Genomic DNA, 569136 nt, shown 5'->3' with positions numbered 1-569136 from the left:
GCAACATCTTGCCGTGTTGATGTGGTACAAAGAGGCCCAAGCCAAACACTGATGACGAGAGCACACGACACTTCTTGCGTTTCACGGTATCCCGTACCGCAACGTTTCTATTTATGCATCTTAAAACTGTGTGAGGACACGCAAGAGACAAGTGTCAAAGAAGTGCGGGCCCTAAAAGCCCCGTTTTGTACTTTCTTCTTTAATTGTGCCACAACGTTCAATCACTACGTATCGTTTTCATACAATAAATACGACCGTAGCCCGTCGACGAAGCACACAGCTAACTATCGGCAAGTACCGCACACCTACCAACATCTGAGAGCAATTTGCAAATTAACGTAGCTGAACACTCGATTGGGGCACGTGGTAAGAGCAGTACACACCGCAAGCATAGTAACAAAATAACAAATACGCATGAAAAAGTGCAAGCACGCTAGAGCAATTTAATGGTAAGTAAAGAGATAACTGAAAGTGGATGAAGCAAGTACCGCACACTTACCAACATCCGAGAGCAACCTGCAAATTAACGTAGCTGAACGCTCGATTAGGAGCCCTTTGCGCCTATCCCTCTATCTAGGGAACGTAGGATAGGGAACGTAGCTGAACATTTGAGTACTAGACTTGCTTAGTTGAGTAAACAGAACAAGCATACCAACAAATACGCATGAAAAGTGCCAGCCAGCCAGAGCAATTTAATGGTAAGTAACGAGATAACTGAACGTAGATGAAGCAAGTACTGCGCACTTATCAATATCCGAGAGCAACCTGTAAGTTAACGCAGCTGAACATTCGATTACTAGACTTGCTTAGTTGAGTAAACAGAACAAGCATAGCAACAAATACGCATGAAAAGTGCCAGCCAGCCAGAGCAATTTAATGGTAAGTAACGAGATAACTGAACGTAGATGAAGCAAGTACAGCGCACTTACCAACATCCGAGAGCAACCTGTAAGTTAACGCAGCTGAACATTCGATTACTAGACTTGCTTAGTTGAGTAAACAGAACAAGCATAGCAACAAGTACGCATGAAAAGTGCCAGCCAGCCAGAGCAATTTAATGGTAAGTAACGAGATAACTGAACGTAGATGAAGCAAGTACAGCGCACTTACCAACATCCGAGAGCAACCTGTAAGTTAACGCAGCTGAACATTCGATTACTAGACTTGCTTAGTTGAGTAAATAGAACAAGCATAGCAACAAATACGCATGAAAAGTGCCAGCCAGCCAGAGCAATTTAATGGTAAGTAACGAGATAACTGAACGTAGATGAAGCAAGTACAGCGCACTTACCAACATCCGAGAGCAACCTGTAAGTTAACGCAGCTGAACATTCGATTACTAGACTTGCTTAGTTGAGTAAATAGAACAAGCATAGCAACAAATACGCATGAAAAGTGCCAGCCAGCCAGAGCAATTTAATGGTAAGTAACGAGATAACTGAACGTAGATGAAGCAAGTACAGCGCACTTACCAACATCCGAGAGCAACCTGTAAATTAACGCTGCTGAACATTCGATTACTAGACTTGCTTAGTTGAGTAAACAGAACAAGCATAGCAACAAATACGCATGAAAAGTGCCAGCCAGCCAGAGCAATTTAATGGTAAGTAACGAGATAACTGAACGTAGATGAAGCAAGTACAGCGCACTTACCAACATCCGAGAACAACCTGTAAATTAACGCAGCTGAACATTCGATTACTAGACTTGCTTAGTTGAGTAAACAGAACAAGCATAGCAACAAATACGCATAAAAAGTGCCACCCAGCCAGAGCAATTTAATGGTAAGTAACCAGATAACTGAACGTAGATGAAGCAAGTACAGCGCACTTACCAACATCCGAGAGCAACCTGTAAATTAACGCAGCTGAACATTCGATTACTAGACTTGCTTAGTTGAGTAAACAGAACAAGCATAGCAACAAATACGCATGAAAAGTGCCAGCCAGCCAGAGCAATTTAATGGTAAGTAACGAGATAACTGAACGTAGATGAAGCAAGTACAGCGCACTTACCAACATCCGAGAGCAACCTGTAAATTAACGCTGCTGAACATTCGATTACTAGACTTGCTTAGTTGAGTAAACACAACAAGCATAGCAACAAATACGCATGAAAAGTGCCAGCCACCCAGCCAGAGCAATTTAATGGTAAGTAACCAGATAACTGAACGTAGATGAAGCAAGTACAGCGCACTTACCAACATCCGAGAGCAACCTGTAAATTAACGCAGCTGAACATTCGATTACTAGACTTGCTTAGTTGAGTAAACAGAACAAGCATAGCAACAAATACGCATGAAAAGTGCCAGCCAGCCAGAGCAATTTAATGGTAAGTAACGAGATAACTGAACGTAGATGAAGCAAGTACAGCGCACTTACCAACATCCGAGAACAACCTGTAAATTAAACTCAGCTGAACATTCGATTACTAGACTTGCTTAGTTGAGTAAACAGAACAAGCATAGCAACAAATACGCATGAAAAGTGCCAGCCAGCCAGAGCAATTTAATGGTAAGTAACGAGATAACTGAACGTAGATGAAGCAAGTACTGCGCACTTATCAATATCCGAGAGCAACCTGTAAGTTAACGTAGCTGGACATTTGAGTACTAGACTTGCTTAGTTGAGTAAACAGAACAAGCATACCAACAAATACGCATGAAAAGCGCCAGCCAGCCAGAGCAATTTAATGGTAAGTAACGATATAATTGAAAGTAGATGAAGCAAGTACTGCACTCTTACCAACAACCGAGAGCAACCTGCAAATTAACGTAGCTGAACATTCCATTAGGAGACCTAACAAGATCAGTACACACAGCAAGCATGAAAACTGCCAGCCCGCCAGAGCAATTTAATAGTAAGTAAAGAGAGAACTGAAAGTTGATGAAGCCAGTACCGCACTGTTACCAACATCCAAGAGCAACCTGCAAATTAACTAGCTGAACGCTCAATTAGGAAATCTGAGAAGATCTGTACACACAGCAAGCATGAAAAAGTGCCACCCAGTCGAGTAATTTAGAAGTAAAGAACTAACTGAAAGTGGATGAAACAGTCTGTTTCACAGAAACAATCTCACTCTAACCAGCTAAATAACAAAAACATGTCGTTGCGGCCGACTTTATGAGGAAGTGTTCTGTCGATGCGTCTGTAAGAACAGAGCTCAGCGAAATTTAGGGGGTTGCAGTTAACGACAAATAACAGGTGCCTAGATCTAAGGCAACATAGACCTACTGTTGAAATGAAATGAATTTTAAAAAAAGGCTTTGGAATCGGGAGCTTGTGGGACACAGGGAAGATTAACACACAATGGCGCAGTCTTAAAAGTGGTGACTCAATTGCGAAATGCAATGATATGAAATGAACAAAAGCATTCACGGCGTCGGGGTGTTGCACCGATTTTTAAATATGCGTATCAATATGTGGAGTGTAAACAACGAGAATTAGTCGAAGGTAGCTACAAATAGGGACGACACAAACACATCACCTCAAACCCCCCCAATGAGTACGTGAAGCGCGTTTGTGAAGCGACTGGTACCCTGTGGACACTGAGGCAGGCGCACTGTTTTGAAACAGGGTGAGGTTACAGCTTGGTGACCGATCATCCCCAAAATAGCTGCAATTGGAAGTCGTTCGTACTTCTCGAAGTACCTCGCCCAATGCACAATTCCCGCCATAAATTTGCGCCGAATTAATGGAACCATTTATCGCCGTCGCTTGGCTGTTTTCTTCCTATAAAACTGTTACCATGAGAACCGTGCACCATGAGAAGTAATACACACCACAGAGTCATAATTATCGCAGAAATTGAATTTAAAGTACGCCGCAAAAAGCGACCGTGCGCAACGGCGGTGGAGAGCAGTACCAGCCAGTGATCTGCCTGGGACATCGCGCTGACGCTACAGGGGGTACGCTCGCTGATTGGTCCAGAGAAATGTTGTCTGCTACTCCGCTGTCGTCTGCTACTCGGCTGTTCAGGGTTCTGAAAAAGCCTTGCTCCTGGCTTGGTCATGATTCGGCCGCTCCTTCTTTCCCCAATTCTCCGGGATAACTGGCAAAACTGGTTTACGGCGGCAAAGGGACAGGGCGCTGACCCCCACCCACCGGCGAAGCAGAACTAGTTCCCCCTGTAACGTCATCGGTGACGTATCATCATACCTTCTCCTCCTCGTTATACCCGGAGTGGCGAGTTAAAGTAGCACAGAAGTCATTTTTAACAACCAGTTTTCTTCCTATAAAACTGTTAAGTAGGCAAGTAAGATGCACCATGCGAAGTAATTTACACCACAGAGTCATAATTATCGCAGAAATTGAATTTAAAAAACGCCGCAAAAAGCGACCGTGCGCAACGGCGGTGAAGAGCAGTACCAGCCTGTGATCTGCCTGGAACCTCGCGCTGACGCTATAAGGAGAGCGCTCGCTGATTGGCCTAGAGAAATGTTGTCTTCTACTCCGCTGTCGTCTGCTACTCGGCTGTTCGGGGTTCTGAATAAAGCCTTTCCCCTTGCTCGGTAATGCTACTCGGTGTTAGAGTCTACATCGACGACATTCTAGTCTGGGGTAACACACAGCAGGAACACGACGAACGCTTACGCGCGGTGCTGATTCGGGCACAGGAGCAGCACCTGACACTTAATCTGGAAAAATGCAAATTTTCCAAAATGGAAGTATACTTTGTGAGGAGGCTGGGGTATTGGGGGATGAAGGCAGGCCATGGGAGAGGAGGAGGAAGACGAGAGAGAGCCGACCCGGAAGCATGGAGACTAGGAGTGGGGGAGGGAGAGCACGTAGGAGGTTTGGAGCGGGTGGACTGGACCGTTCGGACGTTGGGGGTGGAAGGCTATGTAAGGTTGGTGTGAGTGTGCATATTACTGTATGTTGTGTGCCTGTGACTGGGAATTAAAGCGGTGGAGGTAACAAGTGGGGGCTCATCCGATCGGAACCTACAATGACGGACAACGCAGCAGCGACGGAGGTTTTTTTCCGACACCAAACGAAACTATCATCCCGCCTGAAATTGTGCAGCAGCTTCTGGCCACCACAGCGGGAACCGCACTGGACAGGGAACGACTGGCTTCACAGCTACGCGATGTGCTACTAGCAACTTCATATCCAAACAGCACGGACACATCCAGCGACAACACGAACAACGAGGCGGAGACTAGGCCTAACAAGCATATGGCGTCGGGCGACGGCATGGCGAACGTTACCGCAGTGAAAGGACAACGCACCAGGGAGCCGGCACTTACAATCAGGGGACCCCCGGTTCCGTTACCGAAGTTCGCTGGTTACCAGGACCACATATCTCCCCAAGAATTCCTTTATCGATTCGGGGAGTACTGCGATATTTGCGGGATACCCATAGAACACCGTGCGCAGATGCTTCCCGCTTCCCTGGAAGGCTCGGCAAAACAATGGTGGAGATTTACCGGGGGTTTTCAGGACTGGGAAGCCTTGGTCAGGGAATTCACAGCTGAGTTCACGCCAGTGGACCAGACGCTCCGGCTTAAACGAGAACTTGAAGGACGTACCCAGCACCCCGCGGAAAATCTTAAAGAATTCATTCACGTGATTGCCGAATTTTACGACCGCATTGGGGAGCAGGTCTCGGACGCGGAAAAGGTGGAGCGTGTACGGCGCCAAATGCATCCGACTTACCAAGACTTAACCTCAAGCATGCAGTTTGAAAATCTCAAAGAAATGGCCAGAGCAGCAGGACAGGTCATGGAACGGGCTTGGCACCGTTTGCGTTACGCACCACCACCGCCACGAGCCAACCAGTTAGCGGCGGACCTCGCCTATGTCAACCAAGATCATGCACAGCAACATGGGGTACCCATCGCCGCCAGTGCTACCGCTCCATGGACAACTAGCCAAACCCAGGAATGGCAGCTTCAACCCGCGGCTGTGCTGGCCTCTCAGCGGCAATGTGACCACGGTCCGCTTACGTCTGGACTTTGTGCGGAGGCACCTCAATGGACGCCCACACTTCCGCACTATGTCACTAACACTGCACATCAACACAGTGGACTGCAGACGACCCGGCAAGAGGAAAGGCTCCCAGCAGGACCACGACATTGGGGCTACCGACAAGGTAATCACGACACAGTATGCCACCGATGCGGTGGTTTCGGCCATCTAGCACGGGACTGTGCTACAGGCAGGCCACGCAATCAACGACGGTGCTTCAACTGCAACCAACAGGGCCACTTACAAGCTCGGTGTCCGGGATACGCAAGGGCGTAGCGGTAATACCGGCTAGCAGCTACGCCACCTCTGTTCAAGTCTTGGCAACAGCCGGAAGTAAAGAACCACTGCTGGAAGTATCAATTGGCAACACTGTTTTCTTCGCACTACTAGACACAGGTGCCAGCGTCAGCCTGGTAGGGGAGCGAGCCTTTTCGGCAGCTGTTGGAGCTGGCGCCGTAGCCAAGGAAGAGAAACGGGCATTGCGCCTTGCTAGTGGTTGGTCAGAGGCCGGGCGGTCAGTGCGCTGTCGCATTAAGTGGCATGGAACGTCAAGGAAACAACGATTTCTGTTGCTACCTGAGTTGTGTCATGACATTGTCCTGGGGAGGGATTTCTTGGAAGCAACTGGAATGTCCCTGCACATGGGCCAAGGTGGCTGGACGCGGACCTCAGACCCGCATCAACTAAATAAGTTCAGCAAGAAGGAACGAGTAGGGAGAACACCTACGGGACTTGCCCAGGTACTGGATGAAGGGAACGTTCCAAGGGAAGACACGACGGATGACTGCTCTAGTACTGAGGATCTCAGCCTGTATCTACAGGCACTGTTCGCTACAGACCAGGGTGACCATATGTCCAACGACTTGGATATTGTTAACAATAAAGAACTCGATGAGATTCTTAACACCTACCAACATCTTTTTACTACACAGCCAGGCTGCACATCATTAATGGTCCACAGAATAGCCACAGGTACACATCAACCAGTTCGTTGTCGGCTTCGGCCAGTCAACTCGCAGAAAAGAGAGATCCTCGATCAGTGCATAGATGAACTCTTACACCAGGACCTTATCGAACCAAGTTCTAGTCCATGGGCCAGTGCACCGGTGCTGGTCAAGAAGAAAACAGGTGGATACCGCCTGGCGGTGGATTACCGTACACTGAATGCCAGGACAGAAGTACCAGTGTATCCAATGCCACAAACTGATTGGGTTCTTGCTCAATTGGGACGTGCACGTTGGTTCAGCAGCCTGGATTTGGCTCAAGGGTTCTTCCAAGTGCCCCTTGCCCCTGAGGACATTTCAAAAACTGCCTTTCTATGTCATAGGGGATCATTCCAGTTTAAGCGGATGCCCTTTGGTGTAGCCGGGGGTCCAGCGACTTTCCAGGCACTGATGGATAAAGTACTTGAGGACATTAAGCATAAATATGTTATGGCATTCCTGGATGATGTGCTAATATACTCTGAGACCTTTGAAGAACACATGCAACACATCAAGGATGTCCTCAGTAGGATTGAGTCAGCGGGTCTCACAGTGAACCCATCAAAAGCGAGCTTTTGCAAGCAGTCCTTAAAGTTCCTTGGCCGTATAATCTCACCAGGTGAGTGCCGCCCCGATCCCGACAAAGTGCAGGCTGTGTCGGACTATCCCCCCCCCCCCAAGAAATGTTAAAGAACTTCAAATGTTCTTGGGTCTAGTGGGATACTACCGGAACTTCATCCCGTGGTTTTCGGACAAGACGAAGCCACTCACATCATTACTGAAGAAGGGAGCACGATGGTTGTGGGGTCCAGAGCAGCAAATGTCTTTCGAAACGTTGAAACATACCCTAGCAGGAGAGGTGGCCCTGACATTGCCAAACCTGAATGAACCTTTTGTTGTAGAGACTGATGCCAGTGGCACAGGCATTGCAGGTGTTCTACTACAGCAGGTGGATGGCCAGCTGCGGCCTGTCTCGTTCATCAGCAGGACTTTAAGTGACGCAGAGAAAAATTACACCGTTCAAGAGTGGGAGTGTTTGGCAGTAGTCTGGGCAGTTGATAAGTTCCGGCCGTACTTGGAGTTCACCTCATTCGAAATCTATTGTGACCACTCATCTTTGTCATGGTTGTTCAAGACCGAACAAGCATCAAGTCGTGTACGGCGATGGGTACTCCGTCTGCAAGGCTTCAATTGCACCATTAAACACCGTAGAGGACGGGCCAACATCCCTGCAGATGCCCTGAGCAGGTTCCCGGCGGCTTCACCAGAGCAGCCGTCTCATAGCCTAGCAGAAGATTGGTTTCCAATCGAGACAGAGGAACCACTACACACTGTTTGCTTCGACACTGCAGCTGCCATTGACACAACTGACACATCCGTCTTAACCAACAGCACATAGCTCGCAGCAGAACAGCGCAAGGATCCATTCTTACAACAGATCTTCCAGCGTCTCGAGTCAGACGTGTTACCTGATAATCCGAAAGACAGGAAGAAGGTAGAAGACCTTGCTACAGACAGTGACATAACAGCGGAGGGCATCTTAATGCACAGCATAGGCGAGCGAAGAGTGGCTTGGCTACCTGAGCACCTAAAGGAACTGGTACTAAAGGTTGAACATGACCACCCTCTTAGTGGCCACTTCGGATTTTTCAAGACACTAAGACGCATCCAGAATCGCTTCACATGGTTGGGCATCAGGTCAGACACCTCACGCTATGTGCGAGGTTGCCAACAATGCCAAGCTTTTAAACCTCAGCGCCAGAAGCCGAAAGGACTCATGGACAGTTCCTCTGCCACAGAGCCAATGCAGCAGTTAAGTGTGGACCTTATCGGACCCCTTTCCACGACTTCTAAACAAAACAAACACATTCTCGTGGTCCTCGACAAGTTCACAAGGTTCATCGAGCTTTTTCCTCTACGTGCCCCAACTTCCAGGGCTATAATTGAGTGAATGATCGAGGTCTTCTGCCGCCACGGTGTACCTTGCTCAATTTCCAGTGATAATGGAAAACCTTTCGTTAGTAAGCCGTGGAAGGGGGTTCTACGACATTGGGGCATTAACGAGCGCCACACAGTGCCATATCGCCCTTCAGGTCAGACTGTTGAACGGCACAATGCCACAGTGAAACCCACCCCCTAAGCAAAGCCAGCACGGGATTTGCGGCTAAGCTTGCACCCCGCCGTACAGGTCCATTCCGGATAACTGCACAAGTAGGACGAAACACCTTCAGGCTTCAGCATCCTGACACCAAAAGGAACAGAGGCCTGGCCAATGCAGACCAGCTGACCCCATACCATGCAGCCTGGACCCCCTCTTGCACGGATTTAAGGGGGGGGGGAGGTTGTGAGGATGCTGGGGTATTGGGGGATGAAGGCAGGCCATGGGAGAGGAGGAGGAAGACGAGAGGGAGCCGACCCGGAAGCATGGAGAGGAGGAGTGGGGGAGGGAGAGCACGTAGGAGGTTTGGAGCGGGTGGACTGGACCGTTCGGACGTTGGGGGTGGAAGGCTATGTAAGGTTGGTGTGAGTGTGCATATTACTGTATGTTGTGTGCCTGTGACTGGGAATTAAAGCGGTGGATGTAACAACTTTCTGGGTGACGTCATCTCCAGCGAGGGGATAAGAACAAGTCCGCATCTCATCAGCAGTGTACAAGAGTTTCCGCACCCAACTGACAAGAAACAACTATATCGATTTCTAGGACTGATAAACTACTTAGGAAAGTACATACCAGACCTAGCTACAAAAACAGAACAACTGAGAGCCCTGCTCCGGGAAGACAGCATTCTCGAATGGAGCCGAGCGACTGAGAAAGAATGGTCGCATCTTAAGCAAGCACTCACTACGGCCCCTCTCCTAGCTCTGTTTGACCTGCACAAGCCCACTAAGGTGGCCACCGATGCATCGAGGGTAGGCCTGGGAGCAGCACTCTTTCAGAAACATCAACAGAGATGGCGTCCAGTGACTTATGCTTCTCGGGTACTATCTGAATCAGAAACCCGCTATTCCCAGATAGACAAGGAAGCACTTGGAATTGTATTCGGCATGGAAAAGTTCCACGACTTCGTCTACGGCAGACAGATACTGGTGGAGACGGACCATAGACCACTGTTAGCAATTTCGAAGAAGGCCATCGGCGATATGCCACCGAGACTCCAGCGTTTTTTCTTGCGCTTGATGAGGTACGATTTTCAGTTGCTTTACGTCCCGGGAAAAAACTTGATCGTCCCCGACGTGCTATCACGGGCCCATGGAAATAACTCAGAGTCCGCCCATGTAGCCTGCAATGACGTCGAAGTCCATGCTATCGAGACTCGCAAGAGCCTTGTTAGTGAAGCAACAGCAGCACGAATAGCCCTTGAAACTGCGAAGGACTCCACACTGCGTAACATTATGGAGCAACTGGAAAACCACCAACCCATCATGGGAGAGTTCAAGACAGTACAGTCTGAACTGACCGTGGTTGATGGGCTTCTGTTCAAAGGCACGAAGGTTGTAATACCGACAAGCATGAGATCAGAGATGCTTCAGCGAATTCATGATGGACATCTCGGTATTAATAAATGCTTGATAAGGGCTCGCCAGCTGGTATTTTGGTCCGGTCTCAGCGGAGACAGAAAGTCACTGACCAAACGATGTGCCACCTGCCAGGAGTTCTCTTACCAGCAGGCCCAGGAGCCATTAGTAATGAGACAAGTACCCTCCCGTCCATGGCGGATAATTTCGACCACCTGGGGTTCTTTTGACGTGCGCCGGATATCTCCGGCACACGGTGCTTGAAGTAAAGCCCTGCACCCCCAAGAACACTCGCGATCCTCACCACGTCCACAAAGTGTCATCGCGTCCTCGTCCGTGACGAGATGTCCCGAGGAGATCCGGATAGTGTCATCATGGGATCTTCCAGTGATAGTCATTTGCGTACATCCTGCGGCCGCCAGCCGGAGGACATATATAGGAGAAGTAAATTAGTTTAATAATGCGATGTGCATTTCTATGCCTGCACCCATTAATTAGTGTTTCGGTTTGTTTGTCATAACCAAATTGAACCAAATCAGCAGTGATAATGTATAAACTACAAAATATTACAAAGAGAGAATAGTACAATAGGAAGAGAAAATACGAAAATACAGGGATACAAATACAAATCGAATGATTTCAACGGATACTCCATGCACTGGGTTCAATGTGCGATAAAATATAGCTTGCTAGACCTTTCATCGTGACCTCGTTGCCATGAACATCCGTGCAAGGTCCCTGACGGGATGCTGCACGGAGCATTTCCGTGGAAGATACGGAAAAGTGATGGCATATTACAGCGCGTGCTTGACTTTCGGTGGATGTTTTAAATCCACTAAGTAGGAAACACGGACGCTACCTTGGTTGTATCCTTATACTCGAAGGAATTCGTCACTGGTCTGTTACTTATACATGAAATTGAATTAAACTTAGGTTCCTCTCCCTTGGTTTTGACTGCGATGCTAGGAGGACTCTTGCATATGCGGAAGTTCGCAAGATAAGCAATATATAGTATATGATTTATCTGCGAAAGGAAATGCCACTGTTGGATATTCCTTGCAAAGTCGGCTGTCTTACCCATACACTTAGTGGCACATGACCTTTTATATTTTTTGCTTTTTATACCACAGGCACCCATTGTTCGTCATCAAAAAACAATCAAAAATGAGAGACGGAAAATGACAAGGTGGTGGCCGAGGTTGAAAACTGCAAAAGAGAGAGTCCGTTTCCACTGTAAACGTCTGCACACTTCTAAAAGTGAGAAATGAAAGCAGATTTACTGGAGAATTTTACATGATCCTATAGTGCTCCTGAGAGTATCCCAGTCTTGTCCCCAGATGTTCTCCCTAGGACTATCTCTGGAGTCTCATTCTAACACTTTTCTAACAAATTGAGGATCATGTGGGGATATTCCCAGGATGTCACTGCTGTCCCGCAATGACATCCTGAGGATAAGTGAGGGATGTCAGCGTGTTCTTGGGGACCATCCGCGGATATCCGCAGGGAACTTGCGGGTTCGGATGAAATATGAACTCTTGTTTGATCTGCGGTCGGGTGCGGATGGCGACGGATCAGGAGCGGGTCGGATGTGGTTGTTCATGGAGCGGATCAACGGCGGATCGGATGCGGATAAACCGCGAGATTGCGCCATCAATTTTCTTCGCACTACGCACCGAACACAGACTACAAGGTGAACGCAAGCCGCCCGCGCGACTGGGAGAGGGGACCTCTCGCGTATGGAGTCAAGATGCGCGTTTGGCGCCGATCTTACGTTCCACTTGCAATAAACCCTACCTACACCGTTTGTTGCAAAATCAGTGCTTGGTGCCGTGTATTGTTTCGTGGCAGCTAAATATGTGCTTGCTGTCATGTATCCTTTGGTGACATCATGGACGCTCAGGACCTGCCCTCGCTACAAAAGTCGCCTGTGTGGACGAAGTTCGGTGACAGCAATTTTGTTGTTCTTTTTTTCTTTTTTCTGTGCTGTTTTGTGCCGACGGGAAATAAAATTTATTTCCTGGAAAATTGGCTGAATATATCGAGCCCAGAAACTGAACCATCTCTGCGTCCCGTGGGAGACTCGGATTTTGCGTGTCGGATGCGGATGCCAAAAAGCTCATCCGCGCAGGGCTGTCGAGAATCGTACTGGGAGGGGTGGGGGGATATGTTAATTGAAAAAAAAAAAGAATGGGAGGAAAAGTTAGTCCGGCATAGGCCGACTTGCTATGCCTTAAAAAAAAAGAAGAGGAGAGAAAAAGAAAAAAAAGACGAGGAAAAAGGAGATACATAAAACAAAAAAGAAACAGACAGACACACACACACAAGTGGGACAGGCTGGTCGAGAGGCCGGTGGCAAGAAGAAAGCGTACTGGGTTCTAAGGAACCGTGATGGTGAAGTGAGAATGCGACGGTACATTGTTGGTTAGTGTCGAGCTCCCACGCCTTTAGCAGGAAGGCGGGGTTCTTCATGCGAGACAACAAAACTTGCATTAGAGGGTAATTAACCACTATAGATCATATCCCTAAGCCTAAATACACACTCGAGTCTTGTTCGATGCAAAAAGCTAGAGACAAACTAATACTGAACGTACTGTGTACCTGTTCTGCCAGACGATGCAATGATAATGCAAGAATATGCAAAATAAATCCTTTAAGCAGCAATAAAAACAATGTGAAACTCACCTGTCACGAACCGTAGCCACACGGAGATCGAAACGTGTCGTCTGCATTAGACCGCTGCTTGACCAGCCTGTCGTCTGCAACGGTATCCGCTGTATTTCAACCGGGTAGCAACAAAGAGATACTATAGCCCTATTTATGTCTACCGAAGAATACAACTGCTATATTTTATAATTCTGCTGTAAAAGCTATCTTGCATGAAAAGGGAAGAGTTCAGCACTGGTACCGATGCCGAAGCTGTGCGAGACCGAAACTGACGCGTTCCACTGGTTGATGGCACTTGAATCGGCTCCAGAGCACGAAAATCCGTCACGGAGGGACCCAATCCAGATGCGCCGGCGAAAAACAATCGCCCTCCAGCGAATTTCGCCCTACGACGGATATGGGTTTTCGAATTTATCCGAAAACCTTCGAAAAAGCACACTTCGGTTTTGGAGTGTTCCAGTAACCGCTAGAGCTCACCAAGAGCCATGCCCTGATGAGTGGCTGACGGGGTTCGTTTCCTTTCGTGTCCAGATTGCCTCGCATCGCGCTTTACATGCCCCTGCGAGAAGGAAGGGTGGCTCTTTTGACTCAAATTCGCTGTGCAGCAGCTGTACATTGAATAGGGTACCCTGTTGAGTTACTCTACTCGACATGAGGGCATTTCGATTTCATTTCGGCCATTTCCGATGTCTACTTAGAAACGTCCAGAGCCGAAGGTTTTCCTTTCCTGTCTTCAGTGAATCACGCTTCCCCTTCCCCTTAAAGTGGACAAAGAAGCACAGGTGACATAGAAATTGTTTTCATCAAAGGGGGGGGGGGATATCTGTTTATTAAAAAAAAGGAGGGAAAGGTTGGCCTGCGCTACGGCGGCTTGTTATTGTAGCTAGTTGTTGCAATGCAGACAGTAAGAGGGGACACATGCGAAAGCTGGCTTGCGACTATGTCAAGGAATATCCGAATTTCGAGATGATCACGTCAGCAGGGGTTGTGATACATGTGTCATTGTCTCTAAGTAACAGTCTGCTGCATAATAGTATAAGCATTTTTGCGCTGCAGCTTTTCGTTCCTTTCAAGTGTATCATCTAACAGCCTAGCTTTTTCTCAGAATTTCGGATTTGCAAAAAATAATTGACAAAAAAACTTCCAATTCGCAAAAAATTAGACTCCTAAAAGCCCCTCATATGCCAAGAAATGAACTTCGAAAGCCCGGAACCCTATATGTATGAATCAAGTGCCTGCTCCCTGTGGCTTCATATCTCCGTCCCCATCCCATGTCAAAGCATGCCCCACTACACAGTACACGGCTCTGCAACCAGAGTCTGTTTTCTTCGTTTGGATTGACACGCTGTATACATAGCACTCCAGCGTTCCTCGGAATAACGACCCGCTGTAGATTGTAGTACTCGTTTGTTAGTGAATAATTTTGCCGCTACTCACAATGCAAACTCTCCGACATTACCACCCTCATTTGTCGCGAGCACATATATGTTAGCTCTCCCATCCCGTTCTGTTCGTTTTGCCCCGTGTACCATATCCCATGCAAACTGGTGGGTTGGAAAGTATTGCCCCTTGGAGTAAATGTTTTGTCTCTCCTCTCCCAATGGAACACTGCGCGCCTTACCTGGCTGTACCAATGGGACAACTTTGGAACTCTAGTTGTACCAATGGAACAACTTTTGCACCTTCCTGTAGCTAAACTTTGACCCAGCTCTGCCAATGGAATTCGCCGTAAGTGCTTGTCAGATATCCTTGCGTGCATCCGACAAACTCTGACGACGGCACTTGTTAGAGCTTCTGGAGGATCCAAGGTTTCTCGGCGGAACAGGGAAGAGAGCTCCACTGTGGAGTGAGCTGATCTGAAACGACCAGCGAAACACGCATTCTCTGCCAGGGAGAAAAAAAATACCTCTCCAAATCCACCCATGCAATTTACCATATGATAGCATGTCTTGTGTCTGCTAGTCAGAACAAAGAAAGGACGGCGAAACGCAGCATAGAAGCGCCCCCAACAACGCCGAATATCCTCTGGATGTACGAATAATGTTCTAACGGATTCGTACATCCAGATGATATTCGGTGTTGTTGGGGGCTAGAGCAGACGAAGGTGGAGATAGGGACAAGAAACGAGCGCTAATTCCAACAAAATTTTATTTGGCGAGAAACACGAGTACACCCCATATTTACTCGCATATTGAACGCACACTAACTTGAGCGCCGCAATGCTGGCACTCTGTTTTTTTTTCTATCCCCGCATATTAACTGCAAACCAACTTTAGTAGCACGGCCGGATCGTCTCGCGCAGCGCCAGCCAGCCAGCGTATCGCGCAGTCAACGAGAACGAGCGCTTGGCGCCAGAGTGATGAACGACGGACATAGAGGGGTATTTCTGAAGACGTGTAGACGGAGGAACATGAGGACAGAACACGGTAAACTTCGTATTTCGGAAAGAGGTATTGTGTCCACGCTTGATAGAACGGTCCAAGACGATTTGGTGTGGGAGAATGGCGACGATGAGGGGGCAATCGCGACGCGGGATTGCCTCAATTGCGCCATGTTTTTGAGTAAAATGTTCCTCTTATGCGCGAGTAAAGACGGTATAACCACGGTCGTATAACCCTAGATTGATGGCACATGCACTGACATATGCGAAGATCAGTGCATGCGTCATCGATCGTGAGAGATGAGATGCAGGCAGGAGGGAAGAGCCGCACAAGGAGTGCGTGTAAATGAACTTATGGAAAAGGCACAACTGGAAGAATTTGCGACGTAAAGCGGGGGGGGGGGGGGGGAGCTTAAGTGAAGCCTTTAGAGCAAAAATGCTTGTATGGTAAGATTAGTCTGAGAATATAAAACGAGTCACCCTGTTTTGAACAGTTTCAATGAGGTCATGGACCCATATGGAAGATACATACTCAAGTTTAGGGCGAACTAGGGTAATATAGGCTTGAAGATGGTCAGAGAGAGGAGAAAGCTTCAGGTTGCGCCTGATCAAACCAGGGGTAGAGTTAGCAGAAGCAGTGATATGTTCCATGTGCTCGTTCAAAGACAAATCTTGCATTAAAGTCAGTCCAAGGTACTTGTGTGAAGTAGCAGGAGCGATACAAGTGCAGGAGGGATATTAACATTTCTGGTTAGCGTGTTTACTGCAGGAGAAACAAAGATAAGAATATTTAGTGATGTTAAGGCAAAGCTTCCAGTTCAAACACCATGAGGAGATGGCCTTTAGGTCTTCCTGCAGAAGATTGGAATCTGTGGGAGATTTTATGGTGACGGTAAAGACACAGTTGTCTGCAAACAATCGGATATGTGAGGAAATATTGCGAGGCAGGTCGTTGATGAAGATGAGAAAAGTAGAGGGCCTAGAACTGACACCTATGGTACACCAGAGGTAACGTTAGCGAGGTTAGATTTAGCGAGTTAGCGAGGTTAGCCTTGCCTGCTATAGAGTGGTTCGCTGCTGGTTTGCCGAAAAATTTAGGATGGTGAATGGCCGAATTACGCCGAACATGGTGTTCGTTATTCGGGTCACCAAATGTAGAGGAGGTGGTGGTCCCCTACACGAGTCTTGACCGGCGATGATGGAATGTCCCAGCGGGCAGATGGACGAGGCCTCACTCTGGGACGGTGCCGGTAGAACTGGCTGGCAGGCGCAGTGCCGCGCGCCAGCAGAGGCACGTCTTCATCGTCGTCCACGGGCCGCCACAATGATATGATCCATGATTTTACAGGGTATGCAGGGCATGCTTGCAATGGGTCAATAGTCGAGAAGATTCCGAGGGTCGCTTTTTTTTAAAAACTGGAATGATTCTCCCAATGCACCAATCATGCGGGACGGTGCCAGTGGCAAGTAAGTGCAAAAAGATGGCAGATAAGTATACGTGCATGGATTTGTTTGAATCCTCGTTGAAAGCCATTCTATCTTTTAAAAATCCTGAAACGAACATGTGATGTGAAATATTCATCATTGAATTTTGCTATTTGCATATGCAAATGAGCTAAAACCAAAACAGCGGACAGCCGATGGAGGCTCATCTGGGCCGGAAAGCAGTTGACCTGGCCAGCAGATCAACAGCCTACTCCAATCATCTACATCACTCCAGAGCCGTTTATGCACAGGAGCGGCCGTTTCGAGCAGATTTCCGTGGGACCCCTCTGGCGGTCGCTCCTGTCAAAACCGCCATCACTTCCTGTCCACCACGTGATCCTCTCTAAAGTTTCGGTTTGGCAACGCTTTGTTGCTCGCGCTGCTTTTCGTGCTCTTATGCTTTTCCAAAGTCACTTACTCTTAAAATGTGAGCACCACTGCGGAAACAACGTTTTGTTAACGTGTTATTAGCGCGGTTGCGGCTGTCGTTCAACAGAAAGCACCTCTGTCACGGGAATAACGTTTTCTTCGTAAGCACGTACTTGACCGGTTGTTTCGTACCCCTGTCTGTGAGAGAGTCATCTTGGATCGTTCCTTTGTAAGCTGGCGCTGTGCTACAGCTGCAGATTCAATTGATTTCCTCCATCGTTGTACTAATTTGGTTACTGGCATGCTTTACCACTTCAGCAACAAACACACAAAACGCGGCCACGTCGTCACACAAACATCGCTGCCGCGAATGATGTTTCTAGTCCTGCGTGGTTGTCCTGCAGACCCTGACCGGTCTTGTAGTAGAAGGGTAAACCAAGAGTAAACCTCCGAACACACAAATAAAGCTGGACGCGCGGCGTTCATCACAATGCAGATATCTGAACTGCAAGACAATCACGGCTCCCGTCGTCTGCTTTGGGAGCTGGCCTGCGCATGCTCTTCGGGTCACGTGAGCGGTCACGTGGTAGACAGGAGCATCCCAGAATGCAGTGCGAAGCTGGCACGCCCGTTCCAATCATGGAGGAAGGAAACACAGGAGCGGCCCTTCGAACTTTTTGCCATTGGGACGGGAGTGCCCGGCGTGCCAGCTTCGCACTGCATTCTGGGATGCTCCTGTCTACCATGTGATCGCTCACGTGACCCCAAGAGCATGCGCAGGCCAGCTGCCAAAGCAGACGACAGGAGTCGTGATTGCCTTGCAGTTGAGGTATCTGCATTGTGATGAACGCCGCGCGTCCAGCTTTATTTGTGTGTGTTCGGAGGTTTACTCTCGGTTTACCCTTCTACTACAAGACCGGTCAGGGTCTGCAGGACAACCACGCAGGACTAGAAACATCATTCGCGGCAGCGATGTTTGTGTGACGACGTGGCCGCGTTTTGTGTGTTTATTGCTGAAGTGCCACAAAGTGAAGCATGCCAGTAATCAAATTTGTACAACGGTGGAGGAAATCAATTGACTCTGCAGCTGTATCACAGCGCCAGCTTGGAAAGGAACGATTCAAGATGACTCTCTCACGGACAGGGGTACGAAACAACCGGTCAAGTACGTGCTTACGAAGGAAACGTTATTCCCGTGACAGAGCTGCTTTCTGTTGAACGACAGCCGCAACCGCGGTAAGAACACGTTAACAAAACGTTGTTTCCGCAGTGGTGCTCACATTTTAAGAGTAAGTGACTTTGGAAAAACATAAAAGCACGAAAAGCAGCGCTAGCAACAAAGCGTTTCCAAACCGAAACTTTAGAGAGGATCACGTGGTGGACAGGAAGTAATGGCGGTTTTGACAGGAGTGACCGCCAGAGGGGTCCCACGGAAATCTGCTCGAAACGGCCGCTCCTGTGTTTCCTAACTCCATGGTTCCAATGGCAAAAACTTGGAAGGGCCGCTCCTGTGTTTCCTTCCTCCATGCGTTTATGCATCACTCCAAAGCACGTGGCCCTCTGACGTGGAATGAGCACTGGGCTCCCTGTAGCCGCAGGTTTGGCTCATTTGCATATCAAAATTTGGCTATAGATATTTCAATGCACATGCGCACTTCAGGATTTAAAAAAATTATATGGGTTTCAACGAGGATTATCTCCCATTCTGCTACCTCGCTTTTGCCCTAAATCACCTAATTAATGAATTTAGGTAACTAGTCATCTTGTAGTTAATATACTTTCTTCGAGAGTTTGTCCGTCTGGCACTATAACTCAACTGAAAAATGACACCAATTCTGCTGCCATAGATTTTTGATGCAAAATCTGTAAAGGATTTTAAAAAAGTGCCCTATACACTGTCTTGTGTCAAATAAAATTTTGTTGGAAGTGGCGCTCGTCTCTTGCCCCTCTCCCCGTCTCCATCTTGGTTAGCACTTCTATGCCGCAGGAATACCAACAAGCCCAAAGATCTACTCTTCTGAAGCTGAAACGTTCATCTCACCAAATGGCCTGATTACTAGAACTTTCGTGAAGTTGTACAATATTTTGCTCGCTTGGCATTCGATGCAGGGCGCCTTCCTGACAATTTTTGCAGGGGGAAGGAACTACGGTAAACATACTTTTATTCGCGATGTATTAATTTTCACGTATCGAGCACTCACTTATTTACGAAGTTATTCACGAGTATTTAATTTCGCGATTCCAGGGCGGTTTCCTTTCGCAGGATAAACGTAAAGCTGTGTTCGCGAGTACAATTTTTCGTGATTTATTAGCGGTCGCGAAAATCGCGAAAATTAATACAATACGAATAAAAATACGTTTGCAGTATTGAGAGCAGAAGGGCTCAACAACATATGAGTCCCCAGTTAAAGTGCAAATCGGAAGGATGACTAGATCTGAGCAAAAACTACGAACAACTGTTCCATAAACTTGGAGAAAATGTGAGGGCGAAAGACAGGCACCCACGCAAATATTCGTTGATGATATTTACGATATTCACACTGATGACATGCGAGTGAGATGCTCCGTACACTCAGCATCTGAGGACTGCCTTATTTCAATGTTCTTAGACATTGTAGGATTTGTGTTGTAGTTGTCTCTGTGACATCAACACTTGGTTACTTTTCAACATGTTCAGCAGATGTATCTTCCTCGTACTGTGTGTGTAAGAAAAATGTGGAGGAGTGTGTGTGTGTGTGTGTGCTGTCTGTCTGTCTGAAAGAGGCCTTTTGACAAGTAGTGCCAGCATGGCGTAATGGTAAACACCTTTGACTGGCAATCAAGATGTGTGGCTTCAAGTCGCACCGCTGTCGGCTTTTTTGACAACTGCCTCATTAAAATGCTCAAATTGTTCAACTAAAGATGATAAATGTAACACATGAGAATTAAGCGTGAAATTATGTTCTTGCGTGCTTATATTTGTTCTTGCTCTGACATGTTAGTAGAATGTCATGAAAACTACGAAAGATTGATGAAAAAATTTTTAATGTGCACCATATTGATGGCGAGTAAAATGTTTAAAATGCATTTTTCTGCTTGTACATAAAAACATGATTTCAGTGATCATAAAACAGGATAAAAGAGACAACATAACATAAAAGTCATAGAAAAAAAAGTGTGTCCTTCACGGCTATCAAACAGGCATTATTAGGCCTTTGACAAACTCCCAGAAATGATCAACAGCTTGCCCTTGAGCATCATTGGTAGTGACCTGAAGGTCACGAGGTAGCTTTGAAGTCAGGGAACGCTTCAATTTTCCCCAGTAAGAAATGTTGTGTGGCTTAAATTCTTCACAGAAGTTCAGTGAATCTGGAGCTGAACGATAGTATTCTGACAGGAGCCTCTGAAAGTGAAATTCAACAACACAGTTATGTGGGGAACGGGCTATTTTAGATCTTCACATGTGACCAAGAATAAAATAGCCTATTTGCAGCAATAGTGGTTACACGCAATATCAGGATTAAAATAAATGACTCGAATATGAACAAAAAACATGCCGCTGAGCTTGTTTATGATACAAAGGGGAATGCTGTGGTTACTATGATATACGAGTCCACCATAAGTTGTCGCAACAGAATGGCTGTGTTGCAACCATGGGAGGAGAGATCATGATTGTGCCTGTTACAGTAATTCTACTGTACTGTCACATGAATCTTCTGGGAATCATCATTGTAGCCACCATTTTTAAAACTGTACTACATGATTCAGTAACAGGCACTTTGTTAGACACTTCATCATGCCAAACAAAAGTCTACGCTGCAGTGTTGTCTACAGGTTTGGATAGACATGGACTTTTGAGCACATTTGTCACTTGGAAGCACAATTCTAGCTCGTAGCACAGAATATCATGGCTTACTTAGGCGGCTTTTTTTTTTCTTTTTACATTTGTAATATGAGAGTATGCTGAAAAGATCTCGACCCACCCCAAGATCGTGACCCACTTCCAGATATACGAACGCGATCTCGTCATCGTAGACACGAAGAGCAAGTCGATGAAGAAGACCAGAAACTGAAGGTTTGTAACACAAAGCAATCATTTTGGCTCAGGCTATCAGGTTAGGACAACTGCGTGTCCACGTACGCAATGTGTTTCGCTGTCGAGGAGCCTAGCGATCCTCAAAGGTGGAAAGTTGCAGTGACCGTCAACAAGAGGGCTATACCATATCTTTAGACATGCCCAAGCTATCCTTAGGAATCGAAAAGTCAGGACGTCGTAACATGTGAAAATCACCTTATCCTGAACATGTATTAGTACTGTTACACATGCGAAATAATGGTTATGGTCGTTTTCAGGCAAGAGGGACATCATCTTGCAAAAACCCCAATATGCACACAGGAAAGACCTCATGTATTTAATAAGTAGCCACACCATCAAGCTTTAATGCTCTGAAAAATCACTGCGCTTGGCTTGCGCTTTTGCATAAATGCTGAGTATGTACCAAACAGAAAATTACTAAAATGTCTACGCATTCAAGAGAAGGCACATCCAAATACTTTTTAACGTAGTGTTTCGCACAGTTACCACACTTATCACCGGGCGTAATGTAAAGCGCAAAGTAATGGCCTTCACTTGGAACGCGCATTCGTGCTGACACCTGTCGCTGTCAATGACGCAATCTTCTCCAGAGCTATTCGAGATAGTGCGTGCGTGTCGTCGTCTTCCAACCCTTTCTCGAGTCTTTCCATATGATCAACATGCACCAACTCGCCCTTGACCTGTGACCTTCCCTAGAGCGTCCGAAAGCTGCCACTGACCCTCTTCCAGAACAAGTTTGGAGCTGGTATTGGCTTGCGCAATTAGCCCGCTAGTAAGTCGTTATGACAGCTCCCTCTCATGTTGAAAATTTGTCAAATGCTGGTGCGTCTCGTTCACTTCGGGTTTTGTTTATTCGTGAGACACGCAATCTCCGTGAGCTCGAAATAGTTGTTGCCCCTCCCCCCTTATTTCGGCGCAACTTTGGCACAAATGCACCAAAAAACACCCTCTACTGCACAAACGGCGCAGCACTTCCATTACTGACTCTGTTTGCTACCAGCTTGAGGACATGAGCGATAGAAAGAAAATAAATCACAACATCGACGGGGTGGTGCACAAGGACTACTTGATGGGAAAGGAAACTCAAAACGGCTACATATCACACCATTTGATAACTGAAGTACATGATCGCCCGCCTTAGTCAAGTGTTTCATCTGGGCATCCACAGGAACCATAACCCTATGGCAACACGATTTCCTGAGCACATCAGAGAGCACAGATCGAATTACTCCCAACATGTCTTCGAATGACAACTGTCTGCTGCCAGTATCTATCGTTTGGAGTGTTCTTTCCCTACTCACAACAAAGGGTGGGTGTAATAAAAAGATTCAGATCCAGACACTGCAGCACACCATTTGATGGATGTTCAATCAAAAAGCTCTACTCAGGCACAGCACTTTTTTTTTACCACATCTGTAAGAAAATACACTAAACCGGTGGGGGCTTTTCTTTCCCCTCCCCCAGCTCCTTGAGTATATTTCCTTGTGCTTTTGTGAGATAAAGTCAGCTGTGTTTGAGATTTGTGTTGTGTTGTCTTCTGTGTTCCTCAACCTCAGGGATTGAGTATGCATTTCTTCGCAGTATAAACAATAGGCAAAACCCGCATATATAAGGATACATCATCTTGTGATACACCTCGTACAACGATCATTTTTGCATTTTAAATGATTTGTTGGCTACCAAAGAAGTTAACAATAACGTCACAGTTCACAAAAATTGCAAAATCGGCAAAAACGTGATAACGCGCATATTCTGTAATGCTGAATGACCGGCCACGGAACCCCTAGCAAAACATTGCGGAACCCAGTTTGAGAACCCCTGGTCTAATGCAATGGGGTATGATATACGTCAAAGCCATTGTTGCTGCAGATAGGAATCAATGTGTAGAGAACAAACATTGCTGTTACCATTTCCATCAGGAGATCTTGTGTTAGAAAAGAATCTTGTGCAATATTATAGATCATTTGCATTGGTTTCCCATACTCGTTAGGACGATGCTGCAATGAGGAAAAAAATCACAAGTTTTAGCTGGTTCAATGAGTTACTTTGCACCCAAATTTGTGCCCCAAATGTGCAAATGGAATGTAGGTGAACATTAACAGGGAGTTTTACATTACTTGTCACAAAATTATAGTTAAAAATCTAGTACTTGTCTGAAAATTATGGCATCATGGGGCTGTCATAAACACACCACACGTTCCCAGCACATTTACTGATAGAATGGCTTTCCAGAGCTCAGAGAAAAGCACTGAAGAGTCATGCTTAACTATCCATAACACCATCACATGCTGAATGAAATACAACGCCAGCTTACCTCTGGTGGGGGCATAACCCAGTAGGCAAGATACTTTGCCTCGACACATGATTCATTTTTAGCATACGGGGCTGCAACAGCACAAGACAGTCAAATATACTCACAGTAACTCAAAATGCTACATTCATAACAGAGAAAAGTCTTATTCAGTAGACAGTCAATTACCAGCTTACAAACTCGAGATTTCAAGTTTCCTTCATTTGGTGTACTGAATTGCATGCAAGAAAAGTACACAATACACAATATCCCTACCATGAGCGGAACAAACTTTGAAGTTGCCAAACAGCTTGCCTTCAAATGGGGGCAACACCAGACGCTCATCAAAGTGATTTAGAAAACCACAAACCGAAATGCCATATCAACAGTAAATGAAAGAAACACTAGCCATACAAAAACATTGTACCACAGTACCAGATGCATAAGTGATTGTTAACTCATCGAAGATGACATTACATGTGTTGTTAGTAAATGGTTTTTGGACAATTTACTTAGCTTGAATATATATCAAAAACAGTCAGTATAGTAGTGAACATTGACAATACTTTTATACCTTTCGTACTAGTGACAGGCAACTTACAGCAAATCAATCCAACACACGGTGTGTATGCAGAGTCACTGTCACCCTTCATAACTGTTTGGTATTCCAGTTGGCAGTTGCAATCCCTCAGACTCGGCTGTGCTGCAGAACGAGGGTGACTGTGATACCAGCCAATCAGCATCAGATGACGTTGTTCTAATGACTGCCGTATCTGGAATTACACAGACAATAAAAATGTAAAAATACGCACTCCTGACGTAAGGAAGTGGCAGACACACTTAAGATAGAAAATGATATGTTAAAATGTATAATTATATACAGACCTCTTCTTCAACAGACAGTGCTGATTCTCTATCAGCAAGTCTGGTTCGGCATGGAAATGCTTGAAGAACAGATACATCTACAAAAGTATTACATATCTCTTATACCACTCAAGACAAAATGGTACTTCAACAAGGAAGGTTTTCATAAGAATGTGCATTACCAGCACCAATTGTTGACTTACTATGTGCTGCAACATCCCATGTACCACCCAAGTATCCAACTACTTCACTTTCAGTAAGGTGACAATGGAAGTCCTGGAATTAATGGTGCATAACTATTGGTTCCTGTCCTTCAAAACAAAATTTTGTAATTGTGGAGTGTTGTTCAATTGCGGTGCTGTGGGAATATAGTGGCTTTCAATTTTAAATTGAATATTAGCACTGAATAATTAGGTAACTGAAACTACCAAAGCTTTCCAAACACACTGTTGAATATAAGACGAATACAAAGAGCAAAGTGTGTGGAATTTCTCTTACAGTGCACTGTGATATAAAAGATGCCCTCATGAAATCACACACTGCTTTGTTCATGCTTTGTACCTAGTGAGCATTTATTAATCATGAGAAAGAACAGCTCATTCAGCTCTACCACTGGACGGAAGTCTTTGACTTGCCACTGCTGACAATAGTCAAGATCATCACAACAGCATTACGATGTAATTCCATTGTAGACTGCAGCACTTGGACCCCAATATGTATTTCCTAGGGCTCTCTATTGAAGTTCTTAATTAAGAATTAGGAATTGCATTTATGTCTTCAAAGACACCATGTTAAGCTTCTGCACACAACACAGTGGGGTTAGAACACTCATTAATACAATGTCACCCGTCAATACAGCTGAAAATGCTGTTGTTGCTCTGTAGAGCCTCCAGCATTTCCGTACAAGTGCCCCACATGCATTTGCATCAATGGAGCAGTATTGTTGGTAAAGGGCATGGTCTGACATGATTGAGTACCTGCACCAACACAATATTGGTAGCATGAAACTTGAAGTCAGTTACAGCTAGAAAAAAAGCTTTAACATTTTGTAATAACATAGTAATGGACTATTCAAATCAACATTTTAAATTTTAGAATGTGTGTTATGACAATAGTAAATAGTAGTACGGCAACTTACAATAAGTAGCAGGCAATTCGTTGAAACAGTGAGGGTGAATGGCTGTATCCTGTCAAGCATGCTGAATGGAGTTGCGACAACTAATGTGTTTAAGTCACTGAAAAAAATATGATGAAGTGTTCTATCAGAGCTAGGCTACAGGATATCTGACACTATAAAAGCCAAACATGCACAAAGCCATCAATAAAGGTGAAACCTTTGTATTATGTGAATAAGTAGAGATTTAGCAACTGCCAAAACCAAGGCTAGATACTACACTAGCTCTTCCTACCTCCTCCCCATCTGGGCACTCACCACTTCATAGGCAATGTAACTCACCAATCAACATTGCGTGTCCCCAGAGCACCATGGTTTAAAATCACAGTCTCCTTCGGGGTAGATGGTTCAACAGGATTTTGGTATGCCACTGAAGCACAAAGCATACAATACATGATGCACTCTTGTGCCATGTTGCAGTTACTCCGCATACAAGTAATATATAGTCAAGTCTCGCTCGTCCAGAGGCCTTGCTACCCACCCTCTGTCGCCCGGATAAGGGATCAGGATCATATTCAGAATCACCAATCCGTTCCCAATCACACAGAGCTGATAACAAGTTTTCCAGTTTACTGAGTTACGGATGAGTGAGACATGACTGTATTCTTCTAATTTAAGACAACATCTTTTGATAAAGTGTGTTCGACAAAACTTACAGGAAATAGGTAATTTAATACAGGAAATAGGCAATTTGATGCTTACCATTTTTGTAAGCACCTTGTGATTGTGAACCTGACCAATTTTGGAACAAATCTACTGGCATCTGTAAACTGTTTATAATCATCTAGCAAGTACAGTGGTAACAGCTTCTAGTCATCCTCAGAGGAATTGAGGAGATGACCATGTCCACAATCTAAAACAATGACGAAGCAGGTGTGCTAGTGGTATGCCAGTGGTGACAAATGTTCATATGTTAAATCCCAGATATTGGAGGAAAAAGATGAATACGTATGACAAAAAATACCAAACACACAGGCGTTTAAAATGGTTGTGTGTTTGTCTCTTCCCCCCAATCTGGGGTATTTTCTAGTATGGATGTTCATGGAATAACTATAAGCAGCATCTCTGGATAAGCATGATACATTCACAAAACCTAAGCATGACAAATGTAACCATAATTTACAACAAAACTCGATACAACTGAAAACTTGAGTAATATTTGCCTCGAGTAGAGTTGACAGCTCATTAAACATATGAAGCAGTTTAAGCATGCCACCAAGAAAACAATCCAGTTGAATATAACGTTTCACCTGTTCACCTGTACATCTCAACGCTGACAAACGTATCTCCTGGTTTCTCCTCAACACCATTGTCACCCTCTAGTAAAACCGACCCCCACCCCCCACCCCAAAAAAAAATCACTACGTTACCTTCATTTGCTGGATCCATTTGTCAAAAAACACCTTTCGCAGATCAACACGCACCAAAAGACAAATCAAGTGAGTCAATCTTCCCATTGCACAACCATGGCTGACAACTCAAAGGCCCAAAAGTTGCTGGCTAAGTACAAAATGTAGGAATCCTACTGATGTAGCAAATCTAGCGGAAGATTATAAAAATTATAAATTAGCCAGCGGAAAATTTCTTTTATATTCTTTCCCGTGCTCCAAAGTATCTATAGGTTAACTACGTAAAACCCGCGCACAACGATCCCTCGCGCAACGATAGACCCCATAGAACGATAGTTTTTACTTTTACCGTCAAAATATACATTGTGTTTACGAAGAATGGACCCGCGCATAATGATAAAGTTCGTCGTTCTGAGTACTCGTACAGCGATGCCTTCCGCCGACCTTTTTTACATACGCGTGGTATCCTAGTAACTCTCCAGCGAACCACGCTCGGTGCGCGCCAAAACAAATCCACGTGCGTAGCACAAAGGATCGAAATCGGTCCAGAGTTGGACCGACGAGCTCGCGCCGTTCAAGCGGTCTCCCCTCTGCTCCCCACTTCTGTCGTCCCCATACGGTGCCATCTAGTGAAGCTCGAGATAACCCTCTCCGGCGCCTCACACTCTCGCACCTTTTCGGTATGGAAGTCCCACACAAAAATTGAAGATTCCCTTCGGAGACTGTCAATTGTACTCTGGTGACCTGCTGTTCACAACATTTCTGCTCCCGCTTCCAGCTTTGATGCATTATCGGTACCTCTGTCAACGATAGCGTGTCAGCCGAAGAAACGGAAAGTGATAGACTTGGATGTTAAGTTAGCAATCATCGAGGATCATCACCGCGGAAAGGTGGTGTCTATCGTGCGAAAGTACGGCATATCGCAGTCAACAGTGCAAGTAAGAAGCGCAAAATCATCAGAGAGCGTGCAAAAAAGTCGAAGACGCATGTGTAAGTGCGCTTCATGCTTAGACGTTCAAGAATTTTATCGCAGAGCTGTGCTGCCTGCTTATTACGTTGCCCACCTCGGTGCAGCTGAATGTGACAATGTGCGTATCTATAACGGCAACCAAAAGCAATCAAAGCAAATGAACTATTTTCAATAAAATATTGGTGTTTCCAAATTTTTTCGGAGCGTCCGTCGTTAGCGTCGCTAACATGATAATACGCAGCGCGAGACTTCCATAGGAAGGCACTGACCCAGCTCAGCCTTCCTGTAGCGATATCCCTCGCATAACGATTAAATTAGCGATAACTGCCAATATCGTTATACGCAGGCTTCACTCTACATCGAAAGTAAGTAAAGCACATTTGAAGGAGAAGTTTTGGAGGATCAGGCTTTCTCCTAGGAAGATTCTGACCAAGTCAGGTGCAATAGAGCAATATGCAGCATGGATATGCAATGAATTCAATACAGGATTGTTACCATGAAAAAGATTACTACGTTCAGCAACAGGCTACGTGCAGTATGACTGTAGGCAACGTATGCTGCAGTGCCACTTTTTCATGACGAATGTCGGCACGGTTCCCCCTGAAGTCGGCCCAGGACGCATACTAATCCCCCTGTCCCCCACTCCTTCCTGCTGTCCTCTCTCCGTCTGTCCACATCGGCACGCCGCTCATAGCCACAGTTGCTTCGTGGCGCTAACGCGCAATAAAAAAAAAAAAAAACTTTTTTATGGAAACAGCTACACTTCTATTGAATTCAATTCTTATTCTTATTCCGTATTATTAAATGATCATCGACTCAACATCACTGACTCCAGTGAGTGCAGTAACGCTCCTCCACTTGAGGAGCCATTGGGCTTCAAGGAAGTACTGGCTCTACAACGTAGTATAGTCGAGGAAAGTGTGGAGGATATCCTCTGCTCAAGGGGCGCATTTGAAGTTGAGGTCGATTTATGAAGCGCAAAACCGGTCCGAATGAGTAACTCAAGTGAAGGGTCGAGTCAGGAATCATCTAAGAATACAGCAGCTTGCTTAGCTCAGATCGGAGCTAGATTTCGTTGCATAGCGTTTCGTTATATCGAGGTTTGACTGTATTTGGCTTCGAATATCGAATCAAATAACTCGCAAATTGAATAACACTCACGTATTGAACGCACTCTCAACTTGAGTGGCAAAGTGGCAACTTGAGTGGCAACTCTGTCGAAGTGCTGGAACTTTTTTGTTCCCCACACGTTAAATGCACCCAGACTTTAGTAGCACGGCCGGATCATCTCGCACAGTCAACGAGAAGGAGCGCCTAGCACCAGAGTGACAAACGACAAATGGGACGGACATAGAGAAGTATTTCGTCCACGCTTGATGTAACGGACGACGATTTGATGTGTGAGATTTGATCGTGACGTCCGGGGAGAATCACGACGTTCGATTCCAGAGAGATCGCCGTGGATATCTAGGAATAAATCGTGACGATGAGGCAGAATTGCGACGTTCGATTCCGGGAAGATCGCCGCAGAATAAAATCTCTGAATCAAATGTGACGAGGCACAATTGCGATGCTCGATTCCGGAGAGATCACCGCAGAATAAGATCTCGGAATAAAACGGGAGTTAAGTGTAGCTTAAGTGTTGGGCTCCAATTTTCCTCCATGCATTGAAGGCACCCCCTCAATGGTGCGATAATTTTGTGTAAAAAATGTGCGTCTTATATGCGAGTAAGTACAGTACTTCCTGATGCTAACCTTCCACAGCCTCATGACATTGAATATGTTGTGGACAATATCGCACAGTTACACAGAATAGATGTTGCCAACACATTACTTTCGGTACCTAAGTACAGTGAACTCCCGTTAAGACGAACACGAGGGGACCGCGGAAATTTGTTCGTCTTATCAGAAGTTCATCTTAACAGAAGGACCCAAAAGTGTCATAGAAAATGTCAAAAACAGGGTAGCAATTGTGAAACGGCATATTGGCAACATGGCAGCATACAATAGCTTACTTCCTGCCAGTTTGGCCACCTACTGAAGCATTATTAAGCCGCTGGTTGCCCACTGCTGCGCACGCGGATAGAATGGGCCCTAACAGCACGCGAACGGCAGTTGTCCCGGAGACTGCACGCGAATTGCGCAATCGCACGTGCCGCACTGTAAGCAGCAAACGTATTCAGATGTCGACGTATTCCGAATGCCTGCACATCAAAAGACACCACAAAGTTTGGGTTTCATGTTATGGTGCACTTGCAAAAGGGGGAAAGGCTGTGTGTGGTCGGCCCAAATAGGGACCAAGGACTAGGTTTTGAATTTTTCGCTATCCCGTAACGCTTGCTAAACGCTCGTGCTCCCCGGTTGACGGCCAATGCGCGTGACGGAATGAGCGCGCAAATTTTGAAAAATAGCTATAACGATCGCAATGTGCAGATCAAGATTGAGCCCCAAACGACCACGGAGTCTTTCTGCGTGGCGGGGGTGGTGGAAGCTGAGCCCCAAAGGTGCCGTGTGCACAGCATCACGTGCCTTCCTCGCTTCCGTGCGTGCGGCGACGCCCGTTTACAGGCGCCGCGGGCGCCGGAAAAGTTTGGGTTATCCGAAGTGCCCGCGGTGTCTGTTCGTGTTAAGCGGAATTTTTTTACATGGCGTCTATGGGAAAACAAACAAATGTCCGTAATTTGTTTGGCATAACCGGAAATTCGGCTTAAGCGAGTTCGGCTTAACGGGAGCCCACTGTATGTCTTTTTGTAGTAGACTATGGTTAGCACTGTCAATCCTATGTATCCTTCTTTGGTTTTGCAAATGTATCACACCTTTATTCCCTGAGGGTGTTTCCAGTCAATTAAGGCATGAAATCATCAGTTCTGCAGCTCCTCTAAGGTGTACCATAAATGTTCTACAGTGCACTAAAGCACTTCAATACCATATGTGTATTGTTCAGTATGTACTAGCAACAAAATGGAAAAGCTCACTTACATGGTTTTTTGATGACAAGGCTGTAAAAAAAAAAAAAAAAACTTACGAGATGCACATGGCATCACATACATAGTAAAATATCTGTCATATTATACACTTCAAATATGGAATATGTATGCAAGAATGCTTTCCAAGTACTGTAAACACACAACTTAGCCATAAGTGAGCCTATTATAATGAACAAATTCCTTCCAGACTGGAAGAAACCAAACATAGGAGCTGGTAAACCAACTGCAAAGTGAAAACCAGATAGATAGCAATGAGCAGACCAGATAGATGTAAATACACTCAACATCTGTGCAACTGCAAACCTGCATCCATCAATGTTACATGACATTATGTCTGACTATTTTTGAAGGTACTAACCCTTACCCTGATTTTGTCTTTTCCCCAGGTGTAGATCTGTTACCATTGCTATTTTCTCTGTCTTCCTGAAACAGCCAGACAAAACATGTACAATGAACACTTAGTGAGTGTAGCATTGAAGTCACCAAATGTCATACTAGAACACAATGGTGCAACATAAACTAAACAGGCTAATTTACTGCAGCAGAAACAAGCTTGGATTACTGCTGAGTAACATGTGTAATAATGATAGAGGAGGCCGTATAGTCGTACCATACAGTGTCAGGCATCAGATATGAGCCTTCGTGTGTATGTCGTCTTCTACGTTCCTCAAGCTCAAGGTTTTCTTGCACTATGAACTTCACCAGCTAGCCACCATCCTCAAGTCATCTCAAGAGAAAGCTTCACCTCCCAAAACCTTTTCAAACATGCTTTACCTGTTCTCTTTCACTGTGCATGACAAAGCTACCCCACCAAACCATCTTAGGTAGCTTGAGTGAAATAAAACAAAAATAACAAAAACGCACACTGATTGCAACTGAAAGACTTGCACATTGATTTTCTTCACGTTCTGCGATGAAATAAAACAGCTGGAAATATCATTTGTCATCTGAAGTCCTCAAAATATGCTTAGAGCTTTGTGTTCCAGCTTTAAACTCGGTAAACCAGTTTAAACCCCCGATTTGCATCATCACTACTTAGGGCAAAACCCGAAAAACCCAGTACCTTGGTAATAGAACATCAATACCAACCAACTATATGTGATAAATGGCCAAATTCCTAAAGAAGAACAGTTTAGAACATCCTCTAAACAAAAAGCTTAGAGGATGCTCGCCAGTTATAATTGTTGCAACCTGGCATTGTGAGGCTTAGTAAGTATTGCGTTAGTCCTTACTGTGCTTCATTAGCCATGCCTACTACATTACAAGAGTTGCAAAGTTCTTGCCATACATCTACTGAGAGAGATACAGCTTTCAGATTATTTCTTTTAGCACCTGAATGCCGCCTGCCCCATCTCACAAAAAAAAGGTAGAAGCATGACATGTGTAGAAAACTTTAGGAAATATTCTCTAATAAAGTGACCACCCACCTTCTTATTCCTCTGCTTTCGAAACCAGGTGGCCTTATACCAGTCCAGTTTCTTTCCTTTGTAGCGTATCTAAAACGATAAAAGTGATACCCAGCGGAACAAAAACTTGTGGTTCAGTGCTCACTGGACAGCTGCCCCCATAGCAGAAGTGAAACAAAGTTCAAAGCTTTTAATCATACATTAGCGGTTTGCGTTATCCCAACTATACAACTTAACACATTGTGAAATACTGAAACATACACACAGAGACAGAGAAATAGAAACACTGAGACAGATTTTTTACATACTGTTGACCACCCACAGCCAGACTTCTTGTCAGGATTGAGCAACTTTTTACAGTGCACAGCCCAAGAACTGGGGGATGAGTAAATTTCTTGAGTCTCCCTCCACTTGATCTTGCCATCTTTCATCAAATCACCAGTGAACCTTGAACCCTAGGAACAGAATAAATAGTGAAATATGCTAAAACTAGTTTATCTCCAAACACTACAGGCTTGCATGCCCGTGGGAGGGGAATCACAAAAAGCATGGACTGTGTGAATGTCTATGTATAGAAGTGGAGTGCACAACCAATCTTTGCTGATGTGATCCCTGGCCACACCCCTGTCAAATGTGTGGTGTGTTAACATGACTAGTATTGTCAAGTTAATGACCAGACCTGAGACAACATAAGAGGTATTACAGAGGAAAATCTCTATAAGCAGTTAATGTAGTCAACCAAAGCAGCCAGGTGTGGTAGTTGGTGTTGAGCCATACTGTAACATTGTTCACCCAAATGGAACAAGGACTAAATGCACAACACATGACACATACTAGTCCACACATTGGGAGTGGAGCATACAAGAAGATGGCAGGCTCCAGGCAGACAGGGAAATGAATTAATGTTTTGTGAATGCAAATATTTTAAGCGTTCATTTTAAAAACGTGCAAATGTGCTTTTACGTCATCTTTGACGGGTGTTTTCGCAACATGAGCAGTGTACAAGCAATAGTTTGAAGGACGTGGGCACACTACGTTGTTACTCGTATAGTCATTTGCCCGCCTAAGCCAATCACAGACTTTATTCTGATTTGTTGGCAGAGTTCACCTGTAGGAGATGACTTGTCCCGAACTGTAGCAACCTGAATTTTGAAAAACAACTGTCCTTCACTCCCAGTCTGTTCATGCAGCTGGTCGATGAACAAGAGACAAAACACACGTGAATGTTCCACAGCCAACCAATGCAGGGGTTTCATTCAGGTATGGGTATGCTCATTCCACTTAGAATTAGAGCCGTAGTTTCATCTGCAGTCTTCCGTTCCGAAGCACCCAATATATCTCATTTTGAATGATATCCTTATGAAACACCCACACCCCAAAACTGTGGGAAAAAATAAGCCACCGCTGTTAAAAATAATGAATGCATGGCGAGGTCTTCAAAGAGCAGCAACGATCACAGTAAGGTGTTGCTTTATCATTCATATCATCATAATGCCAAAATCCAGCACACTGAGATGGTGAGAAAATCAAGCAATGTTAATGAAGGTTATACTGCCAGAAAGCGCAAAAATACTCTGAGCTTGAGTATCGAAGAACGCAATGGCATGGCCAGAAAAGCATTTCGGGAGGGGTTCTATGGGGACCTTACATGGGGAGGAGGATTTCACCCTCGCTTCCCTCTCTCAAATGCACTACCAAAGGTACGATTTCGGGGGTGTTTGAACTCCCAAAACTCCCCAGGCTACGCCACTAGAAGAATGCACGCATCTCAGAACCCGTCTCACGTAAAAAGTGCAATATGATGTCAGCTTCATGTGGTGAAAATCATGTTCCTTTCTAACATTTCTACATCCTTTTGAGAACATTATGGCAAGCCTGCTGTTAATGGCTACCACAAGTCATTATTCGACTCTTAGGCTCGCACAGACAGTATACACTGTGATGTCCACCCGATACAAAGGGAATAGCCGCGAAGATCATCATGATCGTCATCATCCCAACTAGCAAAGTGTGGCATGTAGAGCAAACATGTAAAGGTTATTGTTTCTATTCGAATTGCCATTGGAGCAATGTTTTGTTTGTAGCATGAACTGTTCAATTTTCATGATATAGACAAGTGCAAAGCTCATTCATAATGAGGCAAAAAATCTATTCTGGAAGGAAAATGAAAAAAACGTAACGAATGACAACATACAACACCCAATGCATGAATAAAATTTGTGTTGTGAGTGAGGAATCCAGTAATTTAGACGCTGGAATCCAACCACTTACAAGATAGTCGATGGACAAAACATTTTCACCGTGTTGAAGAACTCCGTCTGTCATTAGCATGCTCAGAGTAACACTGCGGCCTGTGTGAGTACCCCGTCGCTTAGACAGTCCTTCGTCGTCGTCATCTTCGCCAGACTGATCGCCAGCATCAATTTCCTCATCTTCAGTTTTTGTGGACATCCTTTTCAACTGGAAAAAACAAAAAAGAAGAAGAACTGCGTTCAAACTAGGACAATGTACCAATGTACAATTATATATAGCAGCAGAAGGGGTAGCTAATTAACCTCCAGACGAATGCAGCGTCAACTGTTCAAACTAGTGGTGTAATATATCCTAACTTTGCTGCCATGCAATGGGCGAGAACAATAACAAATGAGACTTTCGCAGTGAACACCATGGCGGAGTATGATCGCATATCACCGATTCAACACTGTATTTTTCTATCTATCTACTTGTTTTTGGCTTCTGGTTATGCAAAGGGAAGCATTTCATTAATTCTCACACACGTACTTCTCTGTGTTACAGCCACCGGAGCATAAATCCGTTGATGATGAACTAATGCTACGACCAGTCAGACTTGTAACAACGCCAACAGCGTGTGCGGTGCGGCGTGCGGCTGCGGCGACGACCGACGCTACTGCGGCCGGCCCTACGATTTCTTTTGACTATGACATGGCTACAAGCTACAACTCCAACTCCGCGACCGCTGCTGCCGCTGCCCCGCTGCTGCAACGGCTGGAACCAGCTGCAACGGGTCATTTAAACTAAGGCTCAACGATACCAATAATCACATACATTATAAATTCAAATTTTAAAAGTTTTTACTGGTACAATATAAGAAGCATGTCATGCTGCTCTAAATACAATATTTGTCCTCTTGGTGCGCTCTTTCAAGCGTGTTTATAGAATTCAAGATGGCAGTCGTTATAGATGGTAGCGGCGATGCCAGAATGCGAGAATACTCAAATTTGGCTGCAGATCTTGAACAACAGGAGCTAGAAGTAAGCGGATAATATTGCATGTTATGTATTTAGCTGTACATACGCTTATTTCTGGTATTTTTGTTTGCTGTAACTGGACATAACTGCTGAATACATCACGCTAAATTGCTGAATTGGTCACGACAACTTGAAATCTCATATGGCTTTTTTATATGCCGGCATTTTATGCATAGTTGGTAACATTAATAACCATAGTGTGCTCTTAGCTGGAATCTTTACTTTCACGTGACTGAGCATCAATTGATTGCTCTTGGCGGTATTAAACTTGAGAATACGGCACAGAGAAAGTGAAGCATTCACGTCTTTGGGCTCATTCAACTGAAAATAGTAAGTGTACGAGCAGCTTAACCGACCTGTGGTGAAATGTTTCCACTGGTTCTCCTTCGTGAAGTTACTAGTGTCCTCTTTGAGAGGGCAAACCCTATTCGCTCGTATTGACTCGGACCTCAGGAAATAGGGAAACAGTGATAGCTCAAGTTATGTAAAAAAAGTTGTTGACTCGTGCTGAAGGTGATCCTTGCTAAGACTATGTAAAACGAAGCATCCTGGGAAGGCTTTTATGTTGCTTGTTATATTCATGTACAGAAAACAGGCATTTTCCTTTGGTAATTGAAGTTATGTAAAAAAAGTTGTTGACTCGTGCTGAAGGTGATCCTTGCTAAGACTATGTAAAACGAAGCATCCTGGGAAGGCTTGTAGGTTGCTTGTTACATTCATGTACAGAAAACAGGCATTTTCCTTTGGTAATGGTTTAGTCGTGGCAGGTGCTATCCAACCCTGCAAGATACGCAACTCACACAACCGCATGTTGTGACCTGTGCGAGGTTTAATATTTTTCGCTGTGAACAAATGCAAAATATGCCTTCCATTTCCCTCCTGTCATGCACGCATTTGGTCAACACTATTTGGTGTGTAGTATGTCGTGGGGAATGAACTGACCAACAGCACAGCAGAAGCAGCTTTCTTGTCTCTGAGACGGACAAGTATTGCGCTGCTGAGAGGAGACCGTCATTCCACTCTTTGACGCCTAGTGATGCCCCTGGCTTCCCACCAATGGACAACCGACATTCTCCCCCCATCTATGCTGAGCAGAGTTGATCCAACGCTCGCTTTCTGCATGCCACAAAACACCTCTCGTCATAATTAATCGAATGCAACTCTATGTGGCTTTCACAGCTCAGTGGTATTACCACTTGAGACAAGTTGACTCTCCCAGATGCTGTCGCTGCAGTGCTCTAGAAGAGCTAGAGCACATTCTTCTTCATTGCCCACACTACCAACCTTCCCAAACCGCACTCTCTAGGTCTCTTAACCAGCTGGACTATCGCCCCCCCCCCCCCCCCCCCCTCTCTATCTCTCAAAATTGCTTGGTCCATGGCCGAACCCAGCCCGCCAATGCTGTGCCCTCAAAGCCCTTTTGACATTTTTGGACACCATAGTTCTTTGGACCTTATTGTGAAGTGGGCTCATTATTTCATTCCCCACATCACCATTAGCAATGGGGTAGAGTGTCGCCTCTGGCGATGAAACTCCCCATTCATCATCTTCAAAATAAAGTTGTTGTTTGGAGTATGTGTGGCATTCGTGCAGTATTCTTTGCTGGGGCATGCAGTTGATTCATAAACACTTGTATTCCAGAATTTGCTTCTCTTCTTGAGAAAGATTCCCAATTTACCTAGGGAACACGAAACTCAAGTCACAATACATGTATGAAATATTTAAAACAATCTAGGGAGGTTGCTTTATGATGTAGGTTTTCAGTAACCAAGGAATCTAGAAAGGAACATAAAAAATAATGAACAACAAAACATGTTGGCATATTTGTTCTCTTCTATATGCAGGCTGCAGATGGTGTTGCCAGTCCACAAGTCTATGGACAGTTGCTAGCAATATATATTCTTCAAGATGACCTGTGAGTTTTTAAGAGAGATGAGTGGGGCAAGCAGAGTTTTCACATTCTGTTTTATATTTCAGTCCTAATGCAAAGTTTCTCTGGAAGAGAATTCCCCAGTCAATAAAGCAGGTATGGCTGCACAATTTGCATGCAAATGAAATAGTGCAGGATTCATGTTGACATGAGACCATAGGATGAATCATGTGTGGTTCATAGTTTCATTCACATAAGTTTATTCTGTGCCTTGAGGGGTAATGTACAGCCATTGTCAGACTTAACCGGAAAGCACGCCCGCTTGACCCACACACATGCATCGGCACCATGGAGCATTGGCCTCCAGGCTTGGGGCAGAGCATGTCTGCTTGGGCGGTTATCTGATCTGCAGCTATACCTGGCTGAGCATTCCCTCTCACCACTGACTGTGCTGCGGGAAGGGTCTCACACCCAGTGACCAACGCTTCACGGCACTGGCGTCTTCATGCATTACAGTTCAGTCTGGCAGCACCTTTGCGCACGTAATGCAGGCAGAACGATAACTTTGCATATCCTTCAAATGTACTCTGTGGTGGCATTGATGATTTGTAGACAGAATTCACCTTCCTTCATGACAATCAACTGCTTATGATGTTAGTCTCTTGTTTACAGACACGTTCTGAGCTGGGCAATATCTGGAAAGTGGGGCAGGGGCTATGGTACAAGGACTTCCCAGCAATCTACACTGGATTAGCTCAAGAATGGCCAGACTACATCAGGCCTGTGATGTTGGATCTAGGAGGTATGCATTGGTGTCATGTACACGAGCTGAGCAATATCACTGAATTTGGTCATGAGCTTATGGTTCATTTGGGTAAATTGCTGCTGTTCATACCATAGAATTTTCTCTTTTTCATGGGGTGGAACAGAGGAACCGGCTCCCCACCCCAGAAGTCAAAAACTCTACATCAGTGGTGTTAATCATGCTGTATGTGGATCTCGCTGCAGAGCGCACAAGACAACGTGCCCTAAACCTTGTTGCAAAAGCCTATTCGTCAATTTCTCTTGATGATGTTGCATCATTCCTTGGTGTGTCTAGGACACAAGTTTCAGATGGTATGTATCACAGTCATAAGAAATGCTACATAGATTCAGACAATCTGGTGGATAGCATCCATACTTAACGCCCTGTGTTTTTGGGTTTTGTGTTTTTTGAAAATTTAGGGGTGTAAAAACCGGGTTCTATTTCAGGAGCCGTAAAACAGGGTAAAATCGGATGATATTGGGTGGAAAACAAAAAAAAGTGAGCTTCTCGTGTTTCAGATTGACAGAAGATGCGAAACAGCTGTGCTGTATGTCCAATGCTTAGTTTTCTCCAGTGTCCATATTGGTGGCTGAATTGGCACTTTTGAAAGTTGGTTTTCAGGAAAAGTTTGTTGTCTGGGGTTTTTCCTGGGTTTTCCTCAGACGCTGTCAGACATATATCAGCACAGTTCGCTTAGAAGTCGGCCCAGAGCGTTAGTCGTGACGTTGCCCACCTCTGTGAGGCCGACAACGGCGAGCTCTTTCATTAGCACCCCCACCACCTTGTTTTCATGTTTTCTCAGGTTTTGCCCTAAGTGATGATGATGATGCAGATCAGGCGATAAAAACTGGTTTTACCAGGTTTTACCCTAAAACACAGGGCCCTATCCATACTTAGGAAAAATCAGATCTTGGAACCGAAATGGACTACATGAACACAAGGTCTTGTGTCTGTCTTGTTCATTTGTGTCCCAAGCACACATTTCTCATACTATGAGTGATATAATTGTTTTCATAGGGCTATCATTTTGATATAGTAGTGTGTTATATGAAATTACACCTGGTAATTGCTTTAGTGGTAACTCCACTTGGTTGGACTGTTGATATGGTCACGGGAATGGCTACACCGAAGTATTCAGGTGAGCAGCGCAATAACTCCATTATCTGTTGAAATGTGCATCACACTTTGTACGGTACCTTGAAACAAAAATAAATACTGTACAGTTGAAATAGATTAGGTGTGGTAATGCTTACAATATGCTCACTGGAATCCCAGCTTATTGCTCACAATTTCTTTCCAGTTGTACGACAAGAGGAGTTCACGCCAAGCGAAGAGCAGTTAGCGAAGCTAACAGATTTTGTAGCCTTCTTGGAGAATTGATAAAATTCTTCATTTTTTATTTCTGATAAGTGCCATGTACCTTGCATTGCATAGCATTCTAATAAGACACTCATTGCCCCATAGCTGCACTTAACAGCATGAGAGTGCTTTATCTCTGTACTACAGGTGCTGAAAGGAGAGTGGGTCATTGCCACAAAGTTTCACAGGAAATATGTGGTCGAGATAGAAAGAAAAACCCTTCAAATGATTATGAAGCATGCTACAGATGATAGTAGAGGAACAAGGATACTAATTCTCAGTCTTGCCACAAAATTTTTGGGTGAGTTAAAGGTCAAATCATAACAGAGTTGAAGATGGTCATACCTTAGATCGTTATGTACTGAAAAAAGTTGTCTGCATATAACTGTGCATTGCATTGTGATTAATGTCATTTGTCCTAATTCTGGAGTTAAAATATGAAGAGTACACTAGTTAAGACAAGGAATTCAATTTCTGCTTATTTAAATAAATGTGTTTGTGCTTACTGTATGGTTCAAGTACAGAGTAGATCGTTAAGTCATTCCACACAGTATTACTGCATGGGAGACCCGTACAAATAAACTTGGAATGACAAAATTTGAGCTTGTTGGTATGGGATCATATTGCTGCTCAGAGTTAAGAACATGAAGACATAAGAGAGAGAGACACCGCACATGTGTTGTCTCTTATGTCTTCGTCTTCCTAGTGCTGAGCAGCTATATGATCAGTACAAATAGTTTGAATGGGCTAAACTGTGAAGAGAGCGTGCACAGTCTTCTACATACAGTTGCCCCCTTTTTCAGTATCGTTTCACCTGATAATGGAGATGAAGATGATTCTACATAGTTCTATAGTCGTGTTCAACTTAAGAAGGAAAAGAAATCTAGTCCGTCAACTACATACGCCGTTGGAAATAAGGAGATGCAATAGCGTGCCAGGAGAAATACTGCAGCGTTACCATGCGCCATCAGTGTAGGGAGCGCACTTTCTACCGCAGCGTAGTGTCGTGGCCAGTCTTAACAGCCAATACGGAAGCAGAATGAGTATGATGGGTTACATTATCTGACGCAAGGAGGCAGCGTGACCTCACTGTGTCCAGCCATCCTATCCGCGGCGCAGTAATATTTAGAGAGCTGACGGACTAGATTTCTTTTCCTTCTTAAGTTGAACACAACTATAGTATTTATTTCAGGAAAATCTTGCAGTTGTTGGCTTAGTTCAGAACCATGTTTGCTTGCAGGGGGATAAGTCCAACTCCAAGTTCATCCCCACGATAATGTTCTGTAACACCCAGAGCACAAAGAAAATCCTACTTAAGTTCATCTAGCTTTTTGTTAGGGGTGACAACTCAAAGCATTTGCACTGAATGGTGTCTTATATTACAGCACAATGCAAATGACAAAAAGGCTCTAGAAAGTCAGCCATGTTTGTCAAAGCAGGGACCAGTCTTATGATGTCAGTGCAAAATGAGATTCGAATTTACCACTGAAAATTTCTCTGCTGGGAACATTGCACCATGCTACACGCTCCGGCTGGAAGACTCGTGGAGGAGAGTAAACCGTCGGAAAAGTGACCCATAATATCAGCAAAGAGAGCTATTTGTGACAACCGATTTGTCCTCCTTTTATAATCCCCTCCAGCAGGACTCAAAGACGAGCTTTTGTGGAGCTCGTGCAAGTGTTTGAATACCGCGGTCATTCACTATCCCAGTTCCGAGCGGAAATATAAAGATCATTGTTTCTCGTCCCAGTGTCACAGCTGTGGCTTGTTCTAATGCCTTTCGTTTCACCCGAAAATTCCCCGGTGACATATCAAACAGAGATCATAGCGCCCGAATTCTCGTGAGTAAATAGCACCCAATTTTTCCCTCCCGAATTTGAAAAATCATAAAACCCGAAAACGAAGAACCCTATGCATTCAATACGTCAACTTCTTCGCCTCGCTGCAGTTTGGCTGGTGATGCGCAGTCCACTTTCAGGGGTACAAGTGGTGTGAGCCCATCCCCCGTGATTTTCAAGGCGGCCGGCGGGTCGATACCGTCGTACTTCTGCACGTGGGCAATAAACTTGCGCACTTATGTGTCTTTTGCAATGTCATTAACTTTCACATCAAGGTCCAAGCAGCCGCTCCTGTGCGACTGACGACCCCGGGCGGCTGTGACCAACCAATGAAGGCGAAGAAGACGACGAGGGTAGTGTGTGGCTCGACTGCGTGTTGTTCTCCACCGGAGAAGGGAGAGATTGGCGTCCCATTGGTAGGCAACGCAGCCGCGCCTGACTCAAGATGGCGGGCTCGCTCGCCAGCGTGGCTCAGTGTCACTACTCTAGGTGTGGACACACTCGCCGTTCCCCGACAGTGGAACGCTCTACTGCCAGTCGGGCGCTCTCGGAGCGGGGAGTCGCGCAAGGAGAGACTGCTTGGACGGCGCAGAAAAGCGGTCACCACTGATCATTATTTCAAATCCACCGTCCTCGTTAAATATCCCGAGACGAGCACCTGCCTTGAAATATAAATTGCCAAAATTTGCTGTGCAAGTGAGCCGAAATCAGAACTACGCACTTCCCAAGCGCAAAAAGAGTAACGAGCATTCCACATCGGAGGGCCACGTGCTTTGGAGCGATTGAGGTGATTGGAGTATAGATGCTGATCTGTCGGCCAGATCAGCCCCCTTTCCGGCCAAGATGAGCCGGCGGTGGCGAAGGTCATGGGCTCCTGAGAAGCGCGCTTTTCGTTTCGGCTCATTTGCGTAACAAAACTCTGCAACGGGTATTTCAACGCACGTGCTCGTTTCAGGATTATTACTTTCAACGATGATTGTCTCCCATTCTACTGTCTCACTTTTGCCCGAAAGCACCTAATTAAAGAGTTAATGAATTTTAATTGATTAGTCGTTCAGTGCTTCCATACGCTTTCAGACAGGACGTGCCGGCTGGCCGCGTAACCCACCTGCAAACACGGCATCTGTGTAGCTTCTTTTTATTAAAAATCTAACCGATAAAAATAAATACGCCGTATAAAAATATATAGTGTTCACGGCGAATCCGGAAACTGTTTTTCGCGGCAATTGGTAAAATGGAAACTTACGATGATAGGTGTACCTCAACATGCAGTATCTAACACTGCGAAACTATTTTGCAACCAACGTAAATGGTAAGTCCAGCAATCGTGCTTCTTTTCGCTCTGTTTTCGTAGCATTTGCAGATGAATTGCCACAATCATTAGTCCCTTTCGGGACTACAGTGAACCCTCGATCTATGAAATGGTTCCCGGAAAAATCGTTCATAAATGGAGGTTTGGAATGAGGAAGTGTCCTGTTTCAGAGTGCACCGTTTATAAAGCGAGGGAATTCGAGGGTTGACAGTGTAAACGCATCGAAGTTTATGCGAAGTTTAGGGACGTTTTGCAGTGCTGAGGGGAGTAAATTTCATGGTGATTAAAATGGACAGTGGCTGCAATGCCAGAAGCTGCAATTACACCCGATTTCTCCATTTTTTCGGGATTTGTCAGTAGGGTCAAGCTGCAGTTGGATCAGTAGCATCACCCAATGCGAAGTCTCTATTGGCATCTGCCGTTAAGAATTTCCTTGTAACTATCGCATAATGGCAGCTATACTCGTGTTCAACTTAAGAAGGAAAAGAAATCTAGTTTGTCAACTACATACGCCGTTGGAGATAAGGAGACGTAATAGCGCGCCAGGAGAAATACTGCAGCGCCACCACGCAGCGTGGCCAGTCTTAACAGCTAATACGGAAGCAGAGTGAGTATGATGGATTACATTAGCTGGCGGAGGAGCGAGCGTGACCTCTCTGTGTCCAGCCATCCTATCTGCGGCGCAGTAATATTTTGAGAGCTGACGGACTAGATTTCTTTTCCTTCTTAAGTTGAACACGACTATAAAATTTTAACAGGCTAATAAAGAATACACTACCTAAAGCAAGCTCGGCCCAGCTCGTGGGCAGGGTTGTACCGGGTAAGGCCTTATTGCGGTCCCACGGGTTTGACCACTATGGACCCGGGCCCGTACATTGCTAGGCCTAAGTCGGGCTCGAGCCTGTTACCCCACTTTTAGGCAGCCACGGTCAACTTTTACAGCGCGCTACACTGGGCCGGGTAGCCTATAAATATCTCGGGCCGGGCCTGGACCGGGAAACCTCGAAATGATTCGGGCTTGGGCCGGGCCCGTGCCAGGTATGGAGCTGTCGGGCCGATCTCGGGGCGGGTAAATCAAAGAGAGACCGTGCCTGGGCCTAAGAATGCGGCCCGTGCAGTGCTCTACCACTACCTATTGTTTGAGACAAGTCGTCTGGTGGCGACCCTCAGCACACGTGAAAGATTATACGGATGTTACATAAAGCGGCGTAGCGCAATCGAAGAATATCAATGACGACCAAATATGCCGAGAGGCGGAGTCATCCCCAATCAATGTGGCCTTACGTCATGTAGCAGGCCACAAATTACAGTTGGTCGCACTTGGAGCTTTCCGTTGTGCGTTGGTGTGAACGCCAATGTCACGCATCACATCTGCGATGTAATCTGGTGAGGCAAGCCCAAAAAACTTATGCGATAAAACGTTGTTGCCACGCCATGACCGTGACCAGTGGCGTAGCCAGACCTCCAAGGTGAAGGGGGCTCGATACGAAAACTCGCCCCCCCCCCCCTCCCCGCTGATCCTGTGTGCGACAACACACACATCGTTTGCACATTGCAAACGGCGGATGAACAAACAAAAAAAAAAGAAAAGAAAGAAACGAAAATAGTTGATTTCGGCATTCACAATACGGTTACATGTATATAGGGTGTCATGACCAATGAGGTAGTGCCACGAGATTTGAAGTATTTTGAAAATCTCATACTTTGAAAACCATTCAAGAGTGCTATACTTAGATAGACGCCATGAACTGCAAGAACCTTCGCGATCGTCACACTGGTCCCCCCCTCCCCCATATATTATGTTCCCCTCAAATTTGCACGATTTGTGTGGGCCGGTCGGTGGCAGGTAGGGGGGGCTCGAGCCCCCCCTAGCCCCCCTGTCGCTACGCCACTGACCGTGACGTACTGCAGTACACAGTACTACATCTGTACTGTGTGCAGAACGAACCCGTTTTGGAAGACCTTGCGTTCCTTGCACGTCAGAAACGGACCAAAATGGAACCATTGGGATGGGTTGATCGTCGGTTGATAGAGATCGAACTCAGCCGCCGTTTGGTTTCAACGTACGCCCGATCTACGGGGTAATTCTAAATTACTGTCGACGTTTCTGTATCGCATCACAGTGGAAGCCAATGGGAAAGTAACTCAAAACGACGTCAAGTTGACCACGAGACGTTGGTCTAAATTGGCACATATGCAGTAGTTTCTAACCGACAAACTTCGATAAACGTATAAATTATGTTCTTGTTCTGGAAACTAATACCCATAGTGTTGATGACATTACTTAGAATTGAAAGAGGATGACATCATCGCCAAGAGGGACGAGTAGGTTTTGCTGCACATGTTGCTTTGGCGAGGACACTTTATACCCACTTTCCCCTTTTTGGCGTTCCTAACTCACGCTCGGAGACTGGAAACTGGTCTGTAGAGCCTAAGAACGTATTCTACCTGTTAAGGTTTTATTTATCATAGGTAAATAAAAAAATATATATAATAAAATCTTAATAGGTGAAGGACGTCGCTTACAAGGTTCCTGCGTCCTCCCTCCATGAAATGACGATGAGAAATGTTACTTCAATCGAAGTAGTTACACCACTACGGAAGGCGCGGGTGTTAAAGTTGCCTAATACCAGAAGAAGTTAAATAGAGAAGTCACGAAATCGATTCCGGCGAGTAAACCATGGCCAAATATAGTAAGTTTTCATATTCCGTCGACAATAATTCAGAATCACCCTGTTGCACTTTTTGGTTTCGCTGTAATAAATGGTCGTAACAATGATCCCATGTCCCGAGTAGGTAGCACTCGTTTTTGTATTTCTGCGTCGCGTGTGTATTCCATTGTAGTCTACGGCTGGATTGCACAGTGACAACATGCTATAGTCTGATGGCTCTGCATGTTTGTGATGAGCTTCTGTCGGTGATGTTGCACAATCAGCGTTAGTGTCACTCAAGGCCAAATCCCTCAGCATTGGAAATAGCGATGATGAGCTTGTCCTTGAGCACGTCTTTGCTGTTATACCTAGGTAACACGAGTTGATTGAAGCACGTGTGCGAAACAGGCAGCCTGAAATCAAGATAGCAGTTACGGGACCTATCAAGTAACTAACAGAGACATGTCTGCTTTGTGAATCGCTTACATGTCTGTGTTATTATTGAGGGCCGATATCTTGAATGTCATTTCTCCCATTCCCCCAACAGGCACCCTATCACTTCCAGTTGCAAAGCGTAGGAATTGCTTCTGAAGCTCAGGACTGAATGACTTCAAAATATCCCAAAAGTCCCTGAAAAAGTAAAATTTTCGAGTGATTCCGACAAAAGCTGTAATACGTCTAATGCAGGCACGAGGAAGTCACGTAAATGTATGCAAAAATCCAGTATATCTAACTGGAAGAAAACCATTCAGACAGCCACAATGTAATGTAAAGACACAGACAATGCGAGTTTACAAAGTTTGTAACTTAAAGGGGTTTGTAAAAGTTTTTAACTAAGTTAAAATTGGATACGAGAGACGTGCACAAAGTTCTAAAATTTAGAACGAGCGCTTTCAGTGGAGGTTGAATCCTCCTCAGGCTTAAGGTGAGCCGATTGGTAATATGGTTTATAAAAGCTATAATCGTGACGTCACAGCCAGTCTTGAGCACATCCCTTGGTGGCTGTCACCATGTCAGATGGCTTACTGTTTAATATCTTCTACACTCTAAAAAAAAAATAGAGTAAAATGGGGATTAATTGCAGCTTTTAGTCCCCTAGACTACAATTACTCCCCATTTTACTCCCATAACCCCGAAATTTACTCCCCAGGACTGCAAATAGTCACTGAACTCCGCAAATGGTCTCCTGAATGAAACAGTCTACGTAAATGTGTGCTATTCGTGAATTTGATGGAATAAGGCTATATAATTTAGCTAACTTAGCAATTTTCCACTCACAGAGAGGAAAAATAGAGATTATTTCTTGCGAAATTTGGCCTACTGCATTTACTCCCTAAAGGGGCTAATTTTTGTGGCAATGCGTTTAGTCCACAAAAGGACTAAAATTACTCTTCTTTTCTTGCAGTAATAGGCGACAAATAATTTTTAAAAATTGTATTGCGCATATGAATCTTACAATGTGCTAACGTGCAGTTCCTATAGTAATAACGCTTCCGTAAGGTGGACACATCATACATAGAACCAATGCAGAAATTAAAATATCTACGGGGTTTCCTCCATAGCACCAATGTTGGCAACAGGGCATCGTTTGTGTAGCTTTGGCACCATGCTACCCGAACACGGGCCCGTCCTAATCGAGAGGTCTGCACACGCACGTGTCGGCAAGGTAACCGCGGTCTTCTATACCCGTGCTTCAAGGAAAGTGGACCGTTCGTTACGCTTCACTGCCTGCAGCGCCGTTCATTACCATAATACGGCGGCTACTGAGCGGTCGTCAATCAGCACTGACTGTGAATATCATCAATCGAAAGATATCTTTGACAGCGTTTTTAGTGGCACGTACTGTATAATGGGCTCGTTTTCATCGAAGTTGTCATACACCGTGACCTTTCTTAACTCCTCCATGTCCAATTTCGGACATCCACAGACAAGCATTTCCACTTCTTCTGGACGAAGCATCTGGAAAGGAAAACGCAAATAGACGCACAGGAACGTAGCTCCAGCTAGACATTGACTGTACTGATTATAGCACTGTATGACATTACAACGGCCACGAAATCCACTTACTATGAGAGCGTTTGATGCGCAGACGCTGTGAAATCCCAAATAAAATGCTTTAAATGGATGGAAAATAGCCTTGTTGAGGATAAGGTCCACGTAAAGTTCCACATATTCTGTAAACATAAACAAACAATGCGGTAACATAGGAAGCTAAGATGTTTTATGTTGAACTCGGCATCGGTACATAACAATGACATTTCGTATTGGTTGCCGTACCTTTTCTATTGTCGTTAGTCACTGGAATGTCCTCACCTTCAACTTTAAGCGTATGCGTTTTTATAGCACCAAACTCTTCTACTGAGACCTAGAAAAACCACACTTAACACGTCGGTAGCTTGCCATGACACTCTCACGTTCTGTGTAAGAATATTTGACAACTGTGTATACCTGGAATGTCATGCAGAAATCCTCTTCTACATTTCCTTCATAGGCAAGAAGCTCCTTAAGTCCTGTAGTCACATCCTACCGACAAGCAGTTGACAAGCAGTTGATAAGCAGTCAACACTAGTCACTCGGTGCGTAACATGAGTTATCAGGAAGCCACCACTCACAGGCATCACTTCGGCGAAATCATCGGTGGTAAACTTGCAAACACCTACATTTGCACTCTCTATATTCTGAGGCACAACTGGAGGATTTAGAAGCTTTTTGTAACAGGCCGTCGGAAAATGAAGATCTAAGATAATGGAATTGTAGACAGCTAATCCCATGAGGTGAGAGGCATTAAGGCACGTCATAACTGTCTTGAAAAGAATTCAAGAGTAGAAACGGGTAACAGCATGCAGTGCATGTCAAAAGAGCAAAACCAACTATTCTACACAAGCACATCATTGTGCACAGTACACGTGGTAATTAACGCACTCTAAAGAAAAAGAAAGGAGCAATTTATATTAATTTTGAGCACTAGAAGCATTGCCACAACCATTAGTCCCTTTGAGATTATGCGTAAGCTTAATATTAAGATAGTCCCTTTAAGATTATTGTAATTGCTCCACAGTTTACTATTTTTTTTAGAGTGTAGTCAACGTTTTCAATGCCGTTTAGTACGACCCGATGAAAAAGGATATAACTCCGATCAAGTTGTACTCTCTCAAGTTTCCAAGTTGCGTCGTGCTGAACCAATAACAACGTGCTTGGTTGTGGTACACAAACATTCCTGAAAAACTGAAACTGTTCATAGACCGTGGTGGATATTCTGAAGCGAAAGTGACAACGATTAGAGTACCATAATCAGGGCTGAATATCTGGCGGATGAGCAACAAGAACCACTCCTTGGTCAGACCGCCCATGTCAAGACCCGGCTCCCCGACAAATGTTACTTTGAGCTTTTTTTTCAGGTCCCGCTGTTTTCGAGCTATCTGAAGAGACAGAAAAAGACTCCTCAGTCAGCCAATAAGAGACAACCGCCATCTTTTTCTCGCTACACAAGAACACTTCGCAGGACTACATTCTACAATAATGGACGCGAAATCATTATTTCTCGGATACAACATAACACAACTTTCAATATAACGCGCATATTACCATATAACGCTCATTGTCACACATCACACTTATCACACTGGATTTCATCACGCGACCTCATGGAATACAGTCCACTGCATGAAATCTTGTACGCTAATACACAGTAGTTTTAGTGTTTGTCTTTTTATCACTCGATTAGGGATGTGCAAATACGTCTATTCGGATTTTTTTCTAATACCAAAGAGCATATATAAAGAGAATATCGAAATGTCGGAATGTCCGTTTCACAAAATATCTATAAGCTTCGCACACTTCATTATTTATTTTTTAAATCTTATTAGGAAGGTATTTCTCGGTTCAACCGCGGCTTTGACTCTCATATTTGAGTGCAGCACAAGTTGGCTTCACCTGCTGCACATGTAGTTTGCGGGCAAAGCACGCTTTACAGGCGGATGACATCTGTTATTTACCAGCAGCGTAGGCCGAATAAAATTACTACCTCATTTAGTGAGTCTGATACCAAGTTGGACCGACGAACGTTGAGGTTGAGAAAGAAGACATCGATATCTGGCGCTTGGTGGTGAAGAGCTCGGTTTAGGAGACTGCGCTGCAACGAAGAATGGAACACTGGTCGTGAAACAGTGTCTTCTGGGAGTATAAATTTTTATATCTGTTACTCTGGCATTCAGGATCATTTGTTGTTCCGAGTCCCTCTGCAGTACAAACTTCTTTGCCACAATGCTCAGGATGAAGGGATACTGACAGTAGGAGAACCTGGATGAAAATAAATTGCCGCTCACACTTAGGCCCCAACTGCTATTGTCTATGAGGTGCGTCTGTATCCTTCATTCGATAAAGCCACTGTGCATCGCTGCGAACACCCCGACGTAAAAGCAAGCCATGCAGGGTTGTCCTTACTTTGAATGTTTTCCTGGTGATTGCCAGCGATAGTACTCTGATATCAGATCTATGTGATCCAAGGCGCTGTTGTAGAACTCCGTGTAATGAAGAATATTTGGGTGTTTCTTGTTGCTCGATGCATCTGAAAACGTCACCACATACACTAAAAACAGAACTTCACCTCATAACACACTCTGCACCAACCATTGCACCAGATGATACTGTTATCGCTTCTGATTTGTGGAGAGAGTGGGGTGCACGCTTTTTGTGGCAGTTAACATATATCAAAATTGTAATAAAAAGGAGCTCGCCTCCCATTTACAACAAGTCAGGAAAGTGCACGGCGACTCGGTATGCCGCTTTCAAAACTGAATAGAGAAATTAGGCTAGACTGGTATTTGCATGCACACGAGATACAATTAATTTCCTGTGAAGATCATGACTTCTGCATGAAGAGCATATTTTTACTCGCAAACCTGGTCCACTTACTGATAAGCGCCAGGACACGAGTAGCACAAGGAATCCACCATCTACTCTTGCTGATGGACGGCAGCTTGTGGCCATTAGCAGGAGGGAATTCTCGGATGGTGATAAACTGTAGCAGTCGCTTGACCAATGCGCGAAGGCGGTTTGCGGGACAGCTATAAAAGCACAGCAGTGGATTCCTTCCTGAACATTCACGCTCTCTCATGTACTGTACCTACTTACTTTGCAAACCAATGAATAAGGAGCTGATGATCCGCACTTTTTAAGGACACGACTTTTCGCAAAAGGTGTGCGAAGATGGTGTAGGAACTCTGGTTACTGAAAACAGGATTCTGAAAGTTTTCGTGGACATATTATACGTAACAGAAAGTGTTAACGTTGCACATCGGCAATGGGCGTTACCTGCAACAATATGTACACTGCTCTCGTATCGTCCTTTGCCTTTAGCCTAAGGGAGAAAAAAAAAACGAAGAAGAAGAAGAAGAGGGAAAAAGGGACAGGTTTTGTTTTAATTGTCCCACAGAATCATTAGCGACCCGTCTGTTACAGCCAACAAAAAACTCGCCCCGCATAGAGATGATGTCGCGCGAGGTATAACTGGGTTTCATCATTCATCGATAGCATTATGTCACTGTACTCACCTGATATCCGTTGTAAGGAGAGAATTAATGATTCCTTTCAGGACTGCTTTGCTCACATATGAAGGCTGAAATTAATCATTTGCACGATCACTACAGTCGGCATACTGTGAACATTGTGCAGAATTGAACATGAGCAATTCGTTCTCGTCAAAGTGTAGCCATAGTGCAGTGCACTCATTTTTTTCGAAGCAACTGTATTAAACATTCGCGTTAAGTAAACGTCCTACGTCGGTACCGCTAACGCATATCTAGAAACTACACACTAAGAAAAATGGGAGTAATTTTAATCATTGTGGATGCCAGATTCATTACTACAACCATTAGTCTCTTTCGGGCTAAACGCGTGGTAAGTCTATGGGAAGTTTACGGACTACTTGCTGTACTGGGGAGTAAACTTCAGTACCAGGGGGACTAAAACAGGGAGTAATTACAATCTATGAGACTAGAAGCTGTAATTACTCCTCAATTTACCACCTCCCCCCTCCCCCTCTCATTTGAGTACCGACAAATATGAATTTAGAAGCGATACAACACGAAACGAACCAGCTCTTCGAGGATGTCGTAAACGGCGTAAAGGAGTTCGTTCTTAAGCTCCGGGGTGCACAGCTTCGCGTCATCCTGGGCAGGATTTTGCTAAATAAAAAGATACGACGTCAATATTGCGCTCAATTTCTAATCGGTATACGTATGTGTTAGCAACGGAAGCTTACAGGGAAAAGGACATACCTACCTTGAAAAGGGCATTGAGCTCCACCAGTGAACTAAAGGTCAGTTCGTAGAACTCTCGAATTTTCGCAAATGAGTTCGTTGCTCGACCTTCTTCCACCGTTTCTCTGCGCAACGGAAATAGTACATTTTACATGACGGGTGCACCCATGTAAGTGAAAACAAATACCTCAGATCCGCGATATCCTTGCTACGAGCTGGGTACTGGGATTCTAAAGGATCGCATGAATCTCCAGGCTGGTGGTCCTTTGCTGTGGAAGCTTGGAGTTCAGCACCGGCGCTGAGACTGCATAGTCTACGTTCCGCGTCTGCTTGAACGGGAGGCAACGACAGGTACAAAGATGCAGGGGAAGAAGGCTGGAGGATTAAACCGGTAATGTACGAATGAATGGCGCCGAGGCTGTCTGTAATTAACGGTCCGAAGCCAGCGATGCGAACGACGGATCTCTCATTCTCCTGTAGGAAAATACACCAGAGTTATGCTTACTGGAGACGCTATACATCATCCACACAGCCATAATAGGAGGCAAGCTTTACGGGACACGCGCGAAAGAGGTGAATGACAGCTATTGTTAACCTGCCTCATAAAGAAGAGCGTCTATGTCAATTTCTAGAACGCTATTGTTTTAGTTTTTACGTACTCAGTTGATTACGACGTACAGAATTAGCAAAAACCGTCATCCATAGCGAAAGGCTATTTTCGGATCTGGAACTATAAATGCACGTGGGTAATTTTGAATACAAAAATTATACAAAAAGATTGCTTCTACATAAATTAGTATATTAGTATTCGTATAGTAATTCACAGTAAAAATGTAACTAATAACGTACTTAGTTACAAAAATTGGTAACGCGTTATTGTTAGTTAGTCGTTCCTTTTTTTTTTCTTCCCCTTCTCACTGTCACTAACCACGACCGCCAGTTGTGTATTTTCCCGCGCACATTGGCGGCATTCCACGAGGCTGAAGCACGCGGCAAAATCCCCAGCGAAGAGAACAGGATACCAGAGAGCAACGCCTTTCTCATCGCTCTAGTGTCCACATTGTTTCAGAACACTCAATGTGTTCTTTGTGTTCCTGCGTTCAAGGATTCACTGTGGTCAGGGCGTTTAGTGCTTTGTCTCTCTGTCCCCTACTCGGAAACTCATGTCATCCAGCTTTGAGTACCAGTTGCTACTGAAGTGCAATTTATCATGGATGAGCTGGAAAAAAAACAAAAAAAACAAGTAGGCGATGCTTTCGTATTTCTGCTGTCTTGTATGCAAATGTAACCTATAGAAGTAACTCGTTACTTCCAAATGACGAGAACGCGTTCCTTTTATTTGTTAGTAACAGGTAACGTATTTAGTTCCTCTTTTGGGTAACGTGTACAGCTCTGCTTAGCAAGCTCCAGGTAAATTTTGTAAGTCCGGTCATTCAATACAATTCAATACAATATTCAATTTCGATTCAGTACAGTATGAGAAATGATTATGACTAAAGGCGAAATACCTCAATCGAAGAGTGTTTAGTGTTTAGATCAAAGTTGCGACAGGGCGTACAGCGTACAGCAACAGGGCGTACAGCATCCAGACGCCAGCTCCAGGCAAACAGCGTGAATCTGGTCTTGTCAGTGTAAATAGTTGTCTAACGTGACGCCTACATATTTAAATGAAGGTGTACTAGCGGCGGCATACATTGGTATTTCCGAAGAGTTTAGTATGGACGGTATAGGCCACAAACGTATATGGGGAAAGTAATGGCCTGTTGTTCGTAATATCGCTGCTTGCAGAATGCTCACACGAAGCCATGTTGCACCATGAAACGCCTCCATATATCACCCACCCCACCGCGCATGTTTCACTTCACTGTGAACAACGGAGTCGATAGGAATCCAAAGATCACAATACAACGGAAAGGGATCTAGCTGAGGCTAGCACGCAAATAGACAAACGCAACACAAAGCCTCGAAGGCCTATAAGAACACGGCAATAAGGCAGTCGTGAAAAAAGCCACACAGCGGCGGGGGTTGAATTCACACTATAGTCTTGAGTAGAGTCACGAACTCCAGTGTTGAGGAGCGTTAACTGTTATACACCATACTGACACAACTTCTCAAGGGTCCTCCTTTGGGCGAACAGGAAGCACACTCATCCATTATCTTGACACATTTTCCTACTGTTTTCTTCACACACACGAGCACACAGCGAGGACGGCAGCATCTGGTGAACATGATGTTAAAACAACAAAGCTGAGGTTTAGCACACAAATAGCCTGCTAGACAATCAGCCTGCTAGACTGCGGCTGCTGTTTCATGGTACCACAGTGTTTGGTTCGCGGATTTTGCCTTCATCAAGATTCTTTAACACGCACGGAGATTTCAGCAATCCCGCGTTTGACGTCCGTCACGGAAGACGGCGCATTTGGGCAATTCATTCCTTTTAACTGAATTGCCCGCAACGTTGAGATCAGTGTGCCAGTCCGCTAACCACTCTGCTGCTCAGGCTTGAGTGTGAGCAAACAATGTAGGAGAGGGTACGATGACGCACGATATAATTATGCTCACATTTGTTAGAAGTCTACCGTAAGTGTGTGAAGGAAACACTGTTGATTCGAATAATGACAGTTGAAGAAAATGCACCAGCAGTGGGATTCGAACCCACAACGTCGGATTTCTTGTCAGAGACGCTACCTGTGTAGGTGCCTGTGTGCTAGGTGCTACCTATGTACAGGTAGCATCTCTGATCCGAAATCGGAGGGCGTGGGTTCGAGTCCCACTGCTAGCGCCTTTTCTTCAACTACCATTATTTAATTGAAGTATGTGATTGGGCGTTGTGAGGCTCGTGTTGTGTTCGTCCTTCCACGTTTAATTGCCGCATCTACCACTACCTTACAAGGGAACACTGTGTATCAAATTTGACGTCACAGGATACGCAGCCTTTTGAAATATCTTCTACAAACAACAGTGGAGCATAAAGACGATAAAACTAAAAAAACTGAAAATAAAAATTGAGTGTTCGAGGAAACTCTCGCTTGGTTCCTTTACCTGCGTAAGAAAACAAGCACAAGCCTATTCTTCCTCTTCTAAACGTTCGGTTCCAAATTACCTCCATTGTTTATATATACTATAAAAAAAGAGACTAAACAGATAAAGTGCTTCTGTGTCATGAAGGCGTCCGTTGATGCCTTATAAGTGATAACATACAAATCAACGTTTTTCTGGTCTTTTCTTTTTATTTGTCTCTTTCTTTTTACGGACTGTGTGTTCAGAAGCCATGAAACCCGTGCCCTATCCTGGTCCGTTGTTGCGCATCAGACACGAGATGCGCCCAGAATATACAAGGATTCTCGTTCACATGAACGTGACCTTTTCTGCATCCGTTTTTCACGCACACGGAAAACGTCTCGTTTGTGTTCATTCGACCGAAGCCGTTCACACGACTTTACATGAACACAGCACCAGCGTAGCAGCGTAGAGAATTAGAATGTAAGTGTACATATTCCTCGAGTAACAAGTTGCACACTGCAAACTGATGACAGTCACTGTCGTCTCTGTTTTCAAATCCCCTGCTACTAGAATATTCCAGAGAACGCGCTTCCGAGCGCATTGAAACGGACCAGTGTACTTGACGATCTAATTGAACCGTATCGAACTGTTTATATTTCAGATGTGGTTAATGATTTCAGCTTGTATTCTCGATCACTCGACACCCTGGCACCAGGTAATGACAGAATGGCTATCATTATGATAAGCATTCTGCCAAACAATGTTCAATCTCTTTGCTATAATGCAGCTCATCATGACACATAGCAGCTCATATGACATCACAAAAAAATATCTTCGAAATGCCACGTACTGCAATCTGCGTGAGAGCGCACACACACACGCACACGCACAAAACACTCACAATGTGGGGCAGTGTGTCTCTGTTCTGGTGCCGACCACGGAGGCTGGTGTCAGAATTGGCCTCTCGGTTGTAGAAAGACCCGCAAAATGGGCACATGGACCTAGTCCGGGGACACATCACTGAGATGCGGCACACGGGGCATGTCAGAGACACGCCGCTTGCACCAACGACATCCATCTTGCCTGTCCGGGCAAATAGCTTGAGCCGTTCCACCGATCAGACGAGCTGCGCTACTGTTGATAGCAACGCTCGTAGTCATGGCAATCCCGGGCTATCCATCCCGAATCTGTGCCAAACTTTTGATGGCTCCGCTCGTTGACTGGGACCGCGGTGAAATCAGGGTTACGATAAGAATTAACAGTTCGCGGATTTCTTTTTGTTTACGCGCAACATTCTTCGGGGCAAAACTGCCGTAATTATCTTATCTGCAGGTTATCTCTCGTTTCCTATCCTACATGTTATCAAGGATCTATGGAGCTAAGTAGGATTTACGAATATAAGGTTAGATTAATTGTACTGTTCCAAAGAACCCGACAGAAACGGGGCTCACATAAATCCTCCCCAGAAGATTGGTTGGCATGGCAAGATGGGAGAGGATTTGCTGGGATAAACCAACGCGACCCGTTTCTGCCGCGTTCATGAACCGTGGCTAGAGACGTTTTGGAATCCCCACTCTTCCGCGAAATGCATCTTTGATTCATGAACTACAGGGGCTGGACAAAAAAACTCGAACACCGACCACACATCACGCGTTCTTTTCTTAATATGGAGTAGGACAGCCTTTTGCACATAATACAGCTGAAATACGTCGAGGAATGGACAAATTTGACACATTGTGACGCTCTTTGTTTTTTGTGCATTGATATTTCGCACGTGGACTCTCCTACACTGTTGCTTTTGGTGCCAAGTTTTGTGGTGATGTTTTCATCCATTCCATTTCCACTCCGTTTCAAAGTGTATAGATTTGTGTAGTTTCCCTTTCTTTTCTGAATAACGCGTCCTGGAGTAGCCAGTCCCAAGTGGCTCGAGACTAACATTTCCATTTTTTTATTTTATAAATAAATCAATCAATGGACAAACAGTAAACCAGTACGGCAGCTAACTCATTGATGGAAGCAGGCGATGGGAATCTACTCATGACCTTGTTCTCCAAAGAAAAACAGAGAAAATGGCATGTAAAAATAGGGGTGCTCGAGCTATTTTGCCCAACCACTGTACATTTGAAATATGGCAGACATTGAAAAAGCCAGACAGTAGAGGGATTTCAACCACGCATCTCTCGATTACCGGTTGAGCGCCTTTACATATTCGACAGTCGAAATTTACTGTTTCGACGACTGCCATATTTCAACTGTTCTTGTCCCCAGGCACCATGAGGCTTGTGTTGTGTTTGTCCCTTTGTATATTCCAGCCTCAGAACAGTAGCTTTCCATCGTGTTCACGGTACATCGTTTTGCAAAGAGCTAATTCGGTAAACAAAACAGTTTTGCGTGTATCGCATTGTCTTCGTTGTTCATTTAACAAATATCAATTCAGGAATATTTAATGTATACTTGAGAAATACAGTTTCGAGAATCACCAACCGATTACAATTTCGAGCTATTTCGAAGATTGTAATAACCGATTGCCAAGCTCATCGATACGGGCATTTACATGTGGAGGGAGCTCGCGTGCTGTGCAGGCTTTGCTCTGGTGCTGGTGCCGCCTTGGCTGAGCAAGCAGACCTCACTCCCTTTTCCTTTGTCTTTCTTTCTTTTGACGTGAAAACGTTTGTAAGTTCCGTTTGGTAGCCAGGGCAAAATTTACCGCAATGAAATTATGCCGAGTTTCATGACGCGATAACTCAATGAGTAATAACCCGATAGCAATCAACTGGCTAAATCCAGATAACTTACACGTGTAAGATTCTAGCTAACAAGGCCATTGCGGCGGCTGACGCAGTCTCTGGGCGTGGCGTACGCGTGCGAGAGAGACGGAAATATAGGGGTACGCGTACCTTGCGTGCAGTCTATCTCGCGAACGCGTGAAGCTAGGACGCCGATTGAGGTGTCGTTCGAAAGTGCTTGAAAGTTTCTACCTTGATCGCAAGCGATATCGACTTCAACAACAATAACAAAAATTTTACAAATTTGCAAAGTTGAAATACCACAATTTTGCCAGAATGTCGGTATATATATGAAACTAAAATATGATCAGAATCGAAGAAAACGTCAGTCAGAAGAAAGGGCCGAACCAACAATGTTTCTTCGAACGTCATCCTCCTCCTCCTTCTAACTTCATTATTATACTGCTCGTAACCAACAATATTTTTGCGAAAGTCATTCCTTCTTCTAACTTCGTTCGTATACTACTCGTAACTTACAGTGTTTTTTGACGCCATTCTTCCTCCTAAGTTCGCTCGTATACTGCTCGTAACCAACAATGTTGTTTTTGAACATCATTCCTCCTCCTCCTAAATTCGTTTGTATATTGCTCAAAACCAACGTTTTTTCGAATGTCACTGCTCCTCCTCCCCCAAACCTCGTTCGTATACTGTCGGTAACCAACAACGTTTTTTGAACGTCATTGTCCAGCTCATCCTAACTCCGTTCGTATACTGCTCGTAGCCAACAATGTTTCGTGAACGTCATTCCTCCTCCTAAGTTCGTTTGCATATTGCTCCTAACCAACAATGTTTTTTTGGACGTCATTCCTCCTCCTCCTAACACCGTTCGTATACTGCTCATAACCAACAATGTTTTTAACGTCATTCCTCCTCCTACGTTCGTTCGTATACTGTTTGTACCCAACAATGTTTTTTGAATGTCATTCCTTCCTCCTCCTAAGTTCTTTCGTATACTGCTTGTAACCAACAGTGTTTTTTAACGTCATTACTCCACCTCCGAAGTTCGTTCGCATACTGTTCGTAACCAACACTGTTTTTCGAACGTCGTTCCTCCTCCTCCTAACTTCGTTCATATACTGCTCGTAACCAGCAATGCTTTTGAACGTCATTCCTCCTGCTCAGTTCGTTCGTATACTACTCGTAACCAACAAGGTTTTTCGAACGTCGTTCCTCCTTCTCCTAACTCCGTTCGTATACTGCGCATAACCAACAACGTGTTTTCGAACATAATTCCTCCTCCTCCCAACTTCATTCGTATACTGCCGGTAACCAACAATGTTTCTTCGAACGTCATCCTCCTCCTCCACCTAACTTCATTCATATACTGCTCGTAACCAACAATATTTTTGCTAAAGTCATCCCTTCTTCTAACTTCGTTCGTATACTGTCGGTAACCAACAACGTTTTTTTGAACGTCATCGTCCTGCTCCTCCTAACTTCGTTCGTGTACTACTCGTAACCAACAATGTTTTTGAACGTCATTCCTCCTCCTAAGTTCGTTTGGATATTGCTCGTAACCAACAATGTTTTTCGAACGTCATCCATCCACCTAATTTCGTTCACATACTGCTCGTAACCAACAACGTTTTTGAATGTCATCCCTTCCTCCTCCTAAGTTCGTTCATATACTGCTTGTAACCAACAGTGTTTTTTAACGTCATTACTCCTCCGAAGTTTGTTCGCATACTGCTCGTAACCAGCAATGTTTTCTGGGACGTCATTCCTCCTCCTCCTCCTCAGTTCGTTCGTATACTACTCGTAAACAATAATGTTTTCTCGAATGTCATTCCTCCTCCTCCTAACTTCGTTCGTATACTGCTCGTAACCGACGTTTTTTTCGAACGCCATTCCTGCTCCTAACTTTGTATAGCTGCTCGTAACCAACAATGTTTTTAGAATGTCATTCCTCCTCCTCCTAACTTCGTTCGCATACTGCTCGTAACCAACAATGTTTTTCGAACGTTATTCCTCCTAAGTTCGTTCGATACAGCTCGTAACCAACACTGCTTTTCGAACGTCATTCCTCCACCAAATTTCGTCCGTATACGACTCGTAACCAACAATGTTTTTTAGAACGTCATTCCACCTCCTCCGAACTTCGTTCGGATACTGCTCGTAACCAACAATGCTTTTCTAACGTCATTCCCCCCTCCTAACTTCGCTTGTATACTGTTAGTAACCAACAATGTTTTTTGAACGTCGTTTCTCCTCCTCCTCCTAACTTCCTTCGTATATATAGTGCTCGTAACCAACAACGTGTTTCGAACGTCATTCCTCCTCCTAACTTCGTCTGTAGGCTGCTCGTAACTAACAATGTTTTTTGAACATCATTCCTCCTCCTCCTAACTCTGTTCGTATACTGTGCATAACCAACAACGTCTTTGGAGCGTCATTCCTCCTCCTAACTTCGTTCGTAGGCTGCTCGTAACCAACAATATTCTTTCTTCTAACTTCGTTCGTATACTACTCGTAGCCTACAGTGTTTTTTAACGCGATTCTTCCTAAAGGCCAGTTCCACATATAGCGCTAGAAAATAGCGCTCAAAATCTGGCGCTGTTTTTTTGGTTGCGGTTCTCACATACTACCGAGCACAGAGCGCTATCATGCTGGAGTCACGGGATATCTCGTTGTGACGTGATGCACAGGTACCACCGCGATTGTTTACTGTCCGCGCCGGATATCCGTAGCATGAACGCGGATGACACTTTCGATGCTGTGATCGCGATACCGAACTATAGTAACCAAACAGCCATGAATTGGCAGATGCACGGGCAGATTAAACTTGTGGCCATTTTCACGTCATCGTCGTCGTCGCCTTCCCGCCTTGCTGCTTCGAGTGATCGGAAGCAAAACAAACCCCAGCTTCCGCGACGTCACGGCTGAAAGACGCTCACGATTGGTTAACACAGGCTCACCGCTCAATATAGCGCTAGAAAAGTTGACCGGGGCTCTACTTCGACAAGAGTGGTTTTATAGCGGTTCGCAGCAATGCGAGGAGGAAAACATAGCGAAATTTTCTAGCGCTATGTAGGAAAGCGCTTTATATGTGGGAACTGGCCTTAAGTTCGCTCGTATACTGCTCGTAACCAACAATGTTGTTTTCGAACATCATTCCTCCTCCACCTAACTTCGTTTGTATATTGCTCATAACCAACGTTTTTTCGAACGTCATTGCTCCTCCTACCCAAACCTCGTTCGTATACTGTCGGTAAGCAACAACGTTTTTTTAACGTCATCGCCCTGCTCCTCCTAACTTCGTTCGTATACTGCTCGTAGCCAACAATGGTTCGTGAACGTCATTCCTGCTCCTAACTTCGTTCGTATACTGCTTGTAACCAACAGTGTTTTTTAACGTCATCACTCCTCCTCCGAAGTTCGTTCGCGTACTGCTCGTAACCAACACTGTTTTTTAAACCCATTCTTCCTCCTAAGTTCGTTCATGTACTCCTCGTAACCAGCAATGTTTTTTGAACGTCATTCCTCCTTCTCCTAACTTCGTTCGTATACTGCGCATAACCAACAACGTGTTTTCGAACGTAATTCCTCCTCCTTCTAACTTCATTCATATACTGCTCGTAACCAACAATATTTTTGCGAAAGTCATTCCTTCTTCTAACTTCGTTTGTATACTACTCGTAACCTACAGTGTTTTTTAACGCCATTCTTCCTCCTAAGTTCGCTCGTATACTGCTCGTAACCAACAATGTTGTTTTCGAACATCATTCCTTCTTCTCCGAACTTCGTTTGTATATTGCTCATAACCAACGTTTTTTCGAACGTCATTCCTCCACCTCCTCTTCCTAACTTCGTTCGTATACTGCTCGTAATCAACAATTATTTTTGAACGTTATTCCTCCTCCTCCTAACTTCGTTCGTATACTGCTCATTACCAGCAATGTTTTTCGACCGTCATTCCTCCGCCTCCTCGTAACTTCGCTCATATATTGCTCTTAACCGATAATATTTTTTGAACGCCATTCCCCCTCTGAAGTTCGTTCGTATTCTGCTCGTAACCAACACTGTTTTGTTAACGTCAGTCGTCCTCTTTATCCTAATTTCGTTCATATACTGGTCGTAACCAACAATGTTTTTTGAATGTCACTCCTCCGGCTCCTGAGTTCGTTTGTATACTGCTCATAACCAACAATGTTTTTCGAACGTGATTCCTCCTCCTCAGTTCTTCGTATACTACTCGTAACTAACAATGTTTTCTTGAATGTCATTCCTCCTCATAACTTCGTTCGTATACTGCTCGTATATATACCTTGTATACTGCTCGTGGCCAACAATGTTTTTGAACGTTATTCCTCCTCCTAACTTCGTTCATATACTGCTCGTAACCAACAATGTTTTTTGAACGTGATTCCTCCTCCTCAGTTCTTCGTATACTACTCGTAACTAACAATGTTTTCTTGAATGTCATTCCTCCTCATAACTTCGTTCGTATACTGCTCGTGGCCAACAATGTTTTTGAACGTTATTCCTCCTCCTAACTTCGTTCATATACTGCTCGAAACCAACAATGTTTTGAACGTCATTATTACTCCTCCTAACTTCGTTCGTATACTGCTCATAACCGACAATGTTTTTCGAACGCCATTCCCCCTGCTAACTTCGTTCGTATACTGCTTTCAACCAACAGTTTTGTGAACGTCATTCCTCCTCCTTCGAAGTTCGTCCGTATTCTGCTCGTAACCAACACTGTTTTTAACGTCAATCCTCCTCCTTATCCTAATCTCGTTCATACACTGGTCGTAATCAACAATGTTTTTCCAACGTCATTTCTTCAATATTCGTTTGTATACTGCTGGTAACCATCAATGTTTTTGAACGTCATTCCCCCTCGTAACTTCGTTCATATACTGCTCGTAAGCAACAATGTTTTTGAACGTCAGTCCTAACTTCCTAACGTCCTAACTTCAGGGCACACAGGCATTTTATACGAAGAGATATGTTGCGAGGACACTTCTATACCAAACAGCAAAGGTAACATTATGAGGTGCTTGCAGGAAAGGACGCACTAGAGCACTGCACGGGCCTAATTTTCAGGGCGTGCCCTGCCCAATCCCGGCTGCTACGGCCCGCACCCGGCGCGGGCCCGACGTCTTCTACAGATCTCCAGCCCGGGCCCGGCCCGGCCCGTACCCGACTGTTTCCATGCTCAGGCCCGGTCCCAGCCCGCCTCTGCTCTATGTGTTCTCGAGGCCCGGAAGTGTATTTAGATTTACTAAAGAGCACAGCGCAGCAAGGAAAATGACGCAGCCAATTGGTGGAGAGTGAGGCGATACACTCGAACGGAGCGGCTGTGTTTCTCTGCCGGCAAGCCGCTCTGTGCTTGGTGCTTCCTTGTTTGGGAAGGCAGCGCGCAGCGGCGCGTGGGCGATATGTATGTACGTAGCGGTTCAAGAGACTCATCTCCGCTCTATTACGCATGCACCGGTGTTAGTTCCCCTTTCTCGAACTCTCACGCGAACGAAATATGTGAGAACACCTAACCTAACTGACCCTCGTGCCGGACTCTCAGCGCGCCCTCCACACCAATCGTCCCCAAATGTCTGTGACTGCACGCGCGAAATCAAGACCCATTACACGAAATAAGCATGATCACATAGTCACATGATCACATCAAAAGTTATAGTTCTCAGATGAGAATTCCATGACATCCCATACCCAATGAGGAAAAAAAGTGACATGAAAATTCAGCTGTCCAGTCTCGTGAAATATGTTCGCGTACATGTCCGACCATGGCCGGCGTTGTCAACCCCGTACCCGACCCGGGCCCGGTGGCTGAAACCCGAGCGCGGCCCAGGCCCGCGTAAAAAACGCAAAGCCCGGCCCGGCTCGCGGGCCGGGCTTTCGAGTAGGCCCGTGCCCGTGCAGTGCTCTACTACACATACATAGAGAAACGTTTAACAGGCGCAAGAGGTCCTGTGCTTAACACACCTGCGGGGCCCTACCAGACTATCACAAGCTGCAAGGGATGCCGAGGAACTAACCAAACTGCGATTGAAAAACGCTCAGTGAATTTCGTAATAGAAAATAATGGTGTTAACTCTTGGAGAACATGCAGCGTAACCCTATGATGCGAGCTTAGTTGCATACGATGGTTTGTCACGGACGAAATCGGACAGCCATCCTGTCCACACACAGGAGTGCAGTTCTACGCATGCCAATACCGGGACTAGAGCGCATTTCCAAAGTGCTGAGGATGTGAGTGTGAGTATGTGTGCGAGTGTGAGTATGTGAGTATGTCATCGCAACATATGGCATCCCGGGGTATTTCTGCTCCACTGCTTGAGTGATTGACAACTTCCCCACGCCAAGATCTGTAGTAAAGCGATCGGCCATGAGAAAGACGATGACTGGAGGCCTCTGAATGTTTTTTTGTGAAGTGGATGCCACCAAACCAGGAAGAAACAGAATATAATTTTGGAGGAGACACTGAGAGTATGTGTCCTGACTGCATGGTTGTTGCACCGCGGAAGTGAAAAAACGTGCGGGGAAGCCATAGTTTGCACTTTTCGTCAGTCTGCAGTCATAATGGATATATCTATGGATTTTGGTTGAGACCTCTTAGACTACCCCGTCGACCAAAACATGCAAGCTACCCTGTCTCTACCAGTCTTCATTTTACCTAGCAGTACCGTGACAAGCGCATAGCGACAGAGCTAACACGCCATATGCCGTGAGGAGGAGAGCTCCAATCACTGTCAAGAAAATACGCGGGGTATCATTTCTGCGGAAACTCTTCACATTTTTGCATTCACGTCTTATGTAACACATCCTCTTTAAATGTCGAGTCGGGCATACTTGGAACGAATAGCAACAGCGCCTTTCACCGATAACCACGGTGCAGAGAGAGACAAATGATACACCGCTTTAACCACACGTCTCATGACACAACTCCAAAGCAAATTATATCTTTGTTCAGCATTATATGAGCCTGAGGCCCCAAAGCACTAGGACTAAGGAAACAGTCGGTGGTGCACTGCGATCTCCAGCGCTGAATTTATAGCCTTCCATAGAAGTGCTAAGACTGCTAATGCTGACACAGCGGTCTCCTAATTCTCTCTTGTGACTGAAGCAAGTACAATGGTTCAAAATGCACGTAGCATCATAGTCTGCGCACTCGTCCTCTGAGTTACAACGTGATCTGACGCCCACTTTAGGAACGCACTTGTTGTGATCTGTACGACCGTAACCCTTCACACAAGCACACCATCCTTTACTAGTGCATTCGCTGTGCTTCGTGGTACTAAGACACTGTTCGTTATACATGCAGGGGGTTTCCAGGTAGGATTCATCGCGACAGGTGACATGCTTTGACGTCAAACGAACTTTGTAGTAGCCCTCACAAGCGCAAGACATGTCACGGCACACAGCCATCCTCTCAGAGCAGTCGGCGTCTTTGCACATGTCGCTTAGCGGAATGTTCACATCCAAGTGAACGGTTGACAGGTCATAGTCCGTTAGCGTGGTGCAATTAAACGTGTACACTCCTGTGCTTGTAGGAAGTCTTGCCAGGTTCTTAATAACAAGATTGGATACGCGGCCTTCTGGCACTGTCTCTTCAGACAACAGGTCGTAATCTTCCAGGGGTCTTCCATTCAATGTCCAAAATATGGACACCTGTGCCTGGTAGCCAACGGAACAAGAAAGCTCAACACCTTTCTGTGTGCGTTTCTCGTAGATATGTGGGCGACCTGAAATGCAATATCTACAATTAAAACCATTGACACGTTGAAACGAATGCAGGAGTCTTCTACTTGAGTGCGCACCTAAGTTAGAACGAACACTTTCCCAAATAAATTTTGTAAAATTTAGTTTGTAAAGAGGTTTCGGTGAGTACTTCAAACCAATAAAAATAGAGGTTGCACTTAACGAACCTTGTCTACCTTCTGAGATCTGTATGAAATATGCCGAATGTTTATTTCCAGATGAAGCACGCCTATGACATGAGGAAGGTATAGCAACTAGAGCGGATTTCTTGCTTTACCCATGCTCACAGTTAACACAGTCTATACAATAGGAGAGCGCCCACGCTCGTCGAGACTTTGTGAACCTGCAAACTAGAGTATTAGTTTACAGGTAACAACGTACTCCAATTTCACAACACTTTCAGGAAGACCTGCCGGCCCGCTCGCAGGATCGTTGAGGAAGTTCCTCACTGGCAGCCTTCGTAACACAGCGCACTGGCAAAGTACCGAGGGCGGCACTGAGGAGTTTTCTCAACGATCGTGCAAGTGGGCCCTGTTTTCCAGACAAGAAGACCTGGAAGAACAGCCTGTCGCTTTGACGTTAACACGCAGGGTAGAGCAACTATGAACGACGACTCAAAAGTCCGTGAACATCGTAGCCCGTACACAGAGCAATTCACGCGCAAACCAACAACCCTTAGTTGCAATCGTGACAGTCTTTAAAAATATTACAGTGTTGCTTTTTGGCTACACTGACAACCAAATTGCCATATTATGTGATCTGCCAAAGAATGGTGGTGAGGATACCAGGAAGCCCACAATACCAGTTTGAAAAGTCACCAACAATAAACAAAGTCGAACTGAAGGGCACACACCTCTTTCAAACTTCATGGTTCTCACGTCCACGGCGCTTCTACTGCCTGGCGTGTCCAAACTTCGGCGCTCCAGCCTCGTCCTTTGGCTCCTACTGCCTAAACTGCGGAATCCTTCTGGCTCACCAATGGCGCGGAATGCCATCATTCGTTGTCCAGGCTCTGGCTGCTGCTCAAGGATATCTAGGACCGATTTCCTTAGCGTATTCGACAAGCCGATGTCATGCTGCCAGGATATATTCTTCATGAGCTGCGCCAGTTTTAACTTGGAATTGAGACGCTCATTTCCACAACACAGACTGGCAGCAAAGACCAAGATTACCGACAGTCGCAGGACTAGCATAGCGGGAGGCTTCCAGGGTCCCCCTGCTTGTCTACACGATGGGAAAGAAGAAGGAGGACTTCGTTCGCAGCGCGTCGCGCGCCTATGCATGTCAACATGGCATCCTGGTTTCCACTGAGTGAATATGTCATCAAACAGAGCAGCGCGAAGAAAGAACGGATTAAATATCGGAACGGCTGAAGGCCATCGTCGCTTTTATATGTCCTAGTGTTTCACACGCAAAATACCTTCACGCGAGCCTGCTTTCAGGTTTATTTACTTTTATTTATTTATTTTTTAATTCGCTTTTTCTTCGTCCAAACTGTAAGGTGGTTTCCAACCAACCACAGAAAAGGAACATAAAAACGAGGTCAGGAAGGCTATTTTTCGCGAGTTGGGGGTTATAGGTATTTACACATTTTATTTAAATTTGGACCCGTTCTGCATTTTACTTTAATCAGAAAACTAGATACCCGAATTTGCGTGCTACAAATTCTACAACGGGCTTTTCCACACGCGTGGATAACAGACATGTTTTGAGTTGCAGTGCCCAAATGTGATTGCTAGACCATTTTAACAGTGAATAAACATATCATGTTTATTAAAATTTTCGTTACCACTAGGACATCCGAAGACAATTGATCCGATGCGTGTCTCGTCCGTGGTCTCGTCTCAACGTAGTACACAAAGAGCCGGCTGTACTTCAATATATCCTCGAGCTAGCCCATGCGGGTGCATCATTACGATTTTACTTGTACATGGAATGCACTGTGCCAGAAGCGAGTAGTTTACTGACCCAAACAACATTCTTCCTCACGCGTTTAATTACAAACGGAAGTTACTATATACATTAAGAAGCTTCAAAGGGGTCACATACTGGCGAGTTCTCCGTTAAATCTCTAAACAAGTATGCACTAAACTTTTGCTGTACATATTTAAAAGCCGTGTAACTTTTGACCTTAGCTACATTTTCGTCTATAGTACATGTGGTCAGACTTTTTGCAAAAGAAAGCATCCGTAAACCCTTTCGTATACGACAACGGAAAATTACACATGTGCTGGTTCATCGCATAAGTAGATGATGTTTTGGAGCACCAACGGTAACAGTAACTGAGAAAGAAGATCTGATTGCTTGACAAGTAATCAAGTGTCCTCAGCCTGTTGTCGTTCGCGTGAGGATATATGGAATAAGCATGAAAAGCGCGGCTGACACCAGTTAGCGCTGCCTTGAGCATGCGGAATTGGTCAACTGTGGTCAGGCCTTTCGCTCCATTAGACCACAGGCCAAAATCCTGTAGGTAACAAAGAGATCGCGTGTTGGCGCGGAGCTGTGTCTTGTTCGTCCACCAGTCAGACGGAGACCCAAACGGGTTGTAGTTTTTACCAAGAACGTCGAAAGCATGTGACATTTCCTCCGCGATCGCAGTGGCTAAGCCCCCAAATTTCCACGCAGTTGGGAACAGTTTGATGAACAGAGGCGGAGAGGCTGCGGCGACAGGAACGATCATTTTGTTGAGATCATTATGATACTTTAGTGAATGCACGCTATCTAATGGGAAGTTCCACATGTTGAAATCCGATTCCGAGATATGCGTGTGCAGTAGACGTTTCATCTTGTTCATTTTTGCCTCCCTAAGGGTGATAGAGACGTTCATGTAGTCTGCATTAATGTCTGGTATATGCGCATAATACTTGTTCAACTTGTCTGGAAATTCAGCAAATGACGGGAATCCGTCCAACAGCATCATATAGATGGCTTTGCGGATGGCGTTGGACTTTGTCTTTTCATCCATCCAATGGTTTTGCCGAATCATTTCGACGAAGCTTCTCCTGATGTGCACCGAAAGGCGCATGATAGACATTTTCGCTGATAAACCACTAATCGTCATCACTTGGGGAGTGACTAGGGCAAAATGCAAATTTTCGCGCACACTTGCGAGGCACCGCTTCTCACTGAAGACAAACTCCATGTTGGATAGGGCAGTTCCAAGTGGGTATGATGCTTCCATTCCAAGTGTCCTGATAACACCCCAGCCCACAAACCAGGACAGTAACATCTGGTCCTCAAGCTTCAGCACAAGATCTGACACCGTTTGTAAAATGTAGACGTCCTCGATCCAAACCACAGTGGAACTGGTGATGGCTTTGGCCTGTGGCAGCACATTGTTTATGGCTCGAACCCATTCAGAACCAGGGTAGTTGGGCATGTAGTTACCAATGTTCCCGATCATTATAGCCTCAGCCATTTGACGCCGTGGAGGTAGCACAAGAAATGCTTCACGGACATCGTCCTCGAACTTGAGAACTACAGCGATCATGGCTTCGAAGTTTAGATCACCATAAATAAGTTTCAGAGCTTGACGCATTGTTTGCTTGGTCGTTCCATTAGTCAGAAGGTAATAATTGATAAGGATCGGAGCAGACACTGATAGTCTCAGATTGTAAATCCCTGTGTAATCCTCGTACAGATCCAGAGTAAAGAGCAAATCGATGTTATAAGATAGTGACAGAGACACCAGCACGTCAAGCGCTTTCAGCTGCACTGTACTACCTCCAGCTGGGAAGTTGAGATTCAACTTGTCCAGCAGGCGAAGCATGGCCTCTGCATTTGTAGACTCTGTGTTGATCATACTGGTGCACGCTTGGAATATGGCCGCAGCCTTCTGCACTGCACTCTGCCCTTGTGCAGGAACACGAATTTTTTTCAGCCGACTGATCATTCCGTTGATGATTTTTTCGAAGGTGAAATCTGTCTGATCGCTGTATCCGGGATGCGCTCTCTCCCAATGACCGCAAGCAAACTTATAGAAGTCTTGGCACGGTGGAGCCTTTCGATTGATCGACATGCGTATATCACGGGTGAACTTCTCGCACGATGATGTCAAACAGTGATTTACTCTGATCTGTCGAAGCCAGCGAACAATAGGATAGTTGATGAAGAAACATAGCAGTATGACCAGGGATACAAAGGTGATGTAGTTCAAGACTTTCGTTGACAAGGCATGCTCCCTGGCCATCTTGCTAAGTCCGAACCTGGAAAGAGTTACAACACATCATCAAGTCCTGCACCTCTTACAACACCGACAGCCTCAAAACAGTACAAGGAATCCTGTACGTGTGTCCAGCGAAAGCATAGTAGTCATTAACGTAGGTATTTCAACCGTTATGTCATGCTTTAGGAAATTGTTTATTGCATTGTCGTGTGCAATTTAGTTGGACACTCGTGTAATAACTTGGCTTCGCAGAGTAGGAATAAAAGCGGGGAGATAAGCGTACTTACTAGCAAGTAGACCGCCAAATTTATGAGTCGCGCATTATTCGCCGTGATCAAACGGCAAAACAAAATATAATGCTACTCATATTTTAGCATCTTTAAAGGAACGGTCATGTCTTGTGCACGTTGTCATGGCGCACGAGTTTCGTCGTCGTCGGACATTTATCTTTAGTGCCGAGTTTTAGCACTGGACAACAGCTCCAAATTATGCGCCATATCACTGTAGCTTATCCGTCATCGCTTAGAGGGAGTCCCGTGCATGCTTAGGTAATTTGAATGGCTTCCTCAGAATTTCTTGAAGGGACGGTGTTCCTCGGCCGCCGTCATCAAATGGTTGTTACGGCAAGGCGTACGCCCGCTGCTGTAAGAACCACTGCAGCACGTGTAGGGTGTATCGCTGTTCCACATATTATCGTACAGGCACAATGCCATCACAGTTTGCGCTGACAGCTGGTTCATTACCTGTTTGTGTTTCGCTCTGCATGCCTTCCTCACGAATGATGCATGCTCTACACACGTGGTCTAGGCAGTAGAACACAGATACGTCGAAAAGTGCAGAATACAGCGATCAAGTGAAGGTTCATTATATAGAGATTGCGACACTTGGTCTCAGGTTATTCCGGATAAATGTAAAATGGACTCATTTACATCGATGTGAACCTGCATTTCAAGTTTTACAGCAAAGGAAGAAATAGACGCGAAGAGACGCGAATACCGGAACACATGCGGCTCTTACGTCAAGGGGTATGTCTCCGCCAGTGAGGAAGCGGGAGAGAGGTCACGTGCTTACGACTACCTATGGGAATGCCCGGAGCTCCGACGTCGGAGTTCCACAGTTCGTGTGTTCAAGGGTTCATATCTCGTCCAGTACTCAGAAAAAACTTGTTTGCTCAATATTCCGGTGATGCATAATACAATGTGTGCATGATGCAATGAACCACATTCTCAAAGTGTCGCGACCCCTTTAAAGTAGGTAAAAGCGTCAGGTCGAGAGACGCCGATATTTCGAACAGAGACTCTTCCACTGGACACCGTCCTCACCATTGGCAGTGTATTTAAAGGGCCCGGGGACTGTGGGTTAAAGAGACGTAGGACATTGTCAGTCCGCTGTTCCGTTGATGGAAAAAACCAACTACTGACCCATAAGTTCACCCAAGGTGAATCCTTTGGGACGACCCCCAGAAAATGTTCGAAATATCGGCTGCTCCCGACGTGAGGTTTTTGTTCCAAAACAACCGTGGGAAGTGCATTAATAATAATAAAAGCTGCGTATGAGATTATTAAAAAAAAAAAAAAACTCATGTTCACTTCAACGCTGGTCGTGTTTCACAAGTTATCACTTATGACGGAAAGTACAAGTGCCATTTCGACCCCGCTCTTTACTAGTATCCCGTACTAAAACGTGACATGGAGACTTGCGAGTTCTCCCCGCAGTTGCCGGAGACTAGGTCCACTGTAGACAGTCATTTTTATAGCTGCTGCTTTTTACCTCAGCATATGCACAAAATATTGCTGTAACGGACACAGTGAAGTAATCCACGTTTTATTTCTATGGGCAAACTTTTTACATGCCGATGACTCACAGTGTTGCTGCAAGACAACACTGACGTAGCCGTGGACGTTCCGTCGATTAACTTTCCCTTAGTGAGGGTGTGTCGAGTCCTGAGAGAGACGCCGTATATCTAACAAAATGTTGCCATGCCACCAAAGTGCTGTCGGTCGGAGCCACAGCCATAGAATCAGAGGACATGGCTGACACTGAGCCGAGGACCTTTGGAAAGAGTGGAAGTGCGGTTCGCAACAAGAAGACAAAGACGGTGGACCAGTGACCTCGTTAAATCCCACGTAGTGCTTTTTTGTCACTAGCCTCAACCACAGAATTGTCGCTGGTTAACAGGTAGCAAAACAAGATACCGAAACGCTGTTCCAGGCGATGAAAGCTGTGCCATTCTACTGTCTTTCCCATGAAAAAGCCACTTAGAAAGCTGCATGCAACGGCATATGGAGCATCACTTAGATCACTGATGACTCTGTAAGTACGGTCCAGTAGAATGTTATATGCATAGGGTATGGAGTGTTTCCACTTCTACGTGATTAACACGCTTCTTCGTATTGGGTCCCACATATCGCTCATATATGCTCTATAGGAAGCATTGCAGCTATTATACTATTTGCCGTTCAAGAATCACGTCCTTGTTCAGTTGTAGCGAAGATATGGTTGCGATAATGTGTCGATCGCTCTTAAGATTCGTGTTAGCATCAGGTGATTCAGGTTCTGCTCAAATACGCAGTGTAACCATGCTATAAAATGACGATGAAATACATAATAATGACTACATTACAGAAGATGGCGCCAAGAACTGACGACCACTGAGAAGATGTAGACGGGACGAGCGCTTACTTACAACTAACTTTATTTGGCATCAGCCGAAGATATAAAGGTTCAAAGAAGCAAAAGAAGAACAAACAGGTTCAGACCGGTGTCTGCAATCAAGCAACCCGTTTATTTCTTGTCACCCTTCCAGAAAGCTCATTTCAATCTTGTGCAAGTATGTCGATGTGTCACACATGTTTCACCCCGTTTTCCCTGCTTAATATTCTTGACTCATTTAAACTTGGTTTGCATGCGCAGCTTTTACTAATGGACGGGCAGATGTACGAGGGAATCGTTTCCCTTTGTACGAGGGTGGTTCCATCAGTTTCCGGCCCGACCAACTTTTAATAGTCATAGAGACGAAACAAGTGTATCACTTTTCGACAGTCATCCTTAACTTCGATGCACTTTTGACACCTTTCAACCAGCATTCTTATACCCTTGAAAAAAATAGTCCGAAGTTTTGTCCGCAAAATGCTGGAAAACTGCCTCTTGCACCTCACTATATCGTTTTGAAATCTCCGTGCTCTGAGATTCCTCTTCAAGTTTGAGAACAGGAAGTAGTCACTCGGTGCCAAGTCTGGACTGTAGGGTGGGTGGTGGATTTCTTCGAAGCCGCACTCCTTCAGTGCAGCCTTGGCAGCAGAAGCCGTGTGGACAGGGGCATTGTCCTGGAGCAACCGGACACCTCGACTCAACCTGCCGCGCCTCTTTTCCTTGATGGCGTCTCGCAGTCGGTGCAGGAGTGAAGCATAATAAGTCGCATTCACTGTGGTGTTCCTCTCTTTGAAGTCGATGAGGAGGATCCCGTGACAATCCCCAAAATATTGTTGTCATGATCTTCTTTGTGGATTGTGTGACCTTAGCTTTTTAAAAAAGAGTTTAAAAAGCCAGGAGAAAAAAAACATCTAGTGAAAAATGTTTTGAAGGAGAATATGATACTTTCGTTTAACGAAAAAATATTAAATAATGCTTCGTTTCAGGAGAAAATATACCCATACAGTTCTTCTTGAACGTAATTTATTTAACATGTTGTTCGTCGACTACAAAAAAAAATGCATAAATTCTCGAGTCTGAATTATTTCCATAAAACTAAGCAACAATCAAAAGCCGAGCCAGGTTACTTTTAAACTCGTGATGTAACAGTTCCTGCCTGAACTCTTCCAGTCCAGAGCAATGTAAGTAAACAAACAAGAAAACACCCGTCGTCCAATGAGGCTTTCGGTGGACTCCGAAGCCGCCAATTTGAAAAAGAAACAAACAAATGCGGTTGGTGGATTCGAAGGATTCGATTCGCCGTTTTGGGCACTGGGATTCGGATTGCCGAATCTCGAATCCCTGCCTAGGATTCGAGGATTCTGTTGACACATCCCTAGTTACAAGTGATAAACTTGTTGCTTGATTGCAGACACTGGCCTGAACGTGTTTGTTCTTCCTTTGCTTTTTTGAACCTTTATATCTTCGGCTGATACCAAATAAAGTTAGTTGTAAGTAGGGTTTCCGGTTTTCGGTGCTTATTTTTTTAGAGAAACGGTGAAAAAAACGGTGGTTATTCCGCTCACCACGAAGCGGTGGCTTTCGATGGAAATATTTTAACCATCAGGCCACTCGGTGAAAATCGGCTTGAAACGACACTGGCGCTAGCTACGCGAACAGTAACAAATCACTTTATTTCCAGATTTTACAAGAGTTATAACGGCTATGGCATGAATTTATTGTATTAGATGGCCAGGTGCATGTTAAGAGACTTGGCAGACATCGCATACCGCCCTTTTCGCTGCAAAAATGTTAGGTGTGAGAACGCGCGTTGTATACATTAGCCCTTGATACCGGAAGTGCATGCAAGTCCAACGCTGCGGCCAATAGCACCGGCCAATGTTCCTTGTGCGCCGCCCAGAAGCCGGCGAAAAGTCATTTGTTGGGGTCACAGTCACCAAAAGATATTCAGCCAGCTCGTCCTGGAGTTGTGGTAGGTCACTGGATGACACGACACACTTGCAAGCGTGAAGCTCAGCGCTACCGCCTATACTTCGGACTTGTTGGTGGAATCAATAACCCTAACTTTGTACCAGAAGGAGTCATCTGAAATGTCCAATGTGAGAGGCAGGTTCCTTTCCCTTGTAGAGATCCACTTTGTGCGCACAGTATCGTGAAATCTACTGAATGCTGTCACGCACTGCCCCCGATGTAACTCCGTCAGGGTTGTTGTTCTTGTTCCAAAATCCGAACACGGTGTTGTTTCACACTACGTCTGCAGCTTCGCTTCCATCGCAGTCCAAGCACGTAGAAAACATCAGTTACTATTGTACGCTCTGACTCAATCAGTTGCATGACTTCAGCAAGAATGCTTGAGGTTTCTGACAGAAAGGTTATTAGCATACGGTACTGCAGAGTCTCCCAACATAAGGTTCCGCATTTTCTCCGCTTTCTTGCCTTTGAGGGAAGTGGAGTTCATCAATTGCTTGAGTGATTCCCTTCTTTGGTGCAAAATCAAGCAGCCTGAGAAGGTCCTTTACGGTGGCTATCGGTGCAAAATCCTTTTCCACCGAACATGAAAAAACTTTACCGGCGTACGTTTATCGGTGCTTTTCGGTAACTACCGGAATCCCTAGTTGTAAGTAAGCGCTCGTCCCGTCTACATCTTCTGAGTGGTCGTCTGTTCTTAGCGCTGTCTTCTGTAGTGCAATGCACCAACTAGCCCAACGACGTATTCTGCTCAGCTAATGACTCTGTGAATTCTCATGAACTATCCAACGAGTACACCCAGAATTACTTGGTTCGTCAGGCTTCTTTGGTTCGGTGACGAAAAAAAGAAGAAGAAAACTGCGATCTAAACAAATGTTATATTTGTAAATGTACATGTCTGCAAACACAACTGATAGATATAAAGCATCAAATTTACACAGCACTCTATCTGCTGACGTCAAGAGTATACTTCCACGATATATATCTGTAAAAAAATTTTAAAAAATCCAAGGCATACGAATTGCCCCGTGGCGCATCGAAGAAGGATGCGCGTACGAAGAGCTGCAGGTGACTTATTTGACGACCCAGATGCAGGATAGCAGACTCGACGTCCCGGGTGCGAGTGGTATTGTCAATGACGACGGTATCGGCTACCAAAAATACAGAGTTTTCGGTACGGTTCGGGTTCAGGTATATTGGTCCGGTTCGGGATCGGCTCCGCAACAGCGCAAAATATCTGTTCGAACCGGTGCAAGAAAGTGAATTTTGAGCAGATTGCCATGGGTTGAAGACAAGCACATCCTTACGGTTCTCGAGCAACACAAATGTACTATTGTTTTGTTGTTGCCAACACAGCAGCGGTTCACAGCAACACTACGTGTTACAGATCTACATTTCAGGTGCAACGTTACGGCACACTGTACTTACTGTCTATGTTGACTCATCGTATACACACCGTTACATCCTGCTCAGGGACTGGCCGTTATTTTCACAGCCCAAAATGAAAACTTGGGGTTGCTGGACGACAAAAATCGTGTACAAGGAAGCTACAACTGCCAAAAGGACGACCTCAAAATTAACACACCTGAATGAACGCAATAAATGCGAGGAGCAAATACCTCAAGTACTTGGGTTGCAGTTTTTTGTTCAGTTTCGGTTTCGAATTTTTTGGCAACGCGGCTCAATCCGCTGTATAAATCGTAGTTCCGACCTCTCAAAGCGCACATTACGTCTGAACGGTTTGGAGCGAGGGGAGCAGCACACTTTAAAGGGCACCCGCACTCACTTTCCGTGACTTTGTTATTTCGGGTGCTGTGAACCACGTAAAATTTGATGCCTATTTGTTTTACACCTATGTTAGTGTAAGAGGGGCGTATTTTGCAATATACACCCAGATCACACTCATATTACACCCCTTCGAGGTTGATCCTCTCGTACATGGGTGTGATTGCTGTATTGGGAGAACACAATGCATACATATTGATGTTATGCATTTACTTTGGCTATGCATGATATATACTCACTATGGAAACAAAGATGCACACGTTACGCGATTGTTTAAGGGGGTTGATCCACACCGAAAATTGTTAGGGTATCGTCCAGTGTAGACCAACAAGCTGCACACCCGCTAAGTAGATGTTACACCCGTTCAGAGGTAATGTGGGTGTCCCATAACCCACACCCTTTCAAGCGTAAACTTTTGAACGTGTTGTGAAATACACCCCGAGAGATTTGTAGGTGTAATTCATTACACCTACAAACTTTTACACTCAAAGGGGTGTGAGTTGGTACATCCACCTTACACTCAACAGGGTGTAAATAAGCTTAGTGTGTACCATTTACCACTTTGGTACTGATGGCCCACATGTTAGTATCGTGCATTTTAAAGGGGCGACGTGCCGTGGTTTAGGTTTTACATTTCATTCACTAATACAAGCAACTGAAAGACCAATCCCTCGTATTGCTGGTTCCAAACCCACGAAGATAACAAACAATGCTCTAAAATTCACTGGGATTGTAGCATGGGTACCTACAAACTTCTGAAAAAGCAGCACCGGGCCCCTTAATATGAATCAATGCCCTCATATCGCTAGTGCCAATGTCATAATAAAAAAAAAAATCACAGGGATTGCAGCAGTGGGGGCCGCAAAATTCGCAAAACGTAGCACCAGACCCCTTTAACGTGGACTAGTGCCCTCGTATCACTGGTGCTAAATTCATGATAACAGAGAAACGTTTTAAAGCTCACAGGGATTGCAGCAGTGGAGGCTGCAAAATTCGTAAAAAGTAGCACCAGACCCCTTTAATATGGACTAGTGCCCTCGTATCGCTGGTGCCAAAGTCCTGATGATAAAAAATAATATTTTGAACTTCACAGAGGTTGCAGCAGTGGAGCCCGCATAATTAGTAGAAAGTAGCAACAGACCCCTTTAATATGGACTAGTGTCCTCATATCGCTTGTGCCAAAGTCGTGATGATAAAAAAAGGATTGGAGCAGTGGAGGCCGCAAAATTCGTAAAAAGTAGCACCAGACCCCTTTAATATGGACTAGTGCCCTCGTATCACTGGTGCCAAATTCATGATGACAACAGACAAACGTTTTAAACTTCACAGGGATTGCAGCAGTGGAGGCTGCAAAATTCGTAAAAAGTAACACCAGACCCATTTAATATGGACAAGTCCACTCGTATCGCTGGTGCCAAAGTCATGATGATAAAAAAAAAAGGATTGCAGCAGTGGAGGCCGCAAAATTCACAAAAAGTAGCACCAGACTCCTTTAATAGGGGCTAGTGCCCTCGTATCAGCACCATATGGTAGAGCAAGAGCCCGTCAGAGAACCCCAGCCGCAGCGGCGATAGGAGGCGGCGCTCCCGGACTTAAATATTCTTGGTATTAATAAATGACAAGGGATGAAATGAATAAATGAATAAAGACTTGATTTCCTTCACTAAAATACTGCAAAGGAATCGGAGATTGTGACGTTTTCGTGTAAAACACTACGGCTCGGACATGACTGAGCCCGCCCCAGTTTTTAATGTCTTCCCATCAGGTCCCTAGTAAACCATACTGTTGTTTGAACGTTGCAGCAACGTTGCCAATGTTGCGGAATGTGGGCCAACGTTACCCAATGTTCAGCAATGTCACTACAACGTGAGAGAGCAATGTTTTTGCAACGTCATTCTGAAACGTTGCCTCAACATTGCTGAATCATGCTGGCGCGACATACTATTTTGGGAGTTAATATATGAAAGTGTTACCATGAAAACTACTTGACAGTCACTTTTTTTTTTTTTTCACAACGGTCTGCGAATGTGCATGTATATGGGTTCCATAGGTTGGTTCGTCGTCTTCTTTTTGGCAGTTAGATACATAGTACCCTAGTAGCACATATTGTGGCCTCGACGTTGCAGCAATGTTGCGAATATTGTCCAATGTGGGGCAACGTTTCTCAACATTTCGCAACGTTCCTGCAACATTATCAAAAGTGGACCAACGTTACTTGACATTCAGCAATGTTCAAGCAACATGGAAGGTCGACATTTGAGCAACGTTGCGGCCGAACGTTCCTGCAGCATTGTCAGAAGTGGACCAACGTTACTTGACATTCACCAATGTTCATGCAACATTGCAGAGCAACGTTGGAGGAATATTGCGGCTCTACGTTTCCTGAACGTTGTTTATTGACTTTCCAGCAACATAACACTGCGTAACACTCTTACCCACAGAGGAAACCTACCGGTTTTACAGCTCCAAACAGTAGGTAATTACATTAGAGACGAAAGCTTGACTTAAAAACACAGTACATGACAGGGAGGGATGTCAAAAATGTTGTTGAGTGCACTTGACTCTTGCAGATGCAAGGGCTAACTACAAGAACGCATCCTGGTCACCGTTGCAAACGTTGTACGCACTGCTACACTTAATGAGCATGCCCCCAGCACTTCGCATTTTACTATATGCCTCATCCTGTTCGCAAATAGAGCCTACTGCTTGATGACAGTATCTCTATATCCAAACGGGATACCTACAGGGATACCCAAGCGGTCTCCCCTAGCCCCACTCCAGTATAAGTGAAGCGGAGATTTGCAGAGCTCAAGTCGGCTAACAGTGGCGTGCAAGTGCTTGCAGTCAGTATGCATCTCTGATCCGACGCAAAAAAGAAAAAAGAAAAGTAAGAAATAATAGCGCACAAATACCTCCGCCAACCTCTTGCCAATATTACCGAAATGTTGTCATAACGTTGCCCTTATGTGGAATGTTGCAGTTGTCATGTTGCCGCAATGTTGTATAACATTTTCTAGCAACGTTGCTAGAACGTGGCCTGAAGAGGACATTAGCGACGTCTATGCAACGTTTGAAGAAAACATTGGGGTAACGTTTCGGCAACATAGTGTGCTACCAGGGTACGGGCTCTGGAAAGCGTTTTTGGTGTTTCCGCTGGACATTTCAAAAGATGAATGTCTTCGTAGATTGTCAAGGCATCGAGTACAATAGTGGTGAGTGCATTTTGGTTGCCTTCTTTGAATCTTTTGTATGCACTCTGGATGTGCCACCGACTAGCGTTGCAGGCCGCACAGAGTACAGACAAGACGTTCACAGCATCGCAGTGTCTTTTAACGCCGTTGTTCGTTTCTGTTGCAGGAACTTCACTGCATAAAGTATGTGAAACATATGAAGTTAAGTTGTGAAATAAAGTATTGGACACCACACTGCAGGTTTCTGGCTTGTTTTGCATGTCTCACAGTGCATTTACGTGGAAGGAATGTGGCTCGTAATGTTGTCTCAACATTGCAATTACTTTGAGGAACTCTGCCTGGTAATGTTGCGGCAACATTATCCCAGAATTCACGTTGAGGAAATATGGCCAATAGTGTTGCAGCAATGTTGATAGTACAATGTTTTTGAGCAATGTTGCCTGTATGTGGTTTGGAGAGGACATGAGCCACGTTTCCAGGAAACGTTGTGACGTTTCAACAACATGATGTGCTACTAGGGGAATTGTGCCCGCTGCTCAAGTGGCACCCATGGGCATAAGGTCCCCATTTGCCACTCCCTAGGGAGTGTCACGTGCCCCTAAGAACACACATGGTCCTCAGGATGTCCCCACAGTGTCATCATGTCCTCGTCCTTTGAAGTGTATCCCCATAACGTGCTGAGGATAACACTCGCGGACTGTCCATGAAGAGTCATTCAGGTACGTCCTGTGGCCGTCCCTGCGGGTAGCTAGGGGGACGAGAAATATTATTTTGTTTAGTTTAGCTGCTCAGACTCCCTAAACACATTTGTTTTGTTTTTGGGCCGATCCTGGGACCTGACTGACATTTTTCTTAAATAGAGGGTGGCCCAGCGTAAAATTCCCTGCCGCCAAAAGGAATGACTGTCTATGATACATGAAAGATTTCTCGTGGAAAGAACAGAAACGCGCGTTTCTGTCGCACTGCTTTTGACTTGCAAAGTTCCTACCTGAATGTCTCAAACCAACGTGAGTAAGAAACAGACTTTGGAATGACGCAAACCTAATACTTCAATCGATTCCTCGCTTTGAGTATTTTTTCTTTGCGTAATCGAAAAAAACATGGAGTGCTCACCCTTCGTTTTGCGTAGCAGGCAAGCAGGACTCCCGTATTTACGGAGGAACGCGTTATAAGCAACAAATGGTATCTGCTTTAGCTTCGGAAGAGAATTTCAGTACCTTTCGGAGTGGGTCCCACCCATACGAGGATTTCTCAGACTTAGTGTCCTTCACAAGATTCTGTTTCTCACTGGAACAAAAACGCGACCTCAACTTTGGTGTCATTGCACTTTGGTGTGACTTCTGTAAGCACTTGGCGGATGTGCGTGCCAGAAAAAGCAAAATAAAACGAATCAAAGCAGAGAATTGATGGAAAGCATTGCTCTTCATGTGTACTTAAAACTGTCCTAAATTGGTCCCTGAGGATGAGCGAGGGACAGCCTCGGGGACGTCATCTCATATGCCAAAGTGGCAGTATTATGACATTCTGAGGGTCAGATTTTGACATCCTAGGGATGCCATACCTGTCCCCATCTGACAACCTGAGGATAGCCCTGGGATGACAATGTGTTATTGGGGGTGGGGACCCAGTAAACAGACCCAACAGAGCTAGATACACCTATGCCTGCATAAGATAGTTAGGATAAGTTCTAGTTGACAAGTGCATTCTTTCCTTACAGACGTAACCAACTTAATTCTGTAATTAAACTTATTCTGGTGTTGTCTTCCTCAGGTGTTCTGCCAATCTATGTCAGGGCCTATCCTAAATTCTGACTGAGAACAGCAGTGTTTTACCACAACTGCCAAGCACACCCATTGCCAGGTCATGGCCATGCATCCCAAAGCACCCAAATCGTATCCTTTGTTAGTAACTGTAGCATTTGTTACAACCGTTACAAACGCACCTATATTTTACGAAACAAAACGATGCTGGATTTTGATATACATATGCTTCGTTCAAGCGATCGATCATTTCGAAAGTACATCAGAATTTTGCCACCGCTTAAACAACTATACAGGGTGCTTGCGCTAACGTGTCCAGAAATTTTATTTAAAGCAAGCGATAAAAGAGAAACGAGCGCTACTTTTCAGCTACTTGACTAAGAAACAGGTGCTACTAGTGAAGCAGTACCTGTTCCTTACTCAATAGAAAAGTACCACTTGCTTTTCTTTTATAACTCGCTTTAAATATAATTTCTGGACACGTTAGAGCAAACACCCTGTATATAGGCATTTTTCAATGTTTAATTGGATAGTTAGGATCTATGGAAATAGGCACTAACACTGGAATAGGCATTTATAGGCACTATCAAATTGATACAGGAGGTTCCCCAGCATCCAATTCGTGCTCCTGTATTGAAATGGCTCTATTAGAACCACACCAAAAAATAGAAATTTGCCTAGGAATCCAGGGTCTACTAAGCCATCCCTGTGACAGCACACTGTGGCAGCAGCGCTGTTCATGGAAAGGAAAGATTACTTGCTCATCAAGCTGCCTCAGTGGGAGGAGAAATATTTTTTATAAAATCTGGGGGTAAAAATCGGGTAAATAAACATGTGCTCTAAATGCATGCAAATTCGGGTGAAAAACCTTCTAGTGTGCTAAATCGGGTTTCACCCTAAAGAGGCAACCTTCAATTCGGGGTGCAAATTCAGGGAAGAATCGGTTTAAACCCTAAAAGCCCTTCCCTCTTGTCACATCTACGCCACCTCTAACTATGTCAAGCTATCATTTTCTCCTCAAATTGCCGTGGCTTCATCTATGACGGGTAACAGGAACCTGAGGAGCAGTTTCATTCTCCCATCAAGAGGTGGGGGCATATTAGGGCATATTTTCTTTTCAGTGTTGCAGACTGTTGCATCGTTTCATGTGCAGATTCATGAACCTTCGCGGAAACAAAATTTTTGCTTCTTGATAATGACACACAAAAAGTCTTCCCCAGTATAATAGAATGTTTGTGCATATGTAGCGTCAGAACTCGTATTCTCGCTAGGGAGGGTGTTTTGCATGGCTGAAGCGTTCGGCTTAGTTGGCAGTTGTAGTTTTCTGGTCCACTTATAGGAAAACGAGGGCAAATGACCGCCGGCAAAGTGTTTTTTAGTCAGACAATCAGAACGATCCCAACAATATCAAGAGCCCAGCATGGTTTCCTTGCCTCAAGCGAGAGCAAAGGAAGGTCGTGCAAAAGCCAAACAGGTAAAAGAAAACAAAAATGGTGGTGGCGGTGGCCATAGTCAGCCACGCTGAGGTGGGTAATGTGACGATTATTGCAGTTGGAATCTTGCATCCTGGGCCCACTTCACAGGGAACTGTACCTACATCTGTTTTAATGTGTTTGAGGAAAACCTACTGAAAACACCCAACACTAGGTGCGGCCTATGCACAACGGAGTACCTACCAAGAGCCTTATGCAAAGCATCTGTGCAGTGTGTTCTGCCCCACTTTCAGTAGTGTATTGGGCACCTTTTTACATGCAGACAAAAGGAGTTTGAAGTGGGACATGCCCTGTCCCACTTCATCGAAGTTCCTCAGCTGCTTCATGAGACAAATTTGTCCCACTTTTTTCTCAGCTGCAAAAAGTTTCTCAGCATTCAGGGTTTTTTTTTTGTGCATAAAAATGCAGCAGAAGAGCAGTGGAAGTGTTTCTGGTGATGTGCAATGGTACACTTTATCGTGTCCAACAAAGGAGTTAAGAGTACTGCATCCACATACTTCAACCACATCGCAGATAGCGGATGCATGTTGATATGTAACCACAATGTTTCTCAGTTATATTCGAGATCTACATGTTTGTCAAATCCCCTCTGTATTTCAAAGATACACACATACACACAACATTTTTTAGCGCCCAAATACTATCTCAGTAGTGATATAGTACTACCCATGTTAACCTTATTCTAGCTGTTCCTGTACAGTACTAGAGTACTCCTTTGTATTAAAGTCAAATTTAAATAATCCGTGTCAACCATTTCCAGAAGAAGAATCTTGTTTCCATTTCTGAAGAAATTTCAATCCGGGTTGAGGTTTAGTCATCTGGCTGTTCTTTCAGCAGCAGCATCCAGTCCGCAAGTCTGCGACCCTGAACCAGTGTGTCTAGACAAAACTGTGCTGGCTGGTCCTCCCTAGCAATGAATAAGATTAATTCAATGAAATGTGTACGATTTGCAAGACACAGAATACAATGAAGAAACACAGAAAATGTTCATTACTCAACGATTCTAGCACCCAGGTTTGCTTTACCGACAATAATATTCAAAGCTGACAGCAATGTGACAATGATGACAGCATGGTGCGTTGTTTAGCGTTTGTGGTGCAAGCAATTTATTATCACGTTTCTGCAGATTGAACATGTCACCCATGAGGGACAAACAAGTCATTGGTTTGTAATTCTGCTTTCTCCCATTCTATCACTATCTGCTATCACTATCTGCACAAGCTGCTTTAAGGGTATGGTCCAAAGCATCCCTATCGCAACACATGAAAAAAGAGTGTGTGTGTGGGGGGGGGCATATAGTCGCCTTCCCTGATATCCAATGATGACCAATGTAGAGCGCTGCCGGCTCCATCATGTGAGAGAACCAACAAAAAGCCCAGCAAAGAACAGAACAGAACTACAGATTCCGTTCATTCCTTTGTGGACGCGATAACTACGAAGTGAACGTGCAGTTGCCATGCAAGTAGAGGCTCCGGCAACAAGCATCGCTGTTCGTTCCGCACCTAACAACCGTTGGCAAGCTGCAGACATGTTATACTTAGAGAGAGGACTTTCACCCAGAACGAGTTTGGGCACACTTGTAGCATATATAATCGTATCTGGTTCCAATTTGGCTTGAAGCCATAGAGCAGCAGGCAGTGCGATGTGTTGCGCGTGGAGTTTCCCCGACATCGGTCACAATGGGACTGGCTTCTGAGTGCGTGCGACCTGTAAAAAGTCACTCATGCTGGAACACTGTGGCCGTTGTGTATATCCAATGCGTGATCTCACTACATCACAACTGGTATTTGTGAGAGATTTAAAGGCCTAATGAGGCAGTTTAAAGTACATCGGGTAAAGGGCCTCTGCAGCATTTCAAATGGTTTCCTGAGTCGATCTGCATCGTATGCCTTCTTGCTTACAACTACTAGTGCTTTGTGCTCTACACACCAGCCCCCAAGTGTCTTTCGTTTCTTCTCGCTCAGTCGCTAGGCACACCAGTAATGACAAACCTGCCTTCATTTTCGTGAACTTGGGCTCGCTGATCAGAGACAGTTCGCTTCGCCATCTCAACTTTGGCTTTGCTCTCGCTCTACGTGCTGAAGCGTGCACCCTCCACGGTCAACTTCAGACGAAGAGGCTTAGGGCACACTTTCTTGTTTAACTCTGGCAACTCCAGGTTAGTGGCCAAAAAAATCGCAGAGTAGGCCAGAGTAGCAAAAAAGGAGGTCATAACTCTGTGGCAAAAAGTGTCCAGAGGATCCAAAGAGACTTCGCTTCTAAGGAGGATAAGCCTGGATTATGCATGTGTAGCATTCATTGTCGTCAGCTATATGTGATAGCTGGGACTTAACTGCTGCTCGAAAGCTTCATATGTACACATTAGCAAGCTAAGCAAGATATTAAAAATAAAAAAAAGCTTTAGTGCTCAGTTTGGACTGCTTTGGAGTGTCTTCGTTGGAATCGAGGACTGGATCGACACACTACCTCACTTCCACGGCATACACTGCATGTCCACATGGGCTTACAATTGTAAGTATTTTACAGCTGTGCAGGACGCGCTGCAGAGCATGAGAGTCTTGTCTATAGTCTTTTTCGGGTTAAACTCGATTCCTCCGTGAATTTCACACATTCTTTAGGAGCATCCAGCATGCATATTTGATTTCAATTGTATCGGAATATAATAAATTATGCGAGGCAACATTTGACGTTGTAATAGGTGTTTGGTGCCTGCGACTATGTTCATCGAGGAATGCACGTTTCAATGTGCATATTTTACTGCGGGTCACTTGTGGTTTGTTGCAAAGCGGTGCTCAAAATTTCCGCACTGTTCACCCAGCCAGGCATTTTGATGAGTAACTTTATACCGTTTGAAAAATACTTTTGAAGGTTGCAAACAGGTCACGTGAAGTTACGTCAGACCCAACTTGCGGATTACTCGGAGTTGCCAGAGTTGAATAAGAAAACATGCCCTTAGCCAGCATAGCGCTCGCCGGTAACTCAAACTGCATCGAATCTGAAGTATAGGTGTACGGGCTTGCACAAGCTCGTAACTGCCTAACCGGTTACGTACATGTCATGCAGAAGCAACTGCACTGACGAAGCTCACATCACATACACGCATGACATATGTCGCGGGGAAGAGAAACTTTCGATTACCTCGGCAAATATCGATCAGCCACAGCGCGATAATGTCAATATCCACCGAATGGTTGGAAATAAAAATTTAGAAGCCATACTTGTGACTGTTTCACTACGAGGTCAGTCAGCGTCAAGAGCGACGCCAAGAACAGTCAACATATATGACTAAGGCCCTCTGTTTTCTGCTGCGGCAAATTCAAAATTCTGCAGCACTGACTTGTAAATTCCGCGATTTTTTGCGGCGAGCAGTCAACAGCTGCATGAAATGGGAGACACCTTATTTTCTTGGATAATGTGGGAACAAAAAAGTATGTTATAAAATTACAGATACAAAGCATTGTTGTGGCTCAGCATTACATACATAATATCTTGTGTTCTCATCTGATGTGGTCTGTCGCCTGAAATCATTTTATACCTGCTGAAACATCTTTCAGCATCAACAGAATTCATAGGAACTTTATAGGAAGGAGTTTACAAAACATGCCCTGGAGAAGTTACATTTTTAGTACACCTCAGTACTTCTTAAAGGCAACCTCCCAGATATCAAATCAAAATCCGCCACTGCTACCGCTAAGCTGCATACGGAAGGGACGCCGCCCCTTCCTCAGGTGAAGTATACATAATAAACTTGGGCTAATGTTATCCTAAGCTAAACTACAATCTGTCTGTTTTGTCCTGCAGCATAAACAATTTTGTAAAGCAGGCTTCGATTTTGTAGAGGCGGCTTCACCTCATGCAGGGAAGCGTCAGGTGAAGCCCACTTTCGGGAGGTGTTGTTCGTATTCGGCGAATAGTCGATTTATCCGGAAACCCGAATATTCGGTATTTCAATTCGCAAATCGGATACTTCGAGTGATTGATATTCGATTCGAATTTGAGAACTCTAATATCCACACACCCTTAAAAATAAAGGATTCCGTGAAACTCTGTGCCAAACGAAGGATTCCGCGAAATTTCGCGGAATCACGGATTCGCGGAAAACTAAGGGCCTTATATATGACTTTCGGAGAGAAATCAGGATCAACTTGAACTGACTACAGTATTTACTCGCATATTGGACGTACAGGTTCAATTTTCCCCAGCATATTGAAAACACCCCTCAATGGCACTATGTTTTTGGGTAAAGTATGAATGTCTTATGTGCGAGTAAATAAGGTAACGTGGATCGGAGGTGGGGGGGGGGGGGGGGGGGGGAGTAAATATCGGGCGTTTTCGCGTATTACCCAAAAAAGTCTGGACCTGCCCGACTATGCTACATTACTGTTCATAGCCTCAATGAAGTACCATACATGAGCAAGTTGGTTGTTTGCCTTTCCTTCCACCAGCCACAGATACGGGAAAAGAACTCTGGCTGCTATGCCACGCAGTTGGCATGTTGTGGAAAAAAAAGCTATAGACATGTATGTTGCGCCTGCAGCAGGAACAAGTGGCAACTCCAAAGACTAAACATCGTATACAGCCAGGGTTTCCGAAAAGTACAGCCTCAGATGCATTTCAAAGGAGAATATTTTCCAATTGAACCTCACCAAATATACTTAAGCTGCAGTAACTCTTGTTGTTTGGCTTTCAGCCGATTCTCAGGAGACTCGAGACGCTCCAATGAAAGAAGTGCCGTGCTGTAGCTCTTTCTGAAGTCTTCTTTGACAGCTAAAAGAAAATGAAATCTTAATCTGAATTGTCATTGTTTTGCTCTGAAAAGTCCAGATAAGAAACTAGTTTCAGTGGGACTTGCTCATTCTACCCATTATAGACCATGTGAAGTGTGCCATGTTTTGCTTCTTGAAATGCACAATGGAAAAGGGAAAAGTATACTAGAGTTTGGCACGAAAAGTTGACAGAAGAGCAGGTTACTCTTCAAATGTACGGTTTCATTCACACCACACAAGTAAAGCAACTAAAAAGTGACCCACCGTCCAAACTAGTTGACAAGGCTTTTGTATCATACTTCCATAGGATCTTTGAAAAGTCGCCTGTAGCCGCTGAATAGTCGGTAGGCGTTCTGGATGTATATTCATGTCTTTCATGCAGTAAGTTATACCTACAGATGTAAAAGGAATGAGGTACATAATGATACGCAGTACTGGTAATACAGCACAAAAACAATACCCATAACAGTATACATATTACCGTACATTTGTACAGTAATAAGTATACGGTTATAGTGTTAATAAGGAATCTGTCCCTTTAAGAAAATGCAAACTTCCGTATACACGCTTTTCAACTCCGCATAAATAGCACAAGCTGGCACTAATGAACTTGAACTCAAGCGAATGAAGACTGCTACTATAACAAGAATGAAACATTTCTTCCATGAACATTCAATGCCAACTAGAACTGCACTTTTCTTTGTGGAATATTGTTTAATAATAACATCAGTGTTATGATGTGAGAAACGAAACACCAAGGAAGACTCTTACGGGCCTCCTTTTTGAACAAACAAGAGAAAGATATTTTCCACCTCATCAACTTCCTTTTATTTATCCAAAAAGAAAAAGACGGTTAGAAGCATCTATCTGTTTATTAAGCATGAGACTTTCGTGTATAAAATTGCAGACAAATTGCAGACCGAAAAAGTGCAGTTTCATGAACGCACTTCTTGTAATTAATAAATAGACAGATGCTCCTTACAGTCTATTTTTTAAATGCTCTCCTGTCAGCAATTTAACATTGTTTATACACCTTATGAGATGTTATTTATCCACACCAATGTCAATGTGGCAGATGTTGTCTTGAGTCTTTATGGATATGTATTTCATTTACACCGGTAACTATCTACAGCAAATACTCTTTTTGTTCCAGTATTATCAGTAGTGTAGTGGACTTCGGTTGTGCAATACAACAGAATGCATGCAGTGCTACCGATAAGGCTGCTTGCAACATGCGTCCAGACCATAACCTTAGATGAAATATCATCTACACATGACCTATATGTTTTCGGAAATGAGTCATTAATAAGGACCCTGGTTTTCTGCTGCAGCAAATTCAAAATTCTGCGGCACAGACTTGTAAATTCTGCAATTTTCCGTGGCAAGGAGTCAATGGCTGCCTGTGTTCTAATCTGACAGCGAATGCAGTCTGTCGCCTACAATCATTTTATACCATTTTCAAAGATCCTTCAGCATCTGCAGAGTTTATAGGTATACTCTGTGTAAGTTCAACTTCTGTGCAGGAGAGGGGAAAATCACGTCGGCAGCGTTCCTCCATGCACCGGTCAGCGCGGATTTACCAATGTGCTCGATGTTGCGGTTGCGGTTACTTCGTTGCTTCCTTCCCACGTGAACCGACCCGCGTCCAGTTTGTTGTATTGACGCAATAGACGCTAAATTCAGAGCAAGCACCCTCGTTCCGTTCCAAAACCCAATTACCGTAGTTACGTGCATAAGTTGCGCACTTTTTCTCCTAAAAAAGTCGGAAAAGTTGGAGGTGCGCAAATTGCACGGGAACGTTCGTCGGCCACCATATTGTAGATCCCATCCAAGCCATCACCCACACCGCATTCACCGTATTTTTGGTGTTTCAACGTTATTGTGCTGTGTGATTTGTAACATATTCAAGTGATTTCCATGACTGACTGACTGACTCAGTGACTCACTCACTCTCACACACACACACACACTCACTCACTCGCTCACGTAGCTGCACATGTCCTAACGTGCCAAGGAGCAAACGCCAACCTCACTCCTCAGCGTAACTCCCTTTCCACTCCTCTGTACACCGAGGGACAACACCAGGTTTTCGTTCGCATGACCGTTTTAACGCCAACACATTAATATCTTTAACAGCCATCCTACTCAAGTCATATAAACTCTTCAGAATGGAAGTAAGCAATACACATGAAAGAACTTCTAGTGGATCCCATACCGTGGAAACCATTGTACGACTCAGTTCACTTGAGTCTCTTCAGAATTTTCCGATTATTTGAACATTTGCATGAGCACAGCATTACTACATGTTTGACTGAATAGTAACAAGCTGTATTAAGAGCGTTCATAAGCATTATTCTGGCAAATGGTTGAATTGAAAATACGGTTCATATCCCTGACTATTTGGGAAATAACTGTCCTAGAATATAAAAAGTAGGACAGATAAGACAGAAAAATAACTTGATATGTTGACTCACTTTACAAAGATTGTTAAAACTTAATTTGCATCAGCACTATTAGAAGTGGTATGCCCTGTGGTACATAAGATGGAGTGATAAAAACTTACTGTGGTAAGCACTCAGCTGAAATAAGCTCATTTCGTAGGTGTGGTACCGCTTCAATTACTGCATCACCCGTCCCAACAATTTTCTCTTGCAACGAACACACATCTTCAGATGCTGTCGCAATACACTAGATAGAAATACAGGGATGGGTTGAAAACACAATAATTACACCTGAGGACAAATAAGGGGTGTCCAGATCAAGATTCAGTTTGCAAAAGTCTACAAAATCAGCTCCCAAATACAATAAAAGCGAGTTAAGCAAGCTGAAGACAAATTAATAAAGTTTTATTGTAAAAAATCAATAGTTTTACTTTTACTCCTTTGTAAACAGAATTACAAAATTTCATAGAAAAATGCTCCTATTGATGTACATATGAATACAAAAACAATATTCAATTTCCTGCTGTGTATTCTGGGACTCCTTCTAGATGCCTCATATCGTGAACAGGTGAAAATTCAGAGTCTCATAGCTGAATGGTGAACTAACTTCCATGGTCTTTACAGGAAAGCCTCCCTGATTGACCCCACATTCTCATCTGGCACTTTGAGATTCTCCATCTCTACGACAGAGTTCTTGGAGGCAGGAACTGTTCTTCCCATGCCTGAATGCTGTTCCATGATGGAGCATTCTTTCGAAAGACCGATCAAAGTTTTGCTGCACTTGCATAACCGGTCTCAATGATAGTACCATGAAGTTTTCACTTTCTCTTGGGTCAACACCACCACAGCACCACAATGAATTACTTCACGCATCTCAATTCAATAGTTTATATAGTTGTCCTTCCTGATGCAATGTGTTAAACGCATTTATCTTTCTTTGAATCGTCTCACAAAATTTTAGGAGCAATTTGAAGTGTGTGTCTCCATCTGGAAACCCTGTACAGAGACCACACTTGCACGTAACTTAATACTTAAGGAGTAATTTGTTATCTTACAAAAATTTTCAAAAATAAGCATTTAGTACCTTAAATATTTCTGAAGTAACTTGCACTGATTTCTTAAGTTACTCCTAAGATATCCCCTTTTTTTTGTTTCTTTTTTGGGAGACAGGAAGGTCAACAAAATGATGAACGTACAGTTTTGCATGGGTAGGGTTGCCACCAGGCCGGTATTATACCGGCACGGCCGGTTATTTGCTCGCTCTGCCGGTTGCCGGTAGGAAGATGATACCGGCAGCCTTTTGCCGGTATTTGTGCCTCAACAGCTTTCATAGGGGCTTTTACAGGGTTTTCCTTTCAACATTCCACTACAGCTTGAATAAATCTGGAGCACAGACCCAACTCCGTAGTCAACAGTCGTTTTCTTAGTTATTCATTATTATTATCATTGTTGTCTTGAGCGAGTACGCTGGTTCCTTCTTTCTTTCTCTCTCTCTCTCTGTATACTCTCCACCCCTCACCCACTTTCCCATTCCCGCGAACATTTCCTCCTTTCCCTCTATTCCACCTCCTCTCCCTCAGCTGGTATTTTTCACTACGAAAGGTGGCAACCCCTATGCGTGGGTGCTGTGCCACTTAATGCGCATGCATTTCATCTTAGATATTCTGTGGTTACCCCATCCTTCAGCGGTGCAGCCTGCATACGAGGGATGTGCCTCAGGTTTAGTGGAGATATGGGACAATGTGTTGGCCTGAAGGACGTGTTGGTGAATACCCGAGACTGTAGAAGGGGAGTGGACCAGGGTTTATTCTGTGTAAGCGCCGCGAAGCAACTGTGGCTATGAGTGGCGTACAGATGTGGGCAGATGGGGAGAGGACAGCAGGAAAGAGTGGGGGACAGGGGTGTTAATGTGCATCATGGGCCGACTTCAGGGGGAATTGTGCCAACATTCGTCTGGAAAGCCTTCAGGAAAACAACCAAGGGAGACCTCAGAACTCAGCCAGTGCAGGAATTCGAACCCACGTCACCTCCCGGTCTCGGCATGCGGTCATCCTAACCACTACCTCATGCCAGCTGGTACAAATGTTAATAATTTGAAGGAACACTGATTAAAACAATAGCAATAGGCGGCTTGGTTGCTCAAATTCATTTGGTGTACCTCGCCCTTCTCTGAGCACAGCACTTGCCGCCCACACGAGCGACATTATCTTGCACAATGTCCACGGGGGGAGAGCGTGGAGGTGAGCATGTATAAACACATAAAAACAAGCATGCGCTTTGATCTTCACTTTATATTTATGTGACAGTGAATTTAACAAATAGTAGCTCGATAGTATCTTGAAAGTTACTTTTGAGAATACTTAGTATTCTACTCAAATACTTTCAAAAGTTGGGTATTCAGCACACCAACAGTTACTTCTCTGCCTAGTACTCAGTAACTTAACTGAAATACATACTTTTCCTTTTTGGGTATCTTGTACGAGTCAGACACGCAAAAACTGAATTCCTCACCTTTGCATGCTCTTCACAGCTGCTCAGGAGTGCTTTGTTCTTTGATGCCAAAACAGCAATTTTCTTGTGCGCTTCTGACTGGAAATACATTACAAATCATTTGTATTAAGTGAAGATGGAGGACTTCTCTACCTAATAAGCTGAAAGCAATGAAGGGAAAATTTTGTGAAGCAGAAAAACAGCAATATGAATAGTAAAAACAAAACAATTTCCTGCATATACACACTGCAAGACATTGCCACACTTAACCACGTGAGAACAAAATGCCAGATCTTAATGCCCTCACATATAGTCCCTCGGGGATCTGTCCTCGGCCCATTGTTGCTTCTAGCATACATAAACAATGTCCCTGTAATGTTAGGTCACAAGTAAGATTACTTGCACACAACTCATTTATCGAAAGGTCTACTCTGATGTCAATTGCGACTCGCTCCAGGAAGATCTAAACCAGTTATATCATTGGTGTCACAATTGGCAGATGAATATAAACATAATAGCCAGTATTTGTGCTCTACCCCCCTCGGAAATCAGTTAAGCACTTTTCCTGTAATTTTAATTCACGCATTCTAGAAAGAGTTTCTTCTTACAAGTACTTTGAAGTGACATTTGCTGATGATCTGTCATGGAACACTTATATGTCTAATTCAGTTTCCAGATCCTTCTCTGAAGTACTCTCAAACAAGCCTCTATTGAGGTTACACTGTTAGCATATAAAACATTTGTACGTTCAAAACTAGCGTAAGAGTTTCATCTGGTATCCCCATCAGGCTTACCTTATCATATTACAATCATACTACTAGCGTTAGCTGTTATGCCTGGCTACCCTTGACATGCACAGGAAAATCAATTATCTTTGTTTTTTCCATAAGCTTTACTTTCAAATGCATCGCCAGAAACAGTCACATCTCCACGTCTGAGCCTGACCTGCTTGGGCAAATCAATTGGAAAAATTCAATTTCTCTCAAAATTAAATTATTATTATTAATATCAATAATAGTAACGATAATAATAATAAATAATAATAGTGCTCAGAAGTAATGGCAAAACCCCCCGAGGTATACAGCATTGACTCCATAATGTTCAGACAAGTAGAATTTTGAATAAGATTTCTTTTTTTTACAACAGTGAGCTCAAAGTATTCCCCTGGATTTTTTCAGGAGAATCAGTGGAACATCTTGCATTACTATACTTCCGCTGTTTAGGTACTACGGACGGAGGTTCGGACTCTACTCTTTTTTTTGGAACCCCCCCCCCCCTCAATTCCAGACTTGAACATAGGGTTCAATGGACCAATCCCAGCATGCACGTGGCACTTGCCCACAGCGGAGAAGATGCAGAGCATGTTGGTTGACTAACGTGGTAGCGAACACGAAGAAACTCTGAAGAAATAGTTCCTTCGCGTTTGTTACCATGTGGATCAAGTGAAAAATTGTCCAAGCTTACTTCCTGCAGTGCTTCAAATTGCAGGGAAACATTACAATCATTTTGACTTTCAATGCAGCATTCGCTATTGTATTGTTATGAGGGTACTAGATTGCCCAATGACACCTTAATGCCAATTAATAGATAAAAAATTCAAGTGTGCCACCCATGACAAATGAAACATTGAAGGCATACATACTATGGATTCTTCATGCTGCTGAAGCTGTGAGATCATTGCTGCTATTGACTCCTTTTGTGACTCTATGCGCAAGTCTAGTGCTTCGTCCACACTGCCTCCCCGCAAAAGCTCCTCGAGTATTGGTAGAAGCCTGTCATCATAAGAAAATTCTGTTGCATAAGTAATTTTTTAATACACATCGCGGTTTGAGAAGCTTCTTTTGCTAAAAGTGGCATGCAAATTCCTTAATAGGAAGGTCTTGTACCAGGAAGGTTTTGTTCAGAAACCAAACTGAACTGAAATTCTATTTATAACTATTATACAGGGTGTATGGGAAGAAAGTGTTTTCAAATTTAAAACAAAAAAGGCTACACAACATAACCATTGACAATCCCCTGGGCAACACCCAAAGCTTTTGGCACACACTACAGTAGTTTGCATTCATGTGATGCATTAATTTGCTAAATTTATTAATCAAATTTGGAAATCTGACATGCAAATGCACCACTTCCTTCATGAATTTCAAAGCATATCATAATACACTATTCCAACAAAAAGAGAGAAAAAGAAAACGTGTGTGTGTGCGTGCACGCAGGACCCCCTGTTGCACATAATACAGCTGAAATATATCGAGGAGTGGGCAAATATAAATCATGAACATTCATGTCAATTCTGTACCACTCTTCAACCAGTACAGATGCCAACCCCTTGATGGAAGCACATGGTGGGAATCTACTCCTGACCCTGTCGTCCAGAATGCACCCCCCAGGCTCTATAACATTCAAATCTGGTGACTGGGCTGGCCAGGGCGAACCTGTAAGTTCACTTTCACGCTCCTCGAACAAAGACCTATGTAAAAAATAGGGATGTTCGAGTTATTTCGTCCAACCCCCGTACGTCTGCAAACATGTTCCTTTACAGGCAACTGTCTTACAGTAACTTGAGGTAAGATCCTTTTGTTCAACTGTACTCCACAACTAATGCGAGCGGCGTACTCTCCCTCTCTAATGTGTACAGCAGCTATATGTGCACAGCGCTCTCATCACACTCTTCTCCCTTGTTGTGTGGTGAACTCTATGAATTCAGTGTATTAGGAGACTCAGGTGGCCGACCATACATCACAGTGTATTTGTGATGTATGTAGTGATTTAGCTAGACGATTATAGCCAAAGCCCCACTACGATTCCCCCACTGGGTCCATTATTATTTCCTATCTTTGTGAATGATGTACCTGAATATTTGTCAGAGCCATGCGTTCTCTATGAGGACAACACCGACATTTTTGTGGAAGCTGATTCTCTTGGAACATTATTTGTTAAGGCTGATGACGTGCTGAAAAAATTGCACAATTGAACTTCCTATATGGTGTTTCATCCACACCAGAGCGTCTAAGCCTAGAGAACCAAGTGCTTTTTTTATGGACCCATACTCTTGCAATAGCAATATCTGTTAAATTCCTAGGGATAATCATGCATGAAAACTTGCAATGGCACAAACATATACATTTCATTCGACACAAAGTGTGGGGCTTTATGCCTTATCACGCCTTCATTTTCTAATTTCCATAAGTTCTCCGCTCATTGTGTACTATGCATTGATATACCCACATCTGTCATATGCAGTAGAGGTGTTTGGCCTCACTTATCCCTCTTCTTTACATCCCCTTCTCATGATCCAAAAGAGAGTCCTATGAATGAATCATCATGCATCTTAGCCCTCGTGATTCAGTCGTTTTCGCCTTTATGCTACTGTAAGTTTATGACATCTGTAGCCTAATATCTTATCGCTCTTATCTACTTGAATATCGAATCACTCTACTAATGCATAAATTATACTTCGCCCCTAATCAACTTTCTTTAATATTATTCAAATACTGTGCTCTTCCATACACTCTTAGAAATGACACATGTACATTATAGTCACCCACACCGAGGACTAACTTTGGAAACTTTCCTTTGTTAATTATGGTTCTAATATATGGAATTCTTTGCCAGTTGAATTAAGATGCATTCAAATCCACGTAACTTTAAAAGGGAGCTTAAACTCACCCTTCCATTCAGTTTAACTCCACACATTTATGCTCCTTAATTATGTTCCCCTTCTGTGACATTATGCACGTTATGTTTTCTCAATGTATTTAATAAGGTTTCTATGTTACATTCATTCATATTCTCCTCCACCTGACAATTATTGTTTGAGTATTTGTTTGCTGTACGGGGACTGTATTGCAGGGCTCGCCCTAACAGTACCAATAAACCTGTATTTTTAACCTTATTGCATAATGAGTAATGAGTAACTGAGTAATATGAGTTGTGAACATTTCATTCTGTATAATACAATCCCACATTAAAGTGTCACTGTGGGCTAAAAAAAAAAAAAAAGGCATTGATTATACTTTGTATTATGAACCAACCTCGCTCAAAGACTCAGTACACACAATATAAACGTTATCAGTGAACATTACGTGGTTCCACATAATTTTCCAAAGGTACCATAAAACTCCATAGATCCAGATTCTCCAAGAGCAGGTAATGTCATAGAAATTTGGCTCCTATTCTTGCTGGAATAAAAACCTCTCCCTGCAACAACGCGAGCGTCTCTGCCCTTCACTCAATGTTGCAAGTCTGCTAGCAGCTGCGGTGAGGCGGCAGAAATCTACCTTCAGAGAGCAATGTTGCCAGATGCATTGCAGATTACACGTCCTAGGATGTCACACTTCTCAAAACTATTGATTTGAACGACTGAACTCAAAAGTTCATGATAGTATTTCTGCTTCACATAGAGAAGCAATATTTCAGGAGAATACAGCACAAGACATGTGATTGCAATGACAGAAATTCAGCAAGATTCTGATGACAACACATTTAGTCATTAGGGACACCTTTTTTTCCAGCAAGATTTTTCTCCACCGCATAATGTATGTAACGCAGCAGAGCATAACCAGACACCACAAAACTGATTAGTCCCTGTCCCCTCTAATGCCAACTAAGCCAACACTGTACACTTTTTCAAGCACCAGAGACAAAAGGATGGAGTACAACAAATAATTGGTTCAGTATCATACCAGTGTGAATCCAGCTGCTTTGGGCGTGACTGTTCCTTGTCTGTGCATCTAGCCAGCACTGAAGATACCCTGCACAAAAGCTAGAGATCGAAATAATTGTAGCCAGTTTATGGCAAAGTAAACATGTGCATGCATCACACTAAAAGCTGCAATCTAGATAATATATATCATTCATTTATTTATGCCTTTGTAACGGAGATCAGGGCAGAAAATCCAGAGCGACTTGACAAAGGCCTCCACCCCTCTCAGCAGCGAAACAGATTATCAATGCTTATAAATTGAGAAAATACCCAGTACATCAAAAACAACACGTCACTGGAAAAAAAGAAAAGAAAGAAGAAAAAACCACCATAACACCAAGAACACTGGACAGTACCTTGCAAGTACAGGTATCTTTGCACTTACCAAAAACTGTTCTTGTGCTCCAGAGGCTGTTTCATTTGCAGGATAGTTATCGTCGCTTTTGCCTTCATCATCAGATGTTAATTTCACTTCTTCCAGGAACTGCACTGCTTTTTTACAATGTCTTAGGTTGTAAGACTTCAACTCAAACTGCTTCAAGTTCCTGCATATTTTGACAACATACAAAGGAATAACTTTCAATGCAACATGCAGTTAGTCATTTTACTTGGATTCCCCATAAGGATGGTGCCACGAGCCACATGCAAATATAGAATGAAAAAGCGAAAAACGAGAAAAGTGTAGAAAGTGCTAGTTACAATCCGTCTTGGATTTGGCTCCCTCATGTGGTCAAAATAAACAATCAACCGGGATCATACGTACGGCAAATCCTCCGCAGATGTGTTCCTTAGCAGATCACGAACATCTTTGAGGAAATGTTTTGCATCATCCTAGCATGAAAAAGTAAGAATGAGACATGATATCACAAAACACTGAAATTTTAAACCTGTGGAAATCAAGGTGAACTGCTCATTTTGCTGGAGCTTGAGGTGGATGAATTAAATGGCAACATTGAGAGAAAAGTGGTACACACCCAGTGAAAGTGTTTGGGCATACATTTAAGACATTTTATGCAGCTGAGCTTCAGAGATGACATACCAATAAGAAGACACAGTGCCTCAGATTTGCCACTATCATCTTTCCTTTGGGCCACCTGTAAAGTCCTCATCGAGGAATAACCTTGAGGGGACAATATGTGACCTGAGTGTAGTAGTTCTATGGGTAGGATAGCCACTCAAAATCCTTTTTCCCTCACGGTTTCTTTATACTCCTGGAGCAATAAGTAAACGAAAGATGCAACCACTATCACTAACACAAGAGTTCCTGAACTTTTTAGAACCTTTCAAATGAGACCTTCAAATGTTGCTGTACTGATACAGGAAGATGCCTGTCGAACATCCAGAACAGCAATGGGAAGCGGTAAAAACTGCCAGTGGACATGATCCACTTAATTTAAGAGTCATTTTAAAATCAAGGCAAATAAAGAATGTAGTTATGTAACTAAACGAAATATACATACATATACAGATGCAACAAAAGCACAGCATAAATGAATTGCCTACAGATTGTGCTCCACACGATTCGTAAGTGTAGTTATTCAACAGCATTTTGAAAATACTATGTTAAAGGAACGACAGGAAACACTGAAGAGTCCCCAGATATTTAAAGGGATAGTTCACACTTGAGGGATCAGATTGTATATATTTTGTTGGAAAGGGTGATGCATTTCACACTTTACCAGGTTTCTGCACAAAGTTAAGGCTACGGTCCCACTATTTCCCTTCCCTATCACGCCGAAACAGCCGCTACTACGCGGCGCCACCATCCTTATCTTGTCGGTTAGCTGTCAGCAGCAACTCTGCTTTCTCTAAACAGGTTCCCTACAAAATCCGTACTCCCAAAATAGCCCTTTGGATTGGGCTACCCCACGAGCCTATTATCCCTTCACAAAGGCAACAGTCAAGGGTGTTGGCAGATGGAAGTAACGTTTTACGGAAGGTTTTCGAGATCGTGCAACGCGAAAGACCGGAATACTTCACACTCTCCTCTTGATATTTTTCTTGTTTTTTTTTTATACCGTGTTAGCGCAGTGAAGCAACTGGGGCTATGAGCGACGTTTTTTTTTTTCTCACTGTTGTTTCAGATACCTGTTGTGTTGTTTGTTACCTTGCTTGCTTCAGCATTGAGATAATAGAGAGTCTTCCTCGTGTGGCTGCTTAATATAATTTGAAGGCGAACGGCAGTTTTTACAAGCCTTTCCATATCATTTTTTAGCTATAACCATCCAAGCTGGAAATGTACTTTGTAATGGGGTGTGGGAAGCCCTACACGCGCTTTCTATTTGTGACAAAAAGAAGAGAACGTGTTGATTTGGCAAGTTTAGAAGTTTAAATATTGAAACCAAATTTCCTTGTTATATTCCCTACAGACGAATATCGTTGACCATACATTTTCTGTGACGCGCTTTTTCTATTTCTTCTATCGTTTTGACATTGTTAGTGAAGCACTGTGTGTGAGTAGTGCACAACGCATGAAACAGCGGGCTGCATATATATGTCCTGGCTCTTTCGCAGGCTTGATGGCTGTACATAATTGTCGGCATTTATTTGGCTGTCCCACCACATTTTCGTCATTCCTTGCGTTGAGGTGCAATAAGCCATGACACTGTGTAAGCACCCCAGTCCCACATTTTACCATCGGTGTCTGTCTTTCTCTTTCATTTTCTCAAACATTACAACGGTTTGGAAAGCCTTTGAACTCAGCTGGACAATGTGCACGTAACTAATTTCCGGAGAGCTCGACCTCCATCCAGGTTACCAAGAGTTGGTTGAACAAGATTTACCGTTTCATGGGAAAGTCCGAAAGCTACAAGAACCCATTCCGTGTGGTTGGAAATTTATAAGACATATTCACGTCAAAAACTGATGGGGCTACTGGAACATCCTGTTTATGTGGTGCACTTGTTTCATAAAACAGAACGTGCAAAACGATTGCCCGGTCACAGGCGCGTATGCTCACTCACACATACACACATCTTTCTGTCACTGCTCGAAAGGGCATGAGCTAACCTGCTCATGCGTTACGTTACTGCAATAACCTCTGTTATTGCAGTAAACCCTGCAAACAAAGAAATTAAAACGCTTATTTGCACTGTCGAGATCGTAAATTCAAATTTCCTTCCTTCCCGCTTTATCCAACCCAAAGGGACTGCCGTTCGGCGGGCGCCCCGGGGCGCCCGGGGGCGCCTACCCCTCTCGCACCCCCGTCACTACGGCTCTGCCCACGATCCCCAACCTGAATATGACTACTCTACATTATATTCACAAACGATACACAGGGGCAAAAAGACACATCTTGTCGCGTTTTTCTTCCCGTTTCGAATCATCAAATACAATGCACAAGGTCAACCAGGGACCTGAAGGAAACTCCAGATTGTGTTTTCGGGGTTTAACCGCCGGTGGAATTTGCACTGTTCTTAGCATGCTTTGCTAATGTGTATGAGAATCAGATGAAAACAAACAAAAATGTAGCTTATAGTTCGAGTCCTAGTCTGTACGAAACTGATTACCGTATTTTCACGCGTATTAGCCGCGGCTTATGCGCGATTTATTTTTTTCGCGGACGCTCTGCGGCTTATCCGTGGGTGCGGCTTATCTGGTGACTATTTTTCCCTGGTACTTTCCCCATACCCCGGGTTAAACGAAAGGGCCGACAGTGCCTCATGTTTTTCGGAACAGGACCGCCCTGCCAGTGCACGAACAATACCGAACAGGGGCGGGTCCACTCCATATTCGAGTGGACTAACCCGTCAATCCACGAAAAACACGCAACAAGGGCACAATCCGACCTTAGTAGAACACTAGAACTGACCTCCTTTGTTATACATTATGCCGACACCGGAATGTGGACAGGGTTTATGGCCTTCCCTACGGTCTCCTTCGTCGACAGACCCACAGGAAGGGTTCAATACACCTGACATCGGGATAAAACGTGGTCAGCTAAGCGTCAGTTCTCATTTGACCAGAGCAGCAGCATTCGTGGACACGGGCACGGCAGTTAGAGGTGAGGCGTGGCTCCAATGTGGAGGCACAGCTACGACGACGGCTTCAAACTAAAAGTCGTCGACGTCGCGGACCAGTACGGGAACAGGGCAGCTGGACGGGAGTACGGCGTCGACGAGCGTTGAGCGTCTCTATTGATTTTGTTTGTGCATCACTGGTTTAGCGCACAAAGCAGTCGCGTCGTATTACCCGCGGCTTATCTGCGAGTGCGGCTTATCTGCAAAAACATTTTCAAAATGTATCTAAAAACGAGTCCTGCGGCTTATCTGCGGTGCGGCTAATACGCGTGAAAATACGGTACTGATTCCTGTACAAAATTGATTACTTATTGTTAGCACAAGCCAGTTATGCTAAAGAGTACACTCCTATTTGCTTTTTGTATTAGAAACCGATCTGACTGACCAGTAAAATAGAAACGAGGCAAACGCCTTCTCAGGTACACGTAAATTTTGCAACTTCGCCATTCATTTTTAATAATGAAATGTTATCTCCCTGAAATTTATTATGACAACCATCTAAGCGGCTAGACACAGAAACATTATCGGGTTGGTTGCATCTAGACAAACTATGCGCGGATTAACTTAGAGGGTGCGGACATCGAATACAAACCTTTTACGAACAACATACATACACAAGATGGGAATAAGAACAATTATATTGTGATTCTGAGATGGACGAGCAACACGCCCTGATTGACACTCCAAAATGTAAGCCGGAAAAATGTATGCGGTCGGCAGTCTCCTTGGTGTGAACCTTTGCCGCAATCTGCCGTTACATATTTAATTCATCTTACGTCCAGTAAATATGCTGGTAATTGACAAGCTAATCCAACTTTTCTTTATCGAAACCAAAAGTGCACGGCAGGTTTTGTGGAGAGCGAAAGGCACAAAGCTCATTGTTTGCTATGTGGATTCAGCTTACGAACTTTCAGTTCGAGAGTTTACGTGCTTTGGTATCTGCCATTCGCATTTTGTCTCCAAAATATTATTATTATTATTATTATTATTAATAATAATTCTAATTCAAATTTTATTAGTCTGTTTAACAAGATCTCGATTATAACAGTACCCGCCTAAGCCTTGAGGCTAATAATAATAATAATAATAATAATAATAAACACGAGGAAGATAAATACGGTTGAAAAGAAAAAAAGTTCGCAAACGGTCGGTTACAGTGACTGCCGGCAAGTTCCCGAGTTCAATTCAATGAAACCAATACACTACATTAAAAAAAAAGAATGAAGAAAATGAACGGCTGAATGAAACGGCTGAAAATGAAATTTCAGGATTTGTTCTATGCATAATTGTCTCTCTTCAGTGCGGATTTTGCTTTCAAACAAGAAGTAGAACAATCCGAAATGACAAGTTAAAAAATCAAATTTTTCAGTTTTTCTAAGGAGCGTTTATAAATTACCTACGCCAAATATCAATAATACGGGGGCTGTGGCGCACTTTGTGTATCCCAGGACACCACGCTGCAAAAAACCACATAGCGCTATTTTCTTTTTCCTTCACGTAAAACCTTTGCAAAGATTAGCAAAAAATGAGAGTATGGTCATGTTCCTCGCTTTATAGTAGAACAGCTGAGCGATGTATAAACAAAAGGGCGCTGTAGCGCATTTGTACAGAAAAAATGCTTTCCTACGACATCAATACTTCCACCGTGAGACAAATAGGAGCGGCGCAATCTCTTGGCAAACACGGCAGTTTTCACAAGAGGAGTAGGACCGAAGCCTTAAATGGTATAATCTAGTATCACCATCGCAAAGCACTGGAACCCACGCGATTTGAAATTGCCACACAGAGAGGTACATATAGGGACAACACTCCAATGTTATGAGGGCGTTCCACACATTGCCTGGCCGGGCTACGCCAAACAGCGGCCTCCTGTTGGTTCTCATATTCGCTTTCACACGACTACCCCACAATGAACGTCATGCAACGAATGACTGAATGCAATGAATGATAGGTTCTCTAGTTTTCTCCTCCCTGTAAAACTACCTGCACTGCAAGCTCTCAATTATAATAAGCAAACAATTATGATACTAGTTTATGAATGGTCTCTTAGCACATGCTAGTGGCCAGTATTGATAGCAATATCAACATGTAGATGATATGACGTGAGACAATGTTCAGTGAAAAAATATACATGCAAGTGAAGGCATCGTGCAAATTGTTCTCAAAGAAAGTGCTCACCATACTGAAGTGCTCATCAGACTGTCGCATGTTTGCAATGTGGTGCTTTAGCCTGCACATGAGAGCCAGCGACTTCCCACCAAGTTCTGAGAGGTCGTTATGATAAAGGCCGAGCAGAGCTGTCCGTCGATAAATCTTTTGCAGCTGTGACCTCATACCTGAAAATTTCAAGTTTACTTGAATAACTACGCTCAGCGATATGATTACATGAGACATCAGTTTAACGACGACCTGGTTTTACAGCACTAAAGATGCAGCAAGCATGCAAAATCCATTAAAGGGGTTGGGACACTTTCATAAATGTGGTTCATTACATTATGGACGCATTGTACTGTACGCCAGAATACTAAGGGAAAAAGAATTATTCTTCTATGTGTCAGACTTAGCGAAATACATGCTCTTGAACACCCTCCCCCCCGAGCAAAGCAAAGAGATCGCAGATCTCACAGTTGCACCCATCCCCACTAGCGCAGGTTGTGATATCAGAGCCACATTAGTTCACAACGATGCAAAGAACAGTCTTTCACGTTTATCTGGGATAACCTGTCGCAACCCTTTTAATAGAAGGAAAACACAGCATGACAACCTAGGATAAGGAGGATCAACATGGGGAGCATGAAGCTCCAACCAACACATACAAACTACAAAATGTTTGTGGAACTAAATTCCCCAGTGCACTCCATAATTCTCTTACGGATATACGCTGTTGTTTTGTCTTGTGCTGTACCCATTATGACCAGCATGGCAGCCATGAGAAGGTTACGGTTACCTTGTAAAAACAGTGGTTACCATCCAGCGTATCTCAAGGCAACTCATACTGGGATAACTCCTACCACACTCAACCCATACCACACCCATCTCATACAAATTCAAATCTTGCCGGAAAAGAACATATGAGAAAAACAACACAGAATGGGACATAGTGAAGGAAATGTACGAACCCCACAAATAACACTTAATGAACCACACAAGGGTCGTTAATTTTGTGTTGAAGCGCACTACATGGGAAATACGGAATTTTTAAAAGAAACCAAATGGGAATTGTCCCACATTTCTTGTCACCTTGTGGATTAGTATTAAAACACTACTGAATAGGTGAATGGCCTCAAACTGTATTAAGGCTCATCACAACGTTATCAGCAAGGGATCTGTCAGTTTTTCTATTCCAGGACAAAGCTCGTGCCACACTTAACTCATACTAGTGTGAACTCTTCAGACTCGAAGTGACATGAGGAAATGCTCTGAAGAAAATACGCAAAGCTCACAATTAACAGTTTATGGAAGCACATTAGAGAGTCATAGAAAGATACAAAAATTACTGGAACTGCATAAGGAGAACACTTTGATTAATGGTCCCTCTTGTCTTGTTCAGGTCGCCAGCACATTATAGCTACATGCTGCTTAAAACGAAGTGGCATCACAGATTGCATGCTCCCTTATAATTAGCGCTGTCGGATTAATCCAAAAAACGCTGCATTTGCAGGTTTCAGTAATCGAGAACTGAGCAAGAAAAGAAATGCCTTGATGACAGACTGGTTGGATTATTTCCTTTGGTGTCGAGATTACCTATCATCGATCCACCATGCAGTTGTCTTTTGCAAAGCAACACAAAGTATCAGTGTACTGTGGTGAACTCCATCCATACCTTGAGGTAATTCATCATCGGAGTCAGTGAATAGGTTACCTTATTTAATAATACTAATAACAACAACAACAATAATTTATTTATTTAGTGCTTTATAATAATACTTAATACTTTATTTAGTGACACTATTCGACATGAGCGCATTTTCAGGCCATTTCAGCTATTTCCCAGGTCTGCTTGAAAAACGACCAGTGCCTAAGGTTGTTCTTTTTCTGTGAAACATGCTTTCTCCTTAAAGTAGACAAGGAAACAGTTGGCACACAAACTGTCGTCATGAAAGGGCAGCTTGATGTTGCAACACCGACAGCATCATTGGACGCAAACAAGAGCTGCCTAGCGGTTAGGTTGAGGAATACCAGGATTCAAAGGTGTTCATGTCACCGGGTCAATAGATGTCTGCAAATTCAACAAAGGCAGCCCGAAAGGCTCTCTTTGCCCCATAGATGCTAGTCAGACTGCTGGGAAGATAGATAATTCGTTAATGCAACCAATGACAATTTTTTTTTTTATATTTATGTGCTTATTTTAAACTTGGCCAACTTTTATAGATTTTTTGCCAAAATTTAGCGGTATTTAGCGGCTCTTTAAACCAAATTTAGCAACTCCAAGCAGAGAAAAAGTGGCAACACTGCCGCCAGCCACTGCAACCTGGTCCTGCGATCTCAATGTCAATCCGAATGGCAATGATAAAATGTTAAGCACGGTTCGATAACAAGGTTGTATGAGAGCGGGCCTTGGCAGGCGGTCAAGTTACACTCACGGGTGCTGAACAGTATCCTGTTTGCGGAACCCCTGTTGAGAAACATTGATGCATAGCCTCCTGTAGTATGTAGTACAGGACACTATGGGTGATGATATGAAGTGCCCGCCTCACTTTTAGAGCTATTTCAGCATTCTTGAGCAGCTATCTCATATCTTGTAATCTTGTGGAGTGTGAGCACAGGGATTGTCCCAGCATCCCCCTCAAAAATCTTGCAACCCCCCCCCCCCCCCAAAAAAAAAAATTACCATCCACAAAGACCAAAAATGTCACAAAAGTGTGGGCGTCATGAACCGACCCCTCCCCTTTTTTTCTACTACAGCCTACATAAGGGAAGTCCTCAATGTGAATCTAGCCACACAATTCAGACAATCAGTACGATAATTTTTTAAAATTTTATTTGTTCAGTGTTAGCACTGCAAAGCAACTATGAAGACAGCAGGAAGGATTGAGGGGCAGGGGGCGTACGGGAAGTGTACAGGGCACAGGCATGCTAGTCGCTAACAAAGCTACTTCCATGGGCGTTCCCAGAATCTTTTTCTGGGGGGGTAGGCAAAGCATTCAACCTCTTCACCTACATTCCTGGAGATGGACGCTACGGACTCTGCGAGTGTCTGATGTTCGTATTACGACGCATGAGAAAATCTTGACTACCTACGCATAATGAGTGCATAATTTTCACACGTGCCCTTGAAGCTCCAGGGTACAGGCCGTGCTATGATAACCGTGCCCCCCCCCCCCCCCCCCCCTACTCGAACTTCTAGGTCACTTGTCCCCATTTCGGTATGCGCCCATGGCTACTTCAGTCTCCACAGGCTTCACTGCCCACCGTCGGAGAATGCCCGCGATGAACTCAAATTCTATGGCATTTCGATGACAATCTGCTCCGCGATTTCTGTCACATTTTTTTTTTTTTTCTTTTCCTTCAGTCGTCGTGACTGTCCAGTTCAGTTGTGGCGACCAAAAAAACGAAATTACCAACAATGTGTCACACTAATGTCCGGGAAATTTGGTCATTGTACAAAAATTGCTCCGTTCGACAGTGTTCAGGGAAGCCAAGTTCATTCAGTGTAGAAATAACTTGACGATTCGAGATGAATAATCGGAACGCGGCTACTGGACAACGTTGCGCAGGGTGCTGCCCGCTGTTCAATAGACGCGTGCCGATTATTTTTCTCGACGCATCAAGTTACCTCTACACTGAACAAACTTAGCCTCCCTGAACAGATACAAACTGTTCAGGGAGGCTAAGTTCGTTCAGTGTTAAGATAACTTGATGCGTCGAGAAAAATAATCGGCACGCGTCTATTGAAGAGCGGGCAGCACCGAGCGCAAAATACCAGCAAATACCGTGACAAACAACGATGTCAGCTCTATGTTTACAATCACTTTGTGCGTCACACTTACCGTCAAGGTACTGAGCGATGGGGTTTCTGATGTGGAGGACGCGGACCCATTCGGTTTCCTTTCCTTTTTTTATAACATTCCGGCTCTTTTTCTCTACCCTGTTGCCCCGAAAAGCCAAGGGAGAACGTCGACTCTTTGACGCAATTCCAGCTGCTTTCGGACGAAACTTCATAATGTGCGAGCCGACTGCAGAACGCAACCGTGCAACGTCAAACTCAACGCAGAACGAAACGACTTCAACCTTTTCACCTCGCGCGACGCGCGAGCCCGCGAGTCGTGACGTAATCCACGGAAAAGGAGGCGCCACCTAGATACAGAAGGAAGGCCGGCTTAAAGGGACCATGAAAGGGTATTTGACAAGCCCCCGATCATTTTCAATTTGTACCTCTGTACTAAAGTATTCACCCTGTGAAATAAGTTGGAAATCGTTCAAATGGCCCGCCTGCGAGGCTAACTGGCCGTGACATCACACACAGGGGATGTTGCTGTTTCGCAGACGGTCTTTTGCGAGCAAATTGCAAAATCTGCAAAAATGCTTGCAAACTTCGCCATTAAATATGTTTACTAAGATCGTATCTAGTCGTTGACATAGAAGTGCAGTGTAATGTAGCCGTTAATTGTCAGCATGGTTCTCCTACTTCATGGTTACCCAGTGTGGTAGCCGAAGCACGTTACAAACATGTTTTCCTCGTCGGCGGCTTCTTCTTCAGAAAATGTCAGTGTCAGTTGGTGGCGTTTTGGGAGCTGCTGCGTACGGAACGATTCGACGCCGCGTGCGTCGCAGAACCTCTTCATCCATCGCTGACAATTTGCGTTTCGCCATGTTTCTACTGGTTTCGACGTCGTTCTTGTCCAAACCGAAACCATGCAGTCACGTGGTCCCGCGGTGTGTGCGCTCCAGCCCGCTTCGAAGGGATGTACCCGGCTGTCACGCCCTGTTATTTTTGCGTGGTAAGTGCGCCCCCGGTTCACTGAATGCGGTTGAAAGTCGATGCGTGTATGATAGTGAGGGATCATGAGAACTGTTTCCGGCAGAGTACTCGGAATTAGCGAAAATCATTTCATTGTCCCTTTAATTCCTCCTCTCGCTCAACGTAGACAAATAGTTATCAGAATTCGTCTGCTAGCGCGATTCGCCGTTCTCATCATCTAACGGACAATGTAGAAGATAGGACAGGACACTGCAATTTTTGCAGTATCCTTCTACGTTGTCCGTGTGTTTTTGGCTGCATCAACAGGTACGTATACAGGGGCGGATCCAGGATTTTTCTGAGAGGGTGTCCAGCCTTGGCAAGCATGATAGATAATTGTAAACGTACTTTTATTCGCGATGTATTAATTTTCGCGAATTTCGCGACCGCTAAAAAATCGCGAAATATTGTACTCGCGAACACAGCTTGATCATGAAAGAACTGATGTCCTGAGGCTGGAACAACATAGAACGGACAAATACATACAAAGTCTCAAGCCATCGTTTCACAGCTTGATGTTTATCCCGCAAACAGAAATAGCCCCGGAATCGCGAAATTAAATACCCGCGAATACCTTCGCAAACGACTGAATGCGCGATTCGCGAAAATTAATACACCGCGAATAAAAATACGTTTATACACGATCTAGGCCAATTAAACACTATGTGAAGAAAGAAATTGAGGAGGAGCAGACGCCGCTGGTGGGCAAAAGGGAGTGGGAAACCGCATCGTGTGTACGATGTATTTGGTCTCTCTGTACCGCGTACAGTAATGGGCAAAGTACCTCAAAATTATACTTAAAGTAAAGTACCAAGTACCTGGCGTCATTAGTACCTCAAGTACAGTACCAAGTACCTGGCGTCATTAGTACCTCAAGTACAGTACAAAGTACCCAATTCCTGATGTACTTCAAGTAAAGTACCAAGTACCTGGCGTCTTTAGTACCTCAAGTACAGTTCAAAGTACCCAATTCCTGATGTACTTAGAGTAAAGTACAAAGTACTAGGCAAAGTACTTCAAGTACTCATCAAGTACAGTGCGAATTTAATTTGTATCACTTTGCATTTCACTGTTTAGTATCTGTGTCTTGCTTTTTTGGCAAAACTTTAGCGAGTATTCTCGACAAATGCCCTGAAGCCATAAAGTCCTAGGTTAAGTGCTAACCCGCGAATATGAACTTAATAAGATGGCATAATTTACAGTTACATGGAGAGAGGTAATCTGTCAGCTGTGCTGTGATTATGCAAAATAGTATTATTGACTGACTGATCCAAGATCACCAGGAGAGGCAGAGGAAATTTCAAGGGAAAAAAAGTACAAGCCAACACAGATTATATATTTCTGGGCATTCCTAGCTGCTTTCTGAAATACATGTTGAAAAAAGAAAAAAGAATATGAAGGAACTAAAAAACGATAAAGCACAATCTAAGCCTTCATTTCTATACGACTGTCGAATGTTCATCATGTAATGCAATCATACATTGTGATATAAAATGATTATTAATTGCCAATGAAGGAAACTATATAAAGCATAGAACCCTGCCCTGGGAGAACTGAAGTGACAATTAACCAAGTCATTGTGCTGCCGGTTGCAGTGTCATAATGTGTGCGTGTCTTTGCATTCCATTCGTTTTACATAATCATAGAAGCGATGATACGAGGGGTGTTCAAGTCAAACCGGGACATTCTGTCTCCGGAGTGTACAAATGGCTCGCGCTACTTCTTTTTCGCCATTTTCACACGCGACAGGCCTTCGCGTTCACCACGTGGTGGTGCAAAGTTTGTGCAAAACAGAAGACACGTGTTGGACAAGATGGCCGACAACGAGGTGAGCCGCACATCGAACAGCGAATTGTCACGAACTTTCTCGTGAATGAAGGTGTAAAGTCATCTGAAATTCACAGAAGACTTCAGGCTGAGTATGGCCACGATACACTTAGCCGCAGCAAAGCGTTTGAGCTGTGCAAACGGTTCCGAGACGGCCGTACGTCAGTGCAGGACGATCCCGGCCGGGGCGGATCAGAGCCCAGTGTCAGAGTTCCTGAGAACATCCAACTTGTGGAGCGCCTGCTCCTCAAGGACCGACGCATAACATGTCTCGAACTTGCTCGAAAGACGTACCTTTCTGTGGGAACGTTGAACACTATCATTCATGAACACCTCCAGTTTCGAAAAGTTAGTGCCCGTTGGGTCCCGAGGCAGCTCTCCGTGTTTGACCGGCAGAGAAGACTGGAAATCTCTTAAGCGCTAAGGTACCGTTTCGACACTGAAGGACAGCCGTTCCTTGATTGGATCATCACGTGCGATGAAACGTGGGTGCACCATTTCACTCCTGAGTCTAAACGCGCATCAAAACAGTGGAAGCATCCGGGCCGATCCGGGCTCGCCAGCTCCCAAGAAGTTCCGAAGCACCCCGTCTGCGCGTAAGGTCATGGCCATGGTTTTCTGGGACAACGCTGGCGTTGTTCATGTTGATTTTCTGCCCAGTGGTACCACCATCAATAGTGCATATTACTGCCAGGTTCTCGGGGATGTGCATAAGGCGCTGAAGCAAAAGCGGCCGGGCCTCATCAGCAAAGGAGTTCTCCTCCTACAGGACAATGCACGCTCGCATACCGCGCATCTCACAACACGCACCTTACAGGAACTTGGCTGGGAGTTGCTGCCACATCCCCCTTACAGTCCAGACCTCGCCCCCAGCGATTTCCATCTCTTCGGGACACTGAAGGCGTTCCTTGGGGGCCGCCACTTCAGCTACGACGACGAGGTCAAGAATGCGGTCCGATCATGGCTGCTACGCGCCGGTAAGGATTTCTACGCTGCTGGCATCCAAGCCCTCGTGAAACGCTCGGACAAGTGCATTAGTGCAGCTGGGGATTAGGTTGAAAAATAAAACTAGTTTCTCGTCTGTAAGTTCATTTTACTTTTGCGAAAAATGAAAAGTTTCAGTTTGACTTGAACACCCGTTGTACTTTTTCAACATTTCAAGCCTCAACAATAGATTTGCTTCAACAAATATGCTCAAAATCATTTTTGGTAAAATGTCAGACTGGGACTGTTGGTACTAGAGCACTGCACGGGCACGGGCTTACCCGAAAGCCCGACCCGCGGGCCGGACCGGGCTTTGCGTCTTTTATGCGGGCCTGGGCCGGACTCGGGTTTCAGCCACCGGGCCCGGGTACGGGCTTGACAACGCCGGCCATGGTCGGGCATGTACGCGAACATATCAGTTCATGGGACTGGACAGCTGAATTTTCATGTCACTTGTTTCATTGGGCATGGGACATCATGGCATTCTCATCTGAGAACTATCATTTTTTTTATATGTGATCATGCTTATTTCGTGTAATGGGTCTGGATTTCACACGCGCACTCACACACATTTGGGGACGATTGGTGTGGCGGGCGCACTGAGAGTCCGGCACGAGGGTCAGTTAGGTCAGGAGCGGGGACATATTTCGTTCCCGTGAGAGTCCGGCACGAGGGTCAGTTAGGTTAGGTGTTCTGACATATTTCGTTCGCGTGAGAGTTCGAAATGGGGGAACTAACACCGGTGCATGCACAATAGAGCGGAAATGAGTCTCTCTTGCACCGGAAGGTACGTACATATCGCCCACGCGCCGCTGCGCACTGCCTTCCCAAGCAAGCAAGCACCAAGCACAGAGCGGCTTGCCGGCAGAGAAACGCAGCCGCTCCGTTCGAGTGTACCTCCTCACTCTCCACCAATAGAAGAGTTTAGAAAATCCCAGAGTGCTTAGCGCCGCTTTGAACTGTGCAGTTCGCCTCTCGCAGCCGAAGCGAGCACACGTGCCTAACCATGGCTCGCAAAGGCAAGTCCTGCCGTGGCAAGCCATCCCCACCCAGCCCAAACAGCTCTTTTCAGAGCTCCGCCGACGTCAGCAGCAAGACCGCCGCTCCGAAGCCTCACGCCCGCGTCGTGCAGCAGCCCGCCTGCCCCTCCGTGGACGCCCGAGTCGGCGCTGCACGCTGCACACCATGGCTCAACAGCTCTTCTCAGAGCTCCACCCAGGATACGGACACCGTCATGGAGTCCGTTTCTCCCACCCCAAGGATCGTTGGCCTGGAAAACGTTCCAGTCGAGCCGCAGCACGCCTGCCCCTCCGTGGACGCCCAGGACGACGGCACCAACAGCATCACTGACAACGACGGCTTCACCACCGTCACACGCAAGCACAAACGTAAGCCGGGTTTCCCGCTCACCATCCGCGCCGTGAATCCGTCGGATTCGCTTCTCCGAGTGCACCCGAACCGCATCGCGGCCGACGTGCACGCGGCCATCCATGAAACCGTCAAGCGCCACATCCTCCGGGACGACGGCAGCCTGACCGTCACCGTCGCCACGCCGGAAGCAGCCACGGCCATCTTGGCCTTGACCAGGATCGCTGGCATTCCGGTGCACACCTCCATGCCAGTCTCTTCCAGCCAACACGTCGGCAGAATCTGCGGCCTGAAAGCCCCTTACACCGACGCCCAGCTGTTGGACTTTCTACGCCCGGAAGGCGTCGTAGATGTCCGCCGCGAACTCCGCAACCGGCAAGGAAGAGACGGAGCCAGAACGACCATCAGGACCGGGAACGCCATATTGACTTTCCGCCCTGACAAGCCCATGCCAAAGGAGCTCAAACTTGGTTTTGACTCCTTTAAAGTGACTCCATTCTCGTGCCCGACGCAGTGCTACAACTGCCAGCGTTTCGGGCACCTCGCCAGGAACTGCCGCAACGCAAGACGTTGCAAGTTCTGCACCAACAACCATGGACACAAGGAGTGTCCGAACCAGCAGCAACGCAAGTGCGCTAACTGCGAAGGGCCCCACGCCGCGACCTACGGCGGGTGCCCAACGCGGAAGGCTGCCTTCACCAAGGCCACAAACCGGATCGCGGACAGCAGCCATCACCCGACCGCACCCCGTACGTCAGAAGCGCCCGCACCGGTAGAACCACGCCCAGACCCCACGCAAGCCAGGCCCCAAGCCAGTGCGATCACCCGTTCCAACCCAGCCCCGGAGGTGCCCAAGAAAGCCCCGGCGCCATCACTGCCCGCCCAGCCAGCGCCAGCCCATGTGCAGCCCAGCCAGCGCCTCATCGCGGCCGCCCGGCGCCGCATTGAGGCCCCTGCCAACGAAACTCAAGCCCCCATCGACCTGCCCAGCCTCCAGGTCCAACTGCAAAAGGCCTGCCTGCAGCTCCAAGCCCACTTCGCCGCCAACCGCCGCTACTAAGCCCTCGCTTCCACCCTGGCCTTTTCCCACCATTTCCACCTCTCTCTCCCTTTCTCTTTGACTTCCCCCTCACCCCTCCCCTTTCCCAATCGAGTGAACCTTGTCGCCGAGCCGGCAGACAGACCTCACTCGTCTTCCTCAACGCCACTCCACTCCACTCCACACGCTTTGAACTGTGGGAGTTTACTACTACGAAAGAAACGGGTGTCCTCCAAACTGTTCCGATATCTTCCCTACCGGTCCATTGTCCACGACGTGTCAAGGTCAGCGAAAGCGAAATGTTAAGGATTATTCTTCGTTCCCCTGCTCAGCTGGAGCCCAGGATGCAATGCGTGCGCAAAGAGCATTGGGATTTTCTTAACTCGTCTATCAGCTGCGTCCTTTTCCTCAGTGCGCTGTGCTCTTTAGTAAATCTAAATACGCCTCCGGGCCTCGAGAACACATAGAGCAGAGGCGGGCTGGGACCGGGCCTGAGCATAGGTCGGCGAATTCATTCATGATGGCCTTCACCGGCTTCATTCACCATCACCTCATAGAGAATGATGTGATGTTGAATGAACGGCATGATGTGATGTGAAGTTGAATGAAGGGCTATGATGTGATCTGAAGTTGAAGTCCACGCGATGAAGGGCAAATGTGTATTGGAGTGCACAGAGCGAACATAAATGCTTCCGTGTCTGGTGTGGGCGTATGGGCCTGACACTGCAGATGCCTGCGGATTTCCTCCTCCTTGACTCATTTGCTCGCCTACAGCTATAATGTGCGTGTATATGTATATTCGATTGGTTTGGATTTGAGCCTTCAGTTTACTCTCATACCTTTGAACAGAAGCCAGGTATTCACGGATTGTACATTGGTGATCTTCCGGGCTCCTTCGAGTCTTCACTTCAATTTACGCCTCACATTCTGTATGTATTACATCTGTCCAAGATCCTCGTTCATTCACTTAGTGTTCGTCCGTATATACCCTCCTCGCAGGAAAAAGAATACAATGGGTTACACTTTTCCGAGGACAGATTCTCAGTTTTTGGTGTCAGTGATTTATCCAGACCCTCCTACATCCCTTTGACACCCCCAACCCCAAAGAAAAAAGTTTGGCGACACCCCCTGCAAAAAAGGGGGCTTGCTGTTTAAGCTGACATGTCTGTAATTATACGTGTAAAGCTGTTATCACGTAGCTGTAATAATGACCACGCCCCCTGCTTGGGGTTCCGGATAGACCACTGCAGTTGTGTATTGCATGAAAGAATTAGAGTAACAACATATGTCCAGCGAAGGTGACCACAGGTCGCTGAATTCGTTCGTGACGGCTATTTCCAGTGTCAGTAAGCATCATGTCACAAGAACTCATGTAATACATAGTGGCAGGCCACTATGTATTCCGATGCCGAAGCTAATATCCCCGCGTCACGAGTGAAAAATGGCACGGCGCAAAAGCCAGACGTACGAAGCCACATGAACGTGCAATGTGCTATGCGCTCACTTAGCTGTCAACAACGGGCGCAATATTGTGCAACAACCCTACCGCGTAAGCAACATACCTCACGCCGCCGTTCACATGCGACAGCGGAGGTCAAACGCTGCATCCCTCCCTTTCCTCCTTTCTTGGTGCACCCTGCTTCCAAGCCCAACCCAGAGCAAGGCGACCGCACCCTCCAAACAGCATACCCCTCCTCCGCTTAGGCTTTCACCGCCACTACCAGGAAATCCACGCTAACAGGGGCGAGGAAGACGCCAACGTCGTAATCCTCCAGCAGCGGGCAGCCGGGTACACCAACGTAGGCCTTCGTTGGTATTCATCTTCAAAACCCCATCAGCGGTTATCCGATGGAACACGAACGCGCAATGTGCTATGCGCTCACTTATCACTTATGTCAACAACGTGCGCAACATTGTGCAACAACCCTACCGCGCAAGCAACACACCTTCCGCCATTCACATGCGACAGCGGAGGTCAAACGCTGCATCCCTCCCTTTCCTCCTTTCTTGGTGCACCCTGCCTCCAAGCCCAACCCAGAGCAAGGCGACCGCACCCTCCAAACAGCATACCCTTCCTCCGCTTACGCTTTCACCGCCACTACCAGGAAATCCACGCTAACAGGGGCGAGGAAGACGCCAACGTCGTAATCCTCCAGCAACGGGCAGCCGGGTACACCAACGTAGGCCTTCGTTGGTATTAATCTTCAAAATCCCATCAGCGGTTACCCGATGCAACATGAACGCGCAATGTGCTATGCTCTCACTTATCACTTATGTCAACAACGGGCGCAACATTGTGCAACAACCATACCGCGCAAGCAACACACCTTCCGCCGTTCACATGCGACAGCGGAGGTCAAACGTGGCATCCCTCCCTTTCCTCCTTCATTGGTAAACCCTGCTTCCAAGTCCAACCGAGTGCAGGCTGACCGCACCCTCCAAACAGCATACCCCTCCTTCGCTTACGCTTTTGCCGCCACTACCAGGCATATGTGGGCATTTTGGTGAAACCTCACTCGCCCTCACGGCCCTCATGGGCACATGCCCTCACTCGCCCTCACCCTCACGGGCACATGCTCTCACTCGCCCACACCCTCACGGCCCTCATGGGCACATGCCCTCACCCGCCCTCAGCGTCACGGCACTCGCAAACGAAAGCCCCCACCCATGAGGGCTCCTCATAAGGTCCCCTCTGAGTGCGCTCATGAGGTTCGAGGGCGCCAGGTCTCTGTGAGTGAGAAAATCACACACATTCGAGATAGGGCAAGCCGCCATCTTGACCCTGGGAACGAGGCCAACCGGAAGTCGCACGTACGCTAGTAATGAATTGCGCTGTTATTTGCAAATTTCTTAGTGAGGTTAGGTCAGTACATATTACATGCGGGGGGGGGTATCCCCCCCCCCCCCCCGCAGTTGTTCGAGACTGTGCTCACTTCCGTCTAAGCCTCGTTCCCAGGGTTAGATCTGAGCGTGCCCTATCTTGAAAATGTGTTCCACCCCTGTGAGTGAAGTCACTGGTGAGGCCTGAGGTGTGTGAGGTCAGTGTTGCACTTTAAAGGGCTGGTGTGCCGGTTTTTAGCAATTTCGTCTACGTCTCGCTGGGAACACAGCAAAGCGTCCTGAGCTGACTCATTACTTGGTGATATGGTTCCCAGTGACCCAACTACCTGCAGGGTGCACTTTAAAGGGCTGGTGTGCCGGTTTTTAGCAATTTCGTCTACGTCGCGCTGGGAACACAGGAAACCCTCCGGAGCTGACTGATCACTTCGTGATATATGGTTCCAGCGACCCAACTACCGCCAGGGTGCACACTGCCTGTAGTTGTGTCGCTGGAACCATATCACCAAGTAATCCGTCAGCTCAGGACGCTTGGCTGTGTTCACAGCGCGACGTAGACGAAATTGCTAAAAACGGGCACACCAGCCCTTTAAAGTGCACCCTGCCGGTAGATGGGTCACTCGAACCATATCACCAACTAATCCGTCAGCTCAGGACGCTTGGCTGTGTTGCCAGCGCGACGTAGACGAAATTGCTAAAAACGGGCACACCAGCCCTTTAAAGTGCACACATCGTGTAGTTGGGTCGCTGGAACCGTATCACCAACTAATCCGTCAGCTCAGGACGCTTGGCTGTGTTTCCAGCGCGACGTAGACGAAATTGCTAAAAACGGGCACACCAGCCCTTTAAAGTGCACACTGCGTGTAGAACAAGAAAGAAACTGATTTTCTGAGGCTGGAACAACATAGAAGGGACAGATACAAACAAAGCCTCAAATTGCCTAAGAAATCAACGATGAAAGATGAAAGTCACTTAAAAGGTTAGCCAGCTGTAGGGATCGAACCCACATCTTCTGGATTACCGGTCCAGGGCTCTACCAATTGACACTGCGTGTAGTTAAGCCGCTGGAACCATATCACCAACTAATCCGTCAGCTCAGGACGCTTGGCTGCGTTTCCAGCGCGACGTAGACGAAATTGCTAAAAACGTGCACACCAGCCCTTTAAAGTGCACACTGGGTGTAGTTGGGTCGCTGGAACCATATCACCAACTAATCCGTCAGCTCAGGACGCTTGGCTGTGCTCCCAGCGCGACGTAGACGAAATTGCTAAAAACGGGAACACCAGCCATTTAAAGTGCACCCTGCTGTTAGCTGGATCGCTGGAACTATATCACTAGTGCCTTCACAATTTGCCCACGTCTTTGCCCACGTAAGCGTCATTTGACCTCATTTCTGAATGCACTCATACTGACCTCACACCCCTCAGGCCTCACCAGTGACTTCACTCACACAGACCTGGCGGCTCTCAGGCCTCATGAGTGCACTCACAGGAGACTTCGTGAGGATAAGAACCTCATGAGTGCACTCACGGATGGCCTGATCGCGGGCTTGCCCTCACTCACCCTCACCTCAAAGGCGTGAGGTGAGGGGCACTCATGAGGGCCCTCATGAGTGAGTTCGCCCAGCTATGCTACCAGGAAACACACGCAAACACAGGCGAGCAGGACGCTAGTGTCGTAATCCTAGAACCGCGCACACCACACATAGGCCTTTGTTGGAGTTCAACTTCAAAACCCCATCACAAACTTCAACTTCAAAATCCATCACCGACTTCAGAACCCATCATCGGAATTCAACTTCAAAACCGCGATGGGATCTGAAGTTGAATTCTGATGATGGGCTCTGAAGTTGGTGATGGTTTCTGAAGTTGGGAATGATGGGTTATGATGTGATGGATTCTGAAGTTGAAGTTGAATGATGGGTTATGAAGTGATGAATTCTGAAGTTGAGTTACGGGCTCGTGATGTGATGGTTTATGACGGTGATGTGATGGGCTTTGCAGAAAACTGACCATGATGTGATGTTGAATGAATTCTTAGGAAAATGCCGACCTATGGGCCTGAGCATGGAAATAGTCGGGTACGGGCTGGGAATCTGTAGAAGACGCCGGGCTCGGGCCGTAGCACCCGGGCCTGAAAATTAGGCTCGTGCAGTGCTCTCGTTGGTACTGCATCCCACTAAAAGCGCTAAAATGATGGCAAGCAGACGAAAACACACAGATAGCGCTATCTGTGTGTTTTCGTTTTCATGTTGTCATTTTAGCGCTTTTAGTAGGGTGCATTTTGTATAACCTTTTGTGATTTTTTGTGTAGAGTCCAAGTTTGGGTACTTGACTACTTGATGGGAAAGTACTCGCAAAAAAGTACTTTAAGTACGGTACAAAGTACACGACTTAAAATGTACTTAAAGTAAAGTACAAAGAAAAGTACTACTTGGGTACTGCAAGTACTGCCCATCACTGACCGCGTAGCACATCGAGTGACTCATACCGGTAAGACGTCACGCAGTGAAGTGAGTCTATAACTAGGTAACAGTATAACAGTACACAAGTTGATCGACAAAAGGGAGAGGGCGCAGACTAACTGGTGCATGATGATTAAAAGAACGAAAACCCTAGAGTCACGGGACACGAAGAAGCTCTCTGGTTTGTCTACGTGTCGCTCGGTTTTTCGTTCTACTACTTATACTAGATAATTTGGCGTTTACTCCACATATCCGACTTTACACGCAAGAATTCTACACAAATTTGACTTTGTTACATTCGCATGCGGTATGCAAACAGGGAAAAACAGCAGCACACATGAGGCAACGTTTCATAGCGGCATCGCAGTTCGTGGTTTATTCCCAATGCGAACCGAAAAACTTTTAGCCCACACCCCATAATGGCGAAGTTTTAATCCTGATGAAAATGAAGATGTACCACAACAATGAATGAAAGAAAAATGAGGAGGCACACATACAAACAAAAAGAACACACGATTTCTGTGCCGAGGAATCGAGATCCAAACCACGATACCAGAGACCTACTTTCTGGCTATGACGTCGTAAAGAACGACGAAACGTGTGAACGAAAAGTAACGCGTGCAAAATATGGCACTACCTGGGTAATCTTGTTACTGTTTCAAGTTACCTGCAATTTAGTTACTACCTAAAACCGTGGTACAGACCTTTCAAATAGCCCGCGATTCGCTTTATTGACTGCCCGCTACAGCACAGGCACACATAACCAGACAATACACGAAGGGAAGCTTCATGTAGTAAAATGCGAAGCAAGAGAAACTTACCTGCACTATCATTCCGCTCCATTTGGAAACCAACTGTGCAACCACAACACACTGACTGGCTATCACAACATCGACAGTGCGCAAACACTTCGAAATGGCGCCAAATTAAGACCGAAGAGGAAATAAGTCAGGACAAGTCGATAGAAGTCAAGCTCCTGATTGGTCCTGAAAGCACTTTCTAAGCGCCCAAGAAAAAAATGTCAATCTACTCCAATTACCTATTACCTTTCGCAAAAAAGAAAAAAAGTCGCGTTAAGGACCTACCACGCCTACTAGACTTATGAGATGATGTCATTTGCTCCTTTGCATCTCCCCAGTACAGTCAGCACAAGTGAACCAGAAGAGGGCAGTGGAACGACCGCGCTGTCCGCGTGACTATCGCGACGTCGACAGCCGACGGCGTCGCTGCAATCGATGACTATGAAGACGCCATAGAGTTAGTAAGTTAGTAAGAAGAAGACGCAGAATAAAATTTCAAATATTATTTACAATTACAATTAATTGTTCTCAACAAAATACAAGAAACAAAAATCTAAATTCGTAAAATTATTGAGACGCAGACGACACGCGCATTGCAAAGCATGTCCGCGACACGTAGTTGGCGATGGCAGCGCCGCTGCTATATTTTCGACAAGGCGGAGACGTGGAAACCAAACCCAAACCTCTCCTCCGTTCGTTCCACTATGTCCTTTCCTAGTTCACCGCAAACATGATCGCGAACATCACTTGCCGACGACAGCGGTGGTGACATGGGTGATGAGCTCACATCACATGGAGAATTCAAAGGCGACCGCGCACTACATATCCCCACCGCAGAGAAATGCTAAATGCCGTGAAACGTTTCACGTCATTCTGCACGCTGAACCAATGCGAGCGAGCGTTGCGCAAGTATTTGCAACAGCAATGTTATGCGGGTGAGGGGAGTTGCCTACCCGGAACAAATGGACGAGTTTCCGACTTCTCAGAATTTTTTCCTCTATGTGAGCTCACGACAACCGCGCTTTTCGAATTGCATTTTTAGCGACGTACCAATGAGCCGTATGATGGTGTTGCATTTGGTTTCTTTCCTCGGTAGGAACACAGTGAAAAGTACAGTGAGCTCTTTTTTTTTTTTTTTTTTTCAACCACCTCATCGCAATGCCCCCTATGGCATTCTGCGATTTCCTGTAAATTATGTAATAATCCAGTGATTTATCCAGAACTTGCCAAATATTTGGCGCCTCCCCCCCCCCCCCCCCCCCCCACCTTTTCTTTCAGAGGGACCCTTGTTAAAGCTATTAACGATAAAGCTATTACAAGATAACTCTAATGGTGACCCAGCCCCACCAAGTTTTCTTTAATAGATGAATGCAACTTCCTCTCGTCTTGTGTTCTTGCCTACTTGTGAATGTAGATTGTGTGTACCTAAGTCACACTATCGTTTTTGCTCAGGTCTTTTCTGCAGCTTTCTAAATATTTGATTTTCTAGATCTACTATATGAATCTAAGGGGAAGATTATGCAGGCAACAAATAAAATATTCAAGGAGCAATACCAAGGAAAGCACTCTTATAACAAAGTATAATACTGATAATTTCAGATTGGAGCAGATACCTGTGCCTTTTTGTACTCCTTTGTCAAAAATTGTCATTTGTGAAATATTCACTGTACACCAGACACTTGCTCACTCTTGAATCATACTCACCTTGCTCTCTAACTTATGCGACCTTCATGCAAACTGTACACCCTATGAGACTAACCTCTGCTGCATCAACGTTTCATGCTCTTGCCACCATTGAGTCCTCTCTGTATGGAACTTGTGTCGAACCAGTCTCATCAATCAATAAACAGTCCACCAGTCAAACCAGTCCACATTGCAGGTAACCAGTAGTTTATCCACAACCGCAAGCTCGGCGGGGTGAGGGGGGTGCAGTTACATTGTAACAATAGTACAGCTTGGGACAAAAGTTCACAGAACACCGGGGTGTCGCATTTCTCCAATGGAGCGACAACCTAGCAGCAAACAGGAGTGGACACACACATACTGAGAGATCAGTGGAATAGCCGGCCGTCCATTTCTTATTCGATCTCTTCCTGAAAGCCAGCACAGGGCCGCTCCGATGAAGAAATACGCAGATGCCATGTTCCGTGAACTTTTGTCCCTAGCTGTACACAGGAAAAAAGTTAAGGGGGGTGTTGCCAGACATTTGGGGGGTCTGGATAAACTACTGTAGGCAACCTTCATGCCCTTTCATCATTGGACAGACCACTGTATAAAACCGACCTCTGACAAACATCTACCATGTGTAATGTTCATTTTATACAGCGCACCATCCACTGAGGCAAAGGCATCAGGGAAAACTAATTGGGAAATGAATCAGGGAAACGGTCATTTGTTGCAGTAATTAAGTGGTTTTGGTTTACATATTTTGTCGCGGCTGGTCGCGGTGAAGCGCAAAAGGACATAATTCATTGGTCGATAAGGGAGTGGAAGAGCGCCCTTTTGTGCTTCATTGCGACCAGCTGCGACAAAAATATGTAAACCGAAACCAATTAATTACTGCAACAAATGACCCGCTTTGGTGGCAGGTTTTTCTCTAAAAGGTGTCCATTGAAGGTCCCAAAAGGGGTAGTACCCAGTTTAATGTCGACAGTGCCCTGCTTTAGAAGTTTTTTTTTTACGAAACTCATTTGAATTTTTATTTAAATAATGAGTGCCTCCCACTCATTCGCACTGTGCGCAGCTTGTAGGTGGTATCGGACAGATACTTGTAAAAAAGAAAGTTCGTCGATTGGTGCACCCTTTCACAATTATTTAGCCCAGGGATTTAACTGAAACACCCGGTATAGTGGGACCCTTAATAGGGGATCCAACATCCAATTTTTTTCCTTTTACCGGGCGACTGAAATTTCAGGTGGCTATAACAAATAAGCCATTTAACTAGCCATTGTGAGGCGTGTGCGTACAGAGCAGTACGAAGATGCGAATTTATAAAATAATTTTACACAACTAGGAGATGTGTTTTAAAAAGTATGCCTTCATTCCCAATCACACAAACATCTGTCAAATAAGGTCTTTCAGCCCCTGGTAGCCATCAAGGCCACGACTATCTTTACAATACATTATAGATAATGTATTATAATGTCTCTATAATGCATTATAGAGATGGTCGTGATCAAGGCATGCCAGAAATGAATTTTTATTGTGTGAATATTCTTCGAACAGTTCCAAGGCCAGGAAGTCATTATCAAGGCGAGCTGATACGAAGCACGATCCTTCCTGGCCAGCTTTTCGTTCATTCCATTTGTTTGCAATAAATTTTTCCACTTTGTCAAGATGAATGATGCTGTACCTGACAATGTCTTTCCTGATATAAAGTGTGAAGATATCCAGCCATGTTTGAGGCATGCAGTAGCGCAGACATCAACCAAACTGTTAAACACAAACAAATTGACATCCAGCAAAAAATTTGCATCCTTTTATTCTTGCATTAAACAACTCTCTCTCATTTCCTCTCTGTACAGCAAAATAAAAGACAATGGGAAAGAAGAGCGAAACACTGTATGTGCCATAGGTTATATAATACACTATCTCTCTTCAGCAGAAACGTACAAAACTTGCAAAAAAGTATCTTCGTATACAACATTTCTCTCTGCTTTTGAATTTATACAATTTGTTTCCTTTGGGCACTCAATGAAAGAGTGCCCCCACTACTTTTGCAACATGGGTACAATGATGTGACATGCCCAGTCTCACCCCACACACATTTCCCGCACTTATTTGTCCTTTGTACCATGCCGCAAGCTCATTTCATAAATGCCAAGAAGTTCATCACAACTTTCACTGCAGCAGACACTCACTTTTGTGTATGAGGGTAAATGGAGACAGAGATGAAAAGTGGGGATCTCTTCACAACATCCGAGCTTTCTTCGTTTTTGAGTTTTTGCTGCGTAAGTTTATTACACTGCCCAGCTTTCAGGATGCACAACGGAGCTGCGCCTATGCATGCCAAAAACAGTTTTATGTACACTGAGAGAAGTAACTGCATGGAATGACAGCATCAGTTATCAATTATGCTTCCTTCAAGATACACCATATAGGCTTCCATGTACAGAGTGATATAAATCATCTGTGTCAAGGGAAAAGTTTCGTAATTTTGCATTTACTATTTCTCAAGTACATAATTCTAATATTGCATTAAATGAGAAACAAAACAAAACAAATTCTGTGTTTGTGTCCCACTGGAGTAGCTAAACAATGAAGCATCTTTCTGTTTCATCTGTAGCAGCACTTCAATTTCTAGTGCAGTTATAGGTGGAGTTATGGTTGTGTATCAGGAATTTGAAATCCATACTCAAAGTCAGAAAGGAAATGTGTCCTTACCTCTACAAACTTTACACAACCTGATACTTCAAACAAACTGTCAATCGATCCATTGGGAACTGCAACCAATATGTGGGAAATATGAGGAACATTCCTCAATTATTATACTACATATTTTGTGTGTGTATGCACGTTTAATTTTTTTGTCTTAGCCTTTCGTGGCTCCTAGTTTTCTCCTTCAAAACACCAAGGATTTTTGTTTTTGTGTTTATGATAGCCCCTGGACAGGTACTGATTTGTCTGCACTGTGTTCCGCACATTTATTTCTTACACATAGGCATATTTTTAAAGAACTTTTTCACACTGTGGTCGTAAGGTTAGATGCATGGAGAATTGCCTGATGAAGTCAAAAGCGATGTGCTACTACTTCTGAATATTTTTCCTTCTGCGCCTTATGCTTTGGCCTAGTCGCACAATTTTCTCTGCCTGTTAATCACCTTATTTGTTAATTAGGCAGAAGAAATTGTTATTAAATAGTGTGCATCATGAAGAAGAATCTGCAAAAAATCTTCAGTCTCCCTACATATGGCAAAAGGATATCATTATTTGAATCACCCTGCATATTTCTTGAAGATAAACGAAATACTAGTAATGCGACCTGAAATTTAAATCTCCTACAATCCTGTGCATGTTACTCATGTGCAATATGATTTATGGTTTGGCTGTCACAAACATATCTGTTGTCCAAGCCATTGACAATTATGCTCTAGCAGTAGCCATCCAAACAAAGAAGAAAAAAGCATTATTCACTGTATTCAGTCTGACAGAATTATGAATCATTGTTTCACTCCGTGATCACAGAAGCTGGCACAGTATTGAAAGCAGTTTTGCGTGGTAGCAGTAACTGTGCACTAAAACGTCAACATTCAAATACGTAATAAAATTGTGAAATCATATAACCAAATGCAATACTGTATATCAGCCCTCAAAGTGTCACTGGCTATCCTTACAAAACATTTTGTTTTCATCTGCTACATTGTGCTAATCAATGAAAAGCTGATGGCTTCAGCCCTTTCCCACATTACTTATGTAAAGTATAGTTTTCAAGTGATGGGTATCTCTGCAATGGCAGGGTGGAACAGCATAACACCACCATCGTAATTTCCTTGCAACCTGACCTTGAGGCACCACAATTGCATTAAGCTACACATACTGAGCAGGTAATTGGGTTAGTCGCCCCTCACAGAGTGCACCCTAGAAACAGTAAGCAATCACTTATTTCCTTACACTCTATGGTCCCTTTCTTTGAACGCAAATTTATTTGAAGAGCACAATAATGCTTCTGAATGGTGCTCTCTAAAGCTGTAAGTGAACGAGCTACAGCTTGGTTGGCATGATGTCTTCAATGGATGGGTTAAATCTTCAGAATGTCACTGTAACTACCTGGCAGGGAGCAACTAGCTAAAATGACATCAAGCTGCTCTAAAATGTATAACGCGCATGAGGGACACTAAACTGTTTAAGGTCCTTGGTTTCCTGGTCACCTTTTTTTTATTATTATTATTATTATGCCTAAAATTTTTCAACTCAATAATGTGATAGTTAAAATAAAGACAAACCCCCGAGCACTGGGGGTCTGTCTTTTTTTTGACTATATACAACCAAACGACCCAGTTCCTCACACTATTCAATAATTTGAAGTGTACATTAATAATAATGCTTCTTCTTGCAACAGCATGACTAAGTTCAGAGTTCCAATCAATCTACTAGATTTCTAAAAGTGCCATGCTACATAAATGTTGGATAACGATGCACCATAGCGTCTCGACGAATGTGATCTCTATCACTTCGAAAAATTACTGACTCAGTGTTGTGAAGTCTTTTTGAGCCTTTGAAGCTGCAAACAGGTGTAGTAAATGTTCGCAATGTCTGAAAAGCTGAGCAAGTATAGAAAAGGGAAACATTTTTGTTTCAGTGCGGACATGGTGACAACAAAACTAAGTGCAGAGATCTAGTAACATCAGATAGCCTTTCTAATTTTCACCTTGCACATTTCGCTCTCATTTCTAGAAAAATGTAGTAGCTCACTAGGCGCAATAACTCCTTGAAAAGATCTATTTACAAATCACAGACCATGCAATGTTGGCTAGTTATCGATGATGATGGGTGATGCATGAAGTAGTCGAAGAGCTAGCTTTCACTTTGAGATGATAGGTGGTTCGCTCTACTTTGCATCATTTGTTGTCAAACGCCCTTCAGTAGTTCACTGCTGCTTTTTACTCCAGAGAAAAGGCTATTAAGAGAAGGGTGCCAGTGTGGATTCACATTCCAGGGACAATTTTGTAAATCGGGATCTTGAGTTGTGCTTTTGGTCCTGAATAATCTGCATTCCATTCCCAGGGTCTTCCATACTCGAAAAACATGGGTCTGTCACCAACGGATGTGTTAATGAAATATACTTTTTGAATCAAGCAGGAAAAAACCAACAGGATACCTCTGCTATGGCTTTTACAGTGTCTTAAATGTAATGCAGTTGAAAATGTAAAATTGTTAATGATTATGTTAAATGAAGTTGATACATATAGATGTTCTCAGGAGCAAACGTGTAAAGAAAAGCCAAATGATTTCTGGAATTACTTGTAACACAAACTACACACAAACAGTACTTGACACACAATATTCAATTATGATCCTTAGAAAATGGCACGTTTAACTTTTATGATGGATAAATATCGCTCAAAACTGCAAAGTTTCATCAATGTCTGGCTTTAAATGCAAGACAACCCCATGCTGCTGTGAATAAAAATAGCCCTATTAATGGGTCCAGGACTAAGCATAAGCAATGCTCACTGTCGACGTAATTTTTGCAGGACTAGAACAGCTATTTTGCAGCTACACAAAGGCGGCAGTCAGTAGCCACTTGAGTGCAATTTAAAATGAGACTAGGTAATATGCTTCCACTAATGCCCTCACGTTTCTCTGGCATGGAATTTGGTGCAAGGGGTATACTTTGTACAAAAAGCAAACAGTACACGTGAACAACTGGCCACTGCAGTTCTTCCGACACTTATCATATACGCTAACCCAACCTACGGAAGATTACCCTTTAGATTAGAAGAGTGACCTAGAAGATACAGTAGCATGAAAGACATCACTATGGTTCACGTCAACATAATACTTGTGGACAATTGATCTCCTACAGAGTGTGATGAACCTGCGTTTTCTGTGACCAATTGCTGAGTGCTGTTCACAATCGAAATGCACACAATCATGATAGAAAGGAGATTAAGTTTAGAGGACTAACACCACATAGGTGTTTATTACACAAATTACATCATATTTGCCTTGGAAATAACTGCCATCATATTTGGAAATAAGTTTGCCTTGTGCATGGGCCAATTACATAGAGCCTATTTTGGCAATGCCCCAGAAGGAGCTGAGGTGCTCACATGAGCAGGTATCAGAAATCCCAAAATTGATTATGAACCCAATGGATGATGAAAAGCATGCCACCTATAATTTAGATGAGAGTAAAGATGCAATAAAAATGGAAGCACTAGCAGTATCCATATTTTTCACATAGCACGAAAAGGTAAAAGTATATCGGCAGTGAGCACAGCCTGCACGGAGTACACCTTCACTCACGCTTCTGCCAAATGGAGGTGAAAAATATGGTGAATAAATGCTAAGCCAATGTCAAAGCAACACAGTAGAAGCCAAGCAGCGTCCAGACAAAAAGCAACATGTTGCAATTGTTTCCATCAATGTCAACAACATCTCAACAAATGTGTGAAATAAAGGAAAGAAAATCAATATCGCAACATTGTAAATAGAAATAACTGATACATCCTAGTCAGACAGCACTCGAACGTTGGTATGGTATTGATTTAATGTACACTGACGGTCAAAGATGATGTGATCACACTTAGGAGGCAGTGTTATCATTCCATGAATTGACATACCACATTCTGTGGAAATTCACTTTAAAATGGAGGAAATGTTTCCACTGCTTCAATGCGCAACACAGTCTTTGTTAGGAAGTGTAAAGAAGCAGTGGAGCTTAGAAAGTTTTCAAAACAAAAGAAGCATGCATGCACGCACGCATGCACGCACCTCACACACGCACGCACGCACACACACACACACACATTCACATACATCTTGTCCAAGTCTGCTGAGGCAAAGGGACAACCAAGCCATGAAGTCCAAGCACCAAGTCGGGTTCCATGCCATGTAGGTCTAAGGCAACACCAAACTCAAGCAGTACAGGGAAGCAACCAATTCCACTTTGTGTCTCATTAGACCTTGCAGTAACAGCCGCGCTAGCTTCACACAACAACCCCGAGAAAAGTGACAGTCCACTACAAATTGCACTAGCCTGAATGTTTCCCTTTTGTGATTATTCGTCGGAGAGGTTCCCAGACTTAATCCAGTTAACAGATGTTCTGCTTATCCAGTGCACCTGCTTGCTGGAAGATCACACGTGTAGAAATGTTATGGGAGTCTTCTGGGTATGATGCCACATATTAAGTCTGAGGATTTGAGGAACGTGATGTTGGCAGCGGGAAATTGGCAAGGGAACATCATTCATGCATAGAGCCTGAAGTTTTAGGGTTTTACCCGATTTTTCCCCGAATTTGCACACCGAATTAAAGGTTGCCTCTTTAGGATGAAACCCAATTTTTACCTGGCAAATTGCCTTCACTGGGATGTCTGTAGGAATGCACTAACTTACTTGTTTGGCAGCAAATGCAGGTACATTACCATTTGTGCCAAACTACTCAGTTACTCAAGCTAACTAGCTTGAGTAACTGAGCCAGATTTCTCCCTGAATTTAGCATAGTCGAAGTTTTTTTAACCCGAATTCGCATGAATTTACTGCACATGTTTATTTACCCAATTTTTACCCCCAAAATTTATTTTTAAAAATTTCCTGGAAACTTCAGGCTCTATTCATGCATTCAATACATGTGTGGCGAACTGTCTCTTTAAAGAAGTTCCTGGGAGACCTCACTTCTGGCAGGTGCACCAAGAATAAGGTGATTTACCCATGCAGACATGCACATGAGCCACATAGTAGTGTTTGGACTCAATATATATATACTGGCACCAGACTTTGACTGCAGATGCAAGCGTGATGACACAGGAACGAGTATTACAATTTGAACCATCACGTAGGCTGCTGCACAAAGGTTGAACGACATATGCCAGTGGAGCAGTGATTTGTTCATCTAAATTTGCTCAATGGAGGGGGTTGACTTGTGGGACCACTGAAATATCATCCCACAATTCAGGGCAACACATACTGACGAATGTAAAAGCTGGGACATCAGTTTTCCATATACAATTCTTTTGGCGAATATTTGAGAAGTCGAAAAGAATAGTTAGAAGTGTGTTCTTTTTGTTTCTCTCCCTTTTTATGTCCAGACAAAGCAGAAGAAATGACAAATGTAGATCTCATTCAGCAGAGCGAGTAGTGTATTCAAGTGCTAGTTGGGCACTTGCACTCCCAACATATCACTTGTGCATCTCAATATGCTGTTGGAGACCTTATTGTGTGAAATAAAAGTTAGAATAAAACCCAATTAATATAACCAAAAGCTTGAAGAATGCATTGAATCTGTGTCACATTGGGATGCCAGATGCGTGATATGTATGTAGCGCGTAAGACACAGGCATGGAACGTAGCAGATGTCATCAACAGTGCTTAGGGCGTCTTATCGAGCGAGGAACACATTTGTCTCAGTGCTTTTGGAGTCATAAGGCGGTGGGTTCAGCAGCGTTTAAGTTGGTGACTGTTGTGGCCTCCCTGAGCGGGCATGATGAGGGCCTTAAGAAGCAACTGGCTGAAACATGGCAGAGGAAGGCCGAAGCACGGCAATGGCTCGCACATTGTGGTGTACAACACCAGTGACATGCTGCAGGACCACGTGGGTAGAGGAACTGCCATAAGCAGAGGGGGCATCAAAGACTTCACTGGTGACGCTTCAGGTGCAGGGCCAAGTGATCAGAACGTGAGAAGCAACGATCGCAGTGGCTGCATTTGAAAGGCTTGGAACCTGTGTGCTTCCGGTAGTGTCGTGTGAGCTCGTCTGAACGGGCAAAACGCCACTCACAGCCATCCCAGGAACACTTATAAGGCTTCTCACCTGCAATGACACAGTTATAATTAGTGAGTAATGCACACTATGCAATGAGAGACATTACGCACTGATAGTAAAGAAATGAAAAATCCCCAGGTTTACAAAAACATCATTATAAGGAACTATTTAACACGCTAGAATACAGACATCAACCTGGGTTAATACACCAACCTGGGTTAATACACCAACCAGGGTTAATACACCAACAAATCTCACTGTTCTAGTGCGCAGCTTCACCACCACATGTCTCAGTTTTCTAGTTATACAGGCCTTGCTCGTGGAGGCCTACATCAGTCTTTATAAGCAGACCGTTGCTGTGTAACAGCGGGGGTCCTGCCTGCCATGTTCTCGGCAGCGAGCATATCACTTTACTGTTGGCTCGCAACAGAAAGGAATGTGACAGGCAGCCCCTTGACCACCAGCACCACACAAGGGCTCTGACGGTACAGGACAGCAAGAAAGAAACTCGTCACACCCACCCTGCTGGTGCTCTTGGGGTTTAAAGTGTGTACTTGACCTGATGCCTTCAGTGACTGGTGCTCCTCTTAATTCTACATTTTGTGGTGAAGACTATAAAGAATGCAACGTCCTGCATTTGCTGAAATCCAATTAACAATCAGCTTAAAAAAAGAAAAAAATGAGAAAAAGCTCAGGCTTGTGCCTTGTGGCAGAGAGCTATTGTTACTGACTATGCTTATGATTATGCTCTCTAGTGCACCCCACACTGGCATATGCTATGGCAGAGCAATGAAAAACGACTTTGGCTAATGGATGAAGCAAATGTGTTTGATTAGTTGGTCAAAGGCAGATCAAGGGCTGAAGGAAGCCAGATCAGGGAAGGTGGGTAGCCAGTCCAAGCAAGAGCCCTTGCTTTGTTGTAGAGTGGTGAGGGTAGAGGCAAAGGTTGTCCCGTGCAGAATGCACTAGCAGGCAATGAAGTGGGCAGAAGCTGAGCTGAAGGAAAACCTCAAAGATGTAGTAGGTGACGGTGGGGCAAATAGGCAACCCCTCCAGCAGCAAGTGGAAACACAGGTGGGCCTTGGGAAGGGGAGGGGAGGTGAACGGAGTTGTTCAGTATAGTGTATAAGGTCTTGAACCGCAAAGGAATTGCCCTGGTGAGGGAGGGAGGTTGGAGGATGAAGAGGAAATCCTGCAGGAGATGAGGAGCCCAATGTACCGTTCAGCTGTGTCTTGCAGTGGCTGGCAGACGGTTCGGTTCCTCAGGTGACACTGAAAGACTCTCAGGCAGGTGTTCTAGGGTTGGGGTAAATATATCCTGGCTTGAGACAGTCAAGGGACACCCTGTCAGCTTCTCAAGATAGGTACAAGAAAGTGTTTGTCCACATGTCGCATGACGCATTCTGGACCGTAATACGGGGATCGCAACCAAGTTTGAGCTGTCTCTCTGCTGAGGACATGAGTGGCCATCTCATAGTCTGGCCTACGGAAGCTTGCCAGGTGCAATGATGTTAACAGAGGCTGTGCACAGACATTGTGCAGACTGTCATGGAGGTGGTTGAGGTAATGAGTCACCACTGGGGTGGTGTCAGGAGAGGTAGGAGTGAAGAAAGCTCTGTCGGATGCACTGCTCCAATACACAGAAGAAACGTCACTGTGATGTAATGCTGACGTTGGTAGATATATCGAAACCGAAACAGAGCGGGTGGAGAACACTGCGGTTTCACAAAGCCGTATTCCTTCCCGAAGGTCACGGGTGGCTCTGTGTTAGTGGTACACACAAATGAGGTCACGTTTTTGGTTACTTTCGTGTCTTCATTTGCGTTCCCAGTCCACCGCGAACAGAAAGGAAGGCTTCACCCGAAGAGTTGCCTCATCTGAAAGTCAATGTCGTAATCCTGTGCGTAATGGGGTTTGTTATTACAACTTAGTTCGCGCTTGCTTTGTATAGAGACACCACATGCACTCTAAGAGAAACTCGTGCCCTTCAGGCTCCAGAAGATGGAAGAGCCCGGTAGCCATCTTTAGAAAGGACTACCGAAAAGAATAGGGATACCGGTAGAATGGAGCACAACAAGGCCATACAACTAATAATATGTAAGGAATTACAACAAAATCTTCACCACATTTAAACGTGGCTTTCTTGTGACTTATTGATTTTTTGATATAGTAGTTCCAGTCTACCAAGTTGGCAGCACTGCTGTACCATCTAACATCATTTGTTTGTAAATAGGGAGAGGTCCATTACAACCGAAAAAAGGAAAAAAAAAAATACTGCCAGACGAGGGAAGAGGCTCTCCTGACCTGCAGAGTTTCAAACTCTTGCGTGCCGCACTCGTACCTTTTGTGCGAACACGTACCAGGGCTTGTAATCTTAATTCCTACTCCTTCTGACACACTTTTTTTTTCTATCCTTTCCATGCTCCTTTAAATGAGCAATGGGGTAACATTTAACATGGCTCGAGACTGTGTTTCATTCATCATGATCAGGAACCACCATGCAAAATATGTTTGCTGTGCAGTGTATAGTCACTGCACAATCAAATTTACGAAAATAAAACAAAAGCAGCCTACCACAGATGGCACGATTCCTTCGCGTGACCCTGACAGCACACTGTGCCGCTTTTTTCCCTCTCTTTTTTTTATCGGGGATGGTCGCATCCTGAACCCCATCTATGAAACATATACCATTATGTTCAGCATCAGCCAATAGTCTCCCTGGGTAATTTTTACGTCGTCGTTTTTCGTTCGAAAAGTGCTGAGATATTAAATAAACAAATATTAATGATCAGCGCTTCCACAGCTCCCGAGGCTCCGGCGACAACAAGACCAGCGTGACGTCACTCCCTAACAGGAGGAGTGAGAGAGCTAGCTAAGAGGAGAAGGGTACCACCCAGACGCCCGCACCGCCGCGGCATCCCTTTTCTCAAGGACGTGCTCTGGTTGGTGGTGTAAGGAATGACGTTTTCGCCTTTTTTTTCAAATACGGAATCTCCGCACAAACTCAACATCCGGCGTCTGCCCTTGCCATGAATAGCAGTCAAACCGCGCCATATTTCGCGTAGGATTTTCGATACCATGGTCAATGGTTAACGAGGAATAAAACACCATAGTTTCAAAGTCGACTGGAACGGAAGCGATTGTCCCTTTCATGCCGAAACGCATGGAGCGCTTTCTGACGATTTCACGACGCGTGCGCGCTCGGCGTGCGTGGCACCTCCGAAAAAGCGATTTTCCAACGTGCGAGGACAGTGTACGTCTCAGACCAGCCTCGGTGGCCCAGCTGGTAGCGTGTCCGACTACTGATCTCCAGGTTGTGTGTTCTATCCCTGCCAAGGATGCCAGCAATTTAGTGGTACGGTACAAATTAAAGGGACTTGAGTACAAATTGCTTATGTACGCCATCTTCCGCAAGGAACGTTAAAGGGACGGTCGCATCCGTTCCAGTCGATTTCGAAACTATAGTGCAATTTAATTCCTCGCGGACCACTGATCACGGTATCGAAAACCCACCGCGAAATACTGGTGTGGTTTAACTGTTATTCGATGGAATACGTGACAAGAGCAGATGACGGATGTTGAGAGTATGCCTGAATTCCCTCTCTGGAAAAACGAGAAAACGTCATTCTGCAACCGGCCAATGATGACACGCCTTTGAAAAAAAGGAATCCCGCGGCCGTCTCATAGAGTTACGGGACGTCTGGATTGCGTCTTTCCGTCTTTCTCTGCGCGCCACCCTCTCACTCCTCCGCTTAGGGAGTGACGTCATGCCGCCGGAGCTTCTGCAGCCGCGGAGGCAGCGCTGATTTTTAAAAATCGTTTATTTCATATCTAAGCACAAGACGAAAAAAATTAGCCAGGTAGACTGTTGGCCGATGCCGAACAGCGGTGTCGGTTTCATGGAGGGGTCTCCGGATGCAACTGTCCCTTTAAATACGGTGTGCCGTGCGCTGAGATTTCAGTACGTGTTAAAGAACCCTCAGTTGGACAAAATTAATCCACGGACCGACCACTGTGGCGTCGCTCATGATCATAGTTGTCTCGTGACGTAAAATCACGAATTTAGTGTACGCCGCAGTCTGTCGACGACAGACGCACGTCCGGCGCGTTTTGCGAGGTGTGGATACATTTCAGCGATATCTGTAACGAATGATCGCAGAAACGGTAGAGCGCAACAGCATCAGCACCTTCAAAAAAAAGCGCATTTGGTCGACGAATATGGCAACATTGGTGCGCGTCACTTACTCTAAGCTCACAACGTTTTAGTACGCAAACATAATCTTCTCATTCTCAGCTTTATGTTTGTGCAGTAAAAAAATGCGAGTTGAACATTAATTGTGTCGTGCATAGTCCTTGTTCCTTTCGGCTGAAAAGTGTTACAGCGTGTTACAGAGAAAATTGCGCTAACTACGCAAGCAAACAGGAAGTGCCACTACGTACTAAATCTCGTGACTTATTTATGTCTCACGCTGTGTTCTAAACACAGCGTTGTTTCTCTATGCGAAGCGGAAGTATGATAAAATGAATTTCTAGTTTTGAGAACTATCACGTTGCATTGAGAACATTTTGAGAACTACAGCATTGCTCCCCGAAAGTTGATTTCCACCCCCTCACTACAGCTGTTCGAACGTTGAGTGAAGACGCCAAATGTCGATGACGTCACCTACTCTTCGAGAATCCGAAACTATAAAGTTTTGCGGCTTCTTTCGAAAATTCGCGAAAGCGCGTAATGTTCACTGACGACATTTATATTTTGCGTACTGAGTCTCTGAACGAAGCTGATTTATAATAAAAAATAAATATTATTTTAGTCCGTAGTGGCACCTTAAAGGAGCCGCGAAATACTCGTCTATACATTTCTCGTTTTTGGCTGCGGCCTGTTGTGCAACAAATAACATAGAGCTCTTGCGAAGGAACGACGAAATAGCGCACAGCCCCAAGAAACAAACCCGCCACTCCTTCAAAGAGCGTGGAAGCGAAAAGGGATGTCGTTACTTCGCGACGTTCGTAGTCCATGCTGCTCCTCGTGCAGGCCTGACGCCATGCATGTCCATTGACGTTACCTGAGAAGATCGGGTCGGACGGATGGTGTAAATTTGAAATGCGCAGCGACAATACACGGCACAACGCAAACACTGTGCATGGCGGCTCCTGATGGCTGTCTCGAGCAATGAAACGGGATTTCAAGCCATGTTTTATATCACTTCCTCGCCTGGTCAGTTCGAAGTAGCCTGCCATGGCTCTAAGGACACATCTTTAACAACCCCATACGTAATTTTCCCGGCAATGACCCGAATAAGCTGCGATATCAGAATCCGATGTACCAGACAGATGCTGCTCACGCAGGCGAGAAAACAATAATACTGCTAATATCAAATTCTCACCTGTGTGCGTCCTCTGGTGTGCTTTGAGGTGTGAAGACTTCGTATACACTTTTTTGCAGCCATTAAACTGGCAGCGGTGGATACGTCTTTTACTGCTATCGCCGTCGAAACGTCGACCACGGGCGTAATGACCGGGATCAGGCTTGCTGTTCGTGGGCAAAAGCAGTGCTGTCGGTCCTGCCTCCCTGGAAGATACCCGGGGTGACGGTCGTCCTGCTCTTTGAGCTACTTCTGGGGACGATGGGGGTGTCAAAGCAACACGCGGCACAAGATTCACAGTGAAGGGGGCAGCGCTAATCTTCCGCGGCCTGGAGTTCTTTGGCCAAGCGTCGCTTTCCCACGACAACGCACTCGATGCGGAACTTTCACTGGCATTGTCCAAGGGGCCGTCTAAATCGTCCGACAGATGGTCGCCCTCTGTCTCACTGGAGTCTCCAACGTCGCTGCTGCCAAGTCCAGAGTCCACGTGGTGTTTGGAGTCTGGTGGGCTGCTGCACTCGTCCCACGGGCGGCCTTCTAAAGGTTCTCTCGTTGAGCACCGCTTCAGGCCTCGAGGCTCTTCTTTCAAGTATCGATCCATTTCCCAGATAGTCTGTAAGAAGAAAGAAAACGTCACACTCATATGCAAAGCCAGCTATATGGATAACCTGAAAATGGATTTTAGAATGTGCAATTGCTCTACGAGGGTGTAGGTTGTTATTTCCAGACACCAAACTCGAGAGGCGTCAAGGATGCCCTTTTCTACCATAAACCAGTTTTTTTTGTTTTTGTTTTTTTCGGTTTCGAAGCAGTACTCTTGGTCAGCGTAGACGAAGTTTTGTGTGTTGGAGAAAACAACTTGTACGTTTGTTCTTTCTTCTTTCCTTGAGTCCTGTAAAGCTAAGACCGAAGTAAGACCGCTGTAAGACCGAAGACTGCTTACGTTTGGACAGAAGTGCGAGGGTATGCAGCGTGTTTTGGTTTAATCTGAACGTGGTGAATGAACGCAAGGGACTGTCCTGGTGGTCTTCGTCTCTCTCTTTCGATCTTGTGTTCAGCTGCAATAAACGCATCCTCGCTGCACAGATGTGCCCTCTAGCTGTCTGAACGAAATCATACTATCCCACGAACATAGAAGGGTACTCTCCGGCGCACTTTGACTGTCCATAGGAGACGGGATTAAAAAAAAGAGAAAAGGACGAAACAAGGCTTGATCGCGAAACCTGACAGAGGTAACGCATGACGTTTTCCGTGGACGAATCGACGGTGCAGCGGCCTGAGTTGTCTATCAGTCGCCGGTGTAACAATACAAGCATTTTTTACTCACTAGCTCTATGAGTACGGTTTATACTAGAAACCGCCCTACTTATCCTGAAAAAAAAAAAAGAATGCATTCTTCACTCGTCAAATTCTTGGGGCTCAGAAATGAGGTATTAAGGCCGCTCCATTACGTCCTAAAAACGGTTTAGAGCACTTGACTGCACATTTTTGTGAAGTCACTCTTGTAAAAGAGACTCTCCATCGTTTTTCGCCTCCAATTTTCTTCTTTCTTTGGTACATCGTGTACGCATTTTCCATCCCGTTTACCATACCAAAACATAATGAGCTTATGTCTACTATTTATACTATTAACCAGTAAGAGTAGGATTCATCCTCGTGGATGTAAGAGGAAAAATGCAACATCTAGACAACATCCAGACTTCGCGATGCCGTCCGTCTCCGGTCACGAGGAAAATCTGTGTGGTTTCGGTACTTCCATTCCTAAAATTGGGGGGGGGGGGGGGATCTTTTATGCTGACGACGGCAAACATGCCAGCATACCAAAAGTGCCTGATTCAGACATGTACCACAGACCGTACGTAACAGCGTAATGCAACGCGAACTGGACCGTGCATCGCATCATGCCGCTCGTTTGAACGCCACCGTATACGTTCTCCATACCACATGTACTAATCTCATTGGAGGAAATAACGAGCAAGTAACGCATAAATGAGAGCTGCAAGGAAATTGCCAACCCGCCGTAATCCCTTCATACAAGACGACAACATCCCAAGTCGGCACCGATTTGTTTCCTCGCTGAAAATTGAATCAAAGACGGAGCGCACATATAAAGAAGAGTTTATGTGCATCCGGTTTCAGTCAAGGGATAGCAGAAGTACCGTCGTCCTTTTATGCTCTCCCCCACAGGATTGGGAGGGCAATGGCGTCTGGCGCCTCGTACATGTTGAAAGCGTGTCTCAAGCCGTGCAACGACCACAATAAAATACTGACAGCAAGCGCAATCACCTTTAGAGGGAGATTAATGTTTCGAGACGGGATTCGCGGGCATGGTCGAGACCCGAGCTGGAAAATTTCGGGGCTGTGAAGAACATAAACCAGCAGAAAGTGAAATACTAAATAAAACCAAGAGCTTTTCATAACATAATGCGCTGCTGAACGATCTCTGTCATCACATGGGATTATGTTTTTAAAGTATGTGGTGCGATGGTAGCCCCGTCCAGTCAAGGCGACAAGTCGCTTACTTCGATTGTCGTGTCTCCCATTACGTATTCCTCATTACTATATACTTTTGATGTGTATCCATGAATATTTACGCGCGCTTTTCCGTGAACGAAGCACCTCACTCGAGATGAGAACAGAGAGCTAGCGACGTTGAGGGCCACAGCGTGGCCCTCAACGTCCCGCAGGTCTAATCGTAAAAAGCCTAGGCGAGTTTCACAGTGTAACGGGGCGAGACTTTATATAGAGCAATATCGTCAAGAGGTCAGTTCTCCTTGTCCCCACAGTTCCCTCTCTCGGTCTTCGTCATCTTCTTGTTTTCTTCTGTCTGAGCATCATATGTACACATCCTTTTCTTTATTTACGTCGCGTTACATATCTCAGCACCAACTACGAAAGGAATCTTGAAATGGATTCATAACTTTTCCGTACATAACGTTCTTACGTTTTGTATTGGCCGAAACGTCTTGCTTGGCTATCGTACGGCATCGAAAAAAACGCCGACGCGGTGCATCATCACGTAGTTTTCAAACCAAGGCATTTTCAGAGTAAGGGAACTTGGTGCTCGCCTTTCTTCCTGAGAAGAACAGATACATGTCTTTCATGCGTCCGCTTCTTGGGTACAGAATGTAGCCCACGCGAATATTTTTCGGTAGTCTTTCGTAGCAACGCCCTGAGGAACGCTGCCAGCAGCGGAACTCGCGACACAGCGATCTTAGTGCACGCTACACTACAAAGGGGCCACAATATCAGTCATCTTGACGCTCCAAACTTCAATGCAAAAAAGTCGTTTCCATAGCGACGTGATCTGACTAACTTAACAGCGAATCAATGAGGGCCAGCAAACGGAAGGGGACAATCAAACGCGTTGCTGACAGAGAAAATTGCTCACAAACGGTGTCCACGACGTCAATCGATTGCTCAAAAATGACAACATCGAGGTCGATTGACTCTAAAATCAGCCGCCAGTTGCTGGGCGGAGCTAAGTGTACCGAACATAGGTCACGTGGTCGCAATGACTTCGACAAGATGCAGTCGATACTTGCTACATTTGCAACTGGAGTGAATAGCCTCTGGCTAACGCATTTGAATCACTGGAGTTAGAGGGGTATGGAACGGGTCCGTGTGGTTTCCTGAAGCAGATTATTGTAGTCATTTAACATATACTACACGATATGGTGTTGGTTAATCGTCAAATGAATATTTATAGCCTCGAGTACTCGTTCAGAAATGTGCGCGGTACAGTCCTCATCTGGACCGACAAGCTTATCTCAAAGGATGAAAGTAACAGACGTGACGACAGGGACAGCAAAGCAATGTGACACACAGAAACGCACGCGGAACATGATTCTAAAACATGATTCCATAATATCTCGTCCGGAGCGTAAAAAGGGGGCAGACAAAATAACGCTGATATCGTGCCCTGCTGAAATGTGAATCGAAAACCGAGCACAGAAAACGAACCGAAGCAAGGATGCGTGGATACAGTACAATGCTTCCGCTCTGAAACGCAACGCCTCTGCAAAGGACATTCACTGCGGCGTTCACCGTCAGTAAAAGAGAAAGAAAGAACGAACGGGAGTGCATGCGAACGACCATCAGTCGCGTAAACTGATAAAATGGTTGACTATGCTCTCAGAAAAACTCCACACTCACGAGAGCCTGGGCGCACACGACGCAACAGATTTTTCAGTCGGCTGCGTTTGTCGCGTTTTCGACGTGCCAACGCTTTGGCCTTCATCAATACGTCATCATGAACAACCTTCCTGGCATCTCCCGTGGATCCACCCAACTTCAAAATGCGACAGAAAAACAAGCGAGCAGTCGCGGAAAACACAAGCACGGTTTTGCCGGGAAAATGTCTCAAACCACCTAGCCCACGCTAATTTTTACTGCCGTCACATAGTATCCGCCAGGCGTACGCTCGAGAAGTGTAATAGAATGCAGAATTGCACTTATGATATGATATAACACACCACTCTGTGTCTCAGCACGACCCGTTTGTACATAAAAATCAAAAGAGCATTCGAAACGCCGCTCGCTAAATCCTTTCCTCTCCACATTAACGAGTTCATTCGCATTTGTAGAGAGAGCACAATCAGTTCGAGGAACGACGGCGCGCGAACGAAGAAATCAATTATTTACGCGAATATAGCGGAACTCGCAAATACTGCTTGCTTCCCAGCGCCGGCTCGGATTGAAACCGACGAAAAATGTACCGCGCATAACCGACGCTTTCTTTGTTGCGAAGCAATTTGGAGAATTCTCTGGCGCGGTTCAAGGTGCTCGGGGAGGCGCGTTTTTTATTTCGACGCCAGTCATTAATTAGAGATGACAAGAAGGACATAATTTTCCCGGCCACAGCCACTGTAAGAGCACGCAATTAGACTTGCTCTAACGGCGTCATTTATTTGCGCGCCGGTGGAGAGAGAGAGAGAGAGAGAGAGAGAAAACAAGTGCGCTTGGACATGCGTGGGTATATGACATCATTGCGCACAAAGGACGGTAAAAAAAAAAAAGTAAACGAAGGAAAACACGGAATTTACTTTTAAAAAGAGTAAAATGGGTTTTCTTTTTTCGATAAGACCGCTAAAACCCTAGTGCAAAAGGGAACAGTGTGTTCCCCCTTTGCACTAGGGTTTTAGCGGTTTTATCTAAATGGATCACCAAACAGCCCCATTTTTTACACTTTTTAACTTTATTTTTTCTGAAAGGCTTTCTGTTATGTCCTGATTATCTGCTGTGCTGCAATCGATATCTTGTTATCGTACTCTGCAATCAGGTGATGCCGCGCGCCCTTTCCCATGTCTGCCTAAAAAGGACCGAGCATTGAAGCCGGGAGTCTTTTTCCTTGTAAGCTGCTCAGCAGGTTGCGAGCGCTGTTCGTCGTACAAGCATGTACGGTAATGAATAAAGAAGTTCGAACACGACAGTTTTGGCGACGAGTGTTGTGGACTACCCGAGCACATGGCAACTCCGAAGTCAGAGCTCAGCCTAGGAAGTAACCTTACTGGACCAGTGTCACTGCCGTACGGAATATCGCCCTTGGACGTATCAAACCCCGAGGCATGGAGCAGCTACAAGGAACGGTTATCCTTCTTCTACGAAGCCACGGGCGTAGCTGCACCGGAGAAGCAGCGCGCTATCTTCATGACGGTATGTGGCGACAACGCATACGTTCTTCTACGTTCACTATTGCAACCTAAGCAAGTGTCGGAGGTGCCATACAAGGATATTGTTAAAGTCCTTGATGAATACTTCATGCCTAAGCCATCTGAAATTGTTAGGCGCGTGTTTTTCATGCGCCGAACACAAAGACAGGATGAGTCTATAGCTACGTACGCTGCCGAACTTAAGAAGCTGAGTGAGTTTTGTAACTACTCATTGCTGGAAGAAATGCTGCGTGACAGATTCGTAGCAGGCATACGCGAAGAAACGATACAGAGGCGTCTCTTTGAAGAGACAGACCTAACGTTCAAAAAAGCGTATGAGCTAGCGCTGGCAGCAGAAGCTTCTCGAAAAAGTGTAAGCCTCGTCCGAACGCCGCTTCCGCAAGCCCAGGAAGTGTTATCAGCAAATCTTCACAAGATAAAACTGTCAGCTGAATCAAGGGCGTCCAAAGACTGTTGTTACCGATGCGGAGGCGAACACGATGGTTCTAGTTGTCGTTTCAAAACATATAAATGTAACCTTTGTGGCAAGGTTGGTCATCTTGCAAGAGCATGTAGATCCAGGAAGGGAGGGAAGAGTGCCTCACGAGCAAGGCCAGCCCATGGCAAGGCACTTAGGATTAGCAATGCTGAGGAGTTTACGGTGGGAATAATTAACAGAACTCAAGCAAGCGAGGTTACCGAACCAATTATAATGTCAGTGAACATTAACGGAAAACCCCTCTCAATGGAAATTGACTCAGGGGCAGGACACTCTATGATAAGTGAGGCCACGCTCAGAAGGCTGTGGCCAGTACCCCCGAAACTTGTCCGCAAGAATGTCGTGTTAAAAACATGGTCCAAAGAGACTCTTCCGGTTCTGGGGGCATTTCCCGTCGAAGTCCGGCATGGCAATGATGTACACCACCTTGAAGTGTTGATTGCGAAGGGAGACGGCCCAAGTCTGATTGGACGAAATTGGTTCAAGGCATTGAACATCTCTGTAGATGTTGTGAACACAGTAGAGTCAATGGATCGTAAATGGATGCAATATCCGGTGTTCCAACGAGAATTTGGGAGATACACTGGGCCGAAGGTGACTTTAAACATGCCGCCAAGCGCAAGCCCTATCTACCTCAAGTCGAGACAGATTCCGTTCGCCATGCGCGATAAGGTGGATGAAGCGCTAGAAGTTATGATTGCGGATGGTATATTGGAGCCGGTTACATTTTCTAACTGGGCAACACCGATAGTACCAGTCTTCAAGAAAGATGGATCCGTGAGAATCTGCGGTGATTATAAAGCAACAGTGAACAGGGCTTTACTGCCGGATCGATACCCGCTACCCACTGCAGACGAAATTTTTGGAAATATTGCGGGAGGAGAGTTCTTCTCAAAGCTAGATTTGTACCAAGCCTACTTGCAGCTCGAGATGGACGATAAGTCATCGGATGTGCTCACTCTGAATACACACCGAGGCCTGTACCGCGTAAAAAGACTACCATATGGTATATCTGCGGCTCCAGGAATATTTCAGAGATTTATGGAGAACCTGCTCTCGGGGATATCTGGGGTCGCTGCTTTATTAGACGACATAATCATCAGTGGTCATACCGTGCAAGAACACGATGAAAGAATCTCAGAAGTTTTGACCCGGTTAAGCCAGGCAGGATTAAAGTTAAACGAGAAAAAGTGTGTTTTCTTGACACGGGAAGTAACCTTCCTTGGGTTTTGCGTCGATGCAAGAGGTATCCGCCCAACACAAGATAAGGTGGATGCAATCCGCTACGCGAGGAAGCCGTCAAATGTGAGGGAGCTGCAATCATTTCTAGGATTGTTAAACTTCTACGACCGGTTTCTGCCAAACAAAGCGACAGAACTGGAGTGCCTCTACCGCCTTCTTGACAAGAACGCCACGTGGAAATGGGCAAAAGAACATGATGCAGCATTCCACAGAGTGAAGCAGTTGCTGCGATATGATCGCCTGCTCGTCCACTACGACGTGAAACGCCCACTTACACTCAGTGTGGATGCGTCACCGTACGGATTAGGTGCAATGTTATCACATGTAATGGATAACGGGGAGGATGCGCCGGTGTTTTTCGCTTCGCGAACGATGACGACAAGTGAAAGAAACTACGCCCAAGTAGACCGTGAAGCTCTTGCGATTATCTTTGGGATAACCAAATTCCGACAGTTTGTTACAGGCAGAAGGGTGACTATTTACACAGACCACAAGCCTCTCGTGGGACTGTTCAACCCGGCGAAGCCTACACCTACGATGATTTCACCACGGATGCTAAGATGGAGCCTACAACTAGGAGCTTTGGATTACCAGATCATCTACAGGCCCGGAAAAGAGATGCTGTGCGCCGACGCTCTCAGTCGCCTTCCCGTTGAAGATGACATTGAGGACAACCTTGTGGACGACAGCGTGCAAGTCCTTATGGTGGAGGCTATGCAAGACACGTCTTTGACTGCTTTGACTGCCCAGAAGATTGCGGATGAGACCAGCAAAGACAGAGTGCTGAGAAGAGTTACGCGTTGGGTTCTACAGGGATGGTCAAAAGAGGCACAAGAGACTCCTGATTTTTTCAAGGTACGAAACGAACTTTCTATCCTCAGAGGATGTCTGTTACGAGGTGACCGCGTTGTGATCCCAGAGAGCTGCAGACAGCAGGTCCTTCAGTTGTTACACGCAGGTCATCAAGGAGTAGTGCGCACCAAGGCCCTGGCAAGAAGCTACGTTTGGTGGCCGGGGTTAGACCGGAATATTGAACAGGTCGTGGGCGAATGTAGGGCATGTCAAGCCACAAGAAATGCACCGTCACGTTGTGTGCATCCATGGCCGCTGCCGAATAACCCGTGGGAAAGACTGCATGCAGACTTCGCAGGACCTTTCAATGGGAACACATTTCTTATTGTAGTGGACTCATTTTCAAAATGGCCAGAAGTGGTTCCGGTGTCGTCCATGACTGTGGCATCTACGTGTCGGCACCTGAGAACCATGTTCGCAACTCACGGCATACCGCACACGTTGGTGACTGATAATGCGCCAACGTTCACTTCAGCAGAGTTTGAGGCTTTCCTCAGGAACAATGGAGTACAGCACATCTTATCTCCAGCTTATCACCCTGCAAGCAATGGGCAAGCGGAGCGAACAGTGCAAACGGTAAAGCAAGAACTCCGCAAACGTCAGTCTGGCGACCTTTCTACACGACTGGCACGTATTTTATTAACCTTGCGGACCACTCCAAGTTCAACTACTGGCCGGTCCCCAGCAGAATTGTTGATGCGTCGCAAGTTACGAACGATATTAGACTTAGTGTACCCGAGTCGTACTGAGCATGACCCTGTTGTCCCAGCTCGTTCTTTTGCAGTTGGAGAGCTTGTCCAGGTTCGTCAACCACCAGGTCAGAAACCAGTATGGCAGCCGGGTCGAGTCATCTCGAGGGTAGGACGTTGGATCTACCTCGTCGAGGACGCTAGGGGTTTTCAACGCCGTTGCCACGTGAACCAACTGCGGCGGGATTCCACATGTCTGGCGGACACTATGCAACACGACGACGACTACTGGAAGTTCAACGCGTCGTCGGAGACGTCAAGTCCGCATAGCTCATACGAAGCTGTGGTCTCCACGCAATCAGATACAGCAGAGGCGTTTGAAACGGAAGACCCATGTCCGGAACGCAACTCCGATTACCAAGAAGCAGTGCCGGTCCTTCCTCGAAGATCAACTCGTCCAAGAACAAGACCCCTGCGCTATGGTGTTTTGGACACTTAAAGTATTCACGGGAAATATATTGTTGTAACTATGGGTGAAGGAATGTTATGTCCTGATTATCTGCTGTGCTGCAATCGATATCTTGTTATCGTACTCTGCAATCAGGTGATGCCGCGCGCCCTTTCCCATGTCTGCCTAAAAAGGACCGAGCATTGAAGCCGGGAGTCTTTTTCCTTGTAAGCTGCTCAGCAGGTTGCGAGCGCTGTTCGTCGTACAAGCATGTACGGTAATGAATAAAGAAGTTCGAACACGACACTTTCATATACAAAGTAGAGGGTGGTGTTCGATACACGTTTCTGTTCAAGTGATCACCGCTGCATGAAGACAGTACACGAAGTCGAAGTGGAGTCGGAACCTGGTTGCCACTAGCTCCTGCATGCATACGCGTGACACTAAAAGAGACAGTATGAAAGGCGGTAATGGAAAGAAAAAAAAGAAAAGAAGAAATAAAAGACAAAGAAAAAAGAAAAGGAAAAGGAAAGAAAAATAAGTTTGTTGTCTCGAAAGAGTCACTGAGCGATCAGTGAGATTTCGTTCTCTCTCTCGCTCTCTCTTCCCGTGGTTTCATCTGGCTGGGAGAACAAGCAAAAAAAGTCGCAGTAGGCTACTGTATTGTGTTTTAGTACATATGCTTATGATGCGTAATATTCTTATGATAGTCCCGCATTATATTCTCGTAGGAATTTACTGTACTTATGTGTATCATCATGAACGTTATATGTGTGATACTCATAACACATATCTACAGTATATGAGCAGAAAGAGTGTCTTGAGATTAGCTGGCTTATAGAGCAGCAATGAGGTGTCGTATAACAGGGCGAAACCCTGTCTCATTCATTAAAGGGGTTGTGGCACTTTGATAGATGTGGTTCATTACATTATGCACACATCGTATCCTACACTAGAGTATTCGGGAAAAAGAATGATTTTACGCGTCGTACTTGGCGAGGTAAGCCATTCAGAACACGTTCTCATCAAGCTAGACATCCGAGCTCCTGCCATTCCCATTGGTAGTTGAAAGCGCGTGACCTCCCTCGCGCTTCCTCACTGGCGGAGACGCCTGCTCTGACGTCAGAGCCACATGAGTTTCGGTATTCGCGGTGCAGGTTTTCTACGCACCTACTATATCCCCTTTGCTGTGAAACTTGGAACACAGGTTCACATCAATGCACATAATTGCATTTTACATTTATCCGAGATAACTTGAGACGAAGTGCCACAGCCCCTTTAAGCGACCCATCAGGAATCACCATGTATAATATTTTCGCTGTGCGATGCATTGTCACTGCGCATTATCTCTGCGCATGTTCCTTCATTCTCCGATACGCTCTTTCCAAGAGTGGAGGATTTTTTTAAAGTCGTGTGGAACAGAGGCCTCGCGCGCGCTACAGCTGTTCACTTGCGCATGTTGTTCTCTCGCACGAGCACATTTTATTCGTTGCTTAAAGGGACGGTCTCGTACCTCTCTCAAAGTGTACCGTTCGATTACCCTTCGTTGAAAATGGAATACTGCGAATTTACCCGACAAAGCACGTGACGGTTATTAAATGAACGAATTAAATTGATAAAGATTGCACAGTATACCGCGATCTGTGTCGGCAACAATAAGAACGGCTACGTCGCCCCGCGGGAAAGTCCGTGATTGGATGCAGAAATCGGCTGCTTTTGCGCGCCCTAGTGGACTGGCGTGAGCACAAGACTTTCAGAGGTGACTGTGAACCGCGAGGACACTCGTACATTTTCTTTCAGTTCTCAAGCGAAAGATGCATATTCTATGTAAGTGGTCTACTTGCTGGTTTAGGACAAATGTGTCATTCCGCAGAGACAAGTGAAAAGCCGCAGGCCAACCCCACCCACAAATCTGAAGTCGTCCGTCTTTGACGGTCGCGGTTGCATTATAGCTCCGACTAAAAATATCTTACGCGCGCGTCTGTTACACTCCCCGTTGCACACTGATCATATTTTGGAAACGAAGTGTCGCTGACGGCCTACATTGAGAAGGAGTGCGTGTTTATTAAAAAAGCGCATTAAAAACTCGCGGAAAGAAAACACGTGACTTAGCTTACACGTATCCGATTATGCGCCACAGTCTATGCACGGGCTACATCCTCGGCTCGCGGAAACATACGTCTGTGGTTGCAGCTCTTCTCGGAGCGTCCCAATTTGAAGAGCAAAGGGGAGCTTATGGGGATAACTCAACCCACCATCCGTCTGCAAGTTACAACTGCCAATGGGCGACTTACCCGCAGGATGATGTCATGCGTGACGTTGCATGAAAGTGAAGTGCAGGTTCCGTCGTCTGCTATTACGGCACGTTTCGACAAATTCCTCGAAAATGACTTCATTATTCTGAATGAAACTTTGACGGTTTTATGTCTACCGTACTCGTGAATATAGTTTTGGCTAAGCTTCGGAATCGCCCCAGCTGTATGAGACCGTCCCTTTAACACGCCGCACAGTAAAAAAACATATATTTAAAAAAACTGGGGGGTTACCTCAGCGCTCCTTTAAAACTATCGTACGCATAGACGCCGCTAGATGAATAAAAAAGAAAAGCATATGCGAAGTGATAAGAACTACTGAGTAGCTTATTAGCTTGATACGGAGACACTCGGATTTTACGTGCAGCGCGTAGTACAGTGAGGACATCAGAACTCGAAAAATCCGAGCATTCACAACGTGCATATCAAGTGAATACTGAACGACGCACAGCAAGTCCAGCATGCAATGTGGACGGCCGCGTATTACGTCTGTTCGTCCAGCCTAAGCAGTTAGCTAAATTCTCATGCGATTATCTCTGTTTCATGGGTCGTGCATTGGGCGATTAGGCCTCTCAAAGCTCTAGCCAGCAGCGAACCAATCGAGCGAGATTGGGAGAAAGTCGCATGCAAGAGACTCGGCGCCCATCGATCGCGATTCTTCCCCCTTTTTTTTTTTCGACGACGGGTGATACCCTTGACTTTGGCTGGGCTGACATCCGTCACCCGCGGTTGCCTGCAACGGTTCAGATGCCCTCTGACCCACGTTCGTCTGTAGGGATTAGGACATGAATCTCATGGGAAAACCGAAGAATGCACGAACACATGCGAAACAAAATGTTCCGTAAGCCACTAGACAAAGTATACTAGACAAGTATATATAGACTTCGCTTCGCAAGGAAGTACACTTTTCATTGGAAACCCCGGCACTTAATCCGGCACAGTGTAACTCGTACATTACGGGATATGGTTTCGCACTCGCACGCTACGTGGACGCATGTTTCCTTTCCTGATCGTGTTAGCCAATCCCAGGCCTATACAGTAGTCGGTAAGTCCTCGGCACGGGAATTAGGATTAACATCTACGTTTGCGTGTGTCGGATAACATCTGACATGAAAGTACGTGTTTGGTTTCACCGCGTGCAATGTCTATATAAAGTGTGGCAAGTACTTTGATCTTAGGTTAACTCATTTTGCTAAACGGTTGTTGGACATGTGTCACGTCCAACGGCCGCGGCACACTCCGCATCGTCATCAGCGACGCGGATGAAATGCAGTACAACCTTCCCAGAGTGAGGATCAGCCTCTAACAGCTCAAGATGAACCTTTCAAAGGGAACTGTAATATAGAGATCAACGGGGGGTCGACCACACTGCATTGTGTGTGTGTGTGTGGGGGGGGGGGGGGGCTGGTGATATATTTATTAGAACAAAGGAAAAAAAGTGGGGAAAGGTCAGCCAAACGGGACGCCGGCCTGCTATTCCGCAAAGACCGAGAAATAAATAAAAGAAGAATAAAATAAATAAAAAATAAAAGAAATAGGAATTAAAGGAACAACTGTGAAATCAGAATGAGTTAGATTTAAGACAAAGATGACTTGAAAAAAAAAAGAAAGAAAGAGGTTAATGCGTTGAGGGTGAGAGTGGGGCACTGAAGAATGAGGCTGGACTCACCATTACACCTGCGTTTACTGGCCGGCAATAACCCGCATGTGTTGTGGAGAACCAGAGCAGTAAATGTTTAGAATTGAAGTACAGCGAGTGCGAGAAGAATCGCAACTCCCCGTCGCAAGGAACAAGGGTTGTGTTGAGTTTTATTAATTTCCGCTTTTGTAACAGCAACTTAACACATGAAAGGAAGACCCACTGGATATACATAGATCGATGTGTTGTCCAGTCCCAACACTCCTGGATTTCCTGTACCACGCCAGTATTAGCTTCTTTCTGCAAAGACCACGCAATAAAAATCGCGGCATCAGATTGCAGCTTACACGTAGGTCAGCCAGTCAAGAGCGTGGTTTGTAAAACAAGGAGCCACGTTTTACTGGCAGACTTTTACCCTTCGTTACTTCCGGAATGCAACTCACGGGCTCATTAATTTCGCCGGCGTGTGTAGTTGCTTCAGTGGAGATTTACGCTCTAGGTTAGCAGGCGGGCATTATTAGGTTCGTAGAAAATTCATTTATACAACCCAGCTGAAGAAGATGAAGAGGGTTTTCTGTGAAGCAAGTGCCGCCTCCGTTGAAAAAGAGAGGCAGTAAATTCAGCTCGCTTCTGAAAGTCCCCAGTTTCGTTCTTTCTTGTTAATCGAGTTTGCAAAACGTTCCCTGGAAGGGCTCTTCTTTGTGCGTTGCGCGGGGACTCAGGCTGAAATATGCCGCGTCCAAGATGGTATGTGGCAAAGTGATATAATGAGCGCTTTCACACAGTAGCTTCCTTGTACTGTGTTGGGAAGACGGTCAGTTACAACTTACAACGAGCGATGGTGTGTGATTTCGGAAGAAGGCAACCGCTGACATGTGAGGGAGGAGGAATGATACAACGAAAACGAGACAGACAACTCGTGTCGGCGCAGAAACTAATTTGTATCTGTGTTTTTTAAGTGTAATTATTAATTTAAGTGTAAATTTTTAATTTTTAATATTTAAAAATTTAAGTGTATAATATTAAGTGTAATTCGGCTGGCATATTTATGTCCTGAAGCGCGTGTGGACCAGTCTCAGCAGAGCACAGCCATATTCTAAGACGTAGAGAGTTCGAAAGGAACATAAGTACAGTTGTGAACCCTTGCACCGACATCTTTCTGGCGCAACTGCAGGCAAGCTGGTGGATGATAAGCAACACAACGAAAGAAGTGTTAACGCTAAAAAAGATAGAAAGCAAGCGAGCTGGTGGCAGATGTCCATAACGAAAACCCGAGACTAGGGGGAAATAAATAAAAGTGTGGCGAAACACGTAAACACTGTTGTGCTGTCTCCGTGTGTTTGCCCACATTCGGGTCTTTCCTGTGGTGTTCTCGCGCAGCTTTCTCTGTTAATCCACCTGCGTTATACCATCCCTTCCACAGAACAGCTGTTGACACTACCAGGACGACAACATGCAAGCTGGGTCATTGCACTTTTCCAGGAGTAAACACGCCGTATCAGCTTGATAAAATAAGCCTTAGAAACAAACAGGGAACTCATGCTCATCAGGTCACCAACCGGGAACGAATTCAATTGATTTTCGAGTGTGCTTCGGAATAAGGAATACACAGACGAAATTACAACGCCCCAGTTCTATACCCTTGCGCTGCTACTTATCCAGTTAAATACAGTGCGCCTCTGTGAATTCTGCAAAGCATACGAATGTGAGTCATCCCCATTGAACACTGTGAAAGCAAACGTACCAATACGAGAGAAATGTACGAAACGAAAACAAACGTGCTCGCTGACTGTCGGCATTGTCCTGCAGGCATTTTGCGCAACATTTCTCTCGACACTCCAGCCTCGATGCACATCACGTTTCCGTCGTACGATTTTCCAATTGTGCAGCTCTTACAACTGCAGTGATCCCGTCTTAGGAGCTAAAAAGTAGGAATTCCCGATTTCGGCTCCGGCACACCAGACTTTTCTCCCAAAGCAGATGCCGAAGTCTGACAGCTGACCTCACACCAACAACGGCAGGACCGGCATGGGAATCTCTTTGGATGCATGACAGCATTTTCGCGGCATCGCGTCAAGCATTCTGTTGGAAGAAAATGCACATATGGAAGTACAGCTACGCCGCGTTTAGGCTTCCAAGTACTACTGAATTTAGTAAAGAATTCCTATGGACTGCTTTTGATGGCTTTTGCCCTAATATTCAGTTCAGATAGATTTTCCTTTTTGCTTACACTTGCGAGCATCTGAGATAGAATTGTCCTCGATAGCCCACAATACTGTCAAAAACGACGAGGAAAAAAAAGACAGAAATAAAGCACCCGATCAGGACACCCCTATATTTTTTTGTCGTGTTAGCTCCGCGAAGCAACTGTGGCTACGAGGGGTGTACAAACATGGACACCCCTATACTCGTCTCGGACACACAAACGAGAAAAAAAAAAGAGCATTAACAATGTTGAACTAAGGGAACCTCCTTGCTGCTTCTTGGTAGGCTCTACGAGACTGCTGGATAAGTGAGATGATGCAGTTGGTTCCATATACAATTAAAAATAGGCAAAGTCAAAGATGAACGTAAAAAGACAAAGCATAAGTTGAACGCCAATTACGGAGCATGCAATCAACTCTCATATGGTGCACCGTGCATGTAGCTTCCCCGCACAACGCGTATTTGTTTTGTTGGCCACTGATAGCTGGCAGCCCAGATTCGGAAAACGGGTCCTGTGTATATCGTTTGGTGCCCCAGTTTCGGAGAGATCGTTTTTCTAGGGTGGAGAGCCCTAAAGAGGCATTTCGACTCGTTCGCACTAAAACACTGCACTCACTCTTGGGTAGTAAGGAAGGAGACGGCTGAAGGACGGTAAAACTAACATCTCAGGAAACCATTTCGCTTTCCGGGCATGCATGCTTCATCATCTTTACTTCGTAGTCAACAAAAGAAAATGCAGCGCCAGAAATTTATATAAAAAGAAATTTGGTGATCGGGTTTTGATGCGCTGCTCTCGGAAACGGCCCCGATTGCTATTACACTTTCCTTATTGTAGAAGTTGGGGCTCAAGGACGAACCATCTTTTCGAAGCGCGCTTCCATATCTACTACAGCTTCTTGCATCTCTTAAATACAATCTATATGCCATAGAAGTAGCATGTATTCAATTGGCTACGCACGGTGCTCTATACCTAAGATATTGCTCTCAAGACTGGACACAATGATAACAAAGGGATAAAAACAAGATCGACCGTGAGAGATCACGACTGGGACGTGCAGGGACATCCATGGGGCTTGGGGTAAGTTGGACAGCTTGGAAGACTGGCTTGGGGTAAGTCGTACAGAGGAGGAAGCTACTGGAAACCATTTCCAAGCAATCAGCATATCGCCTAAGACAAACAGACTGTCCGTTCGACAACGTGATAACACTGTCGTGACGTCCAACAACATGTCAACGTACAGGGCAAGACTAACAGTCGACGGTTTATCGTTTCGGTCAGTGACAGTGGTAGTGACAAGGTTACTCGTAAAATGTCCAACCGACGAAGAGCAGATGTAGCTGTAGCAATGCGAGCATGTTCCGCATAACTCTTCCCACTGTGATGCATCGTTATTTCAGTTTGTTTTTCTTTATCGAACTTTCTTTTCTGTGCGCCGAAGAAAGATGAATGTTTACCACCTTACTTCACTGTGTCAACATGCCCCGTCAAGCTATCTAAAGTGCTGTCGGGGCGTCACGCACAGCATCGACTGAGTCAATGCAGCAAAAGAACTGTTCCTGGGTGTTCTATCTGGAAGTCGAACGACGGTCGTCGTCAATGTACTGTTCGCCGGTCACACGAGAACAGGCAATAAAGTGATCACCGTCACTCAACGCGCTGCCACAGCTGGCAAACTGTTTGTACCTGACCCACTTCGTACCGCCGCCATTGCTTTACTTTATGCCCATCTCATACATCATACATGCTCATCTACATGTGATGCATATATGCTCATCTCGTATGTCGTACACATCTTCTGCAGCGTTATGTAGGAGATATTCGCGAGCTGGGAACACACATGTACCAATAACCCGGCTCTGACAGATCTTACCGTCAACACATTCTGAACGGATACGCCAGCCATCACAATCCCGTTCCTCTTTCCCTTCTGCAAAAGAAATTCATCTCCCTGACAGCCACAATGGCAATCCTACACTTCGCGCAGATAAAGAAATGTGCAGCACGCGGAATCAAAAGAAAAACCTCGGCTCAGAAACGTGTTTCCCTCGTTATTTCCAACCGCGCCGCAGGGCACTATTGCCCTGGGAGGCCACATTCCGAAACCAACAGGAGCGTTAGCAGTGCCTTATTTACAATCGTATTGCGAGCTAAACTGTAGTTGGTTCAGCACACAAGAAGGAACTCGGCAGCGTTGCAGGTTTTTAGTTTTACGGCTTCAAATTTTAACGCAACGACGTGGTACTGCGCAATCTAGCACAACCGAAATTTGTGAGTTTTTACGGAGCGGGTATATTTTTTCATCGTGTTTCGCGTCTGTTAATAATAATAATAATAATTGGGGGTTTACGTCGCGAGACAACTGAGATCATGAGCGACGCCACAGCGGTCGGTCTGTGGATTGCTTTTGCCCACATGAGGGTTCTTTAACATGCGATGGAAGCTCACCACACGGCACCCCGTATTTAACGTCCCTCGCGGAAGATGGTGTGTCTAAGCAACTTGTACCCTGCCACCAAGTTGCTGGCGTCCTCGGCCGGGTTCGAACCCGCGATCTCGGGATCAGAAGGCGAACACTGTATACACGTGATATTCGTCAAACAATGCACAACTAAAGCAATTGGTTTCAGAATGAAGTCACCCAGAGCACATGAACGCCGCGGCGTTATTGCCTGAAACTGTGCGCCCAAGTAGGGCCGCTACCTTTTCGCTCGGAGAACAGCGGACTCTTCCTTTCTAGTCCACGGTGCAGCAGCACTCTCCAAAGAGCGCTGACCGTTCGTGGGCACTAGACGCAAGCTCGGCTGATCTCCCCTGTTGGATTCGGCCACAGCGCAGCCGTTCCTTCAGCCGAATCGATCGCACAGCTCGCGCACATGCACGAGACGCTATCTCGTTTCCAAAAACGGGAGTCTATTCATGTGCAGCTCTTCTTGTTGCTCCGTCTTAGTAATCAGACGGTCCCACTGGGAACAATGGCGGTGTGTGTGTACGAGATGCCGGCTGGGTTAACCGAAAATGCTGTTGCTTAGCTAGTCGGTTGGACACGTGCGGAGTACCTCGGTGCACATAACGTTGTTGCTATTTCAGTGTGCAGGTGTCCAAAGTTACTGGTTTGGAGACGCAGTCCAGCTCAAGGAACAAGAAGATCCGCAACACACAGAAACGAAAAAGACTCGCAAACGAACATCATACCCGGGCAGAGTGTCAGGGGCAATTCTGTACAGAATAACCAAAGAATCACTTTTACAACCTGCTCTGCATCGCCAGTAAGCAAAAATGCCTGGGTGCGTGTAATGGATCAATGAGAGATATTGCAAGGTCAGTCCAGCGTCCCAGCGAGGTACAAAATCCCGTTGAGTAACGGTAAGTAACTGGTGCGTAAGGGCCATGGCGTTTGACAAAGAGCAGCAGAAAAACAGTTGAAAAATAACAAGTCCAACTGTCGCCACAATGAGTCTTACAGAGTCTCAGTCCATCATTAGCGCAACATAGGAAGCGTATGCGTCCGTCCTCTCGCGGTTAAACCCTCTCGGATTGTGACACTATGTCCTAATGTTTGCACGAATATATGGTTATCTGTATTGTGCATTCAAAGTTTTAGAGCACAGGCGATATCAGTTATGCTGTGAGTAAGATGGTGTAATTCCTTCCCGCGCGCTAGTCTCCGAACTTGCGCTAGACTTCATTTGAAAGATGGTAATACCGTAAACAAAATGCAGAGAGCAGCGCGCACATGGATTGGTAATATCATAAACACAGGTCTTCGGATTTCCGAACAATATAAACACATTAACTATACCTTTACCCTGAAATGCCCAAGGAGAAGACGACTGCCAAGCAGAAAAGAATCTCTTTTCCAATTCAGTGTGTTCAATTGTGAAGCTTCACGATAAGGGAAAGAAAGCCCGCTGAGATCCTGTGAGAGAAATCAATATTCATGCAATAAAAGCCCACAATGGTGGCGAGTCCATTGTGGATGCGTTGCTTCCAAAGCTTCCAGAATGGCCGAGGGAGCGGGGGCCCAACAAACGTCCACAGTTCCTTCGCACGTACACACGCTCGCTTAAGGAGGTACACCAACTCATTCTCTAGTCAAATCTGCATACCAGACTCGTGTCTCCATAGCCACGACTTTTTCTGCCATTGAGTTAATGAACAACCCAGAGCTCCATAACCGGCTAGGTCATATTTCACAAAGTAGCAACAGGCCTTAAAAAAAATCGGCCTCCGAACATTTGTCTGCGCACACCGAAAATTACCGTGCGTATCCTAACAGCTTGCAGAATTACCACGACGGGTCACTTAAATCCTGGAGCAATGCAGTTTCGATTTGCTTAGTTTTTATAAAGCAGCTCGTTAATGTCCTAATCATTTTTTTTTCTCAATTGGCACTTGTGGACCAATCTGAATGTCTTCGCTCACAGATTACGAACTTCGAATCTGACCCACAACGGTACAAACTGAATTACATATGCACTGCGTAGGTGCCGGCGTCTCCAGAAGAAACATTACAGAGTTTTAGTGCATCGTACGCTATCGCCTTTGCGTACGTAAGGGATAGCGTGGTGGTTCTGCGCAATGTATGTTTTGCGCGTGCGCAGAACCACCAACGTTATCTCTTACGTATGCAAAGGCGATAACATACGATCAGGGATGGGCATAAATACACTTTTCGGGTATTTAAATATAAATACAAAATACTACATGTTTTCATGTATTTAAATACTGCTTATAAATACTCTATGTTGAAAGTAATTAAATACAAAATATAAATACAATAAGACAGTATTTAAATACTGTAACTACTTCCGTAAATACTTTGAGCCGTCTAGGCACATTATTCTTTTAAATTAGTGCAGGGGTGGAAGTGGTGTCAGGACTTTTGGAGCTACAATTGGAGCAGCAAAAATCTGCTTCTGGAGCAGATATGGAGCAGGAAAAATGACATTTTGGAGCACATATTCCGGAATTTGGAGCAGAAACGTCTGGTACGCAGATTGGTTCCTTGAAGATTGAAGATCCGCACATTGTCATATACTGCCAGATACACCATAAACCATGAGAAGCTAACCATTTCCTTAATGTAAACATAAAAATATCAGTGTACAAAATGTTATAGACTAGCTAGCATGACTAGTTAAAACGTACACAGTCGTGAAAACTAACACATATTTCGTTGACTAGTCTGCATGACTATTTAAAACGTACACACACACTGGTGAAAACTAGTACATATTTTTTTGACCAGCTGGCTTGATTAGTTGACACCTGGTGGAAACTAGTACAGAATGAAACTTTCAGCACTGCCTGAATGCAGTCACAATACACAATCAGACGAACGTTGTACTTTCAGTGTTGCCTGAGGAGTGCCATGTGCAGTGCTTACGTTGGTACAGTTATCCATAGTTTGATGTTCCTCGTGCAGCCCTGAGAGTATAACGTTCGTCTGATCCCCTCCTTTTCTTGTTCCGCGGGTTACTCTCAATCTCTTGAATGCGCTGGAGAAACTCTGGAAATTTTGCGTTTGTGTCCTTCAGAAGAACGCTTGTGCTCTCTACCTTCACCATGTCCTTTGACTTGCCACCTTGGCTGACCAGTGACTGGACATTGAATGGACATTTTGGGCAGCCTCAGCAGTCCGCGTCCTCCGTTCTGTTTCTTCTCGTTACAGGCGCTCTTTCTATGATTTGTAGTAGTTTGGGAAACAACGTACGAAAGTTTCTTCCTTCCGCACTGAATGGGGGAAACATGGTCGGGAAAATCTCCGTTGCGACGTCTCCCCATGTGTAAGGGGCGGAGTTCGCAATCACCTAAAGTACGAAAATAGTGACTTTCCTGTACGTTAGCTCTGGCCTCAAAAGTGTTTAAATCCTTGCTTCGGCACTTGAAGAACGCCACTCTCTGTGTCTGTGATTCTTTGCTTTGTCCGCGTGTTTCTCTGGTGCTGCATGACGCGTGACAGGCGAACCACCAGCGTGCACGATATGCCCACGCTGCATAAAGTGCAGTAAGCATCGGTTTATTTTACACTAGGCTAGCAGCACAACGAAGTGAGGTCACCATTTTAGTCTATCATTTTGAAGATATCATCGTTGAATTTCGTGTTTTTTTTCTGAAATGTACATGGGCCCTCGTAACGTGATTCTGACAAAAAACAAGAAGAAAAAAACAAGTCAGGAGTGACTTTTGCCTATCGTTACTTTTGCTCAGCGTTGCACAGTGTGCCGGCACCACATAAAAGACGACAAAGGCAATAAGAACCGCAAAAGGGGAAGTGCCGCTGCCGCGCACCCCATCAGAGATAAGCCTAACGAGCCTGACCGGCGGCCTAACCGACATGAAAATAAACTAAATTGTCTCGGATTGGCTGACTTTGGATTTTGTTGGATATGAAGAGAGCTTTGTGGACGGGTTGATCGTGGGGCGGATTTGGATATGGATGCTCGTGGCTCCCTTTTGGCAGTGTTACTAGAGTGGTACGGACCTCGGGGGTAGTTTGGCGCAGCTTTGATGTTGCGGCTCAAGTTTGCGCATGAAAAGCAGCGGGGCGCAGAATGGCGCAAATGGCGCAGCACTTCCACCCCTGTTAGTGTATAAATGGAGCCACCTATGGATGCATCTCTGCTGCACACAATGCCCACATATTTCTTTATTTTTCCGTGATGCAGTGTGATGATTTTAGCATCTTGCGTGGACCGACTTTCCATTGAACGGAAACGTCACCTTGAGTCTCAGGAGCAGCGAAGGGGGTGTTAGGACGGTAACGGGAGAAGAACCCACGACGACTCAAAACCAGCTAATGAACCCGTTATCGCTTCATCCACTTTCTGTATGTTGAATAAAGTGTTTATTTGCCGGTTTTGAGTCGTCGTTGTAAGTTCTTGTCCCGTCTGTCTGCCCTGTCCAGTTCCTCCCGCTGCAACGGGGGTGGCGATGCCCTCATTCGCGCATTGTGGTGTTTTCTAGAAGGACGGAAATCCCTGAACACACGGGATGAGTGACCTGTAGCCTGTAACCAAGCTATCCTTCATCGCTGGAGGCTAACGATGTGGAACTCGAGAGAAGCCCACAAATACAGGAGGATGAGATATGTGTATTTAAGTGTATTTTAAATATAAATACGCCTAAAACGGTATTTAAATATAAATATAAATACATTTTTCTTGCCTGTATTTAAATATGTATTTTAAATACATGTATTTATATTTTAAATACTATTTTAAATACAATGTATTTAAATACTGCCCATCCCTGCATACGATGCACTAAAACTCACTATTCACTCGATTGCAGCACGTCAGAGAACTTACAGCAAGGCCAAATTAGTGAGTTTTGGTATAACGTATGGTCTCGCCTTTGCGTACGTAAGGGATGGCGTGGTGGTTCTGCGCATTGCGCAAAGCCCTGCTTGTGCCTTGCGCGTGCTCAGAACCACTAACGTCTATCACTTATGTACGCACGGGCGATACCATACTTACACTAAATTTCACTATCAACCCGAAATGAAACATTGGGTCGTTCATGATCGCAGTACACTAGTTAGGCAAAGGCTTCCAACTCACAAGTCACAATCAATATTGTATTTCGTATCATTTTTATCTTGCGATTTCCTTCCGGATGCTATTGAGACAACTGATACGTTTCCCTTTTGTAATCTTTCTGGACCTTGGATATTCTCATAGATCATTTATCCATGACCATTTATGATTACTGGCGGACTATAGCCACGGCCCTCTGCTTGCTCCTTTGGAGCAATGGAGCCAGCAAAGGGCCGCGCTACAGCGACATACGAATAGATAAATAATAGCCGTGCGTAGAGCGATGGGGGGGGGGGGGGGGGGGGGTCAGCCGCCCCGTGCGAATTCGCCAGAGGGGGCGCCGGACGGCAGGTTCCGGGAGCTAGGTTCCACAACAGTAAAACGAGACTCAAGAGCATTTTGAGCTCCGAACTACATATGAGCTTTTTCTTCTTTTTGATGGAGTACAAATGAACAAATGATAACATAGCCTCCCGCCGACTTTTGTCCGGCAGGAGGGGCGTGTGGTCAGAAGGGTAAAACATTTCACGAAAAAGCGCCGAGAACGCTTTCAGAAAAGAAATATGTAATATCGTCTGGAATTGCTTACGGACAAAAACTTAACAGAAGTCTATTCTTGGCTTCCCCTCGAATATGCGTCAGGCCTTCTGCCATCGACCGAGAGCTCACTCCCGAGTCTGGACTCAGTCTGCGAAACCGGAACAGAATCCCATTGGCCTCATTAAACGGCAGTGAGGAGTCGAATGGAGACTATTACGAAGCCTAACTAAATGCCCTTTCGAAGAATGGTGCTTATGTCCTGCCCACAATGAAACTCTGTGGCACAATATGAATTGCGCAATACGTGTAAAAACTACCCAAGCAGCGCAATGTACTGAAAGTCAAGTGCAATAGGGGTGGCCGGTATGTGTCTTATCAATGTTCTTTAGTTTCAGAATTCTGTTCAAGGCCTTCCACCTACCCGTCTACCCCTATTGCACTCGACTTTCAGTACATTGTGCTGCTTGGGTAGCATTCCCTTCATCATGTGCTGCAGCCCCAGCCGAGTGCTCTGCACCCAGTTCTCAGTAAAATGTTCTCCCAACTCCAAAATTGCTTATCTTTCGACCTTCTGCATGTTGGCCAGAATGCTTTAGTTTTATTATCACGCAAGAAATGATGTAGCCTATACATAGTGAGGCACGCTTACCAACAGGTACGGTTATGTGTACAGGAATAGAAATAGGGAGATGTTGGGCTTCCACGACCGAGGCGCAGGCTACTCCGAATCACTTACAAACGTTAGGTAGATATAGATTATGAAGGAAAAATAAATCAAGAAAGCCTGGAACGTTCAACAGAACGAATACGTATAAAGAAGTATGTGTGTTTGAATGCATGCTTACAGACGATTCCTTCTTAATAGTCGCTCGCGCGGCACCCATCATGCTGCCGAGGTACTCGTTTCGATTAGTTTGTCCTGGAACAGTGCAGGACTACTAAAGTCACATATATTACCTGCGTCTTCAATGTGACCGCATCGTGCGGATCGAGCATCTTGTTCCATCAAATGCACCGTTTGCGTGCGCCAAGACTGACACCGTAAAGTTTATATACGGTAAGAAAATAGCAGACTGGATTGGTTTTCTTCGTTAACTTCATCAGCTGATGCAGCTTTCAAAATTTCGCGTAAGCTCGTTGCATAGGGAACAACAACAATAGATGATGACGATGAGATGGGGTGTTTCACCACGGTGGTGCGGTACCCTACCCTACTGCACGCACGTGGAACATTATATGAAGGTGATGAAGGAAGGATGAAAATACGAGAAAGAATTAAAGCGTCTGGAGCAATCCAGTGGACGACAGGAAGGCAATCCAAACTACATGTGTGTAATTCCTGATTTTCTGAGCTATTTTCGTTCTGGTCCACCACATCTTCACAGGAAGCGCTCACTGCAACTCTATGGTAAACACTAAACAAATGCTCCACCACATGTGCTCCCACGCGCCGAAGCGTCAAAGAGTTTTTTTTTTTTTTTTTATACACTGAAATACAGGGAATGGCATTTGAGAGCCGTTTAGCGAGATTGCAACCTGAAGCCCACATGGCCTCTTCCTAACTATACTCCTTCCTGCTCTTCTTAGCATTATTTGTCGCGCGATATTTGTGGCTCCCCCCAGTCCCTCGCGGTTAGTCGCGCGCTTCGGCGTGTTACATTTACTTGCCGAAAAAGAAAAGTGTCTATCGGAACAACGAATGTCTCTCTTTGTAGAGTGATGCGTGAAGCGCCCATCTCGGAGGTTTTGAGGGAGGTCTCACGCAGACATCCCCCAGGGGGGCTCCAAGGAACTTCCAAAGACGGGTCTCTCATCGAGACTTCCGGAGCACGGACTATCCATCTCGAGGGATTGTCCGTCGTCAAACGGCAGTCTGCGGGAGAACAGGCCTCGCTCTTTTAGGATATGCTTAGATAATAAACTAAACTTAGACTACGCGGGTGTCTGGAGCCTGTCTGCAACAAGAGACACACCACGCACGTGACCGGTTGGGGGAGCACGCAAATGGACAGTTTCAATTTCCCAAACTGCATGGCAAGACTGTACAACGGAAGAGGGTGCAGCCTTGGCAATGGTCTTTGACATTAGTGCCTTGTCTTACGTAACCCAAGATCCCTGTCGTGTGCGATGTGGCGAGGTTCCATGACATGCTCATAAACAAAGGCGATCTCAGTGGCGGCTACCACAAGAGCGACAGCGTTTCAGAGAGTTTCAGTTCACCGTCTTCACCTATTATGGAATTAAGCCATAAACCAATAGCCTCGCAAAATGCCAAGAGGAGCAACTGGTCAATCTCGAGCGGCATTTCTTTTCTTTTCTTTTTTTCTCCCCGACAGAGTATGCGTGTGTCATTGGTCGATCCGGAGCGTATACTCTCGTCTTTCGCTAGTCGTTTCAGATCAACTATAGCTCCACGATGGAGCGTTCTTCCTTATACTCCGCTGAAACAGCTAGAATTCGACCAGAGCTCCAACGAAGTATACTGTCGTAGTCAGAGGATCTGAATCCGCACACAGCAAAAAGAAGAAGAAAAATAAAGATACAGCATATAGAGGGACAGAATCCACCCAGCGAAAAACAATCGCATACCACCAAGAGCCTGGCGGAAGTCGTTACGCGCATCCGGCAAACTCAGCGAGTTGTTCCAACGCTCGCTGTTGCTCGGCCTTGCAAGATGCGGAACTAACGACAGTGCACTGCTGGAGTTCCGCCCTAGTCCGAGGTTTTTCGGCAGGAAGAGCGCTCCGTAGAGGAGCGCGTTGATCTCAAACAACGAGCGAAACACGCACTGCAGCTCCATATCGGCCGTGGCCAATTCGCCATAAGTTAAGCAAGAGTTACAGTTAACTTCTAAAAACAGCAACTGAGTTACAGCTGCTAACTTTTTAAATACTATAACTAGTAACAGCTACAGTTACCACGTTGAGGTAACTTAGTATAACTGGTTGATACGGGGGGGGGGAGGGACAGGTCATCATATTTCACCTACTTCCAGCAACGTTGTGCAGCATTTGTTGTCTTTAGTTCATTACAGCATCCTGATGCACCAACACACAGCCTTTGAGATGTCCCGGTCTACGTAAGATATAGATAAAAAGCAGACTGGTATAGCGTCCATAACATCATTGCAGAAACAGATGAAGCCAATATCGGTTAGGTTCCTGCAGAGCGCAGACAATGTAAATGTCCACGAGGAGCAGAACTACTACGGGAGGATATCGATTTACCAGGCCCGGGCAGACAGACGCCGGCATGCCCCAAATGGGGTTTCCAGTCACCTGATATGACGTCATTAGTATGACTCACGCTCGGACGTTCCTTTATTTATAAGCGGTAATGGTAAAGCAGGGTCACGCTATCCTGCGCCAGTTCTGGGTTGGGCTCATAAAAAGGAACAGGGTTACTGCAAATTCTACTTTCGTTGTACACTTAAAAAACTGATTAATGAAAATAAGCGTCGCATAACGGACAGCCACATTTGCACGGGATACTTTTGTTGAGATGTTAACGGGTTGACTATAGACGAGCAAAAAGTGTTTGAATGGCTCGTGCATGTTGTGCAATTGGCCAAGGTAGGGTGAAATCGATACCACGCAAAAAATGCGAAACAAGAACAATTCACGCCTTCATTTTGGTGTCACTGCGGTAACATCGCCAGTGGCAAAGCTTAAGGTGAGTCCTCACAATGCCGATCGGTATAGCGAGGATGGAGAGTTTTAGGATAGAGCACCGTTGTCAGTCCTCGTAACTTCACCTGAGTTCTTCTCTGTCTCTGGCAATAATTCCATTCCACGGCTTACCCAACAAAGCATTCCATCAATAAAGGGGTCAACGAAAGAAGAGAAGTTCGTTTCCTTTGAGCCGCCATCCCTGAAGTTCACTAAATCATTTGCTAGCAGACTCTCAACTAGGGTTGCCACCAGGCCGGTATTATACCGGCACGGCCGGTTATTTGCCCGCTCTGCCGGTTGCCGGTAGGATGATGATACCGGCAGCCTTTTGCCGGTATTTGTGGCTCAACACCTTTCATAGGGGCTTTTACAGGGTTTTCCTTTCAACATTCCATTACAGCTTGAATAAATCTGGAGCACAGACCCAACTCCGTAGTCACCAGTCGTTTTCTTAGTTATTCATTATTATTATTATCATTGTTGTCTTCAGGGAGTACGCTGGTTCCTTCTTTCTCTCTCTCTGTATACTCTCCACCCCTCACCCACTTCCCCTTTCCCGCGAACATTTCCCCCTTTCCCTCTATTCCACCCCCCTCTCCCTCAGCCGGTATTTTTCAGTACGAAAGGTGGCAACCCTAGTCTCAACGGAGCGCACACGTATGATCCCGAGCTTCCAGGTGATTCTTTCTACATGTACCCGTCAAACGCTCCTTCATTCGATGGAGTTTCTCTTTCTCGGAGGGAAATGCAATGGCAGTATACGACATGCTCTATTGACCCCTGAGACAATTTTATGACTTTGGCGAACGTCACGTCACCCCTACAGTTTAACGGGAAACTGTGCCCAATCGAGGATATCCACACCAGCGGGGCACCACTAACATACATAAGCGTAGAATGAGAATAGACGGAAAAAGTGATATAGCAATGAAGTTCGTACACATCTGAGAGAAATTATGTCCGAAGTATTCGTGTGGTGCAACGGTCGTAAGAAAAAAAAAAAAAATGAAAGAGAGAAATGGAATGCTCGGTTGAAGTTTAGGATGCCTCGGAGGGGTTATACGTGCAAGTCAGCCATGCCCGGGTATAAAAGTTACAGTGTCGCCAAGAGACGGTTCCCATACCCTTGTTCTTTTACGAGCGCGTTTTTATACCTTCTGAAAAGTTTCAAGGAAGCGGTCCATGGACTGGCGACAAGTTTTCCACGTACAGTCACAGCATGCCTCAAGATCTAGCATTGTCCAGCAGCCAGTCAGTGGGAGTATGAGAGTGAATGAGACTCTCGATTAAGAGACGTATACTGGCACGCATAGCGCCCCCCGCCAGTATATTCTCGCTCTCTAGCTTGATGACAACAGAAACGCATTTTGAGTGAATCACATGAAGCAACGAGAACGAAAAAATGCGGTTGGTGACAGCGTCCCCAAAACGCCCAACAAGAAATGAATCTGTGGGAATTGAAACTGATTGGACGTTGCACTTCATTATTTAGATGCCTAACTTAAACTCGTCGCGGAACATGGAACTCATTATTCAATTTCCCCCACATTACCACCAGCAATGGGGTAGATATCGCCCCTGACGATGAAACTCCCCAATCATCATCATCATAAAATAAAGTTGTTGTTATCGTCGTGGAACGCAGAGTGCAAGACACTACACTATGCGGGGCTAGGTAGTGACAAACGTCACCCTTTACCACCCTAAACCAAAGCCAAATGACTGCTATCTTGGTATCCGGATTTCACGTGGAAGTGGGAAGTACGCCTACAAAGTCCTTGTTGTCTGCGTCTTGCATGGAGACTGCACAGGCTGTTTGGGTAAGCCTGCCCTTTGATATAGTACCTACCATCGCCCTCTGGGGGAAAATTTCCAACTACCTTTATCAAACGAACGCAACACGGCCAAAACGCAATAGCAGGGATAGACACACGGATAAACGTCATGCTGCTTTCTCCCGATCCGAGCCAAGAAGACACCCATCTAGTGGTCCCCAAGAATAGTATGTATGTACCCGGTATACAAACAAAATTTACGGTAAACTTTGAGGCAGATGCTGCACTATCTGCACATAAGATATGAGTAAGATGAAGATTAATGCTCAACTTTGCTGTCAGAACCTCAAGCACACCAAACAAGTAAGGTCCGTCAAGCACCCGTTAGTCTTTGGCATCAATTATTCTTACACGCTCTTCTTCGCTCGCAAATATAATTTTCCGCTCAGATTTTCTCCAAAACAGCTAACGCGCACACTCGCATTAGCATCGAAAAATAATGAGACGTTCTATAGGTTTGCGGCGCGTTTTTCGAGGGATTAAAATACGTAAAGTTTACCAACTTGGGCTCTCTTTGTTGGCGTGATAGATTACTCAACGGCCGTAATCCCAGCAGTGCATGTGGTGTCGAGCTCCGGCACTCAATTTCATTCTACACCTTTACGCGGGGAGCATCCTTCTCCCCCCCCCCCCCCCCCCCCCCCCCCCCATCAGTGGGATGCTTTTTGATCGCCGTATGGTGCCGGGTAATCTTGCTTCCACCGCTGTTATCCAAGACTGCGTAGTGCGCGAAGAAATAATTTACGCCCAATCGATAGCGCGTTTTATATATGAGTGTCGCATATACATAAATATAAAGAACCATTAAGATGATGATGTTTTAAAAAGAGACGGCGACGAAATTGGGCTGCCGTCGCGAGCCGGCGTAATGGCGTTTCCGAACGGTTGCAGAAGCGAGTTGGAGCAGAAGAGCGCAGCAAAGTGAGGGAAGACGACTGCGAATAGCATTTAGAGAGACGACGCCGTTTCGGCATAGAAATCGTCGCCAAAGTCAATGCAGACAGCGAATGGGGGATGTGCCCCGCATATGTTTAAGAGCTCTCTAAACAAATGGAGGAAGAATAAAATGGCGATTTAAAAAGCGATTGGGGTAATGGTGGCGCCTCCCTATATGCAGCCTTGGATCACTTTCCCTGTCCCAGTGGTTTCCCGTTTCTTGTCTTTTTTTCTAGAGGGACCAGCACGATTGCACTATATAGCGGCGAATAACATCAAAGCCTCAAGAAGACTGGACTGCCCATGGAGTTCCTGACGACCACGAGCGGCCATTTGAGAGCCAAGTGCACTTTGGTCCGGAAGTATATGCTGCGAGTGGAGAACATTAAGACATGTAGAGAGGGACGGGTTCACGGAATAGGAAATTGGGATGTAGGTATCCAAAGTAGAGAACTAAAACTAGGAAAGCTTAACAAGACGCTCGCATAGAAAAAAAGAGAGAGAGAGAGAGAATTACCGTAAGATGGTTTAAGGGATTCCCTTTCTTTAAGCTGCCGCTAAATGTTTCACGTGTCCACACGTTACATTTAGCTTTACTTTCGGTAAAATCGCCGGTGGAGCCCTGAATCCGTTCGACGACGACTAATAGGACCTGAAATACCTCCGCTGGAAACTAAGAAACTGTTTTTAATGCACGATCAGTCCAGCAGCAGTAATATGTCACAATTTGCTTGGAGTGTAAAACGCGACCTGAATCACGCTCATGCGACAAAAATGACGCAATGTCGTGACACCAACCGATATCCATCCGAAGGCAGACGATGATTTCTGATCCTCCTGAAGGCGTAAGCACGCGTAACCCGCGAGTCGCATTTTACCTTCCCCTGATGGAGTCTATGCTCTCCTTTCCACAAGACGTGACTTGGAATGACTGTGGATGGCCGGGAGTGAACAGAAAAGACAAAAGCAGCAACGCACCTTCTACTATGGCAATGTTCATCCAGTGGCCTTCGCTCTCTCCAGACTGCGCTGACGCGTAACTGATGGAAGGACACGTGCAATGCACTGTAGCGGCGCCCATATTGCTCTAGCGGAGCTTGCAAATGGCTGGGACTTATGTGTCACGCTTTCTTCAACTGTGCACACCACCATCATCGACCATAGGTCGGCGCGATCATGATCGCGGAAGCCTTGCCAGTGCTTCGTGATCGCACTCATGATCGCGATCATCAGGCTTTGATAAGGCATTGCGATCATGATTGCGCCGACCTATGTCATCGACTGCAGATACAACAGTGAGTTTTAGTACATCGTACGCTATCGCCTTTGCGTACTTGCCTTTAATCTTGCATTTTCTTGAGCTCGTCACTACAGTTGAAGAAAGGAAGGAAGGAAGGATATACATGTAGAACATTGTTTGAGTTTGAATGTAACTACAAAAAAAAGCGAAGAAATTGAATTCGTCACGTGACGAATTCTGCTAGTCCCATAAAGAACCCCTATATGGATGAACCCTACAGAAAGGAAAAAGAAAGAGAAAAATAGAAAAACATACGCCTCCAGGGCACATGCGTAGCTGCATCCCCTATAGAAGTGAAAGGAATTGCAAGAAATGCGAGGAAAACGAGGAACTCGACGACAAGTGCCTAGAACGCGGTCCTAAAATACAGATTAGATATCACTGCTCAGTATGAAGTTGACAAGTGCTGATAACGCTGCATCTCTCTTCTTGGGTTCCCGTACACCCATCACCTTGACTGTATCAAAGGTTCTATTGTCCAAGCGGTCTAGAACAGACTTCAATGTAGCTCTTTGGGATGCATATCTTGTGCAGTGCAAGAGGATGTGTTCCGTGTTTTCCACAGATGCACACACTGGACAGTTTGCTGAACTAGCCCCTGCCGACTTTATGGCGAACTGTTGACCATACGGAACGTTAAGGCGAAACCGATGCAAAAGTGTTTGTATAGGTATGGTATGCTGGACGGAACACGGATTTTCAGCTCCGGGTCTATCTGGTGAAGCAAGTATTGACGTTTTTTTCTTTGTTTGTTTGTAAGGAAAAAAAAGGAAATAAATTGAACTCGTCCCCCGAATTAACGTCTGTCGGCTTGTAACCATTGCCTTCTGCATATGTCATCGGTCAGCAATTTAACACAGGACCAGCGGAATGGCCGAGTGGGTTAAGGCGTCCCGCTCGTTGGTGGTAGCCAAGGTCGTGGTAGCCAAGGTCGTGGTGAAGACTGAGAGGTGGTTGGTTCGAATCCTACCACTGACTGTGCTATCTGAGGTTTTCCCTGGATTTTCGGAAGACTTTCCAGACGAATGTCGGCACAGTTCCCCCTGAAGCCGGCACAGGACGCATACTAACCCACCCGTCCCCCACTCCTTCCTGCTATCCTCTCTACATCTGTCCGCCGCTCATACCCACAGTTGATTCGCGGTGCTAGCACGGACTAAAAAAAAACAGGTGTTTCACATCTGACCTGGAATATATCACCAGGTGTTCCCTTGACGATAGGTGCGCTATATCTGCTTTCTCATCTGCAGCTTCATTCCCCCTATGCCAATATGTCCAGGAGTCCACTGAATCAATATGCCGTGGCCAGAATCTACTGCTTTCTTGTATGCGATGAGAACGTCCCGTACTATTGGCGCAATACAACGACTTCCAAAGAACGATGTTATGGCTTGGATAGCGGCCTTTGAATCGCAATACATGACCCATTGCGCATGCAAGCAGCTGGCGTGCGGCTACATACTGCATTGCCAGCTGCATGGCTACCAATTCCGCTGTTGTAGACGATGATCTGTAGGATAGCCTGCCACTCCTTCTCTGCTGTGCTGTGGTACAACAAATGCTGATGCAGACCCAGACGTTGACGTCGACCCATCCGCAAAAATTGCGATCCTACCACGATGGCTCTCCATCACAGACAGACAGTACTGTTTCAGGACTGGAGATGCTAGTGCAGCCTGTTGGTGCCTGCAGTGCAGTGCAGCCTGCCAGGAACAGTCAATGCAATACGATAGACGGAGGATAGACCGCCGTCAGTGTCAACTGTGCCTTTGATAAAGCAGTGCGATATAGAGCGATCTCTTTGATAAAAAGAGAACATTGTAATAGTTCATCATCATCATCTCTCATCTATTTGTACTTTCTGTGTGGTAAGCGGATTGGGGTAGCCAGTTCCACTTCGTCGAAACTCAGATCCCCATTTTTTTCTTTATTACATCACCATCACGGAAACGCAAAGCGGATGATACGTGAACTCAGAAAACAAATGTGCAGCTCTTTTTGGCTGACAGGATCTGCTCGATATTCGCTGTTGTACAGAGTCGGCCCCGAGCTCCGCTTCCAGGTACCTCCGTCGTTTCCTCGACAAGCAGCGTGTCTCCTGCATAGGCTCCGGCTGAATGTCCCGTACAGCGGTCGGTTGCTCTACAAACTGGCCAAGTCACCATCTACAAAGTGCAGTGAGTGCGATGTTGTCGAGGACACAGAGCACATCCTCCTCAGGTACTTCAAGTATGCCGACAGTCGTCGCAGGACACTAGAAGCAAACCTGGCTCGCCTGATGGACGCCCGGCCATTTGAACTTGTAAAGCTCCTGGGTCCTCAGCCATTCAATCATCAAGCGGCTTCATTGAAAGCGCTCAGGACTACGTTTCCTTGAAGAAACGCATCTGATTGACATTTGGTGACACTTTCTGGTGTCTCGTTTGTGACAAGTGTTCCCACTACTTCGGGATGTTTGGCTTCCGCCCCCCAACTACTGGATTTTCTCCCCTTTTTTATTTATTTCAAGTAACTGCGGCTAAGTAGCCTGGGGTAGCCAGTCTGACTTTTTTTTTTTTCTATCACATCACATCACACCATTACGGAATGATATTGCAGGATGCAATGGCGGAACCAGGGGGGGGGGGGCGATCGCCCCTCCCAAAACGCCAGTTTATACATTGGATTTTCTTCTCTCTCCTCCCCCACTAAGGGCTTCGACAAAGAATCCCCCACACACACACCCAGGGTCTGGATGCGCCCCTGGCAGGAACGTAGCTGAGGCCACCAACACTATAGGATACTCGATGCTTATTCAAACACATAGTGAATGGATCGAAGAACACAGTGTAAAACAGCACCAGGACGAATTCGACGACCACACGTTCTTACTTTCGTGGAAGGCTATGTGCTCCATTAGAACTCGCCTTCTGACACGGAACTTCGAAATAGTGCACAGCCGACAAGAACTAGCGTTTACACCAAGACACATATAAATAGTATACATTTTACATCTCGGCATTTCACATTCGCTGCGGTTATGAAGCATCGGAAGCTATCGAATATTTGATCAAATAGAAACGGCTAGCAATTTTACTAAAAGTTTATTAGCAATTCACTTGGAATTTAAAATGCGCATGCACGGCTAAGAATCGGTGCGTACACGACACATGTATGTGAACGCGTCTCAATCGTGCTAGCAATGTTGGCAGGGTTATGATAATGTACTTTCATACTGAACGCTGCAGCCAACTAACAGAATGATAGGTTGCTCAACATAGGAAGATATTTTATTCCGTAAAAGATAGTTAGAAATCGTGTGTTACATGAAGGCAGGTGATATATACTCCTTTTCCTTTCACACTTCCAACAACCGTCAAAAATGCTTTGGCTCTTGTTACGTGCTGTAATGTACAAGTACAAAACAGGCGCCCGGGCAAGACAGCTGAGGACACGACCTCGATGTATTGCTGGCTCGCTCCCGCTGCTGCCATTCAAGCTCACGTTCGAAGTTCGCGACCGGCATTGTTTTCGAGACAACGGTCGTTGTCTCCTATGAAGTCGCTTCATGCTGTTGCTTGCTGCAGTTCATGGCTCCAATTGAATGCAACTAGACATTGTCATCCCATAGTGCTTGAAGGGAAACGTAAACAACGTTTCGTTTTTGAGACTTTGAGCCCGTTCAGAGAATTTATTGTCGACTGATTCAAAGGTGCGGATACCCGACACGAGTAGTTGAGGAGGCTCATCCCTGTTAAAAAAAAATATGAGTGTTCTGCAGCTAAAAATGCGAATGTTCAAGAATGAGTTGTTGTCGTTTATCAGTGACACGCACGTTAATTCGCTGAGCCCCTTGCATGTTACCAGATATTTCTGTCCACCGATATACTGCTTCATAGACATACCTGGGTAGTAATGTCATTACCGTAATGAAATTACGGTAATGAAGTACTTTTTCTGGTAATTTGTAATGTAATTTAATTACATTTGGGCAGTAATTTTAATGACATTACTCATTACTTTTTACAAAATAATCGTGTGTGTGTGTGTTCTGTGTTGGCACTTGGCAAAGAGAGAGTTGGTGACTGGCGAGTTAAAGGATTCCAACGCCCGCTATGACTACAACACCGCGTTGCCATCGTCTGCATTGGTCGAGAGAGTCTTCAGCATGGCTAAAGACGCGTTCAGTCATAAGAAGGCAGCCTAAATGACGTCCACTTTGAAAGTCAGTTGCTTCTACGCTGCAACAAGAGGTTTTTGCAATAAGAGAAAATGACAATCCCTGTGACACACAGAATAAAATACATCTTGTTGTTACAACATAGTGTTATCTGACAATGAATTTCAACATCATCAATATCGTTACGATTAAGCTCGCAGTAATGACTTTGTGATGTCATTACTTTTTCGTAGTAATTCTAATGTAATTTCATTACATTTCAATTGCAGTAATGAGAAATGTAATTTAATTACATTTTAGAAATAATTTACCCGGGTATGTTCATAGATAAGAGAGGACTCGACTGCACGCTCAGGACCAGATGCTTTGTAGAAGTGACCCCCCTCGATTTGGTGAGAGACCGTATACAGCTTCCCCTGGCAACATGCTGTCAAAAAGAAATTAAAATATAGGCAGTACCTTTGGCATACCTGAAAAAATAGACACGCGTAGAAAACACTTTTGGGCCGGTAAACGACACTGCGACGATTCTAAATTGAAGCTTTTAGTGGTTCAATTCATTCGATATGGCATCCGTGATACTTCCTTTTAGTTATTAGATGGGCCTCCACAAGGTGAGCTCATTTAGCCCACTTATGATTGATTTATGACAACTTTGGGTGCAGGTTCCAACATGCATAATTAGGAGTTGATTCACACGTAAGGCGAGTATGCCTGTGGTAACCTGCTACACGTGCCACAGAGTAGGATTGTGGATAATTTCGATCACCTGTAACGTGCGCCGGGAATCTCCTGCACACGGTTCCGATTCCGACCTCGTATCGCTTTGCATTCCTCGGTGGGAGCTCTCCACAACAGATCTCTTTCGAGATGTAGACATTCGTATGTGCAAATACGTTAAACAGCGCTTCGATGTCAATGTAGAAAATTTTGTATAAGAAGCGTGCGCGATGACGAACTTTATCGGCGACACAGCGCCGTAAACGATGTCCCCATAAGACGAGAAACATACGCATGAAATTTTAATACTCAATAGACGAATAAATTATGTATCGTTTGAGAGCGCATCGTGATTGTGACCCTCCGGACGTCAAAGTTTCTGTGGATGGTAGCAACGTCGCGTTCACAATAACCGAACGGTACCAATGTCGATCAAATCTGTGGTAGGCGGGATCAGAGTTGAGTTGAGTTTGAATGCAAAAATAATAAAGATAAATAAATAAACAATAATAATAATAATAAAAGGAAGATATTGAATTCGTCACCTCCCGGGATCACTTGCATTCGGTGTACAAAGCTTCGTGGGAGGGGGGGGGGGGGGGGGGCAGGCCAGTATCATGGGCTACAACATGAAGCAGCAGGCCAAGAATGGCGCAGCCTCGTCCTGCGTTGCGTGCGCGTCAGATAAACCATGTAGGAGAGTGTGTGAAGAGAGTGAGCGCGTGTCCTGTTCATTGAATGAGGTCCCTTGGTAAGCTATGTCAGTGTGGCGTAATAGGTTAGCGTTCTTGAGCGGCAATCAAGAGGTGCGAGTTCCATTTCCGGACGTTGTCTGGCTTCAAACAACTCAGGGAAAAGAGGCGTTGACGCCAGGAATCGCAGGAATGAGGCTTACGTGTCTGTGTCGTCGCGTCGCTAATTGTGGTCTCCCTCGGCCAATTCTCGTTGTTTACGCTGTCTAGGTTTCCGAGGTCTGCCATATTTTGATCTTTCTGAAATCACCGTTTATCGTAGGAACGGTTTGTTTGTTTGTGTGTTTGTGTTTGTGTGTGTGTGTGTGTGTGTGTGTGTGTGTGTGTGTGTGTTTGTGTTTGTGTGTGTGTGTGTGTGTGTGTGTGTGTATAGCTTTTCTGTCGCACTTTTGCGGTCCGCTTCAAAATCACGGAGGTCCCCAGAAATGTACAGCACGTTTAAAAAAGCCAGTGGGGGAGGGGAAACTCATCTTTTCTTCCACACATCGTCCAAGCGCACATCTATTGCTGACAACCCCAGCTACGCTGAAATATTGCTCGCGAGCCACCGAAGGGGGAAATCAGTGAATCAATCAGCGACGTACCAAGATCATGCCAAGTCCGCTCCAGACGGCATTTTCCCACGGAAGTTACCATCTTGTACTGAGGATAGTGAAGGCTTTGAGATATTTTAACAGTCTCAACGGCCGTGACACAAACGAAAAATTGGCCACCATGCGCAGTCAAGGTCACCTCGGTGGTAAACTTAGGGGCATAGGGAAACGTGTTATGGTATGAACATGAGAGAAACTGATGTTCTGAGGCTGGAACACATAGAAAGGACAAATACATACAAAGCCTCCAAGTGCCTAAGACCTTTTCAACTTTTCTAGTGACTTCCATCTTTCATCAAGATTGGATGTATCTTGATGAAAGATGATGATGATGATGATGTATCTTGATGATCTTTATCAAGATTGTATCTTTCATCAAGATGGAAGTCACTGGAAAGGTTGAAAAGGTCTTAGGCACTTGAGGCTTTGTATGTATTTGTCCTTTCTATGTGTTCCAGCCTCAGAACATCAGTTCTCTCATGTTCAACAGTTGCCGCTTGCGTCGATCCCGTCGTATGAATGTGTGTACGAGTGAGAAAAATGTAAGAGTGAAAGGGGAATGAGTGAGAGAGAGTGGTTGATTTGTCCCTTCACATGACGCGCCCCTGGAAGTCGCTCAAGAGGTGTGTTAGCTTAGCTCAATTGGTAGAGCCCTGGACCGGTAATCCAGAAGAGGTGGGTTCGAGTCCTACAGCTGGCTAACCTTTCCAGTGACTTCCATCTTTCATCAGTGTTACGGTATACCTCTTACTGAAGCCAGGAGAAATCCACATGACGTCATGAAGAGAGAATTAAAAAAAAAATACCCATAGGTGACAGCGTTATTATCAGGGCGCTTAAGCAATACTACATGTACCGTTGTCTATTTTACGACCTAAGTGCAAACGCTTCAACTGGAAATAAAATTTCTGTATTGTTCAAGCACTCCACGTGTGTATGCCAAAGCAGCAGGTGCACGATAACGTGCCAAACTATTCTGTCTAGGGAGCACAGCGAGTTAGGGGCACCATCTTTTATTCATGGCGGCCATTTGCCAATTACGAAATTGAGCCTAATTGCCAAACAGAGGGCTCTCAAGTGACCCACTGCCGGGATCCATCTCGCAATTAAACGAACAATATCACTGTAAAACACTGTGTCACGTATCGCTAAACACGAGATGACACACTTCGCCAGTCGACCGCAACCGGGGTCCGGCGCCACCAAAAGCGCTTGCAGACGCACGGGAGCCGATTGATTCATTTGGGAGGGACACGCTCCGAGGCCGATCAAAAAGCCGCACCCCGTGCGAGTGTGATGTAACTAAGTAGCATGCTCATCGACATCATTGTATTCGTGCACCAAACGAATGGCGTATGCCATAGTCCGCTTCATTTTTTATCTCAATGTAGCATTTAAGCAACCCCGACTGCAACACGCGCAAATGTAGCGATGTAGCGATAGAGAGTAGAGCCTCTCCGCCGTTCGAACCTCCTTCACCTTAATCTCCGGGTTACTTTGGCCCGGTTTCACCAACGCCGATTAACATTTGATCCGAGATCAAGAGTCCCCTAACTTGAATTTAACGCTTAACTGTGCTTCATTAAGGGGAGTTATTGCTACTGAAATATTTATGAGGTCTCCAACTAACGTTTGCAAAAAAGAGTTGAGTGTTAACTTGATGTTTTAGCAACGCTTGATCTCAGTTAACCAGCATTGGCGAAACCGGACCTTTGCCGCACAAAGTTAATCTTTCCTGCGCCGGCTTCACATTGATGGGTTCCTAGCGAAGCTCCAGACCACAGAGCGATATCGCGAGATAAAGCACGCAGAACCTCGAGATCGCAATTCAAACGTGAAATTTGGGAGAACCTTATTTCCAAAAGCACTTCTCGAAAGGAACGGAAGCGTAAAAGAATAGGCTGGCTTTAATTATTGTTTAGAAAGTCGCTCCTGGACACGCTCCACGCAGTGAAAGCGATGGTCACTGCAGCGTAGAAATAAGTATGGTTTGAAAGTGCGCACATGAAAAATAGTTCAAACACTTGCCAAGGCTGCGGGTTCGATCCCGGCGGTACAAGTTACTTAGACACGCTGCCTTCGCACGTTCAAGAACCCCTCAAGTGGACACAATTAATTCCCAGACCGACCAGCTTCGCTCATGATCAGACTTGTCCCGCGACGTAACGCCACGAATTAAGATATTATGAGTTCCAACACTCACAGTGTATTTGTAATATGCATTTCGTAACAATAACATGCACAGCAAAGCAATATTCTAGGCAGCTCGGCTGCGTATGGGACCATCGAGTGCACCGGTGTTGCACGCCAATCTGTCGGTAAAGATTTCCTTTCTTCCGGTGGACTGTAAAGACATGACCACATTTGCGAAATAGCGATCGCCGCAAAAACCGCGTCTCGTGGAAAGCACGTTATGGAACACGAGCTCGCTGCAGCAGCTTACCAGATGGTACAAACCATATGAGAAAAATGGGGGACAGTTGTAACTATGTGCGAGAACAATCGATTCTTGAGCGGTGGCTGGCCTCGTTATTTGGCGTCACAGGGGCAACTCATTCCCGACGAGTTGTTGAGGTTCTTCGCAAAAGGAGTGACGACGTGCTGCGTTGGCCAGACCCCATAATCGATTTCAGATCCATCAAGACAGCTGTGTGCCGAGGCTCTAATGGGTGCGCCATGCAGTCGATCCGTGATGCGAACTTAATTCCATCGTCCCTGCCGTTTTGATTCTTTTTCCGACCCGGGGTACAAGGGGTGGTGTCCAATGATGAGAGCGGAACAAAAGCCTGCCCTCACCAACAAGATCACACCGTTGTCGGCACCACGTTCTATAGCTGCGCCTAGCAAATGCGTAAATTAACGAGGTTTACGGTGAAGCAGAAAACAACAATGAGCCCCCGGGTTTAAACGACTCAGCGAAGCTTAAATGATGGATGTCGACACCAACGAGGGTGTCGCCCGTAAAGGAAGGTATTCGCTTAACTTAGGTAACTTATAAATCTCTATATTTTAAAGTGCAGATCTGCACTTTAATCTATAGAGATATATAAGTTATAGCTAAGGTGATTTAATAACGGTAAGCGATGACCAAAGCTGTCGTTACGGCGATGACACGTTGCTATACTCCGCGACATTTGTTGCCCAATCTGTTTTGTCACCCGGCGTATAACGAACCCTTTTCGTCCATGCAGTGATACGACAAGAAGCAAATAACCGCTGTCGTCATTTACTTGACTCAGAGAAGGGAGGCGTTAATGCCTGAAGACCCTTTCGACCTCCGCGAACAATCTTTATGGACGGGGTGGGACGTTCACGAATAATTACGCGTCATTTTCGATTAAAATGTTCCGAGCCAAGACAAGAGGAATCGAGATTCACTTGTCGTCGAGGCACAGCGATCCTCAGTCAACTGTGTCAGATGAAACTCCCTTGAACCCGACTGCCCACAGGAAAGGAAGAGACCTATCGACAGGGATCTCACAAACGGAGATTGTAAGCGTCGATGCAAACAGATTTATTTCAAGAAATGGATGTTAGTTGCTGGTGCAAATGTTTCTGCTGGTTAAATTAAAATGATGGCGATCACATCACCTGCACGATTTGTTATATTCTGGCTCGAATCAGCCACCCCGATTATACCTGTCCTCCCCTTTTTCACTCTGTTCTAATAAATATACCCCCCCCCCCCGGATTGTATTTCTTGGAAGAAAAAAGAAGAAAAGGCTATCCTACAGGAACCGACCTCTTTTAAGGCCAGCCTCAGTAAAACAAAATTTACCTACAGTGCTACTCCTTAATTAGTATATTGCCACTATTTTTGGTGTAAAAGAAAAGAAAACGTAAAAACGCAACACCGAAATCGCCCTCGACTTCCTTGAAAAGTGACTTCACCTCGTCTCACTTGCTGGGTCCCACGTGACCCAGTTCCGTGGTTCAACAAGTGAAGTGGTTGCGTAAGATGCTACGAGGTGCACGGCTTTATCAAACACCATCACCCGAACCCCACAGGAGAGTCGAGTAACCTCTCAACAGAACCACCTATGGTGAAGCACCTTCCGTTCGATGTTTTCACAAATACTTGGCGACGTAACCAACATTGTGTGTCTTTGCATCCTACGTACAGTCCAGAAACCGCACTGATAGACAGTAGTCATTCCTGTGTGTATTAAACCCAAGTGAGCAGTGAAGCAAAATGCGGCATTGATTACTTTGGGAAGCAAGTGCGCGAAAGGGCGCGAGTTAGGGCACCGGTGCTCCGCCTCATCTATCGATGCTGAGCCACCCAGGAGGGTAGGTGATCGCGGAAGCGGAGAGCTCAGGTTCAGCGGCCAAGATAAGAGCAAATGAGAGGTGACAGCGCCATAACTTTACCGGAAGCCCCAATGACAGCCAGTCCCCGCTGGCATTCATCAAACAGGATTACAAAGTGTCGGCCATCCACCCGAGGGCACCACAGGAACCACCACCGCCTTGTTCAGGGCGTACGGGTCAAACGTTGCAATAGGAGGGACACTGCCCCCACCCTGTCGCAGTATAGCCGAACAGAAGATTTTGATGCGTTTTACGAAATATCACTTCGAGACATTACGCGCTGATGCTGCCAGGAATATTTGTCACTCCGTTGTAGCGATTTTGCGACGAGGTGTAACACATTTGCATTAAAAAGCGCATTGAGAGAGAAGGCGATGGACAGCACTCAATTACAATCCACTGGCAATCATAACTGACCACTTCCTTCCACGGGTGTAGCACTCCCTCGCGATCAAATTTGACTGGAGAGAAGGGCGCGTCCTCTCCTTCCGCCTTAGTCAGTGGTTTACCCAGAATCCCATGCACGGGGGTGTTGCAAAAAACTGAGGCGGGGGGGGGGTCATTATTACGGTTGCGTCATAACAGCTTAACGTATCATTACCGACGTGTCATTACAGCTGAAATAGCAAGGGCCTCCCTGTAGGGGTGCACAGGTAAAAAGTTAGGGGGCTGTCGCCAATTATTTGGGGGAGGGGTGTGTGTGTGTGTGTGTGGGGGGGGGGTCTGGATAAATCACAGCGCCTATAGTGACTTTCGCAGAATCCCACACCGAAGTCGGCTCTTACGGATGTTCTATATTTCATTATCTGTAGCTCGGACAGCGTGTGAGTTAAGGCACTATACCAGTGTTTACCGCGAACTCAATCTCGGGATTAACGCACGGCTCTGGAACTCCACTCACCGCGGATCATAAGTCATAACCTTACGCCGTTTTTATTATCATTTACAGATTTTTGTTTTAAAACGCTGCGAGAGAAGCACTAATGCCGTTTTGCGGCAAGGCGGACATCCTGTGGGAAAGCGCATGTACTACAGAATGTCTAATTAGCTAAAATCCATTAATTGACTTTTGAATTAGGTGCTTTCGGGAAAATGCGAGACAACAGAATTGAAGGAAATCATTATTTGAATCCACCCTCTATTTTTAAGGTCCTTCAACAATCACATACTTTGAGATATAAATCGCAAAATTTTGATATGCAAATGAGCCGAAACCAGAACTACGCACTTCTCGAGCGCAGAAACGACATAGCCTTCGTCTTACCTGGGCCGGAAAGCGGTCTATCTGGCCATCAGACCAGCGCCTACTCCAATCAGCTCGATCTCTGCAAAACACGTGGTCCTCCGACGCAGACTCCTGTCGCTCCTTTTGCGCTGGAGAAGTGCGTGGTTTCGGTTTCGGTTTAATAGCAAAATTTAGCGATTTATATCTCAAAGTACGTGCTCGTTTAGGGATATTTAAAAAGCGGATGGATTTTTAAAAAATGACTGGCTCCAATTGTGCTATTTCATATTTCGCCGAAAAGAAAATCTAATTAATAAGCTAACTAGTAAATTTTAGGTAATTAGTCGTTCAGTAGTTGTATGCGCTTTCCGACAGTATGTCTGTCTGGCCGCATGTCCCACCTATGAAAACCGCATCTAAGTAGCTCCGATAGTTTTATTATAAAAATTCTGTAGAGGACAAAAAATAAAAAAATAACGCTCTGTAGACAGCATCGGTTTCCGTGTTTTGTACGAGTGTGCGCGCATTTTCTATGATTTGCAATAATTGTTTGCTAGGAGTCGCTATCGCGTGCAAACCGATTAGATTAACTACGAAGGCATTTCATTAATTTAATATCAGGTAGCAAATGGTAGTCTCAAAAGTCTCAAGTCTCAAGTCTCTCTCTCTCTTGCAAAACAAGCACTGTGCATTTGGAAGATTGCAAAAGAGATGCAAAACTTACGGAAATTTTGAACCTGTGATAAAAGCGAAAGTCCTCCGGAATCATCTATTTATCGTATTTGCCTAAATTTTTTTTACACGTTTGAAATTCCATTCGTATACCTTTTTAGTTGCTATTGTGGTTTCAAAGTGTTTTTTTTTTTTTTCGATTCCGTGTTAGCGCCGCGAAGCAACTGCGGCTATATGAGCGGCGTACAGTCGTGAACAGATGGAGAGAGGACAGCAGGAAGAAAGGGGGAGACAGGGGGTTATTATCCGTCCTGGGCCCATTTGAGGGGAACTGCGCCAACATTCGTCTAGAGAGTCTGCCGGAAAACCCGGGGAAAACCTCAAGTAGGATACGAACTCACCACCTCCCAGTCTTCAGCACTATCTTGGCTACCACCACCGAGCGGATGCGAGTTTCACAAAGTTCGTAGTATATTAAAAGATACATCTCTAGGTTAGAAAGATGAATGTTTCGCTATAAGCCTCGCTTCTTTTGAGCCTACCATGTGCGTTAGGAAACCTTAATGATAGGTTCGATATTGGATGTTTTCCTATTATTCTTCTCTTCGCAAATGCAATGAAAGTAAATAAATATATGTAATTGTCTTTAAACGGTACTGTATCAGTTCAAACGAACTTTGCAAGTCCTTCTGTATTCAATAGCAAATTATCCGTCTGTCAACGTACGGATTTCGTGCTCTTTTTCTTTTCTTGTTGCGAGAATCCGACGCTGACGAAGCTTGGGAAGCGCTTTCTTCTTCTTCAAAGGCGAATTCTCCAAACAAACCAGTGGCAATTTCAGTCACGGAAGCACCTCTTTTTTATTTTGCACCCAACATTTATTTTTCGACAACAACCGTTCCTTAAAAGAGCTCTTGCTCTTTTAAGGAACGGTTGTTGTCGAAAAATAAATGTTGTTAGTGCGCTAACTGTGTGTACGTCGTCCTTGTGTTTTTAGCGCTTTTATTCCGCCTGGCAGTAATATGCACTATTGATGGTGGTACCACTGAGCAGAAAATCAACATGAACAACGCCAGCCTTGTCCCAGAAAACCGTGGCCATGACCTTACCCGGAGACGGGGTGCTTCGGAACTTCTTGGGAGCTGGCGAGCCCGCATGCTTCCTCTGTTTTGATGCGCGTTTAGACTCAGGAGTGAAATGGTGCACCCACGTTTCATTGCACGTGATGATCCGATCAAGGAACGGCTGTCCTCCAGTGTGGAAACGGTACCTTAGCTCTTGGGAGATTTCCAGTCTTCTCTGCCGGTCAAACACGGAGGGCTGCCTCGGGACCAAACGGGCACTAACTTTCCGAAACTGGAGGTGTTCATGAATGAAAGTGTTCAATGGTCCCACAGAAAGGTCTGTCTTTCGAGCCAGTTCGAGACATGTTATCCGTCGGGCCTTGAGGATCAGCCGCTCCACAAGTTGGATGTTCTCAGGAACTCTGACACTGGGCTTTGAGCCGCCCCGGCCGGGATCGTCCTGCACTGACGTATACGGCCGTCTCGGAACCGTTTGCACCACTCAAACGCTTTGCGGCGGCTAAGTGTATCGTGGCCATACTGAGCCTGAAGTCTTCTGTGTATTTCAGATAACTTTACGCCTTCATTCACGAGAAACTTCATGACAATTCGCTGTTCGTGTATGGTATTGGTATCCTGTGTCCATCATAGCCATAGTGCCTTGTTTGGGAACAGGAAACGGGATTTCAAGCTGGTTCCCAAAACGTTAGGATGCTCGTCGAGCTCTTGTTCGGAGACGTTCTTTTATTTTGTTCCCTGTGGTCATTAAGGTTATGTAATAGACAAAATATGCACTATCAAAACCATGAACGAGAACTTGTAGTTCTAGTAGCAGCTATGGTAGTCACAGTACTTTCTTTAGTATTCCTGAAGACACTTCGTGCGGTGCGCAATTCACAATTTGCCGCCCTAGAAATCCAGGAAGCCTTAAACACTGGTTAAAGCCCCTCATAAAATATGGCCTGCATCATTTAGCATCAAGATTCTGCAAGGGTATATCATGACGCCCACAATGTGGCATCAAAGCCTTCCTGGAACTTTAAGACGTCATAAATGAATAAACAGGTCATCGCCGGGGCGACTGCTACACATGCCAGTACAGGGAGAATTAATGCCAGCTACTTATGGGCAGCGTGAAGTAATAAACCGTTAGCTCGAAGGCGATACAGGAAATGAGTTGGGGATGCTGGCCAGGAATGCCGGCAAAAAAGGAGTTGACATAGTTGCACCGACTACCATCGACGGGCATTCCAGTAATGACCCCATCACGAACGAATGGAGACGTGCCTCGTCGGTGAAAGCATATTTTCACTAACAGCGGCGTTCGTACGCGAATATTTCTATGGAAGTGCCAATGGTGTTTGGTTGGTTGCCCATAGCGTCGAGGACGGAGTACGGCACGAAAACGACCAAGTAAGCAAAGTGGAAAGCAAGCTTCCTAGATTATAAATGTACCTGTGTACCCCCCCCCCCCTTATGACTTTCGGACCTTGAAGAGTCTGAATACATGAAATGAAATAAATTCCAATTTAAAATTGTCGTATCAAGCCCTAGATAAGAAAAATGAGAGAATACATATGGCGTTATAAGTATGCAGGCCTAGGTTGTATATCATGAAACTGCTGAGACGTAAAAAATTGATCTTCTATGATGACGGTGTACCTAGCGTTTTTTTTTTCTTTTTTTTTACTTTTGACGTTTTATTTCTCTCTGTCTCTCTCTTGGTTAGGTTCGATGTGATAATCATGTGGAGAACTGTCACGCCGCTTTATGTGGCATATCACCAGACAGATGGCGCTCAGATTTTGCATAGCACATAGCCCGTAGAGGTGTAAAAATATACTATCGTGAAAAGAAAAGAATGATTTATGTAGGCTTTCCCTCACTCTCCATCACCCACGCAGCGGCCGCTGTTGTAGGTGCCCGTGGTACACTGTTTATCTACGTAAGCGATGGTTTACGCACCCGTCCATCCAACAGACAGCAAGCCAAATGATGGGACAAAAATATTGCAGTTTTTTATATCATTCTTCCTCGGTGAAGACGATATGTTCATTCCAGGATCACAGAGGTTTGGAAGGAGCGTCTACAATGGCGTGCAGCACATAACGTTAAACACGTTATCCTTTTACGAAACGTCGGCACTGATACACGATTAACATATCTGGCTACGAAAGCCAAACTTCCTATGAAGGTTTCGCATTCCCCTCTAACGAACACTTCAAATTTTCAAACGCCATGTCTCTGGTTTCGCTAGAAGCCCCTTGTTATCCACAATACAACACAAAAGCTTTTTTTTTTCTTTTTGCTTCGTCTATAAATATTCATCATCCACAAGTAAAGACTACCATAGGTCAGAACAAAAATTATTTTCAGAACACGTTTACTCTGTGTCCATGCTGAAGGGCAATTTGTCTTTGTAACAATTTTGTTTCCTCTTTTTTTCTTGATTGCGACGCGACGGTCGAACGGCGGCGGCACAAATGACACCACCCCGTCGAAGCACATACGCACCAGTTAACCCGAGTCAGTACCAAATGTTGAAGTTCACCAAACACAGACAATGCAGAAAACCATCGCGGAAACGGTCAAACGTACTCTGCCTCAAGAGGAGCGAACTTCGCTCCAGTTGAGCAATTGCACGCCATCGGCAACACAATCCCGTGCAGTGTCTCTTTTTCATTGTTCTTTTTTTTTGGCGGGCAATGGTTGTGCAGCAACCTTGCGAAGTAAATATTTGGATTCGGGCGCTAGCGGATCGGACACGTTTCAGGTTGCCTTCGAGTATACTTTAGCACCAGGTGCACACCGATCGGTCGTTGCCTGTCTGGGGGCAATCTTACGCGACGTGTATCAGTGGGTTTCAAGAAGGAGGGGTGGGCGGTGATATGCTCCAAATACATGATGCTTGCAGAATCAGTATTGAAACACTAATAAAGACCAATTTTACTTTGATGTGCGTTACTGCTGCGTATTGTGCGAGTATAATAAATTGATATTTTTTATGGAGGCTGGCAAATCCACTTAAACAGCCAGGGAGAAGAGAGGGGAACACAGGGGAGAAGAACGGAAGTTCGTGTTCTGGTTATTAAACCCTGCCTTATACATGGAGGGATCTGAGCGTTTGTCGTCGGCATACTTAGAAATTTCAATTTCGAACTTCAACTGCCAGATGAGCAGGATCGTGCACCCGTTGAAATAGCGAAGAATATAAACGGAAGAAATATCAACAAATTGCAAGTTCTGCGGTAGCCGGAGATCACGTTTGAAATGATGATGAGTTAATCATAGCTGGTGTAAAATAATACATCGAGACTATGAAACTAAGGCCTACGTCGATCACTTCCGATGTGGCGCTTGCATTATTCACCGCAACAGATGCAAAGTGATGTTGCCTCATTGTGAGTCTAGATGAATTTTCAAGAAGATAAAGATGTCTCGACGCGACGACCAGTTTCGAGCACAGGTGGTGACACTTTGCTCATAGTGTCGCCATAACTTGGCTCACACTAAACTACAAAAATTTGAAATGGTGAAAATGAAGAAATACCACTTGTATGGTTCGACATCACGATCACATTCCATAGAGCGCTGGATTGAGTGCGAGTCATACTGAAAAGCGGAAACCACTCATGAGCGATGCCCGTGGAACGGAGACCTGCGCGGATGAGGCTTTAGGCGCACGGAAGTTCGTAGATTCTTAGCACATAACTGTGCTAAACGAGTATAAAGATAATCTCCCTTTTGAGCCGTAGTCGAAGGTAACGAAATCATTCCTCAATACAGTAACTCGTGTACACTGCACACGAAGGGTCTTTTTAAGTAAACCATATCCGTACTTGGCAGAATTAGCTGCACGTCTCACTAGAATAAATGAAGTGAAGCTGCGTTAAATTAAACAAACGTAAAATTTTCAGTTCCACGCAACGTATGACTTTCTGGAAGTATACACACTACGCTTCAAGTGCGCGTAGTTTGGCGCTGAAAATAGCTCCACGCGACAGCCTGACAGGCTCACATCACATCTGCCTGAGTTTTCTAAGGGAGCTCCAGCGAAGAGTCGCTAAAATACACGTCACGGAGCACTTACCCGGATGCAGGGGAGGCACAGCCGTCGCGCTCAGGGATGCTGCATTGCGAATGAAATATGGCCTGGCATGGCGTACAATTGTTTGCGACGCTGTACGCTGTCTGTTCCCAATATGTGAGAATCCCCCAGTGACCGCTGCATTCACACGAGCGACATTCCCCAGAATACCCCAGCGGAAGATGCGAAAAACATCATAGCTTGTCTGTCTTTTCAAAACGTCATGTATTTTCGTACACTGTAAACCATGGAGAATATCCTGCGGCGGAGTCACAAGATATTCTGTAGCAGACGATAGGAAAAGACACAGACGGCGTCGTCTGCTAGGAGTGCAGCACGCCCCTCTCGACACTCCAGCACGATGCAAATGCTCAACACGACACGCGGCGGATATTCTGCACCACCCACAAGCATCCCCCCCCCCCTAGAATACTCCGTGGATTGCACGGTGACACCCTGTACGAGAAGCGCATATCAACAGACAACGTGTGAACCTTAGCGTGTTTGAAGAATCAATTTATCAATGATCTCAATAAATCCTCACAGCAAACTGTTGCGTAAAGACTCGTATCAGGGTTGTATACTGGAGCGTAAAGCCTGGTATATTGTGAAGAGAGCAATGTGGGAGAGATTTGCTGTTAGGTTAGAACTAGTAATCGTGAACCGAAAAAAGGGAAGCAGATCCATCTGAGTGCGCGTCATCTGGAAGAGAGCCTAAAGAAGCCTTAACGGAAACTGCCGACGAAGGGTAATAAGATGGGGAGGGGTGTTCAAATCCGACCGTTTCCAAGTTAATGGGGCTGCACGTTACTGCAGAGTGACTCGATTAAGAATTGCCGCTCAAGATGCAGGCGTGTGTGCCCTAAAAGCGAAAATATCCCCTCTCGTACCGCAGCAATTAGGCGACAGAGGACGCTGCTGAGGCAAATTACGGTGCATAGCACGGTCGATCACGAAGGAAGGGCACAAACACGAAGGAAGGGCAATATTTTAAGACGAGGGCTCTTCTTATAGTAGTTCGGCGGTGCGTGACAGGGAATTACTCCTTCGTCCTCTCAGTACAGAGTTGCCTCGTATATACGTGCCACGGATAAGTAAAGAAATGGAATGAATAATTATGGGCTCTACGTCAGCAAAGTAAGCAACTTGTGCCAAGCCACCAAGCATGATGTGACACCAAGCGCACAACTTATGACTGACAACTGACAGAAGAACACGCACAAGCGATTATAACAACTGGACTGATGAACCTTCAACATGTGGTAAGCATATACCCTCGTCCCTCGGCAATACTCACTCGTGGTCAATGTGGCGAATGAACTGAGCGTGAGTGAGCAGACGGAGAGTTGAGCGGGGAGTGAGTGAGCAAACGGAAAGCTGAGGTGGGCGGTAACGAAAGGCTCCGGATTATTGCGGGCGCATGCAGATCAGCGGGACGAGTACCACTAAGTGAATCCCTCTCACACTATCATCCTAACCATCACAATAGCCTATTAAGTACTTCCCGATATTCGGAACAGTTCCAATGGCAGCATAAGTGCATGGGTAAAGGGCAGTCTCATGGTCAAAATGGATGCAGCTGCTACACGGAGGAACGTGGCATTCTATAGACGAATATGTCCTAACTGCTCACAGGGCAAAAGCAACACTCATGAGCATGCTCACTGTGGCGAACCCGCTGAGCATGAGGGATGAGCGGATGAGAGGGAAATGAGCGGGAGGTGAGTGAGTATGAGGGAACAGAGGGAGGGCGCTGCACATGCAGGGAGTGAATGAGCATGAGTGAGCAAACAAATAAGGAGATGAGTGAGCAAGAGTCGCAAGCGCCGACTCTCTGGGTATAAGTATAGTTCACTGCCCTCTGCGGTTACAGGGAGTCTACCAAGTTACAGTCTTCATATATATATATATTTCAAGCAAATTCCCTGACCAAAACAAAAGGGAATTTGGTGCCTGCTGCTCCTTTTGGCACAAATCGTCATAAGACGTGTTATTGACTATTAGTGAGGATGGCCTATCTTTCTGCCTCTGACCTTGTCGTATTGGCGAACTGCTACTCACGGCAACGATGGCGTCGCCGATCAACCTCTGATCAGCATTCACGATTCGCTGCGCATCCTGACGGCACTTGTCTGTGATCTTCCCTGACTTCAGCTGCTTTTTTGGCAAATTGCTTGACAATCCCCTGACTTTTCCAGTTGCATCAAAATTCCCTGACAATTCCCTGTTTTCCAGGTTGGTAGACACCCTGGGTTACCTCGTGTGCCTCCTGACTCTACATTCTGAGAAGTCCATGTCATATCATGCTGTTGTACCAACAAGCCCAATCTTCTACCTTGTTCAAGTTGCTGGCACTTTCGGCCAGGTTCGCAACCTTGGGATTATAACTGATTCACACTATAGGCTGGTTACCTGTGCCAGAGTAAAACAGCTCTATGCCTACCCATATAACGCGAAATCCTTCCCTTTTACATTGGATACAAATAGACAATGGGGTCTCCACTCTGTGCAAACCCCTCAGGCCGTTAAACAGCAGGTGTGTCGCAGTGGAAGCAACGAGTCAAGACCCGTCGCTATTAATTACAACAGCGCACTAATAGTTCGTGGAATATGATTGCTCTCCTTATTCGACGTTGTCCACGGCGACCACGTCGAACGAAGGCGGGCGCCATTTAGGGACAGCATCACGTTTCGCCACTTGGAGTGAAACGACGTTCGTGTCATCCTCTCGCTAAACTTACGCGACATGCATTCTTAAAGAGAGTTCGTTCCTAATTCGACTCAATCACGCAATTTGGTAAGAATACGGTTGCATTATAATTTTTCGTGCGTACATGCCACGCAGCTATTGTTTTAGGTGCGCACGCTTAAAACAGCAAGGCAGCAGCACGATACGTTAGAGTTATTATTAAATTTTGGCAATTTTGAACAAGGTTACGCTGCAGGCGATCAGGAAATTCGGACAATAGGCCATATGCCCTTGGCGTTCACGGGATGGAACGACGAATACCCACGCTGTGCGATTCCAACGCTTTTAGCCGTGGCACTTAGAACTCTACCCGTAGAAACCGCATGTGGTTTTGTCTTGCTTCGTTTGTGTTTGCTCTTCCCACGCCTATCCGTGTCTATTAGAGGCAATGGCTACGCTATCAACGTTCTCAGTCAAAAAAATACCACATATTACCACGCGCTGGCAAAACACATTTCACTTCAAAGAGGAAGGCATAAGGGAGAACAAAAACTATTTTCCTTCGCAGTTTCTTTCTTAGTATCTTTTTATTGGTCCTCGCTATAGCTTTCATCGCGTGCGCGCTGTTGCTTTCTTTCTTTTTTACAACGAGTGTTCATTTAAAAGGCTCCCACCCCCAAGACCCATCTTTCGTGCAGTGTAACCGTTACCGGCCCCCTTCCTATAAATATGGGGGTACGTAAATGAGCTGCGTTGCAACTGCATGCCTCGTGTGCTCGCCTGACCGTGAGGCGAGGACGGGGACGCCGGCACATTAAATCACGTTTATCAATTCTTCCACCAGAAAGGCGTCCGTTGTGCAGCGGTCGAGACAGGGAACACGACCAGCAAACCCTTATCAGTTTAGCATTATTACTTTATTTTATTTTTGTCCCAACCAGCCACTAGGCGCAGTGCAAGATAGCTTCACAACAAGTGGCACGATTTATCAAGAAGCCCACGGAAGTTCGTGGACTCGCTATCGCGCCTGTCAGGCGACTCACGCCTGTGGTTAGGGGCGAACCTTACCAACTCTCATAACCGCGGAAGGGTTGCATTAAAGTGCAGTAACAAGTTCCATCGCAAGTTAGGTGGTCATAACGATTGGATGACTACATGGGTACTACTACTGGACGAGGAAATCAGTTGGAGGGCCTTTTTTAGCCGGCTATTTATTTGCCATACGTTTTAGAGCCACCTACAGAGGATTGAACAGGCAGTTATAAGTAGCCGCAAGAAAAGAACGTTATATTAAGCAACCTTGAAGGTTCCTGTCTCGCGTACACCTCACTACGACAAAAAAGAAAAAAAAAAGAAAAAGGCGGCGTCACAACTTTTTTAGGGGAGTAAGTAGCTCGTCCCTTGAACACTTTCTTTGGGAGTAAAATTTATATCCTCCCAAAGGGAGTTCCATATTTACTCCATTCTCAAGGAGTAACTATGACACCAGTTACATGTGCCACGCTGACGCCATTAAACGGGTTCATGCCTCCAGAAGTTCTGCACGCATATTTTCTTTTTTGCGTTCTTTTTTTTTATGTGTGTGTGTGTGTGTGTGTGTGTGTGTGTGTGTGTGTGTGTGTGTGTGTGTGTGTGTGTGTGTGCATATGCACAAATGTACTTCGCTCGGTGAGACGTGAAAGGGAAGCGCTATGGTGGTACAGAAGAGGGAGAGGTGTGAAGTCATGCACTGCCACCAGGGGGATGGGAATTTGGGTTGTCCCAAAGAACTACTTGTAAAAGAAAACATTCGAGCTGCCCTCAGTGGCTTTCATTGGGCAGTTCCCTCGAACGTGGTAAACACCGAAATAAATAATGAAACAAACTGGCTTGTCAGAAGGTCACATGCCACGCGATGTCCTCCCGTTAAGGGTGAAATCCTCACAAACTGCGAATTTAGGGCAAAACTATATAACGATTAAATAACAAAGACGAAACAACGACCGCATAGCTGGACTGTGGTACATGTGCTTATAAGTCTAAAATCTCCGCAGGAGTAGCAGGGCGTTGTCACTCGCAACTTGTTGATTGAAATCTGGACATGGATGGGGACTAACTATTGCGGTGAGGGAGTTACCTGGCAAATGCAGAGAGCAAGAGGGAGTATCTCACTGTCAGGGGAGTGAAAATGGAGTAACAGTGGGAAGTTATACTCCCTCGTTACTTTTTTTTTTCTCAGAGTGCTGCCATGTGACGAGCATTACTTATATCTTTCATGGAGTCATCGTTAACCCACCTGCAGATTGAGTGTTGGGCGGTGCATCATCAATACCTACACCACTCGACTCATGAAATTCTTAAACACAAGCACTGTCATCGTCATACTGTGAAGTTCCTCGTCATCACCGCCTTAAAAAAGAAAAAAAGTTGTGTCTGTTCTTGGCGACTGTTGGGGTCGGACGATATTGATCCCCATAGTATGTGATACTAATCTATCTAAACACTGTTTTGCCTGTTTACCTTTTTTCCGGGGTCGTGATGTCTCCCATTTCCTCTTTCTTCCCTCTCCCTCCCGGTCTAGGTTTGCCTCTTTTTTTGTGTGTGGACGTGTGATAACTTCTGTTTTGAACTATTTCCCAGACTAGTATGTGCAGGGAGTAACAGCACCGACTGCCTCAGACAGAACTAAGGTCTTTTCTTCTCTTTCCTGCCAACTCATGGACCAACAGCAACTATTTTGACGAACGGCAGTTTTTTATTCCGAAATCATGCGGAATTGCGAAGGGATCAACCATTCACATTTGGGAGGCTATTACGACTGATCCACCTGCATTTTCGACGAGTTCCTTCCATTTTACGTGACTTTTTTTTTTTTACCGGTTCATTCGATCCACTTTTTCAGACACTGTAGCCAGGTCATATACGTATAGAAGGGCAACAAAGAAGAGTGGTCTCAAGTGGGATTTTAGATCCCCCATACTAGGCTGGCCTAAAAGATGTCCCATATGCTCGAAATCTTCCTGAACATACGTATCCGATATCCTGTCTTGACAGGTTCATCCTCTCTACAATCTTATCCGTGCTTAAATACGGCATTCCCACTAGCACCAACAGTCCACATGGTGTCTCCCAGAGAAAGTGGAAGCCAGCGAACCTGGCGACATCCTAAGCTCGCTTCTTCATCCCAGTAAACGGAGTCAGCCATTGCAATCGAAGCCAATCGCACTCAACTTAGCATTCCTTACGGGCCACGCAACCAATAGATGCCCATCGGAGCCCTGTTCACCCGAAGGAGCAGTCAGCCGGGTGCATCCTTCCGGTTGCCCTACTTGGCTAAGAGCCGACTCGCGTCGGTGTTCGATATTTCCGTTGCTAACGTAAGCCGCTCGAGTGAAGTCATTCGCTGCACTGGCAACTACCTGTCCTGTGTGAAAAAGTAACACGGCTGGCTGAGTGGGAAAATGAGGCGGAAAGCTTCAAGTCGATTTGGAGAAAATCCAGAGTCTATCCCACCACTCAGGACATATGTACTATAAATAGACACCTGGGCATGCACAGAGCTTCTGGTAAAGTACTGAACGTAAACGTAAGACGGAAGCGAGCTGGTGTAGATTCGAGTAAGGTAACATTACCTTGAGATTGAGGGACAAGAGAGACTGAACACGAAGTAAGCAGAACAAAGCTCTTGCAATGGCAGAGACGGAGCCGTGTCTGTAACTTTCTGTTTCTGTATAACACTTTCACTTCCCTCCGTACGTTGACCGTGGTTCAATGTGCCCCACGATGAACTTAGTCTTGTCCCTGTATGTAGTAGATCACCCACTCCCTAGTCTACGGATGTTCTGCACTGCATCTCCGTCTACCAGAAAGTGTTTTCTAACGGTAGAAGCGCAATGTTGATAAAGAGCAAACTAACATTTAGACACGACTACCCACTTATCAACGTACGCCGAGAACGAAAGCGAGGAAAGCAAGAAGACAAAGTAACAACAATAGCACAAGACAAGTTGTGAGTACACCATGTTTGCGAGTAGCTAGTATTTGGCTAACGGTAACGGGTCACGAATCACCTAATGAACGTACGGTACGCTGAACCGTCAAGAAGCTAATACGTATCAACGAACCAAGCGGGCCTTTTCTGATGGCCATTTGCGACTGCAACTGACCCAACACATTTGATTTGTACTGGCTCGCAAAGGTATACGCTGTCATCGAGACGAATAATTCAGAAAGGAAGTAAATACGCGATGGCTTTATTTCAAAGTTTGCAACGGAAACAGTAAGGAAAAGCGCCGACGCGGGTGATTTCCCATGCCAAATTTACTGCAATCGCTGATAGCGGTAACAGATATCCTAAAAGGTGGAAATGGTTTCCAGGGTGGTCGACCTCTCTCCACATTCTGTTCCTGTTAGGCTCAACAAGGTCACTATCCAAGCGTTTGTTTACACAAGGACCACATTGGCGGGAAGATACGTGCACCGAATACCCGTTTTGCCACGCACAATTCGAAAGCAATGAGGTGTGCTATAGATGTGGAGGTCACTGAAGTTCGATCACCAAAATGCTTGTGCTTCTGCTAAGTGGTTGATGTCGTGTGAGAAAACAAAAATGTAGCTCCCATGAGTGCACTTATTCTGATCGACTGAAATTTAGCCGACCGTTGTCACTCGATCCATTATGGTGACAGAGCAATCAATAAAATGACCATCCTTTACTAGCGGAGGCTAAACCAAAATGAGTGATATCTAGTAACGGAATCACAAGCATAAGCGTAAATGGAACGCTTCCGATTATCCAGTTTCAGAAGCAGAAGCAGAATCGCTAGTTTCAGCACCAAGTTCAGCCTGCCTCCTTTTCTTTGTTCCACGCTCTATTCTCTCACCCTCTTTCTTTCTCGGAGGCACAATCGCCGGCCGCCACCTTAAGCCATCGGCAAATGAAATCACAATGCTACCGACAAACGTAGTCCGCTGTCGTCAATCAGAAGCATCTACAACAGGATTGATCGGAAGCAAAAACAAATTGGAGGCAGGGTCAGAAAAGCCAGACGAGATCCATAGTGGGCTTAGTCAAGTCCGCCACCGTGGCACCCCGGCGCGAGACATTTTACATTTAAATGGGTTCCATATATTCGTGGCAGGAAAACGCGCTATATCATTCCCAGGAAGCGGCTTTTTCTTCCTGACTTTCCCCTTCTCAGGGAGCTAACGAGCTATGCGCCCAATTCAGGGGTCCGATCTCCACGAGAAAAACGGCGGGCGCCGAAAAAGAGCAATTCGGCTCCTTTGCGCTATCGCATCCGGTAATTTCTCGCCAAGAGAAAACTTGCCTGGGTTAGAACGGGGCCATTTTAGATTGGACGTCCACATTCATTCCAAAATATCGCGCACTGCTCGTTTATTGCGCTTATTGTTATGGTCGTACGTCTTTACCGGAAATATCTGGAAGCGCCCCGTGTTTTACCATCAGGAGCTTCCCATCTCACTATGGACCGAGGGAGACAATTGAAGAGGTGCGTATTTACAAATGTCAAAACTGTAGGTATATATTGTCCACACTAACTCAAATCTAGACAGCCTCTTACTTAATTCGTCTCCAACGAAGGCAACCTTCCTTACAAGTAGACTATGCCTTCAAAAGATAACATCTCACTGTCCCCACCTTCCATATTGTATCGCCTCAGATTTCTATTCCCCCCTACCCTCCCCCCTGCTGCAGTTTTCGTGGACGATTTGTCTTTTGATAGCGACTTGTGCGATATACGTCATACCTGCACTCTGCTACACTGAAGTGGTATTTGCACGGTAAAATATAAAGGGGCAGAGTATTTGAGATGGGTCAGATTGAGAAAAGTAGTTCTATTAGTAAAGGAAACCATTATAATCACACAACAACATACTAATGGATGGCCAGGTCAATGCTTTCTAACCCATTTGGCATTGTAATGTAATATATGCTTAGTAAATGACGGGAGTGTAATAACCTGATTTGTTAGTACGTTTTACGTGACAAGAAATTGAAGAAGACATACTGTGAACATTGTACAAAGCGTGTTACGTGTCGATATATTTCCTGGGCTGATGTATCGATGCAAAATGATTTTGCCTCAACGGGTTCTAACTTTGGGTTCCGCCGTCACAGTGCACTAGCCGAGAGCAACCTTAGATAATCAGCAAACAGTTTAATTAGAAACTCACCCGTGCTTCCGTCGTCATGCAGACGGATAAAACAAACGGGAGAAAATAACAGAAAGAAAAAAAGAAACACATCAACGAGAAAAAAGAACAGCAGTTTCGACGCGTCTCCTCCACGTCGTATATTTTCTCTTCGTACTTTTCATTTTGCTATCATCATTCTTCCGCTTCTGGGGAATTTTATTCTCACCTTGTTTTCAGTCTGGGCTTAGCTCTTTATTTACTTATTTATTTTTTTGATTCGGAAAAGCACACGAGGAGAAACTCGACACAGCTGACTGAAAAAGACAGAGAGAAAAATAAAAAAATATGCAATCTAAATTCAACTCAGATGTGCCGTCGTCTCCCTTTAAAAAACGGAACCGGAACGGAGGAAAGCAATATTGCAATATGAAGGAGGAGGGGAGGCATCGACTGTCCCACCTCACCTTATAAAATACACTATTTCCATGTGTAGGTCTATGCCGCTTTCACCGCTTCGCTTAAAAGCGTAGGGCAACAGAGGGATAGAAAGGAAAAGCCACACGCGCGTCGGCTTCACTCGTCCCGAAAGCGACAAAAGAATCACGCCGGAGTGCCTTGCACCGATGGACGCATGCAAAGCACTTTTTCGAAAGGATCACTTTTTTGCTGTAACCACTGCTGTTTCGTTTCTCGAGCAATAAAGCGAAATCTTTTTGGTGGGGTGTTGTGAACGTTTGCAGAAATCGAGATGGAAGTCGCATGCACAGGCTTGGTGGACGTTCTTCATTCCATAGATTCTTCTTCTTTTATAGTCGATTGTGTTACCTCGCATAGCATGAAAGTCCATAGGTGGGGAGTAACGCGTTACAAAGTAGTGCGTTACCGGTAACGCGTTACATTGGAGTAGTGAAATATGGTAACGCATTACATTTGGGAGAAATGTAATGAGTAACGTAACGTCATTACATTTTTACTAACTAACGCATAACGGCGTTATGCGTTACTGCGTATTCGGGAACATTGCTTCGCTGTCTAAACTTGACCCACATCGGCACCCACAAATAACGCAAAAGAAGATTATTGACCTACCGTGGTTCAGATGCGTGGTTCTTTGTTTAACACTTCTATTTTTCACTCCCTGTGGTATTTTTTTTTTTTTTATGAATGCAGCCAAAGCGACAGAAAAATAGCCTCTACCCTCTGAACAAGTAACAAAGTACCAAGGGATTGACTGTTTGGATTTGTACTGTGCGAGATAAAAGGTCACCGTCTCTATCAATCTTGACAAGGAGCACTCACTGGTCCTTAGGCGTCCTCTCAGCCAAAAGGGCGAAGCTCACAGATGAAAATTTTGAACATCAACTACTTCTTCGTTGCAATAAATCGGACATGTAAGTTGTGCACATGCGTGACCCTTGTTTGTGCCCAACATTGCTTGTATTGATTTGCGGGATGCACTTATGTGATTCAACTGAAAATGGCACATGACAACTGGTGAAGTAATGCAAAAGTAACAGAATTACTTCTCAGAAGTAACGGCGTTAGTAACGCGTTACCTACTACCGCAACAGTAACGAATAACGTAACGCGTTACTTTTTGAAAAAGTAGCGAGTAACGGTAGTGCCCTACAAATTAAAAGCAACTTCCCCACCTGTGCATGAAACCCGGATCAGGGATGGCAAACTGATCGCGCTTTATTTTTTCTTCTTCTTCTTTTCAGACTTGCTCAGACCCGTTGACAGCCAAGCAACTTTGGTGTGTGTGTGTGTGTTTTTTTTTTTTTCGTGACGATAGCACGCACCTTTTTGACCTGCGAATAAGTGTTGTACAGATATACGAGCAACGCAACAAGCAGGAAATGGGTTGAGCAGGTGTGTTATTCAAAGCACGAAAAAAAAAAAGAAGAAAAAACACGTGCCCAGACAACATCTAATTTCTAACACCAACGTCTAAGACCGACCCAGAAAACATCTAATTTTAAATTTAATTAGTGAATTTTAGCTACGTAGTCGTCCAGTTGTTACAAACGCTTTCCGAGAGGACCTCCGCCCGGCCGCATTACCGGCAGACTTGTGCCTAACTGGTTACAAGTAACTCGTTACTTGGTAACGGTTACTTTTTTTGGTAACGAAGTAACGATTCAGTTACTTTTTCAAAAATTGTAATAGTAACGGAATCAGTTACAAAAATTGGTAACGCGTTACCGACGTTACTCGTTCCTTTTCTTCAGCGCAATGGAGCACATTTCAGCACTCCGTGTGGCGCAATGCGTGACCCACGACCACATGTGACTCGAAGTATTATTGCAGACCCTCGCTGGATGTGTTGTTATTTCCCTTGTTTCAGTAATCTCTGAGCATCACTCCTTTCCAAGATTGGGCACCAATTATGCTATGGGTACAAAAAACGCGTTTAGTCTCGTAGGCTTTTATTGTCTTTGCTAAGCTTCTGGGCGCCCTAAATTATGACGCAGCTAAACGTCTGGTTTTGGGAACCGTTGGTGATCGGTGGCACGAAAACAGGTGTCTTTTCTTGTGTTTTCATAATCTCCGATCACCCCCACTTCGGAAAGAAGGGAGAAAGTCCAGGCAAGAGGCAAGGGGCAAAGGGCCGAGGGACAATTGCAATTCGAGAGTGCAATTCCTCATTAATAAAGAGTTGAAGGCAAGTGACAGCATGTTTGGTGGCTCCTTTAACTATGTGGCGGTAACGTAAAAGTAACTCGTTACCTGTGAGTAACGAGAACTCGTTACTTTTGTATGTTGGTAACGAGTAACGTATTTAGTTACTTTTTTCTGAAGTAACGGGTAACGGTATTTAGTTCCTGTTTTTTGGCAACGGGCACAAGTCTGATTACCGGCCTGCACAAATGGCACCTGTGCTCTCTCACAGATGATTTATAAAAAATGTCTAACGAATGAAACAAACAAACAAACACACACACACACACACACATGTGCGCAGCTAAGAAAAAAAAGCGAATGTTTTACAACTGAAACAATGAAATCAAAACCACAGCTTATTTGCCTCACTGTGTGATGCGTTTCTTTGCCGCGGCGCCTGCTGTCGCATGCACTCGCCACCGATAGCATGGCAACGTGTTCTGTTGGGAACGAACGTCATTACCCATTGCAACAGCGGTGGTCGCGATCGAATTCCGATACGGGATTCGAGGGCCTTGTCCGTCGCAGCTTTGCATACACGTTGCATCGAATGAGTTTCAGCATCCAACGCAAGTCGTCACTTATTAAGAGGGTTCCTAACGCGGGTTCGTTAGGGCTGAGACCACTTATTGTCCACTCAACTAAGCCGCAACGGAAATGACAGATGCAATAGATTTTCTATATAGAGCCGAGCAACTAGAGGCAACTGTACATTTCTTTTTTGTCGCGTCCTCGCCATCTCCTACATCCCAAATTAATTTCGAGCAAAGGGTACAGCAACACCCCAAGGACTATCGTAGGCTCTTGTTGTACCTTGTGCTACGTATTGAAGTGTACAGAAAGAGAAGAGAAAAAGTTAAAGCGTAACTTTTTTTATCTCTCTCTCTATCTTTTTTCTTTTTTGTCTGGGGCTGAAGACCGTCTGGTAGAACACAAGGGCCCTTATATCTCGATGCTTGGAGGTGATTGCACATTGGTTGAGCATGGTCAATGGCTTCGCTGGAACCTCTGTGCATTTGTTGGGAAGGAAAGAAGTTGTACTTTTGTCCGTATTTGTTATACCCATGCACCTCGTCGAACAGCGTCGTCACATCAAGAACAGAAGGGGGCGTACATTTCTATTCGTATGTTCGAAATCGATCACTGCGGACAGGCGCAGTGAGACACCTTGCATTTGCTTCCAGAAGAGCCTTCATTAAAAATGAGTTATTTTGTCGTGAATAAGGCGGAGCTTCCGCCGTAACGTCGGCATCACATGTATTTGCATAAGCAGTTTGTCCATTAAGAAACAACTAGCAGAAAGTCATATGCAGAGAAAAAGAGGCTTAATGGCGGCACATACAGAATATGTTTACTTATTAAGCGTCCACTATCTCGACCGCTTTAATTGGAGCTCCTCAGTACAGCGAGGTAAACAGTATCCTCGCGAGAATATAGCAAAAAGTAACGAGGAAACGTGCAGCCATTAGACTTGGGCTTCTTCTTCTGCGTATATGTACTCGCTGAATTCACACTGTGGCCTCCGCGGGTGTTGCTAGAATAGCACGCAGCACTGATGTCTCGCCAAGACACGCTGTTCGCACCAACCCTAAAGCACTTCCCTAGGCTGCTCTGAAGAGCACCAAGTAGAGCGAAACGGCCGTCCGCAGCCCGTATAATGGCGCGCTTAATAAATAAACGCATTCCTTACCTGCGCAGCCATTGAGCTTAAGCTTTTTCTCTGAATATTTACTCGCTGGCTTCGCGCTGCGCCCTCCACAGGTGTTACTAACACCGTGGGCAGTCATTGTTCGCGCCGACCCTAAACCACGTCACTTCTCACAGCTAAAGAGGCCGCTCAAGGCGAAACAACCGACCGCATGCGATTACCAGACATGATCCACACAAAAATAAAAAATAACATGAGCATGCGCGTAGCTAGAGCGCGGGAACGCGAGGACCGCTGTCTGAAAATCGTTTCCAATTCTTCAGAAGACTAGTGTGGGGACACTTCATATAGAGGACATCATTACCACTATTAGACACCTGGTAACACCCTCACTTTACCATGATTTCGGCACGCAACGAGTAAGTCAAAGCATCACCTGAATCACCCGTCGCTTCTCGCGTTGTACATCGCAAAGAAGGTTCATGAAAGATTAATTACATCCGAGATCAACCACTTGGCTTCTACGGTTTGGCATTTTAGTAGTATATCATGGCTGTTATTCTTTTTTTTTTTCCTCGTGAAACCACGATGCCCGAAAGAAATGCTTTGTCGTACACTGGACACACAGACATTGAGCCACTGCAACAGCGTAGTAGCTCACGTACATTGGAACTCTTTTGCCCAGGATTATGAAACTGCACGGTTGTCCACGAGACTTAAAATGAAGGAAAACGGAATTCATAGACATCAAAGACGGCCAGGACCTCGGCTCTGCAGAGCTCGGGTTGATTTTACGTGCTCCGTTTGAGAGACGTGTCCTCTCATGTCGTTTCACAACGTTCTGTCCGACGGGTTCCGCACATTTCGAACGAGAGTGCTTCTCGAGAATTCCCGAACACCATCGAGGAAATTGTTTCAGTACATAGACAACGCTTTATTCATCGACTGAAATTCTCCCCGATTAAGAACGAGTACGAACAAAAAATGATCAAGAGATTCTTTGCACGTATCCTGAACTGCGAATGTGATTTATTTGAAACATGCGTGTCCGAATTGCTCGCAGATTCAGGGTACGTCATGTAGATATAACGTCACACAAGGCTCATTGAAGTGTACGTAAAAAAGAAAACTCTGAGATCCATGGCCACTCATTTGCATGATTATATCTCATTAGAGTGGTCCCCCTCGTATCTATCGATTAGACGACCGTTCACAAAGCGGTGGAGTGGAGAGGATATTCTAGCGCTCCTCGGCACACGCGCACAACATCCCCTCCTTCAACGTATTCCATGACCACACTAAACTTTGGACTTTGAGCCTCCCACTTTGAGATCATTCCCTTCTGTACCTGTCGGAAGCTCAAATTTCCGAATCCCGGCCCTCAGTCGTAACTCGGATGAAAACCAGATGAGGCTGGCAAGTTATATTTGATCCAGACGTAGTTGGGCGCGTGTTCTATTTCGCCGACTGTTACGTCCGAATTTTCCTTTCAATGCAACGGTATCATGCACCAAACCTCCTGCAAGCAAAAGACGTCGATACCTTGAAAGTGCACAAAGCATCGGAGAGTTCGTTTCTTGAGTCGTAAAAAAATACGGGTTACCCAAGGCAAATTCCGTCGAATCCCAGGCTCTTTTACGAGCATCCTCCCACATCTTAACGTTGTAGAGGTTTTTCGAATCGACAACGGTCCTGTTATCTCCTTGGTTACACGAGAATGTATTACCGGAGTAACTTATTTGCGACTCGCGGAACACCTTTATATTCGTGCTCCGATAAGGCATGCTCTCCGTTTACGGTCACTTTTAACGCCGTCCTCTGTACATAATACAAATCGTGTGGTGCCATTGCTTTGGGAAGCGCGTGAAGCTGTACCCGGAACGACGCACGCTGCAACTGTCTTTTGCACGCACCGGCTGAGCATCGGTTTACAGAATGGTGCTCGGAAATATGAGGGGCATATTATGCGTTATTGAGCAGTAAACAGCGAAATTTCATCATATATTGCTTCGGGCCTGACTAGGGTATACTCCGCGAATAACACCGTTTTGCGGCAGTATACAGGAGAGGCATTTCCTTGGCTATTCAGGATCTTCAATATTTCCGATGGTTTCGGGCGTCGGACGTTCTGGAATTGTAATCAAATTTCTTGGACCACACAAATCAACAACAGATAAATGTTGACTGTAAGAAAAGGGAAGATAAAGATTCGTCCCTTGACGCTCGTGACATGCGCACTTCACCGGCAGTTGTTCTAGTCATAGTCATCAGTACAGTCCGCCATTAAAGGTTCCCTATACAGTTTGGTTCCTGCTTCTTTCAAACAATGACTATGACATAGGGCGTTTCATCACTGGGGAGCGGTACCCTTCCCCATTACATGGTAACATAGATGAGCCTAAGAAGAATGAAGTGAAATGAGGCAAGTACATGTCGTTCACTGAACAACTGAGGTGCCCTCGATTGGCTGAACTATGCCGACGCAAATCATATTTCGTGCCGCAAATACATTTCCGGAAACACTTAAGAATTCGGCGACACTTTCATTTGTTGTGGAATGTTTTTGCTTCACTGGATCCGTCGCCCAATCGGGTACACCCAGTCTATTCACCGTCTTTCCAACATCACCGCATACTTTGCAGACTTTGTGAACCCTTTCAAACCTCGTCATTTAATCCAGTAACAGAGGCCACCAACATGTGCGGAGGCCCACGAACATCTACCACCCTGTGTGAGATCCAAGGTTCAAGATCCTGGCACGGTAACAGGCCACGGTGCTGATGAATTTCGTGAAAAGGAAAACAAATCGCGGCGAGTTTTTAGACACCACGCATCCAGACGAAGCATTTGTCGACCTTGCCAAAATTCAGCAGACTGAGCACACGAGATGTCGCTCAGATTTATCATCACAGAAAAGAGCACTCCCATTATTGAACTGGTAAGAGATTCATAAGTGGAATGGGTTTGAAGAGTGTACGTACTCTGTGTTGGTGGTTCTATGTTGCCTGCTTTTCTCAAAGCGTGGGTTGCACTAGAGCTATCAGTGCTCCAGCTTAGATGATCAAGTATTATTAGTTGCTTGGTTGGTTTAAAAAAAGAGAAATTTCGTCAGTAGTGCTAATGCGTTGATTATCGCTTGCGCAATGTTCCAGAAGCATACACGAAAGAATGCGGAAGGTCGTTGATCTCTCCATCTGGATGCTCCTAGCGCAAGCTAATAACACAACGACATCTTTTTTTTTTTTTTTTTTTTCCGGTGCTACAAAGCAGAGATGAGGGTCAAAAGGCCACGCCAATACTGCCACAGGAAAGCAAGAGTTGGATCCGGGTTAATGCGTGAGGCTCGGATATGAGAGTTTCATCCTCGCACAGCGGATGACCCGATAATAACAACAGCAAAGTATCCTCTCGACAGAAGGCAGTCTATTTTTAGAGGTTACGTCAGGCAGGCCCCGACGCTTTTCCCGTCACTCCGAGCAAGATGTGTCGACCTTGATCCCCTCACATCGGCCTCACCTCCCGCTTGGTTTCTGAAAACGGGACGGCGGTTGGAATGCCAACTCCGACCCGCCCCTTTTCTTTTTCGCTTTCTTGCGACGGAATTCGGGGCTTCTTCGGGAACTGTGTATCGTGTTCCGCTCTGTCGATGGCTTGCTACGTTATCCGTTCTTTTTTAATTGCAAAGCCGAGTGCCCTTGCCTTTCTAGAGTAGCCAACGTGATGTAGTTAGCGGAGCAGAATCCAAGGATCTGGCGAAACACAATGTGTGTGTGTGTGTGTGTGTGGGGGGGGGGGGGGGGGTTAATGGAAGTTCACGTAGTGAACTGAGTTTGGTTTTCTGCTGGGCTCCAGAACCGACCTGCGTTTGGAACGTCAGGAAACGTTTGGAACGTTTACCTTCACAGGGTCGCTTTTCGCCCTTCTACAAGTTGCTGTGAACCACTGTTTAACCATTGCTGTGAACAGCGGGGGCTCATTGTAATCACACGTTGGGTGAGATAAATAGATGTAGAAAAAAAAATGGAGGCGTAGGTCGCACCGGACCAGCTGTTGCATGACGTTTCGTGCACCAGGGTACACAGCGCGGGTTGTCGGTGCAGCTTTGGCCAACTCCCCAGTACCTTCTCAACGCTCAAAGGACGATGGTCTAGTTTATGAAGGGCGTTTTTCAATGTTTGCCAACAGAGTCGAAGGTTCGGGAGGTGACCAGTGACATGCTCCGTGTGCCAACGGCACCTATCTTATGCAGGAATGCTGCTGCTGTTGTTAACGGGACAGCGAGTCGCAGGCGACGGATTACGTACTCTATAACGACCAAGGTATCTTAGATGGGAGGCAATAGGTGCAGTTCGGTATCAAGGTAGTTGGGTTCAGTAAGATGTAGTTGTGTCTTGCCTAGGGTTCTTGGATAGAGAGTCAACTAGAGTAAACTATCTTATGGCGTGGGACATGGGTATGCACATCAGTAGGCCTTCCTGGTGTAAATCGAATTTGCTCACACGGTGATAACTCAGATCTCACTCGATCGTAAAGAAAGTACGATAACGCTGAAGAGAGGTTGGTTACGCCAGCTCCCTCTAGTACATTGCTACATTCATTTCCCGTGTGTTACAAAATAATTGTCCGATTATATACCGGCATATTACGGACCGGCATCTCTCAGCCTTGCGTCGGCCGTTTATGGCTGCAAGAATGCAGTTCCAGATAGTCGCCCCTTCCAAGCTCTATCAAAGCCTGACTGTGCCTAACGAGGCATGCTGCTAACCACTTATAGTGTACAAAGTGGAGCATAATAGCGTGTCCTATGTAGGCTTGGCTGCCCTGAACAGTCTTCCTTGCCGCATGACCCGTGAGGTCCCCAGCGTTAAGGCCAACAAAGCGGCGCAGACCTTTTCCGGCTGACAGGAGAGGTTCATTGTTTGCAGGCTCTTTTTTCCGAGCGTACCAAGCTTCGTCGCCCTCCCTGCCTGCCCATCCAATTAGCTCCAGACCAGTGAATTAGTACTCTCAGTGGAGTTCTTGGATTTCTTTCTCACTGGTATTAGGTTGTGCCTGTAGCGCGATAGAATCGTCCCCTTTGCTATCTCTGGTCAATTCGGTTCCATTAACAAGACTAAGCACGGCGAAGTCTATTCAGCAAAACTGTCAGCTAACGGCTCAGACGATATGGATACCAGCGTAGACAAGTGAAATGGAACCGATCACACGATCGGCAGAGCCACTACAGGAATTGGACGGCTAGTTCCAACAAAGCTCACATTACCCGAAGTTCCAATAACACGATCGGTATTAAAACAGGACCAGTATCTGTAAGTTGCCACAGGTAGCCACAGGTAACGCCTTTGGCGTTGGCATGAAAGCAATTAAGAAGTCATGTCGCAGAGCAGCTCAGCAACACGACAGAAAAGATTGCTTTGGTAAGCCAACCATACCAGTGTTCAACTTATGAACGGCACGAAATGTCAACCCTAACAGAGTTATGATACAGTGTCACCAGGTGCTGCCTATGGGCCCCTGTAGTTGCGCACGCGACGTACAGTAATATGCCAGGCTATTGCAGACAATTGGAACAAGCGTAGGGCGGAGCTCCAATGTGTCGTTCTGATATAAGTCGAACACAGTTATAACTAGCTAATATTCATCATACCCTAGACGTTTCACAACAGTATAGAGGACCGCCAGCACGCTTCTGCTTTGTCGGCTACTCTTTCTCTTTTCGTTTCAAGGCAAGCTGTTTGTGCCTGACGATAAGTACGAAATGTACCTTCAGCCGTGCAACAATTAGGCGAGATTAACCAGTGTCGCTATCGCGTAACAACTACAACATGTTGTATAACAACTACGGAACATTTTCCACACACTCGAGAGCGATTTAAACCTTCGAAACCATTTGCGATGCGATGCCAACAGCACAGCGATGGCTTACGCGAAGGGAGCAATTGGAAAATCAAACGACCTATAGGAGAAAGAGAAATGATACGAGACGACAACCCGTCGTGACGCTGTACGCGCGTAAACTCTCCCCCAACAACAAAAGGTCGATTTTTGGACGCGGCGTTCAGAACTGGATCGATCCGCTAATTCAATAGAGTCGCCGTGACTAGTAACCCCTCTGAGCCGCCGCGGATGGTCTGAGCTGCCAGGACAACACAAGAGCTCGCCGGAGCTCGCTCGAGCCTCGTTTTGCACAACAACACAAAAACTTGTGGATCATCACGCATACAACACGATGATTCAATGAACGACGATTGAATGAAGAGAGCGATACCTCGATACCTTTTTCCGCTATACGTTTGCAGTTAGGCGCTGTAGCGCGGACTGGTTTGCAACTGACAACAGAGAGGGCGCTGTCGGAAAAACGCGAGAGAAGTACGTACGATAAACTGTCATGGAGGTGCACGTCAGCCGATAAAGGAACGTCGTAAACAAGACGCGTGGTCCGCACACACAATTAGCTAGTAAAATATCTTGTCATACTCTTAAGACGGCACTCACAACACGCTGAACGTCAACCATTGCCCAGAATGACACCGTTATTATTCCTGGTATGTGGAGAGCGCGGGGCATACGCCTTTTTGTGACAATTCACGTAACTGCATGGGTGTCACAAAAGGGCGTCCCGTTCTCAGCAAATCACCCATGTCATCCAGATGATAGTTGACCTGGAGCGTGTTATGTGGTGAAGTTCTGTGTTAAAAGAGAGAGAGAGAGACTTGTGAATCTCTGTGCACTCTCTCTGTTTTAAAAGTGTGGGATGTGGGTATACAAGGGCTGAGGTTGGAAGATCGTGCAGCATCAGTGGCCCGTTAGGTAGGGCATCGAATGCCGGTAAAGCATCAAAACAAGAAGAAGGGGAATCACCCCGCCAAAGCGTGCTTATAAAAGCGAAGATTCTTTTGTGGGGAACGATCAGTTCTCCCACGCCTGCTTTCCCCCCATTAAATCGGGGGACACGATGACCCCTGCAGATCAAAAGACGGAGACACACAAGGATGGATGCCGCCGCGATATAGCTAAACAAACTTACCTCGCGAGTGTCCTTGGACACCCCGAGACACCACAATGGCTCCCCCTGCAGAGGGACTTTTTTATCGGGCGCATGCAACTGAATAACGAAAGCGAAGTACATCTATCGGACTCGGATGCTTTTTGTTCGTCCATGCATTCCTGACATTCCAACGTGCTAGCGCGTGTCGCTGCGCATAAAACTGCATATAAAAGAACATTCAACTCGATTTTTATTTTATTTTTTCTGGCATTCTCATGTGTTGTACTTCCCCTTTCTATGTGAACGTCGAGCGTGAGATTTGAGACGAGAATTTAGCATAGTATATGTCCAGCAGTATCGGGAGCAATATATAACGTATCAACGCTCCGTCAACTGTAGACAAACTAACGACAAGGTTGCATGATGTTGTGAGCCAAGGGTCCTTACCCATGAAACATAATTCACGACTCTTTGGGGAACGTCATTAATTTGGTGCGAACACGAGACGGCAAGAATTGCAGGATTCTTCACGCACATCTGAGCAACCCCTTGCCGTCATCCCTGTGGTTTCTCCACGGGTGAGTAACACGGGGTGCTTGGAAAGTGTATTAAACCATGGGCCTTGCGCGACAGGTTGCATTCCCGCGCACATGAGTTGCCAGAAAAAAGTCAACTGTAAATCCCCTCTAGACGGAGTTGGTGAGTAGCGAACTACTGGGTTGTGAAACACAGCCGCGAGCAGTTTCCACTTCTGGCACATTGCCGTTCGGGAAAGTGTTTTCCTTCCCAAAGTTGTCCACCCCATAGCTTCCCGACTGCGGCAATTTCAGAAACTTCGGTACACTCGACAGAACCAATGAACTGAAGTAGAAGCCCACGACGTCCGCTCGGAAATACGAGCCCATATCGAGATACGCAGGAACGTGCATCGCTTTGCTTCAAGGCACTATGCCCACTGAAGCATGTCGCAGTTCCACTCGTGTGGAATCGATGTCCACTGTGCAAATACGTGTGTACGTCCGAAGGGTGCACGTGCTGTAGTCAGTTAACAGGTGCCAAACCGTAGAGGTCGATGTGTGACTCACTGCGGACGACACGAAAGCCGCCAGTGAGGCCCCAACACGATCAATAAAATAATTAGGGGCAGGCTGGCCGTCGCCAGCTGTACCGACAACACTCAAACCCTAGCTTTCTTATGCTTCGTTCGGTCCAATTACGGGCTCAAACCGTTCACACACAGCCGTTTACGGGCCCCTTGATTTGTCCGGCAAATCAATACAACGAGGAAAGAATGAAAAACCACAAGTATACAGTGAGAGAGACCCATCCGCCCTTGGTTTTCATTGTTGTGCCGCAATCACACGAAGCGTTTGTTATGCTGCCCGACGCATCTGTGCAAGTACTACAGAACAGAAAAATTTCGAGAAGTTGGACGAGTACGTATATACGAGGGGTGTTCAAGTCAAACCGGGACTTCCTGTCTCCTGAGTGTACAAATGGCTCGCGCTACTTCTTTTTCGCCATTTTCACACGCGACAGGCCTCCGCGTTCACCACGTGGTGGTTCAAAGTTTGTGCAAAACAGAAGACACGTGCTGGACAAGATGGCCGACAACGAGGTGAGCGCGCACATCGAACAGCGAATTGTCATGAAGTTTCTCGTGAATGAAGGCGTAAAGTCCTCTGAAACTCACAGAAAACTTCAGGCTCAGTATGGCCACGATACACTTAGCCGCAGCAAAGCGTTTGAGTGGTGCAAACGGTTCCGAGACGGCCGTACATCAGTGCTGGGCGATCACGGCCGGGGCGGCTCAGAGCCCAGTGTCAGAGTTCCTGAGAACATCCAACTTGTGGAGCGCCTGATCCTCAAGGGCCGACGGATAACATGTCTCGATATCAATAGTGCATATAGTGCGATCAATAGTGCATATTACTGCCAGGTTCTCAGGGATGTGCATAAGGCGCCGAAGCAAAAGCGGCCGGGCCTCATCACCAAAGGAGTCCTCGTCCAACAGGACAATGCACGCCCGCATACCGCGAATCTCACGACATGCACCTTACAGGAACTTGGCTGGGAGTTGCTGCCACGTCCCCCTTACAGTCCAGACTTCGCCCCCAGCGATTTCCATCTCTTCGGGCCACTGAAGTCGTTCCTTGGGAGCCGCCACTTCAGCTGCGGCGACGAGGTCAAGAATGCGGACCGATCATGGCTGCTACGCGCAGGTAAGGATTTCTACGCTGCTGGCATCCAAGCCCTCGTGAAACGCTGGGACAAGTGCATTAGTGCAGCTGGAGATTACGTTAAAAAATAAAGCTAATTTCTCGCCTGTACGTTCATTTTACTTTTGCGTTTGACTCGAACGGTCGGTTTGACATGGTTTGTGATTGTGACTTGGTTGGTTTGACTTGAACGCCCCTCGTATAACCCAGCGAACCGAGTCCAATACCTCGCAAATTAGTTGTGTTAAACATTATTATCAATTATCACAAATGACAAATCAGTTATGTCTAATTATTGCCGTTTCCTGTTGACAGAATGGGTCTCAAGCACTGTGCAAGATATTAATCCAGCTTTAGTGATTATTTATTAGTATATACTCTAAGAAAAAATGAGTGATTTTAGTCCCTTTGGCGAGAGACACAACCACTGGACTCTTTCGTGACGAAATGTGCCAAAGTTTAGGGACTATTTGCAATACTGGGGAGTAAATTCCACGGTCAGGGGACTAAAATGGGGAGTAATTGCAATATAGGAGACTATAGATATTTCTCCCCAATTTACTCTCTTTCCTCCCCCCCCCCCCCCCTTAGAGTGTATTATAAGCAACACGTTTCAATGTAGGCCGTCCAGAGATATACCAGGCTAAAGAGGCGCTGAATCCAAATCAGATATACGGAACGCATAATGCGCATCAAAAATACTGTGGCCCGAACGAACTATTTCTGTCTACGTGCCTGACGGCTCCTTCATTCCTGTGGCAGCCGTTTCCTATACACACCAACTCCCGTGGCATACGTATAGTGGCTAGCAAAATGTCCGCTTCCCACGCAGAGACTGGGAGGTGACGCGGGTTCGAATCCTCCCACCGGCTGTGCTGTCTGGGGTTTTCCCTGTATTTTCGGACAGATTTTCCAGACGAATGTCGGCACATGTTCTCCTTGAAGTCGACCCAGGACGCATACTAACTCCCCCCATTACCCACTCGTTCCTGCTCTCATCTGTCCACGCCTGTACGCCGCTGATAGCCACAGTTGCTTCGCGGCGCTAAGAAGAAAAAAAAGTGTCCTGTACAATCTGCTGTACAATTCATACAAGCATTGATCAGATCAGACAATGTATAGTGCACGTTCAGGCTTCTTTCTGAACATCTCATCGTCATTCATGTAGTTGTTGTTCTTCCTGAACAAATTTCCGTCCTATACAGTCCTTCGTGATTGTGGCACTTTCTTATACTCTTCACTCCACACTTTGTGGCCCTTGTGTACAAAAAGCAAGGTGTCCCGAGCACTCCTACATTATTAACGAGTTCCTAAATCCAAGTTTCGGGACCGTTTGACGTTTTAATTAGCTGACATGCAGGATCCATCGATCCGACAGCTCCCACCGGGCTTGGCTGCACTGCCAGTCCGGGAGCATGGTAAGAGTAAAAGAAGGGAGCGGGAAGACGTCGATTTTTCAAACCCAGCCCCAGAACAACTGTCAGACCTAAGACAGTATCCTGACACAGCAACAGACAGTACAGAACATATATTTTCAATAAAACGAAATGGAGGCACTCGGGACGGGAGATAGCTATAGGAGAAGCTAAATAGCTACGTTAGTAAATTGTACGGCGCTGCAGTTACGTATGCGCAAGGACCGAGTGGTATAAAAGACGGGCTCGCTCCACCCGGAAACTGAGCCCGAGTCTGCGACTCACTTCCGGTTGCGGACAAAGCGCGAGAAACATAAACGGCCTTTTTCATCAGCACGTCTCACCAATTGTGAGAAGCATAGGACGTGAAATTAGAAAGCGTGAAATGGAGTCCCGCGGACGTGAAGGGCATTCGCTGAAGGAGGCAGACTTTATTTAGCACTGGAGGAACAACGGGAGAGACGCTGATCCAAGTATTAACTTAATTCAAGGCGACATGACTGCACTTAACAAGTATAAAGGGTGTCGAGATGAAATACACGGCGCCTGCAAGAACTCAAGGTCTAAAGTCAGTTACGCCCCAACCGACTATTTTAGTGTTCGGACATTTTCACGTCCTATGCAAATACACACTTGCTGATGCTGAGCTGAGCTTCTGAGGAAATAGGGAATCCATTGACAACACTAACACTTTATATTTAAATGGTAATCATAATGTACCCTGTCAACTTTTAATGAGGCTGCGCGAGTTATCAGCGGTGAACATCGTTGTAGCGCGAGGTCAGAGGAAAAAACTTCATTCTACCTCGCAACGACTTGTCCAATTGGTGCTCTCATTTGCGAATCAGTTCCCTTTTTGGGATATGACTTTTCTGGTAACGACAGACCTGACATTGATGAAACGAAGTATACCCTATGGTTGCAGAGAAGCAGTAGTCAGGTACTGCCAGTTTACACCGCCATTCCCGCTGTGACCGACACACACCTTTCAACCACGAAGTGGTTCAGACACATCGATGCTGGCGAGGCATTATTGTCATGACGCAGTTTTGTTGCGCGCCCTTATTTGCTCTTGATATAAGGGATCCGTAGCGTAGCGTGACTGCGCCGACGTTGTTATACAGGACATCGTAACTCACTCTGCAAACAAACAAACAAAAAGACATATGTGTCGGTTAGCCAGCAACTACAGTGTTGACGTAATTTGGTTAGAGTGTAAAAAAGGGGGAGCCACAACCTAAAACATCAAACACCCCTTCCCTGGAATGCATTTTCTTTCTTACAATATTTCCCGCGCCAGTTTGTTGCATCACAGACGACATACACGGCGCAATGTTGTTACTGTTTCCCATTCTTGCCACGACTAGCGAAAATATTACGTAAGTAAATCATACATAATGAGCGCCAGCAGTGTTAAAATAAGCTGCACATTCGCCGCAACAGGCGCTCAATTTCTGTGTTGTTGAGGTCCGGATCGGATATAAAGCAACGGAGGTCATTGCCACGTCCAGTGACATCCATAACAAATCATTCACCAAGCGTTGATTCCTGCACAAAGGCAATCAAAGACATGTATTGGCAGGAATCAGAAGAAAAAAAAGGGGGGCCGGCTGTGGCAGACGTATAAATTGCCTCATTCAGCATTACTCCCGGCGCAAGAGGGCCTACAAGGAACGGACCACTGTCACTCTGCTTTGGCTCTGGGTGACACCGCTAAAGGAAGGTTCATTCAAAATTCCCCTCTGTATTGGCTGCATCAAGAGAGTATAGCCTCTATACGTAAGATGGAGCATTCGCTAGCAGATATATACTGTTGGTTTACGAGAAACATCTGGATGTCTGTCTGTAAGTAGAAACTATAGTTAAGCAAGAAAGCAACAATGTTAAACACCGTTTTGGGCACTTTTTTTATTTTTTACTTGGAACAGGAAGCTCTGTTCGTGTTGTTCACGTCGCAAAGTTGCCGAGATGAGACACAGGTTATTAGGTTTCTACACACGACGTTACCGTAAAAAAAAAAGAAAAAAAAAGAAAGAAAAACAAAGACGTTTTTCGAACTTTCACACATAAAAGCTAGGTGAGTACAGAATGATATTCGAGTCATCTTTGAAGGTCCTTTGGGGAGGTTTTTCCCACAAAACAACTATGTTCAGATATTGTGCAGAGGGATGCCTTAATCAAAATGTGGATCAAAGAGCGCTCCGTCGTGGAGTTTCTTGATCTCAAATGACCAGCGAAACACGCATTCATCGCTGCGGAGAGAGAAAAAAAAATAGCGCCGCCAGAGATGAAGCAGTGCAATTCGCCAAAAGAATATCTCGTAGTATCACGTAACGCGATGCGGTTCGGCAAAGGACGGCGCGCTGCCATCGAGATATCGTTCGCGTTTTCTTTTTGCAGGTATAGAAATAGCCCACCAGAGCAAATAACAACCGTTATCGTGAGTGCTCGTCACATTCGATAACGTGCAAGAATGAGCAAACAATCTCCACAACTGGGTCCACGCCGTGTGCTCCGAAAGCGTCGTGGAAGGTCGTACGTGACACTCCATGTACTTTACGTGACGAGCAGGTCAAACAATGGAGAGTTTTAGGATGGAGTCGAACGCTCTCTGGGCCCCAGAAAATAACGGAGTTAGAATAGGGAGTGTACTCAACGAACGGGACATACGGCGAGCGCAAACGAAGGGAATGCGAAAGAGTTTTAGAATTGGGTTTCCCCACCTCAACCCAAAAAGCAGTCAGCTTGCGCTTGTAGTATCATCACACAGTATTCATTTTGTGCACAAAATTAATTGAATTTGACAAATCCCGAGTTTTGGTTCCAAATATCGTCGCTGGATTTGTTACACAAAACGATGTGTGTTTCCCTTACTGTAGGGATTTCCTTCCCTCGTCATCCTTTCATGTGAATCTTTTTGGAATGGGGTAGGGTCCTGCACTCAACGCAGGGAAACATCCCACATCATCATCCATCCATCTATGTTGTTGTTCCCTTATTTTCCGTCGCAATATGTCGCGCTGCGCGAGGCCGACGCACGTTGACTTTATAACGGGTTTTGGTACCGAAGCGTGCGCCCCAAAACCCAAAGCACAGATTGGGTTATAGGCATGCGCAGTTAAGACTCCTAATTTCATTGGGGTCCGAAAGTGCTTGTGGGCGCAAATCATTCTTTGGGTTCTGGGCATGCGCAGTGGGCGAGCACTTATTTCATTGTGGCCTTGGGTACCCTGTTCTGCTTTCTACTAGGGTACACACAAATGCCTTTGGGCCTTCACAGCGCATGCCCAGAACCTAATTCGCGTTTTCGGAACACACGTTATTTCTTTTCTTTCTTTTTTTTTTTTTTGAAAATTGCGTGGGTACCCGAACTCGCTCGGCACAACAAAACAAATGGTACAACAAATGGTGCTGCAAGCGCAACCTGCCTGCATTTTGAGTTGCCGGTGAGGTAACCTAAAACAATCTCGGCGTTGCCCCGCTTATTGGGTACGCTAAAATTGCTCCCCCTATTCTTTTAATTCCGCACTGTAAAACACCAAAATAACGTCCCGCCAGGGGGCTAAACTTCGATGACCTCCCTTCCTCCCGAACTGCCTTCGACGAAACTCAAAACGCCGCCGAAGAAGATAAACAAGCAAGGTCTCGATCCAAGAAGAAATATGGCCGAACAAAATGTGACGTAACCCAAGGACCACCAATTTGTTTCTTATACCTAGACAAATCTTTTTCCCGACGTCTCGAGGCCCCTCCGGAGCTTTCGTTCGGGGATCAGGAAAGAATGCTGCCGTCTCTTGCAACGACAGACGTTACCAATCGCCTTTCGGAATTCCAAATTTCCTCGCATTTCGGTGCCACACGGACAAGCTTCGAAGCCGTTGAACAAATGTATGAAACGGGACCACGGAAAGAAGGGAGCGCACGGTGCGTCTGTTTGTGGCCGAGCAATGCTCGAAAAGTTTTGTAAGAGTAGTGGAAGGAGACTAGTAGGCAAATATGTACGCCGTGACTAACAATATTACGGGCCACAACATGAAACTTGTAAGCTCTAACTTGTTAGTTTAGAGTCAGCCACCTTGTAGTATGGTGATTGCATTTAATAAAAGTGGTGACCGCGGATTCACTGAGTCAGCAGTTGGTCGCTTGTTCAGAAAGTAAATGCATAGAAAATGACATCGTTCTGACTAAGCTATCTGTGCTGCTATATCCAGCACAGTGTATCTCAGGGACTTACACATTTTATGCAGTTTGAAATCGACGAGTATAGTGTGCTACATAGATACGAGTGTGATTCAAATGACAAGGTGACTTATGTCATTTTTTTTTCCTGTCTATCTCTACATCATCATCAAATCAAATGAAAAGTTCAATATTTTTCTTCACATATCCATCTATAAAATGAAAGCCACAAATGAATTTGTACTATCTGCATATTACATACGGGTGAAATTACACGCGTCTAATTTTTAACATAATTACTCCCGATGTTAGCGCACTTGCGTCAACCGTGCATTACAGTAACGTGACAGTAACCGTGTAGTCACAGTAACCGTGAATAACCTGTAACGATAGTACCCTGAGAACCCGGTGGTGGTTGTGATGATAACAGCTTGCCTTATCTTTCTCCTGTAGGTCTCACCCTGTGCAGTCTCAGACATGTACGCAACCAATCATGCACCCATTCCGTGGTTCCACCGTCGTCTTGAAACTTTCTGCTACCAGGGTGCCCTTTGAGAACTCCAAAAATGTGAAAATGCGAAGCTGCTAGATCGAGGGAATATGGTTTTGGGAGATATTCAATTCGAAGATCGTGGATGACCCCTGACCCTGCGATAGGGCTCTTCAATCTTTTTAGCGATACGAGTATGTTACATATAAACCGGAACGCGACTTGTCGCAATCGGTTCATGGTCGGTGGAAGTACACCTTGAACTACAGGAACACATTGTGCAAGCGAAGAAAATTTATCTTTTTCCGCCAACGGAAACGCTGAAATGTGTTTGTCTCGTCCTTGTGCTCCCAGTCTCGGGTTATTTCTTCGTTTGCAATGTACCAGCTCGCCTGCATCCTAGTACTTTTGCCGATATTACACCGTCTTCGGATCTGAGGGCGACAAAATGGCGGAGCGGGACTTCGAAAGGACACGCATTATGTAGAGATGCGTCCAGCACGCATGGACTTCTTAGGGTCTGAGGTTTTCCCTGGGTTTTCTCGAAGACTTTCCAGACGAATGTCGGCACAGTTTCCCCTGAAGTCGGCCCAGGACGCATACTATAACCCCCCACTCCTCCCTGCTGTCCTCTCTCCATCTGTCCACATCTGTACGCCGCTCATAGCCACAGTTGCTTCGCGGCGCTACCATGGAATAAAAAAAACTTATTAGTCCCGAATGACACACTTTGCATTCCGACACAAGCGATGGTATCAGATGTGTGTATCTAATAAATGATGCTCGGACGCGAATGAGTTTACCCGTATTGTTGTCCATCTGCCTACACCTCATGGTCAGGAACCTAGCGGTAGTAACAACGGCAAGAAAAACAATGGACTACAAAAATCTCTTCGCACTTATGCAGAATATCGATCTGGTATAAATGTTAGCCATTCCTTACATGAGCCGGTGACTGTAAGTGGCAATCATAACAAAATTTTCGAGCGAAAGTAATTTTAACAGAAAGGAAAAAACGTGACATCTTCCGATATTCCTACAGTTATCTTTGCAACACGACTAAATACATTGTAAATTTAGGGACCGTTGACGAACCGCAACAAGACAAACACTCCAGTAGATAACCTTTATCCGTAACGCGATGGTCTCGTCCACGGTGGTCTCGTCCTCGCAGGATGAACCCGAATTCTCGTTTCCTCCATCGCGATCTATACATGGGTCTGTTACCACTTAATTTATTACGACTGTTTTTAATCTCACTGGACACACGCCCATCATAAGTGACGCCATCTGACGAGCTTCCTCCATAATGCAAACTAGGCGTGCCTCCCCTGGCCAAGGAGTCACAGACAGGTGCTGCTTCCGTTGCCCGACGGCAACCCCGCCTATCTGTATATGCGTCGAATAGCAGACAGTCCCACCCTTGGGACATTTTGATGCATATGCACTGACGTAGGCAGGATGGCAATGCTAACGTCAGGCGACTTTCCACAAACTGACATTTCCTGACATGGGCTCCACACCTGAACCTTTGTGAGGAAGGGTATCGAATATTTATTAATGCTTCCTCAAACCAAGCAACGACAAAAATGTCGCTGCATTTTCGTTAGCCATCTCATTAGCCACTTGCCAGCTTCCCATGACAGCACCATAGTGCTGAACCTATTACTGAACAATGTTGCACTGAAACACTGCGCGAGGCAGAGGAGATACCACAAAAGCAGCTTTCTGTCCGTTTGATAGATGAGCTTCGAACGATCACACTAACAAATCTTCCGTTGTCCTTCAAAAGCTTGTAGTAGGATATAAAGGCTACAATGTTAGAAAACGTTGTGGACTAGGAAAACAGACATATTCCTCTGCTGTTACCAATGTGCAGTCCCCACGTATCACTTGGTGCTTCAACAAGGAAACCTGGCCGTTACATACGGAACAATACCGAGTAGCGTTAACTACTTGCGAAATCTCCCCACTTCATCGTCAAAATATAATTATTGTTGTTGTTGTGAAATCTCAGTTCCTATACACAAACAGAGCATACACGAAGCAGGTGATGTTATACTCACTGGCCATCTCAATTCTCGTACGAACAAGGCGCACGAGTGATAGATACTCAATATTTGAAGATGGAGCAACTTTGTTACGCATCTGACACATCTAGCTTTTTGGTATACAGATTTTTACCGAGGAAACCTATCAATTCGGAAAGTATTTTCATACCCTCGCTATAAGACTATCGGGCGAGGGATACCCTGTTCAAAGCTTAGAGGTCGCACGAAAGAGCTATCAAATGAGCAAAATGTCTTTATCGGGAATACTTAGGACGAATACTCTAGCAGAAGCATGCGAAGCTTAGTAGATCCGATATTCTCTTTCCACATCATTCCTCAGTGCACTGCACAGTGAAGGAATTAGCTGGCGTACGTCCATTTCTCCTCTGTCGCAATCACTCGCAGGTTATATAGAGCACGGTGATAGCAAGCAACGAAGCTAAGTGCACAGCATGCGTGGTCTGGGTCAGCCATATCAGCCACCTTCTCGGTCTCTGTTTGCGCCGTTCCTGATGTGCTGTATTTCGTTCTATTGCGCAACTCCTCACTCCTTTATTCACGCTTTCTTGAGCGTTAAAACAAGAATCTTCTACCGTTGTTTCGCGTATATATCACCTGTATATGCCAGTCAACATGCCTAGTGACCGTTACAGAGAGAGACGTCATATACCCCTGCGGCAGACGTACCGCAGGTCTTCTTGCAATGACCAAGAGACCGCACAGACGGGGCCCAAGTACGGGTTATCCATCCCTCTCGCAGCGTCGGCAGCTGGGGTAATGCGTGCACAGACCGTAATTTTATTTCTGTGGGCAACGTCCGACCTCGTCTGTCGACAGCAGCGGCTACGTGACACTGTCTGGCATGGATGTACAGCGATGAAAAAAACAAACAAAGAAAACCGGATCAAACGTTAACATTACTGTGCGCGCAAAGAACCCCGGGGAAGAAGGCAGTTCGTGTTACGGATTCATTCGTACGCCACCAACACGGCATCCGTCACAACGCTATCCACGTTGTCCGCCTAACTAATCTATACTGCGTGCGATATTTATTCGGTTCACCTATCTTCTTTGTCTTGATATTAGCAATATGCCAAGGAGCTTCACCGATACCGCAACCCCCTCTAAATGATTCCTTCATAAAATGTACCTCATCGTGGGAACGTTGCGAGATGCCCAATATGATACGTGGGCAGCGTGCTAATAAGTTCTTCCAACATTCGCACCAGACTTCTTCTCTCAATACGGCCAGCAATTACGTGTAGATCTAAAACTGATGCTTCATCAACGCTGACGCATCTTCCAATTACAGATGCTAACGTGGGCTGGTGAAATATTCACGCTGCATAAGACATCTTCGTCCCCTATATGGCTCTGCCGCTCGCCAACAGTTTATTCTGAGATTCATTCCCACTTAAGTGCGTCTATGAATTCAGAAATGCTGTAACGTGCTTGCGAAACGACGGTAGTCCAGTTTTGTGTTGCGTATAACGTTGCAAAATTACTTTTTTGCAGCGGTTCTTCGAAGCTGCTACAAGAACCGCAAACATTTCGAAATCAGCAGGCACAGCCTGCTGTTTGTCCTGAAACTACTCCCTCACAAAATTCCCCCCATATGCAACAACAACAACAACAACAAAGAAATCGTGACTATGGCATGGGGTGATTCACCACTGGAGAGCAGTACACTACCCCACTACACGCGAACATTAGATGTGAGATATGAGAATAAAGTTAAAGTTGTCCACTGGCCCCTCCATATGCAACGTGCATGACGCCTATCGATAAATAATTACTGCATGATCGTTGTTAACACATACACATGGGAGGATGATGTGACGAATTTAACAGATTTTCGTCTTGTGCGATTGTTGTTGTTGTTGTTTTTTTTTTGTTGTTGTTGTTGTTGTTTGTTTTTTTACCGACGATATGATGATCCAACGAAAACTACACCCAAATGAATTCCATATCAGTAGTATCCCATCAACTGTACCCGTGTTACAGCAACGCAAAAAGTTACGTCTCCTCTGAATTTCCCAGTGTTGCAACTGTAATGTAATTATTTCTTCGGTAATGGACACATCCCCGACAACAAATGCATGCTTCTCCGCGTATTTTTCGTCCACGAAACCGCACGAAGAATCCATGTGAGCACTCCTTCAAATGTGCCAGATAACGGAGTACAATTTATTGTCCCAGACACGGCGGCGAACGAAACGTCCCTGAAAGACCGGATGCATTTTTAACTGGGTGGTCGCAAGTGTAACAATAGTGTCGCCGCCGAGACAAATGAGCCGCCTGCGGGAGTGAAAAATGAGGCGAAATACGAAGCCGATCGGTTGAGGGAGGCAGGCGAGACCTCAACGCCAGAATTTCTCCTCCTGCTGAAATATTTACCTCACCCTCACGAATTCTCATGGCGGAGGTATCCGCTAGAGAATGTGCCGGGTGGAATGTAATTCCAACACCGAAATACGCGCCTCTCCACAACACCGGAGCATATTATGACTTTGGGGGGAACGCGCCATGCATGGGTTGTCGACACAGCTTCCTTCCTTCAGGGTTACCTCGCAGTTGTAATGCGTCTGGTAGATGTAAACAGATTGCACACGCTGGAATGTTGTCAGAAAGGGGACCCTTTTCGGCGCACATACAGAGACGAAAACGAGACTGCTAACTTCACCACACTAAAATACTGATTACTTTCGTGTGACGTAAGCCGAACGGCGGCGATTACCCCCGAGGAAATCCGCCAAAAAAGGAAAAAGCCTCATTATCCCCAGTCGAAAGCGAAACGAGCCGATATATTATTGCACACACTTTTTCCTATGCCACCTTGTGCATGACGATCATACCCCCCCATGACCACGGATCGGAACTGGGAGTATAACAATCCAACTTGGTGTGGAAATAAGGTGGACGCCGTCTTCAGCGAAGAAGATCTACGCATTCATTCGTTCCATTTAGTACACGAGGAATTACGCATTTATTAGTCACCCGTAACGTGTGAGAAGTACGCTTTATACAGTCGGGAACCTTGTTTCGCAGACAGGCACTGCTATTTCGAAGCCATCGTTGAAGCCGTCCGTTCTGGCTGACCTTTCCTGTGAAAATAAATAGATCCCCCCATCATTGAAACTGATAACCGAGGAAGACAAAAAAGGACACGCGCCACGAGTGCATACCATCATCAGCGAAAAAGCCTAAATGTGTCTCAGCGTCAGAACACGCGTTCGTGCCGTTCTGTTTGTTAGCGCCAGCCGTTTCGCTTTCCTGTATAGGTACATCGCGCATCTCTTAGGTATATCGTCTTGGAGTGGGAAACATGTAAGAGTAAATGGGTAGAGTACGCAAAAGTCTTGTACTTGAGGCAGCGTAGTTCACGCGAACGCCATGCCGATGCCGCTTAATCGGTAGCATGCCAGACCGGAAATCACGGATTCGACTCACGGCGCCGGTACACGTTCCGGCTTTTAAGGGTATAGGGCGGCCTCTCAGGCTAACAACAAAAGTGAATAAGTACAGATTATACATACCAAGCGAAAGCGACCGAATTTGGAACAAATCACGACGAAATGATCAAATCGCGCAATTCGCTGTCGGCGTGTAACGAACCCAGACAGAGAACACTCGAAGGAGACTGTCAATACGTCGTTGCCCTCCGACGTGCTCGGCTCTCGGGGGAGTTGAAACAAAAGATTCGAGTTCCATGCTGCGAAAAAATCGATTCGGCTGGCGTCTTCCAAAGCCGTCCCAAATGGCACTAATTGTCGTTTAGCTGCAGTGCCAATGTCGGGATTTTCTGCATAACTTAAAATGGTTCGCACTCTCCGTTAATCTATACAGCCAGCCCCAATAAAGCGTGCTGAAATATAACAAGAGTTTTTAGTTCATGATGGCGCAATAGGCCAGTGACTCCTCGAGCACTGAGGCCGAGTGACACTCAAATGTTGTGGAACTGATGTGTCGTCGTTCAACAAAGTGTTTCGGCGGCTGCCCGTTCGCACGTTGTAAAAAATAGTCCGGGGCAGCTTGAGACAGTCTTTATTGTGTGGCTAGGCATGCGTGCTCCGCACCAGTACTTACAGTGGATATAGCTGCCGTTCAATATGTTTCAAGACAGAGCGCAGCTTTCGTTTCCCAAGCTTCACAGGCTTGGTTCCTTGTGGACTCGAGGCGTGAAACAGTTTCATGTTTCAGTTCCACGGACCGGCGGCGATGTGAATATTAACCTCATGAAGTCACGTGATATATGGAGGAAAAGAGAGACAAAGCTCCGCTTCTCTCCTTTCAACAGTATGTTGTTCCAGCAAACCCACTGTACTACACGCAAGAAAGAACGTTATCTATGCATTACGAGAATGATGATGATGATGATGACGGTAAGGATAATGAATCAAAGAACGCACAGATAACATTCTCTTGTATGAAGTTTTCAGTAATGTTAGAATAGAGGTATACAAATAGGGCATGGCTATCCACGCATAATTTATAATGTGCCAATTTAGGTTTCATTCCTTTCCATCTTTCTTCTTCTTAACACTAGCAAAACTTTACGAACATCTAATCAGCCTCGATTAGCCGGCACATCGAACCTGACCGTTGTCCTATATACCGTTGACCACTTTTCTCAAGAGAACTTCCGAGATTTTCTATATACATCTCCTAGACGTTATACGCTTTAACGAGAACGACGATCGTAAGAGAGGGTTTCGTTACATCGCAAATTTAAACGAAAAAAAAAACGATCCCATCTATTTTTGCGAGGGGAAAAAAGGAAGTAACAATCAGTGGGCAAAACCGGGCGGACGCCAACGGCAGTCTTTGTGCACTGTATGTGGTGCCTGTTACCCTTATCACGAGTCGTTGCACCCTGGGTTTAGGAAGGAAGGCAGAAAACGCCATTTACGCCGCTCCAGCGAAAGGTGCCGATACGAGCCGGTCCAATAAAGTGAGCGAGTATACACTCTAATCCGGAGAAATAAATCGGGCTCGCCCGGTTCGGAGAATGAGGCACACGATCTTCATTTTCGGAAAACGAGCGTCCAAATGGAGCATTTCACTGTGATATTACACCACCGCACAGAGTGGTGACTCCACAACCACGGCGGCAGATGTGCTCTTTTCAACAGGCTCACAAAACGTCTACACAGTGGAAGATCGCGCCAGTTTGTACGAGTATATCGACTTTTACTTCTCAGTGCCAAGGGCTTCTACCGTAACCAAATTAAAATGGTTTGCGTACGAAAAATTCGAGCAGCGTGCTCCGTCTGGGAGGCAAGCAGTCTCATTGGATTTATGAATTTACCCTTCAAGCGGTGCAGTTTTGCAGATCCGGCTTCTGCGCCCGTACCGTGAAAAGTGACCAGCTTTCCTGATTGATACTAACCGTTAGATTCGAGCTTTTCGTTTGTGCACTCGCCATACTCCTGCTATCATTGTGGCGTGTCACACATGTTCGAGATTTATTGTCTGTCAACACTCATACGAGCCGAACAACCGTTCTTCAAGGTGGATGCAGGCTATGTAGAGCATGTGTTGCTGACGCAGTGTATACCATCTACCGTGCCGCTCCTGGAGGGCATCCTGTTTTCACATAATGGACAGTATAAAATCTACTTGTTGCCGACCATCAGTTAAGTTGAGTTATTTCACGTGAAATTCGCCATACACGCGTCTACCATTTTCACATGGTAGCACATTCCTTGTTTATATTCGGGCAAAGTCATTAGTGAGTTTTAGTGATTTACGCTATCGCCTTTGCGTTCGTAAAGAATAGCGTGGTGGTTCTGCGCAATGCGCGAAACTCTCTTTTTGTTTTGCGCGTGCGCAGAACCACCAACGCCATCCCTTACGTACGCAAACGCGATAGCGTACGATGCACTAAAACTCTTATTAGCTGTGATGGGATATGCAGACAGCCTGTATATGAGGGCGCCCTGTTGCAGACATATCCTATACAGACAGCGGTCTATAAGATAAGCCATACTCCAATGGAAAACCGACATTGCCAGGCTGTCAAAAGACTCCTTGGTGGTAGACGCATTAATGGATCAATCATTTGATTAATCACTGACTGGAAAGGCACAACATGCATGCGGAAATGTTTGGCTATAGCCGTGGCTCGTTACTCGCGTTTAAATATAGAGGGTCGCTTCGAAATTGCAATTCGAGATTCCATGAAGCGCCTGAAACCCACACACTCCCACTCAATATCGTTTGCATCTCTGCCGGAGCTATGAAGCATTGGCTTTCAGCCAGGAATACTTCGCAAACACCCTCACTGCTTAAGTTACCTTTGGCACTCCCAAGAACACGTGTTTTCCCTTGGTATTCTTGTCCACACGATCAACTGAGAGTCACCGTCTGCCGTTAAACATGTCATTACAGGTGTATACACAAGTGTGGCAGCCAAACTATCCGACATCTTCAAGATTTCTTCGGCCATGACATTCCCTGAATATGCGCTCCCACGATGAACGCGCGAAGAAGAAGAAGAAAAAAAAAGGCAGCAATTAGTGCTTCGAGAGTCGACGAGAGACGCGTTTATCCGCTAACTGTAAACCGTAGACCGCCGTACACGTAGACATGTTCACCGTATACATGATGTCACCGTCTTCTCCCTAAAACTAACCACCTGAAGATGAAATGTTTGCAGAAAAAGTGACGGGGAGCTGCCCTATGGATGCTGGATGGTATATGCATGGCTAAGGGTTGCTTTGCTAGTAAGTCTGAGGTCCAAGCTACACTCTAGCTGCCTGAGAGTCGCCTGTATTCCCGTTCGAGATGATTAATTCCTTCCCATGTGAAATCAGGAAAACAAACAAAATACGTACATAAAGATCAAAACATTCGTACTCCTATACTGCGTTCTGCCAAGTTGTATTGGTAAAACAAAGTATCTGCAGCCACACTTGGCGTATTTTACCACCATAGTCGGGATGAAACATCCACACGGAAAGAAACTGTTATTGTTGACAATGGCGCTTGAGCAGCAGTGCAACACAAGTCTCTCTCTCTCTGTTTCATGCAGATAATAGAGTATTTACTTTTTTTTTTCTTGGGTACGTCCCCATGCCGCATTTTACCCCAGGTATAAACCGATAGAACGATACTTCCCTTACGAACTACCCTTCTAGATGCCTATAACTTCTGACGGTTTGCACTCACTCGTCTAATTTGACATAAACGGGGTCATTAATTAGTCATGGCCTGGACGTAAATCATTTATTCGGTTTAAAGCTCGGGTTCGCCACGAGAAGCGACTGTTCTGTGTCAAGCGGCCCCGCGCACTTTCTTTCCAAACGGGCATATCACCCCATTGTACTAAAGAGTTTCACCCAAACAGGTGGCGCAGCCGCAAAATCGATGCTAGGCACAAAGGGGAGAGGCTTTTAGATCCCATAAATCAGCCCCAGTGCTATGCAGGTACCTGCTCTGCTCCCACTGAACGCAGGGCATCCCTCCGCTCTAATGCCTGGCAATTTGGCTCACGTTTTGTACTAAGCATTCGCCCTGCACTCAGAAAATTCGCGTATCAATGGCATCATCGCAATGATGAAAAAAAAAGTTTGCACCAATAATGTGCATCCGGAGGACCCAACAGTTGATTAAATCTAGTATATGCGAGTCAGTAGAAAGTTTTAGTACATCGTACGTTATCGCCTATGCGTACGTAAGGGATAGCGTTGGTGGTTCTGCGCAGGCGCAAAACATAAAGAGAGCTTCGCGCATTGCGCAGAACCACTACACTATCCCTTACGTACGCGTATAGGCGATAGCGTACGATGCACTAAAACTCACTACTGACAGTGAGCGTCTTGACATGTTCAACCGCGTACCCGTGCGTGACAAGTTACATCATGGTGATCATACAAGAGCCAAATATTCTCACCGCTCCAGATTGTTACAGCAACTATGTGCACAGTTTGGGTAATGGGGGGGGGGGGGGATATCTAGAGCTAAAATACGCGGAGAGGATGGTCGGACGGACACGCTCCGAGCTACTAAAGCTCCCTATTTGCTATACATTACCGTATACACCTAGACGTAGCAGAATGTGCATTATCACTGCAACGTCTACTCCACTTATCTACGGCTCGGACTGTTTGGACGGTTTCGGCACAGTAATTCCCGCCGATGGGAAGCTCTTGGATACTGTATTCAAACATGACCGTTCCTGTATTTGTTACAAAAAAGTAGGATATGGAATGCAAGTTGACGCGTGGAAGACAGCAGTTGACCAAAAAAGTCATCGAGTGCCGTTAGCGGGACTCGAACCCCACATCTCTCTGATCCGGTCAGGTGTGCTACCAATTACACTACGCCGACATCGCGCTCTGTAATTACGTTGTGGTGGTGGGGCTTAAATGTTGTGGTTGTCTTAATTGTTCGTTCGGCCTCTGCTATCCACGATAAGTCCACGCGTGTGCTTTACATCTGCTTTCTATTTTTGTTTCAGTGACAATAAATTAGTGTTTCGAGATCTGACAGCTTGCCAAGTGTGCGCGCTCTCTCGTTATGCGAGCATTTCTCGCGACCAAATGTAGCATTACGACACGCTGTCCGATAAAGGCGATAAAAACACCGTTCCTATTCTTCGCCTTCCTACCAGTTATAGTTCCCTGCTTCTATTCTGTTCCCGTGTTTGTATTGGAAGTGCGGCACTGCGGATGAAAATCACTGCAGAAGGGACATCGTGTACACCTAGAGCTAGACCAACATTCCCCTGAAAAATTCGAATCTACGAAAATAACTGTTACGTCCAGAAGCGGGTGCGGTTACAAGCGCACCCGATAATCCTGATTTGCGGTTAGGAATTGAACGGTTTGATATCGACGCGGCTAAAATACGGGTAAAACCGCGCGCGTCCGTGGAGCGCGCGGACATCCGCATTTTAACCACAAATAAACATTACTGCCTGCGCCGAAAGCCTCTAGGTGGAGCCGCAATTGAGAGTATTTAAATGGCTTCAAAACTGCGTGTCCAAGTGTGTCATCAGTTGCGTTGCTGTTACCTTTCACTGCTACTAGTGGACATCTGCGGTGACAAAGTTCATGAGAAGTTTTATGCTCAGAAGTAACGTTTGCCACGTAATGTCTGCGTCATGCATATATTTTTCCTATTGATGCAATGGTCGTCGATGTGCGGATATACTCGACGGTTGTGGACGTGGTCGCGGATCTTACGTGCGCGGGTCCCTTCCGGATGCGGATACTGTCAGTGTTATCCACGCTCACCCCTAGTTATAGTGATTGAGTTACAGTTACTCTTTTTGAAACGTAACTAGTTATCGCTACGGTTGCCACAGTTATAAGAAAAAATACCGAGGGTAAATGCAACTCTCAGAAATGATCAACGCAGAGCGTCGTGCGGACATACATATGTGAATCTCTTTGTTTTCCCAACTTTCAGTTTTCCTGTACGCGGTGGGCTGCAAGTTTCGTGAACATTTAGTCACGCTGGTGCGGGAGCGGCTTCCAGCGTGCCATATCTACAGTCTGCACGATGCAAGCGCTGGTTGTTTTGTCAACAAAAGCCTTTCAAGGACACCGTTCGACGACTGTATATACGAAGTAGATGGCGGAGACTGGGAACGTGACAACTCCACTGAGAGTGTTTATTTCTGCTAGTGAAACCGACCCCAAACAGAGAATTTCCCATGGGTCCTAACAACAGCACGGTGGCTCCGTCTAGTGGTCACATTAACCCTCCACGTATGTGACGACGAAATTCGTGGGATTCCTGGGTTGGAAAAGGGTTGAAAGCTTCACGCAGCCGGTGCGAATGGAGGTCCAGGTAACTCAGAATGTAACATCCAGTTCAGCTCGCATGTCCCATATTTTCTGGCTATATACCATTGGAGGGAACAACGATACGACAATAGGAACGCTCCCGATTGGAGAATATGGCACTACCTGCCCATGTTACACGGACAGCCGTTGAAACCAACTGCCTTGAAAAATGCGCGTAGCGCCAGCATGCGTGTATCATGTCAACCTGTCAAGCAGCATTGGATTCAATGCCCTTTTAGAAGTTGACACATTACACGCTTGCTGGCGGTACGCGCGTTTTTCAAGGCAGTTGGTCTCAACGGTCGTTGAAAGCAGGAGTATAATAACCAAAAGAGGTAGCTGGTGGTAGCCAAGGTCGTGCTGAAGACTGAGAGGTGGTGGGTTCGAATCCTACCACCGGCTGTGCTATCTGAGGTTTTCCGTAGACTTTCCAGACGAATGCCGGCACAGTTCCCCCTGAAGTCGACCCAGGACGCGTACTAACCCCCCACTCCTTCCTGCTGTCCTCTCTCCATCTGTCCACATCTGTACGCCGCTGATGGCCACACATGCTTCGCGGCGCTAACACACAAAAAAAGTTACTCTAGCTATTCAGAAAGGCAACTAGTTACAGTTACAAGGTACTTGTACCTTATAGTTACTATCCAAGACTGCTGATAAGCGCCTGAATTCTTCAAGGCGGTTCGCCTTGGCTATCTGAACCGAGATCTTGCTTCCAGCGGCCGATAAAACAGCGCCCTAAAATGCCCATGTGATGCAACACACAGAGCCAAGTATTCCGACCCAAGACAAGCAAAAAAAAGTTTGGCCCCGTCTGCGGACAAGACATTTTTCTTCCTTTATGACTCACGCGATATCACTATCACCGGGACTTGGAGCGCGTCAACATCCTCTCGGATACCATTACACCGAATAGAAACAATGGCATGACGAATAAAATCTATAGTTACGCCAGACACGCAGTATTATTCTTCGGTTGCGCAACAGCTACAGTCGAGGTGCTGCGGTGCGATTTCCGGGTGATCGGTATAGAGAAAGGACCCAATATGCAGATCTTGGAAGTCGGATGTCAGCTATCTTTTTCGGTCCGCACCAGTAGCGTAGGCAGAAAAATATTTCGGGATGGGTTCTACCAGAACTTGGGGGAGAGAATTTCACCCTGGTCTTCCCTCTCCCAAATGCACCAGCAAAGCTACGATTTCGGGGGGGGGGGGGGGGGGGGGGTTGAATCCTCGAACCCCCCTTTGGCTACGCCACTGGTTCGCACTTTACTGGTGGCTTATGTGTTTCGTGACAAAAACGAGATCGGAGGGTTGTTCACGATAACAGGTATTAGCGAATTTTATAGTGAATCGTTTAATCAAACGGTTCGCGAACGGTCTTGCCACGACCCCAATCAGATGATTACGTTCTGAGTCACTTCCCCTTCGCATTGGTCATCCGGAAAACCGTCCGCGAACCGTTTCAGAATAATAAAAAAAAAAAAAAGAAGAAAAAAACGATTCACTAAACCTCGCTATTTTTAGTAAGCACCCTACGGAGACAGTACGATAAATGGTGCTGCCAAATCAAAGATCAGCAACGTGATGTCACCCACTTTGAAGGAGTAGTCGACTGGCTTATCAGTTTCAGTAGGTCGGAACTGTGTTCACGATAACGGTTCCGAACATATACGGTAAGCAAACAGCCCTATTCCTTTGACGGGGGTGACATCACGTTGCTTATATTTGATCTGACGGCTTCATTTTTCGTATCGTTTTCGTAGAGTTCTGATCTAGCAAAACTCCTTGTTGGTTCCATAAGCACGATAAGTCAATCATCATGACATTGCGTTGATGGGCTTGGATCTGCCTGCTGTCCCTATCGTATTATTTCCCTCAACTAAAGCCCCCTATTGGGAGACACAGGCTACTCGGAAAATAAATACACTGGCACAGAGTACATATACTCCAAATAATGCGACGCGAAAATAAAATAGGGTAACGCACGAATCAATTCCCGTTTCGGAGTGAAGCTTAAAATAACATGGAGATTGTGGCTCCGAAAGTGTGGAGTCGGCTACTCCAGCTCACTTGTACCACTAACGGGTGGTTAATAGCATACACTACCAGGAGTCGGTGGGTAAGGTTAGGGAATGCATCGTTTCTTCCATAATTTTCTTCCCTACACCTCACCCTGAAGGTACTGAGTGGCTCTCACTGACCTTCCATGTCCAAGTATATGACGTCTTCCGAAGCCGATAAGAAAGCTGCTTCAGAGAAGCAGCATGAAACGCGATAGGATGCCCATGTTTATGCACACACGCTTTCTCTGCGGTCTACAAGCAACCTCGAAAGGTTAAACAAATGGGTCCGTGAAAGATATGCCACGCTCAGCCGCTTTGCAGTGATCCCACTGTGTCATCTCACAGCCTACTGCTCGGTACCGAAGAAGTATGCCACACCTGTTGGACTTATTTTGAAGCGCACGTGAAGAGTGACGCCTCCGGCGTACAACGTATAACGTGCTGCGGGAGCAGCGTCGAAGAATCAAAAAGAGGTCGACTTTGTTGAATTAGGTGCTGATATGGAAGTCAAGTAAGAGCTGCGCGCGAATATTTAGCCAAGATTCAATTTTATTTTCTTGGGGCAACAGCCTGCCGCCAGTCTACGACTTCTCTGACACGAAAAAGCTATTCGCCTGTCTCCTCCTCTCTCACAGAGTCGTGACACCCGCTTTAACCGTCAGTGGATTCGTAGACACGTATTCAAAGGTTGCCAACATCAAAGCAACGCCACATGCGACGACTGAAGCGTGGGGAAGTTCTGCCGGAAACTCGCAACTCGTGACAGAACTCGGGCATATCTGTGGCAAATACACAGTCCGCCGAGCTGATACTTGATAACATCCTCGTAAAAAGCAGCAGATCCACCACGCAGAAAGCAATTCCGACGGCCACGGGCAGCGTGCCGTTAAGGGACGTTGTCGTCAGACAGTTTCCAACGTAAGAGCGTTGTAAGCGTTATATTGAGAGAGAACAATATCCGCTGCTGACCAGTCGCTTCTCCAACCAGAATGGCGAGGGATGTCGCGTAGATGCGAAAACATCTCGTTGTACTTTTGTCTGCAGCAGTATACGGTCGCTATGACAACGGGGGAGCCGCAGACGACGTCGGGCGTCTCCATTTGCCGACAAGAAGATATAAATAACGGCAGAGACTATATTTTAAGAAGCAGCACGCGAAAGGGGGATGGAATTATCGTGTGGTGAACATTAGGTGCCCTCCCGCGCAAAGTGGTTGTGAGAGTTGCTTCGAGCGCGCTTTCAGCTTCAGGTGTTGCTCATTCAGAGCTCCGGGATCGTGTTGCTGGTTGCATAGTCTTTGGGGGTCACGATATCCTACAATGTGTCAATCGATTAGCTGTGATTCTCAATCGAAAGTAAATATTCCCCGCTCCGAAGATTTTCCCTCCTTTAGAGAGACGTTCTCAAGAATATGCATGCAGCTAGAGGGCGTTTCTGTACGTTTATTCCGCTTAGTATGTTGCTTAACACCCCCTGAGGTGTTGGGGATATCACTTCTCAAGGTACTACCTTGCTACCGCAAAGTGCTTCACACCCCTAGAAGGTGCTGCCACCTACACTTAATGGAGTTACCTGAAACTGCAAAAGGTTTCACTACATTACTAAACACTCTTTGTCATTGCCAGTTTCACCCAATGTGGAAATTTAGCCATGTCAGGAATGGAATCTGCGAGCGTCAGTGTGCTACCGGAAACCTGCGGTTTGTCAAGCGCGAGGCACTCATGGCAGCGTCGCGTTACGGTTGGGAGCGGCACTCGACACGCTGTGGATTTGCACCGAGAGTGGCTTTACGACAGAAGGTATTCACAAATGTGGGAAGACGGATCTAGCGACTGTCAAAATGTGCGGCAGTGTTACAATAACGTGCCATTCGCGGAAATTTGATGCAGGATTCATGGTTCAGTGTCCTGAAACATGCAGGTTTGCGTTTATGTTTGTACAGCTGGTTACGGCCAGAAGGTCTCGCTCGGAATACCAGTCGGACGCGAAAAAAAAAACACAAAAAAACACGCAAACTGACGAAACGGAAATCAAATTAATTGCTCCCGAAACAATGAAATGAACATATTCATTAGAATGCCGAACAAGTGTAACGATACATTATAGAGCTCTCGATATTTTCCTTGCAATCGGTATTTGTTTGCATTTGTTTCTGTTCCCAATTGCTGCTTCTGTTCGCTTGCACCCAATATGTACTCGCACTCGCGAGAAGCGCTGAAGCAGAAAGCTGTATTCATCATGTCGTCCCAAATGCGTGTAGTTCCTCAAAGTCATCCCACATAATGCCATTCTAGATATTTAAACGTTGTACACAATAAGAGACAGAGGCAAACGTGATTATGAAGGAATGATTTGTTGTTGTTGTTCACTGTATCCACAAAGTGCACAAATATGTTCACTGATTTCTGTGTTCTCAGCTGTTAATAGCCTTTGCGCCTTTTGCACTGGCACTTGCAACCCCGCACACCCTACGCGTGTTCACTGCGGCATTGCTATAGTTTTTCGATTTCGTTTACATAAATTTCTTTATCCAAGCTTTCTAACTTGTTATCACCGATTCTGCACTCACCAAGCGTCGGTTAGTTTCGTGATTATTTGCTGCGACATTGAATCCCCTAGCGGATTTAGGAGTGGATTTATTTACAAACTGACATAGAACTATTTGTTAGAAATAGCCCGAGGCATGCAAAATAGCCTTGATTTTTGTGCTTATGTAGTACAGTCAAAATTATCGCAATTACTAGTTGTATTACACTTCCATGTGCCTGAATGCGCGTATGTTTTCGTTTTCTTTTGTTTATTAAGTCCGCCATCTTGGGAGCGAGGGCGAGTATATCATGAGATCGCAGATATGAGCGATACGGTGATTTCTCGCTCGCGCTGCCGATTTGTCACGTTCTCACCGAGTGGCTCGCCAGGTTCGGAATACTCGAGCGAGAAGGTGTGACATTTTCACGCTCTCGCGTATCAAAATCGCTCGTTTGAGAACGCAGCATTACACTGACCCAACAGCCCATAATACAACGCAGACCCTCGACTTCCTGCGGCTTTGGCAATTGATACTTTTATAGAAACCGTTGTTGACTGAACGCACTCCTCCTAATCTCGCATTCCGGTAACGCTTGTCTCAAGACATGAACGCTGAAAGGAAACTCCGCCTGCTCTTCGTGCACAAGGTTATGCTATTGCGCAAACAGGCTGCACACTAATCAGCGCAGGCGTACTCTGCCCCATAGCAAAACAGTGACTCACAGGCAGGCTAACTTGCTACAGCTTCGGGCAACGAAGCCGTATCGAGGAGATGTGTCATGTGTTGGGCAATTTGCTCACGTGTGTACTCTGTTTTCCAAAGCCGGACATGAGCCAATGCTGACTTCTTAAAGGCGACTTCATCACTGTTTATAGACACCACCGAATGCGTCTGACTGTACTCATCACCACCTCCCGAACACTTCCTGCTTCACAGCGCCATCTGCTGCAGACTTCTCGCGTAATGCCGCGTTGCCTGCGTATTCTCTCTCACTAAGTACCGTCCTTTGGTAGTCATGCACCAGCTTGTAAGCGCCCACCTGCTCCTTTCAATCACCGAATCGCGTGGAAATGCATAAACGAACGGTTGCACACACTGGACGCCGACTGTCGTGATCTAAAAGGGGGGGGGGGGTATACTGTCCGTGTCTTGTGGAACTGGGCACTATTCACAAAAGTTGATAACCAATGAGTCAAAATGAACGGACATGTTGCAAGAGTCTCACAGATGCCAACTTTTTTTACTTGAGCACCGTGATGCTGCATGGCAGTATATTTTGAAAATGTGCGATTTTATCGATCCTACCACTCGTGTTTTGTCAAGCATTGTCTGCGACTCGGAAGGCAGAGAGACCGCAATCGTGCCGATAATGCGGCGATAACAATGCTCCCGATAATGACGCTCAAGTTACAAACCCAGGTTTTAGGCCAGAAGGCAGAAGCAAAAAGAAACACGTGCAACGAGCAAAGGTCGCCATCCCTGACCGCATTTCCACGTAAAAAACCGAAAGCAAAAACCCACGGCATAAAGCGAAACCAGTTACGTAACTTACTCTTTTCCCCCCACGCTCGTCCGCTTAACCCCCACAGCAACGACGTGCATGCTTCTGCCCCCATCTGGTTCCCAAAGAGTTTGACGCCAACTCCCGCCGAAGCTTCCACTGGATACAGATTTACTTCTCGAATCTTTTATGTGACTTTCCACTCGGGATGCACCTTCACACTGTGGATTTATCCATGAGTAAGGTGGAGGTCAATTTCTTTATGGCAACTTCGTTAGTAGTACCACAGCCGTGTTCAACCTAAGAACGGCACGTTTAAGCCTGGCGTTGACAATATATTCCTGAGCTTGGGGAATAAGACAAATGGACAGAACACAAAACGAACAGCGCACGGCGAGCCTTGTCCTGTACTGTTCGTTTTGTTTTCTGTCCATTTGTCTTTTCCCTCAAGCTCAGGGGTATGTTGCTAACGTCAAATATACACCGGCTCGCTCACATATTGCTTTTATGTTCAGTGTTTAAGCCCTTACACTTGTTCGTATTGGCTGCCAGCAGCTATAGCCGCATCGCTCTGCGCCGCAACAGGTAGTGCGCCGACACGCGGCACCTGGTGGCGCTGCAGTACATTAACTCTGTTGGGGTTTATATCGTTCTTAGGTAGAACACGGGTATATTCGCCGATAACAACACATGTCAAGTCGTGTATAGTTGATACAGGGACCGCCCACCTGGAAGGGATCCTCTTAATCACGCTAATCTCTAAGCTGAGTTTCCTCATGCTAGTTTTTCCAGACGTTAGCAACGTTCTGCAAAGACAACATTGCCCATAAGACGCGATCATATCTGCTCGCTTCATGAAACGTTGCGCAAACGCTGTAAACTTCATCTCCCTAGTCCTACAGTGAGAATTGGGCTTATGCCAGCCTGCTGGCCGGCATCAGCCTCATCTCATCATCGTTCCTTTATGTATGTGTGTTTGGATACCTCTGCTGACAACTAACTTGTTCAGTAAATTTTAGCGTACCCATACACGTCGGTATCTGTTCAAATTCACTTCAAGAAAAATTCTAAAACTTGCAGTTAGCTTCGCTAATTATTTCAGTAAGTGGGTCATATAACTTTTGGTGCGCTTGAATATAAGACTCAACACAATACATTCAAAATGAGCATCTGAGCATTTTCAGTAGTGTGTCAGCGTTAATCGGATATCACGATAGGGTTACTTCGATCTCGTCTAGAAAACTCCATAGACAGAACGTTTTTGACACGTCACTCATTTGTCCTCCATATAAGGAAAGCGATTTGTTTTTAGCTTACAGTCGTTAAGGCAGTTCTAGGTACGATTTCTTGGTTTCTGAAGGCACGTAAGAACGGTGCTGCAGCCATTATTTAGCACCTGAAAAGCGTGAAAAGGAATGTGGTACGTTACGTCTTACGCTCATGTCTTGCATGTATTGCGTTCACGGACAAACAGCTACGAATACATATTAAAAGTGCCCTATCTAGCACCCGAAGGTGCCATTCTTAAGCGACTATACCTTCCCCACGGAACGTTCCACAGCACAAGAAACTAAGCGGGGTTTGCAGGCATGACGTCATGACACGGGAAGCAAAAGGCGATTGCGGGGCTCGTTCACACTGCGCATACCAAACCTCCGGCTCTGCAAGTCCAAGCTCCATCAGCGAATTTCAGGGGGATGGCTGCGAGGGAACGAGACATCCACTGGGGCTGCCAGATTAGGAAAGCCGCCTTGCGCAGGGATCTCACGTCCGGTCGAATCGTACCGACAACCGCGAGGCCCGAGGCGGCCATGCTCATTAAATAAACGGATGCCAGCTCCACGCTGTCCAATTGTGCTGTCCACAAGAAACGGGGTAGCTCCCCGCCGGGGGATACACGCAGATGAATAGCAACATATGGTGAATGCGTGTGCCCTGATGTTGTCCGGAGATTCCGGGCTCTGCCAGACAGTGCACGTGACCGCCCACAGTCCACAGCAGTGACGAGGAGTACTACCTGGCACTCTATCCATCCATTTGGTGAGTTTGCGTTTACGCGTTCTGCAAGCGGCGTTCCACCACACATAAGGAGACGATGATGATGAGGCTGATGCCGGCGTTCCAAATGGAACAAATGCTTACTACAAAGTCCGGCCGGCGCGCGTGAGAGAAAAACAATTGAAAAACGGTAGGTGGCGCTACGAGTAGAGGTGAGCGCGGATAACACTGACAGTATCTCCATCCGCAGGGTACCCGCGCATGTAAGATCCGCGACCACGCTAGTTGACATAGGAGGTGTATCCGCATCCTCAACCGCGCGGATATTGAGTATATCTCCGCACATTCGCCGGTCATGTTGTTCCTAGGAAGAAATCCCCATGACGAGAATGTTATGTTATACAAACGTTTTCACTTTTCAGCATACAAACTTTCTCAGGAATGTTGTGTCATCCACAGTTGCCCATTAAAATGCAGAGCAATGCACACACTTGGACACCATTTCAGATTCATTATTCGCGTGTTCTATATTATGGCCTCACCTGAAGAACGTCGACAGAGACACCAATGCTTATTTGCGGCTAAAATGAGCATATCCGCGCGCACCGCAGATGTGCGCGGTATTATCCGCGCGGTTTTATAACGTTATGTATTTCTATCCGCAAACCAGGATGTAGCGCGGTTCTAACACATCTATAGCTACGAAAGCTGGCGTGATAGACCAATGGATAGACACACGAACCAAAAAGTAGAAGTACGTGGTAGAAGCAGCAAAAATGGAGTGTACGTGTTGCGCAAGACTCGTGTCTGCATTCGAACGATATTCGAAGCCTGCTCTCACTTGCACTATAGCGTCAGCTTCCCGGTCCAATGCCAATTCTACAGCTGAGCCTCGTTCTATCTGTGTTTTTGAGCCACCATCTGTATGCTCCATATGCACGTGCTGATGACGAGGAGCTTTGTAGATTGGTGTGCATGACATAAATACGACTGCTAGCATGACGGCACGTCACAGCAGGCGTCCTACCTACTAATTGTAAACAGCAAAAGATCATTGGCTGGACAGGAAATATCCGAAAAACACACATACAGAGTTTAACAACAGACAGAAATTAGTCGCGGAGTTAGCAGCATGGACATCCGGCCCTTCAGCGTCCTCAAGGTGTTCGGTCCCTCACCCTGAGTCAGCTATCGGTCATTTCGCGACGTTGTAAAACATTCCATCGCCGTTCCAACTTTGATTGTTTGGTTTGAATTGATTGGAATGGCTTCAAGGCCAGCTGCACCACTCCACAAGCACATCACTCAAGGTGCGGTGCTTCGTTCCACCGAAGAACCTGAGTATCCAACTACCCTACCGGCATCATTCGCCACTGTTCTATCGGGCCCGAAGTACATCGAATTCTACTCCCGGCCACCTCCTGCCTTTCAGGATGTTCCTCCTCGGCATTTCTCTAACAACCCCCTTGGTGGTATCAACGCCGACCACAAAGTGATGATCCCCCTGTCCCCCACTCCTTCCTGCTGTCCTCTCTCCATCTGTCCACATCTATACGCCGCCCATACCCACAGTTGCTTCGCGGCGCTAACACGGAATATAAAAAAACAAATAAAATAAAGTGATGTGGCGTGGGAGACGATGAAGATGCTCATCTACAGCTCCGTGGTAATGCACATCTACTGATCAATGCTGTCGGCACTGTCTTGGACTGAGGCCACGGGTAGAGAAGCATTTAAGCACGTCCGACCCTCCAGGACATTTCGCCATCTCCGCGATCAGAACTCATATAACGGGACATCGCCTCCACTACACCCTGAAAGACATTGCTCGATAGCATTCGGCAAGCAATTCAGTATTGATTTCTGTAATATCCAACGTCAACACAGTGCCCATGAACGACATAAAATATTTACAGTTTGAGAAACACTTCGAGCACACTGAAGAAGACATTTCGTAGCCAAACCTCGGTCTCTTATAAGCATGTACACTGTGAACGTCCCGTACTGCAACGACTGCAGACAGAGAGAGCTTTTCCAGACAGCATGGGGACTGCTTCTCATCAATCGTCGCGACCTTTTGAGGGCGAGCTCCCTTTTCGACGACAAAGGTCAACAGCATAAAGAAAGAAATGCCTCGCAAAACTACACAACACATGGAACACTTTGCTCACCGACATCAATGCTTACATTGAAAGTGACTGGCTGCCGTAAACCCGAAAGCTTGAGCGCTCACTCGTGCTGTTTCGGTATTTCTGGAGCCTCAAACCATCTCGAGTTTCATCCCAGATGACACATGCCCCGCAGTAAAACTTGAAATCAAATTAAGAAAGGAAAGGAAGAAGCACTTTTATAGCAGTAAACTGCACGGACTTCGTGCGGAGGAGAGACTGCAGAATTTCTGAACCACCATAATGAACGCCCAGTACTGTTATCCTTATACGTATGCATTGCGTGTCTGCAAGAACAACTACCTGGTTCAGACGCTGTATCCATCAGATTTCGGTTCACTGCAGAGAGAGAGAACTGGACCACTGCCAGGCTACGAAGACGTCAAAGTGACGGAAATAATCGATCAAACGTACTCCAAAGGATGTCTGGAAGAAAACGTCGAACAATAGGACGACACTCATAGCGCCAAACATGACGCACCGCTTCCCGTTCCCTACAGCGATTCCCCTCGTTTTCTCCCCCCGAATATAAGTTATCGACACATTGTGGAAGAAAGCTACGCTTACGCGGCCGTGTATCGTCTGTTCCGCATCAATGTTTTTCGGCGTTTCTAGTGATTTGGAGTCAAACGAACGACAAAGCACATAGTAACCGTCAAACGTGGCAGAAACGGTCCGTTGACATGCCTCGTCTGTCGAAATGGTGTCGCGAAAAGTAATTTTACTACGGGTACCTCAAAGACCTCCGGTGAAAGATGATGAAAAAAAAAAAAAAAAACTTTCTTCCAGAGTGAAAGCTAATGCATATACGAGGTACCTCGTAGGCGCGTAGTGAGAAGGAAAACCGCTAATTTATACACGAAACGCGGGACTGTCATTCTGTCTCATTTTTCCGGAAGACCACAAACACGACCTTAACTTCCACGAAACAATTGTTTGCCAATAGTTGAAAATATACGGAAGGACTTAAAATTAATTTGTTTCATAGTGCAATGTAATTCTTGTCTTGTGCTCTTCGGAGCTGAACTTACTTGAACAAGTTTGGGGTTACAGTGCTCCCGTATTGATCTGCCATCTCTAGTGCAGGATCCTCTGCCAAAAACGCCAGACTCACGCTCTCTAATTTTTACGAGGTTTTCCCTAATTACGCAATAAAGAAGAGATCCAAGCAACATAATAAAATAGCAGCGCGCCCTTCCTCCATCCTTCCATTCTCAAATCTGCATAACTTAAAAAAAAAGTGCTCTCTCAGTGCACACACAAAATCCGCGAAATAAAATTTCGCGAATAATAAAGCCGACATAACCGCAGCCCAGGGAAGATCGATCGCGGCGCCCTCTCTTTTCGTCTTCCAAGTGCAGCAGGCCGAGAGTTTTGAGCCATTTCGGCGCCGCAATCATAAGCTAGCGAGCATATTATCTGTTACGCATTACATCAGCGGGGCCATTACAATTAAAGAGGGTGCCCATAATCTCCCCCTTCCCTTCTGCTGAGTTTTTTACGGTCCAGCACCGTTTATGGATTTATAGTACTCTGGGAAATGGACACTCGTTCGCCTAATACGAGCCATATGAGCCCCGTTTTAGGATTTGCGGCGCGCCCGCGAAGAGGTTGCAATAACTACAACCGTATAGCGCCATTCCGAAATGACGTTTCGCTTTCGCGGCCTCGTGTGCTCTGAAGGTTATGACTCGCACACCATCTCTTCGCTTATTTCTTTGGCTGCTCGTCCGTGGCTGGTTCTTGGACGCGTACATCTCCGAGAACGGTCTTTATGCTCTTGATATATGAGCGTCCTCAATGCGTCCTTGCAAGTTGTTTGCAAGTTCCATACAAGTTTTGCAGAACGACGATATTGACATATACCACAAGCAGCAATGGGGTACAGAATCGCCTGTGCCGATGGAACACCCCTATCATCATCAATAAAAAAAATTGTTGTTGTACCACAGGATGACGGTTCCGAGTATAAGTTAACACAAAGACCATTTATATACTCAAGATTTTGATAAATATTTCGTGTCTGTACCAGAAACTCTAACAAAGTCGGCCTTTGGAAGCGAGAGGAGAATCGGAATCCCTCTCATTCAACGGGGCTAACGACGCACTTCCGAGTCATTAAATATGCACGAGACTAAAGCTAGGGCGGTCGCGAAACACCAGCTGCTTGAGAAGGTCCAGATGAGGTACCGCTGAAGGACACCTTCGCAAACGAATCCCGGCTCACTAACCTTAGTTTGCACGCCCATTTGCACAGGACGGGTGGTAAGCTCCGGAATGAAATGTCAGGGGCAGTCATGAATGAGTGAAGTTGCATCCATAGGAAGTCAGAGCTGCGGCAACGGCTGTCCGGTGGAAACTTTAGTAACGACAGGGAAAAGTGTAACGAGGTTGCAAATCACAAGGGGGATTTGATTATAAGTATGCACTTTTTCTCTTCTTCATAAATATACCGTTTTCAAATATCTCCATCTCAACAGTTGTACCTTATATCACTCAAGTCACCTGTTCACATAGCCTAAAATGTGTTAGTCTTGCGCGTGCACTGCATTTGAAATCGCGCTCAGGAAGTTGGAACTACTAATACACACACATACAGAGCTCTTGAAGACAAACCTAAGTGGCACAAACCAAAGTGGCATATTTGCAAACATAAGTCGTTGTCTGCGTGTTTATCGGGCGAACTTGCAGTGGTGCTCGACAACGCATTTATGCGAGCTAAACGCACAGATAACTCGTGGCAATTAAACTCAGTGCAACAAAATAAATCTAGCGACGAAAACCTGGGCTTCCGTGCTTTAGAATAGGCTATACCGATGTCAACATGGCAGTCCCAGGAGAGTTGTGTGCAGGTACCGCTAGGGGAGCTATCAGAGTAGACACGGAAACGATGTCCCGTATGGATACTCATTGGCAGTGCCCCTAGCGGTTCCTGCACACAGCTCTCCTGCGACCGCCATGCTGTCATCGGTATAGCCTATTCTAATTCAAGGAAGCCCGAGTTTTTGTCGCTAGATTTATTTTGTTACACTGAGTTTAATTGTCACGATTTTTCTGTCAGTTTAGCTCGCATAAATGCGCCCTCTTGCACCACCGGAAGTTCGTCTGATAAACAGGAAACGAGTTATGTTTGCAAATGACACTTAGGTTTATCTGCACACACCCTCTATATGGTATTGTTAGGGAGGGATCAAAGGAACGACGACATTTATTTGGCGGCTGGAATGGACTATTGAAAATATGCGCTCGACGAAGGAGATGATGACGATGACGATTCGGCCACACAGTATCTCTAAATAAATGACTACAATCTGTTGGGGTCATCACCGCCGTTAAGAACGACATATTTTCTTGGAAGAACCAAATACACGCTGTTGTTTGCGCTGTTCATACTAGTAATTTGCCCTACACTGCTGTTTAATGCGCGCCTAGCAACAATAATTTCGAACGCTTAGAACATCTGTTGCTATCGTCCAGGTGCTAAATCCATCTGCTACAAAGTATCAGTCCATCAATTACACAAGATGGGCGTGGAATCCTCCGCCAACGGCTAAATGACGTTCGGCGCGCTCGTAGCGCTAGCAACGCTATCGCCATCTACGGTTGCCCCTTCCACAGCTTTACGTCGACCACAATTCCAGCGGTTTCCTCCCTATGTCCCTCCAGTATCTACGATTAGTGCCCAGGGATCATAGCCTGGTGCCTGTATGCGGCAGCAAAGCTCGCAGGAAACGCGAGCTATTGTTCGCTCGAAAACGTCATTCTTTGTCCGATGACTGCGAATTAAGCCCAGGTTACCATTAACGATTATGATGATTGGGATTTTTTTGGCGCAGCGACAACGAAGGTCATAATGCGCCAAAGGTTACCATTAACCTTATCAAGTATGATTTAACGTGCCACCGTTACGATTCATCAATTCGCGCTCCATTCAACAACGTGTACGACCCACGACAACAAAAGCATGGTCAAAAACAAAACAAAAAGCAAAAACAAGATCGCGGTTTGAAACCCGGCCGAGGACGGTAGCAATGTGGGGGAGGTAAACATTGCTTCCAGCACCGTGTGTAGGAGATTTCCGGCGCACGTCAAAAGAACCCCAGGTGGTCGAAGTTATCCGCAGTTCTATACCATGCGGCACGTGCAGCATGTCACCGCACACTCCCAATTGTTATTATTATTATAAAAAGCATGGAGTAGTGATTCCGTGCCACTACATCCAACGCGCCGTTACGTCCATCGTGCTCTTAGATTCAAAAACGAGTCGTTACATCCACCCTGCTGTTACATCCAACGGAAAACCATACACAACGAGCACGTAGGAAAGTGTGGGACTGTGGTTCCAATGCCAGTGCAAAGAACGCAGGTGTCGCTGAATATAGACGCCTGTGTCAAACCTAGATGCTAACGCGGTACCTCACGGGTACATTCTTTGAATAGGAAAAAAACTAACTAAATAAAAAGAAGTGACCTGTAATACGGATTGACATTGATTGGTTCATAGACAGCTGCTATATTGGTACAACCACAAAACGATGGTCCTTAAGGTATGAGGCATGTTACTGAGATCCCTATTTCTCCCTATTATTTTTTTCGTCAACATCAACAGAGTTATAAGCAGTGCGCATGTGTGGAGCAACGCGCATATTAATAAAATGTTAGGTGTACAGCAGATGGTTTTTTGTATTGTCAACGGACGGCACTTTGAAAATAGAGAACACACACACACACACACAAATAGAGATACGATGAGAGAAACTAGCAATGCTGCGTCTGCGTTCCGGGAAGTTATCTTTGTCGCTGCTTTGTTGTCACTTTTATCGTTGGCTGCCTTCGCGCCAAAGCCGTGTTGCTGCTTTGTTACTCATGCCCAGTCCGGCCGTGCTGCCAGGAGGTTTTGCATGGGTTTTCCCCGACGATCATATGCCGGTACGGTTTCCTTGGAAGTCGGCCTAGGACGCGCGCTGTTGCGTTGGTCGTGACGAGCGGCCCGCCCTCAGCGAGGCCAACTACGTACGGCAAGCAGAATATGACACACACGACCAGCGGCTTTTTCACCTAATGCGCAACTATATTATTTCGTGACTTATTTTGAGATTTGAGGATTTCAACTTGTGGACCAACCTCGTAATTTAGAACCTGACCTAATTTATTCTCTCAGGACAGCAACTCTGTCCGCTACTTGTGAACAAATCAAATCATAAAACAGCGTAATTTGACGGACTCTCACGAAAACAAAAATCATCACTTTTATCACATCACATCACATCACGAAAACAAACAAACAAAAACATTCCGAGGATACGCCGCGAATTATGTGTTACGGAGTGGCTGATTCCAAAACTACATCGATGCCATATTAGTTAGGACACGACCGACATATCCTGAAGCCGCTTATCCATCGAGCATTTACATGCAAAAGATCACTAAGTCCACCGTGCGGTTACATCCAACGCGTCGGTACATCCATACCATGCCGTTATAGCCAACGAGCCGTTGCATCCAATGCGCCGTTACGTCCACCGATGGATGTAACGGCGCGTTGGATGTAACGTCTCGTTGGACGTAGCGACCCCAGACCTGGAGTAGTTCCACCATTTGTGGAAAAACCATCAATATTTTTACTTTATTCATCTATCCACACAAGAAAAGGAAGATCTGACACAGATTTGTTTAACGCCAGTGTGTTCGGTATGCTTGTATTTTGATGTAGGCATCGTACGGATTTATAATCTCAAGAGCTGAACTCAAGCCTTCAATTTACAACGGTTATCCCTACCAATGAAGGGCTTCGGCAGCGAGCGCACTTGCGTTACTTTTCAAAGCATAAGGGCCACAGGAACAACAACAACAATCGATGAGAAAATACTGTATTTTACTCTACATATTGCCTCTTCGAGGCCACCTTCGACCAGGACGTCCTATATATACCTTTTTTGTGCGATCAAAAACAGTTTCCTACATGTACTCGTGGCTGTGAAAAGCAAAGGTACATGATCTTGTGGCTATGTAACAGAAGGGAAGTGCCCGAAAGCCTCTTACCGAATATAAGGTTATTCCGCAAAAAGAAGGAAGAGACCGAGAAAATGTTGCGGTGCAAGTAGGAAACAGCTTCTTTTTTACCTGAAACAAAAGATAAAAGGCGGTCAGCAGCGGTTTCTTCATTTGGAAACCTACTTCTATTGTGATTGAAATATACAGACGCCCATTTAATTTGCCCCATAATGTTAGGAAACTGCATTTACGGTGCATTGTGCGTGCTCTGTCTGATCTGAGTACCGCGCTTTGTGTACAATGCAGCGTACGTGAAGGAAAAGAAAAACAGAACAATGTCCAGTTTTTGCCAAAACAATTGCGCTAGTGAGCGTTGTGAAACCGCGTCCAATTGGACACTGTGCTTCACAGTGGCCTCCATGTCGATGCAACTGGCTGCTGTTGGAGACGCAAAGAAAACCAAGCACACAATTTGCTTTGTAGCTTTCGTCTTTGGTTAACGTCAAGTACATGCGCTCAAAGTCTATGTAACGAAACAACCAACGAAGACCACCTTTATGTGTGAAAAACGCTGATAAATTAAGAACGGTTCGTCAACCTGAGACATTAAAACGCACCGTTGTGCAGAAGACCAGCTATAGAATGCGCCCAGCTATAGAAACGCGAACAGAAGGTAAAAGCACTAATTTACCTTTTGTGCTTCTTTTTCTTATCTTTATATTGATGACGACGGGTTAACATATGCCGTCATTTAACATACACATTTCTCAACATTGATATCCAAAGGCTACGAGGCCTACTCAGCACATAGTCAGCTGCAAGGCAGTCTACCTACAAACTGATACGAAGGCAGAAAAATAGGCGATGTCAAGTTGCCGGTGGTGAGTAAATCAAAGAGTGATGTTAAACGGTAGGAGCAACTTATTTATTTACACATGGTAACGAGACTTTCGTACACGAGACTGCACTTCTTCAGAAACCAAGTCAACGCTCGTAAGGTGCACATACCGGTAATTACATCACATAAACGTCTGCGCGAATGATAACAGTTGACGTAAAATGGGAAAGAGAATAAAAAAAAATGGAGACATAAAATTGAACATGAAAGTAGCAGACTCGACGCCTAGATTATGAAAGCAGTAATGAAATCGCAATGGCAATCATCTGATAATTTACCGATTAATGTTAACTTCTATATTCACCAACTCACGCGGCGTCATGCATTACCAATAGACCTCTCCTTGTTTGTAAACAAAAGATGCCATAGTGTTCGACAGCGCCACAAATTTGGCAGCGTTAAACTACGCTCAACGCTACACTTTTAAGAAAAAGGGTGTTCTTTAACTCCTCTCCTTGCCACATATATAACACCCTTTTGGAGAGTACAATTACGCTCAAAAGGGTGTCTCCTCACTCCCTCAAGGGCGTAGCATAACACCTTATACCTGCCGGGAAGTAATATTACTCTCCAGTAGGGACAAAGGTGTTATGCTACTCCCTTGAGGGAGTGAGGAGACACCCTTTTGAGCGTAATTGTACTCTCCAAAAGGGTGTTATATATGTGGCAAAAAAGGAGTTAAAGTACACCATTTTTTTAAGAGTGTACACTGTAAAGTTTTTCACACCTTTAAAGGTGTGCGCTATGAACGTAACGTAACGTTGCGTAACATTGCATCTTCAGGATGATATTTTACAAAATTTGGAAAGCATTCCTAAAGATCAAGTGTTAGTGCAAATCTTTCTTTCATTATGTCTTGGATATCGTAGGTACGAGCTAATGCATATATGCATCGCTATCGATAATGGAGCACGCGCAAGTGTCTACAATACTGTTGAACAATGTTGAGATGTTGCAAGACTGAATTTTTGGAGGACAGACAACACTCGAGTAAAGAAAATTTGTGCGAAACCGTGCTCCATTATGATGTTACCAAAATTACACCTAAAAAGGCGTGCGCCATGCACGTTGTTACACCTTTAAAGGTGTGAAAAGATTTAGAGTGTAGGGGCGAACAAGTTCGCGCCCGAAAGAGTCTTGAGGGGATTACGATGGTCCCTGAAAGGGACACAACCTTCGGTCCTACTTTTCTTTCGATAACAGCGAATAGCAACGAACAAGTGCCCATTCGTGGAACCCAGCCCTCACCTTCCAATTTGTTTCGGTTTCAGTCTGTCTACCAACATCATCATGACGTTTATCAGGCACAGGTCTATTAGCTAAGAAAATGAAGAGTCAGACATTATACAGGGAGTTCAAAATTAAGTTTTCACTAGCACATTATAAATAGGCGAACAAAAGAAAACTGGTGCTACTTTTTCTGTTCCTTGAGTAAGAAACAGGTGCTACATAATTAGCAGCACCTGTTTCTTACACAAGTAGCGTAAAGTTATCATCCGGTTTCCTGTAATCGCTGTGTTTGCGCAGCGCTCGTGAAAGCTTAATTTTGAACACCCTGTATAGTCATACACATGAGCAACCCGCGTACGCGTCTGTAGGTCCGGCGCTAATCATTCTCAAGCCTTGCAACGCTAAGGACCAGAAGTCGCCCCAAGAATATTCAACGGCAGTCTTCCGCGATATATAGAAAATGCAACCGTTCTTCGAATAAGGTTTGGAACAGCCGGACCTAAACCTCGAATCGCGGGCCCGTTACGCGGCACGACACGATGCTGCTACGCGTTGAGCTTCCCGCCCAAACCCAATGGGGTCGTTACGCAATGAAATGTCCAAGGGCGGCTGGAAAGAGGCAGCAGGTGACTTCGGCATCGCTTCCTCCTTTCGTCGGCAAGTATGTTAATGAGCGTGGGTAAATGAATCTCTCTCAAGGACGCTCTTTCTATTCCGCCATTCACGGCGCAAGCAATAAACAGCAAAAAATAAAAATAAAAAAACAAATAAAAACTCGTGACAGCAGTCACAGCTATTTATATCAGCGATGCACTTGCCAACACCCCGTTTTCATTCATGACACAGAGCGTCTTCTACTTACAATCCACGCAGGTTGGCACAGACTAGAGCGCGTAGGCGCTCGGAGATGTCGAAATTCTTTCATACGGAAGTGTAACAAAGACTCGTTCGTGGATCTTCGAGGAAGCCCTTACTCATAGAGATTGACTTGGCATCATTGCGACAGTCGGTAACGAGGTATTGCTACTAGTACACGAGACAAGACGTTTTCTTCGCGCAAAGGTAAACATTATGTTTTCGAGAAAAGTTGGGAAAGTAAGCTGTTGGTGGGCACTGACAATAAATATATAAATAAACTGTGATTCGTATGCGGAAGAAATAGAGAAGCACTGCATGAAGGAGCGCATGCGAGGATGTGTACGTATGATATGAACTAAATTGACCAGCAATTGCGGGTTTGCATTGACTTCCCGAAATTGTGATAGCTGACCCTCTTAAGAATCCCGTCAAAGATAGTTCTGCACAGAGCAGATATATCGGTCCTTGGCCACACAATGTCTCTGAGCTTATCACAACATATCATGCAGTGTGGACCCTTTGTACCCCTACAGTACATACGGACATCCCTGGCCTAGCAAAGAAGAGTAACGTGCCCCCTATCATCGCGCACCAACTTGTTCTGGAACATTTAGACACTGCACACCACCAACGAAGGGAAGTGTACACTGACGGATCTGTGGTACCAGGCAGTTCAACGGCCGCATTCTACTTGCCGAGTTATAACATCCAGCAAGGATTTAAGCTTCCTCATGAAACATCCTCCACAGAGGCAGAGCTCTACGCCATCTGCGCAGCATTGTCATACATATCGCGTTCATTAGCGGACAACTGGACGATCCTGACTGTCATCATTACAGATGATAGCCTCATATACTGTGCTAATATGATTAACGACATCTGCACAAGGATCACAAAGCGCTACAATGAATTACTCGCCTCAGGCCACAGTGTCTGGTTCCAGTGGGTGCCAGGCCATATTGGCCTGCACGGGAACACATATGTTGACGACGTTGCGCGCCGCGCTCATGAGGAAGGTGAGGTAATTGCATCAGTACCGATGTCGTCGTCCGCCAGCAGAATTCAGGTGCGGCGGCTCTGCGTCCGCACCACACTACACTTCATAGAGAATGCTGTGCCTGAAAACACATTCCATGGAAGCAGATGGATGGATTCCATGGATGGAAGCAGACACAGCGCATCTACTACTGCACTGCAGACGTTACGACACTGCCCGTGACACAACTCAAAGGACGCCTCACTGCTCTGGGACCCCCACACATAGACCTTTCTGTACTACTTGGCCCTGTGCGACACTCCCGTCAGTGGTGCGTCACTCGAGCTTTGCTCGACTTCCTCCAGACGACAGACATCATGAACAAATTATGAGTTGACCTTTCATGTCATCTACACCTCACCCCACCCTCGTCATCTTATATTTGGTTTTGCTTCATCATATTTTTGTTTTAGGAATAGCAAGCCGACCTTCTGTCAGGCTGACCTTTCCGAAATAAACGTAATCCCCCCATGCAGTGTGAATAGCTCAGAGACATTGTGCGTCCGTCCAAAGACCGACGCCAGCGCAATCCCGCGCGAAATATATCCTTCACCGGCGCAGACGCAAAGCGCATGCTTGCAACATCCATGCACCATCGCCTCACCAAAAGCTAAGGACGCGAGTGTGACGCCGTCGAAACGGCTATTTCACACAATCGACCCTAATCTTTCATAGAGATTAACCACGGATGCCCCGATCACTAGATGCGCTATACTTCACACGTTCAGACAATGTCCCACTCGCAAATGCATTTCGTCATTAAATTGCTGCTGCAACCTCAACAATGCGCTCAACTTGTGGCGTGAGAGGAGATCCGCATCATATTCGGACAGAATGACATAGCTTTCGTAGAGACGCTTCAAAGGACCCTGGACAGAATCGATAGAAAACCTTTTGACGTCGCGAAAGTGTTGAGTGATGCGCCTGCTCTCTGCTCTGCGACAGACCGCACAACGTTCACGCGTATCTTTTCTTCAGGTCACAGAGGAGGAGACATCATTTTAAAATCTTATTAGCCACGTACTTTTACGTAATCGCTCTGGGGTAGCTGGTCTTACGTAAGTGAGACCGGCCATTAAGTGGGGCCTACTTCTCCTTATTTTTCTCTACTACCACCGTCATCATCACCAAGGACCGATACTTAGAACTTCCCTGTAGGGCTGGTCAATCACGTTCGACCTGGAAGAGCGCTTCTACTGTGCATTGCATCATACCAGTTTTCGACAACAGTTCTCGTTTGTGTTCGATAGTGAAAGCCACGGTTGCAAACGAATTCAGTCTAGGGACTGAGAACGGCACTTAGTACGGAACAGACATCGAACAACGCTGGCATCGTAGAAACCGATGAGTTAGTGCCGCGTTGTTAGTCGTCGATCACGTTCGAAGAAAGCAGGATTACAGAGTCAGCAGAAACACAGACTCCCTTTATTGTCAGCTTGTTTTCTGAAAGAGAAAAAGAAGAAAAAAAAAAGAAAAACACTCGGATGTATTGAGCGTCCATGCTTCCGGGTGCGACCACCCACGAAGACTGATGAACCGAGACAAGGACAAATATTTATACATTTCTGGGCCATACACCCAGGCTTTTACGTATCTTATCTAGCTCTTTTTCTGTGACAAAGACAGACTCCGTGCTGATGCAACTATATCAGTCCCACTGATATAGCGACCGCATCCACCAGCTCTCTTCTTAATCATATCAGGTGCTGTGTGTAAGATTTGACAATCTTAATTGTATTGAGCTTCTTGGAACGGACAGGAAGGAACCTTCGACATTATATCGGCCTTCAAAGAGCACCCTATCAAAGCAGTTTGGAAAGGAAGGCCCTGCATCCGATGGCGTAGGTTTCGCCGCCACCTCCGGCAGCTGTGCAGTGCAACACGGAAAGCCACTGATCAAGGGAACACAGTTGCATCACGACCGCCCACCTTCATATATATATATTTTTTTAAGATCACGAAAGAAAAGAGAGGTAATCACCCACATTCGTGGTCAACCGTCACATATCCCTGCAAGATATGGTCCGCGCATTCTGATCGTGGATTTACTACAGCAAACTGATTGCTTAGCAGTCTCCAACGCACGTTAATGCACGTTTAAGTACGTATTTAAAAAGAGAAACAAACAGTGTACGGTTGCCGCGCAACACGCAAACCACACCAGCAATTACGCTTTTGAAGCCTGCAAAGTGAATACCACACGTGCTAAGCTATGGAAGACGTAATCCACGTATAAAACCACGCATTGTCCGGAGAGGAGATGAGCCGCATTAACGACGTAATTAGATCCAACGTCATAATATAGAGGGTAGTGTTGTTGGCCGAATTCTACATTTCGTAGAACACTCGATCGAAACCAAGCCAGGGACAATGACGTCATTGTCTACCGCGCATACTTGCTATCTACTCGGCGAAGTTCTCGTCGTGCAGCGCGGTTGCGAAACTTACGCACATGCGAAATAGGGTCACTTCCCAGCCTTCCGTCAGCGCTTTCTAAAAGCCTGTGCTACGTCAATAACTCGGAACAGCGATCAATCCGTTCCCAGGATATCACTTCCCGTAAGCGCACTTCGGGAACAAAAGACATATGTGCTTCGCCAAATTTCTCCTTTCTTTTTTCGAGTCATCGCTGCCCTGGATACTCTTAAAAAGCCATTCAATTACGGGTAACCCACTAAAACAGCCTCCGTTACTCCTGACGAACTGAAATTGCTGCGTGGCAAGAAATTAAAAACACTGTGAAAGCTAGATCGATTGGCGATATCTACTCATTTGCGCCAGGAGTGACTTTTCAAATCGAATAGTATACCATGTATCGATGATGATCGTGTGAGGTGTTCCACTTGCAACTAAGCATATGCGGAGCTCTGAATGAGGTTGTATTTGTATTTATTTCATTCCACTAGGAAATGAGGTTGAGGCACAAAAAGGCATAATCCCTGAGGAATTATGCCGGATAATTATAAATGAGGGTTATTTGTATCGATGTGACCTGCATTTCAAGTTTTACAGCAAATGGGGAAATAGAGGCGTCCAAAATCGGCACAGTGAATGCCGAAAGTCATCAGGCTCTCACATCACTGCAAGCGTCTCCGTCGGTGAGGCAGCGCAGGACAGGACACATGCTTACGAGGACCAATGGAAATGGCCGTAGCTCTCGGTCCTCGATGTCAGAACTTGACGCGTACGTGTATTGAAAGACCCGTTGCCTCGGTGTTCTGGCGTGTAGTACCACGCGTTCATGACGTAATGTACCACATATACCAAAGTGTCTCAACCCCTTTATGTCAATTTTGTAAGAGACGGATTATGGTAAGTGCAATGCGCGCGTGTCTAGCGACTATACTGTCCGCCATCCCCAGGCGAGGTAATGATGATCAAAGCTGGCGAGCAAAGGACATTAAAGAATTGAAAGCACAATCGGGGGACCGGTCTATATCAAGACGCCGGTAACTTAATTTATGCCGTTTAGCCGTTTACGAAATTTGCAAGATTACTACCTCACTGACAGTACCTAGCTAGCTGCCGTTGGAATAAACCGAACCTGTAATTTGGTTTCACTCCAGCAAGGTACCTGCAGTCACAATTCAATTCAAAACATATTGCAGGTGGTGTTCCACTGTCAACAACTCAAAGAAGTATATTGCAGGCAACGTGATATACGAATTAGTGACGACTGAAGATGAAAACATTCGTACTCAGTTGTCAGCTGCAGTCAACGTGAATAAGGAAGTGTAGGCACAAGGAAGCATCTGTCATCACAAGCAAACACCCCCACTTTCATTGCAACGACACATATTCGTGGTCACGGGGAAAATAATGGAAACTTTCCTGCGAAAGAAGTTTCCTATGATATGCTGGTCTGTCCCCTGTAGTAAAGTGTAACATGCATAACAATCATTAGAGCTGAACTCTGTACTTATTAGTCCGGCTAATCGGGAAAACCGTTCTACGCTCATTTATGCAGGAAGATGTTATGTACAAGGTTTAAAAGGATGCTTTTAGTCGATGAAAGGATACTGAAGCACATATTTACGTTTCGATGCCCGTCAACGCGAAGCCAATTACTGCTGTTCGAATCGCTATGGTCCTTACCAAACTAGCAAAGGCAATTACTGCCTTAGCGTTTTACCTCGATGCTTCTCACTTGAATGTTATCACAAGAAATGATGTAAATGGAAATCGCTACTGAGAAATGCCAGAATTTTCCAGTTCCAGCGAAAAGTCCAACATTTTTTCAACCTGTTTTTGCTATATACGCGAGCCACAAATAACCCACGTACACGCGCTACAGCTTTGGATCTCATATGTATCAAGGTCTCCGTCACTTTTGGGAGTTTCTGTCATCAACCGGCCGGTACGTCTCTCCACCATGCTTTGATCACCTGAACTGCCATCTCCATCATCATCTTTCATTATCTACAATAGACCTCTCCCTGTTTGTAAACAAATGACGTTATAGTGTTCGACAGCGCAATCAGTTTTGTAGAGTTGAACTATGCTCGAAGCTAGGGGCGAACAAGGTCGCTCCCGAAAGCCATGGTCTTGAGGGAATTACGATGGAACCCAGCCCTCCCCTTCCGATTTGTTTCGGTTTCAGTCAGTCTACCAACGTCATGATGACGTTTCTCGGGAAGAGGTTTTAGTCACGACGAAGTCAGACTGGCTACCACAGATGACGGACCGCTTAGCCATAGTTAGTTGAAAAAAAAGAAGGAAGAAAATCCAGTAGTTGGGGTGGGGGGGAACACTTGTCACATACGAAGGACCAGAAAGTGTCACAAAATGTCAATCAGATGCGTTTCTTCAAGGAAACGCAGGGGAGCTTTCAATGCCGAAGCACGACATGCTTGCACGACGCATCATGATCCTTCTTACTGACGGCTATAGAAACACCTGCTTTGCTATAGACAGCCTCAATTGACATAGTATGTTTAACGTATTGTCAATACATGATTGTCCGAGTATTGTATCACTTCACGAAGCCTTCCGTTGACGGCGGAATTTTTCCAAAGCGTGACGTCAGCGGTTGCAGTCATGCATCCGTCACTCTGTTTCTGTATTGGATATTGTGTGACATACGAGTATGTTCTGAACAACAATGCAGTATGCAATTACATTTTGTACACCTACAGCTGTGTCGCCAGCTCTTCTAGTAGCCTGATATCAGCAATCAGTAAACTCTGCGCTGCCAGCATAAAATCATAGAAGATCCAATATGCCTATATTCGCTCACGGCATTCCGCACACAAGTAAGAGCGTGCTGAAATTCTAAAGTTACCAGACGTCTCGAATTATGTGCGACAAGCCTCGCTTTTTCAGTTGTCCCGCTGTCCCGCCACCCTTCCTGTGGGACTGCGTTCTGTCCCGCTTCGGCCGCAACAGACTCCGAATGGTGAAACAATGCTCCCGACGATTAAAAAAGTGTAGAATTGGGCTTGCTGATACTGGTTCATATTAGAATCGGTAAAAGAGCACGGCAAAAGAGAATGACACACACACACAAGCGCTTGTGTGTGTGTCGTTGTCCCTTTTACCTTACGCTTTTAAATATTTTAATATGTCCGAATGACAGGTTCGCCTAAACAGATGAAGCGCTTTCGACTTCGACGTGGCTCTCTCCCGGCTCGCATCTTTCCTCGACCTAGCCAATGGAACTGCTTATCGTGTTGACGAAGTAGCCATTCCCACAGTAGCAAGCCTCTAGTATGGCTAACCTCTCCCTTTGCTTTTTTTTTACCATTAAACATATCCCCCCCCCCCTCCAGACAAAACTTTGGCGAACCTCAACCTTGCTTGCGTATGGTTTGCTCATTTTGCTGGGAATAGCAAGCCGTCGCAGCGCAGGCTAACCTTTCCCTACTAACGAAAGGAAAGTTAGGTAGCAAGCGAGCTGGTGGTGACGATCCATGACTTGAAAACCCGAGACGAGGTAGGGACGAAAACAGACATACACAAACACTGTCTCAAACTCAGCATCTTTTCCTACTGTTCTTTTATAATGAACAAATATCCCCCCCCCCCCCGCCTACGTGGGAGATCGTCGCGGCCGTGACTGTAATAATGAACGGAAGTGCAAGTTCAGGCGAAAAGTTGGGGTCGACAGCTTCTTTCTCTTCATACCACCGAGTAGGAAGACACACGAAATCATGGATTGAGAAGCTACTCGTCAAAAAGAACTCGTTACAAGTTAAGTTACCGTGTGCAAAATGTAACTAAGTGAATAACGAAGTTCTTCAGCCTGAAATGTAACTCGCAGTTACTGAGCTACTTAAAAAAAACGAACGAGTTACTTCCAAGTTACATCGGACACAAAACAGCATTACGCAGGTGCAGCGCGCGTGAGCAGTTGAGTTAGACCTTGAGTTGCCTGCGGAGGAGTGCAACGCGCTTAGACACGTTTTCGTTTATGTCCAACAATAGACCTCTCTCTGTTTGTAAATAAATGACGTCATAGTGTTCGACAGCGCCACAAATTTGGTAGAATTGAACCACGCTCGAAGCTAGAGGTGGACAAGGTCGCGCCCGAAAGTCACGGTCTTGAGGAGATTACGATATGGTCCCTGAAAGGAACGCGACCCTCGGTCCTGCTTTTCTTTCAGTGGGAGGCAGCGAACAAGTGCCCGTTCGTGGAACCCAGCCCTCTCCTTCCTATTTGTTTCGGTTTCAGTCTGTCTACCAATGTCATGATGACGTTTCTCTGGTAGAGGTCTATTCGAACGCTTTGCATCTTGCTCCCAGTGGGCGCACAATGGTTCAGCTTTATTTCAATGGCAGCGGTTCTTACTTCCTCAATAAAATACTGTCATTGATTGAATATCACGTTTTATGGCAAAAAATGCCATGAAGGAACCGGAGAGAAAGCAAGAAAATATGTGGACATGAGTGAAAAGCGAGTTACAAGTAACTTGGAACTTAACTGAAGTTACTTTGGCAAAGTTACCTGAAAAAGGAACGAGTTCCTCTGAAAGTTACCACGGCGCAAAAGTACCGAGTTAAGTTACAAGTTATCAAAAAAAGGAACTTAGTTACAGGAACGAGTTACTTGTAACGAGTTACCTCGAACTCTGCACCAAATAGAACACAGTATAGTCAAGATATTTTATATGTCCCTTACGTAGTATGTAAAACACAAAGTGGGGGGAAGAAAATACCTAGCGGCACCGGGTACACGCCAAATGAGAGAGTTTGGTTTGTTAGCTGAAAGCAATCCCCCCCCCCCCACATACACACACACTACATGTTTGGCGCACGATAAATATACCACACCGTAAAGTCATGATGGGGCATCCAAACAGTGTTGCAACGAGCATACGTCAGAATGCAACAAGCATTGTGCAAAGCGATCGTACAATGCATACGAACGATCAATCCAAGCGTGATCGATATCGATAAACTCTTGGTCCGCACACTAGACTGGTACCGATAATAACCAGCGTATAAGAACATAATCTATCCCGCAAAGCGCGGGGTCTCCCAACTGCCAACTGGGAAACCCCAGTGGTGCGCCTTACTCAGCGAAACTCATCCTTCCAACAGCCGGGTCTGAGTCGCAGTGAGTCACAGGTTTTCCTCCCGGGGTTTCTGACAACTCAAGCAGGAAACTCCAGTTGGCTCCAAACGTCAACCCCCTCTCGTCTACCTGATGAGCTCTCGCGACATTGTGCAATGGGGTGCAGAAGACAAAACACTTGCGCCGGAAGTTGCTTACACCGGGTTGCACTTCGTCTATTGGCCAGCCGACGGTTCAATACAAGCTACTAATGCGTACGTTCCACGCCACGCACATGTGCCCCCTGCATCGTAGCGTTCGGCAGGGTATAGCTGCCCCCCCCCCCCCCCCCTACGCAATGCAGCCTTTCAGATACAGAAGCTGGACTGCTCCACTGTTCACGCACTAAAACTGCCTTTCTCCACTTGTAACTGGATCTACAGGCCAGGCATTTCACTATTTCAAAAAAGAAAAACAATTTCAGAGCGGCGGATTATGTGTCATGTTCATGTATGATCTCCATCGTAAATGTTGTGCCATAACAAACACTTTGTCTTGACACGAAATGAGTCTGTTCTACAAATATTTTCACCTACGACAGGCAGCTCAATTACATCACCTCCTGCCTCATTATGGGCAATTAAAAAAAGAAAAAGAAGGTGGAGGAAGAGGTGCACTGGACCGAGACTTATGTTTGTGTCCAACGCTATACGAAACGTAGAGGGATAAATAGTCGGATCGATTCAATGGGGAGAGTCTCTCGACGACGGCGACACGGTGGGGGCGAAACAATAGAGCGATAACGCGCTGTTATATGGTGTCCCTGTTGCTGTGCTGCTAATCACGTTACCGTTGTTGCACGTTTCAAGCTCTAAACGAAGGGACTCCCAGCCGAACGCTGTCTTTCCGAAGCAGGCCGAGAAAATCCCGTTCATTATGAAACTCTGCATCGCATCCCAGGAATGTCGGAGACGGAAATGAGCTGCGGTTTGAGACATTGTGTGTGTGTGTGTAGGAAGAGAGTGAGACGAATAATTGTGACTTGTACGAAAGTTCTTGGAACCGTTAGTAATTGATTTGAATAGGAAGTCGTTATTTACATAGATCTAGGCGCACAGAAACACAACAGCAATAATGAATGACATGGGTTGTTTACCGGCTGTGGCTGCAGGGCCCTACCCCCATTTCAAAGAGGTTAATATAATAATAATAATAACTTTATTCGACTGGTTTTACACACTGAAAAGACAAAACAAACGGGATGGCCTATGCCTTTTGGCAGTCACTAATACTAGTATTTATGCACTTACATAGCTTTGAAGAAGAAAAAAAAAAACAGAACCCTTTACAGTAATATGTGTGCGAAAGAACGATACAATGAGTGCAAATACACAGTCGTAACAATACAAAATAGAAATGCAACGTACATGTTATTAATGCCATGCCAGTACTACTCGTCACCCTTTCAGCAACAACCATTTTCCGATTAGTTTCCTCGCACCACGTTTTGTTTTTTCTGTAAGTACGTACCTAGGTATGAGCGGATGTACAACAGACTGCTCCTTCATTGGGAGAAACTGTGCACTAATGTGTATAATAACACGGGGTAGTTGTGGTATACATGTATACATATGAGGATTTCACCAGCAAGAACACAGAGCACACAGAAGCACGGAACAGCTGCTACTCTCAGCTAGTATACTTTATATATTAAAAAAAATACATTGTATGAATAATAATAATAATAATAATTGGGTTTTTACGTCGCGAGACAACTGAGATCATGAGCGACGCCACAGCGGTCGGTCTGTGGATTGCTTTTGCCCACCTGAGGGTTCTTTAACGTGCGATGAAAGCTCATCACACGGCACCCCGTATTTAACGTCCCTCGCACATTGTATGAATACAATTGCAAGAACAAAAAACATTATGATAGATGACCAAAAGATGTTTCTTTTATTTAAAATATTTCTGATGGCTGAAAATATCAGGAAACTGTAGCCGCGTTTACATGAACTCCACAAAAGCGCGTCGAGTTGGGTCGTCGGGTTCGACTCGCTCCTCTAAACGCTGTCGTGTCGTGCTGACCCCTCGTCGCGTGGAGTCGAGTCAACCCGATAGCAGGGGGGCAGGTTGACTCGACTCGACGCTCGTCTCGCTATAGGCACCACTGCGACCGCCCCCGGTTGAACAGAGTTCATGCAAACAGCGTCGGGTCGGGTTCGACTCAACCCGGTAGTCAACTCGCCTCGCTCCTGTCGAGTTCACGTAAACGCGGATTGTGCTTTATCAATATTTCGCGCGCTTGATAGTGTGAGGAGGACAAGTAGCTAGCTTATGCATACGCATTTTTTGGTCATGTGTAAAAAATCCGTTCTCGCAACTGTACTATACAATGTATTAGGAATAGTGTAGCTGTTAGTTGAAACCACTTGCTCCGTCATTCTGTGTGCTCTGTGCTCTTGGGGCTAAAATCTTGAGATGTACTAACTCTGTAGCAGAAAACTGATAAGTCACCGCTGTGGGCACATGCACCGAAAGAACCGTTGCCGACATCCACTCAGGCTTCGCACCATCTTTTCTACACATCGTGCCGCTAGATCTCAGGCGACCTCTAGATAAGCTGTCAACGTCGCTGATAGAAATCACGTACTGAGAAAATGCTTCAAGGCTATACTCACTGGCATGGTTCATAGACTTCCTGACATTAAAGATAGGAGCGGCGACTGGATCGATAACAAAGGAGCATTGCGCTCCAAACAACATGCCTTCATTTCACTATTTCGCTCCGGCCGCAGAGAAATAATGTCTTCAGTTATCCAGCATGCTGGAAAGACTGCTGCCCTCCTGTAATGCGTCTAGTTAACTCGATTAAGCGGCGTCAGTGACTCGGTGTCACTGTACAGGTAGTTGGGTGGAGCACAGGATGTACATTAAGACCCGGTTCGAGGGATTCGCAAGATGAAAACGGAACAAGCGGTGGATGTATTTTACGACGAAGACCTTGAATGGCTTCCTTGAAATGACTGCATCGGGTGTATTTTATTTATTTGTGATTAATACGTGGTTTAAGTAAGCTATCAGTGTGATGCGTGTGCCTTCTCTGTCTTCTCGCTTTTAGAATGGGGGGAGGGGGGGGGGGGTGACGTTCAGATTCCATCTCAACTCAGGCAAGGTGGTTCGGACACCATCAGTAATTTCTATTGAAAAAATATATGTTGTAGCCTGGCTCAAATTGAGAAAGGAACAGCAAGTATTTTTTTTCTCTAGTTTCCGTAGTTCCCAAGAAAAAAAAAATGCAGAAGGATATGGCAGGTCCGGCGCACTTTCAGACATAGCGACTTTGGCGTTCAATATCTTTCCAACGAACGCGTTCACGGCTTTGAATTTTTTTCCTCGCACTGTCAGCTATGTTGGATTATAGTGCTTGGGTTCAGTTCCGGCGGGGATTTTGTTATTTTGCAGCTTAAAATACGTAAAGTTGCTGACGACGACGAAAATGGCTCATATTCTTGCGGCTATTGCGGCGCTTGTGTACATGCCAGTGAAACGAGAAAGGTATTGCCATGTAGCGGAGACTCAGGTCTATAGTTTGGTATCAAATTCAGGAGTCTAGGCCACGTTCCTGTCACGCAAGAAGGCGTCTACAATACGCGACATTTGAAAAAATGCGGCTTTTGCACGTCCATATCTAAAAAAAACCACCTCGAAAATTCTTCAAACTTCGCAGGCACATGCTTCCGTGTATGATATTGGAGTGCACAGAAAATCGAAGGTTTTTTTCCTTTCATAATAAAAGTTAGAGCGTACCAAAGTTTCAGTGTCCGACAGTTGTGTGTGTAATGACCATGGAAGCGCTGCGATAAGTTAACTGGTCGATATTCATATTTTTCTTGTGACAGCCTCCCGTGCTGTTCGTACCGCTATTTGAGAACCCAAAGAGTCGAATATTTTCCACAGGACGTCGAAAGCAGCACGACGCCTTCACAAGGACACTATATAGAGAAATGTAGATTGGGTGTATGTGTCACTGCTTGCGCGTGCATGAAAATTCGATGTTTACATCCAGCTCTTCTGGACATGCCAGTAAAGGTGAGTCGCTATTTATTTACGTTTGATTGATTACATTAGCAGTTGTGGCAAAGATAATCCGACTCGCACACGTTACAATACTGTTCAGGCGTCAGAACGTTTCTTATCAACGCATCGTCCAGCGAAGATACACGGACAAAGTTCGTTTGAAAATGTATCTTCTGTCTGTGTCTGCTCATGTAGTTCGTGCAGTAGACACAGTCTTTACCTAATTTCATGTTCATGGCGAAGATACAGACGGCAAAGCTACAGCGAGTCGAAACAGTGCCAAAACAAAACTGTTACAAACGAAATCACTAGTGGTAACGGATAGAGGAACCACTCACTCTCGCAATGCCTCCAAACTAACTTGGGTTTTGTACCTGAAGCCGGATACGGCTGCAGTGCGGGTGGCACTAATCTTGTTAATCTCCTCGCTGTTCATTAGCAGCAGCGGCGGCTCCTGACATGGCAAAGTACTCGCCGACGGACACAGAAATCGTTGTCTATGCTTCCATGCTAACTGAAAGACGTTTCCTTGGGTAGACTACGAGCACCACGGTCCGCTGTCTCAAGAAAAACGCGAATCAACCAGTGAACTTCTCGCAGTGCTTCCATTGTCATTGCACGCACCACAGTCCGACACTGAAACTTTGCCGCGCTCTAACTTTTATTGTGACAGGAAAACACCTTTGATTTTCTGTGCACTCAAATATCATATAAGGAAGCATGTGCCTACGAAGTTTGAAGAATTTTCGAGGCGGGTTTTTTTAGATATGGGCGCTCAAAAACCGCAATTTTTCAAATGTCACGTGCTGTAGACGCCTCCTTGCGTGACAGCAACCTGGCCTAGACTCCTAACTTTGATACCAAACTATAGAGCTCAGTCTGCGCTACATGGCAATACCTTTCTCGTTTCACTGGCATGTACACAAGTGCCGCAATAGCCGCAAGAATATGAACGATTTTCGTCGTCGTCACAGACTTTAAGTATTTTTAGCTGTAAAATAACAAAATCCCCGCCGGAACTGAACCCACGCACTAGAAGCCAACATAGCTGACAGTGCGAGGAAAAAAATTCACTGCCGTGAACGCGTTCGTTGAAAAGATATCGAACGCCAAAACTGCTGTGCCTGAAAGTGCGGCAGACCTGCCATATTCTTCTGGATTTTTTTTCTCGGGAACTACGGAAACTGGGGGAATAATACTTGCTGTTCCCTTCTCAAACTGAGCCAGGCTACAACACATATTTTTTCAATAAAAATTACGGATGGTTTCCGGACCACCTTGCCTGAGTTGAGATAGAATCACCCTATAATAATAAAAAGAAGAAGAAGTGAGGTTGCCTGCTCCGTCAAAGGCGGCAAGTTTCACTCCTGAAAAAAAAAAAAAAAAAAAAAAATAGAAATGGCAATGTGTCAGGAACGGGCATGGAATAAGTCAACACCGAGCGCGCGCTCGAGAGACAATACAACAAAACATCGGTCTTACGAATCTTGCCAAAAAAAAAAAAAAACGAAATAAATAAAATTACTTTACGCCGAACATTCGGAACTCCTTCGCTCTCTTTTTCAACACTGCACACCAAAATAGTGATTCACCGTAAGTAATCAATAACACCATTACTGCAAAATTCTCCCCCACTCCTTCCTGGTGTCTTCTCTCCACCTGTCCACATCTGTACGCCGCGCATAGCCACAGTTGCTTCGCGGCGCTACCACGGAACTAAAAAAAAAATAGAAAGGAAGAACTCCAAAATTCCACGGTTCACGAATCGGAGTTCGACTTTACGTCTAAATGAACGTGATCATTGCACATGCCTGCATCGTACGTAAGCCGTCTCGGCAACCTATTAAAGCGAGGCATCATTTATCATTTTATTGGAACGAAAAAAATCACACTTGAGACGGAAGCATGCAGTGCAATGCAGTGCTGGCGGCTGTCGTGTAAGAAAAAATTACGCGCTATATTGTGCAATACGACTGGGGTCTATACATATTGCCTACATTTTCTCCCGACAAGCAACAATTATGCTGGCCTGAGCACACGAGAAATCCGCGACATAACAGCAGGAACTCGCTGCAACTCTTGCATACTAAAGCAACCAGGAAAGACTCAGCAGGGGTATTATTCATGAAAGCGACGCACACATTTCGCTTCCAGCCATAAACTTTCACTCGGTTACACTCACGGGAGAAGGAAGATAACAGGTATTTCATTTTCACTGCGAGTGCGTGTGACAGTGACCTAACTCCGCGCACAGAAAGCTCTCCGACGCGTCTCCTTTACGCCCGACAAAATGGCTTCACTTTCTCACGGAAAGAAGTAAAGAACCTCCTCTGTATCGTCGAACCTCGAGAATAAGATAGTAGTTCTAGGAAATGCACTGTATATACAACTCTCAATTATTAGTGTAGAAATAAAAAATTGAAATAAATATTGAAACGTTATTTTATATTACGCTTCGAGTCGTCGAAAGAACAGAGGAGGGGGAAAAAAGGCTACAATAATCGCTTAATGTTGTGAGCTTGCCATTTGCCTTTTACATAAGAACAGAGGGTTGGGAAGGTGAAGAGTGGTGGGAAGGAACACAGGTGGTGGTGGTAGTGGTGATGGTGGACGACCGGTTTGTCGTTGCGACTAAAAACAGAACTTCACGACATAACATACCCTTAGCCAACCGTCATTCAGAATCATATCGGTATATTTCCAGATTTGCTGCAAATGGGAAGTGTACGCCGTTTTGTGACACTTTGTATAGACGACCCTCTGTTTACAAACATGTGATGTCACGAGAAGACCGGTTCGAGGTTATATTTTGCTGCGGTGGGCAAGGAGCGGAAAAAAATGCGTCGGCTGATAGGCCGACAAAGCTGATAATGCCCATACCAGCATGCTTTGCGCGGCGGCGAAACGTAATCGATGACGGAGGGGATGCGGGTCGTCTATTGGCGGCAATGGTCGCAAAAACGCGTACGCCTGGCTCTCTCCTCAAATCAGAAGAGATAACAGCGTAATTCAGTTTTACAGGTGTATAGCACAGCGCTTATGATCACCGTGGAGCGAGAGTGAACGGTCCAAATGTGCGAGAGGTATCAGTGGGAGTGCCATCTGTACTCTACCGCAGACCTGTCGCCAAGGTGTTCACTGGGTACAGTCGACGTATTACCACTCGACCCTTTACAATTCCAAAGTTCCCTTAAACATCTGTCTCGCATTTCGTAACTCGAGGTCTGTCTCCGTTGTCCTTGATCTGCTCTGGCTACACGAAGCGCCAGCCTTCTGTTCCATATGCGGCAGCCAACGACCCGCGGCGCTGTTCCCGTCCCCGTTTATGCCTCACATAGGCTCCGACGTCTGCCGCACGCTTGTTCTGCCGTAGAAGTATGTCGCAATTCATATTTTGTACGTACGCAACAGTTTTAAAAACCAATTCGACAAGTGTCAAGACTTTGCCGACGTAACAGTAACAGTTCCTTTCACCGACTCAGAATTGCCGTCCGTAGTTAGAGATTTATTGTTATACCGCCTGTTTGCACCACCAGGTGAGGTTTTCCGTCGGTGAATAGCAAATCGTGTATTGAACTTTGAATGCTATATTATAACGGGTTTTGAGCTGGCTTAGTGGCCGTGTGTAAACGCAAAACGACGGTCCGGTGCAAGGCGGGGGGGGGGGGGGGACTGAAACTGCTGTCACGTGCTCTCGTGGGCGGTGATTGGCCCGAGGCGCTACACTTAGAGGGTATACCACGATATCCCAGCGTTCAAAATCCCAGATCTCAAAACCAACAGTAACAGAATCCCAAGTTGCAATAGCAATAAAGCTTATATCTGCGAGGTCTGAGAATGACCGTGTTTCAAAATATGATTTCACTGACCAACGTGCCAGCTTTGCGTGTTATCGACGAAATGCCATTTTAGCGAAGGTTAGGCGTAGCAGGGCGAACGCGCTGATGTAACACAAAACGAAGCGACGTGGGTTTGTTTATGGTTCGTTGAGATCTATATATACACCACCACCAGCAGCAGCAGCAATGGTGTAGAGCCACTGGAGATGAAACTCCGCATTCATCATCTCACAATAAAGTTGATGTTGTTGTTGTATACAGGGTGTCCCAGCTAACTGCGATCATATTTAATATATATATATATATCACCACCCTGTCCCCTACTCCTTCCTGCTGTCCACGTCTGTACGCCGCTCATGGCCACAGTTGCTTCGCTGCGCTAACATGGAATTAAAAGGAAAAAAAGAAAGAACAGATCCCCGCGCCTGCTGTAGGCGGTGCCGGCACTGGACTGCGTCGATTTGGGATTTGGAACCCTGTGGATTCTTAAGTGTGTAATTTCGGGATACCCCTACCTAGATTTGGCAGTCTTTCACTCCTTAACACACTCCACCATCATCTCGAGCGCTCGTGGCAGTCCGGATGCCGGAGTCCGCGCAGAGCCGCGCGGTGACTTGTTGCAAAATTTCGTGCGCAGCAACATAGCTTTCACTGAACAAAGTCAATGAAAAGATTAAGCTACGTGTACGCGTGATGTCACTGCCATTGTTGCATCGATTAGCGTAACAAAGCGGAGCAAACGTGATATACCTTTTGTTCTCCAGAGCAAAACATGGGAAGCTAGCTAGAAGACGAACATACGTTGAAATGGACGAACACATGCATTCAACAATTTTGTTCAATGTCACAACAATCCATGTTTCGCCCGATATCACTCGTTTCTAATTTGCTTTCCATCTCGTGAAAAAATAATACCCAATGTCTGTTCCCTACTTTAAGGAAGTATAGAGCCCGGAAATACAGGTGACTACACGCACACTAAACTTAATAGAGAGTTTTAGTAGATCGTACGGTATCGCCTTTGCGTGCGAAAGGCATGGCGTTGATGGTTCTGCGCACGCGCATAACACAAAGAGCGCTTCGCGCAGTGCACAGAACCACCAACGCTATCCGTTACGTACGCTATCGCCTTTGCGTACGATCTACTAAAACTCTCTAATGTCCTAGGAACTCCCCGTTTCTGGCGGCATGCGCACACTCCGCTTAACATGGTGTCCTTCGAAGTTGTAAAGGGCCGCAGCTTCAAATGAGTGCTAGCTTATTTTATATACCCGGGCATTGTGGAAAATGGCCAATGTTTCTACATTGCACATTCGCACACCATGCATCGTTCGAAAGGAGGATAATCACAAAAAGGGTTGACTCGGTATTTCCCTTTGGAAGACAGATGTACAGCACTTGATTAACATAATCCACTGTTGGGGGGGGGGGGGGGCAATCTATGGATGCTGCCGGGGCAATGAAGCCGCAGCGAAAAACAAAAAGCATCACAGAGGCCGACCGGCAGTGAGTCATGCGAGACACATTAGCGATACCCGATCACCGTAATGGCGACACGGAGTGGCCCATTGACCGGTGCCAGCCGACCCAGCAAATGACTCTGACGAAACTCGTCCCGATGGCCTCTAGTGAAGGCTATCGCTTGTTTTCATGAGGTTGCGAAAGTGAACTGATTTCAGAGTAAGAGTGCTTTCATTTGGTAACGGTCATATTCACCGAGGCGGCACGCGCTTCATTCACGTTTTTAGAGCACACACGCACACAAAGGGTGAGCGAAGTTTGGTATCCTTCGCGTGAAGTGTCGTATGGAATGTGAACGTTTGTGGAAGACAAGAACATTAACGACACGTTATTTGATGAACGCAAAGATGGAATGTAACGTGCAACACTGCGAATCAAATCGTCCAAGGTGCTAGCTAAGCGAAAAGTACTCATTTATTCAGTACGTGTACTAGTAGTTCGAGAGAGAAAAATATTCCAGGGTGAGGGGAAATATATCCCTTGCGTGACAACTCTAAGTGGTCTAAGTTGTTGAGTGAAGGTTGAATAGGTTCAACCCATATTTCGACCAACGAAAGGCTATTCATGAAAAAGCACTGACAGGGACACGCAGTGGCACGCGGGGTCACACACTGGAGGGGGGGGGAGCATATATTTATTAGAACAGAGAAATAAACAAAAAAGGAAGAAAGGACAGCCAAACCGTATGTCGGCTTGCTAGACTGGAAAAAATAAAAAGAACAGAAAAGGATTATGAGCTAAAGGACATATTAACAAAAGCAAAAAGACAAATACACACACACACACACACACACACACAAACACAAACATACGCTAGGATTTACGATCGAAGCTCGATACGGCTAACCCTCATCAAAATTCGGCAGAAAACGTCTGTTGTATCCAGAGGCCGTCATATCCGAAATAAGGGAGAAGTGCAATCCCTCTGTTTTTCACTGCCGAATCTATAGTCTGCGCATCAAGTTTCACCATGGTGAAGTGCGCCGTTGTTTGTGGGACATTTTCCGTGAACATGCAGTAATCATCCATGAACATCGTAAAAGTGAACAATGAAGTGTGGTCTCCAATACTTTGTGCCATTCAGTGCTGTAGCTGTTTGTTTAGTGTGTACGTAGGATGTGTTAGGATGTTTGCACCATTCTTGTGCCACGTATATTACAAAAAAAAAAAGAAAAGAAACGCGCTAGTTCCCTGGGAGACAAATGGAAGGCGAGGTTCCGAATGCCACTGCCTTTTCATCAACCGCCTATTTTTACCTGGTATATGCAATTTAGCGTGGCGAGACCTTAACTGTTGCGTTCGTCCTTGCGTGTTTTGTAAGCCTCACTTATTACTACATTTCCCGGGGTATTTAGGCCCACCAACGGTCGTACTTGGAAGAGCAAATAGGAAGAGTAACCAAAAATATTTGTATTTCAGTCTAGCGTTCTATATTACTACCCACAATCCTTCAAGTTGAGGGGATTAAGTTGAGGGAATTAACGCTAACTGGAAGTATCGAAACGAAGAAGTCAAGTCGCATACAGCAACTGCGATGACTGCATTAAACGACGAGGACATTTCTTGCGAAAATGTCTGTATAAATTTCCCGGCTGAACCGCTGTCCACGTTATCTCCTGAACGACATAAATGTTGTGTGCATTGCTGCTCACAGCTGCAGAGAGCAATTCTGAAGAAATAAAGTGGTTCCTTGCATACCATATCAATCAGGTTCAGTGCAACTGTCTCGACTTGCCAGTCTCACGCGAGGCATTACTGTCAATTCGCAACGAAGCTGCCCAAATCATTGAGCGCTGCAGTTCAACGACACTGATCCTCCACCCGTCTTGTGTCTCTACCAGTTGACGCATCGAAAATGCAAACTACCTTTTAAAAATTCAAAATCAAATCTTCGATGACGTTAGGAAAAAGCAAAAGAAAAACTACGCAATGAAAAGTAAGAGCTTATCAAACTCCAGTTCGAGTCCCCCATCGTGGAGGGTGGCTCGAATTTCGCACTGAGAGCAGCATACTTCCTGCCCTCCCCTTCCATTAAACGGGTTTCGATATACGCACAGCCGTGATATACCCCCACCACTGACGTTCCAGCATCAAAAGTCACCCAGAAAAAAGCGCTGCGCTAAAGAAGTCTATCGAAAAAGAGTGAGGAGATCAATGTGCAGGCGAGGCAAAGGCAGGTAATGCGCTCGAAAAAGACGACGTCAGTTGAACAGGACCATATCGAGACTTTTCTAGACAAACAAAAAGGAAGCTGAAGACGAGAAGATTCACCCTAGTTCAAATTGCATAAACGTGAAAGGAAGATAACGGGCAGAGTACCATGCTAAGTGCCGTCTATCCAGATGAACGGCATCCGTCGGCAGGTGGAAGGCATTCGCGTGCAGTTTTCAAGTACAGTTCATCAGACTCAGAATTTGAGATATCATCCAGAATATTCAATATTCGTGCAATATCACCTTTACTTTCTAAATTCAACCTGCCCATATATATATAAAAAAAAAGGCAATATATTAATGTGACATATTACAGCAAGACCATAATTCGACGCAGGGAACATCATGTCCACAAAACAGATATATATGAAAAGTGCCTCTTAGCAAATGTTCTCTAAAATAAACCGCAAATTCGCTGTGACGACGATGTCTTTTGTACCCCTCGGATACCGGTGAGTCTTCATCAAAATTTAACCTCAACCGGCGCCGCAGGCGAGATTTACGGAGCGAAAGAAGAATGGGCGATTGAACTTATTGGCACTCAAACCAAACAAAATTGTCGCCGTCCCAATGAATTGTATACGAGTTCAACTCCGCTGGATTTTTATTTATTTACTATTTTTGTTAACCTCCGTTCAAGAGTTTCACTTGACAACAGATGTCTGGGACTGAAATCACACTGGACGAAGTCGCTGAATGGTTTGCGGCCGAGATGATTCACTGAAATATCGCAGCTTACAAAACTTATCAATTCAAGAGCCTTTTTAATCGACAGTAATTTTCCGGGGCTGACTGTCGCTCAAACTCGAATGGCTAGCTTGTATCACTGTACGGACTGCCAGCGGACAAGTTACAGAATCACAACACAACAGTGTCCAGTCAACTAGAGGTCAAACCGCATCGGACCTCGCAATTGCTCAACAGTCCCGCGAACATAAAGCTTACTTACTGATGCGTCGAACAATGGGGATATCGCTAGAGCCACAAAAAAAAAAAAAAAAAGAAGCTTCTACGATCCCTCACCATATTGCTATTTGACCTACATTACCGGGGGAACAGCCATTGTGAGGAAAGTAAGGGTGAGACAAATTAGAGTTGTCGGGAAGGAGTTCTCCCTCAACACACACTTCATCCATAACCTGCTCCACCCTCTGACGGCAATTTCCCGCTTTATGCCCTTTGTAGTATAAGCACGCGATATCCATCTCCCGGGCGCTCAGAAAATTGATTCCCCTCCCGGCATCGCCAGCTCAGATCAGCGGACGGGATTCCACCCACCCGATAAGCGGCATTGTTTCCCCACAACGAGCTGAGAGGTACACATTTCCCGAATAAAAGGAGAATAATAAGAAAGGAAGAAGCCATCCACGTATCCGATCTGAAACCCCAGCTCTGCTCTCCATCAGCAATCCCCGACGCAAAGCAAGGTCGTGCTTCATTGGTTGAGTTTCGCTCGTCCACAGACAAGCGTCTTAACCCGAGGGGATCCTGTAACTGTCTGTTCCATCGAGCTGCTTCAAGATGCGCCGCTTGGCGGCTTCGACATGGCGCATTCACGATAGGGTTCGGTGAGATTCTTCACGTTAGGAGTTGGATATAAAACTTCGCGAGCAGACGCGAGTTTGTCTCTTCTTTAACCATAATGATTCACTAAAACCATGTGATGAGAAATTGCTTATTACGCAATCCAGGAAGGAATATCCCGACGGCTTGTCGTATATGTTGTCTTAAGAAGATCCTCAAAATTAAGAGTTTGGGTAAAAGGTTTCTTCCCAAACTACTGCATCTGTGTGATACCCAAAAAGTAAGTTCATACGAAACCGGGAGAGACAGCTGAAACGAAAGCTGTACCTCTACGGGTCAGCTTTCCATATGGTCGCCTCAAGTAACGTACGATTCAAAGGTTCATTTTTATGAATGCTTTACTGATTTTACGTGAAATTAAATGGTCTAGAGACGAAACGAAAACTATAATCTAATGCATCAATTGAACCCAACCGCTACTTTTTTTTTTAAACAGTGCTTCGAGCCTGGGATGACGCTTTGCTATCCGTTAGTGTAGCAACCTTCTTGGTGTTGGTGTGTAATCAAATCCCCGTCAAATTCAGAGCACTGTAGAAAAAAAAAAAAAAAAACGACGCCTTCAGGTTCAAGAAACGCCGAGACGTTACCACGAGTCAGGGTCAGGCTGTCGATTAAAGGTGCCATTGCATGTGATTGCTTTCTTAACTCACACATCCAACGTGCTCTTTTCGAAGAAGACTAGTCCCAACGGTTCCCACTGGAAGAACTCCAGGGTATCAAAAACAAGAATATCGTTGTACGTAGGCCACCACACGATCCTGGCGACAGAGACCTGCGCGAGCTCTGAAAAGCCCGAGATATTCCCAAACCATTTGCATCCCGAATAGCCCCATAGAAGAACAGCTTGCCATTTCAAAACCGTATCTCCGAGACCGATTTGGAGCTCCTCCCAAGCGCTTGTGGCACGAGGCAAGAAGGCGTGGAGCGCCACGAAAATGGTGCCTCGATCGCGTCAAAGTGGCGAAAGAGCGCAAGAAAACAGCGTGGCTACTTCTATGTGGCAGGCGAACCGTGTCAGTATATATGGCTTCTCATCGCTTCATTAGGAGCCACCCAAACAGCGGCGGCCAGCGCCATCGATTTTGAGGACGTTACTTTCTTTTCGTCCCGGGCTAATGTTTTCCGATTTACTCGCTCAATGGCAAACAGAAGGGATTCCCATTTCATTCTCGCTAGCAACTCGCACGGAAAACAAGAAGAAAAAAAAAAGTTTGCAGATTAGACAGCACCATTGATATAACAACGCGCCGAGGAAAGCGCGTTTGATTGGATGCAACAGCTGGTGCGTTTCCCTGCAATGAGCGTTCTATGAGACCTTGTGCAGGAAGGTGGCCAGAGAAAGCAAGGGAGAGGGCAATACAATCGCCAATATATTGCCGGGTAACTGTCAAATGGCGACCACTAACACGGGAAGTGAAGCAGCAAAAAGTGAGAGGGGGGAGGGGGAGGGAAAGTGGCTCGTGATTGTCGGAGGCAGCCCCGTCGTCCAAATTTTCGCGGCCAGCGAGGGCGGGCCGGTCAACGGGGCAACAAAACGTGCTCCGCAAAAGCGGGACGACTGAGAACACGGCATACACAAGCAACACGATCAGCATGCGAAACGAGACCCGGAAATTTACCTGTTACGCACGCTTCTACATCTGGACGGCGTCCCGCCAGGGGCACGTTAACGCAAACCGATAGGAAGTGGGTGTCTTCAAAATGGAGTCGTTAATCGGAACACCGCCAAGCTGTGACAATACAGAGTCGTCGAAGTGCTCTTGGGGTGCAACGGATGTATTAAAACTTCTTTTATTGTATGTTTGCATGTATTATTGTTTGCGTAACAATTGTATGTGTGTTTGAATTGTTTGGAAACATAGAAGCGAAGGACAACCCCGTCAGTGACAGTACGCGCTAATTGTCACGAATGTGTCTTGCAAAGTTTTTGAGGGCACTATTACGAAAGATATGGCTATGGAATGTCGCACGACATATGATGTCTTCTTCCTTCCACATCAACCGTATCGTCCACTGACCCAGGACTTCATACTCAATGGCTTTTAGGATTTTAGATTTGGGAATTTGTCAAATCTGCATCACTCTTAGGCCGGCTTCACACGAACGTTTTTCTCGTCCGTAGTTTTAACGGAGCCAGAAGGGACCCATTGGAATCTATACGGAGCTAGATTGCCTTTAGGTTCTATTTTTGAAGCATACGGCCGAAAAACGTTGAGGACAGAGAGCATTAGAGAAATGTACGACACAACACCTCTGCCACATTTAATCTGGATGTAGCCCTTATATAGCGTTGTCTTGAAAAAAAGAAAAGCACCAGATGAAGAAATTTGTGGCAGGTGATTGAGGACGATATCAACGGTGAGACGAAGATGACGTCGGTTCGAGTGCCCCACACCGGCTTTGTTGATCGGGGACACTGTCAAACCGCGGCCCCTCGATCGCTCTCTCCGCTTCGAAGAGGAGCGATTCAGGGGCCGTGGTCAAACACTTCTCAATGCCAGGGACGCACCGAAGCTCACTACCAACTTCCTGCTATATCGGCAGCCGAAGTTTTAGCTAAAGTGAATAGCACTCTAGTCCACCGATCTTGATGCCAACGCTGTCACATACGGAACCAGCGCCGGGCAGAAAGTCAACTTCTCCAGGGGTAATGAAGTCATTCGCATTCTGACTTCCTGTAATCTAGGAGATCCCCTTGTTTTTCCGCGCGGAAATCGAGTAATAAGCCTTACTTATGGTACGGGCCAGGGAAGAAGTTACGGTGATCGATTCGGCCGGAGAATTGAATCGGACACCGCGTAGATTTGAAAGAAGGAAAACACAGTACCCGGCATAGTAGGGTTGCATCGATTCCGCCTCGAAGCGCAAAGCAATCCACGAGAGAGAGGCCAAAGAAGATAGATAACCAGATACTTTGCAATCCCTTCTTACGGGATGGAGCCCGCCATATCAAACCTCTCTGCTCCTTGACCAATCCTTTGATCAATATTCTATTTCATGACAAAGAACTGTTTCTTTTTCCACACGACACTCGTCCAATCTTCGATTCTGTTTTATTACGGGCGCTCAACTTTACATACAGTTCTTTTCCTTCTTCTTCTTCAACAAAAAAGATGCATTTTCGGCACGTACAACTTTCAGCATTGCGCTACAACAGACACATTCGGGAACTCTCCTTATCAATGTAGGTTTTACAAAGAGAAGTAGGCCGTACACATATAAAACAGCAAATGCAGTTTGTGTAACAATGGCAATTAACGCATGAAGGCTTGTCCATGGGATAGACATGTCCGTGGGCTACGTCAAATGACCTTATGGTTAGGGTTTCCGGTGCTTAATTTTTTAGAGAAACGGTGAAAAAAAACGGTGGTTATTCCGCTCACCTCGAAGCGGTGTCTTTCGATGGAAATATTTTAAACATCAAGACACTCGGTGAAAATCGGCTTGAAACGACACTGGCGCTAGCTATACGTACAGTAACAAAGCACTTTATTTTCAGGTTTTAGAATAGTTATAACGGCTATGGCCTGAATTTATTGTAATAGACGGCCAGGTGCATGTTAAGATACTTGGCAGACATCGCACACCGCTCTTTTCGCTGCAAAAATGTTAGGTGTGAGAACGCGCGTTCTACATTAGCACTTGATACCGGAAGTGCATGCAAGTCCAACGCTGCGGCCGATAGCACCGGCCACTGTTCCTTGTGCGCCGCCCAGAAGCCGGCAATAGAAAAGTCACTTGTTGGGGTCACAGTCACCAAAAGATATTCAGCCAGCTCGTCCTGGAGTTGTGGTAGGTCTCACTGGATGACACGACACACTTAAAAGCGTGAAGAATGTGCTCAGCGCTACCGCCTACTTCGGACTTGTTGGTGGGACCAATAACCCTGACTTTGTACCAGAAGGAGTCATCTGAAATGTCCATTGTGAGAGGCAGGTTCCTTTCCCTTGTAAAGATCCACTTTGTGCGCAACGTCTCGTAAAATCTACTGAATGCTGTCACGCACTGCCACCGATGTGACTCCGTCATCGTCTCTAGACGGGTTCACATTTTCTCCGCTTTCTTGCCTTTGAGGGAAGTGGAGTTCATCAGTTACTTGAGTGATTCCCTTCTTTGGTGCAAAACCGAGCAGCCTGAGAAGGCCATCTACGGTGGCTATCGGTGCAAAATCCGTTTCCACCGAACATGATAAAATTTTACAGGCGTACGTTTATCGGTGCTTTTCGGTAACTACCGAAAACCGGAAACCCTACTTATGGTATACAATGCCCGAAGCACGTGTCGAACATAACACAAAAAGACATCATGTAGTCTAGAGAGTGTCGTATCTGCTCCTCTGACGAAATATCTGATCGGGAAATCTGTCTTTCGTTGCCACACGGTCACAGCGCCGTCACAAAAGCAATGAACTCGAGGCACGCGGCAGGTATCACTGCGAACATAGAGATGTTAGCCAGTATAATCGATAGCCCGAGTCTTGTATGTGCGCAGAAAGCAGTGTTGGACCTCTACCAGTATGCGATGGGAATTCGGAAACCGTCTATACTGCTATCATACAGACGCAAAGAGAAAATGAGGGAACGGGAGGTACGTAAAGACGAATACGCGGAGAGACTGGTCGCGGCTCTGAGGTGTGTTGCTGCAGACAGAAGCTACACAGTAGATGTGTCCCGTCACGATGATATACAAGCCATACTTTCGTGAAGACAGCATAACTGAACCGCAGTCAAAGACCAGAAGCCCGCCACTATCCGTGAGGAAGCGTGCTATAGCGCTTCGATGACCAAGCGCTGGGATGATTGGTTGGCCCCAAAAGAACTTTCAGACCAGTGGTGATCTCGCTTGCTGCTACGTTTAAACAGCATCTCGGCCGGTCATGAGCAACACAGTGGAGGAAGATCTGTCCAACGTCTGGCTAGCGTGCTATACTGTAGACGAAGCCGGAGGAAGTGAATAGATGAATGAATGTCTCAAAAAAGAAAGAGGGGAGTCTGGGTACTCAGGAGCTCCAACCCCTAAAAAAAATCACTGACAGACATATTTACTAGATTACTGATGAAGGCATACACATATAACAAAACCGCACTACGAAATGATTGATTTATGGATTATGAAAAAGAAAAAAAAAGTGAAAATAACCACGAAAGGGTTTATGTCGCCGTGGACTGCAATGGCTGTGCATGTCGCACGGCAGGCCAGCGTTTCATAAACTCTTTCCAATGCTATTTGGTGGCGTGCGGTCCAAACGTGCGTTCCCCCATTGTACGAGCTCGCCTTTGTAAAGCAAACACGGGCGCGTTTTTTTCGTCTGGAACTTTCTTCGTTTTATGCGCTGGCCAAAAAACGTTGTTCAACATCATTCAAGCATGAAGGTCAGCACAAACATGAATCTTCCGCTTGCCGAGCCCACGTATGATCGAAACTCGTAATTTCCTGCTCGATTAATTTTGTTGGCCTCCATCTACACGTACGTGTGGCGTCAACAAAGGGGGTGCGACGTCGCCAACCCGGGCTGACATATTTGCTCTCGGCCGCGGTCAGGTCGTTCCCTCCCTAAGGGGTCCAGCCAATCGATGAGCGACGACAGCCATTCCCAGACCGCTTTACTACACGAAGCCCTCATTTCCGGATATCGTTCATAGAGCTTAACCTGCGTTCCGACGACGTGGCACTTGGGAAGAACAACGTCATCAAAAGCCGGTAACGAGACACCACCATCACACCACCATCGTAATGACTAGACGCTCGTGCATTATGGTGGCAGGCCCGGTATACTGCTATGGTGAAAAGTGGCAGTTCAAAGGATGCGCCACCTTGGCCACATTGTCCAAAGTGACCCGACATTTACATTGGAATGGTCCTCTTCTTCGGGAGCGCAATTATGATAATTCGCATCTCTATACAAAGAAGGCAGGACAGTGAATGCACTTCCTACTTAATGTCTATCGTCCCCTTCACCAGGTTCCAACTGTTGCAAATCCCAACAATGGCGCCGATGAAGACGCGTTCCCAGGCTGACTTCTCGGCGCAGTAATTGATTCACCGATATTATAAACTCTTGGTACATTTGTTATGCAGGTTGCGGGTTCAAACTCGGCCGAGAAGGCCAGCCATTTGGTGGCAATAGTAAAGCAAAAAAAAGGGACAGGGTGGACGAAATTAAAGTGCTATCTGTGACGTCACCGATCATGGATGTCTCATGGAGTAAAACCCCGAATATGTTTGTTACACACAGAGATGAGAATTGCTGAACGAAATTGCTTTATAAAACCTCGGCAGGTTTTACATTACATACATTACATTACATTTGACATTTACACGGTAGAGTTTAGGTTATACATTAGTCATAAATTATAGCTGAATTCGTGATAGGTTTACGACACACAACACGTACAATGTCCCGTTTCGGCGTCCTCATCACGTCGCGGTTCGCAGATATCATTTTCTCTGGCGACTTCGCCTACCGGAATCGTTTAACCGGCCCCACTGATCTCATCCATTCTTCTTATATCTCGTTTTTATGTGCACCTTTAAACCGGAACAAGACTGTTCCCCCACGTTTTTTTAAAGGGTACTCCGAGGATATCGGTCGAGAGAAATCAATACCAACTGGCTCGCATTCCCTATACAGCATGTCCTATCCATACTCCCTACGGGTTTGCTTTCCGTTCTTTTTTCTTTTCCTCCCCCCTTTCTTACTTTGCTTTACTTTCACGTAGTGAAAGACCGATTGTCAGGGGCATAGCACATGAAGATGACAGACCACAGGTCCAATAAGGGCATCTTGTCTCATTTGGAAATGCACAGCTGCGTACCTTATTCGAAATCCCGCCAAGTATCAAACACTTGGCATATAGTGATACAGTTACTGACAGCGTTACCGCTTATGGAGCAGTGGCAGTTACAACATTAGGGTCAACAGAAATGATAAAAGCTTCTTCCGCAAGAAAACTCATGTGTTGTTCTTACTTGGCTGTTACAATATACTTCGGGACATGAGGCGGCATGTTATGACAGCTGCGACGATCACATAACAAAATCACGCGTGTGTTCGACAGACAAATGCGAGACAACTACAGGATGGTTTTCTCCTAGCTTCGTCTCGTTGAATGCGTTACCGGCGACGTATATAAGAAATACGAACCACGCCGCCAAACCGTTGGCGTCCCTGGGCCGTCCAGAATACAAACTTGTGGTCAGTGAGCGGACGTTCACCGATGACTCACTCAGACCGGACATAACTGGCTGAAACGAACTCCTGGTTGGCGGATATCACTAATTACATCTAGTTAGGAAACAGAAAGTTTTGAGTTTGAGAACCTTGGTTTGCGATCGATTTATGCAGAAACACTGCGATCGAGCAGCTGATCTAGCTGTTGCGAGTGCTCGGACTCGCTGCCATTGTTTCCGTTGTATATGCTAATCGAATATATGGCGGCTGGCAAACCGCGATACTATGCTTCTCCGCTTCCATTTTCGATTTGTATAGTTTTCCCTTTATTCTTTCCCCCCACCCTCCTTTCCCTTCATTTGTTTCACATATAATGAGCCCTAAATAACGCGTCCTGGAGTAGCCAGTCCCGAGTAGTTTGGGACTAACATCTCTTTTACCAATCAATCCATTCTCGCTTCGTTGCCATCTGGGCAGCGGTGTGAAATGACGAAGAAGTGAGGCGCAAGACAACGCTCCATCTCGGCGCTGCTAGAAAGGGTACGAATCGATAGTTGATGTTGGAACATAGTTTCCATTTTTTTCATTATATTTCTATTCTATTCTGTTAGAACATGGTGTGAAGGCCATATTGCTCGAAGTTACATTAGCTAGCCATTTTTTTCGTTTTATTCACGCGTTCAGAAAGCATAATTATTCGCACCATAGACACTAAGCATTCGTGAACAGACAACTATATGTAATTGTCCATAACTTATACAATACCAATTAAGCTAGACGTCTTTCATATATGCAGACTTTGTCATCCCTTTTACGACTCAGCTGACTATCGGAGTTGATGTGATGTGATGTGATAGGAAAAAAATGAGGATGTGAGTTTGTGGAGTTAAACGTCGCTACAACATGTCTTTCGCACGGTGTTTGTCATGGACACCGAATGGATACGTTCGCCGCATGCTGTATAGCAGCACAGGCAGTTACTACGAAAACACGATTGACAAGGCCATCAGAATCCTCTGGTTCGTTTTACAACTTCACTTTTACGAGGGTATAGGTCGAATGGTGGATTTATAGGAGGGAAAGGAGGTCCAGTCCTCTCTCTCTCTCTCTCTCTCTGCCACACCTCCCACCGCACCGTGAACTTCTTTTCAGACTCTTCCGGTTTGTCTGCAGATAGTTACCTGTTTTCTGTGGAATTCATTTCGCGAGACCCCGACGCCATTTCTCACACTATGAGCCCAATGCCACATGTCCAACGAGCAAAGCTGCGACAGACAGACACGCGAGGCATTGCATCTGGGGATGTTGAGCTCGAAACTGTGCCGATTCCACGAAGGAGCAATATATTCTGCGGCCAAGTTTCGTCTTTCAGGTCGACCAGGGACGTTCGTTTCGGAGCCCGCAGCTGCTATTCCGGGCGAGAAAATGATGCGCCGAGGCAGCTCCTACACTATTTCAGGATGGACATCTGCAGCCGGTTGAGCCTTCAGTTTGCGTGAAACACAGCCAAAGGCAAGAGAGAGTACTCGCTAATCATTCGCCAAGGCTGCGCACTCATTAATTTCTATCGATCCCGTAATAACTGTATCACTCGTCTCTGAACCGGTCCTATACTGAATGCGAAACACGAAGTACCGCAGCGACCAATATCGCATAATATATCGTACTATCCGTGGTTTGCAACGATATGTGGATTCACGAAGGCAAAAAAAGGTACCCGTAATTCGGGTAACACTTGTAAGAAGCAGGCAGCCTACCACTGGTAAAGGCATACTTCACCGCCAAACATTTTTGGTGGCACTTGTTTACCAAAACCGTGAGATTGGAGAAACTTAGAGGCACAATAAAGGAAGGTCTCCTTCACGATGCTGACCGAGAAAGAATTAGTCTGTAGCGAACGGGCGGGCGAGCGCATCTTCACCGCTTCGTCGACCGGCGTTCCAGCGGATATCTGACGCACGCGGCTCAATGGGATCTTTGTCAGCGACTTTCTCCGGCATCACGTCTGACGGTCATGGCTATTCCCGCACTTCCTGCTGCTTACACTGCGACCCACTTCATCCACAAGCGGCCATTCGTGTCTCCCGATGTAATTAATGAGGGACGTGCACCTCGCAGCTAGAGGCGGTTCAACCGGTTCCGAGCTGTTTTGCTGCCGCTGCTAGACTGACCTCAGCGCCACGTTCCATCGCGTAAGAAAGTTGGCATCCCAATTATGTGGTCGTTTATTGGAAACTGGGCTATTATTCAACCACAGTCCGTTATGACATCTCCGTTACGACTTGGCGATTTGCACAGCTGGCTAAAAGCTTCATTAGGGCTACTAGCCGGAATCTACTGCCTTACTCAGCGACGACCTGTCAATTTCTCGATTAAGGGCAACGGGGAAGCAGGGATGGCTCTTATTACGCGCGCGCTGCCCCTCTTGCTGCTGCGGGGCTCGAGTGGTTTCAAAGGGTTCTGGGAACTCACATGGGCCGTGAACAAAAACAGAGAAATCGAGCGCGGGTAAGAAATAGTTTTTTTTTTAATTCCGTGTTAAAGCCGCGGAGCAACTGTGGCTATGAGCGGGATACAGATGTGGACAGGACAGCAGGAAGGAGTGGGGAACAGAGGAGTTAGTATGCGTCCTGGGCCGACTTCAAGGGGAACTGTGCCGACATTCGTCTGGAAAGTCTGCTGGAAAACTCAGGGAAAACAGCAGACAGCACAGGGGATTCGAACCCGCGTCACCTCCCAGTCTCGGCGTGGAAAGCGGCCACCCTAACCACTATGCCACGGGAGCTGGCACGAAAGAAATAGTACATTTCATTTTGCTAAGATAATCTGCAAATCGTTGTTGCTCTTATACATTTCATAAGCCAATAATGCACCCAGGACCTTTCTCACGCTGCTGCGTACTGTACTATTTTGACTTAGTCACGAAAATTAGGACTCGTAAAACGGTTCCTGCTAAAAAAAAGAAAAGAACTTGCACACAGTTGTAAAACGAAGCCACATCAACGACAGACATAACAATTCCGACAGGCGAAAACGGCAGAGAAAAAGGAAAACAGATAACACAAACGGGTGTCCCTGCAAACGGATACACACGAAGAGAAAGAGGGAAACGATAAAAAAAAAAGGAAGAAAAATCTCTATTCTCGTTAGGCGGCCAACGACTTCTACGTTTATGGCGCCCATTATTTATTCTGGATTATCTACAATGGATCGTCGTTTACAAACCACGTACACGGCTCCAAAGTTAGCCCTGACGTGCTATTCGCGTTGGATGCCAGGCATACGCACTATATAAAGAACTCGATGCCCCAAACAGGCTGTTTAAAACAAACCTTCAACCAGAGCCAGGGGGGAGGAACAGATGGACGCCCGGCCCTATCCCAAACAAAGCGATCGAATTTTTGGGCCTTCCCTTTGAGACACATATCGTCGAGCTTAGACTTATTTTATATTGCTTATTAAAAGCAATTGCTACGATAGGTATTTGCTGTGCATCGCGCTCCAGTGGTCTACATTCGCTCTTTTATCCATTTGTTCCACAGCCTATGATGCCTATGTCACGTATACGGATATGTTATGCAATGATATTGTTTGCCCTCATCTTGACATATTCATTGATTTTAAGCGATTTAAGAGTGTATTACAATATTCTGTACTAATCTCTTGCCATCATCTTTACAGATATACATATATATCTGTGTGCGTGTGTCTATCCACTTTTAATTTGCCGGCCCGTGTTAAATTGCCATGTGTACACCTACGAGTGCTCGTTTTGTTTTGAGTGTCTTGTTTTATTGATCCCTGTTTTATTTCTCCTCTTGGTGCACTGCTCAAAAGGCTATGACTTAGCCGTTGGCAGGCACCCAGACAAAAAAAAAAAAGATAATACATAAAAAATCAATCAATCAAGAGCTTCTACGTTCCTTTTAGGCACAAATGCCTCGACAAATTATGACAGCCTGTGAGACTAAGCATCGAATGGTTCAAGAGCGTGCATCAACACTCTGGCACGCGTTTATAATACTCGCCCCAGCTGATACAGAATGGTGCATTAATATGGCCCACTTGACTGTGCCTGTCCCGCGTCATACTTTACGAGGGTATCGCCCAATGAGAATATATTATATAAGGAAGCAAACTCGTAATTTTCACTTACGACTCACAGCCACGCCACGACGGCAGTGGAAGACGGTAAATACGGCGACGGGTCGTCCTTTTATGACGGATGCATCACACGCACGCCGGCGACTCCTTTTCATGATGTTTTTTTCAAAAGCACGCGAAATATTTCGCCTCCGGGGAATGCGCGCCCGGATCTTTCATTTAGCTGGAGAGGCGCTGAAAAAGGCGCCAAAGAAATTGGAAAGAAGGAAGTAGCTCTGTTATGCATCGTAGGCTGCCGAGAGAAGTCACGGCAGACGCGTCTGAATACCAGCCCCTTTCACAGTCGCCTGCACAACGAAAAGGCGAGAGTAGTGCACGACCAGGTTCCATACGGTTGTCGTGTCCATCAGACAAGAAGAAAGAGGGCCTCCAACGAGACAGGTTCACCATCGCAGTTTCCCTGACTCCTGTCTTCACGCTAAGGCTACCAGCTACAGCCGAAAACAAGCATTTCGCTTCATTTTGTCGCAGCAGCAAAAGAATGCCAATCCTGACGTACTCAACCAAAGACCTGACGGAACTGAACCTGTATAGGTGCATTTAATTTCACTACGCAAATGTACTGTATACATTACAGCTATACTCCTACCATAGAATACTATTTCATGCAGACATTTATTTCTTAAAGTTTCCAATGTGCCATTTGTAGCGCAGCAGTCCCAGCTGACTCAGTCCGTGTGACGTCCCCTGTACAGAGCAGTGTCAATGCACGGCTCCGCGTCAACGTCGTTACGAGGCCACTTTCTGGTTGCTGCACCCGTCAGGGCTCTGGGCAGAGGAGCGAGGCAGCAAGACTGGTCTGCAGAAGTCACGTACACACAACGCTTGTCGCAGACACGCTCGCCCACTTCTTACGGGGCTATTTGTTCAACGTGAATTTCTCTTGGACGTAGATCCTCGCAGCGAACTTGGTTGGTTTAATTTCGTTGTAATTTCATTACCTCGCTATGTTCACGTTTCGTTTACGGGAAAAGAAACGACGAGCTTGAATGACTGAACGGCTGTATCCTTCACACACAAGTATATGTGACTGCATTTCAAAGTGCCCGGAGTCAGAATACAGCAGACGTCCACTGTAACTCTGGATGAAGTTCTTCATTAGTTTGGAAAGTCTAGGAAAGTACAACAGTATATACGAGAGTATAGATGATGATGATGATGATTTGGATTTTTTGGCGCATCAACAATAACGAGAGTATAGAGCTGTAGCGACAGTACCAATCAATACTAGAGAGAGAACATTATGCCATATGCTAGGACCACATTTTCATGAGTGTACCCCGAAATAAAGAAGAAAAAAACAGTTACACAGAGTAATAACTGTACTTTGTGTTGCACAGAACACCATAAGTCACACCGCACACACAGTAAAAAAGGTATACAAAAATAAGCAATTTAGAACTGTTATTTTTAGACATTTCCCCCGCAATGGAGAGCCCATTTTCAAGCATCCAGATGTACAAGACGCTAACTTAGGCGAAATGCAAAGGCGAGACTGTGATCACTACAGTGGCTGGTACACGGCGCGTGCTATAGTCAACGAGGTCACACAAAAAAAGAAAAACAACAAAACCGATCCTCACAAATGTCGAGATTTCGCGCAATAATGTATGTCTATGTGCATGCACGTTCCTTGCGAAGTTCGGGGGGTGTGAAAAAAAAAAAAAAAAGAAAGAGAACACTATTCCTTGAACAGCTTTTAACAAAGTAGTCGGTGTATTACCAGTTCATCAAAATAGTGATTAAGGTTTTGCCTTAGTTTGTGGGCGTGGGCCTTCTGGTCACTTTTCTCGGTCGCAGCGAACGGTTAGCTAATTGCGATAGGCGTGCACATGGCCACGGCATGCACATGTGCTGTCACATTCAAATGAAGAGGCAAATTCTCCGCAACGTTTGTCTGTAGGATTTCCTGGAGACCAAGGGTACAGACAAAAGGCAGCTCTGAGCCCCAACCAGTGTTTTCCGCCCTTAAGATTTCGGTGTGGTTTTGCGCAGTTTCATTTTCTAGTAAAGTGTCTTCGTACAAAACAGATTCTGAATTATGCCAAGCTATCAATACCGTTGAACAGCTAACAAAGCCACACGAAAGGTCACAACCGCAGCAAAGGCTTTTAGCGAAGATGGAAAAGCACCTTCAGTCCCATCTCCCGACCTCCGGATGTGACCATGATGGTGTGATGCCCCGTCATACACTATACGGAATAGCGAATGTTTGCTGGGAGGCCTGTTCCGCAGAGAAGGTCGGCTTTCTATACTTTTTGCTTGTTTCGGGGAGGCCGCGTATTCTCGCAAGAATTCCAGGACGCACCAGGCAGACGTCCGCCGCCCAGAATAGCTGAACAAACAAACGCTTGCAGCCGGGCGGCCCACCCCCTCTTTGCTGGCTTGATGAACACTGGATTGGACCCCATTGACAACGGAAGACGTCGTCTGGGACCTTTCACCCAAGAACTCTCTAGGGCAAACCACAATGGAATAGCTGCACGCAACAACTTGGAACGATCTGTAGAAACAAGCCCTACAGACGGCATTATGGCCAGATCTGGCTCCCATCAGCGAAATTTCGCGAACTGCCGTACTTTTATTAAAGGGGTTGTGACACTTTGGTAGCGTGTGGTTCATTACGTCATGCATGCATTGTACTGAGCATCATAGTAATGAGGAAAAAGGATTATTCTTCACGTAGCTTGGTTGGCGAGATGCAAACCCTTCAACACACTTCGGCATAGAATTCTGACGTTGGAGGAGCCTCGGCCATTCCCCTTCTTTCTGGTAAGCACGTGACCTCTCCCGCAGCTGCCTCATTGGCGGAGATGCATGCTTGCTGTGATGTCACAGCCGGACGAGTTCCAAATATCTACGGTGCCACTTTTCCACGCGTCTACTGCAAACTTTGCTGTAAAATTTGGAATGCAGACTCACGTCGATGTAGATAACTGCCTTTTTCATTTATCAGACATAACTTGTGACGGAGTTTCACAACCCCTTTAACTATAACATGCCGCTGTAATTTTGACTTCTGCTATAGCTCCCTCTTTCTTTTTGAACGACTAATTAATTTCCGGATCAAAAGATGGGGATATTAATATTCTTCAAGCGTGCGAGCATCATCTCCTCTATGGAGCGTTCCTTAGCATTCCCTTTAAACAAGAGGCCTTTCACGGCGCGACCTTAATGACGCCGAGGCACCTTTTGTCTCCTCGCTAAATCTTGTATGAACTAAGTCAGGGTAAATACGATCCGAGACAGCAAAAGCAATAAGTCAGACAGATCGCTCCAGCCGAGAATCATATATCACCCAGTGTAAGGGCTACCGCCACTGAGAGATGGACGTTCCGAGATAATTACGTGGCATCCAATCGATTACATGCTCAGCCTCACAGTGATGCCTGCAATGCGCACATTCTCTCACCCTCTCTGCACTGTATTACGCATCAGAGCTTGACAGTAAACCGTAGGAAAACGAGCGTTCAACGAGCCGAGGGACATCGACGATGTGATTGTGGGATTGCAGTATACTAGTCAAAGTGTTCCTGGAGACCAAATTGATGCCGAGGGACGAGGTATCGCGCGGGAAGAAAATATGCCATCATGGCAATGGGGCAGGCAACGTGGTATGACAAAAGTTTATGGAACACCGGGGTGCCACATTTCTCAATTGCAGCAACACCCTAGCAGGAACCAGGAGCGGACACACACACATCAATTGAGAGAATAGCCGGTCACCCGTTTCTTATTTGATCTCTTCCCGATATCTAGCAAGGGGCCGCTCCGATGAAGAAATACGCCAGTGCCGTGTTCCGTAAACCTTTGTCCCAAAGTGTGCAAGTTTATAAAAAAGCATTTAAGTTAAGTTACTGAGTACCAAGCAAAAAAAGGAAAAGCAAATGAGTAGAGTACTGAGTAGTCGACCTTAAAAAGTATTTCAATAGAACACTAAATACTTCTGAAGGTTGGTAACGTATTAAATACTTTCAGAATAACATCAACTTACAATTTGTGATATTTACTGTCAAACAAATACAAAGTGTAGATAAAAATAGATACTCGTTCGGGTACTCTCGTTTTTCCGCCATATCTCCTTTTGGTGCAGGCTCTCCTCCGTGGACATCTCGCCCGATAATGTCTATGTCACTCGCGCAAATATTAGATGCTGTGCTCAGAGGAGGAGGAGGAGGAGGAGCAAAGCGAACGTAAGCGAGCAAGTTATCTTTAACAACATCTATTGTTTTAACCAAATATTCATTTCAACTAGTACTTACATATATAGCCGTCCTCCCTCGCTATGACCGAACCAGACGCCCAACCAAAACTGATTATGTTGATCTTTCTCTTGACCTCCCCCCCCCCCCAAAAAAAAAAACAGAAAAAAACTTGGGAGTAACTTACGAAATGAGTACAAGTTACTGCCACGAAGTATTTAAGTCAAGTTATACAAAAGACACACTTTTAAAAGTACATATTTGTAAGATGCAAAGTTATTCCCAACAGTATTCAAGACAGAGTAACTTGAGTAGAGTATCTAAGTTACTTCCGCCACTGAGCCAATGGGCGCCGACGATTTCGAAGACAGGCTTTCCGTGGCTATATACCAGTGGCGCGTCTCCATACTACGGCCGCTGATCGTGACTTAATGACTAATTGACTACGTCAAGCAAGGCTGTTTTTACCGTAAGCCACGAGACAAAGGAATGCATCCACTCAAGCAGCATCACCGCGTTATAGTTATTCGAAGTTAGGGAGGGGGGAGTCTTCAAGAGGAAGAGGCAAAGAAGATTCAAACGATCGAATGCTACAGATATATCCAGTCCGCTCATCAGTTTATAGAGCAGAGGGCAGGCAGCTATCCCTCACACTCCCATATCTTTCGATCTGCCCCTGCGCCATACCAGCCTCTCACAAAACACGATAATAAACTAAGAATAATAAAAAGTGCAAAAAAACTTAACCCAGACTATCAAAACGGTAATTTCACATCCCCATCGAGGGTGAGGTCTTTCTTTATAGGACAGAAAAGAAAAACAAGTGGTATGAGCTAACTTTGCGAGGTTTGCACTGGCGCCGGAAATACGAAGCTTCAACACTTCCGGACCCTTAACGAGTAGCCTAGGCACACTGAGTCAGGGCAACGGGGCTAAGGGAGTGACGATTGCAGCAAGTCGGGGTGAGGGAGACGTTCAATTTGAAAATAGGCACCAGAGACGAGTGCATTATGTTAAGAGCAATCCTCGCTCTTGGGCCCTGCATCCGCAGAAGCACCCCCACAGGGCTCTCTATACTTTAACTAGCCCCATCACGGCCTATTCTCCTCGACGAGCTGCTCTTCGAGCGTGGGCTCTTTTAGTGTGGCACTTCCGGTTATCATCATCACAATACGTTGTAACATCTCTGGTCCTCCCGCTACGTTCCATCTAAGCGTTAATTTCAAGTGCTAAGCCGCATGACTCGTGACACATGAAGCGAAACATGAAGATCGTCACGCTATGAATTGCCGTCGCACTGGTTCTCAATCTCACAAATAAATGCGATGTAATGCCCAATAATACCCAATACATCGGTGCCCGTCACTGCCTTAATCCCTTTCAGGTGAATCAGGTCCGGCCAACGAAGAGGACGGCCGTCTAATGCGTCGCAATGCCGTGTGTGTCACTGTTGCTCTTCGTTTTTGTAAATGTTGTTTGAGTAAAAATGTCGTCAAGTCTACGAAGGAGATAGAGCAGAATTCAAACAGTTAGGAGCGTCAACAGTCACAGCTTAGGGAAAGAGCAAAAACAACAAATAAAATTAGTAATTCTACCTACGTCGCGAGACAGGTATACAACAATGAAATTATGACCGAAGAGATGTAACTGAACTGACGCATACAAATAAAATGTCAAACGACCCCTGCCTCTTCTATACTTGTAGCCCCTTGTAGCGTGCCCACAACACTCACCCATCACACAACTTTAAATACTACGCATTTATGCGGTACAACCAATATCTTGCCTAATCGCATCAAGTTCCTGTCGTCCATGCTCATATTTAACCAGAAGCTTCTGTATTTTCCAGGTTGCGACCTGGCTACGACCTGGTCCACAATGAAAGAGTTTCTGGTCCACAACTATATTGTACTAAGGCTCTTAGTTGAAGTTCGCACCCTTACGTCAGGTCATCTCGTGGCATGTGACCTTTTGACAGACACGCTGATTTAATGTAATACTTATCCCGGCGTCTATACCGCGCTCAAGGGAGCTTCCCAATGAACGCTGTCCAGATTCCAGACGAAGAGGTATTGCACACCACTCTGCCGTCTGTACCACCATCACGCTTCCCTTCACGCCCAACTTCTCCCGTCCCGCTGGTGCATGCGCATGCGCATGCGGCATCGACTTGCTTATGATAATTTTAAAGGAGCTGCAGAGGTACTCGCATGAACCTGTCTCATGGTGTCAACATGATTCCTATATTGGTGTCACGATTACCGTGAAACTGAGTAAAGTGGAACTCCCTCTTGACTCTTGAGGGGTGTAAGTGGGAGCGTTCTTAGGGACACACTACTTACTCCACTAAAGGAATTGTGACGGTCCTCCTTTTCTTTTTTTTCAGAGCGCAGGCTAGAAAGTGATATTAAAAGGCACACATGATCTTCCGATTTTCTTTTTTACTTCTAACATACAGAAATTTTGTTCCAAACGAAAAAAAAAAAAAAAAAACACCGAAGAAAGGAAGTTTTGCTCCGCGCTTCCTATTCTTTTGTATTGGAAACCGTTGTGTGTGTAGAAGACATTGGGAAGGACCCGGAAATGTACAGACTTCCTTGGCTTGTCATTGGTCGCTGTTATGTTTTGGGGATAACTCGGGAAACAATAACACTTCGCATCTCACTCATCCCATCGCCATGCATGTAGCTGCAGCTGTCGTCGTTTGCACCAGCACAGATGATTGCCTGCGCGTGTGTACATGCAAATTATATCATATTTTTCGCTTCCTATTTATAAATAAGCAGTGAACTAGTCACGCTTCATAAGCACAGTTAGAGGTGGGTGCGGACAAGATTGACAGTGTCCGCACGGTATCCACGGGTGTAAGTTACGCAAGCGCGCTAGTTGATATATAGGATTATCCGCATTAGCGTGGATATTGAGTGTACACGCACAACCGCGGTGATCGCATTTGTAGGAAACAATCTTCATGACGAAAATGTTACGTTACACTTTTTTTACAAAACTTTTTACTCTTCGGCGCACAAACTTTCTCATGTACGTTACGTCATTCGCAGTTGTCAAACAAAGTTAATAAGCAAACAATCGCGGTTAAAGTCACAGCAACGCAAGTCATGGCACACTTCTACGCCATTTCAGATTCACTGTGCACTCTCAATTATGCCCCCCCCCCCCCTACGGGACGTCGGCTGAGACACCAGCGCTTATTTGCGGATGTCCGCGGGCATCGCGGAGGCGCACGGTTTTATCCGCATTTATCCGCGCGGATATCAAAACGTCACATTTCTACCGCACCCGTGCACCACCCACGCACACCTCTTAGTACTTGCCAGAACTAGAAAACTTGATTAAAATTTTGATTGATCCAAACAAAAAATTTCTCGCATTTCGCCACCATCAAACGATGAGACGCGAAGGAATACCGACGAACACTTTCTACCCTATACTTATGGCACCAATAATGCCAGGTACTAGTTGCTTTATTAGGTTTTAGGTTTTTAGGCTCATCACTGGCCCCAACCAGGCAGTTTATACATATACTATTTCAGTTACGGTCGAAGGACGTCAATAACTCTATGGTCGCGATTACAAAGGTGAACGAGGAAAACATCTGTACACACTCTTGAGCCGGAGGTTCCTTTCATTCTCCACTAAAAGGCTGCTCGCCAGCGGCGTTGAAACCGCCCTTGGAAAGCTCCGAAAAGATCATTGATTGCAGCCTTCAACTGCCAACGCAAGCGGCTGGGGCGCCCCAACAGCAATGGTTCAAACTGTTACTTCTCTCCCCTCACGTACACGCACGCGTCACCAAGAGGCGCCAAAGGACCATCCATCTTGAGCGCCAGTGCATGGTACGGTCACCCGACCGTATGCACGCAGACGATAGGAAATAAAAATAGTCTCTGTACCCCATCTTGCTGTCCCCTCCCTGTTAACAGGGATATGAGAGGCCCGCATAGAAGATGTCACTCGGGAGCCTCGCAAAGTCTACGCGGAGTAAAACCGCTCATACCTGTCTCAAGCAGCGACGAGTGCACTTGCGTAAGCTGCTGCGCCCTCAGGGCTTCTACTTCAAAAGCTTTTCACGCAAACTATGAACGCGGACGAGTTCGTCGACAAATATAGAGGGTTTTACGTTCCAGATTCTATACCAGTGCAACATGCAGCACGCTGTTCTTGCGTAGCTTTTAGACCCATTCGATTTGACTGCCACAAGCTACGATTTTACACCCCGTGCCACTCCTCGGGTGTATGCGTGTGCGCCGTAACAGCCGTGGAAAAGCATCAACTGAAAGGACGTTTACTATTAAAGTACAAGCAGCGGCATCCCAACCATTCGTTCGGACAATGTGCACGACGCATGTGGCAATGATATACACCCTTGTGCAAGCAAATGGAAAACATTGGGAAATTGACGCACGAATCGTCAACACGAATCCTACAGCTGGCTAACCTTTTCAGTCACTTTCATCTTCAACAATGTTTGTCCAGAGTGCGCACAAGCCGTGTTAATGCAACAAACCAAGGGCGACGAAGGCCCCTCGCCACGGGGGGAGGGGGGGGGGGGGGCATTGATGCTGCTAGTATATATATTCATTGGCCACGTAACAAATTCTTCTCGCTGGGGTGATCAAAACACCTGCTGCCGAACGTGCAAACCGTTCCTTCTTTCGGCGATGTGCGACAGCGAACAGTATATATGTCATCATGTGAACTTTCTACGAAGCAGTCACGTCTGACCTTCGAGTGTCTGCGTTCGGACGCTTTTCCGCACACCTCTCTCTCTCTCTTCCCGAGTTATCCCACTCGGCTTCCTAATTCCTTGTCAGAGGGCTATGTTTCCCTGGAGCAAAAATTTCGAGGTCGCCATCTCTCTTCGTTTTTTTCTTCTTTCTTTTCATTTTTTAACAGTTCGAACTGCTACCAATAACAGTGAAATATTTCGAAGACCACAGGACTCGGAACGAAAGCTGGCTCCTGCTGGAGAAGGTCATTCACCGTCGGTGGACTGCGATCGATACGCTAAGGCTGGAGAACTCTAGGAGTTCCTCAATCCTTTAGAGAGCGCGTCCTCGTGGCGTTCAAGGCAAACTCGAGTTTCACATGAAACCTGGCATGCGGTGCATCTGTCTTGCTTGATTCAGCGCAATGACTAGGCCGGCTCCTGTAGTTCCTCCAGATTGGTTGTGCTTCAGCCAAGGAGGTTCTCAGCGAGACAGCAGCTATCTCGGACGAAGTCAATGGGGTGAAACTGGATCATTTGCAGGGAGAGGAAAAATGTTGTCATAAAGGCAGTTTTGTGCTGGCAGTGTCTGGAAGTGTTCTTGCACAGCAGTGTCAGTAATTAGTCGCACTGTGTGTACTATGGAGGATAAATTGCTTTCTTGCAGAACGCGGCACACTTTCCCGAATCACGCGTGACAGAGCGGAAGATACTATAAATACAAGTGTCAGTATATGAGTAACAGGCAGTTACCAAGTAACGCAAGGGACAAACTATTAAGGTTTTCACCATATTCTGCTTTTGCAGAATATGCTTCTGCGTATGCGTCTGCTTGACTAGAAAGAAAAAATTGTCAACCTTCAAGAGGGAAAACTACTCTCGTAGCCTGCTTGACAACTTTTCCAAGCCTCCTCTCGTACAACTCAAAGTAGTTTTCACGGACGAGATCGTTCTTTCTTTTCTTTTTCTTTTTTCAGTCACATCACAGGCGTACATTCAATTCAAAATTCTCTGCAGCAAAAAGAAACGACGGAAATTTGGAAAGTCATTACTGCTCCGAATCTTCGTTCCTTTGATACGGATACTCGCAATACTGGCATGTTTCGCAAGTCGTTACCATCGTATAATGGGCTTGCATCCAGGGCCGCAACAGCAAAGACTGCGCCCGCCGGCCATTATGCCTCCCCCGTCACTCAAACACGGCGCTGCTCCTTCGTATCTCTGTCTGATAATGCAATGAACGCGCAGTCATCAGTCAGGGCTAACGGGCTGGAATGAAATCGTTGTGGATGGCCTATCTCCGTGCGATTTGTGGCCGCCATTCATTTGCATAATTCACCGAGAAATTTCCTGGTGGCGCTCACACACTGTCGACTCGCTGCACCTGTTTCAGGGATCCAAATATGCCAGAGTTGGGGCGTTATAGACGTCCAACGAAGGGCACATAACACGCTGGAAACGATGGGGACGATTTTTAATTAAGTACGAAGATGCAGGTATGCCTCGGAAAGGGAGTGAGGCAATTCGCTCCTTGGTCAAGATGGTAGACTGATAAATTCGCCGAGGAAGTACTTCGAAAGATTACTAACTAAAGTGGCAAAAAAAAAAAGTTAAATATTCGCCAATTAAGCGAAACAATATCACGATGTCCCAATCCTTCGCGCGGAAGAAGTTTGTAAGCACAATTCATTATCTATTTGTCAGCGTGTTGATACGTTCGTGCCTTCTTGCGTAGAATACTTTCCACGTATAACAGTGACTGCCAGAAGCAGTCACCTAACGTATCAATTTACGCATTTGAATTTCGCTGGATTAATGAAGCGCGCTTAGGAAGTTGGGAAGTGCTAGTTTGCATTTCAAAGGCTTACTCACGAAGAGTTGATGCATTTAATCGGCGCTGAATGGCGTAAAATCTCCTGGGTGTTCAATTAAGCTTTTCGTGCCGCCACTTAAAAGTTAAGCCACGGGAAACGGTTGCTAAAAGGAAAGAGGTGGTAATGTATGAAGCGGGTCAACTCACCGATGGCTCGCAAGCATTTTCAATATCTACGTTCCAGTAAATCTCACCGCCAAGACGTTGTACTGACTTCCAACGTGCCGCATCAATGCCATCGCTTAGTTATACTGACTTTCGGTTCCTATGAAACGCGACAGACTGCGGGGCCTGCTGACTGCCGGCATCGTACACCGGCAAACCCCAAACGGCACATGTACGGAGTGCATAGGGGCGGACACGTAGTTGTTTCTCCTGTTATCAGTTCGAAGGAATGAAGCACTCCACTTAATAACACATCCCCCAGCCACCCCGGTGAAGTTTCAGTAGATTGTTCTACTTGTGACGGTGCAGTGTGATGACCTTACTAGGGAGTTTTAGCAGACCGGAAGGAAGTTCACGATAACGGTTCGGAAAACATGATAAGCCAATCGCCTTATTCCTTCAAAGGTGGCTCACGTCACCCCCACCCCCCGTTGCCGATCTTCGATTTGACAGCCTCCTCCATCGTATGTTTTTCTTTTCTTCAAGTGTCTCCGATTTACTAAAGTTCTCTATTAGCCCACAGGTGGTGTCAAGTTAGGCTATATGACTACTCCTGGGCCACATTCACGGGTCACGTGGCCTACACGCAGAGAGACCCTGAAAGTCACGAGAAACCACTCTGGAAAAATGAGATGCTTCCAGTTTTGGCTACATAGTCGGACGACAGCGGCATTTGAATACACGTAGCTAAATGACTTCGGCATTCAGCGCACCGTTGGTCTGGGACAATAACAAAGCACTAAACGAGCGAAAGCAACAAGAGGAGAAGACGGCGCGTATTACAATATTCCGGGCTCTTATTAAGGGCTATGCACAAATCAACCCTCCCCCATTTTTGTTTTCGGTATTTCACGTCAGCTCAGAGCAAAAGAAAAGGTTCGCAAGGTCACGCTGACACTGTTTCAATATAAACAGTAGCGTACGTTCTACGTACTTATAGTGACGGACACCCACTAAGTACGACAGCGGCTGATACCGCCCCGTTCACGTTCAGGCAGCATTGTTGTAGAACGCGGCTTCTCGCGGGCGCCCAATTAACGAAGCATTGTTCAACTGCCAGCAGAACTTGAAGCCTTCTTTACAACGAGCACGTTCTGGCAATTCCCCCAGAGCTCCTTTCGCCCTCCATTGCCGTCCAGTGCAGCGATACAATTGGCCAGGAAACAGACACTCTTCAACGGTACGCTTCGCTACAGTGTAAATTAAATACACCGTTTTCTCTCCGTTTCAGGTCCGCTCGTCAAAGGCAGTCCGCGTGGCGCAATCAAAAGGAGGAAGGTATCACAGTTCGAGGTAACTCGTTACTGTAACTAAGTTCCTTTTTTTGGTAACTTGTAACTTAACTCGGTACTTTTGCGCCGTGGTAACTTTCAGAGGAACTCGTTCCTTTTTTAGGTAACTTTGCCAAAGTAACTTAAGTTAAGTTCCAAGTTACTTTTAACTCGATTTTCACTCACGTCCACATATTTTCTTGCTTTCTCTCCAGTTCCTTCATGGCATTTTTTTTGCCATAAAACGTGATATTCAATCAATTACAGTATTTTATTCAGGAAGTAAGAACCGCTGCCATTGAAATGAAGCTGAACCATTGTGCGCCCACAGGGAGTAAGATGCAAAACGTTCGAATAGACCCCTACCAGAGAAACGTCATCATGACATAGACAGACTGAAACCGAAACAAATCGGAAGGAGAGGGCTGGGTTCCACGAACGGGCACTTGGTCGCTGCCTCCCATTGAAAGAAAAGTAGGACCGAGGGTCGCGTCCTTTTAAGGGACCATATCGTAATCCCCTCAAGACCGTGGCTCTTGGGCGCGACTTTGTTCACCTCTAGCTTCGAGCGTAGTTCAATTCTACCAAATTTTGGCGCTGTCGAACACTATGACGTCATTTGTTTACAAACAGGGAGAGGTCTATTGTTGGACATAAACGAAAACGATCTAAGCGTGTTGCACTCCTCCGCAGGCAACTCAAGGTCTAACTCAACTGCTCACGCGCACTGCACCTGCGTAATGCTATTTTGTGTCCGAAGTAACTTGGAAGTAACTCGTTCTTTTTTTAAGTAACTCAGTAACTGCGCGTTACATTTCAGGCTGAAGAACTTCGTTATTAACTTAGTTACATTTTGCACACGGTAACTTAACTTGTAACGAGTTCTTTTTGACGGGTAACTTCTCAATCTATGGAAGGTAAACACAGCAGCATAGCGTCTGGCTTTCTCGGCGTTCCAGTCAATATGAAACACACCTGCCTCACTCTCTGTTTACGATGATAACTGTTGTTTACACCCTGAGTCGATATCCCCAGCGTTGTCTTTTCACGTCCAATTTCTCCCACCAGCATCGCGCATCTTTAATTTGTGTTTTGTCGGCCCAGGACGCATACTAACCCCCCCCTTGTCCCCCGCTCCTTCCTGCTGTCCTCTCTCCATCTCTCCACGGCTGTACGCCGCTCAAAGCCACAGCTGCTTCGCGGCGCGAACACGGAATAATAAAAAATAAAAAACAACAGAATTGCGTTTTGAACACCGTACCACTCAGACTGTCTCGAGGCAGAACTTGAGTTCCGACGCCAAAGACTCCCCCCCGTACGTGAAATGATATATGTAGACTAACGGGGAAGTTGGTAGTTGTTTGTTAGCAAGATTAGATTGTTAAAATTCCTGCCCATGACATACCGATGATGTCATCACGAGAAGCTGGTATTTAAAGTGTGTGTTTGTGTGTCAACAATAAACTTTCAGTGGGGAGAGTACGCAGTTTCTGTTGTCTGTCACTTCTCCCTTGTGGTTGCGTCCTTTTTGCTGCGTTTACTTGTGCTACTGTGATATATGTCGTGGTGCAGCTTGATAATGTCCAGGATGATAGCTAAGAAACGACGAGGCTCCGAAGATAGAGCAAGAAGAAATAGAGCAAGGAGACAAAAATTGGAATTCAGTAATCTGTCATGCCCAAGGAACTGCTGCATATGTTGACTAGTGTAATCACCGAGCGCACGTGCCCGCCACCCGAGCTCGACACAAGAGCGGTTTCCCTAATGCTACATGTCGTCTACTTTCTGTATGCTGTTATTTCATATAAACGATGATTCAACGGGCAATACGAGCATCTCAATGTATCGCACACGGAGCAAGAGTTTGCCCTGTGCTAACTACACCCACTTTCACTGCAGAACACAACTGTTATTCACTCACCATCATCGAAATGAATTGTGTGCGCTTTTTCTACCGTTCACCTGGAAGCAAAAATACTCGTGATTCACCTCGCAAGGAAGTTTGCCAAGCGGGTGCTGCGAATGGCGTATTCCAAGTTGGAATACGCCATTTCTTAATCTTGTGCGTACGAGTCATAGCTGCAGTTGGAATTTCCAACTGTAGCTATGACTCGTACGCACAAGATTAAAAACTTGTGCACCGCGAATACACATGCACTCTTTCGTTGCCGGAAGACACGACAGCATGCAAATAGCGCAGATGCGAGGCCGGGAAAAGAATTTGCAGTTCTTCCATTGAAAACAAACCTTGAAAAGAGCTTCCCTTTGGAACGCAGCGCGCACTTGCGTTCCGAGAGGCACGCATTCATGAATAATCCTCTAATTTGAGTCTATAGCTTCGAAGGCTGATCACGGATACGTTCCAATATTTCGATGTTCTAGCGTCCACCGACACGAACGGTGCGATTCATTTATAAAACGACTCGCAAGCACTGCACACGTGCTCTGGGGACCTAACAAGAAATGTTCCCTGGCTGCATTGCGTAATCCATGCGCCGTGAGCTACCCTGCAGTCCCACACACGACTGAAAGGATTGGACGTCTACTCCTGTTTCAAATCAGAGTTTAAACGAGGCAAAGCTATAGAGGCCATGATGATCTGAGTATCGTAGCAGTCGAGATATTGCGTGAAAAAGTATGCGAAATTCGCAATTTCTTTGACAAGAGCGCAGTTGTTCTCAGAAGTTGGCCGTGATCACGAATGGTGACGCGAATACAATGAGGACGCATAACGTTGTATGGATGCCATCAATGCAGAAACTCCGTAGAACAGCAGCTGCCCTTTTAAGGAGTAAACGAACTTCATCTTCCCCCTTTCTCTCACTTCCCTGTCCCCCCGAGTAACTTGCCACCAGTCTAGGCAAGCAGACCGCTCGTCTACCCAACGTTACCCCCCTCCCCTCCCCTTCCCTTCCCTTCCTCCCGCCGCCTCTTTTTGCAATCGTGCTCCTGCCGTTTCGCGTGAACTGTTACGCAGTGGATAACACACGCGAAAAATAAAAGATCAGGCATCGATATCTGCCTCTAGCGTCATCGTTTTCTTTGCCTCGAATATGCAGGCTACCATAGTTTCCGGGATGCGCATAGGTGCTTTCTACTTGTTGCTCGCTTATTATTACTGTTACTCGCGTGATGTGTGCTTCATACAACGGAAGAGCCGTCGCGAAAGCACTGCTATGTGAAAAAGCAGACACTAATAAGCCGAGGTGGTACGGTAAACACAGCGTGTGATGAGAGCACCGCTACCTAAAACTGCCCGCAGTACGCATTCCTCGCGAGCGGAAACTGCCGTCTGTTGTTAGGCGCTTGAGCTGATGTACGACCGTTACTTCCGCCTTTCTTTCGTGACACCAGTCCAAACATGGGAGGGCGCGTACTTCCGCAGAGAGCGCATACAGATACTTTGCGCCACCGAAAGAGTTGAGAGCATCTTCGATGAAAACGACATACCTATAGAGGGCTATAACCCCAAGAAATCGCATTCCTCGGAGGCTCAGACACTCATCATTTCTGCTCTGGGCAGACCAGTGGGACCGCGGCGGTGGCGCGCGTCAACCATCGTAGTGTCGTCCGCGTAAATCGCATGTCGTCTGCATAAATCGCACTTGTCGTCGCTAACGAGCCTCATAACGGGACATGGGGGCCGCATACGTTTCGCGGGGATATTTTTTTAGGTGCCCGCAACGCAGGTGCGCGCCACATTTCATCTCCGTTATTAACGAAGCAAAAAAAAAAAAAAAAGAACGCAAAAGAAGCCCCATTACGTAGCAGAGGATCCACAAAGGGCCCCGTGGGGAGCCAACCGAGCGGCGTCCGCCCTCCATACACGATATTCAAGTACGTGCACAATCAATGCGCGCCCTGCAAATCGCCAGTGACCATGCCTGTCATATGTGGCCACTTCGTGAACACAGACTTCGCATTTCATCGATTGGCTTCCCAGGCCAACTTCAATTTACAGGCGCAACTTTTCAGAAACTGCTGTCATGTGCAGTTCAATTAGTGTAATCGATCCGGGCGTACTGTTAAAGACAATTCCGGCTGTGCTCCTACAGATTTCCTCAACAACCCATAATTGTGGGCCCACCATTCTCTCCCTCTCTCTCGCTCTATCCAAAGCTGGGTTTTGCATCGAGGGCACCACATACAAAACATACTCCGTTGACGAGCTTAGATTAAAACCCTTCGACAAAGGCATGCGTTTTGACTAGATACTCCGTTTATGAAATACTTGTGTGGATGCGGACGCAGCTGTTTCGAATACAGTGTTGGCCCTTGACTTTCCCGAGTATTAGAGGCGGAGGCCCCACGCGAAAGTCAAAATATATGAAGCTGTACTCTTGAGTACATACGCACCTAAGCAAAACTCCCTCATGAGCATGCTCACTCATGCTAATGTGGCGAATGAACCGAGCATGCGTGGGTAGACGGAGAGCTGAACGGGGAGTGAGTGAGCACGAGTGAGTAAATGGAGAGCTAGGTAACGAAAGACTCCGGATAATTGCGGGCGCTATGCAGATCAGCGGGACGCGTACCACTAAGTGGATCCCTCCACCATTATCATCCTTACCATCACAATAGTACATTAAGTCCTTCTTGATAGCCGGAACAGTTCCAATTACAGCATAAGAGCATGGGCAAAAAGCAATCTCATGGTCAAAACAGATACAGCTGCTACAGCTCCCCGTTCAGCTCTTAGGCACTTGCGGCTTTGTCTGTATTTGTCCTTTCTGCGTGTTCCAGCCTCAGAACATCAATTCACACCATGTCCTAACTGCTCACTCGGCAACAGCAACACTCATAAGCATGCTCACTCGTGCTCAATGCGGCGAATGAGCTTAGCATGAGCGAGCAAATGGAGAGCTGCGCGGGTGGTGATTGAGCCGGAGTCACAAATGCTGACCTCTGCCGTTGTTTGTTGACCCGTTGATGCCATAATGGCGATCAACTGCAGAAGCTGACTCCCCTCTACGCAGCATATCTAATAATTCGACTATATCCTGTAAAGTGTATCTGCTTTCTTTTTGGCCCTTGAGGGCACTACCATAAGCAGCAAACGTTCCACGCTTTTAGAGACCCATAATTACCCGTCCCATTGGTTCCATGAAACAAGGAATACTGGAAACAGCTTTGCACACCCCGTTTTGGGGGCCCCCTTGACACGCTACGGACACACCTATCGAGAATTCCGAAATTATACTATGCAGACAACTGTAAATTTTAAACCGGAAAGATGGCGAATAATCGAATGCGCGAAAGTCAAACCCGCGAGAGTCAAGAGCCAACCATATAGTTTCACGTTCTACGTTTACCGTTTGGTCTTTGCCTGAGGACAACACAAACGGCGCGGGATCATTCCCATGCATGAGGTTCGCACAGAGCAGAACTGGAAAAGGCCTACCAACCCAATGAAACCTCCTCCTCCTCGATCAGTGGCACTACAGGAGATGAGCGAGCCAGTCGAAATACAAACAAGCGAAGGAGCAAACGTTTCCTCGTCGAGCCATCCGGCGATTGTTCAGTTAATCCGAACCACAATCGATGGCAGACCGTCATTTATCTGTCTTAGGACGACGGCCAAATATTCTGCGAGAAACCGGTGCTTCGTCCTATGTGTATACACCAGATTAGAGCGATCGGGAGATAGACGAAAAATATACACCGCATGTGTTAACGACAGGGGGAAGCATCTTCGCGCGAAATTCATGGGAACGACTGGGTATGAAACAGAAAATGTCAAATGGTCCGAATTTTCGAGTCCCACGTTCAAACGTTGTGCGGTCGCTATCGAGGAAACAAACACTCGCTTGAAGTGAATGTCACGGGTTGAATACACCATTCATCCCCTTCATTCCGTTTTCTTGTTCGTCACGGTACATGACAAGTGTGAAATATCGCAGATTTTTCTCCTCATATGTGCATGAATCGAAATATGCTTCGAGAGTTCCCACATTTTGCAGAATGCCCTCATTTGTACGAAAAATATGGAAGATGATGGTGCTGAAAATCATGATGTTCGTGGTCAGAGAGGAATGAAGCAGCAAAAAATCCCTTTGCGCATATCAGCAAGAGAGGGAGAGAAAGGAACTTCTTACGATGCGCGTGACAGTCGTGTGAGCTCGGAAGACCATGTACATAAAACCGTTTGCTCTCTTTATACTCCTTCATAAATAGAAGTAAATCATATTTCCTACTGCACTCTTCCCCTGGTAAGAAGGACAAGTCCTAATATGGCCGGATTTCATGTGCCCAGAACATTAGAAACTTATTTAAAAAACGGGTAATGCCATGTAGTGTGCCGACTAAACTTTCCGTCCTCGGAACAGGCAAAATGGAAAAGGAAACGACAGATCCCCAATGTGCTCTTGGACGATGTGACACAGCGCTCATTCTTCACCGAAGGTTAAATGGCTCCGAATATAGAACTATAGACGAATGAAAACGTCAAACCCGACTCCATATTATGATTTTGCAACAGATGAAGGTCCATCCTAGCACGTTAGTCCTCCCTACGCTAACCTAAATCATTTAACGTAATTTCAGTACTCTCAGATTCCCACAACCAGCGACATCCTGTCCTGATGATGGCTCCGAGTGCATTTACGTCTGCAGATCGCAATCGATTGCTGCATGTGGCATTTTGCAACTCATTCAATACATCTCGAATATGTTAGCAAGCCTTTCAGACAAGGGCTAATGAAACAAAAACATTAAACACTGCGGCTCACGCTACGAACGATAACCTCCTTGGGACATGTAACAGGCTAATGTACACAACTATCGATGTTGATGTTGGCGAAAAAAAAATAATATGGAAAGGTTGAATTCGTCGCACAACTGTTAGGATGTTATATTTATTTTTATTTGGACGCTACGTATCAGCATCACTTTGTGGATAATGCTCCGTTGTGACAGAAACAACCCTCCTCCCATTTAGCTGATCTGGAAGCTTTTTTTTTATTTCTTGTTCTCCCTTAAGACTTTTTATAGCCCGCAATTACTGGAGCTTTCTGGAGATGCGCTCTACGTTTACCGCATACTCTGGTGATCTCCGAGAAACGAAGGCCTTACGACGAGCGGGGGGAATACTGCATAAGTCGCGCATTATTCTCCCGCACAGCACGGACCTTCACGCGCCGACAAGTAAAAAACCTTCAGCTCCCCACAGCGGGCACATGGTGCGGAGCGTGCCACACCACCTTTGAGCACTCTCTCCGTGATCACAGTTCGTCGTGGAGAGCAGAGGTGCGCGCATGCACAATAGAGCAGAATCTCGGATTAGTTTCTATCAACGTCAGAGGTGGGCATCCTCACGAGGGCAGATGACGCTAAGAGCGTCCTCACCCTCACCTCACAGACGTTGTGATGGGGAGAAATATCCACCATAAGATTGAGGTGAGGTGAAGGCAATTTTCAGAAAAGACTGAGATGAGGAAAATTTTCAGAGGAAATAAGCCTTTGTGGCAAAAATAATAATAATCAGGGGCTTTACGTCGCGAGACAACTGCGATCATGAGCGACGCCACATTGGTCGGGTCTGCGGATGAATTTTGCCCACCTGAGGGTTCTTTAACATGCGCCGAAATCTCGACACCCGGCACACCACATTTAACGTCCCTCGCGGAAGACGGCGTGTCTGAGCAACTTGTTCCTTTCCACCAAGTTGCCACCGTCCTCGGCCGGGTTTGAATGCGCGATCTTGGGATCAGCAGGAGGACACACAACCGACTGAGCCACCGAGGGCGGCTGTGGCAAAAAAAATAGATCAGCATATTAGTTAATAAAAAATATCAACTTGTGAATTAGTACAAATAAGCTGAACCGGCGATAGCAAAAATTACGTAAGCATGTGGGATATTCAGAATTACGATTACAGGACATCGAGAGAGAAACTCTTCTTGCACTTGACGGCTTTTCTAAAGAACAAGCTGTTCTTGTTTCGTCCCAGGCGGTGTGCTTTGTTTCCGCAGGTGAGACACCAGAATCTGTAGGTTCAGAATCTGTAGGTTCTAAGAAACCGTAGAAAATGCTTAAAAAGAAACCCCTGCTGGCAAAACTGAGGTGAGGACTAAGATCATGAGGGACTTTGCCCACCCCTGGCCAGCATTACCTGTGTAGCGCCCGGTGGAGGCCCACTACGAGGTTAATGCTCGACGTACATCGCCCCCTCATACGTCAAATACTGACGTATGATATACTTGTATTCCAAAACCCTTAGAGCACTGTATGGCCTCAGAACAGGTATTAGAGGCCACCCTCGCAAAGAGCACCGAGCCGTGCATCGGCAATACTCGGTCTAGATCAAAAGCTGTTAGTCATGGCGGAAGCGAAAGACACCCATAGCTGCCAAGAGGATGAATGAGTCGGTACTACATGCACGGACTGGCAACTCGCCATCATCGCCACCCCTTGTTGTGAGCCATACGACGGCTACCCATCTGTGGCTACAGCTAAGCCATAATGTCTCACCGTAACTTCATCCCGAAGCGCTTGATGTAACAAATAGTGGACACAGCAGGCACCTGAGGTCGACGTCTTTCCCTTCAACGAAATCAGCCTCAGCACTTGCCAGTTCAGATTGGCGATGCTTCATTGCACTTAAGAAAGAACAAAAATTTTTGCTAACGCGCCCGTCCACATATTTTGGCTCTATACTTGCGCGCACGTGGTTCGGCAGTCTGCACATTTCCATTGAAAAATGCGCACGACTGCTCCCACGCCACGTCGGCAGCTTCCGCAGCGTTGCAGGCCATATTAGATCGCGTTTATCTGTAGTGCGTCCCACCCAACACCTGCTCACTGGAAAATCTACAGTGACTCCAAATGAACATTAAATGCATTAAATTACGTCACACCAGCGGCATGGCCGAGCGGGTTAAGGCGCCCCGCTCGTTGGTGGTAGCCAAGGTCGTGCTGAAGACTGGGAGGTGGTGGGTTCGAATCCTACCAGCTATAGGTTTTCTTAGGTTTTCCCTGGGTTTTCCGAAGACTTTCCACACGAATGTCGGCACAGTTCCCCCTGAAGTCGGCCTAGGACGCATACTAACCCCTCTGTCTCCCACTCCTTCCTGCTGTCCTCTCTCCATCTGTCCACATCTGTACGCCGCTCATAGACACAGTTGCTTCCCGGCGCTAACACGGAATGAAACAAAAATTACGTCACAGGAGCAGATTCGCTGGGTCTGGTGACGTACGACGCAGTAATGGTACATAATCCGGTAGCAGCGGGACAAGGACACGACATCCAGTTTCAATGGGTCACTGCGGCATATATCCCGGAACGAGGCCGAACGACGAGCCCACCTGAGTGACAGCTATGGGATTCAGGTTACGCTACATTTATTTCACTACAGAGACATAGCAAAGAGGACGATAGGCGCACTCGTGGAACGGGTGTACATGACTATTTGAACCGAACCACGCTTGTGTGCAAGGTCCTGACCCTGAGCTCCTGATGCTACGTCTTATAGGCTGTCTTATATACAAGAGCCATGTCTCCCATGACTCGGGCTCATACTTATTCCTTTATAGCAGCTGCCTCCTGTTCAAACTCGGGAAGATATATTCTACCGTTTATAGTGATACAGTAGATTATGCAAAACATATGATTCAAGGGTGCTCTAAATCCGAATAGACCAGCTCCAGTGGCATTGTGGTTCAGGTGACCGCTTTCCACGCCGCAACTCTGAGGTGACGCGGGTTCGAATCCCCGCGCCGTCTGTGCTGTTTGGGGTTTTCTGGCAGACTTTCCAGACAAATATCGGCACAATTCCTCCTGAAGTCGGCCTAGGACGCATACTAATCTCCCATGTCCCCCACTCCTTCCTGCTGTCCTCTCTCCATCTGTCCAAGTCTGCACGCCGCTTTTAGCCACAGTTGCTTCGCGGCACTAACGTGGAATTTTTTTTAAAAATCCGAATGACCATCGTCATGCCTTTTGGAATAGTCGTTAGCCCACCTAAACAACCGACCATTCAATGCAAGAAAAGTCCCTGCTTGCTGGCCCGTGAATCAGCAAGTCCCCGCAATGCCCGGAGTGTTTAAAGCAAGCAACCTCATATCTGTCACTGTTCGTCCGCGGACAGAAGCAAACCCGAATGCTGTAAGGATCTTAAGAAAAAAATCTTCCCGGGAACAGCCCCGCAAAGGGTACTGCCCCGACGACCGTTCAGGATAGACATCGGTGGGCGTTATTTTACGTTTCAGTGACTGCTCTTTCCTTTTTTTTTTTATGTGTTTATGCTGAGTATGAGTACTGGAGCAGCCGGTGTCCATGTTTCCGTTTCTAAGTAAGTGTAACTGTTCTGTGTAAGTCCCCCAACAAGGAGATTATCCAGAAGAAAACCGCCTAGCCACCTATAAGAGACCAACGGCACATGCACGTGTTTAACTTTCCTGTTACAATGTGTACGCTATGTTTCCCAATACAGTAGCTGCTGATACTGTGAGACACGATGTGTTATCGAGCACTTCGCTACTTCTACACATTGTGTCACAACATGGTCTGATATCACGTTGTGGTGGTCACTTCCACTTTATCATTTTGTGCGTTTAATATAGCCTTAACTCGTAACTACTCCTTGGCTTCTATGCAGTCGGGAAAATGTTGTTTCACCGATGTACTGCTTTGTGAGGAACCCTGTAAGGTATTCGTCCCTTGACAATTTGAACCAAAGGCACGCTGACGGACACGCCTCCAGCACAACGCGATCCAAGGAAGTGCTCAGGTACGTCAGAGTATTTCGTGTCGGTTTCGTGTTGTAACGCCGCAGACTTGTGCCCGTTACCAAAAAACAGGAACTAAATACCGTTACCCGTTACTTCAGAAAAAAGTAACTAAATACGTTACTCGTTACCAACATACAAAAGTAACGAGTTCTCGTTACTCACAGGTAACGAGTTACTTTTACGTTACCGCCACATAGTTAAAGGAGCCACCAAACATGCTGTCACTTGCCTTCAACTCTTTATTAATGAGGAATTGCACTCTCGAATTGCAATTGTCCCTCGGTCCTTTGCCCCTTGCCTCTTGCCTGGACTTTCTCCCTTCTTTCCGAAGTGGGGGTGATCGGAGATTATGAAAACACAAGAAAAGACACCTGTTTTCGTGCCACCGATCACCAACGGTTCCCAAAACCAGACGTTTAGCTGCGTCATAATTTAGGGCGCCCAGAAGCTTAGCAAAGAGAATAAAAGCCTACGAGACTAAACGCGTTTTTTGTACCCATAGCATAATTGGTGCCCAATCTTGGAAAGGAGTGATGCTCAGAGATTACTGAAACAAGGGAAATAACAACACATCCAGCGAGGGTCTGCAATAATACTTCGAGTCACATGTGGTCGTGGGTCACGCATTGCGCCACACGGAGTGCCGAAATGTGCTCCATTGCGCTGAAGAAAAGGAACGAGTAACGTCGGTAACGCGTTACCAATTTTTGTAACTGATTCCGTTACTATTACAATTTTTGAAAAAGTAACTGAATCGTTACTTCGTTACCAAAAAAAGTAACCGTTACCAAGTAACGAGTTACTTGTAACCAGTTAGGCACAAGTCTGCTGTAACGGATAACTATTATTATTTAGTTACACAGTCCGAAACTCGGTCATCCCAAAGCAACTGACGTGAAGAAGCAAAGTGTGTCGTCCGTGTCCATTGGCTGTGACGAGTGCAATGGCTGATAAATTTCGACGTCTACGATTCTACTAGCCAGGGTTTCATCTGAATAGCCTAACGACATTGTCATCATTGTCTCGTATCACGGTGTATTCTGGACTCCTCGTCACGTAGGTGGCGTTGCCTTTGTCCAAAGCCCACGACCGACTCATACGTGAGAATGTGTGTAACTCTGTCGGTATGTCCCGTCACAGTGCGAAATGCTATCCAGGAAACGTCTTTGCCGCATAGCTTCTAGGTATTTATTATTGGCTGTGGGCTGCTATCAACTTTTCTCGGAAGTGCATCGCCAGGAAGTTCAGAGTTATGTCTCCAACAGCAGTCGGAACTCTATAGCGGTAATCATCGATAAGGTACCGCGCGGGACCATGCACTTCGGTACATCTCCGCAGGTGCGATAATTGGTGCTCGACGTCAGGTCTGGGTGAAATTATTTCAGCGAGTTAGGTCACGAATAAACGTCACACTTTCCGTAATGCGCAACATTTAGTTCGTCGAAAATTAAATTGAGACGACGGCAATTTCTCGTTACTTTTTTTCCCTTTTGTTGTTGTTTTTGTTTTTCTGTAACGCTCAAATCCAATAACATCAAAACTGAGACAGAATGCACAATATAACGAGGTGTTTCACGCAACACGAAGAGCTCTTACAAAAGTAGAGGAAAGGTGGAACGTAGAAGACAGCGCACAATGGAGCGTGTCCTAAGAGGTCTCGAAGGCTAGCCTCCGTTGCCTACGTGAGATACTGCGGTGCTGTTTCAGCTACCCTTACGGCCTTGAATTTTATCGACGTGAAATGCCACGTCTTATATTTGAAACAGAAATATCTATAAACTGAAGAAGCCAGGCGTTCCAAAGGCAGGAGAAAAACCTTCTTTACGTTTCTTTTCTAGGAAACGGGTTGTTCAGAAACCTACATCTTCGTAGCATGATGACGCAATGCCCACACTGAGAGCGTTCCGCGCACCAAAGTTATACTACAACTATCGGAACCTGACCCGAAATATATATGCAGGGTGTTTGCTCTAACGTGTCCAGAAATTTTATTTAAAGCGAGCGATAAAAGAGAAACGAGCGCTACTTTTCATCTACTTGACTAAGAAACAGGTGCTACAGGTGAAGCAGTACCTGTTTCTTACTCAAGTAATAGAAAAGTACCACTTGCTTTCACTTTTATCGGTCGCTTTAAATATAATTTCTGGACACGGTACAGCAAACACCCTGTATATATATATATGGATCGATATCCCTGGAAATTAATGTCCAAGGAAACGTCTTCGTAATGTTTTCTACATAATGGATTTTTAATATATCTTTAGTGACATACCTTTCACCCCTTTGAAGTCACTAATCGCAAGTCTGCCCTAACTGAGACGTTCTGACGAAGCACGCAAGGGGAAGCCGAGCCCTTACTTCGTTTTATGGGCTGTGTTGGCGAAGATGTCGGAAGGGCGCCATCTTCAAGCAGGAAGACTGTCATGACGCCGACGCATGTATGCCAAGGCCGGCCATGCATCCACAGCGCGCGGGAGTCAGCCAAGCGTAGCGCCGACCGTTGGGGCTCACATAATCAAGCACTGCGTTTAAACCAAACACGAGACAGGCTGTCTCGAGTTGGACACCGTACAATGAGGACGCTTGCTTTCGAAACCATCACCGGAGGGTCTCGTTCCCGCAGCGAAGTATGTGTGTATCCACCGTACTGTGTCACCAGTCGAGGCGCTTGAGATGCCGCAACATTCACTATGCAGTTCAAACGCATTTGGTGTTCGTAAAAAACTACAATGACCTACGAATATTATGCACGTGCAACTAGTCCGGCACCCACAAATACTTTTTAGAGGACGATATAGTGTGAAACTAAGGTGGCGTACACTCGAACTCGGGAATCACGGCATCTGGCTTCTCTCTCTCTATTTCTTTTCATTACAATGGTTTCCGCTAAGTGCTTTCTTCTCAATTGTGTTCCTCGGTTGTTACTGCCGTTCGTCAGTGCATATGGGACTTAGCCCAAGCGATGATAAGACAAAAACATCCAGAGCCCTCCGTTTGCTTTCCTTTTTGTGTGAGTTTCAATCCATCTGAACTGAGAACGTCTACTAAACTTCAAGAACAAGAAGAAGAAGAAAAATAGCTCTCAGCAGTCGGAACGAGCTTTTCTTGAAAAGATGGAGTCAAATAACATGTTAGAGGTGAGCATTCTTTCTCATATTCAGCGACCTTTGTACCTTTGGGGCACTTGGAGAATCGCATAAAAGAGACATCCGTACAATATTCCCGACAAGCGTACATGCCCACTGTAATAAATTTCGCGCAGTGAGTTGGCAAAACAACCCTACAATATAATTCCGATAATACCAGCGTGAGTCACCGTCGCGGAAGTGAGAAACACAGCACCTGCTAGAGCGAGACACATCCCTATGCGATTTACTGCATCCGCAGCAGGAGTTGGAAAGCGAGCTACGAGAATACGACCATCGTTGTTTCGCTGCTGCATGACTGCGACCGCGTTCTATTCCCTTCTCTAATTACGGATTTACAAAGCAACCTCGTTAGCGTATCGCAATACGTGTGTGACACAAGCGTAAGTTTAGTCGTGTCACGTGGCGATCGCTACATGCTGTCAATAAGCTTCTCTGGATCCGCGCGAAAGGGTAAAGAGAAATTCGACTCCGTCTTTCCGATTAATGCAGCTGGCTCGATAAAAGCTTGCGCAAAGTGCGACAAAGTGTTGTGGATGCACTTTGCGTAGTGGTAATAGAGAGCTGAAAGCAGATTTCTTCCGCTACTTGAGTGCAGCAGTAATGTTGCAGGATTTGAATTGCTTTCCTTTGTGTCGCACTACAATAATACAAGTAAACAGCACGCAATACTCCCCGGTGACCGTCTGTGGACATGCCGTCTGCGTCAGTCAATCGCCGCAGAGGCATTCTGTTGCTACCATGGCTGCCCATGCAGCTAACTACGGCCATCAACACACGATCGTGATTCCTGAACTCTTAATGAGTACGTCACATCGTCTAAGCGATCAGGCTCTGTTTACTCTATAGGTGACGTTGCACCTGCTCGGCACTGGACTTTAGTTTAGTCCGTATTAGCACCGCGAATCAACTGTGTCTATAAGCGATGCAGCGGCGTGGACAGATGGACAGAAGACAGCGGGAAGGGGTGAGAGGGGGTTAGTATGCGTCCTGTGCCGACATCCGTCTAGAAAGTCTCCCGAAATACCCGGGGGAAACCTCAGCCACTGGTAGCCTGTCGTTCGCATGACCTTCATGATCGGTACTATAGATATATCCTGTTGACGGGAAGACATTTCTCTGGTTCTTGCTACAATATCTGCAATGTTAATATTTGCGTTATTTGGGCTGATTTGTATTCGCTTTTAACGAAAAATTTTACTTCTGGAACATATGTTTGTACTATAGCGCCTCCTAATTGATCATAACAAGCACCTGGCCCGCGCACTACGCTAGAGTTATCTGGTATGACTACATATTAATTGGCGTGAGCGTTCCGAAGGGGCCTATATAGCTTTGATTACCCTGGGATACTTTTAATACTCTATCTAAAACGCTGTTCCATATTTCCTATATGTACGTCCGATGAGATTCTTGTACATGTCTTGCGAAACAAAGACAGGACTAAGGACACAATTCATCGTAACTTTTGCTCAATTTACTACTTTTTTTTAAAGAATAATTTGAGGCTAGAGCTTTTTTTTGCCAAAACACGGCTCATGAACTCAAAGGTTTCCGAAGGAACGAGTAAATTAGAGCATCGGAGAGAATGCTTCCATGGAAGAGGCAGAAGTTTATGCGAAAATTAATGCCGAACCGTTTAATGCAGCCCCCGCTCTTAAAGTGCAGGGCGTCTATTGGTCTAGCCAACGCTAACACAGACGGAATGTCTATCTTTCTCTCCGTATATGAACATGACGTCAACTTCCGGACAAGATTACTCATGGCAGAGCGCTCCCCGGAGCACTCCCCGTAATGGAGATGCCCCACTATTTGTTATAGCTCGGATAAATAGTTTTTGTGTATCACTGGGAATAGAGTGATAGGAGCAGTGGAGTAGAGGCCTTCCCACTTGATCTGGCAGGCTCCCAGATGCGGCGAGTTGGTCGCCACAAGGCTGCACGCTGCACTGCGACTTTCCTGAGTACATGACATTTCTTTTGTATTTTGTGAATAGTGGAACTGAAGATATTTTGGGAAGCATGATTTTAAGAGTTAGTGATGCGTACCTTATTGAATGTTTACCCGTTCGTTAAAGTAGTGTCACTTTGAAAAATGAAATGTATCTCGTCCGTTAATGGACGCGTTCCTTTTTTCGATGTGTATTCAATGGAAAACCGCGAGGATACTGTTTCTACATGTTGAAAAGCACGGAATGGAGAGGTACAAAGTACATAGCTGCCTCTCAACTATATCCGGGGTAATAGGGTCGCATAACAGGTTTAAAAATACACTATTGTTTACGCTGAATGTTTGCACTGAACGCAGTGCAAACACAACGCGGAACAGTCGGTGCCACATAAGCAAATGGTTGAATAACCTCGTAACCGTTCCCAAAGGATCCATAAAGTACCAGATGTTTTTTTATTATTCCGTGTTAGCGCCGCGAAGCAACTGTGGCTATGAGCGGCGTACAGACGTGGACATATGGAGAGAGGACAGCAGGGGTTAGTGTGCGTCCTAGGCCGACTTCAGGGGGAACTGTGCCGACATTCGTCTGGAAAGTCTTCGGAAAACCCAGGGAAAACCTCAGACAGCACAGCCGGTGACAGGATTCGAACCCGTGTCACCTCCCAGTCGCGGCGTGGAAAGCGATCATCTTAACCACTATGCCACGGGAGCTGGTAGATGTTTTTTTGGTTTCATCCCAATATGCATTTCACACCTCAGATACTTGAACACACAGGCAACGCAACAAACTGATCTAATTCTTGTAATTTTCTTTCTGTTTTGGGGTATACGGTGTGCACCGAGCTCTGATAACAAAAAAGGGAACCAAGCAATTCTGATAGAGAAATGGAATGAGTGCAGGCCTGTTTCTGGAACACGGATAAAAAATAAAAAAGAAGCCTAACTTATTCTGCGTATACGGAAGAGCTCGCAGTGGGAAAACACTCAGAAAGAAACGTCAAAAAATTGCGTCTTCCTTTCAAACAGATTATATCGACCAATTCCTTCACTTCTTTCCACGTCGACACTTGGATATTCGGGAATGAAATTTCATCTTGTAACGCGTTGTTACCGAAAGAGCCAGGGTTATATGCACTTCAGCTGGCGCTGCCTCTGTCAAATCATGAGTGCGGCATAGTTAAGGCGATTTTTGTACGTGCTGCAGCGAAATGAAAACCATAATACGCGGTCGCTTTTCAATATCGAGTTACACTTGAGTGACGATGAGGGAGAGGAGGAAGGAACGGCATCCATCCTCCATCGCGTTGTGGTCGCGTGGAAGAATCTTTTTCGTTCAGTTTTCGTTTGCATGAGATAGACGTCGTCAGCGATCGAAATTCCGAATGAGACTATTCCAAGAGGGAACGTCGTTTATATTATCGCACTTCATTAAATGGGTTTACTACCCGTCTATTCGGTATAATGACAGTTAAGAGTGCAATGTATTTGCTGTGTGATACTTGCCTACACGACGTATTCTAGTTATCCAGCAAATACATATATCGCATTTGGCCACGATTTCCGTTTTTATTACGACAGCTTTATAGGGCCCAGCAACGTCGACATCCCTGTAGGTCCGTCCGTAACAGTTGTGGTGAGAGAATACACGAAAGAAGAAGTTACAATGGCACCGAAAAACATCAGGATCGGAAGATTGCCTCCGCATTTAAACGGGTTTGGCAGCAAAAACGAACAGCAACTTTATTGCGGTGATGATGACTGGGGTGTTTCGTCGCCACAAGCGATTCTCAACCGCGAAGATGCAGCCAATTTTTATTTTTTTCACGAAACAAAAGGAATCTGCACCAACCCCTTTTTAACGGGTCTTCCAAAAGCCCAAACCACCTGAGCATGCAGTCAAATATTGTGTACATTAAGAGCCAGCGCTTTGGGCTCCGGTGCTGGGACGGCACGGTCACGTCCATTGTTTCAGCCGTAGCGGTTCGACGACTGTTTGTTGGGAAACGCAAGAGCAAGCACGGGGACGTTTCACAAACGCCGGATGTCGCGTCATCAGCGGAAGTACACGCCTCTGCATGCGGACGCACACGGAACCCCACAAGCTCTCTACAGCACATACAGCCGAGCATGCACAGTCGGCAACACGATTTTTGTTATGGAAACAAGCGCAGCCAGGTTGGAAACACCTGCTAGGTAACGTCACGAGGGCGTTATTCACGTGCGCTATTAGAGATCAGAGTGGGTTCATCGCGCTTACTAACTGTTACGCGTTTGTGATTATCACTGCGATGTTTACGCGCACTGCAGAAAAAAAAAAAAAAAATGGGGCGGGATCAGTCGTGTCCGAGCCGTAGCGTTTTACATAAAAACGTCACGATTTCCGATACCTTTGCTCCTTTGCAGGATTTTAGTGAAAGAAATACAAGTATTTATTCATTCCATTCATTGGTCATTTATTATTGGAGGGTAAGGGCTCGCCTGTGAGCCCTTACCCTTTTCCATTTCCTTCGATTCTGATTATGTTTTAGTTTCATATATGCCGACATTCCGTCAAAATTTTGATATTTCAACTTTGCAAATTTATAAAATGTTGGTTATTGTTGTTGAAGCCGATATTGCTCGAGGTCCAGGTAAAACGCCTCAAGCGCTTTCTAACGACACCTCGATCGGCGTCATATCTTCACGCGTTCGCGAGATAGACTGCCCGCAAGTTACGCGTACACCTATATTTCTGTTCTCTCTCGCCCCCCCCCCCCCCATATACACACACACCAGGACCAATGACCAATCACCTTCTTAGCTAGAATCTTACACGTATAGGCTATCTGGATTTAGCCGGTTGGTTGCTATCGGTTTATTACTCATCAAGTTACCGCGTCATGAAATTCGGCATAATTTCGTTGCGTCGTAAATTTAACCTGGCTACCAAACCTACAGAAGTTTCCACGTCTAAACTGCGGTGATCGCTATTCCAGCAACGGGTAAATGACAGAATGAGAAACCGTTCCTAGTGTCCTCCGAAAAAGCCTACCGGTACCACCTACAAACTGCTTCACAACTTACTCCCGCGTTCAACACACCGCTCTGTGAAACCGGCAGAAGCAAAGCCCAGAGTGTCTACTACCTTGCAGACAATGATATGGAGAATGATGCTGCGGTCAAGCCTTAAGACTCACAAGGCTCATAAGGCCTGCAGAAAGTTCTGCTTTCGCACAAAAGAGCTGTGAAGCAACTGGCTGCACCACCGCTGACATACGACTCCATTTTTGTCTTATGTGCCGCTCGTCTATCTCACGGTATAGCTCAGTATAGCACCTGTACTCAACCGCAGACATATGCATGATCTGTGAAAAAATACTTGGTTGATACGAAACGATATATGCTGCCCTGCAAAGAGAACGGACTTATGCCTGTATGTATAGGTGTAGTGGCACGTGCGTCTTGTCACCATAGTCCTATCCGTGGCGTGTTATCTATAGAGGGGTTCAGTTTGCACTGTCGATGTCTCCCGATGCCGAGTTAGACGCAGATGTACCGCTTGCAACACACTTGTCTGAAATCTTCATGCAAAGGTACCATTATTGTGCTTGAGGGTGGGCAGTCTATTAGTCGGAAGAAACGACGTTGCAACACCTGGGGATTTCAGACAGGATAAACCGCGAGCTGTCAATTTCAGAGAAGTATGTCGCAAGCAGTGCAAGGCTTCAGATGATAGGGACACGTTGTTGTAGCCCATCATGTCAAACGTTTGGAAACACGTGGACGTTCGGCTCCATACTGTGTTTCCATAAATACGCTTCCAGCATGTGGGACGAAAAATGCTAACTACCGTGATAAAAAAAGAAATGTAATAGAAATCTAAAACAAACATGGGGTTGCCGACGAACAGGAAAAGAAACTCAACCCAATTCGCCTGGCTGTTCAACCCAACCTCAAAATAGCAGACTGCGCCAGGAAGACGCCAAATACACCGTCGACAGTGAGCGTTCATCGAGTACACTTGAACATCTGTCCTCAAGACCATTTCTTTGGCCCCTGGCGGACGGCACTGGCGTAGACTTGGGTCCAGTTTTACTGAGGACGTTCGTTAAAATGTCATTTCCGCACAGCTCAGTACTGAGACTCACGGGTGTAACATCGAGTGAAACGTCATAGCTAACATCGGATATCAACCAGCGGAATTGCGATCAGCAGTGCAGAACGGCTGTCTATGGGACACCACGCAGGGGGCTTCAGGAAGGCCACACGCGGCGTGCTGTGCAAAAGGTGACCCGTGCCATTAATTTCGCACCATGCATTCTCACCGGGTACATTAATGCTTAGACCTTTTTACGCAAGGCGATATTGGTCCTGTAGTCAAGTAATTCTGTCGACAGACAGTTGTGACGTTGTTTTTATTATTATTAGTGTGTGTTAGCGCCGCGAAGCAACTGTGGCTATGAGCGGCGTACAGACATGAACAGATGGAGAGGACAGCAGGAAGGGGTGGGAGACAAGGGGGGGTTAGTATGCGTCCTGGGCCAACTTCAGGGGGAACTGTGCCGACATGTCACGTTGCGACAACGAGAAGACACACTTATCACGGAGCTTTCCAAACCGTGCACTTGGCTTTAGAAAGTTCTCTGTGTTAGTTTCTGGGGTCCCTTGATGACCTTTCCCTATCGAGGGAGAGGTGATCAAGAATGCTTCATTTCGATACGCTCACGGAGCGCTACCTGGCGACAGCCATAGAGGTTGGAGTTAATGATAACGTTCACATTATATGGAAGAGCGCGTTGAGGAAACTTCAATTTCCGAGTGAGCGCGTGATAGGAAATGGAACGCTATAGAAGTGGCTTTTAGTGAACTGAAGAAGGTGAATTTAGTGGTTCCAGAATGGACGAGAGTCACTAAACAGTGTCTCGAGCGAATATGTGCGTACGTGGGTCCGCGCGTTATAACTGCCGCGCTAACGCATTATAACTACAAGTTTTTATAACTGATTTCTGCGATGAATCGCACTCTATCTCCCTCTTTTATTTTTTCGCGAAGAACAAAAGTTTAAGCGGGGACAAAGGAAAGCGGAAAATCTGACCTCTTTTTGTCCCTCTGAGGGGGGAAAAGAAAGCGTGGATGCACAGGAAGAAAACAGCCAGGTAGTAAAATAAAACGATCAGTTACAGCAAATGTAAACCAATTCTAATACAGAGTACTGTTCGGGACACGGTTAACTAAAATCGCCTGTCAGTACTTCGTCGTCCCAATGTTACTTCGGTTGCACTTGAAAGTGTTGTGCCAATGTTGTATTTTAGGGTGCACCATATGCTGCACGTGTTTATTACTCGAAAGAAGTAGTCTTGCATCACCTGGAGATTTTTGATGAGATAAACAACGGAGTGCTGATTTTAGACAGCCGTGGCCCCTTATCAGCACTTGTGCTACGCATAAGGTGCCATTTCTCACCTTAACACACTGCCTGCGTGGTTTTGTCTAACCTTAGCATTGACTCTAATGGTTGTATTGTTTTGTGCTCTTCTCAGCTCTACCCTACCACATGTACTCTCATTCTATTGATATTATTCTACGTATGTAGTAGATTTTATAATCCTCCTCTTTGGTTTTGTTTACACTTCAAGTAGGCTTTGCCGTACAGCGACTTGCAATGCCCTTTATTTTCTTTCACCACACACGCTGGTAAAGTGCCAGTGGCCTATTTGACGCGTGTGTGCTTTGGCAGCCTCCTGCCGTAGTCAATTGCCCTTCCATACCGCCTATCTAAAATTAAACGGCAAAACGGAAACCAGAAAGTAACTGAAGACCAAACTGTCGCCTGAAAGCGCATATGTATCTGGGCCGCCTGTTGAAGATGAGGCGCTTACATCGATCCTCGAAGGTCGTGTGGAACGACCACACAAATACTTTTATTTTTCTATATGTATATACTGGTTTAGCGGGAAAGATAAAAGCGATAACGGCGCGCCAGCGGGACGAGGAAAAAAAATCCCTCAATCGAGAGGGGAAACAGCGCAGCTGACCAAACGTAGCGTTTTGCCTCTTCTCACATGGAAACGATTCAGCCGGCTCCTGGAATGTGCAGGTGTGCTCCATCGACCAGTGGATCCCCGGAGTCTGCTTTGACCCGCGAGTGTCTGAGATGGACTCATTCCTTTCCATTGACAACTAATCGATCAATCCATTAGAATACCATGAAAATGACGCGAGATGGTTTCCCTTTTTGCTTTCTTCCTGACGCGTTTTAAATCGCTACCAAAGACAGTTGATGAGGAGGCCATCTTCTACTTAAGGTCGCCAGATGAAATTACAGTTGAGCAAAGAAGTGAGAGGAAATGGTGTAATGAACTTGCAGGTACGCTTCTTTCAGTACGAGGAGAGGGCACGAAGACAAGAGAGACGAACTCTTTGAGAAATTAGAGGACTATCGATAGAGCTTGATTGTTGCTCCTGAACTGAAATGACTGAACTGACAACTGAAATGACTATCATATCTAAGGGAGGAAAGATGGTCCTTTTTTGCCAGTCACCAAGGGCGGAAAAAGATAGTTTCAGAATGTGTTTCAAACAGCAACACCTTGGCTTTGAGACTATTTCTAGCTATTGAAGGGCAAAACATGGGCGCACGCTGAGCAGCGCCGCTGTCGCGACGGGCCCTCCACTCGTTGATAAGAGTGACAGCTGGTTACCCCTCACCTCGGGCCTCGTCCTCTCCTGTCAAGGTAGCCAGAATAGATAACAAAATGCTTTAAAATTGGCCCCACTTTCTCTCTTTCCCTCCTGTAAGGGCTGCACGGTTACGTCACGAATCACGCTGGTTGATTGGCAGCGTCACGTTTCTAGATTGAGTTTTCTGATATTGACCCTGGAAGGATGTTATTACTCAGCCGTCATCGACGAGAAAATCACGTACGAACATTTTACCAGAACTTTAGTTTTTCTGGCTGCGTACACCAGATTGACGTTGTATTTGACAGTGTCACACAAACTTGGCCCTCGTTTCGGTAGCACCTCGCTGTATACTTGCTGGAAGTTAACAACCTATGAATGCAGAGTAGTGGGTTCAAATTTTGTAATGGCCAACCTCCCTGCATAATCTCTTTTTTCTTCACATAGTCCCCCCCCCCTCCTCGAGTCGCAGTTTGCGATGCGGGAATGTGCGTCCATCCTTGTATGCAGAGAGTAATGCAATGCTCCATGATTCCTTTATAATCGCCGTGGAGCAAAATATAGTTCTATTGTCCGTATGAACACGATTATTGTGTCGGCACGCGGCTTCAATAACAATTGAGGTCCCATCTCATTATCTTTTTCGTCCAGGTATATCTGTCGTTGTTCATTACAGAAACGGCAGTATAAACACTAGAAACAACTTGTAACGCGAGTACTATTCGTCTGCGAGCGCCTGTCTAGGAAACAAACATTCGCTCTCCACATGCATAGCAGATGACTCATCGGCTTCGCATATGTTCCCTTCACGATTCTCCGACGCAACAGCCTACATTTAGAAGCTCGCGTACGCGGCTGCCGTCCGCGTTATATGTACGTTGTTGTGTATAGGCTGTAGAGCATAGCATTCAAACAAGCTTGGCTTTCAACTAAATCCAAAATGGGTGAATACACCTGCATCGTAATCACCCTCCCATCGAAACCACGGGAGGCGCGCATAAGAGCAACCGCAATAACTCATACAGTTATCCTTAACAAACAGAATTCACTCGAACAACATAAGCAACTGCATCAATATTGTCCAACCCCTCTGCTTCGTAAATGCTCTTACCATTCACGCGGCACCATTTCGATCGCGACACCCGCAGCATACCAACAACAGTGTGATACGCGTACAAACAAAGCGAACATATCCGTCCACCCCATTAGTACCAGGCGGCTCCCAGCTAGGCCGTACTAACGCGATTCTTCCTATAAACCGTACGCTGCGGCCGGTGCAAATGGTGTTAGTAGCCCCCAAGTAAGTCCCGTCGGGAGCACGGCGCTTCCCCTTGAGTCATGACCACCCACGTGCGGAATCGTATCAAGAGATACCGCATTTGACCGCACGTAACCCGCAGGGATGGCACGGGGTGGAATAACTTCATTTCCCGCAACACCTGGCAGGCAACAGGGAAGCGGTGACCCGCATAGAAGCCCGTCTCGTGCAAGAACACCTTGTGATCTAAAATTGCACCGCACTGGATATGGGAGAACATCCATACAGATTGGTAGCCGCAGGTGCGCCTGGCGTGGAGAGTCTCCAACGAGCTCATTTGCTCCCCCTATGCTACGGGTTCCGCATAATTTTCACTATCCGCTCCGTCTCGTTTTATTGGAATCGCGCCGCTCATATGCTTCAAAACTCTACAACGGTGTGGGCCTCGAGAGAGGATCATTAACGTCACCTAATGCGCACCGGATAACACGTCGGAGTCGCAAAAGTTCTACTCGTCTGAGTACACGTATGAACGCACGCACGTAACGACAGTTGACGGTCACTTCCCTCGTCCAAAACGCCTACTCGCAGAGTTCGGGATGAGCATGAAATATGGCGGACGCACTTTCTCCGGTTCTGCCACACTCACACAACGTAACATGTCTGAAACATACAACCGCAAGCAAAGAAAACAAAAGGGGGAGCGATGCAAGCGCCTGTGTATCAAATATTTTCACTCTTCATTCTCTCTCTTAAATGTGTGTCTTTTCGACTTCATTCGTATGGGACGCAGTTAACCCACAGCCCTGAGTGCTGGTTCGCGTCCAGCTTATGTTTTTGAAGCTGAGCCAATGCTTTCGGACATTTTTCTGCGCATTCAATAAGCCCTACGTCGGACCTTTTATCAACATATTCTAATACAAGGTGGATACCACATGCCTCTGCGATCGCAGTCACGACGCGCAAGGGGAGGACTTTGAAAAAAAAAAAAAAAAAAAAAGTGAAAAGCGGAACAAGCAACCCCCGCAGATGCGTGTTGGTGGTGGCTGGACCGATATGGGTAACAGCGAACGCAATACGTAGGTGTCCGCTCCAATTTCGCTTTCCCTACGACAACCACATAACTTGTTTCACATCTGTTCCGGCGTCCGCACCCGCAACATTCTACCCATAGGCACCATAAAATAAAATGTAGCTCAGGAACCGTGTCCAGGCGTTACGCAACCACCAGCAATATGAAAGAAGGTAGAAGGAGCAAACCTCCTACCAAACATGAGACTTTGATTAAATGCGCGGAAACAATATAGGAAGAGATCGATATCGCCATCGGGCGTGTATACACTACTCCAACGCTATTGACCCCTAAGGCAAATGAACATTTTAGAGGCTTCTTAGCGAGACGAAAATCTTGGTACGCTTCGCTCATTCCGCAACTCGCTATAAAAAAATGTGACAACAGCAGAGCTAACGAGGGGTGGAACGAGAGGCGAGAACTGGCTACCTGTTCGCATTCTTCGCTGCTTGGCATGCCTTCGGGTACAATGACGGGGCCTAGTGGTAATGCTGTCTTGCAGGCGGCATATTGCCAACAAGGGATGGCCTCATTTACGAGGAATACCTGCATTCTTACTCATGGATTCGTGATGCTCGAGACAGCGTGTTCGTTGTATTCTACCGTCAAAACACTGACGGTAGTCAAAAGGATTCACCAACATGCCACACCTGCAGACCGTTGCGCCATCGTGAGAGAACACAGAGCAGTATGCATCGTAGTAACAGTTGTGGCCCGATTAAAATTTCTTTGAGATACTGTGCAGAGGAACACCATCTCCTCTAGACAGTATCTCAAAGAAATTTTAACCGGGTCCCGCTTTTTCTCCTTTGTATTTGATCTGAGACTGCATAAAGTCCACGCACAGGTATCAGTGTCGCGAACGACCTCGTGTTGTGTCTGTCCCTTCGTGTTCCCGATATAGTCTCGGGGTTTTACATTATGTCCGCGGAGCTCGGCTTGCATGGACTGCAATCCAAGTGACCACCTGCTAAGGATTACCTTCCAGCGTCCGTGTGATAGGTACGTATGGAAGAGAAATAAAACGCTCATTAGTCCAGTCCAAGAAGTATAAACTTCACGGGTGATTTTTACAGTAATCGCATTAGACCACGATTGGAACTTGCATTTTTTTACTGCGCTGCGTACCCCTCAGAACATGCATAGCACAGTTCTTTTGTTGTTGTTGTTGTTTTTTTCATAATTTTTCTCTCTACTTTGTTTTTCGCGCAGCAAATATTAAGATTCGCAAAAATATCTTAATCAGAAATCCCCTGAAAGCCTACTTTCCAAAGTATACAATATTCTCTGCACAGAAAGGTTAACTCCACCAGTTTTCTCGTCGCTAATAAATACGTGCAAGACTGCAAGAGAGTGAAGCTTCTACATGTAGATCTCGGGAGGTTGTAGATGAACGTTGCAGCGCACCCAAAAGGACGAAACCTATGGGCGTTGCGAGCTTATTTATTCATGCACATGCATCGCGGGTTCAGGACGGAATCACGAGTGAAGGGTGAAACTTCCGCACTGCCTAAGCCAGTGTCTCCGCATTCATTACGAGATATGTGAACCCGTCAATGCAGGGGTGAGTGCGAAGGAAGAAGCGGTAGAGTACAACACACCTTTCTCCTTTTTCTTTTTTTTCAGTCGCCGAGGACCGCCTTTACCCATGCAAAAATGGTATCCGCATGCATCACGTATGAATGAAGTGACCACAAAATAATGCGACAAAGTCTTTTGGAAAGCTATCCAGGAAAGGATTTGTTTCGTTTAGAACGCAGAGGCTCATTTGCGGTCAGCGAATTCGACGATAGGGACCAGCCATTGTGTACCAGAATTAAGAAGCTCGTCGGCTGCTGAGCCTGAGCAAGCAGGTCGATGAAAGCTGAACGCAGCTATACGGCCAAAATCTCTTCGATCGCTGGCTGCACGCTCGAGTATATGAAAGGAAACGGAATTTGAATAACGGTGCGAGAAAGTTGAGTGCTGTATCGCAAATAAAAGGTGATTAGAGAGCAGAAATCCGTGTAGCTATCTCTGCAAACGCCAAAAGTTCCTTCATCAACTTCGGCTCCGAAAACTGAGTTCGGGTACCACATTAGTGAAAGAGATACTTCGCTTAAATGTACGTTAATAAGAAATATCCAATCCAATAGCGAGCTACCGAGGTTGGTTTTTGTACTTTCTTTTCTATGCACGAGTTCTGGAGGAGCCTGACCCGACTTTGTCGAGTCTAACATCTCCATATTTTTTTAAATATCTCAATCAATCATAGCGAGTTCTCTTAGCGCTAACCCCCTACAGTTGTATAGAGTACGTCTTTCGCACTGTTAGAGCTATATTGCCGACGAAAGTGACAAGTGGCGAATTTCCGATAGAGGAACACGCCTTACAGAATTGTGCGTATAGAAGAGACTGGCGGGGTACAATCATTAATTATTGGCAGCTTCGCTGGCTATCGTTACAGTGGCTCATGTCTGACAACTGGCTGCTGCCCAGCAATTAGCGACAAAGACCCCACACAAAGACGTGTTTATATATGTCATTATAGTCACTCACGAGGGAATCGGTGTGGTTCCCTGCGGACGACGCGAACTCTGGCTGGAAGCACTTGGACGTGACGACGGGTTTCCGAATGGGCATGCGATAACTGCACCAACTGTAAACGAGCCGCACCCAGAGGGCCGCGGACACAACTATACAGATGGACAAGAAAAGAACTTGCTGAAGAACTTTGAGAATGTGCGACAGCGACTCATTTTCCGTAGTTGCTTTTCGAGTACTTGGTGGTTATAAGCACACTTCATCGCACTTCGTACGTGAAACTTCCCACACTCAATAAGAGTTTCTTTTCTTTTTTTAAAGAAAAAATTAACTGTTGGAGAGTAAATGCACTGCCACCAGCATCAGTCCCCCCCACAAGTTTATGCAGTTCATGGACCGCTTGCATCGATGGGGAGTACGTTTCGAGGTCAGCAGACTAAACTGGAGAGTAACTACAATTTTGGGGGCTAGAAGCTGTAATTGCTCGCGAGCGTTTACTTCCCCCCTTTTTTTTAGTGTCTAGATCAGCGTTATGCGGTAACAGTTACCCACAAATTTAAACAGCACGCTGCCTGTTCTTTTTTTAGTTCCTTTCAGCCTGTTTTTGTTCATCTCAAGCGGGTGGAGATATAAATCTGATACGATCCACGTCAACTCCATGGGCGAGGAGCCGTGCATTAGCCCGCTGTCACGCTCTCTGTGTAGCTGCGCAACGTCAAGGACGCCTCGACATTGCGAACGGGCTCCATTTCAAGCGAGTCATCCCCATACAGTGTCGTATGAAGCTGGCGGAAGGCATTCGCTGACAAAAGCACGAAGATCACTGGTAACCCAACCTCACCAGTCCATTGTTAACGGTCCGGAGACACAATATACGGACGAATCTTGAAAGGGAAAAAAAAAAAGTTCCTCACTCACGCGTAACAGCCGTTTTGCTGACCTCCGGGGCTTCCTGTCTTTTAATTAAGCTCCCCCCATTACCCTACAAGGTTGCATCTTCAAGCATGTCAAATATGGTGGGTGGGCGCGTGACGCAAATCTTCAGGGTGTGTAGACTGAGCAGTAAACAGTGTAATGCAAACGATGCACGTTCCATCCGCACAGGAAGTATATGGACGTAATGCAGGAAGGGAGACACGAGCAGCCGTCTAACAGGAACAAAAACGGAGGAGCACGTCCCAAGGAGTGGCGACGTGCTACAGCACATGAATTACCCAGTGTTTGCTTGCCAGTCCCGCCAGCTTCCAGCAACCGTGGCACAAAACGAAAAGAGGAATGTTAGCTGCTTACCTTATACACCGCATTCACCGGAGAAGGCCGAAACGTGACTTGCCCTCCGCTGCTAAATATTCCCACTCAACACTACAATGCAACCAATGGAGAGGATGACGAGAACCTCTCTCTACCCAACACTAGCTTTCCTTTTCCTTCGAACAGATAGGAATCTGAGAGACTCAATGGGAAAATGACGCAATTGCTCTCACTGTGGCCGTTAAGAGCAAGGTAAGCTTCATGGAAACCACGCTGTCATAAAGAGCCCCAACCGCTCGAGTCATTCTGAGACTGACCCTCGTCTGCACTTTTTTTCTTCTTCTTCTTTTTGAAAGGGGTCGTTCAATGTGCGACCACACCGGTATCCCTATCCAGGCACATACATACGACCACTATAGAGCTATACATTGCACGCTCTTTCCGCTCATAAAGGACTCTTTTTCGCTCGAAACCAAGTCCTCTGGAGCAAAAACAATAGAGCGTCCGGAAGGCATAGCCCGCTCACTTAACAGCCGCGGAAGCAAACCCGAAGCAAGCGTCTATAAATAACGGAACATAATGCGGCCCAAGTGCGGGCAAAGCACCCGGGGATTATATAAAATACTTCAAAAGAGGACAAAAACTCGCTTGCATTACTTTCAACGTGTGGGACGCCAGAAGGTGACTGATGAGACACGTTCCAGCGCCGCAATGGCGGAAACAAGAGTCGCTCGATGGACGGCAACATAAAGGGGAGAAATAGATCGCCGGCAGAGCCCTACAAGGCAGAAGCCGTTAAAGTTACTGCGTAAAAGGAGCAATTTATATTCAGACCGGGATCCCAGTAAGGAATAGATGGGGATCGTAACGCATAACACTCCTTTCGCATCACAGTAATATGGTCCAATTCGAATAACGACTTTGTTCATGCACCTTCAGACAGCGACCATCGCAATGTGAGCCGGAACAAAAACGCACTCCTCAAATGCTACGGCGCCTATACCGTATTTGACGGCCGGGAAACGGCAGCAGGTTCAATAGGCAGTTTTAGAAAAGGGTACCCAAGCGCCTTTGGGGCATTAAGGGGTCTTCACCGCGCATGTTCAGAACCCAAACAGTGTTTTGCGCAATGCGCAGGGACGACTCCTTATTTGTTTGGGGCCCCAAAGCACTTGGGTGCCTTGTTCTAAAACTGCCTAACAGCAGCTCAGCGATGCGCGGGTTTTGGTCGAGGACGCACGCATTGTGGTCCACACTCATTTTGTGAGCGATTAAAGGGACGTTCGCATCCGGAAACCCATCTATGAAACAGATACTACTATGTTCGGCATCGGCCAACAATCTACCCATCTAATGTTTTTGTACGAAAAGTGCTTAGATGTTAAATGAACGAATTTTAAAGGTCAGCACTGCTTCCCCAGCTGCGCAGGCTCCCTCGGCATGACGTCACTCCCTAAGCAGAGGAGTGAGAGGCGGCGCTCAGAGGAGAAAGGCGCCGTAGAGACGCACACACACGGCCGCGGCATTTCTTTTCTCCAAGTCGCGCCCTCATTGGTTCTTAGGGAGTGACGTTTTCTGGTTTGTTCCAGAGAGGGAATTCCGGCAAACTCTCAACATCCGGCGTCTGCTCTTGCCATGCATTCCACCGAATAACAGCCAAAACAACGCCACTATTTCGTGTGGGATTTTCGACACCGTGGTCGGTGGCCCACGAGGAATAAAAGGACATTATACAAGTAGTTTGGAATCGACTGGAACGGATGCGACCGTCTCTTTAGAGAAAGTGAAAACAGGCTCGTAATTTTAACGGTTACCTCGAAAAGAGTTGCTTGATCGTTGTTTGGGAAGTTTGTCTTAATCATTGAATCAGCCTCCGTGATTTACGTTTCTAATAGAAAGCTGCTGCACGCCCCTTTGTGCGTGTGTGTGAAAGAGAAAAGAAAACTACGAGGGAATGTGTACGAAAGGGAAGCTTGAATGTCGGTCCGTGCCTTTGTGAACGAGTTCCTGCATGTCACGCGATGTCAGTGTGGTGTGTTGGCAGCACACAGGTGTGGGGGTTCGTGTCACGCCACTCGAGCTCGCTGACTTTTTCTCAACAACTATCCTTTGATCCCAATGCAACGCAGTTGTAAGATCAACAATAGCACTTTCAAAGCGGTTGCATCGCTTTGATATGATTTTCCTTTTCTTCTGCGACATGCGCGGCCTGTACTGTACGCCAGAGCAATCAGCAAACAACAGCTATTTTCGTACGAGTCGTACTTAGCGAGATACAGACCGCTGAGCACAACATCACAGATGCTTCTGCCATATCCTTAGTGGTCAGAAGCACGTGCCGGCGGCAGCTCCACTGGCGGAGGGGCCTTCCGTGACGTCACAGAAGCATCAGTTCCGGTATCGGCTGATCCAATTCACTACGCGACTGTCACTCGCCGTAAAACTTGGTTTGCGAGTTCATATCGGCACAACTAAGTGTTTTTTTGCCCTTGTTTACTTTGTCAATTTGTCAGTGTTGAATGCAACTAAATTATAGGCTGTGAAGGTCTCGAATGCAGCAGTGGCGCGATGCCGGCCCTTGATCACCCACGCTAGTAGTGCCTACCGCTCCAGCGTTTTTCAGATGGGTGTACCTAATACTTAAAGGGGCAGCGACATCTGATTTTTGGATCTTTACATGATGCATGCATGGTATTGCACGCGAGAGTATCGAGGAAGATATTATTTTCTAGTGAGATACAAACCCTTGAACACACTTCGACGTCAAGCTCTGACGACAGAAGAGCGAGAGCATCGGTCAATGTTATTGGTTCCCTTGCCAACCTCGCCAACGGCCACATCACTGTCGGAAACACGCCTGCCGTGCTCAAAACTTGGAATGCAGGTTCACATCGATGCAAATAAACGTCTATTACAAGTTTGTCAGGGATAACATGGCTGCCTTTTGGGAATACGCTATGCAAGTAGGTCAGCTGTCTGCGCAGCTCCCCAGTTTCCCTCCCTATCCTATTGCCTGTGGTGCGACCTCATTGATCCCGCTCCCAAATAAGGGGGTACTACTTCAAGGTTGAGGCGCACGTGCTTTCTTCTGTGGTCCGAGCCGGTCTTACGAATCCCCTTATTGCTGCCTTGTGAGTGGACAGACACTTCCGTCACAAACGTTGCCGTTTCCCCTGCGCAGAGACAAACTGTCGTTGCGTATTTCGGGGGGGGGGGGGGCGCTCCGCTTTTAGGAGTAATTCCTAAAGTTCCTTTATTTACTTCAGCATTTTTCCAATGCAGAAAAAAAAAATGCCAGCGTCAAAATGGACGCCCTACTAACGCTTATTATATTATATATTATGATATTATATGACACCGATTATGGTATAAAAACGAAATCTCTATCGTGAAATTTCTGTGTCAAGCACATCGACGATTATGCTACCAGTTCGGACACTAACGCACAAGACTGAGTACCTTCAAGGCTCTTCGCGGCACTGACAATGGCCTAGTCAGAAAAGTATTTATCCACTCACAGCTGCAGACACAACGCCGCCCCTCGAAGGCACATCCTGCACATACACAGGCTGGAGCTCGGGCGAAGACCAATCTGCTTTTGCTAGCGCATTCGACTGAAACTCGCCACTTCCGCAACTCATCGACGTGCACGAGCATTCAGTTATCATCAATGGCTTGACCTTCCCAACCGACGTTTACACACAGTTAACGCACATTCACTTTACTCTACTTAATGTGCGAGCGATACAATCACTCTCTGTACGGTGCGTTCTAAGTGCATGGGTGTATGCATAATTCATTAGAGCGAATGCCGTGTCTTTATTGTCGTACGAGACATGGTACCAGTCTAAACAGTTGTATCCAGACGAAGCGGAATGATATTTCCCATATGTTGTGACATAAGCACGTTCCCGCGAGATCAAAACACTGCATCAAACCATTCCTCGTGTTCAAATTACAAACCTAGAAATCCACAAAACTACACAAGGTTAAACACATCTTCTGCATGTATATCGTCAACTGATCCGGTATCATCTGATCAACGATGCGCCGAATTAGTCGGTACACGCAGGACCAGAGACAAGCAGGAGCAACACAACCGAAAGTGATTTGCGTGATGTCAGACGCGCAAGGTACTTTTTCGGTTGGTTTCGAACTTGCTCCTGCCTCCTCGTGAGACGTCACAGCCACGCACGTCTGGGAAAGCGCCAATTTTCAAACCTACCTGTTGCCAGGAGTCCTCCAGCGACGGTTGGGCAGGAAAAAAACCAGTGTCATGAATTGCTTGAAGTTCATGAAAGATATTTCCACTTGGCAAGATGTCCATGGTTGAACAGGTGCAACGCCAAAACGCCGTGAACACACAAGACCGCGTGACTTCACAACGTTTCGTCTATCACGGCATACACATTTCCAACATCTCACCGAACGCAAGTCACTGACAGCACCATCGCCGGCACTTCCTCACTCATATCACTGCTATAACTGCATCGTCGCGACACTTGTTGATGGATAGCTAGTGCAGAAACCTCAGCTGAACATGCTGATGTGAGAAACAGGTCGCTGGTCCGAAATGTTTCCAAGTTGAAACGAAAGCCCGCGCACAACTCCACGAGCGCACTTTCAAACGCCAGCGAACTCCACTATGTTTTCATTCGCCCGCAAGTCAGCGCTCACTCACACGAGGAGAGTACTCTCGTTTCCAGGGCAAACGGGCCAACTGAGCGGGGGCTGGTGGAAAGGACCCGGTTCGAGACTGCTTTCCTTCTCACCAGACTCCTTTGGAGTTTCACAGACGCGCCGCCGCCACGGGCTGGCTTTCTCTGGCGCGCTCGCTTCTCATGGCGCCCCCTGCAGGCGCTATACGAGACTTCTAGGGGCATTTCGATTGCGCAATGCACGGTCGGAAGAGACTGCCTCAGAGAGTCTGAAAGAAATTTGCACATGCGCCGACGTTATGCTTGATGCTGGCAAATCTCTTGTGTGCCGTTGAATTGTTGCGGTTAATGATGCGGTAACGTCACAAAGAAATGGGTTTTCCAAACTGCAAAACAACAATAAATAATTATATATTTTGATATTAATTCGTTTTAAGTTGTAATACGAGCGTTACCCATCGCGTTCCCATCATTAATAAACCAGCATGACTGCATAAAGATACAAAAGTGAATGTACTAGGCATTCCTCGCAACGTAGAGTATTACGAGATACATGCTCCAGAATTTCATACGAAAACTAGTTTTAAAAATAAGGAAGAACATAAACGAGAGCATAAACAGGAAACGGTTGTAAACCAGGCGCTTAGGAGATATAATACTGAAATAATAATGACATCGTAACTCACAAGCATGACTCTGCGCCGATAACAAAATTACAAAAAAGAATGGACGGTGTTCAAGAAAAGCAGCATAACGCTTCTTATAAAGTTTTACGAAAGCCTGGACTTCCATTAGACGTCCTCACAAAATCATTTCGAAAATCATGGAAACGACAAAAACAGCAACGTATCATTAACAAATGGCGACCGTACGTTGAGAGATTCGTCCAATGAGGAGTCCCCAAGGTTAGCCTTCTCTGTAACGGCAATTTTGCCAAGGATCCTCCTTTAGAAAAACAAAGGGCTACAGTGAGATATGGAGCACAGTTGTTTTTGTTGACCTGCCTGTATGGCACTTAGCCAATAAGACGATATGCTAGGATAACGTTAGGCGGCATGCAGCGTTTCATAAACGTTTCTTTCCCTGTGCATATATGAACGTTTCTCATGTTGACCAAACCTACTGCGTTGTCATGAACCCAGTTCATGAAAGGCGCCGTTCATATCAGCAGAGCATATAAGATCACGAAAGGTAATGGATTCATCACCACATTTCATCTCATCTCTTTTACTGAAATTAACTACCCCACTACCCAACCGCGATGGCCAGAGCGAAGAACAGCGGTGGGCGTGATTTGGGGTTATGTCACAGTATAGTCAAATATCCTATTCAGGTTTGAGTTTCTGATAGAACGACAAATAGTACATTATAGCGCTGTCCAGTGTTGACAAATATCATGATGGCTGTTTGTTCAGTCGTCAGTTGTTGCAATGTAAGTTGTAAAACACGTAAGTTGTATGACGTGCACAACGTATAAGAACTGCGAAACAACCTGAAACTGGCCCTCAAGGGAAGCCGGTGAAGGAAAAGAGAGATTCGCCGGCGGGAGACAGCACAGCAGTGTGCTCAGGTTACGCATGAGCCAGTACTGATCACAACACATTTATCTTCTAGTTTTCAGCAGCCTCTTTGCATAGAACCATAGTTGTACGTAACGCGTTACTAGTAATTGCGTTACTAGTAATCAATTACTTTTGTCAGTAATTTTTAATGTAATCAATTCATTTTGTGAGCAAGTAATTTTTAATGTAATCTGATTACAATTTTCAGTAATAATTACTGAGTAATCGATTACTTTTTTAACCTTCTGTCAACAATGGCAACCATTTTCAGCAAGCCAATCTGCTCTTTTGTTCCACCACGAGTTCGACTGAAGCAATGACACAGAGGTCACTGTGATGGTCATCTCTAGTCCACACGTGTTCCATGCACACCACAGTAATATGGTAATCCCTTAAAACCGCGACCTACTGGAGCAACAGTAAAATAGGTGACTGTATTGACAAATTGTGCGGGCTGAACATAACAATAATAACAAAACGAAGCGGATGTTTCAATGTTGTTTTAAATGTGTATATAAATCTGTAATAAACGCGTGTATGTGTTTTGTATGTTGCTTTCAAATGTATTTGTGAATTTCACTTATCATGTATGTTGGTGTCTCATTAGAATTTGCAACAAGAGCTGCACCTTTGCACACTGCAGGCTTGTTGGCCTTGCTAGGGCCGACAATTTAAAAGTAACGGGAAAAGTAACGCGTCACATTTTTAATCGGTAATTACATTTTTGATGAAGTAATTTGTAACGCGGTAAAGAATTACTCTTCGCGCAGTAGTAACAGTAATTGTAATCAATTACTTTTTTCGAGTAACGTGTACAACTCTGCATAGAACTTGCTGAAAGTGACTTTACACCAATTTGAACTAGCCGCCTGTGACGTCCCGGGTATAATCTTACGAGATTCACGATCCCTGTGCTATACAGTCTGGCCTCATCAAAAGCCATAGAGGAGAGCTCTATATTGAGGAAAAAATCATGTATCTGCGTCAGATTTCCCCAGTTAGCTGATAAATAGTGACTTACGTCGCGAGACAACTACACATGCAGTGGTCGCTCTGTGGATTAATTGTCACCTGAGGGTTCTTGAGAAAAAAATGGTTCTTGGTACCGAAAGCTCTGTACCCTTGCGAAAGACGGGCGTGTCTAAACAACTTGTACCCTGTCAGCAAGTTGCTGGCATCCTCGGCCGGGATCGAACCCGCAACCTTGGCACCATGCAGTAGGCGGACGCACTACCAACTGATCCACCGAAGCCGGTTCTATCCAGTTAGCAGCTCGGCACCGATAACCGACGTCTTGCACTTGAGAAGAGCTAAACGGACTATATAGGGCATAGTCCTGACAATAGCACGCATCACTTCAACTGCTTTGGCAGCATCATAGGTCATATTTAGTGACTCAATTTGAGCCTCATGAACATTGGCTGAGCAATGGCATCCGGATGAAAGGCCCCGGATATGCACGACATGTGTACCCTGTCTCAGTGTTGGCATGAAATCGCAGTGGGTATGTTGGTGCCCCGAGTACTGAAGATGCGCAAGCTACGGGCAAATCACGCAACAGAGAGCCAGTACGTCGCACACATTCCACAGGACCTCAATTCATGCCAATGCTAATTCGAGGAAAAGTTGAGCAGAACAGAGCTATGTGGCTAAATGGAAGAAAGACTTCCCTTTTGCTGACCAGGATCTAAGCTACTCGACATCATGCGTCGTGCCATAGAAAGTCTTGCTGAGCTGAATTTATACTCAATGTTCTTTTTTAATCCACAAGCCGTACGTTGTCCACGAGCCAAGTCAGGTTGTCCACGAGCCGAACAACCGTGCTGAAAGGCGGGGAGCACAACGCACATCCTGCTTGCTTGCGCACTCGAACTTTCAACGTGCAAAAATGTATTGGCGGTTTTTCACCTCCTGCATCGATTGCGACCTGCACACCGAGCAGTCATCCCGCGAAATGTGAGCAAGTCGTAGTAACAGCAGCAAGTTATACCCGCCTCCAAGTTCCACTTCCAAAGTTTATAGTTTAGTAGTTCATACGCCCAGAACTGCCATTTAACCGCAGCAATAAGTAGCGTCGAGCATACTTCAGAATGCACTGTAGCGGTCAGCACCATTGCCGCAATCATCACCACGCTTACGGATTTCGGCGCCAATAAATGGCGGACTGGAGGACTATCTGGTTCTTCTAGAGTTCGCTTTTCAGTTTATCTCGACTTGTGTGGGCGTCAACGCCCGCCGGAACGTGAGTGATTCACTGCTGTACTTTGTTACCACATCAATAGTTTCGTACTGGAACTCACCAGAAGTCTGGAGCTTGCGGATGCTCTTTGCGAGAAAAGTGAAATAAGCGCACAAGCAGGAGAGTTCTCGTCGAAACTAACTCTTTCCTGTTTCTTTCTAATCTAATCTCCTGTGGGCCAGTTCGACTTCAAGTGTATCGACGTGCAAGATATCTTATGCACACTACACAGTCAAAAGAGGAGCCGTCGACAACGGATTTAATGCAGCTGAAGTGAGGGCTGGCGTACTTCGCTGCACTTGGCCCCGTCCAAACGTCAGACAACGGGTTTTGCGGAGGCGGTACACCAGGAAACTGATGTCTGCTTGGATGTGACGAGGTGAATAACAACGATGACCGCTCCTAACGAAAACCGTTTACTGAACTGGTGGTTGCGAGGAAGGAAGCTCGCTGATGTTGATGTCAATGGCGATGGTGTGGACGATGAAGATGACTGCTACAACCTCAATAGACCGCCCTGCTATAAACTAGGAACTTGACTTCGTTTAGAGTACACAAAAAAATTTTACCGGCTACATAAAAATTGCTTCAGAACTTTTTGGTCTTCAAAATGGTGATTTAGTTCTGCTAGGAAGCTCTGCAGTAGTGCGTGAAGGTTGACCTTATGGTGCAAGTATAGGAGGCCGTCAAATATTGCGAGCAGATCAAACACTAAAATAAATAGCTATCATATAGGCACTGACACAAAAATAGGCATAGTAAAAGAAGCGCGATGTCCACCAGCCCCACCCCTGCGAAAAACAGAAAAAGGAAAGGGAGCGAGAGGACAGACAGAGAAAAAGAGTACGCATTTGCATAAAGATCCGGGCTCTGGTTATAGTTCAGCTCAGGTTCTCAGCGACTCTCCATAGAAGTATAGAAGTTTTGCGTTTGTCCTGTGTTATGAGTTGAAGTCGCTGAAGCTTACATTGATGACACCCTCGGTATGACATCCAATATGGCGCGTAGAATTCTAAGTTCAACAGCTACAGCTGCGTGCTTCGCAGTCTCAGAAATTTTTACATCCTGCATCATATTCCCCTATAGCATTGGTAGCTCTTCACGCTGTTGGCGCCGCCGAGATCGGAGGTCGTACAACGTACTTGGCTCAAGTCGCGGATTTTTTTTTAATTCCGTGTTAGCGCCGCGAAGCAACTGTGGCTATGAGCGGCGAACAGATGTGAACAGATGGAGAGAGGACAGCAGGAAGGAGCGGGGGACACAGGGGTGTTAGCATGCGTCCTGGGTCGACTTCAGGGGGAACTGTGCCGACATTCGTCCGGAAAGTCTTCGGAAAACCCAGGGAAAACCTCAGATAGCACAGCCGGTGGTAGGATTCGAATCCAGCACCTTCCAGTCTTCAGCACGACCTTGGTTACCACTAGTCGCGGACAGCGCGCTGTATTTTGGATGTATGTCCGTGTATGTGACGAATACTGCCACGTGATCGCTTGCAACCCAGCTCAATATTTGTCGATCCGTGAGTGGTGTGGATAATACCGAAAAAGCGGAAGGTGGGAACGAAATTTGAGTACAAGGAAGCGTCGAAAGAAAATTGCCCGCCAGGTACTATATTTGGTTTCGCAGCGCGACACTAAGACAGTTGTTTGCGTACCTTTGGCGTCGACGACGTCGATACACAATGAAGCGACGAAAGCGATAAAGCTACAGCAAGAAAGCAAGCAAGTCTGACACCACATCCTGAGAGGCTCAAAAGCCCCCGAGATATCAACTTGGTGATATGGCTTCTCTGCGGACTACAGTAAGCAGCGGAAAGGCGAACTTAACAAAGGGCCAAACGAAGTATCGCGGTCCTTTCCTTACTGAAGCTACCCACGTATATCGTATCGCGGACCTTGGGCGAACATAAAATGACGCCAGTACTACGACACAGTACAGGCCAACCAACGCCAGCGATAGAAATCCGGCTCAAGTGAAGGAATTCTCCAAGAACAGAATGCAGACACGGATTCCGAGTGAAGCAAACGCATAACATGATTTCATGTTGCCGTGTATGCATAGTTTAGGTGCCTTTCGAGGTCACAAGCTGACCATATATACTGTTTGATGGGTTTGGAAGAGCCAAGATGATAGCGGATTGAAAAATGTTTCAGAACTGGTAACAGTCAGTTGCATGGGTTGTACCGCCTCATGAAAGGGGCATTGTTCACCAGAGTTAAAGAACTTGCACGGTTGCAAGACATGAAACTTAAAAGGTGGACAGCCTTGGATGAGGAGTTCGTCCTGGAAGGAGAGGCACTCGAAACAAAGATCGACGAAATAAAACATGAACGATCAGCAAATGGCTGTCGAAAGATAAAGAGCCACGCAGAAAGGTGATTTTTTCGAAGTTTGTCCGGGAAAAGGCTATACTGGCAAACCTCATTTCTTCAATAGCTTTTTCAATCACTTTTCAATGGCTGCAATGCAATATGCCATTTGGAATTAAAATAGAATCAGCAGAGTTTCCCATGCGGATATTTTTTCACGAAACGATCGTGTGAAGACAATCGTTTTTGATTATACTCTGTTGGCAACGGACACTCGGGATTCCTAAGGGAAGGGCTAGCACGTCTGGCCAGAGCCAGACTGATTAAAAGAGCAGCAAGATGCCACATCGGTTTTGGGCAGATACGCTGCCTTGGGCATCTCATCTACTACTCAGAAAGAAAGAAAAAAATTCAAACTCAAGTGTGATCGTTTCGTGATCTTATCGACTATTACGAGTATTCATCTCACGGTACGCCGACAGAGAATACTGAACGCTTATTGAGAACACTTGCAGAAATGACAAAGAAGCATAATAGCAAACAAACTGTATGAATCGCATCTCAAGGATTGAAACAAAGGTCGGCTGATCCTCTTATACTACAAGTCCCTGACTTCGTTCGGTCCTTTACCTCGAGAGCTGTGCATCACATGCGGGCGCACGATACGATATTGCTTTAGGAACTCGATGATCGAGTCCACCCTGTTGTCATACACTAACCAAAAACTCCTTCCTCGGAAAGCAGCGTGTTCCACTGCAGAACGCACAGTATTGAAATACTGAAATTCGGCATCTTCCTGCACAGGGATGCATCTTGCAAACTACCTGCAGTTGTGAAATATCCTGGCAGCCTAATTACACAAGACCTCTTAGCAGGCCGCCCCGCGGACTTCGTAACGCTAACCTTTGCGTGAGGTCAGGGTGCGCAAGCACCTAATGTGCACCGCATCATTCATCATATTCCTGCTGCTAATGAATCACAGCATAAGATGCTACAACCAGAAATCAAGTATTTTCCTCACGAACGATAAGTAGTGCAAACATAACTCGGAGATAGGAGACTGGGCCGACTCATTCTGAGGAAGTTGATGCCAATACTGCAAGAATTCTTGGCGTGGACTGAAGTGGTGGCATCCGCATTACAGGTTTCAAACCGCGGTCAGCAACGCTTCAGTTGTCAACCCTCAATTGACGTCATTTCCTGCCATCCTTCTAGCTCTACATCTACTCGCATACTGCTACCTTACACACACACGCAGTCATCTCCTCACGGTTCGTGAAAGTTGAAACACCAGGCCTTTAAACGTTAGGCTGGCTTATTGGCCCCTATCCAAGGTTTACACTTTTTTTATTTGCAGTACCGCGGTATATAGTACTAAATCGTTTTCTATTTCACTGGTACGAACGAAGTTTCAAATTTTCAAATGATTAAGTGTCAACTAACTTTTCGGACACTGAAAAACAGCAGGACACGTTGTTGCGACATACATTCGTGCTTAGTATGTTTGCTTAAAGATCCACTTTCTTGATCCACGCTCATATTTCTCCTTCGACAACTGCGACTTGGTTAGTGGTGAGCAAACCAAACGTTTTCATCAGGAAATTGCACCATTGAGAAACGTTCAAGAAAGTGGTCCAGTTTCATATTTGTAGAGCACTGTTGGACGCTCGCCAGAGATGCTCGTGGGACGGTATGCAAGAGACAGCCAAAGCGACGTCGTAAGTAGAGGTGGGCCGTTATCGTTATGTGTTCTGTACATATTACCCAAGTACGTAATACATTATCACTCATTTCCGTGAAAATGCACTAAGTTGATATATGAGAGAGAGCTGAAGGACGGTGCATTGAAAGGAAGGTTGCAAATGGCGTTTGTTTATTACCACACACTTACGCCCTCGAATGTGATTCTCTTTGTTGCATATAATAAGCAAATATTATATAGTCCCCACAAGTCATTCGACGTGCCTTTTTCACGTTCAGTTCGAACTTGGTTTCATAGGCATAAAACTGTCTCGGATTATAAAATTGTCCTGTCCGCTTTATGGAAAACGCATTTCACAGGATTTTATGAGTTGGTGGACATAGCAAGGTGGGACGACTTAAGATTTGAGCCCTGGTGCGCATTGAAAGACATAGGTGGTGCGACCGTCTTTTAAGACTCAACGGTCACAATGTCTCAACCTCTCAAGACAGTGAGTAGCATCCTGGTTTACCACACACCGAGTGCTCTGGGCCTCCTCTTGTTTCCCTTGCGATACCCCGTCGAGATGCGGTCTTTAACCTATCTTGTTAAAAAAAATCATAATAGAAAAGGACATTGACGCGCGGTCAACAAGCCGTAGCCAAACTATGTTTTTTTTCTACCTTATGACGACATTGTTACGTGATTTGTCGCATAAATTTTAATAATAGATGTACCACTTTGCTACCTGAACTCAAAGACTTCGCATAGTGAGGGCTTTTTCTTCTTATATTATGCATACATTAACGATTAGAGCGTACGCGGGGTTTGCGCTGTTCCCTGCTTCAAGCCCTTGCACTGTCACGGACTCAGTTCGTCCGCCCATGGTCTTGGCATCTTGGGCGGACAGATGCTCCACTCGTCTTCCCACTGACAGTGACGTGTGAAGAGAATAGAAAGCATTGCCCGTAGAGAAAAGAAGAGGTATAATACAGCGTTATTGTCTAACTTGATAGGGGTGGGGCAGCGACTTGCTTGCTTACCTACCGTAGCTTTCCTGCCCGGGGCAATCTTTTCGTCGCACTCAAAGTGCGGATACGCTTTTTTTTTTTTTTCGTCTTCTTCTTTTTTATCATGTGCCAATTCATGAGGCAAAGAATGCATTTAGCTTACATTTTCAATGTCTACATGTACGAGACAGCAAGGACTGCAACCTGGAGCGAGGTAAACGATGCGTGCGATACAAAATAAAGTACTTTAGTACAACAATGCCGTTCTGATGAGCATAGGTCAACCACCAATGAATGCTGTGGGTTTCACTTAGCGCATCCGCGCGTCATCCGTTGTATGGATACACAGAGTGACTATAACGATGTGTTAGAGGTTCGCGCTTTTCTCGTGGTGATTGCTGAATGACGTGGTACTAGTACTAACATAAACTATAATGCTGCGCAGGTCTCCGTGTGTTCTCAGCTGCATCGAACGTTAGCCCGTGATGCATGGAGCCCTTCCCGTGATATACATGTTACCGAATCAGTGCAACACGCGGTCTCCGACATATATGTGGCTGTGGCTTTGCGTATTTTTTTTTACGCCTTCGGTGAACTAAGCCGCTGTCAGCTGCACTCGTCGTAATGTTGAGTTCTTTAGAGACGCATAAGGGAAGTACAGATAAGTAACCCTAGGAATTCTCCGCAGAATGCGCAGTTTCGCGGACGTTACAATCAAACATATCACAACACTTGAATGATCTTAGCGGCAACTTTTCCTCTTGGAAGTGTTCTCTCTTAGAGTGCTCGTCGGGTAAAGCGACAACACCCGACATGATCTTATTTTTCTTTTCGCCAGCTCAGTGCGGCCCATCGTCATGTTCCGTAGCGTCGACTTTTCGTCTTGACTGTTTTGATCATTGCTAGGTGATATGACATACTCACAGTATTAGCAGAAAATGAATGAAGTTTAATATATCCAAGCCAGGTTAAATTAAAGGGATGGTGACACTTTGATAGATGTGGTCCATTGGACATACTGTACTGTACGCTCAGCCGCCCTTTCTGGCAGACTCTTCATGCCAGAATAAATAGACCCCCCCCCCCCCCCCCGGCTAGAGTATCGAGAAAACAAGCATTATTCTTCGACGTGTCTACTTGGCGAGATATAAACCCTCGAACGCACATACGCGTCAAGCGTCCGAGGACCGTGAGCTACGGCCATTCCCATTGGTAGTTGTAAGCACGTGAACTCTCTCGCGCTGCCTCATCGGAGGCGCCCGCGGTGATGTCAGAGCCGGGTGAGTTCCGGCATTTCGCGATGCCAATTTTCTACGCATCTATTACTCTTGCCGCTGTAAAACTTGGAACGCAGGTTCACATCGATGCAAATAACCGTCATTTACGCTTATCTGAGATGACGTGTGACGAAGTGTCGCAACCCCTTTGAAGTGCCCACTACGGACTATATCTCGTGTCCTTAGAATATCACCGAATATATGCCATTGCATTCCACGTGTCTCACACTGTGCTCTCAAGAGAAGCGATTCGCTGCGAGATCGACCTATAGGGGCGACACCGTCACCGAGATCGAACGGTGTCGGGGCGCTGCGGAGAAACGACGAACTACCGTAGTGTGGGTAGCTTCCTCGCGTCGTCTGCTTTTACACGTTTATTTTCCGCGTTCAGTGCAGTAGGTGGAGCATTCGGGGAACCGAACAGTATCGTACCATCGCACAAGTGATCTTCCGGTGAATATAAACAAGAATTACTGAAAAGAACCATCAACTCCGAACGTCGGCCGGCGTGTTATCCACACCAGAAAGGTGACTGTGTCGCCTCCTATAGGTCGATCTCGCAGCGAATTGCTTCTGTTGAGAAGTATGACGTCACAGGATGCGCGATCTGCGGACTGCGATGCGTCTTGCAATAATATTGCTCCCCAAAGGTCGATTTCCGTCTCCTCACCACAGCTGCTGACAGACTTCCAACGTTGAGGAAAGAGTGGAGATGCTCGAGCTGTTGCTACAGGAGAGAGACGCCAACTCTCGATGACGTCTCCTACTCTTGGAGAATCCGAATTGTTGAATTCGGATATAATGTTGACTGACGGCATTTATACTTTGTGTGCTCAGTCCTTGAGCAAGGTTGATTTATTATATGAAATAAAATAAATATTTTTTTTAGTCCGTACTCCGTATAGTGGCACTTTAAGAAAACATAGTTCTTGCGCACTCATCGTTCACCGAATTAACGATGACGGTCCTGTCAGAAACCTGGTACACATTGTTCCGGTCACTGGTGGATGCTCTTCCAAGCTCCTCGTGCTGTACATAGCGCCATACAGGCAACCGTGTCCGCATTTGGGAATGCGCAGGGCCGACGCAAGAACCAGGACATATTTGATCCTGCGGTTAAAAATGTCCCACGCTTACAAATGTCATTCGACTGTTCGGAAATGTCCCCCGAATAGCGCAATGTAGCAACATCTCGCACTGAAGGATACTACCCCATAAAATATACTGCCTTCTCTCGGTAAAACACATAAGGGCCGCTCGAAATGTTGGGGGCAATCACCATCATACTGCAATATATGAAGCCAGGCCTAAACGATTTATGTTGCCACGTAAATTATGTTTTAAATTCTAAAAGTTGACGAAGTGATCGTCCAGACTATTCTGGCAAAACTGCGCGGAATTGAATTAAGGAAAATATTTAAGAAAACGATATAGAAAGGTCTCGCGACGAGAATTTGCGTTGGACTCCTCCGTTGGTATACAGCAGTTTTTCTTTTTCTTTTTCTTTTTTTTTTTTTGAACATCGTACATTTGGAGCACTGTGCGTATGTACGAGGGGCGTTCAAGTCAAACCGGGACTTTCAGTCTCCTGAGTGTACAAACTACAAATGGCTCCCGCTACTTCTTTTTCATCATTTTCAACGCGACAGACCTCCGCGTTCACCACGTAGTGGTCCAAAGTTTGTGCAAAACAGAAGACACGTGCTAAACAAGATGGCCGACAACGAGGTGAGCGCGCACATCGAACAGCGAATTGTCATGAAGTTTCTCGTGAATGAAGGCGTAAAGTCATCTGAAATTCACAGAAGACTTCAGGCTCAGTATGGCCACGATACACTTAGCCGCAGCAAAGCGTTTGAGTGGTGCAAACGGTTCCGAGACGGCCGTACATCAGTGCAGGACGATCCCGGCCGGGGAGGCTCAGAGCCCAGTGTCAGAGTTCCTGAAAACATCCAACTTGTGGAGCGCCTGATCCTCAAGGACCGACGGATAACATGTCTCGAACTGGCTCGAAAGACGGACCTTTCTGTGGGAACGTTGAACACTATCATTCATGAACACATCCAGTTTCGGAAAGCCGGGCCTCATCACCAAAGGAGTCCTCCTCCTAGGACAATGCACGCCCGCATACCGCGCATCTCACGACACGCACCTTACAGGAACTTGGCTGAGAGTTGCTGCCACATCCCCCTTACAGTCCAGACCTCGCCCCCAGCGATTTCCATCTCTTCGGGCCACTGAAGACGTTCCTTGGGGGCCGCCACTTCAGCTGCGACGCCGAGGTCAAGAATGCGGTCCGATCATGGCTGCTACGCGTCGGTAAGGATTACTACGCTGCTGGCATCCAAGCCCTCGGGAAACGCTGGGAAAAATGCATTAGTGCAGCTGGAGATTACGTTGAAAAATTAAACTAATTTCTCGCCTGTAAGTTCATTTTACTTTTGCGAAAAATGAAAAGTCCCGGTTTGACTTGAACGCCCCTCGTATTTATAACACCGCGGAACCGAAGCATAGTTGTATTGCTATTGTAAAGCTGCTGATAATCAAAATACGGACATGTAGGCGCTAATTAACGTGGAAGTTTCGGAAAACGTTATGTAATACAAGAACGTGAACGTTTCTTTTGTCCATTTCCAACAGGACAAGGTATACTACACTGGCTGCGCACCCCTTGCTACGCCAGAGTCAGTACCAATGTAGCGCACATAACGATACCCAATTCCGTGGTTGATAGCCCTACATGCAGCCTCGGCTGCGGGCGTCGTGGGAGATAAGACTCCGAAAGGTTATCTCCGGACCACATTCTTCCCCTCCTTATCGCGAAGAGCACCTTGGGGGTCGCTGCGTATTGCCATCATACAAATAAGGCTTCGTAAACCCGTGCCACACGGGCAAAAAAAAAATGACATTAGCGTGTAATGTCAGTCCGGTACCGAACACTATTTCTTACGATAGTCCCGCTACACGTCAGATTGGAATGACATTAAACGCCGCGATGATGTCGACGCGGGTTTCCCACTAACGGCGTAAAGGCTGATTCATACTGCTGCGGTTACCGCTGCGGTAGCGGGTTACGTCCGCTGACAGCGAATCATTACAACGGAACATCCTTTCAGATGAAAACGAAGGTACCACGTAAGGCGCTGTACGTGGCCGTAAACGCTGAAGAGCGTAAACATGTTCAAAGAGATTGAAAATACCCATTATATCCCACAAAATGATAAAATTTGCTGTATTGCATAATTGATGGTCTGTACTATATGACTGAAAACTGTTGTGATCTTGCCTGTCAGGTAGCCGTCTACGCAAAAAACAAATATGCAAAAAAAAGCAATCGTTAAAAACGCCAGGCATTTTGCCAAAAATAATGCTCGTTTTCGTGTAATTTATAAAATAACTGCGCGGTGAGCAGTACAGAGGGGCTTTATGGAAGTTTTAAATTGCTCGTGTGCTCAGACAATGGGAGCGAGGATACGCATTTCATATGGGCGAATGAGTTGTGGCGATCTCATTACGCGGAAAATGCCATTCAGATGAATATATGCCATTATACATCTCCGCATAGCACGGCACGAATGACAGTATAAGACTTAACTCATTAAGCACTTAATGTTATTTATCGTACAGGAGTGGCAGGGGCATAATATGCCCTTGTGGTCTAATCGGCTCGCGCAGGACTGCTGTCTTATGTGCTGTTACACGTACGCTCATGATCATAGTAGTCTCGCGACGTAAGTAAGCGAAAACGAAATACAATAGGCCCGGAGTGCAACGCGCGCGCACTGGGATTTCTCGAAACCTTCTGTTCAATCGTTCCGTTCTGGAGCACATGTAGTATAACTTTAAAACATTTTTAGGTTCACAATCGCGGACAGTAGCTTGTCTTTTAGGATGTTTTGTACTTCGACCCTGTACTCTCGCCATCAGACGCGCTGCTGGAAGCACTCAGGTTTCCCTTCGTTAGGATCGGCAGCATAAGCCGCGTTCGAAACTGCCACTAACTAAAGAAGGCAACCTTCTGACGAAAGTAGCTTTGTGAGCTCCTAAGGAAAGGAAAGAAAGCGATGGAAGGACAGTCGTATTCAAAGTCGTGGACCCAGTACCGGCGTGTACTTTTCGCCTCCGGGGGAAGAAGTGGGAGATTCCCCCCCGTATTCTTGCTTCCCGAAAGGTGTCTTTTTTGCGCTCCTGTAGGCGGGCACGGGGAGGGGGGGGGGGCGTAAACGCCGGCCCTGCGTGGACCTTATTGTTCTACATTAAAGGACGCCAGTTGGAAGAGAACAAAAATCAGCGAGTGCCAGCGACACGACCCGGACACATAACCCACAGATTGTCACTCGCCGATCGCCGCCAGTCGTTGCAACTGGATCTAGGCTTTAGTGTTCTGTTTGTCCCCTCTGGTGTTTGATACGTCTCACCTCGTAATTTTTTGTTCTTGGGATACAACTCAAACAGCACTGGAGGATAACGCTTGCGCCCCTGGCGAGGGCAACAAAGAACAGCCTCAAAGCTGCGCTTTTTTGACGGTATAAACAGTAGAAGCGCTCTGTAGCAAAGTGCTCAAAATTAAGTTGTAAAGGATAGCTGTCGTGGATAGCCTAAGAGATCACCTCTGGTTAGAAATGTGGCAGAACCAATTTCCACAACTCTCCAAAATAATTATAAATGGAAAATGAATTTTCAATGCGCGACACAGGAAACTAAAATACAAGCATTCAAACAGGAAATGTCCATCGTGCACATATTGGTTACTATGAAGGGAGGTGTGTGTTTGTATCACCCGTCGGCTTGACTACACGTTTTTGCATTCGAATTACCCGAGATGGTACACGCCGGGAAAATCGGCGCCTGAAACTATAAGCCGCTTTTGACAGACGGCTGTAACGATACTCCCCCCCATGTAGTGTGATACGAAAATCCAGGAATCCAACTGGAAGCCCACCACCCTAAGCGTGCCGGAGTAGCCGACCCAATATATAGTGTTTGAGCCAACCTTGCTGTGATTTCCTTCGTTCAAACAAGCCCGGACAATAAATGCTCGATTCGTTGATTGGACAGGATCCGATATCAAGAGCGGACTCGAAATGAATCGAGTCAATCATCAATTTCATCATCAATCCTCGAGGATCAATTTCTATTAAGAACTTTATCAGAAATGTATCAATAGTGGTAAAGACTGGATCAACCTTTGGTCATGTTCCTTCGATGACAACGTCATTCCAGCCGTAACAAAATCGGACTGACCGCTACAATTTACCTCGCTTACCGCAAATGACGCAAACATACGTGTCATATTATATTTAGCCCCGACTTGGAACTTCGCTATTCCTGTCAGCGTAATGCTGTGTAAGAGCCTGCGACGCCCAGGATTAATTATGCACAAATGGGAAGCCGAATAAAAGAAAGGTAATAATGAAATTGCGGTTACATTGATGGTGTCGTGTACCTGGCGCCGCCAGACGGTCTGCTCGTTACGAGAATGAGGATGAATCACACGTCGTGTTTGAAACTGTATCCAGACATGATGATAACTGCGAGGAGTCACAGTCAGGGGACTGTCCCCTTCCTGTTTACACGAATTCCCGCGTGCTTCAGTAGCCACGTAACGCGGTCGTAATAGATTAGAGCCCGCTTTGAAGAACAGTGGACAATAATGCTGTTATTCCGGTTGTTTCAACATTCTTACTTTATATGTTCAACGCTGCGCTCCGGTGGGCGACTCCAGGATGTTTTCCAGGGGCAGCATAAAACCACACTGGTGTTTACATACCGGACGAACAGGATAAGGCGCTTTTATGCCTTTTGGTCGGTGGACGGTGGCAGGGCCTGATGCCAGCTAGCAACGTTCATGATATCACGTTCGTGCCCAGTTTAATTTAAACTCGTGGGGCTAAATGTTCTCAGTTTGAAACATCGTCGACCATCTTATTCCCACGTTTTGTAACTTTATTCCTTATGCTTCATCAGAATATGGCCATTCCACATCTGCGTCGTCCATTATGTATAATCACCGAGGAAAACCCGAATTCAATCCGCAACGTTTGGTAACTATTGCAGGAAATATTCAACCTGTGCGAACCAACCGACCGACCAACAACAATAGATAACTTATTTCAGATGCAGCGCCACATAACAAGTGATGCTATCCGGTGCTTGCCTTCTTTTCCTGCCCAGACGTGTCGTCATTCGCTATGATAGGAAGCGGCGAAAAATTCTTTCGCGCCTACGGTGGCGAATTTTCCTCGTTCTCTTCACTGCCGTAACTCTGAATACCAATCCAAAATAGATGGTAGCGTCAATGGGTGGAGTGAACGACGTCGGGTAGTCGAGCGATTTGCCTGCCTAGACTGTAGATATACGTTGGTCGAGTGGAAAGGAAGTGTGAGAGGGAACGGAGAACGCTCGTGTTTTGACTAAATTTGCCAATATCGTGCTTACCAGTGTAGCAATTGGTTAGAGTCACCCATGAGAGGTCAGAGGCCTTCCAGAAGCTCAACGAACTTTGGACGAACTTTCGCTTGCATAACTGAACTGAACTTGCACTGAAGCTTACATAAGATCCATGACGAAAACCCGAGACTGGGAAAAAGACAAAAAACAGACGACACAACACAAAGTCTCCCAGTCTCTTCCCAGTCTCGGGTTTTCGTCATGGATCTTAGCCACCAGCTCGCTTGCTTTTTAACCATTTTAGCTTGCATAAGCCATCCCCATCGACGTCGGCATGACCACGGAACGCGAGGGAACCTAGGTTTTGATGAAACAAAGAAAACGTTACCTTACGTGTGACATCACGGTACCATTACCATTTATTATTTAAAGAAAACGTTGAAAAGCAAAACAGATGCTGGCGCACACGCACACACACACACACGCACGCATGATAAGGATGTGTCATCCTCGCATGGATGTACGTATACCATAGCGCATTTCGTGCTTTGTTGTCACAGCTTAGATTTCATGCTTCATCGTGACAAACGATCTTAACTTTAGCTTGTCAACTCACACGAGCTGCTACAAACTTCTACATCGCCTTGTCTCTCAAAATTCGGCCGGCGCATGACCAGGAAATGCGAAACTCAGCCACGATATCCATGCGAATTTGCTCTGCGAATGCTTTGTTTCTACGCAGATGACTGTAATAGTCGCGCTTGTTGCCTACTGTTTAGATTGCATGTGGTAAGCATAAATGTGTTTTCATTATTACATCTGACTGTTTTACGGCTACTGTCTCTTATTGAATTGAGCAAGAATATGTTTGAATTTGAACCATCGACATCATAAGAGCGATTGCCCTTCATTTGGCATTCAGTTTAAACCAAATGGAACTAGGGGGGAAAAAAAGGAGAAAAAGGCTCAGGCAGCCATCATGTGTCTATATCGTATCACGTGCTGCGGGTGAGCATAAGTTCCTGTTTCGGTTGCAAACTGGAAACGGTTTGCGTTATGCGACTGACATGCATATCTACCATGTATTATTATTATTATCTTTGGAAGCGGGTGACTGATGTCGTTAGAATGGGAAAAGTGAATATGATGCCATTGAGAGAAGGAGCGTAAGGAAAAGAGGGATGGACATTATTCTGGCAATAGGTGACACGATAATGATTCTGTGGCCTTTGTTCCTTCACAGGACGTACGCACGCCGTGTTGGCATGGCAACCACATTACTGGCGCCAGGTATCGGAACAGCGTGACTAGATTTCTCTTTCTTTGAACATCAACTATTCCAACCCGACGTGAAAGATCACGCATTTCACGTGCTTCTCACTTCGCTCTATGTTGAAAGATGTGCGATAATTTTCGCACACTATTAGAATGACAGAAATTGTTGGAAGCTTTTCATTATTACTTTGTCTCAAGTGCGAAGATTGGACGGTATTACGAAGCCATATTTCATAAACTTCAGATCACATTTGATGAGGGTCCGAGCCTTGGAGTTGAAGGATCTCAGCTTTCGGCGTGGTGTATTGATTACGTGTCTTCTTTCGGGAAGTCTTGTGAGGCTTCATGGATTTTCCCAGCCCCCCCCCCCCCCACACACAATACTCTCCAAATATATTGCAATCTCTCTACCCACAAAAAAGAAAAAGATAAGAAGAAAAAAGCAGGGTGTCGAACCGAACCTGGGGGCTTAATCGCGTCATCGTCGTTACGGTCGTTACAAGCTAACGAGTGGCGGGTAATTCAAAAAGGTGGGCACGTGACACACTGCGCGTGACGTGTACCACGGTCATCACGTATCGTGCGAAGAGCGCCGTCCACGTGTTTTATCACGTGCCCACCTTTTTAAATTTCCCGCCCGCCTTTTTGAATTTCCCGCCACTCGTTAGCTTGTAACGACCGTAACGACGATGAAGCGATTAAGCCTCCAGAACCGTTATTTTTGCCGGAACGGAACCGGAACCCGGACCGAAATTTGCATGACACTGTCGAACCCGAACCGGAGCAGAACCGGAAAAAATAATAGTGGTAACCGGTTCGCGACGAAACGGTTCAGACATAAAAGAAGCCAGCATAAGAGTCTCTCAATCCACGAACGAGGACACATTGGTCTCCATATCATAGATTTCGCAAATTTTCACCTAGCAGCCTGCCATCGTCCACCGAATGAAGCAGCAATGGAGTAGACTAGTTGTGTAGCTCTATAGGAAGAACATGTGATTAAACAAACGCCGAACATTTCCCTTTACACGAGACCAGTAAAAATTAAACAAGTCAGAAACATGAGAAATTGAGAAGCAGCATACGCAGAACGCCTGTATGATTAGTGGTGGTTTGAAAAATAAATGTGGTTCTGATTAAATGGTAATGTAATTGTATCGTGACACATTGCCTATGTGTTGTGGATTAACTGGTATACTACTGTGACTTCGGACAGAGCAAGGCTGGCAGACTTATTTTGGACATTCTTCAGTACGGTTTGAGATCGATTCACACTGGTAATGCAGTGTGGCGGCTCAGTACCGTCGTCTATGTAATCTATCTTGTTTGACTTTCTTTAAGTGTACCTTGCTGATACTGTGCGTATGAAAAAAGTGATTTAGCGATTTTGGGAACAGAAAGTAGCAGGACTACACCGCTCCATCAACGCGGCCGCTATTTGCAAGTCCTCATCCAGTTATCCTTTTTCTCGCTAAAAGGATCACCTTGCCACTAAAAACGTCAATGCAGACAACAGCAGTAAGTTATTAGGCACGCATTTCCTGGGAAAAGCAATTTCATGGGAGATATAAAACGGAAGCGTTGAACCGGTGCCACTGCGGTGCCCTAGAAGATCTGTAGCACATTCTTCCTTATTGCCCACACTACCAACCGAACCGCACTCTCCGATGCTCTTAACCAGCTGGACTCTCGCCCCCCCTCCCCCCCTCTCTCTCTCAAAAATTGCTTGTTCCTTGGTCAAATGCAGCCCACCAACGCTGTGCCCTCAAAGATCTTTTGACATTTTTGGACACCATAGGACTTCGATCCTTATTGTGAAGGGGTTCATTATTTCATTCCCCACATCACCATCAGCAATGGGAGAATGACCCACCACATCATCATCCCATTTATGTGTGTGTGTGTGTGGGATAGAGTACGCCCTTGGCGATGAAACTCCCCATTCATTATCGTAAAAATAAAGTTGTTTTGCGTTGAACCGGTTTGCGAACCAGTTCGATCTTTGGCTCGGCCGAACCGGAACTGAACCGGAACGAAATCCAAGTGATGCGAACCCGCACCCAAACCGCACCCGTCTTTTTTGCGGTTCGACAACCTGGAAAAAAAGAACTGCTAGAAAAGCAGCAGATATGGGCGTCACACCCCCGCTACGGGACACCACCCCCGACATGAAAATCCCCGCCAGGCTCGTTTCCATTTTGTTATTTATTAGCATTATACTAGGCTCCTGTCTGTCTCTTCAACTGTGCAAATGCCTCTGGACATGTTCCTGTTAGTAGGCATGCATAATATATGCAAATCACGCGTGTGATTTCAACGAGGTAAAGTGCACCGTCGTCCCTGAGAACTTTCTTATGACGATGCGCGAAGGATTCATTCTATTCCGATGCACATTACAACCGGCTCTGTGCACGGACTTCAATATCTGGTGAGGTCTTGATATGTACGTATTTCGTATGTCGGTAAGGCATAGAGAGATGAACAGTTTGCAAGATAATTATTGTAAGACACTTCAGCAGATTTGTTTGTTTGTCTGTAAGGGAAAAAAAAAGAAGAGGAGAAATTGAATTCGTCTCCCGACTTGTTCTGCTACTCCTAACATAAATTCTCACCCCCACCCCCACCCCCAAAAACTATTCACATGTTCTCTATTCAGAAGTCCACTATCCACATGTTCACGACAAGTCCACAATTATTCAGCAGATTATTTGGGAATGTTTCCAATCGCTGACCAAAGGTGGCGAACTTGCACCCAGTCGAAGACGTTAGCGGTTTGCAGGTTGATTAAAACACTTCTTCCGTTTCGTCGTGCTTCCACTTTTCAGTTATTACAGTAGCTGTTACAGTTTCGTCTTACGAGAATGAGGATATTTTTTGTAAAAGAACAACAACAACTTTATTGCGAGATGGTGAATGGGGAGTTTCATCGCCAGAGGCGATACTCTACCCCATTGCGGGTGGTGGTGATGCGGTGAATGAAATAATGAGCCCCTTCACAACAAGGATCGAAGTCCTATGGTATCGAGAAAGGTGAAGACAGACACTTTGTCAACCAGAGTGCAGCACCTGCTAGCAAATTTTGCCCGTACACTTTTTTTTTTCTTCTCGTCGTCATTCTTGACGTTTGCTTAGCATTCTTTTACGCACAAACTCGTTATCCGGTTATTGTGAACGCCAGTAGTACGAAGCACGATCATGTACCTCATACAGTCGTCGGAAGGACAATATAACGTAAGAAGAAAAAGAGCTCAACAGCAGCGTAATCCTGATTCCTGAAGGGAGATATAATGTGCCAACATCGTTAACATCACAACCATCAATGTATTCACCATCGTTGGACATCAACATGTCCAGTCTCTGGGATTTTCCGAGCACCCCAGCCCCCACACAGCCCAAATGCTCCCCAAAATCTTGCAACCCCCTCCGTCCCAACAAAAAATACCGACCATAAAGGCCAAAAAGCAGCAGATACGGGCGTCACACCCCCCTACGAGCCCCCCCCCAATAAAAATAAAAAGAAAAAGAAAAGAAGAAGAAATTCCTGGGAATGATCCTGGGTAATCCTCGTCCAACATCACCATCAGACACAATATCGAACACCAACATCGTTCGAACATGATAGATAACCCATTATGAACGCCAACGTCATGACCCCATCATGGCCATGAACCCACCATCGGACATCGACACCAACATCAACATGAGACCATAGCCCATCATATGTCACTGACAAAATGGCGTAGACGCAGGCTAGCTAGCGGATGAACTTCATAATGTAAAAGCCTGAGTCTGGGCACACAGAGGGACGACACACAGCACACGACTCAACACAGGAGTCGTGTGTTGTGTGTCGTCCGTCTGTATGCCCAGACTCAGGCTTTTACATTATGAAGTTCCTGATGTCAGAGTGATGTGCATGATGTCCATCAGGAGTGATTTTGCCGACCAATGCGCAGTGTTGCGACTTTCGGAGACTCAAAGGTAGTTTTAAGGAGACTGGCAGCCCGAGAACCACTGCGGAAGCGGAGGTCGGCTACCGGAAGGAAGCGCCAGTTCCTGGTTGCCTCTTTGCGGATGAGCGAGCTTTCCTCGGCGTTGCGCATCCGGCCCCACATGAGCCGTCTCATGGGATGAAGCCACAACAAAAGTGACACTTGGTCATCTACTACTGTATGCCAGAGGTTGCTCCTGCATCACCTCACGATGCCATTCAGGAACGAGTTCTTGCCTTTTTATTACACTATTATTGCCCGATTGCCTTATTTTACGTTATTACGCACAAACTAATCACCTAATCTTCACTGCCTCCTTCCCTGTGTCGTGATTTATTTTCCCCGTGCCAAATCTGGGCTCGCTGTTGACCTGCATGACCTGACGTTCCAGGGTGTAGTGTTCCCCTGCGCAACAACCACAACACACTATTCGATACGTAGCAAGTCTGTGTTTTGTCTTGGGATGCATGGGGCGCGACTTTTCAGCGCGCGCTACCAGATGCAGAGGCGAAATGTGAGCGGCTTGAGAACCGACGCGCCACGGCTGTATACACAGAATATATCACCGCGGCCACAGAACGAATACTATCGTCGTGAGACACTGACATAGACTTTGTTTTGACACTGAGCACAGAACACACGCTATTTGTTTTGTTTTTTACACGTTCACGTATACATTCGCGTTAATCTTTCCACAGGAATAAACTTCCAGTGAATGCGAAAGTGCTGGTTTATCCCTGCTGGTACAATGATAGATCTCGACAAAATCCACTTCATTTGGGAACGTCGCATGTCGAAATCAGCTGGAAAGATATAACTGTCACGAAAGAAGTTTAGAACAACGCGAAGCGCCGCGGTAGGAAAACCTGCGATGTTGCAAAAATGCACCAGTCATGATATTATTATCATATTATTTGTATAAGAATATTCCTATAGCTGCATCATCAAGTTTCCTCACGTACTATACGGACATAATCAGGATCGTTCCATCTCTGGTGATAATTTCACGCATCCTCGCCATGATCTCCCGTATTTCCACTGGTTCATGTACAACAGAAACATCCTAAGGGCAAAAGCATTGTTATCCACTTTACTATACTTTGGCAGATAGTTCAGACTAAACTGTCCCATTTCAATGGTATGTGATTAGCTGACAGCAGGGAACGGAACCGGTATTTTTTTCGGTCCGGTTCGGGTTCGGGTTCAGGCATATTGGTTCGGTTCGGGTTTAGCTCCGCTGAACCGAAATTATCAGCTTGAACCGGTTCAGGTATATCGGTTCGGTTCGGGTTCGGCTCAGGGAGAACCCCCACCCCCGCACATACACAGACAAAAAAAAAAAAAAATCTGTCAGCGGTCGGGGCATTTACAGGGATTGGAACAGTTACTTTTTTCGGCATCGGTTTAACCTGTCCACGGGCAGTAATTTTGCTACATGCAAGCAAGCTTACGCTCACCGTACACGATTGTAAGAGAAAGGTGTGAGATAACCGTTCAGGTGAGCAAAAAAAAGGTCGGTCAGTAGTACAATTAATTCACCTCTGAACCGATTCCCGAACCGGTAACCGTATCAATTTTTTCCGGTTCAGTTCCGGTTCGGCTCAGGACAAGCAAAAAAATCGTTCGGGTTCGGTTCGGGTTCGTCAGAAAATAACGTTTTTTTCCGGTTTTCGGTTCGGGTTCAGTTTCGGTTCCGATCCCTGGCTGACAGACGAACCAATATTGTTTAATTATGCAACTACGACATAATTCTGCGGAATGGTATTCTTTATCGTATGAACCTCGTGAGTAATGCCCTCTGGCCGGTAACATGCTATTTGCCTGTGCGATAAACCGAGCGCAAGTCTTCCGGGTTGTGATAGAGCGATTACGGTGACGTGTGTGAACATCACCAATATGCAATAAATGGAGATTTCATAAAGGTGTATTACTAGATTGTATATGCATGCATGTTCGCACGGAACAACATGTGTGCCGGACATCCGTATATAGTCGTGGCGGAGTGGGTCGAATGCATGCAGTCATGTGCTCAGCGGAGCACTGCTTCGTATAGCCCCACGCTTAGACATCGAAGCAGCTGACATTCATCATACCATGCGCACATATCGCGAACTACACCACGTGTTCACACGCCAGTGCCAATGTGTATTCAAGCGGAATCTTCCGACCCTTCCCGTTCATACAGTTGTTATGTTTCATGTTACCTTCATTTACTTGAACATTGTTGTGCGGGAATTATGTTGATTTTACCGAACACGCGTGAATTAAATAATGGATTTACAGGTCAGCCATTGAACATCTGCGGAGAAGTTTTCAAGAATGGGTAACAGCGACCGAGCCTTCTGTAAATGGGCTATACTATATTTATTTATTTATTTATTTATTTGAACATACAGCCTCATACTCGAGGCTATTGCAGGAGTGAATAAAAAAAAAACTGACTTGAAGACATCTCGCGAACAATGCCATCCATACCATTTCACTCAGTAATGCAACGTGGAAAAAATTATATTTAAAACAGTCTACTCGACCTGCGTACTCTACAATGTTTACGGAATTCTTATTTGATGATTCACTATAGAATGAAACATCCTCAACTGAAAAGCCCAACGCATAACACATAATGGAGTGAGTCCTAGCTGTACGAGAACTGAGAGAGAGAGAAAGAAGTCATATCTAGACAGAACAAATCGAATCGTTTTATTTTGAACCGCCTCCAAGTTAGTAATATCGGTACTCCGATAAGGTTCACATATTTCACAGGCGTACTCTACAGTAGGCCGGAATATAGTTTCATATGCTAATAACTTGGTCTCGGCAGTTGGTGATTTTAACGTCCGCCTTAAATAACCTAGTTTTCTATAAGCCTTTGACGTAACTGCATCGATATGTTCAATCCATTTCAATTTTGGGGTTAACGTCACACCGACACACCGACACACACACACACACACACACGCACACACGCACGCACGCACGCACGCACGCACACACGCACACACACACACACACACATATATATAAATGGGATGATGATGTGGTGGGTCAACCAAGGTACTTATATGAGTCCACCTTTTTCATTGAATGTCCTTCTATTCTGTAATCATATACCAGAGGTCTATTGCTATTAGTAAAGGTCATGACGGCACATTTTTCTATATTAATTTCCATGTCCCAGTTATCTAACGATTGTTGCAAAACTTCCTGATCAGAGACTGATGTAACCTGACTGTAAATGACACAATCGTCAGCATATAGACGTATCTTTGCTGGTACTTCCTTTACATGTCGGCACAGTTCCCCCAGAAGTCAGAACAGGACGCATACTAACCCCCCTGTCCCCCACTCCTTCCTGTTGTCCTCTCTCCATCTGTCCACATCTGTACGCCGCTCATAGCCACAGTTGCTTCGCGGCGCTAACACGCAATAAAAAACAACAACAACAACAACAAAACTTCCGTTACAATGTCGTTAACGAAAAGTGTGAACAACAGCGGACAGAGCACCGACCCCTGGGGAACACCGGAAGATACACAGACCTCAGAGGACAGTCACTGTTTAAATACTACTCTCTGTGAGCGACCACTTAAATAATGCTCTATCAATCTGGTTATGTTATCGTTCTTTAACAGACACTTTACCTTCAGCATAAGCTTAGAATGACAAACTTTATCGAACGCTTCGCGAAGGTCAATGAAGATTACGTCTGTTTGACTATAAGCATTAATACCGGATGCAAGGCTGAAATGTACTGTAAATATATACTGTGAAAATACTGTAAAACATATTATATTTTACAGTATATTATACGGGATCTTATAACATATATCAACGATCTAGCATGGGGGGGGGGGAGGGGGGGAGGTCTGGTAGCCAAAGCGAGGCTTGCATAAGGAATTGAATTGGAATTGGAAGGAATTGAATAATAACTTATACTGCACTCTCTTTAGTTTTGCTCTTGAAGAGCTTTTGACTCGTTCATTGTTTCGACTTGATCACACTGACCCGCCTACCATATACGGAACCGACACAAATCATTTCGGATAAAGTCATTAGCAGAGGGTAGAACTGAACACCCTTCTCCGGCTGCAGTCTACTCAGATGGCTTCCCCTCAGACCCTTATGTAATTGTTCTGTAAGAAAGGTAAAATAATCACGTTATACGCACAGCTTATGCTCTGCAATCTGCGGAAAGAGGTCTCTTTCAAGAAGCGATAGTCACCAATTATATAATTATTTTTAAGAAGTTCCCATAACTGCAACTGCAAAAGTTCCAGCAAAGTTTTGGTTTGAACACAGTCTAAAAAATCGTATGTGACGTTTCTTTAAACATAACTTGAAACAAATACAGGGTATGTTAGACAAGTACTTGTACAGACTATCAAAAAAAAGAAAACGAGGTCCCACCGAGATTTGAACTCGGATCGCTGGATTCAAAGTCCAGAGTGCTAACCATTACACCATGGGACCAACGGTGCACGCTCGCCACATTACAATAGTCAAAACAGCATACGACAAAACTTAATAAACTTTGGAGACCATTTTTTCAAGAGTCGCACGAATACTCAACCTATGCTCACACTGCACACGATACACTTAATACACACGACGCACCGCAGTTATTTGTAGCGAAAATAAAAAGGCAACAGGCAGATGCTCTGTAGCGCACTTGACTTGCGTGTCCTATTCAGAGATGGCAGCAGACGACTGCGACTAATGCAATGCGGCTTTGCCTGGCTGAGCTCTTGCCTGCAGCACGCCCATGGCATTGGCTTTGGTATGGCTATGGCCATATAGCCACAGAGCCTTGGCAAATAAATTAATATGGCTGCACACAGGCAGCCGCCGGCTCTAAAGCGAAACGCACCGCCTCGAAAATATTGTCGCCACCGGCGTGCCAGCTCGGAAGACCTCTCATTGGCTGCGCATTATATGTATAAATATTTGGATGCTCATTGGTCTAAAAAACTGGCGTCAGTTTCCTTCGCGCTGATTGGGCGAGAGTCATTTGAGTGAGGAGCGAGCATCCGAACGCGCGAACCCAGCGAACCGCTCAACGGAAGCAGTCGAACGGAGGAGAAAGAAGAACGACAGAGAAGACATCGCGTCTGTCCGGCCATGCGTGTTCTCTTGGACTGCAACCGTTGTGCACGCAGACGCTACGGGGTAGTTTGAGGGCTTTGAATGCTTTAGATTTAGATTGTGGCGAACTGCTAATGTGAGAACGGAATGGCACATCCACCCCATCATCACAACAGCGGGAAGACGAACATGACATGGAATCCGCCTGCACCTCCAAAGGACGCAGAAATCGTCAGAGAGGAAGTCTGCACTCTTTCCGACGTACTGCAGGTGAACGGTAAGACAAGTTTGATTACTTTTTTGTGACTGAAGGAAGTAATGCAGGTTTATCACGTTAAGTGTATTACGTACAGCATTTACGAGTCACTCGGTACGTTAGCGGCGTTTCATTGTGCAGTGCATTGCCGTAACTTGTACGTTTCTGATATGCCGTTAATCAAAATATGTGTGGTTATGCTAGTTGCCCCTCATGCGCGTCTCAGCCGTTCATTCACTGTGATCTACAAACATTCGTGACAAATGCCTTGGTGTTCAAATACGAAATCAAGATAGATTGCCTATCATAGCAGTGATTTTCGTGCAGAGTTACTGATCATCAATGTATTTTTTTGTTTTGTTTTAGTTCTCCCGCAACCATCGGCAACAACGACGCACATAGCTCAGCATTGGCTTTTGAACGGCCCTTGGATGTCGAAGTACCTAAAGCTCCAGTGAAGCCTGTTACAAGACGTAAAAAGATATGTACTGTAGCTTTTTCGAGGCAGTTCCCGAGGACAAATAAAGTTGATTTGTCATACACCACTGCTTTTTGATTGTCTGCTTCGGGACAGCATGGTCGTTGCTCTACAGCAAGACAACAAGCGCCGAAGACAAACGGACGAGTCTGGGGGGGTAGGGGGGACGAGAGGAGAGACAAAAAACCCGAGGAGAGAAGGGGAAGGAGGTTGGGAAAGGAGGTCGGTCTGCGCATGCGCACTGGGCCCCAGCTTTTTTCCCGCGCAGCAGCTCGGGGACGCTGTGAGTGGCTCCTCGAGATCACGTGGTTTGGGCGCCCGCCATTTTCCCTGGACCATTGCGTAAACGGCAGCTTCCGGCGGATGACACAGGTGAATCAGAGGGAGCAACGTGTGTTGTGGTTGTATCAAAGCAAGGTCTTGTGACTATGCAAAGAGCCTTATTAGTGGCAACATTACCTAACATTCAGCGTGTTATAAAGAGGTGCGCGTCAACGTCTGTTACAATGGCACAGAAAATAGCCATCGTGAACTACACGTCGGAAAGAGACCGCATAGAACTGTCGTTCAAATATGGAACGGATGATCTGCCTGAGAGACAGTTCAATTTTAATCGTTCGTCTGATGAAAACGTTGGATGTGCGCTGACAAGGATTGCAACTAACATAAACAGCCAACTGGAAAAGAAGACAAAGAGGAAAAAGAGCAAAAAATCAGCTGAAGCGGAAGAGCAACCGAAACTCCAAAATGAAGTAGAAGTAACGCTTAAGTACCAGGATGAGGTTGTAGGAAATAATCAGCCCAACAATGAAGCTTGGAAAGAAGGCGCTGTTCTGGAGGTGATGGTTTTCTTTTACGAATAAGAATAGATACTACTGTATTATGATGTAAATCTACAGGGTTATTCTAGCAAACGTTACACATTTCGATCGCATTGTAAAAATATAAGACTAGGTTTGACCCATCCCAAACTTTGCAGACTGATAGCCATTTATCTGAAGTTTCATTCGAATTTTTTGCAAGCACTATGGTCATGCAGAAAGAAAATTAAAAATAAAGCAAAATCTCGCCCCATGCATTTTCAATGGCCTATCCCACACAAACACCGCCATTTTCTCTTGTGTCTGCTTCACATTCACATCACTTCACACAGGTAGCGCTGCCTACAATAATGTGACATGCCGATTCTGATGTTATGCACCAATCCTCTTTTTCTAGTCTTGTTCTGTATGCTGGTGCCACCTGTGTGTGGTGAAATGAAAATGAAGTGCACACAGCAGAAAATGGCGACTTTTGAGTGAGATAGGCCATAGAAAATGCATAGAGTGAAAATTTGCTCGATTTTTATTTTTCTTCTACAGGACCATAATGCTCACAAAAAATTCCAACAAAACTTCACACAAATGGCTACCAGTCTGCAAAGTTTGGTATTGTATAAAACCCGTCTTCTATTTTTACGATGCGATCAAAATGTGTAATGTTTGCTAGACTAACCCTGTAGTTTCGTGGCATGCTGCCCGGTACAATAAAGTCGAGTCAAGAATAGTGTCGCGGTTGAGATAGCTCTAATAACATAGACGCTGCTGTACTCTATTGGTATTGGTTCTGGAAAAGAGGTGCAATTTAATAATCTCATCTGCACCTAGAATAATTTGCCTCATATTGTGTACAATGGTTCTCCAAATGAAAAAAAAAAGTTTGTCTGCCATTATGAACCTAAGATGACATGGTGTGTAATTGTGTATTAATACATACTTTCTATTCTTGCAGGTTGGCAGTCAGAAATATGTTGTTTCTTTAAATGCCCCAAGTGTACGGAGCATTCGGTTGCCAAAAGTCATCATGGCTGGCTTCCCTGTGTTTCCCCATGTGGAACTGGAATATGCAGACGTACAGCACAGTACGGCACTGTGGTACAAGTCTAATATTAGAGGGCAGAGCTACCCTGCGTCGGAAACTCGAACAGTTAGCAACATGCATTTTGTTAACTCTCACGAAGGAAACCTCAGCATCATACCTTCAAGCAGTGACATTGGACGGCATTTACTCTTAGTCTTTACACCTCGTAGTAGTACTAAACATGGGATACCAGTTGAAGTGACTTCCTCAACTTCCATTGAGGCAGGACCAGGGCCATGCCCGTTTGAAACAAGACATGCATTTACTACAAGTTACACAGAACCTGGCAGGTAAAGCTGCTCTTCGAGCTGCGAGGCGTTGAAACTAGGCATATGGTTGTGCTATGTTAATGAGCTTGTATATCTCCTAAAATAGGTTTCGATGCATCTCTTATAACATCTTGGCAGATGTCTATGCTGACACGAAGTATACGAAAGCTGTGCTATTTCCATACTGCCCACCTTATGCACTGGACGTAGGTTACCGGAAGTTGCTTCTAGTTAAAGAAATACTAGGTAGGTTGAAATACACTGGTAACATGAATATACAATGCGCAACTTGCACATGGAGTTTGTACACTTTTCCCAAGGCCAAGGATGCTAGAAGGACGTGTGTGTACACTGGGATATCTAAATTCTTTGTCGGTTTTCAAATTATTTTTGGAGGAGAGATAAAAGGAGGTGGTGTAGCAACTGCAACGATAGGCAAGGTTGTTTATTTTAACCTATTTATATAGAAGGGACAAGGCACACGCTAGCTGGTAAAGCATGATGATGGAGGAATACCCTGAGACACGGAACCCTACAAAGACGACGACATAACACAAGCCGACATCTTGTGTCGTCATCATCGTTCGCTGCATTACCTTTTTTCTGGGGCAGGCAGTTCTACATTTCACACAAGGCTCCACAGCTAGGCACCTTTTACGCCTTGGAGAACAATGGGTTGCTATCTTGTGTTGGTTTCAAAGTCTGGGGTGTGAAATGCTTCTGCAGTGATCCTTGCACATTTGATCTTAATTTTGGCAAAGGTTTGTGCATTTTTGAATACCAGATTACAACTACAAATGCAAAGTTGTTAACAAGAACAGCAGAGAGCTGTGTACAGTATTCCGCTCAACCACAGGAAGGTTTAAATAATTCAGAGGCGAAAGTGCCTTATAATAAGGGCAACAGTGCATGCAGCGTGCATGAAGTCTGTACCATTGTGGTATCCTCCTTTTCAACAGGTGGGGTTGTGCTGTACAATCTGAAAGGGGACAAACACTGGCGAAAATTAGGACCAAAGCTGCAAGCAAGATTGAACGAGCGTTTCGCTAACAGAATTAAGCAAAAATATGAACATGGACTGAAGTAGAGCACACAGTTGTTTCCTCTACTTTTGACCACGTCCACGAACCAGCACTGTTTAGGAGCTTACTTTCTTCACCATGAATTGTTCTTGTAGGTTACAGAGGTGATGTAATTTGCCTCCAGGAAGTGGACAGAAAAGTCTATCAGTATGACCTGGAACCTCTGTTTAATGCCAGTGGCCTGAATGGTTTCTACACAGAGAAGGGGGGCAATTTAGCGGAAGGAATGGCTTGCTTTTACAGAGCATCAAAATTCCGGTACCATAATCACTATCTACACTAGCATAATCGCTTTCAGTTCTGAGCTTTATTATGTATTCAATCCTATTGGTATACTTTACAGATGTTTGGAGAAAGAAAGTATAATTTTATCAAAAACCCTCGCTGAGGTGACATACTTATCCGATATACTGTATAGCATTAACCAAAATACACAGCTGCGGGACAGGATGCTAAACCTCCCCACTGCTTTGCAGGTAAGTGGTTGAACAACGCCAATACTAATGGCTTTTCTGTGTTATGGTTGTCAGAATTAACTCTGGAAAGTAGGTAACTGAATAACAGTTACTAAAAGCACATTACTACAAAGTTACATACAACTTTCACGGTTCTAAATGGTACGGTACGGAACAACCCGAGCAGATGCAGTTATCACTGAACCAGTCAATAATAGTCACTTTAAAACTGTGCTGTACGTATTTCTCCCTGTTTCATGACACTTTTTTGGTGCCTTTCAGGTGGTGCTTCTGGAATGTGTGGAGAATAAAAATAGATTTCTTTTAGTTGCCAACACACACTTATATTTTCATCCAGACTCTGACCATATTCGGCTGCTTCAGGCTTATTGTTGCATACGAACTATTCAGTGGCTGTGTACAGAATATACAGAGAAGGTGAGCTGGCTGTGATTATGTGATGCAAGGCCATGCATAAACCTTAATCTCCCACTCACACATTTTCAGTATGGTGTATCACCTGCTGTGGTATTTGCTGGGGATTTCAACAGCTGCCCTGAATTCGGAGTGTACAAATTAATGACTACAGGACATGTATCCGAGTCTTCACCAGACTGGCAGAGCAGTAAGTAGCCCTGCCTGTTGTTGTAGACTAATAAAACTTCAGTGGGCATTGCATGCAGGTTTTTGACTGTTTCACTCCCAGTGTTCGTGTAACACGTCAAAATGTATGGCCTTCCGAAGGGCTTGAATAAATCCAGTGGTGGACAGGTCATATCGACAGATACAGGAAGGAGTCTGAGAGAGACCTCTGTGACTGCTGACTGCTGAGAGGGCAGTCGAGGAGCTCCTTCTCATTCTCCTCCCTGAACCCTTTCAAAAGCCTGTGTGCATGTGTAGCTCAAATGCTCTATACATGTTACATGTTTGAGGTGGTCATTGGCTCATTTTTTAACAGATGTCGTAGAGGCTGTAAGTGGTTTGGAAGCAGTGCAAACCATACCCTTGAAGAGTGCATGTGGGACACCAGAATATACAAATTACACCACCGGTTTCCAAGGTTGCCTGGATTATATCTTCTTTGAAGACCAAAAACTTGCTGTTGACGAAGTGGTACCAATGCCTTCACACGAGGAAATAACCTGTCACCAAGCCCTTCCCAGCATTGTCTTTCCATCTGATCACATTGCCCAAATTGCTTCACTTAAGTGGTTATAAATGAGAATAAAATGTTGTACCAACAGAACAAATTTGGAAAGCACTTGCTCTACTCTGGGTTTAAACCCAGCAACTGTTGAAAGGTACAGGTTCAAGATGGACAGAACTCCCGGACATAGTTCAATTTTACCTCACAGATCTGTGATGTCAAAAGTGTTCGAAAACCACTGGTGCAAAGACAAAGAAGCATTTGGTTGTCCTTACATGTGCACTAGGTAGATCGGGTATCTGTTTTGGAGCTGCAAGATGCATTAAAAGCAAACTGTGTTACTGACACTGGCTGATAGCGGTGTGCAAATTTTAAAGGATGATGAGGTATCTAGGAAGCAGCATGTTTCCGAACACAACACAGCACTTTTGTGCCGATGCTGCCACTGCCTCCAAGATAGCAGTGGTTCGTGTGCTGTTCTATATTTATATTTATACCCCTCTGCTTCTGTCTGTACAGTGAGAAATGTAACTTTCTTTCAAACATGGGATTAGTCACTTGTAATGTGGATAATGAGGAAGAAGACAAAGGTTTAATAAACTGTACACAAAAGGCAGCTACAGCTAGCCAGCGTAGTCTGTAGGACCAGAAATACTGGAGGCTCCTCACATATTTAACGCACCCTGACTTCTGCAACACGGCTACGGCCACTGTAAAGTGAGCCCGCCCCAGTATTGCGTCACGTTTTGTAGAAGTGGGGAAGTGCTGTGCAGACCATGCTGACCGCCAATGAGATGAAAACATTCGATATCTGGAGCAGAGAACGTGATCGTGATCGATGAGGCTCCCTTTGTTCACGTAATTTTCGGTTTCCCAATCGTAGGTCGAATGCTTTCGTAAACGCACCGGTTCCAGTGAAGCTCGCAGAGTGTCAGACCGACATTGCAGTGATACCGGCAGGACTGATTTTGGTGTACAATGCAAGCGTCGGATATTTCTGGAAACACATTAGAGAGAACGTCCGACGCATGTACGGCGTGGATGACGGCCGCGGAACACGATCTCACGAATAATGCTGCCACTACAGACGGTTTGTGAGCGGATCGTTCTGTCGCGGCACCTCATGTCTCCCGACGTCACCGTGAAAACAACTGAAATTTCTTCGGCGCTTGACGGAACAGATGACGACCTCGTATGCAAGGAGCTGATTCGAATGACGACGAGGAAGCGCCTGCCGGTTCCGGGGACACCGACTCGAATGCACCTTGTGTCGAGTGTACCTGGAGTGTACACATTTTTTCATCGCGTAGTTAATGCACCCTCTTTATGGCGCTACGTTTTCGTAAGTGCGTTACTTGTGCGAGTAAACACGGAATTCCTCGCATGCGTATCAAAACTACTCATGCGCCTGGCGTCTGTAGGACTCTCGAGCTCTACGTACACTGCTGCTTCAACAATCTATATTTGCAACAGATTTACAACGAGTGCAATTCACATGAGCGATGTACACAGTACGACAACGGGCAAAGTTAACCCCTAAGCAGCATCGGCATGAACTCTGCGATTACTTTGGAGAGGAGGAAATTAATGAGGAGGAAGCGTACTAAAGCACACAACTCGCATTCAACATGTACAGAACTGATAAAGCGTACCGCTAAAGTCCGCAAAGTTAGCAAGATCGAAGTTAGCACCCTCCAGTGCAATGATAGGTTAGGCAACACTACAGTCAGCAACCTAAACACACGGCGATGCGAACAAGGAAGGTACGGGCCGTGCTATACATGTACACGCGAACCTATGTATGACATCGACAGCTGCCTGCCACAATCCCGTCGGGCAAGGGGTGTAGCTGTCATCCTCACGCATGTTGACACTGTTCTGCCAGATTACTTTTGCTGACATTGTATCTCCGGCTTCTCCGCACGTGGAGGTCCCGGCCTCCACCTGAATATCTTGAATCTTTTAATTTGAATAATTTTTCGCGACCAAAATCGCGAGGCTATACGTAGTAGCGGAATGGACGAGAAATCGCTTATGGCGTACCCAGACACACCGCCGAATACTACGTACTGAACACATCACACGCAACATTTTGAAGAGTATACGCCATACACTCGTGGAGTCAGTAAAAAATCATCTCGTAAAATATGTATCTTGCAGGCAACATCACCAAACATGAACCGTCGCGGTGCATGGCCTCCTCCTAGTAGAGAACAAGGCGCTCAGTCGTATGACAAGCACGGCAGTGAAAAAAGAAATAATTTTCTGCTCCGATCTCCAAGCAGAGAATATCGAACTTTAATAAGAAGATAACGCTTACCACAGCCTTACAACCGGGAGCCATTACAAATGCTGTACTTGCTTGGGAAACGCTCTACATACAAGTATTCGAGATCAAGATAGATATTCATTTTATTGTGTTAGTATGTACATTTTATACCACCACCGCGATACAGTAGAGTTAGTAAAATACCAGATCGTTCGTAAATGCTCCAGCGAGTCTGAAGTCATTCCCTGCCATGACACAATACATTCGCTGGGGCATGGGCCGTGAAGCTGGAGTGGGACGTGCATGACGAGCCCTTAAAATGTACTCGCGTCCAACAGGAACTGGAAATTTATACTCGGAAATATGTTCCACTTCCGACGTTGTGTCAGCCACCTAGAAATGTCAGAAGGTGCTCGTTAATGTGGACAGTGAACTCGAGACACTGGGAAAACATGCTTTCATGGTTTCTAGCTTCACATTCAAACGATTCGAAACAATGTTTGACTAGGGACGCCCTGGAATCGGCTCTTATTAGCCTGCAAGGGCAATTTTTGTACCAATTACTTTTTCACGTTGAATTTATGACTTTCCGATCGTTTACGCGGCTGACACTTAAGAAATTTCATGTCACGTTTTGACGTTACGAAGCATAGCGTGTCCGTGTGTACAGCGCCGGAAAATCTGCAGAGACTCTTCCACCAATTTCGTCCCAACACTATTAAACACGCTCGATCACCAAGCAACGGCCATCAGCGTCGTCTGCGAGGGGTTCTTCAGCTGTTTCGCAAGTTTTCCACTAGTGCTCCAACTTACCAGTGAAACTCGTCAACTCATTAACATCACGAAAGCCACAGTCGAAAGTAAATTCCACGTCCGAAACCTCTCCAACGGAGAACGATATTTCGAGCAGAAACTGTTCTCCTATAGGTCACCCTACCAGCAGAAGAACAGTCTCTGTTCTGTTGTCTGCTTCCGGAAAATGTTTCGCAGACCACTGTACAACTGGTGTGCATTACCCACCTTCTGCGAATCCGTAAACAGCTTAGAGAGCACCTTCCCAACTGGTCCCTTCCCAGCACCAGGTACGTCAACCTCGGGTTTGTCAAGCAAGTCCATGACAAAGCTTTCGAACTCGCTCTCTGGACTGCTGCCCGAACTCTGCCGGCGCTTAGCCGCCGAAGGCTGCTGCTTATCGGAAGTTCCAGCACTTGACGCTTCAGTGTGCTGAATCTGATCGAATTTCTGTCGCAAGCTTTCCCCCTGAACTATGGCAACTTCTGCGTCGTATAGCAACCGTAGAACCTCCTGAAGAGAGGAAAGAGGATGACGTAGTCAGCACAAGTAATATAATGCGCGTATAGTTCTCCACATCGAAGAACCGATGAAAATCCGCCACTGACTGTGTCTCACTATGCCGAGGGCTGGGATGGCCCGCCATGCTCCTCCCAGCACAGTCGCATCTGAAACCTGCCTGCGGTGAAACATCGGTGCCAGGCATTCTCTGCCAAGAAACACCTTTTCCTTTTCCTTTAGCGGTATTGAATACGCCTTTCGGTGCATTACTGGACACCGTTTTTAGACGTTGCATCTAGTTGTAAACTTTTTGACATTAGGTGCACGCTTTCGAACGACTGATTTCACCAATCTCTCACTTTGTGCTCTAGCAACAGTGACATCAGAGCAAGGCTGGTTTTTCGTCGCATGCAGGGAGCTGGTGCCAGCGCACTGGGGAAACCATACAAATTCAACACTGGACAAGCCGCCATCTTGACCCTGGGAACGAGGCCAACCGGAAGTTGCGCGTATGCTAGTATTGAATTGCGCTGTTATTCGTAAATTTCCAAGTGAGGTTAGGTTAGTTAGGCCAGTTAGGCTAACAGACGGCGAAGCCGTTGGTTAGGTTGGTGCGCCACGGCAGAAGGCTTGCGACAAGCGAAACAACCGTTGCTGCACCAGCTGCACTTCCGTTACCAGCCTCGTTCCCAGTGCTAGGTCTGAGCGTGTCCAATGTTTAATATGTGTTCTGTCCGCAAACTGGCGGCGGAACGCGCACGGCAGTTTGCAGCGCGAACTTCATCGCAAGAAAAGACGCTCCATGGAGGTTGGCCTTTAGATACTAAAACCAACAAGTACAGCATGCATGCATGCACGCACACACACACCAAGTAAATGAACACAAATACCATCACGCGAAAGAACTTATTTGAACAACACCGGTTGGAAACCATTACCATCGACCAGGTATTCGTTTGGCGCCTTACTGGAGAGCTCTTGTTCCTTTCCTGAGCGTGGCCAAAAACAACTCGAGATGTGTTCCACATGCAGAATTTCGTATCAAGGCTGAGGGCAATCTTGAAGTGGCGATGACAATGAAAAGTGTTCACGGAAGCGACACGACCGCAGTGCGCCCTTTTGGTTTCGAAGGGACTGCGAGCTCCTCCGTGTGTTTCCTCTTTTTTTGATTGCGTGTTAGCGCCGCGAAGCAACAGTGGCTATGAGCGGCGTACAGATGTGGACAGACGGAGAGAGGACAGCAGGAAGGAGTGGGGGACAGGGGGATTAGTATGCGTCCTGGGCCGACTTCAGGGGGAACTGTGCCGACATTCGTCTGGAAAGTCTTCGGAAAACCCAGGGAAAACCTCAGACAGCACAGCCGGCGGTAGGATTCGAACCCACCACCTCCCAGTCTACAGCACGACCTTGGTTACCACCAACGAGCGGACGCCTTAGCCCACTCGGCCATGCCGCTGGTGTGTGTTTCCTCTAATGCGGCACCCTTTGAAACGCAAGCGTAATCGTAGTGTTTCGAACAGTGCCTCGAGCAAACCAATTAACTAATTCCGTTTGAAACAGCATTATACCTTGTACTTGGGCGTTTTCCCTCTGAGCTGTGCGCTGGTCTTCGTAATGGTTTGATCCAGAGTTCTAACCAGAGACGGAGGCCCCTTGGAAGCTAGTTAGAGAGATTTGAGTATAGAAAGCGTGCAAATAATGCCACGTAAATTTGCACGATGTACTAATATAACAGATACTGCGAGAAGGCTGATAATGCGTACCCTTTTGAACAATTTGTGCCAGAGCACAATGTACCAGAACTGGCATGAGTTGGCTCGCAATGGAAGCAGGGCCCATGGAAAGCAAGTAGTGGAGCACCTGGAATAGTTTCGCGTGAAGCTACGTATAACCCAAAACTTACGAACTTCTGCAGCCCATTGTATATCATTCTGGATTTACAGGATATGGCTGAATTTTTTTTTAAATCCTACAGCAATCTAATTTTTATCAAGTATAGTACGCATCAAATAACGAAGAACTTGAGCAACTTTGAATACGTCCGAACAATGGGGAAAGCAATAAGAAACAATGAAACGACGAGACACGCGAAAAAAAAAAATACATCGGAAGATGATGGGAATAAACGTTTTGAAGCGACGTATGGTGCTTCACCTTCTCAGCTTCCTTGGTGTCATCAAAGAGACGTTTCTGGCGATGCGCGGGCACAGGTCGCGCCGTATCCCATACTTCCTGCCATGTGTTCCCTGGCAGCTGCATTCGCGGACTAAGGTGGCCTTCCTGTAACACCTCGCCAGACACTTCGTCTATCACGGCCGCAATCCAGTCACGAGGAGAGTACCAACGAACAAAATCTCCCAGGCTAGCTCCAGGGTTAGCAGCCTATAGAAAACACCATGCCTCAGAAATGCTAACACTTTGCAACAATACACAGAGCATAATGACAAGAAAATCTGAGCATGTGAACGTCCCAGACTGAACGGGTCTCTCTGTAATTTTCTTCCCCCATCCTCGTTCGTTTACGTACTAAAGGCCCTATTGCTACGTTTTGCTATCTCTTGCTTTCCCTGCACGTTCTCCCATCGTACCTTGGCAGTAAAAGATACCGCCGCCGTGCTTTTACGCTTCGCGAGGTTCACGACCATCCTATTGCGCTATAAACATTACTGGTCACCAAGGTTCCTCCCATCCGAGAAACGTCATGAAGACCTGTTCCGTGTCGGGTATCGGGACGTCATGCTTGGATAACTCTTCCCTTTAAAGGACAACGGTCCAGTTACCGTTTTCATGAACTTTTACAGGTTTTGAAAGTCTTCCAACAGAGTTGAATGATTTGCAACGATGCGAAATGGAAAGGCGTTCCTTAGGGAGTTGGTTGAATTCTATTGCGTGAGCATTGGCATACTGTCCTAGAAGACACCCCTTAAAGCCAAAGTCGCCCGACCCCCAGCAGTACTGCCTGCACGGTATTTTTGATTGATAATTGATAATTGGGTGTTTACGTCGCGAGACAACTGAGATCATGCACGGTATTTTTAATCACAGACATATCCTATGGAAGTAGAGCTGCACCTTGAAGGCTTCCATATCTGAGAGAAGGCAAGCACTCTGCATACGTGCTCGAAGAGCTGCACCTTCCGGATTGCTCCCCAACTGCACTAGGGCCTCAGCGTGCTCTTCTAGCATATCTTCGGTCATCGGTACAGGGTCCTACTTAGAAAATATATGTGTACTACAATGCAGTGCACTGAGTATATCTGGTGGTATCAAAAGAGTTCAGAAAGTAGTGGCGCGCACCTGTGTTACTGGTATGAATAGTGGTTTGGACGTCCCCAGTAAAGTCATATTCCCGCACTGACGAAGTATTCCTTCACCAACACGTTCACTGGACTCTGCAAGTAAAAGAAATCCGTCTGTTGGGTAGAATACAGATCCGCTTTTAACAATGTACCATCTTTATACATGGATATTCCTGTCGAAAGCGACCTTCCCCATTGAAAAAAGGTCTGATGTAACCTCAGAAAATCTTGAGGTTACCTCAGAAGTTCTGAGGTTCTGCTGAGATAACCCCAGCAACTCCTAAGGTTACCCCAAGACGCCATAGGGCTACCCCAAGGAACTCTGGGGTAAGCCCAAGACGTCCTCGGTTACCCTAAGACGTCCTGGGGATACCCTAACAAACCATGTGCTTACCCTGAAATGTTCTGTGGTACACCCAGACTTTCTGGTGTTACTGTAGGAACCCTTACCCCTAGGTCTTAGCCCTAGAGTCCCTGGCGTCACCTCAACCTGTCCTGGGTTGTGACAAAGGTCGCGATGTGGCCCGCAAAGAATCTGAGGAACTGCTCACAGGACCCCAGCAGTACATACAGATATACGACAGTGCTGTCTGAGGACCTACTTGGGTTACCCCGGCCCTACTGCAAATTTGTTCCAGGGTTACCCCAGAGCCTGAGGTCTTAATGTATTATGGGACGGTTGGGGTAGCCCTTGGTCCTGGGGTAATCACAAACGTTCCACAATACATTAAGACCTCGGGCTCTGGAGTGACCCCAGGAACAAATTTGCTATGGGACATTGACGGCACTTTCTGGGGATGGTAGTGACCAACGGGACATGGAACACTACTTCCTCATTTTACAAACGGATACACACCAGCCAGAAAAATATTTCGGGAGGCGTTCAATGGGGACTTTACATAGGGAGGAGCGTTTCCTCCTCGTTTCCCTCTCTCAACCCAGATGCACTACCAAAGGGAAGATTTCGAGGGGGGGTTGAACCCCGAAAAAAAAAAAAAAAAAAAAAAACTTCTGGCTACGCCACTGGGTACACATAATCAATACACGACACATGCAACGGTACCATATCCAATATCAATATACCTGCGCTTGAGGGATCACGCTTAGTGGCATTTGAATCTTTCTTTGCCTCGACACTGAATTCATCTGGACATTCGTAAAACTCATCCTCGTCGCTTTCACTGGATCCGGATCTCATTTGAGTACCGCTTTCCACCACCTGCTGCCTGCGTTCTCTTTTCATTTTGCGTTCTATGCAGCAGTTCAGCATCTGTAAAACGACACGGAAGAAGAAGAATTTGGCACGTTTAATGTCGTGAAGTCTCCTAATCGAAATGAGTACTTTTGACAGGCATTTAGAGGAAACACAAGCGAGTTTGAACCACAAAATACCCCGGATATAACTTCACCTGATGTCTGGTTACGATCGCCCAAACTTCCATACACTCGCATATTCCTGTACACAGCATGCGGAACAACGAACGCGATCAAACCATCCATTTGTTGTTTCCTGTTCTTGAGTTCAGTGATAAGTACGTGCCCCCCTTTCCATGAGACCTTCACAGTGAACTTCACTGCTAGAATGCTTCCGCCGTGCTGTGTGCAAAGTTCGCCAGAAAGAGTTGGAGAACCGTAACTTACCTGAAGCTTTTGATGCAGAAGGCACGTGGCGAGGTTCGGGGCGCCAGGCTCGAAACTAAAAAGAGGGGGGGGGGGGAGAAAAAGGATTAACACACTTGCAGACACTCTGAAACAAGTAACACCTTAGAAGGAACTGTAACGAGTAGCCACCAAGTTATGCCGGATAGACGTAAAAGATGGGTTCTTTGTGATGTGATGTGATAAAGAAAAAAATGGCGAGATGAGTTTCGACGAAGGCTACCCCAGTACACTTACACACAGAAAGTAGAAACAGACGATGAGATGATGAAAAAACAAATAGATGATGCACAAAGAAGAACAGAGATGATAATGGAGTTCAACATATAGTTCAAAAGTTTCGACCAAGTGAGAGTAAAATGTCGGAATTGCTGGGGACACACACAGGACACATTACACATTCAGCATTCTTTGTACACATGTGAATCTGCATTCATGTTCTGTACCAGAGGGGGCAATAAACTCGTCGAAAATCGGCACCGCGATTATCGAACCTCCATTGGCTATAAGATCACTGCAGGCGGGCACCTCCTCCAGTGATGGGGCCGCGGGAGAGATCACGTGCTTACGAGGGGAAATAGGAATGGGCGAGAATGTCGCTCCTCTCATGTCAGCTCTCGAAGGGCTGGTTTGCTCGAGGGCCTGTATTTGGCTAACTACTGCACCGGTTCGAAAACTATTCTTTTTCTTCAATACTCTGGCGTGCAGTAGAATGCGTACATGATGCAATGAACTACGTCTATTGAAGTCCATCACAGTTACATAAAAATTCGAACGACTAAAGTAGCCTCCGCTATATTTTCCAACAGCTCAAGCTAACGGAAGAGTCACGGTGCCCATTTGCTGTTCTTTTCGTAAGCGTTTCTGTACTGTCTCGCCATACAAATTTTGTGCACGTTATGTCTCAAATAGGTATACACCACTTCTGCGCTGGCCTACAATCTCAAGCTGTAAGGAAACTGTATCCAGGATAATCATATATGTTCCTTCTTCAATGGTCCACATTGGTGAATAATTCCAGTTGTCCTGAACGGATAGATCTTAACTTGCCCTGAAATCAAGCATTGCTTCAGCAGACTGCATGGTACAGGATTTTGGCATCTAGCGACCTAGCACCTTCGTCTGCTAGAACAAATTTCTTGTCACAGCATTATAGTCGACTTCTTTACTATTCCCCTATAGTCCCAGCACGAGCCACAATTCTGAGACACTGTCCCGCGAGTAAAAGTACTCTCACTAATCTAATACTAACTGTCGTTCACGTGTCGTTTCCTATTTCGCTTCCTTCGCTGAAACTTCTTGCAATGATCATCCAATGACCGCTAAAGGAACGAGACAACAGAAACGGACAGCGTTCACGAACGCTGTCAGTGTCGCCGGTTGTCTCGTCCCTGTCGCGTTCTCACCATGTTGAACTTCAAGGTGGTGATGATGAAGGTGATGATGGAGGTGGTGATGATGGAACTGCTTGCCGCATATAGTCGGTCACGCTCAGGCGGCCAACGTCACGACTATCGCAGGGGGTACTGTGCGTTCTGGGCCGACTTCACATGGCACTGTGCCGACTTTTGTCTTAAAGGCACCCGTCTGAGGAAAGCCCAGGGAAAACACCCAGACAGCAAAGCCAGTGCCCAGCCAATAAGCTCTTAATCTTCTAGTTCTTCAAATGTGGACCGCGCAGAACGTTTCCTCCTGTACGTTCAGATTTCGCAAAACTGTACAGAATTCCAAAGCGCATACAAGGCTGTGTTGTCTACGATATAGGTAGGGCTTGTGGTTTTCTGCATTTTCTTTCAAGATAATTCGGGGGGTGTTTGTCGGCATTTATATGGTTCACTAAAAATCGGATTCTTTCGGCAGCTGTATTTCGGCAGCGAAAATAAATGCCCGAATGCGGGCATCTATATACAACTCCACACGAAGGTCTTGCTGGGTTGAACGGAAACAAGGGTGAGTCTAAGTCGTTATTGGAGGGGCGTAGCCAGAAGAGTTCAGAGAGTACAAAGTCGAACTAAAAGGCTAGGGAGTCAGTGATCGGATTTTGGAACCGTTTGGGAATTCCAAACATTTCCTGGCGATAACAGACCTCACAACCAGGTCATCTTTCTATAAGTGCTGAAGCACAACCAAAGAAGGGCCCCGTCCGAAGATAATAGTGAGTTTTAGTGCAATGTTGGCTATTGCCTGGGCGTACGTAAGTAATAGCGTGGTGGTTCTGAGCACTGCGCGAGGCTCTGTTTACGTTTTGCGCGTGCGCGGGACCACCAACGCTATCCCTTACGTATGCAAAGGCGATAGCGTACGATGTACTAAAACTCTCTAATGCCAGGCTCGACCTACGGTCCACAAGTGGGGCATTCCAACGGGGATTTATCTTTCCTATTCAAAGAATGGCAGCTGACATGGTACTGCATATTCGTATTTTTTCGCAATATTCCGAACTTGAAAAAAATAAAAATTCGAGGGGTGTTTTTTGGCAAATGCCGAAAAGGGGTTGCGACAGGTCATCCCACGTTATCCCAGCTAGACGTAAAGTACGGTTCTTTGCATCGATGTGAACCTGCTTTGAAAGTTTCACATCGAAGAGGGTAACAGAAGCGGAGAAAATAGACATCTGACATCACAGCCCTCACCGACGCCGCCAGTGAGGCAGCGCACGAGAAGTCGCGTGCTTACGCCTGCCAATAGGGATGGACGCAACTCTGAGCTCTGTGACGTCTGCGATTTGCTCGGGAGTGTGTTCGAAGGCTTGTATCTCGCTAAGTACGACACGCAGAAGAAGAATTATTTTTTCATCAGCATTCTGGCATGCAGTACAATGCGTCCGTAACGCAATGAACCACATCCATGAAAGTGTCCCAACCCCTTTAAGGGAGCACCAAAAACGTTTGCAACATCGTCGATGTGGTGCTAATTTGCACACCCCTCTTTTCTGCGAAAGCCTCTCCTGTCGTAAAACCACCTTGCACCTATTGGAAACCGTATATACCCGTACCCGCACTCCTCCTTTTGCTGCAAATGCAGACGGACGAGGGCACAATGGCAGCATTCTCCTCCACAGCTCTTGATCTCAATATGACAACGGGTGGCACATTAATAGCGAACCCAAATATCATTGAATGTGGGCCACAAAGCGTCTCCGCTGCAAGATGACTATCTGGTTCCGCTCACGCAGTGTCTACTCAGCCGACGGTGCTTCTGTCATTCAGTTTCTCCTCATTGGCCCGGTAAAGTGAAAATGCTTCCCCGCGTAACAAACGGGAAATGCGGCATTCCGACCGCCAGGGACGCCGCAAAACGTGACGTCAGGCGAGGGTAACTCGTGCCAACAGGTTCTCCTCAAGCAAGCTTCAGAGACACAGTTGTACAGTACTTCGTGCCAGTGGCGCATCTACCCGGAGGAAACCACGGAATATACGTACCCCACCATGCTCGCGAGAAGCTCAGCGCTCGCGTCCTGGGCTGTGAGTACATCATCAACATCTATTGCCATGCTTCCACAGAGTACCGAGCTCTTATCGGACGGTGCGATTTCTTATTCCGCAGTGGAATTCTCCGAAATAAGAAATCTTTTAAGTGCTTTCTTTCGTACCTTCAATGCTAAAATGAGGCAGAAGCCTAGAGATCGGGCGCCGCCGGTATTCTGAACATCGACTGTTCTTTTGCTGGGCGCCCAGTAGAACAATTTCTGTTCGGAATATCGGTGGCTCCCCGATCTGAAGCTCCTGCCTCAATCTACTCTTACCGGATTGCTGGATTTTCCTCTGTTCGAGTCTAATGATAAAAGTTTGAAGTTCGAATATTTTTAGGATAAATGTGCAATCATATTGCCATCGCGTGATAAAATTGCAAATGTAATTGAGAAATAGCTCTGGACCACTTGAAAAAAGTTTCGACACGCTGAGATTTTACGAGCCCCCCCAGCAAAAATAATAAAGTAAAATAAAATGCAGCAGCTTTATTTTGGTGACAATGACTTTCCAGATCTCTTTAAATAACCCGTGAATATACGCATAGCTGAGCATAAAGGTAGCGCTGCATGGACATCAACACACAGGGGACAAGCGCTTGTCTCGTCAAGTCCTCTGCGTTGATGTCCATGTAGCTCTACCTTTATGTTCAGCTATGCACCAAGTAGCGCAACAACGTCTCTTGCTCAAGATACGCATAGCTCTATTCATTCAAATCTTGAACGAGACCAACAACAAGAGCCGGCACGATTAGCGCACATGCATGGGAGAGTGGAAGTTAGTATCTCAGTGGAAAATATATTCCTAAAGTGCTGTCGAGCAGCCTTGGAACAGTTGTATTGGCAGCGGAAATTCTCAGATGCCATTCGAGGGCGTATGTTCAGGGGACCTCGGACATTCATGACTATACGAGAAATAGTACATGATCCAATAGTGCGGTGGAACACCCATATACATCTTTATGAAAGGCCGGACTGACCACGTCCCATACCACATGCTACAGGAATTTGTGGACGACCAGATAGATTGTTCTCCTCATACATAGGTCCTTTCTTGCACAACGCAGTGAAAATTTACACGAATGACACGTTGCACGTCGAAAGTGTCTCTCAAATCGCATTTCCTTTCGGTTTGGTGATGCACTCGTCGCATAGTAGTTTCAGTTCGGTGTCGTACCCCCATATTGCTTTCGTTTCCTTTTTCGAGAGATACAACAACAAATTTGATGGTTAGGTTCGTGTGTTGCACGTGAGCTGATAATGTTATCGTGTGTATACAGCCAGTATTCGTTAGCCGTGTCTGACATCTCCATGATGCTATGGAAGGGGAGCTGTAAGCAATGCTTATAGTTCAATGATACTATTACATTGTGCATTTTCTGGTTTCCGACTGTACTTTGAGTTGGACTAAAAAATAGAAGCCTCTGCGGCTTGGTCCACTGGATAGTGTACTCGTCGAACATCGACCAGACAGTTGCTATCGTGCAATCGAGGCTCGTCTTGAATGCCAGCCGCAGCAAATATGTCTCACGTGCATATCGTGGGACCCAGATATCGTAATAACAGACTTTGCACACAATCCCATCGACCATGGTGAAATGGTATTATATCCCGAGCAAATCGTAATAACATTCGTGTCCGTTACATAGGGTAAAGAACAGGTGACACTCCCCAGTAACGGCCGAGTAGCTTGAGAAGTGTATTATGGATATCAGTGTCCCTTCCGTCACATAAGTGAACAACGGGCAAGCGGTAACATGGACAATTACGAGAAAAATAACCGTTATTTGCGCTCGTCCGGCGAGTGATGATCATAACCTACCAGGAAACGAAGCCGTAAAATGAGCGGCAAAAAGCCTTTGTTCCGGGGTCATTCTGTGGAATGAGCACACTGGCACTCAGCTTTGTCTTGCTAGCTGGTCCTGCTGCAGATACCATATCCCCTACCCATTAAGCGAATTTCCACACACTATTTTGGAGGCGTGCACGGACTATTTTATGCATCCACGCCGCCAGGTCCTGTGAACAATTTACTTTTTCTGCCACGCCGTGTCGTCGTAACCGAGTTTCACTTTAGAGACGGCGAGACCCTGTATTTATAATGAGCATGTGTCCCTGAAGGTCAGCGTCCCGCATGCAGGTGTCCTCGTACGCGCGCGCATTATACGTTCTGATATAATGTAAATATAGACAGGCGGGAGATAATACAGGTTTAGTATTTACCATTATCTATAAAAAATATCTGGCTTACAGCTTGTATTGTTATCGGGGCAGAATTTGTGCGATGGCTTCGAATATAATTAGTTTTTTCCGCGGTGCGGGGTATAACGCCGATCGACGCCACACGTGATCGGCTCGTGAATTCATTTTGCTCACCGGAGGGTTCGTCGAATCTCAGTGTACGAAGGATGGTCCAAGCGAAGGGAAAGGGCGCGTAGCGAAGCCGTAAAGAACGCAGAAAGGCACGTCTGTGAGCATACTCAAAAATCTCAACGAGCCTTACATTCCGAAAGGGCGTATCACGCACCACATTAAATCAGCACGCGGTTTTCACGTAGATATATTTCCTTACTGAGGACATTTAAAAATATGTATCCAACCACATGGTGAGGGCTAAGACGAAAGGTGTTGTTGCTACTGCAACAAACGTCTAAACATGGTCACTGCGCACGTATAGCCTGTGTCTTAAGTGTCACTTGGGTCACTTGCGCGCTTTGTTTCAAGTTGAATCAATTTAACATTTCCTAGTAGCACTTCTTAGTAAGCACATTTTTCAACGGTATCTCAGTTTAAGAATGCTTATATAACTTTCATTTTTCTGGATATACCGCTGTTTGATTTTGCAGGGTTTAGGCACGTCATACATTATTCTTACGCATAGTTAAAGACAACTACTAGGAAGGATTTTTTGTGAATAAATACGCTCAACAACAACAACCACGTGCATACAGTGTGTGCATTGCATAACCTCTGTATTTCTGAAAAAAAAAATGAAGAAAACACACACACACAGTCCAGTCTACTGCCAGGAAAAACCGCCCAAATATTATCAGCATTACAGAACAGAGATGGAGAGTAATGCATGACATCTCGGTATTAGTAATGCGTTACATTTTGTAGAGGAGTAATGAATAACGTAATACTATTACATTTTGGTCGGCTAATGTGTAATGACATTACTCATTACTTGGATTGAAAATTCACGCATGTCTGAAGCCAGCAGTTATAAATTGCGCCTGACACAGGCAGGGACAATCACCACGCTGCCTAATTCCAGCCACCTTCGTCCCCGACCAAGTCACAAAGACGAAGTCTGTGAACACCAACTTCTTCTATACGCTGCACTTAATCTTATCTACGATTCTTCATTTAGATTAAGCATACTGCTCTCATCTCTCGACGAAGTCGATGTAGCGATTTTGCAGAAACTCCAATTATTATCACCTGTAATGTCTTACAAAGTAAATACGAATCACGTTCACGTCTCTTTGCAGCACGCGCTTCAAACACCACATGGGACTGTGATATAAACTTACGGGAAAATGTAATGCCAAAGTAATGTCGTTACTTGATGAAAGTATACTGACTTTAGGCACGAAGGATTAAAAAGTAATGCATTACTTCACGAAACTAATGAGTGATGCATAGTAATTTCCCCAACTGTGATACAGAATAATCGAAATACCGTAGAGAAGGAGCGTTTTTGCTGCTTCATCGGATCACATAAAATACGGAAGACAGCGAGTGAACGATATAAGATTAAAAAGTCACAAGCAGGCAACGAGATAGGTGCCTCAAATTTGGAACTGTCGCACCCCCGAAATTAAATGCCATTGTCGAGAAATGCTTTCGGCAATGTCTGTGACTCTCACACTTTTCTTTTTCTCTTTTCTCTTCTTCTTTTTTTGCGGCTCAAGATGTTTCGATTTTCGTTAACTAGGCTCGTACCTTTGCATTTGCCACGTCAGGTCACTAATTTACGAATAGTCCACAAAAGGTTTAAGAGGCACAACGTTACTTTCAGCTAGACTATGCAGGGGCGATAGAAGAGCTCTTTTCGATAACCCTTACGAACACTTTTCCGCTGGTATCGGGCGTACACGAGCGTAATTCGACATACAACGCAATTATCCTAAAATAAAAATATCAATAATAGCGTTGCACGACAGATGGACCAGTGCTTGTCCTGGACAGTAATAAGCCTCATGTGACCTCGACAGAGCTTGAAATATCGAGTCGGTGGCGCTCCAATTACAGTAGCCCGAACTAAACCAGATCGACAGCCAAAAGGGGATGATGACTTTTCCTTCATCACTTGCCCGCGGCGCCGCTGAACCCAGGATCAACTTTGTTTTGACGAAGAGATGTTAGGTAACCGTAGAATCTGATCACAAACTGAACAGGAAACAAAAAAAAAAAAAAAAGAGAAACATTCTTTTTCTATCGTATTTACCGCCGGTTACAGTTGCGAAACAGCTGGAAGGTGCAGGTGAGTAAAGCACTGCCCTAGTGAAACAACAACGTACAGCCGCCGCCAGACTTAACCGGAACGCGCCAGCTCCGCGAAGCGTTGAATTCTTGCGTTTGGGGACAGGTTGCACCGCAGCCGGTGGGTGGTGTGAGCGCAAGCGCCATGCAGATAGTGATTCTAGATGCGATAACCGTGCAATTGAGCATGCCGAACCACTGTCGTTAGGCGGTGTGTGCCTCAACCTCGTCTCGGACATATATCTAGGACGCAGTCGCAAACGCGGAGGCTAACACTACGTGGTGCTGGGCATCTCTACGCAACCCACGCGCGTTAGGAATAAGTCTGAGAGCGGCTGTACGTGCCTCGACACCCATGGCTGTTCTGCGACCGCATCATACAGTGATGATTTTTGTTGTATTTTATTTTTTAAATTTCGTGTTAACGCCGCGAAGCAACTGTGGCTATGAGCGGCGTACAGACGTGGAGACAGATGGAGAGAGGACAGCAGGAAGGAGTGGGAGAACAGGGCGTTAGTATGCGTCCTGGGCCGACTTCGGGGAGAATTGTGCCGACATTCGTCTGGAAAGCAGTCTGCCGGAAAACCCAGGGAAAACCTCAGACAGCGCAGCCCGTGCGGGGGTTCGAACCCGCGTCACAATGATGGTTTTCATCAAGCACGGAAAGTATTACTTCCGGACGAAACAAGCAAGCCAAACAAGAGTATTGGAGTGATCACAGTCACAAAATAATAATCATAATACTAAAATAAAATAAAAAAGCGCGCCTCTCGTGTAATGAAAGTCGCTGAAATCAGTAACCTTCATCTGACTCTCCTAACCAGTCCCGGCTGTTCCTATGTTCCGGGAGCTCTTTACAATTTTGTTTCTGAGCGGCCCACTCGTCTAGGTCATTCGTTCCCACAACACGCCTTCACACTTTCGTTGCAAAGGCGAATCCGCATAGCCTATAGTGTGTTTTCTGCGGTCTCGCGAGCGATTGAAATGCAGATCGGCAGCGTCCGGCGAGAGTGGCCATAGAAGCGCAACGCCCATTGTTCGCTACACTGTTGACGTTCGTCCCATTTTCCTCGAGGCTTTGAAACCGTTTCGCGTCTGGACCGGAGTATGTTGTTGCCTGTGACAAACACGACGCCTGAAGCTGTATTTCATTGCAACTTCCGCCTTCTAAAGAATCTGTGCGTCGTCGACGGCTAAAGGACAGTTGACACAATTTGCAAATCTTATCGCGTACACATACTCGCGGGAGACATTGTTAATGCGCGGAAGTTTATACAAAGGAAAAAGTGGAAAGTGACCGCAGTGGGAAGCCCTCTCATCGTTCTAGATCGCTAATTAGTCAAATAAGCCTTTAAAAGCGTCGCTACACTAACAACCAGATAGTGTTATAGGCTCTCAAATCTTTATATACCTTACTTTTCTTTATACCCTAGCAAACACTCCATATGCAAAACACATCGCTTTCGGCAAAGAGCGTCCATACTTCCTCAACAAATTAAACATACAGGGTGTTTCGCCCAACAAACGGGTATTCTGCTTTAGCCATTCAAGTGTCACAACTCACAAGCACTACTCTACAACGAACTGCGAAACGTTAGAAAGTAAGAGGGTCTTTTCTTCCTTCTCTTTCCAGAATTCGAAATGCGGATATACTCCAGTCCACCACAAAATACGAGGGGCGGCTGAAAAGTAATGCATAGTCGCATGTAAGGCGCAAACGAAGAGAGATACGGAAACAAAAAAATGGCCGAAAACAGGGCAACGTGCATGAGGCAAAGCACAGTGAGGCATGGGGTAGAGTGTAACATTGCCGATATCTGCCTCATTCGCGAACCTTAGAAAAGAGAAACTGTAACTGTGTCCGTCAAACAGAGCAACATCGTCACCAGTTCACGCAAATCGGCAAGCAATCGGCAATCGGTAGGCAAATCGTATTGACGGACGGATTTCCACGAGGAAAAAATATTTTGATGACATTTCTTTGTTGTATACAACAACTAAGTGACTTGAATCCTACGCGCTATGACTGTAGTAGATGAAAGCGGAATCAGTCAGAATTAGAATCAAAAGATGGCATGCTGTTTGCTCGCGCTCAGCCACGTGCTGATACGCGCATCTCAATAGCTGTGTGATGATGGGGCACGGTGTTACGGGAGCACATGGGGTACATTGAAGCAGTGTACTCCAAGGGTGGTAAATAGTACGGCTTCTACATAAAGTCGGGGTTCTGACAGGAGAGAACGCCGCGGGGGAATACGAAGTTAGCTCTCTGAGGCAAAGCAAGAAAAGGCCGAATTCGTTTGTCGATCCCGACGTTCCCGATATGGCACTGCTAAATGGGAGCAATTGTGCGCCCACGGTAGATCCCGCCATCTGAGCACACCCCGAGCACACCTACATGTTCGAAGTTGACTTTGCACCTATTAATTCCTTGTATGCTCCTGATGTCATACTCCCCCACTGGAAGTAACAGTCTGCCCGAGCTTGAGGCACACACAGTTACAAGAGCTGGCTGTCTATATTTTCGCAATTTGTCGGAGTATCTCTTCAAAAATAACGTTTATTTTGTATGACCAGTATGAAACAAGATTTAACTAGCCAGTGGATTTTCAAGTGCAAAGTTTTCTTTCCTGTACAAAAATACAAAAAATCGACACACTTTTTCGTCTCACTGTGCCTCACGTTCCTCTTACACTTTATTGGCTACAAGAGCGTATACATATACTTTTCGACATAGTCACTATACAGCTATACATTTATCCCAATGGTGAACCAGTTTTTTCATCTTGTCAATGAAGAATTCGACCAGTCCTTCTTTGATCCATGTCCTTACTTCGTCATCACTTCAGAGTCGCGTCGGGTGCGCTCGATGTGTATGACTGTGCTCAGTGGATTTTCGAACACGACAGACACGTCTCCATGTACCACCGCATAGGCGGAGAGTTTTCAATCTGCCGGAGAGGGCCGGGACACAACGCCCCCCTTTATTTTCATACATAGAGGTCGGGCAGGGTGTCAGGAATTCCGTGTTGTGACGTTATGAGACCAAGCCCCCCCCCCCCCCCCCCGAACTTCCGAATTTGACGAAACATGTAAATGCCGAAAAATGCCCGACGAATCGCAGGAACAAATGCCGAGAACGCGGAACCCTACCGATGAAGAATCTACCCCAAGGAAGCGGGAATTTACTCGCGATGGGCGTTTATGCCACACACAGCGCTATCTGCCTGGCACCTTTTCGCTGCGCCGTCTCACCTCCAGCAGTGCGCCCCCAATTCCGATCAGAGACCGTGAACGTGAAACCGCTAACGCGAAGCCTTCGCGACACCTTCTTTGAGCGCGAACTGAGCTAAAGAGGAGTTACCTTCCTCGTACGTGAAAGTCAGCCGCGTAAACGATTCGGTGTACACCCTTCGGGGAATTCGGATATAGCACGCGATCTGCTTTATCCTCGTGGATTCTTGCGCCGACTGGCATACAAACTGCAATTAACTTCGAGGATTCCAGCAACTACCATCTTCGCCAAGCAGGTGTCCAAGTTGTACCGTGCGCGCACCTGCAGTCTTATTGCATAAAGCTCTGGTGTCGCATTCCAGCCCTATTTGACGACAACATGTTTTGTATCTATGCTACAGAGTTTCCATTCATTGCACAAAGTGCACTTCGTAGTTGTCCACACTATATAGGACTTGATCAAAACAAGCGGCGCAATCGGTAATATCACATTCTTCCTTTAATCGCTACTGCACTTGTTCACAGACCGAGCGAGGTCTTCCACGTGGTATTATCGCTAGTGAAATGAGACAGGCATAGTTATATGTTGGCCAACGTCCAGGGTTCTGCTGTCTCACACAGTTCAAAAGAGAAAATGACGTAAGGACATAAAAAAAGGGAGAAAAGAAAGTGAAAGAGGCATTTCTTTACTGGAGGAAGAGGCAGGGTCTGCAGTAAAGGGTATGCGACCTTTGGTATACCATGCAGTGTGTGCTGCTCGACAAATCTAGCGTATGCAATCATCTGCTGCGAATAGGTGCGATCACAACATTAAGCAGAATTTTAAAAAAAAGTCATAATAGATTACCGGTGACAGCAGGTGCAGGCGTAGAGTCTTGAACAAGATCCTTCTCATTAGACTTTCGGGTTAGGGCATCGATTACCAGGGTGAATTCTTTCCCGAGCAAGCCCATGTACAGCTTGTAGCAACAACATATGTAACCCTTTTCGCGCAGCGTATACAGCACAGGCGTGAGTACTATGACTCGGTACTTCCGGTACAAAGTAGTTGTTTGCTAGCGTAATAATAAGAGAAAAATGAAGCTTCTGTTCCCTAAATGTTTTCGAGGGATTCTCTTTGGTGCAAATATCTCCGGTCCACGATGATGGACGCTTGGCCGACTCTGAGACGGGCATCTTGCAAGTGAACGATTCCAACCGGTGGCATAAGATGAAACGACATCTGACATCTAGTGCTCGAGAGTCGAGACTGGTGGAGTTGTACATGGTGCAGGCGACTGGCATCTTGATATCACGAAAGGGTTCTCAAAAATCAGAAATCTTCTTGTGTGTAGCGATAGAAAGTATGACTTTTTTTTTTGATTCCGTGTTTGCGCGGCGAAGCAGTTATGACTATGAGTGGCGTATAGATGTGGACAGACGGAGAGGGGACAGAAGGAAGGAGAGGGGGACAGGGGGTTAGTGTGCGTCCTGGGCCGACTTCAGGAAAACTGTACCGACATTCGTCTGGAAAGACTTGGGAAAACCCAGGGAACACTTCAGACAGCACAGCCGGTGGTAGGATTCGAACCCACCACCTCCCAGTCTTCAGCACGACCTTGGCTACCACCAACGAGTGGGATGCCTTAACCCGTTCGGCCATGCCGCTGGTAGAAAGTATAACTGCTCTGAGACTGGAACACGCAGACTGACAAACAAAGTGCCTATAGAGCATGAAATCTTATGGCATCTTCGACTGGCGGTACCAATGCTCTAAGCCAGAGCGCTCCAAGCTGGAGGAAGAAAGAAGATGGAAAAAAGAAACAACTGCCGAAGCTGTTGTCAGAGCGCCCTGTTTTGACCAGTCCAAGAGAGCTTGGACCGATCGCTCTATATAGAGCGATCGGTGGCTGCCAGTCGAAGATGCCATTAGGAACCTTGAGGCTTGCGTTGTGTTTGTCAGTCCGTAAGTTCCAGCCTCAGAACAGTTACTTTTTATGATGCTCACCAGATACCGCTGCCTCTTCTTGTGTTGTGTACGTGTGAGAAAACATGTAGGAGATAATGTAATGAGCGCGTGTCTTGTTCGTTGAATGAGACACCCTGAAGTAGCTGTGCCAGTGGTGCGTAATAATGGCTGGCGCGCATTGGACCGGTGATCAAAAGATGTGGGTTTGATTCCTGCTGCTATTTGGCTTTTTCAACGACTGCCACAATATTTCAATCTTTCGAGCTCAAGCGATGTTCCAGTGCGGTACTGGCACTGCTTGAGCTCTTATCGACCACATAGAAGTTGCTTCGATACCTGGCCTTACTTTATTCAATGTTGTACAACAAAATTAATACACTAATTTCTAGCGTAATGTTGGGTTTTGAAAGCAGACAGTTTTCATAAATGACGAACAAAAAATCACCGACACACCTCTTCGCGTAGTTTTTCACTCCGCGACTCCGCTTTTCGATGTGAAGACAGAGTCGGAATCGACCTACACGTTTCAGAAGTGTGCTTGGCTGTTTCTAGGGTAGAATTGCGTTCACTTGACTGCAGCATATCTATTAACGCGTCCAGTCATATGCCAACAACGAGAGGCGCCAACGGCACACCCAGCGATTCGCAAGGGGTGGAACCCACGCTCCGGGCAAGAAGAGCTTCCTCGACACACGAGGACTCTCTATGTTCTGACAACCACGAGAACAGAGCTGCAAGAATCTCGTCCTGTGCCCACGATGATACGAGAATCCCCGCTTTAAAGAAGCATTAATACATAATGAGGAAGCTCCTCCGGTCTGGTGCCTCCCACAGAACTCTATAGACCATCTGCTTCCTGAAAGTGCGCGTAGGACGCGCATACCTGGACATATTTTCACGTCAGCCATGCAGAGCCTTTCTCAGTGGGTGTGGGCGTGTTGTTTGTTAACGTTACACCGCGAAAAGGGCAAAAGGACACACGTTAGAAATCACCTTAGGACCTCTTTTGACCTCGTATATTATAAATCGGCCGAACTGCAATAGTTCCCAGAGGAAGTATTCAGGTGAGGAGGTCAATATGCATACAATAGGCCATCGTCTAGTCGACTGGCTAGTAATTTCGCCCTCGACCAGGACAGTCCAGTACTAAAGAAAGAAAGTTTCCTTTTTCGGTCGCCCACGAAACTGATTCACGAGCCTCCACGGCGGAGTATAGGAAAGTGTGAGCTTCCACGCCCGAACAAACGCAATGTAGAAGGATGAGGAATTGGCAGGTGTACTATAATCAGCGAATCAGCGTAACTCAATTTGATGCAGTCAGTAAAGGATAAAACGCAAAAAAAGAAAGAAAGAAAGAAACACTGTAGTCATACATCCACCCATTTGCATTCGCGCTCTCATTACATTTTGCGGCTTGGGCCAGATGGTGCCCCTCTTTCGAGAAGAACGCGCAGTATATACTTTCAACATGATTACCTAGCCGACTGGCTCTAAATTCGCAAAACTATACCTATCCTTCCCTGTACCACAAACATCAAAAGTTTTCTCAGATTCATTCTTGACATCTGCAATCATCTCCTAAACTTCTAACCAGCTATACGTCTAGTTTTTGATATTTTTGCAAAGCCGTTCTCTCGGATGGCACTATACACGTCGAAGCATGATTTCTTCCTGCGACATATCTCTGCATTGATATCAATAGAACTATCGGTCCGAACGAAAAAGTGTCCGATTCACTGTCTGCACAGCGATAGTACTGCCTTCGTCTGACCTCGCGATACCGGTGACGCCCATATATGCAACATGAGTTCGTCGCCACATCTTCAGACCTTGGAAGCATCCTCACGGTAACTCGGAGCCTTTTTGTCATTCTCAGCACAAACAAAAGCCTACACTAACCTTCAGATTGTCTTCTGCGCGAGGTTAGTTGGCCACAAAGACTATGGAAACAAAGCGAGCTAAGAGCAGCGAAAGTAAAGCCACTGGCGCTTGCAAAATATTTTGAAGACATAATTAGAAAACATTAACTGTCTCCCAAACACCACTCACTCGTTCTCGCAAGAGCGCTAGCTATACGCGTTGTTTAGGTACTTCGCAGGTACGCCACAAAAGAAAGAAGAAAAAAAAAGAAGCTGGTAGAGGGCGCCTTTCATTTCTTAAATAGAAAGGTTCCGTTCATCATATCCTCAATGTATGAAGCGAGCACGTAACTTACCATACAGAGTTCTGATCGAGTCGACAAAATGAGCGGCTTGTTTTCATTCTGATCACGCGGCGGCGTGCAAGGCGAGATGATTCTCTAAACGCTTTCCTCCTAAATTGGGCCATCTCTTGGGGAACTGTGTCACAAAAGGTAGCAGCCTTTGGATGCTAGCCTTTCACCGCTCTCTGTTTTCCGCTTCACATCGATACAAACGTGCAGAGGCCAAAGGAAAGCTCTCATCGCCACCACTCTCATATAGTTCTCCCGCTTACTGAATACAATAGATTTCCAAATATAAGCGCACTTCACACGCGGGAGCCGAAGCAAACATTTCCCGGCCACGAAACGATTTCATTGTGCCTTACGTGTGCATTGCACTCACTCACCACTGGAGGTGCCCCCAGTTTTCACCCAACTTTCCTTCAATAGCTCAAGTGGCCGAATTGTGTTCGCCGATGTTAACAACCCACCGGCTTAGTTCAACACCTACGCAAACGCGATCCAGCGCGGATGCTATAGCATCAGAATTTGACAAATCAATCTCTATATCATTCTCACGTGATTCGTGTTTATGCACAAGGTTTCGGCAAAAACGCAACGAGAAATAGCATCTGCGAGCTCAAGTTCCCCAACAGAGCTTCTCTTAGTCAGACATGTATACAAAATGTTACAAAAATATAGTTAAAAGTACAATGTCACATACTGAAGAGAGAACGCAGTTAAGACACAGTACAAATACTTGGAAAATAATGTAATTAGAGCAGAGTAGTAAATAATTAAGGTACATTAAGATACACTTAGGTATTGGTCACGAAACTGATTACCGCTTTTTTTTATTTTTTAAACGTAACGTTATTGGCTCGTTGTATAAGAGCGACATTTCACAATGTTCGTCCATAAATAATCCAGTTCGTCACTTAGTTGTTGTCCTTCCCCACAGTGCTTTGAAAAGAAGGAGACCATGGAAGCAAGGGTACCTTGTTGTGAAACTGAACGTACGCACTGAAAACAAGCGGACAAGTGGAAAGTAATTTGAGTATTGAGTAGAAAATACCGAAATAAGCATTTCAAATTAAGTGCAAATACCTTTCCAGAAAGTACACTGAGCAAGATACACTAACGAAAGCATTTAAAATACAGGTATTTTGACGGTACGCAAGATACGTACAAGTCTGGGCAGGACAGACCTCACCACTGGGCAAGCGCAGCGAAGGTTAATTATGAGGAAAACGAAAATAAAAAGACTTCACTAATAGGACCCTACGGCAGGCTCGCTAGACATCAATGACACGCATCGATTACGCAGATAGCATGACGATGACGGCAGTCCCGCTTATAGCTTGCCTGATGACGACGAGAGAAGGGGAAGTTTTGAGTATATATAGTCCGGGTTGTTTGCATTTACCTTACCAAGCATTTCAATACTCAACTGGTCCAACGGCTATTGCTTTTGCCAATTAAGCCGTATCCCCTCCATACTGTCATTGTGATATATCACATATCTATGAAATATGAAATCAGATATTGAGAAACATATAGCATAGAATTCAAAGCGAATGCTTAAGATACTCGGAGAGCACGTTCCACCAGTTGGTTCTTCAATCTTAGTGTTCACTGACACGAGAATACTGATCAGACAACCCAGCGGGACATCAGTCGCGGATGATAAGTCAGCGGACGAGAAGCTCTCAAAACTACAGAGCTTCCCGGTCTGTTATATGGAAGGCTCTTGTGAAAGCAGTCTAAGTAATTTAGGTATGCGGCCGTGTGTGGGGAGAGGGGAGGGGGGTGTCATAGACGCTTGTGCCTTGTACGCTATCCGAACTTTCCCATCCCTCTAATTCTCCATTTCTTGTTTTTGAGAGGCAGTAACACTGGGCCTGGCTCAGGGCGATTCAGGACTGTCTATAGACGAAGAAAGTCAAACGCATGTACTCGCGACCTTCGAATCATGCGCATCTTGGACAACACAGCATGATGAGGAGGAAGCTTACAGTGAGAATTTATGCGATGTAAGCATAGTTGATGCAACTATGCCTATGCGGCCGGATTCCCAAGACATCCCACATAGCGCGCGACCCTACACGACCCAGTCAAGAGAGATTACATGCTGGGCAGGTCTCGCACGCTGTTGATTGGCACCCGGAACACATTGAAGAGAAAGGCAATTTCCTTGGCGAGCTTTATGCTGCACGTAGTTGCCGACACGGGGAGGAGCCCTATCCTAATTTAAAATAATCTTAAGCTGCGGGTGTATGATAGAAATTGTAAAATGACGCAACACAAAGCCACAGCATCGCACCTGTTCGGCTTGAACATCGACTGTCAAAACAAAAGCGCGAAGAAAAGAAACAACGCTGAATATGCGTGGGGCGACCTAAGAGAAAAACGTTGCTGATAAAGAGGGAGGGAGCTACAGACCATCGTACACGAGGCGTATGCTACAAGAATGCGCCCTCATAGGAGTCTGCAGAGGTCAGCGCTGCTTCCTTGCGAGCAGAGGCGAAAGTGGCCAAGGGGTGAGAGAATAACAGGGAAACTGCAGGCACGACTTCAGGAACGGGTGACTAAATATCCGGCTCCGTATCTGGACTCGCTTACGCTAGACTATTTTGTGAGTCAGCGTCGTTGAATGGGCGCCGGTCTCTCCGTGGGCGAAGTGAGGCATCTTCAGTCAATTAGAGGACAGGTCAGCACGTACCATAGTGATCGTGTTTTTCTCCTCGCCGAAGACCAATTAGGAAAGAAAGCAATATGAGAACAGTGCGCAACTAGAAATCTAGCGTTATGTTGCGGGAGACATATACGGAAGTGATTCAGCACTGGCACACTCGGTACCGAAGCACATACGCGAGTATTCGCCGCATTCGTTTCAACTCGCAATGCGGATCAATTTTCGGACGTAACGAGAATATTCCGCGGTTTATGGGGGAGTTAGGCCCCGTGTATCACTGAGCGAGGTCTATGAGAGATGAATGCTAATCTGACGACGTTTTGAAACGGCAAAGCCACTTATGGTATAAAAGCTAAGGATTAACGAAAGTTCGGTGGGATACTATCGGCAAATAAGCTACACCCTGCAGAGCGAATGCGATGTAGATCCCACTGTGTGGCAGACTGGCAGTGTTCAATTGGGACAGTTCTGAACGTCGTAAAGGACTCCATTGTTCGTGAAAAAGAAATACGGTAAGTGCGGTTATACTACGACGGGAGGTGTGAAGCCACCTTTGGCAATTGAGAACAATGGGCGAGAGGGCGGCACATGATGGATGCCTTGGTAACATAGAGAGGAAATTCTCATTGCATATTCGAATCCATAGCTCCTGGTTGTGCTCGCTGTATACGTATAACCCCATAGGTCAAACTTCCCATTCCCACATCACTCCTTTTCGTTTCGTTTATTTTTTTTATATATTAAATGACGTCATAGCCAGCCATTAGAATAAAATTGTGACTGCGCTTTGTAACCGTCGTACCCATCACGGGCAAATGCGTAATTATTCAGTGTGGATGGAAATCCATGGGTACACAAATTGACTTCTTTGCACGGCGCACTGTTCTCTGTTACATGCTCCTTGAGTGCGATTATAGTTATTTTGTGACTCTATCGTGAGCCGCTGCTTAGCAAACTTTCTTATTTTCCATTTCGCAGAAGCACGTAGAATGGTGAGGAGCTAAAGTCAAGGCTAGCGATGGCCATCACTTCAGGGACGTCTTCCCCAAGCCAGACAGGAAGCGAAGGGACCAATTACAAGATCACAGGATTGCTGGCAATTCTCGTATTCTTGGTCACCATTCGGACGGTAACATGCCAGCTGGCTGAACTACCTGCATTAGGATGCCGCTACGAACGTCATACCCAGACGCTGCAGTGCAGCAACACTACTTTGGATAAAGTCCTAGTTTCCCTTCGTATCTTCGGCACGTTCCTCAACCAGACGCTGCAGCCAAAGCATGTGGACATCAGGGACAGCCATGTACCACAACTGCCATTTTTCTTGTCACAATTCAACCAGTCTTTGGAATCCTTCCGACTAGTGCGAAGCGCTACGGAATACATCTTTCCCGACGCCTTCGCAGAGCTTGCACTGACAGTGCTAGATTTGTCTGAGAACTCGTTGTACTCCATACCATACGCCGTGGGCACCCTCAAGAGCCTCCAGGTGCTCAACCTTTCATCGAATGCCATCTCCCTCCTCCGCCCAGGTCCAGTGTTCATGAACCTCAACCAGCTCAAGGTACTCGACCTGTCGAATAATCTACTGGGAGTCGACCGTCATGATGTCCCAGATCCGAAATCTTTACGGGGAAACAAAGAGCTGCTCACGAGACTAGCGCCAAACATTACCGTCCAAGAATTCAGTTTAGAACCGGTGGCTGACAACCTGCACTTACTGTTCCTGAACGGAAATCATCTGGCCACTGTCCCGGAACAACTGTACAAAAGGATCTTTCCACGACTACTGGTGCTGAACCTCGACGATAACATATTAACAAACCTGCCAGAATTCTCTAGTGCGCTTCTACCAGAGCTCAAGAACTTCACGGTCAAGCGAAACTTCCTACAGCTTGTGCCCTTTTATAGCCTGCCCGTCACTGCGGAAACGGCAGACTTGAGAGGTAGGGAAGCAAATTACAAATCACCCGTTGTGAAGTATTCATAGTAACCAGAGACACGTTTATGAGTTCATGGTAACACGAAGGACTATTGTTTCAAGCATTCAACCCTGCGAATACGCTTCTTTTTGAAATGAAAACCAACCACGCAAGACCAAACCAGAAATTCGTGAGGAGGGACGGCATTCTCTAAGATAGCGTGGTTGGTGCAATGTACGCGTAGCAGGAGCGTCAATCTGGATTCACCATAGCTCATGCTGTAACTTTCCAACAAAAGCGGAGACCTGGTGCAGTTGGTACATGTCTTGATCTGCGAGAGAAACACGGACGAAAAGAAGCACCCGGGACGAACGCTGATCAATGTCAGAGTGCTTCTTTTTGTCCGTGTACCCCTCGCTGATCAAGACCTGACATAAACAAACTTTCAGCACCATAGCCTCATTCACCCTGTTCTTTGGTCGTCTTGCAGGGTTATGACATGCCATCTTGGCATTATTCACGGCATAAAATCGCGTAGCATAATTAACAGTAACGCGTGAAAAATCCTGGAACACAAATGATTTCCTTTTCATCGTTTTCAGACAATCCAATCCGCTGCGACTGCGCGGCTCTATGGCTGCAGGAGTGGAATACGCAAATGCCGACTGGCCAGGGGTCCCTGACGTTGCCCCCGTGCGCCAGCCCCGAAGCTTTCCGTGGACGTTCCTTGTCCTCCATTACGGCGGAAGCGCTCTGCTGGCACGGCAACCAGACCCGGCTATTCCGTTACATCGTCCGTGACTTTGAAAAACACGCTCTGCTCGCTCTGACCAGTCTGGACAGCAGCATCTCCGTTACGTGGAGCGTTTCTAATCCAGGTGAGCACACGACTCCGGACAGCGCAGCAACCAAATATATGCAACGTGGTCGAGCGCAACACCATGGGAACGTGAAGGTGTTAGACTCTGTTTCTGCAGACCTTAGGGGCTTTTGAGGCAGTTTTGGCAGGTATTTTGGAGGGTGGTTGAGTGCTGCAAGACCTTTGGGTGCGCTAGCGGGGTGCTGGGAAAATTCCTGTGACGCGGTATGGGAAACAACAAAGTTGATCGACCCTGTGCATGAAAGTACCTGGGGTCAAGAATCAAAATATTTGCAGGATGTGTCTCGAAGAAGGAAGCCTCCTCTCACTACGGACGTTACCTCAACGCCCTATTGTTTCAAAATGCTCGCACGAAGGGAACTACGAAGGGAAGGCATTGTTTTTAGCGCGGCGTCCCTTGACCCAATTAGTACGCAGGACATAATTCCATACTCATCTCGAACAATCTGTTGTGGCAGAATATGTTCCTCCTTCTATGTAAATCATTAAAACTCCACGTGGGGACATCATTGTTTTTTAACAACTGCGAAAGCCACGACACACGTGGGGCAAAAGGTTACGATACATAGAGAGAGAGTTGTGTCCCGCAAGAAACCACCGTACATTACAAACAATTAAAAACCATTAATACATTGGGGTCCGTTAACCTTCATCTACAAGGTTTGTGAGTCATTGTCCTTTGGTAAGGACACTAAGACCAACCAGTCACCAGGAAAAGCAGTGGGAAACCAGTCACAAAGTCCATTCTGTACAGACAGGTTAGCCTCTGATATTCACGACATACTGATTACTTGCTACTCCTTGGAAGGAGGCAATGCCACACGACTGTTTCACAACTCACAAGTAACCTATACATAGTATGTTCCCCGCAGTAATCTCTTATGTAGTGCTGTTATGTGAATTAACGAATATCAGATGTTGTTCTTGCGATTTGCCCTCTAGTATATCTCTTTCCATCCTTCTAATAGGAGCGTAGTCAAATTCGCAAATCTAAGGGACCGTTGTACACTCTGAGAAAAAAGGAGTAACGGGGGAGTAACTTCCCACTCTTATTGAATTTCACTCCCCCTCTCAGTCGGTTAATCCCTCTTTCTTCCCGCGTTTGCCATGCAACTCCATCACTGCAAATTCTCTCTTGCCGTCCAAATTTTAATGAAAAAGTGATATGTGATATCACCCTCCTTCTCGTACAGTGAGTTTCGAGTTATAAACGTCTGTACTACTGTGAAGCCATGCATATGTGGCATCATTTTTGTTATATATTCCACGATTTTGCATTAAGACTCTCAGTTGGTGAAGTTCTCACCCTTACGTGAGGACGTATAGTGACATGTAACCTTCTGACACAGTAATTACGTCGAACGCTTATCCCAGAGTTTACCGCGTTCGAGGGCACTACCCAAATTTCGTAGAAGAAGGTACGTACCTCTTGTGCACTATCATAACACTTCCCTTCCTTTTGCACGCATAACTTTCCCCTCCCCATCGAGTATGTACTATGACGAATTGCTTATAAGCGGATACACAGATATTTCAGTCAGAAATGTCATAGGGGATTTCAAGCAGTTGCAGAGGTACTGGCATAAACCCGTTTCATGGTGACAGCATGATACCTGTAAATGGTATCATGGTTACTCCTGGGAAATGGAGTAAAGTGCAACTCCCTCTTGAAGGGTGTCAGTTTTGCTCCAAAGGGGTGTGTTGTAAGGGACAAGCTACTTACTGCCCTAAAGTAGTTGTGAGGGCACCATTTTTTTTTTCTCAGAGTGTATAACGCAAATACTAACGGCTATAACAACACTTCTCCTTCCAGGGCTCCAGTGGGTTCTCTTATACCGTAAGGAGTCTTCAAGTCCTTACCAAATGACTCCACACCCACAAGCCAAGGAGAAACCGCGGACCACGGCCGATGAAGCCGTTTTCACCGATATTATAACGGACCTGGAGCCGGACACGGTGTACGTCGTCTGCGCCGGCATACGGCAAGAACCTCCACGTGCCCCTTACATCATGGACGCTAAAAGATGTCAGAAGGCACGCACAAAGGTTCAAATACCTCCCCAAGTGACAACGTCGGTTGTGTCCGTTCATCTACAGGTGACGCCACCGCAGCCGTATACTAAGAAAGCGAAGACAATTCTACTGTCAATGAAGAAGTCTACGCAGTCTGTGACACTACGTTGGAGAGTGGAGACCATGCCAAAGCAATACAGGCGATCTGTCCGCGCTAGAGTCACCGAGGATGCGGCTCTGCCAAAAGAGTGGGTAATCCTAGTCAGAAAGTTCGGAAGCCAAAACTTCACCGAAATACGTATCTCTGACAGCAGTGGTGAAAGTCGGAGTAACAGCACTTACAGCTACACTGTGCCAAATCTGCACGCTTCCACTGCGTACGACGTCTGCTTGATAGCAATGGATTCCGTACTGGAAGACAACGTTAGCAGCATCTCTGGGTATGCCAAGCACGTTCCTGACCACTTGATATCATCTAAGACAGACAACCAAACAATGACGTGCAAGGAAATGTTGACAGAAGATGAAGAACAGGAAGTTCTAATCAAGACAATCGCTATAGTTACCACCGTTTCGTCCACAACTACTGCAGTCGTGGTAGCCCTTCTCTGCTGCTGTTGTCCGAGCTCGACATTTCGTGGCTGCTACCGCAGCATCAAGTCAAAACTGAAACCCAAGACAAAGACGGCGCAAACAATTTCTGAGAAGGACAACTCCTATCACAGCAGCGATAACTCTGTGAAACTGCTTGTGCCTGTTCACAATCCCGCTTACGAGGACACAGAGCCAATCATCATGCCCCGCTGCCAACCCAGCAACACATCAATGCGCCCTCGGTCTAAAAGCGTTCCTGAAGAACCTCTTCCCGAGAAAACTCCACAACTACTGTACTCCCCTTGGGAGGATGTATCTACACTTAGAAAGACCCCACGGAGAACAAAGTCGGAATACCGCGCAGAACCAACTGGATATATCAAGGCAAAGCTCGCCCCAACAGCCCCAGACATTGCCTACGTCTCTATCGAAAAGAACGTTTCTTCTAGTGCTGAGAGCTATGTAAATCACAGTAAGCAATTTTCCTGGGGTCACGGATACCTCAACTCTAGCAGCATTCAATATCTCGACGGACGAAAGGTACAGGTATATTCGCATGGGTCCAAGACACTACCCAAAAGCTGTCTCAAATCGGCTGCACGAAAGAGACAGCCTAAAACTGACAGCTTTCGTAACGACAAGCATCCTCCTGAGGTTAACAAGTGTTCCACAACCCCAAGGAGAGGCTCGCTGGGTCGTTCCAGTCAGCGGCTCAGCTTTCGGACTTTCGGTAAAGGGTGCCGCGATAATGGAACCCACAAGCCCGCGAGAAGTCTTCCACCTCTGCCGAGCCGTCCACCACCGGCACCTCCAAGTGCAGGGACTTCGGCAAAGCAGGAGTCTGGAAGTGGCTGCGAAGTGTTCATTGAACATGTGTAACTTGATAACGGTGCCGAGGAACAGACTATGAAAGAACTGTACGTTTCGAATTTCGGACCAGTGATAATGCAAGGAGTACCGTGCAGAAATCCGATGTGTTTCCCATTTTCCTCATAAGCTGATGCGTGCATCTAGTACGCGGCTTATCCCCCCATGTAGCTGATACGGACTCAACTGATTTGCAGCTCCGCAAATTAGTGTATAGCGTGCGTCAGATATGAAACATGAGGCATATAGCTATTCTATGGGTTTCATAATGACACTGTTCATGTTGGTGGGCAATTCGATTCTTACATTCGATCAGCCACCTGGCATAGTGAAACTGTCTCTATAACGATGTATGTATATCACATTTGCCCACGAACGACAGATGTCTTCTTTTCCTGTTGTTATGATGACATTTAAGAAGTCTATTCTACTGCTGCGCGTTTGCTTCACCTCAATAGCAGACGAAACAACACTGAGTGACAAACCGCTGAGGCGAGCAGTTCCTATGGGTAATACAAGATATCTAGACCCCAGAACCCCATTAATCTAAGAAATTGAAGAAGTTCAAGAAAACGGCAATGGATATAGCGCCACGACGCTAACCTAGTTCTGGTCTGTACTACTGGCTACACCATATCGCCATGGCTTTCTCGTGCTCTGGTGTCATAGATTGCAGACGAACAATTTATACGTGCTCTACGCATTGCTTTACCGTTTACACACCCATGAGGCAAACACATGAGGCAGGCGAGGCCTGGTGTCGCTATCCAATGATATTGTCCGTAAAAGGTAATTTGTCCATGACGAATTCAGTTGTGTAGCTATGTAGCAGATGTCATCTCCTTCGCGTATAATTGTCGTGAACGAGTGGAGAACGTGTAATAGCATTTGGGAGTAGATTTACATGTAAGGTGAGTCCTCCCATACTTGTGCGGCTACATGCTGCACGCGCTGCAGGGTAGAGAACTGCAGCCGCTTGCGTCGATCCCTGTCGTATGAATGTGTGTATGAGTGTGCAAAAATGTAAGAGTGAAAGGAGGATGAGTGAGAGAGAGTGACTGGTTTGTCCCTTCAGATGACGCACTCTGGAAGTCACTGAGAATGCGTGTTAGCTTAGCCCAATTGGTAGAGCCCTGGACCGGTAATCCAGAAGATGTGGGTTCGAGTCCTACAGCTGGTTAACCTTTTCAGTGACTTTCATCTTTCATCGTTAATTTCTTAGGCAACTTGAGGCCTTGTATGTGTTTGTCCCTTCTATGTTGTTCCAGCCTCAGAACATCAGTTCTCTCATGCAGATACTTACGACTACATGGGGTTCTGGGGTTCACGCGTAAAAGAGGGTGAATTAATCGAGGGTGTATTTAATTATTTGTAATTTAATTAACACGTGCTGCACGTGCCACAGGGTATAGGACTGCGGATAATTACGACAACCTGGGGATCACGCGTAAAATATGGTGTATTGATTGAGGGTGTAAAAGAGGGCGTATTAATTCTCCGTCCATAACTTGAGCCAACGTAGTTCACGAGAAGGCCATGCCAATCTGACGCAGTCGACAGTACCAGATCGAAAATCAGAGGGGCCTAGGTTGAGTTGAGTCCACATGGGATTTTTCGTGAACTATACGTAATCTTAATAAGAAACTGTTAGGCATAATCCAGTGCAGTCCATCCATAATCCAACATAGTCCGAGAAAGAACAATGTGTCTCAGAGTTAGATAAGAGACGAGGAAAAAATTAATACGTAAATGTCCGAACAAATAAAATATTGACAGTGACGTGCAGTGGTGAACAAACCAGAACACACGGGCCGCTTGTAGCACGCGTGGTGTCTAGCCATCTTGCGGATATGCTCAGTCGTCATGCAAGTTCTGCCTTGTAGGGCAACCTCGGTACAGCTCATATTTTCCAATACTCACACGTTTTTAAATCATCTTCTTTACTGTGCCTCTTTCATTTTGCCATCACTCTTCTCAATCTAGTTTAAGTTTGGGAAGAAAACTTTGGGTGATTGTGCCAACGTCTCAGCAACGAATGAACATAACACGCATTGACCCTATATTACTTGTTTGCCGATACAAAAGGAAGCAGGGCAGAAATATATTCTAGCATTATGACTGTACAGTTGAAGCGTGACCTGACGCTCCTACATAACAGGCGCCTGACGAAACTTGAGAGAATGGCAAAAGCTGAACGTAATAACTGTGCAATGCTTATGGCCTAGTGGATCCCTGCCTTCAGTGCACAACAATTCGACAGGGACCACTGCATGGAAAGGACGCACCGAAGATTGGTAAGAGGAGACGAAAAGATGGAAGAGCACAAAAGCACTATTATTAAATGAAGTTGGTTAGGACACACGAGGATCTACCAAATCTTTAGTTGGTCTGGGTTGACCTGACGCTGCGACAGAAACTCACGAACTGCGCATATGCCCCAGACAAAAAGACGGTAAGACGCTGGCGCGCACAAGGATATTGATCAAGCAAATGCGATTCAAAGCTCCACCTGGCATATTACCGAGAGTCGCAGATAGTTGCCTTCACAACTAATTATGTCGACGCAATTAGCTGTACGTGTGTAAGCCAAAAGTACACGCATGAAAGCACACGGACTAAAGGTGTTACAAGTTTCCCTTGTTTCCGCAAAGACCTTGAAGATTATAGGTGCTTCAATCTATAATCTTCAAGGTCTTTGTGACCAGGATCTATGCTAGCTCAGAGCACCATCAACCGCCGTTCTGTAAACGGGTTGTGACACAGTGACAGATGTGGTTCATTACATGATTGCACACGTTGTACTCCACGCCAGAGTATCGAAGAAAAAATAATTAGTTTTCTACGTGTCTTATGCTTGACGAGATACAGACCCGTCAGCACACACCCGGGTCAAGCTCTGATGCCGGAGGAAAGAGGAGAGCTACGGCCTCTCCATTGGTTCTCCTAAGCAGTACGTCACCCTTGCGTCACCGGCGGAGGCGCCTGCAGATGAGTTTCGGTATTCGCGATGGCGATTTTCTAAGTGTCTATTACCCCCCCCCCCCCCTCGCCGTAAAACTTGAAATACAAGTTCAAATCCATGCAAATAACCGTGTTTCACACTTATCCTGCTTCAGATAATTATGAAACTACTTCCACGTATACACACACACACACTTTTGCCACAGACTGAGGCCGTTTGAATTCGTGTCACGCATTATTTAAGTGAATTTTGTTAACTGAACACGAAACATAGCCAAGCAAAGGTAGCATTTTCCGCATGAATTCGGAAGCCTAACGCCATAGCACACTATCCCAGTCAAAATCACGAGGTTTTTTCACAAGATTTCTACAAAAATTTGACAGTAGCAAGTGCGTCACTGGACAAAGCGCGATCGCCGATATTTACGCTTGCCGGACCCCCCCTCCTATTGGTTCCGCCCAAATATTCTCCCTCCTGTGCAAGAAGAAAACAAACCACGCCCCAATGACACCTTTCGACCTTATCAACGTGTCTGTCGTCAGCGCCGCCAGTCACTGATAATAGAGAGTTTTAGCAGACCGTTGATAACCTGGTTTGCGTCGAACCGTATCAACCGGATCCAATCAGTGGATAAGATTCTGAGTCACGCGCGACTACGATTGGTTCCGATACACACGATAACCTTATCAACGGTATACTAAAACTCATTAATAAAAAGTTTTAGTACATCGTACGCTATCGCCTTTACGTCCGTTCTTTATGGTTCTGCGCACACCCATAACAGAAAGAGAGCTCGGCGCAGTGCACAGAGCCACCAACGCTATCCCATTCGTACGCAAAGGCGTATGATGCACTGAAACTCTTTAATGACGGGTTGCGCGGCACAAGGCCCTCGATCGGAATAAAACTGCGTCGTTCTTTCCACTTCGCCGCGATAAAGGCGGAGCCAAGAGTTTCCCAAACGGAAATTTCACACAGCATACTTCGCCTAGCGAGGGATGCGAAAAACCACGTGATTTTGACTGGTATAGTGTGCTATGGCAATATAGACAACCCTCTGTTTACGAATATGCGACGTCACGAGAAGACCGGTTCGAGGTTATATTTTGCTGTGGTGGGCAAGAAACGGGAAAAAAGCGTCGGCTGATAGGCTGATCAAGCTGGTAGTGCCCACCAGCATGCCTTGCGCGGCGATGTTACGTGATCAATGACGTAGGGGTGCAGGTCGTCTATAGGCGACCCTCTGTTTACAATCATGTGATGTCACGACAAGACCAGTTCGAGGTTATATTTTGCTGTGGTTGGCAAGAAACGGGAAAAAAACGAGTCTGCTTATAGCCTGATAGTGCCCACCAGCATGCCTTGCGCGGCGACGTTACATGATCAATAACGTAGGGGTGCAGGTCGTCTATAGGCGACCCTCTGTTTAAAAACACGTGACGTCACGACAAGACCGGTTCGAGGTTATATTTTGCTGTGGTGGGCAAGAAACGGGGAAAAACGCGTCGGCTGATAGGCTGATCAAGCTGATAGTGCCCACCAGCATGCCTTGCGCGGCGACGTTACGTGATCAATATGACGTAGGGGTGCAGGTCGTCTATAGGCCACCCTCTGTTTACAAACATGTGACGTCACGACAAGATCGGTTCGAGGTTATATTTTGCTGTGGTGGGCAAGAAACGGGGAAAAACGCGTCGGCTGATAGGCTGATCAAGCTGATAGTGCCCACCAGCATGCCTTGCGCGGCGACGTTACATGATCAATAACGTAGGGGTGCAGGTCGTCTATAGGCGACCCTCTGTTTAAAAACACGTGACGTCACGACAAGACCGGTTCGAGGTTATATTTTGCTGTGGTGGGCAAGAAACGGGGAAAAACGCGTCGGCTGATAGGCTGATCAAGCTGATAGTGCCCACCAGCATGCCTTGCGCGGCGACGTTACGTGATCAATATGACGTAGGGGTGCAGGTCGTCTATAGGCCACCCTCTGTTTACAAACATGTGACGTCACGACAAGATCGGTTCGAGGTTATATTTTGCTGTGGTGGGCAAGAAACGGGGAAAAACGCGTCGGCTGATAGGCTGATCAAGCTGATAGTGCCCACCAGCATGCCTTGCGCGGCGACGTTACGTGATCAATGACGTAGGGGTGCAGATCCTCTATAGGCGATCCTCTGTTTACAAACATGTGACGTCACGACAAGATCGGTTCGAGGTTATATTTTGCTGTGGTGGACAAGAAACGGGGAAAAACGCGTCGGCTGATAGGCTGATCAAGCTGATAGTGCCCACCAGCATGCCTTGCGCGGCGACGATACGTGATCAATGACGTAGGGGTGCAGATCCTCTATAGGCGATCCTCTGTTTACAAACATGTGACGTCACGACAAGATCGGTTCGAGGTTATATTTTGCTGTGGTGGGCAAGAAACGGGGAAAAACGCGTCGGCTGATAGGCTGATCAAGCTGATAGTGCCCACCAGCATGCCTTGCGCGGCGACGTTACGTGATCAATGACGTAGGGGTGAAGATCCTCTATAGGCGATCCTCTGTTTACAAACATGTGACGTCACGACAAGATCGGTTCGAGGTTATATTTTGCTGTGGTGGGCAAGAAACGGGGAAAAACGCGTCGGCTGATAGGCTGATCAAGCTGATAGTGCCCACCAGCATGCCTTGCGCGGCGACGTTACGTGATCAATGACGTAGGGGTGCAGGTCGTCTATAGGCCACCCTCTGTTTACAAACATGTGACGTCACGACAAGACCGGTTCGAGGTTATATTTTGCTGTGCTGGGCAAGAAAATGCAAAAAAACGCGTCGGCTGATAAAGCTGATAGTGCCCACCAGCATGCCTTGCGCGGCGGCGATACGTGATCAATGACGTAGGGGCGCAGGTCGTCTATAGGCTTCCGAATTCATGCAGAAAAATGCTACCTGTGCCTGGCTAATTTGCGTGTTCAATTAACAAAATTAACTTAATTAATGCGTAACACGGATGCAAATGACCTCAATCTGTGGCAAGAGTCTGTATGAGTGTATTCCAAGTAGTTTCATAGTTTTCTGAAGTAAAACGTATTTTTAGGAATTTAATGACGCCCCCTCGTGGAAAACCCTGTATATTGGGGCGAACACCTTTAATCGAAACACAGGACTGTGTCCAATGTTCTGTTTATATTGACGCCAAGTACTACTACGTCAGGGCGAAGCAGTTTAACTCCGCCTAAAAGGAAACTGTGAGAGAGGGATGAGAGCATAAGGGAAAAAAACTACGCGTTTATTTTCATAAAGATGCTAGATATCTTAAAAAAGGCGGGACATCAAACTAGCTGGAAAATTACTCGGGACAAAACAATGAGCCTATTTTGGGTCGTGCACAACACGCCAGAATGAGAGTATGGTGCTGACCTCACTTGATTACGGAGTCTGTCTCGGGCGAGACAATTTTGATACGGATATCTTCGAAGGAATCACTTCTGGTTCTCCGGGGAAAGGTTGTGAGGAATGTGGGTCTCGACTAAAGGATAACGTAAGATGCGAGTTAGTCTTATGATTCGTTTCGAGCTTTAGAACGGTATCATAAAATGGACTAGAGAAGCACCGCTTGAAAGCTCGAAAACTGCAGGGAGGTCATGTTGCAAAGTGCTTAGGTGTTGCATTTATGCTATGTTATTGGCCTCTTATATGCCCGTTCCGCTGTGTCGGCTGGAAAGGCGACCTCACGAAATAATGCCTGTTACGTCCTTTTTTCGTGTCCCTAAAGACCTTGTCGCGTTGCTCTCAAACCACCAGTCTCCGTGCGCTCCCTAGCGTCGTTCCCAGCGAAGACACAACAGGGGTGAACTGCCAAAATAGCTTTTCCCATTGGGATGAATACTGGTGGCCGCCGTCTTTAATGAGTATGACTGACGATAACGTAACATTCCATACAACTAGTCATCCGGTAAACATCTGAGTAGCGTATCAACCCAAGCAGCACAATGTACTGAAAGTCGAGTGCAATAGGGGTGGACGGTATGTGTCTTATCAATGTTCTTTAGTTTCATGTGTCTGTTCAAGGCCTTCCACCTACCCGTCCACCCCTATTGCACTCGACTTTCAGTACATTTTGCCGCTTGGGAACGTTCGAAGGATCAAGGAAAAAGAAGATTGCTTGCTTCCGCGGGCGATATGCACAGTTGTTCACGTGAAGAGTGCTGGCCGATGCGATATCTTTTCTACACCGGCTCCCGAACGCGAGGAAATTAACACGAACGTGAAAATGAACGAAAAGACACACGAGAAAGTGAAGGAACTCTGCAAACGGCAGACCACAAGTGCACAGTTCCTGTGACTACCACGGGGTGGCAGCACTAATGGCGGCGCAGACGACCCCTTTACGTCATCGATTACGTTATGTCGCAGCGCAAAGCATGCTGGTGGGCATTATCTGCTTTATCAGCCTATCAGCCGAGCACTTTTCCCGCTCCTTGCCCACTTTTCGAAAACTGTGTGCGGCCGAAAACGGGTCTGCAGCTGGACGTCTGCGAGACGGAGTCACAAGTGGCTGTCATGACTCACCCAGGAGAAGGGGGGACACTGAACTCCAGTTTCCCTGGAAGTAGAGGGGAAACTGCCTCCCTTTTTCCTGTGTCTCAATTGCTTTTCTTGTTTTTTTACTTATTCGAACTTGGAGGTCTCTGGACCCCAGGAAAAACCATTAGTTTTTTAGTCGCAAAATAAACCTCGCTGAGCAAAGACGTCTTTGTGCTACGTGTCTTCTTATCGGTCCCCTTTTACCGCGCCAACGACAGCGTCACAGTGTCATCCATATACATATTGTGTAACGAGTGGGATATCGCAAGATAGTATTCCACTACACCCACCACAGCAAAATGTAACATCAAACCAGTCTTCTCGTGACGGCATGTTTGGTTTTCAATATGCATCACAATCACCAACTGGCTCGCTTTCTAACCAACCTTTCACTTCACTTATAGAAAGTCAGTGAATGGGAGCATTTGCAAGTGTGGGAATTCTGACAATATGGAAGTGATATACAGGGTGTTCATTTTTATCATTTACATATTTTTTTTATAAAAAAGCTACGAGAGCAGCACATAGGTCGCTTTTGCAATTGCGTTACACTGCAAGGCGGTCACCCTCTCGGAGAAAGTATGCAACTACAAGATGACTAATTACCTAAAATTCACTAATTCACCCTTTAATTAGGGGATTTCGGGCAAAAGCGAGATAGCAGAATGGGAGACTATCCCCGTTGAAAGCCATTCTACATTTAACAAATCCTGAAACACGCACGTGCGTTAAATATCCACCCCCGAATTTTGATATGCAAATGAGCCGAAACCGCGGCGACCAGAACGCAGGGGGCCCAGCGCGCATTTCACGTCAGAGGACCACGTGCTTTGGAGCGACGGAGATGATTGGAGCCGAACTGCTGGACAGACAAACAGCTTTCCGGCCCTGATAAGCCTGCGTCGGCGAAGACAATGCGCTGTTGAGGCGCGCTTTTTCGGTTTCGGCTCATTTGCATACCGAAATTCAACTATGGATATTTCACAACTATCTCGATTTTGCCCAAAATTCCCAATTAAAGAGTTAATGGATCTCAGGTAATTAGTCATCTTGTAGTTACATACTCCTTTCCAGAAGATGTCCGCCTGGTCATATAACTCAACTCTAAAAACAACATCTGCAAAGGATAAAAATAAACACCCTGTAGAACGCGCTCTTGGGAAGAGCACGTCGGGAGCACGTGGGGATGCCCAGAACGAGACGCAAGTGTTTCATGTGCATTCCCGCAGATGGCACTACAGGCGCCACAAACGAAGGCGGATAGCTCACGAAAGAATGTTCGCTTTGAAGATCACGGCGAAAGGTGGCGCGCATAGTGCAAAGTTCAGGTAGGGTTGGCAGAGTGTCCCAAAGGCACCCAAGGTTGAGTGTACACGGTTCTGGTGCAGTTTAGAGTCATTGCGTACTTGCAATTATGTAGTGTCCTGTTTTCCTGGGCAAACACTGACTCTAGTGTACCCCTTAGCTTTAGATACTTATATGATGTACAGTTAGGACGACAAAGTTTAAAGAATAAGCTTCTTTTCTTGAGCCTGTTATACAGAAGAGGTGTCTATGAGACAACTGCGTGATCGGTGACCCCCCCACAGACACACACATACACACTTTTCTTTTTTTTTTTTCAGAAATAAGAGAGAGAGAAAAAGGGTAGCAACAATATGACGAATACGGCATGTGAACTGAAATGGACAGTAACATGGAATGGAGACGGAAGAGGAGGTTTTTGTTTGGAAAGGGCCCCAATTTAGACAACAGGGTAATCACTATCAGACAGCGAAGGTTGAAATCAACTGATGTCGTCTTATGCCTTAACTGCGTGGTCGAAAGCTGCAATGATCGCGCGGTATTCATCCCGTAAGGTTTTGGGACCTTGCTGGAAGCTCCAAAGAGTTTCTCGCCAGCTGTTTTCTACCAGTGCTCGAACTTTCCAACTACTACGTCAACCGAGACAACCAACTGAAGAAAGCTGCGTCCTGCAGGACTCGTATTCTACTTGAAACACCTCAAAGGTGACAAATATCTATGACGCATATACGTCTAAGCTACTGTGACCCGCACCTTCCCTTTCCTCGGCGAAGTCAAGGAACAAATCGTCCTAAGGAACTCATTTCACTTGCTCTCGAAAGACAGCATCGGTGGCGCGTAGTAATCGTTCCAGATTCTCGCTCCCCTATCTAGATGATGAAACGCAGTTAAGCGGGGCGTTCCACATCTATGGGCGCGTCCCAACGGCACTCAATCGCAGCAGCGGCCAAACATTATATCGTGTGTCACAACGAGACAAGCGTCGCACAGTAGGGGGAGACCAACACACGGTGATCAAAACGCCGCCTCGCACGTTCAGACAAAGTCACTGAGAGCAGCGTGGCTTCGTACGTTGAAGCACGGAGGCACGGAGTAATTGGTAGCATCTCCGACCGGCAATCGAGGTTGCGGGTTCGAATCCCACTGCTGGTGCCTTTTCTTCAACTACCACCAATCCATTGAGAGAATGGCATAGATGCGGGCCAGCTGGTGGATAAACTCCATAACGTGAAAAGCCTGAGTCTGGGTACAACTGGAAGGACAGGACGGTGTCACGAGATGTGGTCGGGTTCGTCACCAACTCCGAGGGGATGGCCTATTAGGGACAGACCACTCCGCTCTTAGTTTAAGTTTCCCGGGCAGTGACGCCACATCGTGCAGGTAGTTTGGACCTCGGCGAGAAGGAAATGGGGAGGCTAGCAAAAAGTAGACATTTGCAACATTTTACTGAGAAATACAACAAATGCTAACAACGATATCAGTGCAACAGTACTGGTGTGGTACATATCTGTCGGACTCCTGCGAAGGCGGGTGCTGGGTGCGTCTAGTGGAATGCTCGACGATGATGGGTCACGACACTCTTGCGCTGGTGGTTTCTTTGGTGTCTGGAAAGTCCACAGCCGCACACGACTCCCTTGCGATGTTCTCACTCAGTCCATCGCATCGCAGAGTTCTCACACACAAAGTCCGGAGTCGGCACCACGGCCTCAGCCGTCCTCACTTCGCGGCCACACCTTGCCAACTGCCCTCTTAATCCCACTACGCTCCCAGAGGTTTTTTTCCTTTTCTTTCTCCCTCTTTGTTTTTGACACTTGTTCTATGTGTGGCGCCTTAGCGTCTATAGGCCTCTTATTATGTTCCTCGGGGGAGGAAGACATAGTGCGCGAAGATACGTTTCCCGTTACACACCTCGGGAAGATATACGATACACACAGGCACAACGTGCTTTTCCCTTAAACAATCCCACGGTCGGCCGAAGTCAGTCTGAGTTAATGGTTCCAACGACCGCGAGCCCAATACTCCGGATCACTTGTACAATGACCTCTATAAACAGAGTCCCCCCCACACATACATTTTTCGCCAAACACTTCGGGGGAGCCAGACCACGGTCTGTTGCCCTATTTTTGGAGTGAGATGGCAGACGATCATGACAGACGGACACACTCATGTGTTCGTCTTGGCCCTCTAGTTATGTCCAGACTCAGGCTTTTCGCATTATGGAGTTCAGACAAAGGAACACTTTTCTGCCAGATTGTATCTCATTACGGCCGAAGTCTCATTACGGCCGATGTCTCAATACGGCCGAAAGTCTCAATACGGCCGATAATCCTTTAATCCCCAAGTGTCTCATTACGGCCAAAGTCTCAATACGGCCGAAGGCAGTCTCATTACGGCCGAAGATGTCTCATAACGGCCAAATGTGAAAATGTGTATTGTAACCTGCATTGATATGCAATGTCACAGCCAGGTATGGATATATATTCAGCAGGGTATAAGCTATGCACTGTGCCCTTATCATATTTATATATACATATTGCGCGACAAATGGTATGTTATCATACCACAGCACAATGCAACATATTGTGTAATGTGTACTCCCACAAGGTAGTGTTGATGTTGCTGTGAAGCAGGCTACTATGTGGAGTTAGCTACTTGTAGAGAGCTAGATGAATATTGGCTTTGTTGTGACGCTTTTGGAGCCATCCTACAGTCACTGGCCATGACAGAACACCTATCTCAGTCGATGTCAGTTTATTTCCATTCGCCTTACAATGATACAATTCTTGCTTCTGGAATGAGTAAACCTGCAAGAAGCGAAGAGCAACCATGAATAGGCTAGAATATTAAAAAAAAAACAAGCATTTGTCTCTACATGGCTGGTTTTAATATGCTGCAAGCTGCACACGTGTTGATACGTGTCTGTTATTTCATACAAGGTTAACATAAATCTTCATCTAGACAAAAGAATGACAAGCCTTAAAAATGTGACTTCCAGGTAAACACAGAGCATGACCATGATATGAATATAGGTTCAGTAGTTCATTCCCTTAATGGAAATATGTGAATATCAAATAGTAATACATTACAATTCATGAAATGATGCATGCATAACTTTCCATTTCTGGTTTCTTTGTTATAAAAGTAGTGCACGAATTAACATTCGTGCACTACTACAAAATTTCTCACTTCACAACAGAACCTTATGATGATCTTAACAGCTCACCTCTTCGCCAGGACTCCCTGGGCAGCAACATCCTATTAGCCATGTTGTTGTTTTTCTTTTTCGGAATCCTCCGTGCAGCCACATACCATGCCTGGAATGGAAAACCAGCTATAAATAACAGTGTATTTGAATGACTTCCTCTTGAAGTATCTATTCTAATCAGATATGCTTTTGTGCCTAGTATTGTGCGCGAAAGCACATAAGTACAACATTTGCAGACGTTCGACGTAAGCAGTTCAAGGAGATCAATTAGAGTACGCCGACTTGCGCTTTTATTTTTGAAGAAATACGACGACGAATTTTAACAAATTAAATATGGCTCACAATGATACGAGTAAATGCTGCTGTACGGTGATGCATTATCGGTATCTTATCGTCTTCGAATAAATTTGTTGTTCCTAAACGCGCAACAAACTAGAAACGGCGCAAACCTACGAACGAATACCGAGTTACATCTATTACAGGCACTTCGGCTGTTTTGATGAATTTAAATTACTCGTATGAGAATCCAACTATGTGTGGACAGCACACTACTAAGACAGACAATCTACGAAAGCATTACTCACCAGAATTCCTGCTTGACTTGGTCTTGGTCAACACTGCGCGATATACGTTGGGGCTGTGGCGATTCATTCAACTCGATTTTTACCGCAACAACAGGCGCTGCTCGAAAGACAACGACGGAAAATAGAGAGCCGCTATAAAGTCCGCTAATTTGCACATTACAGCGCTACAAATCGATATATGATGAACACGTCGTAAACAGCAACCACTTGCTCACACAAGAAACGAGGTACCCAACGTTGCTAGACACCATCCGAACTCCGAAGTGAGAGTAGCAAAACAACAAGATATCAAAACACGAAAGGAAGAGTATTGATCCCCCTTCCTGCTATAGCATGCAAAACGTGATTTGCGCTGAGATGAACATATATGTTCACGACGCGAGTAATTTTCACTTTTCACTGATCCAAAGGAGGTCACGTGGGATCTTGCGAAATTAACAGCAATGAAAATGGCGAAACGAAACTTGTGAATCGTGCATTTGCTCTTCATGGTAGCTGCCAGAAAATCGAATCAAACTTACGGGACACTGGATTACAGGTATGTTGGCATCTTTTTCATTCCTGCATATCATTTCACATTACACTATACGTGAATACGTGGTGTCATGACTCACGATGCTGGGGAAGTAGTTGCATGGGGAAGTGTGCATGGTTCTAGACTTTTAATTTTTGATCGCGTAATCGAAATATCGGCACCTCTCGCATTGTGGCTTGCATGTGACCAACCAAATGCTGTTCCCTTACTAGCGCTTCCTACAAACGACAAAACGAAACATGTGAGAATGTATATTTTTGATTACTCATATATAACAAGAAAATGTATCGTTTTCAGGTTGCTGCCACTACTCCATGTGCCCGCAATTGTCTTGCGTGTATGATTACACTTATGTCGTCGCCCACCACGGCGGAAGTGTTTTGCGTACACGCGTTTCAGCATGAAGCCTGCAGGTAACATCTGATGTTTACCCTTCGGATATTCTGAATTTACATATTGTAGCTTAGAGGAATTCCGAATGCATAGAGTGACACACACTTTTAACATTGTGACATCAGTGCCGTGGCATAAGTTCTAATGTAGTGCCCCAGGAAAATGAACAAGGGGCAGTGGTTTATCCAGAATCCCAAGCACGAGAAGGGTGTTGGAAAAAATTGTTGGAATAGTTACGTCATTACACCTTAACATATCATTAAAGACGTATCTGAAGCTGAAATCGCGAAATTGCAAAAAATTTAGGGGGGTCTGGATAAAGCACTGACGAGGGGGACTCCTCCACCCCATGTCAAGCCTCATAAAACACCTCCTGAAATAGTTTCCTGGCTATGCAGCTGCATTATTATGACGTAATTGTCATTGTTGTCCATAATTCTTGAATATGTTTTGAATATATGAAAAAAAAAAGTCTGCTTGACAGCATATGTCTTATAGTCATCATCAAACAAGAGCATATGTCATTTTGTTCAGTGGCTTATGTACTTTTTTGTAAATTTCAGGTGGATGTAAATTGTAGAAGGCAGCTAGTGGGGGAGAAGATCATGGTCATAGGTCATGTGACTCCTGGAGCTCCCAGTGGGCTCCCTTGTGGAGTACTCTTCAGAACACACACACACACAGTTTGCTCACAGAACCAACGAGTAGGATGTTGCTTGAATACTGAGAGAAAATGGCGTAACACATACAAATATCGTGTGACACATATGACAATAAAAACATTTTTCACGAGGGATGCATGAAACACTGTCGCAATATTGTGTGCATGAACCATTGTGTGTGACACAAGCCGTGGGGGCACACCGCCTCGGACACATTTTGGGAAGCATAAAACACAGTATATACAGAGCTACTATGGTGGATGCTTCTTTTTTCTTTTTGGCCGTTATGAGACATCTTCGGCCGTAATGAGACTACCTTCGGCCGTATTGAGACTTTGGCCGTAACGAGACACTTGGGGATTAAAGGATTTTCGGCCGTAATGAGACTTTCGGCCGTAATGAGACTTCGGCCGTAATGAGACTCGGGCCGTAATGAGATGTTACCTTCTGCCAAGGGCGCCGGAAGGTGGGATCAAGCCCCCACCCCAGTCGTGGCGATGGACTCCCCACACCCTGTTTTATTCAGCCAAGTCACGAGATCCTCACTTGCACCGGACCTACTTCAGTACCGCCTGGAACTATGCCGACAGCACAAATGCTCTTCTTGAAACCCGAGACAGACATGGGGCATACCGCCTTAAAAGGCACAATCAACCTCGCTGTTTTTATTCGTTTCGCTGGCGTCTGTCAGCAGGTGGAAGTCAGAACTATTACGTCAAGCGAGGGTTACGCGACAGACACAACAACTCTATCCATCTTCTTTGTACGACGTGTAAGGAAATAAAGTACACGACGAAAGGAAGACAACGGCTGCTGGCAATTAGCCATCCCTTCCATAACACACGGCACTACAAGCACGAAGGCAGATACAAGTCATCTTCTCCCGGGTGGAAAATACTTTCGCATTTTGCGCGAGAGACACGAGGCACGTTCGGCTTTATGCCACTTCGCCGTCACTTCACGGCGTGTCACTTCAGAGGTCGACCCTGTATTAATTCACCGTTGAGCCGCTGTTACTTTCGTTCTATGGAAAGGAATTTCGGCGACATACTGAAGCTACTGGCATACCATCAATCAAAAACAGTGCTCAGCGTCAGTACTTAACGTCGAACGTGTCACGTGCCATATGAGCGGACAAACTCGGCACACGAGAAACGCGAGAAAAGAGAGAGAGAGAGAGAGAGAGAGAGAGACCCACAGTATAAACGGGACCAGCTCCCGTGGCATAGTGATAGTGGTTAGGATGGAGGCCCCTGAAGTCGGCCCAGGACGCATACTAACCCCCTGTCCCCCGCTCCTTCCTGCTGTCCTCTCTCACTCTGTTCACGTCTGTACGCCGTTCATAGCCACAGTTGCTTCGCGGCGCTAACACAGAGTTAAAAGTATAAACCGGAAAGCGTGACGTACGCGGCAGGCTGCAGAGTCTTTTGGCTGTGCTGTGCTTGTTTATCGTGTACGCACAGTCTTGCTTTTACTGAAGGTAAATTACAGTTATTATGGCACTTGCGTAATAATTACTTAGTAACTATCTACTCACTCGCGATTATTTTCGCGTGAAGCACCAGTCTACAGTACAACACAAAACGAATTATACTATGCGGGTGCTTGGTGCTAGATTTGGGACGACTGGCACTGAACCCAATTACGACGTCTCCACAGTGTTGGATAGGCTTCTCTTCGTGACATTTGTACCCGTTTGCTCGCCCGTGTCGAATCAACTTTCCAGGAAAACAGAATATATACATTAAAAAAAAATCCTAGAAACGACTGCTGTCGCATGAAGACGGGCACCCTTTGTACTTCATTTGTGTTCGCTCAATTTTGAAACAGGCCGTTTCTTCGAATGGGAGCAACGACTCATTCTTTTGTTTCTGCGGGACAGACACTGCGGAAAAAGTAGCATCGCATGCAGGGGCGTCTCCGCGAAACAGAGCGATGGGTGGAGATGTACACTCCGCTTCCTGTCAGCCGAGCTTCACAGATATTAGTCGCCAAACTGGAGAACCCCGTTCGTAAAATGGAACAGCATGGAGTAAGCAGAGGTGCCCAAGTATGGCGTGCCATTTTGTCAATCTGTTGCACCTGCTGCGGAGGTCTCCCGAACATTAGCTTAATGACTTCGAACTTGGCGTCATAATTTTGCGAGGAACTTAAAATATATAGCCATAAAAAATGCGAAAATGCTAGCGCTTAGTGGGACGAAGCGAACATTTAAATGTAGTTCTGCATTCTGATGAAGATATGGAGTGATAAAGAGTGACAACTTTCCTTTCCATAGTTCGTTCGCATGCAGTTGCCTCCTTTTGTTGACCATATCTGTAGCACGCTTCTAATCGCCGTTTCAGGATAGTCACCGAGTGAGGGCACTACTAACATATACATCATTACGGATAATGAGTATACAGTGCTTCGGGAAAAGAAGAGAAACGAAGCGCTGTTATTACATCCCAGGCAGCACAATGTACGGAGAGTTCACGTGCATGGGGGTGACGGGCAGGTATCCGATCAGTGGAGCGTTTCATTTCGCAGACTACAGACGGGGAAACAAACTTCACCTCTATGCACTCGCATTTTCAGCATATCGGGCTGCTTCGGGCACGACGCTGAGCGATAAGGAACCTCCAAGAAGCGCGATACATCAGCGAGTCCAAGGGACGGAAAGCACACTGGGAGGTGCGTACTTTGTAGGAATATATACAAGGCGCCCTCAAATCGTGCCTCGTGATATATCTTCTGATCCTTGCCTTCCAGGTACGCGCAAAGATAGCGGAGGCGCGAATTTACCCCCCGTTTCTCTGCAGAAGAGGCAAAAATGAGGACGCTGAACTATTTCGCTGACTATAAACGCACGAAAACTCTTGCATTGGCACGGGGTAAATAATATACGTGCGTGCTACTTGCTTTTGGGTGAAAAAGAACCCTTGGCTTCATGGATTCCCGCTTTCGTGTTTGAAATTATCACAAAAGTAAAGCGTCAGGTCACTAAAAACCGCAGCACCACATGCACTTTGAGAGAGAGAGAGACAAAAAGGAGTAAACAAACAAATATAGCGAGGCTATATTGCAATTCCTCCCCGTTTTAGTCCCCCGGAAATTTACACCCCCAGCACTGCAAATGCTCAATAAACTTCGCACAAACTTACGCGCATTTATTCCTAAAAGTGACTAATGGCTGTGGCATCTAGTCACCAAAAGGACTAAAATCACTCTTTTCCCCTCAGAGTGTATAGTTGGTGCGAAAACTCTGACTACCGTACCGTACAATTTCCTACAAGGCATTCTTGCACACGCACGCTCAACAGCAAATGTCAAGTTCCTGCTAGCAGCAGGAAACAAATGAACTCCGATAGTAAAGTCTTGGAACGAGCAGCCTCAGCGTATGCAGCAACTAAATTATGACGCCACAAGTTATACGCGACAAAAAGAAGAAGAAGAAGAAGAAAAAAAAATCCATACATATTGCGCAAACACGTTCAGGTGATTCACTTTCGGTCGGCCAACGATCCAAAAGCGACAGTGAACTGTGTGGGAAGAAGAGAAGGCCATACAAGGCGGAACTAGTTTCGAATGTACAGAACTGCAGGTCAGAAAATGAGTCAATGCTGCGGGCAAAAGAGATATTATATGTAAGAACAGGCACGCGGTACTAACTCTTCTGTTGGAATAGCCCGTGCTTTAGGTACTAGTCAAAGGCCATCGAGATATTAATGGGGAAAATCTCATAATTTCGGGGAGCAAAGGAACATCTGCAATCACAGTGGAAGCGCACCGATTTTGTGTGTTCAGCTCTAACCGGAATGGTAACGATGCTGTAGCGATATTAAAGGTATTACAGTATTGAAGCTACATCGAGTGAACTTACGCTGGCACTGCCACACAGCAGCGCCAGCTGCTCTATTACGGTAAAGCATTATAACAAAAAAGATGACATAAAGGAACTCTGGCTTGATTATTAAAAAAAAAATGGAATAAACAAGAAGAAGACGTTGCTGCAACATAATCCTAAGCTTTCCGGACACATTGAATTCCAGCTGGATTCCACTGAAGCTGCACATCTGCTGAGAGGTTTGGGCTGAGTTAAAGTTAAAATTCGTGCCGGTTGGTAATCCATTCTAAAAACGATAAAAACCCCAGTGCAAGGGGACAACGAAAGGTACTCGTTTTTTGTCCCTTTCGTTGTCCCCTTGCACTGTTTTTTTTTTTTTTTTTCGTTTTTAGATTGGGCTGAGTAGTGTCTAGGATATCATTTCTTGGCTCGAAGGTGCTCCGAGAGTGACCGTGGAGTGAACCCAATGGATCAAAACTGTGCTCGAGCCTCTTTCCAAACTATCAAACATGGCTTCCAGTGTGGTGATGAAAACAATTTACGTTTACAAGGCACCTATTGCATGGGCGTATATAGTAACCCATCAATCTCGGAGCACGTATATATTCCATATAGCGGTATATCCGCATACCGACACATCGGCTTGCAGGCCCTGGTTTAGGAACTGAGGTCTATCGATGCACCCGACAGCAGTGTACTGCAGCGCATGCCACATGGCAGGTTTCCCATGCCACAGACAATTCAACGTCATTAAAGCATAGGAAACATATATATATATATATATATCAGTATATATATATATCAGTATATATATATATATCAGTATATATAGGATGCAGAACATATGACTTGTAATGTCACATGTATACGCATCATGATTAGACACGCCGCCTCGCATGTGAAGGGCAAAAGGCCCAACTGCCAAGCCGAGGAATATGTATTTGTCATATCTTTCCAGTAATCAAATTTGACGTTAAGTGTGACGTAGCTTGTCAACGATAAATGGCTTGGTCATCGGGAGTGCAGTGGGATGTACTACAATGTTCATCGTATTGGGAAAAGTTTAGTGCACATTTAGCGCGGCTTGCTCCACAGATGTCCATACACTATGACGTCAGTTGTCAGACAGAACAAAAACAACATGGTGTGAAGTTATTCTGCATTGCAAGGCAGGACCGTCCTCCCCTCGTACCACAATCCAATCCAACCTGGACTCAGCCGCAGACAGTTTCCGGCTCTCACGCCAAATTGTGTATCTTTGTGCAACGTATCCTCCTTGGTCCTCATACGCAGGAGCCTTTGTACGAAAGACGGGATGCGTCCGTATTACAGGGAAGATTCTGCTCGGAAACCTTCCAAGGCCACATCTCAGGCTACAATAACAGCGCTCGGTTCCAAGCCATTCGCCACGCACCTTATTACACAAGCAACCTGGGTGTTCCTCGTGGGCGGAGTGCGCCGGAGTAGAACCGTCTCGCACCTTGCGTACGCGCCGACACTTTATATAGGATCTTGGCGACGGGTTCGTCGTCAAAAAAAATATATGCGTCGCAGAGACTGACTCACGATTCCAACGTGTACAAATTTACGGGGATCGGACGTGCATGACAACAAGATAGGCAAGCTGAACACGTTTGCTGGTTCAAGGTCGATGCAACCACTGCAGTCTGTTTTGCTCGTAAATTTTGAACCGGCGATTCCTAGACGAGGCTTTCGATCTCGTTGTTGCTTTAGTTACGTTACACAGGTTTTCGCAGAAGCGCTATAGACGTACCATTACACTAAAAGCAGTCGTCCAATAGTGAGAATATATACTAAAAAACTGTCTCCATATTTGGGCATTCTGTCAAACGCGTTTAAATTTTCTGATCCTGATCTCCGGGCAACTGCACTCGTTTCGGCAGCCATTGTAACTTTTCTTTTTTTTTTCCTTCTCTCTCTCTCTCTCTCTCTCCACAACTGTTACGGACGGAACTACACGGCAGTTGATTGGTGGGACCCACAAAGCTGTCGCCTTAAAACATCGAAAGAAGACGATGCTTTATTTGGATTACGGTGCACTGCAAGGACTCTATGAAAAGCGGAATTTACTCGGGCTGACTATTTCGACAACTGTCATAATTCAACCTTTCAATGCTCGTCGGCGTTGGAAGCTTTGTGTTTGTTTGTTTGTTTGTGTTGGCTCGGTTAATTTCCATCATATAAACAAGTATCGACAACCGAAGCGGTCTTTCACTTTCGCAGCTTCAGTTTCTTCGTAGCACGTTGAATGACAGAAAGGCGAAACGGAAGTACAATGAGGCGCGGATGTGCCGCTGTTACGAGGATAATGCACGTAACGCTGGCATGGGAGACATCACTAATACGTTGTGCCCGCATGAAAGCCAACTGTTGTTCGTCATGCTAATTATGCTCCATACGGGATCGCTGCGTCCGATAGCGGCACTCGATGTCAGGGCGGAAGACGACAGCTTTCTTTTTTCTATTCATTTGTACGCGCCGGTACCTCGGGCCAATTGCATTTGCAGTTCTTATGGCGCTGCACGGGACGTCAGCCGCAGAGTGACAAAAACAGGTTTCGCCCGCGGGTGCTCAAGAAGCCTTCCTACGCGTACATATATTATCGGTGGTCACCTTCACTACTCCCGAGTGTTTGAAATGTTTTACGAGTTAGGTCACGCGCCGCAGTTGTGTGAATAAGGAAAGAAAACGCATGCGCGCAGCTTTGGAACAAATTTCAGGAATCTAGAAGCTCAAGGGCTTACCTTAAGGGCAACACATCTTAATGGAGAAGCGTCCGAGGGGAGTTCACTGATGCGCTTGGAAAAATGATGTTTGAAATCTAGCAAAGGATGGAAGAAAGACGGGTTTGGCAGTAAACCGAGTGTTTTTTATTCGTTGCAGTTTTTTTTTATATATAAAAAAAGCTACGAGAGCAGCACAGATACTGCAGGTGCGTCATACGGCCAGGCGGACATCCTCTCTACGTAGCTACGGTATGACTAATTACCTAAAATTAATTAATTATCTCTTTTTGACGGCTCTCCGGCAAAAGTGAGATAATCCTAGTTGAAAGCATTTTTAAATGAGCTCGTACCTTGAAATATCAATCGCCGAATATTGCTGCGCAAGTCAGCCGAAACGACGCGCATCAGAAGTGAAGGGAGGACTGTGCTCATTCCACGCCACAGGGCCACACAAGCTTTGGAGCGACGAAGATAACAGGAGTTAGTGCTGATCTGACCAACCGCTTTGCGACCGACACAGATACGCCAACGACGTTGAAGGCCATACGCTCCTGAGGCGCGCGGTTTTGCTTTCGGCTCATTTGCATAGCAAAATGGACCATTTTCCTCAGCATGCACACAGCGCATGCGCGGCTCTCGTTCTTGCTGAAAACAGCCGGAACCATCATACCCATTACTACACTAACGCTACTACCATTTTCCCGTTCCTGGAGTCCTTCCGTGAACGAGTGAGGCTACGCTTCCCGGGTTTCGGCATCAAAAATGTAGGGAAATGATCCAAAAGCGATAACGAACAGCTTTAATGCAGAATAGCTGCACTTCGCTCAAGAATCTTCTTCAAAACAGCGGTGCATAGCTTACCCCAGCTTAACACCCTAGTGGTTGTTTTTGGGTACCATAACAAAATCAAGTTATTATTATAGCTGCATAGCTCATTGGTCTGGTATGGAATGGCACGGCGGGCTCCAGGGTCATGTTGCACACATCACACTGACACTCAAACTTTGTACAGACAGAAGCAGTAGAAATCGGGTTCAAAACCTAAGATCGATACTCAAAAAGCGAACAGACTCAGGACGCTGAGACGAAAGACTCAAAAACGAAGCTGCGGAACTTCACTCACGTGCATTTGTTTTCAGCCAGTAGCGGACGTCATTCAAGAGAGCGCCACATCTCAGGAAAGTGGTCCATTCGGCTATGGATATATCAACGCACACGCTCATTTCAGGATTTTTTACAAACAGAAAAAAAGAGAAAAAAGGCTTCCAACGAGGATTGTCTCACATTCTGCTATCTCACTTTTGCCCGGAAGTCCCCACTTTCAGAGAAAATGCATTTTAGGCAATTAGTCATCTGGTAGTGGCATACTCGCTTCGAGGGGATGCCCGCCCGCCCGCAAAACTCAACTGCAAAAACGGCATCAATGTTGCTCACGTAGTTTTTTTTAAATTAAAACTCTGTAAAGACTACCATGGCCTCACCTCCCGAAACGCGAAAACGACGAAGTTACGCGACTGCGACGTCAACGTGTGCTTGTTTTGCCAACAATCCACCCTTTCCCAGTCACGTGATATACTGTGCGTATATACTGATAAAGGTGTGACGTGGCGCGGTGGGTCCTCGGAGGTGTTTGAGTCCAGAAACCTCATCTTTATAAGGGCTATAATACATTTTTATGATTGAGAGCAGTGTAGTAAAGATTTGGGCATGTGAATGTGATCAGCGATGGCAGTATGGCTTGTCTCTAATGGTGCGAGAAACTGCGCACACCTTTTTCTTTCTTTGTTTTAACGTCACACCATTCATGCTGCTCCTTAACGAATATAAAGGTGATTACATGCGGAGTTCTGGTGACTAAAACCAGAGGCTTTCGCGTGAAACGTAATTTGAACAAAATTCACTTTCAGCGCTAATTTTTGTGTCGTGATGCAATACGGTCTTTCCGTCCATTTTTCTTTTCACTATCAGTTGAATAGCTCAGTTGAATTAATAATAATTCAGTCTCAGTTGAATAGCAGCAGACCGTCGTAGTTGGGGAAAACCGCATTAAGGAGGTTTCAAAACGGGGGGGGGGGGGGGGGGGTCCACTTCTCTGACACTTTGTCAAAAGAACATGCCCAAACAAGAGTCTTGTCAGACACGAAGGCACGAAACGGTGCTTTTTATTTTTTTCACGGTGGTGAACAGACGCTCCCACCCACCATTGCTGTGCAGTATGGACAGAATACTAAGCATTCTCTCGGCAATGCGGATGAACTTCAGAAGCCCATCTGGACTTCCCAGAGGGCTCAAACACAGCAGTTGGATGTTAACCAGTGCCTACTCCACAACATAGTACGTCACAACCAGTGGCGTCACGAGGGGACGCGTCACCCGGTGCTGGAACTCTTTCCGTCATCCCACGCGGCTGTTTCTTCGATTGTCCGAACCAACTCCGTGCACTGCATGAGAGCACGGAATTCCGAACAGAACAGTCGGGAGAGCACGAGAGCACGGGTGAGAGCAGATTGCGGGACGATGTAGCCCTGCACAAATTCGACTTTCCATTGACCAACTCAATTTTTAATCCAAAGCAGTAAGAAACACAGACGTTGTCTTCATGGTGACGTAATACACCGAGCAACTCCTCATTTCTATGTTGTTTGCGTACGCAATCGAATTATGCTTCGACATCTCACCCTCCATTTCGACTACTAGCACGACTACGAGCACGAGCAACGACTACGAGCAACTCCTCATCTCTATGTTGTTTGCGTACGCAATCGAATTATGCTTCGACATCTCACCCTCCATTTCGACTCACAGGCGAACAGGGCTCGCGAATGTGTGGAAGGATCGCGAGAAGATCGCCGAACAACATTCGCTGGAGATACATGCAGCATCCCGGACAGCTCCCGCTTACGTCCGTATCTCCTCGATACCCCCCTAGTGACACCACTCTTCACAACGGTTGGGTAGAACTGTGCTGGCTATCGTTACTGCAGACCAAGCGACCGCGACAACTTTGTTTCAGCGCGCTTATTTTTTATTCCGTGTTAGGGCCGCGAAGCAACTGTGGCTATGAGCGCCATACAGATGTGGACAGAGGAGAGAGGACAGCAGGAAGGAGTGTGGGACAGGAGGTTAGTATGCGTCCTGGGTCGACTTCAGGGGGAACTGTGCCGACATTCGTCTGGAAAGTCTTCGGAAAACCCACCTAAGACAGCGCAGCCGGTGGTTGGATTCGAACCCACCACCTCCCAGTCTTCAGCACGACCTTGGCTACCACCAACGAGCGGGACTTAACCCCCTTAACCCCCCCCCCCCCCCGGGCCTTAACCCCCTCGGCCATGCCGCTGGTCAGCGCGGTTACCACGCGCGTTTGTGTATTGTCATTAATGTATTGTCTTAACCGAGCACACGCGTACCGTTACCATAAACAGCACTGTCTGCATTCGCCGGATGCGCACTGAGATTGGATTGAAGTTTACGTCTACGTGGCCAGAACAAAAGCAATTGTTTTGACAGACACAGGGGGAAACTGCGTTTTCCGTGAGATTTGTTTCACGATCGTACAACCATACAAAACGGTCAAAATCCGGGTTAACCGGGAGACTTCGCTGGTCTGCAGCAGTATCTTCAAAGGAGCTCCACACCAGATGAGCTGCAACTATATAGGCGGATAGGATCTTCAAGGTTGTGTTTCGAGACAGTTTTGCACTCAAGGACAGCGTTTTAATTTTCTCGCGAGTTTGTTCGTACGCAAATTCCGATTATATCAACTGTTTATCTACAGCGGGGATGGTATAAGGTCACGCATTTGCTTCGAGAACGGCCATAGAAATTACGTGCTTATTTTGAACGGCTGCGTCGGACGGTCAGGTCGCACACACGCTGATCCACAGAATATCCCAGTTCCTCGTGCTATGCCTTCTTAATGATGTAATTGGCGTGTAAAGCAATACGTGAGGGTAGTGAAGCGTTGCATTCCCGCTGACTTTCCACGGCCCTGTGGAACGCGTTGGCATGCAGGAAGCTGTAAAGAACCCTCTGAAATTAATCTTGCGGAAATATGTCAATCACGTATATAATCGCGATGAAAATGGGTAGCTCTCGGCCTCTGAGAGTTAACGTAGCTAATTTACGGTGGGGATTTAACTATTAAGAAAGTACCACACACTTTTATTTTGAGCTGATGAATAGGGAGATTCATCGCCAGATATTAAGAAAGTATCTTTCAATGTACTCTCTAAAAACGGATTTTCAATGAACGGAAGCAACCTCCGCGGAGACGAATAGCCTTTTTCAACAAAAAGAACCTAGGGCATCCTTCAGAATTGATCTGAGCATGGTGGAGTTATGTTACTACAACGTACAAGCATAAGTAGCAAATGATTGGCAAAGCATTGTTCATGGCCGTACATACCATGCCACATTCGCATACGTTATCTTTGGTACAACAGAAATGTATCAAAGCTAGCCAAAATACTTATGAAGCTACCAATGACAACCCCCTGCGCCTTACAAATAGAAAGAAAGGGGTAATGGAAAGATCACTTTTTGTTCACCGACCAAAACAATGACGCAATAAAATCCTCCAATCTCAGTCGACTCAAGAGACACCTGCACTTGAGGAGTGGAAGTACGCACACCAGCCATCACGGAGCCACGATAACCAGCATAGCACTGTGGAGGTTTTGTTGTTCGGCCATTTGAACCCAGTACGGCAACCTCACTGTTCCCTCGTCTGGACATTCAAAGAATGGACGCAGTGCAGCAGCTTCGTGGAAGCTTCCGCTGAGCCCCGAAGGGAGGGAACTCGCCCGACGTCAAAGGCCTCTCGCACCAGTGAAATCGTCCCTCACCTGTGCGGCAGGCCTAGAGAACCAGTTCGCCTCAAGCTGCCAACGCAGTACGTCCTTTCTGGCTTCTACTCAAAGGATTACTGCTCCCGCCCAACCGTAGCGCGCACGCGCTTTTCTTCGCCTCACGGTGAGTGTCTTTGTTTACGCTGCTCTGGTTGCTGCACGAATCGCGAACAAAGATATGTTACTCCACAATGTGCTACCATGTCTTTGGCTGCGATCGTGTGCTCCTTCACGCACTTGGACAATATGTTCCCGCAAGATAGAAGAGTGTGACTTGTCTCTGTACTTTTCTGATCTGAACGAGTCAGTTCTGGAGGGCCAGTGATGCCGACTGGCAAGATAATTTAACGGTTTGGGGACGTGCTATGGGAACAATTCGGTTCTGTTGCGAAGTGTGGGCGCAGAGGAGTCGCTTCAGAACTCCGCAGAGTTGTCCAGGAACGGTGCTGTCTATAGATATATCTCTATATACGTACGAACCATTCCCATGTGACAATGTTTTTACACCAAATGCTAACGTTCTCCGTGCATCACTCTCGTATATAGATTAGATCCGAATTAGTGAAGAAAGTGGAAGGATATGGTGGCACTCTCGTAGATAGATAACCATCTGTTGCGTTCCTTTATGTTTAAGCTCATATGTGTACCATTATCGAGACATACGCTGTTTGTGGGCACGAGAAAAACGCTGCATGAATTAATCCCTTAATGGTTGCCGAGAAGTAAGGTGGGCGTAGCCTAATGTCATCTGAGGTTCAGTTGTCGGGACAACAACTTGGAAAACGGAACCGGTACTGTAACATTTTGCAACCTCCATTTCTTAGTACAGTATTTCTATTTGTTGTAGTTGCTTCACTGTAACTTTGATCTCAAGTAGTTTTCAGCTTTAAATTACCCTCAGTCACACGAGAAAAGTTCTATCTACGCCGCGAAGCAGTTCGACAAGAATGGGCCAACCGTCTGCCAGCCCCAGTGTAAAGACGAGATTGCAAACACTACAAAGCCGAGGCTACATGCGTTGATCTCACTTGATTTGGGTCGACTGCGCGCCTTTGGAATCTTTTCATCGATGTACCCAATCGCACCAAGGCAGAGTGAAAGCTGCCGAGTAGCCTCAAATTCCGAGAACAACACCGTTAGGTCTTCCCATTTAAATACAGGTTCCGCCAGGTTCCCGCATTCCAGAGGGACTGTGGTGCCACGACTGTTTCTGCACTGTCCACAGGTGTTACGCGCAGCAGAAAAACACGTCGTGCAGGTTCACGCGATGGGCTGGTCGCATGCCTTGTGCCCTCCTCCGTCCGCGGGAAATCTCTCTTCGGCCAGGAAGTCGATTTATCGTGCCTAAAGTCGGCGGGTAGGCTCTGTAGACAACCTTATGCGGGCTCACCGGCCGTGATCAACCAACTGTAAATCGGTGATCGCCAACCCTCTTTTGAGACGTCTTGATCTGAGATGTCCTGGTACGGAATCGTGCTTCTCAAATTACAGGCGCAGGTTCCGCCTTCTAACGTAGCAAGTATACAAAAGACGCAGGTAGAGCGAAGGACGAGCCCCAAATTGGATGAGAACTTCTTTCGCTACTTTCAAGTCGTCGCCGGTACCAAACCTCTCCTGCATTGCCTCAGTGGTCGTGAAAATTCTTATTTACCTGTACTGACACGGGCTCGACATCCGAATGCAGCAACATAATTTGCGTACAAGCGCGTGCCACTTACATCCGTGCGGCGACATACGTCACGGCGGACAATAGCGAAGGAAAGAACGGAGATACTTCCTCAGTAGGCGACAGTAAAAACGCACGACTTTCAAAATTGGAGGAAGGTATTCCAACTAAATCAAGATAAACTAGACGCCGAGCGTGGCAGAAAACGCTGAACTTTGTCAAGTAGGGGGTGATGGGTCAACGCGCGTAGCAGCAACGTGTGCTAGGAAAATAATAAGAGACTGGCATGAACTGTTGAAAACAGTGACTCTATACGTAACAAGCGTTGACGTCGGAGTTGGTACAGTTCAGGTTGAAATGCTGAGCACGTGCGTGTCTTGTGTCGCAAATGTATGAGGCTTTTTGCACGCCAGTATGCGAGGGACACGCCAAAAAAAAAAAAAAAAAAAAAAGGTTCACAGACGAAACTAAAAGGGTAACAGAATTAAGCGGAGGAAATATTGACGCCTACAGGGAAAACACCCAACGCCTAAGTACACAGTTTTTTTTTATGCCATTCAACGAATGACAAGGGTGTTTTTTGTAAATAAACACCGTACTTTATTCCGTAGAGGCTTAACTGCAAGGCGTAATATGTATAAGTTTTGAAAAAGCTGTTTGCAAAACACCATCTGAAACAGGAAGGGAGTTGCCTCAGGACAGAAGCCGCCGATATTTCGAACAGAGACTGTTCTTCTTCTGGGCACCGTCCTCATCATTGGCATGGTATTTAAAGGTGGTAATGGTATTTAACCCTTTAACTACCATGCCAATGATGAGGACGGTGCCCAGAAGAAGAACAGTCTCTGTTCGAAATATTGGCGGCTTCTGTCCTGAGGCAACTCCCTTCCTACATTCTACCGGTTCGCTGGATTTCTACCCATCTACCATCTGAAACAATGTTTTAAATAGAATACACCCCCTTGAAGGGATGTTTCCTGTGGAACATGCCCTTCGCTAGTGATTTTCGTATAATACACCATTTAGAATAGCTGCAGCAGAAGCAGAATTTAGCAGAAGGGTGCTTTACAAAACACCCTTCTGTATGATGTGAAACTTTCACTGCACTGGTGTGTGCCATAGGACAAGTCATTTACACCCGAAAGATATAGAAAAAAAAAAAAAAACGTAGAGTCCTCTCGAAGCTGAAAGGTTTGTTGTAAATTTAGAGCACTCCGGCGGTAATTAAAAAGTGTTGATCAAACGTAAACCGCAGAGGCTGAGTGAGTGAACAATACGGCGTTGACGAGGAGCGTGATGTCGACGTAGTGTGGTAGCACACCTGTCAAACATGAAGAGTACAACAAACATTTTGTCGTGTCATTAGTTTTTTTTTTCCCTCCCTTTCCCCTGCGATACCTTGCGTGGGACGGGGGATGGCTTGTTACTTCCTTCTTCTCTATCTTTCCTATAATTTATTTTATCCTTCAACCTATAGTTTTTTTATTGTAAATAAATAAATAAATAAAACATTGTCACTAGTATCCTCGAACATACGATAGAAGCGACTCTCACGTAGACCCATGCACCACGATAGCCGTTCTACTTGGCCGTCCACAACATGTTTACGACAGACAGGACAGGAATGGCCATCCACTCGCAAGGTCGTTCTCTCCTGCCTCGTGCCTTTGGTCGGAATAAAAAGTGCCGTCACACTTCTCCGCCTTGAGGGACAAAAGAAAAGTGTACATTCCTAAATTCAAATGAAGCTGGCTTAAAATCGGCAGTGGTATTTTGGACGCACTGACATTTACAACGAACGACAGCGGCGGTCGTGCTCTATGGGGCCTTGACCAACTCCGTGGAGCCTTGTCACTTTTGACTTGAAGCGAGAACACGCGAACCAATTTACTTGAGCGTCGTCCCTTTCTTTCTTTCCCTTTTTGCATTTTGTAAATGTGGCGTGAAACACTTTAGCAACACACCGCGGATCAACACTGAAAGGGAACCAAGGGAGATTCTTCGATTGCGGACGATGTACGACGATAGTTCGAAACGCGGCATTTCCACTTGCAGCAATCGTTACGGGGCTTGCTACATACGAATGTTGCAAAAACGCCAGTCGACAAATTAGGAACGAAGTGATTTAATCTGTAGCTTTCAGGGAATGCGTGTACGTATGTGAGCGCGAGGTGTTCGTTTGTGCAACAATACCGCGACAAGTAAAAGAATGGAGCTTGCGAGCCGCGAAGAACAATACAATTTTTCAGCCTTGCCTCCTGATTTCTAACTTGGAAGAGCTTTAGCCAACAATCTTCTCTTCATTTTATGGGACTCTCGCGTAGATGACTTTTGCAGCCTACCCTGCGGCACGCGCAGCATGTCGCCACACTCTAGGCTGACACACCTCACGTGTAAATCGTCTCCAATAACCTACTTTTGTAGCCTCGCAGGAGCTCGCAATTTTTTCGTTGTGCAAATGCGACAGACGTTTCGTTGGTGCTTCAGAAACAAATACTGGTGTCCGTTTAAAGTAATTCACATTTGCGTTCGTTCCACCTTTATTTGATAATTCGGTGCTGCGTGCTCGATGCCAAGTCGATGACTGATCTTTGACCAAGGCGATGTCGGAGTCCCCTTTGCGAGCGCGTCATGGATATTTCAGTTCAGCCGGCACTATAGGTTTGCGTGGAGTACGGCCAGAAACAGCCGCAAAAAACGAGGCGTCATCATGGTGAAAAAAGAACCAGAGTCGTCGGCGGAGAAAGGAAGAAGGTGTACCTCAAGGACGCTTTGATATTCGGTGGAGTTCATCCTCGTTGGGATGAAGGCCAAAGCGACCATTCCACTGAAGCAGAACGCTCACTACCGAGTCACGCCCCCTCCGACAAAGTTACGCTTCAAGAGAAGCAAGGGTTGTTTGCGGAGACCCCGGTAACAGTGTCAAAGCCCATCACACAAATCGCGAATGAACTTGCCTTCTCAGAAAAAAAAAATGAAAAGATGCGCCCAGTCTTGTATGTTCTGCGCAAAGTCTGACGGAAAGGTCGTAATATTTTTTTAGATACTTTGGAAAATGCGGACTTTACAACACTCTGCGAACATTTAGCCAAGAGAAAATGAAGGTACTGTCTTACGAAGATTGTAAGAGTTGTACAGAGCGTACAATCTTTTCGTTGTACAGAGCGTTACGGTAACTTACAAAAGGTTTGTCCCCGAGGCTTTGCCCCCATCGCCACATACTGCGGACCAATGTTTATGCGACACCATAAAGTTTCCTAAAGAGTAAGGATTTCAATAACTTCATCTATGGTGTGCACAATATAAACCACTACGATACAGACACTCAAAGGGCATGAGATGATTACCATCTGCTTCACAAGAGAGGGAGACAATGCGCAAATTCTTCTTGCGGTGAACAATGGTCTACTGGGCACGTTATTCTTTTTACGATAGTATTCCCCGAGCGCAATATCCTGCGGGACCTGATCGGGCGGAAGCTGATCGGCCATCGGCTTCTTCCAGGTGGAGTTCCCACGAGCGACGCTCGAAATTTGAATGGGGTGACACACTTCTCGTGTCTTCTTATCAAAGTCCGACACCGCTCAAAGGCTCCGAGAAACGGCACACCGCCTGGGGACACACGTCATCAGCCGTTCGATTTCGTTAGCACGCAGTGCTGGACAGAAATTACCGGAAGACAAACATTCCATTACACCTGATCTGCTTTCCGGCCTTTACTTACATACCGTAGGTGAAGCTAAAATGCGCATGCTCACTCCACAGCACCGCGTGTTGACAGGGGGCGAGCGATACACAAAAGAAGACCATTGCGGACACACGAAATCAGCGACAATGGCGACGGAGCGCACCCAGACTATCAGTTACCGAAAGTGTTTCGTGCCACCAAAAGAGAGAGGGGGCCCATTTCTGCCTCTCAGCGTACGCTACAAGCAGACTCACGCAATCTGGGTGTGCTGGTGCTTCCCTAAACAACCGTGCACGTACGAATCGCCTCCGGGTTGATGCCTAATCAGACCTCCGCCATTCCGGTTCGAAGGTCCGGATTGCACCGTTGTGCTTTCCGTTCCAAGTCTGATAACGGGAAGGTTGCGGAGAAATGAATCAACATTCCATCGCTGTCAATGACGTGCAGAACATTGTCTCTTCCCCGTTTCGCCAGTTGGCGTTCACCGTTAATATCATATCCTTAACGGAAGCCGCACCTGAAAGGTTAGCAGCGACATTAAAGAGCACTGTAGATATATGGGATAGTTGGAAACGTGTCTCGTCTTTTCTTCTATGTTGTTGTGTCGTCTACACCGAGAGATTTCTACAAACGTTATAGACAAGTTGCTGGGTATAGGTACATTTGGGAGGCATTGCGTTCGCGTCAACAACAACAATGAAATGCGAGCTCACAAACGGGACCCTCAAAAACGGTACTACATAGTTGGCGATATGCCGTGACTCCAGCCGATAGTTGACAAGCATGACAGTAGTATGTGGCACGCAGGAAAGCCGTGTGGGAGGGACGAGACGCGCCCTGGTTGCTCTCTATGTCATTGTTAGCAATGGTGTCAACCGTGCAGGTGAAATCAACCAGTTCGACTCGACGTGCAATGTCGAACATACAACCGACACAAAGCCGCTCGTTGTTAGAGGGCAGTTGGGTTAGTCGGAACATTTCCGCGGTGTTTGATGAAAGTGCACGTTCGAATCGATTCTATGGTACTCACATCTTTTAGTTCATCGATTATATTACCTCGAGGTAGTCGTGACAAAGACGGAAAGCAGAAAGTCTGCGATCTTTGTTTGCATGCCGTTTCGTAGTGGGACTGTATCACTTATTTCTTCTCATGCACAAGCCGCATTACTATAGCTCTTACGCATCCCAATTCGGAGCACCCACACTGTCCTAAATACTCAAGGTCACAGCTTTGTACTTCTGAAATCTTGCATCAAAGTGCAAACACTCCGCCATTTTCCTCTTCACTAAACAAGTGGCACGCGCTCTGCTGAGGCATTGCACAACCCGCATTTGTTCAAACCCTGAATGGGTAAACAGTGAATGGTACCAATTAACTCCTACGCAAAGCTTTGCTCATGCACGACTCCTGGGGACGGTGAGTGGTGGCCTGACCATCAGCGACTATAATACCGCATCATTTAGTGTTTTGCCACACTCCGTCACGGCGTACTCCTGCCGCCCTCGAAGCCAGCCACAAAGCTCGCAAGGACGCCAGCAAGTGAACGAGACACCGTTCGAACGTCAGTGGCAAAACAAGTGTGAAGGATTGTGCTTAGACACAAAAGAAGCGCTCCCCGTGACTTTCGCTTACATTGATACGATACAACCCAACAGATTGTCTTCTCTAGCGAGTGAACGTTCTTTGTGAAAAGACGTTTTAGTGGATTCCATAAGGGTTGTTTGAAAGGTGTTTTCAAGCATCTCAGTAATAGTCTGTAATGCCTGTCGCTAAATCACTCGGCCTGATGCTCCAATGCTAATGGTCTCTTGGTGTCTCGATGTAGAACAATATCTGAAAAGCCACTGACCAAGGAAAGAGCCTTTATCGACGACTATAACGAAAAACTGTCCATGCTCCAGCCTCAAATGCCAGGACAATACCAAACTACCGGAAGCCCTTGCGCTGTGCCCGAACGACCTATAGGCGGTCATTCCAGCAAGAAAACAGAGTCTACTGCCGTTGCATAAGCTGGGACGTGGGCAAGCTTGATCTTCGTTCCGGGTGCTCGATATTTCATGCCGCATACCTACTCACTGTTCCACAGGAAGCACTGCAGTGACACGTCCTCCATAGCTGTCTACGCACCTCTGCAGATACAGTCCGCGAGTACCGTAGTAGTAGTAATTTTCGCGAATGCTATTTTTCGGCGAAACTAAAGTCTCGCGAAGTAAGTGACGCCCCTGCGAACTTTGTCGTGCAGGATCAACGTACCGCGAAATAAAGGTGCCGCAAAATATTCCCCAAATCTGACACCGTCCGAATTCGCGAATTATTAAGACAGCGAAATTAACCACCAGTGTATCACCACGCGAAGCCGGTGCCTGTGTAGGTGAACTCACGCTTGGGCTGAACTCGAGTGGCTGAAGCAGGTGATGGTGATGATGATGGTGATGATGATGATTCGGGGTTTCCTGGCGCACGAGCGACGAAGGCCATAATGCGCCTGAACTCGAGTAAACAGACTCGAGGTTAATTAGGATTTACTATGACCTGCAGATAAAGGTGGCAACTGATGAAAAGACGCCATCAGAAATGGGCCGGCCAGAGAGCATATCTGACCGGAAGTGCCCCACTGCTTGTATCCTTCATCAATTGTCATTCTTTAATCGAGTTCCGTTCGTCCTTCTGTCTTTCATTAATTTCAGCTACTACTACATTACCTGAGAAAGGTGCCTGTGCTTCCGTCGGGATTTTCTTGTTACCACAAGAGGTAACCGACTGCAGTCAGCGTAAAATTACTCTTCAGCAACCGATAACGCATTTAGGCTAATGAAAAAGGACAAGGTAACCAAAGAAGAATGCTGGCATGATAACCTCACTAAAGGACAAGTAAACACTTGGACTGGACATGTCTTGAACCGAGCAAAAGGCTTTCACCAGAACAGTTCCAGTGCCTTTTTGGTGTGTCGGCTCGCAAAGACGTGGGTAGGGGCCCTTGAGGCAGAATTAATTACCGGTCCCTCTTCGAGACTATTACCTCAACAAGCATTCGAAAATTAATGACGATTGAAACTGTCCCTCCTCGCCCTCTGTAAAGACAAAGTAATTATTCTTATTTCCCTCTTCTTCTTTTTTTTTTCTCTCTCTCTCTACACACATAGAAGAAAAATGATCAACTTAAACTCATCGGTTCTGTGTTTACCAATCTGGAAGCACTTCACGATTCTAATTTCAGAGCACTATACTGACAGGTAGATGCCGAAAGATTTGTGTCGCTTCCCGACGTTTATTGGCGCGTCACGGTATAGTGATTCGGAGCAGGCCGAAATTGTTTCACGTCCAAATTTGCTGAATCCAAACCAACCTCCTGGGAAGTGTTTCTCGAGACCGTAATAGGGGCCGTGATTTGTACAACCCAACAACTAGAAATCACTTACAGGAAATAGTATGAGGTACTGACACCATAAATAACAGCTTTGCGCGAGGCGATTGTTCAGCAGAGCTGCAAGTTTATGATGTGTATAATTTCTCCACTATTTGCGACGATACGGCTAAGGCCCCTGAAGTTTTAAAGCCAGAGTAGAGGAATCTGTCCCGACACTCCTATGCCGCTCGACGCCAAAATTCGAAAGAGATTACAACGCGCAGAACTAGCCAAGTTGCGTGCCAGGGAAGAGACTCGAAAATCGAGGGCCGACGATTAGCCCTTACCGTTGTGAACTGCAAAAGGAACGCGCCTTGAAGGGATAGCCAATGGCCAGATAGCATCAAACTATAAGCACCCAATTTGGCTTGCCTGAACGGACTGCATGCGTGCACGGTGTGCATTCGTACTGTTCGCTGCCCGCTACCCCATGAAGCTTTTTTTTTCTTGACTCGCCCTCACAAGAGCCCGCTTGGAATGTGTGATTCGTGAATAACAAACTTCTGGCAGCCTTACTGCAATGCACTTACGCCATTTACCGCTCCCTTTCGAATACCTACGAATGGCTGTGCTGGCGCAACCGTTGGGGGACCTTGACCGGCTTCATTCAGAGCGCCACACTAGAAGATGTCGTAAGTGTTCCAACTTCGCGGGAGGAGGAGAGAACGCGGCGAAGAAAGACTATACCATCTGGCGCCCTCAGATATTTTTGTTCAGGACCTCAGCGCGTCCTTGACCCTATACGTGCAAGCTATTTAGTACGCTTCCAGGCATTGTCGTCAACATCGGCGGGCAGGTAGGACTCTGTTGAGCGCGATACGTTCACGTCGACGACTCAAGTAAAGAGCGAAAGCACGAAAGCCGTTTTTGTTGTCTCGGCATAAACCACTACTGATGAACTTGTAGCGAATGAACAGTCTCACCCCGGGTGGCTCTTCCTGGCATTGGCCAGGACCTCAAGAGGTTGGTCTGTGGACGTCAATCAATGCTACGGATACCTTGGAAGGGAGGTCAACAACACGCCCAAGCTGTCAACGTCGGAGAAGAGACAGCGTCCACTATAAGAACCAAGAATGTAGCCTATAGGATGCGTTCCTAGTCCATCGCGGTGAACTGCATGAAAGAGGTAATCGAATGCGCTGATGCTGACGTGAAAGACCTTCACGTCAAATGCAGAATGCTCCGGGAAATATTAATATCGCCGTTCCCAACGATGCAGACAGGGAGCTCGTGACTCACAGCACTTTTCTTTTTCGTGCGAATTCAATTTGCGATAGCCGCGAGAGTGGCAGTCATGAAAACATGGGCAGAATGAGTACTGGCTTTCCGCCCCAGTAACCAATGTACCCTGCAAGTACCTGATGCGCAGCGTAAATTACGCCCGACCAGTGAAAGAAAAATGGAAAGATTAGAAGATGTAAGACAGAAAAGGGACAGAGAGCCTGCGCAGGCCTCTTGTACTTCCCAACTGCCTAAATGTATTTCCTCAATTGCATTTGCAGTACCCCCCCTATTCTATTGGATCCCCCCCCCCCACACACACACACATTTCTATTCGAAGAGGCATCATTGGTAAAAATGTAACAAGATAATTCAGACAGAACGTTCAGGGTTTCTTACGTCCTGCCACCTACGATCGAGGTTGCTGTGTACCGACAAAACATAGGATAGCGATAAAACGTGATGACATGTAGTTTCTTTGAAAAGATGGCTAAGAAGCAACTGGTGAAGTTGATGCATAACGTAAAACCCCGAGACTAGGGAACACCAAGCAGAGAGGGAACATTTGAGACTTCGTGTTGTGTCTGTCCCTTCCTGTTTGAGACTCCGTGTTGTGTCTGTCCTTTCGTGTTCCCTAGTCTCGGGGTTTTACATTATGCGTGTAGTTTCTTGCTTGGAGGCAAATCTGGAGCTTGTCGCGCTTTCCCTGTGGGGACACTGACATAACCTGCAGACTCCAAAATACACAGTCTACAGTTAGGAATGCACGCAGGACAGACGTTTTCGGAGCTGAATTGTTGCCACTGTTTCAGAAAAACAACCCCCCCCCCCCCACACACACAAATCGTTTGCGTAACATTATATATTATTTGGAAAATCAAGTATAGTATGTACCCCTCGTGAACAACGCGCACCAAATTTCAGCAAGCAGACACAGAGCAGATGATGTGAAACAGGCCCTTCCTATCACGTCAGTTCTGATTATGGAACGCATTTATAATTCGTGGTTTTACGTTTCGAGACAACTATAACTATGAGCGATACCGAAATCTCAGGACACAGCATACCGTACCTGATGTCCCTCGCAGAAGACGGCGTGTCTATACATAAGCAACTTGTACCCTGCTACGAGGTTGCTGGTGTCCTCGGCAGGGTTTGAACCTGCTATCTCAGAACACCAGCCGCAGACCAACGGCTGGTGTTCCAGAAAGGCAGTAAATAGTTGTGGGTTTTGTGGCAATAGTTAAAAAACGAATATCAAGCGCTGATGTCCAATGCAGACACCGAAAACAAACCCAACAGGATCGCAAGTGAACAAGCCAAGGAAGGCTACTGTTTGAGGTCTGTACCAGTGGCACGCGAAAGAAACTGCAAATAAGCGGTCAAAACAATCTGCTGGGGACGCGATGCCCTTCGTACCATGATTCAACCTTCATCTTTCTTTTTTCCACAGTGGCTTCCGCGTCTCCTCGCCTCCTTGCGTGATACCAAAATGACCATCACTACCGGAATACAATGGCGGTCGGTCAGAGTTTCCTTCCCTCGGGTCACCAGTTACACTCGCCACACGCCATGAGAATCACGCCTTGCGTTTCCTAGGGAACGAGACTACGTGTACCGCCACCAACGCCGGCGTCTAATAAGGTATCTGTGACGTGCGTCTCGTGAAATTACACCATACCAAGAAGCCGCACTGGACGGCAAACCCTTTCAAAGTACACCCCACGAGAGTTCCGATTTGTGCGCGCGATATCTGCGGGAAAACAAACCGGTCAGAGACCTCCTGACGTATACGAGCGCGCGTTTTGCCGTAAATGTTTTCAAAATCATCAGAGATATTTCGCCCTGAGGAAGCGATATGGCCAAATATATTTCAAACAACGTGTCTATACGCGTACTGAAATTCTCAAACGGTTTCCTTCCACTGACCACGAACATCTCCTGATTTACGTTGTTAGAAATGGTCCAGACATATCGCCATTTTTAGCGGGAAACGTTTATTTTGAAGCTCTCTTTTCGCTACTTGCCGCACACAGAGGTCAGCTTGCGCGAACTACTGAGGACGCCGCTGAGGAATTTCCTCAGCGGCGTCCTCAGTAGCTTCGGGCTCATGCTACTGTCCTCAACGCTTCTCGTGCGTCGAGCAGTAGCAAAGCTACCGAGGACGGCACTGAGGAATTTACTCAACATTCGCGCAAGCGGATCTAAATCCACATTCCATCACTATTACGAAAGTTGCACTTCAAAGAATGGCGTTCATAATCGCTTTGCCCGCCTTCACCCGAAAAGCTTCCAGTCACCTCCCTCGCAATTCCTCGGTTTTATTTTTACTTTTTTTCTATTTTTACTACAAGCCTATAGCGAGGGAGCTGCAGGCTAAAGGTAACATAGCTACCTGACATGGAGTATCACCTTATCACCTTCAGTACCTTATGAAGCATCATTCCCAGTATATTCTCAGTTTCCCAGGTTTGATTGACGACGCCGTCTGATATGAGGAAATTGAACTATGAAAATTTCCGATTCCAACACGCACGCTAAGCCGCTTCGTATACACAGCAGATTGTGGTCAATACTTGCACCGCTTGTCCACTGCGGTTACGGTATACGCATGAGAAACAGCCTACAGTGAGATACCTCGCGACTTGGAGAGATGTTCTGTTATCATTCCGCCTAATGATGAGCGCAACGTTGCATTCGCAGTGAGAAAGAAATTCCTCGCGTATGGGAACCGCCATTTCCGGCATTGCTTCCCGGACTTGGCGAACGCACCTAACTGCCACTCCTAATTACATGCCGTTCCCATAGATCATTGGGGCAAATGATGTGCATGGGAGAGTACACTCGGAGCCGAGTAACGGTTCGTGCAATAAACATATCGGGGCTTTCGGGTACGTTGCACCCTCTGCATTGATTAGAAGTGCGGGTCCTGCTGTGCACTATGCTACAAGGGGTAAATGGGTGGGATATAGTATACCCAGACCTTTATTTTTTTTATCGCGATTTATACGGTGATAAAATTTATATGTTGCGTTCCCTTGAACCCCCCAACATCATGCTGCAAAGGTGTCATCTTAGTGCGGTGCCACAGTAAACGAATAGACGATTTCTCCCTGTGGACTGCATGCTCTTTAGAACAGCCTAGGGGAAAAGTGGAGTACAGCAGCCGTGGAAAAACAGCGTTCGATAAAATGACCATATATGATAGTTCGCATTATGGCCTTAGTTGTCGATTCGCAAAAAAAAAAAAAAATTGAAAAAGAGAAAGAAAAAAAGCACAAATCATCATCATCATCATCATCATCATCATCATCATCAGTTCGCTGACAAAGTGGCTACGCAGGCGAAAACGGTCAGCGATAATCTCTAGATGAATTCGCCCAAAAACACATTTGAACCTGAAAAGTGTGTGCAGCAACTGGGAGAACGAAACACTCCCGCATCTTCCGTTTAGCTGCGCAAGCTGTGCCTCTGTGTCCCACGGCAGCGGAAGTTCAGCGAACTCCGTGTCAAGGGACAGTGTGACATGATAAAGCGCTAACGAGCTTGAAGTAGCGCCAATAATAACCGACAGTAAAGCGGGGAAACTTGCTCCTTTCACAGGTGTCCCTTCTTTGTGAGCGTGCCAAACAACGGCCCTCTGCCAGAACGTTATGCATATCACACGCTGGTCTATACTACACGGGGCTGCAAACTAAGAGTGAAAGGTTCGACATTCTCACTGCCCTCAGAAAGAAAAGAAAAGAAAAATATCGAGAGCGTTTTATTCTCTCTGGCCCGTCTCACAAATATTTGCCATAAATCCATCTTGGTAACATCGTCCCGCGTGCACGTAAGGGTGCGCTGCGCGTGTCACTATCTTCATCCTTCGGTAACAAATTGATTGGGAAGTATTCGTTATGGACCACCGTCGACGTATTTCATTGCCGAGCACGCGAAGGGCAGCGAGCAAAAAGCTACGGAAACGCCCGAGACGTCAAATGGGAAATGCGGAAGTGACGGCATTGCCATGGTGATCGAGAGTACTGCCCACTAAGGTCTGGCCCCGCATATGTATGCGCTCGAAGATATTCCTAGCTTCGCCACGAAAGAGCGACAACACCCGCTGTCGTGACTTATCGAAAGCCAAAATCAGGGCCTGAACGACTCGACGCACGAGAAAAGGGAATTGATATCCTGGCCATGCATTGCAAATGGATAAACTCGAAGGCGGAATCATCTATTTATCGTTTTTGTTGTTTGTTTTGCATACGCTGTGATAATAACGAGATACCTTCGCCGTCTGTAGCCATACTAGAGTAACATGACGGTGATTCAATGGGTGAAATGACCTCACAGCGAGAATCTAATAGACCCTTTAAGCGAGTTGTGTTGTCTTCGTAATAGACGAGATACAGAAAACCGATCGCGCGAACAAAATGTTCAGCAATGCTGGTTAATAAGTTTATGCTTATGTAATGTTGACGATAACATTTCCTTGAGGATGACGAACCACATGATAAGTACAGAACGGACGTTCCTGTCGAGTTTTCGTGTGGTACCCCAGCCTCAAGGAAATGTTGTCGTCAACGTAATAACCGCAAGCACAATAACACATACCACGATAACAACTAATCTATACCAGATCGCTTGCCTTCAACGCCTACGTGTGTTCGACGCTGTGTAACGTATTTCTAGGTAGCATATGCCTCGAGTTGGAGAGAAAGCATCAGAAAAGAAGAGTGAGTGAGTCGCGTCCTAATGGCGATTCCACTGTATTATCCCCAAACTGAAATAGTATGTTGGAAAGTAACGACTCCGAGGCTTAAACACACAACAGACAAACACAACACAAGCCTCACGGTGCCTACAAGAACGTAATAAATAAATAATTCAGGGGCCTTGCGTCGCGAGACAACTGTGATCGCCTAAAAACATGAACCATTGAAATTGAACATTCGAAATTTTTCAATTGTTTCAAAAATGTTACCTGAAAAACAGAGGATCTCCCTTGCGGGCGGAGCAATTGCGTCAAGTGTCATACGCGCACTCGTTACTGACGTGAATCAGAAAAAAAGAAGGTCTCTGGAAGGTTTCGTCCAGGAAGTCCTGCCAAATGAGCGAGCGAAGCCGTGGATTTATTCTGAGGTGGGGCACAGGGGTCACGCTCTCTAAACAACTCGCGAAGCTATAGGTGTTAGTAAACTACCAAGATTCCTATCGCTGTCAGCTATGCACAGTAATATACCTGGATAAATTACTTCTAAAATGTAATTAAATTACATTACTCATTACTCCAGTTAGAATTTAATTAAATTACATTACTCATTGCTGCAATTGAAATGTAATGAAATTACTAAGTCCTTACTGCGAGCTTAATCACACTCTTCTATTTGTCTGTTCTACATGTCAGGGTGCCACGTATGACGTATCATTCCACAATGCAGTGACGAAGATGACACAATGTATCATGACAACAGGAAGATTTTCCGGAGGATGGGGCCCGCAAACAATGCTTCTTCCATGCGGCAGTGCCACATACCGTTGACCGGAACACTCGATTCTTTTGTAAAAAGTAATGAGTAATGTCATTAAAATTCCTGCCCCAAATGTAATTAAATTATATTACAAATTACATAATGTGAAAAGTCACGCATTACATTACAAATTACCAGAAAAAGTAATTCATTACTGTAATTTCACAAAGAGAGAGAGAGAATACAAGAAAGAGCGTAATAAGTCAGCCAAACAGTTGCAAACACGTCGAATGGTCTTCAAATCTGGACGTAGCGCTATCAATGCTGTTCGTTCCGAAATATTTATAGGTACCACCGCGAGCCCAGCTTCCCAGTATGCCTTTGTACCTTTGGCTCAATCACGATATGCTTTGTAGGACACCTCAAATTTACTAGCTCCAGGAAAAGGGGCTACTTCACGGCAGGAGGCAGGCAAACGGCCCCCCGAGGGCAACGGGGTGTTGCCGTCCATCCGTACAAAAGCGAAAACGCATTCCTGACCCTCCCAAACGCGGTTCCAATATTTCAAGGCCAGTGCATATTTGACCCTCAATTTTATGCGCGCATCGTTCAAATGTTGACGTTTACGGGTAATTCACTGTTCACTTTGTGCAGATGCGGCGCAGACCGGCCATGGCAAAGGTTGCAGTGCTTCTGCTCGTTGCCACGGCTCTCACAGCCCCACAGGAGTTGTCAGCCCAGTGTCCCTGGTCAAGAGAACTAGTTGACCTACATGCCGACTGCATCTGCGCTTATAATAGTGTCCAACGGCTGTCTATTCAATGCAGTCCCGTCAATTTCCAGCGCCTCATGAACGCTCTGCACGCATCAGTTCAAAATGTGCCCATCGATTTGCTGCATGTGAACAACAGCACAGTGGAGTTGCTTCCCGATGGCGTATTCACCAAATTGGACATCCAGTCACTGCATATGGCCCGCTGCAGGCTCAAAGAGGTGTCCGACCGCGCATTTCAAGGCCTGGAAAACAGCCTGATGAGTCTTAGTCTTCCAGACAATCAGCTCACTGAAGTGCCCACTCAAGCCCTGCAGCGTCTCACATCTCTGCGTCAGCTGGACCTGTCCAGCAACCGAATTAAGGAAATCCAGAGCCGTGCCTTCTACAGCCTTCCTCTCGGCACTCTCAAGCTCGCCGACAACGTTGCGACCATCGCTGACGACGCATTTGCGGGTCTCGAAGGTTCACTGAAGAACCTCAACTTGAAGGGTACGGGCCAGGAACGCATACCTCGGGCTGCCTCAAAGTTGACGTCATTAGCGTTCCTCGACCTGGCGCAAAATAAGATAGCAACGATAGAGCCGGATCATCTCTCCAGCATGCATACGCTGACCGCGCTCAACTTGGAACGGAACCGCATCATCAAAGTGGATCCAAACTCCTTCAGTGCTGTCAATGACACCCTCAGCAGTCTTTCATTGCTCAACAACCTGCTCGTCGAATTTCCCATCGGAGCCCTGGCAACACTCACAGAGCTTAGGGTATGTACCTGTTTCATTACAACGGAAAATTAAGAAGCTGTCACACCACCCTATGCATCAATGAACGCAACGCAGCTATATTTACTGTGGTAACAAATTACAGTTTCTCAGCAACTCTAATAACGTACGATCACGTGACTCAACCGTCAGCAAGAACCACAGGAGGGCATCCGGTGCCCGCATTACCTCAGCAAGGCAATTAACGAACAAGTCTTTGTCAGAATAAGTTCCAATGCCATGTATATCTTCCACACGGTTCCACACTTTTGTCGCACGGTGTGCTGATGTGCCGGAACACGTCTAATATAGATTCGTACCAATTTTCCCAGTCGATATATGTTAAACAAGAGATAAACTGATGTTCTGAGGCTGGAACTACATAGAAGGGACAGATACAAACAAAGCCTCAAAATGCCTAAGAAGGCGTCGATTTCCGTCGTATGAATGTGTGTATGAGTGAGCAAAAATGTAAGAGTGAAAGGAGGGTGAGTGAGAGTGAGTGGCTGGTTTGTCGTCCCTTCAGATGACGCACCCCGAAAGTCGCTGGAGAGGCGTGTTAGCTTAGCTTGGTAGAGCCCTGGACCGGCAATCCAGAAGATGTGGGTTCGATCCCTACAGCTGGCTAACCTTTTCAGTGACTTTCATCTTTCATCGATATACGTTGTCTGATCATATAGATGCCTAAGGCCAAGAATTATAAATTATCAATGCGTTATTTAAGACATGTCGAAGTATATCACAGGCCCAGGAAACACTGCCATCATATGTTTCTAATGCATTTTACAATCATCACGGAAAATATTTCGGAGAAATCGCGGTTGATAATTTCTACGTGACTGGATACTCGATTCATTATTACGTTAGACGTTTTTACCGGAACAAAGGCCGCGGGTGCTGCCCAAACAGCATCGCGTATCTTTAAGAACGCCACATTCACGTGGTAAGTGTGATATCCAAGGTATATCTAAACTGGTAGCGAAAACCAAGCGAAAATACTAAATCAGATCCATCGGCAAGGCTACCATCATGAGGCGCGAGCGATCCTGGGTGTTGACAGTAGAGGTACGATCGTAAACACAAAAACTTTAGAACGTGGTCATGGGTTGTGTGCGTACTAATAGGTTATTCATAATTTCAATGTAGAAAAAACTTTCTGTTGCCCCACTCGTGCACATATACGAAATCACCTACCACCCGAGTACGTTTTCGTATCCTGCTCCTTTGCGCATGTGTCACAGTGGGCGTGTTTATCCGTGCATCTGTGTATCAGTGCATTGTAATGCGGAGTTCGTATACTTTTTGGGTTAAACAGGTAGCGACGTTGACATCTCGGAGCTGTAGGCCAAGATTAACACGTGTGAACTGATAAATACAATGCATCCCCTCTTGCTGGCCCCGCGAAAAAAAATTTAATAGGACGCGCGGCCATGATAGCGTGAGTGTTAGCAGGAATCAGCTGTGCACCAACGATGACATGCTTTGTTGCAATGGCCACTCATTGAATAAATGCAAACGTCTAATCACTGCGTGTGCGTATTGCTCTAGGGGGGGGGGGGGGGAAATATGTTTATTAAGAAAAAGTGCGTGTGCGTATTGCTCTAGGTAAGAAATAGAGTAAGCTAAGAGTAAGAAATAGAAATAGCTAAGTGAACCTTCCACGTTTCTGTGTGATATCACGGTGCCCTTCTCTTTAGAGTTGTCAAGATATGTGATAACTATATGCATTTCGTATTGATATGTTTCATTAAGCCTGATACGATTTATTTTTTCTGTGTTCTCGTCTGGTACTGTTGCACGGGTGAGGAAAAAGGAATACAACGCAAACGTGCCATAGCCAATTATGCACTACTTATTATTCATACTGCTGACGTCACCTCTGATGCCATTTATTTACAATCGTAGTAGTCCGCGCAACGGATGGATGGCGCAAACAGTCTCTATCATGGCGTCATTCTGAAGACACAGGGGCCTATGGGAGTTGCGCTACCTGTCTAGATATACCTCGTGATATCTACAAACCTCATCGAGACTCCCGTCGTGTCCCGTCCGCGTCACGGAGTGACGTCACCCGGACTCATTCTCTTACGCGCTCTTTGAAGGAGTTGAGTTTGTGAAGGGCGTCCAGATCAAAGCGCCTCCCTTGCGTCAGCTGTGATTATTGTTCTTGCGGAAGAACGCAAGGTATTTGTATTGCACCCCAGCAATAATCTAAGACTTTATTGGGGGGGGGGGGGGGGGGGGGAGAGACTTTCACTGCTGTACTGTACTGTACTGTACAGCAGATGTTGTGTTGGCGGCGTAGTTTAACAGCTTGTTGCTTGTGAACCAAGCACAAAAAGTTATATATGTGGCCGGGAACCCTAAATATTTTAAATTTGCTAGTAAATTTGCGGCAAAACTGCTAGGGGCGATGTCTGGTGGGAAGCAATCCCCAATTTGTCAAGCAACAGTGATCCATGTCCCCGACTGGCTTGCTGCTCCCGACGGCTACGTAGCCGACTTCCTTCGTTTTAGACACAGTGTTATACGCATGCAATGTAGTTTTACCGCCGCACTTGGCGCAGTTGGTGGGGAATTCGACATAGTGTTGCCCGTAATTTTAAATTTTAATTTTCTAAAAAAACTATGAGCGCAATCGGGACGAAAACTGTGACGTAAGAGTACTGAGGGTTCAGGCTATCGAATAGATAAATTTTCTGAGATTGCAGCTCTACTGCTTTACAGTATCTTTAAGAACGATCCGGGTGTCTGCACTGTAAATTGTTTTTAACCATTGCCGATGTAGCAGCCACTGTTGATTTCGGCAGCTTTCTACGAGAGCCATGCTTCACAGAGTGGCCAGGCTATAATTTACACGTATTTGATGTCCTTGACGCAGGTACTCGATCTTGGATTTAACGGGATAAGAAGCCTTCCACACAACGCGTTCCAGAACAACCCGTTTCTTACCCTGCTTGCACTGGATGGAAACCCTATCTCCACAATTCCTATCGACCCATTCCGGCGCCTCAACACAACTCTTCGTGCTCTTAGCATAGGAGGTAATATGGCTTACAAAGCCGCTCGTCATCTACCACATTGGTGCGGACCTGCTGCTGTGCTCGCCATTAATGACATGCATGTATTGCCAACAGGGGCGGATATAGGATTTCCCCTGGGGGGGGGGCTGTGAACAAGTGCCATATGCATGCTGGGATTGGTCCACTGAACCCTATGTTCAAGTCTGGAATTGAGGGGGGGGGGTCCCTGAACCCCCCCCCTAGATCCGCGCCTGATTGCCACCAGCAGCCAAAGCACCATCTCTTTTTCTAATTCATATTAGTGTTATCTTTAAAAAATACTGGAGGTATTTTATTCATCTTGACCAAACCCGAGTTTGAAAATGTCTTTCTTTTTTGTCATGCTCGTGGCAACTTTTCTCTATGCAGTCTGGACAGCGAAGTACTTTTGCGTTTTGTAGGAGATCCATCACTAGTGGATCCAGATCGAAGGGCCCTTATAGTGCCATTACAAAATGGTCGAAATCCAGACATAACAAAAGTGATAACAGCGTGGTGGGTGCATACAGACACAAATCAGGCAGGACAAGCGCTTGTTCTGTCCAGTTTGTGTCTGTGTGCTCCCTCCGTGCTGCTATTACTTTCGTTGCACCATTACAGCAATGCAACAACGTAAACCTTGCTAAAGGCAAATTCTACTGGTCGATCTGGAGCGAGCACCCATATCCGCTACAGAGCAACAGAATACGGCATGAAGGGACTGAATCCGAACCCGCCAGCGAAAGCCAAACGCCTTTCATCCAAGAGCTTGGCAGAGGTCGTTGCACACACCCGGCAAACTCAGCTAATCGTCCCAGCGCTTGCTGTGGTTGCTCGGCTTCGCAAGACACAGCAGTACCGGCAGTACTCGGCAGAGCAAGAAAGAGTGCTCTGTCGCAAAGCGAGTTGATCTGAAGCGAACTAGCGAAACACGCAAGTCCGCTCCGACCAGTGAAACACAAATTTTTCGCTGGGAATGGAAAAAAGCCGTTCCAGAAAGACCAGTGGTGGACGGGTCAATTGGTCAATTTGGAACAGATTCCCATGTCTGCTTCGCTGGTTGTTTCCGATCAACACAACCTCTCGTCATGAAGGAAGCGCACTGTGTGTGTCTGTGATACCTTCACGGACACACACACTGTCTGACTTCAATCACTATTTGTAAAATGCATCCTGTAGAAAAACACTTTGAAAAAGGAGCCAGCCGTCGTAATTGCGCGTGACTCGCAGAACGGAAAATCAACCTTGGAACAAGACCCTCGTATTTTTGTGGATGAAAATGTTTTCACGCGATTAGCAGGAAAGACCACAGTGATTTGGCACAGTGTAATTATATATCTAATACGATGTTGAGGGTGTAGTGTAGTTGTGATTTTGCGCTCTAAATCAATACATCTCACGAAGTACGCATAATTGTCATTTAATTAGAAGACTGCCTCTTTGCGTCTCACTTTTGCACTTTATGTGTGTTCTTCCAGATTACTGCGCAAGATTGTGAAGATTTAAGTGACGGACCAAAAATTTTGTTTTACAGGCCCTTATCTTGAGTGTGACTGCCAGGTACGCTGGATCGCAGAGTGGATTGCTAACAAAGATCTCCAAGTGAGCAGCCGGGAAAGAAACCCTCAATTCTGTGGGAAGCCTGACCATCTCAAGCGAAAGCAGTTCTCACAGATACCACCGAGCGATTTTATATGTAACATAACAACCCCACCACCAACAGAGACCAGCACTACTACCACAACGACCACAACTGCCGTCCCAACTACTGCTGCCCAAACAACCACACAGAGCTCCAAAGAACCACTGCCCTCTTCTAGCAGAAAGGATCCAGTGGCTGTGACATTTGCACCTGAGACAACAGAGTACCCTGCTACCCAGGGATTAGCCCCAACTAGTTCACCGTCTAGCAGCGGCAAGCGATTTCGGCCTCCTAGCCCGTCCCCTCGCAGCGCAAATGACCACGTCACTAAGGTTGCTGCCAACAGTGGCAACAATGATGTGAAACTAGTGGAGGCATACAAGAAAGATTCCTCCATCGTACTAGAGTGGGAATCCAACTCGTCTCAAGGTTTTCAGGTTGTGTACCGTCTGTTTGGAGAACGAATGCTTCGTCGGGGACCAAGTGTACAAGCAGGACAAAGAAAGTATGCGATCCAGAGCTTGCCAACAAACAGGTGCCTCGTTGTCTGTATTGTGCTTATTCAGGATTCCCTTGACATCTCCATGGAGAACGTGCCCCTCATGCAATGTAAAGAGCTCAAGCTAGAGAGCTTTGTTGTTGCCCACTTAGACAAGATCATCATCGCTTCGTCAGCTGCTGTATGTGGCATCATCATCCTGGCAGTTATAATTTTTCTGTGCTGCTGGCGCAAGAAACAGTCCAAAGATCCCAATGCAAAGTCTCGCCTCCCACCACCAACTTCCATGGTGCATCCCACCATCAAAGCGCAAGACAATGAATGGGAAACTATGTCCATGTACAGCAGTAGAAGCATTCCACGTGCAAGAATGTATCACATGGACAATGTAAATGGGTCTACCAATCAAAGTTTCATAATGGATGATGCTCGATCTCACATCTCCCATCTTCCACACTTAAGTGGCAATGGTTACACATCTAAAGCTCGCTCTACAGCCGATGGCCAATCCCATCGATCATACTCCCAGATGTCCAACAAATACCGAAATGGCCTCGGCAATCCAGACATTCGTAAGTCCCAACAATCCCTCTCAGCGTTATCTGGTACGCATTCTTTTTTGGATGCCCACGCTGGAACTGAAGGGCGGCCAGTTGGGAAAAGGAAGCAGGGTGGCCGCCTTGCCTCCGCTAGTTCAATGCACTCGCTCAGTGAATATGACACTGATTGGAATGGAAGGACAGAAAACTGGAAGGACAATGAAGTTGGTATTTATGTTGGACAAAATCATGTTGCACCCGCACATGGCAAATACCACCACCGGTAATAATCGCACTGCTGGAGATGCAGTCTTTGATGTTGTGCTCATATTCATTAAATAGACCCTGCCATGTTAGAAATTAATACTTCACTGTAACATAACCCAGAGACAGGTGCAGGTTCCTTCTGCATGCACAGCATGGACAGTGAATAAGTGACCTCATTGGCTACATGCGGACAGACCAGCTGCACCAGTGACAATCAGTGGCTGTTGTATGACAGCGGACAAATGCAAATGGTGAAATGCTGATCACCCAAACAGTGCCAAAGTGCATTAGTTGCTGCCTCAATGCAGCTTTGTGAGGCACAGTGTAGCACATTGTTGGACTTGAGAATGTATGCCACAATTGCTTTTCAACTGTTGCCATTCCATGAGATGTTATCTCTACTCTAATGAACACTTTTGTGTCTATCACGTGTCGACGGGGATGTTCCCAGCACCCCAACCCCCCACAAGACTCGCAAAAAAAGGCCAAGCAAGCCCGAAGAACTAGCAGATATGGGTGTCACCCCATTTCCCGGAATTCCATCACCCCTTTGAGGTGAAAATCCTCCACAAATCCCTGCTTGTTGAGCACCTTAATGTAAAGTCAATTCAATTCCAAAGAAAATACTTCAGTTCCCATTTTCAGTGACCTGTCAGAGGATCTCACACGTTTCCCTCAAGCACAAAAAAAATTACCTTGTATCTTAGCAGTAGACCCTTTTTCAGATTACTCTTTATGATTCATCATGCATAGCACACAGAGCGTAGTGCATAGAATGACAGTGTGTGTGCACGTGCTCTGAGAGGACTTCTTTCAGGAAGCTGCAGTTGTCTCCTTAAAATCAAATGTTTATCTAAAAGTTTATGTATTTCAAAGTGACTGTACTCGAGAATAACAACACTGAGCTGTGCTTGTGGTTGAAGTGTTAATGAAATGATGGTATCAAGCAAGAGCTGAACTGTGTCAAATGACATTGCATACAATACGGCAGATTACTGTTGTAGTGCACTGCTTGTGACACTGATACGAATATCCAAAGCTTTGAAGCACAATTCCGGAAATTTTGCTGAAATTCTGATACTGACACAGAGAAATCCGAGACAAGCTTCCAGTTCAGAGACCATTAGCGTTACAACTGAGAGTGATTTAAATCGGAGCTTCTCACAGGCCTCTCTGCAACGGCCAAACAAAGACGTTTGTCACACAAGCGTGTGTTGCAAATGTTAGTAGGACTGACGCTTTTATGGCACAAGAGCAACAATGGATGTCTTGCCAACGATACTTGGTAAGTTTTGAGTTATGGCAATCGCTCTCGGTATGAAAAAACACAGTACATATTTCTTCTTGTGCCATTCTTACAAGCATAATTTGCACACTCTGAACCTCCAAGTGTAGGACAAAAGGAAGCTAGGGATAATTTACACATAGAAACCCTCTTGCAATATCAGGTGTAGCCACAGTGGTTAGCTACCTCATTTCACAAGCTTTCGCATTTTCTGCTTGTACATCCCGGATGTACACTGTGGTGGCACAGATTTTTCGGTCACGATCGTGGCGTGAGCTGGTGACGGCGACACAAGCTGCCGTCGCAAGCAGCCTGACGACGACGTACCAGTTACCTTGTGCTCTGGTGCAGTCTCAGACACTTGGCAATGCAGTCGGCAGGTTAGTCAAAGAGACAGCGTGAACTGGTTGGTATTGAATGATATTTGCACCATATGTTGTTGCGTGTTTACTCTAGCACTTGTTAGCAAATACTGATCAGACGCTGCACAAAAACCAGCCATATTTGATTTTTGATGTGACACTGGGGTGCCATGGATGTGATGTCCCTTGTGCTATTGCAGTTGAGTATGCCATTACCACTAATGACTAGCACTGACAGAGTATAACAGAGCCTCAATGTAACTCGCACAAGTGTAGACATGGCATGAAATCCACCCCTCCACCAAGGCCAATGTACATGTGTAATTAGTACACTCCGATACCTTTACTCTTTTTGAATTAAAGTTTGTAAGTTGAGTGAGTGATTATCACAATCCTTCTTCGTAAGTCGACACAGTACATGGTTAACATATGACGTTTGAATCTCGTACAGTGTGAGCTGCGATGTACCGCTTTTTAAAACGGCTGTTTAGACTTGCTTGAAACTGTTGTTAGAGCTGTAGAAACTTGTAAAAATAGCAGAAGCCCCAGCACCTCAGCATAGGCATGGGGTGCAGCAGGGGTGCCAATAGGCCACAGCCACTATTAGCAATGATGACAGAAAAATGCAAGTATTGGAATTTGTAATGAACGAGTGTCATGAAGTTCAAGTGATTCACTGAGTGCAATTTATTGTAGCACTCATTATTTTAGCACACATTTAGCGAACCTGGGAACAATTTCAACCACTAGACATGACATATACGCTCATTCGCATTCCCAACTTCCTAACATAAGCTCGAGCTTCGTCATCAAATTCACCATGTAAGGGTTTGCCCTTTGGGCTGTGCCGTGGAAGCACCAATGAATTCCCGGTGTCCTTGCAAAGCCTGAGACTTTGAGCACCCTGCCTCAGATTAGATGCCTCCATGGTAGAACCATGGTGCATATGCACCACAAAATTAAGGTGACACAAAAGAATATTCCCCAAATGTTTCTCCGTCCACTTACAACGCGAGCATTTGCGTGGCTATGTGCTGACCATACACCGATTTGTGGTGCAGACTCATGTATATGGTGTCTCTGAAGAAAGTTCACATCTTGTGCATGTAGCTGCGGTATTGTGCCTATGGTAAGAATAGCAATGGCTTCGTCGTTGTATTTTTCAACTGCAGCACTGAGCTTCTGAAGGTAAGCAAAGCTGGCCGAAAGAAAGGTCCCCTTATCTTGCTCAGAATAAAGGATGCGTTCATTAGGTAACACCATTAAACACATTATTAAAAAGTGCAATAAACTACTGTGAAGTGTACACTATCTCATTTAAGTGGATGACAAAATCAGCCTGCAGTTGTGGAATATGAAGTCGGAAACATGAAGCCTACATTTATATTCAATAACGGCCCCAGATATGCCATCGCACACTGCAGGCATCACCACATTACAAAGCAGGTCACTCATCCATAACGCATATGGGACTTCATGCTTTTGGCCGCTGAAGCCACGGTTACACTTCTGAATGTAAACTTTCTACATGATGCAAAGTAAATCTGAGGTTGGAACATACAAAGGGACAAACACAACACAAGCCTCAAGTTGCCCGGAAACATAACAGTCGAGATATGGCAGTCATCGAAAAAGCCAGACAGTAGAGGGATTTGAACCCTGCATCCCTCGATTGCCGGTCAGGCACCTTGACCAATTTGACCACGCTGGCATTCGCTTTCCGGACATTCCTGGGGCCTCATTTGACTGACAAGAAACACATTCACTAACTCTCCCTGGCTTTTTCGACGACTGCCAGATTTGAACTGTTCTGCCCCCAGGCAACTTGTGCTGTGCTTGTCCCTTTGTATGTTCCAGCCTCAGAACAATTACTTTCCATCATGTTCACCAAATGCTGCGCCTCGTACTTGTGTCGTATGTATGTGTGTGTGTGAAAGGAAAACTGTAGGAGAGAGTGTGAGAGTGAATGCATGCATGCGGAAAGCAAATGCCAGCGTGGTGAAATTGGTCAAGGAGCTCGACCCGTAATCGAGAGATACATGGTTCAAATCCCGCCGCTGTCTCGCTTTCTCAACGACTGCCATATTTCAGCAAACTTCCGAAATTTTTCTGCTCATTCCAGGCGCACAGTTGATAACCTAGTCAATGACCTGAGCGTTGTTCTTGTATGTTGAGACAGCTAATGGCAATTTATGAAAAACAGGGAATTTTTCATGCAAATCTGCACTCACCTTGGAAGCATGTAGTTGTTGTCCCAGCTGTGCCGGATTTCTGAAATAACTTTCATCCAAAGTTGTTCGACTGCTTGCAAGTCTCCCCATTTGTAATAGACATAAGAGACAGCGAGAGCAAGTCGCCATACTAGGCTTCCTGGATGTGTTGTCTTCATGGTACATAAGCTTTCCTGAAAATCACAAGTATAGCTCTTCTTCTTGTACATGCATAGCAGATCAAAGAATCACCAACACAGGACAGTAGTCCAACACAAAAGAGTGTTTGGATATCAAGTAATACTAGTGCAAAAGTTCTGATAATAATGAGGGGCAAATGATATCACAGTGACGCTTCTACCATAGAGGCCCATATAAAATACATGAATAATGCCTGTGTGGAGAAAGGGGTGGGTACATTCTCCCCTTCTGTGTGCATAGTGGAGCCAATGATTCCACAAGCTTTGTGAAAAGCAAAGCATTCAGGCTTACCTTTAGTTCTTGGAGTTTTGTGTTGGTGCTTGTACTTTCCATGGAAGTGCCTTCATCCAAGCCGTCATCAAACAAGGCCTGCAACAAAGTGAGTGGGTACTCCTGTAGGTAATCCACAACAAGATGGATTACCAATGCAGGTAGGATACATGATACATACTTTTAGGATGCATCATTCAACAACAAAATTTCCCTCAGCAACAACAAAAACTTCTTCACAGGAGGTGAGACAACAATTTTGTAATAATTCTGTGTGAACCGTATGAACAGTAGCGTCGGGTCTAAGGCAGGGTTGCCACCTTTCGCCATGTAAAATACTGGCAAAAGAGAGAGGAGGATGAGCAGAGGATCAAGGGAAGTAGATAAATTTCAGAGAGAGAGAGAGTGAAAGATAAGTGCATCAGGAGAGAAGGCACTCATTCAGGAGCGTACACCGAAACATACTGACACTGCTTCTTCTGTTTGGCCTGTTGGTGTTACGGCATGCATTTAAAAACCAGACTTGCAATCAGGGGAAGTGTTACTACTACCACAGCGGAGCTGTACTGGTTCCAAATTGCTACGAGGGGCTCAAAAAATTTGCCGAAGCTTCTCCATGAAACACCACTTGTGCCGAAGTACTGGCAAAACACTGCCGGTGCTGCCTTTGTACATTGTTTTGTTTGTAATGTGCTGGTGCTGCCTTTCAACTAGTAGCCGGCAGGAGTGATACATAACTAGCCGAGCCGGTTGAATGCCCGCTGTGTGGCAACCTAGTCTAAGGCCCCTAAAATCTCCATTTTCCAGTGGCACTTTTACATTCATCTGTGAATACTACTAAATAGCTGCATTTAATAACAGATGCACTGTTAGTACAAAAGGTAGCAACATCAAGGTCATCTGTTTCCTTTAAGTGAGTGATGCTCATCCTGGATCACATGCACATAGTATTTGCTGAAAGAATGGCAAATGATGCAGAAATAATGATAATTTTGGATTCACCTTGCAAGACTATGCACGCATGGATGTAGAAATAAGGCATGTTCTGGTATAAAAGTAGCTTGATAGCAGATAATTCTGCCTTATAACAAAGCATGCTACGTTCTCAATACTCTTCAGTTGTGCATCTATGGCGAAAAGGCGGCGATCAGTCACGGTAATGTGATGGGCGTAAATAACGCATTTGCCTGACTTTGTGCACATATGAAGCACTATTTCTCAACATACTTCGAACGTAGTTTCGAACTTTTCTGTAGGCTAGAAAATTATTTCATCAATAGATAAAACATGTTTCAAAAGCTGCTTTAATATCGACTAACCTTGTCTTTAAACTGGTTGTCATCTAAACTCAGGAAGATGTAGCCCATAATCTTCATAAAGACATCATTTCCAAGTATACTCAGCTGAGTTTCCTGCATATTCTCTGATGTAGGACGGAGTGACACACCTAACGACACGGGTAAGGAAGTTTGTGGAGCCATCCTGTCGAGTACATCACGATAGTTTGCCTGAGCTGCAAGAGAAATTTCATTTCGGTGATCCACGTGCACATTAGAGCTGAGGTTATAAATTTTCAATGTGTATTATGGGACAAATCTGGCATATGTATATCTGTGCTTATCTTCTGAATCAATTTATCTACTGTAAAAGTAGTAATTTTCGCGCAGACCGACTTCTGTCCGAGGATCGAAGTTCGCGATAGTCTTTTTTCCGTGACTTTAAAATTATGCAAAATATTGTTAGCAATAACAGTAAAGAATAGAAAAATCGTAATTTGCAACAGATGAGTTTCACTAAGCCAAACTGACCCACTCAAAGCAACTTATTGCTATTTTAGTACGAATTTCATCATCCCATCGTCATTCTCAACCTGACAATGTATGCCTGATCATCAACGTGAAGTTCACAAAAGAAGGGTCTCTTTCCACGTGGGCATTACAGATGCACAGACAATTGCCATTTTATCTGTCGAAGCGTCAGACATCCAGCATTCCAAGCCAGATAAGCTCCGCACTACAACCGCATAGAACATATTCTCCGTGAAATATTCCGCAAATATTCCACCTACCAAATTATTAAGACCATGAAATTAACTGCTTTTACAGATCTACTTAGGTATGCTTGCCAAGATGCTTTTAGTTGAAATCTCCTGATTTACCTTGCAAAACATCGCCCCCCACATATTTGCATTTGGATCAAGAAAGGTCAACATAGCCATGGCACGTCCTAAGTGTAAAGGCTAGTCTGTAGCATATAACCACCAGAATGTAAGACTGTCCACAGCTGCTTTTAAGATACGTATGCGGTACAGATGAAACTCCATAGCAACTTGGTCAAGTGTGACACCATTTTGGAAGAGATTACAAAATATATTTCATATATATTCTAAATATTCTATATTCTACAGGGCAGCCCATAAAAAGAGGTAAGCTTTACCCTTTCTGCACTGGTTGGGAACTGAGGGAAAAACAATACTGGTTTTGCATATGTCTATTTTACATTGGCATAAACACACACAATCAGCACTTTTCTATTAAAACTGAATTAATGAAAAGTTCAGCAGCACATGTGCATCAACTTTTTCAGTTTAAAACAAGAACGTAGCACCTTAATTACATTTCTGGACAGGCTGTGTTAGAGTGAATTCCACGCAATGCGCTGAAAATGATGCACAGCAAGGAATGCTATCTGTTCACACACATGGTCCGATAGCATGATTTATCAAAGGGATACAAGACAACATTTATGTTCTTGTTTTGTGAGACGCACTATGCTTCTATGCACTTCTGTTTGTATACAAAAAAAAAAGAAATATGAGATACAGAAACACTCAGTATTGTACCTGAGACTTCATCTTCTGTAAATACATTCTTGAAGGCTGGATTCAATGAGCTCTTTTTATCACACAGCTGAAGAAAGTTTTGAAGATACTCCTCTGAAATATGTGAAAAGAGGGATTGAAAGGTAAGCTTTCTCTACGAGCAACATCAAAGGCACACTAGGAAAAGAAATATAGTCTATTTGCTATCTTCTCTAGCACCTAGTACACATTGCTTCTATCAGTACATATGCACTACTTGCAACTTCTTTCATACATTACTCCCAGTAAATCACTGCAGCAAAAATGCACGTGTAACAAGTAAACATTGAAAAGCATAGCACATACATTGTAAAAACTGCTTGTAACAATTTTGACACTAATTAACATCATGAATGTTGTAAAACTGTTTGAGTACCTACTGAACAACCACACTGAAACAAAGTTCTAGTGCATAACAACCAACATACTCACCCATGAGACATTGAGGGTTCTCATTCCAACGCATTCGTACCAACCACTTCGGTGCATTTGTTGGACGAAGATCACTGCAACCCAAAAATATGGAGCTGTTTTCTAGCAGTGTCTCATATTAAAAGCCAATTTGCTCACCTGTGAACATCGCTGTCAATAATAACGTCTTCAGGGAGAGATGGCCATGTCACTGAAAGCTGCATTTCCCTGAAGGAATCATCACCAATATAGTGTTAACATTATATAGTAGTAATCTTAGTAACAGTCTTGTTGTACATCTTTGTCATACAGTCAGACGTACTAGATGCCACTCAACCCCACAAGTGACAAAAATAACACATATGCTTTTATACTGAGACACAATGAACGTGGAATAAACAATTTGAAAAACAAGATCCATAGTACTAGCTGGTGCCAATGAAGCACAGGAAGACAAACAGTTGCATATTACGATTAAAGAGGGTGCACGCCTCAATTGTGTTTGTCTCTGTGAATCCTGACCAGCAACCATAGGTTGTAGGTTTAAGTCCCACTGCCGGTACCTTTTTACAAACTGCCATCCTTTAATCATACAAAAAAAAAAGCAGACACATGCACAACACGACGCCGTCAATCAATACAAATTAATTGTTACCAAGTTTTATGCAAAAGGTGTCATCAGCAGTTCTTGTTACCTTTGTAACTCCTTTATACAAAGAGGTGGGGTCACGTAGAGTAGTATTTATGCAGTTTTGGCTCACAGTTACACAAAGCTGGCCACTCTGAGCGCAAATCATACTTGTATGTCACCATGCACCTAACTTATTATTTGGTACACACATCTAAGCACAGGAGGTGAGTCTACAGTGCGTGCGGTCTCTATCACCCCTGCAAACACTGCCTTCTTACTGAGAGAAAAAAAACTAGTCGCATCAATCGCTTTCCTCGGCCCCGACGTAGCGTATGCAGTACTACATGTGCCATGGTACACTTACGATATTGGATCTTCAAGTGCACCAAAAGGTATCTTTTGCAGATTGAATGACTCTGCATCATCCAGCTCTTCTGTCACATCTGCATTTATATTAGCACCATTCAGGAAAGATTAAATAGTAAAATTACATTACATTACTCACCTGGTGGTAACTGAGGCCATGCATATGGAGACCACTCATTAATAATGTATGTAAAGCGAATGGTTATGTCTACTGGTGGCAAGGCTACCTGCGACGAGTATGACTAGAAAGATGCGAAACAAAAGATATAGCCCAACATAACGAACATATCGTTGCATGTGGTTACGGCAAATGCAACAAGAATTATTCACTGGTAACCTTACACACAACTGTAGAAAGATACAGGGTGGGTACCCTAAAATGTCAGTCACATTTTCGTGGGTGACGTGATACCTTGTTGACGGACAGACTTCCGCTGCCTCAGAGCATGGGCATTCCGAGGATTTTTTCAAGGGGGGGGGAAGCGTGCACCCCCCTCACCACCTCTTTTAACAAAATAAATATGACCACACAAACTTTCTGCCTCCATCCATCGGACAGCGCATAGGAAATGCACGAAGACGAAAGTTTCCGTAGTTATATTTATTTTGTTACACGGCGCATGGCAACCACAATTTTTTCGTATGTTTCTCTGGCACAAATTATTTACTGTGTGGTAGCGGAAGCCTGTCTGTCAAGTGGATATAGTGTCACACACGAAAATGTGACTGACCTTTTAGAGCACCCACCCTGTACATAAGCACATCTGCAGTTCGTAAAGTATCATTAAATGAACAAGCCATTCTGAACTACCTACATACCTATGTTTTGCCACTCACCAGTTTTGTTTTGAACAGGGAGAGCAGGCCTGATAAAGTGCCGCACATAGGTGGAATGTGAACAATATGAACCATGTCAAAGTAAGTTGTCACACCTCCTCCAATACAGACACCAAAGCATAGCCTCTCCTGCAGGTGATGTATTTGCACAAATGCAGGTAGGGTACTGGAACCAGGAAAGAACGATGCTAAATACAGGTTTCTGTTTGTGTGCAGTGTCTCACATAACTTATTATACTTGGTTACTTTTGCTGAAAAATGGTGATCTAATGCCTTGACACTTTTGTGGTGAAGCAACTTCGGAGCCAAGTAATTTTTTGCCATCTTATAGCTTCTTTAAGGCTCCATTCATTTTCAAAATTTGCAGAAATATCTTTTTCTTTCCTTTTTTTTTATTACGGCGCGAAGCAACTGTGGCTACGAATGGCGTAAAGACATGGACACATGGAGAGGATAGCAGGAAGGAGTGAGAGACGGGGGGGGGGGGGGGACACACATTTGTGTTTATCTGTGACCAAACTCAAAAGTCTCAATTTTCGCACATTCCTGCATTTTTCCGCAACAAATGAAATCCTACAATCCCTGGTTACGAATTACATTATTGAATAAGAGCACAACGCACCATTTTGAGTTACTCAATGCCAAGCAGACTGAACTGAGTAGCAATTTTGCTCTATCTTCTGTACCAACAATTTGATCGTCAGGGTTAGGTGTTATCACTAAGAAGTCACGGATGCCATACCTGTAAGAAAAGAACAACACAAAGGTAAGACCAGTGCTGGGAACTATGCCACATCTAAGTTCTGTTGATAACACACCGATTCCCATTGCATTCGAGTTGCAATTCTTTTCCAGAATTTTGTTTGAAATGTAAACTGAATAATTTTAGACCTCAGGGAGCCAACATGTGACACGGAAAACCGTTTGTTAAAACATGTAGGACCTTTACTGCCTCATTCCTTCCCTTATCGTTCCTGCCCTCAAAATCTCGAGTTCAACATGCTGTAATGAAGCTTACCAACGGACGAGGTAGTGTGCACGTGGGGGAAAATCATTCCCAAAGGTTACCATATCTTCCAGTGCAAATGGAGGTAGATCATCGGAGGAACCTTGTACGCAAAACGTTGTCCAAAATTTAGATAAACGCAGAAATGACAGTTGAAGTCATATTTCCTTGCTCACCTTCAATGGACATGTTGTCATCATGTTTTACAGCAGAAGCTAAGTAATGTCGCGTTATCGTGAAACCAAATCGTGCAAAACTTATGTCTTCAGATGACATTTCCCAAGTGCCATTTGCAAGTTCGCTCTGCAGGAAATGAAAGCTACTGAATTTATACACTTCAAAGCAGACATCACCGATTCCAAGATATGTAAAGCACACACATCCATTATACAGTCATAAATAAAACCCGTAGCTTCACGGTGGGCACACACAGTACGGGAATATTTTCCAGTTACTCCCAGTGTACAAATTACGATTAAATTATAAGTAGTATTATACTGTCCAAACACAATCATAGATTAACACACATTGCATGCATAAGCTGCTGCTGCATTACGCTCGGGCTGATGGTGACATTGCAGCCTATGGTGTATTAATGAGGATGTGGCATCAAGACAAAGCCATATTTCACCCAACAGTGATATCTTGGTGCATTTTGTGTGACATACCTCATTTAGAGGACTAACGGGCTTTAATGAAGTCAGCTTCCATTCATGTATCACAGCCTCAATTGAAGCCACAAATCTAAAACAGAACACATGATCAAAGGTTAGAAAAATAAGGTAAATTCAGTCAATCTAGTGCAACATGTTTCAGTCCTGAAACATAAGCATTGGTAGTACCTTATGAAAGAATTTCCATGGGCACCATGCAACTATTTCCCAGCAAGGGTCAAAACGAGAAGAAAGATTGCCAATGCTATTCCTCAGCTTTGTCACCTATTCTTTAATGCATTGTACAAATAGGAAGTGATGTCAGACAAAGTGCGTGCCCATGCCAGTATCACGTTTTTGAGCCTTTCACTGCTTCTCATTGTAGTGAGTGACATCAGGATCAGGATCAGGATCAGGATCAGGGTGGTAATGCACCGGCTTTGGTCTCTCTTTCCATTTCTCCTTTCAACAGCATGACATGATCGTGCAATGCAAATGCTACAATTTTTCCTCGGCTGCCTATGCAAGCAGACATTATGTTACTGCGCTGTTGTAATGCAGCGTGATGATAGTGAACTGGGCCTTTCAGGTCCACTCATACACACCAGTGGTTTCTCCAGTGGCAGCGACTCCTACTAAATACAAGGGTACTCCACTATCTGAACCCCGCAGAGAAAAGTTGTCACAAATGTGCAAAAAACAATTCCATGTACATTGTCTTTGTCTTTCACAACCGGATCGCATGTACAGTATAATAGAATACATTCACACATGCAGATTTGGTTGGGATGAACAAAATTAACCTCTGCAAATTTATTAGGTCTACAGTGACAATAGTCTTCACGTACACAATCCACACACAGACACACCTGCATAACATTCCTCTATGATGTAAGGATTTCTTTGGAAAAGTAATTCACTGTTATTACCAAAATCGGTTATCCAACAATTATTTTACCAAAAATTTAATAACCATAAACAGAAATTAAGAGCACCAATCTTATACTGACATTGGTTACACCAGGCATGAATAAATATTGAAATTTCTCAGATCTTTTTCAAAGTAACAAGTCAGAAAAATGTTGGTTGTACAAATTCACATTATTTATGAAAAAAAAGTTTTTACAAAAGATATTTCAGTATAGTTTGCTTTTGCAATCATGCCCAAAGCCATACATGAACGTTACAGTAACAGAGCACAGCATCTACAGCATACAAGTGAAAAGTAGCACTGTAGCCAGAACCGATACAATGAGGCAATGTGCAAGAACACAGCAAGGGGGCTGTAAGAAACTGCAGAAAGCCCAGCGAAGGGCACTTCATTATAGCAAAGTAGCAACTTGCAGTAACACCAGCTTGGCCCCACACAAACCTCGTGCCAGTCATGTGCAGCATTCTGTGTGGATCTAAAATGGCATGTGCTTACCTCTCCCAGTCTGTCGATGTGGTAAAGTCAGTGATATCATACAGATCAGGATCCTATAATGAAAATATAAAAGATTTTATTTATTTATTTGATAATACATTAAATGCCCTTGGAGGGCATTACATAACGGAGGGAAGACATGTCACTGAGTCGTGAATCAAAACAAGAATATATTGTTGTACAGTATGGACCTTTATAGAAACATAGTACAGTAGAAACAACAACAAAGAAAATGTGCTTATTTACAAACAGTACGATACGATAATGAAGAAAATTCACTTTTTCACAAGAAGAGAAAAAGAAATTAGCACTCGATATTGAAATATGTTACAGTGTCACGAATTGTAATAGCATTAATTATCCAGGATATGTTTAGCTGTCTTGAATTCTTGTTGGTCATAAATTATAGCAATTGGAGACTATTCCTGTGCTTGGGAATTTGGCATCCGAGAGAGTTAAGAACTAATTGTGATAGCTGCATGTAACCAGGCTTTATTGCCATGGTCAAATCATGGGGAGATAAACGATGCTGTCATTATCATGTCTAACGTGCTGTTGCAAAAAATTTTGTGAAACAGGCAGAGTCTTGCAACCTTACGTGTAGATCTAATGGGGGGAGTGAAAGCAGGGATTTCATTGCAGATATGCTACTGGTGGAGTCGTAGTTATATAAGATATAACACACTGCACGCTTTAGGCACCATTTCTACTGTTTGGGAAAGGTTTGCGTGGTGAGGGTCCCATATAGGATAGGCATACTCTAATTAATAACTCTAAGGTTGAGTAAGTGTAAGTAAAAATCAAGTCATATGTATTAAGGTAGGCTTGCAACCTAAAGCCTGAACAGATTCGAAGAGGTGGTTCTTAAAACATCTAACTGGGCTTTTCCGTACATACTGCAGGTTAAGTAGCACTCAATAGACAAGGACGAACACACACGATTAGCGCACTAACAACAACATATAACAAAGTTGTTGTTGTTAGTGTTCTAACCGTGTGTGCATGTCCTTGTCTATTGAGTGCTACTTAATCTGCGGAGGTGGTACTTGTAACTTGGGGTTTGGAATTCTTGCAGTGAGGAAAGCAGATTGAATACAAACACATTTTTGGCAGTAGCGAGCAAGAGTAAGTTTAGATGTTCAATTCATAAAGAGTGCTCCGAATGAGAACTTTCAGCTGCCACTATAGTGAGAGTTAAACACACGCAATTGCAGCAAAGAAAGCGTGTCTTCGTTGTTTGCGCGTCCGTATTTTATTCCCGCATTTCTGTGTTCTCGGTCATTTTTTGTGCAAACACAAAACTGCCGTTATCGTTGAATATATGGTACACATGTGGTGCATGTACGATCAGTTTCGTGTAGTTGACAGCATACCTCGTTGATGACATCGTCAACAGCCATTTTTTCTCGTTAAGAATGAGCCGAATGTCTTGCAATACAAGACACGAAATGCAACATCACAGGATGCACACATGCATACAAATGAGATGAAAGAGAACAGCAACGCTCGGAACTACACGACTTCACACTTCGCCAACTTGACGTGACCACGACCACGTGACTCAGTCCGCAGCCTGCAAGCTTTGGCTTTGGCTTTGGTAATTGGTACTGGCATGGCACCACGTGGGTGGCACGATCACGATGGCGTTCAGATTGGTCTAAATTACAATAGTCTAGATGGTCTAGATGTCTAGATACTTCGCGTCGTCACGTCATGGATTACGTCCACGTGCAAGAAACTAGCTATGTACAGCGGTTCACAGTATGCTAATCTGGATGTTGTCACCATAGCAGAAAAACTGTTCGTCTTTTGTAATGAGCAGTCTGCTATTTAGAGAGATGTACACTCAAGCTCCAGGTGCTGCGAAATATGGAAATTTTATCAATTACTACCAATTTAACAAGCCAGAAGAACGTGTCAGACTCCTTCCGGAAAACTTTGTGGTGCGCGCTTGGACGAACAAACACAGAATTGTGGCACTTGATATAGGATGCAATACCGGTGTAAGACGGTATATTTATTGCCTTTTCCACTTATTTCCTTGTGCTGAAAAGTCATTGTACGAGTTCGTGCTATAAACAGGTGAACAGGGAATAGGTCGACCTGAGTTTATCGCGTCTAACCTCTATTTACAACTTGGGACGAACGAATTGGTCCCACATGTGCCTTACAATTTTCCCACTGAGCATCCACCGGCATCTTCAGGCTCTGAGACAAGCATTGATTGAGTAATGTTTTTTTTCCAGTAATTTCCAGTTTTGAAGGTTAATGGATCAATGCTTATTATGCCCACTGTCACTTAGGGCTCAAGTAAAAAATGTGCATTGGGTCTAAGTCTTTGTTATTCTGTTATATGTTTTATGAGACTTTGTTCTGGCTTTCTATTCCCTACTGAGTTTGAAGGAAATCCTACCCTCTTTGCATTTACACCAGCTTGTCGGCCTACCTGCTTTGTTCTTTTCATAAATTTGCCTTTGCCTAATTTTGAGCTTTTTCCCACGGAGAAAGCCTGTGCATTCCACTAGCTATGAACTGTTTGCTATTCCTAATGACATTTACATTTTATACGAGTCCGAGTAATTTGTCTGGGCTGCATCTGCTGTTACATGATTTGCTCCTGTCATGTTATTCAGATTTATTGATGTTTTGTAATACTTATATTAATATTGACACCATGGCATATTTTCTGATCCAGGAGCTAACAATATGCCTGTACAAGTACCTGACCAGCAGTGAAGGAACTGACGTGCACGTTCTGGGCATAGACCTCGATGCTGAGCTGATCCAGCGTGCGCAACAGTCGAACCCATTTCCAAATTCAGTGCACTACATGTGCTTGGATGTTATGGATGAACATTGCCAACCTACCCTTCTTACATATCTCAAAAAGTTACAGCAGACACACTTCGACATTACATTTTGCTTCTCTGTGACAATGTGGATTCACCTCAATCACGGCGACGTAGGACTAAAAAGCTTTTTGGAAACAACATGCAGATACACAGATTTTCTGCTTCTTGAAGCACAGACCTGGAAATGTTACAGGAATGCATCAAGGCGTATGAGAAGAGAGGGGAAAAAAGAATTTCAAAATCTTGATTCATTGAGTATGAATATTAACGTTGTTGAAAATATCAGAGACTATATTGAAGGAAAATGCAATATGGATGTCTATCAGTGCTTTGGTGAAACAGTGTGGAACAGAAGAGTGACCTTATATAAAAAAAAGCTGTGCTCTTAACTCAGGTGACGAGAAAGGGAATTGAGTAATTGTTGTGATAATTGTGCCAGTTCCAAAACGCAATAATCACCACTTGTCACCTCACTGCCAGTATAAGTTTTAATGCTCTCATGCCTGACATGTGCTGCTTATAAATGCAAGTAAGTCTGGAAGCATTTGCCCCTGAAAGCTACAGAGTTGCCCACCCACATTTGAAATGTTGCTGTTGATGGGGATTTAGATTTTTTGGTGCAGGGGCTGCTCCGGAGTGTTGCAATCATGTGATAATGGGCTTTGCTATTCACACATTGGCTGCAAGAGGGAAGCATCTGTATGCATATTCCTCTGAACACCTGACAAGGGCCTACATCCCACAATCCAATATGTTTGGGAGAATTTTCCCCACAGCATCTCTAAGATAAACCAAAAAGACTGGGCAACTGCAGGGGCTACCATGGCTGTCCATAACTGTCTTGCACTCTGTTTTCTGGTTGCCCAATTTCCAGATTTGGAGTAATTTTTGGTCTGAGTGTTCAGTGGCGTTGTCCGTTTCAGACTTCTTGTAGGGTTACCTAAAGAGTACCACATTCACCACATGTTCCCAATAACCGGCTGACCTCTAAGGGCCGGACACGAAATAGTGCATACTATTCCTCTGGACATGTTCAATCATGTGGCACAGGACTTTGTCTTGTACTTACAGGAATGTGTTGCCTGTAGTGTTGAGCACCCATCCAACATTACCTCAAAAAAAAGTTTGATTTGGCAACCATGATACTGTAAATGGCAAGCCCTTTTTCTATATTTTTCAATAAACTTTCACTTTCTCCAAATCATGCTGCCTTTTTTGCATATCAATAGACCTCTCCCTATTTGTAAACAAATGACGTCATAATGCTCGACAGTGCCACCAATTTGGTAGAGTAGAACTACACTCGAAGCTAGAGCCGAACAAGGTCGCGCCCGAAAACCAGTCTTGAGGGGATTACGATGGTCCCTGAAAGGGATGCGACCTTCGGTCCTACTTTTCTTTCAATAGGAGGCAGCGAACAAGTGGCCATTCATGGAACCCAGCCCTTCCCTTCTGATTTGTTTCGGTTTCAGTCTGTCTACCAACCTCAGAGGTAGAGGTCTATTGTGCTCAACCCTTGTAGTCAGAGGTAGACCCACTGTGAAGTCGACCCAGGATGCACGATCCCCCCACGTGATGTCCATCAGGCTAAACCTTTAGGTTTGGGCAATCCTATGGGTACCCTGAGCAATCCTTCCAATCACCTCAAAGACATTTTTTTGTGTCTGTGTCTTAAACATTCTAGCTTCAGCACATGTGAAGAATGTCCATGTTGAATCAAATTTGTACTACTGAAAATTGTTATATACAATTACCTCCTATTTCTGAGTGGTACACACCCTATGTCAAAATCTATAGCATCACCATACATTACAGAGTTCATCTTTTCATGAAAGAGTGGGATGCATGCAAGTACATGCCAAACAAGATTGGTACCACATTCCTGTGAACGACTGTAGCTGTCTTCCAATTTCCTGCATAATTTTTTGTCATCTTATTACTATTCTAGGAAACCAAACGAGAAGGGGCTGTAGAGTACACTTCTCGCCGTATTCACTAAGTGAAGGTGATAACCCAGGGGAAAACACAAAGAATCTGCTGGAGCTAGTGCAGCTGACCATGCTAATAATTGACTTCTTAGTCCCTCAAATCAAACTCACTAAACCAGACTTGGTAGCAGTAATGCATTATCATGCCCACTTATTTAAAACATGGTTACCTAAGACAATTTGGGACCCATACAAAGTAACGTCTGAACAGTCCCAATTTCATTAAAACAGCACTCAGTTATCCAGGGCTCAGCTTCTAAATCTAGACATGTAATACCAGGAACATTCTGGATACCCCCTGGCCATTTTAGTTTGGTTATCCACACGCAGGGATGGGCAGTATTTAAATACATTGTAATTAAAATACTATTTAAAATATAAATACATGTATTTATATTTTGTATTTAAATACAGACTTGAAAAATGTATTTATAATTATATTTAAATACAAATTTTCGGGTATTTATTCTTGTAAATACTTGATAAATACTCTTAAATACAGAATATACTGACTCATATCTTAAAGTTGCCCTGCATTTGACCTTTCGGGAAGAAGGGCGAGTTTGGGGCGCAATTATGCCAGGTTTGCGCTAGCATGCGCATGCGACAAACCATTTTAGATGGCGAGTTTTCCACTGTTGTTGCGGACAACGGTCGTGACTACCCGATTACATTGTTCTACGAAGCATCTTCGTCAAATTTAATACAAGCATTTGTTCATCGGCACCTGTGGAGATGCTGTTCTCCTTTGCGAATCTGATTGTACGGCCGAACAGAAGATGCCTAAAAGCAGCAGTCGTTGAGAAATTTCTAATATTAAAATCGCCATTATAATCTAACAAATAAATGCTATTCTTTCTTGCTGATTTGTCCTTATGATCATAATTGTTTCTGTAATTCCAGATGACATCTTCCTCACAGTATTTATGGTAGTAGTTACGGTATTTAAATACCATATTTATATTTTGTATTTAAATACTCATGTTAAAAACTATTTATGAAGAGTATTTAAATACCCCTGTCAACAAAGTATTTTGTATTTATATTTAAATACTCAAAAAATGTATTTATGCCCATCCCTGTCCACACGTATGCCACTTTCGACTGGGCTGCTTTAAAGTCACTGGATTGGGGAAAGTACCGCCATCCTCTGACGTTTGCCGCCACGACCTTGGAGCAACAATGGCAGCCCTAGCACACCCACACATGCAATTGCCGCCATTGTTGCTCAAGGTCTAGGCGGGAAAGAGAAAGCATGGTGCTACTTTCCCCATTTCAGTTATGACGAGGACTGACGAGTGGTATTTATCACAGTGCCCGAGCATTTATACACCTCACATAAAACTAAAAAAAAAAAACGAGAATTTTACATTCAGAGCACTGCAGGCATACGTTTTATGTTATACTTGTTTATAGTGCCTGTTTATACGACGGCTGATCAATAAGTATCTAGAATGGACACATATTTCAAGAAGATATAAATTTGCAACTTCATCAACATTCACGGTAGTCCCCTTGACAATACGCACGTTTAGCCCAACATTGTCTCCCATACAGTTGAAAGATTTCAGGATGTTCGAGAGATTCAAATGAATGTGACGAGACAGCCCTTTGCCGTTTCAAAAGAAAACAGCAAAAAAAAAAAAATGTTTTGAGAAGTGGAAACAGCACTAGGTGAAATGTGCGGTTTCCAAATGGGACAACCTCCATGGTGACTAGATTTCAAATTTTTAAGTAATACTTGAAACATAAATCCATTCTGGACACTTCAGTCCCCATTAGAGTGGCACAAGTTAACCAAAGCATTCAATAGGTCAAGACTATCACAACTACGACTGTAGCCCAAGCCACCTACTTTACTTCCCAGGAATTTCAAAGGCAAACAACAGGTCAGCATTTGTGAAATGCAAGAGCTTTATGATATCCTAGCTATTCTACATCAACACACTTGAGTTACATGATGAGGCTAAACAATACTGATTTATCGTAAAACTCGCTAGTATCTAATGTGATGGCTGCGTTGCAGCAGCAGGAGTTTGTTCCTGCATTTTCTTCATCATTTCTTCATCTTGCATGGAAAGGGTTGTTAACTTTTTACCAATGCGCTCATGAATGTCCAAGTATTTGGCAACACATCGGTCCAAACAAACCGATTCACCTTTCGAAAGGTCAGGTTCCTTGTATTTTGTTGGGATACATTTTCTCTGGCATGCTGCTGTCATGCGGTTATACATATCGGACATCATTTCAATCTCCAAGTCTGCCACCAGCTGCAACTTAGAAGGGTCAAGCTGAAAGCTTCCTCCTGCTGCCATTTCGTTACCTTGCTTCAAAGCTCTTGCTTACAAAACGATGTCAACTCTCAAGTGTTACTCAGAATGTAAACTTCCTGTCGGTCTCATATTCTCCTTTGTTGCATGTTCTCATGCGCTCCCGAACCTTCATAGCTTCATAGCGCTGCTTGTCTACGAGATGCTTAGCAACGATGAAGCCACCTATCCCTGCAAATGTGAGTAGGGTCCTGAAATGCAAATATCACATCAGTCTAGCAAAGGAGATCCGTCAAATGAAATGTAAGCAAGCATAGCCAAGACACGGAAAGCAAATAATGTTCCTGTACAGTAAGTAAGAACAGAATAAGATACCGGTCTTCACGAAGCACACGTGGTAGGCTTCGCAAAAACTCGCATGTCCACACTAGAAGTTTCCCATCGCATAACATGAACTCAACTTACCAAGCAATGTTTACTTTTCCAATGTTACCTATCCGCATCTGGACAACGCGCCTTTAATGCACAGCAAACAACAATGGCATCTTCAAATAAACGTTGAAATTCAGAACGTAAACCTACACTGCCTACACCGGTAGCAAAATGGCATGGCTTGGCTTAGCTTAGCTTAGCGGCTTAGTCTCAGCCGTTTGCGGCTTTGTCGTCTAGCGGTGAATACCTTTGTGAATATGGTGAATACGTGAATATCCAATATCGCGCACACACAAGCGCCTTTTTATATGTATATGTTATGGAGTGGTGGTTACAGATGCATGAAAGTCCCACTTTCGTTTCTAGATCTAGCTATTGATTTTGTGATAACTGGTCACAAAGTTTTACTGGTTGATTTTGATTTATAGCAGTGCAGTGTATTTTGATACAAAGAATGAAAGAAACCGTATGAGATCACTGATAAATCGTGTTAAATGTAATTGTCGACTGTGCATGGTCGACGTCAGCGGCGCGGCGGCACAACGAGCACGGATCACCTCTGGTGCTTTTGTGCTTCTAGCCACGCTGTAGTCAAGATTGCCGGTTCCGGTTCCGGAATGACAGACTTTGCATTGTGCGTGAGGAGGCTGTGAATAAAAGTTGAGTTGTGGTAGGATACGCCTTCTAAGCACTCGTTTCGCTGGTTGTCATCATGGCCAACCGACTACCTGCCATCGTGATAGATAATGGCACAGGGTAAGTTACTGTGGCACACGAAATTATCTCTCCCTCAGGTGCAAAGTTAAACACCCGGAGTTGCAACTAAACCTAAACGGGTGCGGTGGGATGCCTCATCGCTTACGTGATCCATCCGGCGTGTTATCAGATATACTCATATACGCATTTTACAATTGGGTTTTGTTCTTTCCTCCATAATTACTTGCTTTTCCGTGATAATTTATGCGAACACCAGTGGTTGTTTGGGTAGGGGAACTGTTCGGTCTGCTAGCTGATAATTTATTTTCGTGCAAAGGGTGTGTCTCGCATACACTTGACTGGTTTTTGAATGACAATAGACGTCTTACACAAGCTGATACTTGCCTGCCTCATTAACTGGCCTCGATCACTGTTCTGTGACATCTTATTAGCTACAGCTATATTTGCAGCACTTTCATCAAGTCACCGCTTACGCACATGCGCAAATATATTATGCTGTTGATACCACAGTAAAGTTTCAGTGCAGTACGAATATATAGCAATACAACAATGCATAGTGAGCAGCAGTTCGAAGTAGCCTGCACAAGCCAATGCTGTAAACAGTGCACTCATATGTATGTTCAATTTATAGGTACACAAAGCTTGGTTTTGCTGGAAACAAGGAGCCACAATTCATCATTCCATCTGGTATGTCACCACTGGGTCATGTTGGTGTTGTGTGACCAGAAATGGTGAAAGGGTGTCTGGGAGTCTGTAGCATACTGCAGTGTTTAACCATGGAAAAGATGAGGAAGGCAGCACACTCTGAAACACATTCAGTGGCAAGGCCTCCTCTGTGTTGCACATTGCTGCTTTCTATGTGTGTACAGGGTGTCCCAACAAACATGCACTAATATTAAAAAAATAAATAAAGAAGACTTGCTTAAAAAATGCTTAATAAAATGCTGCTTGCTTAATAAAAAAGTGCTCTACATGAATGAAACCAACTGAACGTTAGCGGTTATGTATCCTAGTCATCAGAATTTTAATTTTATCTAATCAGTTAATTAGATAATATTAATTAGCCAGTGTTTAAACTATTCGTTTAAGGGCTGGGATGCCAATTGCCATAGGTAGGGTGCCTTGAGAAACACCCAACTGAGGTGTTTCCAACATGGTATGCTGTGTGCTGTGGCGGATAAAAAAAAGTCAGTTTATACCTTGGATTTCCCTTTCTTCCCTCCTCTACTACGTGCTCCGACAAAGAAACCGCCCTCCCCAAACAGAGGGTCTGGATCCGCCCCTGGCTGTGCGTGGGTTTTTCTTTTGTTCAGCCCCACTCAAAAAAGCTAACAAAATACATACAAAATACCATGTGACCATGTGCCCTGCAATCACACATTGCGGGCACGTAGTCTCATGGTTTCTTGTTCAAGTGCATGACACATGTTGATTTAGCTTTGTGCGTGATGTTTCTTAATTAAACCAATGTGCACATTGCAGTGATTTTGACAATCTGGTTGTTTGTGTTTTGTAGCTATTGCAATACGAGAGAGTGCCAAGATTGGTGATCAAGCTACGAGACGACTTACCAAGGGTATTGATGACCTTGACTTCTTCATTGGCGATGAGGCTTTAGATGCTGCAGGTTATTCCGTGAAGGTATACACCTCCTGATTACTAATGTTTTGTTGTAATGGTTCATCATTACTTTGTCTGGTATGCTAAGTGTTGTGTACTGCATTGTAACCCCCACCACAGTATCCAATCCGCCATGGTATCGTCGAAGACTGGGACCTTATGGAGCGGTTCTGGGAGCAGTCGATATTCAAGTACCTGAGAGCAGAACCTGAAGACCACCATTTCCTACTGGTGCGTACTGTCGCGATTATAGCAAAACTGAAGGGCAAACATGAACTTCCTCCCTCAACATGGCTCACTAGCTTCTTGTGTTTGTGTGAGGCTATGGTCTCTCTCACAGTTACCTTTCTGGTTTCAGTAGTATAAAGTGATTTCAAGGGTCATCCAGCATGTGTACGCCTTAGAGTACATATTGTGTCCAAAATTTAACGAGACTAGTGCCATACAATTTTTCATTAACAACCAGGTCTTCAGAATCTTCCATTGTGCACTGTATCTGCTGAATTTCAATGTCAGGTTGCTTGAAATCTGAAGTTATTCGGTGGTCATGCAAGTACCAGTAATAATTTCATATACTAGTGTTGTACTAGTCATTATCAGCTCGAGGAACTGCCTCGTTGTACTTACTGCCGCTGAATGTTATTTTGTAGACGGAACCACCTCTCAACACTCCAGAGAACCGAGAGTATACAGCGGAAATTATGTTTGAATCCTTCAATGTGCCAGGCCTTTACATAGCTGTGCAGGCTGTGCTGGCTTTGGCTGCTTCTTGGACGTCTCGTCAGATGGGAGAGCGAACCTTGACAGGTTTGGTGATAGACTCCGGCGATGGTGTTACACACTGCATTCCAGTTGTGAGTATATGTACTGAACGTGTGGATTGTGACAGCTCATCCCAAGCTATATCTTATACATCCAAGACAATTATTTGCATCGGAGCCAGTAATACTGCCGTATAGTGAGGGTAATAGTTGTGTAGAGAATGGAATCTAAACGAATGCAGGAACTGAAGCTGTCAGCGCCCACAGGCAGAAAGCTTTTGAGATGTCACGTTCTCCTTAGCATGTCTTAGAAATAGGGATTTTTAATGTGACGATCAGCAGTGGTGTGTGAGTTGCATTCTTGGCCATTGATTGTTCTGAACATTCTGTGCAGGCTGAAGGTTATGTAATTGGAAGTTGCATCAAGCACATTCCAATCGCTGGACGCAACGTAACCTATTTCATCCAGAACCTCCTGCGAGAAAGGGAGGTTGGCATTCCTCCTGAGCAATCATTGGAAACTGCCAAAGCCATAAAGGTGGGTATGGCCAGTTTTCAGGGTGAGTTTTTCGGGGATAAACGTCAATGGAGAGGAGAAAAAAAGATTGGAAAGTTCATTCCACCTGTTACGTATTTTCTTTTTCTAAAAGTTACTTACGCAATACTGAATTCCTTTCTTGCAAAACTTTCTTGCAAATAGCCCGAAGTTATGCTGTATGTACTGGGTTAATAAATAGTGTGCAGCACAAGTGTACTATAGGAATGTCTCCACCTGACAAAATGAGCATATTCTCCTCACTATAGTGAGACTCAACTGTAGTAGTTGGGTAAGTTGATGATGCATGGAAATTGTGTAAATCTGAAACAGACGCGACATACTATATATAGCGACACACTCGGAAAAAATTTAATCTCTGCACTCAAAGTACGTACACTGCACTACGCTATATTCTGGTCGGTGTTCCCAGAACCATATGCACTAGATACGCAAAAAAGAAAGTACCGACATTTGGGTGCCTGAGTTTGAGTGTGATAATTGCGCAAGTAAATATGTTAAGTCATCGGTTCATACACCTTGACTGAGTAAATTATCATGCGTTGATCGGTTGTCATAAAATTATGCCTTTCACGTAATTGCAGGAGAAGCTGTGTTACATCTGTCCAGACATTGCTAAGGAGTTCTCGAAGTACGATCAGGAGCCCGGTAAATGGATCAAATGCTTTAAGGGCATGAATGCAGTCACAAAGCAGCCCTTTAGTGTAGAAGTTGGCTACGAGAGATTCCTTGGGCCCGAAATATTTTTCCATCCTGAGGTAATCGCTCTTCTCTTTACATGTACACGGCCCTTACAACTAAATGTCTTCCCTCTGTCTTCTCGCAGTTTTCCAATCCAGATTTCACAACTCCTATATCAGAAATTGTTGATACCTGCATACAGAGCTGTCCGATAGATGTGAGACGTCCGCTGTACAAGGTATGCCAGTGAGCGGCACAATAAACGGTGCCACAAGATGAGTCATTAAACTTTTTTTTGCAGAACATCGTCCTGTCTGGAGGGTCTACTATGTTTCGTGACTTTGGTCGCCGTCTTCAGCGAGACCTGAAGCGTGTTGTGGATGCCAGACTCAAATTTAGCGAAGTGCTCAGCGGTGGTCGCATCACGGTTAGTGGCACTGTATACAAAGTGTGCACAATGGCATGTGCGGTTACACTAAATGTGCTCTTAGGATGTGTCACAGAATATACTTCAGACTGCTTGTGCAGTGATAAAAGGGACTGAGGATAGGAAATGTTTGAATCCATGACCGAAGTTTGTGCATTCGTGTACTGGTAGCCAGTGCTCGCAACGTGGCTTACAATGTGTGTTCTTAATCATTTTCTTCTTTTCAGCCGAAGCCAATGGATGTCCAAGTCATCTCGCACCACATGCAGCGATATGCAGTCTGGTTTGGTGGCAGTATGCTGGCTTCTACAGTACGTACAATATCCATCTTGCATAGTTAACGCAAGAGTGGTATCTCCCTACATGAATGTAAAGATTGTTTACTTTTATTTGTAGCCTGAATTTTACCAAGTCTGCCACACAAAGAAAGACTATGAAGAATGTGGTCCAAGCATCTGCCGCCACAACCCAGTCTTTGGTGCCATGACATAGACTACACCATAGTCCTGACAGTTAAAGCCGAGCAATTCCACGTGGTGATATGGAAGTCATGATGTTTCACAGTTTTCTGTTGTATACATACGGCATTGCCTGATAACATTTGAAAAATGAACAATTCTTGTAATTTCATCACCATAGCTTTTAAACTATCTGTAAATGTAAAACAAACAAATCCTAGAGATTTTGTTGTGGGGATGACAAAGCCTGTGTTATTGTTGCAGTATGTTCATTTTGTAATTTAAGTATGCAGTAATATAATATAGCAGTATGTGTTGTCCTGAAGTTCAGAACTGTTGCACTAATGGTTTGCTTCATGTGATTGTACATAACTGAGTATTTCAAGCAATTATTTGTCTTTCGGAAGTTACCCACTGCAGTGCTTGAAGTTTTTTACTGCAACACCATTTGAAATAATTTCATACTATGCTTGAGTTGATTTCACATCAATCAGCTGCCATTCAGAAAATGCACTTGTGATCTGGATATCTTAGACACATGTAAAAAATACTGTGTTTGCCATAACTCTGTATTTTAAATAAACTTGGTAGCATTTTCATCTTTGCTGTTGAAGCAGTTACTGTACATGAATTCAGGGGAGCTAAAATAAATTTTTCTTAATGGTTTTCCAGCACAATGACATAAGCAGTGCACAAGTCATATCCATTATGGCTTCCACTTTATTTCACCAAGTCCTTGAACTGCTTTTTGGAGAGATTTTGTATCCACATTGGTGCTGGCTTCTAAAAACTGCACTTCGTGCTGCCTTTTAAGCTGCGAAAGCAGAAAATCTGCTTGGGCTGGGCTACTATTTCCCATTTCTTTAATGGGTGCTCTTGGACCTAGCACTGCCAGTATAGTTGTCTTTTCATTTTTACCCACAAAGTCTGACAATTTTTTACCTCTTGTCAACTCTTTCCCAGCCCACCACAAATGAACATCCTCATCTGGAAGGTACATTTCTAGATTTTTTGCAGAGAGGCTTTCCAAAATTTTCCCAGAGCTTTCAACATCGAGTGCAGTAGCTGAAACAGTGTTCTTTAGCATTTCCACAGTGTTAAAGATGAGGCTTTCAGACACACATGTTCCAGATTCTTGCTGGCTATTTGATACTCTAGCTTGGGCCTCGGTGGTAACCTTCAGGATTGTCTGTGCAGCATCTTGGGGGCTGAATGCACAACTCTTGGATTGGCAAGATTTTTCTGCCATCATGTGATTTGCCAGCTTCTCTATTTCACTGCATAGGTGCTGTATATGCATTATTCCCCTATATATGTTGGCCAACTTAGGAAGTAGTTCAGACAAGAGAGTTTCTGAGCTACTTTCGACCAGGAAAGTCACAGTGCCAGACTTTACCTTGAGTTTCATTGCCCTTTAGATGAACAATGCTGAAAGAAAAACCAGATTTGTGGGGTTAAGAATTCGCTGGACGGCAACTACTGCAGTCTGAAGTTGTTCGGAAAATATTTTGTTTGCCAATGTAAAATAACGAAAGTTTGGTAGCGCTTCTGTAACTTTCGGCAGAGCCGTATCTGTCGAATTCGAGAGTTGCACCGAACGGTCATAGACATCAACACAACAATGAACAGATAAACAAGTTTTTGTGCATTGATGGACAGGTTAGACAGGATTTAATAGGCCACTAATGAATGTATTGAAGCTTAGCTTACCAAAACGACCGAAATTGAGAGGTATGTGTCTATGGATTACATCGGTTACATCTCATATGCCGTTGCCGTATCCGTACCGTAGCGTGATCCGTAGTTGATGTTGATGCTACGAGGCTTAGCCTTCGAGTTTCTCATATCTACAGGTACAGATTTTCCCGCCCATTTTAATCGAAGTGCCATACAAATTAGTCCAGTTGCCGTCCAAATATAATTAATGGCATTTTGCTTCCTGTTCGTAGTCTTTCTTCAATCTCAAGGAATGTCATCACCACCACCCCTAACCTCCCTGTGTCCCCCCCCCCCCCCCCATTTTTGGCAACACCCCCTGCTTGGGATTCGACATAAACCACTGGTCCAGAGATTAACGTTGCATTCTACTAAGACTGAAAGCGCTAAAAACACGAACGCTGTGTTGTTGTCCTGGTTCGTGTTTTTAGCGCTTTTAGTAGAATGCAACTCCTATACCACCAACAGGCCCAAATGGACATTTTAATGCAACGTTGAAGTGACAAAAATGAGGATACAAAGTATGGTGCAGCTAATTCCAAGCTTTCGTGCAGGGTCTGTGTTTCGTGTTACATCAAGTCTGGTGATCATCAGGCTTCACAAAGTGCAGATTGGTGCAGACTAGAGCCCTGTGCGGATGAGATTTTTGGCATCCGCATCCGACCCGCATCCGCGCAGGCGTTATCCGCATCCGATCCGCAGCATACACAACATTTTACATCTGATCCGCTGAGCAAAACTCACCATCCGCATCCGATCCGCAAAATCCGCACGTTTCGAAGGACGCGTAAAGACAGCCGGAAGCATGTTGGTATAATTTCGGAACCCTCCATGCTGTCACGGAAGGACTCACGACGACAAGCAACGGTAAACGTTTCAACAAACGCGATATGGAGACTTCTGGAACGCGTGGAACGCTACCTAGCAGGGTGTCGAACAGACACGTTTTTTGTTCCGGTTTTCGTTCCGGTTCTAACATAAATGGTCCGATACCGGTTCTGCTCCGGAGCAAAAAAATAACAGTCCATACCGGTTTGAACCGGTTCCGCTTCTGGTGGGCATATTCATTCCCAGAAAAAAAATCAATGTTGCTAAATGTAAACCCGTTTATTCCGCATACATGGTATTTAATATGAATAGGCAGCGGTGAAATTGGTAGCTCCTGGTTCCTGTAGGTGACTGTCTGTTCAAAATAGGCTTTCTCCTTTCTTGGAGCGCATGATACAGACGGACTTGTTTGTCGTGATGTCATACGTAAAGTACTTTCTTGCTGGATTGGTGCGATCGCGTCCCATCCGAATGTCTGTTGCTGCTTCCTCGCCAGCAAGCACTACCGCACCAGTACGACGCAAATCGAGGAACACCTTCACTCACAAACGCACTCGAGGGCTCCGTTTTCTTTTCTTCGTGTCCTGTCCACAAAAGAGGCGCCACTTCGCACGCGCTTGCCCTTGTGAATACCTACATGTATTCAACTTCGCTGCTCTCAGACAAGGGACACGTTGCGCGACATTACTGATAGAGAGGCCGTTACGCAGCCCCCTTGGGTCGTTCTTTAGTTGAGGAGAGTTTGGACGGATGAAATTAAAACAAAAACTAAGGCACATTGGTAGAGAGTCACAACCGGTCACATGTACCTCTAAGTCTATGTGCGCGAACGATAAAACGTTACAAAGGGAGCCTAAGGGTCATAGTATACCGACATACATTCCACCGTAACCGTAACCCTCGTAAAGTATCCATGACATGACTTCAGAACACACGACTTCAGTTTAATTCGTCTATTCGTAGTCCAAACCGGCAAAGTTTTTTTCTTGGACCGAAAATTGTTAAATAAATTTTTCGGTTTCCCTCCTGAGAGAAAAAAAACGTATACGGTTTCGATTCCGTTCTGGTTCGCACCAAAATAGCGTTTTTTTTTTCGGTTCGCTCCGACACCCTGCTACTTCGTTGGTGCTTGCGCGGTTCGAGACGCCAGAATGCCTTCTCTCCCGTCTTGGCCGTGCATGGTCAAAGGTGAACCCGAGCATGCGCTCGCTGTTGGCGCGCAATACAAATAAATTGATGGTGGAAAAATTACAGCACGCGGTATATCCGCATCCGACCTCGCGCCATCTGCATCCAATCCGCACACCGCAGAAAGTGCTAAATTTTCATCTGAATCCGTAAGTATCTTGCAGATATCCGAGGATATCCACTTCCATCCGTGGATGGTGCAGGGCTCTAGTGCAGACGCTGCGCGAAAGCGTGTAATTTAGGTGCTCCATACTTTGTATCATCATAAGTTGATAAGTTGATAATTCTTGATAGGAGATAGGTGTTTCACTTAACGTGAAAAAAAAAAAAGAAAAAAAGAAAGTCTACTTGTCTGAACACTATGGGGTCAACGCTATTTATCTCGGGGAGAATTCGCCGTGACTCCCGAGCACTTTTATCAAATTTAATTTGCGAGAAATTTAATTTTCCAAATTTATCTTTGAAATTTGCCAAGTCAACCACACGTTTTTTTTTTTTAAAGGCAGGAACAAAAAGCACACATCAGATTTACCCAATTGCATTGTAAAATACATTCCCTACAACTTTGGTACTAGCTGAAAAAAAAAAAAGCACTAAACGCCATACACTTCAGCATGTACATAATGTCGTGAAAGTAACTAGAGTGGTTTCGGTTCCAGCAAATGTTTTCACTATTGTGGCTTTTTCACCTGCCCGGAAGTTAATTTATATTTCGTACTGCAAGATAGTTCAGAACATGCCAAAAGTAGTCAGTAACAACAGAAAGCTGGGCAAGTTAGTAGACATAATTAAACCTCTGTATGCAATAAGGGGATAGGTCGACTTATCCTCTTTTTACTATTTTTGTTGCAATGACATCTACATACCAGTATGCACCTGCCACTGAAAACTTAGGACCTTACTGCGATTTGTTAGCCCGCTACAGCATGATAAAAAACGGGAAATGCATGTGTGTCAATGGGACGGACAATCATATCAGGCCCCTTTTCTCATTTTGGGATTTTTCGACTTATCCCCTTATTGCATACAGAGGTTTAATTGAACATCAAAAGGAGTGCACACAGAACACACAAAGTCTTTGCGTGCTCCGTGTGCACTCCTTTTGATCCATGAAGAAGACCGAGAGACACGGACACAGAAGACGACACACGTAGGTTCTCTCTCTCTGAGAACCTACGTGTGTCGTCTTCTGTGTCCGTGTCTCTCGGTCTTCTTCATGGATCTATACCAGCTAGCCTGCACCCTTTCCCTTGTTTACTCCTTTTGATGTTTATCGAGAATAAAAAAATTCCTGAGACAGACGTCACAACAAAGATTCCCCACCACCACAAAAAAAAAAATAATAATAATTATAAAACTGCCAAAAATGCTAGGAAAGCCTGCAGGTATAGGTCTCCACTCACACGATCTGATTTTTCGATCGATCCTCGATCGATCGATCGATCCTCAGATGAAAATCCTGTGCAAATCCATACTAAGAAAGCCTGAGCTATGAGCAGAACAGAAAAAACCTACACGACACGAAGGCTCAGTGAAGCGCTCACAAAGGCTTCACGTCGTGTCATTTGCCTGTTGTGCCCATAGACTATCTTAGAATGGATATGGATTTCATCTACCAGACTGCCTGCCTATATGCCATCTTATCTGTGCAAATCCCTAGGCAATGGGCAGTCACAGGCAGAAAAAAATGTCCCTAGGGTGCGATCCAATCATACATAAATAGGTTTTGCCTGCTTCATTTTAAAGGGATTATTGCATCCGGAAACTCATCTATGAAACCGATACCACATGTTCGGCATCGACCGACAATCTATTTGGCTATTTTTTTTTCGTCTGAAAGGTGCTTAGTTGTTATAGACACAAATTTTAAGGATCAGTGCTGCTTCCACAGCTGCAGAGGCTCCGACGGCATGATGTCACTCCCGAAGCGGAAAAGTGAGAGGGCGGAGCCCGCGACATTCCTTTCTTAGGTAGTGACTTAAGACGAGAAAACGGGCTAGTTTGTGATTATCCATGATGGCAGCACCCAATATAAGACAAGGGACAGTAAGAAACAAGGACAAGGGTGCGCGACAAGTGATGCAAGAGTACACCAGTAATACTTAAAAAATGTGGGTAAAACCGTCGGCTGTGCACCTTCAGACAGAGGTATGGCTACAAGTACAACATAGTGACCACAAAAAGATGATGGAACAAATTCTCTGACGAATTGGTTCAACAAACCGCTTCTAATTTTTAAGGTGCAAAAGTGTGAATGCAAATGAATGAAACAGAAGAATACCTTCTGTCAAATATAGGTAGGGCTCTCGGTTCTTGGAGTTTCTTTTTTTGGAATAGTTGAGGGTGTTTCTCAGAGTTTACTGTATTTTCAGAGATTTCAGTTTTTCGTTTTGCTTTCTGCAACCGAGTTAACATAAGAAATTCGGAGACAAAGTGACAGCTGTGGAACGGCGTACTCACAAAAAGAATGAGAAGCTGCTCTGCAGAAACGCTTAGTGTAATGTGGCAAGATTTGCAGACGACATCTGTAAAATGATCACCTGGTGACGTGAACATCTTGAAACCCGGACATTCCTCGACATAGTCACGTCGAAGCTTTCCTTCAAGTCTCACCCTACTGCCTGCACTGCAGCTACCTGCCCTTCCAAGAAGAAAATGTTTACACCTGTTCTCCCTTAGCCACTTTGAGGACGAGAGGAAGCATGATCGCACAGAGTAAGGAAAAGCAAAACCCTCGGCATTGGAGGTTTTACAAGTAGACGTGGGAAATGGCCAAAATGACCTCAAAATACCCTCCCCAAATAAGCTGTAATCATGTGAGCTATATACAGGGTGTCGGAGCGAACCGAAAACTGTAACCGAAAACAAACCGTTATTTTGGTGCGAACCGGAACGGAATCGAAACCGTATACATTTTTTTCGCTCAGGAGGGAAACCGAAAAATATATTTAACGGTTTTCGGTCCAAGAAAAAACTTTGCCGGTTTGGACTACGGATAGGCGAATTAAACAGACGTTGTGTGCTCTGAAGTCATGTCATGGATACTATACGGGGGTTACGGTTACGGTGGAATATATGTTGGTATACTATGACCCTTAGGCTCCCTTTGTAATGGTTTATCGTTCGCGCACGCACACAGACTTAGAGGTACATGTGACTCTCTAGCAATGTGCCGTAGTGTTCGTTTTAATTTGAACCCCGCAAACTCTCCTCAACTAAACAGCGACCGAAGGGGGCTGCATAACGGCTTCTTTAACGGTAATGTCGTGCAACGCGTCCCTTGTTTGAGAGCAGCTAAGTTGAATACATTTACGTATACGCGAGGGCAAGCCCGTGTGAAGTGGCAACTCTTTTGTGGATAGGACACGAAGAAAATAAAACGGAGCCGTCGAGCGCGTTTGTGAGTAAAGGGGTTCCTTGATTTGCGTCCTACTCATGCGGTGGTGCTTGCTGGCTAGACAGTAGCAACAGACATTCGGATGGGACGCGATCGCTCCAATCCACCAAGAAAGTACTTTACGTATGACATCACGACAAACAAGTCCGTTTGTAGCATGTGCTTCAAGAAAGGAGAAAGCCCATTTGAACAGACAGTAACCTACAGGAACCAGGAGCTACCAATTTCACAGCTGTCTATTAATATTAAATACCATGTATGCGGAACAAACGGGTTTACATTTTGTAACACTGATTTTTTTTGTGGGGATGAATATTCCCAGCAGAAGCGGAACTGGTTAAAAACCGGTATGAACCGGTATTTTTTTGCTCCGGAGCAGAACCGGTACCGGACCGTTTATGATATAACCGGAACGAAAACCGGAACAAAAACGTTTCGGTTCGACACCCTGGCTATATATCTTGTGAATTATGCTGTGCATCCCAAATGGATTCCTCACCACTAAAATAAAAGTATGTTCTCCAAGACTCAATGGATAGCAGTGTTATAGACAAACATGGTGAGAAATATTGAAATAACGCTACAATTATAACAGGATTCCATCAGTGTTTCCTGGGTAGTGTTAAAATAGAACACTTTGACAGAGCCACCTTTCGGTTTCCCATTTGTTTGTGTGGTCGTGTCATGGTTGAGTCCCGTAAACTGAGAGGGCACATTTAATAACCTGCATACCACAGCTCAGTAATTCCACATCTCACACTCTAAGGCATTCCCTTTCTTTAATAATTTTTTGGACCTTGAATGTAAGAAGCCCTTAATGATGACAATGACTTGACATTTAACGGAGCATGAGCTAAAGTAGTCCTTAACAGCGTCATGTATATTGGTGAGCACCAGTGCAGTTATACCACAGCTTCGCTCTTCGCGGTGCAGGGTACAAACTTACTTTCCCACGGTCACTTTTAGATCACCAATGCAACAGCACAGAACTACTTCTTATAATCATAATTAGAAATAGTCCTTGTCTATGTTGTCAAAGTAGTAGTAATGCTAGCACTTGTTTCAATTAAAGGCAACACAAAACTAAGCCAGGAATAATGCTGATATATCTGCTCCCTAGGCTTACTACCAACTGCTTTGACACTGGTGATTATGTGAAACACTTTACCTGCACACCTGGTACCACCAAATGATACAATATCTTGTGTTCCAGTATATTACTCCAGCTCACTTCAAATACCTCAATGTTATTTCACATGCTCAATGTTTCGCATGAACCTTGCCCTTGTTATTACTATATCTGGATCGTTTTGGAGGATGACAAGTGCGACTTCCGTGATGAGATTTTCTGTGCTGCTTCTCTCTAGCTTTCTTATTGTGGCCACCGGACTCACTGCTAGAGTCACTGTCACTATCCTCGCTACTTGAGGAAGAGTCTGATGAGGAAGAGCTTGAACTGGATGATGAAGATGAGACAGGTAACTGCTCCTTTATGATAGCATCCGGAGGTGGGAGCTTTGGAGCGGACTTCAGGTGCTCGCGTAGGTCATCCCTGGATGTCAATCAAATGTATTCATATTAAGTACCACACTCTGTCAATGCTGTCTGTCTGTGCTTTGCTTCTAAAGGTGTGCTGGATACTTACGTGAGACCACCAAGGCCAATAGAGGTGAAGAAGTTAATGGCAAAACGAGTGTTTTTTGGCAAGTCCCTTGGAAAGAGGCCGTCAAAGGCTTCTTGCAGTGTGCTACAAGAGAGAGAGAAGAAAGTGGCAATGCTATCAGAGTCGCAAATGAAGTCTAACGGTACTTTCCGCTGGTCGCACCAATCCTCCGAGTGAGACAGCATGAACAAGGTTCTCAATCCAAATCCGAGCGGGAGGAGCGCCAGGAGCGCGCAAGCCAAACTTGGCAGCCGCTCTTGGCGCAGGGAAACAGCGAATATGTAACTAAACGTGATTCCCGGTTTTCCATCGAAGACAAAAATATGGAGTTGACTCGTACTAAAGCAACCGCACTAACGGCGGGGTTCCATAACATGCGACAAGCAACACACTACAGATACTGTCGCTGTAGCCACTGTCGTGGGGGTGCAGCTACCCTATCCATTTGCGAGGCGGCAGCAGCTGGCGATGAAACTACATTTGCGAGAGAAAAATCTGTACTTTTCAATTGATTATGCAGCATACCTGTCTCACAGATCACGAGATTTCGATTAAAACGCCGCAGGAAAATACCTAAAAACCGAGATAAATTTACATTGCTGTAAGTTTGTTATGATATGTGTGCCTGTGGTGGCACTGTAGTCCTATCCCTTTCCACACAATGTGCAACAGATTTTGGTCACACGCGATAACCATCGATTCAGACGGCTGCTTTCCACCTACAAGCTCAAAATTTCAGTGTAATAAAGTTGACTTGCCACCCACGCTACACTGTTGCCCCCACATCTCTGTGCTTTATCATTCGCTCCAGTTACATACCGGCAAATCTAGCGGATTTGGGCAAGCGCCGGGCAATGATCTCAGACGACAAGCGACAAATATCTGCAGGGAGTAGATGAAAGATTTTGTAGCTGCGACAGAGCTTCCTTGTCGTTCAAATGGTGGTGCCGCCATCAAATTTGTCGCCTGTAGCGTGTCACGAGATCCAGGCTTAAGGCTTCCCAACGTAAGTGCTTACACTCGCATGACCGAAACCCCGGAAGATCTAACAATCGCTCCAACAGTGCAAATCTGAACAGCACTGAGCGCTCCAAGTCGGAGGTAAGCAGTCGAAAAGAACCAGTCAAATGTAATCAGCTCCATTTCGATCAGATGAACATGAAGCACTTTGCAAGAGTGCCCTGGGGTGATCGGAGGCGACCAGTTGAAGATACCATAACTGTGAGATCGTAACACTGTTATACTACAACACACATTTAGGATCCTTAAAAATTATTCTGATGAAACTTCAAAGCGACGTGATCGTGACACACTATGCCCAAAAGTACAAAAGATTGCATTTAGTGATTTCAACCAGCCCTCTGTGGCACTAGAAAGATTTTTGTACTATAGTCAAATCTTGTTTATATGACACTCATCAATCCGACATACTCGCTTTATGACCATTTTGCTCAAGAACCATTCTCTCCCTATGTAAGCCCTCCTCGTTAATATGAGAATTTGCTTACCTGACAATGACATTTTTTGCACGATTAGGGGGGCAAACATGTGTATTATATATTATGACCACTGGTGGTTGAACAAGTGGCCCTCCTGACCTACAAATGCCCTGGGCTTTTGGATGACACATGTTGAAGCCACACGCCCAGTTTCAGGATGACTCATCAGGTAGGGGTTTGATGAGGGATCCTAGTTTTCCGTGATAAAACAAAAACAAAAATTCCGCGTTTTTCTGCGTCAAGGATAGGCACATACATAACTTACGGTAACCGACAAGGTCGCGAATCTGCGCGGGAACTGTAACACACAATCGTTATAGAGGTTTCTAATATTAAATATACTTTATTTTACTAGCTCAGTTCGTGTATACCGCTACTAGCGTCAGTACATTCAACGAACATACAACCGTGCACACAGCACAAAACTGTTCGAGGCTCACTATCTCAAAGCATTCAATGAAACTATTAATCGGCGGCATTAAAATATATCTGGAGCATCCCGGCTACATTCTCCCGTTTAGGCGCTGGCATTGAGGCCGGAACAAGCTTCACTTCCCAGCTTGCTGAAGCTCTGCTCGACATCAGCAAACGAGACCGGTAGTTGCAGCAGCGGTATCGAAATCTGGGAAAGCGTGGGAGCACGTTGAGCCAGAGCCTTCCAAAAATCAGATGGACTATTTCGGTGCTGGGGTCTTCAGCTACCCGTTTGTAGATCCCCCATTCCTGCCAACATTCTATGGGGAAGTGTAGCGTACCTTTCAAAGTACCGATGTCATTACTTGCTACCTGTTTGCTACTTGTTAGCTGTTTGTTACGTTATTTGTTGTTACTTGTTACCTTACCTCGTTACTTGTTCGTAGCTGGCCTCATGGTTTGGCCTCCAGACCATGGTTCACAGCAGCACAGAATGAGTTTTGAGATTACTGATTATTTACGTACTATGTAAAAATGATAAACCTACATTTCTCCGTGCCCAAAATAAAAATCCAAGTTTTTCCGTGACCAACGTTGAAATCCGCGTTCTTCCGTGACCACGGAATCCTAGGATCCCTGCTCGTGATGCTCTTTGTAACACCAGCAAATAAGCTTAATATTACAGTGCCATTGGTCACCTGGTGATACTGACCTGCTGCAGTCATACGGGAGCAACTGACAAGACACGCAAAATGTGCTTGCCATTAACCATGCAATAGTATCGCTCGAAACACTAGAGCTTCAAAATGTAACTATTTAGACACTTTTGTCGGATGTCCTCCCCAAACACACTGACGTTCTTGAACAATACTTCCTGTTTCGCAGCAAATAACACAGCAATGTGTTACGCACAAGGTTTTTTTCCCCTCTACCTTTGTGCATATATGCTGTTTGCCAATATGACAATTTGCTTGATGACGAATATCTGCGAGAACGGTTGTGGTCAGGTTAACGAGGTTTGTCTGTATATAGATGTTTTGCACAGACAAGTGGCAGGTCTCTTTACCACTGTGTGCACATTCTTGCACATGGGTGCAAAGCCCTTGCACTGCAAGCACTTTGCAGCATCTAGCTATCATATTAGAACTGATCAGGAATACACATTTCACTCATACATTGCACACATTACTACAACAGCATTTCTTAATTCGTGCGTGCTTCAACGATAAACCATTTTGGTATCATAGCGTGAATGAAAATTCTTTTTGTAACTAATGTTGTATAAGCGATACATAATGAAATTTGTCTGGGACAGCTCTGAATGTTTAAAACTGTTCATAGAAAAGTAACTCACTGCTGAGTTCCTACATTTTTCCCAATGCAAGTATTTTTCTCTTAGATATGATACTACAAGATCTGTCTCAAACGCAATGAAACTGGATGCCTGGCTCAAAAACTGACAATGTTGTAGCCATCATCATGTAGCCTGGACATCAGATGAGACTTACATTTCAACTTGATGTTCAGTGGAAGTTTGAACTTCAGTTCCAAATAAGCAAAGTTGGAAATATGGAAAATTGAGGATATGCTATTTTTTTTTGTTTTCTTTCTTTCGACAGCCCTGTCTGCCCCACCAATTTTGTTGTTGTCCATTTGTCAGTGATGCACGGGAGTAGTAAAAACATAGTTCTGCTTACGGGTCCTTGATCCTCTGGTTGAGACTGGAAAGCCCCATAAATTCACACAGTTCCTGGAACAGTATTTTGATGAAAATGCGACTTGATGATGTTGTGTCCTCTTCAGTCAATTTGATGTGATGCAAAACCTGCAAAAATGTTAAACTTTCAAGGACTTGTAAATCATCTTATCAGGACTCACCGTCCAAGGAATAGCATCAGTAAAAAGGAGGTGTGCAAAGAACTTTGCAATGTTGCGCAGCTTATTTGTTTCAAAGCGATGAATCATGTCATATGACGTAACAAAGATTTGCTCAAAGGGTTCTGCATACTCTTTCTTCAGCTGACAGAACCTCTGCAAAAAGAACAGCACGATGATTTTTTTTTGTTGTGTACTTTCAGGGCAGATATATACATACCTGCGCCAGCAGTCCATAAAACTTTTCATACGTTCTTTGCTGTGCACAGCAATCAAGAATCATGTGGCACAGCTCTTCCTGCACAGAAATAATGTAAGATCAGAACACAAAGCAAATTTCAGTCACAGCTGAATACAGTCCATTTGCACTTACCACCTGTCCAGGCTTTATCTCTAGTTTTAGCAACTTGTGTGCGCATTCTTCAAAGTTGACGCTGGACTGAATCGTAAGGTAAATTGTCCTTCGCAGAGCTATGAGGTTGGTTTCAGTGGAGTCAATAATTCCTTGGTCATCAGCATCCTCGCCCTGCTCTTCACCGTCTTCATCATCATCATCAGCTTCACTTCCAGAACCGTCCTCCTCAGAATCACTTCCAAGAAGGTCTTTTGCAATGGAGGCATACTTCTCTTCATTTTCAAGATAGTCAGGGTCATACTTGAAAACATTCAATATGTCTTCGCCATCTGTAGGGTCATCCAATGTTAGAAGGTGGGTGTACTGGTCTTCTTCGCTTACCAGGTTCAGCTCTGGAAGCACACTTGGATGCGCGCTGAAGCCATCTTTGCGAATTGCAAACATTACCTCAATCATGTACTGGACACGTTTGTCAAGTTGGGCCTCGTGCAGAATGCTCCTCAATCGCTCGAAAATTGCGTGCACACCCTTTGGTGACACCTCAGTAAGCTTCATACCACATTCTTTGAGGAATGCAATTGCCACCTCGACAGAGTCATCCGTAGGACTACTCAAAAGCAAAGTAAGGACTTCTAGAGCCAGAACTTCGTGCGCTACTTGCTGGTTAACTAAATGGGCAGTGAACCGAACCGAAGCCATGCAAGCAACTTTATCATTCCGCTTGAAGCCACGGCGGAACTGAATCACTAAACGTTTGAGGAGAAGTTCCCCTGTCTGTGGGAATTTGCTGTTTATCACTGCAACTATTGCACCGTAAACATGCGTGAACGTAGGAGAGGCTGCTTGTGCCTGCATAATAGTCCTGCATAGGATGCCTCTCCCACGAACCAAGTTCTCATGCACTAACTCCTTGATAATCACCTCCATGTTTGCCACATTGGCTTTGTTCACAAGACCATTGATGCTTTTCTTCAAAGCTTCCCAGGCAATCCGTTGATACTCAATACTCGATTTGTCTGTTATTTTTTCCTGCATCAAGCGAAGGCGAGCTGGCGGAATATAGGCACCTCCAGTACGAGACGTAATGACACCTGTTCCACCTCTTCGTCCTGTCCTATTTTCAGTGGTATTCTTCTCCTTTTCTGCGCCTTCCAATTCCTCGTCGCCCTTGGCTTCAGCTTCCTTGCGATTCGTATTTCTACGTTGTGCTCCTTCCTCATATCGAGAACTTTCTCTGTTGCCTCTGTGTTGGTGCGAATCTTTCCATTTATCTGAATCTCTGTGTCGCCTAGAATCATCTGCATCCTTTTGCCTGTCACTACCCTCCTTATAGTGACCAGAGCTCTCCTTACGACGGCTGTCCTTGTGCTGCTCTGAGCCATCCCTACGTCTGTCCGAACTTTCCTTGTGCCTGTCAGAGCCGTCTCTACGTCTATCGGTAGTCAAATGATGGTCTTCGTCATCACATCTGTCAGATCCCCTGGAATAACAAAATACAAGCTTCAAAAGAAGTTGTAACAAGCACATGTCCTTATAAGTCTCACACTCAACTTCAGTAACAGTCCTTTCTAAGGTTTGCATGAAAGGCCTTATCTTGTACTACCTGTTTTCATAGCTGCTGCAGCCATCACAGAAGACTATACAAATAAATTTTGCAGGATAACGCATAGTAGTAGTACTGGTAGGTGCTCATTCGAATGAATGCTTAAGGCGGAATCACCTGCTCCGGTCACGTGAGCTTTTCTCAGTGGATGGGGTCACTCGCAGCAGAGTCACATGATCTTTTCTCAGTGAGAAATCGGAAGTGACGTGAGTTTATCCATGTCGTTTGCAGGTGTCAAAATAGTAGAGGGACAAGACCTCTTTCCTCCAGTCCCTGTTCTCCCGTGGCCTCGTGAACCATTGTGCGTTAATGCGTACTAGTCTCAAATGGAAGAATGCCTACATAATGCCAGCATTGTTCAGTGGCGAAGCACGGAGCTGTAAAGCATACGTTAGCTCCACTGGCTCCATTTTCATTTATATTTCTGTTGGCAGACTGTCCGAAGTTTCCTTACGCCAGTCTGGATGAAAACACTGCAAGGACTTCCTGTACACTGTGATGTTGTGCGTGACAGGAATGTCATCATAGAACCACGTAAAACATTAATTTAAGTTACCTGTAAAGCTGTAGAAGACTATAAGCTAAAACAATGATAAATGTTCATGTACTGACTTTTGCCTGTGCTAAAAGGCAACAATACACATTTTTGCCTTGACATTACGAATTACCTGTAGGTGATTGTTCCCAAATCGTTCGACAGCATGTGCGGAGCTGCAGTACCAATATGGTATTGACCATGAGGATGATGCTGTATCGAAATTTGAAACCAGGAATTCAGCCACTGCTGCGAAATGCTGCGAACATTTTGTGGATCCCGATGTGCTGTTCATGTGCACAAGCCCCGTCCCTATAGATGATGACTAGGGCCTGTAATTTTAGGCATTTGCCTATAAATGCCTATAAACGCCTAAATGCGATATTTTCGGTGCTGCCTGCCTTTTTATCGACTCTATTGAATTGTGGCCTTTTTTAGCATTGTTAGCATTTTTAGATGCCATGACAGCCTTTTTGAGGGGTGAATCACCCCATGTCATGGTCATGATTTATATGTTGTTGTTGTTTAGGGGTGAAAGTGCGAGTGCGCATTTCATGCTCATGTTGAGTGCGGCATTTTGCTTCTCGTTTCTGCGTGTTTGCGCCTTTTGTTCTTTTTTTTTTTTTTTCGTTTGGTTTTCTTCAGTACCTTGGTTTGCTAGAAGGGTTCATGTATATTTGATCAAAACATTTGCCCTTTCTCGGCCTTTCAAGATAATCGAGGGTGGGGAACTAAAAGTATTATTCAATATAGCTTGGTTCTAGGCCGCCTCAGCATTCATGTACCATATAAGTCAAATCTTGTACTGTACCGTAGCCTTTAAATGAGCACGTTTTCCTGGATGGAGCATTCTGAAACACTAACAAAGCCAAAGAGTGTACGAAATTAACATGCCTATTTTTGCATTTTATTGCCTATTTCCATCGTGTTTAGTGCCTAAATTTCCGGGTCCTAATGATGACGCTCGAGATAAGACGCCTTCAACTGTGCGAAACTATTTATCCATTACAGAAACTACAAGAAAGCATGCGATTGGCATTAAAGTATGTAAGAAGGTCCATTGTACCTGCCTGAGTCATGTAAGTACTTTTTATCAAATTCAAGCACAACGGAACATTATGAAAAGAAATTATTGCAAGCTTGCAATCTAGTCGGCGACAGACATGGAGGTAATCACAACAAAACTGGACCCCTCATTCTCAAAAGACTCTGTGCCCAAACTAAAGAAATTTTGCGTTCAATACATGGTTCCAGAGTTAACTTATCTCCGGCTAGCGAGACACAGGGAACTGAGAGACAAGCCAGTACAAATGAGCGAGCCTGACGACGTTTTGTAAAGAACAATCTGAAATTAATACTCTGCAATGAAACCTTTGTTGTTCCTGGAGCAACAAGCACCTTCTGATTACGTACCTCCCTGCGTGTGTAATTTTTTTCTCTTTTCTATTCTGAAAGTGTGGTTTTCTATGACTTTTGTCACTATGTATGATATATTAGCTAACCGAGATCTGTATATCCCGCTGTGCATTGTACATATCGTCCATCATCGGCCATATGTAAATAAATTTCTGTATACAATGCCAAGTGGTGCTGGAACTGTGCTACAACTCGTCAAAATATGTGCTCAAACACAGACAAGATCGCAACTTTCCAACCACAGAGCAGGCATTCATTTGTGGTTACCAAGTGCAAATACTGCAGACCAGCACAGCTGTGATTTTGCAATGTATAAATAATCACGCTGCAGCGAAAAAAGATGAACTTTCATTTGCCGTCAAACTGTATGATAGGGCTATGGCTTCCACAAACCCGTATCTCAGTTTTGCCAGAGGAGGACTACTCTTATCAGAGGAACTTCACATCTATGTAGTTTGCTTTTCTTTTTTCCCTCAAAACAAAAAACAAGACTTTATACAAGGTTACAAACAGTGTGAACGGTGCAGAGGACACAGCGAAAAGATATGCTTGTACACTGTTCATGACTGTTGGCATTCCTGGAACGTCTAGTGAAATTAAGCTAACATTTTCATGTTGGCTTTGTATGCGATTCCTCATTTGTGTGTTCCTGCTTGCTGTCGTTGCTCATGAAGTATGTCCTATGAAATCTCGGGCCCAGATGGACACTGGTTCGCCTGCGACTGCTAATTATTGCAATGTCTCAATATACTTAGCGATTCGTAAGCCTGTTTGCTGTAGAAGATTTACAAAAGACCTCAGGAAATTCCGCAGCAAAATCCGAATTTCATCAGAAACTGAAAACTCAATGAGACCACAGAGGTATGATATTGCTGTCTTATATCAGAATGGTTTTACACTTCTTGCCCTAAACCCTGATCCTCAGAGCCCGCTTGTACGTGCTCAACAAAACCTTGAATAGCTGATGCGACGAAAGACGAACGAGGTCATAGTATATCAGCGCTGAATAGGATTAGCTCTGAACCACCCTCTCCCGTTACACACACCCTGAACTCGGAAACTAGTTGTATGGCAGCACTGTGCAGTTCCAGCTAGCAGACGACAAAGTTCCTATTTTGTCAAGGTTATCACAAAGGTGTCAATGGCTACATGTAAATTTTTCTTTTGAATTTTGATCACCAAGAAGAGACACACAGCTTGACACTATTTTCAAGCAGGCTGTTCGCCAGAGAAACGTTTTAATGAGCATTTTTGTGTTGCCCCCGTAGAACTCCAGGTATTCATATGAGGAGAAACAAAATGTTTATAAGGTTAAAGGGACGCAGAGAATTGGAAAAGGTGTCATTCCATGCGGGATTTCTCATAGTATTACCTGCGCAACATTTGACTCTGTATGTAGAGTCGTTTCAGAGATAACCTTGACAGCGTAAGCCCCATAGACATTACATTGAGGTGATTCCGCCTTATTTGCCACAAATTATAGCTGAACTGACTTTACTGAACATATACATAAAACCTGACAAAACAATAAGAACCACATTAGCTTTCCTTCTTTGAGACATGTGGTAGGATGTGTTCGCAGCCTGAAGATCAACATTTGCCACGAAAAGCAAGACAAAACAAGATAATGCGCTTAGAATTGTTACAATGCCTAAACATAAATAATATGGGCTCAATGTTTTAACATTATGCAAGGAAGTGTGTCCATTGAAGCTAGTTTGATTTTAAGTGTAGGAAAGTGACGGATAGTGCAACTCAGTAAGAGAGAAACGTTTTATTAAACGTCCTATTTTTTTTGGTGTGCTGGTAACGGTATAATCGAGTAATCGGACTACACTGCGCAATTCTGGTACCTATCCCCAGTTTCGTCAAACAGCTTTTGTCTTAAACGTTGTCCTCAATAGGTTTCGACACTCGTTCCTTTGCTGGGAAATACATGTGGAAGCCAAATAAAACACCACATTGCCAAGCTGAATCGACCTTATTGGCGCAACTCAGGCCACCAGTTACAGCACGCTGCTTGACATCACACATGTCTAAGGACTAAAAGCGTGATTTCTAGCGAACAAAGAGGAGATCGTTTTATCGTAACGAAAGCTTATGCAGCAAATGATAAAAAATGTGTGCGGATTATAAAGCTCGAAGCAGCTCATCGATAAGGTAGACAACGATCACAAATACGCAGCGTGACAAGCTGATGAGTTCAGGATGCAAGGGAACAAAATACCAACGTAACCACTGCTACCATTTGAAAAAATATTTCGTGAAATATAGAGAAACGCTTGCCAACAAATTATACTACCTTTGAGGCATTGTTTACCAAGGAGCACATGAAACACGCAAAATGTACGCTGTTCCCAGATTGGATTGGATTGGATTATACTACAACGGCAGCCGCGAGCCGTTTGGCGAATTTTTGAAATAAGTTCAACCAGTGGTTCAACGTATTTTCATAACCATACACATATACACACCGTACACATATTTGAGCCTCTTGTTTTGTCAGCAATGATAGTGGTGCGGTTGGTCCATCAAAGAAACCACTAGGAACAAGAGTTGCGAGAGTGCGACGCCACAGCGGGCGGTGTGGTGGTGTGGATTAGTTTTGCCATAGCCTCCTATATGGAGGCTATGGCTATGGTTTTGCCCAACCGAGGTTGTTTTTTTACGTGCACCGAAATCTCAGCACACCGCATTTAACGTCCCTTGTTAAGCAGCTGCCACCAAGTTACCATCAATTTGCCATAAACCGTGGGATCAGGAGGAGGACACGATACCAACTGATCCACCGAGATAAGTGCTAGGCTAAAACAGTGAACGCTTACGCGACTTGATGGTGTATATTTAGAATCGTATGCTGCTACGAGAGGTGAGCCATGAACAATCCAAGGACATTTTCCACAGTGAGCCAAAATCTGCTTGTCCTGCTCTTCACTGATACACTGTGGTAGAATACCATCATGTCTTGTCTTGCTTCATGCTGTTTATTTTCTGGAGAGGGCTAGGTTTTCAAATCCCACTTCTTTATCCTCCACCTTCATCAAGGCTTACAATGGGAAAAGTTTGAACATATAGCTTGTGTTCTTTTTTTATATATCACAAGATGGTTATTTTAAAAAAAATCATGAGTAAATTACACCTGTGTGCGCGGTAGTATGTGAGGGCTGCATCGTTAAATGTATGAAGGTTGATATTGAAACAATCATGATTCCATGCAAGTGCTACACTTGTACCCTACCCTCTACTTTGTCAAAGGTGGCTTCTCTGCAATACCCCTCAACACTAGACATTTACGTAAATTTGTGTGATCATTCCGGCATGCACGTTATCTCTAGGCTGTTTGCGCAATGCAGACTGTGACATGTCTACTATATGCTTGCCCGTATTTGCTGTGAGTGTACTTGTAACTTAAATGTACCAATAAAAAGCAGTATCTACTTGTTCCCTTATTGTGGGTTGATGCAGTTGAGCAGTTGATGCTGCCAGCTCACCTCAGATGGCAAAAACACACAGAACATGGGGTGGGGGCTGATGCTCTACTACACTTTCATACTTTATTGCAATACCCTAGACTCAAAAGTACAGCTACAATATCCAGCTCAGAAATCAGGTATGGTACTTCAGAAACTGTAACTGAATTATGCTGTCGATCATACTGTTTCTCCCACATTCTGCAGTTTTGCGGAATCAAGTAAAAAGACAAACAAAGCACAAGTGACCCTTCTGCATGGTTTGTTTTATGACTATCCTGATTCCTTTCTTAGACCTTTGGAGATGGTGCTTCCATTGAGTTACACCCCAGTTACACGGGCAGGCAGTCTTCAATGAGGATTGAGTGCCACCAAGCACATAACATGTCAACCTGTCAAGGAACACTGGATCCACTGCTGTTTGAGAAGTTGACACATGACACACGTGGTGGCGCTACACACGTGTTTCAATGTAGGGTGCCTGAATACTAACTCCCTCTGTAGAAGCGAATGCCGCAAAGCAGCCATGTTTATGCCCACGCTTTCCATGCAGGAATGCTGTGTACCGATTTCACCCACTTTTTTAAACTCCTCTACTATGTATTTACTCAACTCCAAAATGTAGTGTGTAGCTAAGCGTATGGCTACACTTTTCTGAGTGCATTGTGAGCTGTACATGGGCGTAAAGATGGCGGAAATTCGTAGCAGACGACGCAGTTGTCTTCACCCTATCCAGAGGGAGCTAGTATTGAGGCACCCTAGTTCAATGGTCATTGGTTTCAATCCTCATTGAAGACTGCCCATGCAACAGGCCTGTAAGAGCATCTGAATACCTGCATCTAGATGCTTTTCCTGTACGTGGTGGAAAGCATCAGCTGGATTTCTGGTGTGCACTCCCATCTCTGGCAGTTGCTGTCTCTTTTTCAAGTACAGCACTACAGTTTTGAGCTGACTCAACAATTGGTACCAACAGGTGGAATGAACACTGTGTATGTGCGATCTTGTCTCATCTGCTTATCTGCTATAATAGTGCTAAGCCAACACCTAAGCAAGCACTTAGCAAGTGAAGGTGTGGTTCATGCTTATTTGGCATCAGGAATAAAACAGCACCCTGAAATGGCATGTAATCATTCGCAAAACTTCGAAAGATCTCTTAATATGCCATTCAGAATGCGATACACAATATATGTTTTGGATAATATTGTTTTATTTGATGGGGGGATTTCGACAACACAAGAAAAAGCAAGTGGAAGACTAGACTGCCTGACTACTTTTACTGCTACAACTGTAACTACATCCAAGTAATTTTGCATTACATATCTATAGCTGTAAGTCAAATACTTTTTGGCAAGATTATCTGCAATTGTAGCTTGCGTCCAAATTTAAACTCTCATTGTTTCACCACGGTTCAGTGGAGAAGGCAAAGGCTACATATGATGCCTTATCTTGACCAGACCCATTAACTATAAAGCAATTGCGGAGACTCCACAAAAACACTCAAAATTGTGGCTGTGGTAGAACAGTCAAGTACTAAGATCTTTTTATGAGAAGTACTGCCACCAAAAGACTCCAGCTTATGTGGGGGAGTATTAATCCCTCCACTAACAACCTTTTTTACCTTTAACAAGGTCAACAAAGCCCTTGAAGGAATATAACCACAGTATCATGTATGTCATCTTACAGTGTACGAGGTAAATGCACTTTCTATGGTCACTGTACCTTGAACAAAAGAATCTCGGTTGAGAGTAGTGCTTTGGGCACAACATTTCGTAACTACACTCTTAAAAGAAGGGTGTACTTTAACTCCTTTTTCTTGCCACATATACAACTCCCTTTTGGAGAGTACAATTCCTCTAAAAAATGGAGTCTCCTCACTCCCTCAAGGGAGTAGCGTAACATCTTTCTCCCTGCCGGAGAGTAATATTACTTTCCTGTAGAGGGTTAGAGCGTAACCCCACTCCCTAAAGGGAGTGAGGGAACTCCTTTTTTGAGAGTAATTGTACTCTCCAAAAGGGAGTGATATATGTGGCAAGGAAAGGAGTTAAAGTACACCCTTTTTTTTTAAGAGTGTAGATATCCATATAGCACATAGTTCCAGGTGATCTCGGAGAGATACCACTAGATGTATCTCTCTGACTATCTATGTAAAAAAAATATATATATATTTCTTGCTGCGTTTTGACATGTAGCAATACGGGACTGCAACACATTGCAAACTAAATGCGTTGCTTACTTTTTCACCTCATTCTCCATCTCCTTGACTTTGCCATGATGAACATCACGATGAACTTTGTCACTTTTCGGTTGGACCTGTGGACCATCTGCAATACAGCCAAAACAACTGACTTTTCTGCTTGAGAAAGCTTAGAATGGGTAGGATTCAACACAAATTTCCATTATGTAGAAAATATTCTCACCTTCACATGAATGTTGCTTTTTTGAGGAACACATTTTTTTCAGTTCCTCAGCACCTGTGTCACCAACACGAATTCCACATTTTGTGGAAACCCTGTCATCATCGCTGCTGTCACTGTTGCCACTTTGGTGCCAATACAAGATGACCTCTTCACGACGACCACGTTCCCGATCTCGGAGTCGTTCCTGGATATACCTGTTGAGATGCAACACCATCATTGTCCTCTGCCACTTTAAAACTTTGCTCGTGTCAACTACAGCTTAATAATGCAACTACCATCCCAACCTGCGATCTCGTTCCCTTGTTGCCGAGTCACGAGAGTCATCACTTCTCTCTCTTGACCATCGGTCCAGCTCACCCTTTGTTGGCCAAGGTTCACGAGAACTTGAATGTTTATCCCTTTCTTTCTGGGTGTGAAATGCAGTATATTGTGTGGCTTTCTCTGGTGAAGGGCTACTGCTGCTCAGTTTAGGGCACGATTCTCTGTTGTCATCTTTCCTGCTTGCCATTATTTGAATAAATGCCTGAAAAAAGCATGCAGCAGTTGATTAGATCCATTGAAATTCATTTCACGCTATAGAATAATTGGCACAACAAACGGACATTATAAGTCATCCTCAAGCGTGTCTACTACGGAAACCCTGCCTTCTTTCCTTTCCTTTGTAAATGACCATTCCCATTCTGGGGTTCAGCAATGGAAGGTGCAGCCTCAAGAGCATGGAGGACCAAGGATGCTGCATATGAGATGTAGCAAAACTCACTCATGGTTGCTAAAAACGATAGGCGACCAGAGAGTTGCAAAAAATGCTATAGTAAAGACCTCAAAGAATGTGCGAAAGGGATGCACAAATGTTTCACTATCAGAGAGGCACAAGGAGCACACAGTTGAGTACAGCTTCGGAAGCAGTGGAAGGTACATGGCATTTCTTTTCCTGGTGCCTCCTAAAATCAGCTGTAAATATTCCGAATAGCGTCTCGTGTGGAAGTAGTCAAGAATCCGTAATTAGAGTGGAGGGCAGGATGTGGACGCCCAGCAACACAACAGTTTAAGCTGAGAAAAATGGAAGCTTGTTCTATAGTCAGTTTTCGGCCGAACACACTGTACCACTGCGCTTTTACCTGGACGCGTCTTGCACATACAGCGCACATTGGCATACACACAGACACGAGTTACTCAGCCTATTTTGCAGGTACACTGTACAAGGTTCACCACTGGCAACACGCAACAGTCCCTCTTAAGGTACTTAAAACAGGTGCGTGTGACAAAAATGCTAATATTTAATACCACTTGTAGGTGTGCGCTTTAAATGATTCCCATGGCCGAGAGAGATGTCGTTGCCGATCGTTCCCCTTGCGCGACCATATGTTGTGTATCCGCTACAACGAAAAACGAAAACGGATCCACTCTACGCAGCAATGTAACAGATTATAAAGTCGCTAACTCTATTGAAACACAAACGCCATCCTCGGCTTTTCGCTTGATTCCAGTGCTTTTTGGTAGGCTAGCGGCTAAGCGCTAAGCAGCAACTAGAATACTGGATAGTATTGGATAAGTGCTGGATACAGCCATACGACTCAATGACTATTTGCTGGCTACTAGGCTCTCAAACAAATGTGATTAGGTACCAAAGACTGACACGAACAACTATAGCAGCAATAAGAAGCATTATTTGCAGTTGCAGCTTTCAGAAAATAGTAATTTGACAGCAATTAATATTCCACTGTAATATTCACCGCGTCAGACTGGCGTCATCTGGCGGGTGGTACCGGCCGCGCTTGGTGCTGATTGGCTAAAGGGCTAAAGTCCTATTTGCGCCATCTATATCATCAATCCATGTGCAGATCTGCAGATCCCTGCGCCCCGCGCTTCCTATGGCGCTGCTGTGTTTTTGTTTGCTTTTAGCAGTGAAAGCGGACGAAAGTGATGTGCTGTAGTTCGTATATCGGAAAATCGTGGGTTAAGGTAGTTGTCTTAGTATATATCTGTCAGATTTTTCGCCAAATGGAAGGGATGCCTTTACATAAACAATAGCAGCAAGACGTCATTTCAGATTAATTCAGTTCATTTCTGTTCTGGTCCAAATTGCCTTTTATGTGTTGGTCAGTTTTGTGTGCGTCCACATGGGAGTGCTGGCGAGGTGCTGTTACCTTTGTTCAACAACAAACTCAGCTGAACGTAGGAACGCACTCGATCGATTTTATCATGCTCACTAACAAATAGGATGTGATTGCACTGCTTTCGTAGCTGTGCTCCTGTCGAAGTACTGCTCTTTTTCTGTGGTGCCATAACTAGTTTGAAAGATGGTTTTCTTGTTGCAGAGAGGAAATGTACATTACATATTACTTTCGTTTCCCACATTGTGGGTTGAATATCACAAATGAAAAATAATACGCTGTGTCTAGAGGCCCGTCGGCCGGACTCGATTGTTTATGCAGCGGGGTCCACCGGACGGTCCGTGATATGAGGAACGCGGCAGGGCATGAAGCCGGCACCGTCCAGAAGAAGCGCAGAGAGGCGGAGGAGGAGCTACACGAAGCTAACTTGGGCTAATTTGACTATAGACTCAGTTACATAAATTAAGGCGGACTCACTTCTTAAGAATTCTATGGGGAATTTTTGTTCGCAGGGTTGTCGTAAACCTAGCTAAGTTTCTACACGAAACAGGTACAGGCGAGCTCCCCTCGCGCGTATCTAGGGAATGGCATATTTTTGAAGGCCTGACGCGATCCACTGATTTTTGGCAAATTAAAGTTTGTCAAATTTTTAATATATGGGAGTCTATGGGAGATGCAACAAAATTGCTTCTCTCGGCATGCACTCTCTCGATATTTGGGCCAAAATTGTGTCATTCCCTACAGTAAGAGTCGGGGAATTGATTGTAATCAACAAATTCAACAAGCTTACTGTAGTTTTACTGATCCCTGCAAATGAAAATAATGGCTTTGTTGTTCGCTATCATGTTCTGCACGCTGGCGCCGACTACCTTACTTCCTTGAAGCTCGGGAGGAAAGCAAAGTGAAGAAAACAATTTTGGGTCGGTGCAGCCAACTCCCTCCGGAAGCGAACGTTAAATAGACCGCATGAGTCCGCCTTAACTGAACCGAACCAAAGCTGCGTGAAGCTAACTTGCACAAATAAACAATCAGGTCGTCCGACAGACCCTTCCTTGTCTCTAGAATTTCGTCGGACGGACCTGATTGTTTATGCAGCTGGGTCTGTCGGGTGGTCCGTGGTATGAGGAACTAGACACTTTTTCCTAAACTAACTGGACCTAACCTAGAGCTGCACGAAGTTAACTTGCACTAACCTGACCTAAACTAATGTAACACAACATTGCATGAAGGAAGCCGACTTGCGGAATGGTGACGCCAACAAAAGAATGCCCAGATGATGTTACTTGTACTTGTACTTAGTACTTTTTGAGTTCAGTTCCTGTTATCATTCTGTATCAAGTTAGGCGCCCATTTGCAGAAGCGAGCATATATTTGTCAGGACCCGCCCGGGGGATCCCGTGATGTTGAAAGCGGAGTGTGTCCGATGGACTCTGATGTATAAACAATCGGGTCCATCCGACGGACCTCTAGACACTTCTAAAATTGCTACCACAACAGCGACAACCACAATGATCACCACAATAATATGTGGCACTGCAGCATTTGGTTGTGTCGTTTTGGCACTTCCTACAAATGCAATATGACCACGTGATCCAGAACTTAAAAACCCGAGACTTAGGGACAAAAAACGACAAACACAGACTGGGTGTTTGTCGTTTTTTTTGTCCCCCAGTCTCGGGTTTTTAAGTTACGGATCTGTATCACCAGCTCGCTTGCTACCTCTCTATCCTCTCGGGACCATGTGATTTTATTTAGTAACATTAAACGCGAGTGTTATTTCGTGATTTCTGTGGAAAATGTCAGTCATGATGGTGCTCTTCCAAATGTACATGTGTTAACAAATGATTCTATGTTCTTTAGAGCACGTGAAATGACAGGTGACAGAACAAGCATGATCGATGTCAACAGAGTAAGCCCCGAGTGGCGGAAGAGGGTTCGATCAGAGTACATGCGCTTACGTCAGATCAAGCGCTTCAAACGGCACGACGAAGTCATGGTTTGTTGCACTTCCATAACTTTGCTCATCACATCAGCGAACAATATATCTCCCACACAAAATTTTAGAGTTAAGCCCATTCTATCAAGATCACCAACACTGCATAAATTACATGAACCGCATGTTTTTAAAATATTTGCATGATGAGAATGAAAAATTGTCAACGGAAAATTTTGTACACAAAACGTGTTTCTAGTAGAAGATTTTCACCCCTATGGGTAGTGCTGTACATTTTGAAAATAATTGTCCTGTTCCAAAGATGTGATGATCAATTTCAACAGCACAGGGCTGTGTATAGATGTCAAATTATATGCACTTTACTGTGTCAAGTGCTATACATTTTTAGGCCTGTGGAAGCATTTGTGTGCACCATTTTGCTCTGTTCATCCTTTTCAAAATTTTCTGCCACTTGTTTAACCGAATTCTCTCTCTCTCTCTGTCTGTCTGTCTGTCTGTAATAGGTTGTTTAGTCACTGTAGGCATGCTTTGTATTTGTGGAGGGCAGTCCTGGAATTTCGATTAAAAGTTCTGTACCAGTACACCTGAACTCGGATTAAATATTCCTGCATGAAGTATGAGTGACCATATACCAGTTTACACTATCTGTGTGTTTTCCAGGCTGCGTATATGACAAATCGGAGATTCATTATTGAAACCGCTGCACTCCTGCAAAAACAGCAGACAGACACCAAGGCTGTAGCCATTTTTCCATCTGATGTTCCTTCACATCACCCAGTGATGAAAAAGGTAGTGCTGGTTAAAGGGAAAGCTTGAGGATTGTGGATCACCCGTATAGTGTGTTTGCGATGTGTGACACTTTCCAGCTTTGCTAGCATGGAAATTGTGTTTTTATAATTTTCAGTGTGAAGTTGAGCTTGCAGATGGCATGAAACAGTCAACACCTACTAGGATTGTATATGCTGTCACTCCTATTCCAACAATGTACACATGGGCCCCAACACAGCAGAATTTTATGGTAACATTTCTCCCGGTCATTTCATTTGTCTAAATGTACTTTGTGTTTGTATCTGTAGTTTATATAAATTTCTGCTGATAGGTGGAGGATGAAACTGTGTTACATAACATTCCCTACATGGGGGATGAGATCTTAGACCAAGACGGAACATTCATTGAGGAGCTTCTCCGAAACTACGACGGCAAAGTGCATGGAGACAGAGACTCTGGATCAGTTAGCGATGAGTTGTTTCTGGAACTTGTTCACTCCCTTATGGCTTACGATGATGCAGGGGACTGCAACAGCTCTTCAAATAGCACTGATGGATCTAATGGTAGCACAGGTGGAACAGGTAGGGAAGCTTTGAAGATCGGATACTGCTGAGCATTAAATATGACCTGCACAGTATGACCACATATGTGGGTGCCCTGTTGGTAAACAGGATTAATCTGGTGTCTCTCATATATGGTTGATTTCTGATGGTGCAGCTTCTAGGTTACATTGGGGGGGCAATGGTTACATGAAAAGATATGGCAAAAACGAAAGAATGCCCGCAAGAGAAAATTTACGCATCTGCAACAGAAGTGGAGAATTAAGAAAACTTTTGCGTTATTTTGGGGAAGTTCAGTGATATATACTTGATGTTGTTTCAGATAAGCATGATGATAAGATGCCATTCCCATCAGACTTCATTTTTGCTGCCATCTGTTCTGTATTTCCTGATAAGCGCACTCCACAAGAGCTAAAAGAGAGGTCAGTAACGAGATTTCGGTGACCTCGTTATCCTGCCCAGGTGTAAGCAGGCTCAAATACATTTGAGAGAGAATACTCAAGTACATGTTATACTTTCAGGTATCGTGAATTAATGGAAAAGGTCAATCCAACTTCAGTACCACCAGAGTGCACACCCAATATTGATGGCCTGTACGCACAGTCTGTGCCTCGTGAACAAAGCATGCACTCCTTCCGTACATTATTCTGCCGACGCTGTTTCAAATACGACTGCTTCCTGCACAGTGAGCCATTTTTATTGAGGTCCTTCACCATGCATTATTATGTGCTCAGAGAGATAAAGCCTTTCACTTTCTCTTTAGTGATGCTTCACTTTATAACATGGAGGTTTTGTGTTACTGTGGCCACTTGAGCGCAATTACAAAATACAAGCTAGATTTCTGTGCTTAGGGTTGCTCTTTACTTCTCTTTCCATTCTCTCTCAAATTCTTCTCTGTCTTCTGCTCATTAGCAAATAGAGGAGTGGATTTGCCTCCAGGTAAATGAGTTGCAATTTTTCCATTGTTTACCAGTATGCAGTAATGCTGCACTAACACCTACAGAATGTGTTACACATTGCTTTGATAACAGTGAAAAGAGACACATACCTGACGTTAAACTGCTTTTGGTGGCCCATGCATGACGCAGCAGCGTTTGACATGCTTGAAAAACACTCATCGTAAGCAAATTGGCTATATGAGATGGGCATTATAACTGTGCCTCAAAATAACAACTTTGCTTTTCCATGGCACATTTTCTTTTCATCTAAAAATACCTAAATGCTGCCACTACCAATACTGCCATAAATGTTCCATGGCAATCCATATCAATCCTGTCAGCCCTACAGTACAGTCAATCCTGGTTAATGAAGTCTAAGCTATGAGCTAATGCTCCTGCATTTTTTGCTGCAACGTATTGCAAATTTCGTGGAAGATGCTAACTTCCACACCACATTAGATGCTTGTTTTCAAAGAGAAATTTCTCCTTGAAAGCTCTTCATAAATTGAAGCTCGTCCGTTTTGTAATGGATTCTTCTGAGTACAGAAGGTTTCTGGTCTCTGTCTACCAGGTAGTTGCACATGCCATTCTCGAGACCCTGGTGCATATATGAATTGTGTGGAGTGGCTTGCTTACCTCACCACAGTGACAGTAACGTGATGGGAGTCAACGTGACACCTCTTCATGTGACTTGCTGTGGTAAGGCCTACAGTATAAGCAGGCACTAGGTCGATTGTATGGGAAGGTAATCTGTTGTTTTTTCTTGTGATAGGGTTTGATTCTACACTCTCCCAGGAATTTTGGGAGATACTGCTGCTAGCCCAAAATTTTGTTTCTTTTTTCTCTGAAAGCCAGGAGGCTTAGTTAGAAACTTTCGGAATTACAATAACAGCAATGACAGGGCTTAAAATATCATGCAGAAAAGTCACGTTATCCCAAACAAAGTGCGATCTGAATGGTGGAAGTGAAGTCCCACAAATGCCATTCTCTCTGGTAATCAGCAATGATGTGTTTGTAGGGTCGTTTGTGAATGCAACTGATGAGGGCAGGGCTAGTACATGCACAAAATTGTACCCAACCATTTGAAACAGTTACAGCAGTTGAATTGCAATTACATTGGAAATATGGCAGTCGTCGAAAAAACCAGACAGCGTCTGGAATCGAACCACGCACCTCATGATTGCTGGTCAAGTGCGCTAACCACTATGCTACGCTGGTTCCGAAAGCTACGTGATAAGTGTCTTTCTAGTGAAAGAGGTTTTAATAGGATGGAATTCAGAAGCAAAGATGTTTGGGGTGCCATGGAAGTTTTCTCTAAGGAAAAAAAGAAAAAAATAGGTGAACTGTTGAACACCTGTCTGAAGAGTGCAGGAAGGGCCATTCAGTGTTGGCTAAGCTTTTGTTAGTTGAAGGGGGCCAGCACCCATGCTTGGATCAGCCCAGTGTTTTTTTTTACAAGAAACAGCACAGCGTTTAATAGCTTATGGTGTTGGCAACTCGGAACAAGGTGCGTCAGGCATTGAAACAAATGTATTCAATCTTTCTGTAGAGTTTGTCATGAGCAGGATTGACTGGCAGTTATTTTGCAGTAGGGATGAAACTGAATTGTTTCAGTTCCACAAATATCTAGGTGGCAAAGAAGGTATGCATAAAACAGTGTGAAGTCAATAGGATGTTTCCTATTTCTGGCAAAAAATTTGTCATTAGGATATTTCACATACCACTTATGTTCCTATCCTTTGCTACTATCCCTTTCTACTGCTCTTGCTCTAATTGATTGACTTGTACCAAGCACTCTGTAAAGAATGTTTGCTGATGAATTAGCACAGCTGCACACTACAATGTACACACTAAAGGAAATGTATACTAACAAAGACTTTATAACACCAGGTGTTAAGTCTTAGTTCTCTCTTTCTCACAGATCTTTCCAATCCATCTAGGCAATGTCCATGGTGTGTATCTAATATCTGTTGCACTTACAGCGTTTCACCCAGCACCTAGCCAGTATAAGCGGAAAAGTTGTGACATGAAGTTAGATACAGAACCCTGTGGTTCACACTGCTACTTGCATTTGGTAAGCAGCCATGAAGCAAATCTTGCGTTATAAGTTGATTTGTCTGTACACCTTATATGGGTGATATGTGGTCAGATGCAGTGCATTTACAGTATCTATGAAAATTGGGCAGCTTATATATTTGGCAGTTCAAATTTGTTATTCAGAAGCTCTGTTTTCTTGATTTTTGTAATGCTTGAGTCTTACTCAGCTGTGCAATGCATTTACAGGATGCAGTGAAGATGAAGCTGCAAGCAAAGTTGAAAGAGGAGCGTGAGACATCTGAGCAGTGCAAAATGCAAAAGCAGGTTTCTGTTGACAGTGGCAATGAGGCAAGCAGTGAAGATAGCAATGATAGTACCCGAACAAGCAGCAAGAAAAGCGACAGTTCAGACAAGCCCGCACAGATGACAGTTAACAGCCTGTCAGGTATGTCATACAGTACTTTTTTCTTTTTTTTTCTTCTAAATTTATATGTGTGTATGTACTGTTGCATAAGCATGCCTCTGATGTCAGAAGGAACTGTAAAGTTACTTGCTGCATTACTGCACTTGTGAGTCACTGCTGCGAAGGTTAATGCTGGCTTTCGTTCATGCTTTTTATGTTTTCCGCTTCCTAACAAATGCATGTGTCGCTATACTGCAGGCACAAGTCAGTCAAGTACTCTTGGCATTCTGTGGGGTGAGTTTGAAAAGTGTAGCACAAATGATGTACACACATATATATTTATATGCATGTGTTTCCTCATGAAGCATGCCAATACGGTGCTTACAGTGTGGCACTTGCTGGGACATCGTCCACCTTCCTTATGCTGATCAGTTTTCAACACATAGAAAGCGGTCATTCGTGGCATTAACATCTTTGGTATGTGGGGTGATAAAGCTATAGCCTTGCTGTGCCATCTATAGTTAAGCAAGTGACTCTTCTTTTCATTTAATTTGCTTCAGCCTAATGCTGCATTGCTAGAAAAATTACATGAGCAGGTTGAGGCACAGCACACTTCTTTCCCTTCAGCACCATGTATAAGACCCCAGATTTTCCGCAGTTGCCTTCATTTTGCTCGAAATTTCGCAGAAATCCAATTGGGTCGAAGGATGCGATTGGCGCGATGTGGACGGTCACTACGACGTGCGGCGTCTACCAGCTTGCGTGGCTCAGTGGTTAGCGTGATTCCCACGTCATGTCGAGACTGGGAGGTACCCGGGTTTGAATCCTGGTGCCGGCTGTGCTGTCTGGAGTTTTTCCTGGGTTTTCTTCAGACGCTTTCAGACGTATGTCGGCACTGTTCCCTTAGAAGTCGACCCAGGACGCACATTCCCTCAAGGCGTTAGTCGTGACGTTGCCCACCTCTGTGAGGCCGATAACGGCAAGCTCTTTCACCATCACCACCACTGTGCAGCGTCTCGGGAGAAGTATTGCAGGCTCACAACTGCTCCAAGGTACACGCGACCTTTCGACATGCCATATTTACTTGCATATTTTGCGCCATCGCATAATTTGCGCACCCCTAGTTTAGTACTAAAAAATGACGAGAAAACAAAAATCGCTTAATTTGCGCACCCGCATTTTCGTGCGCGGATATCTGGCACGTGTGTCTCAGTGACCATGGCGATTGTTTTTCACAACACCGTCAGTGCTGCCGAAGTTATTGCGGTGCTTTTGTTTGATTTGCGCACACTTTCGGGTGATGGTCTACCGACGCGATGGACTATAACTGTGACTCGAACTACAAAACGCGTAAAGAAACGCTGGACAAACACGCTGTGACAAACCTTACACAACAACATGACAAAGTTGGCGAACCTAGTGTGCCTTCGGTTGTCAAGTGCGACTAGCGGCGTGTTCCAGCAGCGTCTCGCTGTATTGCAGTGGTATATGAGCGGTAGTGGGCCGGCATTTTACCTCATGACCATCTGTGGTCGTGCGGTATTCGGGTACTTCTTTCGCGCTTGCGCATTGCAGTGATAACGTCAGTATCAGCTCTATAGAGAGCCTATATGACCGGCATACTAACCGAACCTATATGAGCTAACTACTAACCGAGGCCATATGACCGAATTTAGCATCTATTGCGATCAGGTATTTGTCAATTCCTATAAACTCTGTAGATGCTGAAAGATCTTTCAGCAGGTATAAAATTATTGTAGGCGACAGACAGTATTCACTGTCAGAGGAGAACAAAAGATATAATGTAAGGCTGAGCCACAACAGTGTTTTGAATCTGTAAGTTTATAAAATATTTTTTGTTCCCACATTAGCCAAGAAAATAAAGTGTTTCCCGTTTCAAGCAGCCGTTCACTCCTTGCCACGGAAAATCGCTGAATTTACAAGTCGGTGCCGCAGAATTTTGACTTTGCTGCAGCAGAAAACCAGGGGCCTTAACCATGTGTGGTACAAGCACACATAAATTTTCTGTTCGAGTACCAATTGGTTATTAATTTCATATATCTGTTGTTTAAGGGATGCTAGCGCATAGCGAGAGGCAATTCAGTCCAATTAATACACTGCACTACTATGAACAAAGGTGTGTGAACAAAGGTGTGTGTTAGATGCCTGTGATACGCCAGAGAATACTTTAATTAAAGGGGCACTAAAATGCAAAAACAAGTTGGCTTAAAATTACATTACACGCTATGTTAATTTCACACTTGTTGTCATAAGTCAAAACTTTGATTTCGTTACGAAGCTGCAATCAGAATTATACCGGGCCCTTTTTTGCTTCGGCACTAAGCAGTGAATGTCGCTTCAGCTCGTGCATCGGGTGCTTTTAGTCCATGCCTTGGAACAGTTCCGGAGAAAAACACAGTGCACATTGCGAAGCGGACTGGTGTTGCTGGCTCGCCGAAGGATGTGAATGTAATTGTTGTCAGTGGAACATTTGTGATAACTGTTGTGGGCTACAATTCAGTGAATCGATATTGACAAATGCAGTAGTGCGCATGTACGGAGCACTACGACCGGCCCCGTTCCAAATCCACACACACACGATAGGCATGTGCGCGCTTCTCATGCTGTCTCACTGGATGCCGCCAATCTTTGCTCCCTGAGGATCCCGTCAGTTGCTGCCAGAGACAGCTCTGTTTCATTGTGTTTTTCTTCAAAACGGTAGCGCTGTGTGAACTAGTTTTGCTTGCACTATACTAATTGAAACACAGACTTTCATTTGAGAACAAGTTGTTTTTGCAGTTTAGTGCCCGTTTAAGTATTGAAAATGCAGTCTGTTGTTTGTTTTTCATGTTGTGATCACAAAATTCTATGAAATTGAAGAAACACCAAGCAACGAAAAACCACTGAGCAGAGCTAGCATTCATCAAGTAAAACAGAGAATAGATGCCTACTCCTGCCACAATGGTGCATGTGGTGCTCCAAAACTGAAATTCTTCGAGCTTGTAGATTCTGTAATTAATGCATACGTAGCCATGATCCCTGCCACGCATTTACTAAGAAGCTTGTTTGTGCATGCAATACAATTGTGCCAATACCAATGTGCTGTGACTTCCATTAATCATTTTTCATTGTTGAAATTTACATGTAGAGTGTGCTTTTCTGCATGCTTCAGGAACTCTAAATTTAGTCACATTTATGCTAGCAACGCTTGTATTTTTTTTGTACCTGCAGAGCTCCCAGAAGACAAGTCAAATACTTTCTTATATGCTGGACGATAAGAGGGTGAAAACATTATTGAACATAATTTGATAGGGGGTTCAACCCCCTCCCGCAATCCTCCCCGTAATGCATTTGGGAGAGGGAAACGAGGGGAAATTCTCCTCCCCCATGTAAAGTCCCCATAGAACCCCTCCCAAAATATTTCTCTGGCTATGCCACTGTGCACAGCATATGCGAACAGCTCTTAAGAAGCAATTTGAGAGTACGAAACAGTAGTAGCAGCCCTAGCAGTTCTGCAATACTAGTAGCAGTAGTTTTGTCTGTGTGATATGCACAAAGTAGTTGGAGAACAATTATGCAACATATGTGCAGTTACTGGAGCATGTACACGCATATTACAACAAGGCTACTAATTCCTGAATGTCCCTAATATTCACCATTGGACATGTTTGTGAGATATATGGCAATATTCGATTTCATTCCAAATCGAACTGTACTTACTGCAGTAAACCGGCAGTGTCTCTCCACTCTTCATCACATCCAATTAAAGCAGTAATTCTGTGTGTCAGCATCTGTACTCTTTGAGATACATACTTCATCACTGATTAAGAGCGCAACAGAAATCTGAGGTGATTGATAACCCTACTTCATATACTTGGAAGTTAATATAATGACATGCCATGTATGAGTATGATGTTGGAACAGTTCTCATTACCCATTCAGTCATAAGTGTGCTCATGTAATGTGTCTATTTTGAACTCCTGCATGGGCATTTTTATAATCCATACTATAATTTGGCAGGCTTTATGATAAACTTGAGAGCAAAAAGAGCTTTTGACTGTCTTGAGCCGGAAAAAGTTTTGTTGGAAAGTTGGTTACCTTTGTGTATATCTTTTTACTACGTTCCTTCTTTTACTTCTCCTTCTCTCTGTCGGTTTTCTACAGTGTGTCTTGTACAAAAGCACTTCCTATCCTGCTGGGTTGCCTTTGGTGCCCAAGTGCAGTTCTGGAACCCCTCATTTTAAGTTTGGACCCCTCCAGAATTTTCGTTTGAAATATCCACAGCCTTATTCTTGATGTCAACTAACATTTCTTTTCCAACCTTGGTTAATTAATCACCCTTAAGGGCAGACTTTCCCCAAGCTTAGCTCCGGCGTGTTTGCCTGCTGCCGGCCCATTTTTTGCAGAGGTGGCACCCTGCAAGCCCCTTCCATCCCCTGCTCTGGTGGCACCTGCAATGCCTATGTTGTGCCTGACTGGCACAGCCATTGTGGGCCAGTCCCTTTTGCTGCTGGGTGGTTTCAAGGCAGACTTCATGTCGACCATATGGTCATCTTCCACACACGTGGCCCCGGCAGCGTCCCTCTTTGCCCCTTGTGCATTTCCTGCTCAACTTGCTGCTCCTAGTGTGGAGGAGCGTAGAAGTACAGCCGTACAGACAGATTTCGTAAATGAGGAAGACCAGAAACACTGCATCAGCCCTGTCCCATCTGTCTCTTCTTCTCTTTCTGGTGCTCTGCCTCCTTCTCGAAACTCACCTTGCAAAAAACGTTCCAAAGGCAAGTCTCCTGAGAGTAAAGCTTGTCTACTGGCTGCCTTGGAACCTGTCGTCCAGCCGTCTGAGGAAGAGCTGCAAGAGGAGTGGTCAGGGGCAGAACAGTCCCTCTTCCGTGTGCTGTGGAAGGTCTTCTATGGAAATTACTGTGCCCTAGCTACACTGATTCTCACCAAAAACTGTGCTCAGGTAAGGTTCGCTGTAGGTGGCAGTTAATTGCCTTTGTGGGTTCCCAGTGTTTTGTCATATAGTATTAAAAGGTGATGTACAATACCAATTGATCTCTGGGCAGGTGTACACGTTTGCACAGAAAGAATTAGCTGACTGTCCTCCTGAGGAGCATGTGCACGACAGCACACCACCACGAAAGAAGAAAAAGAAGCACCGCCTCTGGTCAATGCATTGCCGCAAGATACAGCTAAAAAAAGATGGATCATCCAATCATGTGTACAACTATACACCGTGTAATCATCCTGGCCTGCCCTGTGATCAGAACTGCCCTTGCGTTATGGCTCAGAACTTCTGCGAAAAATTTTGCCACTGCAACTCTGACTGTAAGCCTCAGTTTCATATGTTTAACCACTCTCTTGCATGATTTCATGGAGACTTTTGCTTTCTTCCATTCAGGTCAACAGAGGTTTCCAGGCTGTCGCTGTAAAGCACAGTGCAACACTAAACAATGTCCATGCTACCTAGCAGTTCGGGAATGTGATCCAGATCTTTGCCAGACATGTGGAGCTGGTACATCTAGCATTTGGCGACACTGAATAGGGTAAAGCTGAGATTTTTTCTTGTTGCAGACCAGTTTGATGTACAGAACATTACGTGCAAGAATGTCAGTGTGCAGCGTGGTCTGAGAAAGGTATGAGTACACTTAGTTGAAGTAAGCATATTTTAACGAGGTTCTCGCACATTTAGCACCTCCTGCTTGCCCCATCTGATGTTGCTGGATGGGGAATTTTTATGAAGGAATCTGCCCAGAAAAACGAGTTTATTTCTGAGTATTGTGGAGAGATCATTTCCCAAGATGAAGCAGATCGCAGAGGCAAAGTGTATGACAAGTATATGTGTAGCTTTTTGTTCAACTTAAACAATGGTAAGTATTAATTTTTATTTTGTTCACTGTATTTGCACTAGAAGTGTGCCAATATGCATATGAGACCAGCATTTGGGTAGCGTATCACCCTTGGCAATGACACTTCCCATTCATCATCTCAAAATAAAGTAGTTGTTGCATATGAGAAAATTTTGAATTCCGTGGTTAGCATTAACTGGTATTTGGTACAGTGAACGTGGAGGCTTTTATTTAATTAAATAGCACATGAAGTACTTAAGAACTGTGTTGTGAAATATGTGAATATCTTAGTCAGACTGTGAAATTTGATCTAAAAAATTAACTGAAAATGTTTAGCATCAGTGGTGCTTCCGATACTGCTACAATGGTCCATGTGAAACTTCATCCCATCACTAGGAGTGTGCACATAAAATCTAGGCGCAGTTGAATTTGTACCAAGTGGTGCCAAATTTTTAAAAGAATGTTGTATCGAAGCACTTATGTCATCTCACATGTGTTCTGCGTTATCCCTGATGATGGTAACGAATACAATTTGAGCTTTCAACTTGAATCATCTGCAGATTTCCACTTTGAAATATTTATTACTTGTTCTTTTTTGTACTGCAGACTTTGTTGTGGATGCTACAAGAAAGGGAAACAAAATTCGCTTTGCTAATCACTCCATCAACCCCAACTGCTATGCAAAGGTGATGATGGTGAATGGAGATCACCGCATCGGCATATTTGCAAAGAGACACATTCAGTCTGGGGAGGAACTCTTCTTTGACTACCGGTGAGCAAAGTTATTTGTATTGTAATGTACCTGTCAGCTACTACATGAATACATGGTGCCTCCTTACTTGTGCACATTCAACTATTTCCTTGTGTAACATAGCTTAATAATTATGATTTCTAGTGTTTGCGCGACTTTAAAAAAAAATTCATACCAAAAGAACAATAACTGCAGTATGAGCCAATCCAATCCTAGTGGTGCATTTCTTATCATCATTATTATCTCAAAGTAGAAAATCCAATGATCCGGTGAAGGTAGACCAAAGCAGAAGCTTCATGTCGAGAGCCGCCGATATTTTGAACAGGACTGCCCTGGGCAGTGCCCCCATCATTTGCATTGTGTTTAAAGGGCTTTTATGCACATAGTATAATGCAATTTTTTTTACCTGGAAGAGAAGCCTTTAAAAGTAGGGTAGTACCATGCAAGGTTGTTCGGATTTAATCCGCTGGATTTTTATTTTATTTTATCCACACAATTTAATCCAGATTTTTTAGAGATTTTGTCCAGACGCGATGTGAAAGACAATCTTAATTCAACGTCACACGGAAAACTCCCGCTTTATTTTATTGTAGTGTTGGCTGTTTACAAAAGCTCAGGTACGTGCAACATTAACTTTCAACTTTTTTTTTACTTTATAACTTGACTTTTTTAACTTTTTCCGGTTTACTTTTTCCCGTTCTTTTCTACTTCTGCCCATTCAGGGAAAGGCTTTCTTCTGCTTCCTGGAGGCATTGTAACTGAAGTAAGACAGCTAATTCAGGCGTGTAGCGTTTACACCATTCACCCACGCGTGCATGGGACTCCACGTCTTGGAAAACAATGGAAATGCATTCAATGTTACTGGGACAGGCAATTCCATAAACCGAAACTATGAGAGGTCACCCGAAATCAAGAAGAACAGCAAAACACATTTGTTTTCACTGTGTGTCACATTTCTAGGCTTGTCTATATTCTCCAAAAATACCCCAAAATATCCGGGTTTTATCCAAAAAAGCCCACTGGAGAAGATATTTTTAAAAAATATCCGGATGTTTTTTTCAACCCTGACCATATGTGCGCTTACATTCAACGAGATACCCAGAATGCTGTGGTGGCATCACTCTTCCCCTCCTTGCTTCAGCTACTATCATAGGAGACAAGTTAATACTTACAGGCCTTGTTCCGCCATGACGTGAACACACAAGAATGAGAGATGGTGATGTGTCTCTCACTTTTGTCATTGTGGTCCGGATACACTGCTTCAGCTGCTTGAAACGGACGCCACGCAAAAAGTTGTTTCGTACAGCGTGAATTTCCAACTGTAAGCCGCACCCGAAGCTATGTTGGGAGGAATACCTCGTTCTGATGCCAGAGTTTATTAGGTCCAACCTCTGACAGTATTTGTTGATTGTTCGAGAGCATTCTCTGTGGAAAATGTGGCATCGCTAGAAATCCCAGCCCTGCCCTCGCGGAGACGTGTTCGTAGGCGTTTGCCGAGCTATTCTCTGGCACTTCGCTCTCGAGACATAGAAAGGTGGATAGTCCAGCAAACCAGTGAGGACATGTTAGAGGAAGAGCTTCAGGACAAAAGCGGTCAATATTTTAAACAGGGACTGTTCTTCTCTGGTCCAGGAGAAGTCTGTTCGAAAAATCTGCAGCTCTTTTGCTTTCTTTTTGTTTTTCAGCGACAACCGACCTTTGTCTGTTCCAAAGACAATTCGTCATTTGAAATGTCGCGCCAATGTGTCCTGCAGCGTCTGACATCTGGCAGCCTGACATCGAAGACACATCAGCACTGCAACCTTGATTTCAGTGAATGATGGCAAGGCATCAGCAGTGGAATTCGAACCCACACCCTCTGATTTCTGGCCAGAGATGCTACCAATTACACCATGCTAGCTGCCCTCTCTTCAATATACCAAGCCATGCTAGGAAACACGGGGACACGCACTCACCCTCAACACATTCTCTCTTACATTGTTGCCAGTCACTCCTACATTCACACAGACAAACACACCCGTAGCACTGTGATGCATTATGTTTTTAAACATTGAAGCATTTCACAGTGTTGACCTTCCATGTTTTGGTTCATCTGTCCAGCAGAGTTGTGAACTTCCCCCCTTTGGAGATACAAGAATTCCACTTTGCGTTATATGTGGTTTTGATTACATATGCGGATTGATGTGGTACATGTTACAGAGGCACAGGACAGTGCGATTCGACTCTTGCTTGGATGGAAAAAATAATTGACCAGGAAGTGATAATATCATCACACAAACATCCTACGGAAGCAGTGCATTGCTGTGTCCAGTATTCGGAACTGGCTTGATCTTTTAGGCGAAATCTGTCAACATGTTTTAGTTGGCATGTATGCAGCGCCTGTGAAACTGACCAAGCCTCATTAAGCGACAGTGTTCATGAGATACCAACTTCGATAGTGAGATGCATAGGCACAGATAAAACTATCATCATATCTTGCAGTCATTTTAACACTATTTACCGGAGCATGTAAATACACACCTGCAATAGGCCAGTAACAGCGCTCTCATGTAATGACACCATCAACCAAACTGTCAGACACAGGAGGGTCATCCTACAAGAAGCGATCCAAGCGAAGCCTTTACACTTGGATCAAAATTAACCAATATCCGAGGTGGTCAAGCCCTGAGATTGGATCGCTTCATGTGGAATGACCCAGGGCGAAAGACTAAAAGCAGAAAAAAGAGAAGAAAAAAGCAGCAGACTTATAAATATATTTCTTTTTGCAGGTATGGCCCAACTGAACAGCTGAAATTTGTTGGCATCGAGCGAGAACTGGAGTTCTTATGAGCAGAACATCTAATGTTAAGCACTTCACTGCCCAGTGTTTCTACATATGTCTGTTTTATTTTTAATAAAGTGGCCTTCAGCTGGTACTTACGGTATTTCATGTTCACATCCTACCTGTCCAGTAGTGTGCTGCTCCTTGCGAGTATGCAAATTAATTATGCAAGAATGTGTCTAAGCGACGTTATGGGACAAAGACCTGACACATTCCCAAAGCCGACACAGGATTTCCAAATCTAGACACAATGTAATATGCAAGACCAATCTATAACTAATAACAGCACGTGTGTAACGTCTACTTTGAGCAGTGTAGCGCTATGTTCATGATAGTCTGTTTGAGGTCATGAAGGCATGCTGTCATGCAGCATGTTCTGCTTGGTTCAAAGTAAAAAGCCACGGCTGGAAAATGACATACTCAAAATAAAAGAATTAGAAGCTGCCTTGCAAAAGCGCTTCTGTTTTGCGGCGGAATTTGAGACGACGACATTGCATGACTATCACCTGGCAACCTGAACATCACTATAGTATTCGGATATTCGCAAGGCAGCTTTCGCTTGCATACAATATTACGGTCTTGCATTTATTACATTGCAACAACTATACAGGTTTTCCTGACCATTTTAATCAAAGTGTCATCTGACATATGCCATTGCCATTGAATTTAATCTGTGGTGCTTTCAAGTACTGTAAATGTAATATATCAACTGATAAGGTGTTGACGAGGATTCATACAGATGGACTCGCAAAAAACTCCTAATCGAGGCTGTATACTTTGATACGGATTGTCGATAAATATTCAGTCGGTGATAATTTTTTATAAAAGCTAGTTTACTTATGGTAATGACTCATAACGGGCATAACGCCGAGATCCATGTATATCCGGGTTCACTAGTTGATAGGGACTGACCAGTTGATTCTAGTTACTGATAAAGATTGATAATTAGCCACAAAGGAAACCATTCAGGTTATTTGGACTTAGTTGACCGATAACATCTGACAAGGTTATTGATGAGCAAAGGGGAACCGGGAGACACGAACGGAAAACGACTCTTCCGTCTGTGTCTCCTGGTCCCACTTCGCTCAACTATGTACCAGCTAGCCAGCGCCCTTGCCCATAAGGATATTGATGTCACATATGAGACAATTGGGATGCGTTAACTGTTACGGAGTCACTGATGACAAAGTAGTTTTACAGCAGCTCTTGCCACATGCTGACAGGTTCACAGAGTGACAACTGATAAAGGCTGGCAAACTGATAAGTTTACTTACTAGTAATGAAATGATGTACAAGGTCTCATACTCTCATTGGGAATAAGCGCGAAAACGTGCTGCCTGTTAAGCACCTGCCGGTTAGGAAAACGGGACTGGTGAGGAGTTGCTAATAAGTATAACTGCCATCTCTAGAAATGAGCTATTGATAAGTTACACTAATAACTGCTTGTTGGTCGGCATGTTCCAGTACTTGACCCTGACTAGAGTCACTGGCGGATCCAAGGAGGAGCGGTTGTGCGATCCCCCCCCCCCCCCAAAAAAAAAAAAAACTGTAGGGTACACATTAGTTTTCTTCCTCTCTTCTCCCAAATTACACGCTTCAACAATGAAACCACCCCCAAAGCCAGAATCTGGATCTGCCCGGACCAAAGTATGAGACCTTATTTATCATTTCCTTATTGCTTTGTAACACTAACAGTCTGCCAGCTTATCAGTCGCTGTCACTATGGGAACCTTCATGTCCATCAGTCAGGAACTACTTATCAGTTGATATGACCATCTCATCTATGACCCCAATGATCTTGTGTGTAGTTATCTGTGAACAGTCAAAATGTCCCCATTGCTCCGTTTTATCATTATAAATCCTTATCAGTTAACTTATCAGCGACCAACTAGTAAGTCCCTATGAGTAAACAAGTTTTCACCAGTTATCAGCAACTAACGTTATCATTGTGAATATGGAGATACTAGCTGATATGAAATGCTGATAAGGTCACTTCTGCTGACCCAATCAACAGCGATTCATATAACCTGACATTTGGCATGAGAGTTTGAATCTATCAACTGATAAGGTATTGATGACTCGCAAAAAGTACCTGAGGCTAGATACTTTGCACGAATTGGCGATAGATATTCAGTGAGCTCTCATCTAACCAATCACCTGTCAGTTATCTGACAACATTACTGGTTTCCTTTATGGCTAATTATCATATAGTAGGTAGCTCCTTATCAGCAACCGGAATCAGTGGCGTAGCCAGACCTCCAAGGAAGGGGGGACTCGATACGAAAACTACATACACTGAAATTAGAAGTACTCTCTCATGAAAAAGTGTACACAGTATTTCCCCATATGGGAGATTACAATGGTGTTGTCCTCTCCTGTAGCACTCAAGCATATGGGCATTGTTAATGGTTAAACAAATTTTTGCTTGCAAAACAAATATATGCCCATTGTACCAATATTTCAAGCAATCTTCAAAGTCTTGCTGTGGATTTTTTGTTACAGGGTCCTCTTTTCAAATGAATGGCAAAACTACTAGATACGCTCGTATACCTAAAATATATACTTCGTGTTTCTGCATATTTGCATTTGCCTTTCCACACCATTACAGGTGCCAGATTTTGTTTGTTTTCCAGACATCAGTTAGAGTTTGCATTTAAGTTTGCATTTTATAGGTTAGAGGAGAACGGTAGGGGTCGTAAGGTGGCAAAATATTCAGAGTCAGTTTGCAGCTTTGCTGTTGGTCAAAAACAAGTTCAGTAGAAAAATTATTGAGCACAGTGCCTCCTCCATGGAGGGGATGTTGAGCAGCCAGTTAGTATGCACCACCACCATGAACAACAAGAGAACTACAACTGGACATTTTGGGAAGATTGAGCAGGTTATGCTCTTTTATTCCACTTGGTTTGACAGAAACCAAGTCTTGTTCAAAACACACCGACGATGTATCTATACAGCATGAGCAAAACAGAAATGATGATCTGAATAAATCCAAAACATTTGCACAAGAGGACTTTCCACTTGTTTCCCGTTTTCAATATGACTAAAATAACACTTCTGATACAGAAACGTGGGTGTGAGCATAAATACACATGCATTTATCTGCTTCAAACTTTGTATACAGCCATGAAACGTGGTCCAAATGCTGTCCACTGTGTCAAAAATTTCACACTTTCAGTGTAGAGATGGTCACACGATGGGATAAGTCTAACTTGTGTCTGGCTTTGGGCTCACCCAAACTGAAAAGTGAACCCTCCTGGAAAGCCAAAGCCACTCTGTGGGCCAGACTGAAAGCTATTTCCCCCAGGAAAGAAACCTCCGGGGCCACCAAAGAACGCTTGGAAGACGTGAGGGTCAACTTCTGCAGTGAAAATGAAAACATTAATAAGCCCCAACAAAAAATAAGTTAAAGCAGAAAAATTTCCAACGAACCTGAGCCCATACCGTCGCTGTCATCCAGGTCAAAGCCATTGTCGTAACGTGTCCTTTTCTTGGGGTCAGAAAGGATATTATAGGCTTCTCCAAGTTCTTTGAACTTTTTTTCTTGCTCCCGCTTCATGTCATCGGACGCATTAGAGTGTCGATCTGTAGCAGTCCATTAGACTTCTTTAGGTTCTTTAACTCCCTTAGAATCATTACAATTCTGTAGGAATTCTAACCCTCGAACTAAAATGTGAACGCAGAGCTCTCGCAGCTAAAAATGGAATCACTCCTCAAAAACATCACAGCTCTAGAAAATTCTAGTATGCCTCGCCACCTAATACCTCTGTCAGATGGACTAATTTAGTGTCACTTTCAGAGTGACACTTGCACTTGGTGTCATTTGTGTGCTGTCACACGACATCTTGCAGTGACACTCAGCAGAAAGTGCACTAACTATTTAGTCAGTTCCCCAAACTCACTTCACTTCTCTTCGGCTGACAAAGTGTGTAGCCTCGACGGCAGGCTTTGCGGCACAGGTAAAAATATTGAGAAAAAGCGAGGGGTCCCGACACCACAATATTTTTAAACCAGTATTTTCAATGGTGTGTTTATTTTATTTAAGTACATTGTGAGCTGGTGGAAAAAAGTCATTACTCTCGTTAACAGCCTAAGAGAACATCGCGGTCTTGGCGATCTGCCGGCGGCCATTTTTGTTGTGGCACATGTTTGAGGCCAATTTCTTTAATGTTGGAAGATTAACAGAAGGTGTTTCTAAATCAAAGAAAACGTTCTGAGGAAGGTATTGTGGCGCACGCCTAAAAATTTCGATGCCGTTTATTCTTATTTATCGTAATTGCCATCACTACGTAAGTGACACTTAAGCCGTGTAGCAAGCACATAGCGAAAGTGACATTCGCTGGTTGGAGTTCACTACACGAAAGTGACCCTAAATCATCCCATGTGACAGGGGTATAAAATGGTGCTTCCCTCTAGGTACACCAAGACCTACCGCACGCTACCATGCTTAACTTAAGTGCTCAACTACCCCAATTCACAGCAGTCACACAACACACGTCCTTCAGTGTGTTGTGTCATTCTGTGCCCTGCCTCTTGGTTTGTCTATCATAGATTCATAGTATTCCTAGTTATTCTTGATTCTGTGACTGATATAGAATTGGGGAGATTTGGTTGAAAATACTTCATGTAGGGTATACAACTTGTGCATTTCTTATGCCCTTACCAGGGTGATGAAGCAATGCTCGCTTTCTGTAGGCCTTCTTAATGTCATCCTCTGTTGCATTCTTTGGAACACCAAGTACTTTGTAATAGTCTTTCCTTTTGCTTTTTTTGAGCTCTAGTTTGGCTTGGTCCAGCAGCTTTTTGTTTTCTGCGCAGGAAGAAGAAATTGCACACACACGCACACAACATCCAGCACAGGGCACATACCTCGACTGCGGTCTTTCCGGAAGATATGCTCATAATCGCGTACTGCTTCCTCATACATTTCCAAATCTGTATAGCTGAAAACCACAATACCTGCAGTTAGTTATGCTTTGTCAAATGCTCGACATGCATGATCTGATAACTAGGAAAAAATACCCTGTTCAACACCATTTCCATCAAAGGTAGGATAAAACTTATTCCAGCTCTAATATACTATTTTAAATATACTACACATCAAACACAAATGCTCACCATTTAGCACGACGCATATATGCCTTGATATAGTTTTCATCTAGTTTTATTGCTGCTGTGCAGTCATCAACGGCTTGGTTGAGTTTGTTGATCTGCAAAGTGAATCTACAATCAATAATGAACTCCGGCACACCACATTCCCTTGTAAGAAAATGGCAGTATTTGACCATTAAAACAATTTTCTACTGTGTTTGCAGAAACACTACCCTGTTGTAATCTCCCAGAGGCTTCATGGTTGGTCATCGAATGTTAGGGAATGCACATAACGAAATCCTTACGTGTCTTTACTCGCACAGCTATGATGAGGAAGCTACACGAGGGAGTTGCGCTACTTTTACCATTTATACTGCGAAGAAAAAAAAAAAGGTATGAATTCAGGCTTCATTAAAAGAATCCACAATGTGTGGTTTCCAGTGACGATTTAGAGAATAGTTGTGCGTGGTGTGGGTCTGTATGTGAGGGGGGGATTCCTTGGGCTCACATTGTTTGAGAACCCCTGACGTATGATATTTCACCCATCACTGAATCGGAGGCAAACAGCATTGGATTATTGTAAGAGTGGATTACCTGCCATGTGAAAGCAAAGCTACATATTACACACACCTTTGAGCAAGCAGTTGCACGGTTGCAATACAGCTTAGCATTTGTAAGCTTGTTGTTGGGATCAATGGCAAGTGCTGCTGTGTAGATATCATAGGCTGCCTGATACTTCCCATTCTTGAAAGCCTCATTTCCCTCTTCCTTCTTCGCTTTAAGCATCCTAGCTTTCTGTGAACATGCAAGGCAGACAACTAAAAATCAAAATAGCAAACATGTTGGGTTAATAAATGCCTCAGATTATCCACTACCACTTATTTGCTTGTATGTACAGGGTGTTCCATAAGAGGATGTCATTAAATTCCCAAAAATAGGTTTTACTTCAGAAAATTACAAAACCACTTGGAACACACTCATACAGAGTTTGCATTCGTGTCACGCATTAATTAAGCTAATTAAGCTAAGGCCATAACACACTATTCCAATCAAAATCACAAGGCTTTTCACAGGATTTCCATAGCCTTGACTAACTTGACAGCGAAAAATCTGTCACTGGGCGAAGCGCTCTCGCTGATATTTACGTTTGCTGAACTGTTGGCTCTGTCCAAATACCCTGCCTCCTGTGCAAGAAGAAAACAAACCACACAGCAACCACACATTTCAGCCTTATCAATGTGTCTGTCGTCAGTTGCCAGCCACTTATAATGATGGGATGTGCTATAAGGCCCTCGATTGGAATAAAACTGTGTTGCTCTTTCCACTTCACCTCAATAAGGGTGGAGCCAACAGTTCCACAAACGCAAATTTCACCGAGCATGATTCGCCCAGCGACGGATGTTGAGCTGTCAAATTTTGTTTATAAACCTTGTGAAAAAACCTGTGATTATGACTGGAATAGTGTGCTATGGCCATAGGCTTCTGAATTAACGAAAAATGTGACCTTTGCTTGGCTAATTTGGGAGTTCAATTAACCAAATTAGCTTAATGCGTAATACGAATGCGAACGGCCTCAATCTGTATCAAAAGTCTCTAAGTATTCCAAGTAGTTTCATAATTTTCTGAAGTAAAACCTATTTTACAAATATAATGACATCCTCTTGTGGAACACCCTGTATACTGAAACCCAGCATGGCTATACGAACCCTATAACAAGCAAGAGCTTTGGAGTGGTCTGGTGCTAGTCGTAACACTTGTTGAAAATGCTGAAATGCCTTATCAATGTTGTCCTCGTAGTACAAACAAATCCCACGAACATACATTGCATCTGCATTGGTTGGCTCCAACCGCATCATGTCACTGCAACACAAAGTTATTAAAACTCTAACAATGAAAACGAAATGCACTGCATGATGCCACATGTGTACTAAAAGAGCTTGGCATCATGCATCAGACAGAAGAGAGACACACAACAGTAAAACAGTTGATCGAGAGAAAGAGCTAATGTCACTTACTTAGCAATTTCACGAGCTTCTGACACTCGATTCAGGAAAGCCAGGCACTCTGCTTTGACCAGCTTGAACTTGGTGCAAGCTACAGCCTGTTGCAATGCACGATCCATACAATAGACCACCTGCGTAAGAATAACTTTTTTTATATACTGTACCTCACGGAATCAATAAACAAGCTACAAGATAAAAACAAGCTTACCTTTCTATAGTCTTGCTTTTCATAAGCTTTATCTCCTTCCGTAATAAAATGTTGCAGAATTTCTATGGTTTTAAGCTAGAAAGAGAAGTAGTGAATTGCTCTTTGTTTTCCATTTTGCATAAGCCCCCACAAAAAAGTGAAGTCCAACAATATTGTCATGCTATGAAGAAGCACACCTAGGGCTGATCTGTCACCTGGAATTACCTCACCAACTCTAGTCAAGAAACTGCAAATTCGCATGGGATACACATATCACTAATGCCTTCTTACCGCAAGCTCACTCAAAATAACATTCACTATTTAAGCTAATGAAATGAACGAGTGAAATAAAAGTAATAATTAACTAAAAAAGATTACGTCAAATACCTCACCCGGCACATTTCCATTTGAATTGCATTTCCGGGAACACTATGTTTCGTTTTTTTTTTACTCCGCGTTAGCGCCGCCGAGCAACTGTGGCTATGAGTGGCATACAGACGTGGACAGATGGAGAAAGGGCAGTAGGAACGAGGGGAGGATGGGGGGAGCACTATGTACTTCAAACGTTTACAACAGGGATTACTGTCAACTAACCTCTTTAGGCAATGCACTGTTCGTTGGGTCCAACTCTTTTACTCTCTGTATGCTGCGTGTGGCTGCGCTGGGATCACCCAGTGCCACATGGCATTTTGCCTCTCGTAAATGGCCCTTCACAAAATTCGGGTCTAACCGCACTGCCTTCTGAGAATCTTCCAGGGCTGGACGGTAGCTGCTTGTCATCATGTAGCATGCTGCTCTATTTGCATAATAGGCTGCACTCTCTGGAGAAAGCCCTACATAGGATTTAGAAGACATTGCAAATCCTGTTAACCTCAGATATATATACAGGGTGTCCCAGAAAACATGTCATTAAATTACAATAAAACAACCATGCCACCTAGAATCACACGGTCAACAGCATTTGTTCTTACTAGGTTTTTGCCACCTCCTGATGTGAATAGCATCTAAGTTTTATTATGTAACTTTTTACAAAATGAACTGGGAAATTTGCCAAGTACAGGTCGCTCTTTACCCACCTATGTGAAGCGTGTGCCGAATTTAATCAAGTTCATGATACTTGGCACGGATATTGAGAAGCTATCCCATCGGAAAAATAGCCGAACATTGTGTGTCCTGAAGCGCTCACAGCAAAGTGCTTGACCACTTTTTGCACACCCTCGCTCTCAGTCAGACGAAAGGAGGTTGCTAAACCCAGCCCACACAGAAATAGTAGCAAAAGTGAGCCAAAACCTGCCGTAAATGAATGTTTTTATTTTCTTGCTTCGGTACCAGATAAGACAGGCATGGCTTATCGAATTCGGCTTCTGTTGGGATCATGCCTTCCCTCTCCCCATTTCAAGAACTCACTTCCCTACTATCCCTTCGTGGGCTGGGCAGCAACCTCCTGTCATCGGACTGAGAGCAAGGGTGTGCAAAAACTGGTCAAGTGCTTTGCTGTAAGCGCTCCGAAATGCACCATGCTCGACTATTTTTTCCGATGGGATAGCATGCCAACATCCATGTCAATTATCATGAACTCGGCACGAGCTTTACATTGGCAGGGTAAAAAAGCGACCTTTTGCTTGGCAAATTTCAGAGTTCAGTTCGTCGAAACTGATATAATAAAACTTAAGATAGATGACATTCACATCAGGAGGCGGCAAAATCTTAGTAAGAACAACTGCCATTGACAGTGTGATTCTAGGTGGCGTAGTTTTTTTAATTATAATTTAATGACACGTTCTCTGGGACACACTCTATATACCGGGTGCTGCACGAAGGTTCCCCAGCTGAATAATTCATAAACAGGTGGCATTATCGAAAAGCTTTCTTTTCAGAGATCATCACTAAGACATCGGCCAAGGACTGAGCAGTGAGCAGCTCATTTGCCCCATACGCTCATTAATTAAATGCAACTCCGAACTTTTAAACTTTACTTCAGACGCTTTCGGAACCTCTGCTTTACCAATCGGGACCTTCAGAGAAAAATGTTCCAGGAAAAATCCTGCGTTGACAGTTAGTGATTTTTAGAGTCATTAATTGGTTTCAGTTTACATATTTCCTGTGTGGAGCAGTGTACTAATGGGCTCTTTGGCTCAGCTATCCAGCTGCCAATTACGTCTTCATCCATCTGGATCACACACAGGAGTGACAGAAGATGAGGAACAGACACAAGAGATGCCTCAGAGCATTCGTCATCATCACGATAAAGACATGCTATGCAGCTGTTCCTTATCTTCCGTCACCCCCGTGCCGTAGGTTCTGATCACAAAACAGAGGTTCCGAAAGTGTCCGAAAGTAAAATTTAAAAGTTAGGAGCTTTATTTAATTAACGAGCGTATGCAAATGAGCCGCTCACTGCTCAGTTCTTGGCCAATGTCTTAGGGATGATGACTAAGAAGAAAGCTTTTCGACGGCACCACATGTTTACGAATTATTCAGCCAGGTGACCTTCGTTTAACACCCTGCATATATAGGCGCACAAAAAGAGGGAAGAAGAAGCAAGTACTGCATTACCAATGGCTTCAGTGTACAGCCTTAGGGCCTCTTCATATTTCTTCTGTTTGTACAATTCATTACCCTCTTCCTTTTTGGCTTCTGCAAGCCTGCATAGACAAATGTGCATATCATTATGTGCATGCATTGAGGCGTCAATGTTACTACTACAGCTTTGCTCCACACAGATGTAGAATCTATGAAAGCCAGCACAACAGTGGGAAGACTGACGAGAGCGGTAGCAGTGTCACACAGAGTGACTTTCATTAGGTGTCATGGGTGTAGCATAACGGTCATCGGCATGATCGTCAGACATGCACCGTCCGGGACTTTGTGGCACATTTAAGGAAGCACGAGCACTGTGATTCTGATTCGACTGTACATAGTACACGACCTGTGTTTGGGACTACTGTTGTCTCTTAATACCTGCTCGGTACACGACAATGGGATCGCAGCAAAATCACTGCTGGAAAATGCTGCCTGTCTAGCTTTTTCACAATAAAATTCTCATGTCATATATGTTTACAAGATCTTCTGAAACACTAATGTCTCTCTGTCTCTCAAACTCTAACTGAACATAGTATAACATAACCAAGGTGTTATGTCCTGCACCTCTCTCAGTTACACTCAGCTTTGCTGCTGTGCTTGGGGGCAGGGTTCTGATGCAGACAAGGTTCTGATAGAAAGCACTGTTTTGTGGTACCTTTTGTCTGGCCACACCCAAGTTTCTGTTTTGCTTACAGACTGGTACTACTGCAGAATGTGTGTTCTCTTTAATGCGCTTTCAGTGTAACACAGCAGGCCATACATCCAAGGGGTATGTGGCTAAACGTAATTGGTAATAGCCATGTCATAGACATGCCGTGATAGAACACATGCCAAGACATTCTTTGCATGTTATGCAGTCAACAAGGAACACAAACTGAACCACTACAGATGCTCTATCAGTGTGTTATATGTGACATGCAGTGAGAAAGAAAATTATATTATGCATTATGTTGGCCTGAATTAGCAGCAGCATAGCAGTTACTTGCTTTCAAATAAATACAAGCAAAAAATCGAATACGACAGCATTATGCAAGCAACAAACGGATAAAACAGCATAGACGCAGGCAACATAGTTCATGATGAGGAAAGCCTGGGCTTGTGTGAACGAGAGAATGGAAAACACAGCCGCAGCTTCAACGAACAAGTTTATAAAACAGAAAAACACAAGATATAAAGAAGCCTGCAGGGAAAACATGGAGGACAAAGAAAACCAAGTACAAAGGAATGCACAGCGAATCGCAAAGTACAGGTAAAGTTGACAACCATCAAAGGGGTGCCTCAAGGACGGGTTAATCATGACCGATATTTTGCTTATGCAATCTCTGACGACTCAATCACAAATACTTTTCTAAAGTTTACATTTTCTTGTTATTGGTTGTCAGTCAGTGACAGATGTTCCCCCCAAAGCATTTCACAATTTTGAAAAACTTTGAACAGCACTGCTAGGTTGGAATCTGGAGATTATGATTCTTCCTGCATCCCCACCAAATGTTATCCATTTTTAAAAAGAAGTTCTACACCATGCGTGCCAGGGATGGCTTTTAACTTATTTGAAAATATATGAAAATATGGTACAAGATTACATTTCAAATCTTGGGAGAACAGTTGGAAAACTAGCTTACCACTTACTAACAATATTTTAGTATTCTGACCTAATCAGTCTCTTGATCTGCCTACAGAAAGCATCAGTGACCACATGACTACTAAAGAGGCACTAAATAGGTAACACTTTTTTTTTTAGTTTTTGTTACACTGCAGTACTTCACCCTGGTGAAAGCTTTCGAACAATTATTGGCAGTGAAACTTACCGAATGCCAGCAAACCAACAAAACAAATCATTACAAGTACCTCGCTGCTGTAGTAAATTACTTTTTGGTAACTTTTAACTCAACTCATTACTTCTGAGTTCCAGCCATTGCAGGCCATTGTTTTAACCTTTCTTGCTCTCATCTGCGCATTTTGAGCTATATGTTCATGTCGTATCTAACACCTGCAGGCATAAGTGCAGCAAATTATCTTTGTCTGTGCTAAACTAATTGCTAGAATTATATAACTAAACATGAGATGGCAAAAATTGTTCCATATTACAATTTGCTAGACGGCAACTTGTTTGTTGGAACAAAAAATGTTTGGCACATATAATGTAGGCATTATTCTGCTTTTTTCACACCTTTGTGGTAGAATAGTCACATTCTGTTGCCTCATGAGGTCAACAATAGTTTGTGCTGTAACAGAACTGATGCATTTCAAGTGCCACACTGGCTTAAGTACAGTGGCAATAACCTGAGTCCTTGTGCATTCCCACTGGCTATTTCGCAGATGACAAGAGACTACCTAAGCTTACTATGCCACAGTTTTAAACACTAGTGTAATTTCCCGTAGAGGTTTTCTGGAAAATATTTCATTTCTCGAGGCAGGTGCATGTTTACATTCTCTGTCGTTTCCATTGCATTGCAACTTGTCTGTTCTTGATGCAACACTGCGAGTACCTCTACGGCATGTATTCACATTTAATTTCTTTGTCTTGAGTCCTGACAAAGGTGGAGCCTCCACCACAACATTGAGATAATTGTAAATTTCTCATAACAGTTTTTGAGTAGTTACTTTTAGTTCGAGTAGTTAGTACACACATTTTAAATTAATACTCCATCTGTTATCCACATCTCATTTGTTTTGTGGACTCGCCATAATCTTCGTAGACACGCAATCTACACACAATCTGAAAAGTGTGGAGTTACCTGACCTCAAGCGCAATATTGCATAAATAAAATGCAAAATGTGACCATGCCTGCTTAAAGGGGTTTCATCCAAAATTATGACAGATAATGTTAAAAACAGTTATTTGCATCAATGCCCATCTGCATGCCATGCTTCACAACAAGAGACGTAATAAACGCCTAGAAAATGGGTACCGCGAATGTCAAAACTCCTCAGATGGTGGCATGTCGGTGAGCAGCTTCGCCAGTGACGGGTTGTCAGAGAGAACCAACAGGTACAGCAGGCTATGCACGTCTAGCATCAGAGGGCATCGGAGCTCGACCAATGCCACTTAGACACGGAAGCCCTGCTTAATGCTACTTAGCCATTTTTTCATTGTAACATCTTCCTCCTTCGTGCGCGGACATATAAAGTCAGGATTGTCAGCAAATCGCTGCAGATGATTTCAGGCTTTCTCTGGCTGCCCATGCGGCTGATGGCGGCTCGTCGCCATAGCTAAGCCCGCCAAAGAACGGTTGTGATTGGAGTCACAGTGTTGAATCTCGTCAACTACGACACATAGGTAGTTATGACACATAGAATACTTTTTGAGTGACACAATCAAGCAAATCTGTCCAAGTGTCACAACCTATTTAAGGTGATGTCCGGCCCAGTAAACCATGAGACATCCTGTGGAGATCCTGTTTTTTTATTCATTACAGAATTTTTATAAAAAAGCTAGCAGAGCCAAATACACGCTGTTTTAGCAGGTGAGTTATACGGCCAGGCAAACATCCTGTAGGACAGTGTATGTAACTACTGGACGACTAAGTAGCTAAAATTCATTAACTAACTTATTTGGAGTGATGGAGCAGATTGAAGTAGGCGCTAATCTGTTGGCCAGTTAGACCGCTATCAGACTCAGATAAGTTGAAGGTCGTGTCTTTTCTGAGCTCGAAAGGCGTGCAGTTCTGGTTTTGGCTGATTTGCACAGCGAAATTTGACAAGTTATATCTCAAAGTATGTTCGCTTCACAGGGCACGTTCACAGGACGTGTGGATTTGAATAATGACTGATTCCAATTCTGCTATCTCACATTTCCCAGAAAACATCTAATTAATCAGTTAATGAATTTTCGCTAATTAGTCGTCCAGTAGTTGCATACGCTGTCCTAGAGGATGTTTGCCTGGCCGTATAACCCACCTGCTAAAATGCCATCTATATTTTGCTCTGCCGTTTTTAATGAAAATTCTGTAATGAATAAAAAAAAAACTGTATATTGCTTGCCTCACGAGTTTCCGCGAATTCTGGAGTCCTGTTCGCTACTGAGTCAAAAGGGTGAAGCTCCTAAGTTTAATTCAAGTATGTACACAAAAAACACTGAAGAAATGGCTTTGAGCATAATTATCTCATCATCATGATCACGTCTGTTTTTTACTGCTATCGGTTTGAGACAATCAGTTGGTCCAATGAAAGACTAACTTCCACAGAGCTACACGATCCCGTGTTTCTCTCTCTCTCTCGCAATGAATGCTCCACGTAACATGTCCGTTCCCCCTGAAATCGGCCCAGGACGCATACAAATCCCCCTGTCCCTCACTCCTTCCTGCTGTCCTCTCGCCACCTGTCCACGTCTGTACGCCGCTCATAGCCACAGTTGCTTCGCGGCGCTAACATGGAATTTAAAAACGAAACACGGAAGGACAGACAAAAAATTTAAAAAATCATCAGATCCTCATTTACTTTGGTTGTCCTGCCGTGCCTCTCAGTTTTCTCTATCTTGCCTGCACTCTTTCCCTCGTTTCACTTCGAAAGTGTTTTCAAAAAGTGGTAACACTTCGGAACCAGTGTCAAGCAATTCGCAGCACGGGTACCAGTAGTCCAGAGATTTTTCCAAGCAACCCTACCCTGTCCAATACACCTGCTTTAAAAAAAAACGAAAAGACAGCAGATATACATGTCACACCTCCTTGGGATCTTCAGCAAATCCCTGTTCCAAAGTGGGAACACAATCCTTGTTTCACAACACAAACTGGCCCCAACTGGAGACAAAAATTTCGGTTCACATACGCTTACAAAATAAGTTGCATACCAAATTGCTGTACAAGGGGAATTTGGTACTATAAAGCGTTTTGGAAAAGAAGCAGGGTGTCAGCACTAGCAAGTTGGATACATGGCTTGTCCATGCAGATTTAGTGACCAACCAATGCATACCACGACTACCTAATGATAAACCGTGATTGCACGTCGCGAGACAACTGTGATCAGCATAGTACCAAAACTCTGGATTAAATTATTCACGTAATCTCCACCAGCATATCATAACCCTAAATTGACATATCAATGCTGATAATATGAACACAAGAACCAGCACCCGCCAAGACCTGGGCTGACGTAAGAGAAGGAACCTTCCATCTCAAATGTAACTTATCAGTCACCCACCTGTGGCTTATCTTCGCTAGGCCGACTTTCTGAATGGCAAGCGTACTAAACCAAGCTGGAGGCCGGCAAACAAGGGATGTCATAGAGTCCGACAAAACCATAGCGATCTTTGTGCTGCCGCCGTTGTGGACCACTACTATGCTGCACGTAACGTCACACAAAGGGGAACTACAGAGCTGCAATTCCGGAACACAACCAGCAAAGAGAAAGTACACCGGCCGCCCCGCTGTGCGCGATCAAGAACGGCAGGACCACGTGACAGCGAGGACAGCCAATCGAGCAGCCCACTCGGCTAACGCCTCCGCACATTTTGAAGTAACGAAAACAAATCACAAAGGAAAAATGCGGGGCGATCAGGGTGATGACATGCCGCTCCATGAATCAACGTGCAGTGAAGCTGAACTCGAGTAGCAGCAAAGACAAAAGGTTAACCACCGCAGAAGGTTCACAATCTGACGACGGATTCTTGGCATCCCGTGCGAGAAGTATGGACGTTAAAAGCGTTTGAAAAGATCGCTCGTCGTACCAGTGATCAGTGGTGTGCCAAATGAAATGTTTTGGGGAGTCGGTGACCTTCAAAGGCGGCTAATTTTTGATTCAGAGATGCTCAGTATACGCAAAAGAAGAATGTACGTTACAATGTCTCGGAAAGATAGGACACATGCTTAGCAGACATGCTGTCCCTATAATTTGTTAGGAGTGTCCAAGCACGAACCACACATTTCACTTCACGAAACTTACTGGTTGCCGTTGAATGCGTCGACGGTCATGCTGAGCACTAGTCTGCAGAAACCCTACTGTTAAAATACAGTCTGCGTGTGCCAACGATGAACGCACTTTATTACAGCGAACTCGCTCCCTTTTGACAGCACCTAAACGATGTTTCGATTCAACACACAAGCACCTGCAGACGAGCTTTGCTTCTATGAAGGCTTTTATACAACGATGAAAAATGTCCAACACTTTAAACTTTGAAGTGCATCCACTCTCCAGTGCATCATCCATAATCAGTCTCTCTCTCAAAACGAAACAACGACATTATCTGGCCTTTGATATTATCGCGACGGCTGACAGGCCGATCACCCCAGTCGCGTCCAGGGCTGTCAACTATGTTGGGAGGGACGTTCCCCCCATGCATACGCTACTGACGCAAACAATGAACCCCAGACACGACAACATTCCACTGAAGGCGCTAGCGTCAAATAGCGCCTTCTACAACTCCGACGGCATTTTGAAGAAGTCTAGTCAGTGGACCCCCGACAAGGAACTGAAAGAAGAAGCAGACGAGGAGCAACAGCCTGGCAGGCCTGCCTACGCATGACGGCGGTTGCTTTGCTGTTGCAGAAAGACTCGTTTGCGTCATGCACCGCACGAATGGCCTTTCCCAAAGCACGTCAGGAAAAGATGTACACTGCCGTCGACACCTCAAACCATTCTCCCATTTTCGTGACGTAGCTCCGATAAGCGCCCGACTGGCGGGAACGAGGATAAAATTCATAAATTTCATGTCTCTAGAACAGTTGACTAAAACGGAAACTTGGGTAGTTGGTACATAGGTACATACCATCAACAACCAGCGCCAAAACACAGCACAAAGAGTACAGTAGAGAGACAGTACAAATCAGCGTTGTGTTGTCGTGTTTCCCTTTGCACTGTGTTTTGGCGCTGGTTGTCGACTGGAGCAAGAAAAGTTGACAAGATAGATTACATGGAGACAGATTGCTGCGACAACGTCTTCCATCCCCCGCATGAAAAGCAAAGGAAAACGAGAGCGGTTCCACTTGAGCGTCGAAAAATGACCACCAGATGGCTTTATTTCCAGACCTTTTTCCTCGCGCTATAGCTGTCTCGATTTTTGTTCTGAAAACAGTAATGCTTCCAGTGACCCCAAGGTATTCGATGTTTTCATTGGGCCAATCTTCTACCTTCGATAATTAAAGGGTTAACTAACGAAAGTTAATTAATGCATGGACACAGAAGCTTGTTAAGGTGGGCCTTGTACATCGCCATTGCTTAAAACTGGGGGGAAACAAGTGAATTTTCTATTTTTAAGAATTACTTCTATAGTTACGGTGGGGACCCTGTATATTTTGTCGCAGTACTGCTCCGAACGCCGCAAAATCTGGCGACAAAGTCGCTAGAACGGCAAACGCTGTACTGGCAAGGAAGATTGGACTAGTAATTATCTGCGGTATTCCTCCGGGATCGCTTTGCGCCAGTCCAGGGGCCTATCTTACGCAGGTCTACGGAGCAGGGGTGGGCAGTAATAGTAATACTTAGTATTATAATACTATTACGGTAATAATTTTGGCTATTTGTATTATGTATTATAATGCTCATTTTTGAAATGTATCTGTATCTGTAATACACAAAATCCCAGATGTCATATGTCCGACCTGCTGAGTGTCACTGGTGCATTTCATCAGTAATTTTTGGTGTTCCACAAGCATTCAGACACAAACAAGGCCCTATTATTCCCCTGCCCCAATTATGCCAAAGGGAGTGACCTCGGAGGTAAGGGGCTGTACGAGGCTTCCCCGTATTCCTTCCAGTTCAGCGTCCGTAAGGATGAGTCATCCCATTGCAAGGCCTTCGTTGTATGGAAGGGTGCGTCGTGCGTCCAGTCCAGTCACCTCTGTACGCGGTTGCACTATGGACAGTCACACATTTTTGGACGGCCCACATTTAACCGTCCAGACTGAACGAAATCAAGACTCTGCCACACTGAGAGCAAGCTGTGCATGTAGTCGAGTTTATCAGCGCTATCTCATTGAATTCGTAAACGCCGTGCACTATGGATGACTACCCCCTTGACAACATGCTAAAAATGTAAGTATACCTGAAATAAAACGTGAGTGGAGAATGGCTGCACGTCTCGATAAGTAATGCACCAACTGTATATATTTCTGCTTTTCTTTTCTCCCCAAGTTATGTATCAATGTACTACTCGTATTACTCGTGTAATACACAGAATTATTAGTATTATGTATTATACTACCTCAGGATCAAAGTATTATGTATTAGTAATACAAAATATGAGTATTACTACCCATCCCCACTACGGAGGAGCTGTAATCTAGCTTTTGTTGCTAGGTGTTCGCTCTAGTGCTTCGGTCAGAGTCTTGTATGCGACTGGGACTATCCTTGACTTTGCTGACCAAGAGCGAGGGAGGCTCCGCCCCCAAATGGCGCGCCAATAGGAGGACTCGGGAGGCGGAGCGCTGCGGCCTCTGCTCTTGCCTAATAGATGGCGCATCGGTAGCGCTCGGCTCGGGATATGTGAGCCGCTGTCGTCTGCTTCTTCCGGTAGAGCTACGAACTTGGAGCCTCTGCTCTCGCGTAAGAGATGGCGCAACATTGGTGCTCGGTAAGGGCACGTGTGGTCGCCCTAATTTTGAGCCTCGACCTTGAGACTGGCCAGTAACCTAAATTCCGATGACGCGGCGATAGCAAACCATAGTGCGTAGTTCTGACGATTATGCTCCATGGATGTGTCATTACATTACCAAATTTGTGGTCAGTTCAACGTTTCGCTCCGCTCTTTTGCGTAAACATTGTCTCAGCTCATGAAAAATGAAAGAAATATTTGTTCTACTCCTCTCACTGAAATAAATCATTTAAAATAATTGTACTGTGTGTTTCTTTTTTATTTTTGTAAGTAGTTACGCAAGTATGTAAAAAGGAAAGAAATGTAGCTGCTTGTTCTACTCATCGCACTGAAATAAATCATTTACAATTGTACTGTTTGTGAGTCTTTTTCTTTCTTTTTGTTAGTAGTTACGCAAGTATACTGCGTAGTTTTGACGATTATGCTTCATGGATGTGTCATTACATTACCAAATTTTTTGTCCAGTTCGACGTTTCGCTCCGCTCTTATGCGTGAACATTGCCTCAGCTCATGAAAAAGGAAATAAATGTTGCTGCTTTTGTCCTACTCCTCGCACTGAAATAAATCATTTAAAATAATTGTACTGTGTGTCTCTTTTTTTTTTGTAAGTAGTTACGGCAGAAAATAATTGTACTGTGTGTGTATGTGTTTTGTTTTTGTAAGTACAGAAGTACGTAAAAAGGAAGGAAATGTTGTTGATTGTTCTACTTTTTGCACTGAAATAAATCATTTGAAATAATTGTACTGTGTGTGTCTTTTTCGTTTTGTAAGTAGTTACGGAAGAAACTGTTTCGTTTTTGTAAGGGATTCCGGGACATTTGGACGAAGGCCATTTGATCGAACACCGTTTGATCGAAACGGCAGCGGTCATGAAACAGAACACACAGACAACGTGAGAAGATTAAGAAGCAATTCCCCAAGGCCCTGATACCTTCTGCATATTTCCTGCAGATATGTTGGAAAAACGCAGCGAACCACATGTCTTACGTTAGCGTGGGCGTAGGAAAAAATTGTCCCAGATTACGGAGCATTTTACCAAATGAAATGTTTGGGCGTACTTTTAGCAATACGCTGAGACAGTATCAGCCACGAAGACATGAGAGTGGAGCTAAACGTCTAATTTTACTTTCCAAGCTCCTGCAAACGCAGTTTCAGCAAATGCAAATAAATAGCGAAAAAAAAAAAAGGCACATCATCGGATCGGCTTCTGGATGCGAAAAAGTGGATTAGGATGAGGAATGTGCTTATGGGCGAGCGGATGGCACAGAGTGAAATATTCTTTGGGATAACAGCACTTAGAACTGAAGCTTTCTTTTGTTGTTTTCTTCTTTTTTGTTTCATCAACGCTCCACGCGAACGAATAAAAGAATCGATCAAACGACCGCTGCCGTCTCGATCAAACGGTGTTTGATCAAATGCCTTTCGACCAAATGTCCCGCGTTCGATCAAACAGCTTTCGACCAAACGACGTTCGATCAAATGTCCCGGAACCGTAGAACTAAAGTAGCAACATTTCTTTCCTTTTTCATGAGCTGAGGCAATGTTCACGCATAAGAGCGGAACGAAACGTCGAACTGGCCAAAAAAATTGGTAATGTAATGACACATCCATGAAGCATAATCGTCAAAACTACGCAGTATACTTGTGTAACTACTTACAAAAAGAAAAAAAGAAACACACAGTACAATTATTTCAAATGATTTATTTCAGTGCGAGGAGTAGAACAAGCATGTACATTTCTTTCCTTTTTACATACTTGCATAACTACTTACAAAAATAAAAAAGAAACACACAGTACAATTATTTTAAATGATTTATTTCAGTGAGAGGAGTAGAACAAATATTTCTTTCATTTTTCATGGGCTGAGACAATGTTTACGCAAAAGAGCGGAGCGAAACGTCGAACTGACCACAAATTTGATAATGTAATGACACATCCATGAAGCATAATCGTCAGAACTACGCACTATGGTTTGCTATCGCCGCGTCATCGGAATTTAGGTTACTGGCCAGTCTCAAGGTCGAGGCTCAAAATTAGGGCGACCACACGTGCCCTTACCGAGCACCAGTGTTGCGCCATCTCTTACGCGAGAGCAGAGGCTCCAAGTTCGTAGCTCTACCGGAAGAAGCAGACGACAGCGGCTCACATATCCCGAGCCGAGCGCTACCGATGCGCCATCTATTAGGCAAGAGCAGAGGCCGCAGCGCTCCGCCTCCCGAGTCCTCCTATTGGCGCGCCAATTGGGGGCGGAGCGTCCCTCGCTCTTGGTCAGCAAAGTCAAGGATAGTCGCAAAATGCACTGAAAGTCGAGTGCAATAGGGGTGGACGGGTAGGTGAAAGGCCTTGAACGGATTCATGAAAGTACAGAACATTGATAAGACACATACCGTCCACCCCTATTGCACTAGACTTTCAGTACAATGTGCTGCTTGGGAATGTACTGAAGCGTTAGTGCATAGGCGCAGATGGGTTGTCAAGGTTATTTTCCCCGTGGGCGGCTTTGGGAAATGAAGAAACACTGATAAGACGCCTGCAGGCCAGGTCCAGGCGTACAGCAGGAAGAAGTGCTTGATTCGACGTGACGTGTATTGGCGAAACAACAACGGAGGTCATACTGCGCCATGACACTTGGAGATTATTTTTCTTGCCGCTTGTAACGTGAATTCAGTTCTCAAGGTGTTGTGTACGCGTAAGAGAAGCGGAGCAACGTTTGAGTTAGCAAGGAGTGGGGGAGATTACATCTTGGTGCACCGTTTGCCGATACCATGCTCCACTCGACAGCCGCATACGAGGACTGAAGCACTAGAGCGAACACGCAGCAACAAAAGAGTGGTTGCAGCGCTTGAATACCACTGCGTGTGGAGACTCGTAGCGGGTTATGACTAGGGCTGTGCGATAACGTTCGGATTTTTCGAACATCGAAGCAAGTGATTGCATATTCGATTCGAATATGGAATTTCGAGTCAAAGCCGGGTATTTCTTCCAAACCAAATATATTCGTACAGTTCCGAAGCTGCACTCGTAAGCCCAAAAATACAGTCAGAAGAAATGGTATAAAACCAGGTGAGTGCTGCATCGTACGAAGATCCGCATTCACATAGCAGGTAACTACGTATTCGCTTCGGTTGTTCTCACGGCAAACTTCAGGCTCACGCTTCTTACGTTACCTGTTTACATTTCGAATGCGTCTGCAGTTGGACTTCGTACTCTAGCGGTTATTCAGTCCGTGTTCCGCAACGGAGTCAAAAAGCACAGTACTAGGGCCCGGTTTCACCAACGCCGATTAACACTTGAACCGAGATCAACGGTCCCTTAACTTGAATTTAACGCTTAACTGTGCTTCACAAAAGGGAGTTATTGTTACTGAAACATTCATCACGTCACCAACTAACGTTTGCAAAAAAGAATTGAGCAAGTTTTAGCAACGCTTGATCTCGGTTCAAAGTTAACGAGCGTTGGTGCAACCGAGCCTACGACAGATGAACATGCGCCGGGCTGGCCCGTGGCATCTCGCAGCTTTTGACCACGGGCAAGCCTGGGTCCTACTTTATTCGTCTTCGCTACAGCCACGAACAGAAATCGAATTAACACTAAAAAATCTCATTCAACGAATACTCTCATACCCCAGTACCGCTGACGACGCCATTTCGCAACCCGGAGAAAACGCAGTAAGCACAACAGAGGGTTTCAGTCCATCGCAAGCAGGCTGTGAAAGCGATACAATAAAGGAAGTTGTCGGTTCAAAGATCAACAACGTGCTAGTCACTTAATCGTGTCTTTGAAGCCTTTATCGTGAGCACCTTCCGATCGAAGAGCGAAAGGAGCTTCGGCACAACTGGCTATGTACTGCAAGAATCCGTTTGCTCCACAATCTTTGGCGGCGAATAATGCAGCCGCAGCGTGTGAAGATGTCTATGCCAGAATTGATTGATTTTTGATTCCGTGTTAGCGCCCGAAGCAACAGTGGCTACGAGCGGCGTTCAGATAGAGAGAGAACAGCAGAAAGGAGTGGGGGGACAAGGGGTTAGTATGCGCCCTGGGCCGACTTCAGGATGACCTGTGCAGACATTCGCCTGGAAAACCCAGGGAAAACCTCAGATAGCACAGCCAGTGGTAGGCAGGTCCGTGATACGTGGGAGGAACGATTGTTTGGCCGTTCGCGGAGAAAGTTCTAGCGGACTTGGACAATGCCGAACTGGGTAACGCGCCGGCCTAGTCTTTCTATGGTGGGCCTGTGTCGGACTTGGGTCCTTTTTTTTAAGGGTGCTGAGTGGGTCAATGACGATCGTTTTTTTTTTTTTTCTCGTTTCCGCGAGTCCAATACTGCTTCCCTTGTTGGCCACCAGTCGGGCATTTATCAGAGCCAGGACATGTCAAAGGGAGATTGTTACGACAGTACGTACTGAAAATCGAACCAAAGAACTCCGACTGAGGAACGTGCACGACATCTTAAAAGCATCTCGCGAAGAAGAATTCAGTTCGCACTCTTTACCAGTATACCTCATTGGTAATAACTGAAGCCTGAAATGGAGCCTGATACGTAAATGAGCCAGATGAACCTAAGCTCACGGTGACAGACTCCAGCAGTCTTTAATCAAGAAGTGACAAGAACCGAAAACCCGATTCTAATCCCATACACACGGTAGCGCCTACACCCTTTTCTTGGCTCTGTTTCTTGGTTTACTGATTCTTCCAGCAAAAGGTGCCACTCTCAAGAACCGACAACTGAAGCCAATGGTGTTATTGTTCGTGAGCTAACTCTACGAAATGTTGTCCCGTACGACGGCGTTCGCTTCTATTATTATACCATGCACGTTTGTCATTCATGGAATGGAACCGAGGCAGACCTAAAAAAAAAGATGGCGAAATACGGGAACAACTGGAGCAAATCCTAATAGATATCAAAGCAGGTCACAGAGCTACTGCAAACGTGACTCAGTTATCTAGTTTGTGTGCCATTAGTGACGAGCACACTGCTTGAATGGTTTGGAAAAAGACCCATGGCCTGCTGTGCTGTCCATAGGAACGCGGGGAGGAAATATCTATTCAGAGCTGTGAACAGAAGCGCCCCGTGATCCTATTACGCAAATAAAAAGCCGTTCATTGAAGGATTTCAATGATGCTCAAGCGCTTTAAACACATGGCCCGCCACGTGACAAAGGACTCACGCGGAGGCTGTACCGGAGCGCAACCCATCTCTGTCTGAGACGTAACGCACGTCCCCTACCTGAAATGTGCCTAATGATCAAAAGGCGCGATAGGAGACAAGAAGAAAGAGCAGACACTTTCCTGAAGACCTGGCCTCTGGTTACTGAGCATCGAACTCCGGATATCTACGTATGCCACACCAAACTGATGTGCCAAACAGTATTCATCACATTTATTTATGACAAGCGGTGATTGTTACAACAGGAAGGAGGGGGTGTCAATGACTCAACTTTTTTTTTAAGCATCACGTGATTTCTATCAACCATAAAGCATCGAGCTTGAAACATACACAGCCTACCAGGAGCACCTCCGGCGACACCGCATGTAGACTCTGATAAGTGAAACTTTCTCAGAAAAAGAAATCTCAACATCTCTGCAGATCGCAGCGTGCGAGGTGTAGGGGAAGAGAACCGTCAGTCATTTCATACAGGACAAGGACATTCATGCAGCAGCCGTGTACTACCTCGCAAAGTAACTTTCATCCCTGGATCCTGTCCGAAGTGCCACCATGACTCGGCTGACAACGGCATCAGTCGAGAAAAGCCACGAACGGCACACGCGGGTCCTCTCGCTACTGTTTCGGTCCTCACCGTTGCAGACTTGTCGGCGTTCGACCACCAGCGTGGCTATCATTAAATGATGGCGACATCTCCTCACAATGGGCATCACTTGGTCGGCTCGCCACGTTCAAGTGATGCTTACCTACCGTTCACACAGACAAAATCCCTGAACACTACAGTGAGTCACTCTCCCCCTTTCATCTGCTATGCACTTGGTTCCAAAATAAAGAGCTGTCGAGTATTTTTAGATACCATCGAGAAGTTGGCCGCACGGGCACGTCGTTGGCGGTCACTCTCAGCCCCATTTCCTTCTGGCGAGTTGACACATACAAAATACGTTGGGTGGAAAAGCGCACGTAAATAAACACGCGCAGTTTAAAGGGCAGTTCCGACCAGCATGCGCATTTATCAATTAATAAACTAACCTAGCTACTTAACAATGTAGCCGACGTGAGTGATCCACGAAAGGTTGCTTTGGAAGTATTTCTGCCATGCAGATGATGGAATACTGCCACTTACTGAGAACGAACTTCCGTGCTTATCAAGACAAAATGCAATGAGGCCTTTCTCAATATTACAGACATACCACTTCGACAAAAGATAACAGGATTGATATGCCCAGCTATCCTTTCTTTGAGGATAATGAATGGAGACCAAACTAGCAAATGCTTATTCCATCACAATGATCAAACCTCCTCCACCCCTGATAGAGAGTCTGGAGTGCACCCCTGACATTTCTTATGATTTAAAATGCTTCAAGTAAAAGAGGGAAGCAAACCAACATACAAGTGCTAGCCATGAGTGCAGCTTCAGTGATCGGGTGCAAGTGTCAAAGAAAGCAAAATAATTTCCTGAAGCAGGAAGCCCAATATTGTCACAAGAGCATGTTACACTGTCAAAAGGGACAATAATAATTCAAAGCATTACACCAAGAGAAAACCGTAATGATGTAGTTCTTCAAAATGTTGTGGTGTCAAAAGGGACAATAGTAATTCAAAGCATTACACCAAGAGAAAACCATGATGATGTGTGCGAATGTGTGGTGGCACAGTGGTCAATCTATGGATCAATTTTGTGCACCTGAAGGTTCTTATACTGCAATCTCCACACAATGTACACGCTGTTTAACTTCAACCGAGTACAAACTTACAGCATTGTGACCAATGAGTAGGCAACAGCAGTAGGAGCAATGGTAACCATGCTCAAAAATGCCATTTTGCTATTAAAAACCAGTGTATGTCTAGCAGTAGATAATTCTTACTAGCGAGTTAAAGCTCAATATCAAAAAGAGAAAAATTTTACATGCAAGCTATGAACAGACAAGATTCTACAGGGCTTTATTTGGAATCATAAAAATTTTGTTATAAAACAAGGCTGCCATGCTACCCAATAGTTGAGAAAAACAGTTTCATCATCAGGGAAATCACATCAAAGTCTACACGAAGCACAATACTCGGATATGTGCTATCACCAGACGTTTCTATTAGGGATGGGTCAACCAAATCCAAGAATCTTTGAATTCTAGGCAGGGATTCAAGATTCGTGGATCCGAATCCCAGTGCCCAAAACGGTGAATTGAATCTTTCGAATTCACCAACCGCGTTGGTTTGTTTCTTTTTAAAATTGGCACCGCCGGAGTCCAACGAAAGCCTGATTGGCCGACGGGTGTTTTCTTGTTTGTTTGTTTACATTGCTCTGCACTGAAAGAGTTCAAGCAGGAACTCTCACTTCAAGTTTAAAAGTAACATGGTTTTGCTTTTGATTGTTTCTTAGTTTTACGGAAAGAATTCAGACTCCAGAGTTTATGGATTTCCTGTAGTCGATGAACAACATGTTAAATAAATTACATTTAGGAAGAAGTATATGGTTATGTTTCCTCTTGAAGGTGAACTATCATTTAATTTGTTTTTCATCAAACAAAGATATCAAATTCTGCTTCAAAACACTTCTCAGTAGAAGTGTCTTTTCCCCAAAATTTTTTTTAACTCATTTCTTTTTTTAAGGAAGGATTCAAAAGATGGCGAGATTCGTGAATTCGCAGAACCTTCGTTAGGTTCGGAAAATTCTGGATTCGCCCCATCTCTAGTTTCTATACAAAAACGTGTACACGTGTCGTAAAACATTCACCACTCACCATCTCAGTTTTCGTCACTTTGTGTTACCAACGTGTTACTGATGCCCTCATTTATCCAAAGTATATCCAAACAAGTACACCTGGGCTGGGACTATTTGAAGCAGTAATATCGCATAAATGTGAATTCACTCCACACCACACTCGACACCAATGCTTATGACTGGCTGTCAATGCGTAACTTCTAAATAGTCATGACATTAAATTGTAGTTTGCTTGGATATCAACATTTCCCTAATGAACTGTATTTATGGATCTATCGAGGCTCAAACACAGACTTTTTAAATTGCTGGTCTGCGACTTTGTCGCTGTGGTTTTTTCATGCTGGTCAATGACAATGAAGGTCAGGTTCAGTTCTGGCAAAAAAAGATACAAAATTTCTTTGTTTGCTTTTATGAGCTTCTGTAGAGCTTCAGAGTATTGTGTTTGCGTTGCCTTGCTTCACCTCCTTATATTTCAATTCATGTGTTACTCAATTTTTTTCTCAGCAGCTTTACTGTCAAAGGTCGTAATGTAAAAAAATGTATAATCATGTCAGCACTTCACTTGTGTCACTTCATTCTGCTGTATATCATGGAAAAAATCATAGGAGAAGTAAAAACGGGACTGGCTATGGTTTGAACAACTCAAGAACAGAAGTCAGAAACGTAATTCAATGAAAGTATCTACTCGAAAGCAGCGACAAAGTAACATGACCCCTCCGTAGTTCAGTGTCCTGTGCCTCGAAAGGCGCTTGTTCTTTTCCTTGCTGTGGACACGGACTGCTTTGTCACTGGCAACAACACTACAGTAACAAAATGCAGCTAAGTGACCCATCACAAAAGCCTACACGCCAACGGTACATTAACACATACGACAGAGACCTTCAAAACAAGAATTCGCGATGTGCACGGAAACGGACACGAGCGTGTAGTTATCCTAAAGTCCTCATCCAAAATGAAGCTAGAATGCTTTCCTTGATTGCAAACATTGGGTTTGAATTCATATAACAGAATTCCTACACGAATGAAATGTGTACAAAAGTATAGCCATGAAGTCCTCTGAATGAGCTCTAGGTCATTAACATGTAACAAGCAGCATCAGTAAAAATCTCAGTGCAGGAAATTCATCTTAAGATGGGCAAGGGCAAAATACACCGGGGTGCACCTCGGAACATAATCATTCCGAAATCAAACGTGTGTCCACGTGATTATTGCGCAACTTTAATTTGTACGACGGATGTAACATGCGTGAACAAAACAGTGCCTTTTATACCTGTGCTGCTTGAGCACTCGCAAGACTGAGATAAAACGTACGAACGTTCCGTTGATGAGATGAATGCAATACACCTGAAATACGCACGAAAATTTGGAATGCTTCCCGTTCATGTCACAATAGGCTTAATTTAAAACTCGTAACATGTTGTTCAGTCAGTATAGGCCTCGTCATTAATCGCACAGCTTGTCATTTAAACAAAGCATAATTCTTACTTTTCTTGCGAAACGGCTGGGTCGTGCACAATTTCCATGGGAATTTGAGGCTCACACTCGATAAGCGCCATGACCAACACGCAGACAATGCAGGGCGTGAAGGAAGAGGGAGGAGAAAATATCGTGACACCGACTCTACCGCAGCCACCGCAGCCACAAGGCTTAAAAGATAGAGAAAAATACAGAGAGGGAGGAGCACAAGTAGATCAGCGATCAGCCTAGAGACTCAGAAAATGTCCGCTGGGTGCGCAAGTGGGCTAGACCTCTGAGAACCCTCTGGCTACACAACCGGCTACCTGCGTCATTATAAACGCAATCGCCAAAATTTTCAATCGAAACATATTTGTGTGAAGGTATTTTTTCTTAGACGGTTGACGGCATTTGCATTTCTTGGCATTGCACACAGAGCGACACAAACTTTTGACTTCCGCGCTTGCAATAATCCTGTTTTCTCCCTGTAGACAAACGAGACAAAGCGACTGGCGTTGGCTTCAGGCGGACAAAATACTTCACAATAAATCATCAGACAAGAACAAAAGCACAATTTGGTGGATTACATAATAGACAGACCGGACAATTGTGCGGTAACTATGGCAACGATATTGCTTTCCTTGCTTTTGTAGGAGAAGGAGGCCACTGAACCCTCCCTCTACCGCACGTGTGATAAGTTAACGTAACGCAAAGCGGGCAAGAATATATTTTCATTTTGTTGCTTTCACAACTTGAAGAATGTGTGTTAGTATGCTTCAACCGCTCTCTAATTAATTTTCATGTAATGGCCCGTAGACATTCGTATGGACAAGATTCCTGATCATTCCTCAGCTGTTCCACAGCCACTCATTTCCTCCTCTTTTCTTTCGTCGGCGGTCTACGTGTGCAGCTTTCTTTCGGCTGTGGTTGTAAACACAGCTGTTACTTCCAAATTTGATCATGGGAGACGAGATGAAGTTGCAGTGTAAGTTGGAAGAACGCGTTAAGGAGCTGGAAGCTGAATTGGTGCGAATGAAGCAAAAGGAAGAATGTACGCCACGAGAGAGAATTTCACAGATGAGCTCAGAGGTGGTGGATACAAATCCATACAGGTGGGTTTCATTATGTGGATAATAGTTAACGATCCTCTGAGAATCATCATCATTAGGAGAGTATTTGACGATCGAAACGACATTCATTTTGTATTGAATGACCAATTTTATTGATTACCTTCATGTATCGACGATAAATGACTGACAGTGAACTTCTGATTAAGAGACTATGGAAACAGTTGTCTCGCGCTGAAAGTATCCAACTAAATTACAGCTAATACACGTAAGCATATGATTCTGTGCAATATTTTGTTTGCTTTTGTCCGACAGCACGTCTTTGACGTATTGTTTCGCGAAAAACAGAAAAAAAAAAGAGGAAGCTTTAGCTAATACCTGAGGGTTTGGTTTTTTGACGTAGTAGGCAAGTTATCCAAAATCATATTCATTAAGAAATTGTGCTGCAGTTCTTCACAATACGGAGAGTTGCTTATTCATTTTTAAATGAACAATTGTCACGTTCATATTCAATGTGGCCATACCATATGGCCATACATTCTTGGTGTGAAATATGTTTTTACATCCTTAATGACTTTAAGTCTGTCATTATTATTATTATTTTCCTTTTTCAGTCGGTTAATGGCATTGAAGCGCATGGGAATTGTGAACAATTATGAGGTAATGTATTGTTATGCATATGCATGCCTTTGTACATTCCTATTGCACTTTGTGTCACATAATATGTGTCCTTTCCAGTCAGTCTTTTCAAACACAGTAGTTGCACACAACATGTGTAGGTCACTCTACGAATGATGATGCAATGACAGCACTCTAGTATCTCTGACTTTCTTGGGAAAAAAATGAGAAAAATCTGCTAGCAATGAAATTGGTGCACTGCCATTTCCCAATATGGAGTTCTCAGTTACTGTATGTCTCAGCTTTACCAAAACCTGCCTGCTAGTGCCCGCGATATGATATGTACTTCACTCGGTTTGTATAACGTGCTGATGCTTGTCATGGAACGGTGCTCTTGCTGTGCCAGGAAACTGATAGGTGAACAATGCAACCGTTTCAGAAAATTCGAGATTTCACTGTCGCTGTTGTGGGGGTAGGCGGAGTTGGCAGTGTTACTGCAGAAATGTTGACAAGATGTGGTGTTGGAAAAGTAAGTTTTATCTCCCTATCTGGCTACGAGGTTGTCCAGAGTGGAACTTGAGCTACATAAATCCGTTTGTCACTCTTCCCAACAGCTTATTCTTTTTGATTATGATAAAGTTGAATTAGCCAACATGAATAGGCTATTCTTCCAACCACACCAAGCAGGCATGAGTAAAGTTGAAGCTGCTGCACATACACTGCGGTGAGGATGGTTGTTTTATCATGATCATACTTTGTTGTGTAGTTGCTTTGGCAAATTTCACTGAATGTTGTCCCAATCTTTTTACTTCCAGATTTATAAATCCCGATGTTACCTTTGATACTTACAACTACAATATCACGACCATTGATAACTTCCAGCACTTTATGGATACCATAAAGTAAGGCTTCATAAAGCTTTCAGTGAAACATTTAATAACAGTTCAGTGGACAGTTATGAACAAATTGCTTGGCTTGCCATACCAAGCGAAATACCTCCTGAAATATTTTGCTGGGTATGTTACTGGTCTCTCTACAATGGCGTAGCTAGGTGTGTGTGAGCGTTGGGGAGTGCATCTTCTGTAGCCCAAAAAATATTAAATTCTTTTAATTATTCAGATATTTGAAAGGAATTAAAATATTCAGGAAGCATCATTCAAGACACTTTCCAAACTGTATGACAGATTCATTGGCCTGGGTAGTTCCCATCTAGCAATGTAAAAGTCATTTGTATTTTTATTTTATTTTATTTATTTTTCGGTCCCCGGATGTTGTTAAGCTACATGGTAGTAGCTTTTTATCTGGGGTCACTACCATCTTATGATGGAAACGAAACAATAAAATAAATAAAATAAAACTATTTCTGCATTTTTCTCTATATTGTGGTTGATTAAAAAAAAGTTACTTGCGAGAGCTTAAATTCATGGGCCATGTGGGAAGCGCTGTTCAGCTTTAAGGATGGTGGGAGTAACATGGCAACAAAGGGCATTGGTTCGTAGAAATTATCGTTTTCTGAGAAAGAAGATGATACGATGTCCTACACGAAACGATTAGTGTCCTACAGTCTTGTCCTAGCTATCTTATATGACGAAAGGCTACCCCAATTTTAACACTAATATTAAGGGAGGAAAAGGTATGTCTTTTTGGCAAGTTTGACCATTGCAAGGTATGTAAACATTGCACGTGTAAAGTTGACCTCTGTATGCTGCATTATATAGTGAGGCATATAATGAGACTGTTTCACAGCTTTTACACACATGGCAAAATTGGCAAGGAACCATTTTGCAATATTTAAGGATGGAGAAGCATACTTTGATTTGGTTTCTTCATGTTATTGGAAAATGCATAGAATCCAAGTGGCCCAAACATGCTTTGATATTGCAACAGTTTTCAAATGCTCTTTTGGAAAAGGCAACAGAGATACTATATTCTGGGCACTTTACATGACTGAATTGCTCTTAGCTGCATCTGAAATATAGTGTGCATTTTACAGAACAGGAAGTTTACAAGGAGAACAAGTAGACCTTGTTTTGAGCTGCGTAGACAACTTTGAAGCTCGTATGGCCATCAATGCTGTGGGTTGCTGAGTCATAATATTGGAGACTGTTCCGACTGTTGCTGAGTTACCCATTACTGATGATTGCTTTCATACTGTATGATATATTATATTCCAGGCCTGCAATGAACTTAATCAGGTATGGTTTGAATCAGGAGTAAGTGAAAATGCAGTTTCAGGCCATATTCAACTCATCATTCCAGGAGAAACAGCGTGTTTTGCAGTGAGTGAAATTGAAATAGTTGTTAAATGTGTGTAACTTTGCATCTTGCAAGAATTATAGATAGATAGATTACATTACACTCATTCTTGCTTAGTGCGCCCCTCCATTGGTTGTGGCTTCCAATATTGATGAACGCACATTGAAGAGAGAAGGTGTCTGTGCTGCCAGTCTTCCCACAACTATGGGTGTAGTGGCTGGTTTCCTGGTGCAGAACACACTAAAGTGAGTCTTCAGTATTGTCTAGCTAGGCACTGGTGTACAGTGCTAACTAAGACAGTTAAATTTTCCTAAATAGAGGAGAAATTGGTTACATGCTCACAATGGCATGGCGAAGGCTCCTCAAGAGTGGAGCCATTATAACATCACCAAAAAGAATTTGTCGAATTGAGAAATGTATGCGCATACTGAGTATGTCTATGCACTGCACTGGGTTGGGAAGGGTTCAAATGCTTGTTGAAATGTCAAGTTGATGTATTGTGTCCAACAACTTTGAGAAACACTACATTCCTTATGACACCGTAGCAGCACAATATATGTAGGGCCTGACTTTTTAGGGTTAAACCCGTATCCGCCGATATTTACCGCCCGAACGAAATCTGTAAAATTCGGGTTTAACCCGAATCTACCCGAAAACATCCAGGTCGCGTGGCACACTCATAAGCATGCATTAAAATAAAGTTTGATAACATTGCTAAACATTAGTTCCATGTTAAGACAAATTTTTATTAAACAAACAAAAAATCACCCGAATACACCCGAATTCCTGACAACAGAATATGCCGTAACGGGATTTAACCCGAATACACCCGAATTTTCAAATGGAAAATATCACCCGATATTTACCCCCCGAATTTGGCCAAAAATAAAACCCGAAAAAGTCAGGCCCTAAATATATGTTAATAATCTGTTTCCAGTGTGTTCTCCAGCAACTGTGCTAGCCAGAGCCGTAGCGAGGCGAGTTTGTGCCCAGGGCAGGGTAAACGTGAAGTGCCCCTCCCCCTTCTCTCACTGCCTTAAAACACTTATTTCTCTTCATTCCCGCTTTATACTGTCCAGCCAACCTGCCATGGACTGCAGTTCGGCGCCCTCTCCAGCGAAGGCACCCAGGGTGGCTGTCCCTCTCTTCCCCCGTCACTACGGCTCTGGTGCTAGCTTTATCAGGCTTAAAGTACAGAAATGTTGTAAAAAATGTCAAGCATGAGACGCAGTTCATGGCCATGTGAATTGAACAGTGAAGAGCACCAGTAATTTGCAGACCATTCGAGGAGAAGAGCTGATAATAAAAGTTGCAGGAAGAAAGCTTGAAAAATTTGAGCCTCGTACATCTGCGAGCAAATACACTGGAAATACTTTATTTTATTTTATATGAATTTGAAGCCTGTGGAATAGAAGTCCAACACTGCTCCAAGGGGCTGTGCAGCGGCTCACGGTTCCAAATTAGCCCGCAAATCTTCATTAAAAAGCATTTTCTTCAATAATGTTCCATAAGGAGAAGGTTCCTTCTTGATAAGTCACCAATAAAAGTTGTTACAAGTTGTCACAGACAAGTCAAGTCTTCCGTAAGGGAGGGATGTGGTGGGCAGTGTGTCGAGATTTTGGCGCACATTAAAGAACCCTCAGATGGGCAAAATTAATCCACAGACCCGACCACTGTGGCGTCTCTCATGACCGCAGTTGTCTCGCACCATAGAAGCCTATTATTATTAATAGAAGTTGTTGGACTTGCAACTCCCTTTTCCTGCATGTGGCAAAATGGTTTTGCGTTTCATTAAACAAGTGTACAGTTATTCATATGCCCCGAAGAAGTGCGAGAATAGGGAAGGGAATGTAACATAAATGAAAAAGAGGGTTTGTGACTAGTATACTCGTAACTGCCACAGCAGGGAAATGAGAAACTGCACCAGTTACAGAAATTATGGTCAGGGGTGACATCATTGCTTTGTTTTCTAGGTTCTTGCTGAAATTTGGATCCGTTTCACATTACTTGGGCTACAATGCCCTGGAGGACTTCTTCCCCACAATGCAAATGAAACCCAATCCACAGTGTGATGACAGTTCCTGCAGACAAAGGCAGGCTGAGTTTCAGGTGGGCGTTATTACGTTTTTGCGGTATATGTTGTAGTATAGTAAGAACATTAGCACAGATAATTAGGTCATTAGACTATTTCCATGAGACATTACTGAATGGGAGATATTTCTCTTATTGAAGTACATAGATACGTTATAAGTCGGGAGTGCCTTTTTCGGGTAAAACCCGATTCCGCCCGATTATTCCCCCCGAACTGACCTCCGACCAATTCGGGTTAAACCCGATTTCTCCCTGAATTCCAGTCACTATGAAATCCTCAAGTGACGCTTCCACTGAAGACGAACAAAGGTCGCCACGTGTAACACATGTAAGAATGGGTCACTTAAATTCCCAGCAATACACCCATGTGTGTCAACACTGTCTATGCCTTCGGGGATTACCGCTGGAAGGTCCCGATCCCGCAAAAAAAAAAAAAAAAAAGAGATTAGGAAAGGGCTTAATAGACAAGAAGAGAAACAAAAACACCCAATAACACACGAAGGTACAATTATCGCGCGATTTCTCCCCGAATTACAGATTTAAAAATAGCGCCCGATTTTTTCCCCCCCGAATCTGAGAAAGGCATTTAACCTGCAAAAGTCACTCCCTAGTTATAAATCCCAGTAAACAGTAGTAAATTATAACGCAGCAGAAATTTGTTTCAGGAAAGACTTGCAGCTATGCCAAAGGTTGACAAAGAAGTAACTCGAGAGGAAGAAGTTACACATGAGGATAACGAATGGGGTGAGTAGCACCACACGTTCATTCCTTGAGTTCCAGAGTTTTAGTCAGTCATACTTGAGACTGTGTAAATAATGTTCCTTTTCTTTTATAGGTATATGCCTAGTATCAGAAGCCAGTGATGACAAGAGCTGTGATAATTCTGCAGAAAGAACTGGACCAGATTTACCAGAAGGCATCCATTTGGCCTATACCATTCCAACTCCAAAGGAGGTATCAAAACTTAATCTAACATGATAGGGCTCACACATTGTTTCCAAGCATGCCACGTAAAAATACAAGTCCGAGAGTTGGCTATCGTGAACAGTAATTTGTCACGGTCTCTTTCAGAACGAACCTGGAACTATTGTGGATACAGAGCAAAGCCTCGATGATTTGATGGCCCAAATGAAATCTCTGTAGCGATAAGAAAGGATGCCATATATACATTAAATAAATTTTATTTGGTGGAATCTTTTCGGATTGAGTAGGTGCATTCTAAGAAGAAAAGCCATCCAGAATATAACAAAGCTCTTCTTTACCCCTGTCAAGGGTGAAACAAATATCGTTTACTTTTATGGTAGCATACCGTATCAGACTTGTTGCTTGCATTACAATAGCAGTCACAACCAGATACAAGAAACATACTTAAAGGGGCTGTGAAATGGTTTTCCCACTTGTCATGTTGGGGATTTGTCTCCTGAATTTTCCAAAGCAAAGCATATTTATAGCAAACTGCTATGCCGACATGATCCCACGTTCGCAAGTTATTGCACACCAAAAATCTGGCACTGCAAGAAAGGGGCGTTCACCCTCCCTCAGCTTGCAAATATAATACATATCGTACAAAACGATTTGGTCACCTCTTCATGGGAAGGTGCGAGGTGTACCTGTTTCAATGGTCACTGCCTGCTGCTCTGCAGGAAAATTCCGTTTGGCATCACGCTCTGTCTGTCAGGCTTTGGAGGGCACATTTCTTGTAAATGTAGTAATGTTGTGTGTATGAGTATGTGGACTACAATATTACAAACTGTGCATTAAACACATTCAGTTAGAGATGGCTTCTCAACCCCTCTCCAAGTTTAGGGTGAAGACAAAGGGATGAACGAACAAACGTACAACACAGTACAAGAGTTGACTCTTGTACAGAGTCAAGTGATGGCAGTTTCCATGGTACCTACACTAAAGGGGTTGTGACAATCTGTACTGATGTATATTGGAAATGGCATTTAGGACTGCACAAAACCCTGCTAATTTTATCAAGCTGCCTATCAGGAGTTACCATGCAAAATACTGTATAACTAGTTAAACTTTGCGGTCTTAATAATTTGCGAATTAGGATGGAGGCGCATCTGGGGAATATTTCGCGGTATGTTGATACTGCACGACAGAGTTCGTAGGGGTGTCGCTTACTTTGTGGGATCTTAATTTTGCGGAAAACTAGCATTCATAAAAATTACTACTTATACAGTATTTTATGTGAACAGTGTCTTATCCCTGCACAATTCAATTTACAAAGACTCTCTGAAACTCTTGGAGGCAGCACAATCTTGCTGCCATGATGTGGGAGGAAAATCAGGTCTCATTGGCACTAAAAATTTGACTCCTCGGAGACACAGTCCCAGTTGTGTCAAGGGTGACGTTAATCTCACTCATTCTCAGATTGGGTTCTCGGAAGGAGTGCAAGGGAGGGTGTGAGGATCAAGGGCTCGCACTACACCATGATATTTTGATCAGGGATCGGAACTGGAACTGAACCCGAACCAAAAACCGGAAAAAAACGTTCTTTTCTGTTGAACCGGAACCGAACCGAACGCGAACAATTTTTTTGCTTGTCCTGAACCGAACCGGAACTGAACCGAAAAAATTGATACGGTTACCGGTTCGGGAGTCGGTTCAGATGTGAAATAATTGTACTACCGACCAACCTTTTTTGTTTGTTTATTTTTTGAACGATGGTAAAAGTTTGTGACTGTAACGCCAGTTTTTTTTCCGGAGCAAAAGAGGGCCCTGACCGGGTTCTGCCAGAAGGCTTCCAGCACTTCGCTTTTCGTTTTCAGCAGACCACGAGAGTACAATACAGTAAAATATCAGGTAAATAATAAATGTGTTTATTACTTGTCTTGTGCTTTCACCTGCCTTCATGAAAGGTTTTTCACCTGAAACGGTTATCTCACACCTTTCTTTTACAACCGTGTACGGTGAGGGTGAGCTCGCCTTCATGTAGTAAATTTACTGCCGATGAAGCGGTTAAACCAGAGCCGAAGAAAGTAAAGGTTCCAATCCCTGTAAACGTCCTGTCCGCTGACCGCTTTCTTCTTTTTTTGTGTGTGTGTGTGTGGGGGGGGGGTTCTCTCTCAGCCGAACCCGAACCGAACCCATATACCTGAACCGGTTCAAGCTGATAATTTCGGTTCAGCGGAGCTAAACCCGAACCGAACCAATATGCCTCAACCCGAACCCGAACCGGACCGCAAAAAGTACCGGTTCCGATCCCTGATTTTGATACAACCAGCCGCTGCCACAAAAAAAGATATGGAGTGAGCGTGCACTGCTCCATAATAGATACATAGATAATACGTAAATAATAAATATAATATAAATAAAAATAAAATGATAAATCTGATATATAAAATAAATTTACGCGAGCATTTTTTTCAATTCTGTGTTGAAGAGAGGATAGCAGGAAGGGGTGAGGGACAGGGGGATTAGTATACGTCTTGGGGCGATTTTATGGGGAACTGTGCCAACATTCACAGGGCGTTTCACTACCAATGTAAAAAAAAAAAAAAAAGAAATTATTGCAAAAGTATGCAGCATATGCATATGGGGTCAATGGTATTTTTAGTCCTACCAGGTTTCTGACACACATTGAGGTAGAAAAACGCTACCTTCACTTGGGTAATTTTCGAGTTCGATTTGCCAAATTAGGGGTTAGGACACTTAAATAGATGTGGTTCATTACATTATAGACGCATTGTGCTGTATGCCGGAATGCTGAGGAAAGAAGAATTCTTCTTCTAAGTGTCATACTTAGCGAGATACAAGCCTTCGAACACACTCCTGAGCAAAGCGCAGACATCACAGAGCTCAGAGTTGCGTTCATCCCCATTGGACGCCGTAAGCATGTGACTTCTTGTGCGCTGCCTCACTGGCGACGGCTGTGAGGTCTGAGCCGCATGAGTTTAGGTATTCCCGGTGCCAATTTTCTACGCTTCTATTACTCTCCTCAATGTGAAACTTTTAATGCAGGTTCACATCGATGCAATGAACTGTACTTTACGTCTAGCTAGGATAACGTGGGATGACCTGACGCAAGCCCTTTAAATAATGTGTGACATGTGTGCTAACTACCGCAATGTGTGACAAAAACATAGCAGGACTAGTAAATAACATTGTCCTATATGCATACGCTGCATACTTTTTTTTACATGGTTACTGAAACACCCTGTATAAAGTATATATCGTTTGCGGTGCCATACAGAATTATAAGCCTTTTTTGATAATATCCTTTGATTCAGAACAATGCATGCACTGTGTAGTAACATTTTACTTATACAAGTACTGTAGAACAGTTTATGAAGTACAGTGCAGGCATCACATAATTGGCTACTTATATCAAGTATCACAAGCCTGCAATCACCACACAGACTATTAGTATCGTTGTAAAAACACATTTTTTATGCAATACACAACACAGAGCTGCTGAACTGTTATGTGACAACACATTGTACTGTTTAACATATTGCTGCTCATGGCATATTATCAACAAGAGTGTTCAGCATCTCCTGAATTTTCTAGCACACGCAGGTACTTGAGGTGAGTGGTAAATGTTCGAATGAGACAATTACCATACAAAATTCCTCATATACTAACTCGTTTGCGGAAGGACCAAAGATCGCAGTTTTCTGTGTTGATTTCAGTTGCTGCCTTGAGCTTGCCCCTGAGAGAGCATGAAGGCTCTCTCTGCTTTGCTTATACCATAGTTATAGCCTTATAGATATAAAGCACTGCACTACCGCAGGGTGATGTTATTTTGTACTGCAAGTTATTGCAAAGCATTGACACATTCATACTTAAGAGGCACAGGCAGGAATAGTGCTAATCACAAGCGAGTCTGTACATCATACTAAATCTAATGGTCACTGATATCCTTGTGTATTCATTATAGAGGAGCCCTTAAAACAGCACTGAGGTTACCCCAAACATTTTTTTTGTTTTTTGGTGCAGAGTGTTCGCTAATGAATAAAATGAGTTCCTGCGAAAGAACGAGTGTTGGTGACCTACACACCGACGTGAGAGCTCTGGCCCGCACACCTTTCAAAAATTCTTCTCCTCGTGAAAACAGCGAATCGCAGAACGAGAGGACGTCAGGACGTGTGCTACTCTCCTCACGTGACCAATGACGTACAGCGGCACAGCTCAAGCATGTAAAGTGGCGCATGAGCTGCGAAGAAAAAACAAAGAAACAAGCCACGGAGCCTTCACCACATCACGAGTGCATCGTGTTGGCCATCCGCGGCTGCTTTCTCCGATTGTTTTTTTATAAATTAGATTGCACGGCTATAATGCACCACAGAGAGGAAATATTTTGCACAACGACTCCTGGTGGGCAGCTTGACAGACGAGGGTGGATTTCGAGCGATGTTAAATGCAGTGTTGTACCCGTTACCGAAATATGGTATCGCGATACCAATACTCGTTACTTCTTTTTTAAAGAAACAGAGTACCGCTACCGTTACAAAAAAAAAGTAACGCGATACTTTGGGCGATACTTTTGTTTGAAATAGGGAGATGGCGCAAGATGGAAATATCGCTTACATGAACAGTTTTGCAGTGAAAAGACAGCATATTTCATATGTAGCTTGGAAACGTTATGCTTGACTTTTATCAATAGCTGGTTCTTGAAATCGTCTTCTGCCATCCTTGCAAGCCGTGGTGTCTCCGGCAGCTGACAGAGGCCAGAGTGACAATTACGTTAGTGTCAGGCCCACACATACCATGGAGTTCAATGACCCAGGAATCCTATCCGAAGTTAACAATGCCACAGTATATGTGAGCGTGACTCAGTGCGACACGGCAGCTTAGCAGTGGAATCCAGAGCGCACTGTCAAGATCTTGACATCTGTTCGTTGACCTCAACTCTTTTGTTGAACACAGCGTGGTTACTTCCTTCAGTTTCAAAGAAAAACGGTGAACATGTGTTTGGTATAATTCCATAATTCCGGTTACGGAGCACGTAGGCGTGTCCACAAGCCTCTTGTCGAAGGCTAGACGGACCATTGACAATGAATAAGAGTAAGAAATATGGTCGGTGAAGAAAGGGTGGGGCACTAAATGTATTGGTATCGGTAACGATGCGTTACCATAAATTTGTAACTGAAATACTTTTCCGATACAGACTTAAGGAAGTATCGCGATACGCACTCAGATACCGAAAAAGTATCGATTACTGTAACGGCGATACGTAAAACACTAGTTAAATGTCACCTCATTGCTCCTTTAACTGGGAACTTATTCCCACCGGCTCCTTCACATGTATATACTGGGTGTTTCACCTAACGTGAAAAAAAAAGAAAAAAAGAAATCGTATTAGAAAATCTATTTTTCTGAACACTATGGGGTCAACGTTATTTATCTTGGGGGAGATTTTGCCATTACTTCTGAGTGGTTTTGTGAAATTTAATTTGTGTGAATTTATGTGAAACTGAATTTTCCCAACTGATCTCAGAAATTTGCCAAATCAACCTCACATTTTTTGACAGAAACAGAAAGCCCACATTGGATTTACCCCTCAGCATTGTAAAATACATTCCCTCCTGCTTTGGTAATAGCTGAAAAAAATTATGCGAAAAACATCGTTTCCAGGCATGAAAATTGTCAACGCAGCTCAGTTTTCCGTCAAATTAATGCAAGGTGCGGCAGAAGAAAGACGGTACCCGCCCCTTCCTGTTTCCTTTTCGCTCTTCTTTCAGACAATTTTGCATTGCAACCATGCTGCTGTTGTCAGCAAAAGCTTGGATAAGAAAAAGTGAACGGACAGGTACATGGCCTCCTCGCATCGCTTCTTTCGGAGATCTGAGCACGGCCGGCAATTTGTGCGTCTCCAAACGACTGTTTTCGTTTTTTTTTGTTTTTTTTTTGTGGCTATTACCATCATATTAGTGAACGTATAATATAATGGAGTAAATCGGGCATGCGCTTTGCTTCCATAAAAAAAAAAAAAATTGACATTGACTTTGCAATTTTGGAGTTGAATAGGTAAAATTTCCGGCAAATTAAATTTAATAAAAGAGTTCAGGAGTCATTGCAAAATCTGCCCAGAGATAAATACTAGATCCTATAGTGTTCACACAAGTGGATTTTTAAATACGGATTTTTCTTCATGTTAGGTGGAACACCCTGTATATCTGTGTATGTAGATACATAACACAAATAAATTTGAATTTGAGTATAGAGCTGAGGGGAAGCGTTACATTTGTGGGTCAGTATGGAACATACATTGCACTAAGCATTCAATTAACTTATGCATACAATTAAAACAATACATGATTCCAATAATATTTTCCTTGATACTCTTCGGTATATGACAATGTCCTGAACTTGTGATAGCTGAACTGCCCAAACCTTCATGCCATTTTAACAAAACAACTGCTCTTAGATGCATGTAGCCCTAATCAACAGTCAAGTTCTTCTTCTTGATAAGCAGACTGGGTAGCAATGCAACAGCTGCTGCCATAACCAGTTTCCCCATAGTGTGCCATGAAAGAACATCATTCATGGATTTTACTTCTGAAAGTATGGATCCTGTTTGGACACAGATGAAGTTGTACGGCATGAGACCTACAAGACAAATTAATTAGATGCACAGTATGCAGTGACAATGTGGAGACTTATGAATACATAGGTGTAATGTACCAGGTGTACCAGCCATAGTGTACCAGGGACATACTGAACTGTCTCCCTAGTACACTACAAGGGCCTCTTTTGCAACGAAGCATGCATAAGGGACATAAGAGTTGTATCTTATTGCTAAATGGAAACTTAGCCTATGGCTCAGGCAAAAATAAGTGCACTCACCAATGAACACTGAGATGAAGAAAAGGTGCAGTGGTACATCTATGATTGGTGATGCAATGTTGAGAAACCAGTTAGGTGTCATTGGGAATAAGCGCAAGAACAGCAGCCAAAAAAGAAGATGATGTTTGTTCTCCTGAACCTAGGGGTGGGCAGAAGAAAATAAAAACAAGCTTGTTTGGCAAGGAATTCCTGCTGAGTCACCAAGAATCTACAATATGATTGAACACTGCAGCAAAAATTAAAATGCCTGATCAAAGATTGTATGGCACTCACATCCCCAACACACACTTCCTTTAAACTCCAAACTATTTAGATACAATGTGTTTGTCACAAGACCTTTTTCTGAAGAAACTGGATCCTGTCTGGAAAATAGTATTCTAAGTGATGCCGCCCGCAGATCTTGGAGAGCATGTAGCACAGTGAGGCACCCAGTGCTGACAATGTGCAGGTCAAGAAGAAGCCTCTCCAAATGCCAAATAATGCCCCAGAAAGGACATTCTGCAAGTTGACATGTGACACAATTATGTGCTTGTGATTCACTGCTCATAATACAATCTTAATCATATACCACAGACAATCCGATTTTGAATAATTTTGGCACGCAACATTTCACAAAATGTTTTATTTATTTATTTTTCTGAAATAAAAATAGTTTTATACTGCTCATTACTTTGGTACTCAATGCTATTACAGCACAGCAGCAGGAACATATGATAAATGCCCCTTGTCTGAAGGTTTAATGCAAAATTACAGCTCTCCTAAAAACAAGAATAATAGCAAGGTGTATAAAATAAGGAATTACAATGAAAGGCAATATATTCTAGATGAAGTGGGCTACCTTATGGCCACACTAGCGATTTCCTGGGGCATTGTCCTAATTAATACTGACTAATGAAATTTTGTCATTGCGTGTCATTCATTGCGTTCATTTTCATTCAATTGCGTGTCAATAATTGTCAATGTTTGACATAATGACATTTGTTCCTCTTGGTGCACTGATGGGGTTGATATAAAGGATTCAGCCAATATAGTTCGAGAAAATAGCTGCAGAAAAAAAATGGCAGATTTGGAGGTCATTTTTATTGCTGAGAAAGCATGTTTCTGGCAGAGCAACGAGAACGGCTTCCAAATCTGCCAATTTTTTTTACCAAGGTGAGACATGTACATGTCAAAATCTGATAAAAATGTACAGCTGTAGGAAAGTAGAGCACAAACTAGGACAGAGAAAAAGGGCAAAGCAGTATAAGTGGAGTCAACTTGGTCGATAGACTGTGTTATGTACTATACAGGACAGATTGTGCCATGCACTGTTGTGCTCATGTTGGTTATTGTACTCCCACACAGACATACTGTCTGTGGGACATTCTGAATTCCAATCACACATAGTGGGGGGAAATGTAACAGGCTCTATGACAAAAAAATATGAGTACAAGCACAAAAGCTAAACTGGGGGTCTCCTTTGTTTTGTCTCTTACACATCCATGCTTAGGCTTTTTTCTTCATAGATCATAAGGGCATTCACAACGCAGACATGAAAGTTGTGTTGCATTTGCTTGCTGAGGTACAATTATGCCATCTTTCTCGGTAGTGGAAGTAACATGGTGTGCGTGCGTGCGGGCATACACACAAGAAATACCTAGTTTTGACCAGGATCTTCAACGACAATCATGTACACCCATCCAGAAAGCATCAAAATCTCCAGAAAAAAAAAAAAAAGGCTATGCTACAGATTGTATTTGAATGTTGTAATATTTGTAGATGACAGTGGTTCACAATTTTTACAACATTCATCAGAAATACAGGGGGAGAAATACTATGTATCACTGTGCAAGGAGTAGCTCCGGAGCATTAGATAACAAAACACAATTTCTCTCAGGCAAAGACGGGCTGATGATGTTGTTCATATTACTAATATAACTGAGAACCCTTTACATTTCTTTGTGGATCACCTTTCCAAACGGAACTTTCTGATCACTGTTTGATCACTGGATTGAGATGTGTGTTAGAAGTGTGTTTGAATTGAAGAGCTTATTGTGTGGTATCACAATGGTCAATTTAGATTGTTATGAGAACTACTGTAGGGCGATTTCACGCCGAATCAGGCAGGGTGGTCCGGTCGACCTCTTCGATTCTTTTCTTTCAAACATATGTCAAATGCCTTGTCCCTAGGAAGCATATTGGCGGTGAAAGTAGTTCAACGTAATTGGGGCGTTATTTTTCAAGTAAGCATAATTCAGATGTGGGCGTTTCGACCATTGTGCTCCCTACGAAGTTTGACGCCATGCATCCTCATAACTATTCAACATATTCAGCTGAATTTTTTTTCATGTAGAAAGATTGTAGTTGATGTAGAAAGAGATTTCATGTATTGTCAGAGGTGGGTAGCATTGCATCTTGAGTTCTGAAGATTCTAATGTTTGCATTTGTCATCATAAAAAATTGCAAAGTTGCCTCATGTGTAAAATATGACACATTTTGGGAACCTTAGTCTCTCCTCCCAATTGTGATACACGAAAGTAATCTACATCATTGTGTTCGCCTCAAGATGCCCTTTCTTCTCGTAGCAAGTACGTCGTATTGTGGTTTGGGGCAATGCATCCAACAGTCTTTCTGTGAGGAGTGTCAACCGAAATTATGTATATTCAACAGCGTGCATCCCATATATTCCCACTCGTGACATCGTTCATATTCCTCACAAAGGTTCTTCATGACAACTGAAAACAGCACATAAAAAAAAATTGCTTCAGAGATGGGCGAAGTTACATTGAGGAGGTGCAAAGTATACCCTGTTGAGACTTCTCTGTAAAGGGCGCAGCAGCGGCTAAGGCTGCTGATCTTTCCCTGGCGCGCACTCAAAAGTACAGTGTTATGCAAAAGACAAGACAGGGCTTCAATAACATTTATTGAACAAAGGACACCAACTCTGAGTAGACAAAAAAAAATACATACTGTACAGAAGCATTATATATGTGTGCTTTGCGTAGGAGGAAGAAGGTACAACTTTTCACTGGTGAAGACGGAGGCCAAAGAGGAACGCGGGTGTGACAGAAAGTTTAAGACAGCAGTACTTTGCTACGCAGGCTCGTGTACGTCCTTGCGATGAACAGTTTACGGACGACCTCTTGATTTGTTTTGCATATCCAGACATGCGACGACTGTATGCCTGACACCGGTGGAAGGGTATTCCATTCTTCCTTCTTTGTAGTGCACTATGTTTCGACGCTTCGTGCTTGCAAGTTAAACAGGTCGATGTTCGAGAGCTAAGGGGACATGCAAGCGACGAAATCAGACGCGTTTCTGATCACTTTTTCTGGCATGGATCTCATTTGCAAAGTACCAAAAGCAGAGGTGACACAAAAAGTCTGCATTACTCACCTGCTTGCTCGAAGGCAACACATTCCTTAGCTGGCATATGTTCAACTCGCACACACTCCTACCACCACGCCCGTGCACAGATATTTCATTTCTGCGCTTCTCTGCGTAGTCTGCGCAAAACACTCGGCTAGAGCTATGAGCTTGTTTCATCATATATACGCATGAAAGGCTTGTATGTCTCAGCTGTTGCTATAGCAAAATCTCTGCAGGGAAGCCTGAAGCTGCTCAACAATCAGAAAACAGGAGAGTGAGGTTCTTGTCATTCTGACGTCCACAAACAAGAGAAAGTAGAAAATACAAGTAAAATGCAAGCACGGCCACAACGGTCTCTTCTCTGCTTTGTTTTACTTTTACTCGGCACGAACCGTTGAATGAATCAGATATCAGGCGTCCTATTCGCCTCTTCAGAGATGGCAAAGCGGCCTTCCCTTTCCCCTACCTGGTGTCTTCATGTTATATATTTGTACCTTGAGCCTTGTCTTGTGCTGTTCATTTTTGTGTTTTGTCTTTTGTCCTTCCCCCAAAGCTCAGGGACATGCTGCCAACATGAAGAGAAAGTATTTTTCCTAGATGCATTACCTCGGAAAAGGATCTCACTGAAAGTGTGAGAGGTCCAAGTGGACAGAACGGTGCCTGTGAAAGTTTTGCAAACAGGATACAGATTATATTTTTACAACACGGTATGTTTTGATCTCTGTTGCGTACCTTGCAAGCTTGCATGTTGTGACCTTCTGGCCAATTATGTTGTCATACAAAGTGATTCTGGTTTTGACACTGTGCCCACACACGATTTTATAAAGAGGGCATTTTGAATTTCTGCAATTGAACTACGCTTTTCGTACGTGCGCAGTCTGTTAATTTATTCTCTTAAAAGTTGATGCCGTTTGTTCAATAAAAGTTCTCGAAGCCCTGTCTTGTCTTTCTTTTGCATACACTGTAGTGCGCACCAGGGAAAGAACAGCAGCCTTAGCCGCTGCTGCGCCCTTTACTGAGAAGTCGCAACAGGGTACACTTTGCGTCTCTGCAACGTAACTTCGCCCATCTCTGAAGCAAATTTTTTTTATGCGCTGCTTTGAGTCATCATGAAGAACGTTTGTGAGTAATATGAACGATGTCACGACTGGGAATACATAGGATGCGTGCTGTTGAATATACACAATTTCGGTAGACACCCCTCACATAAAGACTGTTGGGTGCGTTGCCCCAAGCCACAATACGACGTACTTGTTATGAGAAGAAAGGGCATTTCGAGACGAACACAATGATGTAGGTTACTTTTGGATATCACAACTGGGCGAAGACTAGTGAGGTTCCCAAAATGTGCCATATTTTACAAATGAGGCAACTTGGCGATTTTTTTTCCCGACAAAGGCAAACCTTAGAATTTTCAGAACTTAGGATGCAATGCTACCCACCACTGACAATGTGTGAAAAACAATTCAGCTGAATATGTTGAATAGTTATGAAGATATGTGGCGTAGGAGGCGCAGTGGTCGAAACGCCCGCATCTGAATGATAATTAATTAAAAAGTAACCACCAATTACTTTCACTGCCAATATGCTTCCTAGAGACAAGGCTTTGACATATGTTTGAAAGAAAGAAAAATCGGGGAGATCGACCAGACCACCCTGCTTGATTCGGCATAAAATCACCCTCAAAATCACCCTCACTATCAAAAATATTATAGTGGGCAACAATTATCTTACCAGGAAAACAGAACCTGGAATAGCAAATGTTTGCTTGTAGAGATATGCTGAAGTGAATAGCACCAAGACATAAAGGGCATGCTTGTTGTTGTAGGTGCTTAGTAGTTCTGCCAATCCTTTGAGTTCCTCATAACTGCTAGGGAACTTTAAGCTCCTGCGAACAATTAAAGTGATACATAGTTTACAAAAGACGCGCATAAATCTGAACGCAAGCAACGAGGACATGTACTTGAGAGCATGACATGTATGAATGAGTGACATTTTCAAGGGAATGCTCCAGTCCTGTGGTTTATCCAATTGGCACTGTGTACCATCCAGAGTTTGTGAAGAAAAATTTACAGTAAAAACATACAAGGCATACACGTAATTCTGTGTTTTTTTATCCTTTACAACCTGTAAAAAAAATAAGTTTCTACTGTGCCATTCTGTCAAGTTTCCTCATCAAACATCCTAAAAAAAGTTACATTTTTAGCTTGGCCAGGCTAGTTTTTTTATGTGTAATACCACCTTGAATAGTGCACATGCATCGTTACTCATTACGGTGTGGGCATTGAAGAACGTACCTACAAGCGCGAGCATTAAAAATGTAAGTAGCTTTTATGAGAGCCGATCTTAGACAAATGTCTCAAGGAGGGCAGGATTCTTTCCTGAAGGTGTCAACTGCGTAGCCCTGAAGACGTAATTGCCTGGCATGCCTTTCCTGTCTGATCATAACCAGGTCCATGCTTAATTGTGACAGCTACCGTAATTTCACGTGTATAAGCCGCAGGACCCGTTTTTATGAAAGTTTTGAAAATTTTCGGGCAGATAAACTGCACTTGCAGATAAGCCGCGGGCAATACGGCGCGACTGATTTGTGCGACAAAGAAGACCATAGAGAAGGTCATAAGCCCTGTGGTCCATACTCCAAGATCGGCATGGTGTACAACAAAGCAGGTCAGTTCTAGTGTTCTACCATGATTGGATTGTGCCCTTGTTGGGTGTTTTTCATGGATCCACGGGTCAGTGGCCTTCCAAAAGACATGAATCACTGTCACCACTTTCGCCAAAGCTACTTGGGGGAAGACACCAGGAAGGTCAGTTTACTCGAATGTGGACGCGCCCCTGTTACGCATTGTTCCCGAATTGGCAGGGCGGTGCTGTTCCAGAGACACTGTCGGCCCTTTCGTTAAAAGCAGCATATGGGGAAAATACCAGGGAAAAATAGTCATCAGATAAGCCGCACCAGTGGATAAGCCGCAGAGCGCCCGTGAGAAAAAGAAAATCGCGCATAAGCCGCAGCTAATAGGCGTGAAATTACGGTAATCATGAAAGGCTCTCTGGCTTTCTTTTCCTGCATTTTTATTTTAGATACTGTATAAGTGGTTAAATTTGCGAATTTGTGAGAAGCCAGGATCAGGCAATTATTCGCAGAACCTTAAATTCGCGGTACCACGCTGCGTCCACCCTGCATCTTAGGGGCCATCCACCTTGAACTTTCTGGAAGAAGCTAATAAAAGGTATCGCAACTGGGTAACTCGTTCAATTTGTCTTCCTTTTGAGCACTTCTGACTGAAAGGGCCGTGATTAGGGGGTCCTACTCGGCTTGTATCTGTGCCATTGCCGAATTGCCCTGTCTCCCGTCATTCTTGTCATCGCAGCGAGCAGGTGCGATTGGCACGCGATAGTGATGCGACAACTTTTACAAAGGCCTATACGTGTGGCAGAGTGCATACACGCTTGCTGGATGATCCAGGCTTACAATGAACTGGAATCACGGGATGCTTACATCCGCGCGGGATTCATAGGTGAAGGCGGGACTACTGTCTCCAGTAGCAGCGACGAACTGAACACTTTGCGAGGCAATGCAGTGTAATAGTGTAAGAAACCCCGTGTACATAAGTTGCCTCAGCGCCCTGGGTCAAATTTATTACATATTTCGTTCATGTATTTTTCTGTCATCGGTTCGAATATTTCGCGGGACCTTAAATTAGCAAAAAGAAGAGGGCGTTCGCGAATTTCGCGAAAAATAGGTCCTCGCGAAAATTACTACTCATACAGTATTTATTTTCTGGATAGTGTTCACACTTTTCTCTGCCAAGAAATGTGAAAACCAAGAGAGAGATTCCCCCTCCACAACACATTCTTCTAGATTTTAACACAGTTTTGTTGAATAAACCAGCTTAATGTCCTCTCCCTTTTTTTCTTCTGTGTTGTATTGCTCTGATTTCACAATAATGGGTATTATCATCAAATGCTGTAATGTGACTCACATACTGTTAGGTCCACCTCCAGTGCTTGGAGCAAGAAGTGTTACCAAATAGAGCCATCCTGTTGCTAAAGCTAAGAAAATAGGCAAATATACAATGGAAACCATTTCGCCTAGTCACCTACGCAGACGACTCCAGTGTCCATTAGAAGTATTCTGAAAGCAAGGGAGAGACAAAATGCAGTTATATGCAGCTTGCTGGGTATAATATGGCCCACTATACATATTACACTTCATGAGCTGTTTGCATCCACTAAATGGATGAGCAGTACCACATAAATCATCACAACAGGTACTTGCTTTCGTGTGCACTAAACTGAAGCAAAATCATTGAAATTTGTGGTACAGAATGAAACACTTCAAATATTCTGTTTCAAGTATGTGAATAGCGTGCTCGCTGGTTACATCATATGAGTTACATGCGACAGTGTCTCTGTTCATGTGCAGCTCATATTTGTTATGGGGGTATGGCTCAATTTGTTTGAAAATGATGTGGTACTCGTGAGAAGCATTTCCGCTCTTTCTGTGCCTGACTCTGTGACCAAGACAGATGCCTTCGGGAAATGTTCAGCAGTAGAAGCATACATTATATCGGGAAAATAATGTAAAAAAAATACTTTTAGATATAGACCAGTTTAAATCCCCACGGCTAGAATTGATGTACGTACTCTGAGCAACACACCATCGAACTTAACCTTGCTCAGATTATGTCGCACAAGGCATTATGGCATTGTCATAATCGTCTTGTGTAGCCTTGTTTTTCATTGCCAACACATTTCACAAGTACTTCCCGTTACAAACATGTCATCTGACGTAGCGTCACCGACGACGTGAGACGTCAGAAAGGAAGTTGCGAACAGTTGCGAAGGTTTTCCCTCCCTCTGGCGGTTGCTTGTTTGCCTCTTCCGGGTCCGGTTAAATGCTTTTTGGAGGTCTTCAGCGGTCTCCAGCAGTCTTCGCGTGTTTCGGGTCTTTTGAGTTTCGCGTGTCACGCTTGTCGTGGTATACACGCATACAAATTTGAACATGTGTCCCCGCAGCCTGATGTACGCACTTGTATCTCGCCTTGGTGTTCTGAACTCCAAGATTTGTGTGAGCAGTTTACCTATGTGTGGTATGCGGAGGGTAAATTTGGAGTGCTCATTCATGAACACATCTATCAGGAAAAGCTTCTCGACAAGTTGTTCCATCTTGCTGAAAGACGAGGCCATAGAACACAAATCTGGACAAGATTCCAATACAAAGTTGCCACCCATTGAGCCGGATGACGATACACGTTCGATATTGAATGATATTTGGCATGACTTTGAGTACGTACCTCCAAAGGCATCGAACTCCCCAGAAGATATGAAGTCATCGAAGGCTCCATTAACACCGCAAAGCCAGGATAAAAAGCAGCAACCGAAGAATGATCAGCAGGTTCGAGACCTCATTTACTCGGCACAGTTTAACGCGAAAAAGTTGTATTCCGAAGAGGACGCAACTGTTATTCTTGACACACTGGAGAAGCTGCAGTCTGGACAGAGTGCAGTGAGAGAAGATTTGGACTATTACCCTGAGAACATCAAGATTGACGAATTTGAAGGCCTAAACCTGACACGTAAGGCGTATTGCGAGCGGCTACAAGTGTACTAGATATTACATCCCAAGTGAAAAATGTCTGCAATTCCAAATGGTTTATGAAACAATTTCCATTTTAAACCACTTACGTACAAAGTGGTTTGAAGTAGAAATTGTTTAATAAACCACTTGTAACAGCAAACAGTTCACATGGGATACGTCCCCACAATTTTTTCTCACTGTTATTTATTTTTAACTTCCCAGGTGGAGTAACTGGAGTCTTTGACCTAGACGAGTTGATAGATGTGCTTCGTTCTGAGAAACTCTCAGATATTGCTGTAGTGACGGTGCCCAAAGATAAAGTATATTGTGACTACATCGTTGTGGCCAGTGCTATATCTCGGAGACAATCCAAGGCAGTTTCAGAGTTTCTGAAGAAATTGGTAAGTTTCCGACACACACTGAATCATTGTGTAACATGCTTGTCGATAAAATCCACAATGTACAGAGCGCCTTGAGAAAATGTACTACAAATGTACTCAACTGGGCTAGTTGGTATAATCTTAGCTTGATTGTCAACCCGAAACAAAGGTGGAGGGAAGCACACAGGACGTGTGCTGATAAGCAACTACAGTGAACCCTCGTTATTATGACCGTGGTCGTTCCCGAGAATTTTGGTCATAATGCGAAATTGTCATATTAACGAGGGGGATTTGCAGAGGTTTCATTGCATTGTTCCCCAGGAGTATGGTCGTAAAGCGCGTATGTCAGATTATCGGGGGTCATATTAACGAGGGTTCACTGTACTATAACTTTGGAAGTTCCATGTTTAAATACAACAAGGTCACCTATAAGCCAAAACAGCAAGCAGAGCACCCCCAGTTACCCCCAACACTGATATTATGCTCCACTGCAGTGGCATAGCCAGACAAATGTTTCGGGAGGGGTTCCACAGGGATTTTATATGGGGAGGAGGATTTAACCCTCGTTTCCCTCTCCCAAATGCACTACCAAAGGTACGATTACAGGGGGAGGGGGCTTTGCCCACCCCCCACCCCCCACACACACATACACAAACCCCTCCTCTGTTATTTCCCTCCCTGATCCTTCCTACAGTCCTTCACTGTATGTCAGAACTTAGCAGCTGCATCTGTTGCTGTGGACAGCCAAGTGCTCAGCTCAGATGGAGTGCCTGCCAAAGACACAGGATGCACCTTTAGTCTAATCATGCCATGCCATTCATTCATGCCATTGTTCCACTTAGATATATACACAATATTTTTTCACGTTCCACCAATTTATCAGTGTGGTTGACGTCACGTTTTCTACGGGCAAACTTTGGCTTGCCCAGTTTTTGCAGTGCTGAGAGCGTAACAGGCATTCTGTATCTGGTAGCCGCTCTTAATGTTGTGAGCAGTTCTGTTTAAGTAGTGGACAACAACACTTGGTCTGTTCTCAAGTCTCACTTGTGGCCCTCTCCCACGAACTCGAGTACTCCTAAGCAGGTACTCACCAAGGCCTCTAATCAGGCGTCCTGGACACCCAGCCCAGCAGTTTGCCCAATTGCTGCTGAAGTGCTTTTCCTGTAGTATGGACACATGGCTGGCATGACCGAGGTAGGGCATCACAATGCCCCCCTTGAGCACTTCTGAATGTGCGGACCCAAAAGGCAGCAACCGTTTCTCACACTGTGATGAGGGGGTCTTCTCAACTAAGCTGGGTATCTCACGGGTAAACCTCAGACCTGGTGCATGATCCACAAACACCTCAAACACATCTGAGATGTTGCAACACCCACCTTCACTGTAAAACACTAAACTGTCCACATACATGTACACTTTTGTATAGATCTGTACACAGCACAGACCTCACAAAAGTGCACAGATATGCGGACGGTGGTTTAGTCAAGAAATCCCGTGTACTAAAGGGCGATAACACATTGATTCTGGTAGCTGTTTTTGTTTGTAGGTAACTTTGTTGTATTTAAACGTGGCACTTCCATTAAAGGTGTTGCGACACTTTCTCTGATGTGTTGAAGCATAATAGATATGCATCGTACTCATTATGAGAACACTGTGGAAAAAAGAATTTTTCCTCTCGCTAGATTGGTTCGGAAAATAGGCGCAGCCACAAAACGATGACCCACGGTGTGACCTCACGGACCCCTCTCCCCCATTTGGCTTGGGAGACGCGCGTCTTCCGTCGCTGCTCCTGTGTGATGTCACCGATGTCGCTTCTTCAGGGCCGTTTTTCTCCGTACCTGCTCACGTCATGGACCTGAAAACTTGAATATGGGATGATGTCGGGTGATAGAATAGTTTTTCGTATTTATCTGGGAAAGCTGGAAACCAACTGTCACGACACCTTTAAAGTAGCTGTAATTGCTAGTCAGCGTGTGTGCACACTCTTAGAAATACTCCGCATAGCATGCAGCTAGCCAACCATAATCCCGAATGACACAAGTCTCTGTCCTGATTTGTTCAAAACGGGAGGCATGCGCCTCTTTATGACATTTATGCAGTTATGTGAGATTGTCACCAAAAAGGTGTACACCCTATGCTATCCACAAATCGACAGCGATAAGGGTATCACTCTGTGCAATCGTTGGCCTTCAGTGTGCTATGTGTTGACGTTCTGTTTCTAGAGTGTAGGACTCTAGAAACAGAACGTCAACACATAGCACACTGAAGGCCAACGATTGCAGAGAGTGATACCCTTATCGCTGTCATCACCACCATTGTCACCACATAGCACGATGTGGGCCAACTATTGGCTCGAATGATAGGGTTATCACTTCTGATTGAGAGAGAGAGAGGACGTATGCCTTTTTGTGTGAATTCGGATATATGATAATTGCCACAAAAATGCATATGCCCCCATCTGTCTTTGAATCAGAGGCGATAAACCTATCTTTCATGGCAATGGTTAGCGCATAGCGTGCTATGCGGTGAAGTTCTTTTTTTAGGGTGTACGTAGAAGCTGCAATTACTCCCTAATTTACTCCTTTTTTTATAGTTCTCTCTTTTTCAGTCCCTTAATTCACAGGTGATGGTGGAGGTGATGTCGAGCACATGGTATTAGTCTTTGCAATTGGTTGGTTCATGAGGAGAGCATCACTGTTTAGTACGCTCAGGGCCAATCACTGCATAGGTGAATGTTACTCACTACTGTTAAAACAGAACTTCAGCACATAGCACCCTCCTAGCCAACCACCATTGCGAATGATATCACTCTGTGCACTGATTTGTTCAAAGAAGGGGGAGGTGCCTATCTCGGACATGCATAATGTGTCCCAGATAGGCTCCTCCTCTCATTTTCAACAGATCAGGACACAGAATGATATTATTCGAAATGACGGTTGGCTAGGAGCGACCTATGTGGTGAAGTTCTGTTTTAACGGTGTATAGGGACGTAAACTGAAATGATCAGTTATATTTGCTGTTTACTACGAAAGCAGGACATACACTTTTCACTTACAATTCAGGTATGGTACGTATATGCAAAGTGCCAAATAATGGTACGGCCCCTGTTCTTCTCAGATGAAATTCTAATTGCCGCCTGAATCTGATCGTGGTAGGAGGACAACATCTGACTTAACAGTGCACGTTCCTCGTCGTCCGTGTTAAACCATCCTAAAAATCGGCCATGAGCATTGCAATCTCTTCTCCTAGTCCGCCATAGAAAATCAAATATAACAAGAAATGTTGCAGCGCAATGCACGTACCGTGGCTAAATTCGCCTACGGCAACATTTTGATGGACAGAAGTTAATGTTATTGAACCGGTTCGAACCGCTATAGTTTCCTTTTGGAGCTGAACCAGAACTGAACCATTATGGTAGAACCCGAACCGATAACATTTTCGGTTACTCTCGTCCAGGGTATCAACATTCCCTGTGCATAATAACATTTGTTGATAATCACCTGCCTGTTCTCTTTTTACGTTAACATTCACATGTCCACAGGAAAATAAAAGCTGAATGAAGGAATGTTCTCTTCAAAAGGCTGCACTTACATAATGCTATATAGTATAGAATGTTAAGCTCTCATTGCATGATAGTTAAGTCATATACCCCCGTCTAGTAAAAGTAGAGCATTACATGGCAAAGTTTTTTGACGAATATACAACTCAACATTGGTAACCAGAGCACATGATGGAGACAGGCATACCAATGTTTATGGAGACTTAGAGCGAAGTTACAAAATGTGACAACACAGGGCCCCTTTTCATAACTTTGCTCTACGTCTCCATAAACATGTTCATGTCATGTCATGTCATGTCATGTGTATCTATGTTGGGGCATATCAATATATCATTTACCTATTATGTAATATGGATACCCCATATTAACATCTTTTAAGTACTGGAATCATCTTCACAAACTTGTTCAGCATATAGAAGTTGTCAATTGTATCCAGTGCTCAATTTTTTTGTGAACATTAATGCATGAAATGCTGTGTAGGTGTCTAGCATGCAGTTAGTTACTTTAGATCAGGGGTCTGACTTCTCTGTCAAGGAATTTCAGTTTGACGGAGATAATGGGTTGTCCCTCGCAGTTTTCCTGTTATCCTCTCAAACAAACTGAACTTTGTACAATAGTACATTGTTGGTACATTTGCATTGTGCAACTCCTTAATTCTGTTTCCTTCTGCATTCCTTCATGGCAGTACAAGCGCAAGAGGGGAGACAGTGACCCTGCCCTATTCATAGAAGGTGAAGATTGCCCCAACTGGAAGGCTCTTGACATGGGAAACATTGTACTTCACATATTCCTGCCTGATACACGTGCTCAGTATGACCTTGAGACCCTGTGGACTGTTGGAAGCAACTACGATGACCTTACTCACGCCAAAGATGATCCTGTGTTCGACATGCTACAGCAGCAGATTCAACTTCTTGAGAACATGAAGCCATTGGGAGGGAACTCATCAGACACTGTACTACCCAGCATCTAAGAACAGCTGGAACAGCTTACGATGAACTGACAAAGTTCGTTTTCACCGAGAGGCATAGCAGGACATTGGCATAGCTTGTGGTATTCAGATTGAATTCCATTGTATATTTATTTTATTGTAATAAAAAAAAATGTCTAAATTTGGTAGCACATGTGGTAGACCCACACAGTACTTGCATGAAATCACTGATGTGACATGGACAGAAAATTGGTTGCTAAAGGGGACAATTACTTGCATCGATGTGAACCAGGGTTCTTATGGCGATGAGGGTAACAGACGCCTAGAAAATCATAACCAGAACACATCCGGCTCTGACATAGCTGCAGTCGTCTCTATCAGTGGGGCGGTGCTCGAGAAGTCTCGTGCTTAAGACCACCAGTGGGAAGAGCCGTAAGTAGTGCGCTTCTGACATCAGAACTTGACACACACTTGTGCTCAAGGGTTTACCATCTCATCCAGTACAACACTTGGAAAAACAATTTTTTTTCCTTCGATGCTCTGGTGTATAGGAACACGCTCCGGCGCATTTTTTCCTCAGTGTACGGACATGTGCAAGTCTATACGGTACCATTCGCTGCTAGCTTGTCACTCTGAGGAAGGAATGCGCTGAAGCGTGTTCCGTGAACTTTTGTCCAGCACTGTACAACGTGTCCATCATGTAATGAGCCACATCTATCAAAGTGCCGAAGCTCCTTTAAGCATTGATTCTTCTGGCACATATATGGTGAGAAATGTGAAAGAATGTCTGTAGCTTTTGTACCACCAGTGTACGAATATTGAAGAAAGGCAGAGTGAAAGGAAGTAACTGACATAGAGTCACAAGACTGATAGACTGATGTCTTCTATTGTTAGAGTAAGCATATCTCAAAACATTTCTGCAAGACACTTGCATAGTGAACTTGACAGGATGTGTATTTGTGACATACTAGTAACTACTATCAATAGTTCAGTGGGGCACTTTCTACTGCCTACTTGTCACAAAATGCCTAATTGCCAGTGGTCACTCTTGTTCCAAGATATCAATATAGCATACAGCCTGTACAGTCATGTATCGCTTATCCGTAATTCATTGAACCGGAAAACTTTCTATCCGGTCTGCGTGATCGGGAACGAGCCTGCGACCATTGGCTTTGTATTCGGTTAACCAAAATTCGTATCCGTGTCTGGATATGAAGTACTGGAAACAATGTTGCAGAATTAGTGTCATTCTGATTCGCTTATCTGGAAAAGTGTCAACATCCTCCACCCTTGGCATTTGCTGGCGCTGGCATTGTCCCAGAGCAACATCACCTCCCTGGGGGTCTTCTTGTCTACTCTCTGACCTCATTTTGCTCAGAAGTTTCTCATTGGTCACCGGTGTGGACAAACAGGGGTAATGGCTCTGGTGAAGTACAAGATGTGTCAGATTTCTACGGGGCACAAGAAAGCGTCGCCTAGACAAGCCCAGTGAAAGTATTTCAGCCTTCCAGCTTGGGCTAAAGATGTGCTGGTGTTGGTGTCGGAACAACCACGACCTGAGACATTCTGTGCCAAAAAGGAGAAGTGGCTTTCAAGTGATCCTGAAGAGTGCATGACAGACTTCTGTCACACGTCTCAGAGATGTTCTTCAACTTGAAACAGTCCACTTTAGAAGACTTTCTAAGATAAAGTGTGCGCCAGAACACCATCTTTCTTTTTTTCCGTTGAGTAACAAACTATTATTTATAGTAATATTTAGTGAACTTGTACGCTTCCTCTGGCTTGATTCACTTATCCAGAGTTTGTTATCCGGATGATATGGGAAGACTACCAAGGTGTCCACATAAGCGAGACAAGACTGTATATCTAGGGCCCCACTTTTTCGGGTTCAATGGCTTAAGCGGATTCGGAACGGAAAAATCTGGTACTATTTTTAAATCTGTACTCCAGGGTGAAACCGTGTGCTACCGATACATTCGGGTGTTATCGGGTTATGTTTTGCTCTCTGTTCAGCAAGCCACCCGTGATTAAGGTGCATATATGGGTCAAACATGCATACCTCGCAATTTATAAGGTAAGCACCACATGTTCTAACATCAAATATACTTTGCATACTTATTGAACTCAAATAATATCAAAACCACACATTCGTACAAATTACTAGTAAGTAGTGCACGTGATATGTGGTAAAACGTGTGATTGGAATTCAGGGAGGCATCGGGTTTAACCCGAATTGGCCCTAAACCGATTCGGCTTAAATCAAGAAAGCGAGATCCTATGTATATCCAATAAGAAATTGTGCATTTTATGATGGCAATATACTCCTTTTTAGACTCTCTTGAAGTGCTCAATGCCAAAGCAAACTCTACAAATATCTACGGTCTTCTCTCTCACGGTAGTTAGAACAATGGAACAAGCACGTTCAAGATTCGGTACGACTGCCAAACGACACATTTTGGAGGTTAGGCAAAGTTGGCACATAGAACAATCGTTCCTAACTTTCAGGTACGAGAAGAAAATTGCATCCAACTGGCTATTCCCCACCTTCAGGCTTATAGCAAATGGGGTACCTGAACTTTTATTATGCAGGTTACAGTGGGATATTTAAAAATCAGCTATGGGATACACACCTTTCAGAAGTGGTGCACAGAGTGATTGGTCAATGAAATACCTTAGATTTTTTAACTTCAATGGTCAGATCAGAATGGTGTCATTTTGTGAACTGTAGATGTATCATAGGGGATCACAGGTATTCAGGGCATGGGCGGCAAATGCTAACTCATCGCAATGGGCAAGGATGAACACAAGAACTGTGCACCGGCAAGAACATGCATATGGTTGTATATGCCAGCACATCGTCCACTAGGCATGAGAGCAGTTAGTCGGATTACCTTTAGAACAGTAGAATTCAGAGTCCTGTGGGGTCAAAGCATATATACTTGCAGCTTAGACACAAGAAAATCTTAACTTCACTTTTGCTGTTTTTATTGTTCTTATTTACTTTATGTATAAGGCTTAAATTACACAACACCACAAACACTTTGTAACAAGCAAGAAATTAGTCTCTGGCCACAAACAGAACACATGTTCCAAACTGCCCATTCCCATCATTCACAACTGCTTTCACGTATGTCCTGGCATAGCCACCACGAGGTCTATCACGCAGAAGTAATGAAAAACAGTCACTCCATGGGACAGTTGAGTGCAGCACTGCTGTCTGCAAGGAGTGGAAATGGGAGGAAGGCCACACAGCGACTGCTTGTCCCACAGTGACAGGGTACAGGAAACACTTGCCAGAACAGAACCATGGTAGACATCAAACACACTGGTACACCTAACATCACTAGTGACCTATTGAACCCGCAACTAAATTCTGGTAATCACGACTGCACTTTCACGAGCCCTTTGCCCATGCTGGAATGAGGTGAATCTGAAGATGATCAAACAAAATAATCCTACAGTACAAAGAGACAGGAAAAAAAAAATCTGAATGTCGAAACCCTGATTCTCTTATTTCTGGTACTATACAAAGTTAACAGCGCACATAAAAACTCGCTCAGTCATAGGCGCACACTGCAGCAGCTAAACAGGATCAGATGTCCTGGAGACAGTTAAATATGTTCTTCAGACATCAACAGCAAAAGCCACCTTGGTATAATTGAAAACCAATGGTGTCTAATTGCTCGCCAACCAGAACACACATCCATGTCGCTGAGCATTAAAAAAAAAAAAAAAGCTGTTTGCACAAAAAAACTGCCTGTACACAGACGAATGCATGCACATCCAAAAGAAAAATGATGGGGCTGCTAACCAAACCTCATCTAACCGTTTGATTTTGGTAGCAGGCACAGCACCCATACACTCTCCAGAAATTGTGCACCTCACTTTCTCCCTTCTAGAAACTCAGGGAGATGAAAAGAAAAAGAAACTGAGACACCCAGTGGGTTGTAATAAAATGAAACCATGACTGTAGCAATGCTGCCGGAACTAACACACAAACAGGGTTTTATGTAGCATAGCGCTTTGTCCAAAGTCTAGCAATACGATCGTGTTCTTCCCTCTGCTGCATGAACTGTGTGGCGATGCTGCCTACAAGTGGATCAGCTGGAAGAACGAGAAGGGCAGTAGTTAGCTTTATCACAAATGTGTGCAGCCACTTACATGTATCAATATCAGGTGTGTGAAAACATACAAAATTTTGAAGACAGACCAAAAGCCGGGAGAGGTCATGACGAAAAAAGTTGAAACACCGGCCTTGATACAACAGGCAACAAAATTTACTTTTAACGTTTCGACGCCTATGCGGGCGTCCTCATCAGACAAACGCGAAACGAAATAGTACAGATCCGAGATCGGAAAATTGGTCCAACCGGTACTCAAAACCAGTCACTTCTTTAACTTTGAAGAGGCAGAAACTTTGGCATGTGAACATAGGTGGGGGTGGGTGGAGGGGTGGGGTACAGGTACAGGGGGTCCCTACCGGAATGCTAAAGGAGCATGACAAAGGCTTAAAGCTGGTCTCTGATCTGTACTATTTTGTTTCGCGTTTGTCTGATGAGGATGCCCGCACAAGCGTCGAAACGTTATAAGTAAATTTTGTTGCCTGTTGTGTCAAGCCGGTGTTTCATGTTTTTTCGGCATACAAAATTTTCAAGCCATTTTCTTGTTTGTACTTTACTGCCATATTTTAAGAATTTCCTTAGAGAGCATGTGAGGCAGACAATTTTCCACAACTGCCTGATAGATGACTTTCTGTGGTGGGTCCTCTAGCGAAAACCCTTGTGCCAGGCAGGTGTGTATCACCCTTGATAAACACAATACGTAGTCACACCATGGAGGTGATTGCCACAACGCAAGTCGCTCACCCGACTCTAAAATCGAGGAATTATAGCAGGCAAGATTAAAATTCTGGTTATTCTGTACTGAATTGCTCCTGCTCACATAAGCACGGCATTCTTCTGCAGGGAGGGTTGAAGCCAGTTGTTGCCTACATTTGGAGTGTCAGGTTCGTGAGCTCGTGCTGGGGTAGCTAATGCATGTATTACAAACGGCAGTTGAACTGAAGCTGGAATAAAACATAGGGCCGTGCATAGACGTGGTGTGTCGCACAGTTCATAAGCTGCAGGGATTGACGCACTGAACTGAGAAGTTCAGCATTAGCACAACGCTTACGCTTTACTTCCATCCTTTTTGTGGAATATTAGAAATGATATTTTATTTGCTCAAAAACTGCATAATTTTTCTGCACCATCAGCTGTGATGAGCACTCCATACATAAGATCCAGCTTGTGGTTTCATATGTACCGACGTCTTGATAATCAATGCCTAAGTATATTTTCCAAATGCTTGCCTGATCTGTCTCATCATGAAGTCTACTGTGGTACTTGATTAGGGACTGGTGACAACGTCAAATTTGTTTATTAAACACTTGCAGCAATACTATTTGCTGAAAAGTGATGGAGTAACGTAACAAGCACTCATCTGGAAACAGGGTAGTTGGTATTCACACCACACACTTGATACGATATTATAGACATGATGTACATACCACATATCTATTTAAGTGTGTGATGTGAATAAACTTGCCAGTTGAGAGTTCACAGTTGTGCTGTCTGCTTACGTGTGTTTATTCTGTGCCTACCACAAGTAGCAGCCACTCAAATGTTTCGGTGTGAATCACGTTAATGTAATATGGACTAGTTCAATACGCAAGGTGATTCTGAGTAAATACAGCACCACACGTAGCATAATTCATTTTCCGTGTGCATAGTATACCCTCCGTGACTTCAGTGGGTCAAAACCATATTGTTGTGTCTATACCATGTGTATTGGAAGTCAAATCCTTCATTTGGACTTCCTTGGCCGGCTTCAACTTGCAGCAATGTTGAAATAATCTGTCGTTCAAACATTGACCCGCCTGGCCAATACAGTCGACCCCCGTTTATCCGGACTTCATTTATCCGGATCCCGCGGTATCCGGACAAAAGGCATGGGAATGGATTTTCCTTCATGTATTTTGTTCTCGTTTATCCGGACTTCAGCTTCCGGACTCGGACAAGAAATCCAGGGAACGAAAGTCGAAAATTGTAATCCAGCTTCAGTTATCCGGACTACCGTGAGTAAGAGGAGACGCTGACCCCGCTTCGCCACCCTTTTCGCTGTTTTGGGGTTATTCTCGTCACACGTCAGGGACCTACATTCCTCCGTGGGGGAGACAACCGTGCACGATGACCCCCTTTTCTATTTGTGTGCGTTGGGTCACGTTGACCAGTCGAGTCATTTGGAAATATCTCGAGCAACTGTCCCGTTCTAGAGGGGAGAACTCCAACCCGAGGGCCTGCTGCTTACAGCCCGTTGGCCGATGAAGACATTCCCCTAGCTGAGCTGCGATCCCTTATGCAGAGGCTCACTGCGACTGCCATAGATGATGCTGCTGTTTCTGACTACGTTGACGTTGATAAGGATGATGACGCGTGTGCAGCTATGACTGATGACGGTGTGACTGCTGCTGTTGCCTCCGATGATGTGCAGCAAGACACTGCCGATGACGCCAGTGAGAAACAAGGCACCGACATTGACACTTTGCGATCACACTGACATCCTTTGAGCAGCGCAACAGCGTGGCTCAACTCTATGCACTTAGCAAAAGTTTGCAGGAATCGAGTGCCTACCCTACTATGTAACAGCTGTCATTGACGAGATTTCTGTGTTTTAATTAAACCTTGCTGTGTAGGACGTTTCTATTCGGTCGTTTCATTTATCCGGATGCTCCGGTATCCGGACGATTTCGCCGGGAACGGCACCGTCCGGATAAACGGGGGTCGACTGTATATTGTTGCTCGCATGAAAGAAAAAAAAGAATCAATATACCTAAAAAAACACAATATTGGCCAGACGGGTCAATGTTCGAACGACAGATTAAAAATGGTGAAACTCCTGTTTACGCCTATTTCCTTCTGGTTCAGGCTCGTACGCTGAGCTCCACGCACCGTGGCTCCAGCTAAGGGAGCTTGTGACATGCCAGATGAGCTCCAAAGATTAATCCTAGCTTCGTCTACAGTTCTTTCTAAACTTTGTTTAAACTGACTAAAGCAGGACTCCAGTTCCGTAAGCAGTATACACGTAAGAAGGTTAACTGCAAACCCAACACAACAGTTTTGTTTGAACACTTTCTTTCACAGAAACCCAAGCATTATACACTGATAAATGGCACAAAAAAGGGGCAAGTTTAGTCCACTATTCAATCGTAAGATTAGTCGTCAATAATAAAAATAGCTAAAAGGAGTTCCTTTTAAACCTCCCATCCCGAAATTCTACAGCGACAAGAGTTGGTAGTTAAGGTTGCATGACTGTTTCACACAATACCTAGAATAAATAGCTATGCAGGCACAAAGAGCATAACACCATAATTCATGAGGCAAGCTAGACCAGGCTGACTACCTGTGCTAGTTACTTATCCATCAAACCACTGTCCACACCCTGCAAATGAGTCACATTTTTTCCAATAAATCTGGCTTACCTGGATTGCAGTCTGTGAGCAGGGAACATATCGAAAGTAGTACTTTGGAAATAGTGAGTGCGGGACTCCAATTGTCTTTTAGAATATCCAAGCATATTACACCTTGACTATTGATGTTGCAGTGGTAAATACGTGTGCGAAATGTCACCTGCAAAAAATGAGAGTTTGAAGTATGAATCTCTTTTGCATGTGCAGTATCTGGATCCTCAACTTAAATGCCATTCATTGTAAAAGCAGAAGGCAAAACAGGAAAAAAAAAAAAAAAAAAAAAAAACAGGGGCATCATCATCTACGAGACACCTTAACAATGTTCAGCAGTTATGTGATCAATTTTAAAATTGTCAAACTTCAGAAGGGTGGTAAGCAAAAGTTTAGCCAAACAACCTTTTTACTCAAGTGCCACACGATATCACTGTGCAGGAAAATGCTGCTAACTTCATTGCTTTTCTGATGCAATCCTTTTTTATATAACACAAAATTGCATGTTCAGCTCATTCATGAGAGTGTTTCAAAAGTCCAATCAATGTTATATTCTGCAAAACCACAAGTGGAACTGCATATTCAAAAATTGCTTGCAATCACAGGCAGAACCAGCAAATCAAGGCATATGTGTAGAGCTAGAAAGCAATGCACATGCAAAATCCCATCGTTCAACCTTCAGTTGAGCCTTGAGTTTAATCTTTCTACTTTAGTTCAGTAACAATTGCTTCAAAGGACGACACCATCAGTACTGAACAGCAAGGGGAAGTTCACAGTTCTGTGACACGCAAGCTCAAAACACCAAATGTGATGAGAAGGAAGTCTAATTATAGAAGATGAAGCACTGAAAAAAAAAAAAAAAAAGAAATCAGGAATACCTTGGGAGGCTTGAAGGGATATTCCGGACTGAAGTGAATATCTAAGAAAAAGACGCCACCTTCATAAACAGAGCCTGGAGGCCCCAGAATAGTAGACACCCACTCATACAGGTTGTCACCTTTTGGACCAGCACTGCAAACAGAAACCAAATATAAAAATCGATGTACTATTGCTTATAATATTCCACTAAAACAATCACCAAATTCTGCAGAAACAACGCCACACACATCTCACATAGCCAGAATGATGGGACATTCAGCTTTGGCATCTAGCCATGTCAGAAGCAAGGGGCCGCTGGAAAATAAACAAACCCTACACAGCCATGCCAATTCAAATTTAACTATAACATAGCAGTGCAATTAAGAAAACACATCTCAAACACTTAATGTCCTGCAGTAATAAAGGCAAAAAAAAAAAAAAAGAGGTGATCTATAAAAGAAATAGAATATAGAATAGAGCACACACAACTGATTTTATTTTTGATTCAGTGTTAGCACAGCAAAGCAACTGTGGCCATGAGATGTGTACAAATGTGGACATATGGAGAGAGGACAGGAAGGAGTGGGGGTCGGGGGGAGTATGCGTCCTGGGCAGACTTCAGAGGGAACTGCACCGATATTTGTCTGGAAAGTCTGCCGGAAAAACAAGGCAAAACCTCAGACAGCACAGACAGAGGTAACCGATAATTTTCATCAACTACTACGCCCTTATGTGTGGAGGAAAAGCAGGTTTATGGCTACCACCATTGTAGTGGATAAAAGTCGCTGCAAGTCATCATACGTTGACAAATGTCATGAAAGTTTGAGGCACAGGGAAAGACAGGTGTTATGCTGAATCGCACAATGTGACAGAAGAGCTTCAAGAGTGACAGTAGTGGAGTAACTATGCCTTTGCAGCTGTGTTCTGCAGCTGTCACTCATGTAAAATAGTCCCATGTATTAAGGAATATGCACGCCCATGAAAACAAAACTACATACAGCCTGTCAAGATACCACCAGTTCCGCATCAGAAACTTTCCACCCTTCACAAGAAGTGTTCTGCTAATTTCAGTTGTCTCGTGACATAAGGCCCCGAATTATAATTATACTTCTTGCAAGTTCTAGCCACACCCAGTATGTTGTCCACAAAGGCCGCATGCTTGCTTGCATAATGCAGATACACAGGAACCTGGACTTGAGAGGATGTCCCCATATACTGTGCCTCTAACAACACAAGGGCTCCACCTTCACACCAAGCAGTGCAAGCATTACCGTCGAATTATTTTTAAAAATAATCTAACATTGCGAATTGTCAACTTCGCTACCTAGTGTGGCAAGTAGATAATCAACTTGTTGACTATGTAAACAATGGGTCCTACCAAAACTCTGCAGAATGCTGTCAGATTCCACAATGCAATTCCCACTGATAAGTGTCAAATTTCGAATTCAATTATGCATGGCTAGTTAGCAACATGGAAGTAGTATCTGACCCCACCCTTCAAATTTGTTGTAATTGCGCAAATGCACAGCTGCTGAACGTCTACCACAGTTTGTACATTAAATTGTGCATTCATTGTTTCAACAACAGAAAAACAGCAACAAAAATGACAAATGCAGAGTCACGCGTTGTGGACACCCAGAAACACTTGAAAACGCAATCGTGAGGCAAAGTAAGGAAAGAAAAAATCGAAGTGTCATTTGACCTGCAATTAGGAGGGGGGTCCAGCGTAATCTCGGCAAGTTCCTTCTGGATCCTGAAAAAGTAACCAGAACTAGTGTAAAGGAACTTGTGTCGAACTTCGGCGGATATTAAACCGTATAGTTACTCCGCAAATACATGTGCAAACGCAGTAGTTTTGATGAGGCTGCCGCCATAGTCCTAGAGATCCATTACATTCGGAACTCACCTCTTGGCACTTGTGCTGAGAGCTTTTGACATTTTGATGTTCAATTTTGTTTCTGTTTGTTCGTTTCCAGACTGCTGACTCGTTGCTGCAGAGCTCTTTCTACGAATGGATGATCCAGGGTTTGGTGGTCCTGCCTGTGTTCGATCACCGGACATCTCACAAAACGCAATTTTGTTGACTAGCCCGCAAATTGTATCAATAGAAATAAACATGCAAAAGTGTTAAACATAGATTACTAAAGATACACAACATTTGCACATGAGGCGCATACTAATACACATCCAACTACAGAAGTCATTTGGATAGTCACACAAAAAATACGGAGCCCTAACAAAGACATGAACGCAGTGTGTCAAATAAATCAGCTCCAGAGGTTTTGTACGTACATATATCATCACCAAAACATAGGTGGTTTGTTACACGTATTAACGCAGTCAATTAAACTCCTTTTCACTACCAATAGCAAAACCCACAACTTACAGGGCAACCCGCTCCAGTAGGCGAGGAACGTCGAAACCTAGAAGGCCGTGCCGCCGTGCCGTGCCGTACCTTCGAGGCTTGTGGAGGCTGTTACTGCAATTCTCCTGTGTGCGCACACCCCCGCCAGAAAACAAGCGTACTCGTTCAGCATAAGAAAAAACATTTGATGTATCACTAAATAGTGTTATTCTTAAAAATCTAATCAATACGGAATTTAGTAGAGGGCAATAAGGCAAAGCAGTGCAAATGTGATAAAACATGCCACAAAACGAAACCGAAACTGTTTTGGACAGGTTCATTGTTTTGCCTGCTGCCGTATGGCCGTGCCTGCCAAATTGAAAATCACAGAATTCCGTGAAGTCTATTCTCAGACCTCTGGCATGCAATGCCACACAGGGTGTCGTACCGTAAAACGTACCGTTGTCGTACCGTTCGGTTGGTTCGGTTCAAGTATTTTCTATTTTGGTTCGGTTCAGTTCCGGGTTGCAGAAATAACGGTTCGAACCGATTTGTTCAGGTTCCTGTTCAGCACATTACAGAAAATACTGTGCCAACATTATCTGGTAATATGCTGGAATGTGCGGAGTAGGTTGACATCAAGCATGCATGATGAGTTCATGACAATGCAAGCGCGCACGCGCGTTGTTGAAAGCAAGCGAATACATCTTTTATTAGAAAACAAAGTACCAACTTTTTGTGGTGCCCATGCAGATTGCAACAGGCCTACAGCAGGCGAATCAAGGTCACATAAAAAAAAAGAAAACAAACGAGAATTAATCAGTTTTGTACTACATAAGTAATTAGAAAGTTATGAAAATGAAAGTAATGAAAAATGAAAGAGTAAAGAAACACGACTCACAGCTGGGGCCTGACCTAGACACAAAGCGTATGACCAAGGGATTATGAGTACCACACTCGCGTGTATGGAGTTTTGAATAACACCTGCAGCGTATATATGAGGCAGTTTTAGCCCTCGAAGGTGAAAGGTGTGAAGGCCCTCGACTAGGCCTTCCTTTCATATCATCCGGTGCACGCTTCCGAAAGAAAAAATAATGTTGAACAGTTTGCCAAACCGGTTTGGAACAGTACTTTTCATTAGTTCAGGTTCAGTTCCAAGATGGCAAAAAAAAAGAAAAAAAAAAAAGAAATAGCGGTTCGGTTCATATGGGCGTACTGAGAGAGGGGCAAGGGGGCGTGTTCCCCCCCCCCAAAGCCCAAGGTCACTTGTTAAAATTGTGCACACATTATTCATAGGCAGACCTGTAAAGTAATTAATTACAAGTAATTGAATTACTGTAATTAATTACTTTCTTAGTAATTAATTACTTTCTTAGTAATTAATTACTTCCGGAATTACATTAGGTTTTATGTAATTGTAACTGTAATTGGATTACTTTTACAAGTAACGCGTAACGCATTTTGAATTACTTTGAACACTATCTGGGAAGGCCCAATGTTTAAAGTTTGGGTC

At 45.1% G+C, this 569136-nt stretch overlaps 22 protein-coding genes, 3 long non-coding RNA genes and 1 other non-coding gene across 51 annotated transcripts; 12 read left to right on the top strand and 14 right to left on the bottom strand.

Moving 5' to 3' along the window:
* Positions 1 to 20371: 20371 nt before the first annotated feature.
* LOC135377637 (MPN domain-containing protein-like) lies at positions 20372 to 35420 on the bottom strand. The gene is made up of 14 exons (XM_064610206.1): positions 35263 to 35420; positions 34753 to 34941; positions 32790 to 32936; positions 32503 to 32571; positions 31440 to 31498; positions 31068 to 31087; positions 26052 to 26139; positions 25734 to 25830; positions 24799 to 24871; positions 24617 to 24693; positions 24333 to 24504; positions 23756 to 23826; positions 23349 to 23438; positions 20372 to 20748 (listed from the first exon to the last, which is right to left on the bottom strand). The coding sequence occupies exons 2-14, from the start codon at positions 34930 to 34932 to the stop codon at positions 20539 to 20541; spliced, it is 1353 nt and encodes a 450-aa protein (XP_064466276.1). The 5' UTR covers positions 34933 to 34941; positions 35263 to 35420; the 3' UTR covers positions 20372 to 20538.
* A 227-nt stretch (positions 35421 to 35647) lies between these two features.
* On the top strand, positions 35648 to 39824 carry LOC135377638 (COP9 signalosome complex subunit 8-like). 2 transcript variants are annotated; one of them, XM_064610207.1, is made up of 7 exons: positions 35648 to 35753; positions 37595 to 37665; positions 37728 to 37776; positions 38293 to 38422; positions 38629 to 38736; positions 39501 to 39563; positions 39726 to 39824. In XM_064610207.1, the coding sequence occupies exons 1-7, from the start codon at positions 35667 to 35669 to the stop codon at positions 39803 to 39805; spliced, it is 588 nt and encodes a 195-aa protein (XP_064466277.1). In that variant the 5' UTR covers positions 35648 to 35666; the 3' UTR covers positions 39806 to 39824. The 2 variants fall into 2 exon arrangements, with proteins under 2 accessions (XP_064466277.1, XP_064466278.1); XM_064610208.1 differs by lacking the exon at positions 39726 to 39824 and having other exon boundaries at positions 38550 to 38736; positions 39501 to 39566.
* A 5889-nt stretch (positions 39825 to 45713) lies between these two features.
* LOC135397509 (probable E3 ubiquitin-protein ligase HECTD2) lies at positions 45714 to 56059 on the bottom strand. The gene is made up of 20 exons (XM_064629114.1): positions 55750 to 56059; positions 52033 to 52319; positions 51868 to 51970; positions 51681 to 51770; positions 51138 to 51202; positions 50899 to 50944; positions 50719 to 50828; positions 50500 to 50651; positions 50029 to 50152; positions 49788 to 49884; positions 49610 to 49717; positions 48872 to 49004; positions 48714 to 48802; positions 48198 to 48359; positions 48034 to 48108; positions 47863 to 47950; positions 47653 to 47759; positions 47429 to 47544; positions 46072 to 46215; positions 45714 to 45998 (listed from the first exon to the last, which is right to left on the bottom strand). The coding sequence occupies exons 1-20, from the start codon at positions 55924 to 55926 to the stop codon at positions 45878 to 45880; spliced, it is 2394 nt and encodes a 797-aa protein (XP_064485184.1). The 5' UTR covers positions 55927 to 56059; the 3' UTR covers positions 45714 to 45877.
* Positions 56060 to 64538: 8479 nt separating this feature from the next.
* On the bottom strand, positions 64539 to 66786 carry LOC135397503 (uncharacterized). Its single transcript, XM_064629109.1, has 2 exons — positions 66207 to 66786; positions 64539 to 65337 (listed from the first exon to the last, which is right to left on the bottom strand). Exons 1-2 carry the CDS (start codon positions 66634 to 66636, stop codon positions 64568 to 64570), a joined length of 1200 nt encoding a protein of 399 aa, XP_064485179.1. The 5' UTR covers positions 66637 to 66786; the 3' UTR covers positions 64539 to 64567.
* Positions 66787 to 67096: 310 nt separating this feature from the next.
* LOC135397495 (neprilysin-11-like) lies at positions 67097 to 69950 on the bottom strand. The gene is made up of 2 exons (XM_064629102.1): positions 69806 to 69950; positions 67097 to 69558 (listed from the first exon to the last, which is right to left on the bottom strand). The coding sequence occupies exon 2, from the start codon at positions 69540 to 69542 to the stop codon at positions 67485 to 67487; it is 2058 nt and encodes a 685-aa protein (XP_064485172.1). The 5' UTR covers positions 69543 to 69558; positions 69806 to 69950; the 3' UTR covers positions 67097 to 67484.
* A 12985-nt stretch (positions 69951 to 82935) lies between these two features.
* On the bottom strand, positions 82936 to 119890 carry LOC135377636 (uncharacterized). Of its 3 annotated transcripts, none has more exons than XM_064610204.1 (11): positions 119364 to 119890; positions 102967 to 103124; positions 97533 to 97600; positions 97155 to 97314; positions 96750 to 96829; positions 93707 to 93836; positions 92086 to 92163; positions 89697 to 89821; positions 87398 to 87525; positions 87014 to 87134; positions 82936 to 83274 (listed from the first exon to the last, which is right to left on the bottom strand). In XM_064610204.1, the coding sequence occupies exons 1-11, from the start codon at positions 119383 to 119385 to the stop codon at positions 83178 to 83180; spliced, it is 1167 nt and encodes a 388-aa protein (XP_064466274.1). In that variant the 5' UTR covers positions 119386 to 119890; the 3' UTR covers positions 82936 to 83177. The 3 variants fall into 3 exon arrangements, with proteins under 3 accessions (XP_064466274.1, XP_064466273.1, XP_064466275.1); XM_064610203.1 differs by lacking the exon at positions 119364 to 119890 and adding an exon at positions 119091 to 119300; XM_064610205.1 differs by lacking the exon at positions 119364 to 119890 and adding an exon at positions 106779 to 107048.
* Positions 119891 to 122525: 2635 nt separating this feature from the next.
* On the bottom strand, positions 122526 to 322254 carry LOC135377631 (Krueppel-like factor luna). Of its 5 annotated transcripts, XM_064610196.1 has the most exons (4): positions 293964 to 294031; positions 240377 to 240457; positions 134878 to 135469; positions 122526 to 129541 (listed from the first exon to the last, which is right to left on the bottom strand). In XM_064610196.1, exons 1-4 carry the CDS (start codon positions 294015 to 294017, stop codon positions 129366 to 129368), a joined length of 903 nt encoding a protein of 300 aa, XP_064466266.1. In that variant the 5' UTR covers positions 294018 to 294031; the 3' UTR covers positions 122526 to 129365. The 5 variants fall into 5 exon arrangements, with proteins under 5 accessions (XP_064466266.1, XP_064466267.1, XP_064466270.1 ...); XM_064610197.1 differs by lacking the exons at positions 240377 to 240457; positions 293964 to 294031 and adding an exon at positions 321465 to 322254; XM_064610200.1 differs by lacking the exons at positions 240377 to 240457; positions 293964 to 294031 and adding an exon at positions 287363 to 287553.
* LOC135377628 (uncharacterized protein K02A2.6-like) lies at positions 140083 to 144541 on the top strand. Its single transcript, XM_064610192.1, has one exon. The coding sequence runs from the start codon at positions 140323 to 140325 to the stop codon at positions 144286 to 144288; it is 3966 nt and encodes a 1321-aa protein (XP_064466262.1). The 5' UTR covers positions 140083 to 140322; the 3' UTR covers positions 144289 to 144541.
* A 733-nt stretch (positions 322255 to 322987) lies between the features above and the next one.
* On the top strand, positions 322988 to 387548 carry LOC135377629 (uncharacterized). Of its 2 annotated transcripts, none has more exons than XM_064610194.1 (4): positions 322988 to 323088; positions 381815 to 382782; positions 383361 to 383636; positions 385452 to 387548. In XM_064610194.1, the coding sequence occupies exons 2-4, from the start codon at positions 381855 to 381857 to the stop codon at positions 387122 to 387124; spliced, it is 2877 nt and encodes a 958-aa protein (XP_064466264.1). In that variant the 5' UTR covers positions 322988 to 323088; positions 381815 to 381854; the 3' UTR covers positions 387125 to 387548. The 2 variants fall into 2 exon arrangements, with proteins under 2 accessions (XP_064466264.1, XP_064466263.1); XM_064610193.1 differs by lacking the exon at positions 322988 to 323088 and adding an exon at positions 366188 to 366284.
* On the bottom strand, positions 348031 to 348102 carry Trnaq-uug (transfer RNA glutamine (anticodon UUG)). The gene has a single exon. It is a non-coding gene; the product is annotated as a tRNA-Gln (tRNA).
* On the top strand, positions 348446 to 354403 carry LOC135397489 (2',5'-phosphodiesterase 12-like). Its single transcript, XM_064629094.1, has 9 exons — positions 348446 to 348470; positions 349821 to 350287; positions 351219 to 351637; positions 351723 to 351862; positions 352794 to 352956; positions 353042 to 353174; positions 353436 to 353591; positions 353661 to 353778; positions 354112 to 354403. Exons 2-9 carry the CDS (start codon positions 349877 to 349879, stop codon positions 354369 to 354371), a joined length of 1800 nt encoding a protein of 599 aa, XP_064485164.1. The 5' UTR covers positions 348446 to 348470; positions 349821 to 349876; the 3' UTR covers positions 354372 to 354403.
* LOC135397485 (uncharacterized) lies at positions 348683 to 349515 on the top strand. Its single transcript, XR_010423645.1, has 2 exons — positions 348683 to 348991; positions 349337 to 349515. It is a non-coding gene; the product is annotated as an uncharacterized LOC135397485 (long non-coding RNA).
* LOC135377633 (rab3 GTPase-activating protein catalytic subunit-like) lies at positions 356695 to 449749 on the bottom strand. Its single transcript, XM_064610201.1, has 24 exons — positions 449603 to 449749; positions 448230 to 448282; positions 446819 to 446894; positions 446327 to 446453; positions 446163 to 446253; positions 445767 to 445886; positions 445145 to 445310; positions 444447 to 444549; positions 444306 to 444384; positions 443470 to 443538; positions 443332 to 443405; positions 442882 to 442974; positions 441359 to 441552; positions 440061 to 440138; positions 439590 to 439762; positions 362803 to 362857; positions 362245 to 362431; positions 361160 to 361254; positions 360935 to 361072; positions 360017 to 360244; positions 359626 to 359722; positions 359431 to 359522; positions 357590 to 357874; positions 356695 to 356962 (listed from the first exon to the last, which is right to left on the bottom strand). The coding sequence occupies exons 1-24, from the start codon at positions 449627 to 449629 to the stop codon at positions 356762 to 356764; spliced, it is 2901 nt and encodes a 966-aa protein (XP_064466271.1). The 5' UTR covers positions 449630 to 449749; the 3' UTR covers positions 356695 to 356761.
* On the bottom strand, positions 398688 to 400501 carry LOC135377635 (uncharacterized). The gene is made up of 3 exons (XR_010418163.1): positions 399743 to 400501; positions 399177 to 399267; positions 398688 to 398757 (listed from the first exon to the last, which is right to left on the bottom strand). It is a non-coding gene; the product is annotated as an uncharacterized LOC135377635 (long non-coding RNA).
* Positions 400163 to 401466, top strand: LOC135377634 (uncharacterized). Its single transcript, XR_010418162.1, has 3 exons — positions 400163 to 400280; positions 400575 to 400690; positions 401234 to 401466. It is a non-coding gene; the product is annotated as an uncharacterized LOC135377634 (long non-coding RNA).
* LOC135377630 (nyctalopin-like) lies at positions 403949 to 436661 on the top strand. Its single transcript, XM_064610195.1, has 5 exons — positions 403949 to 404005; positions 412492 to 412876; positions 428845 to 429726; positions 432605 to 432767; positions 434299 to 436661. Exons 3-5 carry the CDS (start codon positions 428845 to 428847, stop codon positions 435729 to 435731), a joined length of 2478 nt encoding a protein of 825 aa, XP_064466265.1. The 5' UTR covers positions 403949 to 404005; positions 412492 to 412876; the 3' UTR covers positions 435732 to 436661.
* Positions 449750 to 449922: 173 nt separating the features above from the next.
* Positions 449923 to 452283, top strand: LOC135397469 (pre-miRNA 5'-monophosphate methyltransferase-like). Of its 2 annotated transcripts, none has more exons than XM_064629076.1 (2): positions 449923 to 450232; positions 450925 to 452283. In XM_064629076.1, the coding sequence occupies exons 1-2, from the start codon at positions 450044 to 450046 to the stop codon at positions 451468 to 451470; spliced, it is 735 nt and encodes a 244-aa protein (XP_064485146.1). In that variant the 5' UTR covers positions 449923 to 450043; the 3' UTR covers positions 451471 to 452283. The 2 variants fall into 2 exon arrangements, with proteins under 2 accessions (XP_064485146.1, XP_064485153.1); XM_064629083.1 differs by having other exon boundaries at positions 449923 to 450240.
* A 4085-nt stretch (positions 452284 to 456368) lies between these two features.
* Positions 456369 to 461590, top strand: LOC135377626 (actin-related protein 3). Its single transcript, XM_064610190.1, has 11 exons — positions 456369 to 456527; positions 457120 to 457175; positions 458005 to 458129; positions 458229 to 458339; positions 458759 to 458962; positions 459264 to 459407; positions 460010 to 460183; positions 460252 to 460344; positions 460408 to 460533; positions 460761 to 460844; positions 460930 to 461590. Exons 1-11 carry the CDS (start codon positions 456484 to 456486, stop codon positions 461023 to 461025), a joined length of 1257 nt encoding a protein of 418 aa, XP_064466260.1. The 5' UTR covers positions 456369 to 456483; the 3' UTR covers positions 461026 to 461590.
* Positions 461591 to 461688: 98 nt separating this feature from the next.
* On the bottom strand, positions 461689 to 463528 carry LOC135377627 (cilia- and flagella-associated protein 298-B-like). The gene is made up of 2 exons (XM_064610191.1): positions 463452 to 463528; positions 461689 to 462419 (listed from the first exon to the last, which is right to left on the bottom strand). Exon 2 carries the CDS (start codon positions 462397 to 462399, stop codon positions 461698 to 461700), a length of 702 nt encoding a protein of 233 aa, XP_064466261.1. The 5' UTR covers positions 462400 to 462419; positions 463452 to 463528; the 3' UTR covers positions 461689 to 461697.
* Positions 463529 to 468882: 5354 nt separating this feature from the next.
* LOC135377624 (pre-mRNA-splicing factor CWC22 homolog) lies at positions 468883 to 484899 on the bottom strand. Of its 8 annotated transcripts, none has more exons than XM_064610184.1 (10): positions 484809 to 484899; positions 483652 to 483890; positions 483368 to 483561; positions 483184 to 483271; positions 473945 to 475406; positions 473792 to 473869; positions 473575 to 473727; positions 473394 to 473521; positions 469766 to 469867; positions 468883 to 469672 (listed from the first exon to the last, which is right to left on the bottom strand). In XM_064610184.1, exons 2-10 carry the CDS (start codon positions 483873 to 483875, stop codon positions 469381 to 469383), a joined length of 2721 nt encoding a protein of 906 aa, XP_064466254.1. In that variant the 5' UTR covers positions 483876 to 483890; positions 484809 to 484899; the 3' UTR covers positions 468883 to 469380. The 8 variants fall into 8 exon arrangements, with proteins under 8 accessions (XP_064466254.1, XP_064466253.1, XP_064466256.1 ...); XM_064610183.1 differs by having other exon boundaries at positions 484652 to 484890; XM_064610186.1 differs by lacking the exon at positions 484809 to 484899 and adding an exon at positions 484546 to 484631.
* A 315-nt stretch (positions 484900 to 485214) lies between these two features.
* Positions 485215 to 501656, top strand: LOC135377623 (histone-lysine N-methyltransferase EZH2-like). 2 transcript variants are annotated; one of them, XM_064610179.1, is made up of 16 exons: positions 485215 to 485329; positions 487342 to 487477; positions 488096 to 488224; positions 488340 to 488453; positions 488535 to 488784; positions 489086 to 489185; positions 489285 to 489448; positions 491684 to 491775; positions 491985 to 492183; positions 496920 to 497104; positions 497208 to 497469; positions 497543 to 497656; positions 497716 to 497777; positions 497834 to 498011; positions 498597 to 498762; positions 501510 to 501656. In XM_064610179.1, the coding sequence occupies exons 2-16, from the start codon at positions 487352 to 487354 to the stop codon at positions 501568 to 501570; spliced, it is 2202 nt and encodes a 733-aa protein (XP_064466249.1). In that variant the 5' UTR covers positions 485215 to 485329; positions 487342 to 487351; the 3' UTR covers positions 501571 to 501656. The 2 variants fall into 2 exon arrangements, with proteins under 2 accessions (XP_064466249.1, XP_064466250.1); XM_064610180.1 differs by lacking the exon at positions 485215 to 485329 and adding an exon at positions 485512 to 485584.
* Positions 501657 to 504419: 2763 nt separating this feature from the next.
* LOC135377620 (dnaJ homolog subfamily C member 7-like) lies at positions 504420 to 529461 on the bottom strand. 5 transcript variants are annotated; one of them, XM_064610170.1, is made up of 12 exons: positions 529320 to 529461; positions 511397 to 511485; positions 509435 to 509673; positions 508862 to 508936; positions 508666 to 508784; positions 508357 to 508510; positions 507281 to 507445; positions 506678 to 506769; positions 506429 to 506502; positions 506223 to 506369; positions 504992 to 505144; positions 504420 to 504920 (listed from the first exon to the last, which is right to left on the bottom strand). In XM_064610170.1, the coding sequence occupies exons 1-12, from the start codon at positions 529388 to 529390 to the stop codon at positions 504790 to 504792; spliced, it is 1509 nt and encodes a 502-aa protein (XP_064466240.1). In that variant the 5' UTR covers positions 529391 to 529461; the 3' UTR covers positions 504420 to 504789. The 5 variants fall into 5 exon arrangements, with proteins under 5 accessions (XP_064466240.1, XP_064466239.1, XP_064466242.1 ...); XM_064610169.1 differs by lacking the exon at positions 529320 to 529461 and adding an exon at positions 525623 to 525684; XM_064610172.1 differs by lacking the exon at positions 529320 to 529461 and adding an exon at positions 523575 to 523612.
* Positions 529462 to 529765: 304 nt separating this feature from the next.
* LOC135377621 (ubiquitin-like modifier-activating enzyme 5) lies at positions 529766 to 536514 on the top strand. Of its 3 annotated transcripts, none has more exons than XM_064610176.1 (13): positions 529766 to 529903; positions 530200 to 530401; positions 530971 to 531016; positions 531414 to 531503; positions 531589 to 531698; positions 531790 to 531876; positions 532968 to 533049; positions 533149 to 533253; positions 533348 to 533475; positions 535204 to 535339; positions 535987 to 536065; positions 536157 to 536275; positions 536393 to 536514. In XM_064610176.1, the coding sequence occupies exons 2-13, from the start codon at positions 530250 to 530252 to the stop codon at positions 536462 to 536464; spliced, it is 1206 nt and encodes a 401-aa protein (XP_064466246.1). In that variant the 5' UTR covers positions 529766 to 529903; positions 530200 to 530249; the 3' UTR covers positions 536465 to 536514. The 3 variants fall into 3 exon arrangements, with proteins under 3 accessions (XP_064466246.1, XP_064466245.1, XP_064466244.1); XM_064610175.1 differs by having other exon boundaries at positions 530123 to 530401; XM_064610174.1 differs by lacking the exon at positions 529766 to 529903 and having other exon boundaries at positions 530061 to 530401.
* Positions 536515 to 539573: 3059 nt separating this feature from the next.
* LOC135377622 (transmembrane protein 41A-A-like) lies at positions 539574 to 551301 on the bottom strand. 2 transcript variants are annotated; one of them, XM_064610177.1, is made up of 6 exons: positions 551120 to 551301; positions 550456 to 550607; positions 548204 to 548357; positions 543458 to 543619; positions 543122 to 543260; positions 539574 to 542884 (listed from the first exon to the last, which is right to left on the bottom strand). In XM_064610177.1, the coding sequence occupies exons 2-6, from the start codon at positions 550557 to 550559 to the stop codon at positions 542715 to 542717; spliced, it is 729 nt and encodes a 242-aa protein (XP_064466247.1). In that variant the 5' UTR covers positions 550560 to 550607; positions 551120 to 551301; the 3' UTR covers positions 539574 to 542714. The 2 variants fall into 2 exon arrangements, with proteins under 2 accessions (XP_064466247.1, XP_064466248.1); XM_064610178.1 differs by having other exon boundaries at positions 551134 to 551301.
* A 47-nt stretch (positions 551302 to 551348) lies between these two features.
* On the top strand, positions 551349 to 557111 carry LOC135377619 (uncharacterized). Its single transcript, XM_064610168.1, has 3 exons — positions 551349 to 552051; positions 552276 to 552454; positions 556678 to 557111. Exons 1-3 carry the CDS (start codon positions 551478 to 551480, stop codon positions 556963 to 556965), a joined length of 1041 nt encoding a protein of 346 aa, XP_064466238.1. The 5' UTR covers positions 551349 to 551477; the 3' UTR covers positions 556966 to 557111.
* A 2780-nt stretch (positions 557112 to 559891) lies between these two features.
* Positions 559892 to 567769, bottom strand: LOC135377618 (ubiquitin-conjugating enzyme E2-24 kDa). 2 transcript variants are annotated; one of them, XM_064610167.1, is made up of 6 exons: positions 567666 to 567769; positions 567186 to 567319; positions 566982 to 567032; positions 565300 to 565432; positions 564443 to 564590; positions 559892 to 561027 (listed from the first exon to the last, which is right to left on the bottom strand). In XM_064610167.1, the coding sequence occupies exons 2-6, from the start codon at positions 567215 to 567217 to the stop codon at positions 560930 to 560932; spliced, it is 462 nt and encodes a 153-aa protein (XP_064466237.1). In that variant the 5' UTR covers positions 567218 to 567319; positions 567666 to 567769; the 3' UTR covers positions 559892 to 560929. The 2 variants fall into 2 exon arrangements, with proteins under 2 accessions (XP_064466237.1, XP_064466236.1); XM_064610166.1 differs by lacking the exon at positions 567666 to 567769 and having other exon boundaries at positions 567186 to 567355.
* Positions 567770 to 569136: the final 1367 nt, after the last annotated feature.

The sequence above is a fragment of the Ornithodoros turicata genome, chromosome 1, assembly GCF_037126465.1.
Source record: "Ornithodoros turicata isolate Travis chromosome 1, ASM3712646v1, whole genome shotgun sequence".
Lineage (NCBI taxonomy): Eukaryota > Metazoa > Arthropoda > Arachnida > Ixodida > Argasidae > Ornithodoros > Ornithodoros turicata.
This window is presented reverse-complemented; position numbering and strand designations above follow the sequence as displayed.

Excerpts from the sequence above, each read along its gene's own strand:
- LOC135377637 (XM_064610206.1), bottom strand. The coding sequence starts at position 34,932 with ATGTCCACAAAAACTGAAGATGAGGAAATTGATGCTGGCGATCAGTCT. Across the intron at positions 31,088-31,439 it reads GGGGAAAAGACAAAATCAGG|CCTTGTCATCAAAAAACCAT; the intron begins GTAAGGGTTAGT and ends TTTTTTTTACAG. Across the intron at positions 24,694-24,798 it reads ATGGGATGTTGCAGCACATA|ATGTATCTGTTCTTCAAGCA; the intron begins GTAAGTCAACAA and ends ATACTTTTGTAG.
- LOC135377638 (XM_064610207.1), top strand. The coding sequence starts at position 35,667 with ATGGCAGTCGTTATAGATGGTAGCGGCGATGCCAGAATGCGAGAATAC. Across the intron at positions 37,777-38,292 it reads TTCCCCAGTCAATAAAGCAG|ACACGTTCTGAGCTGGGCAA; the intron begins GTATGGCTGCAC and ends TCTTGTTTACAG. Across the intron at positions 38,423-38,628 it reads TGTGATGTTGGATCTAGGAG|AGCGCACAAGACAACGTGCC; the intron begins GTATGCATTGGT and ends ATCTCGCTGCAG.
- LOC135397509 (XM_064629114.1), bottom strand. The coding sequence starts at position 55,926 with ATGGATGTCGTTGGTGCAAGCGGCGTGTCTCTGACATGCCCCGTGTGC. Across the intron at positions 50,652-50,718 it reads CTTATTCATTGGTTTGCAAA|CTGTCCCGCAAACCGCCTTC; the intron begins GTAAGTAGGTAC and ends GTGCTTTTATAG. Across the intron at positions 45,999-46,071 it reads CTCAATAATAACACAGACAT|GCTGCCTGTTTCGCACACGT; the intron begins GTAAGCGATTCA and ends TCTTGATTTCAG.
- LOC135397503 (XM_064629109.1), bottom strand. The coding sequence starts at position 66,636 with ATGCATAGGCGCGCGACGCGCTGCGAACGAAGTCCTCCTTCTTCTTTC. Across the intron at positions 65,338-66,206 it reads AACCATGAAGTTTGAAAGAG|GTCGCCCACATATCTACGAG; the intron begins GTGTGTGCCCTT and ends ATTGCATTTCAG.
- LOC135397495 (XM_064629102.1), bottom strand. The coding sequence starts at position 69,542 with ATGGCCAGGGAGCATGCCTTGTCAACGAAAGTCTTGAACTACATCACC.
- LOC135377636 (XM_064610205.1), bottom strand. The coding sequence starts at position 106,950 with ATGAAGTTTCGTCCGAAAGCAGCTGGAATTGCGTCAAAGAGTCGACGT. Across the intron at positions 93,837-96,749 it reads AAGCAGCTGGATTCACACTG|GCTTCTACCAATACTCGAGG; the intron begins GTATGATACTGA and ends TTATGATGACAG. Across the intron at positions 92,164-93,706 it reads AGCAGCATGAAGAATCCATA|TCAGAAGCGCACAAGAAAAT; the intron begins GTATGTATGCCT and ends ATGTATTTCCAG.
- LOC135377628 (XM_064610192.1), top strand. The coding sequence starts at position 140,323 with ATGGCAACTCCGAAGTCAGAGCTCAGCCTAGGAAGTAACCTTACTGGA.
- LOC135377631 (XM_064610196.1), bottom strand. The coding sequence starts at position 294,017 with ATGCATGGGAATGATCCCGCGCCGTTTGTGTTGTCCTCAGGCAAAGAC. Across the intron at positions 240,458-293,963 it reads CCTCAGGCAAAGACCAAACG|GTAAAAAAGAAGCTGTTTCC; the intron begins GTAAACGTAGAA and ends CTTTTGTTTCAG. Across the intron at positions 129,542-134,877 it reads ACACCAGAGGACGCACACAG|GTGAGAAGCCTTATAAGTGT; the intron begins GTGAGAATTTGA and ends GTGTCATTGCAG.
- LOC135397489 (XM_064629094.1), top strand. The coding sequence starts at position 349,877 with ATGCAAAGAGCCTTATTAGTGGCAACATTACCTAACATTCAGCGTGTT. Across the intron at positions 350,288-351,218 it reads AAGAAGGCGCTGTTCTGGAG|GTTGGCAGTCAGAAATATGT; the intron begins GTGATGGTTTTC and ends CTATTCTTGCAG. Across the intron at positions 353,779-354,111 it reads TTCACCAGACTGGCAGAGCA|ATGTCGTAGAGGCTGTAAGT; the intron begins GTAAGTAGCCCT and ends ATTTTTTAACAG.
- LOC135377629 (XM_064610194.1), top strand. The coding sequence starts at position 381,855 with ATGGCCATCACTTCAGGGACGTCTTCCCCAAGCCAGACAGGAAGCGAA. Across the intron at positions 382,783-383,360 it reads GGAAACGGCAGACTTGAGAG|ACAATCCAATCCGCTGCGAC; the intron begins GTAGGGAAGCAA and ends CATCGTTTTCAG. Across the intron at positions 383,637-385,451 it reads GTGGAGCGTTTCTAATCCAG|GGCTCCAGTGGGTTCTCTTA; the intron begins GTGAGCACACGA and ends TTCTCCTTCCAG.
- LOC135377630 (XM_064610195.1), top strand. The coding sequence starts at position 428,845 with ATGCGGCGCAGACCGGCCATGGCAAAGGTTGCAGTGCTTCTGCTCGTT. Across the intron at positions 429,727-432,604 it reads CAACACTCACAGAGCTTAGG|GTACTCGATCTTGGATTTAA; the intron begins GTATGTACCTGT and ends TCCTTGACGCAG. Across the intron at positions 432,768-434,298 it reads TCGTGCTCTTAGCATAGGAG|GCCCTTATCTTGAGTGTGAC; the intron begins GTAATATGGCTT and ends TTTGTTTTACAG.
- LOC135377633 (XM_064610201.1), bottom strand. The coding sequence starts at position 449,629 with ATGGCTGTTGACGATGTCATCAACGAG. Across the intron at positions 446,895-448,229 it reads ACATCGACAGACTGGGAGAG|ATTTGTGGCTTCAATTGAGG; the intron begins GTAAGCACATGC and ends GTTCTGTTTTAG. Across the intron at positions 362,858-439,589 it reads AACAACTACATGCTTCCAAG|TTTCGAGCCTGGCGCCCCGA; the intron begins GTGAGTGCAGAT and ends CCCTCTTTTTAG.
- LOC135397469 (XM_064629076.1), top strand. The coding sequence starts at position 450,044 with ATGAGCAGTCTGCTATTTAGAGAGATGTACACTCAAGCTCCAGGTGCT. Across the intron at positions 450,233-450,924 it reads ATATAGGATGCAATACCGGT|GAGCTAACAATATGCCTGTA; the intron begins GTAAGACGGTAT and ends TTTCTGATCCAG.
- LOC135377626 (XM_064610190.1), top strand. The coding sequence starts at position 456,484 with ATGGCCAACCGACTACCTGCCATCGTGATAGATAATGGCACAGG. Across the intron at positions 458,963-459,263 it reads TTACACACTGCATTCCAGTT|GCTGAAGGTTATGTAATTGG; the intron begins GTGAGTATATGT and ends CATTCTGTGCAG. Across the intron at positions 460,845-460,929 it reads GCAGTATGCTGGCTTCTACA|CCTGAATTTTACCAAGTCTG; the intron begins GTACGTACAATA and ends TTTTATTTGTAG.
- LOC135377627 (XM_064610191.1), bottom strand. The coding sequence starts at position 462,399 with ATGAAACTCAAGGTAAAGTCTGGCACTGTGACTTTCCTGGTCGAAAGT.
- LOC135377624 (XM_064610181.1), bottom strand. The coding sequence starts at position 484,521 with ATGCCAATGTGCGCTGTATGTGCAAGACGCGTCCAG. Across the intron at positions 475,407-483,183 it reads ATGGAGAATGAGGTGAAAAA|GGGATCTGACAGATGTGATG; the intron begins GTAAGCAACGCA and ends TTGTTATTCCAG. Across the intron at positions 473,728-473,791 it reads TTTATGGACTGCTGGCGCAG|AGGTTCTGTCAGCTGAAGAA; the intron begins GTATGTATATAT and ends TTCTTTTTGCAG.
- LOC135377623 (XM_064610179.1), top strand. The coding sequence starts at position 487,352 with ATGACAGGTGACAGAACAAGCATGATCGATGTCAACAGAGTAAGCCCC. Across the intron at positions 488,225-488,339 it reads ATCACCCAGTGATGAAAAAG|TGTGAAGTTGAGCTTGCAGA; the intron begins GTAGTGCTGGTT and ends TATAATTTTCAG. Across the intron at positions 498,012-498,596 it reads TTTGTTCAACTTAAACAATG|ACTTTGTTGTGGATGCTACA; the intron begins GTAAGTATTAAT and ends TTTGTACTGCAG.
- LOC135377620 (XM_064610173.1), bottom strand. The coding sequence starts at position 516,663 with ATGGTTTTGTCGGACTCTATGACATCCCTTGTTTGCCGGCCTCCAGCT. Across the intron at positions 506,503-506,677 it reads TATATGCGTCGTGCTAAATG|CTATACAGATTTGGAAATGT; the intron begins GTGAGCATTTGT and ends TGTGGTTTTCAG. Across the intron at positions 505,145-506,222 it reads AGCATTGCTTCATCACCCTG|ATCGACACTCTAATGCGTCC; the intron begins GTAAGGGCATAA and ends GGACTGCTACAG.
- LOC135377621 (XM_064610176.1), top strand. The coding sequence starts at position 530,250 with ATGGGAGACGAGATGAAGTTGCAGTGTAAGTTGGAAGAACGCGTTAAG. Across the intron at positions 533,254-533,347 it reads GAGAAACAGCGTGTTTTGCA|TGCGCCCCTCCATTGGTTGT; the intron begins GTGAGTGAAATT and ends ATTCTTGCTTAG. Across the intron at positions 536,276-536,392 it reads CCATTCCAACTCCAAAGGAG|AACGAACCTGGAACTATTGT; the intron begins GTATCAAAACTT and ends GGTCTCTTTCAG.
- LOC135377622 (XM_064610177.1), bottom strand. The coding sequence starts at position 550,559 with ATGGTTTCCATTGTATATTTGCCTATTTTCTTAGCTTTAGCAACAGGA. Across the intron at positions 543,620-548,203 it reads TTCCAGGTTCTGTTTTCCTG|AATGTCCTTTCTGGGGCATT; the intron begins GTAAGATAATTG and ends GTCAACTTGCAG. Across the intron at positions 543,261-543,457 it reads TCCAGTTTCTTCAGAAAAAG|GTTCAGGAGAACAAACATCA; the intron begins GTCTTGTGACAA and ends GCCCACCCCTAG.
- LOC135377619 (XM_064610168.1), top strand. The coding sequence starts at position 551,478 with ATGTGTCCCCGCAGCCTGATGTACGCACTTGTATCTCGCCTTGGTGTT. Across the intron at positions 552,052-552,275 it reads TGAAGGCCTAAACCTGACAC|GTGGAGTAACTGGAGTCTTT; the intron begins GTAAGGCGTATT and ends TTAACTTCCCAG. Across the intron at positions 552,455-556,677 it reads CAGAGTTTCTGAAGAAATTG|TACAAGCGCAAGAGGGGAGA; the intron begins GTAAGTTTCCGA and ends CCTTCATGGCAG.
- LOC135377618 (XM_064610166.1), bottom strand. The coding sequence starts at position 567,340 with ATGTCCGGTGATCGAACACAGGCAGGACCACCAAACCCTGGATCATCC. Across the intron at positions 565,433-566,981 it reads GACCCCCCTCCTAATTGCAG|TGCTGGTCCAAAAGGTGACA; the intron begins GTCAAATGACAC and ends TTCTGTTTGCAG. Across the intron at positions 564,591-565,299 it reads ATCCCTTCAAGCCTCCCAAG|GTGACATTTCGCACACGTAT; the intron begins GTATTCCTGATT and ends CATTTTTTGCAG.